We start from the raw sequence: 540,768 nt of genomic DNA on the forward strand, positions 1-540,768 counted from the left end.
TCTCCCGATCCACCTCTGTTTCAAACATTTCTACTATTTACATAACACAAGCACATGGACACTTTTTGTGAGGTCTCAGCAATATTCCTATATACTCTGAAAAGCCTTACTTTAGCTGACAATATTTCAAACTGAAATAATTTTTACCTTGTATTTATCTTCTGCTTTCCTTTTTATCTTGTTAAGTTTCAAAGTAGAGTTGCTGTTTCCTGAAGGGAAGGGAAGTTAGGCACTTATTATACATTCCTCAACTCTTGTGAATTAGAAAGTGAAACAACTAGACACCGACATTAAACGCCACAAATATAATTTTGCTGTGGAGGGAAACATAAAGAACAGCTAAAAAAGAAGTGGCTTCTGATAAATTAACAGCTGTTTAATATTCTCAGATATTTCCAGTGATTTACAATTTTCTTTTATTCATATATATTAATATTCAAACTATCAGATTCATACAGGTCTAAATAAGACAGTGTGCTATAACACAGCTTGTTACAGCAAAACAGGGCCCCACATGCACAGATATCCTGCAAGAGATTTGAAGCCTTAACCCCTTTTTATTTATTAAAGCTGTGCAAGCATCTCTCATACACTGTTTCTTGTCAGCCCTCCTCCTCCCTTTCTTTGATCTTTACCAATAGTTGCTTAGCTGAAAGAGGAGGAAAAGATATCAGAGTGTCAGTGTTACAGACTCAACACCAGCCTTCTACAGACACATCACCAAAAAAATTTACGTGGTCAGCATAACAAAGATAACTATGGAGCTACATAGTGTAAAAATTGGCGCCAACAATTCATTCTTCACAACTTTGGGAATTGTATCCATGAAAGGGACCTCAAATTTTTAGATTTTTTTTTTAAGCAAAATTTCCCCTCTGTAACTATAGCAACAATTCTTGGATGTCTTTATTCTATCTTGATTTCAGGCCTGATGCTGTTATCCAGTTTTCTTTATTGTATGTACTATTCCATTTTATATCAAGTACACCTGAATACTTGTATGCTGATGTCTGGACTCAAGACCTTTATTTTTTTAATGGGATGTTTCAATAAAATTAATACATTTTAAACACTAAAGATGAGTCTCTACTAGTAAGGAGTGCACGGAGGCCTCAATCTGAAGTTTTCAAAAACTTGGGGAGACAGAAGTTGCGTAAAGTTCCCAGAATCTGGCTCAAGTCTCTCCCCAGTCTAACAAACTGCTGAAAATACATTTAGAGTGACTGCCAGAAGATTCTTTGTCATGCATTGTTTTTAAATTTCCCCAACAATAGAAAATAATGTTACAAACAAGCTGCTTCAAAAGCAGAATACAAGTCTTTCAGGTAGCCACTGCAAAACCACAGTAATAGTAGAAAAGGAAGCTAATAAAACAGACACATCCTCTGAAGAGCACACATTCAGTAAGTATAGCTGCCCTCTCATTGAGGGGAGTTATTGGCAAAATTTAGATGGGGAAAAAACTGAGTTCCCATCAAGAAGCATGATAGAAAGCACCTTGTGCTGTGACAAGAACAACTTGTCAAAGTTTATTATGAAATTCCAACAGAGACACAGGTCTGTCTACCTTATTTCTTGAGTAACTAGCTGGGGAAAAAAGAAAAAAGAAAAAATAAAGGGAAAAAAATAAAGTAAAATAAAAGAATAAAGAAAAAAAGACTAAGTTAAAAATTAAAGAATAAAGAAAAGGTGAGCCCTTTGGGAGTCCTTTTCACTCTTTGTTGCATTAAAGGTAGGAAAAAAATGTTTTTACATTACATTCATCAATGGGATATAGAGATGGTACCTTGATTAATCTGAAATAATGCTGTCTGAATCCTCTTATTCCTAGTGCAAGGATCAAAGTGAGTTTTGAAGGTGACCTAAACCTTGGAGAGAGAAGGTGGTATAGTTTAGGGAACAATCAGTAGATTATCTGATCCTCCTAGAAAAGTTCTCATTGCTACTCTGAATTGAATCCAGGGATATTGTCTACCTACAGTTTTAACCACCTTTAAGCAAAAACTTCAAATGCGGTCCCAAAGGTGGTAAAACATGACTTTCTCTTGCCCATGATGAGAAAACAGAATGTTATACCTTGCTAATCAATCTTAGCTCTTTTAAGCCCAGAGCACACCACACAATTATGATTCTAAGACAGGTTTAACATTTGTATTGAGCATAATGAATAGCAGTCCACCTGAGAAAATTAACAGCTGAGAAAAACAAACTGCCACACTGATCCAAAGAAAGTGCTAACTTTGAATCTGCTGTTAATTTGAACTGCTCCACCGTTCCTTCCTTACTGAAGACACCACCTCCAATAGAATGAATATTTTGCTGCACCTCTCTGCTTACTCCACTATGGCAATTTCTTAATTGAGTAGGCAGAAGTGAGCTGTCCAGACACAGCTTAAATGTAATGACTGCAATTGCTTTCTTTCAGTATTTAAGCTTTCTTGTTTACAGAGTGAATTTTGGTCTTTGGAACAAATACTATCATAAGTAGGCTGCTTTTGTATCATGTGCAGGAGTTATACAGCTAACAACAAAACCAGTCTTTTTAACTACATGGAAGATTAGATTCAGTATGAAAATATCTCACCTGCTAATTTTTTTTTTGGTTCAATATTTGTGAAATGCTTTGAATTTCAAGGGGTTTAAAAATAATTTTAATAACACCTTCAATGGTTTCACCCCCTCTTTCATATAGATACAGAAAAACTATAGTATTGCATTTTTTTTCTTTCCTTGTGCTTTGTTCCATTATTTTCAAAACAATCTGTAACTTAAAATATTTTCCTCTTTGTAAAAATTTAAAGTAAGAAAAATAAAATCTGATGGGGTGGTTGCACTAGAAAGAGAAACATCCACATAAACAACAGTTTAGAATTGGTGAGGGGATAAGATGGCACTACCTCATTTTATTGCATCGATTGGCCAAAAAACAGAGGAAAATGGTAGTAAGGGGGTAATAAGACTGTTTTATCTATGTCTTAAATCCTGCTAAAGAGAAACAGCTTCAAAAGCTTCACAAAATTGTTCTTCCATTTCCCATCCAACTTTATCTTGGTAGAGGGAAGAAACAACAGAAAGTTGCAGATTGACCTGCCCAAAACATCAGTTTAGGTCAACTTTAAAAGTTGATGACTGCAAATTTCAGTGAACAAATGCAATACTGGTATAACATAAAATGATCCTGGGAACCCATCAGAGTTATTGCAGCCTATGTCACAATGAAGCCAGCCCTGATTTATTTACTCCCATCTCCCCAGCTGGAGCCTGCAGAAATAATGTGATATAAAGGTCCCCAAACCAAACAGGATCTCAGGTCAGAATTCAGAGTAACTTTGCTGATAGCTTTTAACAGAGATAACCACATTGGTAACGTCCTTTACATAAAACCAGCATTGTCACAGAGAAGTGTGCTATTTGTTGGGCTTTTTTGACTGCCTCTTGTTTTTTAAGCAAAGGTGGATCAGGACAGGGCATCTCCTTCAAATGCAGTAGCCCTATCTTCAACAGGAAGCTCCGCCACACAACTCTTCCTCCAGCTACTCTGCTCACACATCTAAGCCCTTGTGTCAAGTCTTCTACTTGCTCAGGCCTTTGCTAGAGTTGACAGGCCTTTGCTGACACTGGGACTCTGTGCTGTCTCAGCAGAAAGCACCTAAGAACTTGTCAAAGTTTATTATGAAATCCCAAGTGATATAAAAGGCTGATGGGATACTGCTTGATGCAAGGTCCAGACTTTTGCTCCCACTGATGCTTATTAGGCTATTTCTACGACTATCCTGTGGAATCCTTGCGCCATTCCAAGAAAGATACCTAGTGCAGGATTTACCAGGCATATATATAGACATAGGGACAGATTCTCATCTTTCACATGTGTTACTGATATGGGCCAGTTTCCAGAGAGCCTAAATAGGCTATAGAGGCTCCAACTTCCTAACCAGTATGCCCACCAACCACACACTCTTTCCCTCACAGTGCTACAAGTACATGCATAGATACATATTTAACCCATCTTCAGATCCCAGGCTGACAGGACAAAATGGATTCCTACCCAAGAGCTGAGAGTGTAATACAAGTCTAAACACATCATCACAGAAAACTCCATCACGCAAACTGTGCCACATGCAGAAAATCCAAGCTCCTTGTTTTGCTATTCCTTCCAGTACCTGTTTATGATGGGGCTTTCCTTGTTTGTTTTAAAGGTCAACAGCCAGTTAGGAGCATACCAACCTGTACATTCGAGAAAAGACAGCACAAGCATCTTCAGCACCAGAAAAAAAAAAAAAAAAAAAACAAACCAAACCCTGCGAAAGGAAACCTTACAGCACTTAGAATAATTTGGCACTTGTCATGCCCAGGGATGACCAAGCACTACAGTTTTTAAACTGGAAAAAACTTTGTAAAGCTGCATGTAAGATCAGTCACCTACTAAGATATGTTGAATTCTGCTCCCACTTGCAAAACCCAAAGAGTTTGCTGATCTCGCACGTAGCAGAATGTTTCCTCTCATCTGGTGTCTATAGCTAAAGCCCTTATGAAATACTATTTAAAAGCACTGGAACAAATCTGATAGAATAAAAACATCTACAAAGAATACGGCAGTTGCTGCTGCAACACTCCAGCTTGCAGGAAGTAGAATAGCTTACCAAATTATCTTAGGGAGGATTCTTCCTGCTTGGCCTTCTGCAAGCATCAGCATCTTGCTACAAAATTCAAGCAGTGGGAATCCAGTCTTCAGGAACCCTGTGCAACCAATGGCCACAAAATAATAACCCTTGTGATTGATTACCCAGGTTATGACACTTCAGAAATGGTATAGCAAGCAAAACTGACCTGCAATCTTTTCCACTCCCCTTTGGTGCTGCAACAGTTTCTTTTTCTTTCCAAGCCATTGGCCAGTTCTTATCCACATTCTTTTTATTAAAACCTTTTGTCTCCCCACACAGTAACAATTTCTCCCAGCAATCATAACCATCCACTCTCATCACTCTTCTAGACAGAGGCATTGGCCAAATCCACTTTGGGAGAAGGGGAAGAATAGCACAAACAGTCTGATTTGTACTTGCATTTGTTATGGGACAGAGGTCCTCATTGATTAAGATCACTCTCATAATCAGACAAGCAATGGTTTCCCTTACTCTATCTATATAATTGGAATAATTTACTAGCTAACACTTTTCCCAGCTAAATGCATGACAACCTCCTGAAATGAATTCAAACTTCTGGAGCACGGAGGTTACACTACAAGGGTCAGTACGCAAAGGCTTGTGCCAGAGATATGCAGCTGTTTCCCTCACTCACACTCCCTCCTTCTGATTACTGAACATGAGAATCTCAGTTGTATTCCAGATACAAATGCAAGCATGTTATATTCCAAAGCTGGGAGCTATTCCAAACTGGAGTGCTAGGGACATCCAAGTTTAACCTACTTGTTAGCATAGCATCCAGAATGCTAGAACTACAAGCATTAATTTCAAAGTTGCTGTAAGATTAACTTTCTTGCCCCCACCCCAATATATACTCTAATTCACCAGCAAAGTTCTGTTTCTAGTCAAATTCTTACAAAAATATCCTAAAACATCTGCTCAAAGGCGTATGGAAGCCCTATACCATTTTCAAAAATCGTGTCAAGAAAAACAGACCCTAGCTCAGCAAAACACCAAGACATTTGCGGACACATAATCACTGATGCCATTCACTTGCTAGAGGTGAGCAACACTATCTAATACCTTGTGGGAAAAGCCTGGGAAGAAAAGTCACACAGGACTGGAAATTACAGTAATTTCATGACTATAAGGTGCACCCTTTTGACTAAAATTTTTCCCCAAAACCGGAAGTGCGCCTTATAGTCCAGTGCACCTTATCTGATGTGCAAAGTTCAGAAATTTGCGAACCTGGAAGTGTGATCTGCGAGCTGAGCCGGGACCTGCGGGAGCTGCAGCCGTGCAGGGGGAGTCGGGAACCACGGGAGCCGTGGCCACCAGGCGGGGGAAACCAGGAACCGGTGTGGCTGCCGGGCGGGGAGAAGCAGGGGGAAGCGGCGCGGCCGCAGGGAAACACTGAGAAGCGGTGAGAAAGTGCCGCTGAGAAGCGGTGCCGTCGCCGGCCGGGGGGAAGCTGGGACGCAGCGTAGCCCCGCAGTGGGAGCCATGAGTCGTGCCAGCTGGCACCGGGTGGGAGTGCCGGGACCCCCTGCACGGGGAGGGCACCTGGGGCTGCGTTTAAAGGTTACACCAATCTTTGAAAAATGTTTGCAAATCAAGCACCTGCCAGTAATTCGTTACTTTGTTGCAGGTCGCGTGGCTCCTCGCTGCAAAAAAATAGTGCGCCTTATAGTCCGGTGCACCTTATATGATCAACAAAGTTGCAAAAGTTGCCGACTCCCAGGGGGTGCGTCTTATAGTCCGGTGCGCCTTATGGTCGTGAAATTACTGTAAGTTAGGAAGCAATGGCTGCTGAGACTTGGATATTACAAAGAAATTATTCAGATTCAGAGGACTGTATGACTAATGCCAAAGTCACTAAGTCTAAGAGCCCATAACAATAGAACACCTTGGAAAAGCAGACTGGAGTATTTTAGAGTGCTGCAATATTCCTGTGTAAGCCTCACACAGTCAAAATTCCATATGGGTCCCTGTGTCTACTGCTTCCTATTAGGTAACTCTGGGAGTTATTGGATTCAGGGGCCTAGCCTTAGTCTCCTTAAGGCTGAACGCTTGGGCTACAGATGTTAAAAACAAACAGAAAAATCGCTGCAAGTCAGGTTCTGTTCCCATTTTTAACATGCAATTCTAACCTAAAGGCTTGGTTCTGCCAAAGTTGCCTTCAACAGGAAGAAGGGTTGTCCAACATAGTCACGATCAAATCCAGTTTATTCTGCCAGTAAGATTTATTCTGCATTTATAGTGGTGTAAACTAAAGAAAAACATCATCTACGCTTATATAGAGCATTTAAAACACATATGTCACTGTTCAGATCTTCTGTGCAAATTTTCATACGCTGTTCTCAAAGTCAACCCAGAGGAGAAAGTGCTATTATCCAACATCAGTGTCAAGAGTCATGACCTGAAAAGAATCAGCATTTCTTTAAACCTGTAACTGCAGAATTTGGCCTAGACACAGTATTTCATTATCAAAGAATGAGCTAAATAAAAACAAAAAGATAGTGTAAAGGAAACCTGCTAACAGCAATATGCATGCAATTCTGTCCTGCTACACAGCCATTGCTTAATTTATCTGTTAACTCCCCAAACACACAATACGATACTCGGGTGTGTCTGAATTAAGACTCGATGTACATGAAGAACGGTGAGTACCTCGGGGCTGGAGGCGTTTGAGGTCATGGAAAACCCTGCACGGCATATTCCTGCCCCTTCACCCTTCCTCCTCCTCCTCCCCGCCCCGCGCACCTGGCCCGGCGGGCCCGGCCCCGGGGCGCCCCCGCGTGGCACTGCCCGGGGCCGCCTTCAGAGAACTTCCAGCATTTGAACAATTTCAGCATTCCCAACAGGGAAAGGGAACAAGGTGCCTTAAATTTCGCAGTGACTCTACGCCTCCATGGCCTCGACGTTCTGACGTCTCGGTGAATTTCGTGCGAGGTATTTGGCTCTACAAGTTGTTTTTTTTTTTTGCAGAAAACACTCTCAAACTGCCCGAGTCATGAAAACCTAGCATCAGAAAGCTGCTGGGATGCAGAAACCAAACATTACCACAGATTGCACCTGGATTTCTGCAGTATGTGTTCCTCACCCGGAAGTCACACTTGCAGCAGGTAGCTGAGGGGAAGAGCAGCGCACTTCTGCTCTGGGTATTTTCTCTGCTAAAGTAAAAGGGCAGCAGCACAGTGGGAGAAAGGATACAGTTTCCATTTCCTGGGATGAATTATAATGTAATCCATACAAAGGAGAGGAATTAACGCTGTTAAGAAAGTCTTTGTTCTGGCATCTTCTAATTTGTTTTTTTTTTTTTTTTTGAGGGGAGGAAGAAGGGGGTCTAGACTTTGACACCATAATATTACTTCTATTTTTTCATATGTTGTATATATAGTATTATATCTACACATAGCTGTGGGAGTGTACCATTCTGCTTTTCCCCAGAACCCTAAATACATGTCCTAGCACTAGGACAAAGAGAATACACCTCAAGACTTATATTTGGACTATTCTTTTTACACACACACACAATCCCTCTCCAGCATTCGGGCATGCACATACAAGCATAGACTATCATTTAACCTTTGAAATCATGCTGGAAGCCTTGGGACAATCTCAAAACTACATCTGAGAACAACTTTTTGTAAAAATCTCTGCTATATACACAGCATTATTAGCTATTTTCACTTTACTGGTACAGAGATGCTCCTTGAAAGCAACTTTTTGAAGTGTTCTATCTCCTTTTTCTCTGTTCACTTGAAATCATAGTTCTGTTTGTAACACTTAAATTATTCATACAGCAGCCAACTCTGATTTTATAGAGATGATGATGATGCTTCAGGTGAAAAACACCACAAAAGGATCAGAGGAACACCTACACATAAGGTAGCATTCTCACACCAAAGTTTTCAGTCAGGGACAATCAGGTAAGAGAAGAATGAAAAACATACAAGACATCCCTAAAAAGTTGAGTATTTTATCACCATATAATGATCTTTAAAGAAAGATTAAAAACCTGTATTTGGGGTCACTCAATTTTTAGTGCATGTCCCAAATAACATGTCACCTTAGTTTGAACCTATAGAGCCAAAAAAAGCCTACAAGACATTTATTTAAATCTTAAATCACAAGGAAGCCAGTTACAGTATTTAAACTGACTTCACACAAATGCAAGTGTGTCATTCAGTTTAAAATACTCTAAAAAAGCCAAGATAAAATAACAACATCCAGTGGAAACCCTTTACAAAACCAAACTTATGATTTCAAGATCAGATATTTCTTAAAGAAATTTTAAGTTCATATATTATAGCACTGTTTTCAATCATCAAGGTAGTTTCAAGCTTATTATGGAAGGATTATTTCCTTAAATCAGAAAGAGACCACATCAACAGTTAACACTTTTTTTCCACCATACTACAAAAAACCCACCCAAACTTTCTCCAAGAATAAAGATAAACAAAACATTTACCCCAACCAATTGCCTGCAGGGGAAAAAAACTCCAGCCACCTGTCTCAAACCTCCACTTAGCCCAACTTCAGCTGAAGTGGACACAGCTTGAATGACAGCCCTATGGAAAGGATATTGTAGTGAAACAATTTGTCACTGGCCTTGGCATTATTTCACTTTGCTCTGGTGAGTTAAATAAATATTCTCTAGCATTTAGGAAGCTGGGCAGGATACACTACAACAGAACAAATCATTCTTTTCCACTCAACTCTCCCACCCTTCCCACCTCAGTCAGACATTGGCTGGCAACTGGGTAGGATGAGATCTACCTGCCATGCAGCCTGACAAGAACCCAGCGACAGTAACCAACCCAGGCCACTATCCCTGTGTCCAGGAAGAGATGTGCATGAAAAAGTCTCCTACAGGAAAGCAGGTGGTACAACAGGTTGCAATAAAATGCAGTAAAAAAAGTCAAATAAATGAAGACTTGCAATTTGTCCATTAACATCAGGAGTATTAAAGGACATCGTCAGGCTATTACATGCAAAAGTAAGACAGTGCCTGATTCACCCCTCAAATAAGCTGAGGTAGCCACAAGTCCAACCCAGAATACTTATAAATTGCCAAAAACTGTAACATGCATATTATTTTGATACTTTAAGTCAGTACTTTGGCTCAGCAAAATGAACTGGTGTGTTTTGTGTCTCTCATGAGATTTGGTGTTCTTAGATAAGAAATCTTTAAATGCTATTCCAGGATTTAGCTCCTAATCCACATTCCATAAAAATAATTCTAGAGAATTAAATAGGCTTTGCATCAGATCTATCAGGGTGTGCCTTCCTCCTCCACGGCCAGTCTTGCCTACTTGCTACCTACACCATGACGCACAGCAAAACTAGAGCTGTCTGCAGCTTGTTTGGCTGGCCAGAGGAGCAAGCTGGGCCAAGTTTCCCGAACAGACTCCATAAGTCAAGTGTCCCACTTTCTGTAACCTTCAGAGATAGTCAAAGCTGCACAAAACTCAGCACAGGAGAGGAGCAGCTGGGCATCAAACAGGATTTACTGTCTCAGACACTGTTCCATGCAGGTGTAAAAGTGCCACTTATACAGCAAAGGGTTTATGCTGAGATACCCTCCCACTAGTGCTGTCATTCTAAAATTGTCATGCAAACACAATATAAGCACCATGCACATCTCTGAACTCAGAAAATAGAAGTTTCAGAAGCCAGCACAGCTTGTTAATAATGTTTTAAGAAATACTTCAGAGGTGACTTTAAACTGGAACATTTATGAGTTTATTCTTCCTAATGGGTAGGATAAATCGAACATGTTAAGACTAGTACAGCTTAGATAAAAGAGTATCTGTATCCAATTGCTTACATCCTTAGATTATATCTACTGTAGCACCATTAATACAATGTATTCATGTAACACATTCAGGGAGCAATCAGAAGGCTGTGCATTTCTTCACACCGCACCTTGCATACTGCAGCTTACTACAGGCCAGCAGCACAGGAGACCACCAGATTCTGCAGCATTAGCTAAGCCTGAATAAATTATTTTTAACTGCAACTACCAAGCTCTTATCCTCTTTAGGGACAGCCACATTCTTTGTGTATGTGCTGCATACAAAAATTTTAATAACATCTTTTCCAGTCCCTGCAGTACTGCTTGCCACTACCAGCAACAGGCAGAAAGAAATCAGGGCCGCTTAGTAACCCCTTTCCAGTGAGATTTTTCTTTCATCAAACTATTTTGCAATAATTCAGAAGGTCTGTAACCATTTCCTTTCAGTCACATTCCATTTCTAGTGTATTCCAAGTTATTTCAGCACTAGAATTGGGAACCTGGAAATAATGGATTTTTCTCCAAGCTCCCCCCTAAACCAAGCTCCCCTCAATCCATCTACTGAAAGGGCATTGTAACGTGGAACAGGGTTTCAGTGACTACTTTCAATTAACCTGCAGAGAAGCTTTGGAACAGAATTTTATTCTTCCCACATAACTGAACTCAGAAGGAGTAATCTTCCCCATTTTTTTTTTGTTTTGGAGATTTTCAGAAGATGAGGGAAAGAAGCAGAGGGAAATGAAAAACTGACTCATAAAACATTAAATGGCAGATAAAATGGTGACAAATTGACATACTTTAAAAAGTCCTAACACTGCATGTGCACCTTCAGCCTCTGAATTACTTATTGCCAGTCAAGAACAACATCTTGGGATATAACCAGGAATTATTTGAGAGCAGCTCACTATTGAACTGCAAGTCAAAGACAACACACTCTGGGCATTGTGCCACAACACAGGAATCTATAATGTGCTTAATTTCTCAATACTTTGTACAGTTTGTTAGAGCTAGAAAAGGCTAGAAAGATAACCAGAATGCTCAAAAGACATAGAATAACTTCTGCACAGTCAGTTTGTACAACCAAAAGTAAGAACAACTGTCCAGCTGTTTGTCCAATAGAAGATTTTTTATCCTCCTGTTATGGTCTATTCCCATATCAAGTATATCCAATCCCAGAAAAGTATATCCAGCCATAACTACAAGAATAATTTCTTTGCTTTAGTGAGACTGCCCCATAGAATTCAATCCAACTAAATTACGCTACGTAGGTCAAAAAGAATTCCGAAACAAAATACAGATGACTATCCAACTATTTTTTATTACTTCTTTAATCTCCATTTTGGGTGTTTTTTTGTTGGTTTTTTTTGAGAGAGCGAGAGAAACATGTCAAAATAGTCCTTAAAATTTCTTCTGAAATGATCCTCCCTCATTTCACAGGGCTGATGACTGCATGAATGTATGCAACTGTCTGTAAGAAAGGTTACTAAATACCTTCATTACTTCCAAAATAAATTTTTAGTGGATACTCTCCCCAAGGTAGAAGTACTTCTCTATTGGAAAAAGTATATGTGCAGAACTAGCAACATCATATAAAGGCATTAATCCACTCTTCTAATTTTATCCAGAACACGTGAGCAATTTTATTTCACTGTACAAGGTCCACCCTTTATGTCATTTCTTAGAACTAAGACTTTGAGCTTACACACAACTCAGTGATAATCTGTATTTTCCTTTTTTCCCCACATTTCTGACACAATTTGTTTCAGAAGTGCTGTTTTCAGCTGTTCTGAAACATCATTCTAAACAAAGATAAAATATGTTTGAGTGTTCAAAGTGAGGATGCTCTACCAGCTGATGTAATCACACTTAGCCTTAGGAAAACAGCCATTTTCAGTGAAGAAAGCAAATAAACACTATTAGTCAACTTACACTGAGTTGTTACTCAGATAGAGAAACAGAAAAAAAACCTCACAACAAACCAAAAACTACACACCACACACAATTAAATCTTGCTGGGTAATTAACACTGATGAAACCCTGTGGCCTGGTAGTCTCCTAAAGGCCCTGGAAGCTCTTTACCATTTCATACAGAGTTCTGTCATCCTTTCTGATTTTCCACAAGGTTATAGTACAGAATTTACATGATCCTACAGCCAGTTATTTACCTATTCTCTCTTCTTGGGACATTCAGAAATTTCCTGCTCCCTGTCAGAAAGTGCTTTGCTCAGGGAAACGATAGCTCAAACAAGCCCATAAACCACCTTCTATATGCTACCTCCTCTTTCAATTTCCATCCAATTAAGCTGAAAGCTAAAGTTTTGTTAGTCGGTCTTGGTTTTGTTTTGGAACTGCAAACTGGTATATTACATCTTCTATGTGAAGCAATTATTGCTTCGGTTCTACAAAGCACATAGGCAGTTTCAGGTGTCTTCAGACTTTTGAAGATCATCTTACAAAACACTGCTAAGACTACCCTATCTGCAATGTTGCTTTAATTTAGTCATTTATCTAATATTTCTTCCCAGAAATAGTCTATTGTTTTCATTTAAGTGTTTTGTGTCTTGTTTAAAATGTTTTTATTTCATTATTTTCCACAGGTACACAGAAATGACAGACCATAAACTGTGCAGAAAGTTAATTTTATTAGTCTGTACTAATGGGAGTTCCTGCAGTGCTACTCCCATGGGCAGACTTCTACACTAGGCACATGCTCTGAAATGCACAGGCTGATACCTATACTAGCAATCACATGCAACCACAGCTCACTATTCCTGCCTTCTATTGAGTGCCCAGAAGAGCAGCAGTGTGAAAATCAGTCCTACAAGGGCTCCAAGAAGCGAGCATCTATGGAGCCAACAACGAAGCAGACATTCCAGTGGACTGGAAGGCAATGTCACCGTCCATCATAAATATCAGGGTATACACGCAATTAGAATGACCAAAGGCACAGCAAGCTAAGAATAAAATTTAAGACTGAGCCACAATGATACATCTGGAAGCATCCAGAATATACAAACAGTAATATAAATTACTGTATTGTATTACATTATGTATTACCATATAATATACATTACTGTATGTTATTATAGTAATACAGGCATATAAATAGTAACCAAGACATTAACAGACAATATACATTGTCATTAGGAGACCAGGTATCTGTAGATTAGCTTGAACTTGCCTTCCAACCCTTCCTCTGTCACCAAACAAATCGAAGAACTCACACATAGCCTCTACAGAACACACAGATATGTGGAGACTGCTTTCCCATGGTAACCTTCCCTCCTCCCACCCTTCTTCCTTCAGGATATGCTCCTGAAAGTCCTCAAAAGAAACTTGCTCACCCCACTTTACACATCAGTAACAGGAAGCCTCCCACACCAGTCTGCATACACTGAGTAGAGCTTCCTCCTCCTTCCGCCATGTTCTCCCTGAGAGAGGATTCAGAAGAGAATGAGGCAAACTCTTACCTCATAAAACTTTCATTCTCTTTCCTTAAAAAAACAAAAACAAACAAAAAACCAAACAAAAACACCACTTGAAACAAGAAATTCTAACACACATCTTCAAAGAAGAGCTGGGGGAAGAAGACTAAGCAAGTCACTCCTGCATCACTCAAACAGTATTTTCCCAAAGGGAATATCTACAGCACAATGCATACAAGACAGTTCAGGAAGCTCACAATCTAAAACCGTGTTCATTTACTCTCCATTTCTGAGATCCACCCTCATATGATTATAATGCCTCCTTGCACACAAGCAAAATTAGTTGCTTTCTTTTGGAGATGAGCAGAACATAGACTTCGAGAAACAAGGTGCTAGCAGCCTTGTAACACTGTGTCTTTGGTCGCTAGGAACTTCAAAAAAAGTTGTTTTCTCAAAGCAAAACACTGACTTCCAGATTGAAATTTCTGGAGAAGGGTTTTTTCCTGCAATATCACCGGTCTGTACATCTGTTCAAGGCATCATGGATTTAATACAGAAGTCTGCTAAGGAAGATGGTCTGTGCCACAAATTTTTCTTCCAGTGGGAAATCAGTTGTCAGAGCCCTGACATCTGCTATTGATGTGTAAAAGTAATACAGTTCACCTTTCTCTGTATAAAAGTACAACCTTAATACCCAAAGCAGGCAAGGGAGACTATGAAGTAGCACACAAGATCTTAACCCCAAAAGAGAATACTTCCTTGGAGATGCTGACTAGTTCTTTTCCTGGCAAGTTTTAATTACAAGACTAGAAATCAATCTTGTAACTGTAAGCACTTTGTGTTAAAGGCCCATAAGCTGAACAAATGAGTTTGGAGGAAAAATGAAAAAGCTGCCAGCTGCCACTACTCTTAAGACAGCATTATTTACACCAGGAACTTGACCTTCCAATGCAGATCTTGAGTTTTCCCCTAAAAAGGGGCAGGACAGCATTATTCAACACAGGTTTCCACAGGTTTCCTCACCATCAGGATATTCTATTCTACAATGGCTCAGCAAGGAATAGAAGTTCCATTTCAGCACTCTGGCAGTGTAAGCCTTGTTAGCATTCCTACCTGCTTGATGGATCACTTCACCACCCGCAGACATGATTTTAAAAAGCAAACCAAAAACAACAACAACAAAAAACCCCAATAAAATTAACAAAGGAGCCAGTTTTTGTTTTGAACTAACATGTCAGACCTACAGCATCATTTCTCTACCAAACTGGCAACAGCAGCCACCAGACTTGTCATTCTGCACTCACTAAGTTGCTGCTACATGGCTAAGAGTCTCTCTTCAACTGTTCCCTTAGTGTCCAATAAGATTCAGGTTTGGATTTCTTTGTTTTGTTGTGTTTTGGGGATTTTTGTTGTTTTGTTTCTTTGAGTCAGCTCCAAGTGGCCACAGCAGCAAGACTGTTCTGCACTGGGCTGCTGCAGACACAGGAAGCAACATGCAGTTGCAAACACAGCCCAGGCATCTGTGCCTCCCACGGGAGAGGGCAAACCATGGCAAACAGAAGGTCTCAGACAGGCTTTTACCAGAGACCAGCTCTTGGAATGTGCCAGCCTGTCTGAAGAGACCCATAACACCACAGCTCTATTTCTACCAATACACACAACCATGTACATTGCTGGCACCCACTCATGCCTGCATGTTCTGCAGCCCACCTTCATAAAGCCCCTCCACAAGTGCCAGCAAACGTATAATCTAAATGTTGTTATTTCTGTCTTTTCATGACACTTTCCTAAGCACCTAAACTTTTACATGCAACTTACTTCTGTTAAGTTTTACATACAAATTATTATTTTGGATCCACAGGAAAAAGATTAATTCATTACTTACCCGACTATCAGGTAAATTATGTCTAAGTACTTCTATTAAGAAAAGCATTTTAAAAAAGGCAAGGTTCGACCAGCATGTGTCACACTCCCAAAGATATTTGACTGAGACTTCAAATTTAGTATCAGAGCAAAATTTGAATTTATATCACTTATATATTTTATCTATATTATAAAAATAATGTATTTTTATATTAAAAAAGACATATATATATAATTACTAAGAGTTGATACATATATCACAGGCGGTTTTTATGACTTCTGACCTGCAGGGTACACAAAGCTGATACGAGGAGAAAGAAGCTTCACCTTCTTACTTGGAGGGAAAGTCCAGCTAAAATATGCAACATCAGTGTCCTTGGACTTTAGGGCTATAAATAAAAAGAAACACACTTTTACAAAGGGATACATTGGTGCATTCCTGCCTTTAAAATCGATTGCAATAGGAATTCAATACTTGGTACAGAAGACCCTACAGAGGCAAGACTTAGCGGTTTTGTGCAAGTGCACTGCTGCCCTCTCCTGGGTCAGCTCCAATTCGCTCCCGTCCTTAGAGCAGCCAGCAGACCCTCAAGGGGAGCTGCACCTCCAAGGCCATCAGGACTGCTTTGAGAGTTCGAGATTTACACTAGACAGAGTAAGAAAGTGAAAAACACACACATAGAATAAACGCAGGAAGTCACTAATCTTTATAGAAACTGAACTGCAGCAATTCATCACCTTAATTCCTTAAATTCTACAGCAGTTTGCTCCTTTGTTTAGATTGAAGAAGTTTTTCCTAATATCCACCAAAAGGGTCGTGAAGCATTAGGACAGGCTGCCCAGAAAAGCAGTGGAGTCATCATTCCTGGAGATATTTAAGATGTGTAGATACAGCACTCGGGGACATGGTTTAGTGGTAGACTTGGCAGTGTTTGGTTAATGGTTGGACTCCACCATCTTAAAGGGCTTTTCCAATCTAACTGATTTTATGACCTAATGCCAGAGAATCTAAAAGTTATTTTTCTGCATTAACAACAGAGCCTGTGGGACAGCAGGGCATTCTGAAAACTACGATAAAACAGCAACTTTCACAAGAGCCTTGACACTACTGCAGGACTGCTGCAGTTCATAATGCAGAGTAAGCACAAAGTTACACAGACTCTTAAATTGATTTGACTTCAGCAGTATTAGAACAAACACAAATTTTACTGTTAAACAAAATTCTACTTTTGATCACCCTGCATAAATCCTGGGTAATCCACGGGCCCAGGTAACCTTCCCTCTCACCAAAGCTTAATGAGTTGTCTTACATAAACTGAGCTTTAACAGGCAGAACACAGGTTTAGCCCCCAGAAAGCACAAGACAAAATACATAGCTTAAGCCTCCGAAAAAGAGCTTAGATAAACTAATTTTAACTTTGAGATGCAACTGCTAAGAACGAACACAGGCTCCGACTCTGCAGTTCATCTGAAAGGCAACTCATTAAACTGTAGTAATCCTAAACCTACATTCAAATCTTAAAGTCTAATGTTATTGATAAAACATTCTACAGAATGTTTTAACAGAATTTATAAATACATTTCAATCAACCAAATAAGCATCATCTGAACATATGTATTTAATCAACTCCAGGGGTATAAACCCAGCCCCTCAGGTCAAGGAAGTAGAAAAACAGCCAAGATGGACACAGTGGCAGAGTGGCCTGGGCCAGTTCATGAACCAGCCTGAGATGAGCAGCATTCAATCATTACCAACAGAAGCACAGCCAATTCCACAAACCCAGAGTGGAAACAACTGGTTACAAAGCAGTTCTCAAACTGCTCCCACTTCTGGCCAAAAGCTTCATGGAAGTCGGCACTGCCGCACAGCTCTAGGACATCCTACAACTCCAACCTGAGTATAGCCAGCAAAACAAGCTCCGCGCTAGGAAGACCTCAACTGAGCAGTGGTATGTCCAGTTTTTAGGAAGACATTTCAAAGAAAGATCTGTTGTCCACGAAAGAGGTCCAAAAAAAGGAAGCAAGAATCATCAAAGCTAAAAGTCATCATCTATAAAATCCTAGTGGAATGGTATTCTTGAGGCAGTCTTCAATCTACAGAAAATTATTCAAAAGGGACAACCTTTTCATATTTCAAATATGGAATACAGCTGCAGAGAGCAAGGTAGCAAATTGTTTTCTACATCCACAGAAGAAAGAAGAGATAGCAGTAATGTTTTTAAACTGTTTTTAAACAATAAGGTAACACATCAGGAAACCGTTCAGTGAGATATAATAATAAATACTAAAATAAAATACTCATAATAAACCAAACTAAAAGGCTTTAAGAAGAGGGTCGACAAACTATTGCTAAGGAACAATGTATGGGTGAATGTATTTTATTTATATATTTGTATATTTTATTTCAATGCATACATGGAAAACCAGTGATCTCTGAAATATCTTGCAGTCTATCTTGATTAACTTTCATAGTAAGTACCTGCAATACAAATGAGAAAACAAATGATTTAATACAAGTCTTCCCCAATGGTAACTATTTCAGTGACAGGAACCCCTCAGCTTATAAGTAACATATATTGGTCATAGAATTTTAAATATTGCTCACTAGGCAGCAGAAATTAAACGAATGAAAAAAAGCCAATGAACAAAGCAGAGTATAACAGTACTTGCAAAACATTAGACGCTCTGGACTATTGCCCACAAGACAGGAAATACCATTAAAAAAAACATTCCCTAGAACCCTGTGCATATAGGCGTACCAGCATCAAATTTACATGCAGATCAAATAGCAACTCCATACAAACCATTCACTTTGAATGCAGTCAACACCAGTGACAGTTTAAGCAGCAGTTCACATTCTATAGGCACTTTTCTCCGGGTACTGTATTAAAATTCAAAATTGTCTTGTGAAAGATAAAGATCACTATCACTAAAGCACTATGAGAAACAGACCTAGGCAACAAAACACGCCTTAGAACCAGACCATGCTGGTGCTCTGCCTTGTAAAGACAAAGAAACAGTGCTCACAGAAAGAAGCAGAAAATAGAAACAGTTGAAAGAAACTGTATATGCAAGCCACAGGTGATTTCTCCAGGTGTTTGTACCCTTAAGGGAATAATTTCCAAGGCTATTTTAATTTTATGCATTTTGAACTTAAAACATAGATCATGCAAGAGAGAAGCAAAAAATACAATCTCCTAAAAACTACTCTCCTGCCAAGTAAGACAACAAACTTGTGCAAAGTCTAATTATTGAAAGTAGCAAAACCCTATTGCCTATTTCCCCAGTACTGACATTTCTTATTTAAGTTGTTAAAGCAACCAAAAAACCTCTCATCATTTTGAAAACAAAAAGGCTAAACCCCTATTTTTCCACAGTTTTTTAAATATAGCTTTTGTTTATTTTAACCTTAATCAGTCATTAAACGAACAAATTTTTTACAATTCTGGTTATAACATTTTAAAGCCCTAGATGCTAAACAAGCAGGAACAGGAATGCCATCGGACAAAAACCACTGAAGGACACCTTTAAAACGATGAAGAAGAGAAGAGGTTTATTACTCTGACTGCAAGGAGACAGCAGCTCCCTGCACACCTTTCTGGCGCTGGGAGCAGCCCAGAAGCTGTTACTGATCGCTGCCGCCCGAGCTTTGCGCCCACCTTGTGCCTCAATACCCCCCACCAGCAGAGGGCTCAAAATTCGACAAAATTAAGCACCAAGGGGCCTCAGCCGGGAGAGTCACTTTCAACACATTATCTTTTTTAATGCTTGATAAATTCAGAGCGGTTGTAACAGCTTCTACCTGCCCACAGTCAAAGGACAGCTGTGAGGGAAGTAGCGACATAAGTCAAGGAAGAGCCTCAGCTGTCCCCTCAGCGCGCGCCACCTCCCAGCAAACCCCAGGCTGCCTCTGCCCTGCGTTGCTTCCCTACCGTGCTAAGCGACCCCTTCCGCCCCGCGTGGCTCCCCTACCGCGCAAGGAACCCCCTTTTAGCCCACACCCCCCATGCCCTCAGCGCCGCACCCGCGCCATCCGCCCGCCCTCATCCCGGCCCCGGGCGCGGCCCGCCCCCGCGCGGCGCACGCGCCGGCCCGGCCTCCTGCGGTTGGACGAGATAGCTGTCCGTCAAGCGGCGGCCGCAGCTGAGCGCCAGTGAGGGGCGCCCCTGGGGGCGTGGGCGGGGCGCTGGCTGTAGCGCGGACGCGGCGGGGCCGGCGCGGGCCCGGCGCGGTGAGGGACGGACGGGCCCGGGAAGGCGCCGGGGGGTGTTCGGTCGTCGCTGCCTTTCTGCCTCCGGGGTTCGGGCTTCAGCGCTGCGGGGTGAGCCGCGGAGCTGGTTCGGGACTAGCGGGGAAGTCGACAGGCGTAGGGGAGCGGCTGTGCTGCGGGCGGTCGGTGGGCCTGGTTGTTAGAGGTTGAAACTGTTTGAAAAGAGGCCGCATTAAGAGACTTGTCTTGTGTACTGGGCCGTGAGGGTGAGATATGCGTGTATGTTTGCTTTAAGAGTAGAAATGCGGAGAAACTACCGTCGAGGCAAGGAGAGGCGTGGATGGAGCAGCCACAAGCGCAGCCACCAGCCGCCCCGGCACAGGAGAGCCAGTCACAACAGCCGCGCCCAAAGGCAAGTACGGGCTCAGCGCGGGCTGAGCCGCCGCGTCCTGTGCCCCACTGAATGTGCAGAGCCGTGACTCTCTGGAACTGAGAGGGCTGCCACCTGGAGATCTAGCAGACAGTACTTCTGGTGTATCTGTCATCCCTACGGGGAGTGGAATTGCACTGAATTCTGGAAGTTTACTGTGTGTTCACAACTGTACACTGATGTTAGACTGAGATGCAGTTCCATGAGGCAATCCTTTCAGCTGTGCATTATCCATAAACCCTTCATCAACATGCAAAGACAGTTCAGGGAAGAAAAATACAATTACTTCATTCTACTTGCCTGTTTATTTTAAGCTTCTGAGTCTACTGGTGTAAAATCTGTGATTAAATGATCTTCCTGAATGTTTGAAAGCATGGTAGGTAATGTGGTAATAATACCACATTTAGCAGATGATGAAAATGAAACAAGGTCTCAGGAATAATCCCCTGCCTTGAAAACGGATCCTTTCAGAAAACACATTTTATATTTTAGAACTTACACTTGCCTATGTTTGCACTGGTTTTATGGTTATTTTTTTCATTCCTCTGTTCTTTCCTTAGTGTTCCTTTCCTTTAGTCTTGCAGGACTGAAAGAGGCTAATGTTTTGCTTTAATATGCTAACCTTTTTTTTTAAAAAAAAAAACTCCTTTTTGGAAAAGAGACACACATATTACAGTAAATTCACGAATACAAGCCGCACTGACTATAAGCCGCATCTCTGGGTGTTGGCAAATATTTCGGTTTTTGTCCATAGATAAGCCGCACACGAATATAAGCCGCTCTGTCGTTCGCAGCGAGGACCCGCGTGCAATTATTAACAGAACGGCGGGAGGGCGGGGTTTACTGGCTGAGCTAAGGCTGTGCAGGTTCGGCCCGCTAGGGGCCGCTGACGGGGCCAGGTGGTCCAGCACGGTGCTGCAGCTCGGGGCCGGCCGCCGCTGCCCCTGGGCTCGGTCACCCCGGGTCGGCGCTGCCCTGCGGTGGCAGGCAGGGACGGAGCTTCCCCTGCTCCTACGGCAGCGGCGGCGGGCGGGGAGGGAGGTTTCCCGCGCCCGTGGCGCCGGCGGCGGGCAGGGACGGAGTTTCCCCGCTCCTGCCGCGGCGGCGGCGGGCGGGGACAAAGCACCCCGTCGGCTCCCCGAGCCGCGGCAATGGCTGCGCGGGGCTCCCGTCGGCTCCCCGGGCCACAGCAATGGCGGCGCGCGCTTCCCCCCCCCTCCCCGGGCCGCAGCAATGGCGGCGCCGGCTTCCCCCCCCCCCTCCCTGGGCCGCAGCAATGGCGGCGCCGGCTTCCCCCCCCTCCCCGGGCCGCGGTAGGGGCGGCCCGGGTCCCCCCTCTCCTCCCCGGGCCGCGGTAGGGGCGGCCCGGGTCCCCCCTCTCCTCCCCGAGCTGCAGCAATGGCGGCGCCGGGCCCCCCCACCCCCCGTCTCTCCCCTGCGCTGTGGCAGAGGAGGAAAGAGAGCTCTCCCGCCTCTCTCCCCGCCCCCCGTTCTGCCTACACGGAGCCAGGCTCCACCCGCGGTGCAACAAAGTAGCGATTTGTAACAATCGCAAAATGCCGACTTTGCAGCTGCTCGGCTCAGCACTCTGGCAGGCACTTCTGAGGTTGTATTAGCCGCTCCTGATTATTAGCCGCATTTCCGGTTTAGGAGCAAAATCTTAGTCAAATTGGTGCGGCTTGTATTCGTGAAATTACTGTAATTACCACACTAGTTGTACTTGTGTAAGAAAACTTAGAAATGCAAATGGGCACTACTTCAGTGAGCAGAATCAAAAGGATTCTCTTACAGAGCTTTAAAATTAAGTGCTTGGGTTGAATCTGGGGTGTTTTTCCCGATGTGTACCTGTTATGTCATTTAACTATTTTCAAAGTTGTGTAATCAAACCACAGTAGAGCTGGTATTAGAAATAGAGTTTGTCATTTTCTTTTCAATAAATTATGACTCTTGCAAAACATCTCCACCTACTGCTTTTAAGATCGCATATAACAAGACGTATCTTAAAAAGTGAGAATTGTACAGGTGATTCAGAAAACATCCCAGTGGAATTTTGCTCATCAGTTCTAAATGTGCTCATGTATATTAGTTCTAAAAGAGGAAAGCTGCAGTTAACCCCTGTAATGTCTATTAGAAAATCAGAGGCTTTTCTTGGCATTTTCATTAAACTTTTGTATATTCTGCATGTTTCTAAACCTCATCAGTGGAATTCTTGTTATGGAGAGAATGGCAAAATATTTTTGACCTGACTTCAGTGTTTTACCTACAGCTTTGTGTTGTGAAGGCTTTGCTTTCAGAAGTGGGCTGTTTGTTTAATGTACAATTGCCCAGTTAATCTTTTGCTAAAAAAAGAGACACTTGCAGAATCAACAGCCACCTCTAATGTATTAGCAAGTAATTTTAGGCTTTTAGGATGCTGGTGTCATTTCTTGAGAAATGTTTAAGCTGAATATTTTTCACTATTTGATTTTCATAGCATAATTTATAGTGATATGCAGAATGTGCTATCAGAGCACTGCAGAATGGTGCTCCATTTATGTCAGTAACAATCTGCTTTCTAGATTCTTTGTGGGAAAGATGTGTGGGGCAGTTGTGAGTCTATCTTGAAGGCAATGCTATTTTTTTAGCCTTGAACAGGAAGAACCACAGACCCCAGTGAACGCAGGTCCCAGCAGCAATGAAGATCCTTCTTCGTCCAGTTCAACACAGAACTCTGTAGCACCAGGTAATATAGATGACAAGTCAGTTCCTATATGCTGGCTGTATGAAAACAGTAGTAGTAGCTGCATTAATAATCTGGTGTGACAGGAACAATACAAATTGTAAAGTTTGTGGAGAAAAGTAACATCAGGTGATACAAAAAGATGTAGTAAGTAAGGAACTAGAGAACAGAGCCAAATCACTTTCAGGCCCACAAATGCTTCTTATGTTTGAAAGCTTGTGTGCTTAGCCAAGCTGATATAAATTGAAAAAAAAATGCAATTCTGTTTCTCCCTCCACAAATGATGCCTTAGGAAGAAAATTAACTACGAAGGAAGCAAATAAAATAAGAGAGCATATAAAAAATTACAGCATGTGTTCTTTTACTCAGCCTTTTGAAAGGCACAACAATCCACCACTTTGTGGTGTGTCTCTTGTGAGATGTGTCTCTCTTTATGCCTTCAGTGTACTTTGTAGTGTGTAATAAATACACTCTGGCTAAATACTTGTTCATTTACAACAAACAATGAAGTAGCAGTGCTGTTGAGAAAGATGTCCTGTTTACCTTCTGGTTTCCTGACTCATTAAACAATGCTAGTCCTGAAACAACACAGAGTTTAAAGAGATGGTTTTTGTATATCACTGTTTTGTGTTGTGAGCATGTTAGGAGATGTCTCCTGCAAGACATTTATTCTTGTGTATTTAGATAGTGTATACTAAGTGTAGTGTGCTTCTATAAACTTTAGCGATTCATTGACTAGCATTTTATTTTCACTGATCTGAATAAGTCTTGCTCACTTATGGCTAACTGAAACCTAAAAGATGCAGACAAGGAGCTGAATGGTAAGCAGCTGCAAAAAGAGGATACTTAAAATGAAATTTCTGGTAGTACATAAAATTTTAAAAAAACACTCTTGAAATTAAATGTTTACAATTGCCTCTGAATAAATTTCTTTGTCTTGAGACAAATCTGTCAAAGCATTTTAAATCTATCGAAGTATTTTACTTGTCTCCCTTTGCATTCACACAGACAGTGAAGCACTAAAATTGAGTGTTTCTCATCCCAATTTATCTTTGGAAGGAGCCAGATGTACTCTTGATTTTACCTAAATTTCTCCTATGTGCTGAAGAAAAAGTGTCTTGTTCTGGGAGGTGAATCACTTTATTTGGATTTATTTGATACCTCATTGTCATATTTTTTGCTGTACGACCAAGTCTTCTAACTAAAAATGTCCCCTCGTGATTTATTTATGAAGAAATATCATTTTTGTTCTGCAACAAACCCTTTCTTTTGTGCTTTTCTGATTGGTGTGAATTTCCTCTTGGTCAGTGGTGGCATCCTTTTTGTGCCTGTGTAAGAGCAGTGCATTTGAACACTATCAATAACCTCTTTTCTTCTCCTGTAAGTGACTCCTCTGTTCCATGTGTGTGTCTTACGCTTGGGACCTGTTGGGAGCTGGAGCTTTAGGTCTTGCAACTCTGACATTCACATGAAGACATGGAATATCAAGGAGCAATAAACAAACTTAGTTATCCATCTGATTTTGCCACTTTTTCTCTCCCATGTCTCCCCACGCTGAAGAACTGCCAGGATTTTATTATGACCCAGAAAAGAACCGCTATTTTCGCCTACTGCCTGGACATAATAACCACAACCCACTCACCAAGGACAGCATTCAGCACAAGGCGATGGAGTGCAAAAGACTAAGACTCTTAGAAGAGGAAGAAAAACAGAATCGGGTATGTTTTGAAAAAGACTGCAATTATAAACTAAAGTCTTGAAGTTCTGACAATTCAATTTCTTATTCTGGTAAGAATAAAGTCCTTGAAGACTTTGGTTTGTCTGTTCCACACAGGAATGAAGTCAAGTCATTGCAAACAAAAAATCTATAAAGACACAGGAACTGTGCTTAGAATTGCAGTTGTCCAACAGTTAGCTTGTACTAACTTGAGTTAGGACATTGAATGCCAGGCTTCAAATTCCTGCCTTGAATTGGCAAAGTGGGGTCTTGATTTAAAGTTTTTGACATTTTTGATAATTTTTTTTATCATATAACTGGATCTTGAAGACGCAATCTAATCAAAGTTGGTGGAAACAGCTTTTTCTTTAATAACTTTTTTGGACAGCTGAAATCAAGGCAGGTCTTGTGTTTAGGTCTGGAAAGTCTGTGTGCTTTGTTCATAAAGTCTTACAGTGAAATTATTGCTGATGCCACATATTTGTAATGTGGGTAAAATATCTAACAAGGATCCTTTTTCATTTTCTGAAAAACATGTCTTATAACTTTACAAATAACAGCTCAGCTTATACGTTCTCATTTGGAAGAAGTGAACAGTGTTCTTTTTTTCTTACACAATGAAGTTCTCCAACCAGCTCTTCAGTCTTCAGTGAGCATTATCAAAAAGATTTCTTATTCTATAATTCTGCTAAATACTCTATCCCTTGGTCTCCTCAGAAGGTGTTTATTGTGAAATTGTGAAAAATTTGTGGATCATGGAATAGAATCATAGAATGACTTGGTTTGGAAAGGACCTTAAAGATTATCTAGTTCGAACCCCAGGGCTGTGGGGGGAATGGAAATGGAATGGAAAAGCAGTTTAGTACAACAGTACTAATTTTGTTGCATAAGAATTTGAGGTGTTGTAATGAAACCAGAAGGTGACTTTACACCTCCAGGTGGTATTGATGATTATGTAGAGTAAAAACAATGGCTGTTGGGGTTTCATATCTGTATTCACAGCACTCCACATCTCACCAGGAGTACATTCTTGTCTACTTAATGTAGTAGATCAGGGAGATGGTGCTGGAATGTGTTTTATACATTCTTAAAATTTTTATGTGTGTAGGCTAAAGGAAGAAATTAGCTAAACATCCCAAACATCAAAGACCCACAGCTGTGTTTGAATCTTAAACAAGTAAATAACTGAGTCCAGTTCCATGTTCCTCTCTTCCAGAAAACAACAAGGGCTGGACTGAACTCATCTATGCTGTTACAGAAAAGGCAGCTGGGTTTGCTCAGCTCTACAAGTTATTGCAGGTACAATGATTTGATTTATTTTCAGTTTGCAGTACCAAGTTCTGCTGTTCGTGTAACTGTTACTGTCAGGTTTTCTTGCATTTCTTACTGTTCCATGGGGATGAGGAGGAACATATTACTGATAGTCAGAAAAAAGGTTATATTCTGTAATAATCAGATTACTAAAATGATGAGAATTCAAATGAGGAAGTTGTTTACCAATTTTTCTTAAAAGAAAGTTCACTTTATGTGTGTATATGTATATGCTGTTTTGCCACATTGTACTTTATAAGTATAGCACAGCTTTTTTAGGATAAGTGCCTTTCAACGGACATGACCATTCCCTTACCACCCATTAGAACAGCAGAAGGCAAGTTAAGTTAGTGACTTGCTGTATTCCTTTTCTGACTACTAAAGATATGCTGGGGTTCAAAATAGTGGGAGGAGATTTCGTGAATGTGGAAGATGCACATGTTCATGGGTTATGCAAGGTAAATTTCAGCATGCTAGTTATTCAGGCATTTTCTCTTTGGTGATTGAGAAACAGTTCTATATGGCCAGAATTCTCTTCATATGTATTAAATTTAGGCTTACCTGAATTCTCCTCTCTTCAACGCCCTCACCCTCCTACCTGCTTTCACAGGCTAGTCCATGAACTAAAAGTGAACTGCATGCAGAGGAGGAAGATAGAAATTCACAGTCCAGATTCCTCGGTTGCTGGAACCAACAATTTTAAAATCATTGTGGTATGTTATGAGAAATGATAAGTCTTTAAGATAAAGAGAACCTGTCTTCAGTGAAAATTCAGGCTCTTGTAATCAAATCACACAGGTCAAATGTAGCTTTAAAAGATGTGTTATTCCTGCTCTATCAGTTCTTAAAATCTATGCTCAGTAACTTTAAATAGGTAGGGAGAGGCTGTTTCTTTCCTACAGAGGAAAATTATAAAACAGGTTGGATACGAAAGCATTTTTGGTGGGTTGTTTTTGTTTTGTTTTTGGTTTTTTTTATCTGATCAACATATTCTTTTGGAATTAAATAGGAATTGAGTGGATCATTATTGTGGGGCTGGGAGGAGGAGTGAAGAGAATCAAGAGAAAGAAGAAAAAAATGAGAGAGGAGAATTTTGGGAGTGGCAAAACCTGTGATTCAAAGGATCTAAGTAAACATCAGTAATCCCTTTACATTTCATGATCTTTCATAGACCATATAGGAAGCTCTCCAGGACCAGCTCCTGGCCTTGTAAACAGAGCACTGCATAGGTAGCTGAAGCCAGAAGGGACTCAGAAACAGTGTAAGTGTATAGAATTGTTAACATTGGAAAGATCATTTATTGTTAGCCAAGGACTGAATCCTTTATTTATCCCTGTTTTTTTCTGTGCATGCATTTAAAAGGAGTTGCCCACTGATTTTAGAGGTGAATGGAAAGCAGATGGTGTTAAAGAGATCAGAATTAATGTGTTGTTTTATTTTAGACCTAATGCAACTCCCCCAAGCTGTTTTTCCTGTAAGTTTCCAGTGTGACCGGTAAGCTTTTATTTTACAGGCAGATGTTGCTTGTGAACGAATATTCACTGTGAATGATGTAGAGCATGGAGGATGTAAATATGGTATCATCAACCTCAGCGGTTTGGGGAAGGAGTCTCTCACTGTGGAGATGTATGACAACCTCTACTTCACAAACCGCAAAGTACTACTTTCTGTTCCTCCTTCCTTTGGTGGTTGCATTCTCTGAACACTGTTCTTGGGAGGCTCAGGTGGAAGTGCCATGAGGGTTGGGGAAGGGGCTAGGAGGAGAATGAAAGAATCTAGAAATGTGAAGCTTGGGTAAACATAGAACCACAATAAACCTCTCCTGAAAGTGCTCAGAACCAGTGATAGTTGTCAGGAATGTTATACTACAATTGGATGGAAGACTATGTAGAAGTACCAGCTTCCAAGGCTAATGAGTACTTTAGACTTGGACTGCGGCTGGCAAAACTGATGTTTGGCTACCAAAAGTACCAAGATTTGCGTGCTTCTTTCTTAAAAATAATTTTGGGAAACTGTGTTTATCCTTAAATTTTACCCTTAAACAGTGTTTATCCTCCTTTAAATACAAGGCATATTTAGAACGGGTTTTCATGATCTCTTCATGCTCAGGTTCTTTCAGGGATGGTCTCTTGAGTAATAGGATGTGCTTGGTGCCTTAGTCTGTGTTTGCTTCAGACTTCTCAGTGCTGTTCTGTTGTTGCAAGTGTGAAGCTGAAATGCTTGTGCCCCATTGCTGGATTGTTTAGTGGGCTGAGGAGTTGTGCCCAGTGTCTAATTCTATGTCATTTTTGCATGGAAATAATCTTTCCTTAATTGAATAACAGATCACAAAAATAGTATGTCTTCTCTCTGAAGGTGAACTCTGTGTGCTGGGCATCACTGACGCATCCAGATTCTCATGTTTTATATCCTTTAACAAAAAGCAAAATTGTCATTCAGGTTTCACAAGTTGGCATCATGCTTCACAGAAAAACTAACTTCAAGGAATACCTCTCCTGTAGGTCCCCCAGAAGATAAGTTTTCTGGAAAACAGCCGAAGTAATGAAAATCTAAATATGTTGGAATTACTGAGGCAGATGTATGGTTCTGTTACAGATAAATGTAGAATTGTTCCCATGTTAATGGTAAATGAAAGACCATGTTTTCTGCCATGGAGAATTCCCACTTCATTAATTGTGTATGTAAATGCCATACCCAAAATGATTTGATGTTTGGAAATTGGCTGAGGCAAAAGAAGAGGAGCAGAGGATTAAGGCAACAACCTTTTTCTGAAGTGAACCTCTTTCAAAGTGGGATGGTTCGTTTGTATTTATAACCATCTCCATTTTGGCTGGGAGGAGAGGAGAATGGGAGCAATTCAGTAGCATCACCTGCAATTTTCAGAGCATGTTCTGCAGGTCTGACTCAAAGAAGAGGAAGGTTGATGATACAGTAGAGGAAGCAGTAATGAACAGTGCACAGCCCAGAAAAGTGGGGGGGAAAAATTGCATTTTGACATAGGAGATGGCAGACAACAGGTGTGCTATTAAAGTGCCAAAATAATTTACATAGGAAAGTATGGAATGGCCAGTGTAAAAAGCCAGGCAATTCCAGACAGACCCATCAGGAGCAGGAGCTCATCAGGCCTGCACACAGCTGGGGATGGGTTTGGGATCGCTTTGGTGGGTTTGTGCTTTCCCCTAGTTGAGTTACAGATTTACCCCACTGAACTTGAAATGCAGCTTTCAAATTCTATTTTTACCTGGTATAGTCTTCATAAAATATTTAAATGTAATCAAAATTGAGTTTTCCTTGCCTCCCATTTTTCCAATTTATCTCCATGAAAAACATATCTATATTAATGCAGTGTCATCAATATGAAAAAGTGAGAATTATCTATGTAGGCCATGCTTACTTTTTTTCTTTTTTCTATCACTAGTAAAATACAATAGTATTCTCTTCTCTTTCTGGTACTGAAAATACACAAGCAGGAATTTGAGTTCTTTCTAGCTCATTCCTGTAAAAGAAATCAAGTGTCACAGCTTAGCTGTAAACTAAAGCACATCAAAGGTCTCAAGAAAAAGTGTTGTAAGCTGTAGTTGTGTCAGGGCATCTTGCTTTTCCCATTTATAAATATTAGGCAGCCTGTTCCATTCTAGGGAGAAATCAGTTTTCCTTAACTCACTTCAGCAAGCTGTGTCTCATGGGAATTGCAGAAACACCAGGCTGTGCCAGTCTGCTTCCAGCATCATTGTTCAGCAGCACTAACCCAGGTAGGGTGTTTTTGTTGGTTTTTTGTCTCCAAATTTTGGTAGCAATTATGGTTATGAAAAGAGCACAAATGAGATTATTTCAGCATTCTTTTTCAGTAGTTGGTAAGACTGTTGTGTTCCTGTAAGACTAAAACAGCTTAAGAAGTGAAATTATGCTGAAAGAACTTGAGACTTAATTAACAAGCAGTATTCAAAGCTCTAGTTTATTTTTAGCTGCTGCAGTTCTTGACTTTGGCAGGGGAACACCTCACTTGTAAAATAAACACTTGAGATTTTTCATTAGTAGCTTGGGCTGTAATTAATACTCGGAAGCTGCACACAGCAAGTACTCACATTTCCTTATGGACTGTCCCAAGTCACTGCAGAATCCCTTCCCAGAGCAGCTGCTCAGGTACGCTCAGTGCATAAGTCAGAGGTGGAATATTGGTAAATATCTCAGCCCATAGCGCCTTGTACAAGCTCCAGCTCCAGTTGTATGGGAATCTGACTGACTGGGAGAGTACTATGTCTTGCCTGGCTATAGCTGATCTTTTTTTGTTGAATGTACTTGGGGGCAGGACTTTTATCAAGAAAGTCTAACTAATTTATGTTAGAACCATGCTTCTTCAAATCAAAGAGTGCAGTGCTCCAATCTGGCTTCCATTCAGACATGATCAGTTAAATTTATACAGAGGAAACTTGTGATAAATGAGAGTAATGGACTAATTTAAAATTGTTATTTTTTAATGTTAATTTTTAAAATTTTTACTATATATGCAACCATTTAAAAAAATTGCATAGAGTCAGCATGAACTTGAATGAAGAGTCACTGAGGGTGGATGACTACTAGGCCAGCATACTCAGTTGCTCTGTAGAAGATTTTAAGCTCTTCACCATAATTAGCTGCTGTGAGTTCCACCAAAGTCTTCTTGTTTAGTATGTTCTATTGACTGTTTAGATATTTCCAAATTTTATTTCCTTCACTGTCCTAAGCAGGTGATTTGTGGGAGCCTTGCTGAGTAGATGCCAGGAGAAAAGTAGAACTTAGCCTGTCTAAAACTGTGTTATCCATCCATTCTTGTCCATGTCACCTCTGCTACCTTACAGATAGCATGTATGATGCGTCATAAAGAAAGTGAAAACTGAAGATGTAGTCTGCTAGTCTGCTAATTGGCATAAATTCTGTGCAGGGGCAACGTAAATAAGGGTCAAATCTAGGGGGTTATTAATTTTTTGTTTTATTTTTTTTAATAAGGAGGCATAGAACTTACAGGTTAGGCTTTGGCTAATCTGTATTTTATAAAGTAAATATTTTTTTATTTCTAGGCCACTCATCTTTTAAAAATGGCTTAATTAGTTCTATAAGTAAATAAGTACTTTTGTCTTTCCTGCCATGGTCAGCCCTCTGACTACAGAATCAATTTCAGAGTTTTTCAATATCATCTATTTACATAAACTCTAAGTGTCCCACTTACAGTTATGAACTTTCATTTCTGTTTCCTGTCTCTTGAGTACCAAAAGGACACTAATTTGTTAACACTTTCTCTGCTTCAGATTGAAATGTTAAAAGAAATGTGGCAACCTAAGAACCTTTCTGAGTTATCATCCTGTCTAACATTTTATGAACATTTCATGTGTTGCTCCTGTCTTCTAGGAGATCGACCTGGAATGCTGTGCAGTTTCAAGATATCCACTGCCTGGTCCTGCGCTTGGTGCCTGAATCCCCAAGCGGACAACTGCTTTAGCACAGGTGATCTGTCTGCAAGGCTAGCACCCCCCTCGGTCTCAGTGGGAAAGACTTCTTCCATTCATCTCCCAGCTGCTGTGCAAATTACAGCTAAACCAACATCATCTGTCTTCCTTAGGCCTGACACGACGAGTTCTTGTGACCAATGTAGTGACAGGGCATCGTCAGACATTTGGAACCAGTAGTGATGTGCTGGCACAGCAGTTTGCCACGCAGGTAGGGAGAATCAGGCACCATTTTTTCAGAGCACTGCCTCATTGGTGGGCTCTGTTCTGTTTGGGGCAGGACTCCTCATGCTGTACATAAGGTTGTGATGACAGCTGCTGTTGAATGGCTGTTCCACAGCAGGGCTGATGTGATCTGATGCTTGCACACAATTGAATAGCAACAAAAAGATTATCTGATTTCAAACTTTGGCAACAGGCAATTTTTTTTAAGATTACAGAGGTTAAAAGACAAGGAAGTACAAAGAGAACAGTAATTACATGTAAAATTGTTTTGGTTTTGGCAAATAACCTCATTCTAATAACACTCAGTGTATCCACCAAGGAGGAGGAAGTCCCTATAAAATATTAATAGACTTGTTCACAAAGAATTAGGATGGTGAAATAGGAATATGATAATTCCATTTTCTCTTTTTCTGTTATGTTAGAATGAGTTCCTGCTTACCTAGGCAGACTTTTACAGCTAAAGTAAATACCTGAGATTTGAATGGAACTAATGAATTGGCTGAAAAATGTTGCAGTGTATAATGAAAATTCTGCTTCTTAATGCATCTGTTAAAATAATTTGACAACTAAAGCATGACACAGACTGTCTGTGTAACTTGTAAGATCCTTGCAGATGTTACATAGTACACTTCTTTCCCTGGGATTCTCCCAGACCCCAGTGCTGTACAATGGCTGCCGTTCAGGTGAGATTTTCAGCATCGACGTGCGCCAACGTAACCGCAGGGGGCAGAGCTGGAAAGCAATTCGTCTCTTCCATGGCTCAGCAGTTACATCTCTTCACCTTATGGAGGCTGAACATTACCTGATGGCAGCAGATATGGCTGGAAAGGTATGGTTTTGTTGTGTTTAGGATATTCGGTTCGTTTTAGTATCTGGGTGTATTTACAGCATTTATCCCACTCCCAAGGGCAGATGTCTGACGCCCTTAATACGTAGTATGGAACTGGGTGGTAGTTCCATTTATGGATCTTCTTCCAGAGCCTGTTTGTCTGTTTTTTATCACAGAATGATTTGGGTTGGATGGGAACTTGAAGATCATCTGGTTCCAGCCCCCTGTCATAGGCAGGGACACCTTCCACTTCATCTAGCCTGGCCTTGAACACTTCCAGGGATGGGGCATCCACAACTTCTCTGGGCAACCTGTTGTAGTCACTCACCACCTTCACATTAAAGAGCTTCCTAGTATTTAATGTGAACTTACCCTTCTCAGTTTAAAGCCATTCCCCCTTGTCCTACATACCCTTATAAATTGACCCTCTCCAGATCTCTGGTAGCTTCCTTTAGGAGGAGACTGCTTTTGCAGGCTGAATTCTCTCAGCCTGTCTCCACAGGAGAGCTCCTCTAGCCCTCTGATCATCTTCATGGCCCTCCTCTAGACATGCTCCAACACATCCAACCTTCAGGTGCTCTCTGCTTTAATATATCCTCTCTCAAACAATTCCTTCAACTTGCAGATAAAACTGTGGGACCTGAGAACAACAAAGTGTGTGAAACAGTACAGAGGTCACCACAATGAATATGCTCTTCTCCCTTTGCATGTAAATGAGGAGGAAGGACTTCTTATAGCAGGTGGGTTGATTTTTTCCCCCCTTCTCTTTGTATAGTGTATGGTAGTGATTTTCTTATGCCTGAGGGGTGTTTCATAGGTACAGCTGTTAGAAGGTCTAAAGCTATAATTCTTCAAAATTCAGAAAAAAATTAGCCTTAAACATACCATAATGTACTATGAAAATTATGTTACGGATGCACACCTGCTGTAATCAATCCTTTGAGGTGCTCAATAGCTTTATCAGCTGTGTCCTGCAAAAGTCTCATTATCCTTTCTGCAGTATGTCTCAAGAGTAGAGCAGAGAACACTTGGTTTTAAAATTCAGGGAAACAACATGTAAACAGGAGATTTGGTGATAACTTTATATAAAGACTGTGTATATCTTTAATTGGTGCTTAAGTGGAGAATGTAGTTAGTGATGGACTGAAGTGAAGCATTGGCTTGTGGGCCTGACTCCCTGTGAACTGTACCTCTCATGCATTTTGAATACTCCCAGTTACACACAGATTTTTGTATTATTATTATATTTGGGTTGGGGGGAGAAGAAGTATCAATAGATGAAACAAAATCCTTATAGTGTAGCCAAGCTTCATAAAGTCACTGTAAAGACAGTGACCTTCTTTCCTTGGATTTGTCAGTAAGTGGTGGAATAATAAGAATTTTTAATTTGGCTGAATTTTTCTCTCCTTTTTTTGGCTTAGGAGCTTGATAAAGAGAAAAGCACTCTAAATACTGATTTATTGGACCTTTAATTACCTAATAGGAAATGCGCATTTTTCCCACTCTTGTAGTGTCAGTGTAAAATTTTTGTTTTGTAAAGTATGAATAAGCACTTTGCCTCTTGTGGGTGTAAAAATATTCATTCCCCATAGACCTTCTGCTTCTGTGGTGATAATCTTGCAGAACCATGTAAAGTCCTTTTTGTGTAATGTTGAATTTTGCTTTCCTCCCAGTTGGTCAGGATTGCTACACCAGAATTTGGAGTCTCCAAGATGCTCATCTGCTTAGAACCATCCCTTCTCCCCACCCATCATCCAAAGATGCCATTCCTAGTGTGGTGTTTTCTTCAAGACTTGGGGGTAGCCGAGGAGTTCCTGGCTTACTCATGGCTGTCAAACAGGATCTCTACCACTTCTCCTATAACTGACTTTATATTCTCCTCAGACCTGGTCTACAAAGCTGCCAATCTGTATGTGACTTCAGTATCTTTACACCAGTCACCAGACTGTTGAATCATTATGTGCTGCTGTTGCATCTGCTTTGCTCATCTAATTGTGAACCTCCTTCAGCAGTTCAGCAAATCTTGCTGCATACATACATCTCAGACCTCTTGTAAATAAAAGCTGAATATGGATTAACTGTAGGCAAGATTCAGCCTCTGAAATCTAGCTGTAAGCCTGCCAGGCAGGTAACTTAAAGAACGTCTGTTGTAGCTGAATTTGCTGTCAAAAGGCTGTACTAACTTGATCCTAGTTTGGTCCCCTAATCTTTAGCTGTGGTCACATCTGCCTCAAGAATTAGGCTGGCCCAGCATAGTGAAGCAGCTGATGCTGAAAAGCTGAACACTCTAAGTGTTCTGGGGCTTTGTCTGGAATAGCTTTGGTTGGCGTTCCTGCAACTGCCACTACTCCACCATGGAAGCAGCTGGCTGGAAGCAACCATGCTTCATGGTTGGAAACAGTTCAAGGAACAGCTGTTTTCCTCACCCCCACTGTCAGTCCTTCTTGCTGGGTCATGCTGAACTTCATCCCCTTCAGATGATGGTATTGTGTGACTGCCCTGCCAGCATCCCCTGTAAAAAGCAGCAGACATGGAGCAAAGCCCCTTTTCTGGTCCAGTAGCGAAGCTGAATGTCCCTGTTAATTTATCATAGTGTTTCCTAACCAAGTCCTCACCGCTAACATGCAGTTTGGTCAGTGGTCTGGAAGGGTGGGCTTGCTCACACACCTGTAGCAGGACATAAGCCCAGCTGTAGACCACATCTTTGGGATTTGGAATCAAAGTCAGTATACAGACGTACAGTTGGGCCCTCAGCTGCAAAGTTGTAGTACCAGCTCACAGTAACTGGATGATACCCATATCTCTATTTGAGAACAATTACCATCCAGTGGAGCCTCTTCACTTCCTGCCTGGTAGCCAGTCTGGCTTGGCCAAGACCATCCTGCTCTCAGCATCTGTAGTAAGCACTGACCAGATCAGGAGCCTGTGAGAGGGTAAAGGCCTATTAACTAGGATGGGCTTTACAGGAAAGACACACTGCACTCAAGTTTTCCAGACTTCTTCTTAAAGGAGTGCCAGAACCATCTTTTCGTCCTGGATCTGCTTAGAGCATTCAGGTGTACAGTTGTGTCATCAGAGATGCTACTTCCCCTGGGGTCTTGCCAGCTCAGCAGGTGAATGTACAAAGGGGTTCTAATGACAGCCATGCTGCACAGCACATTAAGAGGGCTCAGTGAGATGGCCCTAGCAGAGAGCAAGGCTGGGACTCCGCATTCCAAGTGCCTTCTGCCAGCAGGCAGGCCTGCACAAGTACACAGAGATGAGTGCTGCTTTCTACAGGTGTGGCCTCTCACAGCAATTCCTAGTGCAGCACTCTCACCTGTGTCTTCACTGGAAAGGGCTGCAACAGTGCTGAGCATCCTAGGAAAAAAGGGGCTTTCAAGTCCCACACTTAGCAATCCTCTTTCTGCCTTCAAAATAAGTTCTCACCAGCACCCTCTTAGGCAAGTTAAAAAGTTTTCCAGCTATCTCATTTCTTAACAGATATTATTCTCTTTTGCACCTAAAGCTTTTGGCCAGAGCAAGCCATTTATGGAGGGATTGTACCCTGGCACCTTCATCCTGATGGGCCATCAGCCTTGTTTAACCTCACACTGGTGCATGTGCAAGAAAGTTCTTACTTTTTACTCCTCTTGAGCAGGAATATACATAGTTTAAAAAGTGGATTAGTAAAACTGTTCAACCAGCCACAAAATGTTTTTCCAGAGAAGAGAGTGAGCTGCAGCATGAGCATAGCGCTGTTAATGGGGATAAGGCACTCAGTTGTGGCATGAACGCTTCAAGAGTTCATTGAGGACTTGGTAGTGCAGCCAGTTCATCCCTTTGCATCCCTGCTAGTGGCCTGAGCTCACTGAACACACTTCATGAGCATCTGTCTGGCTTCTGAAAGGAAGCCTCTGAAGTGCCCTGCAATGCAAGGCACTGTGCAGGGAGATTCCTTCCACAGGCCCAACGAAAACGTGAGCAGAGCCTGTAGGCTGTTGTTTCTTTCCAATGTATTCCCTCTCCCATTTTTCAAGTAACTTTGGGTAAGAGGGAATTATTCAAAAACAGGTACCAGAAAGGGTAGGTCCTAGTAAAAACTCTCTCTGACCCGCAGGGCTCCACACTCATTTCTCCTGCTCTCTCAAAACCTTCAGGCCTAAGGAATGTGCTTGCTGTTCCAAGAGACCATGTTCTCAGGAGTCCTCCTTGCTCACCACCACTCCAGTGCTATGTGTGGTAACCTCCTAACGTTTCTTTGTATTTCATTTACCCATTAATATGTACAGAAGACAATAGTGCAGGAAAACTCTCCTGTTGGGAGCAGTGTCAAAACTTTAGTGTGAATATATTCAATCAGAAATAGCTGCTGCAAGGGTAATCTGGATGAATCCCAGCAAATACTCAAAATAGTTTCTTCCCTCTCTGAGTATATATTCAAAACCCCCAAATCTTTCTTCTATCCCATTAACAACTTCTGTTTCCCCATGGGCAGACTGTTAATTTTTTACAACCATGGTTCCCCTCATGCCTTTGGCTTTAGTGTTCCTCTGCAGATCCTTCTTCCTCACTCAAAATAGAGTGGATGCTGCTCACAGCATACTCTGTGCTGCCCCTGCTTTCCACAGACAGTCTTTAGGAGACATGGGGGTCTCCTAAATGGTAAGCCTTGCAGACTGTTTCCATTCCCTAGTCTACTACCTTTTGGAAACCAAGGGACCTAATTCCCAGTTGCTTTGCTATTCAGTTTGAGAAAATACTCCACAATTTCTCTTGATAGGTTGTGTTAATTTTTGACACTTTCTGTTGCATGCACAAATGATAAATACACACAGCACAACTTTCGAAAGCATTTGCATTGCATTAGTTAATGCATACTGCAACTAAGCATCTGTTCAGAAAACAGAAGTTAACCCCATCCCACTGCAAAGTCCTACTATTACATCTGATAATCAACTCAGTTGCAACATACTTTATATTGATCTTGCTCGTAAATATGTGTGGTTCAAACATTTTCAGGTAGTAACCTACAAAGACAATGAAATTCCTTAAAGCAGAATTAATTCCAAAATTTAAATTAGAATTTAGACTCTTTCAGTGCTCTTAACTGCAGTAATTCCTGTTCTGCAAGAACAAGACCATGCAACAATTATGTCCAGTTACCGTGGGAAACACAAACTAAGAATTGTGGTTGAAAGGCATCTTACATAACTGAAGATAGTTTCATCTCTTTGTTTCTTTTAGGGAAAATTCAGAAAACAAAAGACAATAATTTCCTTTCTGTTGTTTCCAGGAACCAAGTTCACACACGTCCCTGCAAACCCATTCACCCAATTAGTGCTTTTGCAGCCAAGACTTCTAATTAAGCCTGCAAAAGCACTAAAAAAGGAGAGGGCAAGCAGGGCAAGAAGAGAAGGCAATTTGGCTTCAGTGACAAACAGCCAGTAGTTTAAGGCAGCAGCTCAAGTATATTAAATCATCTCATTACGCAGCAACAGCGGGACCCTAAGGCAGTTAAAAATTAACTGCAACACTCTTCCTGTCTGCTACAGTATCAAAACACAGTATTTCTTTGCCTCAGCTTCTCAGGAAGGACTAGCGGGAAACTTCAGAAAGGCCAGCCCTGTGCTCCAAGCCAGGTTGCAGCATCCCTCATCCAGCAGACACCATTTTCCTCAGTCCCTCTGGCTCCCTGAAACATGGCACAGCACAGCCCAGCCAGCTCTCCTCACTGGCCAAACTGCCAGTGCCTCCCATCAACACCACTCTCAGAAGCTGCGGTCTCACCCGTGCTCTGCTCCATGTCCCCTGCTGCTATCAGTCATCTCTCAACCCTGATTAATAAAGCTCGTTACACATAAACCCCTTTAGGTCGCAAAAGGTTAGACATAACAGGTAGAAAAACTTCAATTTTAACTTGAAATTTCTAAAGCAGGGAGATTTACTTCTGGATTTTCTGTGGTGGTGTTGGTCACATCTTTCTGTTGGTCCCAGTTTACTGCAGTACATGCATACATAATCAGTTCTCCTCTATTACCCTGATGAATACTGAAACTAAGAGGTTAAAAAAAGTTGATGTACTAGTCACAAATTCACAATGGCATTTTTGCATTTTTAAGTTTAAGAGGGACCTATTCTAACGGGACTAGAAAATACTGTATTTGTTTTGAGAAAGGGAGAATTCAAACCCAACTATGTACATAGTCTCAAGGTATCCCCCTTACACAAGCTACTTTCAGAAAAGTTACAATCTAGCAGTGGAGAATTCAGCTTTGGTCTGCAAACCTTCAGGCTCTAGTGGCTTCTTGCACACGCTATATGTAATACTTATACTGTGAGCTGAATCCAGCAGTCAACACCAACCCAAAGTACTTTCTAGACAGGGATTTTGGGGCAAGGCCTAGGGACTGAGAGATGCTTGACCCAACTGTTCAAAGCCCTTTACAAATCAGTGTAATACTTCACATATGGAAGCCAAGACACAAAATTGATAAACCTTTTCAGGTAATGTCTGAAAACATAACCAAGATCACCTGCCTTTTCTTGTTGAAACAACTTCTCTCCTATCTGCTGGTATCATGGTAGCTGTGAAGCACTCTGATGCCTTCCTGACAAGTCATCATCTGCACATCACCATCATACATATGCACCTGCTGCTGAAAAATTGCCTTTTAAACAACAGAAACACAAAGATTTAACCAGCATTTCAAAACGCTAGAAATCAGTATGTTTCAGAGTCTCTGGCATTCTTGAAATTAGAATTTCTGTAATGCAAAAATTAAAACATCTCCTACATAAGGACTTTATCTATATGTCTATATATCACTGGTATAATTTTGTGCTTGAGTTATATCTAACAAAAAGAAAGTTAAAAAGCTGGATGCATTTTCATTTTGGCGTGAGATAACTAACTAGCTGCCATTCTACTTCAGCTTTGTCACGTTATACTGTTTATTTTGAAAGCCCCCATAGCAAATTTTTGTTTATTTTGGTATTGACATGATTTCATTGTTGATGTACCTGCACTCCAAAACAAATACATTTTATGACATAATATATGTACTGTGACTAACATAATATATATGTCAACATTGCTTTGCCATGAAAGAGTGCCCAGCTAAAGTAGGAGATGAGGATGAAACCTGGATGACAAAAAGGAGACAGTTCTATCACTAGTCCAAATCATTCTCTGTTCTCAAATTACTGGCAGGCAAAGACATATTTGTTAGTGCCAAATTATATTACAGCCATCAGTGATAACTAAATGCAAGGGCAATGCCACAATACGTGACTGACAATGTCAGCTGACAAATGAAACATGAAAATTATGAGAGGCTGCCAAAATTGAGTGATATTAATATTTAAACCTAATTGGGCTGGTTATGCTGAAAGCAAAAATATGGACAACAAAGTCTGTAGAACCAGGTGGGGAACCAGAGTCCTGCAATGTTAAAGCCCGTGCTCCCAAAGCAACAGGGGCATTTGTGAATGTCTCAGCACGGTCACAGCAGACACCTGGCACAAATGCAAGGCAGCTCTAACTTAAGAATGGTGTTTATTTCCACAAATGAACTCTTGCTGACATCAGAAGCTAGCAAGGGGTTGTCTTGTCTTCCAGAACACAACCAAAGGTCCAATTCCCAAGGGACAGACAGGAACACAGAGGATACCTTGGCCAACTTCAGCCTGTGCAACTTTACCTGCAAGACACTGGGCAGGAGAACGAATGAACAGGAAAACCAGTGCAGAGGGTCAAGTGGGGGAGGGAAAGGAATGAAGGACAAAGCAGTTTTTCTTGTGCAAGTAACTCTACCTTAGAGCCTGTTCCTGCCCTGACAACATCTAAATGTTGCAGCTATGCTATTCCACCGTCTGTCCCCTGGCTGCAAGTCTGAGGTGCAACATGCACCTGGTACACATTTAAACCAATGATGGCCTACAGGGTTTGGATAGGGAGCCTAAGTGAAAGTGTCCACATCTATATGAAGCTTACATATATCTATTTACAGAATGACAGGGAAACCCACCTCATCTATTTGAAGATGAATCTTCATGCTGAATTGGCATATGTACCCATAACAGAAATAAATCCATCAGAATAGAGCAATCAACAAGTCTAGGCTTGTTTCATGGTGCTTTGGGTAAGGAATTCAGTTTTTCACTGGGGCACACATCTTTGCACATTGGCCACTTCATATGACTGTTATTTTACTCAGTATTTTCCATAGCATTTCCTGACTGGAGGAGGTGCAGATGCTGCTGTATCTGCCAATACTCAATCTTACATAATTTTTCTGGCAAGAGACTTACATCAGTCAACTTCAACCTAACTCAGAACATGCTTTTATCATGTCACATCTCAGACCAATTGAATTCATTATCCGACCAAGTAAGCGTGGCAATTCTAACTGCTAAAATATTAACATTACAGTGAACTTCAGTTGACCCAAGGGACACATTATTATCTTGACCAACTGCAATTTCATGGTAATTTCTCTTCAGTGTAACATACATAGTGATGATCTTCTAGAAATTTCCTGAAAAACAGTCTCCTTCTGTCTTTGCCATTGTCACAGTACACAAGACTTTTTCACACAGGACTTGCATTACTGTCAGACTTGTCTTGTGGTGCCATTATGAAACTCAGTTTGTGCTTTTGCATAGCTCCAGCAATGTTGCTGTGAAGTTGAGACAGGTTTTCCAAAAACTCACTCTTGCTTTTTCCAAAAACTCACTCAGTTTTTCCAAAAACTTTGTGTTATGGTGCTACCCATGACACAAAGCATTTTTCCTAATAGTTCAGGAATAGAACTCTTACAGGTTTCTATTGGCAGCCCCACCCCAAACACAACATGCTCCCATGTTGCTTTAGGGATTTTTTTTCCCCAGGAGTTCCATTTCCTTCATGTATGTTTTCTGTAAAGCTTTCTGTCCACAGACATCTCTCAGGGCTCTTTTGTTTATTAAATCATAATGTGTTAACACTGAATAGCATTGGGCTCTGCTAACATCTATCTATCAGTTAAGTCATTTAATAACCATATTCTATACTGTGTACTCACAGCACCAAACAGTACCAGAAAAAATAAGCACTATTCTGTACAGGAAACAGCAGAGAACTTAAACCTTAGATCTTTTTTTTTTTTCATTTTGGAAGATGAAGATCCCAAATACACTTCTCAGCATTCTCCAGAAAGAGTAACACCAAGCCTGCTGCAGTTCAAGCACCATGTAAGACTTTGCTTTGTAGAAAATCATTATAGAAGATTCAGGTCCAAGATAATCTATCAAGAAGGCACTCATACTGACAGGTTGCTAAGTTACTAAGACACATATATATTAAAAATGTTTAGACAACATTTTCCTTTTGATTGAGTAGTAGTTCTTGCTTTGACAAGGAAAAAAAATCAGACAAGTTGTTGAAACAGATGCCAGAGATTTTATACAAGGAATGTCATGGCTGCTTTCTCTTTGTGCATTAACATGGTAGTAAAGCTACATGCATAAACAGCACACAGGGCACAGCCTACAAACCAAGAACACATTGCTCACTCATTAAAAAAATAAAGAATACTTTGAAGCACAGAATTATTCTAGATGTACAGAATGTCTTTTAAGAGAGGACTTCTACCTACTCATGCCCTTACTTGGACAACTGTCAGTTTATGGCAGACTTTTGCTTACAAAAACATAAGACAGTCCGCAGTAAACTTGGCCAGTACCGAAGGTGTCCGGAAACATCTTCTAAGTCTACTTCCTTGTGTAGGCTGGATGTAGTAGTGAAGGGACAAACACTTTGTGAGCATGTTCTTTCAGAGACAAAGTGAGAACTGCTTGTTGCAAGGAAAGTCAGTACGCTTGTTCAGAAGATAAAAGTTCTTTATAGCAGTTAATTTAATAATACAGTCTTAAAACAGGGTGTTGGGCACTCATCTACACAAGAGCACATTTGATAAGCTGGGGAAAAAATACCACAGTTCCAGGACACTGCATTAAACTCCAGCCACTCCAAGAGGAGGCAACTCTCACGTGGTGAAATAATTCTTGTCTGTGTAAGCCAAGAAGGGAGAATTTTAGGCAGTTTAATCCACAATGGTCTCTTCTTATTAGTGGAACCACAAATCCACAGTACATGACAGTATAAGTTAGGTTAAGTGGTGCTTTTCATACTAAAATCAGTGAATTCACTGCAGTCCTTTCATAATAGGATGAAGTCCAATGAGTGCCAGTTGCAAGAAGCAAAGAAGAAAGGTTCCCATTTTCCAGGTTGATTTGTAAGTTCATACTATTAGAAGAAAGTAAGTCAAATCTGTGCAGTTTCTATGCAACCGTATCTGAGAACACAGAGGTTTCAGAAACTACAGGATCACTTAAAAAGTGGGGGAAAAGGAAAGTCATCACAACCCAAACAACTCAAACTTCATATCTCAGAATTGCCTACAAAACTTGTTCTCTTCTGCTCTGGACAAAACTTTTGACTGCAATGATCTTGCAGAGAAACTTGAAGAAAACCTGAGTACATGAAAACATTATCAGGGAGAGAAAAACCCTGCTACCTTTTGATCTGGTATTGAAGTTGAAATGGCAAAATCAGAATGCTTTGCCTAGTGCCATTAGGATTTGCTTTACCTTTCAGAGCTCTACCAGTCTCTTCCAGGGAGTCTGTGTTAACTTGATACCTCTTGCGCTGCAAGACCATTACTCATATCACAGTTCAAACAAACTTGCTAATAAATCTGGGTTTAATCTTCCATGGCCAGAAGGGCAGCACCTCCAGATGCAGAGTTGGTTGAACTACCAACTTACCAGGTATAATTCATATATCAACACCGGAGATTCCTGGCAGCACAGAGTCCAAACCTTCCTCATAGGACATCACGATCAGCAAGACATTCCAAAAGAAGAATTAGAAGGCCATAATTCTGATCCAATACAGTAAGGAACACCACCATCCATCACTTGAACTAGGAATACTCAAAGCTTCATTATTCAACCATATTCTTAATATACTAAATTATACATAGTTGATATATATATATATAGTATTTTTTTTCTTGGAATAAAATACACTAGATTTTGGTTTGCTCATTTACAAGGGAGCTCCCTCCCTTTCTCATTTAATTTGAACTTAAAATCTAGAGGCTGAATGTAAGCTCATTCCCAGTGTTCGAAGATGGATACAACACGAGAGGAAGCCAGAAACTGGAGACATGCACTCTGGCTGCAACAGGTTAGAAGGTGAAAGGGAGACCATATATTTTCATTTTAACCCTGAGAACATAAGAAATTGCAAAGATCTGGAGAGCAGCCTGGGGTTAAAGGTCACCAGGCTTTTTATTGCAGTTAAAGCAAACTCGGACTGGGTGATCCCATCCACGAGAGGGAACCGCTCTGCGGTCGTGTGAGCACTCGTCACAGAATCCCTGGCCACAGGCCCGACAGTGGTGTTTGGAGAGTTTGATACTGAATTCTTTCCGGCAATTGTGGCAGTGCAGGATTTCATGATCTGGTACCCAGTACGCAGGTCGGGCAGCGTCTTTTACTAGACCTAAGGATGAAGTGAGGTGGGGGGATGAGAAAGAGGGAGAACAAAATAATGCATGAATATGAGCATGTCAAGAATGTACTTCTGTGGAGGCACTTACACACTGCCATTAAGGGGGAGGTGGCCTACTGACAGAATCCTTCAGTGCAATGAGTAGTCATTTAAGGCATTCTACCATTCTCCCACATTCTGCTTCTCTTGAAAGAGTAAACTGTGTCTCTTCTAATAGTGGCATCTTGCGTTACTTATAGAGGTTAAGACACTTGCTTTTCCCTACCCTCAGTTTCAACTGTGGCCAAAAAAAACACTGAGTCACCAAACCAAATATTCAGAAATGCATGTACTGTCTGAACTGAGAAAGGGATTTATTCTGCCCTTCATTGACTCAGAAAGCAAACACCTACAAAGGTGAAGGCCAGACATGCTGTAGACAAAGCAGCTGAACAATGATCTGCATAATGAGTAGAAGTCAGGTCCAGCAAGAGAAGGTTCAAATGTGAAATGTTTGCTGACATACCTAAACTGCCACCCACCCAGCACATGTAAGAGCAGCAGAGGTTCCCTGCACTAAGCTCACTATTAAAGATCAGAACTACTAATGACTTCCTCATCATTACCAACCTGGACAGCTTCAAATTCTCAGCCCTCCCCTCAGAAGTACCAAGAAGTACCAGCAATATCCATGAACACACTTAAAAGGCACTCAGCATCTCTGAAAGAAAACCAAACCTGATAAAATGCTTCCTATTTTGCCAATCTTTAGGGAACTCCAAATGGCAGGTCACTGCAGTGAATCCATCAGGGGAACATGAATTACTCACAACTTGGTGCACAGCTTTGCATAATAGGGTGAAAAGAGAAAGTGTGATCTGCAGAAACAATGTGCTGAAAACCAAGAGGAAACATCAAGCAGAAAAGATCCAGAGGGCTGTAGAACACTCAACCAGCAGCGGTATCATAGCAGAGGTGCCAGCCTGTCACACAAACTCTTGAAATTTAATAACAAGTTTTGCTCTTTGAAAAGAAAAATGCCTTTAGACCAAAAAAACCCCATCAGAACAGAACAGAACTCACCTAAGGGAATGTCCATGGCTGTCACCACTGCTCCAAGTGTGTTTTGCACAGCTTCCCCCACCTTCCTGGCAATAAGTGTCCCCCCTTCCTCATCTGAAGGCAGTTCAGCCACATCTGCATGACACAAGAATGAAGGGCTCAAAACCTAAGTCCACCATCCTTTCTGCCAAGTTTCAGTTAGTTTACATTAACAAATCCAGCAGCAAACCCAAAAGGCAGGTTGGAATCTCTCCTTAGCCTTTATGTTCCCCATCCACGATTTTGGATTGTAGAGTGTTCATTTTAGCAATAATAGACAAAATATATAGTCTGCAGTTACATAAGCACCCCTACTCTGATGTTAGCACTAGACCATCAGCAATTGCTAGGAAAACCAAGTAAAGGTACAATTAGAATATAATTTTGTTGGCAGTTCAGGTATCTGGTAGGATCATCTTTCTTCCAAAGAGCACTGAGCTCTTCAGTTTCCTTAATAAAAACTGTTTGGAAACCCAGTATGAACACTGTCTACACCCACTGGGAACGGTTGTAATCCAGAAATCAGGGACAAAGATTTCAGGCTAGTGCCCAGGGATAGTTCTGTCACAATCAACTCAAGATTACCTAACTGGATGCCCCTGTTGTCATAGCAGTTGTCACACACGCGCACTGGTGCTGGTCCCCAGCCTCGCTCAGGCACTGGACGGGTCTTGGAAGAACAGCCATCACAGAAGCCCTCCCCACAGGCCCGGCAGTGATGCTTTGTGTCATTATCTTTGAAAGGCGTGTTGCACTTCTTACAACTCTAATCAAAACAACACAGAAGGAACAATTGTTAATTTGATCTTCCTGAAGTGAAAAATAGAGAGCAGAAGCCCAGGATGGCTGAAATTGTCAAAAATAGTTACACACAAGACTTGGGTGCTATCAGCCCCATTACTTTACCCCAGAGAAGTGATTTAGAACATTAGGTGTACAGTAGTTAAGCCAATATATTGCCATGATCCCTTCGTTCACAATCACAAATAAACACAGCCGTATCATGCATGGCTGAATGACAGATATTTAACCTTTGTGGGGGAGAAAGAATTTAGAAGGCAATTTTCACTGAAGAAGAATCTGTTTCTGGCAAGACACAGGGAACCCTTTCCTAGTTGAACTGTTTGGACCAGCTTTTTGCATTTGGTATGAAACCAGAGTTTCATCTCTGCACCTATAAAAATAGTACTATCAACTGCAGTGGCCAGATTGAAGATGTCCATTCTCTGCTTTTTGAAAAACAAGTTCATACAAGCCAGGATTTTCTGTGATATTGCTGGGAGAGTAGTCACAAAGAGCAAGGAGAAACCATCTCTTTATCAGGGCTGAGCTCTGTTCATAATTTCTCTGGCTAAGTCCAGAATAGGAAGAGGAGAGAGCACTTCAGTTTTCCCAAAGTTGTAGGAGTAGGGATTGCTGCAGTAAAACAGGAAGCATTTAGAATCTGCAAAGTACTTTTATTATTTAAAGAGTAAGAAAAAAGGGCTTTAGCTAGGCAAAGCCTTTCTCTCCAGCAGCTGCTACTTACCAGAATCTGAGAGTTAGGTCTCCAGTAAGCTGGGGCAATCTGGTCTGTCAACCAGGAGGTCACAGCTTTTGTGGGTCCCAGGCTAAGTTCAGATACTGATTGAGCCATGAAATTCATGCCATCCAACAAACGCTGGGCTGCATTGTTGTTGTCTTTCAGAAATCCATCAGTCTGGAATGAAACAGATATTCATTTGAGAATAAAAACAGGGAAACCTTTTTAAGATGCAGATGGCTCTGCAAGCCATTACTCCAGTTAAACTGGAGGACAAGCAGGAGAAAAAGATTTACCAGCCCTTCTTTAAAAGACTAGTAGGTTAGCAACTTAGCCATTTCAAGATAGCCAAAAGATGTCTGAAAGCCCTTGCAAAGGTTCTTTCAAAACAGCAGGGACCAGCTTAACGAAAGGCAATCTATTTTCTCCATCGACATCCAGAAGAACCAAATTAGCATGTGCATGGCTGCACACTCACACAAAGACTATCCAGCAACCAGACTTACCCCTGGCCAGACATGCTCGATTTCTGTCCTCACTACAGTGTTCACAGGGTCCTGGTTGCCAAACCAGTACTGCCGGCTGCGATACACCACCCCGCAGTTGGGGCACTCGATCACATACCTGCACAAGAGGAGGACAGGTCACCCCTCTGGCAAGTCCTGTGCACCAGGCAGCACAAAGACCACAGAGAGCAGAGAGATCTCAGCTGCAGTACTCACCCTGACCAGGCATACTTGGCAAGGCCCAGCCAAGGGGAATCTGTGGAAGCAGAGGTTTTTGGCACCACGCTGACCTCCATTCCTCGTTCATAACAGGCCTACAACATAAAGGCTCAATTAAAACTACATTATTGGGAATCCAAATCTACATCTGGCTGCTGTTCAGCCATGTAAAGCAAATAATTAGCATACAGAGGTCCACAGCAAAGGAGCACTCATCAAAACTCATTTTAAAAAAAGCATAACCAAACCTATTGTCAATAATAACATCAGGGAAGTATTTCTACATCAATAAAGACCATAATTGTAGCCAAAAATCTTCCTGTCTTCTGCATAGGTCCTTTAGAGAAACTGGCCAGTACTAAGCTCTGGGTATAAGCAAATAAGAGCAACCATATCCAATATATAAGAAGTCAACATCACCCAGGTTAAGAGCAGCCATTTTCAAAATTTAGCTAGAAAATGACACATAGCACACAGAAGTGATGAACTCTCCAAGCAAACAGCCAAGTGAAATAAGGATCAATTTTTCTCACCACGGCTATGAGCACCTCTGACATTAAAAATTAAAAAAAAGGAAGAAAACAGGCACATGCCTGTGATATTCCTCATTTTCTTGGTCATCTTTTCCTTTTTCATTCTTTGGACCTTGTCCTTGTAGCTCACCTTGCAAGTGTAGACTCTGTTATCATACTGGTGAGAATATCTACATCGACTTTTGGATTCATGAGGGACTCCTTCCTTTGCATGGTTCATGCTCTTCTTACAGCCACACCTGAGTATGCAAGAACAACCCATAAGTTGCTGCTCTCAGACACAGAACAGAAGTCACCAAGATTTCCTTTTTACTGCTATATTGCATTTTTATAGATATTCCCTCAAACCATCTTCACAACTGTACATACAGCAACGACATAATTTAGTACTGAAAGGCAGGCTCTTCAGAAGGAGGTGTAGCAACTGTTTCACATACAAAGCAGCATCACATTCACTGCAGAAAATGCTCAGCATCAGAAAAGAATAACCAGCCACAGCATCGCGCTCCCAGACTCAGAGCATTGACTGCCATCTACTGCCCTTCCAGACCGAATCTTAGGGCTCTTTCCAGAGAGCTACAAGCCAAGATCTAATCAAATACGGAGCTAGTCACTGAATACAGCCCCACTCCATGATGCATTCTTTAGGATTGTTTATACTATTTAGGCAATAAAAATGTCATGAAAAAACCATAAGAAATTTCAGGGGATTTATGTAGACACTCCTTTCTTCCTGCCCTGCTTGCATCTGGGAAAAGATACGGGCAGCACAGGTTTGTAGTCATGCACAAAAATAGTGGGCAAAAACCATGCATCCAGCTGGGATATGGCAATAGTGGTTGCCCAGTTCACATAAGAGCTGAATTTCAAGCTAATTCTGCCTGGAAGTACAAGCTGAGGATAGATGCTGTCAGATGTCAAGATGTCACAGAAACTTTACATTCTGTTTGGCTGCAGGTGGGGGTAGCACCATCCTCTGAGAGGATGGAGAAGCATTTCTCATCTACTTACCCACAGCTGAGGCACACAGAGGAGCATGTGAAATATTCATCTGGAAAGAAAGAGCTGTGAGCCATCTGGTCATCAGGGATCTCCCCACTGAACCGGTCACTTAGAGCCTGTCAAACAAAAAGGAATGAACTGGAAAGGGATTAAGGGCAATGAAGACATTTTGCAAGAAAAAGCATGGATTTCTGTACTGGAAGGGGAGGCAGAAAGAGTACATAGCTCACAAATGTGTCTTACTAGCCTGGAAAACAAAACACAGAGTTTTTGGATCAAGGAAACCAACCAAAAAGACAATATTGCACTTGCATGGAAGATACTCTTCCTCTGCTCTCCTTTCCCCCTGTCCCTAGTTTGAATGTAGAACTTGTCCCTAGTTTGAAGTAGTAGAAATGGGTGTCAGAAAATTGCATCCACCTCTGTGCATCCAAGCCATGCCCAAAAGAGCACGGTTCTTGCTAAAAGGGCTTTGCATTCTAAAAACCTCTGAAAAGAAACTCACAGAATCATTTCTCACAGTTCATGAGAACATGTTTTTTGCCTTTTGACTCAGAAGGTGCTGCCCTGAGTTTTCCTCCAGCTACTTGAACAACTGCTCTTCTCTGGTGAAATGGCAAAACTGAAACATAGGGATTTGTACCCTTTCCTAGGAACATCCATTCTCAGATTAAATCAGTCCTTAGCCTTGGCACCCGACATTTTCAGTTCTTTCAGGTGCTATGTTAAGGGAAAAAAAAAAAAGCAGTGGAACAAAGCAAATGGTTACAGTTTTTCTTGATGGAGATCTCTGAAGGCATGAGATCTAGCTGAAACTCTTCCTACCGCTGAGGTTAATATAGTGGCTGCCTGCCTTTCTCTTCCTCCCCCTCGCCTCACAGGGTTGGGGTAGGTGGAGTGGGTGCATCTTTGCTGTCTAACAAGGGTTGACTGCACTTACATACAGACTTGTGTATACCTCTCACCACAGCTTCCCTAGATAAGTTCTCTATTTAAACATTTTATTTCACATAATTTCAAGGAAATTTGCTTTACATTCTCCTTTAAGCTTGACTCATACTGATACTTTTGAGTGAACTCAAAAGTTAGAGGAAGTGGGCAGAAACCTCTAGCAAGTCTTGTGTGCACAGCAGGTGAAGCAAAAGAAGTTAATTTGTAGTCAGAAGTGATTTGAATACAGCAAACACTCTACTGGTCATGAATCTAAGTATACCAGCAGCTATATCTGAAGCCAGGCTACTTGATTATTGCAGTAAAGTCCCAGAAATTAAACTAAAATTAATTTTCCAACTGTTTTTCCCCATGTTGCCTGTCTGCTCCCTAATGCAAAGTATTGAGTACATGTGTCACCCTGACACTTCCCTCTGTGCTTCAGCTACCACTAATGCAGAGCAGCCAGAATTATCTGTTCCAACAGCTGTGACTAACACCAGAAAATACTGCTAACACTACCTCCTTCTGCAGATATGCCCCAGCTCTGCCTGCCCCTCCCCAATGACAGCTGTGCTCTTCAGGCCAAAGAAAATATGATGTTAATCAGGCAGTGGTACATGGAAACTTGTAGGAATGACCGCAAATTTAAAAACCCAAAAATCCCTCTGACATCCTAGCAAAGTGAACCATCGAAGAAAATCACTTGCTCTGAAGTAATACATCATTTGGCTTGATCCTATCCTGTTCCCTAGCTACAAGCACAACTCCTTCCTCCTTTTTGCCTCCTAGCCCTTGGGTTATACTAAGGGCTAGGTTTTGCCAACTATTAACTCCCTCAAAGTCTCTTGCATTTTCTCCTCTTGTGCTGAGGCAAACTTAAAGAATTTTCTTAAAAAAAACTTCTAAGGTCTCTGTAAATCACTGTCATTAAGTGCTTGTCACTCATATCATCAGTTACTTTTTACTTCCCAGCTCAGCTTTATGATCTTGCTCAGTTTGGCTCTAACTTTTCTTGATCATGGTCTTTACTAAAGTGTTTGTTTTGAAGTTAAAAAAAACTACTCAGCCTCCTCAGCTTTTGGACAGAATTATCATTCTCATGGAAGACTTGCATGCAAGTCTGCATCACTGGTTCAGGTGCTCTGCCTTTAAGAGCTGCAGCTGAGTTAATAGCAACAGTGGAACAAATAAACACTGTGACAAACTCTTCTACACTTACTTTTAGTGCTTTGTAGATAACCCCGGGCTGTCTAGGTGACCGAGTAGTATTGTTCTCCAGCTGCTGCTCCACAGCTCGCCTAAGCCCAGAAAAATCTGTTGGAGGATTGTATGTCCTTGTTCCCTTGTAGTGAATTGAGCTGAAAGCCTCAGGAAAACAGCTTAGTTTCCGAAACCGATCCTGAATGAGCTTCTCAGGAACCTCAGAAGGATGATCTATATATAAGCAAATTCAAAAACAAATGATTATTTAAAACAATACTTTAATACTAATTTTTCTTAGTAAAGTTTTCTGATACATCTGGAATGCAGTTATCATTATATTTTAAAACAAGGAAAAGAAACAAACTTTCCAAAAGCAGTCTCTGTTTTGTGATACACAGCTTTAAATTCTAAGACCAAGTTTCTCAGGTAAAACCAGACACATCTAGATTTTGAAACACAGATATCCAGATTAAGAAGCAAGTTAGAACATAATACAAGGAAACACAATGTCAGCACATTTGTTAGCTCTTCTCACCAGACCATAACTTGGTATAGCTATTCCTAGCACCTGATAAGTGGAGGACGCGTGAACCTTACATGGGCCGCCTGTTCTCCATGCCAGCCCTGTAGCAAGGAAGACCAAGCCTTTATCAACAATTTGTACCTGGCAAAGCACTTCAGAACTGGCCACATCAGGTCAGACTCCACAGAGCCAACCACATTCTCCTGCCTGCTTCCAAGTGCCTGCTGTACATTTCAGAATAAGGCAGGCCCCATCTTCCCTGTCCTAAAACTACACAAACACACTCATCTCAAGTATCCATTGAGACAGATGGTTACAGATTTCTGCATGTCCATATTCTAAGAAGTTTCTTTTCTATTCCTATTGTGATCAGAAGTGACCATAAAATTAATTTTTTTAATGACCCTGACTTTGCATACAGGTGCAAAGTGTCCTCATGGGTCACAAAAGACTGAACTGATGAAACAGCAAATGTCAACAACTTCATGAAAGGCTGAATTGCTAATCAGCAAATTGGTATATAAGGAAAGGATCTGCCTTATAGATAAAAGTTATTAAGAAGTTACTCCAATAATAACCAGAAAGAATATCAAGTTCTTCTACTAGTTAAAAACCTCACTGTTTAGAAAAGTCAAAATGAGAACGTGGGTCAGCCAGGACTTCTGAGGTATTCATTACACGAGAGACAGCTCCTAGACGTTCACAAACAGCTGCTGTTGCCCATGGGATAGACTCATGTCAGAGAAGTTTATGGAGAACTGTCTCCTGTGGGAGGGACCCCACACTGAAGCAGGGGAAGACTCCTCTCCCTGAGCAGCAGCAGGAACAATGTGTGATGAACTGACCATAACCCCCATTCCCTGTCTCCCTGCATGGTTGGCAGGGGAGCAGGTAGAGTTGGGAAGTAGGGATGAGGGAAAGCTGCTTTTAAGATTTATTTTACTTCTCACTACCCTGCTCCGATTTTGTCAGTAATAAATTCAACTAATATCCCCAAGTCAAGTCAATTTTGCCCATGATGGTATTTGAAGAGTGATCTCTCCCAGACCTTATCTCACTTTCTAACTGATGAACTTTTCATTATATTTTCTCTCTCCTGTCCACTTGTAGCGGGGAGGGATAGAGCAGCTTCGGTGGGTGCCAGCATCCACCCAGGGTCAACTCACATCAGTTTTCACCTTCATCTGCTGTATCACCCATACTCATGAACTTGTATGATGACCCCTCCTGTGCCTGGCAGAACTCATGACTATTCATTGCTGATGTTCACCTGGCTAAGAGGATTATTCTAGTTGATTTGGAATAGTCAGATCACCATGAGGGAATGCTCTTCTAGTTCCACAGCCTGGTTCCCAGACTGAAACCAGTGAGAGCAAAACCCAAATCACATTTTTACATGGTAGTAAAGAATGCTGAATATTCAATGCAACCAGATAGTTTACAGACAGTGTTTATCACGTTGTAATAGGAATTGCCTACTCACCAGAGCCCAGTAGCTTGGTGTACACAGTCTCATGAAAGATGATGACACCTGGACCCAAAGTTGAGAGAGGAACATCTAGGCCACAGCGGGCTGTGGTGGCTTTTAGCTCCTTGGTGAAGTGTTTTAAATAAGCCTCCGAGGCATCACCAAGGAATTTGAAGAGGTCGTTGTGGAGCCTGTCAGCACGAGTACGGTAGATGACCAGGTCAGAGATGGCCAGGACCTTCAGCAGCAGCCGTGTTCTCTGGCTCAGGTTCACAGTGGCCCCCAGGAGGCCCTCTGTATCAATGACCACCACTTTGCGGACAGGGTCATAGGCCGCCCAAACTCCAACTGTGCAAGACTCCTGGGCAGGAGATGTCTTGAAGACTTCCCGGCCATAGAAGAAAGTGTGGTTAAGGGTGTGAGACTTGCCATCCCCTGTGTTCCCAAAGATGGACACTACCTTTAGGTGCTGGTCAGGACTGCAGTCCAGTTTCTTAATAAAGTCTTCTTCATTCCTTACCTTCCAAAACAAAAAGAGAAAATTATTGTACCTACGTAATTGGAGTAGACAACACTGAAAACACAGCTGGTTTCAGGATTCACAAGATTAAAAGTAGTGATTACCTCCTCTTCAGATTTCATCATGAGTTTCTGAAGCACCATGAAGTACAAAGCAAAATACTAGAATGCAGTTTTGTAAAATGTACATATTGATGAGATTTATGTTGTTCCATTATGTAGCTGTTTTGGAAGTGATGCCTCACTGTGATTATATATCTAGTGAACTCTCTAGTACCTCACCCCATTCTCTTAGACAGCCCTCTCAGAAAAGGGAGCACAACAGTACTTCCAAATCTGTCAGAACAGCTACCTGGAGAATGGCAGACCTTCTCAGTAGCATTGGTCTCCTGGCAAGCATGCAAATTCAGGCGTGAAAGAGGGGATTGCTTTTACTATTTTAACTTGTCTCATCCACAGAGGCTGAGCACCTGTTTAGGTAGAAAAATCTCTGCCATGCACTCGTGGTGCATCTATCCACAGCCAGGGGTTCTCAGACAAAGACTGTCCTGTTCCCACTGCTCTCCAGCTAATTAATCCTTCAGCTGGAAAGTGGGAACAGAGAAGAAGCAGCAAAGCTGTGCACTGGAGTCAGGTGCTTGAAGCAGGTCAAACTGGCTCTCACAGAAGTGCCACAACTACCTCAATGATTCATTTCATAATTTACTGCGTTGTACTTTCATCAAGAAAATGAAACATACAAAACAAAAAGAAGTACAGACAACTTCTCTTTGGCTTTACATAGTTTAAGTGGCAAGCATCATGCTGTCTAGGCTGAAGAACAGGGCATTTCCTGGTCAGATACTGGAGCAACTGGAGCATATAAACAAGCAGTGAAATGGGGCTCTGTACAAGAGCCTGCCCTGATCTTTGTGCAGAAGAGATCTTTGGCTTTCATAGGTTTCATGCTTCATTCATTTGTTTAGTCGTTACTTTTTTGTCTTCCAACCGGTTTTAGCCATATATTATATGACAGGGAAGAATATGACCAAAGCACTTTTTGAGAAAGATTAAATTCACTTTCTTCATCCCAATTCCCTCCTCAAGGAATCCCCATTAACTGAAAAGAGCAGGGATTCCATCCTCTATCACGTGCCTCTTAACTTCTGGAAGCACTTAGCTATTTTCATGCTGAGACTACACTTGGAAGATCTCAAAATCTATCAACCAGAAAGGCAATGAGGTAATAAATGGTTTCTTTGAACAAATTTATTCTTTGATCAGCAAATTAGTTTAAGGCTCAGCCAAGCCCATTTACTTTGGTCAAATCTATCAGCATCACCTAGACTCTGAAGGAAAACAAAAATCAGCCCATGTACCAAAAACTTTAAAAATAGTCAATGTGCCAGATTTTGGCTGGAAACAGTATTCCCAAAGAAAACCTGCGGGCTGTGGGCTTGCAGTAGTATCTCAGACTCAAACTCTTCAAGGCAGCCTCAAAGTGTAGAAGAAAACAGGAAACAAGAGACATCAAAATACTTTCAACAGAATCTTTCCTGAGAGAACATCAAGATGCTCTGAAATTACAGGTGCACAAGAAAGGGTCTGCTTTCTTGGTAGCTGTGATTATTAACTTATCATCAGGAAGGTAGCTTAGATGATAGATGCAGTTTTGCTTAGTGTCTCTTAAGATGTCTCTCTGGATGAAAGAAGTTCTTGGTTCATGGAATAGCTACTAAAAACATTCACACATCTGACGATATGAAAATGTTATGTATATGTAAGCAAAAGGGAATATGATAATGTCTTCTTCAAAATGTTGTGTTTTTAACTTTTACTTCCCAAACCTCTCACCAAAAAGGTGACAGGTCCTTTTTGCCAGAGTCAATAGTTATGTACTCCCTGAACAACACAAAAAAATACCAGTTTTCAAACATCAGCTTAAGTACTGGCAGGGCAACTAATGACTAAGATATTTTAGCTAGCACTAGTTATTATTTTGGTAGCAGTTTGGGAGAGTTTGTGGAACGGGCTGAGTCAGAGGCCATACCAGAAGACACAAAGGACAGAAGGGACCATAGGAATAAGGGTAACTCTGAGATATATTCCCACCATTAAGAGACAGGAGTCAACTCGAAGTTACACTGAATATCAAATCACATACCCAAAGTTATTCCCTTTTAAGTTATCCCCTTCTAGGCTTTTGCAGATCTCCTTTCAGGACAGAACTCAGGAGTGATTCGAACAAGCAAGTTACCCAGGAGCAAAAGAATGCACCAAAGTCTAGCTAGTCCAATGTTTATGTCTCACAGGACTTGGTAATGAATGAGGAAGAACTTAAGATACTAAATGAGTCAATGTTTCCTAGCACATTTTACCAGAGCTCTGAAGTCAGATGACTGAGAACTTCTTGAGCAGTGGTTGCACTTAAACGCTCACAGTTGGTAGAGAACCAGTAGACCTATCCTCCTTTTTGAAACTTATTCATAATTTTGGATGCTGCAACATCCTTACAATAAATTCCATGTGGGGCATGAAGCAACAAAACCAAAACAAAGCCAAAGTGACCAAAAGAAGCCCTTTCCTTTGAAGGTGAATATGCTTGTATGTCACTGGGTGTTCCTTGCTCTTGGGCACTAGCTGACTTTTACCAACACTGAGTATAGGAATGATACTCTCAAAGAACCATCACAACAATCCCCTTATCAGTAGTCAAATTTACTTCCCTTGAGCAAGTTTCCTTAAGACATTTGAAGTCAGAGTGGGTGTAGTAAGTGTCAAAGTGCTAATCCTCACTTCTACATTTTGCTTCTCATCTCTAAAACAAACTGGTATGGTACCACCTTCTGTTGCACGTGCAAAGGGTTCACGTTTCCATAACTGTGTCCACTTCCGTATTGCCCAAGAGCTCCAGATCTCTGATGTTCACAGCAGAGGGTAAATATGAAACCTTCCTTACGTTGCACAGCAATGTAAATTAAGGATGAAAACAGTACATCTAAACCAAGACAAAAGTCATCTCTTCAGCCCCTTCTTGATTTTGCCATTTCTAGTATCAGAAACTCATTCACACTTTTGTTATAGCTCTTAAGAGACTCTCTTCTAAAAAGAACAGTTTTTACTGCATCATGTTAGAATCCTGGTTAGCTTTCTTTTATAGTATTAACTATGTTGCTTTTAGCAGCTGTCATCCAGTTTCTCATGCAGTCCCTTCACCCAAGTTCAGCTGAACTGGAGGTGAAGGTCTTCAATGGGAAAAAACAGAGAACTTGACAGCTAAAGTCCTCTATAAGGATGGCACAAAAACTCATAGTATGCTGTGATGGAGGACATTTAGAACTGAAGTATTTTTATCACCTATGCTTGGAATCCTTTTGTACCTAACATAACAAGTTTTCTAAATCTGAGCCCTAAGAAAAGTAGAATTGTTTAGAAACAGAACTGCTAAAATGAAACAAGAACTGCTAAACAAGAGAACTCTTAAGAAACAAAAACTGCTAAAATTACATTCCTGCCTATTAATTTCTTGGTAACAATATTATTAAAAGAAAAAAGTGTTTAAAAGCCTAGGAACAAAAATCTATAAGATAGAACAGAGTTTCCAATAACCTGTACTCATACAACTTTAGATCTGCCTCCAGCAAAACAAACACATTAAGAGAATCAGACATTTTCACCACAGTCTTCTCCTTTTAAGACTCTTTATGAACCCTTTAGGGCTTGCTAATATTCATGGAAGTGATGCACAAAGCCAGAGCTGTGCCACAGCGCACAATAGCTCAAAACAAAAATCAAGAATGCTTGGCATAGTATTCATCAGAGCGCCTTCATTTGCTAGTCTTACACTGTCATGTTGACCTATGTTGGTACTTGTGTTGTGTTTTGAAGTCTTACATATTGCTTGACCTGGTTTTAAAAGAGTTATTTTTAATAACAAAACTATATTTTTTGCAATCAAGAAGAAATCATATAAATAACTAAATTTTTGAATGAAGGGTTGCCAGGCATGGGAACAGGCAGCCCAGGGAAGTGGTGGAGTTGCCATCCCCAACGTGTAGGTTACTATTTACATCTTTACCATTAAAAGACCTGTAGATGTGGTGCTGAGGGACAGTTTAGTGGTTGATTTGGCAGTGCTGAGTTAATGGTTGGACTTGATGATCTCAAAGTTCTTTTCCAACTTAAGTCTATCATTAGACAACCAGCACACAACAGTATCTTCTGACACATAACAACTAAGTCAATAAGAATAATATAAATTTAACACCTTTCTCAATGAATGGAAATGTGAACTATAAGATTTATAACAGCACATCCAAATGTATACCAGCATAAAATTACAAACATCTGAGACAAATCAGTACAAGCAATCAAAACAATCAAGTGGAAAAAAAGTACCTTAAAGCATTACTTAAACACTGGCAATACAAGTAATGCTGTTCACAGTTCAGAAAATATTTTAAAAACATAATGCTTAGAAGAACTCAAACACCTTAAATCAGAAAGAGAAATGGCAAAGCAAGCTAAAAGAAGATCTGCAAACCTTTTGAGCTGTCCTGAACTTCTGAAACAAAACTGAGACAGCATTAGGTAATTGATCTTAAAGACAGTATCATATGAATTACTAAACCTGGAAACAGAACAGACCTCTCAGGTCTGACCAGCTAAGTGCAGACCAGTTCTTAAACACACTGCTTCTAAATCTGTGTTTTAACTCTAAAAAACTGAGCTCCTATTTAGAAGTAGATTCACAAAAAGGTATTTCAGTGCATATCTAAAGCCCCAGGTCCTACCTTTAGATCATTAAATCACAATTTCAGTGCACATTGAAAATAAGAGAGAAATCTATAAAGCTAATTTCTTCCTTTAACTACAGCCAGTAAGACCAACCTGAGAAGAATAAGCTCTACCACAGTAAAGTACCACCACCAAAATTCACATCTCTGCAGGGCTCCTCACAATCACTCCTGAAAAGGCAGTGCATGAATGCAAGTAAGTGTAATTGCCTTAACCCAGCAACTCAATTGCAGCAGGCTATTAAAAATGCAACTGGAAATTCCTTACTTTTGCCCCAAAATAAATTTTCATTGAGATCCACAAATGTCTCTTCCTTCCACACCAGCACTCATGTCAACAGATGGACAAAAGAAACAAGAAAGAAGCAAAGTATTTGACTTTAATTAATGCACAGCACTATGAAGAAGGTGCAAGACTGGTTCCAGGGAAAAGCACTATTTGTAAGTGGTTATGTTAAAAATTTGCTAAGAGTCAGCCAGAGACTGTGTGTTTGTTAAATGGATGGCTCTCTCTCCTACCTTCTAAAAATACTCTTTAAAATAGTCTGGTATATGTCCAGTGGAAGAAGGAACACTCCTAAAGGCAATTGCTGAGTAGTTTCTCTACTACTTTATTCCAAGGACAGAAAAACAGTGCACTTAAATTTAGGTGAACTGATAACAGACTGAGATGGGAGGAATACTGAAAAATAACAAAGTAATAAGAGAAAAATTCCTAGAGTGTAGGACAGTAAACTCCCAAAAATACTTCAGCAAGAAAACTTCTCTAAAGCACAAAGAGGAGGAAAACTTCTCTATAGCACATCAACAGCATCAAGGGACAGAAATTACATATCCTGATCCAACAGATCACACCAGCCTAATAAATTCAGATCCTTCAACATTTTTAATTCCTTCTTTATATCCATGACAAATATACTAGCTGTGACTCCTTACTTTACAGGATATGGACTAAATTTCCCAGAAATTTACTGCAATATTTGCTAGACAAATGCAAGTCAGACTTAAGAGATCATGACCTTCTTTCATAAAAGAACACATAATTTAGCTCCCATTAGCTGACCAAGAATACTCGACAAGGAAAACCATTCCTATAGACTCCATTCTCTCATCTCTAGACTTTATCCAGATAATAAGGAAAAATCACAGTATTTCCATCAGGTTTACAGCAGGAGTGAGAAAAGCAAAGCAGCTAGCAACCCTGCATAGTCATCATTATGTGTGTGTAACTTTTTAACAGGAGGGGACAGAGGAGGACACATGGACTATTAATGCTGTTAGTGACTGGTTATTTAATAATTGTACAAAATGGTTTGAAATTAAATAATGGCTATGGGTCCTTTTGCATTATCTTAACTGCAAAGCATTACATAGATGATGCTCATATTTGCTGAGGTGAAGACCTTACTCCTTTAGGTGTTTAGACCGGCTAGAAGGAATAGAAAAAGCCTCAAGGCATGGGGCTATAGTTAGGAAGTTGAGGTATCTATTGGAACAAAAAAAAAAAAGACTGTGCAAACAGAAGAAAGGGAGCTCATATGGGTATCTCAGGGGAGACATAGCAATAAATGTATGCTCCTTTTTCCTTATAAAATTACACAGCTGGGGAAATTTTTTGTGATTAGCTAGAGGAAAATTTCTCTTCTAGTCTCCTCAGTAAGTCAGACTACAAAGTCAGTACCTTTTACTTTTCTTTGCAATCCACAGATTGGGTAATTTCTTTTGACAGAGCTAGTTTCTGGTCAAAGATGAGCAAACTCTAAGGCAGATTATTAATAACCAAGCATGTCCTCTATCTTCTGGGGTCAATGAAAGACTTTTTCTATTCTATTAAGCATATGTGCCAAGTCCTTAATTAGGGCTTTGGACAAAGTGTTATCATAGAAGCCATTAGTGCCACTACAACCAAGTTCTGATCTTGTGGCAAGAACTCCCAACTCCCATCTGTTCCCCAAGATAAAAATACCAAGCTGTTGTTATGCATTGTTAAGCATTCAGCCCTGCCTCAAAAGTAATAGTAAATAAAGTTCAGTGTACAATGGATGCATAACTCTGCTTTATGCTAAAGAGTTCTTTTTTGCAAGCGTGTTGCATAAAGGCAAAGCAAAAATGGAAACTGTTCCAGAAACTGCATCAATATAAGTACAAGAGACAAAGACAGATCCAGGTGAGTGGAAAAGTTCATGGGACAGTTAGCTTCAAGATTTGAAACAAGTATCGCAACCTGAGACATATTTTATTTCACTGTGTTTTCCTCAATGGATACACAAATACCAATTTTAAAAACCCAATTAATTGATTCCGTGATGTCTCATGGGAAGTGCCTCCTGTGTGCAAGGGGCAACACTAGTGATAACACAATGATGCTTGTTTGACAATCCAGGAAGTCAAGAGATAAGAAAGGAAAGCTGACATCTTGGCAGAGCAGATCAGGAGATTCAGTTGAAGGACTTACACATACAAAAAAAAAAGGCACACAGTTTGAGTCTAACAAGGCAAAGAGATGTGGAAGATGTTAAGAGAGCAGTGTGAGTGGAAGATGTGAAGAGTGACATGACCAAAGCAATTGACTGAGGAAGTAATCCCCACATCATTCTCAGATGACCAAGGAAGATAGACGGTGTCAGAGCCAGTTAACAAACAGATGCAGTTATGAAGAACAATTTGATTAAAGCCACAGCTTTAGCTACGTAATAGGTAAGGCCAAAAGTTTAATACTGTGTAAAGTGAAACTACATAACAGTTTGAGAAAGAAAGCCTAGAAATTGGGCCTAAACTACAGGTGAGGTGATGCCAGCTTGTAAAACAGTCAAGGTTTGTTCTCTGATAGAAGTCAGTGAAGTCTTATGAGGGACAACAAGTCCTGGAAGAAGGAAGAAAAAATTCATCATGTGGGTCAGGATGCCTGAGGACTAGCTCACAAGAGTTGCAAAGCATTGCACTGTGTGGTGTGAGACAGCTCCATTCTTCCACAGACTTACAGTGCGAACTTGGATTTAACCCTTAACAACTTTTTTTCAACATGAGATAGCCAACCTCTTTTTGAGGTGCTCAGATATAGTGCTGCTATGATGAACATCACAGAGAAGCTTTTATTTCACAGATACCAACTTCAGCTGCCATTGGTTTTCTACAAACAAACAGTGGGACCTTTTCTGTCTACATGGATTTGAACAAGCACAAGAAGTCCTCAGCTTTCTGAGCTTATGCTATGCCTGCAAAGCACAAAAAGCTTTGAGCAGGCCAGCACATCTGTGCAACACGGCACAAAGACAATTATGCAGATCTCAGAATTAACCTAGCTCTATCTCTGTAGTGCTGAGCCCAAACTGAGAGTTTCTACCTCTCCTCTGAACCAATTTGCTCAGGCACAGCTCCTTATGGATTAATCCACTTTGCTTCTGGATCTAGAACTAGATCAGTCATTTGCTTACACGCTATAAATATTCTTCAGTTTCAGAGCTACCACCTCCAAGAAGCCAACAGGAACAGTGAATGAAGCATAGCCACTTGAGCTTAACAACTCCAGGTTCCAAAGGAAACTAAAAACCAAATCTTTTGGCCCTATGTCCCCATCTCATTGATCCACTTTCAAGTTAGATGTTTGTAAACATCAGTGATTATCTTGATCCATCATCTGCTGCTTCAGCAGCATAACTAGTTCCATCTAATTGAGGGGGGAGATGGTGGTGGGGTGGTGTAGCTTTTACCACTTGTAATCTTGTAGCTTTTAACATTGCTATGGCAGAATCTAGCACTAATAGCAAATCAGCAGTTTCCTCTCCTATTTCCCAACCAACACAATTTTCAAGTTCCAAAGGTCACTAAACAGTTAAAAATAGCTGAACTACATAATTCTGTTAAATTCTTATCCTGTCTGCTCAAACTTAAAAAGCCACACACTCTTGAACTCTGAATCTCCATATTTCAAGTTACTAATATTTTGGCATTTTTGGACAAAAATTGGTTGAAATAAAGAACATTCTAATGATTTCTCCCCAAGTAATGACAAGCACAATATAAAAGACTGATGATCACTTTCCTATAGCTGAAGTGGTTCCTCAGTATTATTAAGAGCAAAAGATGACTATTTAGCTCTGAAGACATCTTCTGTGGCATCTGACAAGCCTTTCTAAATAAAGGTCCTCATGCTCACTAGCAGAATTATCACTATAATAGCAAGCACTCTTTAAACTCCAGCTGTCAGAAAATAATTTAATTGAAATCTCTCTCAAATTGCTTTGATACTGGTTGTGAGATGTCACATATGTATTCAGCTGTGAGGAAGAGAAGATCACTCCAGATGGAAGAGCTCTGATTCAACATCTTGATAGTGAAATAAGATCATTTTTGGAGAGCTTTTTTCAAACCAACCCTGCTCTGACCAAATTGCTAGATCTGATAAAGGACCACTGCTGTCCCAATAAGGAAGTTGGCCTTATTGCCCATGACATTTAAATAGCGAATGCACTTGCTTGCAGGAGGCAGCCAAAGGTCTACCTCAATAAGGCTTACAGATTCATGAGTATAAATATAACTTAAACCAGTACAACCACACACAGACACCGTTTGTGAGTAGCTTTGCAGGACAGCCTTGTTACAAGGCATTTCAGAGCTTGTTCTGGTGGCCACAGAAGAATTATTGAAAAGTCGGTATCTTTAAGTAAGAGTTGCATCTGTCACACATTACAAGGAAGTAAGTGTGTGTTTAGGGCTTGAAGACATACAAACTTAAGACTTCTACAAACCTGAAACTCAAGCACTCAGTTTACAGTCACTGCTATCCTGCCTAGGGTGTGTTCTATGTCAGCGCACTATAAGGACTGCCATCCTTTCCTCCCTTTCCTCTTCAAAAGCCATGACAGTTTAGCAATCAGCAACCTGAACTGACAAAAATATGACCCAAGTATCTTGAAACTATTCTATATTATTGTATAATTACTGCGTACATACATATCTATGTATGTACACACACTTCTATAGTATAGAATAGATATGAGATATTTAAGTCACATTTCCTTGTGATGCATGACCAGCACATAAACTGTTACTATGATGGATACAAAGAACTATCAAAAATAAGAATATAATCACAATTATTTTCAATTATGGTAGCATGAGTATGCTAAATTAGTGCAACATGATACTGAGTCTCCAGGTGACTACACATTTTCTTCCAGTGCCTCCTGAATGAGGTTTAATATAAGGAATGCAAACTGAAAGTCAGAAAACAAACTTCACTTTTTAGTTGTGTAATTAATATGCTCTGTGGCTTTCACATTTTGCCTTCTAAAATGCTTACTAAATGTAAGGCCAACAGGAGAGTTCTATAACTTCATATATTGAATGCTAGACTTTCTAAAATAGTGCCTCTAGGGAGGCTGTTCCTAGTCAACTAGTTCCTATCATTTTTATCAGCAATCCTATCCCAATGGCAATTTCCCCCTCTTTCAACAAAAGGCTAACATATAATAATATCTGTGACAAGCAATATAGTTTAACCATGGTGCCTGTACGACGTGGATAGAATACTTTGGACACTTACTTCTATTTTGTTCTACTCCTAAAAATCAGATGGATTTACTGGTGCTAAATGGTAGCAATGGGCTGTAGTCTTGCATTAGCACTACTAGGTACAGTGCCCTCTCCTAGTCATACAGCAGGAAATTGTCTGCCAGCACTCCCATTTGCAGGACACCAACTGCAATACAATGTATTCAATTTTGTTCAGGAATGACCAGCATCCTGCACAGATAGCTCTTACCTTAGCTGCATGTGTCTCAGTACAGTCAACTCTTTCACCAGCTTTGCTTACCAAGCCTCTTAGAGGAGGCTCTTGCCACACATAAGGTTTTAATGAACTTGACCTTTTGAGGAACTCGTGAGCAAGGCCACTCAAAGGCACTGTGTCTTTTTAGCCCAAGATGATCAGTGGCACTTGTACTTTACTGGCCATCATTTAGCTATCATTGCCGCCAATTAAACTTCAAGTATCAATCATGCATCACAGTAGCCTGTTAGATTAAGAAAGAAACAAAAGGACCTTGCCTGTTCACAACAAACCACAACAGTTCTTACCTGAATCTCCTCAGTTTCATCCACCAAGAGGAAACTCACAACTTTCTCTGTCATCTTCCTTCTCTTGGTCTCTTCGTCCATTCCCTCCTCCTCTTCCTGTTCTTGGGCTTTGCCAGCATGGTACACGGTGACAGGGTGCTTCCTTCTGTTCCCCCCAGCATGTGTTCTCTTCTGACACTCCACACAGAGGTTGATTTTGCACACCTGACACCTCACTGCTGCTATCTGCCTTGATCCCGTCATACTGGCATGCATTATGTTCCCATTGGCACCTTTGCAGGAGTCACAGTACGGGACATGACCGGGTCTTATACGGGTCCGCTCATGGTTCCGCAACCTTTCTGGCTGATGCAGCTCTTCTTCACAACGCTGGCACTGCAGGCTCCTGCACTCATCACACTCAAAGATTGCTTCATCTGTCCCACTGCAAACATAGCTTTCCTGGCACAGGAGTGTCGTGTTCTGTCCTTTCTCTGCAGTTTGCGTGTGGGCACTCATCTTCAGATTTCTTTAAAGCAATGTTTTTCCCTCCTGTTTCTGTTGCAAACAATGATATGTGTAAAAGTCAGTTCCAAATTTAGTATTTTCACAAAAGAAAGAAACATAAGAGGAATGTTGTCTGTACTTAATTTTACATAATTAATGAATGTTCTGTAAGATTAATATACTGACCTGCCTCACAAGAAATGTTAAGTGCTAATGAGGTTTTCTTTCTCCAAAATAAACTTAGACAACGTGGCTGGTCTCATGTATTATTGTACCCAAATGCTGGTGTGTACATTCTTTCTCTGCTTAGCTGTTTAACGTACTTTCAGTGATGAGAAAAATACCCCAGCCTGGTGTACTTCAGCAGATACAGCAAGTGTTTCCCTGAAGCTGAGAACAGAGACGGCTGGTGACACAAAGACAAAAAAGGCATCAGAAAGGCACAAGTGCATATACATGTACGCACATACACACAAAAGGACCGTGTCAAGACTAGAAAATTCTCTGCTTTCACTCCACAGCTAAGCTCCTCCTTCAGAGAGTTCACAGTATTTATTTGCTGGGAATTTCCTGATGTGCTTCGCCAGATAAACAAAAATCCGTTCTCTTTGTGCGCTCCTTCTAGTAACACTGGAAGACGATCGCTACCGCGATCAGGCTGACAGACGACGGATTTTTTTCCCTCTCCCTCTACACCCCAAGTTGCCAGAGCAAAGCCCTGAGACCAGCGCCTGCCGAGGGCAGCCTGCGCACCCCGCCGCCGCCTTTGTCTCGACCGCTGCCTCGGGGCCGCCTCCCCTGCTCGCAGCCAGTCCGGAGTCCCTCTCGCTCCGGGATGACGCTCCCTCTCCCCGCCAGTCCCGCGGCCCCGGGCGAGCGCTGCCCCGCGCGCGGCCGCACTTGTGGCTCGTCCGCCTGCAGGGGCTGCAGTCGGACCCCGCGACCCGCCCGCGGTTACGTAACGGCGGTGCCGGCCGGCGCCTCCCCCCGCGCCCGCACCTACCTGGGGCTGCGCCTGGCACGGCGCCGGCCGGCCAGGAAGGGGGAAGCCCCCGGGTTCCTCCCGCCGAGCGGCGGCAGCGGGCGGGAGCCGCGGGGGAACCGGGAACAAAGGCGGCGCGGCACGGAGGGCTGCGAGCCGGGCTATTGTTTACAAGCCGGCGGCCACCTTTCTTCCCCTTCCTCCCGCCGGCACCCGGTGACTAAGGACTCGGGTCCCGGCCGCGGCTTCCTCCTCCCCCCCGTCCCTTCGGCGCCCGGGGGGGATCTCCCGGTTCTCCTCCCCCAGGGGCCGACCATGCAGTCGGGGCGCCCGGGGGAACTGAGCAGGGCAGGGCCGGCCAGGACCCGCTCCCCCTCCGCCCGCTCCCCTCGTTGTCAGCCGGGATCAGCTGATCGCGGGGAACTTCGGGGTTATTTTCTCACCGCGGAGACGGGAAGGCGGCGGGCTGGAGGCGGGGCAGCGCTGGAACGCCGGGAGCTGTAGTCCGGGAGCTGCACCGCCCCGAGCTCGCCGCCCCGGCCGAGACGTGCATTCCCCGCGCTGGGTAGGCGCCGAGGTTTTCTGCTACCCTCGTTTTGTTCTCGCCCCACTGTCTCACACCTGTCTGGGTTCCCCGAGAAGCTGCTCTGCAGGAGTGTAAACAGCCTCCAGCAGGGTTTAAAGGGGTGATATTCGTAGTGAACGGAGAACTACCAAGCGGCTGCTCCCAGGCCTCCAGGTCTGGGAAACGAATGGATCATGGTGTCCATCTGAGGAGAGCACTTGGCATCCAAATCTCATCTGCCGTGGGTTTACACGAAGTCTCGACAAGGAAAGTCACTGTCATTGCAGCCTTCGGGGTTTTTTTCATGACTGAAGCTTCAACCTATGGGTGAACAGCCATCATTTATATAGCTGAAAGAGACTGCAGGTCCGAAATAGAGGCACACACCTGCCCAAAAACGGGAGATTCACTGTCACAAACTGGAGCTGTGGGAATGGGAGGTGAACACCAGGCAGAGATGGTCAAAGAAACCACACGGTGAGGAAGTAACCTTGCCCAGCAGTGGCTCCAATGAGCTCTTGGCTCATGGGGTGCTAAAAGAAAATAGTTATTTTTCATTGGTGGATTTGGATAATATGCAAAAGTATTTTTGTTGTAGCATAGCCAGTGCACAGGCAATTTCTCTTCTAAAGTAACAACAGTTTTTGGCTGGGTGTTTGGATCAAATGATAGCGCTTATTTCACCAGGGGAAGGCCATGCACTGTTTTCTTTCAGTGGACATTATGTGTTGGTAACAGACAGCTGTAGGATGCCCCTTTGGTTCCCTGCTAAAGTTTTAGACAAATAATTTCAAGAGAGAGCCAAATTACACAATTGGATATCCGTGTAGAAGGCACTGATTGAGAGTTTACCTATGAAGTATCATTTCACAAAGCTGAATCAGCGGATCCAATTACTGTGAAAATGAGGCATCAATGAATTTTCTAACACAAGGAGTGTGTTGCTGAAGTTCTTTTGTTATACTAGACTGTGCCATATATATTTGTATAGGCATATACATTATTTACTTACTTTTATGCAGTTTAGTGATGATGAATGACTGAAGACTGCCACAGTAACTCTCTTCCCTGTTCTCTTTCATGCTGTTAAAATACTGTATTTTCACTCGGTATTTTTCATGAAAGATTAATTTAAAAGATTGATAAAACAGACTGACATCTGTAAGAATAAAGTTTTGGTGAACCAAATGTCTTCAGACTGAAAAAGTCCTGAATGAAGAATATAACTAACACATATGAGGTAGAAACTTTTAAATCTCACAGTGCTATTCAGAGGAACCAAGGAACAAGATCAATGAGTCTGGAATCTAAGAGATCTTCCTCTAAGTGGTTCTATTTAGACTGGTAATGTGATAAAGGGAGCAATTAAAGAATATGAGAAGGGAAGAAAAAAATGCATATAAAGTGTTTAAAATGCATAGTCTAGACACAATGTGACCCCTGTACCCAGAGGTGCTGCCTAACATTTTTGGGATGATTTCTCATGCTTGAAATACAAGACAATTGGCAGAAAAAATAAAGCACCTCTTTTAATTTTAACCTTATTATTAAAAGCCACGTACTGCTATCTTCATGACTGGTTTGAGCATGAAACTCTGGAGTTTGCAGGGAGAAGTGAAGAAAGGGAACTGTGATCAGTATCTGGAAAAGGGATCTTAGTTGCATAACTGAAAGGCAGGAAGATAATACTGGCACTAGGGCGGGTTATTCTAAAATCCCATGGCAGAAAAAATAAAGACAGGAAAGTAGCTACATTTACTGGATGCTTCTGTTGCTATTCTTCCTTGATTAAGAAGGATACAGAAGACTACAGCTGACTTGTGTAAGAAAAATAAATGCAAAATAGCCTATTTCTTTGGCCAAAATAATAGATGCAAAGCCTTTGCAATGTTTCCTGTAAATAAAAACTTATTACAGCAGTAAAAGTCAGTTTGGGATGCACATTTCTTTTTTAAGCTGAGCTGTTGTTGTCTGGGACAACACAGAAGATTCTGAAAAGCTTTGTTATGCCCTTTCTCTTTTGCTTGTGTTTCCTATTTATGCTTATAAATTATTTTAAATATTAACGGTAATCAGTATTGTAGTTACTAAATTTTTATTAGTTAGAGGGAGATATGCTGGCTGCTTGGAATAAGCTGTAATTAATAGAAAATAAAAATGCTATTTCTGGTGTGGGGGAAGGAATTGCATTCAAACTTGAAGTATTTTTTTAAATCTGCTACTGCTAAAATATTTACCCTTACACATCATCTCGTAAAGCAAGGTGATGAACAGGACCTTACTTCCAATGCAGTTGTTGGCTGTTCAGTAGCACATATGACATTAGCCAGATACTTTTTATCTGCTTTGTACCGAAGAAGTCGGTCTACAGGTGCAGATGTTGTCATTTGGCCCCTTTTCTTTAAACAATGGAAAATACAATACCAGCTTTTTTTCCTTAGCGAATCCAACATATTTTAAACAGTTTTATGCACATATGTTCATTTTGTGGTCTACCTCATCGTAATATGTAAGATCAGGTTCCTTTCATTCATAGACTTCCTTCCACTTACAACTCCTTGCCACCAGTGGTGTAACTACAGCAATTACTGTCTTGCATGTCATTTTGAAAATTTTCTCTTAATGTAGTCTAAATGCTGGAAGTAGGTCAGAGAAACTACCAGTTGTAGACCACGGCTAGGCCCAACAGCACTGTGACATCTTTCTCCTGAGCATAAGGCTGCCTACACTAGTGTTCGCACCTTTTGCTGTGTAAATCCTTAGGTATTTTACAGCAGACAGAACGTTCCATGAAAGCGGCTTGTATCATGGCTGCATCCCAAACAATGCGGGCAGCAGGTCGAGGGACCGGGTTCTCTGCCTGCGGTAGAGCCCGTACCGACCATCGTCACGGGCGGGTCGCAGCTCCGCCTGCCCTGAGTGTCTGGCTGAGGGGGCCATGACGGCTGACAGACGGGCAAGGCTCCGTGTCACCCACAGCCAGAGGCTTTCCAAAGGCTTTCCACAACCTCCAGCCTCCCCAGCCCAGAGCGGGAACGCTTGACCTCGACATGGCGGAGTTCCAGGCCGGGTCACGGCCCCGCACCGCCCGCCTGCGCTAAAGATGGCGGCAGCGCGCATGTCCCTTCGCTGCCGCTGCCCTTCTGCCCGCCGCCGCTCTATGGTCGGCCGCGTTACTGCCTGGGCGCGAGCGGGGGCGCTCCGGCGCGGCTGCCTCTGTGGTGGCGCGGGCGCGGTGCACGCCGGGGCGCTGGCGGAAGAGGCGGGTCACATGACCCCGCGCGGCGCGGCGGCAGCGGCTCGGCGCGGTGTGTTCGCGGCCTAGCGGGGCCTCAGCCGGCCCAGCGCCTCCCCGCGCCATCCCCGCCCCGCTCCGCAGCCGAGGGGTGAGAAACGGGGGGCTGCGGGAGGAAGAGGGAGCCATGGGGGGAGGGCGCGCGGCGGTGGTCCCTCGGCCGCCCGCTGGGCGGAGGCACGGCCGGCGCCGGGCCGAGGCCACTGGGCCGCGGCGGGCGCTCGCTGGGGAGGCGGCTCGGGCCTGGACGGGGCGTGGAACGGGCGAGCGGCCTCGGGGCGGTGCTCGCGAGGTCCGTTCGCTTCCTCTCCTGCTGGGACGCGTGGGAGTCCATTCCGCCGACCTCGGCGGGAGGGAGGGGAGCGGCCCCGCGGGAGGCGAGGGGAGCCCGTCGCACGCTCCGGACGAGGACCTGCGCTGGCGCCCGACGCTGCTCCGCGGGCCCGGCCGCCTCGGACTGTGGGTGGGATTTTTACTTTCGCACGTCTGGGAAACCGATCACGCTAGGAAACGCGATGTACTGCGACAGGGAAGTTATTGTCTTTAGTGTGGATTGGACTGATCATCTTAAAACACGTGTTAGCAAGTCGTGCGTGGAATAATCATGAGTGATTCATCCGTGTCAGTAGCCGTTGTGATGTGCACATGGCGTGTTTTTCTTATGATGTCTTTTTCCGTTGAAGAAAAAGGCCTTTGTCTGCCTGATTGAGAGTTTTTTGTTTAATCCCAGGGAATATCCTGAGCACAACTAACGGTTTTGTTGAGTTATTGAGGGTTTTTTTTTTAGGTCTTAAACGGCCTTAGAGAAAGTGAGCTCTCAAAAGTTTTGTATTTCTTAGTCCATTCAGACTAAAATACAGCATATTGAATTTTAGTCCTTTTCTTGTGTGTTGCAGTAAAGCATTACTTCAGGTGTTGCATCAGCATTTATGAGGGGGTTCCAGAGCAAATTAGAAGGAAGAATAGGAGAGTTTCTTACTTTCCCTGTAAAGGAAGGGCATTGATCAGAGTGCTTCATGTTTGCCTGCTTCTCTGCCTCTGGGTGCCCATTCACAAAAGTGTTGTAATGCCACAACCATGTATCTGTTTTGGGGAACCAAGTTAATAGCCAAGTTAGAATGGAAAGTCACTTCTTCCACTAACCAGGGCTTTATATGGGTACAGAGGCACAGAATTAGGAATTAAATCAAATATCTTAAAGTCTGATGACACACTTAATGGACCCCTACTTAAAAGGCTTTTGGGCTGAGGCTTTGGTTTGGGTAAACACATTGCTTTTTGTGTTGCTTCATAGTAACAGTGCAGGATGCAACTATTCCACAGCAGTTACTAAACTTTTTCTAGATCACCTCTGAAAAAAAAGCTGGAGCAAATACTTGTATTTTTGTTCTTAACTTAGAAAATCTATGATATATTTTATCTCTCTCCACGTCTGTTGTGTTTAACATTTAAACCTTGCTTAGCTTGCAGGCCATTTTGGAGAAAACTCCAAGTTTCTGAGAAAGTGGTTCTTTTCACTGAGGAAACCAGTTGACTTGGAGTAGATTTTTCTTTTAGGGAGCTATTTTATGACAAACAATAATATAAACAGCACCCTTGTTGGGTGACAAACTAGGAGATTGTTTTTATCATGGAATTGCTTAAATATCCACTCATCGTATAGAGACCCATGCACAAACCTGTGTGATAGTACTGACTTTAACAGGTGAGTTTGTGGTGTATGTTTTCTTCATCCTGCACAACTGTTTTGTGCAACTTGTTCTAGACTAAGGGTACAGACTTTTTTAGGTGCGGAAGGAGTGTTTTGGGAAAATATTGAAATGAAATAAAATTAAACTAGATCAGTCACACTGTCACTGTTGCTATGACACCTCATGTATGTATTCTTAAAACACATGAAGTTTGTGCCTTAGGACTTGAAGGGTTTTGCTGTCAGTTTTAATTTTGTTTAGTGTAACAATAGTAAGTGTTATAACTAGTTGCTTCATGGGGAGCTTTACTGCTTTGAAATTGGTTAAGATGTTTTGCAAGTTTCCAAATAAAGTTTCTAATGTGTAAACAGAGATAGTAAGGATATTAATCCTGTGACACTGGTAGAATTATGACACTGCCCTGAGTAGATGATGGAATTGTCAATTTAAAATATGTTTGTTACTAGCAATTTTTATTGAATTTATATTCTGCTTATGACATATCCCTTCACCCTGTATTTAAAAACATTGAGTCAGTAAAACAGAAGGTTGAAAGAATACTATGATTTAAAAGAAATTACTGCATTAACAGTGCAGCCAAACCAGCACAAGTCCCCTCTTACTGGGACTTCTGGGAGTCAGAGATGATAAAGAACAGAGCAACCATATCTGGGTGATGGTGACCCTTGTTTCGTAGTAGTTGTGACTTACATGTGGACTCAGACACTTGATTCCAGCCCTAATGCTGGCTCTTTCTGTTTGCTTAGTTGTAAATCAGAGCCAGCGTGCTCCTAGTGGACAAAACTCCATCCCAGCAGGGATCTCACCATGACAGGATTAACCAGTCTCAATGGAATTTACCAAACCTTAGAACCTTATGGATATCCCTGTACTCCTAGTTTCAGAAGATTGGTGCAGATGGCTCTGCATGTTGCTTGGTTCCACCAGGACTTAAGTTAGAAGTGCACTGTAAAAAGCAACTGAGTTCCTTCTGGGCCAAAGTTGAGCCTGGAATATTATAGCTGTGTTTATGTAGCACTTGCCTTGGTTAGTGGCTCAGGCTGGTATTGAGCTGGATCTGAGTAGAGTAAGCTTAGTTTTGCTATCCATGGTATAATTAATCTGCAGTTTAGAGCAATGGCCCAAGGCTAATAAAGTGTGCACCTGTGTTACTGTGTTCACTTGGATCAAGGGTGTGCCGTTGAAGGAGGGCTCACAGTCATCATCACTTAGGAAGTTTATTTCACATTGGTTTGTGCTATTCCAGTGGATAAACTATTCCTTTCATATGAAAATATACTCAAAAATGCACTTATACCTACAAACTGGCATTTGTTTTAGTGGGGTGGGCCTCCCTAAAGCATGTAGTGTGGACATTAGGGTCTCAACTCCCATTAGTTTTGTTTAAAAGACTTGTTCCTATTGTATTGCTTGCTGGCACAGACACAGCCTAAACTGACTGCACTCTGAGTCTGAGACCTGACCTAAATCCACCGTTTTGGGAGGGAAATGTATCATTATTTCAGTATTTTGAGTGGTATCAGACCAGTTGTTCACTGCTTTTCTTTCTCCTGTATTCACACAAGTTAAACTCTTGCTTATAGTTAAAATGCTGCTTACATTCAGTTTCACTAGAGGTAATACTTCTGTAAGTCAGCTGAGGTTTTAAAAATATGTCGGGACTGTTCAGTTTCTTACTTAGACATTTGATTAAATTGGGGAAGTCAGAAAATCATGATACACATTCCTGAGACCTCAGTAAATGCATCAGAAGTTGATCATTGAGCTGTTCTGGCAGGGTAGGGGGACGTCTACAGAGAAGTTCAAGATGCTGTTCCTGAAAAGTCTGCAAGTGTATTCTACATAGATCCGGCTTAGCATCTCCGGACTTTTCATGCCTAACCTTTGATTTGTAGTTGCTTAGAAATTTGGTGCAGAGCCCCTTTGACTGTTGGAAGAGTATCTATGTTTGCAGTGTGTTTTCTAGCTGCTGACAGAAAGGAATGTGTTATGCAGTTCCCTTCATTGTAGCATCTTGGATGCGTCTTCTCCTATCCAGATCTGTCACTTCTCCAGTGAGTGGTTTCACTCCTGGTATCTTGATCCTCACCGGTTTCATAACAGAAACAGAATTAAACTGTTCTCTCTGCTGCTTTCACTTTAGTAGTTACACAGAGTAGTGAGAAAGAGACAAAGGTTTTCCTTAGTTCTAGTTTTGATCTTAAATTCCACAGGCAGCGAAGTAGCTAGGATTGGTCCATGTAAGAATTATGTCAGTAACAGGACAGCTTTCTAGCTGCTATGAAAGTGTACAAATATGGGGGAGTGGTGAGAGAAAGAACAAAGTGCTTTGAAATGGACTGTTGAAGTCCTTCACAGTGTGTTCTACATCATCTGTCTGAAAGATTTAAAGAGTAGGTTTGTTCTCTTCTTACTGCCTTTTTCCTTTTTTGCAGCAACAGTAACTTTGTTGACTGCTAAGTCTTTGTGTTTTTAATTAAAGTTATTGGAAAACCCCAACCAAGCAGTTCCTTCTCTCTGCATATGTGACATTCACTGGGTATGGTGTGGTATGTTTCAGCATCTTTTATTTCAAAGAACAGATTACCCCAGGCTTTTTTTTGTTGACATCTGCAAAATAATGACTTTGATAAAGTGCTTATCAGAGCAAGAGAAGGGTTTACACCTACAGGCAGCCCAGAAAATTACTTTGCCAATTGTTCTTGTATGTTTTACAGACCATGCCTTAACATCTTATGGACCTCTGATGGTGCAACTCTGTTGTAGCCTACTTAGAACCGTTTCAGACCCCATAGCTTATTGTTTGTACCATCTGGCCCAAAACAACTTTGAATTTTATCCAGTTGTTTATCAGTTTGAAATGTAGGTAAGAACTGAGAGCCTTAAAGATCTTAATTTTGTGGATTTTCTGTTGGCTTTTTTTTTTTTTTTTTTCATGATACCAAGACAGAGTTCTGTTCCCTTCCATACAAGTTCCAGATTCTAGGTGAATGTCAGCTGATTTACATCATGATACATGATGTATCATGATGTACAAGACATGATAAGCAACTTTTAAAAAAATAAAATGGCATGCATATTTGCTGCTTTTCTTTGTCTTTAGAGTTTTAAAAATTCAGGGATTGCAGAAAGGAAATGCTTTCTTGGGCATATGGATTGTAAAAGGGTGGGGAGGTTTTATGCTTATTAGATTGCATAAAAGCTTTATTGAACTGTTGGAAAAATGTGGGCATTTACTTTCTTATTTCTTCTGCCATCTTAGACCTTGTGTCACAGGGGTGTTCGTTGTTTGCTTGGTGAGATATTGATAAATGCCCTTAGGGGCCAATTAATGAATGTCTTCATCACGTACCACATGTAATTGATGTAGTTGTAAATGTTTCCTTAGAACAATTATGTGATAGGGTTATATATGTGTTCTTAGACCAGAATAAGTAAGTCCTGATGTTAGAAGGTATTACCAAATACATTTGGGTTTCTCTTTCATCCTTTCCAATCTCTGCTATATACATTTATCTCTCATAGTTATGTTTCCAGAATCCAAGGGAATAAAGTTTTTCTGTGTGATTCTGTTATTTGAATTTTTTTAGATCTTCCTGATGTACCTGCTGTTATGGTAGAGTACTAATACTGTCTTTTACTTCTAGTATTTAAGACTAATGGCTTGCTCTTGAACAAATCTGGAAGGTACATCTCTCTTTAGCAAAATTTGTTTTCCGTTCATTGTGTGTTCAGTGCCATTATGTTCCTGCCTTGAGGAAAGCATAATTACAATCTACAGTTCTGTTGTAGGTATCAGAATTTTGCTTACTGTAACTCTGTTTCTCCAGACAGCCTTGCTTCAGTTTTGACTCATAGTTGCCTGTTTGGAAAGCAGTTGCAGTGCAGATCTGACACTGTAGGTTGTAAGGTAATCTCTAGAGTCCAATGAGAAATGCAAACGTTTCTGCAGACACTCACTGGGTTCTTGTCGCTTGTGGTACTGTGTCTTCATGATTCATATCCACATGATCCACTGTGTGTGAATTTCTCCAATGCTTCCTCACTGCAGTGTGAATGTAGGTATATGCTCAGCAGTGGTATTGTGGCTAGTTTTGGGTTTTTTAGAACTGAGGGTAAACCTTCCGTGAAGATTTGGCTGCGTAAGGTAACTGAAACAATACTGGAAGCAAGAATGAATGTCTTAGTTGTATTAAGGGCAATCGTGAGTGTTTTATTACTGGGTGGTGTCTGTTTCAGGATCAGTAATATGCACGTAAAATAGTAATCTGAATAGAAAATGGTGTTTGAAATGATCTTTACTCTCTATGGTAGCATGTTGACACTCACTCATGGGCTAATGTCCAAGTTGTGCTATAGGAGATTTGTGGACTGGGAAGTTAAAAATAGATCGCAGAACCCTCTTTCAAGCTTTTAACTCTCTGTCTGCTGGAATTGAGAGTCCCCCCAATGTCATCTTAAATGCAACTCCCGTTAATGCTGAGCATTGTGCTGTCCCTGTTCTTTCTGGTGTCTTGTTCTACGGTTGTATTGTGTGTGATCATTTCTTGTACAAACGAACTACTTGCTTTATTGAAAATGTGTTGCAAGATCTGGTTTGCTTTCAAATACTGCAAAGATAGCTTTATTTTAAAGAAACTGTACAAACTGTTAAATGCTCTTTATTGATATGAGGAGTCAGATATAGCTTTGTTTTTCATTTCATGCTGAAACACTTCCTTAGGGGTGCTGTTTTTAATTGAGGAAGAAGACTTCTACTGCATCTGTAGTGTAATGAATAGCTGGGAGGAAAAAAGTTGAAAAAAATTGTTTCTTGTAGTTGAATGTCCATATAAAGATTTAAAATAGTTATGGACACTTACCACTTCACTGCTTTTCTAATTCACATTTGGAAACTGACTAGTGCAAGTTTTCTGTCTTTTTGACAGATTGTGACTGCAAGAATGTCTTTTCCACCTCATTTGAATCGCCCTCCTATGGGAATCCCAACGCTTCCCCCTGGGATCCCACCTCCACAGTTTCCCGGTTTTCCTCCACCTGTACCTCCTGGTAAGTTTTATTAATATATGGAAGAATTGTAGAAATTAATTTCTTTATATTATTCTGAATTCCTTTAAAAGCCAGTAACTTTTGTAAATAATAAGTCTCGGTAACTCTGATTTGTGTACGTTGCAGTTGAGTTTCTAGTTTTCCCACAGGTCATGTCAAGTGAGCTCCTTTTAGTCTACCAAAAACTGTTTACTTTTGACTAGAAATTAAATACTGGACTTTTCTTGAGCCTTGATTCAAGACTGAAGCCGAGTGGTGATTTCTGTTAATATTAAATGTTCCAAAGCCTCTGTTTTGACAGTAGTCCATTGTAATAGCTTTTGAAAACTCTTGGGTACACTGACTACATGTAATGTGAAAATAGAGGAGTAACTCTTAGAGAAGGTCCAACTTGTTGCATTGTTTTTCTCCATTTTTGATGTCCCACTTTGTTTTATTTTGCTTCTTATATTCTTTCCTCTGCATGTCTTGCAAATTTACAGCTATCCTTATAATTTCTTCTAATCTTCCCAAACTTACTTCTACCTTTTTTCCTTGTTCATCTGTAAGATCAGCCTCTTTTTTGAGTTGAGATTGTAACTTGTTGGTCTGGAACAACTTGCTTTCTGTACATTGTGAGTATACATAATGACGACTGGAGGCAGGAAACCATAGAAAAGTGAGAGAGGGGAATACATCAGAGAATTACCTCTTCAAAATTCATCACAAGGGCTGCAGAAAATAACTCCTGTCTTGTCTGTGTTGTCTTAAACTGTGTTGTGCAGGAGTGTTTTGTAGGCAGTGGAGGCATTCAAAAAACGTGATTGAACTACAAAAAGATTTCTGCACATCATTTGTCAGGCTAATCTCTGCATGCATTAATTTTCCTAAACATTTTTCTTGAGAAACATGAGATGTTACCTATTTTCTGATAAAGGCAGAGTTCTTGCTTAGGTAGCATCCTACCATCATGAATTTTATGAATTTTTAAATCATACCTCATATTTTTCCTAGCTCCAATTTATGTATACTAGCATATAAAATACCAGATACTTTTTCTGAAATATATTTTTGAATGCCTGATACAATTTTCTGCTCAGAAAGTTTTGCTTCTTAGCATGTGTGACAAAGATCTTTTTTGTTGTCTTGTGGTGTTTAAATAGTCTCTTTTAGTATTAGGAATCTGAATAGTATGTAGAGCGGAGAAGCCTCATATTAGGTGAGAATAAAATTTTTTTCTGTACAGAAGATTCATGATTTGCTTACCTGTGCAGACAACATATTTTGACTTGTAGAGGATATGGATCTCACTTCTTAGTATAAGCACATCAGTAGGGCTGAAAATACCACAGAGATTTTGCAAAAGTCTGCTCTGAATTTAGTCCATATGTAAGATCACAATTTTAGTGCCTTACAATATTATTTTTAGTTAGCTGTTTTGTCAAAAATTCATGTCTTAGTTACCTCAGCCTGTAATTTTTTCAAAAGTTTCAGCTAGAGTAGTTTGCTTGTGTAATGATGAAATTAGGAAAGGTGGTTTACTTTGCTTAAAAATATAGTTACTAAAAACAGGAAGTTCTAGCATTTCCCAATATTAGTGTGGCAGATTTGATAAAGGAGGTGGTTCTGCTAAATCTCTGAAGATTATTGGGTGTAAAAAAATCCCATTTTGCATGCCAGAAATGCTGTAGTGGGTCAGACCTGCAGTGCATATAGGCTGATGCATTGTGTGGGCAGTGGGACTCGAAGGCAGTATTTGGGATGGGCAGTGGGACTCGAAGGCAGTATTTGGGATGGGCAGTGGGACTCGAAGGCGGTATTTGGGATGGGCAGTGGGACTCGAAGGCAGTATTTGGGATGGGCAGTGGGACTCGAAGGCAGTATTTGGGGTGGGCATTGGTCTGTGTCTGCTTGCTGAGTCTGTTGCTTCATACACCTGTAGTGTATTAGAGTATGATCTTTTGGTTGTTCTTGTCTTTTCCCGGACCTGTCATTTATTAACATTTTGGAATTTTTAATCTCTATCATCTCTTGAGCCAAATTGAAGAAGTTAATTAATTGGTGTGAAGAGTGCTACTCTCTTACTCTTAAATCTGTCTTTAAACTCACTGCTTACTCAGTACCGCCCTCCTGCCCCAGTTCTGATGTGGGAGTCGGGCGAGTTGAGTTTAGTGGTTTTGTACACCTCAGCCACGTTCCATGCCTTGCAAACCTCCGCATTTGAGGAGTCTCAGAGTGTGCAACCTTTCCTAGAAAAGCAGCTGCTTCAACAGTGAAGTCATGTAGTTGCTGTTCTCTGAGGCTGGGCAGCCCTGGGTCTGTAGGCTGTAGTCAAAACTGTAGGTGCACCAAGCTTTTGTGTAGCAACTAAATGATGCTTGTGGTCGTTGTATTTCCTGATGATGCCCGGTATTTTTGTGGCTTCTGCTGAACATTACTCAGATAGTTTCATAGAATTATCAGTGGTAACACAAGTGTGTTTACTGAGTTGTAACTTTAAAAGCCATTGTGACAATTATAATAATTACAGGGCTGCACAACCAGTCTTGTCAGGGAGTAGTTGCTACAGTCTGAGAGGCCATGGTGTATTAAAACTGAGAACATGGGAGAACAATACAGTTTTTATTGTCTGAATAATTTGGAGGAATAAGAGGTAGTATGAACTTAATATAAATGGACTGAGGAAGAGGATTGAGAGCTGGAGAAAATAGAAAATAACATAAATAAAGCAGAACCAGAATGGATGATGAAAAAACTGGAAAGAATGTCTGAAAAGTGTTTTAAGACTAGAGAAAGTAGGGGAACAAGTCCAGGGGCAGTAGGTTGCAGAAGTTTGATTAGGATTTTCTGAATGCAGCAGTAAGGGAAGGATTGAGAGAGAAAAACAATAGAAGTTTTTTGTAGAATAAAAAAAAAGTTGGATCCCTGTGAAGAATATGAGATTGACTTCACTGTTCTCAAATCTCAGTGTGTCTGCTGATCAACAAATGGTTTTTGATGAAATCCATTCACTTAATATAGTTAACCTCTAGCAACTGGCATAGAAAGACCCTTTCTTATGATCAAATACTGGCTCATGAAAGTACTTAAAGGTGCCAGTGAATTTGAAAAGTGAAAAGAGGTATTGCATGGTTTCATCTGATTAAATATTAATTAAAATACTGTTTAGTATTAATTAATGACTATTATTAAAATTCAGTATTGTTCTAAATTAGGTGTTGGTTCTGCCAAGTGAAGTGTTCTGCAGCTTCTCAATAGAGGTTTTTTATGCTGTCTTTATTAAGCTATTCCATAAATAGTTGTATGAAGCCTGGTGCCATTCTCTACAGGACCTTGTCCCTAAAACTATATGTAGAAATGGTTGTGCTGTTGGAATTGTGTAAGCTGGGAACATGATCATCCATAAGGCATCAACTGCCTTTGCTCTCAGGAATTTCTAGGTTCATTCTAGAACTCACTGTCTTCTAGAACAATATTGTGGCTCGAATATGCTCTGAAAATAGATTTGTTTGTGACAAAGTTGAAATGGTAATACCAGAAAGTGGCTGGGTGCCTGTGGTATGTTAATGTGCCTCGTTGGAATGCTTAAGGAATTACTGGTAATCAGTACTGTGAAATTCTTATTTGACCAAAATTTCTGTATAGCTTGAAAATCATGTCTGCAATAATTTCATTTGTATTCATCAGTTCTCAACAGGGCAGACTAATATTAATGTATTGTCTTTCTCAGGGACCCCTATGATTCCTGTACCAATGGGCATTATGGCTCCTGCTCCAACTGTAAGTATTACAGTAGGGATGAGATTATAGCCAAATAAAATGGAGAGTAAAACTTAGTAGATGTCTACAATGTTTTTGTTTTGCTCTGTTCTGTCAGAATTCTACTGTGAAAGAAAATGCTTAGTTTTAAATGCAACTATAATGCAAATGTTATGCTAATTTCTGACCTAGACAAAGTTTGAAGTAATGTCTGGAGGTACCAGCTGCAGAGGTGAAGCAGTTACTGTTCTTGCAAGAGGACGTACTTCTCTCAAATACAGTGGTTTAGGCTTTGCCTTTGGATCGTGTGTATTCTTCTCTCTCCTGTGCAGTAGAGTTAGATCAGGAAGATTCCAGGTCTCTTGCTCTGGAGTTTGCAGCTCTGACATAGTACCCTGGGGCATTACCTCATCCAGGTTTATAAGGCTATCACCCAGCACTGCTGGGTTGGCCAAAAACATGTGATTTGACAAGCTTACAGATAAGCTTGCTGCCTCCATGTTGCAGGAAAAGGAGTAGTTGCATGTAATATCTGTCTGTGGAAAAGCAAATGAAAGGTTTCTTTGTCTAGCTTACTAATTTCAGCTTGGAAGGAAGGTTTATGGGTTTTGGGTGGAAAAAAGTGTGCTTTAAAATATAAATGTTACTTCTTGACTTCAAGGTGAATTATCATTTGTGCAATTTTGCAGAAGTGAAGTCTCCCCAAAATACAGAATTTTTTGATAGCTTACATTATCTCCTACAGGAGAATGTGGACATGGTAACCAGTGTGTTTAAGACAGATACTGAAGCAAACTTATTAAGTTTTGTGATTAAAATTACTTTTAGTGACACTTCTAGAAGCATGTTCTGAGAAGAGAGACTATGCATAAGGACTTAAATCTTAGGTGAAAGAACTGTAGCAAAATGGAGCAGATGATCATGCCTATCTCTGTACAGTTAATTTACAGGTATTTGCTCCTTAACCTAAAGAGGCTTTGGGTTGTGTGTTCATTAAATAAAGCAGTAGTGTTTATTCGCTGTATAGAGGCTTTGAGATCATGTGTCCATTGAAGCCTTTGATCCAGAGTTACTTTTCTATTCACAGCTTGGTTTTTACACTGTTAGGTAAGGTAATTCAACTTCCGGTGACTCAAATGTTGCAACAAATGTTGCAAACGTGTTATTTGTAGGAGAAATAATACCTAGTGTTACTGTATGCTCACCTTGAGACCTCCAGTGGCTGTGTTCAGTCACACCCTTTGTTACCTTCCTTTGCCAGAAAATGGCCATCTTTTTTGTGTTGTAGAAAGTATTATAAAGCCTGCACTGTTTACTGGTGTCTTATTCCATAAGCCTAAGTAAGGTTTGTATAAAAATTCGAATTTGAAATAAGTGCGCATCCCTAAGTCTCATGTCTTATGATTTTAAATAAAAAACCAATCCAGTGCTTTATTTTACAACTTCTCCTCCCCTTTATAGGTGTTAGTTCCTACCACAGTGTCTATGGTTGGAAAACATTTGGGAGTCAGAAAAGACCATCCTGGCTTAAAGAACAAAGAAAATGATGAGAACTGCGGTCCCACTACTACTGTTTTTGTAGGCAACATTTCGGAGAAGGCCTCAGACATGCTTATACGGCAGCTTCTAGCAGTAAGTACAGCATACTGCTTGTTAAATTTCATCCCTGACTGATGAATAAAGTAATCACCCACAAGCAATGTATTGAAACTAAAAGCAGAGCTGTTCCCACTCACTGGAATAGCAGCCCACTGTGCCTTAATTTAGTAGTGAAGTATGCAGCTGTTTTACACTATAGATATCTGGGAATACAGACATACCTTATTTTTACTAGAGTTTACCCTTTTTATTGGGAAAAGTGATTATGTTTTTGTAGTGTTTTGAATATAAAGTAATAATTAATGATACTTCTCTTAATTGCAGAAATGTGGTTTGGTTTTGAGTTGGAAGAGAGTACAAGGGGCATCTGGAAAACTTCAAGGTAACTGTTCATGATTCTCAAAATCTCTGGCAGCTGGCAGCTTTTTAATATCTTGATATATTGCTATTCTTAATCATTTTGCATTTTAAGATGCTGTAATACGATATTGCAAAATACCTTCTAGTTAAGGGCTAGTATTTTTTGGAATTGAGAATAAAATAATGTAATTGAGAAAGATTGAATGGAAAAATGTCTTGGGAGCCTAGTTTTGCTTACCTTTCTTTTCTGAAACTGAGTAATTTTATAAACTGTTCCTGAGAAAGTTTTGCCAGTTTGGACTTAGTCCCCAAAGGAATATACTATTCTAACACTTCTGCAAGTCACTTCCAATAATATATATTGTCCTTCTCTATGAAGGAGGTTTTCCTGATGTAAAATTTACCTTTCCTATTGTCAAGTTGAACTGATTTAATTTTTGTGACCGTTCTCCAGTGATTGTGGGAAACAGTTTTGCTTACTTTCCTATCTTGCTAGGTTTGTGGGTTTTTTTTTTCTTTTTAAGGATGTATTTCAGTTCCTTCAGCTTTTTTATATCTCACACTTTTTTGTTTTGCTGTCATTAAATGTTTTTTTCTCATTTAAAACTTTGTGTAACTGTTGTGAAGAACCTAGTTTGAAATACCCTTCCCTCTAGGTCAACAGTGAGCTGTTGATTGATGCCCTTGGTCATCAGACAACTGCAAATCCACCTGATACATCATATAGACTACATTTCTTAATTAAGACAGTTATGTCAAAAGCTTTACAAACACAATCATAGAATAGTTTGAGATGGAAGGGACCTTTTAAGGTTCATCTAGTCCAACCCCCTTTGAAGAGCAGAAACATATTCAACTAGGTCAGGTTACTCAGAGCCCCACCCAACCTGACCATGAAAGTTTCCAGGGGTGGGACATCCACAGTGTGTGTACTGGTTCCGTCTTATTTATTGGACTGTTAATTATGTCAAAGATGAGTTCAGTGAGTGAACTTGGAGTTTTTATGATGTGTACTCCTGGCTTTTAAAAAACAAGTGCCTGTGTTCATATTTATTGATTTAAAACACATTTTTAAACAAAGTAAATTACCTGAAGAGCTTTAATGCATTTACTTCTTGTTGCAATAATCCATTTCAGCCTTTGGATTTTGTGAGTACAAAGAGCCAGATTCCACCCTACGAGCACTGAGACTGCTCCATGACCTCCAGATTGGAGAGAAGAAGCTGCTGGTCAAAGTTGATGCAAAGACAAAGGCTCAGCTAGATGAATGGAAAGCAAAGAAAAAGGCATCTAATGGGGTATGTATATAATGTGTGGTTTGCATTCTTTTCGTAGAATGTCAGTGTAATGTTACTTGCTACATCAGTTTGTGAGCATGTCTCAGTTTCTACTCCTTTCTGTGTCTTTAATTCCTTTTAGGATTTTGCCAGAATCACATTAGTGAGTCTGAAGATATGTTGAAAGGCAGAGAAGTGTAAGCTGTTAATTCCATAGTGTTTGTATTTATCTGCAAACTACAACTACATTTCTAGAATCAATTCTGTAATTCATTATAAAGTAATTATAGTAATAGATTATATGTTTTGATTCTGTTGCTTCATTTTTGTTTAGAAACTCTCGGAAGTGCTTAAACCCTAGAAGTTGTTACTCTGTCAATCTGTAAATTGGCTATCTGAGGGGAATTGAGGTCTCTTTCCCCTTCACTGATGATCTTTTGGAACAAATCAATGAAAAGGAAAGAAGTAGCTCATTCAGTAGAAGAGACAGGTATCAGGCAGTGGGCCACTTTCAGACATTTAGTAGATGGGGAAATTGCTTTTGTACAATCCCTTTCTAAAGCTCAGGATCTCTTCTGGAATAATTGCAGATATTTGCTATATTTAATTCTTACTGAGATGCAAAGATACTTAATAGCCAACTTTGCACTGCAGTTAGTTCTGTCTGTTTCTTTGCTGAAATAGTGTATTTCAACCCCAATCAAGTTGGGCTGTGTCTCTAACTCCTAAAGTTTTGCCTTAAGATATCACTTAAAACAATTTTTTTCTCTAAAATCAAAGTGAGAAGAGGCTCTTGTTCAGAAAACTAAAAATGCTGATCATGCCGTAGCAAGTAAATTTTAAAAATTCAAGTTTGGAATGTTTCTTGAATTCCAATTAATAATAAATAAATTCTTAAATTTTCTTATTGTATGTAGACAATAGTGGAAACACAGATACTTGTTCATTTTACCCAACCAGAAGTAGAGGCATGATGATGACTTGAAGTACTTGACATGTTTTTGACTGGATACCCTGTGTTTGGGATGAAATACAATGGCTTAGTAAAGCAGAGTGCTAACTTTGTGAGGTTTGAATGGAGTACTGTACTAGCTCTTGGTGTAGGTAAGGGCTTGAGGACTGCCCTTTCATTCTGTACTTCCTTGTTTCATGTTAGCATCGCCTGTGATACTGTGCTTCACAGCTAATGTTACAAACAAGCTTGAAGTATTTCTGGAGTTCTTGTACATCTCCCATGAATTTTGTTTTCTGTGAGGCCCAGTGAGTCAGTCTGGGGGGATTGATTGTAATATAGCAGAGGGTACTGTTTGTGGCTTTGGTGAAGACAACTGTAGGAGCCCATTCTCTTGAACTGTAGAATGAGATTAGCTCCATGTTTTTTGTTGGGTTTTATTGGATTTGGTTGGTTTTTTGCTCTTTTTTTGTGGTGGGGCAAAGAAAGGCTATGAATTGCTGAGGAGTATTGATGAAGTGAATTGTAATCAAACTGCTAGCAATTCCTTTCATACCGTCATTGGTGTGCTGGTGCCACTTGGATCCAAAAGTTTCAAATTTTCTTGAATATTTTGAAGAAAGAAATTGAACATTTAAACTGCAACACGATTTCATATAGAGACACACCAAGCAAACCTTAATCTGATTAGCTCCTCTCCCTGATCACTTCTCCCTGGATCTCTTCAATTCCACCCCCTGTCACTACCTTCTAGCTCTTTCAGCCTGCTCCTCCTTGGCCTGGCAGCTTCTTCAGCTCCAACTGATTACTCCCTTCCCCCTCATTCTTAGCTGCTGCTCCATCAGACCCTTCCCTCCCCCTCACTCCACCCACCACCTATCGTTTGACGGGATACCCAGCTGGATTCTCAGGTGAGATTCCATTTTTCTAAAAGATTCAGGGGATCGAGAGGTGGGCTACTTTGCTCGGTGTGCAGATCATCATTCTACCCTTTTATGTAATGTTTAGTGAAAGGCACTTCTTGGGGTCCCTTTTCCTCCCTACAAGGTTGAAAGGGGCAAAAAGATGAGGAACTGCAAAATACTGTATCAAGAATTTAAAATAGTTTGTTGTGCAAAGAATGTTTTCCCTAATCATGTTTTTTTAATATAGTTCTCCTATTTGAAGTTGCAGCTTGGAAGTTTTAGGTAGGCATTTATATTGCATGACACTTAAGTAGAAGGCTTGAAGGAACTGCTGTTGAAGTGACTTGAAGTTCTGGAGCATAAAAGGCAAAACTTTTGACCAAGAACTGCACTATAGTGATTGCCTTTCTGGGAGTCTGTGGGTGCTCTCTCTTTTCCTGTCTACTGCCTTAATCACCACTTTTCTGTTCTGTTTTATTATGTTATTTTATTATGCAATCCTACACTAGCTCTCTGCAGCCATTCCATAATACTGTGCAATAAACTGGGGTATTGCCAGTGTGATCTGACTAATATAATGCAATTGATAATTACTTGTCTTTTTAGGTGGTTTGGTTTTCATGTGATGAGTTGTTTTGTTGAGTTTTTTTGTATGGGTTTGTTAATTTTTTTGTTGTTGTTTGGGGTTTTGGTTTTTTATAGTAAATACTGTAGGGGCATGAATGTGATGATGAAAGGTGAACTTCTGATTGAAATCACTATTGCACTCAATTTGTTAAGTCCTATTACTTTGCCATTTTTCCTTAGAACTCCAGACCGGAGACGACAACTGATGATGATGAAGCACTGGATGAGGAAACGAAGAGAAGAGATCAGATAATTAAAGGGGCCATTGAAGTCTTAATACGTGAATATTCCAGCGAGCTCAATGCCCCCTCCCAGGAATCTGACTCTCACCCCAGGAAGAAGAAAAAGGAAAAGAAGGAGGACGTATGTGTTTTGATTTTGGACAAAACAGATTTTTTTTTTCCTTCAACTCACCTTTATATAATGGCCAAACCTTGTGCAAATACTTTAAACCTAAACTTCTGATGAGAAAACAAATCAACAAGCATTGATGTCAGCAGCAGTTTCTTTTTTTTCTTTTTTCTTTTTTTTTTTTTTTTTACTTTTTTTGAGCTGAAAGCTAGTCAGTTATAGACACCTTCCCTTCAGGATGGTTTAGGCATTTAAGCATGTAAACTTCTTGGATCATCAGGTTTGAATCTGGGCAGGACTGAACCAACCTTTCATCCCTCTGAAGGTGGAAATACTGAATTTAGTGCAGTTTAATCTGTATGTGCATGTAGGGTTTTTCAGATAACTTAAACAACTGTAAAGAGTTCCTGCATACCATCCACATTTCCAGTGAAGGATGCCAGGGTGATATTGTCACGCCAAGAATTTGGTATTTTTTAACAAAATTCTTCTCTCTGCTTATACTATGCATTCTTGTAGTGTGCCTTGATCCAACTGGTTGCAGCTGTCTACCCATATGTGGAAGCACTTCGTTAATTGCATATGTCCTTGAAGGGATCCTTCAGGGATGAAAGGCATATTGTAATCTTCCTGCCTTACAAAATCACTTTTAAACACATATCAATTTGGCTGGATTTGGTCAGCCGACTTTTCCTATCTTGTGCAACGCGAAAAAAAACCATGTTAAGCAGGAATGCATGTTCTGGTTTAGACCTGCTTCTGTGAATGACCTTTTTATGGATTAAAACAAAATGGAGAAGGGGGAACAAGGATAAGCAAACTCAGACTTAGCTTTTCCAGCAAAGTTTCTACCCATGGGAAAGTGGGCTTCCCACCTACCATTCTGCATCTTATATGAAAGAGATTGGAAAATTGTTTGGCCAAGATTTTTACCCACTTAAGTCTTCTGCAAAGTACCTATTCCAAGGCAATGATGCAGTTTCAAAAACTTATGGAGTTTAAATGTGGTGCAAGAAACATCTCCCTCAAGGGAGCAAGTCTGTCTTCCCACAACATTGTTAGTCATGGCCTACCTGAGGTATAAAAGTGCTGAGCTGAGAATTTGTTTTTCTTTCCTCTCCCTCCCTTTGGGAGAAGATGTTTTCTTTGATGACAATTTGCAAATGAGTCACTGTCTAATGCTATCAGCTGTATTTTTTGTTACAAGCAGTGTTACAATGTGTATTGTCCTGTGGGTAAATATACGTATATATGGCCGTGAATAATACCAGGTAGTTAAACATTGTAAGAGACCTTTGAAGAGCTGGATGCTGAGTGTGGCCCTGTGACAGAGCAATATTCTCTTAGCTCTGTGTTGTGTAGAACTTCACTAATCTGAGCTAGTCAAATAGCCACATAAGCTGTTTTAAAATATGCAGCTCTTGTGGGTTGAAATTGCACCCCATCATCCTTCCCATACTGGGAAGGGGGACAAGAAACTTGGAAGTTGCCATCTTTGGGCTGTGTACATAGAAGTGGGAGTGAAGAGATGGTACTAGCTTGTTGTTCCCTTGTCCATAAAGGAGAGGGGAGAGAAAGACTGTTGAGGGTGGGGGGGGAAAGGGAAGGTGGATGCAGATACACTGTGGGGGTGGTGAGGGGGGTGTGGAAACTCACCAGCTTTGGGGCCGTTGTGCCCCGAAGAGCTTGGTGTGGAGGTGACTCCCGCTGGTGTTAGCAGCAGAGGCTGTTAGTTCTGGGTGAAGGCATGACTGCTGTGGGGGAGTTGAAAATGTGTGCGGGGAGCTGAGAGTGAGTGGAATCTGGTTTTCAATTTCAAGCACGGGGGAACCTCGCTAATTCGCACTAACTATAAGAGCAGGTGCAATCTACCAAATTCTGCGAATTAGCGAGTAAATAAAATCAAGACATACCCACTTCAAATATACTTACTTATTTTGGCAAGTGTAGCTTAGCCTTGTTTCTGATGCTACCATAGCGTACTAATATCCTGTAGCACACTTGTAATTCAGTGAAGTCTTACTAACATGAGACGTCACTATGTGTTAAGTAGTTCAGCAAAGGGAGAATTAGCGAGGTTCTTCTGTAACTTTGTTGAATCAAAGAAATGAGATCACAGCAATACAATATTGCTTTGTAGTACAAACATACAAAACATTGTTTTTCAGAGTAGTATGCAATCTATTTTTAAAAAAAAAAATCTCCGTGGATTTTTCCGCAGATTTTCCGCAGATTTCCAGTGGCCCCACTGATACCTTATCCACTCATCACCAAGGTTCGTTTACATTGTAGGCTTTGACAATGACTATGTTTACTGCTAGTTGCCAGATTTGTGACTCTTGTCCATCTGATTTTTTTTTTTTTTTTTTCCACTCATTAACATCAGACTGTCAGGTTTGGTACTGCAGAAGGACTTTATTTATCTCTTGCAAGACTGGTTGAAAACTTCTAACCTTCAGCTTTTCTCTTGTTCTCCTGTGTTTGTCCAGATGGCTGTTAATGCTTTTACTCCTGTCCCCCTTGTTTTTTAGGAGGATATAAATGCTATAGAAATGGAGGAAGACAAAAGAGACCTGATATCAAGAGAGATCAGTAAATTCAGAGACACACACAAGGTAGTATTCTTGTTTTTGCGCTTGATACAAATTAGGCTTTTTCAAAATCAAAAAAACCACTATTATAAAATTTATCAGTACATTGCAATATCACTTAAAATTATGTTTATATTAGGTTTAAAATACATGTAGTTCTTTACAAGTCAGAAAAAGAGTTGCCACGTTAAAGTGGCCCATGACATCTTTATGCTAAGACTTTGATTGCTGCAGAGTATTTTTCAGTCTTCTCACTTCAGCATGAATAAAGGCAGCTTAAGTTGCTACACATACATTAAGTCAAGATATTTATAAGTGAAGGCTAAATGGGGCTGCAGTATAAGACATACACTTGAGTGTGTTTTTCTAGGTAGCTTTGTAACATTATCCAAGATTTTTGGAGAGATGAAACGTGAATTAAATTAAAGTCTTTTATGTTAATAGTTCTAAGTTAAGAGTGGGGGAAGATTAAAACTAGGTCAGTGGTTACCAGACTTACCAAACTTTAGATGCATGGAAGAACTGTAAATTCCCATAAAGCTAATCTATTCATTGACCCCCACCATTATGATAGAGATCATATGGTGACTAATGCAAGATGAAACTCACAGCTTGGAAAGTAACATGGAATAGGATGTAAGTATGAGTTTCTGTTTTTTATTATACTTATGGATGCCCCCTCAGAAAAATATGCAAAGGGGTAACTGGCTTGGAAATGTTTGTGCACATCAAGTCCCACCCCAGGGTCCCCACTTACAGAAGTTTCCACTAATGCTAGTGCACACGTGAATGTTTCTGTTTTGGAGAGTGATACTTGCGGATCGGAAAGCACAGCTATGCATGTGATGTTATTATTTTAATGTTTAGATTAAAGTTGGTATTAATTTTTCCCCAACGAGATTGGAGTGGTCCTTGACCTAGGGAAGTATCAACAAGCTGCTTTTTTGAGCACACACTTTTCCTTCAAAATACCCCCAAATCAACATTAAAGAAAATGTTGAAGATACAGCAAAGTGAAGTGTGCCCGTGTTGTTCAGCTTTACCACATGCAGTCACTGGGGATGGTACCAGGTTTTCATGCAACCCTATCAATGTGAAAACAGGTGACTACATGTTATTGTATGTATGTTTTCAGTTTTTCTCTTGACTAAAGTTGTTCAAGATAGAAACCTGGGGGGAAAAAATCTAGAAAAAGTCATCTGGAGAAGCTCAGCAATTGAATGTGAAACTGGTTAGTGGTAAAACTTCAGTAGAATTATGTTCAATTCCGAACCCTGAGTTGTCACTGATACTAAAATGCAAACAAGTAGTACTTTTTAAAAATTGCAAATAAAACAAACAAAAACCAAGCTTCAGTGTTTCAGAAGCTGTTGGGCATTTCACTGCCCTTGATTTGTATTTGGGGGGGCTGTTTTGGGTTTATTAACATTACAAATCAACTGGAAGTAGTCATTGTGTATATTGGATATGTTTAAAAGGGGCTGTTGAATCCCTAACAGCAAGCTAGTGAGCACAGTGAACCTTTGCATGTTTTTGGTATGAGTTTATAAACAATAACGACAGACTGTCAGGGTGTCAGCATTGCAGGGGGCGTCCATTTACAGCACGGACGAGTCTGAAGAGAGCTCAAGGTAAGATTTTTAATTCTTCTACCTGTTCATTTCTGTTCATTACTTCAGTTTATCTGATACTGTTCCCATCCCATTACCCTGTCAGATTCTTTTATTTAGGTTTACAGAAGTTCACTGAGGTCAGATTTTGATTACAAAATAAACCAGTTTATTTTTTCAATTGGATTTTAAGAAAGTGGACTTAGGAAAAGGATTTTATTATTCCAAAACTTGTGAATGTGTATTTAGATTTCTGTGAATATATTTTTAATAAAAGAAAGAAACCCACTCTCTTGTGAAATCTCACCATAAACAAAGTTTTTGAGAGTGGTAAAAAAGTAGGAGTTCAACTACTAAAAGAAATTTCTATTGGAACATCTATGATAACCTGTAAGTATCAACCACTTCAGTATGTAAACTTTCTTTAAAAGTATATGAAATTTGAGGTAAGTTGTTTTTAAAAGTTGACAACCTAGTTTACCATTTGACCCTACTGAGGTTTAACACTGTAAAGTTCCTGGATAATACAGTCCTTAGAAATCAGTTTTTCAGTCCAGTGTATTATTATAGGATCTAAGTTTTATTTTTTTCACATCAGTTTTCTACCAATTCTTACCATTTTTAGTCCCTTTTTCCTTTCGTGATTTCAATGTATCCAACATGGGTTTGCCTGTATTGTGTTATCAATGCAGCATAGTTTCACTGGATACATTAATCACTAGTGAATTAGCTTTATTTCTGTAATCCTTTGTCGGTTCTCTGGTCCCTGTGCCTATGGCAGAAGAATACTAATCAGGTAAGATTGCTTTTTAAAGTTGTCTTAAATGCTTTGTTTAAAAGAAAAGAACAAAAAAAGCACAAAACAGAGAAAATGCTCTTTCATTGTTCCAGTTTTTAATTTCATTTCAGTGATGGTAAACGTGGAGCCAAAGGGGATAAACCTGTTTATTCTGCTCAATATTTGTTCAAAAAGTGGTATTCTTGCATCCATGAGGTTGAAATTTGGTATATTTGGTTGTTATTTGGTATATTTGTGAACCGTGTACTTGCTCTTCCTCCCAGAAGCATAGCTAATAGGCAAGGTTAATCCAGTGTTGGCGGTCCATGTCCTAGCACAGCATCTGTAAGTTAACACATAACAATTGCTTCCAAGGATGGATTTATCTATCATTCTGTTGATGTATTTTCTATTGTCTTATAGGAATTCTGGTCATAAGAACTGTTTCTATATGAAAAAAGTGGCAATTTTGTACAATTTTTAGTAAAACTGTAGCAGGTAACCTTTAGTTTCTGTGTTTCAAAAGAGCCATTTCCAACCTTTTTTAACTGTCTCCATCTTGCAGTGGTGGAAGTTAAGATTCCATTCTGCAGAGTCCAGTTCTTACCAATAAACACTTAGAACTTTTTTAGGGAGGGAAAAGGGGAATAGTGACAGTTCTCTTCACTGTTTAACCACATGCACCATGTGTAAGTGGATGTATTTCTTTACCCAAGTTTTCATCTAGGATGGTTTTGGTGTGCCAAGACTTTTTGGGAAACAACTCACTGTCCCAGTAAGCATTCCACTGAAATATATTTTCTTAATTGAACAGAGTTAATCTTATCAGCTGGAATTTCACTTTACTTGTACCCAGCTGGCTTATAGGGCCAGCGGAATTTTAGTCCCACCTGAGTCATGACTGGTAGTGCACTCTCAATGTGCAGTTTAGTCAGCTCATAATACAAGGCCAGCCCTACTCTGCTAAGGTTGGAGATTGCTGGTCTGTGTAGATCTGTGCTTTTGCACGAAACTTAGTCTTGTGATTGCTGCCTTTTGATTCCATACTTATGAGTTCCGAAAAATACCCACCAAACCCTATTTAATATTTTTTAATTAGTGGCGGTTTTGGTATTTCCATTACCAGCCTTGTGTGTTGCGTCGGGAGTATCTAGTTTGTGTAAATACAGAATTAACTAGGAAAGTTCTCTTGTTGGTTTTTAGAAACTGGAGGAGGAAAAAGGCAAAAAGGAGAAAGAAAGACAGGAAATTGAAAAAGAACGCAGAGAAAGAGAAAGGGAACGGGAGCGTGAACGAGAAAGGAGGGAGCGTGAAAGAGAGAGGGAACGTGAACGAGAGAAGGAGAAGGAACGGGAGCGTGAACGGGAGCGAGATAGGGATCGTGACCGAACTAAGGACCGAGACAGAGACCGCGAACGAGACAGAGACCGTGACAGAGATCGTGAAAGGAGTTCAGATCGCAAGGATCGAAGCAGATCAAGGTAAATGTACTTCGCTATTATGTACTTGCTATTTATTTCACTTTTTCTTAGTGCTGTTTACTAAATGCATATAGTTCAGTAGATCAGCTGCCATTCAAAAGAGATTGATCCTTGTGAAAGATCAGAGAAACAGCAGAAAGTCCAAATTGGGAGAATACTTGATTTCCCCCACAGCACAAGAATATAAGAACTGCAATATCCAGTAAGCAACACTTCAGTTGTGATTTAAGCATACTGGTTGTATCTCAAATATCTCCTATTTTTTATTATTAACTTTATTCCTGCTTAAGGTTATCTTATTTTTGTGGTACTTTTTAGCTTAAGCAGATTTTATAATTTCCTTTGTTACATGGTGTGCTTTTTGTGGTTGGATTTTGGGGGTTTCTTTTCAGTTGGTTTGGTTTGGGTTTTTTGTTTGGATTGTGAGTTTTTTTAGTAGAAGCAAGGAGATGTCTTTCAAGTTGTAATTAATCATGTCAGATTCCAAGTGCTGCTTTCACATTAAATCATCTTGTGAGAAATGTTAACATTGTCGATAAGTCACATAAACACAAAATATTTGTTAAGGATACCCTTTATTTTTGGTGGTTTTGCCTGTGGAGAACTGCTGACGCAGTCTGATAAGAAATTGCCGTATGCTCATGCTCAGTTTCTGTAGGTAGTGCTATTTAATGGTTAGTGTTCAAACAACTACTTCTAGTGGATTTTTGAATACCCATCGGTAAGTATTGATTTTACGCCCATTTCTGTTACAGTTAAATATCTTCTACAATTGCAGAAGAAAAATAACCTCTAAGATGTTATTGATCATTTGATTGAATGGAGAGGAGGGCTCTGTACTGAAAATTGGGGTTTTTTCTTCCTTCAGAGAAAAAAGCAGAGACAGGGAAAGAGAACGAGAACGTGAGAGGGAAAGAGAACGAGAACGCGAGCGGGAACGGGAGAGAGAGCGGGAACGGGAGAGAGAACGGGAAAGAGAGAGAGAAAAGGATAAGAAGAGAGATCGAGAAGAAGATGAAGAAGATGCCTACGAACGACGAAAACTGGAGAGGAAACTTCGTGAAAAGGAAGCTGCATATCAAGAGGTAGGTTGAAATTTTTAAGGTTTTTTAAATAAGATGATGTTTCTGAGTTCATAACAAGTCCTCTAGTATAAAATACATCATTCTCCTTTTCCTAAATATGTTTTTAATACTTTGATTATATGAACTGGGGCAGAATGTCAGTCTCTGTCAGAAAAGACTCTTCATTCTGATTTTTTAAATTAAAATTATGCAAATTATTTATAATACAGTTATTTTAAACAACAGTCCAAACTAACTTTGAAGTAGTACTGCTGTTCTTAATATTTTTGAGGATTGAAGTGTGTTTTCTTCTGTTGCAGCGTCTTAAAAATTGGGAAATCAGAGAACGAAAAAAAAGTCGAGAATATGAAAAGGAGGCTGAGAGGGAAGAAGAAAGAAGACGGGAAATGGTAAGGCTTATAGTTTGGCATGTAATTTTCCCTGCCTTGTTCTCTTGGTCCTATTTAGACTGGAATTGTCGACTGTTATGTTTATGGATAGTAATAGAGCACTCACTTTGTTTAAAGGCCATGTGTGTTTTTATATCAAAAAAATCCCCAGTTAACAGACATGAAACAGATGTCTAATAAATGGGAGTACTAGTTATTCTGAAAAACAAAGCCTTGTGGTTGGTTCTTGTGAAGTCAGAAGAGTGAGAAGTAGGCAGCTACAAAATACTGTGATCTGATCATTGCACATTGTTACATCTGTAACTTGTGTCAGATTTGTGATAAAACCTACTGTGGGTTCTGTGTCATGCAGATGGAACTAGACCTGTTTTTTTAACTTTCAACATGTTCATATGCCCAAACCTTTTATATAAATGAGATATATGTATCATATATGAGATACAATATTCTTTAATATATCTAAGCACTTTATAAATGCCTGTCCTCAGCTCATTAGGTGTGAAATTATCATAGTTACCAATGTAACGCTTGGAAGTTTGGTTGGAAAAAACACCTTTGGAAGATAGTTTTGTAGTCTCATAGTTTAGTGCAAAAGTATACAGAAGTTATTTTGAGTTTTAGGGGTGTTATTTAACTTCATCGTTTCCCAGAGGAGAGAAGATGTTGAGAGAGTAGATGATGGGTTAGAAATTGTTTCAAAGCCATATATGCAAAGAGGGGGGCAAGAGGTTTATAAAACATACTTTCATATGGAATCCAGATTCTCCCTATAAATGCATGAGGGGGGAAAAATGTTTGAAATTTACTCAGTGATATTTTCCATTCCAAATCCTCCTGCATGCTGGCTATGGATGGCAGTTGTAGAAAGCAGTGTTTCATTTTGTGCTGAAATTACAACCATAAACTTAAATTACAACTTAAATTACAACTAATTTATTTCTCAAAGTCATTTGCACAGAAGTCCTTTATTGTTGATTTAAGGCTATTGCTTAAATACTGATTAAAAGGTCCCAGTTTAATTTTTCTTAAAGAAATGGGTGTTTTGCCTCTTCATTTTATCAGAAGGGGAGAAAGTGTCTCCTCTCTTTCTCCCTTGCCCCCTGCACATTAATACCACTTAGGCCTGTACATTAGTGCCACATGGTTTGTATCAGTACCACAGCAAGAGAGTGCTTATCCTAGGAGTAGCCATGAGATTTGTTTCTGTGCATGACTGTCTTAAAAAAGCTCTTGAAACAAAGCAGTACTGATAAAATACACTTAGGCTGCCATGTTGAAATACTCAGTAGCAGACTTAAAGGATTTGGAGAAAAGAAACTTTTGATCCTCATTATTGGTAATGTAAAGCAAAAAATCCCAAATAAATGTATATATGTGGGTGGGGGGTATATGTGTGTGTGTATATATATGTGCAAATCAGTAATAGAATACCAGTGGACCCTCTGGATGCAATACCAAAACTTTTCTGTTCTCTGTTTGAAAACTCTGTGTTTTTAGTTTAAAGCAGAGTAGATCTACAGTTAACTTGCTAGTAACATCAATGAATTTTAAACTCTTGGAAAGGAAACCAGAAATCATGATGTAAGTTTCAATTCCTTGCAGGCAAAAGAAGCCAAACGGTTGAAAGAATTCTTAGAAGATTATGATGATGACAGAGATGATCCAAAATACTACAGGTATGTCTTTGTATTCCTAACAAAAATGTCCATTTTTTTTAACACAATTGTGTGATTTGTTGTCAAAGCCTTATGGAGTTTATATTTGAGTGGTAATGTAACAATGTAAGGGTTAGTGTCACTTCATAAGTGACAGAGGGAAAAGGGAAGCTCCTTACTTCTACTGGGAGTAGATGTTCATTCCTATCACTTTACTTTTGTGAGGCAGTGCAATGTCAAAATAAGGTGCTGGGAGAAGGGAACAAGCATGCCTCTAAATAATTCACTGCAAAGAAGCTGTAAATAATGTGAAGAACAAGCTTGTTAATGTAAACGATTGGGAGCATCCTTCAGCACGGGACTAACTAACATTGACGTAAAACTAATTTAGCAGAAGTGGTTCTTGCCAAAAGCGTATAAAACTTGATTCTTTCTCTAAAGAGATCAGCAACCACATAGTCTGCTTCTCTTTAACGTGGTGGGGTAGATTCTGGACAGTAAGATTGAGAACTAGTATCTTAAGATTCTGCTGTTACAAAAACAGAGGATGCCAGATGCTCTTACATTATTTTCATTTAGTGGAAGATAGACCTGTTTGAAGTTTTTCTTGTACTGTGTTACAAGCTCCTCATTGAAATGTTATCTCAATGAAAAATATGTATCTTTTGTAGGGGTAGTGCTCTTCAGAAGAGGCTACGAGACAGGGAGAAAGAGATGGAAGCAGATGAACGAGATAGGAAAAGGGAAAAGGAAGAATTAGAAGAAATTAGACAGCGTCTTCTGGCTGAAGGACATCCAGATCCAGATGCAGAACTCCAGAGGGTGAGTTGGTCTGTTGGTCTGACAAGAAAATTAGTCCTTTGTATTCTGGTTGTAATGAGCAAAATTGTGTGAGAGGTCTGATATTTACTATTTTCTCTATTCACTGTTTCTTGTAAAGAAGTCCAAATAGGCAGTAAGAACAATGGAAACAAAAAACCTTTCCAGATCAACATCCATATTTGATGCCCTCTGAAAACAAATTTGAATTAATCAGTATTCCTTACAAGAATGCCAGTAGTTACATGTTCTTTTTCTTGATTAATAGTCTTCTAAAGAGGAGAATCTTTAGATTCTTTTCGAACAGTACTGGTTTTGAGAGAGCTTCTGTTTTTGCTAATTGTTTGTCTCATTGTAGATGGAGCAGGAGGCTGAGAGGCGTAGGCAGCCACAAATAAAACAAGAGCCGGAATCTGAGGAGGAAGAGGAAGACAAAACAGAAAAAGAAGAAAAAAGAGAAGAGCCAGAGGAAGAGGAGGAGGAGCCTGAACAAAAGCCCTGTCTTAAACCAACTTTACGACCCATCAGTTCTGCTCCATCTGTTTCTTCTGCTAGTGGAAATGCAACTCCTAACACACCTGGTGATGAATCTCCCTGTGGCATTATTATCCCTCATGAAAATTCACCTGAACAACAGCAACTGGAGGAGCATCGGCCCAAAATAGGACTCAGCCTCAAATTGGGCAAGTTTACATTTTATTTCAGTCTTCCATATGGGACCAAAATAAAAATTGTCAAGCTGAGTAGCCACATGGCTTAACAAATTTGTCATATGGTTTGATGTACTTAGATCAGGTAGTTGTTATCCAGATGCTGTGCTTGAGTTGACCTATCCAGAAGATAGATTTTACAGAGCTCTCTTCATCCAAGATATTGAGGGCAAAAAAGGAGGGAATTTTAGGCATGTTCAAGGGCTAATGTTTGTAGGAATGTTCCGAGCTGGGATTGGTTATTTTCACATGCTTTTTCACCTTAATATATCTGTAAATATCTCTTTCAAAACTCATTGCTACTTTTTATTGGCATAACTGTATGTTAAATTTAATACCTGGGTAGTTCTTACATTAACTTAAGCCCCTTTTAAAGAAAAAGAAAATTAGAATTTTTTTCTTCTTTTTAGAATATCACAATGAGCTGGTCACAGTTGTGAGTGAAATTTGAGCCTAAAGTTGCTTAGTACTTTAGCAATTTCCTGCCATTTTAAAAGAATTAGTTCTGAACAGCAGAACTAAGATGATTTGTATTCCAGAAGGTTTGTGCAGTTGTTATTTACTGTTTTGATTAAGTTATGCCAGGCTGCACTTTGAGCTCACACTGTATTATATCTTGAATGATGAAAGACTATATGGTATTAAGTTGATGATCACTTTTCTTATGAGATGCAGCCTTTCACTTCTGTGTTCGGCCTTTGTTAAGGCTGGGGCTCAACTGCAGTCTTCTCTCAGAGTGCTAATTGGTTTCAGGGCAGAGAAGAAGACCCTATTTTTCAAATGAGTCAGAGTCTTGAACAAACTCCATTAAAGATCTTTACCTCATTTGCCACTTTTGTAACAGAGTTTGAAAGATTAAAAGCCAGTGCCAGGCATTCAGAGACGTTTATGTAGCATACAAACCAATACTCCTTAAGTAATGTGGGAAGAGCAGACTAGTTTCAGTTGCAGTTGATGAATATGTTACTCTGCCTTTTGGATTGTAGGTGCCTGCAACAGTCCTAACCAGCCCAATGCTGTAAAAAGGAAGAAACTTGCTGTGGATAGTGTTTTCAACAAATTTGATGATGAAGACAGCGACGATGTGCCCCGGAAAAGGAAACTTGTTCCCCTGGATTATGGAGAAGAAGATAAAAGCAATATCAAAGGCAGTGTCAATACAGAAGAAAAGCGCAAACACATTAAGAGTCTCATTGAGAAGATTCCCACAGCAAAACCAGAGCTCTTTGCTTATCCTCTTGATTGGTCAATTGTGGATTCAGTAAGTTGATGCATTTAACCATTTTAAAAAAGGCTTGATTTTTTCCAAGTAAACTTTATAATTGAATAGAAAAACAAGGTTACTGGGACCCCAGTGGATTGGAGTATCATCATCGAGTGGAGTCAAACTTGACTCCTCTATTGTTCAGACATAGTCCTTCTTCTGAAGTATGCTTGCTTATTTTTGTTTAGTCTTTCTCAAATTGCCACTATGAATTATCAAGCAGTTTTATGGAAGGAGTTAAAAAGACACTGTAAAAACATGTGTGAGTGGCTCTTAGAAATACTTGCAGATGCCAATTCTGAAAGGGTTATATCATTGAAAGCAAAATGTACCTTCTGCTAAATAGCTGTTTGAATCTTCTAGATGCCTATTGGGCACTTGTTGCAAGAGGGTGAAATTTAAGATAATTATTCATTTTGGTTTTGTGGGTTTTTTTCCAGACTCTAATGGAACGTCGAATTAGACCATGGATCAACAAGAAAATAATAGAATATATTGGTGAAGAAGAAGCCACACTAGTTGACTTTGTTTGCTCTAAGGTCTGTATCTTCTGTGTTCTCTGTGAAATTGGGGATTTGCTCCCTATTTAAACTGCAACAGTAACTCCTGTACTCATGTTTATAATGGCCTGTCAAGGCAAAGCAAGGTCCTGAGAGTTTTGTGACACAGTTGATAAGCAGAAGTTGAATATTTGCCATGCTTACATTATATACAGGGGGGTGTGTGTGTGTTTATATATATATATATACACACACATATAGATAAACAAATAGAACTCTGTGGTATTGAAAGACAACTTACTTGGTTCTGGAAAGAAAAATTAAATACTTAGCAGGTAAATGAGAAATCCAGTTATGAGGAGTCATACATAGAGAATTTTGCCTTCGTCTTTCCGTTAGCAGCTTATTGTTGAAGGAAGGGAAGCTTTTTCCTTAAATGAAGAAAACATAATTGAGATGTAAGAATAGCCAGCAAATACAGGACCTGTGAATCTCTGGAGCTTCCTGGGACTTGTTCCTCAGTAATTGGCCATAAACTAGTACTCACTATGATGGATTCTGTCGCAGTCTAATACAAATTTTTGCCATGGCATTGCTGGAACCTGGTGAACTGCAGATACTTCTTGCATGTGCAAAGCTTTCAGAATTCCTTGGATATAACTGGATTTTTTTCTTTTTTAATGTGTATAGGGTTTATTCTAAGTTTTCAGTCTAAAAACATTTGTTTCTTTCAGGTTATGGCTCACAGCTCACCTCAGAGCATACTGGATGATGTTGCCATGGTAAGCAGAAATTTATAACTGCTATACATTCTACATTTCATTGAAGCTAAAAGTCAATTATGTGAAATAGCAAGAGTCCCTAACAGAAAACATGCGTTAGATATGATTAAGCACATCATGCTAGCACAGGTGTTATTTTGCAGTTACAGCCCCTAGGTACAAATTATTGACCCCTCTTCAGAATTTCTCAATATTCAGAAATGTGGAACAGAAATTTTTGTCCCTAAGAGTAGATGTCAAAATCAACAATAACAGATCTGCATCAGAAATAAAAACTTTTATTCCTTCTCTTTCTTATGAATTTTTATTAGTAGTTTAGTGGGTTTTTTCCTAATTAATGATCAAAAGGTAATTTTCTGTAGAAGAGAAAAAGCTTTTTAGTGCCTGGTGTTGGAAGAAAGAAATTTTATTAAATAGTGCTACTGTTCCACCATGTTTTCATACACTGAAAGGTGAATAAAAGCTATTTGTCCACTCTCTTCCTGTGAGGAAACTTGGGAGGCAAAGGTGGTAGGAGCCACATGCATGGTGCAAGGTGGTAGATTGTTTTTGGTGTGAATAGTAGGTGACTTGGGGAACTCTGGAGAGATGCTGTGTACAGATTTAAGAAAAGCTAGATAATAAGTTCAGGGAAGAGAAATCCATTGAGGGTTTATTTAACAAATACCCAAGGAAGTTCCAAATGAAAATGAGCAGAGATTAGGGTTAATTTAACGGAAAATGCCAGGTGTGACTGTCCTGTTCTTACATTGTTTCCAAGCTTGCCATTTCTCTGCCTCTTTCCAAACCACTTTTGGATACTAGTTTACTGATGCTTCTACCTTTAAGTGCTCAACAGCTGCACTATACAAGTGTGTAGTTAGTGCCTGGTCAAGTGACTGATGCTGGACAGACAAACTCACCAGAGTTTGATTCGGTCCCTCTGTCAAAGACTTGTATTATGCTATATCTGTTTTGTAGTTCTGATATATCTACAATTTGTCTTTTTAACCGGAATGCATAACCTAAGAAATAATCTATAAAATGTGTCTTTCCTACAGGTACTAGATGAAGAAGCTGAAGTTTTCATAGTCAAAATGTGGAGGTTGTTGATATACGAGACAGAAGCAAAGAAGATTGGCCTAGTGAAATAAAGCACTCTCCTTGCTTCTAGGGTTCCATTTCAATTTTGGGCTTTTTTTCCCCCCATTGTTCAGAGACTGAATTCTCTCTGTTCTCAGAGACTTGAGACCTGTATTTTTTTATGTAGAAAATGTGAATTTTTTTGTCCTCTGCTCTGAGGCCCCTTTTACCCTTCTCAATTAGTTATCGAATCCTGCATTGGTTCTCTTTATAATACACGAGGTACAATTACCGGTATGTTTTATAAGCTGCAGCTACTGTACATGCTCTTTGGTAATTTTGTTATGTTACTCTGATTCTTGTAAATATTAAGAAAAAAAAATCCCCTGTTTTGCAAAACATTTGCACTTAATGTGGAACTATATCAGTTACAGATGAAGACAAAGGATTTTACTGCAAGTTTATCAGTGTTTTTTTGGGAGCATACTTCCCCTTTTTTATGTAAAGAATGATCAAAATACAATTTAAAAATGAGTGTGTGAGCTGTTTTCACAGAACAGCTTTGTGTGTTCATTTGATCTCTTCATCTGACTGGAAAAGGAGTTCCTTCAGACTTCTCTTTCTAAGATGAACCAGTAGTAATCTTGGTACTTTGTTGCCCAGTAAGAATTGCTAATGAAACTGGGAAGCTGATCTCTTGCAGATGCTCTGCTTCTTTCCCAGAAAGTGCAAATCACAGGAAGTTTTTTATTTGCTCAGTTAAAACAAGAGCAGGACCTAAATTCAGTAAGTGCTATCTAATGGTTTTTGGTTTTTTTTCTTCTGCTAAATTTCATTCTAACCCTTACCTACTAACCCTTCTGTCTCCAAAATAATCAGATGGCTTTTTTAAAAAGAAATTATTTTTTAAATTTTTTTTAAGTATTTAGAAACAAAACAAAAAGCGCTGTTTGGATGTAACCATCTCTTTAAAAAAAACCAAAAAACCAAACATGAAACCTAAACCATAAGTTTACAAACAAAGCTGAAATCTTATTTTTATCCATACTGTTAAACTAGCCCTGACTTTTGTTTTCTACTGTACGCAGTCTGTTGTCCACAAAAAGAGGGTAATATTTTCCTGCCTTGTTTGTATGTTTTTTTATAAATAGACTGATATGGTATAAATAATGACATGTACTGTAAACTGCATTTTTTTTATCTCATACCTGGGTAAGAAGTCAAATCTATAATGTGCTGTGAGCTGTTTTGATTGCAGGAGGACTGTGTTCCAGGGAGCAAACGGTCTCAAAATTATTTTTAATTTTTGAAACACAATTCTTAATAGCAAACAAATTAAGTAAAGGTGTTCCAGTATCTCTATATTGTATTTAACTGAAGGATACAGGTTGACCTGTTCAGAAAACATAACTGTGACCTTGAGTTACTAGTTCTTTGTATCTGGAGAGGACACTTGAAAACACTGTTCTTAACAAATGGGATCGTGTAAAGGTTCCACCATGTAAATATTTCAGATATTAAAAATGTATATATTTGATTTAAGGTTTTATATTCTTTTGGAGTCTTATGCAGAATGTGATTGTATTTAACACTGCTTACTGAATCAAGTGTTCCCAAATTAGGGGTGGGTTTTTTTTTAAAACTACCTCCTGCTTATATCAGGTGACTAGAAACCTGCAAATTTAGATGTGATCCCAGTATGTTCTTTCTCATCCCTGTGATACTACACCACACATCACCAAATGTTCTTTAACTTAAAAGTGTAATGCTCTGATGTTACTTTCATGTTGTGCTTGAGTTTGCCTGAGAATGTTTTGGTTTGCTTACATGTTGCAGTCTTCCTATTTTTTCTTGATGGTTGCAACCCTAAGAAATTACCTCCCTATACAGTTCTCCCTATCCAGTTCTGCATCACCATTTACCAAAAAGTTTCCAAATTGTAAATAAATTCAAAGTTTTCTTTGTTTGTAGCAAATTCAGAGAGGGAGTGAACTTCATGAATGCCTTTTGACCTGGTAAATGGCATTCTCTCTCATTAGTACTAGTTAAACAAGACAAATGTGACAAACACGTTGTAATGCCGATGTGTAACAGATTGCCCAATATGGTCATACAGATTCTTCAGAGAAAGCTCAAGTTGTGAAACTTCAGTTTATTTCTGCCCTAAACTAAAGCTCTGTGTGCAATAAGCTTGTACTCTTCCTTTCCTAAGGAGACTAAAGGTGCCTGGATGAGAAAGACACAAACTTTAAGCTGAAGTGTTAAATATCTAGGTAAATAAGTATATAGAATCATTGTGATATGAAAAAAAGAGTTTCATGGAAGTTCAGGTTTTCTTCAGTAGTGGAAGAAGAGAGGAATATTCACTAGATGAACTCTGATTTGGCTTATCAGCTTTTCCTCTTTCAGAATGCAAGTATAAAGTCACTTCTGCTTTTGCCTCTTACTTCAAGTTTTGTTATGTCTCAGTGATGCTGGGGAGTAGAACACAAGTTATGTACTGGTGAGGTTCTTAGTATAAAAAGTAACTTCTGTTTGGTAACTTCTAGACTAACAGTTATTTCAAATTTGCAAAATCTAGGTTAGAAAAAGTCTTAATTGCCAATATTACAACACTTCACTGTCTGGATGTATGATTTAATAAACACTGTGTTACATTAGTGAATGCACAGATCAAGAGTATGCTCAGAATGAGATACATGAGTAAAGTATGGATGTTGCCACCAGGTATTCAGTGCATCATGCCATAGTACAGCCCATACTGTGAGGGAAAATTACTCTAGAAGTTCCACACACTGTGTAATGAAAAAAAATACCAGGATTTACACAATAGAACTGGATGTACTTGTTTATCTGGACCTTACTGTGGAATAAGGCTTTGTTTGGTATTACTGCCATTCAGTGTTTGAAATATGAGAGTATAAAATCTAAAGTCCATTTCTCTTCATTAGTATGCACTATAAAGAAATGGGAAACAAGCAGCAAGTAAGATCTATTACCAAGAATTATATATTTTTTTATTGTCTTTTAACTTGGTGAGAGTCTTTTTTTTTTTGTCCTTAGAGGACTTAAGCTGCTCACCTGCTGATTTGGTCTTTCTGATCTTGGCTGTTTCCTTCATTCTCTTTAAGAGGGAACATGTACTTAAAATAATGATCGGGCTAGATGGTCATGGCTCTAAATGTGAGCAAGGAGAAAGGCCATAAACAGTGGGTTTAGATTTGTGCTGAATTCCTGTGTCTTGTTACTAATGCTTTTCTATTACTGAGAGGGAATTAGACCTTTCATGTTCTTATTAGCAGGGTTGCTAGATAGCTGCTTGCAAGAGTAGTATTTTGGAAAGTGGATGCACTGAAAACTGCAAGCTGTTTTACATTACAATTGAGTCACATTTTTTCATATTCTATACATAATCCAGTGTAGGAACATTGAGTACAGAATTAGTACACAGTCATGCAGTGTGAGCAGCATAAGGTATTGTTTAATAGACATTTCATCATAGATCAAACTGATACTAATAATAGAAAGTTGCTTGGTACACTGTATGCCTGTGTTTGGTTGAGTTTTTTGTTTGGTTTAAATTTTAAATTACAAGTAGTTTTATTTGATTAATGGTTAAACATCACTTTCAGTCTTAAAGTGGCTTCTTTTAAATGCATTTCACATGCCTATGAGCTACTGAAATTCAGTATTTCCATTGCAATGCTTACATCAAACCTTTTAGGTGCAATAGGTTCTGTCCCACTTAATTTTACCATAAATTTTCCTGTAGTGTAGTCAAATACTGAAATACAACAGTGGTTTAGACATGCAGCATTGCATGCTCCCTCAGATTTTACATTCTTTTACATTCAGAGTGGTTATAGGTATCCTAGCATTTGCTGTATGTTACTAACCAAATTGATTGTGCGCTTGAAAAGGAATTGTGAATGTTACTTCAAATATGGATAGCAAGGTAAGTTTCAAATTTGGAATTGACTTTTTTATTTTGTTTTTGCCACTCTAATCAATCACAGTTCTACTTAGAGGCTTCTTGAAAAGTTACCGTGTTGACTTTTAATACTGTTTTTATTTTGAAATAGAAAGATGCCTTTATGTTACTTTACTAATGCCTTTTTTTGTGGGACCATTTTAAAACAGAGTTGCTGGCATAGATGACATATTCGAAAGAGCCGAGAAGTGTATTTTCTCATAAAACCGCTATCTGGTACTAGGTTAAAAAGGGATTCCTCGCTGCTGGAGTTGCAGCGAGCGCTCATTTTCTGCTACCCAGCCACCCTCTCCCAACCGGTGCCTTTCCTCAGTTCCCAGCCGCGTGTTCCTGGCACTTGCTGACGGCAGAGCTCTCGCGTGTTCTTTCCGAGGCGCTCCCCGCGCGCCGGGGTTGCCGGGGCCGGCCGCAGGTCCCTCCCCGGGCCGGTGCTGCGGGGTGCGGCGCGGCGGCTGCCGCGGGCCGGGGCCGCTCCTCACGGCCTCGGAAGTGAGGTGGCGGCGGAGGGCGGGGCGCGGGCCGGAAGCGAGCGGGGCCGGGCTGCGGGCGGAGAGGAGCCGGGGAAGGGGTGCCGTGCAGGTCCGTCTGTCGGCGGGGGGCCGCTGCAGTCCCGGCGGGGCGGGCGAGGGCGCGGTGCCGGGTGGCGCTGGGGGACCGGGCGCGCTGCGCCACCGGCGGAGGGCCGGGCCCGGTGTTAGGGCGAGCCCTGCGGCACACGCCCACGGGCCGGGGAGGGTCTTGCCGCTCCCCGCAGCGGGGCTGGGGTCGGTGCGGCTGCGCCGGGCATGGGCAGCGGGTGACACCGAGCGGGGTCGGGCCGGGGCCTCGCCCGCACCCTCAGCGCGCGGAGGCCTCGCGGGGCCGGGACCGCCGTGCCTCGGCTGCGGCGGGGCTGCTCCGGCCCGAGGCTGGGCTGAGGGCGGGGGTGACCCCAAGGCGGTGGCAGCTGCTGCTTGTTGCTCAAGGGAGAAAGTACGGGTTAACCGCGCCGCGTTTGTCTCATCGATACTTGCTTTGCTTCCTGTTCTGCGAGGAGCTTATTTGCGTGTCGCCTCTGTTTATTTGGCTAAATGTAAGCGCATGACAGCGACAGTTGTAAATTCTGTTGTTCTGACCTAGGATAGCCAAAGGAAGCAAGGAAGAACTTTTTTAGATAGGCTATTTTAACGTTAAAAGCTTCATTAGGAAATAAAATATCCTGGTGAGTCTCTTTTCAGGTAAAACAAGCAAAGTTTTGGTTTGTGTCTGTTTATGCACAGTTCACTTATAGATCTCATTCATTCATAATTACGTTTCAAATCCAAGTTGCATTTATTTAGAAATATAGAGTAAAGTTGTTTGGGAAGATGTCCTGAATCCGTTTTCTGAGCTCTTGAGTTTTCAAAAGAAACTACTTTAACAAACCGTAAATGTTGAGGTCTGCCATTCAAACTTTGGTGCAATTCTTCCATTAGTTACTCCTTCCTGTCTCCTGATTCTCTGTGCTCATCAGTAGCTGAGGTTTTTTTGTTTGGTGGATATGTAGAGGCTTTCTTCACCAGTCTATAAGTAGGACTTTGTGGTTGGTGTTTTTTGTTTTTCTCTCCAGTAATTTAATTGGAATTTTAACATACTGCTATGTAAAAAATCTCATTCTGATCATCACATCTGGATGAAAATTTTCAACTTTTTCCATTGTGGTTTCCCTGTCACTGAGAATTACTCTCAATAGCAGCCTTAAAACAATATTGTTTTTATTTTGTAGCCCTATCAAAGAACTAGAGTAAAATTGTAAAAGGGCAATGTAATTAATATTTATTTTCATCTAATCTTACATTTAAATTATATTTTTTAATTAGATGTGCCTTAGTTTTAATGGCAAATGTGGAAGGGAGCTATTCTAGTGAATGCTACATTCACTTTCTTTTTCCAAACAGTTTGCATTCTCCTAGTAGACTTGTTAAGTTGATGTTGCTTCCTATTGGCTCTTCACTGTTAGCTGCCAAAGTTAGTAAACACTGTGCCCTGGTCTTGTTAGATACACATTTGTTTGTAAATAGAGAAACAGCCTCTGTTGTGTTTATGAAGATAGGCTTAGGTCTCTAAGTAAGGTGCTGTATTGCAGTGCGTGTGTCTTGGTGCTACCAAAAGTGAGAGGCTTTGCTTTATGGTGTCCTCTGTTGTAAGAGTTTTTCAGGATCTCTTGATACATTAGCTGAGTATGCTAAAGAAGAATATTCTTGTTTTCTTTTCCTGGATTTGTTTTCTTCCATTTTAGTGAGTAAAATTATTGTAAAGAGTTCTGATGAATGCTGGAATTCACACAAGGTAGGAGCAAGAGCCACTTGGGATGGACTGAGGATGGACTGGCACTCCACCCTTGAGGTGTATTCATTATTTATTTTTATGTGACTAAGCCTGTGATTTAGGTAGGCCTGCCCATTGTCTCTTAAAATTATGGGGTTCTTTCCTGAAATTTAGCTAGATCAGTCAAACTTCCTCTTTCCCCTACATTGCTTTTATCCCCTTTCGTTATGGCACGTATAGTTCATATAGGACAATTTTATCATCTTTACGGAAGAACATATAAAACCGTTACATACATGTGGCATGTTTGTGTCGATGTAGCTGGCACATATAGGGAGCTGAATGCATGTTAGTTCTTGAGGCTCAGCTGAAACACTTCTTGTGTAGCTCTAGGTCCTTCTTGCAGCATCACAGTGTTAAGGATTGTCTAGATTTTAAATAATCAAGTGTAACTCAGTCATCCTTGAAAATTACTGTTAAATTTATCAGCAGTCCAAAACAGAACTCGTAGCAATTGTGCTTTGCTGAGATAAAACATGGAAGTTGTGCTCTGAGCAAGTGTGCAATGCTTCTCATTTATTGCACAAGAAGGAATGAAGAGCTGTTTAAATTGTTGGTTTATTGCTGACTGATTTCTGTAGCTGATGAACTAATTTGATAACACTTAGAGTCTCTTATTTTTGTGCTGGAAAATCCCTGTTATGACCTCTTAGTAGATGTGATAGAGTTTGGTATCATGGTTAGATACAGGGTGGTTGTCTTTGGTATATGTGAACTCCAGAAATTTGAGTAGGGAGGGGAGGGAAAACCTGATCATGTTAAGAACAAAGGCTTTTTACACATCTCTTTCCTTTCAGCATCCCAAGAAGAAAGGTCCATTTTGTGTGGAAATAAGTGATTCCCAGAGGACTGTCCCAATGACAGAGCTGTCTGCACATTTACCCCAGTTTCAGCATGGGCAGCTGACAGAAAACTTCCCTGATACCCACCTCAGCAACACCGTATGTAACAAACAATTTTAGTACCTGGTAGTAGTTAAATGGTGATGAATAGTTTGTTGGGTTTCAATTTAACTTTCTGAACTGTTGTGGTGATAAGCAGTGCCATAAGTAATATGCTGCAAAATATCTGATGTTCTAAACTCATTTTTATGTATAGATAAGACCTCCCCCAGTTTAAAGTGGTGTTGGAGTGACCAAACCATCAAGGAGGGGAAAAAAGGGGTCAAGCACTCTGGTATCAAACACTGCCATTTACAGTATTTAGTGAGTTCTCTTGATCTACCTGGCTGTGGTCTGCTTGGTTCACAGGTTTCTCAGTCACAGATTAATTTTAGTCTAGGTAGAGCTTGAAGCCTGGGTTTTATTATTGCTATCGCTGGAGGATGTTCCTATGCAGGAAGAACAGCTCTGTCTTGTCTTACTTGTGAACAATGCTCAAGGTGCTCTCATGGTTCTTGAGGTTTTGGGGGAAGAGGAACTCAAAACCTGAAGTTTTATATGATTGCTTTGAAAGACCTAAGCCCGTACTTGTTGCTAAAACCATACCATTGTACCATATGTATTTTGGAAAAATCAGATTTAGGTGATCTACTTGGGTGTGGTGCTCAGTCTCTTAGACTTGTGACACCATTCTTTGTTCCTGCTATAGCTCTTGAATGACAGGTTTCCTTGTGTCACGGAAATGCTCCTGTGAGGCTGGGCCACTTGTGGATGTATCTATAGCAGTAACTCAAGAGAATGTTCTGATTCCTGTTTCAACTCTTCTATACAATCAGCAGTTTAAATAGAATTTTGAAAAATCCTCAGATAAGCATCATGCTACATCAGTAAAAATAGAAAACATGTGAGAAATTAAAACAGAAAAGTGTGTGAACTTTCCTGCTGCATCCTTTATCCTTCAAAGGGAATGAAAAAGATTTCTTTCTTTCTTGGGCAGTGAGAGATTAATTTTTATTAAATGCTTCTGCCAGATTAAAAAGTCAGAACTCAGTGATAAGCTGTGGGCTCACCATCCTTACAGATAACTTGGTGATGCTCCCTACCAGCAAAGGGTTCTATGTTCTTCTCACTGACAGGCTGTACTGATTAATAACTGCTACTTGTGCTTTTATTTTCCATATTTAAGTAACTAGTTTGGATACTAATAACAGTGTTTCTCCCCTTTACACATCTACGTTATTTTTGTATGCACCTTTAAAGGTTCTTTCCTGCTTAAGTGTAGTATCTTCTGTGGCTAACAAGTCAACCTGTGAAATCACTAAGTGCTATAATTTGCCATCTCTTCTTCTAGTCACACACAGAGTTCAACCCAGTCTTCAATATGTGCCACTGCATAGTGACCTATTAGCAGTGGTGTATGTGAGAATTGATGAAGTCCATACCCACTGTCAGACATGGTGACCTGCTGCTGGTGGATAAATCTGGATTTAATAGCTAAAAACTTCTTATCAAATATGCAATGTTTTTATCTCTTGGTTCAGGGGCATTGGTCTGGGTTTGCTATTAACTATTTTCCTGATAGGGAAAGAAACCACTATCATTTGCTTTTGATATTGTTTATTCGCCTGAAAGCGCGTAGTTCATAACTTACATTTGCTTACGGTGTTACAACAGGTGTTACTGACTTTTTAGCTTCAGAGTTTTCACTTTTAACTATGTCTGAGGAAAGTGAAGAGTCTGTTCCTTTGCTTCCACTTCAGCAAGAGTCCATGGCCTCTGCTCTGTTTAATACTGATCAGGTAGGATATAAGTGCACTTTGTTCTTTTAAGCAGTGGGGCACGCGCATGTCACGTTTAGCTACACTTGAGTAGTCTAAAAGGACAACTTATTTTCTAGCTTTAAGTGCAAATGAGAGAATAACTTGTGTAACTCTTGATGCTGATCTAGTTTTCATGCACTGTGTTTTAGTATGTAAAGGCCTTTTTTGATTCCATCTTTGTTCCTAACTAGTGAAGGGAGTAAAGTGGCACATATTGGTCTAATGTCTTCGGTTTTTCTCTTTGCGTTTTATCTGTAGCGGTGTGCTAGTTGATCAGGCTTTTCCTTTGGATGTTTTTGTGTTTGCTCTGTGAAGCTATAGATTTTTAATTTATTTTGATACATTTCCAGAGATGGGGTAAGTGCTCCCTCATGCAAGACTGTTATTACAGCAGAGAAAAAACAGCAAGTGTGTAGAAACCTAAGTACTTGGTTTGCTCTGCTTGTGCAGAGTTCCAAGGCTCTGTTAATCTCCAGTGTATTGTTACTTATGATTATCTCAGGCAGTTTATTTAGATGGTTATGTTTATTGTTGTCTTGTTGTAGACTGATAGAAATTGTGTATTTTACTGTCCAAGTGAAAAATGTTATGTTTCTACTATAATCTGTACAGAAATAGGTTTAGTTGTAACCAGCATTTCAGATTAATCAAATGTGGTCTCTTTATTTGCTTTCTCCCATATTCCCGTTTCTGACTTTCAATAATTGTGAGGACTTTATGCAAAATGCCAATGATTCATAATAAATTTTTCATTTAGTAAGAAATAATTTTGAACCCAGCATCTTTTTCAGGGCATTTTTCAAGTTAATGATGCTAAATTCAAACTAAGGTTAAAGCTGTGACTAAAAAACTGGTTGTGTCCTAGTTTTAATTGTCTAATTTAAACTATTTTAGTTTGGGGTTTTTTCTCCTCTTATATTCCATTTTCTTATTGAAAAATGAAACAAATTTCTGAGAGGATAGATATTGAAACTCTGCTGAGCTCGATCATGAGGATATCACAAAAAAAGGAAGGAATAGGCAGAGCATTTGGTGCATATTGGTACTGCATTGTAAAAGCAAATTTTTCATGAATTGGGGAAGTTGTAAAGCTTCAACCAGGGCTTTAGCAGTGTCAGTATTTACAGTTCAAAGTTCAGGGACTTGTGCTCCTTGATCACTTAAGTGCTTTTAAAAACTCCATTATGAGTTTCTGAGTGTGTACTTAACATCTTCTCTTTTCTGAGGGTGGGGCTGGGAAAATTCTGTAGAGAGAATCTCTTAAATGATTATTGATTTATTGAGAAACTGCAGTGAATTAATGAGATACAAGTCAGCAGTTATGTTTGGAAATGCCACTGAGATCAAGTAATTAGACTTCAACATTGCACATTTAAGGAAAAAACTACCTGAGTAGGAATACTTAAGGAAAAAATCATTAGGCTATTTTCAGTGCCCTGTCCTGTGTTCAGATCAATTTTATGAAAACTGAGTGGTATTTTAAAGGTATTTGAAAGGTATTGCAAAAGGTATCATCCTTCGGTTTATTGTACATTTTAATGTAATGCTAGTGACTCAAGTAAAACAGAACTGTTCTGCAGGAAGTGATTCAGAAGAAATGAGATTATTTTTGTAAGGAACCAAATATACTTTTACTTTATTGCCAATATTAAACCTCTTGAATTTGAACAGTACAGCACTGATTCTGGGCAAGATAATACACTGAAAAATGAGTGGTGTGTATCAGTTGTCACATTTTAGTGATTGTTTAGAGTGTCTAGTAATGGTTTGATTTCTTTGTAGACCGGAAAAGGTAAAGTATAGATCACTCTCCTGTTGTGTTCTCTGTATGTGCTCACAGCATATAAAAGGTGAATGTCCCCTGCTCATGGTGCTTCTTGAAGAGTGTGCAACAGATTTGTGACACCAGGAGCCTGGAGTGCAGGCCTCATGATTTACTAATAGTGATGTTCCCAGTATGTGCTTTTGCTTCCACTGGAGGTTTACCACTGTCTTGGCGTTTGAATTATACGCTTGGTGTTTCATGTATTATGCTCCTCATGTTTCAGTATTAGGAAGGACAGGAAACTCTTTCGTATTTGTGATAAGAGTGGTGGAATTTCTTCAATATTAGTGAAAGGATGTGGCAGTAATTTCCTTGGGAAAGAAGAAAATCTGCCTGCTTAACTTACCATGCTGAAGCTTTGGGATCAAATAGCAGTCTAAAGACTGAGAATTGCCCGAGTTTGATCACCATTTCTATGTCATTCTTACTAAAAATATGAGAACACCATACGTCATGAAAATCCATTTTGATGTATATTCTACTTAGTATACTCTAGTGGGAGTATTACAGTAAAGTAGACATTTTCTTATGATTTTCATGGAGAGGCAATTGTAAATGTCTGTTTGGCATTATTCTTAAGGATCAATACAGTTCATTCTTGTCAAGTTACAGGCATTCTACTTTCATGCCTCCATTTACCCACTGTAGTTTGAACCAAGGGGAAAAGATGCCTTTATTAATCTTTTGAAATTCTGGTTAAAGGAAAGGCTCTTAGATGCAGCCGGCCTACCTTTTGACTGTTGCTGTTTGTAATTGCTTCTAACATGGCCCTGTGCTCCCATTCTTTTAATAATGTGATACAGTTAATTACTACTGTTTAAATTCTTCTGTAGCACGTGTTCTTGGCAGTACGTATTACTTTACATGTTTCTTCCTCGGGGTCATCTTTAGCTTAGTGTACAAGCATATGTTTATGGAGAGTTGCTGAGGAAATTAGTTTTTGTGTATTGCAGAATGACAACAGTGAAAGACGTCGCCATGATAATAGTGAGCGCAGAAGAAATGACCATGCCGAGTCTGAGACTAATGGGCAGCCACAAAACAACATTCAACAGGTGGTGGAGCAAGATGAAGAAGAAGATGAAGAGCTAACACTGAAATATGGGGCAAAACATGTGATTATGCTGTTTGTGCCTGTCACGCTTTGCATGGTGGTTGTTGTTGCAACTATCAAGTCTGTCAGCTTTTATACACGCAAGGATGGACAGCTGTATGTATCAGTATTTTCCCCTGTCTTTTTAGTGCACTTAGATAATTTTCTTTGAGCTCCCAGTTCTTTCGGAGTCTGATTCAAGCAGTGAATTTCCTCTTGCCTCCATTTTCCCCTTCTCCAGTCCAAAGATAGTTTTGTTTTATTCCTTCCAGAAACCAGACTCTTCTCTTTATGGTACTACTGACATTTGTAGTTTGTCTGCTGCTCAGTGGGGATAATAGCTTGGCTGTTACTGCTTGATTCAAATCTAGTCCTCATTTTAGTACTTTATCATGCTGTCTGGTATTTATAAAATAAACTCCATCCTGAGCCAAAGCTATTTCACTTGTACTATACTAGAATACAAGAGTTTCAGAAAAGGAACAAAACTACTAGTGTAAATGAAATAACATATATGCCATGTTCTGGTTTGCCCATGCTGTTTGATACAGAAGTTCAAATCCAAGGGGAATATAACTTCAAGAGGTTCACTTCTGGTGAAGTAACAAAAGCTTTCCTGGCAGATGTTTCTGTAGAAGTTTTTGGGACTTTGGCAAAATATTAATGTTGCCAAAAAAAAGCCCCAGTTCCAGTGAAAGCTGATTTGAGAGAAAGGGGGCAAAGGAAGAATACTGAGCCTGTCAGAGACTGCAGCAAGTCATAGAATCACAGAATGTTAAGGAGTTGGAATAGACCTTAAAGATCAGTCTAAGTGTTCCGCTGTGAAAACATTTAGGCCAAATGGTTCAAAGCATGTTTGACTTTGAAATTTTTGTATAATAAAAGCATGTCATAAAATATTTCAATGAAACACGGAGTTCTTCTTTACTTTAGAAGTTGTTGATCAAATAATATTTTTTTGAGATTTTATTTATGGTTTTTTCTCCCTGTCTCACCTTCCCACCCCACAATGAAGTAGTTGCCCCAGGAGATTGTATTTCTTTAGGAAAGAGTGAGTTGAGCCCATACGTTGTTTTGTTGAAATCACAGGGTTGTCTTTCCTGGCGAATCCGTAGGTGAAATTCCAACTGCACTGGCCAGCCCATGAGTGGTAGCATGGAAGAGTGGCAGTGACACACAGCGTGGGAGTAGCCATATCAAACTGTGGACAGCTGTGGGCTTTATCTGCTTTACAAAGCAGAAAACAGTAATAATCTAAGAGTGTAGGAAAGGCAAGTCTTCTAAGGAATTCAGATTTGCCTAATATGATACTATGCCACCTTTCAAGTTTTGCATTAGTAGAAAAGAGATGTGCTTTTACAGCTCTGAATTGAAAGATTACTGCAGTTTTGTTTGATGTTGGCCTTACATACCAGAAACATCTGTGCATTCAGTGTCATTTCAGTTGACTTTTTGTTTTTCTAGCATCTACACTCCTTTCACAGAAGAGACAGAGACAGTAGGACAGAGAGCCCTGAATTCTATTCTTAACGCAGCCATCATGATCAGCGTTATCATTGTCATGACCATCCTCCTGGTCGTGCTTTACAAGTACAGGTGCTACAAGGTGAGTAGTTGTGCTAGTTTTATTTATTAGTACAGATTATTTAGAGAATGGAACATAATGAAAGCTTATCAAAGACGGGTGAGTGAAAACAGCAGAATTGGTGATTTAATTCACTGTTTCAATTTTGTGGCTTCTGTTCATTTGGCACAAAACAGGCCAAAGGCCCAGTGCTATCACTGCCGTCTGTTCTGTCAGTTAAGAAATAGGGTGACATTGCTTTCTATTCTTTTGAAATGTTCATACACTGAAGTCTTTCTGTGGTCAAGAAATACAAAGGATAGACTTGGTCCTGTTTTGAGAGCTCCCCTCTCCCACACTGTCCCCAGTACAGATGTCTCCCACCAGTGTGTGTGTGGCTATATACACCAGGCAGTATTCGTACAGCCAGCAAAGAGACTCTGAGGCTCTTTGTGAAAGGCTTCAATCATGTAATGATATCATCTAGGCAAGCCTAAACTTGGCCTAATTAATTGCAGTGCCACCTGAATGGAAGGAGTTGTCCATAGTTTGTTTTGGTCTTAATGATCCATTTGAGAAGGTTTAGCCGAATAAAACTTCTCAGTATGCAGTCAGGACCTTGAATCTGTTTCACAGTTGTAAAACACGTAGTGAGATTCAAAGGTTTGCTTCATTTCATTTTGTTTACAAGAGGAAGCAGTGGTTTTGGTCTTCATGTCTGTGGGTGAAACCCCTTTACAAATTATCTGCGAAGTGGCAGGGAAAATTATTTTTGTCTGAATCTGCATACATCATGGAATACTGATTTTTAACGTATGGACCTTCACTTTTATCATAATGTGGTGTTACATCTGAACTGCCAAAGTGTTGCTGTTAAACTGGCAACTCTCTTCATTCCAATGAAGTCAAATAAGTACTGTGCTTTAGCTAAGTTCCTTAGTAGCCACTTGGTTCTCCTCAGGTGCTAAAGGCAACAACTAGTTTTTACCAAGCTGTTCACATTTCTTGTTTCCTCCTTAACCTTTTAAAGCACGGCACATTTTCCTTACAAAAATAGTTATTCTACTAAAAAATAGAATTATTAGATACCAGAAATTTCCTCTGGTTATATTTTTATGCTAATTACATTAAACAATGAACTTATTTTTAAATTTCCTGTCAGAGTATTTCTATGTTGCTGTATCAGAGTGCTGTGCAATGTAGTTACCTGTCAATTGAGTTCTATTTTACATGTAGTTCTATATGTAGATTGTAGTCCAGATTATGGGGGATGGAATTTATAATGAAAGAACATTAAGCCTTTATCTGGTAGTGATAATTTGCTTATCCTCACAAGATTTTTATCTGAAAACTCTTTTGAAGAAAGGAAATACTACTTCAGCTTCACTGTTGTTAGTTTCCTGTGGTTATCTTGTACGTGATATGTTAAGCATGATCCTGATTCTAGCTCCTTAGTCTAACCAGGAACAGCATCTTTAAAGGGGTTTGTATTTTGTTAGCTTTTTCTTTTTAATTTATTATTATCTGCATTCTTCATTGTTTCAGTCTGCCTAATTGAAGTCTGACTGCTGTAGCTCATTTTAATTCTTTGTGTCTTCCAGCCCATCCTTAATTTTTATTCAAATTGTAGCAGGAAAAGCCAAATCTGTACCAGCAATCAATTAGCATCAAAGTTGTTAAACGAAGAATGAAAATTCTTTAATGAGAAGGCTAAAATCCTGTTGCAATACCCTGTTAGGAAAACAGCGAACAAAACTTACAAGAAGTACTTTGGTAAAGTCACTTGTGAGAAAAGAGGTGATCTGGAAAATGCTGTAGTAAATGAGATACATACTGAGAATAAAGCAAACATCTATGTGTAAAATACCAACTTAGGTCAACTTTTGAAACTACCTCCTCTAGTTCTGTGGACAGTAGTTATGCAAGGTGTGTGTAGAAGTTTGCTGGACTATGGCCTTGGTGTTTGACACTGTCAGCATTCATTATTTTTTTAGGATGAAACATTACTATTCGCTTTATTTTCTTAAGTGGTAGGAGTTTAAGAGCTTATATTGCACATACAAGAACTACTGGTAGAAGTCATGAGACAGCTTTCTTTGATGTTTTCTTCTAGTAGTTTCAACTAATTTTACAGAGGAATAAAGGTACTCTTGTTAGGTCCCTACTTAGTAGCTTTACAAGTTGTTTGAAAATTTGGTTCTGTTTCAGTCCATGCATACCAATATTCATCTTTGGAAAGGTTCTTTCTCCCACTTGCTGTGAGTGGTGACAGTTTGAAATACTGAGAACAGGTACTTTGGCAGTTTTCCTGCAGCATCTTTAGAGGCATCGTGCTTATTGCATGTGGGAATTTAAGTCTTTTTGAGAACATACTAGCAAAAGCCAGTCTGTTAGATTAGGAAGTTAAATGACAGCTTTTATTAGGCTGAAAGTTAAATTTGAACATCTTTTGAGAAGTAGTGTGAAGGAGGAGAATGAATATTTCAAAAATGGCTGAAAATTTAAAAAATGCATATGAGAAATTTAGCATTAGACTCAGTATACTAAATTACTGTAATGGCTGGATTTTTAATTTTTAATTTGTCAGAAAGTCCTTTGTCAATTGCATCACAGTGTGATTCCTTTAGTCTTTGTGCATATGCACTTTACTTTTATGTTAACTTTTGCTAAATATTTTAAGAACGTAAAATGCATTCTACTACACATCTTTAAGAAGAGGACAGAGAGCACAGTTTTTTAACAGCTTCTGAATACTTTAATCTTGTGAACATATACAGCAAATTTAGCCAGTTCATTTTCCACTGATTGTGTCTGTTCAAAGTAGGATTCCTTATGTGGCCTTGATTTCTAGATTACTGTTTCTGATGGATTGTCTGCTTGTAATACTAGGTCAGGTTTTATAAAAGAGATTCTATGCTGAGACTTGGACAAATATATCTCAGTTAAGACATGTTAAGAGATTACTGGAGTTAAAGGAGTCTTCAGTTGTGTTTTTTTCACTTTGCACAATAAATACCAGAAGAGTGCAGTTCTGTCAGTGCAAAGTCTGGGTGCCTCTTTTTCCAGATTTAAATCTTTTGAGTGTCCCTGCTGAGTACAACAATAAAGAATTGAACTGTTCTTTATTGAAGTGTTGAGCATGTAAGTCTGCACTCATATCAAAATTAGGGATTATGTTTATAGATGACTGGTAGAGAATATAGAAAGCCTTACATAGTCATTCATCAATGACATTTGAACAGATAAGTACTGAAGGTTTTTCTGGGTTCCAGCATTTAGTTCTGTAACTGCATTCTGAAAATTATTTGAAATCAGAGCAGCACAAAAGTGAATCATGTTTTCCATCTGTGTTCATGCTGGATGATTCTGCTATGTTATAATGGCACTGGTATCAAAATGGTCTAAAAATATACAAACAGTAGTTCTCAGTAGAGCTAAACAACATCTACTGAGAGTTCACAAAGCACTTAAAATTCGTAAGTGTAAAGTGAAATACACCAGTGTGCATAGACTAAACATGAATGTAGCACCAACCAAAGAGAGATATCTTAAATAATTTTCTTGTTTTAAACCAAAGGAAAAATAACCTTTAAAGTACTTTAATAGATGCTAAACTTAAAATAGAAGTCTAAAACCATCTGTATTGATATCTTCTTCAGGTGATCCATGGTTGGCTTATAATTTCTTCTCTTTTGCTGCTTTTCTTTTTCTCATTCATCTACCTGGGGTAAGTGAACTAAACCATTAATATGCTGTTTTTCATGTATCACTTTATGTATGTATTTATTTTAGAACTAGACCTTGAATCATAAGAGGGGGTGAGTAAGCTATTGCAATAAAATTTTTCGTTTTATATAGGCTGATAGAGTGCACATAAAATAGAGTGTGATTTATAGGTTTATAGTGCATCTGATTAGGTACAGAAGCTGTCCATCACATGCATCACCAGAATAAGCACATCTTGCTTATCAGAATAAGCATATCTTGGGAGGAGCTGTTCTGCTGGCATGTCTTCTGATAACTTAATTTTTCATTGACATATGACTCAAGGGCAGTTGTTTACATCCTGGTTTTGATTGTTAGCTGTATATGCAAAGGCTGTTTGCACGGAAGTGATGGAAAAGAGTCAGCTGGAAAGAATCTACTGTCTCACCAAAATATATTCAGTGCTTTTCTTCTCAAATTTGGAAGCATGCCCTTGTCCAAATGTCAAAAAAAATTGGCCAAAATACTCAGTATTGTGTAAAATGAACAGCCTCCTCAGGGTTTGTAATTAGAGTTATGTCATGAAATTATTATACACTATATGATATTTTTATGCCACTTGATGACAAACACTTCTCTTTGAAGAAGCTTATTTAATTTGGTCTCAGGAGAATGTGTTCTTCCCTATAGTCACTAATTTTTGCTAAAAGTGATCTGTGATGCATTTTGTGGTCAGTAGTTTCTCTAACCCTAACAATGGCTTTTGAAATATAAGGCAATTGCTTCATCTGCCCCTCCTTCCTTACTGCAATGCTGGCTTCCTTTTGCCAGAGATTCAGAGAGTGAGGGCATTTGTAGATCAATTATACATGATGATAGTAAGGGACATCCTATTAACACTGAACATCTCAAAGGTTAACTGACAGCTGAAGAAGACAAGTTTCCTGCAGGAAAGTATTATGCAAATTATAGGGCTCTTAGTAGCTTGATGAGTTGGTAGCAGCAGATTCTGCAAAAAGCCATCACGACCATTTCTCCCCTGAGTGAGCAGAAATCACCTGTGACTTGGTGATGATATTTGTTTATTTTGATTTTACTTACTGAGGTTCTTAATTAGTTTATAGTATTTTGTGTGACAAGGGACATGGTTAATCCAAAATTAAAGGTTTTTACATCAGTGTTTTTGGAGAATAATAGAATAAACATGTATCTTTGAAGTTATCAAAGCATTCCACAGGCAGCATGTAAGTAGAGATAGATCTTTGCATACCATTAAGATCCATTATAACCTTACAAATTCTGATTGTTCTGAATTTTAAAAGTTATGAGCATAATCAAAACGACTGATTTGAAGTAATGTCCTTTCCTGTCAGTTTCTACTTTGAGAAGGAAATAGAACATTAAGGAAATATTTTTTAAAAGCAGAAGAGTTGGTGTGAAGCAAACACTGGCAAAATTAATCCTATTGTGAAAAAGAATTAAATACTAATTGGAGAAAGAATTTTACATTTATGCCACTACATTGAATATGAAAATTTTTAAAAATATATTCTGAAGTTTGCATCGGTAATTTGTTTCCATTGTTTCAAGAAAATGCAGTCTATATAATTTTCCTTTTTTTTTAGCGAGGTTTTTAAGACATATAACGTTGCCATGGACTACATTACGGTGGCACTTATGATCTGGAACTTTGGTGTTGTGGGAATGATTTGTATCCATTGGAAGGGTCCTCTTCGGCTCCAGCAGGCATATCTCATTATGATAAGTGCTCTCATGGCCTTGGTGTTCATTAAGTACCTTCCTGAATGGACTGCGTGGCTTATCCTGGCTGTTATTTCAGTGTATGGTAAGTTGAGGAGCAAGGCACAGTAATAGGTCCTGTGGTGGGAATTTCTTTTATGTCCTGACTTTTCCACTTGTCTGACTAGACCTTAAAAAAAAAGTGGTGCGTGTGTGTGTGTATCATCCAAAGACACAGATAAGGTGATTACAGGTTTCATAAGTAAGATCATGATCCTAAACTGAGATCAGTTCCCTGTAGATGAGGACTTTGTATTACTGTATGATCCCATCTTCCTTCATGTTTCCTGGACTCTCTAGATTCTTGGGAGAGGAGAACTGAAGTAGTTCAAGAGAGGAAGAGATGAGAGAGACCCATTTTGATATTTTTTATGAAGGTGGAGAATTTTCAGCTTCTCATTTTCCCCAAGAATCTTTGGAAACCCTTGTACATTCAGAATTTAGGAGTTGGTTGTTTCTGTGCAGTCCCATACAAATACAGATCTACCCAACCTATGAATTGCTCGAATTTGTGGACATAGAAGCAACAACCTGGTCCATACCTGAATAATATAGTGCGAAAGAAGGAAGGAAGAATTAAGAGCAACTTGTGTTACTCGAAGTCATTTTGTGTTTAGAAGGATATGGTTGTGAGATCTACTCCTTAGCTTTTTTTATTTTTTTAGTTCATTGTAGTTGTCACATACTGCTCATTTTCAGAATGATAGCTGAGAGAAATCTAGATGTAGTTTTTCCATCAAGCTCTAGGGGGCACTGAGTGCTTGGTAAGAAAATCAGTGTATCCTAAATACTGATTTAATTTCCAGGCAAGACTAAAATTCAGTTACTTAGACATAATTAAAACATTACAGCTGAGTGAAGATATACTCTTAATTTGAATTTTTTTGGAAGCATATAAGTGTGCTGAATATGTGCTCTCAATGTTACTGATCATGATAAAGACTGAGAATCTGTCCAGCTATAAGTGCAGGCGTTGACAAGATTTGATTAACTCTGATACAGCAATGTACTCCTTAAGTGTCCTCTGTCTTCAAGGGGACGAAAATTGTCCCCTGTGTGTATCCTCATGGATCGCAAAATACACGAAGAAAGGCTTCCCATCCCCCAGCCTGATTTCCACCCTTCATGTAACTGGAACAAATCTGAGTGCTCCAAGCATTCAACCTTTATTAAGTGATAGCAAAATGAAATTACTCGAGATCAAGTTCCAAGATCGTGATGTAGTTGTTTTGAACTAAAGGGGATGTAAGCTTTCAAAACCTGTGACCCTACACGAAGAATTCTTTACTTGAATGGGACCAGCAGTGGTGCCAGGGCAGTTGGCTCAGGTGCAGAAAGCCTGCTCTGAGCAACACACAGCTCCTGACAGGTCAACTATTCCTTTCAGTGTCAGATTTAGTTTCAAAGTAATTTAAAGACATGCGGTGAGTGAACAAGTGCAAAAGGCAGTAACAGTGTTAGAGCTCTCTATTCCAATATGCCTGCTTCACAGGAATTAAGTAAGCCTCCCCTGTTGTCTTAAAATTTCATTTAGCATTAAACTTAGGTTACAAAAGGGTTTCCCAATAGAAAGCAAGCTTGGGTATTTCCAAGATGGTAGTTGAAGAGTAGCTTTCTTGAATTATTCACAGGTCAACATATAGGCACAGGTACATATGCAGTTGCATAATGTCTTAAGTGAGAAATATAATGTTTTAAAATTTGTATGCATATTACAGTAATATGTAAAATAGGTTGCATAACTGAGAATATTAAAAAGCATTGCTGTAGGATACTGAATTGTGGCCAGTGGTTGTCTTCAAAATCTGTATTCAGGGTGCTTTTTCTTACTTCAAGTCTCTCCAAGTGTTATAGAAAAAAACTTAACTCTCTCTGCAGGGATGTAAGATCTGTTTGCTCTTCCCTTCAGATTTGGTTGCTGTCCTGTGTCCTAAAGGTCCTCTTCGTATGTTAGTTGAAACAGCTCAAGAGAGAAATGAAACTCTCTTTCCAGCACTTATTTACTCCTGTAAGTACATTTTGTTAAATTCTTTAAGCTTGCAATCACCCGCTCATCAGAAGCAATCTTCTCATTTTTCTGGGTTTTAATAAGATGCTTTTCAGCTGAACTCTTCATCTGCTCACTTGGGCCTCAGTTTTCATTTCACTGTTGACTGAAAAATGTGGAATATCATCTGACTGAGACATTTCAAGATAAAAACCAGCCAATGTTTTGTTCCAAAATACAAACAGGAAGAATGGTAACAGACCTTGTTTTGGATAAAGTGCTATGTCCTTAGGCTGTGAATTAAGTCTGTTCAAAGGGCACAGTTGTTTCCAGAAAATATTTACCAGCTTTCAGTCCTTAAATAACCTGTGTTATTTAACCTGTATAAGAAATGTAAGAAATTACTAGAAAGAGGTTTGTTTCTGTGACTGTTTTCTCAATGGCTTGGAATGGTCCTTTTTGGTAAATTGTTTCTCCCTGGAGTTGTAAAAAATATCCTATTGAATTAACTAGCTGTTGTGACCTGTGTATCAATTACTACATCATTCCACTGTTTCCAAAGTTCCATGTTGCTAGTCGTAGTCACGTGGATGACAGTGAAAGAGGCTAATCATAAATCATTATGCTACTGGTGTTCCAGACAGGCCTGTATTTGAAAGCAGGAACTGTGCTGCAGACTGGCTACTTCAGGGACAAGCTTAGAGAAAGAGGAGGACTTTCTTTATCTGTCACATTTGCACAGCATCAGTAAAATGTGGTATAGCTGCCTGTTACTCTGTTTTGTGAGATGAGAGATTAACACTGCGAACTTGAATTAAAATACACCTTTTATATGTAACAACATTTGGTTACCTTCAGATTGGAGAATTTTTTGTGATGGTGAAGGCTGAGAACAATTAACTTTGATGTAGATACTGCCTCTGAATTGACATAATTCCGTAACAGGGTTTAGAGGCCTTTTTACTTGCAGATAAAATAACTTATTAATGAAAAAAAAGTAAAGAAATTGTTGATTTTCAGACTGAGCCTTGTCTGTAGAAGTAATTTGTCTGGCAACAGCTGTTGCCAGTTTTTTTGATAATCTAGTAGAAATAAAATTTTATTCACCAGTTTTTTTAAATGTGTTGTTGCTGGTACTGGCTGTATTCCAGATACTATTGTGCTTTAATGAAAGTAAAATTGCCTGTTGAAAAAGATAGTTGTATCAAAAAAACCCATGAAAAATGAGAAATAATGGATTGATGCTAACACTATCTCAGATTTTCGTACATTTGAAGATGCAATTAGCTATGCTCTTGTGGTTTGGATTTTTTTGATAGCAACAATGATATGGCTTGTGAATATGGCTGAGGAAGATCCAGAAGCCCAACGGAAATCCAAAAACTCCACTTACGATAAACAAGGTGAGTTTTGCTTTGACAAACCTTTGTCACTTCATTGGAATACATGTTTATGGATACTTGTCTTTTAGTTTTTTAAGAGTCCTGGGTGCTGTAGGAGAGTAAAATAATGGAGACCTAATTGTTTACTTATTTCGCAGTAAATGTTCTTGCATTCATTTTTCTGAGATCTGGGGTGCTGGTGTTGAAATAAGTCAATATAAAACTATTAACTCAGCTCAACTGCTTGTCAAAGTGGGATAATATAGTATAATACAAACTCATATTTGTGTTAGATAGAAACATGCCTAGTCCTTTTGGATATGCAGACAGTGTTTAAAACACGGGGTTTGTTTGTTTATGTGTTACTAAAGCAGAGTGCAGTTTCTGAATGTAGCATGCTTGAAGGTGTCCATGTATATGTAACTTCCAGTAGTTTTCTATTTTACTGGAAATTAGGCTGTCAATGTCAGCTAAAGAAGCTAATTAAATATTAGATGAGAGTTTATTCCTTAAATTGTGATCTTTGTTAGGTTACCACAGAACTTCCATTTTCATATGTGTACTCTCGAATACTGGGACTGGAATGCAACATGTAGGTGCTGTGACTGCACAGTGTACATTGATTGCTCATTGTTTAAGTATATATTAAAATCTTAAGTGAGGATGTCTTGTGATTGTGTGTGCCAGTGTTAGATGTTACTAAGCATTATGGAATACCTCTATCTTGTTCTTCTATGATCTTGTATATAAGTGGAGAGATTTTCATGTTTTAGAAGGCACATTTTTGGAGGAGTCTTAAATGCCTTTCTTCCTTTGAGCTCCAGCAAGCCAGACCCAGAATGAAGATGCTGAAGCAGATGATGGTGGCTTTAGTCAGGAATGGCAGCAACAAAGGGACAACAGAATAGGACCCATTGAATCAACACCTGAATCACGTGCTGCTGTTCAGGCTTTACCCAGTAACTCTCAAGCAAGTGAAGACCCTGAAGAACGTGAGTATGGGCTACTGAAAAGCTTACTAAATGTGTCTGAAAAACTTACTAAACCTGAAGTTAGTCAGGCATCCTGAGTGCACAGATGCAGGATTCTGTGAGCTATTAGCAACCTGAATACTGATAATGCTTCATAGGAATAATGGTGTTGCTTTTTGGTAGCATTTCATTTTGTTGCAGGAGTAGTATTTGCCATATTGCTCTTTAGCTTGATACACAGACTCAAAACTTATGTTGCACAAGCTGTTTTCAGATGTGGTCAGTTGCATTAGACTTTGTCTTTTCCATGCAGTGTTCTGCTGTGTATCACCTCTTTTGCACATCAGGCCCTGTAAATGGAGTCATTACCCGTTTTTTTAAGCCTCAAGATTAAACTGCTGTAATCCACTTGGTAGGAAACAATGTTTAAAACCTGATTGGAGACTGAAATGAATGCAGGATGCAGTGGGCTTACTTAGTTTTTTCCAGCATCTTGCTAAGGTAAAATATCTTTGAAGGGTGTATGTACCTGTTTTAACAGACTCATGATTTCCAGTTGGAGTTCAAGCTGCTATTAGATTTGCAAAGCTCTAAATAAATTAGGGTGTGCCTGTCTAATAAACTGCTCTCCACATGTCATGCTGTCATATTTTAGCAGATGCAGCTGCTTCCTCTGATTATCAGGTTTAAAAATACAGAGAGTTCTACTTTAAAAACAGTTTTAAAATTTGCTTTGTCTCAAAAAGTCCAAATTCAGCATGCTGCAAATCCTTTTTAATTTCCAGAGCTTAAAAAAATAGCACGCAAAACTTTTAGCAAAACGCTATTTCAGTTAATTATTTAACTAAAACTCCCGTCTAGTCAGGCTCATAATTTTCTCCTTCCTGTATTCCTGCAGTGAGTAGTAATGATCCTGCAGTGAGTAGTAATGACTTGTCAGCCAGCATTAGTTTACTACAAGTCTGGAGCATCCAAGGTCTGTTTCAGCAGCTAGAGGATGTTTTAGTGCTTAAGAGCTTTTAATGAATGCACTGATCTAGGCATTTTGTTGGAGGCCTATTGAAAGACAGTAGGGTTGCCTTTTTTCTTTTATGCACTGGCTCCCTTTTTTTCATTTTCCTTTCCCCTCTCCCCCCACCTTCATAATTAATCAGATATCCACCTGTGTTTTGTTGTTCTTAGTTCCTCTTGGTACTCCAAAGTGAGTGTTGGGCTGAACTGTAGTGAGGTGGGAAAGTAATCAATAAGCCAAATTAAAACAACTGGTTACCTGATGCTGGCCTTTCTTAATTAACATCTTGGACTAAAAGCTCAGAAAGTGAACTGACTATTCAGAAATGTTACTTGCAGAAATAATTGGATATTGTGCTCCCAGAGTTGTTGTTAAGGTGGCAATTACTGTATAAAAGAAGAGAGAATGAATTTTTCTAAATCTCCCATCTTGGTCTAAGTATGTTAAGTTTTTGCCTCTGTGATATGCTCTGTACTTACACAAGTGCTTTTAAGAACTACCTGCATAAGAATTCTGTAGGAAAATTGGGAAGACAGTGGAATATTTTGCAGTGCATAGGTTTGTAACTGGCAAATAATATATTTTCTGCAAGGGATTTACTTTTTCCTCTCCCTCAGCCAGTTGAAAGAAATTGCTCTTCAATATTCTGTTGAATATGACAAGAAACAACATAAGTCAACACCCCTCCACAAATAAAATTACAGCTGAGTTTGTATATACTGTGTTTATATGTTCAGGAAAATAGGCAAATTCTAATTAATTGTGTAGTGTAGTGTTTCTAAGCCACCTTGTTTCACAGGAGTTTATCACTTGATTCAGGAGTGGTACTAATTTTGAAAATAAAGCGTTGTTTTCAGCAAGTCTCATTAATAGTTAATGTAAATATGTATTATTCTTTGATAATTACTGATGTGTAATATTAGTAGACTGAGACTTAATGCTACTATATGTTTACTTTGCAGGAGGAGTAAAACTCGGTTTAGGAGACTTCATTTTCTACAGTGTCCTCGTTGGCAAAGCCTCTGCAACAGCAAGTGGGGACTGGAATACAACTTTAGCATGTTTTGTAGCCATATTAATTGTGAGTATTATGTAAAATTATAATAGGGATATAATATATATAGATATATATATAGGGATAATATATATTATAATAGTTTCTAATGTTCATCAAGGACAAGGTTGTAACTGCTGCATTTTGTCTTTGATCTTGTTTATTGGGTGGCCAAACTGAAAACTGGTGGTGAGGACTTGAGCTGTGATTTTTTCATTGGCTGTACATCTGTCACTAAAGCCTTTAGTTTAGGAAGACATAACCGTAGAATTAGTATTTATGCACATATATATTTATATAATCTTTTGCTTGTCAGAGTTCCCTAATCTCTCCCTATTTTTTTGTGTTTTGTTTTTTTTTCCTTCCCCTCAGGGTCTGTGCCTTACACTTCTGCTTCTTGCCATCTTTAAGAAGGCCTTACCAGCTCTTCCAATCTCCATAACCTTTGGGCTAGTTTTTTACTTTGCTACAGATAACTTGGTGCAACCCTTTATGGACCAGCTAGCATTCCATCAATTTTATATCTAGCAGACATGATGCGGAAATGGATATTTGTAGCAAATCTGGGAGGAGGAAAAATAGTTTTCCCTCAGTTCTCAAGTGAGACTGAAGTCAAATACTCAAGATTCCAAGGCAGAATCATTACAACTTCCTCCAGTGGTGGTTTTTGATTTGCTTTTTTTCCTGAGACAACTGCTGCACTGGGCACCATATGAGTTTTCCTGTGTGAAGGTGGCTTCTTCCTGATGGCCAGTCTAAGCCAGGTGCTGTTATATCAGAGGTCATCTGATATACATATCTCTGGTAAGGACCACCTGTGTGAAATTTGCTAATGCTTTCACCAGCAATGTGATGTCTTACCACAGGCCGATTGTTTTCACAGCGCTAAGGGTGCTCAGGACTTCCTTGATGTTAACAGAGGAAGCTGACAAATCACATGGAACTTGTACCTGTAACCACTCGAAGAGAGAGAGCCCAACCTGGACTTCTTCAGCAGTGATATTTTGACTGGAGTCTTGACTGTGTAATGGGAAAGGACTTTGTAGCAATTCAACAAAGGGAGAAAGTACTGTCACTCTAAGAGTGCTCCATGACTTCATAGCCTCTGTGCCTGAGTGTGTTCAGTTTAGTAAATTTAAAAGCTTTTCTTTTTCCCACACTGGAACTAGAACCTCTTCTCAGTTTTAATACTTTCTAGTCTCAAGCATGGAGTGCACCTTCTGTACACCTGCTCCAGTTTTTGTAGCTGCTTAAACTTGGACTGAATTATTTGGCAGTAGAGGATCATAAGGTCCTAATTTGGATCTTCCATTCTAAAAAGTTAATAAACTACCTTAAAAAGCAGTTTTGGGACTTACTTTTTGTGCTCTTGCAAATCATTTTGCTAGAACACCATTTCAAACCCCACGTTTGAAAATAGTCACTAACAGCATGGACTGCATCACTGGTGGATGTTCCTTCTGTTGACATTCTTATGAAATAAGTAGACCTTTGCAGCAATCCCAGATGGAGTTTAGCTTGCCAGATCTAGAGATCAGAGTGCTATTAGGAGCTCTTCTATTGCAGCACTGAAATTATTGGTCATCAGAAATGTGGTTTAGAGTTCTGTTCACTTGAGTATTGGTGACTCAGCTGTCTTAACACCTCAGACTGGCAAGGATTTTTTTTTTTTGTGCAGTGTCTTTATTGGTGAGGATACATAAGTTAGATGAGAGATTGCTTAATGTCACTAAGGAGCAAAATTTGTGACCCTCTTCACTTTATTTACCTGTCTCGTGAGGAACTGGCAAATTGGCAAAATGAAGAACAGCTCAGTATCACTGAGAAGAAGATAGCAGATTTTGAACTTCTTATAAGAAGAGTCTATTCAAACCTTAAAACTGCTTAACTCTGATTTCTTCTTCATTTGAAAGAACTCATCTATGAATAATTGCTCAGAAATGAGACTAATGAGATTAAGTTAGTTTTGCCATAAATTCTTACTGTGTACAAGTAATGGGGTTTTTTTGGGAACCATAGAGAGTGGATGGGCATTCTATTTTTCCTGCATCTTGATACTGGAGTCCTTGCCAAATAGAGCAACTGTCAAAATCCTGACACTAGCTACCTTTTTTTCCCTGGGGTTTTGTTTCAGTGCCTAGGGATTCATAGGGCTGAAACATCAGAAATGCTCACCAACCATTGCCCAAGTAAAGAAAGAAAGGCTGTGATGTATAAATCTGCTTTAAAACCAAGAAAGACTTCCTTTGATTGTCCTTGGTAATGTATGTGTTTTCCAGTATGACTTGTTAACTGTAATGTTAGCATTTACGTTTTCATAAAACACATTGTCTTGTCTCATCTAAAGTACTTTTATTCATCTCATTTGTGTGCTGATTAATTGTGAATAGCATTAATAAACCAACTATATCAAAACTGCTTACAGTGACTTTTCAAGTCAAACTTGTTTGTGTTTTCTAGCTTAAATTACTGTTTGATATTTTGTTGCAATGAAGTCTGACTTAAAACAGGTTGGTTGGTGAGGGTTTTAGGGATTTCTGTTGTCACTTTTTGGTTGGTTTTTGTGTTTGGGATTTTTTTTTTTAACAACACTTTGAATTGTTTTTATACCATTGTAACTTGTCCCTTTCCTGAGCATTATATCTATGAAAATTCCTTTGTGTGTTTTATTGGGCATCCCAGCTATAGTTCCATTGTATAGAACAGGTTTGCTAAGAGTTGGCATCACTGGCATTTGTGTATCTGAGCTGGCTCTCAGTTAAGGTTGTTACTTAAATCCAGAAGTCGTCTATTTTATTTCTTTTTTTTGGCTCCAGTATGCAGCAGGGGAGCATTAGCTCCATTAAGAGTTGCTTTAGAATCTGTAGAAATGTACAAAAGCCTTTTCACGTGCTTGAGTGGGTATTAGATGTGCAACCCAAGGAAGAGCTCAGAACCTTCCAACACTAAATTGCCAGTCTTCCACTTCCCAGAGCTGCTTCCGTTATTCCAAAGTGTTAATTTCTGAGCTAGTGTAGACTTACAGTGGTAGAGACTATAACATTTGTATTCACAGAAGCTGTTCAAGTTTATGTTTGAATCTCAAAATAAATTTAGAAGGGAAATTGCTTTTATAGGCAGCTATGTGTTAAAGTACACTGCTTATTACCAGGTCTTAGGTACACTTTCAAAAACCAGATTAAATTTTCTACATTTGTCTTCTCAGACCAAATCATGGTAGCTTATGTTTCAGATGAGATCTTGCAGCTAAGGATTATCTCAGAACATAGGTCCAAATAAGGTTCAGTTGCCAATAGGGTTTGTTTGCATTTGGGTTGTTACTACACAAGTGTGAAGGTTGTGTCACTTTCCTCTCCTTTGTCTTGAAACACTGATCTAATTTGAGGTCATGATTCAACTTGGTTAGATTGTTGTAACTGAAAGATTTCTCATAAGTAGTCTGCATTTTTGAGAGAGTTTCCATTATTATTAAATTGGTATGTTAATGACAGCACATTAGACTGTACTCTGAAATAAGTATGCTGTAACCTGAGTAGATTCATCCCTTCTGTGCTCAGGCAGATTGACTGGTAACTGTTGTGTGGCTGTTCCAGTGTTGGTACATTGAAACTGTCTATCACAGTAGCTTTCTCTCCCCATTCAACTTACATCAATAGGTCTCCTTCTTTGGCTAAGATTCAATTCAATATATAAATGAGAAGACATAATAGTTTTCCTAAAATCCAGGCACTTCCATTTGTCTCTTTTTGGTTTTTTTGGGGTTTTTTTTTCCCCTTCTGTTGGAGGATTTCATCCAGGGCAAAGAAAGTTGGTTTTACAGCAAAGGCTTAGGATGCTGTTGTACCTGTGTATGGCTATTACAGTCACACTCAATTTCAGTGTCATCTGTGTGAGGTGCATACTGAAGGTGTAAGAATGTGACTCTGCAACAATTCAGGATAGTTCTGGATGGGTAGATGACGACTTCTTTGAGCCAAAAAAGTCAAGGGCTGTTCTCCACTAAAAATGGCTGATCTCCTCAAAGTACAAAGCAGACACAGGCTATTTCAGGCATGGGAGGCGGGTGCTTCTCGGATATATAGATATATATCTGTACCTATAGAGATACAGATTCATCTACTCTGGACTGGTAGATGACAACTCTTCTGCCATTTGTGTGGTCAAGGATTAAATATGCAGAAGTAAATTTTGGGTGGATGGTACTGTTCAACAAAGCTTATCACAATGCTTTCTTCAAAAAATTACTTCTGACAATGCTGTTGAAACAAGTTTAATGGACTGTGGAACATGTCTGCACTGTGATTGCATCTCAGTGGTAACTTGGTCATTGGAAATGTTGAGACATGAACTAGAATGGAATTCTTTTACACTCAAAGCATTTGCTGTTTTCTTTTTTACAGACACTGGTTTGTACATAACCTGAATTGAATGTGAATGTTTTTTAAACACCTTTCTGGTTCTTGATAAGATACGATTTTGATAGATGATTGCAAATTTTCCTGTATTTGTCTAATTATTAAAATAAAAGTTGCATGAATCCTGATTCATCTTGCCTTTACTACGTTATTTTAAAGCCATCACTTAAATCTCTTGGAGGCATAAGCACTGTAGTTATTTTTATTCAACATTTAATGAGTAAGATTCCTTTCTTAAGGCATTTAAGTAGCTGCCGTATTTCCTAGCAATAGAGCCTCAGCTGGTTTTTGTAGAATTACTTTCTTCTAAAAGCTACTTTTTGTGTTCCTTTAAAGAGTCAGTCAAAGCCTATTGCAAAAGCACCCATAAGGTATAATTAAGGCGCAAAAAATGAGATTATACTGAAACACCAGCTAGCACAATGGAGATTACCAGGAAAAATATATAGGATGTTCAGAAAGAAAGCACTTTGTGAACAGTGTTGTGTATTGTTATTTCGGAATTGATTTCTTATCAATATGATTGAAACGGAGCTTTGGGGTTTTTTCCATTGTTTTGGAAAAGTATTCTCTGCAAAGTTCAAATTTGTTTGCGTTGAAGAGATTTTTTTTGTTTGGGCGGGGGGGCTGGAGGGGTGAGGTGGGGAGGTTAACTTTTGTCTCTGCTTGCAAGATCTAATGAGAGGTCCATCCTGACAAGTAGAAAGTAAAGTACAGGTGGTAGGAGGCCTGTGTGGATGAACAAGGAGCTCCTAACTGAGCCCAAATAGGAGGTGGAGAAAAGGTGGAAGCAGGGGCAGATGACCCAAATGGAGCATAGAGTTTTCTGGTCTTGCAGGGATAATGTTAGGAAAGCAAAGACCCCTCCAGAATTGCATCTGGCTAGAAATGTAAAGGGCTAGAAGAAGGGAGGCATTCTACAATTATGGGAAGGCATTTTACAATTATATAATGGCAAAAGGAGGACTTGGGAAATAAAGGTGCCCCTCTCCCTTACTCCTGCTGAATGGAGTACCTTGTGAAAAGTGACATGGAGAAGGCTGTGGTACTTGTTGCCTTCTTTGCCTCAGTCTTTATTGGTGGGACTGGCTTTTAGGAATTCCATATCCATGAGACCAGAGGGAAAGTCTGGAACATGGTGGATGATCTTGGTGGAAGAGGTCAGCTTAGGGAGCTTGCAGACAAACTGAATATACTTAAGTGTGTGAAGCCTGACAGGCTGCATCTGTAAGTGCTAAGGGAGATGGCTGATGTCATTGCAAGGCCACTCTCAATTGTCTTTAAATGGTGCGTGAGCCTCCTGGAAATTGGAAGAGAGCAAATTTAAGTCTATCCTCAAGAGGAGTAGTAAAGAGGAATGGGGGAGCTACAGGTCATTAAGCCTTGTTCCAGTCCCTGAAAAGCTAACATGGAAAATCATGCTGGGAAGCACTTTCCAAGTACATGAAGGACAAGAGGATGATTGGGAGTAATTAGCAGGAATTTATAAAGTGAAATTCATGTTTGGTCAACCTTCCACAATGAGCTGGATGTCTTGCTCAATGAGGGGAGATCAGTTGCTGTTGTTTACCATTTCCCATAACCTCACCATAGACAAGCAGATGAAGGATAGGTTAGATAAGGGGATAGCGAGATGGACTGAAAACTGCCCCTGTGCCCAGGCCCAGAGGGTTATGATCAGCAGCACAGAGTCCATTCGGAGGTAAATCATTAGTGGCATATCACAGGGCTCAGTACAGAGGTTAGTGCTGTTCAATTTATTCATTTATGATTTGAATGATGAAAAGGAGTGTTCCCTCAGCAAGTTTGCAGATGACACAAAAATTTGAAACAGTGGCTGATAGACCAGATGACTATGAATGATTTAGAGGGGCCTACCAGGCTGGAGAACTGGATGGAAAGCAATCTCATTAAGTTTAACAAGGGAAATACAAAGCCCACAATGTGAAGAGTAACCTTGGGCATCAGTACCTGCTGGGGTCTGACCAGCTGCAAAGAAGTAGAATTATATCTTAGGCTATATACTCAACTTGGAGCTACAATCTAATGTGCCAATTTAATTACCCGTATATTTTCTTAGTTCCATTTTTTAATGTAATCTTTTGGGGATAGGTAAATAAGATTCCTTTATTGACAGTGTCAGCTCTCATGGAGAACGCAGCTTGGCCCGCAGCAGTTACTGCTAGGTATTTTTTAATTACCAAAAAATCTCAAAGTTATGTTTAAGGCCACATTCTGGCCTGATATTTCAGGAGTTTGTGAACTCTGTAGAGAAAAGCATTTGCCTTCACTGGCAGGAACTAACAGAACTGAGAATTGGGTCAGGAAACAATCAATTCCTGAGTTTTGCAGCCTGTATTTGTTTCTCTTCTCTTTAAATCATGATATGCTGCAAGAAAGATGATTTCAACTTGGCATCAAGCGACTTTGGTGGATAGTACCAATGTAATTGGATTCAATTTGATTTTTCTTTGGTTTGAAATATACTTTTAATCTAAACTGACTGGAATAATGAATAGACTTCTGTGTTCATATTAATTTTCTGATTTCAGTAGTGTTAGATAAGGGTTACCCACTTTGATCTGGGGTAATGCTGCTGTCAGAATTAAACATTGTACTTCTTGCTGGCTTTGTTGTACAAGTCAGCATGAATGTACTTGAAAAATGCCTCAGAGCACAGCTGGATGTTCATCGAGTGTAGCAGCTGCATATTTGATGGAATCAATGGTTTATTTAACCATTCTCAGTAACAAAATGCTAATCACTGATACAATAGCATAGTCAAATGAAGAGGGTCCTGCTACCATGTAGTTATTGGCACACTTACACCCCCGGGCCTCGCTGATACGGTTTGGAAATGAACTGTGTGACAAATTCTGCTTGCAGTTGTTCCTATGAGGGAGGAATTAATTCAGACTAACACATAACAGCATACCTGTGGGCATCAAGGGGAACATTTGTAAGGACAAAAAAGGCAGCATGGAGCAGCTAGAGACCCCACGGTGCAGAGGTGCTGCGAGGGGGTGATTGCTGTTTGGGGGCAGTGCCTGTCCTGGTGCCTGCAGCCAGCACCCTGCAATAATCACTTCTAAAGCTGTAATCACAGCCACATGGCAACACTGTGCCTTTTTTACTGCTTTCTATTCATAGTGCTCGTAACAAGGGATTAAAGAGCACGATAAAAATATATACTTGAAAAAAGCAGACTGTTATAAAATGATTTCTTTTTGGAGGACTGTATTTAGTATATGATGAATCCTGTAGGGGAGGCACGTATGCATTTCCAGTCACTGCTAAGGTTTCAAAACTATTTTAAGAACAGCAGAACCTGGCTGTTGTCATAGTAGCAATAAACCTTTTAATCCCACTTCCTCTGGAGATGAAGTTGTTGTGTACATAATCTGCTTAAAGATTGTCAAGGCTGTGTATGTGACAGGGAGCTAGGGATACAGTACTGAGAAGATGCTACTTGTTGCCCCTGGAAAATGTAGTACTTTTTGTCTACTTTGGTAGTGTTTGAGATTTGCTGAGAGACTGATCTTACGACAAGCTGGTAGAGAGCAGTCATCTGGGAAGCCAGCCTTCATTTATACCAGTGTTTTGGCATTGACAATTTGCCATGGTTAAATGAAACTGCTCCTAGGTAGTTCCTCAGCAAGGGCTTGCAGATTTCATGTTTCTCCATTCTTTGCAGTCTCTGAGGCTTCTGAGTCAACGTTGAATTGTATTTTTATATTGCTGAATAGTGAACACAATTAAAACTTCCTTGATGTTTTTGGATAATGCAGGTTGGCTTATTCTTAAATGTACAACAGGTCACCAAGGGTAATCCACAGACAACTGAGAAGTTCTTCAGCTGTGTTTTGGAGATTGGTTTAGCTGGGTAAGGAGAGTTTTAAATGTCATGTCAAAATAATCATTATAATAGCATTTGGCATCCTGAACCAAAAATGACGTGAGTGTTTGTTCACATGTATCTAGAACTAAAAGAGGCCTTTCTTCTCACCAGATCAAATTTCTCAGTAATTACTGACATCTGCACCACTGCCACTTTATTTGGTGTAGTCTGGTTACAGGACTGGATTGCATAACCCCATGTCCTGCAAATAATTAGTGGGCATCTTTTCTTTGAACCAGTATTACAGTTCATATATACTGAATAATAGCTACAGTTTGGGAATTTTTACTTGGTTTTTTTTCCTGTTTGGGTATTTTTATGTTGTTTGTTTTCCTGAAACCTGCATGTTCTGTCAGGTCTATCAGGATGGACACTCAGACTTTAGGAAAAAATCACACTGCAGATTAAATGAAAGAATGTTTCCAAGATTATTTATTTACAAATTAAAACATATATTTGCCCCTCTAAAAATTTTTGATTATGGATGATTGTTTTCTGCTCATTCCCCTCCTTTCCAGCAACCCTTAATTCAACATGACATGGAAAGATGTATTAGGCAAACCATTGACTGTTGTGTTGTCATCAGATCTAATTGCTCCTTGGGGTGCGTTGCTCACTGACTTACTGAAACCATCATTTGAATCCTGTGCATCTGATCTGCCCTTGCAGGCTGTGGAGATGCTGGCAGCCCCCAGTCTGCTCTAAGAGACAGGGAAGATGTTTCCTTCTTTCCCCTTCCTTCTCACAACGTTGACTTCAGGCTCTATGGAGAGGGACCAGCCCTTCAGGCCCAGGAGGCTGGTGTGGGGGTGAAAGCCCCTTGGACAATCCCCTGTGGTCCCCAGGAGATGTTCTGTGTGGTTTCCTCACTAGAACTGTGGTTAGGCGCTGTGGAGGATGCCTTCCCAGCAGAACTCATTGTGTTAGAGGGGCTTTGCAAATTTTCCAATTTGACACTCTGAACAAAACCATTTCTTAGTTTAGGAAGAGCTTTTGTTTTGAAACATTCTTAACATTTAAAAATAGTCACTAATATTTTTTGCTCTTTGCTTTTACCTGAAGGATTCATCACTGCCCTGCTTTGATAGCTTAAATATTTAAGAGTTTTATAACATGTGGGAACAGTTTCTTCCTCTTCTTAGGTGGTAAAAATCCTAATAAAGGGTTGGAGGGGGTTTGTAAGTTCATATAAGTCACCTGTCACTGCTTGGTATTTTTATTACCCAGTTGACTTCTTAAGGAGAAATCAATCCAGTTTGGGGATAATAACTCTGTTAAAGGTATCCATTTTTATTTTACTGAGATCTGTTATGCTGAATTCATTGTTTTGATCTGACTGATGAGTAGATAGAGGCAGACTGGAAAAAGGTACCTCTGTATCCAATAATACCTCTCTCAACACCTACAGCATTGAGACATATTATTCTCACTTGTGCCAATGATTTTGATCACAATTTTGGTAGGTATCCTTTTGGTGCAGTATTTTAGATCAACACCTGTAAATCATGTAGTTTTATGTGCAACTAAACTGAATTCTGCCAAATTGCATGAGCTATGGGTAATGCTTACAAGAGTGGCAAAAATTAAATCTTGTGTTTTAGTAGGAGAGCAGGTTTTATCAATAGTCTCTAAACTCTGAGATGAGATCATCATTACGTCAATGTCTTACACAGTGCTGAGTATTTTGACACACGGAACAATGGGTTTTGTCTTTTATTAGTAACAAATTGAATTGCTGAGGACAAGTCTTTCCCACTCTGGTGTGGGAATGGTCAGTGCCTCCAGATGCTGCTTGGTCTTTAGGGGGTTTTTATGTCGTTTTGGTTTGGTTTTGTTTTTTCAAGTGGTTTTACTATGAATATAGAGATGAGAACTCTTTATACATCGTCTGGTAATGATTTTTTATTAAATGTATTTACCCAAGTAGACTTCCTAGATGGTGAAGCACAGAGCTTGCAAATGCTGCACTGGCTGCTAGATACACTGTTGGGGATAAATCAAGGATAAGTGAAAAGGCTGCAAGAAAAAACAGATTGGAGGGTCCAAATGCTTTCACTACAGTTAGTGGCATACTATATGTCTTTTTAAAAAATCAATTATTAAAATAATGACTGTTGTTAGCTGGGGATGATAACCTTAAGCTATCTACTAAGAGTTTACAGTGCTGTCTCCCACAGCTGTTGTGTGAACATTGCATTGTACTTTTGTGTCTGGGACTGGAAAGAGTAGAGGTAGATACAGCAATCTAAGTATGTGTCTGAGAAGATAAGGTACGAGAAGCTTTATTTTTCAGGGTTTGTGCCAAGTGGCAAGCTTTCTTAGCCTGAGCAGTTATTTAAAAACCTTTCTTCCCATTTTAAATTCTAGGATAATGAATTGTTCCTCTTGTGATGCTGGGAAAACTTCAAAGAGAGAGTGAGGTAGCGTAATGATTTTTTTTTTCCTCAAATGTTCCCAGGGCCCCTGTTAAATGCACTAGAAACTGGAACACCCATGGTCTGCTTTCAGACAGATACTAAAAGAGTATGATTTTTGTGTCTCCTCCTCAGGCTCCCAAAGGTATGAACGTGATGGGAAAACTGTATTTCTGGCTTGTATGTGCCTCTGAGTGTGAGAGTAGTTGATTCTCTTTGGCTCAGAGACCTGTGAAGAAGCACAAGTATGTCTCACATGAACCATCCTCAGCTTGGCAGCCTCATACTGCCATTTGCTTCTAGTGCTAAAACCAGCAGAGTTGAGTAGTGCTCTAGTCTGATGTTGTAGCTCCCACCCATTATGGAAAAGCACAAGAAGTTTCAGTTCTACCAGTGCCACTTTCTACAATTTTCCTGCCATCCACAAGAGCAGGAATGGATGTTCCCAGTGGTTGCTCTCCTGTTTTGTTCTGAACTAGCTCTGTGCTTCCTTCTTTCATATATCTCAAACCCCTATGCAAACTGAAAGGTGGAATAGAGAAAGAACATGCACAAAAGGGCTGATAGATTTGTCAATGGTGTCTGTCAATGCAACATGTACTGTAGTGAGAAGTTTAACACTAATTTTTACTGATTTACTATAGCTATGAAATAACAAGAGAGGCACCATTTGGCTGAGACCACAGAAATCACTGGTGTTTTCAAAATTACAATTGCACAGCTAGGCCTTTAGTAATTACAGAAATATTCTTCCAGCTGAGCTGTCTTTCCTAGAACATGCAGAGGACCTGGACATGATTGCAAAACAGTCCTAGAAATACCTCACCATGTAGTTTTCCATCCTTCTTCTTAAACCTAGTTCATAGAGTTCATGTTTTTTTATATCAACATCTTCTCTGAACACTTGTCTGTGTTTCAAACTCTTTCATGGTCCCTTTATGACAAATGAACAGAACAAAACATTACATTTTCCCTCCAGCAGGGTGGAGGGAGAAGCTGGAGCTACCTCATTCCCTTACAGTGCACTGCCTTCATGTAATACAGTCCAGCAAGGCTTTATTGTTTTCCCCTGCTATGTTGTCCCTGATTTCTGTCTTAACATGCTATTTCCCAACACTGTGCTGTTTGCTCTGTGTCCATGTGCACTGAATTCTTGTGGTTTGAATTGTTTTTCTCAGGTATGCTGTTCTGCATTTTTCCCTAGCTGAATTCACTTTTGGTGTTTGTCTCTTCCTCCAGTTAGTCTGCAACAGTGGAGTGCAGTGGTGACTAAAGGTAAGAAACTACAATTCAAGTTAGTCTTGTTGCAGTAGGTCTAGTGATTTTTGCATCATTTTCCCACTGGAATTTTTCTGAGCATACTTTTAATTCCTACTTCTTACTTCATCAAATAATATTTTAAATCAAACCAAGAATAGTAGCAATTCTAATATATTTGTAGAAACTCCTCTCATGCTACTCCTTGTTTTCATTTTACATTGTTATTTCAGTAGTGTCTCTTACCCGTTTTCTGTTGCCAAGATTCTGTCTGTATCCAAGGCAACTTAAATAATTTTTATAGCAAGACAGTGAGAGGTTATGTATCAATTACTAATATCCAAGTAGATGGCCTCTGTGGCACTCCCTTTGTGCATCATTGTAATTCTGATTGATTTAAACTGTTTGGGTGCAGCGTGTACAGTTGTGGAGACAGGGAAGATTCCTCACTAATGAAGACCTGCTGTTTTGTAATGCTGCAGCATGTTCCAGCCTATTCCAGTGCCATGTGCATCACGTGGGATCTGGGCTGACAGCCAGTGCAAATGTTTCTTCAAGGACTTTAGGACATATTCTAATTATGTTTAGATTCTCCCACTCTCTTTTCATCTGAAGGATGTCACTCTGCTCATTTCAAAGTGTGGTGCAAAGTGCTCCATCTGCCAGGATGAGAGGGGTCTGCTGGTGCACTTGTGTGAGAGGCAGTAGGATGGCTGGCTTTGTGAGCAGCTCTTTAACCTCCAGCTGTGAGAAGTCCCAGGCCTTTGAACACTGTCAGTGCTTGGCCAGCATCCAGCAGTGTTTTCATCCAGTGCTGGAGGAGACGTAAAATTTCCTGGAAGAAGGAGCTTTATTTCTCTGAGCCTAGCAGGGAAGAAGGGGCAATGAGTTGTGGGATGAAGCATCTGAAACTCTCCGATTGCCGAAAAAAGCTATATTTTGTGGAGAAAAGTGAAGGAAAAATATATTTGGGGGAGCTCTGCGCATGAACACGTGTATTCTCTCTCAATCTGGTATTGAATATGTGTGATGACATTACAGGATCCTTTTAAGGGGAACTGGAATTGCAAAACAGTGTGCAAGAGTAAAGGCCGTTATGCAATAGTGTGCACTGGAGTGTGATTCTGTGAGGTGAACACAGTGAGCACAGATCCATGTCTGTGTGCTGTATGGCAAATGAGACTCTGCCTTTCTGTGGGTGTGTGGAACAATTTGAAGGCCTTTGAAAAGATGCAGACTCAACCTGAAGGACATGTTCCTGTGTGGGGAGGAAGGAGAGAGAGACGCCTTTATGTCCTTAGTTTGCAAGTTCCCCAAGAGTCTGCCATGGTCTGTGCCCCCGGCCAGACAATCAATGCTAAGTAGCATGGGTTCTTTCCTGGGGACCCGCATGTGATATCACCTCAGACAAATAAATTTCTCAAGGGTGATATTGTTACATCAGATCCTTGGCTAATTAATGATTCTAATTGTCTAGGCAAGTGCATTAATTAACTGGATACATAAGAAAGTCTGGGTTAAACTTCAGAAAGTCGGCCAGATTCACTTAATCCCTTGTGGTTGCTGAGTTCACCCTGCTGTGTGATGTGACCTGAGTAATCGGGATGTTGAGACTGGCATGTCTCAGTCCTGATTCTCACAAGTTCAGTAGTGCTCAGCAGCCATTTGCCTGTTGTGGGTGGCAAGTGTGTACAAGAGTAAGGTTTTTGTGTGAGTTCTGGGGCCAGTGTTACTGATGGAGCTGAAGGGAGGGAAGGGGTACCAGGGTTTAAAATTTCTAGCCTGCATGTCCCTAACAGAACACAAGCCACCTTCAAGTGGTACATGGCCCAGTAACTGTGGCTGCCACTGATTGAGATAACCATTGTGACTGCTTTCATCAGAAGATGAGGCTGTTGCATCATTTGTTGTTGGATAGATGTTCTCCTGAGGAAAAAAAACAGGAATTTTATATTTTGTTCCTTCCATCTTGCCCAAACTAAGATTAGGAGAGAGGAAGAGAAACTGAAGTTAGTTCTCTTTGCCTATACATGATTTGTATTGCTATAAGCTTGCTTACCTCAATATATGTAAGATGAAAGTCAGGCTGTGCTCTTGGGACTGGGTGCACAGGACTGCAGTAGGCGTCTGGCTTGAAGAGGTTTCTTTGTACTTTAATGGGTACTGCAAGGGGTTCCCAAGAGAATTCTTCAGATGAAAGCTATTTTTCTGTGGACGGGCTGCACAGAGTCTCATTACTGCTTTGGCTTTTGCTGCACAGCACATATGTTACTGCAGGGCTGTCAGCCCTTCAGTCGATTTCTACAACGCAATAAAAATAAGTAGATTAACCAAGCAAAGAAGATTAGAGACACTTTGGGGAAGGAAAGGGAAGGGAGGAGGATGAGCAGCAGGGAGTATAAAAAGAAACCACAAGACTGTGATTGCCAGACGTACTGGTGCATGTTGCACAGGGTGGCTTTCTTTGTCCCTTTTGGGTTTGGGTTGGGCATACTGAATAGAACTGATCCTGACACCATGTCCAAAGAGAAACTGGAGTCACTGGTCAAGAACATGGAGATCATGCTCTCTGAGGTAGAGCAGCTGAAGATCCACTGCACCAAGCAGACGGAGGAGGTGAACCAGGTGGTACAGGAGCTGCGCCGGGAGAACAGGGAGCTGATAGAGAAGTACGAGCTCATCTGTCAGGACCTGAAGGAGGCCAAGGAGGCCATTGCCCAGCTGCAGGACACCAAGTTTGCCTTTGAGGCAAAGGAGCGGCAAGCACAGAAGCTCAACCGGCAGCTGTGAAGTGGCAGTAAGGAGAAGCAAGAGATTTCTTACCCTGATCTAAGAGTAAACCGAAACCTTCAACTGCTGCAACTGAAAATCCCTGGATGGTAAAAGCAACCCTTTTCCTTTCTCCTCAGACTAAACCTGTGTGCTGGAAAAAATCATCTCTGTGGAGGCAAGATCTCAGGCACAGCTGGAATTCTACCCCAGAAGGCTCCTTTGTTAATGACTAAAGACCTCATTATGCTGGGACAAAAATCTCATTCCAGAATCCCTTGTCAGAGATCTGAGCCATAGGCATATGGGAACAGCTGCCAGGATCTGGGCACCTTCTCATGCCCTATAGGGGTTGCACAAGGACAGAGCCTGGGAAAAGAACTGTCACTGCCTTGAGCCACTGGAAAGAGCTGTGCCACAAGAGTCTGCTGAGATGGAGAGAAGGATCATTGTCTTGACAGCCCCTGTTGCTCTATTTTGTTGCTGACTTTTCTCTGCTGGGCAGCGAGGCCATAATGCTGTCCTTAGTAGGGTGTCAGCTTCCTTGCTGCCTGATGCTGGAAGACATCAGCAAGAGCTTATGTCGTGCCTCATGCTTCCAAGTACTTTCTATCAAGGGCATGTTGTTCCAGAGGATCTTTTAATGCAATTGCAGTCGGTGTTGTCCTCTTCCAATTCCAAAGTGAAGTATAAGAACTGGAAAGGTTTCTGTCTCGATTTCCATTTCAATAGCGTTAAATCTTAATGACTCTGTGTTTAGTATGCTAGAGTTAAAACCTCTGCTGAATATAACACTTTTTTAACGAAAGAGCTATGTTTTGGCACCGGATTTACTTTTCTTTAGCAGAAGTAATGTGTATAAATGGACCAGGAATTACGAGGGATAAATGTATGTGGGCGTGGGGGTGAGAATTGCTTGTCAGAGGTTTTGCTTTCAACTTTTCTCTCTGTCTCTGTATCTCCTAAGCAGCATTTGTGGTAGTCAGTGCCAAGCCCAGCTAAGTGCAGGTGACTTTAGACTCCACAGTGAATAGCATGAGATCTCTGGCGGGGAGTGTGGAAAGAGTGCTGAGAGAAAAAGCCTGAATGCTTAAATGGAGAATAGCTGGAATAGTTCCAGGAGGATCTTTCTTCATGTTGGCTGTGAATGCAACCAGCTTCTTTCTTCCCTCCAAAGCTTTGCTGTATTGTTATCTCTGCCTGGCAAGCTCCCTATTCCCAGCAAGGGCTTATGCTTGTGAGAAGCAGAGAAGCTGTTTCCATTACTGAGGGCCTCAGGGTGTGTGTGGCACTAGGAGCCCAGGTGCACTCTGTGGGGGGAAAGGGAGTCAGCTTGGGAGGAAGGGAAACCTGGCTGCTTTGGTTTCTCTAAAGGTTTGGGCAGGGCAGAATAGTTCAGCAAGACTTTCTCTTAGGACTCAGTCCAGCCATGGTGAAAATAACTGCAGTTTTGTCAATCATTAGAAAACACTGAGATCAGGCCTAGAATTAGCTGGTTCCTTCTCTGCCCTCCTCTCTGCCACATCAGTCTATCCCTAGTCCAAAGCCTTTGGAAATTCAGATCTTGACTGAGCTCTGGGCAAGACCTTCTGAGCTAAGGGCTGATGTTTTGAGTGGCATCCATGGAGAACACGTTTTTTGGTTTTATTTCATGTGATAACATGTTTTGTTAAATATGTGTGATCTAGACTTTCATTTTTTTGCTATTTTGGGTAGAGCAGATTGGATTATCCAGAAAACATTTGGGAGTTTGGAGACTGTCCTTTATGTTTTCAAATGTTATCTGAATACAAATGGCCAGCCTTGACCCTTTGCTCCTTGCTTACCAGTGACAGCTTGGGGAGCACAAGAAATTAACATTAATCACTGTATTTGTTTGTATACGAACTAAAAATGTTTTCCCTTGAAATCAGTTCTCTAGCTCAAATCTACTTACCACCTGTGATTTCTTCTACTTTTTATATATCATTAAAATGTAAAACCAAAATAAAAGGAAAACAAACAGCTGAGGGAGTGTCTGTTCTGGATAAGATAAGGTATTGCCTCATTTAATGCATGTGTATGTTACTTTTTGAGTGTGTGTGTTTCTGTTTGCTGAATATAATTATTGCTGTTTAAATCCTGTGCATCAAGGAGTGGACAAACTGAGACCCTCCAGATCTCTCTGTGTTCACAGGTTAATCTCTCTAAATAAGATTCTCTGTGTGGCTGCCAAGTTTGTCCTACGCAATATTTAAATCCATGATACAGAAAAAGAAAATGGGATTTCAGTGTCCTTATGATCAGTTTCTTAATTAGCAGGGCTCAAAGTCTCTACTTTTAAGGAAAGCTGTTAGAATGATTTCCTGTAAATAACCTAAGATTTGGGGTGGGACATCAGAAAAACTAGATGTGCTATCCAATACTAGAAAAAATTACCACCATTCCCTTCCAGTAAACTCAGTTGTGTCCTGGTTTTGCTTTACATGACTTAGACTCAGGAGTCTGGTTTAAAAACAGTATTTATTCCATTACATGTAGTTCCTCTGTTTTTTTACAGGCAAACCTCTGTATCCAAGTGTAGTGGTAGCAATGGAATAGTGCCTTCACTTGTATCCTGAGGTGCAGTGTACTGGAGTGCCTTTCACAACACAGTTTGCACAGAATTAGTCACAGCACTTTGAAGTTGTTTCTTGCTTTTTGAACACTGACATTATCATTACATACTGCTTTTCTTCTTTAAACAGCCTAAGGATGAAGAGCTGAAACTTGGTGTAGCGCTATCAGCTTGTTTAGAAAGCCAGCCTGAATAAAAGTCTCGCCTGATTTGGGTGAGAATCAAAATAAATATGAAGTGACAGGCTTGTCATTTCACTCATCTTGGAAATGGATGAAGAGAGGTATCTAATACTTTGAATACAAAGAGTAAATTTATTTGAAGGCTTGGCTCTCTTGGAGAGCACAGCACAGGAATTGGCTCAGTTGTCATGAAGGGACTAAGAGAAGAGAATCCTGCCAGACCAAGTGCCAGTGAGTTGCTCTGTTCCTGGAGTAGATTATAGCAAAATACTGATGACTGCATTGGTTTCCACAGTTATGAGCTGCATTATGTGAAAGTGTCCAAGAAGGGAGACTAGGTAGGAATGAAGCCAATACCTCCTTGTTCTCCTGCATTGCTGATTTCAGTGGCTGCATGCTGGCAAACCACAATAAAATCAGCTCTGCTTGTAGCTGTATCTATACAAAAGTTATACAGCTCCTCTGCAGCATCCTCAGCACCTGAAAGAGTTCATGTGTGGCCAGTGCAGCAGAGATAAACCAGTGCAGAGATACTGCAAGAGGATAATGGGCTTTGATGCAGTTAACTTGTACAGCAGAGCCCACCAGTGTGTAATACACTTTCCACTCTTCCTCTAAGGACTTTGTAATGTCTCCTGAACATGAAATTGAGCTGCTTTTCCTGAAGGGTTGACAGGATTCATTCTGTATGCTGAGAAGCTGTCATTCAGAGGACTAAATGACATGCCTATCCTGCAATAGTGAGTGAGAGTCTGAGAAGAATGGAGTTATTGGTGCACTATTCAAAAGAGCTCAGTTGAAAAAAAGTTTGAAAAAAGCTCAATTCACATTGAATCAAAACTTACTGTACTGTCATTTCTTTAAAATAAGATAAAAAAATCAGTATGTCAAAAGATTTATTTTTTCAGAGTAAGCTGAAGCCTCCAATTTTCAGATCCTTGTGCAGCTGCTGGAAAGAGAGACATGCCATAATGTCCCCAGTAGCAGTGGACTTGATTTGACATCCCAGAGACCCTTATTTCTTTTCCTTCTCATTCAGCCATCAACACACTTACCTAGGATGTAAGATTACTGTTCAGTATTATCCTGTGTTCAGAAATATTTGAGCATATCCCCTAGGTAAAATGCAAATAGTAGGCTAAATATAATGGCTGTCCATTTCTCTTGATTATGCCATTGCTGTTATCTAAGAAACTGGACATTTTTCTGAAAGCAAAGCAAGGTACACATCCTATTTTTAAGCATGTGACCCAGGCATAATCACAGCACCCCACATCCTTTCTCTTTGGCTAAATGGTAAAGTGAGCAATCAAGAACACCAGTTTGTAATGTGACTATGCCATGGTTTCCTGATCACAGTAGTGTCCTGGGAGGTTCAGATTTTGAAACTAAACTGAATACAGATTCTTCTCTTCTTTGCATGAATGCCCAAGCTTCTCTTCTGGAGGCTTTGTGAGTCCTGCATTAATCTTTTGGTTGCTGCTCAGGGGGAGAGGACAGGAGGTAGAAAAGTTAGGTGTTAAGTTCCTCCTGGGGAAGAAGTGAGGTGTTTTGGTTTTATTTCTCAATAATTAATTTCTCTGAAGTCAAGTCTGTTTTGCCCATGACAGTAATCAATGAGTAATCTTCCTGTATTTATCATGTTCATGTATGATGTTTTCCATCAGTTTTTCTCCCTCTGTCATGTTGAGGATGAGGAGTGATAGAGCATCTTGGTGGGCATCTGGTGACCAGCAAAGCGCTGCAGTGCTGTAAGTGTTAGCCAGCCATAACTAGCTAGACTGGAGCTCTCTCCAGTAAAGCGTACAGATCTTTAGATAGTCTTGAGAAATAGCCTCTGGCAGTAAGGAATCCTGGTAGTGTATTCCCATGAAAGGTATAACAAAAGAGAAACGAGAAGTCTTACTGCTGGCCTCTGGCCATGTAACTGCTGAAATCCCACTGCCACACCTCCTGTAAAGGTTGCTCATTACCAGAAGCACTTCAGTGATCAGGCTAGAAGGGATATCATCTTCAGCAGTACCTATTCACTATGTACTCATCTCAACTGTTTCTTCTTGACCTCATCTGGGACACCCAGATGCCAGGCCAGCCACTGAATAGACCTCGTAGCAAGAGGCAAATGCCTGTTGTCCTGCTGTGTTCATTCCGTAGTGACCCATCAGTGTCTCACCAAGTGATGAGAATGGTCTTGAATCAGTGGATTATCTTGTTTTCACTAAAAGGTAAGTGGTGAAAACAATTTCAACACAAGGATCATGTCCTTTCTCCCCGAGGAAAGGTACATATGCAAAACTTTCTGTGAAACCACAGGGCAAAGGTTTATTTGCATTGCCTTTTTCTGGGTAAGAACTAGCCTCAAGTTCAAATCCTACACTAATGGCTTCTGATTTAGTCACATCTCTGCTGGAACCAGAAAGTAGGAGCAGATTATTCTTTCCTTTCTTTTTAGTAAAAGAAATTTAACTGATGTTTCCTGTTGCTTAGTTGTGGTAAAAGTTTGGTCACTTCTTTTTTTATTTCAGTATTTCAGGAGCTCATCTATTAAGTCTTTATGGGGTTAAAATTAATCCAGATGTGTTTACACAGTATCTGCTTTAATGTAGTAGGCACAGCTGTTTTTTGGATGTATCCTGGCTAGATTCCAATGTGAGCAGTCACATTTTCCCTGTCTCTCTACTCCCTCGTAGTTTATCAACAAGAGCACAAGAACTACAAAAACATTATTAAGCTTGATATTTTAAAAAGCATTAATTGGGGGTCACACTGCCATGAGAGGCATTTTAATGATTGGGTATTAATAAATTGATCTGAAGTTGTGGGGGGTTTTACCTTCCAGTTTTTGAACTTTGGTGTTGGATTTCAAGCTTTTTCTTCCCAATGGCTAAAATCTTTAAACTGATCTGAGAGTTTGGTCTACTCACAAAAGACCAGGGCTTCAGGTGTTGGTTTAACCAAATATCATGAAGCTTAGGATATAAGGTGACACCTAGCAGGATGGCATTAGCCAGTGGCTAATTGAGAGTGCAGGTAGAAAAAGAAAAAGCATATGCTCATGTAACCACTTTCTGATGCAAAAGGAGGGATCACAGCTTGGCCCAAAACCCTAATTTATTTTTCTTAAAAGAAAATTTGAATTTAAATAGGCAGGAAAATAATTTCTATATTGTTAAATTAGGCATTAACAATGTCCAATTTTTGTTTCTCCTGACAAGGATAACATAGGTAGTCATGCAACTGCACCACCATTAGATGTTCTTCTGGGGTATATTGTGTCTTTCAGTATCCTGTGGTTCCCCTCCTGCTTGGTGGAGGTGTTGTCATTTTGTGTTGGGTTTCCTGTTAGGGCTTATCCTTGTTTATTGTGGCAGAGTTATCTTTGACAGGAAAGTACAGGATTGCTTTTGCTTGTGGAAAAGATGTGACTTTTATTTGAACTCTGTCCCCTGTGGGATGAGTAATGGTAGGATTTGAGAATTGTGTACCTTTCATGGCTAGCTGCTAGACAAGGATTGAACAGCAGGGATGAAGAGAGCCATATCCCTGGAATAAAATTCCTTCTGTGTCTGATGCATTTATGAGTCTGCTAGAAACTTCCATTTGGAGCACATCTAGGTTTGGCAAGGGTTGGCAAGCATATTGTCTTTTTTGATTATCTAAAGCAGCAGCATGGCCAAGAAGACAGTAGTGATACCAGTTCATTGCACATCTTGATGTCTTCTATGGAAGATACAACATGTGGAGTTAGCTGCAGGTGGAAACTTCATCTTGCCTTTGAAAAACAGGGTTGTCACTCTTATGGTTACAAATGAACTACTGATTAAAAAGCTCTCTAAAACTCTAAAGGCAAAACATAAAAAAACAACCCAAACTTAAAACTTTAAAGCTATTCTTATAGTCTAGGAAACCTCGGTCATAATATTAAATAGGGTTTGAAATGCTGGTAACTATTGTAATTGCTGGACCAGAATCTATTTTTCTAGATTTGTGGTCTCTGTATTTCAGTATTTATTTGTTTTATACTAAGCAGAGGACAAAATCAATGGGGGGCAGATTTATCTGTTTGCAAAATAAAACAACAGTAACACAAAAGTTGTTATGCAATGTTTTCTCTAGTATCCACATGATTGAAAACACAAGTTTTTCCTTGTAATGCATCCAACTAGATTCCTTTTCCTTTAAAAGTTTTTATGTTGTTAAATTGCTCTTTCAAGGGAGTTTTCAAGGAGTTTCTGAATTACACAGCATTTGTTAGAGGAAAAAACTAGAGAAACCTGTGCTGCCATTGTCTTTGGTTAAATTCAGGTCTGTACCTAAATTGCTGCCATTTTCAGATTTTAGGGGTCTGCTTAAATTTGCCTAGACCCAAATCTAGCTATGAATGGTATTTAAGTTCAAAGTTTCTTTTGTCAAAAACTTATTTGTGAACTGTAGTTTTAAAGTAAATGTAAAGTTAATTTTTTTTTTTCAGAGTTAAGAACTTACTGAAAATGAATACTGAAGGGATCTGTGGATAGCTGTCTGTCTTTTGATATGATGCCTACAGCTAAAATAAAGCCAGTTACAAAGGGCTCCACCCCTGTAAAACTTTAGAAGCAGTTTAGAGCTCATGTGTGTGCTCATACACAGACTTACAGAAGCTAGAAACAATTCCAAGGCAGGCGTGCCTGTGTGCATGCTTACGACGCTGGCTTTCCAAAGCAAAAGTGAAAACTCTTGTGAAGAAACTGAGAAGCTGAAGGGGTTAAATGAAATACAACTCTGCTTTTCCTGTGCCGTAAGGATTATTAACCAAACAGAAACAGGAGAGAAGAGCGCTGAAGTGCCACTGTTTCAACAAGAACGATTGGAAAGTGACTTCTGGAGCTTGACTGCAGAGTATCTCCAACTTTTGTGCTCACCTGTCACAGGCACATGCAGAAGGTAGGAGCTGACTTAGTGTTCTGGGCTGTTTCCTGATCCCTCTACCTGAATATCTATTCCCTAATAGTCTTTTCAGTGCTGTTGAACTGTTTTTCATTTCCCACCTTTTTTTCCTTTCCTTTCAATTAAAAGAGTACAGGGGAGAGGAGAGACCAGTGTGTCCTTATGACTACAAAATGTTGTTTTTCAGAAGAGAGAGAAGAAGATGCTCCGTGAGTTCGGTGAACCCGCGTACCTTTGACGCGCGTTCAGTGAATGCCAGCGGGACTCCATGTGCCCGCAGTGCTGTTCCTGCTGTGGCGGCTGGGGGGAGCAGGGAGGGAGGTGTCCGGGAAGGTGTCCGGGAAGGTGTCCGGGAAGGTGTCCGGGATGCGGGGTGAGCCCGCCGGGGTCACACACGCTCTGTCAGCACGTAGGGTGCGAGGCAGATGCAACGGGGCTATGGACTGCAAGAACGGAGTTCTGGCACACGGGAATAAAGGGCTGGCTGGGTGTTACGGCTCCTGTAGCCCCTGAGTGCCATCCCTGGAGAGCTCCGCTCCTGCTCGTGTGCCAGCAGGTGCTGAGGGCCGGGTGTGGCCGTGCATCTCTCCGGTGCTGCTGTCAGCTGCGTGAGGGAGCTGGGGGCAGGCCCGGCCAAGCCATGCCTCAGAGCCAGCAGACCTGGCTGTGAAGGAAGGGGAGCTTTTTGGGACCCCACACCTGAGGGAGCTGGGGGCAGGCCCAGCCAAGCCATGCCTCAGAGCCAGCAGACCTGACTGTGAAGGAAGGGGAGCTTTTTGGGACCCCACACCTGAGGGAGCTGGAGGCAGGCCAGGCCAAGCCATGCCTCAGAGCCAGCAGACCTGGCTGTGAAGGAAGGGGAGTTGTTCGGGATGGGGTCTCTCACACCTGAGGGGAGCCGAGGTGTGAGGCAGGCCAGGGCTGCAGCTCCAGGGATCCCAGAGCTGTCCTGGCACGGAGCAGGTAATGGTCTGGAAGCAATGTGGGAGGGCAGCAGATTTGTCTGGAGCACAGCATGCTCCTTGTGGCTGAGGGGTCAGGCGGTGGTTTGAAACTGAGTTTCAATGCTTTGATGAAGCTTTGAATGGTGTCCTAGGACTAGGAGTAACTAGTATTAGTACAGGAGCCTAGTGAGGTGGTGTGTTTGTTTAGGTCTGCCTGTAGAGACCTTAAAATGTAAACACCCTTGTTTGTTACTTTGGAAAGTGACTACACAAACACACGTTTACCCTTTCTGCACTGTGCTTATGAGGCCCTTCAACAGCTCCTTTGTAAACTGGCTTGCAGCTTATACGTTTTCATCTTGGCTTCTCAGAGATGTACCACACACTTTAATGCCAGAGCATTCCCAGTCTCTGCAGACAGAGCAGCCATGAAAAGCCATTCTTTCAGAGGTGCAGTGTGAGGATGAGCCAATGTGCTGCGCATATTGGACAGCCTCACTCTGGCCTTCCAGGACAAATGGTCTACTCTTACAGGGAGCAAAGGAAGGAGTTTGTGATGAGGAACATGAGTGGATAAAGTCACCAAGTGTCTTTAGTATGGCACTAACTTAAACTAATATTTGTTCCTGTCATTGAATGAATCAATAGACAAAAGGGAAAAAAATTAAGAGCAAATTTGCTATCTCTGGAAGTTTTGTGGGTTTTTTTTCTGTCCAGTGTGAGATAATTAAGACTTCTATTTTGGTCCTATTTTTGTGAAGTGTCCTTACACCTTAAAGGTGTTTGGTTTTGAAATATTTTTCTCTGTGAAATTTTAAGCGCTTGATGGCATCAGAGAAATGCTGGGGTTGGGATAGTTTTTTTCTAAGCATTTGCCTATTCCAAATCTGTTTGCTAGTAAACAATCCACTCTGAATGTAGCTGGTGATAGAATGTGTGTGATGAATGATTTGAGGTGATTTTCAAAGCAAGAGCTTTGTTTGCTGGTCTCTATATGTATTTATGTCATAAGAATATTAGGCAAAAAACCAAAATTGTCTCCATTTTAAGGGAAAGTAGCCACCACTGTGTAAAGAACCTAGGGAATGGATGATCTCCAATGTTGCTGTTCAGTAAGTGCAGTAGCTTCTGATGCAGATCACTTCCCTATTGCTTTGGGATGGACTCTTTCAGATCCAGCTGCTTACCAGCTTGGTAAAGGAGAACACAGGTAGATGTCACCTTATCTGGCTGCTTCAGGGATTAATTGCCTCTCAAATTAGGCACCAAGATTCTTTTGGAGTCTAAATGAATGGCCATGTCCAGACTTGCTAAAAGGGTTGAGGAAACAGGAAAGCGGCTAGGTTGTTGCAACTGATTTTCTTGGTAGCACTTTTTGAGTCAAGGGTGCAAAGTTTATTCTTTTTGTTCTGTTAAAATAGGAGACCTGAGAGAAAAAAAAAAATTAACAAACCCTCTGATCTTGATTTTGCACTCCTTCTTCTGAATATAATATAAATAAGGCAAAATGCTGTTCTCTGCCTCAGGACATGTAGAACTTAGGCTGCCAGAAGGCTTTCTCTTTGTTCAGTGGGGACCTTAAATGTTAATAAAATGTTAACCATTTTGTTTGTTCACATATGTACCTAGTGGCTTGTAATACACAGCAAACAAATAGCTGTTTTGTAAGAGGATGGGAGCTCTGTTTTGTATGAGAACAGCACCTAGAATACACAGGATGCAATTACAGTAGTACTCACAATTAGCATTACAGGCTCATCATCAGCTGGATGAAGAGGGAAATGGTTCCCTGTTGGCATTTTGATGCTCAGTGAACACCAGAAGAAATAGGTTGCTTTGCTCTTAGGTGTGTGGAAAGGATGATACAGAAGTGTTGTAAGCCCTGCAGTGTACCTGGCACAGCTACTGAGCCCAGGCAGTGATGGATGATTGCTTGGATTCAGGACAGTCAGTTGCAGTTATGCCCACTGTATCATGGACTTGTCAAAAGGACTTATTTCTCTCAAAATGATGCTCTGCTGGATACAACTTCACAGGCTCATTTTTTAGCACTCCTGGATCTGAATTGTGATTTGTTGTGGTCCAGTCTTGTCTTGGACAACGAATAATAAGGGTTGCTAGGTGTTTGGGAAGGGACTTTTATACAAAAGTACTTGAGTGGGTGTCTACTCATATGCATAGCCTATCACCAAATAAATTGTTTATGCTTTCTCACACAATAACAAGCTCACCTTCCTGACATGCAGACGTGATGTATAGGAAACAAGTGCCATCCACAGATTGTTTATTTCTCTGCCTAGCCCTTAAAGCAGTAATTGGAGGCTCTGCTTTGGGCATCTGTGGGAGAAACCAGCATCAGAGCAAAGAACCAATTTATTTTTAGATCACACCGTTGTCATTTTGCTGTGATCACACTGTTGAGCATGTGCTTCCTTTGAGAGCTCTGCAGGCACTGCAGTGTGATCACACCCTCCTAAGATCATTTTTTACGAAGTTAATTTTTAGTGACAGATGAAAGATGCTAGGGCCAGTATTCTCAGAGACATCAGCCCCGATTCACCTAGCACACATTCTCCCTCCTAAATTTGTTAATCTAAAGTTCTGGTTTAAGTTGTAATTTTGCTCCATTTTTGTTTCTTTTAGTTCACCTCATGTTACTCATCTTTCTCTTGCACAGTAATGTAAGCAAGCCCACAGATTTCTCTGTGGCAATTTCCACCTTATACCACTGAAGGTGTGTCTACATCACAGTCTGTAGGGGCGATTCCTTAGGGAAGAGATGTACCCGTACAAGTGAGGTGTGTTTGACATGTTTATATATATATATATATATATATATATGTATAACTGAGTTAACTTTAAATGAAAAAAATGATCTTTGCTTTCAGAAACAATGCAGAGGCGGCAGCAGTCAAAACCCACACGAGGTTCAGGATACATAGTCTCCTGTCTATTATTAGTCCCCAAGCAAATTTATTTAAAGGTTTTACAGGTGTTCCCTGTGCATATATACTACAAGCATACTGTTGAATGTAGTGCTAACATCCTCTCAGTGAACAGAGATGTGAATCTTGCAAAGAGAGACAGAGAAAAATTTACAAGGTTTTAAAATCTCCCCTTGAAATAACATTCTTTTTTTTTTAACACATTGCACAGCAGAGAAATTGCTCTGTTTATATTTAGGATGGAATGAAGTTAAATAAATTTTGAAGCAATCTTCTAGCATGAAAATTCTTTTTCCTAAAGAATTCTCAAAAATTTGAATTGTAAGAGATCAGTCTCAGCTGAATGTCTTGCTTAGGTGGGGGTTGGGGAGTGAAGTCCCTCCCACTGTAAGTGAAGAGCAGGTTTGAGACCACCTCTGGAAACTGAATAGGTACAAGTCTGTGGGGCCTGATGAGATGCATCCCAGATTCCTGAGAGAACTGACTGACGTGGTTGTCAAGCCACCCTCCATGATATTTGAAAAGTCATAGCAGCAGGCAAACTCCCCAGTGACTGGAAAAAGGTAAACATTTTTTCCTATTTCTAAAAAGAGGATAAAGGAAGGCCCAGGGAGCTAACACTTATGAGGTTAACAAACTCAATAACACTAACAGGTTTCCCAGAAAAACTGGGGCTGCCCCATCCCTGGAAGTGTTCAATGCCAGGTCAGATGTGGCTTTGACCAACTTGGTCTAGTGGAGGTGTCCCTGCCCATGGCAGGGGGGATTGAACTAAATAATCTTTAAAGTCCCTTCCAACCCAATCCATTCTATTATTCTATTTATAAACAGCAGCAATGCTCAGTGTCAGGTGGTATTTCAGGCCAGGCTAAATAACTCATAGAAATGAAGCTTAAGCTGTGACAGGACAGTAGTAAATGTAAAAGGTTGTTAACCATTCCTCTTTAATTGTGCTAGTTTTTGGGGTATTATATCCTTGTCATGTATTTTCCATAGGCAGTGTGTGGCTTCTTTTAGCAGTGTCTAAATCAGTCTGTGTGCTTGTCATTATCCCTACATGCTCCCAGATTTAATTAACAGCTAAGCACAGGGAGACTACCAAAATAGAAGGCAGAATCCTATCTTTACTCCTTATAATAAATCTCTTACTGCAAAACTAATAGTGGGAGGCTAGTTGCATAAAATTGAATCTGAGCTGATATTAATAGGAAGACAGAAAATTGCCCACATGAAATACTGTATTAGCTCCTGCAAAGGGCTGGCATAGCAATTGCATTTGCTTGGAAGATGCTGCTTCACTGAGACATATCACTGTGGATTTCGGAGAGGAGAACGAGGCAGGTCTGTGTCTTCCCCACCCATGATAGGGTAGGGTGTGAGGCCTTACTACAGTCTCTGTGTGTTGATCTTGCTCTTGAGCCTGATTATTTTTCAGTTGCTGTTTTGTGTGATTTCAGTGTTCAGAGGCTGTTGTGGCTTCCCCAGGTATTGCTGAACTTTCCTTTACTGTAGAAGTCCTCTGTAAAAAATATTGTCAGCCTGTGTCAGCCACACGAAACGATAGCCTTGTGCAGATTCATGTTATGAATCAGCCTGAAGGCTGAGTTGAAAACCATGGATAGAGCAGCCTCGAAGGTGCTTCTGTGTTACCACTACTCAGTTCTCCAGCCAGCTGGTACTCTGCTGCTGTGCTTGTTAGTAAGTTTTTCTAATTTTTTTCTCATTTAACAAGGTGAATTTTAAAGGTATTCTAATTGAAAGTTTGTCTTTCGTAATATGCATAACATGGCCGAAAATACACCTCAGTGGGATTACTTCCTTGATGAAGATTTTTCAAATTCTAACATGTATTTAGAAGAGGTTATTAAATCTGGATACCGATGGTAAAGACACTGCCATAAAACAACTGCTCAGACAACTTATGTTTTCTTTGTTTTCTCTCCTTTCCCATTAAGCCCTTTCAGCCAGTCCTGTGTTTGAACTCATTTATAAACATCTACCCCTTGCTTTGTATACAAACAGCTCTTCATGAATGTGGTTCATTGCATGGTCAAGACAAAGGAAATTCATCATCCTTCTGTTTTAATGGGCACACAGACATTAATTGGCTTATCTTCCCCAACCCAAAGGAAGTAAGACCCATGATTTTCTTTGAAAAATTGTCCAAGAAAGGATGATTTACTGTGTTTGGGGAAGAAAAGCATAGTGGGAACTATCTTGAATGTGATATCATCTGCCTAAAGTGATTTCTTTCCTGGTTCCTCCAGGCTGTGTGATGTGGTCCTCATGCTCTCCTCACTCACCTCACATCCTAAGCAAAGGGAGGTTTTTCCCTATCCTTGATCTCTGTTCCATGGAGCCTCTTTGTCTCCCCACCTTCATCTTAGCTTCTTTCTCTGTGTATATGTTTTTCCTTTTTAATTCTTCCGGCAAAAACTTAAAAGGTCCTTCTCAGTTGTCAAGGCAAACAAAAGCAAGCTGGAACAAAGATATGCTGGATGGTTTTTGAAGCAAAGCAAAAATTATAATGTCTTTAGAAAATGTAGTGAATCTAAAAGCTCAAAGACTTTGCTCTCAGTCAATGACTCAAAAAAATTATGTCAGTGAATAACAGGATGATGATATGTTGCCCATTCTGGCTTCCCATCTCCTTCAAACTTCTAAACTTCTAAAAATATAACATCAAAGTGAGATCTGATGTGTTAAAGGAGAGTGAGTGGAGGAAAGCAAAGGAAAAGGTGTGAGTAGTGGGATCCCTGTGGCAATGTCTGCTTTAGTGCTGGATGTGCTAAACTTAACAATAAGCCATTTCTGTTGATATTGCAGCAGGTAAATATTTATTGCCAGGGTGGGCTTCCTGTATCTCAGAAACTGTACATGCAAAGGCAGCTTCTGTTTCAAGGTTATTTCACAGGGAATGATAGATCCATACTGGGTAATTACAATTCCCAAAAGGGAGATGAAATTACTTGTAAGGACCTGCCAAAGTCAGTAATGCTGGGTGACTTGTCCACTTACCTGAATGTGCAGCAAGATCTCATCTAGATTACACAAGTGGGAACCCTGAAGGGGTCTTTTTGCCTTCTGCCTATGAACCACTCCTAGAACGATCCCTGACCCACACATGTGATATGTGCCTTTGGTCAAAGATGATTTAGAAATGTGGATCACTGGCCAACGAAGCCTGGTCTGTCTTATGTGCTGAACAGAGAATAACACTGGTTGTCCAATTATTTTCAAAAAGGATAGAGAAAACCTGTAAGTGTGTGAGAAATGGAACTCATGAAACTTGTTTTATTCTGACTTTGTGATCTGATTCTGTAGTGCCTAAACAGCTTAAGTTCTTGCTTACACAAGGTTAAGTTATGTATAACATTATTTTTAAGTTTCGATTTCCTTCCTGTTGAAAAGAAAAAGTCATCATATAAATAGATTAAAAGTTCAACACATTTCTTCATCCTGGTCCAGTATCTTTTCCCTCAAAAATGTAACTTTATTGCTTTTGAGACCCTGAAATTAGACAACCGATTCAAAGTAATTCTTTCATATATATACAGGCAATGTAGGTCTTGTTTCCCTCAGAAAAAGACAAGATGGATGATAAGAGGGTGTTCGGAAAAGTGGCCAAGTTTAAGTAAGCAATTTTCTTTGTGCATTGGAAGGCAGGATTTACACATGTGAAGTAAATATCGGAGTCATTAAAACTGTCCTTGATTCTAAAACATGTACATGGTCTTCCTGAAGATTTGACTGATCTTGCTAAGTCTGTCTGGCCCTGGCTAAGAGTTTCTAACTAAATAAAATATTTTTACTGCAGCTCACTGCTGGCTCCACTATAGAGAAGTCTCCACGTCTGCCCATCTATCTTTTCTAGAACTTCTGTTTGTAAAAGCAAAAGCTGCTTCCCTCAGTGTGTTCAGTGTCAAGCCCTGAAATAAGGGTGCTTATCCCAGTTTCCAGTGGTAATGGAGTTCTTGTGTTCTGTACAGTTAGGAAATTCCTGTTATCTCCTCTGTGGTCCTCTCACTGTCCTGTTTTGGAATAGAAAGTTCCTGAGCTGCTAAAGTTAGATCCCAGCTTGAATTTCTCCAATGTTTGTAGAAGTTTGGGTCAGTATCTCCTATAGAAAACAGTCCAGAGCTGAACTCTGAAGCTAATTCTTTTTGATCAAGCTCACAGATGGCTGGAACCACTCCCCACTTCAAGCCTTTTATTTATCTCACCCCAGCAGTTAACACCAGATGTGACTAGCTAGACAATTTGAATCTCTTCTGGTGTATGGGCAGTGATTTCAGCTGGGCACACCTCTAGTTCTGGTTGTTCCTTTCTTCTTGTGAACTCATAAACCCTGAGATAATTTCATATTTTAGCACTATGGCAGGAATTCCTTCTTGTGAGCTTTCCAGCAGCTGTTCCATAGCTTGAGCATAAAGTCACCATTTCCCCTCAGGCTCTGCTGCTGTTTCTGGGTGGAGGAGGGGTGGAGATGCTGTTCTAGCCCGCAATGGGAAAAGGGAGCTGGGGAGGGCTGAAGAAAACTGGAGAAGGGCAGGAGGCTCAGGGAGCAGCAGCTGCTATTGCTACAAGTGAAAGAACTGCAAAACACTGTCCTTTTCATTCCTTCCCCCGCATTCCCAGCCTGCAGTGAGAAGAATGGCAAACGAGCAGAATAAACATATGCTGCTGTACCCCAGGTCCTGCAAGGAGTTAAAGGGCCATTAAATCCAGAAACAGAACTTGACCCTTTTTTTAAGGTTTCAGACAGAGTCTTCAAAGTTATCTGTTGTGGTTGAAACTAAGGCGAAAGGTATCAATGCTGAATTCTACATCCGAGGAAGCTTTTAAAATAACAAGTTTGTTGACACTGAGTAATCAAATACAAGGTTTGTTTTCCAATAGGGAATTTCATAGGATACAGACAGTCCTGTTCTTCCTTCTGCTCATCCTTCCTGGAATCTCTTCACTAGTTTAATAGGGCTGATGGTCTAAATATTTTAGTGATAATTTTGGGACATCTGATAGCAATTTCCATGCAAGTGCAATGGCACAAAAGTACAAGCAAGCACCAGAGCTGTTAACCTCTTGCTGGTTTGGTGCCCAGGGTTGCCCCATACATTGGGTTCTGACTCTAGTTGTCTCAGAGAATCTTTTTCTCCTGTTTGGCTAAAAACATCCAAGACACTAACTACCTGGGGAATGGGAGCACTGCTAGCCCTGGTGACCTGCTCCTCTAGCCTCTTTTCCAGGAGCCTCATATGGTTTGGTCTCAGCTCAGATGGTAGCAGCAGAACAAGGATTTGATTTTCAAGGCCATATCTGTGGACCTGAGAGGTGGCTGGAAATGCAATATGTGAGAGAGGAGTGCTGGGGAAGAGATGTTTTTTTTCCCCCTCTTGGTAGTAGGAATAGAAGCTGGTCTCAAATATTTACCTCTGATACCAATACGATTCAAGGAAGATGCTGCTTTCTCAGTGCTTTTTCCTAGTGCTGTGGACACCTTATAAAGTCATTCAGGAGAACTTTGCTGTTTGTGTACACAGATCTTGTAGCAAAAGGGTCTCTTCTTGCCCATGCTTCTCCTGAGAAAGGATAGGATGCTTGGTAGGGTTGTGACACAGATCCAGCCTGATCTGGTCATTGGCCTCTACAGCACAGACAGCATTCTTTACCTCTTCTGGAGGGTATCCCCAGGTTGTTTCTTCCTTGATTTGAATAGGTAGAGTAGTAGTAGCACCTGTGGGTGATAGAGGATACACAGTCTTCCCTGAGTTTCCTAAAAATTACTAAACCAAAATTAATGAAAGTCTTTTCATACAAAAAGCTCCTATGTCTTCATTTTCTTATTAATCTTATGATTGGCACTCAGTATTTAGGGAGAGAAGTTTATCAGTGTTTATTTTCCCAATTCCATTTTCCCTGCACATTACCATTTTGTACACAGACTTTGGTGCAACTAAATTTTTTTAGTAGCTTTTACATTTAAAAGATAAAGTATTTAGGAACAAATATTTTATTCTCAGTGTGGTGAATATTTGGAGTGTTAAAATCCACGGTATGTATGGACTTGGAGAGTTGTAATGATATCTGTTAATTGAGGCCTAGGACTATAAGAAAAATGGCAGCCCATCATATAGTAACCTGAAATACTCAATTACCAGGTCAAGCAAGTTTCATTTTGGGTATATCTTGGTTCTGATGTCATATCCTCATGCAACAAGGATTTTATATCTATATTATCATTGTTAGTAGTGATACACATTCTGTATTTTATCCAGATTTAGTAGACCAGGCTAAAGGAGCTGTATTTGATGTTTTAATATTAAAACGGATATTGTTACAAGGACTGATGAAATAAACATTTCTTCCTTGATGCTTTTGTGTACTGTGAACAGAAAATTTCTTCTTTAACCTATCCTTTCTATCTTTTTCCAAGTTAGAAAGAAGCTCAAACTAGATAAAACTGTCCTAGGAATATATAGTCCTTTTTTTTTTTTTTTTTTTTCCTGAGCTTAACTGACTGGTCCCAGGGTCATGAGAAAATGTTGATGAGAAAGAGTCAGTCTGTAGTGGCTGAAGTGTCCCTGTCACAGCTGTGAGCTCTGGTGAGTGGTGGTTGGTGTGGGCTGCAACTTAAAAGAGGAAGGATTAAGTATTGTGGTCCCAAATGTGGATAATGCCCCAAATTTAGGAGCTGTTGTATGCTGCCATACCAGCCTATATGACCTGATCTCCTTTCTAGCTCTGCAGAGGGGATGTAACTACTCATGGTGGAGTCTAGCTATAGCTGTCCATGATGACTTGCTGGATTTTAAACAAGCACAACCACACAAGATGAATGTAGGGTACAAAAATGTCAACTGTGGAATTTTTACCTTGGGTTTGTTGCAGTCATTGCAATCTTCAAGTATTTTATCAGGTGTATACATAAAGAGGTGGAGGGCAGACATGCAACAGCATGCACCTTCTAATGTGCCTGGGGATGGTGTTCTCATCATACCAGAGGAAAGTTCAGGGAAATATTCACTCTCAGTAATTATATCCCAGCTTTCTGTGCGGGGTAATTTCAATCTTTGGAGATCTCTTCATCTATCCAGGGAGTTTAGTGGTAAAACTGCTTTTCTTCTTTTCTCTTGATTTTACTTCCACCTCCATTTTTACTTCATGGTATTGTAGCTTTTTCACCAAGCAAACAGCAAAGAAGGAAGCAACCCTGATGAGTAATTTTTCTGTTCCCACAGGCAGAGATGAAGAACTTGTTCCTTCTGCTCATGCTAACAACGTCACTTTCTGCATTTTCAGTAAGTAAATGCTTTTCAGAGCACTGTTACAAGAAATGAAAGATGCTTCTGTTAAGAACTGCCAACATCTGTAACTCAAGTGCTTTGTAGAAAATATTTCTGAATGACCTAATAAGTTCAAGTCATCAGGCCTATTGTGACACATCTTATGAAAAGTCTAACATGGCAATTAAATAATAGAATTCTGGTAGTGCCTCTGGTTCTAGGGATGTTATCTGCAAAGCAGTAATTGCTGTCTCCTGCTTCAAAGCTAGAGTGTTATCACTTGAAATAAAGAGAATGGATTTTTGGTTAGTTCATTTTTCTCTTTTCTTTGGTCTTAGAAATATTAGAGATGTGGTTTAGTTTTGCTGGGAGAGGTTACTTTATGTTAAGCCAATGTGATATTATCAGAAAAAGAATGCAGCAATTAAGAACAGGGATTCCTGTTCCTTTCTGAGTGAGAAGCAGGATCTTTCTGAAGTAAAAGCAGCTTGAGAACAGTTTTCCTGACTTGAAGTTAAACTTTATTAGTGAGTTGGACATCTAAGGTAAAAGAGTGGAAGTGTTAGCAAAGAAAGACATTACTTGTTTGTTAGGTGTAAAGGATCGGGGTGGGGGGATGGAAAGAGGCAATTATCGCTTGTAATAAGTGTTTTGCTTTCTAGGCCACCTTTGAAGATCAGAGATGAGGGACCAGAAATCAAGCAGAGTTTGTTAGTTGCCATATTTTCTCTTAGAGTTGGAAATATGCTTAAATGAGTGCTTGCAGTCTCACATCTAATAAAAAATTGTACCTATGCTAAAAGAACCAGAAAAAGAATATATTCTATTCAGTTCATCTGTTCACCTGCCTATCTCCAATTTGAAGATTTTGGTGATATTTTTGGAAGGAATATGACTGAAATACCCTGAGACTGTGAAGGCTGACATTTCTCTGCAGTTTTAGACTCTACCCCCTGCATGCAATCTATAGTTCCTCTTGAAGCCATGCTGAATGAAAGAAGTTTTGCTTGGCCATCACTTAAGTACAGTTTCCCTGATATGCTGGATCTGTCCAAGTCATGCATTTCCTCTGAACACTGTTTCTTTATATGAATCTACATTTCTAGGTTAAAATGCTGGGGTTTAATTAATTCTGAATAACTCCACATTGTTATTGTTTAAAGTGCTAATCTATTGAATAAATTTTTAGATGCCTTAGCCAGATTTAACAAAGGGCAGAAGGTGCACAAGGACATCAAAGTTACATACAGAAACAGTAAAAATTACTGTGAGGACAGAGAAAGAGGAGATCTTACTATTCTTCCTGTGGAGGGAAAGGTAGAAAACATGCACAATGATAATTTTACTGGGTAGGACCAGTTTGTTTTGCCCTATAACGTGTTTCCAGCTATGTCACAAACATGTGTCTAGAAAAAAAAATTAAAAGATAGGCAACTGCAAATTCCCCCAATATACTTCTAGTTCATGAACCCTTTGAGCTTGATATGTCTCGGTTTCTCTTCCTCCTTTGGTCAATGCCTCCTTGAAGCCATAATGCCAAGATCCTGCTCTTGAGAGCTAAATATCAACTATCATATAATGATTTATTAATATTCATTAATAATTAATAAATAATAGCAATTTGGGATAGGATTTGTGTTTCCCCTGTGTGTCACTTAAGTTGTCTACATTAAATATCCACTGACATTTTAGTGATAAATTGCTTTTCCTGTAATGTTTTCCCATAGTTCTTTGCAGTATGTCTCTGGTTTTCTGTTGTTCTTTATTACCCTATATTACCCTTATCATCTGCTTTCATTACTTCTGTGGTTTTGGCATAAGTAATAAATGTGTTGAGGCATTCCGGTTCCTTATTGAATTCTGCTGCTAATGTCAGTAGTGGATGGAGATTTTACTTCTTCTTTTGTCTTTGGGCCACCTGCACATCATCCATTGAAGAACTGTCCTGACTGCTTAACTTCCTTTGTAGCTTTAGTGAAGGATTTTTTTGGAAGTTTTTTGCAAATCTGAGTGTATCTGGCAGGTTACCTTTGTTGGTGTGTTTGTGAATTGAAGAACTGCAATATTCTTAGAAGGATTTACCTTTAAAAGTCTTATTGACTTTTCCCCAAACATCCTATATTTATGCAGGTGCCTGCTACCTCTTCTCTTTGTTATAAGTTCTATTAATTTATCACTTGCTCTGTGAATGCCCAGTTCCATGGGTTCCCCAGGATCATTTTGTAAACTGGTGTCAGATTTTCCACTTTCCAATAATCACATGTTGAAGTGGATATGGCTGAGAGGGTTGTCTGCTAGTATGTAACAGTTTATCCATTTCAACCTTGAGTTCCTGTTAGGCCTCTTGGATAAACAACTTCTGGTGACTTCATACTGTGTGTTTTGTCCACTTTTCCAAATAAGTTTGGGGTCATAAAGTTTACTCACAATCATCCTCTTTGTAGAGTTTTCTGAATGTGCTGCATTTCCTCCACAAGGATTCCAAGAATTAACTTAACTTCTCTGCAATGGCTGTATCTTTTTAGAGTTCTTTAAATCCCCTCCTCATCTCCAGGCCACCTAGAGTTTCTGGAAGCCTTTCCATTTCTGAAAAGTATCTGGTACCTGCTCTGCCCGCTGCCCAGCAACAGGGCACAGTCCTGTGGAGCAGCACATCCCTGGCTGTGCAGGCACCAGGCATGCACCATATCCTCCCCAGCTGACAGAAAATCTGTGGGTGTGAAAGGAGCCAGCTGTAGGGTGGACAGCCCAGAGAGAGGTAGCACAGGAGGAGTGTTGAGTTGAACAGGGAACATGGGAAAGAGCTGGGAACCATGAGGGAGTGGGTTTAGTGATGAAGGGAGAATCTGAAGCGTTTTGAGAAAATGGAGGTGTTGGGGAACTGCTGGATTTTACTGGATTTATTAGAGGGGATATGCTAATGAGCCATGGCTAGGGTGAGAGTGGGATGAAAGATGTACACAGTGAGTGTAAACCACAAGCCATTAAAGCTAAAAAAGCCTGGGTTTTTTTCCTCATCTTTGTAAAGCAACTTGTTTTAATAAGATACTACTTCTGCACCACTTTGTATTGTGCTTCCTGCTGTCACCATCTTGTTCACTTTCATTCTTGTTTTTCTAGTTTTACTCAAATACAATTCTTTGATTGCTTATTCATTATTCATAGAAATGGTACTTGGCATTATTCACCTTCAAAGCTCTTTGCAAGCCTGCTGTGTCTGAGCCAAGATCAATGGTTAAAACAGAATTATTAAAAAAATGCTTTGCTGATGTGGTTTGGATTCATTAGCTCATTTTTGGCAGCATTTTTGGCTAATATCCTAGCTGGTTGCTGATGGAGCCATCTTGAAAATTCATATTGGCATAGCAGCAGATATCTAAATTATAAATATGTAAGATATACTGAATGTTTTCAGCTTCCTTTCAATTAAGTTTGAGGGTTGGATATGACATGTCATGCAGAGCTTAGCTATGTGGAAATATATTATTGGTGATGATCATTGTAGTACAGGGTAATTCTTCTGGATATAGAAAGGAGAAGGAAATTATTCATATCCCAAAGAGCACATGGTCTAAGGACACACTCCACGTGGGTTGTTTTTGGTAGGATCCTGAGGGCACTACTAGGCTTTTCTGACCCTGACTGGACCCAGCCCACTGCTCAGGACCCCCTTGTAGCCTCCGGCGACTGCTGGCTCCTGCCCCAGCACAACTCTGCCTGGCCAGCCATGGACACTGATGAGCCAGGCCCAACTGCAGTCCCACCTCCCAGCCTGGTTTCAGGTGGAGGTGCCCAATTCCCAGGGCTGGGGCGGTTCCCTGGCTGACTGTGCTGTCCTGTGAGAGCCTCCCACTACTGGCTCCCAGCCCACAGGGAGCAGCCAACCTTTGGGGACACCCTGACACTTTTCTTTCTTTTTCCCTTTCTGTTATTAACTTTTCTCTCAGCAATTAACTTCTCCCTAAGCACTTATTATTCAATGTTAATGAAGTTGCACATTTTCATTGGACACTTCTTACTTGCCAAGACTTTGGCAATGAAACCATTACAGTAGTGGTGTTAGTTTTCATTTGTAAAATATTTGGCTTTCATCCTTCTCTCCCACATGTTTCCTAAATGATGCTACAGTTCAAGTTGTGTCAAAATAAACATTAACCATATTTCAGAAACTATAAACACCAGAAAGTAGATATTTATCAAGTAATGCAGTGTTATTTCAAAAATACTAAGAAAGGTTAAAGAGAGAGAGTCTGATTTTGACTGTAGTTTTCAGCCATGGAAACACTACATAACTGTAGCACCACATTGCTCATTTTATCATTGTTAGCAATATCTGATTTTAGCGGGAAACAGCTGGACAGGGCCTTGTCATCAGCCTCTGTTTCCCGCCATGCTCTCCCTGTTGGCATTGAGATTTGTATCTGATCCCAGTGGAACCTAGCAAGTATGTGAAACAGCCCCAGAAGGCACAGTAACAACGTTTCAGTGTCCAAAATGATGCTTCAGCTGCATCTCAATAGGCCAAAGCTGTGCAGCCTTCTAGGCTAAAAGCAGAAGTTCTGACCTGGTCCATAACCTCTCAGGCATAGCGTGGTTATCAGTAACCAAGTGCTTTGAGCAGCGACTGCTGGAGTGGTGCAACAGGATGTTTTGTTGCTGTTCATCAGTCTGGAAAGGCAGCATCAAAAAAAAATCACAAAATAATTCATTGTGACTGAGTCCTGAAAGATTCCCAAGGAGCAAGGGGTAAGAACTTACCTGGGGTGTAGATTGTTTGGACTTGTGGCTGCAGAACTTCACTACTCACTTGGGACTGTATACTAAATTGATGTTTGCTTTGATAACTTGCTAGTATTTGAGTTGCAACCAGGCACTAGGAAATTATTCCCACTGAATCACTTGTCCACAGTTGGTGATATGAACTATGTGGATCACTGCATGCCTGCAATGCCTTTGTCTGGGAAGAGCAGTCCTCTTCCCATGCATAGTTTCCTATCCATCTCATCATACTCACTGGAAAGTCTTTCAAGGACCCCTTTTAAAGTGTTTCTATATAGTAGCAGCATTTTCTGTCTTTGTGAGTCAAGTCCCATTCATAGCTTCTCTTCCAGTGCATGTTTCATACACAAAAATAAACATTACATTGTACATAATAAGCTATCTAGGACACTTCTCCCAGATTCTTTTGTTTGCATGTGATGCATACTGGAATTGTCTTTGCAGATGAGGTCTGGAGGTCCAATGACTCAGAGGCGTAGCTTTTTACTTGCTGATGATATCAGATACAGTTGGCCTGGTAACAGCAGATGCTGCAACTGCGTCAGCAATTTGTCCGACTAAGAACTGAAGAAAGCAATGTAGTGTTCATAAAAATGAAATCCCTGGCCTTCTAAATTTCTATACCACAGCAGCCTGTATGCAAATGAGCTCTGAAAGCCCACAGTGCCAGGGTCATGGGCAGTGTCAATATTGCCAGAAAGGATGCATTGCTGGTGTCTCAAGTGGTGATAAAACTTGGGCATTAACTGACTCCTCTTTGGGAAGTTTTTAGAAGTCAGGGAATATGGTTGTATGCATTTTCTCACTTCTCTTGAAGCATTAACATATACACTTTATGCAGCTAAAGAAACTGCATTCTTGTATGCATGTCAGGCTGAAGCAAGGGAAGAATGGAACCAAATTAATTTGTAACAGTGATGAAGATTGTAGATTTTTCATTCTGAAATCTATGAGGGAATGGAATCTAGTTGTCCTGGCTGACATGAGATAAAAGCATTCCAGAGTCTGAAGAGAGCAGAAAGAGGCTTTTGGAACAGAAACTGGCTGACAACATCTAAAAATATAGTGTTATCAGGTTATGTAATAATATGTTTATTATTTATTATAAACATGCAGCTTTATCTTTGCCTGTACACACGTGTGCAGTTACTGAAGTAATGAGGACCGTAGACAGATTTCCAAATATGGGAATTGGGCCCCTATTAAAATGTTTCTCTGTTTCTCTCTGACACTGTACAGCTTTGGGAGGATTCTTTTGTCTGATGCTCCTTTTGGGGTATACATAAATGGAGTGATACTGAGAAAAATGATTGTTCCGGCACTCTGTGGGTGAATAAGCCTTACAATAAAGAGTCCCTGCAGATTTTACTCTCTATAGAAGGAATAAATAATTCTAGTTCTGTAGGAGGGATATTGGAATATTTATCAGGGTGGTGTGTGTGTGTGTCAAGGAAGGGCTTTCTATCCTAATTGCCTTCCAGTAATCTGACTTTCAAATGCTCTTCCTTTGGATTTTTATCTACATGTTTCCTTCTCCCTTATGCTGACTGAAAGGTCCCTTGTTTCCAGGGTGAGCTAATACTGCACCTAAATCAGTCAGTTGATACAGAGGAATAAGACTGCCGAGAAACAGAGCAGTAGCATATTTTATTCTTTTGTAAGTAAGGGAGGAGGGATTACAGGGGGAGGAATTAGGTGTCTGAAAGAAAAACCTGGAAAAATAAGATTTCTGAAAAAACCTTGCTGAAAGCTAAAACACTATTGTTGGGATTATGACCAGAAAGGCAAATGAGAATGCAGAAGACAAACAGTGAGCTGAATATCTGAAGTGAAAGAGTGGGAGAAGGGTTTGGCACAGGGTCAGGGAGATGTTGACTTGGCCAAGAGGAGGTACATAGAAGAGGCTGTAACCTGGGCAGTGCCACTGAACGAACAGGGCAAAGGCAAACAGAGTTAGTCAGAACCAGAAGTATTAGAAAAATTGCACAGGACTGTGTGAAGAAAAGTAAGTAGCTGGGCTAGGAAGAAAGTGTTTCACATTAGAGAAATATAGGTGATAATTTGGGGTGACTCTGCAGCTAGATCGTTGTAGGTAATTTGGTAGTAAATGCATAGGTATTATTGGGTAATAATTTCTGCCTGTTGCTCTTCCAGCAACAGGGAAATATTCCTTAAAAGAGGGTGAAATAAAGAAACAGCACTGTAACTTGGACCTACAGTAAGGCAGAGTGTGTGTGTGTGTAAAACTGTAAAACCTGTCTAAATTACAAGAGAGGATTAACCCATGCATCCTGCCCGAGTTGGACTCAGGATGATTGGATGTTTGTGGAAGCTGAATTGGAAGTTGGATGATTTATTAGACTAGCTCCTATTTCTAGCAGAGGCTTAGATGTTTGTGTGTGGAGGCGAGTTAGATCACATCACAATAATTTTTTACCTTTTTCTCTTGGCCTGCCCCCTCTTCACTACAGCAGATGTCTCAGTACCCAAACAGCCTGCAGTACCTTCTCAGTGGTACAATTGTATACATAAACTGCCCTAGAGGTGCAGCTGCACAGCAAACCCTGTTTTTACAGTGTCACTCACCACGTAACCCTGCCCTTACCTTCTTTTTTCAAGTAGAATTAATCCTACTGCATCTTGCAAATATTAATTTTTTTTCCTTAAGATATTGCCATTCTTCCCACTGACCACACATGTCCTGCTGTATGTGGATCCCATCAGCTGCAGGAGGCCTTTTTTTCTGAAAATATTATAGTTCATATATTTCCAAGACAATGTATTTTGGTTGGTTCCATCACACTTGTAATTTTTTCTCTATATTAATATGGTTATTTCTCTTAATGTCAGTATCCAACTTTATAATAAAAAATTAATAAGGGTTTTGCAAATGATGGCCCAAATCTGACATCATCATTGGACACAGTTGGGTAAGGGGAATAAAGGTCCACATGTGGAATTCTGTTGCAGTAAAAAGTGTGTTCTGGGGATTTTCTTTCTGCTTCCTTTGCTTCTCTTAAGTATTGGACTTAGAGCCAAGGATTTGGGTTTAAGTGACTCTATTGATCTGGTGTGGAGTGGAGGTGCTCAAAGCCCCTGAAGTAATGATTTGCCTTTGCTGCCTTGCTGAGATGATGTTATCCTCTTTTAGATCATTATTCAAAAGTGCTGAAATCCTATGAATAGACAAACAGTAGCAGTTAAGAGAGATTATGAAGCTTGGATGTGCTGTGTGCTGTATGGCTTCAGGAAGCTAATATTCCTGGATACTAGAGACCTGATCTTTCTGATGTATTACTGTGTGCCACTTTTCATGTTAGAAATACAGCACAGCACGACAGCCTTTTTTGCAAGAGAACACAAAGGATCTCTGTTTCTTTTTTTTTTTTTTTTCCCCTGTGTTGCCATGTCTTTTTGCTATGTCTGTGGGGATCTTTATTTCCAGGGCCGCCGGATGAAACGGCAGGTTGATGTCTGGGGGAGCTGGAGTGAATGGAGTAAGTGCAGTCGCAGCTGTGGCGGTGGAGTCAGCTTTCGGCAACGGCACTGCTATTCCCAAAGGTGAGGTCTAACCACCTCTTTTTTTTTTTTTTTTTTTGCTTTTCTTTAAATGTGTTGTGCTGTTACTGAGCTCCTGCAATTATGTTCCCAATACATATCCAGAAAAAAAACATTTTGTGTTTGATCCCAGGGGACTGAGCTCACTTTGAGATGAACCTCAGTTTCAGTCTTGTCACTGCTGTTTTAAGTAGTGCCCTCTTCAACACACGCTTGCTTTGGCTCCTTTGATAGAGCACAGCAATTTCTCTGTGAGATTTGAGGCTGTGCAATCAGGGGATTGGCACAGTAGCAGCTGCTCAATCAGGTCTAGTGTGGCAAGCCCTGAGGGAGATGGAGAACAGGCCAGAGCAGTTGGTTTCTCTCCTGAGAGCTGGTGACAGTGGTGAGGTTTCCTCAGGTTTATGATTCCCAGGATGGTAAATTGCCCCAGAAGAAATGGAAGAGTGAATTGGGCTCAAGCAGTGTTAGCACTGTGCCACCTCATGTGCAGCTGGGTTAGCTGCATCCTAATGAGGATGATGACTGGTACTTTACCTGTTGGGAATGATGGACCTTAGACATCCTGTTGTGGATGAAAACAAAGCAAAGGAGGGGGAAAAAAGCCAGACTCCTAGTAATATCCTGAAATAAACAACCTCTCTCTGTTTAGAGAAATGAGAGGAGGTTTTGTAATAGAAGAAGCTAGAGTTATGAAACTGCTGCTTCCCACACAGAATAAAGAAAGGTCTCTTTTGCCCATTATGGTTTATACCTGACAGAATCCCTGGAGGCCTGTCTCTTTATTTTAGGAATACTGAGGTGTTAGACATTGATTGGCTTTTTAGATCAGCTTCCTCCATAATTATTACTCTCAATAGTTCTCAGCTGGGGTCATTTGACTGGACTAAGGATGTTGCATACTTCCCATAGGCTTGTTTAGCTCTTCCTAATAAGGGATCTGTTGTGCCCAAAAAATCAAGATAAATTATGTACGAAGATATTCTGAATTGGCCACTATCCTCATGATGCTCCTAACATGTCTTTCTTGTATGGACACCTCAACCCTTTGCTGGTGGATGATAGACTAAAATCTCAGCTTCCATTATTTAGTTGAAACATGACTCTGAAGAGCTGTACTGCAGTTGTTCATAGTGTGTGTCTCGTTCATGCCAGAACACAAACCATAGCATAAAATACCAGTAGTAGACACCAGGTTGCTTTGGTTGTGAAGAAGTGCATTTTAGTTATTTTGGGAACTCTGTGAGGGTGATATGCTCGGTGTGAAGGTAATTTGTAACATCTGCCATGAGATGACTTTTTGCACATGTATTCTTCAGAGAGGTCCATGTATTTTTTCTGTCTTCCAGGACAGAAGGTCCTTCCAGTTGTGTTGGACCAACACGAAGCTATCAGTCATGTAATGTTCAGGTATAGTGCTCTGGTTTTAGTTTTTCTTGCCTATTGCTCCTTTTCCCCAGACAAACACCATTCTTATTCAGAAATAACATGTGATTAATAGTTCCTGTTTCTCTGATGTCACTGGTGCATGCAGTTCATTAACAGTATCCATTCAAAAGTATATTGAAATTATGCCCCAATTTAAAGGGGAGGAATAAGAATAAACCCCAATTTTTTATTGTATACTTTATTTTCCTCCTTTTTTATAATACTCCAATACAAACCTTTTCTCTTCCAAACAGAACTGCCCAGAAGGCTCCCGGGATTTCCGGGCAGAGCAATGCGCAGAGTTTGATGGGACAGAATTCCAAGGCAAGAAATACAAGTGGCTTCCATATTATGGAGGTAATGATAAACATGTGGGGTTATACTTCATTGCTACCTATCAACAACAGGTTTTGAAATCACTGCAATGTTTTTTACTGTAGTATCCCTGTAGGGTACTTCCTTAGTTGGAGTAGGGGGCAGGAGTTGGCTTTTGCCAGCAGCAAAGCCTTGCTGTCTTGAAGACGCAGGATGGGCTGAGAAACAGCATTGCAGCAATACGTACTTGTCTCTTGTAACAGCCATTCCTTCAGAAACATTGCTCCAGGAAATCTGGAACTGGTTGCAGCTAGGTTCCAAAGTATTAGAGGAGCAGAAGTTCTGCTATATTTTCCAATATTGTCATAAGAATATTAGCAGGGCACAAGAGAAGCAAATGTATGTAATTAATGAGTGCTTCAGAAAATATGAGATCTATTTCATCAGCCCATGCTTTCTTGAGCAACCAGCTCAGAAGGCAGGTGTGGGAACCAGGGGTCCTTGCTCTGAGCTTTGATACAGTCTCATTCACAGTTGGCTAACAAATTATGAGGGATTTTAAGATGGATTTAAAGGGTTTTTGAGTTGTTAAAATAACAGTTCTGTATTAGCACTTGTTCTCATTCTAGAAAGCCCTGTACTCCAAGGGAGTATAACAGCAATACTATAAGGAATAATCAAATATCCACTTAGACCAATGTCCCCTGAGGAAATATTTGCGTATGGTGAGATTTTGCTAGGGTATTTTTCCAGCCTCCAGGACTTTCTGACCTAGAAATTAATTCAATATCTGCCACTTATTATCAGTAGACCCTTCTGTTTCTTCTCCTGTGATCTAGAACTAGGCTACTGATCAGTATCAAGCTATTATATAATGTTTCCTTTTTTCTCTCCTACCAGCACCTAATAAATGTGAGTTAAACTGTATTCCCAAGGGAGAAAACTTCTACTACAGGCACAAGGAAGCAGTGGTAGATGGGACTACCTGTGAACCTGGCAAGCGAGATATTTGTGTAGAGGGAGTTTGTCAGGTTAGTCATCTTGATACTTCCTTCATTCATCATTGGGTCTGTCAGTCTTTCAGTTGTCTCTCTTTGCTCTACTTGACCTTTCATAATAGCATCAGAAAAGGTGACTCACTCAGTTTCAGGGTGGTGAGGAGCATGTGGACAGCATTTATCTGTCTCTGAATGTGAAACAGTCGATAACAAATTTGTAGTTTTCTTTGCCCTACCCTGACTTTCCAGGCGCCCTAGATTCAGGCTTTTTCAATAGATCTGTCCAGCATTTGGCTGTCTTTTTCCCCCCTCTGTCATCACAGTTTACTCCTATGAATGCTCCTGTGCTCTGACAGGCTGTTGGCTGTGATAATATGCTGGAATCTGCCAAGAAGGAGGACAAGTGCCTGCAATGTGGAGGAGACGGTAGCACCTGCTATGGTGTGAAGGGCACTTTTGATGTGGCCAGCCTCCCCAAAGGTACAGATGATCGTAGGTAGTTTGGGCAGGTGAGAAAGGAGAGAGTTAAACCAAAAATCAACTGCTGCAATGGCTGGTGGGGACACCTGCTCCCGTGATTGTTATAGGCATGCTTAGATGTTAATTTGAAATATCTGTGCAGTGTGTAGCCTTAGCGTCAGAAAAGGTACTCTTGCCTTATCATGGAAATCACTTCCTTAATCTGTGTCCATGCTGGAATACTTGCCGTGATGCTGATGTCTTTCCCCACTCCCTCTCCAGCAAGTGCTATAAATGGACCATAATAGCATCACCATAATAGCACCACCATACACTGCCTTCGTGAGGCTGTCCAGTGTCTTGATAGCTCCACCAGGACACGTGCAGGGAATCCTAGAAATGGGAATGCATCTTCTGCATTTGGCCAATTTTGAAAAATTTCAAGATGTCAACTGCACTTGTGGTCACATCTCTCATGTTGAACTCCAATATGATTCTTGCTGAAATTTCAAAGATTTAAAAATGTAGAAAATGGACTTTTCTGAGGTGTCATTGGAGTTTTTTACATGTGGATTAATATGTGGATAATGTAGGGAGAGGTTATTCAGCATGCAGTTAAAGTGATTATGGAAATGCTTCACATTACCATCTAAAAGCTCATCTAGTTATTCAGGCACAAATGAAACCATGAGCATCTCTGGCACAGAGGAGTGGCTGTATGGCACCCACAGTCAGATATTGAATAATACACCCCCCACTTTTTTTTTTCAGGTTACAATCAAATCTTTATTATCCCTGTGGGAGCCACAAGCATCCAAATTAAGGAGGTTAAGCCCAGCAGGAACTTCCTAGGTATGATTGATGTCAGAATCTGTGTATCAGTCCATTTGGATTCCAGCCATTATGCTAAAATCTGATTTTAAGGTAGGGGTTTACTTTGATATGGCAGAGTGAAAAACTGAATATCAGGATCTGAATATTGAGTATCCTTGAAATGCAAGTGAAGCACAACTCTGGGCTTCGTGTTCACTTCATTGTCTCTCCTGTGGATATCTTGCTGTTGGGTGGGAAATAAAAATACCCAGACCACAGTGAGACTTCCTGCCTTATAAGGAATAACATATAAGGAATCTAGCTGATCTAGCCAAATTTGGCTATGAGTTTTGTTGAGTCGGTGCAAACCCTACCTACTCCTGCCATCTAGAAGTTTGGGATGGGCTTCTTTTCTGGATAAATTTATTTGGGGCATTTGTACAGCTTCAAGCTCTGGTCATTCTGCAGAGGGGGGAAAAGGAGGGAGAAAAGGCCTTGCCTGGCTTTCTGGGCCAGGCTGAGGAAATTCCAGTGGAGAAAGCAAATACTCTTCTGCTTTCTGAGTGTTCCTTCACTCAGTGCTTAGGACAAATCAGTCTGATGATGTTTTGCTTTGTAGAAAACTGTATTCAGCACACATCTTGCTTTCTGAATAGAGTATCTGATGAACCAGATAGTGGTGTAAAGGCAGTGGAGTGTGAATCCCACATCTTAATGGCAAGCAGGACAGAGGCTGACATCGGTTGTGTTTCAGCTACTAACAGTGGGGAACGCAGAGGCAGGGCAGGAATATGCTAGAGGCATTTGGCAGCAGCAAAGTGCTTGATCTGCAGCAAAGCTGGCAACAACCACTGTTTGAACATGGAGCAGTTTCTGCTAAAAAAGCTGTATGGAAAGGACAGCATTGATGGGGGATGATGGTCACACTCATTTGCTTGTGACATAGCACTGAATGGAAGAAGGAGCAACCTTGTGGAGTTCTTATGATCCTTTCTCTGGCATGTGTTTGTCCAGCTGTCAAGAACGTGCGAGGGGAGTATTACCTGAATGGGCATTGGACAATTGACTTCAGCCGGGTGCTGCAGGTGGCGAGCACAGTGCTGCACTATGACCGTGGCTCCGAGGGTGATGTGGCTCCAGAGCTCCTCCACGCTCGGGGTCCCACCACAGAACCCCTCGTCATTGAGGTGAGAGGCTGTGCCTTCCGCTGCTGACACTCTGCTCTCACTTTGCACGGTGGGAGTATGCTGGGAAAAACTGGAGATGTTGTGGGGCCCCCAGGAATCTTACAAGGTTGTGGGCCTTCAAGCTAGACTGCAGAAATAGCACTTATTGCTGCTCTGCTTCTATTGCTCAGAAATGAGCAGTGCAAGGCTCAGTATTGGTTTCCTGCTTATTCCTTTGGGCACTGACTTTAAGGGAGGCAAGAGTCAGCACCAAATGGTGCTGAGGCAGGGACAGGCTCCAGGACACTGCTTGTTATACTGTGCTGTAGGGCAGGAAATGTACTTGCTGTGACAGGAGCAGCTGGATTTTTTAAAGCCGAGAGGGATAAATCTGTCCTTCTCAGAAAAATAATGCTCTCCAGAATGTGATGGAAGACATGGAAGGCAAGGAGAAAATCCAGTGCAGAGAATTATTGCTTCTTGAATGGGAGGGGTGCAAGTCAGCTTGAACCCTGAGCCATGGTGGGAAAATGCTGTGAAGAGGAAAAGTGTAATTTCCCTAATTTCCTCCCATGCTTTTGCAGCTCATCAGCCAGGAGCCAAACACGGGGGTACAGTATGAATATTACCTGCCCCTTCAAGGACAGGCCTCAGGTTACAGCTGGAGCTACAGTTCCTGGAGTGAGTGCAGCTCTGAATGTGGAGGAGGTAAGGGGAGAGGACCTGGTGGCTGGTGTGGGGCTTATATCCACACCCTGCAGGCAGTGTGACAGTGTGCTGCCCTCTGCAGCAGCTTCCTAGCAGTCTCCTGCTGAAGGCAGCACTGGGATCCACAGGGTGTTGCTAAGGTTTTTTCAAGGGAAGGTCATGCATGTCACAACAGGATTGTGCCCCATGCCTTGTTCTCATTTTCTATTCCCTAGTCCACAGACTTATTACTAGGACTTGTTAAGAATCTTCATAGATAGCCTTTGTTTTGATTTGCTTCATATCTTCACAGTATTTTCAATCACTTGAGAGGTCCTTTCCAGAGAGACCTGGCCTACATTAGTGAATCACATCATTCTTCTCTGCCACAGTCAGTCTGGAAGATTCCTTCTCTTCAAGAGGACTGTCAGATCTCCTGGGGTGTCCCATTGATGCCTTAAGTTTTAGCTTTCATATTTTTCAGATCCTGTAGTGCATTGGTCTCTGAACTTCATATAAAATGTTGGCAAGTTCTCTTCACAGTTCAGTTAGAAAAAACAATCCTTTTCCAGCCAGAGAACCAAGGACACCATTGGAGCTTCAGGCCCAAAAAGTATAAACTACAGTGATGTTGTTTATGAACTGAGGAGAGAAATCTGGGAGGATGTGATTTCATAACCTGAAGCTGTAATTGGACAATTAAGCCCAATATGTAAATTGACCAAAACTTATAAAAGTGTGAAAACTTGTGATTAGTCATCCATCTTAGGTCCATCTTGGGTAGAGCTACAGCTGAGCTCTTGTACTGCCCAATGTGTATCCTTTGAAGGCCTTTTAATAAATACCTACTTTATTCTTTTAACTCTGTCTTAATCTCTGTTACAGGTCAGCCTCTTTAGGCATCACCATCATATTCAATTTGCAGATACCTCTATAAGCAACATTATAGATTTTAAGCTTAAAAGAAAAACCAAAAAACTTCAAACAAACAAAATACCCACTCCAGCTGATTAGCATATAGAGTTCCTATCAGCCTCTTCTGGGCTTCTGTGCTAATGGCCATTTTGGCAGCTTTAGCTATATTGTGACTTTAGGTGCTAAAATTGTCTTTGCCCGGGCACTTATACCCTGTAGGAAGCATGAAGAGTTGGTAGTTTTACTCCCATATCCAGTCCTCACAAGACTGGCCTTTTGTGTCTAACAGGAGACCCCCAGTTCTGCTGTACACTGCACACATATTGCAGGGCTTCTTCATGAGCAGCTTACTGTTGGGGTAGGGCGCTCCTCTGTGAGTCTCGATTCATAATGTAATAGGAAAATTCCCCTCAGCTACACAGAACTCTACTGTCTCCCTTGCTCTTCCAGTAGATTCCTATACTGGAGTGGGAAGGCATATAGTGAGAGACAAAGACCTGAACCTGTCTCTTTTCCAGAATGACTGGGACAAGTGTGGATTCTACACAGTTTTTAGAATCTTGTCTTGCCAACCCCAGTGCATTGCTAACCTAGTCCTGGGTAGCTTGCGTTGATCAAATACTCTCTTGCTTGTCCCCTAGGTTTCCAATCTCGCTTGGTGTTTTGCACCATAGACAATGAAATTTATCCGGACTATATGTGCAGGAATAAACCACAACCAGACAACAACCGGACGTGTGGCCATCAGCCTTGTCCCCAGACAAAAAGGTACCATTTCCTTCCTTCTTCTGGGGTCTGAATTCTTCCTGAGGCGCTTTTGGAACCGAGAAAAAAGTGACCCTCCCACTTCTGCCCTCCAGCATAGTTCTCTCCAAGGAGGTGCTTCACTTCTAAGAGAAAGACAAAGACAAAAGATTGGGATGATAACACAAGGATGAGTCATGAGCATTTCTGTGTGCACAAGGAAAGGGCTTAATATATCCTGTGTTCATTTTATAGGCAATTGAATTTGCCTTCCAAATAGGGTTGTGGAAGACAGTTGTCTAGCCCGTGTAGGAGATGTAAAACAGATTCTCTGGTTTTCCTTCTCTTGAGCTGGATCCTACAAAGACAGAGTAGGAGGTCTGAGCTTGTGTCATTTTATGTCATTTCTGCATTCCCAGTGTCTGTTCTCTTAAAAAGGGATGAATCCTGGAGTCTTTTCATTCTCCAGCATTTTCAAACCCCTTCACGCAGCCATTTCCACCTTGCCCCGTACAGCTGGCTTCACTTGGCTCTTACTGGGCATCCAGAGCCGTAACGTGAGCATTAGCTGCATATCTGTGTACAAGTGGAGGCCTCTGAGGGCGCTGGTGTGTGTGAGGAGGCACCTGGGAGCATTTCTGAATACATGTTAGCCTGTAGCTACTTGTTTTAAGTTCTTTAAAACCTTTGTTCTGTATATAAAGGACTTCTTACATCTACCTGCCACAAGCCTGGAGTCACAGCGGTGCACGGAGCTCTCAGATGAAGAGGTAACAAAGAGAAGGAAGTTACAGAAAACACAGGAAGGCAGCTGCTCTCTTCTGCTTCCACCTAGTTGTTCACTGAAGTCCTTGGGGGCTTTCCTCTTTGGCACTGGTGGTAGAAGTGGGTGTGCTTTGCTTTTGATGCTTGCCAGTGAAAATGGTGGTGGAGGGTGCTGGCTGGCAGCTTTGCTTAGGTGGCTGCACGTGCCTCTGGTAACTTGATTCTTAGGGGACTGAAAAGGGGATGATTTCTTCATAGCTTCTGGCTGCTTATTCTCATGTTTTCTCTGGAATCTGGATAAAGAAGTTCTGGAAGATTTTTTAAAATTTATTTACTTATCAAGATAAATAATAAATGAAAATAATAAATGAATAAAAATAAATAAAATATAAATAAATAAATAATAAATGAAAAGAGAACATGATAATTTGGGCAATTGTAACATTGGCCAGCACAGCATAGAAAAAGAGTTTCTTAAAAGCTCTTCTTTTTTGGCATGGGCCCTATAGCAGGCGGAAAAAAGCCTGTAAGGTGTGATGAGTGCAAGGATATGACAGATATAATAAGGTACACTGAGATATGAGAAGTTAAAAGTATGAAAAGCAAAACAGTTGTCCCACAGCAAGCTCCTAATAGCTTAGGACTGACAATTTTTGCTCTCTGATGAGGGTCCCAGCCTTATGGTTCACCTTGTCTTACAAATGAAATTAAACAAGTGTCAGGGAAGTCTTGACTGGCAATTGAAGGAAGCTATAGGTGATCCCACCTGGTTGATACAGCCTTTCCAAAACTGTACATTCGCTATACAGGACACAGAATACAGTAGCTGGAGGGGAGTTATTCTCATTGGAGCTTTTGAAAAAACTTGATGAATAATTTGTTATAAGCCCTGCAACCACACAGTTATAAATGCTTCTACTGAATGTATTTGTTCCCTTTCCAAAGGAAACATTTTATAGTGAAGGCCATTCAGTTTTGGGTTGATGTACATCTTTAGTAATAAAGAAGGGTGTGTTTAGAAGCTGACTATGGCAGAGTCTACTGTGGAATCCTGTTAGGATGTGAATGTGAATTGGCTGGCTGAAACTCTGTTAAGGGGTGGCAAGGATCAGGCTGGGGAAGTAGCTGGAATGGTGGGGGAGAAAACATGAAGCTTTCACTCCCTGGCTGGGTCTTACCTGGCTGCAAGGCGACATAGCAGCTGGCAAGCAGATCATCATGATGCTCCCCCTCCACAACTAGTGCCTTTGGACTGCACTGCATGCTGCATTTGGGGATGAAACTTCACATTGTCCCTGAAGCCAGGCCATGCAAGCTGTGCTTCCAGCTACCCAGCTAGCTCTGAGAAGCTGGACTGGGCATGGGCAAAGATTTTAGTATCTAGACAGATTGTTCTGTGGACATTCCCCTTGTTAGCAAGAGTGTACCATCTCTGCAGCAGCTTCAGCTACCAAAAACACAAAAAAATCTATTTACATTTTTGTGGGCTTTTTGTATGTGTGCTGCAGTTAAAGAATTTGACTGATGGGAGGAATAAACCAGCTTTCTACTGGCTGTCAGTAAAAAGTTAAGCACTTCTGAGAGTGTCTGGCATGGTTTGTGGGCAGAGTGAGGACTTGGCTTTGTTTTATTGTTTCTGATAAGGTCTGGAGTGTAATGTGTGGATTAGGCTGTTGTGGTAGCTTTTCTTTTAGCTGATCTGGATTGTTTTCTTTGAGCTTTTTCTTTCCTTTTTTTTTGGTGTTCTATTCCAGGTATGACATTTTTGCAGACATCAGGAGATCAAATGGCATGGAGAGATCTTCCCATTCTGGAAGAGCTCTACATTTCCAGAGAAACAAGTGTTTTGTAGCTGGGGATATGTCTCTGAAGTAGGACTAATGCTCTGCATTGCCAGTTAAGCTGGGCCTGCTCGGGCAAATGGGAACTTTCCTCTGATTCTGTTCTGCAGAGGGACATCATCCCTGCTTGATTTCTACAGGGATGCAGCACTGACTCCTCTGTGCCTCTGGGCAGGTTGGTTTGGCTTACTTTTTTTTTTTTTTGTGCTTGATTGTGTGACCTGCAGGTGGAAAACAGGAGAGTGGGGGTCCTGCTCAGCCAGCTGCGGCGGGGGCACCCAGACTCGCTCCGTGTACTGCGTGGCGTTTGATGGGCAGAGCTGGCAGGGAGTGGTGGATGACACCGAGTGCATGGCCTTTGCCCAGCAGCCGCGCCGCAGCCAGCCCTGCAATGTCCGGCAGTGTGCCACCTGGAGCACAGGGCCCTGGTCCCAGGTCAGTGCCCTGGGCAGGTAACACCCTCCTGGCACCTACTGGAGGAGGATCTGCCAAAGCTTAGGGAGAAAGAGCCAGGCTCCTATTCTGGGACTACAAAAAGCGTGTGTCCCTGGATAGGTGGTGTGCAGAGGTGTAGAACTTGTCCCTGCAGCCTTCCAATGCTCTCCTATGAACATATCCCTGTTCCTCAAATCTGTACATGTCCCTGCACCTCTGCTCTTCTCATCGCACATTTTCTCTTCTCTGGTCTGCCAATCCTTTCTCCACTGCTGTGTTTTTATCAGACCTCCCCACACCTGGCACCAGCTTGGTTTCTGAGCCAAGCCTGGTGAAGGTGGAGTGTAGGCAGGAGAGCTCCTGTCCATCAGCTGGGATGCATAGTAGCACACACTTCTCTGTGAAACAGGAGCTAATGGCTTCTGCCTGTGCTGGCTATTTCCGTGTATATTGCTGCCTTGCATCACTACCCCAAGACAGCAGTACACTGGAAACACTGGTGACCTGCTGTTTGCTGTGTGCTGCACAGGGCTTCTCCAAACACACCCACGTGGTGCATTTTTGATGCTTGTGTGCATTTACATCTGCAGGAGTGGAAATAGCTCAAACTGTGTGTGCTCAGTGCAGCCAGATAGGCTTTTTGAAGGCATCTTACATTCCAAGGGCTTAGAAAGTAAAGGGAATGTCTACTCAATCCCTAAAGTTCAAGTGAATTTTCGTCTATTAGAAGAAGTACATGCACACTTGAAACATTTGATTTGCGGTCTTGTGGTTGTACTTAGCCTGAGTTGCACAACAGCACAAAATGCAACTTTGAGGCATGATGACCTAGACTGGAAAGTCCTTCCACTCCCTCTTTTCCCCCACCTTGTGAGATGCGAGGTGTGACTTAGGGGTTGTAGAGTAAGAGCACCATTTGGGGAATGCACCAAGGGTCATGCTCTTACAAACCAATGCCTGAGTGATTCATTCTGGGGTTCTCAGAAGCAACTGTGTGTTGTGTACTCTGAGAGTTAAAAGGTTACTCTGGTAAATTAATGGCTGAAACTCAGCTGGGAAGCTCATCTGAAGTGATTCAGACTGTCCCCAAGTTAATGCTCTCTGTAAGACACCTTAGTAATTCACATAGAAGTAGGTTGGATTCCAGGAAACACCACTGTGAATTTAAGAGGGCATTGAAAATGTCACAAACTATTGCTAGTATAGAAGTTGTCACAGCTCCATGCTCTAAAAATAGAGCACAAAGTCTTCAACCAAAAGACCTGAGCAATTTATGAACCTAACATTTTACCTTCCCTAAAATTCTTTACCTTGCATTGGTTTAAATGAGATGTAAATAATACGACTTTTCAGATATTTTCTACCATGTTTTGTTCTCAATGTATTCTGCAGTGTTTTTATTTTTCTAAATTCATCCTCCACATCTCCTTTATATGAATAGGCCAAAATAATCCAGTGAGCTCCAGATGTCCCAGACCCTATCCCATGCTCCCATGCCTTATTGTCTCCCCTATAGAATAAACAGCTACTCTCTCACCCCAGACAATTATTTCAATGATAGCTGGTTGCTTCAGGCATCTCAAAATGGAGCTCTGCTCTAATGATGGGGCAGCCTGGAACTGGGTGGGCTTCTTTGTAATTGTTGGGCCCCTTTCTGCAGTGCTCAGCCAGCTGCGGGGAAGGAGTGCAGACCCGGACTGTCACCTGCAGGACTCAGCAGGGCGCTCAGGCTCAGGACTTTGCTTGTCTAATGGAACCAAAGCCATCAGCCACCCAACCCTGCCTTAAAGAGAACTGCATCCAGGAAATCGGTTGGCACGTTGGAGACTGGGGTCTGGTGAGCACCTCACTGTCATGGCTCGGAAATTACTGATCGTACTGCTGTGCTTCTCACAAACAAGCTTTCATCCGTGCAGTCTGCACATTGGCTGAGGCTGGGAGCAAGGACTGCTTCATTACCAGCCCCTTGGCTCACAGTTGTGTTGTAACTGGCACTAATAATGCTCCAGTTAATCTGATGACTGCCTTGTGTGCAGCTGCTACAAAAATAAATCCTTCTGAGGAGAGATTATCATTTCAGTGACAGTGGCAAAATGCAGCCAATAAGCTGAAACAATCCACTCTTGCTGCTTATTCCCTATTCTTTGCTCCACTGCTGTAATCAACAGAACAGCTCTCTGGCCAAGTGTGGCTTAGAGCTCTAGGCTTCAGGACTGGTCATTGCACTTGGTGATATGCTTTAAAGTACAGTTTTGTAATTATTCAGATAAATGATCTTCAAATGGATTAATCCTGTCTTTGTGGTGGAAGCCAGACTGTCTTCAACCTGGGAAAAGTGTCAGGGAGTAGAGATATGGGTAGATCCAATGTATCGGGTGACTTCCAAACACACTTTTTCACTTCTGTGCTAGCCAGACCAGCTTGTTCTGAGCTAAAACATCTTACATCTTCTTCGTGAGATATGGGCTAAGTTTTAGTTACAGCTAAAGAAGGTTCATATCTTAATCTGATCTTTCTCCTGACTTTCTGATATCAGAAGGTCTCCCATCTGCCTCTCTGAATTAGAGAGAAATACTCTCCTAATGTTTATAGAGCTTGCCATGAGCTGTGTGGGTTGCACAGACACCTCATGCTATTCCCTCTTCTGAGCTGCTGCTCCCTCTCATCCACAGCTTCCAGTGAGGCAAACTCCAGTTAGCTGCTTACAAGAAAGCCACTTGTTTGCTTTCCAGTTGTAATTTGTTGTTCTGGCATGCAAACTGACCCACTCACAGCTGGTGGATCCCCAGAGAACTGAGGTGCCTTTATTCCTTCAGGCTGAAATGGTTCTCTCCAGCTCCCTGACACACCGCTGTAGGTAACAGCAGCTCATCAGGATGTTACAGACTGAGTGTGGCACAGAGCCTAATGCTTCAGGGCTGGGTGGAACATCTGGTAAAATGGTTTAAAGTACGGTTTTCTAATTGTTCACATGATTCCAGCTGAAATATTATTTGTTTTGTCTTGGTGGAGGAAGCTGTGCTCAGCCTGCAGCTAATCATGCAGCTGTTCCCCACTTCTGATCTGTGGGGTTTCTGCATTCAGCCTTTGCTGCCTGCTCACTGCCTTGTCTCTGTGCCCAAGTGTTCCAAGAGTTGTGATTCAGGCATCCGGACACGCCAGGTCATCTGTGCTGACGGCGACTCCAAATTCTACAGTCCTGAGACATGCAAAGCCATCCAGCCACAGAAACCAGCCACCCTGGGTAGCTGCAACACACAGCCCTGCTACCTGCCACAGCGTGAGTGCTATTGCTGCATACCCAGCTTTTCCCAACATGCTTTTGCTTAGGAGTAGAAATTCCCATCTCTGCATCAGCTTATGTTCTCAGCTTTTTGCCTGTCTCCATCCTGTGAGTTTGCCAAGGTTATGTGCACAAAGCACCTTCAGAGTCCCATTACTTGTGCTGTTTGAAATGTATGCAACAGGCTTGGGAACAACATTGGTGTGTGTCCGTTTTGAATCCAGTATTCTATGATGGGTCATCCAGTGTGTGCTACAGACTGATCCCAGGACTCCCAGTCCAGAAGGATGGTAATTTGGGCAGGCTCAGTAGCTAAAAACTACAGCCAACTCTCATCCCTCTGTGGACTGGCTCTAAGAGAGTCACAACTGTTCAGAACATTTTGCTTCTTGTCTGTTTCTCCATGTCAGAGCTGCAATGCTGACTTTTGTCTGCCTGCCTATTGTAGTTGGCTTGTCCTGACGATCCAGTCAAATCCAATTGCTGCTCAGCAACTATTCCACAAGAGGAACAGGAACACTTTCATCAACTTTTTTCTCCTGCTGACTGCTGGATGTGTTTGCAATTATTGGAGCACAGGACTAGACTAACTGTACCCATTTTGTGCATGTGTCTCTTTGCAGAAGTCCCCAGTATGCAGGACACTATGGGATATGATGTCACTCGCCAGTCCTTGCTGACACGTTACAACCCAAAGAGCCCTGCCCCAGGTTTGAAAGAATTTTTTAAATTTGAGGTTTGATGATGGGGTACTTGGAGTAGGGTGTGGTAGGGAAGAGGGATCGTTCTTTTCTACGTTTCTCTCATTTTTTCATGGCTTCTAGAAACCCCAGGAGCCAGGGGCAAAATGTAGATCCTTTTACATCAACAATATTTTAATCTATCCATGCAGAAGACTCTGTACAGCATATGGATCCCAGGTTCTGTCAGCATGACTTAAGTGCTGGCTGGAAGAAATTATGTCCAAAGGAGATCATAGGAACAAGAAAGGATGATGTGAAGGGATCACAGCAATTTGACAGGTGGTTTCTCATGGGACAGTAGGAAGAAGGTCAAGGCAATGAGCAAGCTACCTCAGCCAGATCAGGAAGGGTGGGCCAGAAGACACCCCTGTGATGCAAAAGTCCTGCCAGGTAGCCTTGGGCAGGTGAAAGAGAGCAGAGAGAGGAGGAAAGCTGACCAGATGTTCATGCTCACCTGCATACTTTGAGTTCTCTCCCTAGATTCTGATGATAGAAGCATGCTCCCTGGGACCACCATGATCCATAGCACCTCAGGTAATCAGCACATTCCATCCACCAAGGACCACAGCATCAACTTGTTTCCTGTCGGCTGGGAGTCCCAGTCCCGCTCGCCAGGTTCCCATCAGCTCAGCTTCTCTCAGGACTCCCCTGCAGGGGCTGGCTCCCAGGACTGCCACCAGAGCCCACATGGCTGCTGTCCAGATGGGCACACTCCGGCGTCGGGCCCTCTGGGGAGAGGTTGCCTTTTCAGCACCTGCCACCAAAACAGGTAGCTGTAAGTAGATAGGTGTGGGCAGGGAGGCAGTGCCTTTCTTGGGGGCTTCCTGAATCTTGTAGCCTGTGCCTGTTGACTAGGCAGGTCAGGTGTTACTGCAGCCCTTCTGCCTGTAGGTATGGCTGCTGTCCTGATGGAGTGTCGGCTGCCCAGGGTCCAAACAACATTGGATGCCCACAATATTATCATGACATTCAAACGAGACAAAATCGTCCCACTGCAACCACTCCAGCAGTAAGTACAAGAGCTCTCTGCATTTCAGAAGTTGATCAGATATGAAGATTTAGATTGGACCCTGCTGACTCACACTGTGGATTCTCTTGGGCTTCATCTCTGCCAGTAATGCTGAGGAACCGATACTTCAGGCATGGCATCAAGCCCTTTGGCCCACCTTGTTCCTGTTCAGTCTGGAGCATCCACCTGCAATCCTCTACAAGCAGGGTACAGAGCAGGTGGTGGGGAGATGTCTGAGAAGTAGAAGGCCATCCTATGTAGAGCTGATTGCATAGTCCAAATTTCTGTTGGTCAGAAAATTGCTAGCCAGTTTCTAGGAAAAAAAATGGGAAAAACATGGCTTCTATTTTTGTTTGTGTTTGTCAACTCTGCAGATAAATTCAAGGTGGGGAGGTGATACCTCCCATAGGTTGGGGTGCTTGTTGGTGGCAGCAATAAGAACTGGGCTGCTGCTGGGCTGCTCAGGTGTGCCTTGCAGAGAAGTGCAACCCGGGCCCACAGCTGACAGCCAAGTTTCCCACCCCTTCCCAAGACAAAAGCCTCTAGCAGGCGAACAAGCAAATAGTGGTGCCTCTAACAGCTTGCACACGGTGCCTTACATGTGCTGCTGTCCTTCAGTGTGAGGATAACTCTTTGCTTTCCATTCCTGTCTCCAAGGCAAGCCAAGCCTTGTCCCAGCAGCAGCCCTCGAGCGAGTGCCGCGGCTCCGTGTATGGCTGCTGCTTTGACAACATCGCCTCAGCCATAGGTCCTCGAGGGGAAGGATGTCTCAATAGCCCCAACTACCGTAAGTGATGCTTTGGCTTCTTGGTTTAGAAACACAAAAAGAGTCCAGTAGCATAGAGAAGTTTCCTGTGCAGAGGCTCTGCTCTCTGTAAAATGTAGTAAATAATCTCTCTGAAGAGAATTTCTGCCTAGTGGTTGGGGCAGCAGAAGCTTGGAGGGAGTGTAGAAAAGCAGCCTGAGGATTCAGCTCTGCCAGCTGCTGCAGAACTTCCTGTTGTCCTCTGCTGATATTTGGATAGAAGTGTGTTTGTGTGATCTCTGTCAGTCTGTAGGACTGCTCAGGAATTGTTTGTTCCTGAGAAGACACTCTGATGCAGCCTGGAGTCTTCCAAATTAATTACCCAGGTTTAGGAGAAGTAGGGATTTCCTGAGGAATCAGGACAGTGCTCAGCCTTCAGACAGCCTGTGGACAGAAGAGGAACGAGAGCTACATGGGGAAGGAGGGTTTGCTCAGGGCTGCATGGATGCCCCCTGCCAGCAAAGTTCAATCCAGTGCTTGCTGTGCTATGAGGGCTGTTGGGCAAAAGTACCTTTAGTGCCCAGCTGTACCCTCTGCAGGCACTTCGCTGCTGCAGCGCCTTGCCCTCCTGCTGCAGCACAGATTGCTTGGTGGCCATCCATGTGGTGTAGCCTTGGGGAAGGAGAAAGCTCTCTGGATCCTCTCAGCTGAGCCACACCTTGGCAAAGCATCTGGCAGCCAGGGCCCTGCATCCAGTGTTTGTCAGTACATGGCTGTGATACCCATGATTCTGGGTTTGTAGACACCTTGGGCCATGCAGGGGTATGTGTAATGCACAAGTCTTCATAGCTGGGTCTAAGCCACTTGCTTTGTGGGCTAGAAATGTGCAAATGGCAGCCATGTGTCCCTTGCAGGAGAGAAAGCCCCAGAGCCTGCTTTGCAGTTGCATAATTCTCCAAGCAAGGCTTTAAAGCATCTGTCTAGTATTTAGATTCAGAAATATCTTCTTTCATCAGAGGCAAAACTGAGGCAAAAAGAAACATGTGAGCAGTTTCTCAGTTTCAAAGCACAGCTGGGTAGGATACCCAGGTGTCCTACTTTCCCACCTGCCCTCTGCCAACAGGACCGTCAGATAAATAATCTGGGTAGGTGGCTTGAAGCCTCTGGATCTTTGTGCTTTGGGACCCTCACATCACTCTCTGTTCCACTCTTTTTGATAGCATACCCTGTGATGTGTCTGCTGCCCAGTGCCCACGGCCCCTGCACCAACTGGACCACTCGCTGGTACTTTGTGGGAGTTGTTGGCAGGTGCAACCGGTTTTGGTATGGCGGCTGTCACGGCAATAAAAACAGCTTTGCATCGGAGGAGGAGTGCATGAGAGTGTGCCACAGCTCTGTGGGAGTCAGTCATCTGGAGCTCCAGCCCTCCCCTGGCACAGGAGTTCTGCAACACCAGCAGACTGTCTCCAATTCTCATGCAGGACATGCTCAGAGTCAGCAGCAATCACCCACAAGAAAGGCTGCAAGTCACAGCCAAGAAGGAAGAACCTTTGGGTCTTCACTCCCCACTCAAGACAGCCGCAGGCAGGACAGCTGGAGGAGGGACGTGCTGCCAGAGTCCTTGCCAAGGACTGGTGTGCTGGAGAGCCAGCGCTGGGACACCCAGCGAAGCAGACTGGACAGCCTGGGCCAGCTGCGCTCCTGGGAAGCAGCCGCGCCTGGGCCCTCAGACAGGCAGAGCAGCAGTGGCCAGCAGGTGCTGCCCTGGGAAGGCAAGCAGTGGCGTGAAGCTTTCGGAGCAGATGCTTCTGTGACAGAGGGATTTGGGCACCAGGAGTCTGCAGACTTGTTCCCAGCACAGGCTCTGCACAGGTGATTATTTCCACCCACCCTTCCCCCTGTTCTGCCAGCTCATTGTGAAGCATCAGTGCAGCTTTCTATGAAGTGAAAATGTTGCCCCAGCTGGGACCAGCTAACTGGGAATACCATGTGGTGGATTAGCTACACATGTGGCCCTTTGGTAAAACAAGTCACTATTATCCACGGCCTGACATTACCTGCTGTCTCTTTCCTCACACACTTTCTGGTCTCTGACAGCACTGAAGTATGATGTGTGAAAAGACTGCAGAATCCTGGGGTCTCTGTCTGGGAGGCCTTCTTACACTGTAAATGAGAATCCATATATGTTTTTTCTTGTTCTGACCAACAAATTGAGCTGACTCTCTGACTCTGGAGCCTTTATCTTAGCACTGCATGGAGCAGCAGTGGGTTGTTCTAGGGAAGACTTTCAAGATGCAGACTTGGGGTCAAGATCCAGTGTTACCCTGAAAATCAGGAGTGTGAAGAGCTAGATCTAAACATGTCTGCACTGGATCTGTGTCTGTCTGTTGATCTGAACCCTGTTCGTTCAGAAGGGAGGGGTTACAGGGCTTTCTTCCAGGAGATATTGTAGCATTCTGTCTGTCCAAAGCAGTCTTTGCTATATATGGCTATGGGGAGCCCTCTTGTTGCCCAGTGCATCTGCTCAAAGCTGAGTGGGCAGCTGGTCCTGCTTTGCCTTGTGGTTGTAACTCATCCAGAGTCAGATGAGAGGACACAGAGGTGAGGAGGGCAGCAGAAGTGCTAATGGAATCACTCTCTCTTTCAGAACAATCCTGGAGGAAGCCAAGCCCTCTCTTGTGACAGCAGTTGTGGGACAAAACATCCAGCTGGTCTGCAAAACAGGCATGTCCTCGCTCTCCAGAGTGGAGTGGATGAAGAACAGCCAACCAGTCTCCTCTGACAGGTGAGCTCAGCTCCCTTCATTGTAGAGCAGATGGCTCCTTGCTTTAGTTGGCGGAGTGCCAAATATACAATCCAAAAAGGACTGTCATGGTTTCACCCCAGCTGGCAACTCAGCCCCACAGAGCTGCTCACTCACCCCTGGTGGGATGGGAGAGAGAATCAGAAGTGTAAAACTTAGAAAATCCATGGATAAGATAAAGACAGTTTAAAAGACAAAACAAAAGCTGTTGGTGCAAGCAAAGCAAAACAAGAAATTCATTCATCACTTCCCACGGGCAGGCAGGTGTTCAGCTGTCTCCAGAAGAGCAGGGCCCCCTCCCACATAACAGTGGCTTGGGAAGACAAAGTCATCACTCCCCCCTGCTCCTCCTCCTTTCCCCAGCTTTACATTCTGAGCATGATGCCATATGGTATGGAATATCCCTGTGGTCTGTCAGGGTCAGCTATCCCAGCTGTGTCCCCTCCCAACTTCTTGTGCACCTGAAGCCCACTGGTGGGTGGGGCGAGAAGCAGAAAAGGCCTTGACTTGGTGTAAACACTTCTCAGCAGTAGTGAAAACATCAACACTGTTTTCAGCACAAATCCAAAACACAACCACATACCAGCTACTGTGAAGAAAATTAACGCTATACCAGCCGCAACCAGCACACTTTTTTTTTTTTTTTGTGAAATAAAGAAGCCCCCATACTCACCTAAGGGCATGAACATCCACCTGCTCTGCACCAGTAATGAGGTGTTGGCTAGAGTTATGGGGCAGAGCAAGTGCTGTCCCATAACAGTGGTAGAAGGCACTGGTGGAAGCTGACGGGTAATGATGCAGAAAAATATTGCTTCTCTTTGATTCATCTTGGGGCAGCACTAAGCCAGTAACTGGGAGTGAAACTTGCAGCCTAATAACCCAGTGTTCCTCTGGCTGGAAATCTCTGGCACAACTTTTTTTTAAACTAATTTAAACCTGTTTTCCCTGGGAAGTCTGTTTCCAGCAAAAGTCTGGAGCCAGTCAGTCCCTTTGTGTTATGAAAATCACAGTAAAGCCCAGTTATGCTTTTCTGTTTGCAGTTGACTGCTGGGATTCAAGCTCCCCCCTGGAAGGGCAGTTTGCCTCTGCATGGGAGAGTGTTATTGAAAGCAGTTCCCTGTTTTCCATCTCAGTTTTTCCTCTCTGTTCCTGACCTCCTTTCTGCTGCAGTTATTCCCGCTGCCTGCGACCCGTCTGTGGTCAGCAGGGCTTTGTTTTTTCCTGAGCCGGGGAGGGCACTCCCTGGGGAATGGTTTGGGTGGCATCAGCTGCTGTGCCCTGGCAGGTTGCCATGGGTGGGCAGGCAAGCAGAGCTCCCTGCACGTGTTGCAGGCACACCTACCAGTCCGACAGCTCCCTGGTGATCAGCCACGTCCAGCCCCAGGACGCCGGCACCTACACCTGCCGCACCTCCGACGACAGGACGGAGAGCCGACAGATCCAGCTGCAGATCACAGGTGACTTGTCACCGGAGAGGTAACTCAGGGCTTCTCATTAAGGCTCAATAAAGCCTGCTGCAGGAGCAAACATCCTCTGCTGCCAAGAGGGATGTAGAGGCAGCAGGGCCTCTTTTAGTGTTGCCTCATGATAAAGCCTCAGCCCTAAAATACTTTCTCCCCTGCAGTGCCAGCCCATAAGTGGAGTTGTGGCTTGCCTGTAACCCACCCCATTTCTAGCATAGCAAGCATGTCTTCTTCCCTGAGAGCCATCAGCTGCCTCTTGATCCAAAACATAACTGCTGGTGCAATTATGTTTTGTGTTTTGCCCAAACGGGTCCTGCTGGGTAACAAATAATTCCCTGTTCTGAAAAATGTGCCTTATTTCAGAAACAAAACATTAAAAAAATGAAAGACTAGTCTCAAAAGACAGGCCAGAAAGGCACCCTGTAGCCTTCAATCTCTGAAGTGTGCTTTGTTACAGCAATGGCACATGGGGCAGAAGGCACTGTGGCCTAAAGGATGTTGCAACGTGTTCACTGACAGAGGAGAAGGAGTCTAAAATTACTTGCCTGCAGGTCTGTGACTCTCATTAGTAGACAGTGCAGGTTTGCTGCACTAGTCAGCCAAAAAGCAGATGGCTGAAGGGCTCTTTGGCTCCAGTTCAGCAAGCTCTCCCAAGCTCACAGAAACCCTATGCAAGAGGTCACAGTAAGAAGTGTCCTTTTATTCACATATGGCGTTTTGTTTTGAATAGAGTACCCAAGCACTGTGCTGGCAGAGGGTGGGAGAGGTCGGGTCCTTCACCAGGCAAATCTGCAGCACCAAGGGTTATCCAGAGGCAGGCAGCTCGTGCAGGCAGGTGGCTCCTCTGTGCGTCAGCAGCTCACATACAGGTAGGTTCACCTGCAGCAACAGTTCATCCGCTGTGCCCAGCTGATGAACCATATGGCATCTCTTCATGTAGAAAAGCCAAAGATTGGAAAGGTCCTGGGTCAGCTGTTCCAGGGCACGGTTGGGAAGCAAGCAGCACTGAACTGCTGACAACAGGAAAAGATCCCAGTCGCAAGCTGTCTTCTCTCCTCCCCGAGGGTCTCTTGAAAGAAGCATACTCTGAGCAAAGATGCATAGGGAAGCTGCCAGCAAAGGAGCTGGGTTCAAACAAAAGAAGTCTCGAGGCAGCATCCTTAGCTGTTCATGTTAGCACAGGCAGAAAGAGAAACCTGTTCTGAAAAAAAGCAAAGCAAGTAGGAGCTGCTTAACTAGCACAAAATAGACATACGTATATTGAAAAAAACTTCAGTTCCTTCAGCCTCCACTAATTAATTTTAAATATTTTGAGAAGAAACCAGTTTGACCCAAAACTGTCTCCTCATGTACTGGCATATTTTGTAGTTTCTTGTGTGGTTTTTTATTGCTCCTAGGCCCCACAGAAATAAAGGGGGACAAATTATTTTTGCCCTAAATGCAGCATGTTGGAATTCCAGATTAAATAGGGCCATGGTCTGGTCTCTCTCTTTTTTTGAGTTTACAACCTAAAACCCAGCCAATTTGCTGAACTCTGCAGCAATCTCCTTAGCTGCTTCTGCCCTAAAAGCAGTAATAAGCGATTCATTGAATTAAGGCTCTTTGGTTTTATTTTTTGAGATCAAGAATTCAGGTCATAGAATGGGGGTAGGGTAGATGATGTTTTATTTAACTGTGGGAACATCATGGTTTAGTTCCCTTCTAAGACAGTGTATAACTGTAGTTAGAAGAGCAAAGAACATGAGATGAGTGTTGTGAGGACATGACCTCAAACTTTCTGCTGCATGAAGTGGACAATCAGCTCCTGGATCTTGTGTGCAGTCAGGTGATTGCAATAGGCTCTTCACACCGTAAAAAGGCTCATTTCTGTATGCCAGATAAGCACCTAAGGGACATCTTGCTCAGTGCCCTGTTTAGGACTTTGTACTGCTTGCCATGTGTTCACATTGTTAATGCTTCCTCAGCTGTTATCCAGAGGGTTGCTAAAAGAACCAGGGTCACTGTCTGTAAGTTAAACCAGCTGACAGGAGTGCAGCACCAATCTGTGCTGAACTGAAGCAGGATTTTATAAAGGCTGCTCTTTTCTGGGAGTGAATGTTTGCCATGGCAAGCATCAGAGCTCTCATGGGAGTACAGATCTCCCTTTGCCATTGGAGGCAAAAAATAAGGCTGGTGATTGATAAAGCCTTGTGCTGAAAGTCAAATGCTGAGCAAGGAAGTTTCTACATCTTTTGCTGTGCTTGTGGACTTTGCAGGTTGAAAATGGATAAGAGCGAACCCACAGTAGTGGAGGCCAATGTTGGGGAGAGAGTCAGACTGCCCTGCACAGTGGAAGCATCACCAGCTCTCACCATTGAGTGGCAGAAAGATGGGCAGCCCCTCTCCTCTCCCAGGTGAGCTCCCAGGCAGGTCCAGCCATTCATAAGAGCTTCCTCCTTGCTTTTCCTTTCCTGTCTCCTCTCTGAGAAAACAGAGCTGTAGGCCATGTGGTGAGGGCCTATCTGGCTCTAGGTTGTCCAGCTTCCTCCATCAGGGCCAGGCCTTACTACTGGCCTGCCCTGTCCTCCCACCCTCACAGATGGAAGTTTGAATGTTGAATCCTTGAGGGAAGAGCTGTGACACAGAGTCCACAAGTGAGCCAGGGCTCAAATTTATTCACCTACAAGGTTAGCAGAAAAAGAACACGTGGCTAGCAAATTTGCAAAAATCTAGCTGGTCAGTGAGCAAGGGCAGAGGTTCACAGCAGAGAGAGATCAGGGCATCTGCAGTGAACTTCCACAGCTACTGGTGTTGCTATCCCCTCTCTCTGCTGCCAGAAATCTGCTCTAGCAGCACGTTTTTCCAGAGTCTTACTGCATCAGTGCTGGGATTTGAGGACTAAGAGTTGCATTACAAGCCCTGAAGCATTTGAGCTGCTAAACCTTCGCTCAGTGCTACAAAACTGTGCACGAGGCTTCGCTTCATCTGTGCTGGCTGGAGTCCCATCCTGACCCAAGCACAGGCTGAGAGACATTGTGGCTTTGTTCCCCAGGCACAGGCAGCAGTCGGACGGGGCCCTGGTGATCAGCAAGGTCAGCTCTGAAGACATTGGCTTCTTCACCTGCATTGCCTCCAATGGACGTGACCGCGACCAGCGCCGCGTCCTGCTCCGACCTCTAGGTACTGCATGGGTGGAAGCACAAACAGCTTGGGTGCATGGCAGTGGGAAACAGGGAAGGCTGGGCAGGGCCAGCCAGGGTTCCTGTGCTGACCATGCCTCTTTGCTTCACACCTAGAGTTTAACAGGCACCTTGAGGACAAGGGAAGAACTACTTGTTCAACCCAGTACTGGTATGTGCCCAGTATATCACGGTGCTCCAGGCAGCTGGGAAAAGGGATTGATAGCACAGTAAGAATGACTATCAGGGCCATGTTTCTGGGATAGTGATGTGGAATGAGTATAAGAGCAAGAGAAACTAAGGAGATGATTCTTCTGTACATGTGACATAGATGTGTCCAGCTGAAGGTTAAAGCTCTTTGAGACCTCTGCTACTTGTCCTTTCTTGGGCCAAAGTCCTAGGAAATCCATATTCCCCATAGCAGCAACAGCACAGCCTCAATCATGCTGCTTCAAGGCCCAGGGGCTTGCAGCTCATCATGGGATGTGTTGGACTCTTCCCATGAGAGAGTGCTCCTACTCCCATGGGGAGCATGGCATTGTCTCCCTGCTAGTGATGATTTCCCTTCTGGTTTAGGAGAGCTGAGGATCACTGGTCTTCTGCCAAGCATCACTGTACCTGAGGGAGGGACTGCACAGCTTCATTGTACAGTGACTGGCAACAACGTGAATATAAGGTGGTCAAGGTGAGCACCCTTTCCTTCTCTTCCCAAACCTCGTCATTTACCCTCCAAATACTAATGCAGAGTGCCTGCCAGGTATGGCAGAGACCACAGTTATCAACCCCACCCTACCCTTTCTTAAAACAACTTGGTTGTTACTTAGAAAAATCCTGGGCAAGATCCCTGTGGGGTATGGGGTCATCAAGTTCATATTCCAGCCAAGTAAGGAGGAAATCAGACATTAACCTAAGATTTAATGGAGTTTAGAAGGACTCTGTGCTGGAAAACTAGTGGCACAAAAATAACAAGAACTTAAATGAGCAATCATTTAATTTTTTTAAAAAACCCTCTCTGCCTAATCATGGCAGACATTTTAGGCCCTTTTCTCCCAGTTGCCTCTTTGCAACAGTTCTCTCCGTTTGCTGTAAAGTGGGAGCAAGGGAGATTTAGAAGCATTTTGAAGTGAAAAGCTGTGTCCTCTTATCTTGATAGTTTACCAGGAAACTGAATTTCTGCAAGTGTGGGTTGTTTTTCCTGTTTGAAAATAATCAGTTGTGCTTTGGAGCCTTCTTACAAACTATCCAGAGAGATGGACTGGTAAGTGTTGAAATTCCAAAGGTTTGGACTAAAGTAGGCCATCTCACATGCAGAGTTTTTCTTCCACATGTAAGTTTGGTATTTGAGCTAACAAAATGTTTCAGTTGGAATTTTTCAGTGAAACAAATTTCATTTTGTTAACAACTAGGAGTTCATAATTCAGGCGGTTTTCCTGCTGGGCACAGATTATTACAGGAGGAACTGAACAGACACAATCTTGCTGGTTTTTTTAAACAAACTTCTAAAGGGAGAGTAAAGAGGGCTCATTGTTCACTACCCATATGCTCATCAAGCAATATGTGCTGCTATCAATGCCAGCCAAATGAGTACTGCCAGACCACAACCTGGAGATGGGATTTTCTCTTAGCTCCTCAAACCTCAAGAATGTGTGCTAGCAGAAAGGGCAGTGTCTTTGCACAGAGCACACAGACACAGCTACCTCCCACGCAGACACTGTGCAACGGATGCAGGCTCAGGCTCATGTTACCACCCAACTGTAGGGCCAAGATGTGCAAAAGATTTCCTCCTTCCTGTTGAACTTTGAAAAATTAACTCCTTTCACAGAATATCATTTTCCAAAGAGCACAGGACGCACCCATGGGTGGCAATAGTGAAATATTTTGTTTTTCACCACAGGAACGGAGTTCCCATGAGGGGGGATGGCCACCACATCCACCTGTCCCAGGATGGAAGCCTGACTATAAGCAATGTGCAAGGGGCTGACGAGGGATCCTACACGTGCAGTGCCTACAGCAGCAGCAGCTCTGTCAGTGCCAGCTCAGAGGTGAAGGTGCTGAGGAGCCAGCCCAGCAGTGAGTACAGCCCAGCCTTCCTGCTTCTCCTAGCACAGTGCCTGGCCCCTGGCCGCTATCACATCCATTGTGTGCCAGTCCAGAACCAGCCTTGGGCTCTGGGGAGCAGCAGGAGCCTGTGGGTCGTGCTGCCTCAGGAGCCCAGCTTTCCACGGACAGAAAGCAGGATGCTGGAAACATCCGTGACCAGGGCACTGGGAACCTAATTAACTTTCTGAGGCCAAAATGCCGTAGTTTGTTGATCAAATAGTTGGTTGCATGATTTGTAGTTGGACTTTGGACACCATCCAGCTCTTTACATAGAGGGTAGGTAGAGTAGTCTCTCCTCTCCCTGCAAACTGCATTTTCTTGTATCTCACCAGAGGTATCTGTTTTGTCTTGAAACTCATCATCCCTTCTTGATGTTGGACGACTAAATTTAGAAGTGATGGGGTGGAGGAAACAGGAACATGCTATGTCTTTTGGGAGGGAATAGCAATCTGAGGATAAATTTACAGCTGGTTCACCCTTTGCTTGGCTGCAGCTACTGTGAGTCACGCTGTGGACCTGAGCAGAGAGTGTGTGGACCAGCCCCACCTTGCCAACTGTGACCTGATCCTGCAGGCCCAACTCTGTGGTAATGAGTACTATTCCAGCTTCTGCTGCGCCAGCTGCGCTCATCACCGCCCCCAGGGCAGCCCTGCGCACCCCCGTGGGTGACAGCCACCACCAAGGTGACCAATGACAAGACTGTTCTTTTACTGCATGGGACAGTTCTAGGAACTCTGCCCTGCTGGAAAGCTCAAGAGGGTGAATTGAACAGCATGTAGTGAGTGTAAATGCTCAAAGGCGGGAGACCACTGCCCTCAGGTTTATTGTAAACTCCTTTTCCCCTGTAAGTCTTGCTGTACCTAATCCATCTCTTAGGAGTAGCTGCTGTCATTCACGGAAACCAGATGGATAGTAGGGTTGTAAGGATGATGTGACTAAAGAAGGCAGATGACCAGCATCAAAGAGGGAGAGACCAATTCTTCATATAAGCAAAAGTGCTCTTAAACACATAATCTCTGAAGTGTTTGAAGATGGGCCTGCACCATTCCAACCAAAGCACTAATGAGCCATGAACATTTGTTCCTCCAATGAGCATTGCTGAACAAGTGCTCCTGGGGAGCACTTTCCATCTAAATGCAAAGGACTCTGGCAGTGAGAAACAGCTTGATGCATATGAAATTAATGTTCAGGTCCTAGGAGATTACTGGCTCTCAGGATGAAGCTGTAATGTCATGTTACTGTAGCTGTTTTATTCCAGCAGACCTTAGACAAATTTCTAATAGGGTCAGTTTGGTTTCTGCTTGGCTGCAGTCAGCTTTGGAGTGAAATGCAGAAGCAATGCTTCACAGAAAGCTTAAGACAAAATAGAAAACTACTTTTAGCCCTTCCTGAATGCTCTAGGGGTAGTTTAGATGAATATACCAACACTGTTTTGAGATGCTGCAGTTTAAATAGCACTCATTCTAGGAAGGCTCAGCAGGTAATCTTTTTCCCCGAACCAGAACTGTGCTGTTCTGACGTTGTGCTGAGTTTGGGCAGGGGATAATAATAAACACATAGAAATACAAGTGTAAGGGCATTTCACTTGCAGAATAAACCTCCCAAGGATGTGCTCTAGTCTCAGTTAAATCTAGGAAAGCCTGACTCTGCATCTCAGGGCTGATGCCTGCTGCTATGGGCTAACAAGTTAGGACTTCTAGACGCAGAGCAGCTGTAGTTGAAAAGCATCCTTCGTTTCAAGACCAACACGGAGTGGCAGCAAGCATGCATCTGGGACTCTGAAAATCTCAGACATTAGGGGTGGGGAGGTGAGATTGTATTATGATTGTATCATGTTAAACCAGGAAAAGCCCTTAGGTATCTTAAGTATCTCAAAATGGAATTACTTTTTGAGCAAAAGGATTCTTCTATAGCCTCCACACTACTGTTCTACCCTAGCATCAGCCCTGACAGTCCCCTTCTTCCTCATTCTAGATTTGAATGGGTAGATCATATAGATCATAATTATTAGCAACATTAACCATGTATTATTTGCGTAGATGTAGCTATAAACTGGTGTGTAAGATGTTGATAATTTGTTGGGGGGATGGAGGATTGGGTTATTTTATTTTTGTCTTTTACATGTGTTCCTTTAAGGCTTTTAAGAATTGCAGCTAATTCAGGACTGTGCTCACACCACTCTCCTCTTCAGTCCTGACTCAGGACCCATCAGGCAACAGCAAAACATAGGTGCAAATTGCCAGGGTTGACAGCCTAGAGCTGGTTTGTACTCTAAACCCAGTAAATCAGTTCACATGGACCTAAAAATAAGAATCACTGACCTAGTGACTACACTCTCATCAGCACAGGTATGGTTCAGGACTGGACACACTGCTCTAGGATGTGAACAAATGGCAAAGTCTACAAGCAATCCAGGAGAGACAGGTGACAGTCACAGCTATTTGGGGCTGGTCCTTCTGATAGATTCTGTTTGCTAGGAAAGACAAAAATACTTACTTTGCATTTAAGACCCTTTAATTTAATTAGGGAAAATTTCCTCTGCTGGAATACACGGCAGGCATTACAGTATAAGGTTTGAAGTGGAATTCATTGGATATTTAAGAACAATGAGATGGTCCTGAAAATATCCACTTGTGTTTGTATATATTTTTCCATCTAACATCTCAGACCAGCACCTTTTTCTGTGTGTATGTGTTTAGGATATTCTACCATTTTAGTATATTATATGATTTATGCCTTGTGAGACCAGGGACTAATCAGACTCTGTAAATTTCAGTCATTTTGAAGCCCCCTCTGTTCCGTATGTAGTCAGGGTCTGCTCAGGAGTATGATTAGAAATGAACTGTGGAAGTATCAGACCCTTCTGTCCCAGAGTAAGTAGCCAGTTCTGTAAAATCCCTTTCTAAGATGTCAGAGGTTCTATTTTTAGAATATTTAAATATTCTGTGTAGTCAGCTGTCATTTAAACTCTATGGTTATATAAGATAGGGCCAGGAAATGTTTCTCCAGACTCCTGAGGGCTCTAACAGTGCCTGCTGATGGGCAGGACAACACTGGAAGTGCTCTGGCTAGTGGAGAGTTTATGCTGACCTCCTTTCAGCTGCACAAGCATAGCAGTAAGGGTGGGACTGACAGACATGCAGCTCCCTGCTGTAAATCCATGCCATCAAGTTAACTAAAGCATCTTTGCATTTTGTCTGACAAGATCAGCTTCTCCCTCTCTGTAGTACCACTTAATCACCTACTCAAGGTTTACTGTTTTATGTGAGAATCAAGATGTTCCTTTTCTTCCCTAAACAATGGGTTGTAGAAAGTGCTTACCTCCAGGGCAGGAGAAGGGTGTAACTATACTGGGGTATTTTCAGCTTCATCTTAGGGCCCTTATTGTGAAAGATATATAACTAACTGCTTTCTTTCCTACTAAAAATGTCTATGAATACTTGTTTGCTTTTTGAAAGCTGGAAAAAGCATCGACACCAACTCGATTCTCATGGAGAGTGTTTGCATTACTATTCATACCACACTGAACACAGGTAAGAATCTGTAATGTCAGAAGTTATCGTTTTCTAGACTGTGAGACTCGCCTGGAAACAGAACTGCTGGCAAGCACAAATCCAGGGCCAACAAAGGGAGCGTTTCTTCCTCTTCAGGTTATGGAGTCTGACTTTTTCCTTGTGTTTAAACTGACGTGGTGCTCATAAGAATGTAGTAAGAACCAGTCACACTAACAGGGTAGATATTAGCTCACTGGAAGAACAGAAAAGAGGTGAAAATACATCACCATCTCATCATATGGCTCTTTTAATAGTAGGGGAAAGAAAGAGTTTTCCTTTTTTCCGTTACTGAATGTTGCTGTCCTTGTCTTTGTTTCTTTGTAAATATTCAGTGATAAAAAATCCTGTCCTGCAAACCCAGAATCTGATGTAAAGCTTTTCAGTAAAGGCCTCTATTTTAGAGCTTTAAGTGTTTATGCGTCACAAGCATAATTTGAAATTCAGTTTTAAAGTTCAATGCACCATAACAGATTGTATAAAATGAGAGGTATTAAGATATTATTCTTAAACTGCTAGGTTGGCAAGCAGTGCTCCTCCACATTCACCTTACAAGGCAGAAGACACCCAGAAGGGCAAATGCTGAAAACTGAAGCAGGGTGCGAAATAAATCTCTTATAGACAGTGCTTCTACCACCAACATTTATTTCTGTTAAAGCAGATTATAAATCATCAGTACAAATATATATAACTTACATTTGCTTGTAAGGCCAAAGTTTAAAAGTAAAGTTAAAATGAGATGGTTTTCACAAGTCACCAGAGGCAGAACCTGGACCAGCTGCAGCCTTAACCACAAGGTTTCACAAATCAGTGGGAAAAAATAAAACCAAAGTTAAAAACCTCTAAGAACTATTGACAGACAAACATAAAATGGTTTCCCAGGCAGCCCCAGGATGTAGATATGATGACAGTAAGTTGTCACAGTAGTGTTAGAACCAATAGATTAAGACAAAGAAACTGCAGCAATATATGAAAGGAAAAAAATCCATACTATATAGAATATGTAGACTGATTCCAATAAAAAACAGTAAATTCTCCCCATGGTTTTCAAACCATGACAATACTGTTCTTTGATTTTCTTTATTTAAAACTACGATATAATGACTTATTGGTTGTGATTGTTGTTGCAATATGCTACTTACAATGAACAGATACAAGAACAAGCTAGAGCCCCTTTTTCCACCCCCCCAATATTACTTACTATAAGAATCAGCGATAAATCAATCTTATGTACAATTTCTTACATCCAACCCCCTTGTTTTTTAACCTTTGGCAAGATTACTTACAACTCATACAGCTTTTAATATCCAACTATTTAAAATATTCTAAATGCATAAAAATAAAGATTTTGGCTTTACTTTATTCTTTACATATAATATTCACTTTGTTACTCAAAATGGAAGCTCAACTTTTTCCACAAACCTAGCTTTTGCTAAGGTGACAACATCCCACCCATATCCACCCCCCCACCCTACCCAATTCTTCCCTGAGGGGGAACATCCAGGGCTTGCAGGGCATCAGGAGGACACAGGTACAAACATCTGCCTTCCTTTCTGTGAGATGATTGATGTTTCTGCAGAACAGGCTTTGGGACTGGGTGCCTTTCTTTGCTCCGTTTGACTTCCAGCTTTCCAAGAGGAGGGAATGCAGACTGGGGTGGCTCCAGGGTTCCTTTTAAGAACTGCACATTAAATTCTCTGTGTGTTTCCATCCTCCCCATAACTGCTTCCTCTTTCTAACCCATTTTAGTTTGAAGGGACCTTTGGGATTATCAAAGCAAACTGATCAGAAACAGTCCCCTCTGCTCCCTTTATCCCTCTATCCTAATGTACAATTAACTGCCCCCCCCAGGACCGCTTAAAGTTTGATCTCAAATGTCTTCTGTAGGTCACTGGAGAAGGGGTTGGTGGGGGAGGGGTTGGTGCGCTGCTTGGCCTTGCCCTCCAGAGCTGCCCACTGCGCCTCAAAGGGGTCGACCTGCGGGGCGGGCGCGGGCGGCTGCGAATGCTTGTCCTCGGCAGCCCACTTGCCCCCCTCCACGCCGTTGAAGGCGGCGGAGCCGTTGTGCTGCGCGGGCGGGTGGAAGAAGGGGCTGGCAGTGGCGCTGCTGCTGCTGCTGTCGTACTGAGGGACCGGCTGCTGCTTCACCAGGCTCGGGGACTGGTGTGGGTGGGCCGCTGGAGTGTGGCTGGCAGTACCAAAGACGTTGGCCACCATCTGGGAAGGTGTGATCCCAACCACGGGGACACTTGGGGCTGCATAGGTCATCCCATTTGCTACAGCATAGGGCTGAGCTGGAATAAACGCTGGCTGCATGGGCGGTACCACGCCCACCGGCACAGGCTGAGGCGCAATGAAGGTGCTGACTGGGAAGGCTGGTGCTGGCTGGGAGGCAGGAGCTGCTGGAGGAGGCTGGAGCAGTGGCTGTGGGGCTGGGGCTGAGGTTGGCTGCTGTTGGGCTCTGACAGTCTTTGAGACCTCTTCCAACCAGCGGTCTGCCTCTGAGGGAGTACGTCTGTGGTTTCCTTGGAAGAGACTTGGTGAGGCTGCACCTGAGGAGGTGCTGCTCCATTCGGTGCCTGGGAAGGAAAGCATGGGCAAGTCACTAATATTTCCATGCCTCATCCTTTTATTGGTTAGAAAGACTGGAGGGTATACAGAGGAACACACAGGCCTCCTCCTGCCATGACTGAAAGATGCTCCCACCACTGGAAGCATCTTTATGCATCCACTGTACTGTTCTGTTCTAGGAAGACATTCGTCAATATGAGGTAGGTAAGAGCTTCTTCACTAAAGTGCAGATTTATGGGGTTTTTTTCTTCATAGCAGACATCTAAGACATTAGGGTATGCAGGAAAGTTTGCTGCCTGCACTCATAACTTGGTGGCAATGATCTAGTCCATAATCACTAATCCTCCTAACTGGGGAGTGTCAGTTTCTGAATGCACAGCTCAGGACTGGTGGACTTGGAACACAAAGGTTGAAGAAACTGTTTTAAAGACGAAGTCTGGTACTCTTACAAGGCCAAGCAGAACCTACTATTTCACTAGCAAAGTTTCTCTCATGGAGTGGCACTTACACCATGAAATGAAGTAACTCAGATTGCAGCCTTCTAGCACAAGTGCCCACATGGGTGACAGTCATTTCACCTTACACAGTGCAGATAAGGCCTGGAGGGACAGACTAAACTTACTAAACAGAAGAAATGAGCCTTTAAGCAATCAACTTAATCCTTCCTTATGTACATTAGTGAAAAGAATACACAAAAATTGTTTTGGGTACACACAGATTCTTCCTCTTTTATACACACAAACTGACATACAACTTCATTACTTCCTTTTTAAGCACTGATTTTATAAAATGCTGCCAAAATAAGAATCAGTCGAGATTATAGACCTAGAACCAGCAAGTTCATCACTTCCCTCCATCCACTCGTGCAAAACACTACTACTTCCGGCTTTTGTTCCTGTTCCTTCCACTTGCCATTAAGTGGCACTGACAATTGTCTCAGGGGCTCAATTATGCTTCTGATCCAAGTTCTTATAGCAATGCACCGGATCTACTTCCAGTCTTACCAGTGACCATGGCTGCAGCTCCAGTATTAGCAGCAGGAGCATGAGCCCAAGGATTGGTTTCACGAACTGGCATAGCTGTGGACACTACTGCAGCTTGGGATGGTTTAGCAGCAAGCACACAGAAGGCAGAGGCAGTGCCATTAACTAAAATGGGAGCAGACAACATCAGTGCAATTAATTCATGCAAGGCATGCACGTGACTGGAGTATTAGTGGGCCGGGTCATACCTATCAACATACAACACTTTTAGACACTTCCACATGACAGGAGGTTGTGTAATTAGCCAAACTGAACTGACAGTCAACAAAGGTAGTAAATTTCATTTCACCAAGCCAACACTTGTTATGAGAATCATGGGATGGTGGATTTTGATGTCCTTTAGGAGGCCTTGAGTTCTGATAATTGACTGAAGTTAAATTTGTTGTTTCTATAAGGAAGAGATATTGCTCACCTGTAGTTATTGTACAGTTAATTTTAGATTCAAAAGAAGAACACTTTGTAGATACAAAGTAACAATAACTACATTTAACAAGGAAAGGTTATTTTTTTCACACAACTCCTTAATGGCAGCTATGGGTTCTATAGCTGGCATTTTTCCACACCTTATCTAAGAATTTGTGAAAAAAACAGTAATCATGGTGGCACAAAATCCCTTCCCTTAGGAAATTTGGTTCCTATGACACACTCCTAAGCAGTTCAGGAGGCAGATTGATAAAATAGCCATTACTTTAAAGCCAGTCCCTTTTATAGGTAACTATCGTGTGGTAGGTGTATGAACTTATTGTTAAAACAAAACCACAGAAAAATTAAAAAGACAAGATGAATAAAGCAGGATGCATTCACCCAAAATACTGGTAACAGGACTTGCACAAGAAATTAGACCATGTGTTACTGGAAAGCAACATTATGTGCATTCAAGCCTCATCCAGCACCCAAAGAAATCACAAACCTTGAAAGGCAGGAGACTGTGGTGCAACTACTGTCACTGGTTTTGTCATGGGGGCCGAAGAGAAAGGATCTTCTGATGGTGTGCTGAAAGCACTGGTGATCTGAGAGCACAGGGCACTAATGCTGTCTGTTTCCCCTTCTACCTCTGGGACTAAAATGTAAACAGAATTCATTAAATTGAAAGTTTAAAGGATACAGAAACAATTTATAACTACCAATGTGAAATGGAAATATAATTAGTTCCCTTATGTCCTACATGTTCTTGCTAGTGATTTTCATGACAGGGTTTTTTTTTTTTTTACATTACTGTTGAAGACCTGGCCTGAAATAGAACACCACATTAATGTATTTTGTGATTAAGTCAAGAAGGCAAGGAAATCGCTGTTCCAGATTTAAAGGATGCAAGTATCAGAAAATAAAAAGAGTTTTCTACAGTTTTCTAAGAAGAGATTCAAATCTTTCAGTATTAAAGTGCTAAATTTATCAAGAGTTTGGCTCTAAGATTTGGCATTCTGTGAAATGAAAATACTTATGATAGATTTAAGTGTTCCAACAACATACTTGTACAGTAACTAGATGAACTTTAAATGTACTGACAGCAATGCACAGTGGCAAGTTCAGTCTAGAGTTGGTGCTGATTGCTCCAGTTCAGTGGTAGCTGAAATCCCCAGTTCCTGTGCTAGAATCATAAAAGCAAAAGCTGAAGGCTCACATAAAATGGATGCTCAGTTTTAAATGAAGCATCAGTATCATGGATAATGTAACATCTGGAGTAAAGCTGCCAGCTTACCAGATGTTCTCATTATTACTAATGGCCGTGTTCTCCAAAAGTACCAATCATCAGTCCGTCATTGCACAGAACTGACATGAACAGGCATAATCAAGCACAAAATAGTGTAAGAAACATAAAATGTCTGCACACAACATGCACCAGATCTAAAACCCAGGGGGAGGCATGCCCAAAAATTGATTCTTTGAGGGATATTCCAATGCAGTGCATGCAGTGGGACAGGAAGCAGCACTGGCACTGGTATATATGGGAACATGCATCAGAAATGTTCTCAATCGTGAAAATTTGAGATTGTGGTGGGCTCAGTGACTATCACTACTGAGTGCACTATTACTGCAAAACTGATTGGCTCAGTGCTGGTCATAAAGCACAGGTCACTAAACAAGGATTATGAAAGAAGTTAGACTAAGTACTTTTGTTGGGTTTGCCGTTGCCACAGTAATTTTTACTTCAAAGCTTAGAACCCTAAAACAGCTCTGCTGCTGGTACAACAGAGTACAGCTGGCCTGAAGGATAACACCTAGCTAAGGGAACTCAAGGACATTATGCAAGGTAATGAGCACCCCAGGAGTTTATGCTAGCATGATTCTTAGAAAACCCCATCATGTGAAAACTGTACCACATAATACTGATACAGCCAGCTGTACCACCTAAACAGGTAGGTTCGCTTAATACAACATGAAAGCAATTCATTGCTCTCAGAAAGAATTCAGACAGGCAGAAGGACAGACTGCAGAAGAACATCACACAATCCCAAGATAAGTGGTTAAGGCCTTGAAGGGATTTGTGTCTCAGGATGCCCTGACAGTAAGTGGAAGAACTGGTTCAGTGACTCAGAGGGAAGAGCCAAAACCTACTAATTCACCAACACCCATTCCTGGAACACTTCAAGCTATGCTCCAGTACTTCAGATAGCAATTAGAACTGTTTTCTGCATGAGAACCCCACATTTGAAATTCTTGCCTATTCCCAAAGCAGAAATTTTCTGATATGGTGATGTTTGTTCATGATAAATGATCAACATGAGGCAGGAAGAAGGATTTAGAAAGTAAGGAGTTACTTGAAGCCACAGAGAAAGAAAGGAGGGACAATTTAAGGCAACGTTTCACTGGAATCATTTGGTTTTACCTGAGTTTTTCATGGGGAAATCAGTCTTCCTTTGCACTGTTGAAGGCAGCTCATTTATTCGCAAAGACAACTGGCGTTTAAAAGGAGACATCTTTTGGCTGAGGGCGGGGAAGCCCCTGAAAGACCCTTGCCTGGCAAGCTGTTCTATAGGGGCGTGCCGCCGAGGGATAGCATGGGGGTTGCTCATTTCTTTATCCAGAGAAGCAGCAACTTCAGCAGTAGGAGAGGTTGGAGAGCCAGAAGAGGGGGCAGTATTGTTTGGTGCAGCACCTGGTGCTACTGTTTTCACTTCTGTTTCAACTGCTGGAGGAAACAGGGTGAGGTTAGAAGAGTAAAGCAAAATTTGCATAACTAGTACTATTGCAAATGAGTTTCTAATAGCACAGCAGAAACACAATTTCTGTATACCTTCATTGTCTTCACCATATTACCTGACATACCCAAGCCCCACAGCTCCCTAAGGCAAGCTACTTCCTAAAAAGGATTGCCTTACATATGTATTCTTTCCAGCTGCTCCTGAGACCCCAGCTCTAGAAATACTTGAAACTATGTTTTAGACTGAAAAATATATTGTGTATTTAAGACCTTTACTTTGCCTCACACAGAACCATGGACAAATATTTACTACCAACTGTATTAAGTGACTTAGGGCAGCACAGCTTAGCAGCAGCAGAGAACACAACACAGCTCCAGGACCCTCTTTTAAAAGCCACCCTCTCAGCCCTGCAGAATCAGCAGCTGCAGCCAAACACACAAGCTTTAGCAGGCCAAAGGTAGCAGCAGCACTTAAAAGGCTGGGCTGCAGCTTCCAGCTGCTCCAGGAAATCCATTACAGGTAGAGGGAAATGTGCTGCAAGGCAGATCCAGCCTCTGAACTGACAGGCCTTGCTAACACCAGACACAGTTGCAAGGAGCTCCTGTCTCACTTCTGTACTGAATTTAGCTGCAATGTTACTACTCAATCATGAGTTAGTTGCAGTGGAAACTCCTCTGACTTAAAGTCAGCTGCTTCATTTTGCAGGACTTTGCATAGCACCACAATGCTCCTGTCAGACAGGCCTAGTGGCAGAAATGTAGGATTAAGATTTGTTTAAATCATGACACTTATGATTAGAATTGCAATGGGGAGATTTTTCCACCTCTTGGAAAACTCTTTCTCACTCACAAATGAACTGGCTTTGGGGAACAAATACAACTCATTAGCACAGGACAAAAAAGAAATCTCACTGTCCTGGCAAAACTCATTTTACCTATACTGTTTCCCAAATATTTTAGAAAAAGCAATGACTTTTTTTTTTTTTGACACATCAGCAGAATAACCAAAAGTCTGGTAAAGAGAGGAGTCAGACTAGAGATTTCTGAGGAGCTGAAATGGTAGGAGGAACTAATTACGTTGTCTTGCAAGCTTCAATACCCATGAGCTGCAGCTGCTCATTCAAGTGAAACTTTTCTAATCAGTCTTTCTTGAAAAGGATTTCACACACCTTCATTGAGTCAAGACTTTGACTCATGCCCTCAAGTAACAAAGGCCTTGTGTTTAAGCTTCATTTAGCACATTCTAAAACTAACGTATGGAAACAAGCAGATGGATGATGAAAACGAAGATTAAAGTTTTGCAATCAAGGGGTAGCATAAAACTTGCTGTGGAATCCTATGAAACAAAAGTCTGACTTCACTGTGAAGCAGGTTATAAACAGTATTTATAACACTTTTTTTTGTTAGTTGTAGAACGCCAGGCTTTGTAATAAAACTTCAGTAAGAAGTTCTACTTTCACTTAATTTCAGAACATGTTATCTCCTCTCAAATCAGTTAGTCACTAATTTTCAATGCAATTAATAGTCAGTCAAGCACCTGTGTGTTTTATGGGGAGGGAGTGGTTATTCTGGATTTTTTTTTTTAAAGTACTCTGTGATTGATCTGTTCTTCTCTCACAGAGTATAGCTCTATATATACACTCTGTAACCTGCCTTAAAAATCAAAATAAAAATACATTATTTTCTAAGAAAAATGCACATAATTTTTGGTTCATTTACCCCAAGCATTAGACTACATAAATATTACTTTGTGTCTGGCAAGCATGTTGTATTTTTTTAACAAATTTCTAATAAAGCCTTTTAGTATGGTACCTACAGTGTTCTCTGTCATAAAGCAACCTGACAAAACAAAGCAGAAGCAGATTTCACATATGAAGCCACATGCACCCTTCTAGAAGACGTGGGAAAATGCTGAGTGAATTCAGGAGCATTTTTCATCTTGTGAACTGACAAGGGTCTGGGAATATGATTTGAACACAGTAAGGTTCAAGAGAGGGAATGCTTGTAAGGACATTAAGCTTCAATCCTCACAGAGGCCTCGGTGCTGGTTCCGCTCGCTGCAGATGATTGTTTAAATTGCATCTCGTACCTTTAGCATCCGGCATCTGTCTCATAATTTCCTCTCTCTCTGCTTGTTCAGTAGCTGTAGTGACCCTGAATGACCCCTCTCTAGTGAATGTGGTTCTGCTGGCATCAAAGGTGGCAGTCACTCCACACTCCTTCTCTCGCTTCTGCTTTCGCTCCAGGCACGCTGCAAATGCACAGCCCACGGCGTGACTCAACCTTTCCCCCTGCACAAGACAACATTGCATCACACAGTGGCTGAACAGAAACATACACGTGCTTCAAGCATCACAAACTGATAACCTGCCTTTACAAGACAAATCTAATTAAGGCATTAAAGAAAACTGTTTTAATTGTATTTCAGCCTTAAACCTGGTACATCAAAGCTCCCGGCTACTAATGCACAAGCCATGTTCAAGAAGGCCACCCAGGAATGAATGAGATTGTTGGATGATCTGTTTAGTTCAACTGCTACTAAGATGCCAGTGCGATAACGTGCCTGCACCGATCCCTTGCCTCTAGATACATCTGTGCACAAAGAAACTCCCATGAAGCCTTCTTAAGGTGTAAGTCCCAAAGCACAGGTAAATGCTATTCTTGGAGAAAGTTTACAGAGGGCTCAGGGAGACACTGCCCTTGTGGGCACCTGTGAAAGTTAAAAGTACAGTGGTGACTACTCACACCTCTTAATGTGCCTGACCAAATACACAGGCTAGATTCAGGAGTGCCTAAAGAAAAGCACTTCCATTATTCACCAGATCAAAAGAATCCACTATCCAATAATTGTTAAAAGGAAATTCAAGTCGGAGGAAATCCAGCAACCCAGCTGATAGAGCTGCTACAGTTGAATCAGAGGCACTATTGCTACCTACCAGTAGCTCAACTCATCAATCATAATCAGTAAGTGAATTGACCTGTTATCCACAGATGAAAACAGAAATGTTCCAGCTCTAATGTAAGTTTTACTGGGAATTTCTGACTTCATTGTTTAAAGAAAAATGATAAATTATCAAGCATGATTGCTCTGAACATGCAGCTCTGGGGAATCACACAGTGATTCTGCACGAGGTTTCAAGCACTTTGTACAATATAGCCAGAATTCAACAAATAGCAGAGAGAAGAAAAGGTCAGATCAGGGAGTTAAATAACTTAACTAAATCTACACAGCAAGAAACTGATTTTAAACCTACTGAAAACATTTTTGTTACTCTGAAGCAAGTAGAATGCTAATTTAATTCAGTTTAGCTCCATCTCTTAACATTCAGATGAATTTTCATTCAAGATAACACTCACATACAAGACGCTGCATTCATAACCAGTCTGTATTTACTCACTATGATTTTATCCTGGAAAAACTGTCATTGCTGGTTCAATTTTTGGCAGTAAACATTTTCAGATGACAAATTTTTCTGTCTATTCTTAGAAGAGTAGCTCCCTTCTGCTGGAGATTATCTGAGGCTGACTGCACTCCTTTTACACACAGGCTGAGCAGCATTTCTCTCCATAAGACGGCACCACAGAGGGATGGCAAATATTTCAGATACAGGGAATTAGAATTGAAATAATTTTCAAGAACTAAGTAATATCTCAGCTGGAGTCAAAACGCACTGCACTATTCCAGGTACTCACATTTTCTGCCCTTTACCTCTAGCTGAGAGCTGGGAGAGCTGGTCACACACCATACTCACCGTGTCCTTGACAGCCATAAAGCAGTGGCAGATCCAGCGTCTCGTTGTGCCATCGCGGCAGATGTATGAGAACGCCCGGTCAAAGTTCCTGTCTGGTGCGCAGAAGGAAACCTTCTCTATTGTCTGATCAACTATAAGATCCTAGAGGGAAAAAATCCCCCCCACAATAAAAGAAATGTGAGAAAATACAGCCAAACACTTGAACAAGTCATTTTCAGGAGTAACCGCACAAAAATGAGTTATACTAAAAAGGGGACAATCTGATGTGGCTGTAATTATCTGTCATCAGTCGTCATTCAGAATCTGTTCCCAGCACGAAACAAAAAGAAGAGATGACATTCTCCACCACCCATCTTTGGGAGGGGTGTGCCAAGGCACCACTTAAGAATTTAGGGACTCTGTGAATTCCTATGGTCTCTCCTCTAGACTATGAAAGCATGCATTATTTTATTTTTACAGCAGTTCATAGTCTTGCAACCAGAAAAATTTCACTGTGGTTAAAACACAATACTGAAACTTAGGGGAGAGATCTGCAAGTGTGAAAAGGTCTTGCAGCTGCTACACAAAGAGCAAAACTCAACTCCCAGTCAGCTAAGCAGGGATGCAAGAGAAAAGCACCAGCAGCAATGGTAGCATCAAATGCTCCCTATTTAATCCCAGAGATGGGAGAAATGTTTCTAAAAAGGAGATAGTACAGTTTAAGATTATGCCATCCTCATTAAAAATTAATTTCTTAATATTTTTTTCCAAATTATTTCATTTTGTTGGTGGCTAGTACTTGGCACTTCTGCTGATGTATTCAACCACCAGGAGGCAATAGCTTATTTTCTTTTTAAATCCTATACTTTTAATTACCTTCAGAGTCTGCACAACTTATTAAAATTCAATTTGAAAATATTACATATATGCAGCAACATTTCTAAAAATAATACATGCATTATTACTTTTACATGAGGCAATCAGTAGACTGAATTCATTCATTTCAGTATGTTTGTACTAGAAAGTGAATTATTGAGAGATAGGAACTTTAGCCCTGATGAACCATACCAGTACAGCAGCCCCGGAGAAGTCTAACCACAAACAGATATTTGACAAGCAGTTGTACTCCAGAGGGATATGAATTACCTCTGCCTGTCAGTTTGGGCTTGGAGAAATCATCTTTTAGGCTATAAGTGTCAATTGATATGAACATAAAACAAACTATTTCGGAGTGACAAGAGTTAAAACTGCTCTCATAGCCATGCCATCTTTTAAAATTCTAGTGCACTTGTGGTGGTAAGCCTAAAGCTCTTATTGCTAAATGCCTACACCTACATAAAGCCAAGAATCATTTGCTCTTACTTGGACACATGTGCCTTGGTGGCACACCATATTCTAATTCATAACAAAAAATTGTAATTCCACAATAAAAAAACCTGTAAAACAATCTAGAATCAATGCCACAAATATATTAGCTTTCTACTGTAGACCAACATCTTTGATATTAAAGACTATTGAATTTGATATATGCAGTTAATATTTAGTTTGAGTCTGAAGCTACAATCTCCCTATTTAATTTACTCTTCATTGCATTTTTGGAAGCTCTTGTACATTCAGATCCATTCTAGGATTTGGATGCACTGAAAATTACATTGATTAATATATATGTGTGAGTTTACCTATGCATTACTATTGCAACCTTTTGCAGTGGTGCAGAACAAAGTCCAAAGACTCTTCAAGTTCGCTGCCAACAGAACTTATAAGGAAAACAAATGCTTGTTGCAGTAAATGCAACAAAAAAATATTCCAAGCTTGTGCTACATTTTACAGAATGTGTCTTGAGAGTAGTGGGGAATTAACTTGGAAAAAAATTAGCAGGTGTACATATGTTTACAAAACAAGAAATTATTAAACTAAACTACTCACTTCAGTCCTCCTTTCAAACAGCAACATTTGTGGTAACATAAAGATTGGTGTCCATTTAAAGGTGTAACACATACATTATAATACAGAGATTTAAAGCTTTTGCCCAGAGAAGTCTAACCTTTGTTTTCTCATCGACAACTCTGAGTCCATCCGCCGAAACCCACAGGACTGCTTTGACGGCTTTCTTCCCAGACTTTCAAGAAAAGAAAAAAAAGAGGAAGAAAAACAAAACAAAACAGTTTTACGCCAACAGCCAATTGCCTCCCGCTTCCCCTCTTCAAGAACTATAACATTAAGTGTAGATGAAGTCCATGGTCAGTAGGGTGCCCAAAGCTCAATCCAAGTTGCAAAACATTAAGAGAACCAAGCCAAAGCCAGTATTTCAGAAATAGCACGTCGTGGGGATGGGGAGAGGGCACAGGACAGGTGAGGCAGAAATAAGGTGTACATCCACTGACAGTAAAGAATTCAAGACTGACCAAGTGGGTGAAGAATTCCACTAGAGTCAGAAGACACTCATTCATAAGGAGTTACACCACAGGTAGCTTCTTCAGTACAAGTTTAAATATAGGAAAATTCTTACCTGATATTTCCACCAGCCCTACCCTCTGCCCCAATAGTCCTATGGCAGAATCATGGCATCACCTTAAACCAGTGTTAAAAGCACCCCAAAATCATCAGTTACTGTGTAGCTTATTAAGCTCATAAGCTTAATGCTAAGATTAATCACTCAAATATGTTTCACTAATTTATTAAGACCTAAATGTCTTATCTTGGGAGAGAGGTATAAAAATAGGATTTCTTAACCCTTTGGAGTATATCTGGAAAAAGCAGTGGTGTGTGGCAGGCGGACGCAGTGCAGAGCGGTCTGGCTTTCATCCAAAACCTGACTGTGGGAACTTTCAGCTACCCCAAGCTGAGGCTAAGTAAAAGTGGGGAACACAGGAAGGCCTCAGGAGTCATTTAAACTATAGATTCTTTCCAAGCTGTTTACTTTTCAAGGGAAAGTTACAGAAAACAGTATAAACACAATATCCTTCTGAAGTTGACTGACTGAAAAGAAAATAGGTCAACGTAATTTTGCTGGTTGTTACAGAGAACTACTACTACTAGAAAAGTAATACCTTTTCTTTTAGTATGTCACTTTAATTCACAATCCCCCTACTTCAGCCAGTTATTAAAATACTCTCTTAATGTGTTTTGAAGCACTGGGTTTACATAGTTTGTAGCTGCTAATGGCACCCACCAGAAGCTGCTGCAGGGTGTGAAGAAAGCAACAACAGGCAAAAGACGAAGGGGTTTCAGCTAGTAGCTTCAAACTAGAATTACAACTATTTTACAATTTTTTAAATAGTTTATTGCAGATGTATATATATACTTTATACTCTTACAGCAAGTAAAGGAACAAGAATACATTCTGGCATAAGCTACTGCATGTTCCAAGTCTGCAACACTGATTTTAACACTGTAAGAATGAAGTATCTCGGAGTGAAAAGTCTCCAATTACATCACATTGGTTTCATTCTCAGGGAAAGCAGCAAGCGTGAAGAAAAAGGTGCTGGCAGAACTTCTGTTTGTTTTTTGGGGAGGAACTATCTGTCCTGATTTCGGAAGCAGCAATGACACCCTGAGCATTTTCAAAAAGCTTGGTGAGAACAGAGAATGGCACTGACTTGCACAGAAGAGCATTTAAAGAAAAAAAAAAGAGAGAAAATAAGCACAGCATGAAAGCAAGCTATAGAGAAGTGCTTGCAGAAGCAAGTTTCTAAATGACCATCCAGCCTGTTGGATCCCCCGAGAATGTTTAATTTAGATTCTGGAATGCCTAATGGAAAGAGTGCAATTCACAACAGAATATTCACTTACATTTACCATCATGTGTGTTAGAAAATATTGCAGCATATAAAAGTCACTTCTAATACTTTGTTATAAAAGGTAGTATCAATATCCATGAAATATAGCCTGTATTTTCAATGCTCAGCTATCTTCCACAGCCTGAAAGTCTCTATTAATTCCAAAACAAATGGTCTGTCTCCTTGAACTGTTTTAAAAAGAGTATCGGTTGTTTATTAGCCATAACTTTTAAAAATCTTTATTTCAAGCAAATACTAACAATGAAGAGAAGATAATGCCTGCAGGTAACAGTTTGGTTTAGACTGCCATCATTAGATACATATCTTTCCCCAGCAAACAACTAAAACCTTGTCCCTACAGAAACTGTGAACAGTTCCTGAAGTTTGCATTACCAAGTTTAACTGAGCTGGGTACTTCATAAAGCAATGTTGATCTTCAGCAGAGCTGCTCCTCACTTGCTATTTTACCAAATGAGGATTTACAAATAGCTAACACAGGAACTTCATGTTTCTCAGAATAAAACAAAAAGGCTGAAGAGCTTCCTAAGCCTTCTTTTCCCACTGAAACATTAGGTTCCACGTGCAAGATAACCAAAGACGGGTTTGCTACACTAAGAGAAAAAGAAAACTCACTTAAATCATCCAATTTCTTCTTCTATATTTATAGTGGATGCAGTGCTTTGAAAGAGTTTATCCTTACAGTCTATACCCCAAACCCACTGCTATTACTGCTGGACAATGAATGATTTTTACATTTACTGAATTTTCAGCTTATCTGTGCCTGGCAGTGATGTATAAAGGAACATATTCCTCCAATTCAGTTTCTATTGGATATACAAATCAAAGTACTACTCCATTATGGGCAGGATATTGCCAAGTAAACTGTGATTACAGAGTAGACAGGAGCATTTGCACTATTGGCACATACTGGACAAAGATCAGACCAGCTGCAAGATACCACACAGGAAGTCAACTCCAATACAGGATTGCAGCTTGTGTAACAAATGCTGGGAGGTACAGGCAACTCCACACAGAAATACTTAAAGCAAGCAGCCAATATCCACTGGAACAGGATGCTCTGAAATGTTGCTACCAAGGAACGCATCTAGATATCCAGATCAGTAGCTTGTCTTCATATTCTAGAGCTTTTAGATGACATCACTGCCTGAGAACAGCCACATGTGGCATCGACTCCCAGGAGCCTGATTTGTCAGTACTGAGTCAGCAGCGATAGAAACATCACTGCTCAGCACTTCTGGGGAAGTCAGTTATCTGCTCCAGCATGAGATTCATTATCTGGACTCATTTCAGAGTCCTCAGATGCCTCCAGGAGGGCAGGTGGGCACTTATCCTCACACAACGAGGCCGGAGGACAAAGCAGGTCCATGCAGGTCAGGCATGACAGAAAACTCACTGTAAACTGGCAGTGCCCTAGCGATGGGCATCCACCAAACAAAAAGTAGCTGCTTTGATACCCTGCCATATTGTAAGGTGGACAACAAAGTATTAAAGATGCCAGAACAGAAGTTGCCCAGTAATGCCTTTTTAAAATACTTTTACTTTGTTTCTGTTTTTTCTGCCTGCTATATTTTATTCTGTCCTACGACTTGGACACAGCTTTAAGATGTGCCTGGAGCCTGAGGTATATATAAAGAAAATGTTTCATTTCAGACTCTGTATAAAACGTTGTGTGATGAGAAATACACTCACTCTGTGGAGGTAAAACATTACAAAGATCACCAAATTTGTACTACTACTCATCACAACAGAAAAGTTTCAGTTTTAAAAGGAGCTGCCTAAAAACACAGTTTATTTGATAACCACAAAAGCCTAACCTGGAGCTATCAACAGATATCTCATTTTTATTTAAAGCTGAAAAAAGCATTTTCAATACTAATCACTTGAACATTTCCAGACACAAATCCATCATATTTGCCTTTTACAAGGAGAAAAATAAGGACAGGGAAAGCAGCAAACATGTCTAGACTGACTTTCTGAAAGCTGCTGATGTGTTTTAAATAGCTCTACAGTTTGGAATATTATATTAATCCCAATGCAAGGCATCTGGGGAGAAATTATAGATAAGACAGCCAAAAGATACTAGAGTTATTAGTATTTCTCAATTATTAATAAGAGAACAGCTGTCCCTTTTCCTGCAGATTTCCCTAGATGTGGGCTCCTGTTGTAGGCCAAAGCTGTAATAAAGACACTGCCCCATTGGTACTGTGGGGATATCTAAACACTGTGGATTTAAGCGGTTTCAGTACTAATTAATGAAATTCACAAACTGAAGTAGAAGTAGGTCCTTCTTTGTCAAAATATTGTAATACAAGAGAAAGGAAATATAAAATGTTGTGGTGGAGTACCAGTACTTCATTAAATACCAACCAAGATGTAATAGGGAAGATGGCATATTTAATAATTCAAAAAGTCAAAGAAAGACTTTTACCTAAGTAATGCCTTTCCTTTTACATCTTTGTTTCTTATATACCCTACTCTAAGTTAGAAATGACAAGTAGAGAAAAAACTAACATATCTAATCAGGCTGAGGTGGGAGGCTGTCTTGTTTCCAATTTAGCACTTTGGGTCTGGTCTTTCTAGATTCCAACTCCAAGATTTGATTTTTACACAAAACTGTTCTCATTAATCTGACAGATCTGCCACCTTCTGTACTTTAGCCCCTCACCATCACTACACTTTGGATGTGTGCTTTCCCAGATCATAGCAAGAAACTAGAATTGGAAAAACAGATGTCCCCGTGTGACATGCATCACTGAGTGAATGGCGAAAAAGGATCAGCTGCAAAAACCTTACTTACTCCCCAAGAAAAGTCAAAACCAATCCATGACCAGAGAATAATCTCCTTCAAAAGACTTCAGCATGTATGAACGTTACAAACCTGTTAGTTTCTATTTAAGTAAAGTTTAATTTTGTAACAAGATACTTCAGAAGCTGTTATCTTATAATAACTCCATCTGGATTTAAATATTTTACAGGAATTCTAAACACAGAGGTAGGAAACAGATGAGAGGTAAAAGAGAGAGTGGTCTTTCTACCTTGCAGAAATGTAGGCAGCAGGAATAAAACCACCCAGCCACCAGTGCAGCACATTCTTAAAAAGGACAAAGAGTTGCTTCCCTTCTTATCTAAGACATTTTCCTTGCAAAAACAGGACCAATGATAGAAACTGGTGATTGAGTTGAAATTAGGAAAACATAGCAGGCAAATGCCTGATCTCATCTTAACATACCTTTGAATTGGGACTGCGCTCAAAAAAGGAAGGTTTAAGAGATGGCTCACTGCTTTCTCCCAGTGCTAGCATTTGGGGATCAACTCATGCTGCCAGGCAGCTGAGCATGAAGCGTTTACACAGCACAGACCTCAACTGTTCTGTAGGTATTTGCTCAGGTGATGTAGGTAGGCACAAGTTTAAGGGTTAAAAAAGAATTTTTTTTTTCCCCAGGAACACAAATCACTTCAGAACACTGGATTTCTGATACAGTCTACAAGTTTCTGTTTCAGGTCACTTTTGAAACCACATTCTTTGATCAAAATATTTCCAAGTCTGTTTTAAAAGCAAATATTCTGAAACGGATTAAGGAACTTTCAACACCCTGATTTTACAGCAGTGCTATACCAGGGATGTAACTCCTTATAGTGCAAGCACAAACAAGGCATTAAACTTACTTTTCCAAAGAAGCCTTTGAAGAACTTCCTTTCCTGGAGGAACAGGGGGGACAAGTCGAGCGCTATTACTGTAGGTAGCTAAAATGTCCCAGGGTTTTCAAACCAACAAGCACACACAAGAATAGGGTTTGGAGGGAAAGGAAGGGGGTTTTAGAGTTATCCATGAGAAGGTGCGACAGGCAAATGTGAAAATAATCCTATGAAAATGCAGATCAAAGGGCACACACACAATTCTAATAAGCTACTGCCCTGAAATTGGTGGAAAGAAGAAAACCTCAGCCCCAATTTCATGCAAAGTGGTTACTTTATTTTCACTCTCCCTTGTTTAGTCCCTTTTGGTTAGGTTATAAACCAAACTTGGCAGCAGACATGGTGGTTAAACAAGTAAAATACCGTACAGGCTCTTGTGAAATACAAAGTTCTGACTCCAGAATTGCAGTCTAGTTTGCTCTGTATTGATCACTCTTCCCCAAAGCTCATGTTCTGTATGTTGGAGAAGCATGTATGGTTGACATAAAGCGGGGGTAAGTACTGCAGCATTTTATTCCATTTGTTTGTTGCTCTGGCTTACGTGCTACTCTTATGCTTCACATCTTACATGGTGTTCTCTGAAGAGCAAGGGATTTCACGGTAACCTTGTGGTAATACTCAAATACAAATTAGACCTCTTCACTTTCTCTAAAGCCTTCCAAGGCTTTATGCAATATATACAAATACTAGTTATTCATTCTACAACTCCGAATTGATAGGTTGAACAGCCTTTAAAATCAGCTCAGGCAGGCAGAGACAGTTAGGCAAGTGCAAAGATACCAAAGGCTGAACTACAATTTCCTAAATTTCTTCAGGAAAGCAATTATACCGATTGCCCAATCCACATTAAGAAAAAGCCAGCACACAATTTTAAGCATATTTGCATGCAGTTTAGTTTACTAGCTTTATTTTGTTACCAGACTGTGGAAAGTAAACTAGATGAGAGGAGACTTCACCAGGCCTGATGCTCTGTGAGCACAGCCACATGCTGCTCCGCGTGTGCGGGAAGCCAAGCGAAGCACAGAGCTGTTCCTGCCGTCTTTCCAAATTACTTCTCTTGTAAGAAAGCTCTGGCATAGCAGTAATGAGGAGGGGGAGAATTGCAGAAGAGACAGGGAGTGTCTCTGTGACAGCCCCTGACCCCACACTTACACTGTGCAATTCCAACCTGTTCATCACTGATAGTACTATATTAAAAGTATTGCCACAAAGATCCTGAGGCAGTGTCTGAAGAACTGATTGATAAACAAGGTTATATTTTAATCAAAGCTATGGTTCTGATGCAAGGCAACAAAAGCCAGGAAACATCAAGTTAAGGAGGGAGTATCCACCTCAACTTTGTGTTTCCCAGCCCTGCTGGTGTGTCCCCCTGTGCTCAATGTCCTTCCACAGAGTGTTTTACCAAGTACCTGTAACATACTTACATCAACTCAGACACTGTATAAAGAACATCTCCAAGCTCAGTCAGTTGAAAAGCTTAAGCACTTTTGGAGGCAGGAACAGTTATGTATTTGGACAGGATATGCTGAACACTAGGAGGGGAACTAATGGATTAATCACAATGTAGTGTACATAATGAGAAGGGGTTGGATGCTGCTGCCAAGTTGAGCAATGACTATTGCATTACACTAAATAATAGCTTTTTAAAGACAGCAAAAGCTAAAGAGATTCACCAGAAGCTACCTCATTTTTAGGTGATGGTTAATTTTACTCTCAGAAAAATGCTTGTTAAACAAGATTATTTTTTAGAAAAACTAGGCAAGGTTAATGGAAAAGGCATCATGCAAAATGGGTTTTAAACAACACTATGTTAATGTAGTTTAGAAATAACTAATGCATTTTTAAAAAATATTAAGTTATGTCTCTTTACCTGCTAAAACAAGAACATATATTAAAACAAATGCATAATTTAAAACAAAAAGTGGCAAGTTAGAAACCAATACTACAAGCTAAAGCTGATTTAAAATCAAAACATGACATGAGAGAGTACACTTTTGTCTTTACATGATGTTCCCACACCTGAGTCAAATACACTTAACAAGGCCCTTAAAGTTACTTTCCAGTTGGCACTAAATATTTTAAATTCAGTGAAACAGTTCTGAAGAAATAATTTAGAGCTTCATGTCCTATAAGAATCATATCAGATGTTAAATGTTTAAAAAGTTAGCAATATATCTCCACTAAGGGAATCATGTAAGCTACATTGGTAATATTCCATTAAAGAAAAAGGTAAGTTTTGTTGATAATGTAAGCCCACATTAATAATAGACTAATAGCTGAATATGAGGGTTTTTGATCTGTTAATGAGACTGTGATGCTGCTTTTTCAGACAGAAAATTACAGTATTATTGGTGTGCAGTTTCAGAGCTATAAAACTGTAACAACAGAGTACAGTGGGGACAAGGGATTCTTGAGTTAAAAGTGGCTTCTTGTACTCAGTTGTCAGTTAAGCAATGTCTGAATAAAATGCTCACCTATCACTTGTTTGCAAGTTCTACAAGTTGCAGCCCTCAAAAACAATTACACCCATTAAAGGAGCAGGTAATAAAAAATCCCTGAAAGGTTATTTCCCACAATAAAGAGACTGAGATATTTGTTTGCATCTTTTCTTTCAAAAAGCAAAGCAGTAATTAAACTATTCCTAAAGTGAAGATTAACACTGTTCTATATTATCCTTCGCAAATCCCACAAAATCTTTTAAAATCCAGCAGTCAGTCCTATAAAAGAACATTCTTCAGTTCCCCAAATTAATTGCCAACTGTTGTACAGCAAGAATTAAGAAGTAAAAATATATCTATTGGAATAAGAAAAGACAGACAGAACTTAATTTTTGGAAGCTACAGGATACAAATATTTCAATAATTCTAATTTTTATTGACTGGATTTATAAAACCTACACTTTACCTTCAGAGAACAAAGTTTAAAATAGCCCACATACACTTCAATGTCATTTAAGCGCATTAAAAGTGAAGTCCAATTTCCCTTAAGCTAGTCTTTCAGTTTGAGCATGTCAAACTTGTAATTCTTTCAAAACCAAGAGAAAGCCCATCAAAATAACTAAGTAATGTGAAAGCAAGGGACTACCAGAAGAATGAACTATTTTCTTATCACATTCCTCACAGGTTGAAATACCATCCAGCGTTTGGTTTCTGCTAAATTAAGAGTGTCTTGTACAGAACAGAGATTTTGGTAATGGTGATGTCCTAAAGAAATGCCCCTGGTTTAAAACCCACAAGCTGGGGGTGAGGGGCAGGGCTTGAATTGCAGTGAGCAGCTCCAAATGGACCTTGGATCTGATAGAGTCTAGCAACTAAAGCACACAAAGTAATTTCAGTAATCTGAATCTTCCTCTTGGGGCACAAAGAGAATTTCACCTCTATTTCTCAACTTCCAACTCTGACAAAGGAGACAAACAGCAATTGTAAGAGATGCACATTTGTATCTGGTGTACACATAGACATCACACAGTAGAAAAAAATCAAAATTATCTGAAGAAAAATGTTAATTTAAGAGAATGGGTAAATTCATGCCATCCACAATTTGGAATAATGACATAACATGGATTAGGGAAATTTAACTATTTACTTTCAGGAAATGCTGACTAACTGTAAAAGTTAGACATCCAAGTCTGATGTTTGAATCAATAATTCATGTGATCAAGAATCACAATCCTAGAAATCCAGATTCCAAAAGAAACTGGGTGCTATGCTTTTACTATGTCTCATGAATTACAAGCTTAGCTACACTTAGCTGGCTCATGAACTTGTAAGATTTTCATAAACTGGAGAACAGCTACTTCACAGCATAGCACCCCAGGGAAGAGAATGAAAGAAGTTGCACAAAGTAGATACTGCAGTGCTATTTGGTGTGCTAACAGAAAAGTATTCCGAGAGAATAAAAATCAGAAAGAGACAAAAATGGATACAATTGATTATGCGGTCAGTACTTGCACTTTTAGGTACATAAACTAAATCCACAGAACAAAGAAACTCATTTATATTTTGTGTGGCCCTTTTTAATAAAAATCAATCACTAATCACTGTGGACTGAATGGGAACAGATGGGATGCAGCTTTAACAGGTTACTATACATTAGCTGAGAAAGAAAAGAATGAAAGGACTTGATTTTAATCAGAGCACTAAACCAATTCACAAACTTTACAGCACAACAGAAGGCAGAAAAGATAACCTATAATCCTTTGCTGTGTGCTAGGAAGAAGGGAAAAACTGATTTAGATGGAAACCATTTGAGCTCTCAGGTGAGGAAAGAAAAGGGATGTCCAGTGGTACACATTTTAAATCAGGGAAAGTGCAGTAGAAGGGTTTGATTGGACTCGATGGATTTTGTTGAGCTGCAAGGATACAAGGGTTTCTTCCACTGAATGTATACTGAAGAATATATACAGATAAAACATACAAGAGAAGTGATGACAAGGACTGCAGTTCCCTATCTCTATTAGAAACTCAAGTTTTTCATGTCTTTTCTCCTGCTCTTTTCAATGATGTTAAAGCCTCAGTTCCTTGACAGACTGATCGCTGCCTTTCTGGAGTTTGTTATTTCCGCAGGATTTTGTGGTATTATACTGCAGGAAAGAGATGACAAGACCTCTTCAAATGAGCCACAGAAATACAAAGAGCTTTGAACGAGTGCCATTTACAGGAGCAAACGTTCACAGAAGCCAAACTAAGAGCAGCCCACTTCATGACATATCAGAATTAGGCAGCCTTCAGGCCACTTTGAGCAGATGCAAGCCAGATTATTTCATGCATGACTACAATGCTGCAGCGCATTAGAAAAAAAAAGCATCCTAAAACAAGTAATATTTTGTATAATAATGGTGAATTAAGTCACTATTAAAGTGGCAGGCAACAGAGGGAAAGAGAGAGAGGGGGAGAAGAAAAGAGAGAGAGGGAGAAGCTGTTAAAAAACAATGGTTGAAGTCCCATGTGGGTACCAACTTAGCCTGAAAGGTCACAGAATTTTTACACATTTGTTTTGCAAATAGTTTCTGCAAGCAGAAAGAGCAATTGTAACTCTCCCTCTCATCATCAGATTAGCACATCCCCCCAAGAGCAGCAGTGCTCTCAAACTGGCCAACTGTTCTCCTAGCATGGGTCAAAAGTTCAGTCTTTAGCTGGAGCCCTGCTCCAAACAGACCTTTCCCAGTAATGCTCACAGCCCCAAAGCCAATGTTTTAATTCAACAAATATACATACAGATTTCAGCCTCTTCACAGCATCTTCACAGATATGCATTCCTCTGGACTCGTCCACTTCCACATGTCCCAAGTACTGCAAGAAAGAGTATGGGGAGAAAAGGTTAATAGCAGCTCCTTCAACTCCCTGGGTTTTGATGAATCCAAGCTCTGAACTCATCTCAGCACAGTTGATGTGACAGATATTACCAGCATTTTGCCAGCCCTCTTTTAAACCTGCATTTGGAGGTTTCACTGTGTATATCTATAGGGGCACCAGCATCAGCAGAAAAGTGTAATACAACTGGAAATTTGGAGGGAAAGACAGATTTTCCTTACCCAGGGGAAAATATGTAATTGAAAAGTAGTGAAAACTGCTCTCCTGCTTATTCATCATGAGCTTTAGTAATTCTTTTACTAGCATGGCATGAAAACCTTACATCAACATAGAGATGATGGTGAATAAATTATTTTTGAATAATGATAAATACATTTAGTATTGAAAACCAAATTATACTACACAGTAAGATGACCAAATATTTTTGAATGGCAATGTCCAAATATGAGAAATTTGCCCACCCCCTTTTTTAAAATTGCAAACCAAAACTGTTTATCTTCACTACAACAACAGACTGTTATGTGGACACTGAGACTTTCATCATTCTTACAAAGAGGGGTTTAAAAAAACCCAAAAAAACCACCTGTTTTCCATATATTCATCTTACCAAGCATTACTTTAAAAAAACCCCTAGCAACACAACAGTGAATAGAAACATCAAGCTTCAAAGCTTTTCGATTTACAGCCCAAAATAATATTATTCTATAGAGAAACCAGTTGCAAGAAATACAACAGGAGTGTAGTGTTCAGGTTACCATGGATAGTTTTACATTCAAACTTTTAGTTTCAATTTCTCCAATCTCCCTGCCTTTTCCAATCATAGGTTTTTTTGATAGTGAAAGGAAATGTTTCCTCAGAAAAATTAATATCTTTATTCAAAGTACTTAACTCTTGAAGAAACTCTCAAAACCTTTCTGAAGTTTTGACCTATAGGTAAAAGAAACTTTCCCCAACTTATTTGCCATTTTAAGAGTTTTATGCAATTCAGCATCTAGATTCTAGGCTGGCTAGAGAGTCAATAAGTGAAAAAGTGGCTTTAAAATATCAGAAATATCCAGAATCAATGCTTGTGTCAATGGAGTTTATTAAACACAAGTTTAATAACCTATCAAGAAGTTGCACTCTATTACACACTATTCTGTTGTGAGTTATGTGAAATCTCCTAGATTTTCTTTCATTGATTAGGATACTAGACTTGGACAAAAAACCATTTCATTCACTGCACCATAACTGAAGCACCCTCAGATTAAGAGATTCAACTATATGGAGAAAATTGAGATTGTTTCAAAGATTTAATATAAATTGAGAAGTTGAGGTTTTTTCATGCAAGGCAAGATGCTCCAGAAAAGAAGGCTCTATATATTACTGAACTGCTGAAAGATTCACAATATCCTAAGTGACAGAGAGCCTTAGCACTAAATCTCACTATGTGGCATTTTTTTAAATTGAGTTAAATGTGGATGGAACAATTCTGGAAGAATTTCATTTAAATCAGCCCTCACAGCTGGAGAACAGCTTGAAAAATAAACTGCACTGAAATTAGAAGGTAAATAAAAGAGATCTGACTCTTTAGAGCTTTTTCAAAATAAGCTCTGTGAGGCTGAAGTCTTATAATTGAATGCTAGAGCTGCCAAAACAGCAACTGCACTCCCCCAGTTCAGCTTGCTGAACACTTGCGCAAGATCTTGTTCATTTCTCCAGAACACGAAGTAGAACATTTTAATCCCAAAAATACACAAACAGTAACAACTAAAGATGCAATTACTATGTGTCTGGAAGTACATATGTACATCATCAACTACTCAGTTGTGCCATGACTTCTCTGGGAGAAGTTCCAGAGATGCACAAATTCTGATGTACGTTTGTCATGAGAAAGTCTTGGGTTTAGTAACTTCTCTTTAAGAGGACAGTGATATAGACAGGAACAAGCCTGAGGTTTATACTGGACAGGAAAAAAAATAAGTGTAAGGAATGAACCATCTAGTTTGCATGACCATTTGTATCATCTATACAGAGGGCAACTTTCAGATTTCCTGACCTATCTGCACGTCTCATTTACTTCAGTGTAGCCAGAATGTTTCCAACTGAAGATTCAAACCATTCAGCCCCGTACTTGGCAACCTGCCTTTTGCTTGGAAAAGGGAGAAACAGAGCAGGGTAAATATTGCCTCATGTCACAGTGCAAAACAGACAACCATTCTCCCCTGTGTTGCCAAACCTCCATTCAAGTCCCATGTTCCAACTTCCAGCAATCAGTCATGCCACTGCTGCTGGAGACAGCAAGTTTAGCTGCAGTTTTCAATACTGCTTCCACTCCTGTGAATGGAGACATTATTACACATATCAAGTGCATCTATCCACACCAAAGGGGTACAACCCACAGACCTCATTAATCATCAATCAATTCTGAATTATAAAATAAATTACACTGTCATACAATACTTCTTTATGATATAGAGGACAAAAGGTACTTTGTTTGCATTTACATGTTACACTTCGAGCCCTTTATAAAAAAAGAAAAAAAACCTTGTTCTTGCCATTGCAAAAGCCAGTTTTGCAGAAGCCAAAAGCTCATCATTAGCACTCATGTTGAACATTTTACACCAATTTCAAAAGTCTTCTTGTTTCGGTTTTTAATTTTTCTGGGATGGAGTGGTGGTGTGTTAATTGCTTATACATGCCAGTATACTTTTCCTTCTTGTAAAAATAAATTTAAATCTATAACCAAAATGTTGTGGTCCTCTTCTTCTCACCAAATGCCAAATGCCCCTTAAGCAGCAGGTCCCCTTCCAAGTCTTTGAGCTTCTTTCATCAGTCTGAGCGTAGAGATACACAGCTTCTGTATTTAATCAGTACTACAGTATTTATCGGGCTTTTAATGGATTGTAATCAAAGACAAAAACATTTTCTCAAGAAGACTGACAAAAAACTGTCAAAACTGAAACCTCTTCTTTATATTTTAGACCAAAGTGCTAAATTGTAAATCTATCTCAATTTAGCCTTAAATTTGAAGTGTTGGCTCAACTTACTAGTGCAGTAGCATTTTATGAGTGACATTTCAAAATTCAATAAAGGAATTGCAGCTACTAGTTAAGAGTCTGAAATGAAAGTTAAACACCAGAATTCAGGACTTCAGAAAAATAAACTATTGTTAAACAGTTGTTACACTGCCAGAAAGAGATTACATGGAAACCACTTTAAAGCAGATACACAAATCCCACACTTCTATACACAACTTTCCAGGATCTTTGATTCCCTGTCAAACTAAAGGAGAAGAAACATACTGTTGAAGTGGTTGGGGAGCAACTGCCCTATATAAGTAAAGTCTCATGCAAATCCATGACAGCACATTATCACTAACACAGTCAAGGCCTGGGACACATAAATACTGGGTACACAGAACCCAACATGAACTGCCTAAGCCATACAATGATGACTTTGGGAACAGTAAGGAAAGGAGCACTCCTGACATATTTGCAAAGAGCATTTCTTATCAGAGGGATTGTTGCAGCTAGCATTCCTGGAGAAAGTGAGTACTTTTCCATCAGGAAAATGCACATAGCAGGAATGCAGTATTAATATTGAATGCACTCCTACTTAATTTCCATAGCAACCAGTGAATGATAGTCATGACATCAGCAATTCTCCGACATAAGTTGTTCTGTAAGAGATTTAATCGTTATACCAGAAATTAACCACTAGTGCTTTTACAGAAAGCTAAAATCCATGTGGGCAGAGTCCACATACAGAGTAACATAACATAAAAGTGCTAATCTAAATAAACCACTTTCAGGGGCTGTTGGAGGAAAGTCCTTAACTCAAACACTACTAAATAGAAGCACTGCTTACATTAACATTTTTAGCAAAAAGAAGATGAGATTATGGTACAGTAAATAAAACAGAAACAAAAAAACCTTCCCTCTTCATGACTGATTTTTATGTTCTCTTTCACTGAATGTGATGTTTGGTATCAATCTCAAATCAAACATAAAGTAATCAACACAGGAACAAGCTAAACTGCCACATAGTAAAGCATCTTAGAATTTGAAAAGTGCTTGAGAAACTTGATTCTTTTTCAACATTTTAAACTTTTTCCAACTTCATCTAAAAACCAACCATTCAAGTAACCATATCAAGTGTTTCTGGTGAACTTTTCCTACTGTTGTCTCCCAAATACATGTAATTGAAATTGCTCCTACTAAGACATCAAGGGCTGAAGTATCAGGTCAGAAATAAAACACCATCTCTATTCTAGTACAAGCAATACTGCCCTGATCTTCTTTGTTTTCATTTCTCTCACAACCACTTGGTTGACTCAGTTTTCAAAATTTCAAAGTTCAACAATAACAGTTGGCAAAAAGAAGATCCTTCACCAGAGCTCCTTCAACCTGACAACTCGCCCAAGCCAGTTCTGTTTGTTCAAGTCTGGTAATATGCTTTTACAGTCTCACTTTGAAACAGACTCAGCTACACAAACAATTGAAGTTCCCTCTGTATCAGCAGATGTTCACAAGCACTGTTTTATTTGCAGTAACAGATTAGGTACTTTGGATTACATTTGAAACTGGATGGACACAGGAAATGAGCTTACTTGAAGTCTTGGCCAAGGTATCCTGTGCTAGGAAATGAGCTGCCATACAGAGAAGCACACCAGTATTTCTTGGTATTTTTCCTAGAGGCAACAACATTCCTCCTTCCTCTGTGTAAGTTCTGGGGTATTATTTGCAACAGTAAGACTGACTACTTGACATCTGCATGTGCAGATATGCTTCTAGAATTGGCATTGCTCAAGAATTAAAGCCTGAGCGCCAAAGTTTCAGAGTGAAATGCTGTCTTGCAAGTAGACATAGGCTTAAATCCAGAAATCCTGAATATGTCTTAAAGCTGAGCTACTTTTCCACTGACTTCAAAGATTTACATTCCTATGTTCAATATCTTATTTCTCTCCTTTCACACTCGCGCTCCTGCTTTCTAAATGTATTAGTTTGAAACAGATGTTTGCTCAGACAAAGCTGTAGAAGCACAGTCAATAGAAACTCTATGATTAAGCATCAACAAAGTTTAATTTTGCTAAGTCAAAGCTATAGGTTAGTTTTAGTTAGGATGCTACACGTGTCACCAGAAATCAAAATGTCTCACCAACTTGTTAACTTCCCCAAAACGAACCATAGCAGTCCATGACTGCTAAATGTCTCTGAATACTGAGGATCAAAAGAATCTAAAGCAGTATCAATGCTATACTAGTAGTTCTCCATATTTTTTTACATCACACCCACCTAAGAGCCACATTGCACATTTCACATCCTGGTTCTCACATGACCTTTATCATTGTCAACAGAAACAATATTGTGAGTCAGGAATACTGAAGATGTAATAAAGTTCAATACAGGATGCACAAATTCTATATTCTTCATTGTCTTACAAATCCCTAAAATGCGGCAGAGAGGGAATTCAGAAGGTTATGTAGGACAGGACTGGCTTTAGGGCAGGATCTACTTTCACATCTACATAAGAGAAGTCAGCCTTGAAGTATGATGACATTTCTGTAACTGGAGATCAACAGCCTAGATCTTCTAGCCTGTAGTTTACATGTCCCACTGTAGAAAGGGATGTTATTTTGCTGTTGTTATTGCTAACGCATATCCCAAATTTCCCTTGATGTAGCTAAACACACTGTTTCTCCGTTCACAGCTTCAAGTATGTACGTCAGACGTTGGTTTTCAACTGTATGCTCTCATGTGCAATACCTATTTTTCCAGGAATTCAGGCCTATTTAATAAATTTAATACTTTCTTTTTAAAAAGAAAAGAAAATATAAAGGAAAATCAAGTGTTGATAGCACAAAGCTTTATACACACTGAATTGCACAGGGGCACACTGTACCTTTTCTTCAACTCCTAAAAAAATTCAGTTTCCATGTACAACACCAGGGATCTGCTAATTTAAAAAAACAGAATTAAAAAGTATAACCCAATGAGAACTTTTTTACTTCCAACAGCTAAATTACATTTAAAATAAATATTTCTGCAAGGCAATCCAAACCATTTTAACAGTCATATCTTTAAAACAACCTGTAGTTTATAAAACTATTTAGGAATTTCACCTTTGCCAAAGGCAGAAGGTTTTTAAAACTCAGCAAGAAGCTTCATTTAAAACTTCCTGTTTGTAAGGCTATTCAAACAAAACTACGGGTTGGACACTAGGGTGAAAAGTTTAAAGATTAGGGATTGCCTTACATTCCTTTTAGCCATGACAAAAATGCATAGGAATATATTTGAGGTAAGCTTCACACCTTCCATTATAATCAGCATCTTTTATAATTAGCTGACTTCCAGCCTTTTTCCTGTGATATTAAATGCTGCAAGATTTTTAAAATGTGCCATTGCTTGCTGAGGGTTAGCTTTGAATAGGAATGATTACTGTTCATTGCTAACATCAGTTCATGCCTTCAAAGGTAGAGATTTCTAGTGTTTAATGTGTAAGGCTGTACAACATTTCAGAAATCAGCAGATTTGTCACATTAACTTCTTAAAAATACTTAACATAGTTTCCAAAGACTATTCAAGTATGTCAGGCTTTCACAGTGAAAAATATCACATGCTTAACTTAAAGGCACTTCAGCATCACGCTGGTAAATTCTTTCACAGCTATTATTTCAAACTAGAAGTGCATTCAAGACATAAAATAAAAGCCACAGTCACCTATGCTGCTCCCAGTCTTTCTGACCTGGAGAAACAGAATGCAAACTGTATTTATAAACTTATTAAATATAAGAAGTTATTTTTTATATGAGATTCATAAATTTGACATTAAGCAAAAAAGTTCAATGTGCAAATTCCAAAACCAACACGATAGTCGTGTGAGAGTACAAAGCAAAGTGACTGAACTGGCCTAGCTCCTACTGGCAGTGGTTTCAGCAGTGCCATGAACAGCTCAACAGCCTAAACACAGGGATCCCAGGGATGAGAACTGACATTCACAGGTCTCAGTAAGGATACTCTACAGGGCTTGTGCCAGTTGTTTCCTTTCCTTCTTGAAAACAAAGCAATACATTGTCTTCCAAACATCTCCCATCAAAGGAAGGGTTAGACAGGAAACAGTTCAAGAGCACTTGTTCTGAAAAGTCAACTCTTTTATATATGAAAGTACAACTGCATCCATGCAATTGTTATTTGTCAACACTAACACAGAAACCAAATTCAGAGGAAAGGCTAATTCCAATGATATCAGGTACTCAGCAGCAAACTCTGGATGCCAGAGATAGAAATGTGGTTTGTTATTCTTCCACACCAGTTTTTTCACCAACATCTTTAGTCTTTCAGGTGAAATTAAAAAATGCAAGTAAACTTGCAGGTGATATACAACAGTAGCCTTAGATGGCTTAAGGTCAGAAGGGACTGACCACCAAGAACATGGAAGTGACAGAACAAAACTAATTAAATTATCCAAGATATACACAACTGTTATGTCTTCTAGAACACCAAGTACTAACCAGCTGTTCATATTCTGTTCAACACATCCTTTTGATCAGAACCATCAAGAATTTGCAAATGGTTTGTTTGTTTAGTTCTCTTAGGTAGAAGGAAATGACCTAATTTTTCTGATATAAATTTCACAGGCCAGTTACTCCAAAGAGCATTTGTATGAATGAAAACCACATACCCAGAGGGACACTCGAAAAGGCTTTTCACACAAAAGAAGCCCTAATGTCAAATATTTTAGTCATTATACCACAGAACAGCTGCATGTTTTCAGTGAGGTAGTGTCTGGAGCAAGAAAGCAAGTTTGAAAATGTGTATGCCTATGAACTTCAATTGTTGCAATTCTAATGTATGAAATTGTGTACAAATAAATTATAGCATGGACAAGCACAGCTGTAATGTCTATTAGAATATTCAACTTCTAAATAGTTTCAAATACAATCTCTTAATCTAACAGCCCTATGTACTGCATGTATCTGGTACAGATTTTATCTCAGAGGAAGGATTCACTACTGAAACACTGTATTTACCTTTCAGTTTGTTAGGAGAGTGGAAAAGAATTTGTCCCTGAAAACAGACTTCTGCACAGACTGCAACGGATGTACCAGTGCCATATTTAATAATAGGACAGCTCGTGCTGAACACCTATAAAAGCTGCAAGGTATTATGCCTCCATACCACCAAAGCTAGGAGAGCAAGATCATTTAAGTTCCCAATGGAACAGCAAAATAGCAAGTCACTTTTCTAAACACAAGTTTAACATCCTTTTCATACCTTTGCTGACAGACCGGACTTGGCTCTCCTTGGGTCTTTTTTCAATCTAACTTTAGCGGATTCAAAGCAGTTTACACAGAAGAGCACTACAGGAAAGTCAGTAGCCAATGCACAGCCCTATCTTTGAGTGTCAGGTTACCACCTCAGGTGTGGTTAGATTCCCAACACAGAGAAGAACTATCTGTAATTACATCTACACAAACTAAGATGATTGAGAAAACATGATCAATACCTGGCTACATGCAACACAGCCGAAAAACACAAAAGGAGTGCTATTGACTAAATGGAACAGTATTCACTCATGATTATCACCGCCTCCAAATTTATGAGCACAGCACTGGAGAGAACCAACTGTAGATCAAATCTACTTCCCTGAATTTTAAAGCAACATAAAAGAACATAACAGGAATTTTGGCTGTACTTTCCACAAAGCATCTTCTCTCCCAAAGGGAAGAAGATCCATAGATGTATTTGCTCAAAATCCAACAGAACACTTAAGGACTTTAACAATAAGGATCACCTATGCACATAGCACAGGAAGAGCTTCAAGAAACATGCCAACATAGAAAACCTTTCAATAACATTAAATCTGTTTGCAGTACAGCATCCTTCAAGCACAATGAATGAGCAGCTATTGGAGTCCCTGTCCAACACTAACAGAGTGAAGCCTGAAGGCAAGATGAAATCCTATTTGCAACATGACTTTCAAAGCATTTCCACATGCTCTGTAATGTCTAAAAAAGGATAAATCTGTGGTAGCACTCCACAAATACCCAAGCTCTGGGCAAAATATAAATGGCCAAAGGCAAGAAGTTAAAAACCAAACCAATTTAAGAGATCTTTTTTTACAAGAGAAACCAAGAACAAACATTCCCTTATGTGTTTGCACTAGTCTTCTCTGTCTCAAAAAAAAAGAATATTAGAGTCTTACCTAAATAAAATGGCAAGCATTAGAAGAAAAAAAGCCCACAGCTTGCCTGCTACCACACTAATATCATGTATTACACTTTCAAACAGAAAATCCTACAGACAGCTGCAGCAACATTTATTAGGAATTCTCAGGTCTTCCTTGAGTACAGATGACGTCTTCACCAACCCTGCAAAAGCCAGATTCTGGTCTTGCTACTCAGTTATGCTTTGAGCTCCAAAGAATTATAGATGATGACTTTTAGAGAGCGGGTAAGGAAGATCATAATAAGCAATAACAGGTTAATCCTGTTCCTCCCCTGCCCCTCCCCAAAATATTCAAGTGTGGTTGAGCAGTTACACTATAGACAATGGACCACTTTGGAATTCCCACTGCAAAACTTAAAGAAAATTCAGGTATATTCACCATCTTTCAGATTTGAATGTACTCCTATTCATTAAACATTCTTCCCAAAATATCTCACTTTGTCCTGCTCCACTGAAGAGCATCAGGAAGAAAAGGCACCCCATTAGATATTTAAGGACATAGAAGACTGCATACTTTTCCTGGAATGTATGAATTCCCAAAAAATACCCAAGACAGGCGTAACAGGATACTCTCCTTCAATAGCACAAAGTTCTATTCTTTCTGTGAGCAAAATACAGTACCACCCACTAAAGCGATGACTCTACATCTGGTTTATCTTGTTCCCTCACAATGGCATACTTCCTGTCTCTATCTATTAAACACCAGTAAACACCCACTCTGCATCTCAAGCCTTATAAAAATTTCCACTTTGTCCGTATCAAGGCACACTATTTCGGACAATAAATTCTAGTCAAGGAAGATAAAACTCCTCTTAATATCAAATTGTTCTGCATTTAAGTTTTCACCTAATTGCAAGTTCTTTAGCTATTAATAGTCTGCCATTCTGACCAAATCAAGAAATGTCCCTTACATTTACCTTAAAAACATTTTTTTCCAAAAAACAAATTAAATTAATTCAGTGAATTACAATTAAAAGCAGACTAATGAGTGCACATAAGTCCCATTATGATGAAAAGATGCAAAGATTCGTCCATTTCTCTGCTTTTTCAGCACAGAATAGGCCAAAACCTTTTTTGACTTTGGGTACATGTGCCCAGAATAGATGAATGCTTCATTTAAATACAGGAAGCACTTGTCATTAGAAGTTCAAGTCCTGACTGAGAGTGTAAAAAAAGTCAGTCTTTTAACAGTGTGGAGTGGTTCACACACTTTGTGTTCAGTAAAGGATTAAAAAAAATGAATAAAACTAAATGCCTAGAAATTGAGCACTCTGCTTTTCAACGTGTGTAATGCCTAAATTATGAAAAAATCACTGTCCTCAAACTTGCAACTCTGTTCTCTCCTAGACAGTGTTAAACCTTAATCTAAGTTTGAGTTTTCAAAGAGCAATTACTTTCAAAGTTTTGGCAAAACACCATCTCTGTTTAGTACTGAATTACAGTTCCTTCCTCTTAGCAGAAAAATAACTCAAGACAAAAATAAGCAAGCAGCCATGAACTAGAAACATTGCATATACTTGATTATATGTAAAAGCACACAAACAACTCTAGTAGGGTAAAGCAGGGCATTAACCTCATGTGAAAGTTCTCATACTAACCACAACTTCACAAAACATGCAACAATCACTTTAAAGAATACCACCCAGCAACATCACATCTATCAGACAGAATTACTTTAAGCATAATACAGTGAAAAACTAATGAAAGGTCCTTAGGTGCCAGAACCAAGACTGTGTTCCTTGAACATGGATATTTAACCCATTAGCTTTCCTCAAGCATCACCTGCTTCCAACCTACTGTAGATCTACTACTAGTGTACCTTGAGGAACAAAGGGGAGCATATGCAACAAGCCACCCTAAATTTTGTATTTACTTTTACGTTGGTATTTATTAAGTATTAATATTAAATACTATCATCAACTATTAAATTATTGCTTCTTAAATAAAGAGGAAGGAGAATTGAACACAAAAAAGGAAATACCTATTTATAATACTCTGATAATCTGGAATGAGTTACCAGAATTTTAGAAGGTAATTTCAGTTTCATATGCATTAATAGTCTGTAATATACACAGGCAAGATCGTAGCACATAGACATTCTCAGAAGTTAGCAAGTGCTTCTAACCTCATGCACAGGTTGAAATCCCAGGTGTTACTTGAAAATATTTTCAGTTATGAAGAGGGAGAAAGAATTGCTTTCCAAGCACAGCCCAGCACTTACCTTACAAATCAAATTGTAACCACTACACTTCTAACAGAGAGAACTGAGGACCTTTCCATGCAATCCACGAGGTCTAGCTGTTTCTGATCTTCCAGAAAAATGAAGACAAATATTGTATTACATCTCTACCTAGCCACATGATTTATTCCAAGTAGATAATAATGCAGGATATCTCAGACTGATTTTCCAAGGCATTTGTTAAATAAGCCATCTGGTTTTAAGAAAAAAACCCGCATCTTCTGCAATGAGAGTTGACTGTAAAATAGGTCAGTGTGTAATGAAGCATGTATCTGTGACTTACACTTGCCAAGAAAACCCCCAAATAATAATTCATGGCAAGAGTACCTCATGGATATCCAAAAGAAAGGCAGAAACTCTTACCTTAACAGGAAAGCTACACTTGCCAGTACGAACGCCTTCTTCATCAGTCTGCCACTGGTGAGGCCTGCTGGCCTCTGGGACATAGACATCTTTCTTTCTCCTAAAGCTTTGCCGTAATTTGTTCATTTCTCAGATTTTCACGTCCTAGAAGAAGAAAAAAAGAATACTGCAAATAGGCACCAAACACACATTTAGACACTTTGGGTCAACCACTGTCATGAAAAATGATGCTGTGGAAAACCTGAGCTTTCGCAAAGATGAATGGAAGGGGCCTGTGACAGGAAAGTATTTCGCACACAGATTCAGAGAAAGATGAACACAGAAAACACAAATCCACATTACTTGTTTAACATCTTTCCACAGCAACTGAAGCATTAGACCCAGAAATAACTATTACTGGGAGCATACGGTTACCTAAAACAGCTGACAGAGAAGCTCTAAAGAGTGATGCACATGAAATCCTGCCTCCCCAAATTTAAACACCTACCTAAAGCAACCAAGCAGGACACCAACAGCAAAAGCTTCCAAGGCACTCATGCAAGGCAAGGATTCATAGCTCTAAAACTGCTCCTAAAATCAGGTGCTTATGCTGTTCATGAAGTACAAGAGATTGGTTCACGCTTTTACTGAGGTGAAGAGTCTAGCCCTTGCGTAGTTTACTGGTAGAATTCTCACAGTCAAATGAGAAATGCACTTCTTCAAAAGGGGAAGACAGTGTTGCAAATACACTTTTGAAGTCCAGAATTCAAAAGTTTGTATACACTATGCCTTTATGTATCAATTTCTGTATACAATCCAATCCACGCTTTAGACTTGTTCACCTTTGCAAGGTTCAAACTACGATTAGCCAAGAAGCTATCAGAGAAATTACTACTAATAAAAAGACCTGATATTCACCTAAATAAACAAAATCGTATGTGATACAAAGTGGGGGATATTGAAGACATACCGAAAGGCTTCTTGGTTGTCTTTCATGAAAAATAAGCCTTCTCACAATCATGACATCTCATTTTGATTGAAAAAAAAGATGCTGTAGAATGCAAGTCAACAAAATCTAATTTGTTTACATATGCTTACATCCCATTAGATTGAATAAACTACAGAATATAGATATTTACAGGTATCTATAGCTGGTCTCTGAATGAAAGCTTCTTTAAAAGAAGTTGGAATACCATTTTAAACCTTGAAAAAGACCTAGTATCTTCCAGTCAAAACTGTATGACATAGGTGAAAAAAATTAACACGTTCCTGTTTGTGGCATTTGATATTTAAGAAGTTTAAAGTCAAAATGCAACTCTTTCAAAGCTGAACAAAACTCAGAAATTGAAAGCATTATAGAAAATCACTGCCCACCACTAATTACAATACTAAATTGTTTTGTATCTCAAGGTGCACTTTAGCCATTCCCAAAAACAAAAAGGTGCGTGGTTTGTTTCTGACTCCCTAAAACTTCCTTCAGCAACCGCTACTTTCTCCCTCAAGCAGCAGATAATTAAACAAATCAGTTCCCACTATATCTCAGTGGCATGATACCGACTAATTTCTCTAGAATCTTCCATCTTTCCATTATCTATTAAAAGAAATATTGTAAGATAAGTAATAATTCAAAGATGTACCCATGGATAAAGAAAACACCATTATAGCACTATGCGCAATTTAAGTGTGCTGATGTTAATTGTTTAAGTGCAAATAAGCATGATAATCACGTGCACAAGTTCAGTGGCATTTGAATTCCATCATTCCTGGGTCTGGCAGCATTCTGGAGCATTCTTTCAGTATTCGGGATAATTCCTGAAGTACTTCTACATTAGAAAACAGCCACACTAAACACACTTTTATAGCAAACACTGTGCTCAAAGCTGCTTGTTGAGCATTTGAAAGCAACAAGGTGTGACACTCCAAGCAAAACCCAAATGCAAATTAAGTGATGGGTTGGGATGTACGCCAAAGGCTAAAGGAAACTGTCCCTAGCACGTACCTAGAACAGTGAGGAGGTCTAACAAGCAGTGTAAGTGCAGGCATGGGAACTTGCTGAAGGATTCTCAATCACAATTATCTAGCTATAAAGAAGAATTAACTTCATTCCTTCACAGCTACAAAATGCCTGTCATAACTAGGAACATAAAATATTTTCTTGAATTTACTTGAGTGATTCGAGATAAGAACATGTGCAAAATAAAAAACATGTGCATTTCTTACCACTCAATAAGCTGAAGCAGCTCTGTTCTGCTTTCAGCTGGGACAGTTAATTTTCTTCCCAGTAGCTGGTACAGTGCAATGTTTTGGATTTAGGCTGAGAAAAATGTTGATAACACACCGGTTTAGTTCTTGCTAAGGACTTAGTTTACACTAAGTCAAGGTCATTTCTGCTTCTCACCCCACCCTACCACTGAGTTGGCTGCAGGGCACAAAAAGTTGTGAGGGGACACAGCTGGGAGAGCTGAGCCCAAACGACCACAGGCATGGCTCAAAGCACAAGGCACCATGCAAAACTGTGGGAAGAGGAAGGGGAGGTTCAAAGTGACAGTGTTCATCCTCCCAAGTAGCCACTGTGTGTGACAGAGCCCTGCTCTCCTGGGGATGCCCAAACACCTTCCTGCCGGCCCATGGGAAGCATTACATTAATTTCTTGCTTTGCTTGCCTGCGTGGCTTTTGTTTTACCTATCTTTATCTCAACCCATGAGGTTTTCACTTCTGCTCTCCTGATTCTCTTGCCCATTCCACTGGGAAGAGTGAGCAAGCGGCAGGATGGGATTTAGTTGCCATCTGGGGTTAAATCATAACACTCTTCCATAAACTCTCTTTCTTTTACAAGCTATAAGCCATTTTAAAATCTCTGAATGTGCAAAGGTAATTCTCGAAGTCTTAAGAGGAGCTGCAAAGCTTCTATTCTCCATCAAGGCTTGAGAGGCATAACAGCAATATTAGTTATGTATTTTGTTTCACAAACTGCAGACTGAGGACTTCGTGCATCAGTCTAAAGGAATCAGAACTTCAAGGGAGGCCATTCAATCACCTTGGGCAGGTGAAACATACTGCAGCAAATCTCTGCATGGCACCTCAGCTCATAAGGGCAGACACCCACTCTTGTCCCTGCTGCAGACTGGCAGTGTCACAGCACGATGAGCAAAACCACTGCTCCAGCTGCTTCAGTGAGAAGTGCAGAAATCTGGTCAGCACATGGCTTACAGCCCAGCTGCCCGACCTTGCACCCCAGTGAGGGACAAACGCACATAGATATTCTGCTCTGCCAAAAGAGGCAACAGACTTAAGCAGATACAATTAGATGCAGTAAGGTTCATGTGTCAGTTTTGAAGATCTCAAGGTAACTCTGAATCTCAAAAACTTCAGTGAAGAGCAAAGCAAGGACTGAGGACAGCACACAACCACTGTACCACTTGTGAAAAACCGCAGTCTAATCGCCTTATCATAACATTTGTTTATGTGAGCATTCTGTTGGATTTCTCCTCCCAGGCATTACTGGTGCCCATGAGACTGACGCCTTATCAGACGTTTATTCTGACCAGGAATCTCAATTCCCAGGGGAGGATAAGAATAAGAGTTCCTCAACTACATTTTGTATGAGAAACTGAAGTGGCATTTTGCCCAAAGTATTTCCTTTTCACCAAAAACCAAACCCATTTTTCTACATGCTCTAATTTTGAGGTCATGTTGGCAGTTTAAAAATAGCTTATTCTGACAGAAATGCTGAAAAGCAGCAAAAATAATTTCTTGTCAGGCAATCAGCAAGCTCTCTTCAATAGCCACACTTGGGTTTTCTGAAATATCAGACTTATGAGTAGGTTGCAAAACAGTATGTCCTATAAATACCTAATTTGCTGGTAACATGCATGTCAGGACAACATAACTGGAGCAGTCACCTGATGGGAAAGTGTTAAATAGAACAATTCACACAAGCTGCATATTTGAGGATTCAGGAGAGAAGCACTCAATTGCTCCAATTAAGTGCTGAAATTTTTACTAATTTCGTCTGGAATGCAGAATCTCTAAAGAGAGATGAGTGAGCATTTTCTACTTGAATTCTCTGTAGAGCACTTCACATTTCCATGCAAGCCCTGTGTGCTTGCCAACAAATCAGACAGCAGCCTAGGCTGCAATAAGCTATCAAGGTATTTTCTACTAAACTGACAGCATCACTGTTACCATAAAAAGTTTGATACTAGTTTTGGGATTATGTAAGGTGAAAGTTACTGAACTCCGATTTTTTTTTTTCATTTAGCAACTTATTTTTGTCATGTAATTAGAAGTATTTTAAAATCACCCAACAGACAAATCAAAACACCAAAACCTCTATTTCCTTTTCACTTTTACAAATCCAGCTTGGACCCAGAGAAAGAGGACTTTGAAGATAAACCTAGTGAAAAGTCAAGATAGGGAACTCAAAATCTAATTAAATCACAAAACACAACATTGCATCAGAGACAAACTGCCAACAAAAGCTGAAAGCCCTGAGCCTTCTGGAGAAATAAGGAAACAGAGCTACATTGGGTCCCGGTACATTTCAAGGTTATCTTACTGCAGACAGCTAAGTATCTGAATGGTCATTCCCACTGGAGAAAAAACAAATAAGCAAAACAAACCCCAACAAAACAAAACCACCCACACAACATGAAATTCTCCACCACTTCTGTAATTCAAGCGATTACAACGTGAGACTAGATATTAGACCTTTCCCAAAGCACCTACCTACAAAAGGTATCAAAAAGACAAATGAGCTTTTAAATTTATGTTGCCATTTATTTTTATGCAAATTTATGTATTTCGGAAACAGAGCTCCAAAGGCAATTTAAGGAGAGCTGGAGTATTGTTGTTCTTCTGACCAACAAAAAAACGAGCATTTACACCTCTATCAGTGCACTGACAGCTCAGGGGCAGAGTTGTCAGAAACAACAGAGACAGAAACAATACTGTCATGGATAAAAGTGCATGTTGAAGCACTCTTGGCTTCACTGCCTTGTGCATCATCAGGTTATGGCTGCAGAACAAATTACTGCAAGATAAACCAGCATGTTAATTCATGTCTTGTTAGCTGTACAACTGTGTTCACTTTTACCCTTGAGTGAGCACAAGCCAGCAATTTACCCTTCAGTGAGAGATGGGTAAGCTTTCACATTAACTGAAGTTAGGTCAGGAGGAAGCTGCTGATTATGCAAATTTGAAGCTTAGCTTTGCAGGAGTTTACCCATGTAACCATATCTTCAGATAAGCAATTCATTTACACTGTGGATAGCTGTTTCTTGCAGAGCATTTGCTGCTACTGGGCAATCCAATCCAAACTACAGAACCTGCAGGGCAGAAGGACAATATGGGTACGTGAACTGCACACACAAATTCAACTGGTTGGATTTTAAACTCGGGTGTACAACGTATTTCACACTAAGCAACCACTTACAGTTCCAACACTCACGACAAAGAAACAGCACAAACATTTTTTTACCATTCTTATTAACTCTAGCCTTCACAAAGGTTATTTAATCTGCATTCAATTATCTGTTATCTTTTCTGTTCACAATGAAAAAGGATAAAAAAGGGTATTATGTCTTCAGTCAGTTTTTTAAAACCATTCAGCAGGTTTGGGATTGCTATCCATTTTCTTTGAGAATTTAATACTGTTTCCTATGTACCAATTTAGAAAAAAGGAAGTCATGGGTCAAACAAGGGCAAAGTACTCTCTGCAGCCTGCAACAAATGCAGAGCACCCCGGGGCAGGAGGGAACACACCTCCACCCCACACTCACCCACCCACCCCAGGTGCCATCCTCCTGACTTGTAGTACAAAGTCCTCCTACAAGCACCAACCACCAGGAGTACTATTGACACATGAACAAAATTCCTAGAAGTATGCACTTCAAACAGCGGGGAAATACAGTTTTAAGAACAATGTATTATGGGGATCATTCTAAAATTTACAAGCCTCCATATGAAACAAATTCAATTAACTTACTACTATCAAGTTAAGTAATTTAAAAGAAAAAAATAAGTCTCATTCATACCTGTACTGCCTGCTGGCCACAAACAGGTGAGGGCTAAGCAGCTGCACAACCATCTGCTCCCTTATGTATTCTTCCCCAGTGAAATACACCTAATACTGCTGAAGGGCCAAGTCAAAAAGAGCCTGAAATCCAGAGCAGAAGCCTCATCCATCTCTAATATGTTTTTCTCACATTTCTGGATATCAAAGCTTTCTGAATCAGGATGCATTTTTCCTCCCAAAGCCACCTGATAGACCTAAGAGGAAATGCAAATATTCTTAATCTCATTGAAAAAATGTGTTTACCTAACCTACTTACTAGGAAAACACTCCAGAGACATTCCTCTGCACGGCTGTGAAGATCTGTATCCTTAGAAAGCTCAGTGGCTCTGAGTTCTTGGGCAAGTACAACCTGGTCACACCTGTCCACCGACTAATGTGTAACAGCTATCTTTTGAGCATTATGAAAACCTGAATCATACTATGAAATCCACAGTGGTCTGCACCAGCAAATGTGAACAGCCCACACTTCCATATTCCAGAAGTGTATTTCACATTGCTTTTTCCAATAAAATACAGTTCACTGCTGCCACTCCAACATTATTGTAAATCTTGGCTATAACCAGGACACAAGGACATCAGTGAGGAAATATGCTTGTTTCAAGTCATTCTCTTGGGATGAGGTTTGGCTTTGGCAGGTTTACCTGCAGTACAAACACAAATAGGAGCGGTTTAAAACATTTCGATCTCTTTTGCTCTCTAATGCACAATTTGAGCCCCTAAATTTAAGATGACAACACAAGAACATTTCATTTATAAAAAAAAGAGGCAAGCTAGGAAAGCGAGTTGATTGCTGCCAAGGTAAATAGTCTGTCCCTGTCTATTATGAAGCTGCCAGGATGGAGTTTTACTTCTCTGAAAAATCCTTATTAAGCATTGCTGCTAAGCAAACGCTCTCCCCTCCTCTCCCACTTACACAGTACAAAAACATGTAATGTCCTATCTCTCCAAGCCTACTGTAAAGGTTAGCCAAAACTTGCTGCAATTGCCCTGCAACAGCTTCTCTGCAATTATTCACCAGCACAAGCACACAGAGTACCCTTATCTTCTAAGGAAGAAAAGGTCACCCCACGTGTCACATTCTGAATGCAGAACTTTGAGCCTTTTTGTAAGTTTAGATCCCATAAAATCTAATTAAACCCAGCACTGTCACACTGAAGCAAATGAAGGCATGTAACCGTGTGAGCATGCTCACTAAAACGTTAACAGCCCTCTTTCGCAATACAGGCTGACTAACCACATTATTCACCACATGGCTTTCCAACACATTCACCCTTTCATTACCCAATTAACATCTAATATTACAATACTACAAGTAAGCATTCTATCAAAATATGCATAAAGGCGAAGCATTTCTTCATTTGGTCAGTCAAACACATTTTGTTGCGTTATTACTACTACTTAGAGTTCCAATTAAGGGGACTTTCCTCGTTGAAAATAAATTATTGGATACATAACTAAAAGTCTACTGAAGCAAGCATACCAGCTGTAGAAAACTCACCTTTCAGCAGTGAAAGTAATATTTAGATCATAATTTGAAAATAGAAATTGCAGAAATGGCAACCTTAAACTCTTTATGTAAGACCAAAGAGATCAGAGCTGTGACAATAATGTCTCTGACAGCATTCTTTGAAATCGTGATGCATTGTTGTCATATGATGTGAAGTACAAGACATCCTCAAATCCATCAGATTTCTGGCTGCCTTATACCTGAACTAAAGTATCATGTGAGCACTCCATAACTCTTTCCAGAGCACTTAATATCTGCACCACAGATGAGGATGGAAGAAGGGGAAAAACCAATATTATGACAGCAACATTTTACTGGCAAAAGCCAGACTTAAACAAAAATTGCAAGCAGCTTATGAAATAGCAGGAAATGAAATAATGAACTGTACTCCAACACACTGTTAACAATTATGTGGCAAGAACATTCAGCTACCAGAGGCCCTGTCCTAAAGCATAGGATTTTGTAAAATACACTTTTAAACATAATACTCCCAGACTGCAGCAATTAAATACAGGAGTCCATATTCCACAATGTTATGTAACAGAAGTATAGCCAAAGTAAACATTCAGACTCTTAAACTGTCACAAAATACAAGTTTGATCATTGCAAGGCAGAAGTTATTCCTAAAGACACGCAATGCTCCTTCTAGCAGATGTAAGATAAATCATTTTCCTCTCACAAACCTGTGAAATTCAGCGAATCCAGCAAAAAAGAAAGCAAGCCTCATTTTCTCCATCAATAACTGCTCTAAAGCAAATGTCCCAATTCATCAGACACCATAGCAACTGCAAACTCTGACTATGGTCCTAAACAATATACTAAGAGGTTTAAGAGCAGAGATATGAGGCAGTAATCCCCTTGTTTTGTAGGCTCACTCTAAAAATACTCTGCAGACTGTCAATCACTGGTGGAAAGCAGGTCTCCTAAACACTTGATTTGATGCAAAGTAAGTTGAATTATATTATCTATAATAACTGAAAATAAGTAGAAGTTTAGTAAAAAACACTAGCTATGTGCCTTGTGGAAAGCAGTCCAAGTAATTCTGCTTTGCAGTTCATCTGTACACATGCGAGTAATTTTAACTTACCAAGCCACGTCATTTCCAAGTGAATCATTTACATTCAGGGCAGCTAAATATCAGACAACTCAACAGTTTTCAAACATGAACATCTTGGTTTAAAAGGTATCTTTACAAATACGTGCTGAATTTCAAAACGAAATTAGATATAAAAGAAAGTACAAAAAAGGCTGAAACAGCTAAAAAGTATGTTCCTTAATCACCCAATTCCACGAACTGCAGCTTGAAGTTATGTATGTCAAATCCCACAAAATAAATGCATTTCCAAAATTTAAAAAATAATGTTTTACAAGTAAAATAAGTGCTTTTACTGGTAGATCAGTCACAAATCTTAGATTTCCACACTGGACTTACTTCCGAAGGACCTATGAGTATTTTATAAGCAAATAATTAGTGTAGACTAAACAAGGCCAAACATCTGCTGCTTAGTATCACACAGGGTCGAATACAAATCAGTCAATCATACCTTTGTGCTGTTGACCTTATCACTCTCTAGCTACTGGGAGTCCAGAAGCATATCAACACTGTATTTTCGGTTCCAGCTCTTAGGTGAGAGCAGAGAGCAGACAAAATAAGCCACAGATCCAGAGCATGTGTTTCAAGAACCGACTGCTCTCTGAACCAGATCACTAGGAGGCTATATTTTAGCAAAATATATATTTCTAAAAATATACTTGTATTCATAGTGAAGCTTTACCCTTGGTTCAAATACAATTTGGACAACTGATACTACAACACTGCTCCACACCAGCCCACAGCATGGTCCAGCCCAACAGTCCATGTGGCCCACATTCTGGAAACATTAGGAACAATAAACCATAAATTTGTATCAGCTTTACGAAAAGCCTTTAGTGGGAATAAACAGTAGTACTGCTCAGTCTGTCAGCAAGTAGGATCCAGGTACAGAGAAACTAGGTAAATCCACATGAGTAGTAGCGTGCTCAGACACAAAACAGGGAGGTAAAGAGGGCTCTCCACAACCAGCAATGTTTCATTCATTCAGGTATGCTCTCTTTCAGCAACTGTTTACAGGTGATGCAAATTTTTCTGGAGTAGATTAAATTGATTTTAGAAATACAAGATTATTTCACAAGAAGAAATTATTCTGTAGTAACAGCAGGGAAAAGCACTGGGAAGAAGGGCAAAAAAGCCACAGTAATTATAAATTGCAATGAATATTGATTTAGTTATTCTTACTGTCTAGGAAAGATCCTAATTCATGTTTACTCCTCTAAAAATTGAATTGTCAAGTAAACAAACAGTAGTAATTACTATGAAAGGAGCAGAGTAAAGCCAGCAAGATGTGGCAGCGTAAAACAAGACTGCACTCAGCTTCAAAACCATATAGTTCTTGTAGTTAATACACCCTCCCTGAAAAGAAACTGGAAGGTGCAGGAAAGAAGCAAGGATAAGAAGGATAGCAAGGACTACGTAACACCTTCAGCTCAAGGACAGATTAGATACAACAAAGGTCCTCACCTCAGAAAACCAATTTTCTAGTGGGGAAAGCTACAAAAATTACAGTATCATAATGTTAGAAATAAAAAGGGAATTATGATTTTCCAATTCTTATGTTGCAGGAACTGTGAAAAAGCAATAGAGTTCTCCAGCAGTCCAGGTGTCAATAAAAAAACATTTCTCTTCATGATACAAAATCAAGAAGGACAATTTATATCTCTGGGAAAGTTTAAAAACTAAAAATAGAAAGGAATTTTTCAAAATAATCCCCAAACCACCCAGATTAATTATTTGATCAAAACTTCCAGAAGTTATTGTAACCTATAGTGGAGGCGGTGCAGCCATCCATTTAGGCAATCACCTTAGGGAATCAGCAGTCCAACCTGACCAGCTGGGAAGTCTTATTTCATGTCTTAATCTTTTCTTCCCAGGATCCAACACTGACTGCACCAGAGAGAATTACTGTGCTATGGAGCCTTTGTTGTGAAGCAGCACAGCTCCCAAGCTGGTGTCTCTTCAGGGCCAGTCCAGCTGGCCACACCTCCGTGTTGCAGCTGTCACAGCGCCACAGCAGAATTGTTCACACCCAACTGCCCCAGCAGCATCAAGAGCTGGCTCACTACAGTGAAGGACCTCCCTTTCCCAAACACACAGAAGCAGAAATTTCCACAGCTCAAGACATTTAAATGAAATTGATCTTTATATTCCAGATAGCTCACAAAATTTGAATTATTGTGGCAACAAACTATGGGTGGACCAGTCAATCTCAATTACAAAATGAAAATCAGCTTAAACTGCTACGAAGTGTGTCACAGGATGACAGATGACTCCTTGTTACACCATTATTGCACTGGGCCCAAGCACTCACTCAGTTACTGCCTGGCAGCTGTTGCATGGCAGCTCAAGATACTTCAATCGCGCCCATCCTCCACAGCTAAAAATAATTATGGACTTCTTATCTGTGGGTTTTCTTCAGCTTGTTCACGCTAAATCAACCACACTTTTGACTGCAGCCAATGCAAAGAAGGAGGAGGGCGAGTGACACAAAAGGCATCTTTAGTATTAATTTAGAACTCAAAGTGAAATTGTGAAGCTTTGTATCAAGCTTTTGTTAAAAAGTGGCAGGTTTTAATAATAAACATGAGCCCAGAGAAAAGATACAGTAATTTTTTCTGGCTGTCAGAATATCAGAAAATCGTTTGATCTTCCCTTGTTAAACTTAACAGAAGAAGTTCACTTTCACATAGAAGGCAGGCACAATGTTTTTAGGAACTCACTCTGGTGTCCATCCAGCATTGCAACTGTGGTTGACTTCTAAGAACATACCTTTTTCTTTACTACTTTTCTTTATTATAGTAGGAATTAATGTATACATTTGTACACCTGTCCAGTGCAAGTTTTGAGTTGTTCCATAACATTTCTCTCATAACTCTTTACAAAACACTACAAGGAACTAACAGAATTATTTCCCAAATCCATTTGCTTTACACAAATGTAGTCAAATCATCGAATCAAATCAGAAGCTAGCTTAACAAAGTCAAATGGAAGTTATAAATTTTTTTAAGCACACAGAACACAATGCTTTCTGAACTCTCTCACCAGTTAAATACCTTTAAAATATTTTGCATCCTCTCCAGAGTCTAATACAAGCCACATGTTTCATCACCCACAGAACTCACAAAACATTTAAGGAATCTGTCACCACACTCCCTGTGAGAGGTGTCTAAACAGAGAATTCCAACACAATTCAATCTTTCTGGTACCATTTTGTATATAGATAACTAGCATTCCTTATGATGACACAGCACATAAAACCTCACTTCATGCCTAGTGTTTCCCATGTCTGCTTACTGCAAACCCATAAGATCAAAGCATAACTTCAGTGATTTTGAAAATTATGGATAGCAACATAACTAAAGAAATATCTTTTATAAGCATTTACCTTCATAAAATCCTGATGTATGTAATTTTGGGGGAAAAAAACATTCCCCAAACCCAAGTGTAGCAGATTCAGTTACCAGAACCATGTTCATATTACAGCAGCAAGAATACATTCGCTTGGTGGCTTACTTCTTTTACCCCCACTCAGATTCTGCTATAGTACTTTTCTTAAAAATCCCTGTCTTGAAGTTATAACCATTACTTCATGGATATTCCAAAAAACAAAAACAAAAATAAAACCAACCAAACAAAAAACACAACAAACAAAAAAAATCTACGGGGTGAAATAAAGGAGAGATGATAAAATTATAAAGTCAAGTCAAATATTGGCTATAAAAGGTTTCATCTGGGAACTTACTTGTTTTATTTTCTCCCTGTACCTCACAAGACAATGTTTTTTTAGACAATTTCAAGTGTTTCTTTTAAAGAACAACCCCACAATCTGGAATTATTATGCCATTATACCAATTTGCCACAACTCCAGTCAAGGCTAGATTTTTTTTATATTCATGGCAACAGACCTGAAGCTTCTCAGACCTACCCAAAAACCTTTCATCTTACTGATTTCATTGTTTGCATGTTTTCATTTCGGATAAGAGGGGAGAGGAGGGAAGGGTTGATCTCTATGGATTTAAGTGATAAAGGATACATTGATCAGTCTGCATTTAAAGTTGGAAGAACTCTAAGTAAAGTTTTTCATATCTGCTCTTATAAACAGATGCATACTTCCCTCCCCCACTCCCTCCAATCACTTGGCATTTAAAGCCTTTTGCTTGTAAGGATAGTAATGTTGGTTTTTATGGAGGTTGTAGATAGGAATTCAACTGCTATTGCTACAAAATCTCTCAGACAGTGCTTTTTTAAACACTGATAATGATCTCTCAGACATTTCCTTCCACAGATGTTACCAGATTTCATAATGGTCATTAAAATTAGTAACACACTATTTTTGACCAGCAATAATATATTATGAATCCACAACTACATGCTCAGTGAGAATTATAACATAAAGCTTCAGACATCAATAAATCCCAGGGTTCCTCTCCAGATTGGTTTTTTCTTGACTCCCACTAAACTCAGTGAAAAGAAAGTTCAGTTAGACAAATTCATTTTAAGTATACCTAACAATGAAAATGTATTTCTCTAAATAAAAACCTCTGCATACATCCAAAGAGATGGTTTCTACCCTTTTCACCTAAAATCAAATTAATAATTACAAAACTCCTTCATGATAATGAAGACTTTTAAAATGAAAACTTTAATTAAGAAATGGAAGCAGTATGTTAATTTCTCTAACAATCTAGTCAAAATATTTGTCTTTCCAAAACCACAACAGATTTTAATTCCAGCCTGTAAACAATATTTAAACCAGTTCATCTAATATAACACTGGGGGGAAAGGTATATATGTGAATTTCATGTCACTACCTGAGACAGACTATTCCAAACTTGTAAAACTGCTTTACCTACTAATGAACTGCAAGAACTCACATCAGCATTTTACCTTCTAGTCAAAATTAAGACTATGGTAATTCAGAAGGTCAAGTCTTAGAATATAATAGACTAGAATATAATGGATTCAGACTTACTGTACCATGTTCCTGCTGATATAATATTGGGATCTTAATTCAACCTTTTTTGTTAGCTTTCTCTGCCCTGTATTAATTCTGTTAGCATACAGATTTTATCTCTTTCAAGATTGGTACAGAATTTCTGCTACAAAAACAAACATGCATTAAAAGCCTTTGCTTTCTTCACAAGTTATACTCACATCTCAAAATGCTTATTAAGAAAAGGCCAGAACATACATTGTAACACAAACAGTTTAAAATAACCTTCACATAATAATTTAAAATCGCCACTGTAATTGTTTATAGAATTTCGAAATTAAGATCAAAATTGTTCCCATACTCTTAGCATAGTAAGACACATAACAGTGAGAGGAAGTTAAACTTTAAAAGTTAACCAATCATACATTAAAAGACAAAGTTAAGATATGCATCTTAAAATGCCAGTGCTGTCTTTAAGGGTCCCAGTTTATCTGTACAAGGAGCTAAGGCTATTGCCCTCTTCCATGAATACAAAATCCCATAAATATTCACAAAACTGTCGCACCATTCCTCATTACAGCTCTCCCACCTGATTTTAAACTATTGTGTTTATTTTAGCCCCAATCTGTACATGAACTGTCAATTTAAGATTATGAGCATAAAAAGATCACGAAAAGGTGTTTCTATTTCAAAAGTTTCAAATTAAGATATAATTACAAGCAATATGTGCTGAATTAAGTCAGAAACATCTCAAGCCATCGGTAAAATATTATCAGCTAGGGCTGATAAGAACTACAGAAATATTGAATATTGTACTGCAACTGAGCACCCATTAACTCTCTTTAAAATAAGCTGCCAGCTGAGAGATATGGACGAAAAGACAAAGATGTTTATTATTCAAACAAACTGAGCTTTTGACTTGTTACACTGTTCAAACCCAGGAAAGAAGTTCAATATTAACATCACCCTGAACTAGAGAGGTATGTCGTTTTGTTACTGGTATAGAAATTACCTTCCTCACCCCCATCATGATCTTAAGCAAAGTAGGATGCTGTCTATTATATGTGGGATCACACTTCTGTCTCGTTCAGAAGGTGAAATGAATTCCACAGCTGTGTGGCAGGTGATGTTCCCCCAGAGGGAAATCAGGCTGTCCACAGGTCAGTGCAGGACTACGGGCAGGGCTGCCAGCAACTGGCAATTCAGCAGCTCCAGTGGTGCCAAACAGTCCTCCCAAACACACCAGTCTGACTGAATGGCCTCAGCTAGGCTAGAATGGTGAAAGCCACAGATGTCTCTCACCTTTCTAAATCAAGTGATGTTCAACACAGTAAAACAGCTACAACGATCCGCTGCAAGACACAGAGTTTAGTGGCAGAGAGAGAGTCCCAGAAAGTGCAGTGCCCATAAGTAACACACGCTGGAAAACCACATGGCTGCAATAGCCTCTTGAATCATACACTACCTGTCATCTTCCCAACTTTAAACTGCTTGGCAAAAGAACAAGAAAAGTCAAACAGGAAATAATGAGGAAAATCTGTCTTCATTCTCAAGTCCATCAGAGCAATCAATGAAGCTTCAAGCTCAGCAAAGACAGAAATACCACCTGACAACCCTGAAATCCTGCACCCAAAGGCAGCCTTTCCACATCTGCAGCACAGTGCACTTCTACAAGTCACTCTCCAAAAACCAGACACAGTACAGAGCAAGTGGCAGAAGGTAACCAAGTCATCACTCACACAAATTTCTCCTGAATAATTCAGATTCTACCATTAGCATATTCTGCATTGCCTATTGATGGATGCCCACAGTGGCAAGCAACAAATTTCACTCCAGTATGAATGAGTTTGACATAAAAGCAGTATGAACTCTACAGTTGGGGCAAGTAGGAAATCATGTTGCTGCTGCTGACCAGGCTGACAGATGAAATCATGTGCTCTGTGTTGCCATCTTGGTATGAAGAACATCGCCCTACTTCCACAAAAGACAGCTGCTTCCTGGGGTGGCAACTGAGCTGGGTAACAGAAAACAGGATGAAGAGGAAGGCAGTCTAAAAATGCCTGCAATGGAACAGCTGGCACATGGCAGCAAGGCAGGCACGATAGGGACTCAGTGAGAAGGACACTGGATATTGTGCTGCCAGATTCACACAACCATAAAAGTCACAACTGTGTTATCTTCACCAGCAACAAGTCACAGAGTCCACTGATTTGAATAGCACCTCCATTATTCTGGCAGGTGACTGAAGCACAATTACTCCATCCATATATTACCATTTTTTACAGTATGCCCTGCCTTCCCCTTCTAAGTCCAGAAAATTTTAAGGAAGTAAATCTTATGGAATGTGCAATTTTCTTTTATACAACAGGCAGCATATAGGACATTGACAATATAGATAGCACCATTTAGAATCCCATCAAAATTAGGTGGGAGACAACACATTCCTTCACAAGGAATCATTTATACATTCCTTAATTACAATTCCTCTACATATATTAAATTTCACCTTATTTACTGCATTCACAGGAATGGAAGTTACAAACAGGGAATGCAAATAGTGACTTGGTGACATAGGTACTGAACTGAGGTAGAAAGTGAGCTTATTCTACTCTAGGAAAATCAGATCTCCTAGTAAGTTGGCATAATGTGCCACTGAGATGAGTGTGGTTGGTTGGAGTGTGGTACTAATAAATGCCAAGGCTGTGGGCTCACTCCCCATACGGGCCATTCGGTTAAGAGCTGGTCTTGATGGATGATTGTGGGCTCCTTTCAACTCAGAATATCCTGTGATAATCCCTTCTTGCTGGCAAATTTTGGAAGAGTCGATGTTGACCACAAACCCCTGGAGGACCAAGCATCACCTTATGTCCCTTTCAGATTACCAAAGGCACACATTTCACTCGGCCAGAAAATATCAGTGCACATGGCAGAACTTAGAAAGTCTACTCAAAATGCACCATTCTTCCAGCAATTTGAGCAATCTTCACCCCTGGTTAATTGATGACAGTTGGTGTCCTGCAAAAACACATCAACAAAACTCTAGTAAATCAAAGGCTATCTACAGCAGAATGGCTAAGGTCTGCCTAGTCGCATTATCAAGCACTTGCTCGTATCTCACATTACTTCTCAAAGGTCAGATTTCATTCCAAAGGCTGATTGTCCATCAGGTACACTGCAATTATCTATATTACAGAGCCACCCTTCCACTCTGCTTATGGTTTGCACAGCATCTTCCCAGTTCAAACTCCACCTCCTGAGATCATATACACAAGAGCATCTCGCCTGCAGCTCTCTGGAGCTGCACACCAATCAAACAGCATGTCCAAAGGCAGTGACCACCTCCAGTGGTATTACTTTCTGGAAAAGGAAGGAGTTCTTGGACAAGACCTACAAAACTCATCTCTCTATAAGAGATTTTTTTCAACATCATAGAAGTCTAACCACTGTAGGTAAGAGATGCTGAAAGCTTCTATATAAAGCCTTCCTACAAGTGTAAATACAGTAATTTCACGAATACAAGCCGCACCAATTTGACCAAAATTTTGGTGGAAACCCGGAAGTGCGGCTAATATTCCGGGGCGGCTAATCTATTAACAAAATTCTAAAAGCTGCCAACACGGAAGTGAGAGCCCGCGGCAGCCCCAAGCCAAGCTGGAGCCCGGCCGGCCCCGGCAGAGGTGGGAAAGCCTGGCAGAGGCGGGGCCAGCAGTGTCGGGGGCGGGCGGCAGAGCCTGAGCCAGCATGGCGGGGGAGCCCGGGAGAACTGGGGCTAGCAGTGCAGGGGAGCATGGCAGAAGCAGGAAGGCCGGCGGGTGGGGCTGCCTGGCAGCGGGGGAAGCCCAGCAGAATCGGGGCCAGCAGCGTGGGGGAGCCCGGCGGTGCGGGGGCCTGCAGTGCCGGCCAGGGCGAGGAAACGCGGCGGCGGTGCAGACGGGAGGGGGCGGCCGGCGAGCGTGGTGGCGGCGGCGGCAGCCCTGCCGGCGGGGCGAGCGAAAGCGGCGCTCGCGAAAGCGCCGCCGCGAGCCGCGAGCCGCGAAAGCGCCGCCGCGAGCCGCGAACCGCGAGCCGCGAAAGCGCCGCCGCGAGCCGCGAACCGCGAGCCGCGAAAGCGCCGCCGCGAGCCGCGAGCCGCGAAAGCGCCGCCGCGAGCCGCGAACCGCGAGCCGCGAAAGCGCCGCCGCGAGCCGCGAACCGCGAGCCGCGAAAGCGCCGCCGCGAGCCGCGAGCCGCGAAAGCGCCGCCGCGAGCCGCGAGCCGCCGCCCGCGAGCCGCGAGCCGCGAACCGCGAGCCGCGAACCGCGAGCCGCGAGCCGCGAAAGCGCCGCCGCGAACCGCGAGCCGCGAACCGCGAGCCGCGAAAGCGCCGCCGCGAACCGCGAGCCGCGAGCGGCGAGCCGCGAGCCGCGAAAGCGCCGCCGCGAACCGCGAGCCGCGAACCGCGAGCCGCGAAAGCGCCGCCGCGAGCCGCGAACCGCGAGCCGCGAGCCGCGAGCCGCGAACCGCGAACCGCGAGCCGCGAAAGCGCCGCCGCGAACCGCGAGCCGCGAGCCGCGAAAGCGCCGCCGCGAACCGCGAGCCGCGAGCCGCGAAAGCACCGCCGCGAACCGCGAGCCGCGAACCGCGAGCCGCGAAAGCGCCGCCGCGAGCCGCGAACCGCGAGCCGCGAGCCGCGAACCGCGAGCCGCGAACCGCGAGCCGCGAACCGCGAGCCGCGAACCGCGAGCCGCGAAAGCGCCGCCGCGAGCCGCGAGCCGCGAACCGCGAGCCGCGAACCGCGAGCCGCGAACCGCGAGCCGCGAACCGCGAGCCGCGAACCGCGAACCGCGAGCCGCGAACCGCGAGCCGCGAAAGCGCCGCCGCGAGCCGCGAAAGCGCCGCGGGGCGGGCGCGGCGCTCGCGAGGCGCGGCGCGGGGCGAGCGAAAGCGGCAGCGGGGCGGACGGCGAGCCCGGCGGCGGCAGCCCTGCCAGCCGGGCGAGCGAACGCGGCAGCGGGGCGGTGCTGACGGGAGAGGGGGGCCAGTGAGCCCGGCGGCGGCGGCAGCAGCACCACCCGGCCAGCCCCGCCGAGCCGTGGCGCTGAGCTGGGCCACCCGGCCCCGTCGGCAACCATGAGCGGGCCGAGCCTGCCTGGCCCCGCCCCGAGCCAGTAAAGCCCGCTATGCCGCGATCCTCTTACTAATTGGCCGATTTGTGAAAGCTGCGCACGGATTCTCGCGACGAACGAAAGTGCGGCTAATATTCGGGGTGCGGCTTATCTATTGACAAAGACAGCAACATTGTCGAGGCACCGGGGGTGCGGCTTATAATCCGTGCGGCTTGTATTCGTGAAACTACTGTACACAGCTTTGCCAGCACTGAGACTTGAGAAGTTGGATTCCTACATCACAAAACTTCAGCAAAAAAAGTCAAGTAGCTATTACATATGTTTCTCTGACCAATTTAGTCCCATGACAGTAAAACTACGCAAGTGTCTACAGGCATTTGAATCACATGCCTCAAAAAGTGCAGTCGCAAGCCACAAACCACTTATTCTCAAATTTCACACTAACCAGATTTAAGAGTAAAACCAAAGTGATATTTTGCAGTGATCAGGCAAAGTTGATGAACTCACAAGTGTCACCCAAAAAGATATATTATCAATGTAATAACATGTTCTTCAGTTATTTACACTCATTATTTTACATATTCTTCAATGAAATCTATCAACTTGCAAATGTACTATTTTCAAGGGCAGCCTACTTAAGGTGCTCCTTTTTAATTAAGGATAAATGAAGTATTTAATGAGTTCAGAGTTCTTACATTTTTTCCTCAATGTCTATAAGAAAATACTCTACAGAGGAAGGGGCAAAAACCATGTTCTCCTTTTTCACCTCTCTATTGTGAAATACACCCACTGGAGTTGACCACTAGCACTGTTTACAGAGGGATTATATAGAAACGTATTTATAAAGTACACAGACCGACAGAACCTCCTCAGCTCTTCCAAGTCTTGCGTCTGAGCGATGACAACACCACCAAGTGACAACAGTTTCCAGGACACTCATATTCACATTGCCTATTGGAAGTTCCTTATCAACAGAAAAGGTTGCAGTTCATGCATCATTGTCTGACAGTTACAGTGAGTTTTTCCATGTTCAGTTTCTTTCCTGTACTTTTGGTCCTTCTGTTTTCAAGTTTAACTCAAAGCTGAGTCCCTTCTTGGTCCATCAACTTGAATTTTCGAAGTTTCTTAAGATTAAACATTACAGTCATTCTGATTGGAAGTAGACTTACTGGTGGTACAAGGTGAAATCTCCTGAATCCTGAAAATTCAGCAGAAAGTACAGGATGAAATTCTGTGTGCCCTGGATTTTACACCCCAAAGCTGACAAGCAATCACCACTACCTAAATTTTTATTCACAATATTTTGAAATATCAAGTTAGTCATCTACACATGCCTTTTTTATTCCTCATATAACTTCACTCTCCCTGACTTCGTACAAAAAAAGAATTAAAGATGAAGGTGACAGAATAACTTCAGAGTCTGGAATTAAATGCTTTTCATAGCCTCTAACATGAACTTCTGAAATGCAACAGGCTGCTGTAACAAAGCCAAGATAACTGAGGTTATCTTGGATTGTCCTACAACCACACCCAGGAATGCAGCGCATGCCAAAACTCCACAGTTGGTCACAGACATGGGCGCAGGAGGAATCGCAATGTGCACTGAGTCACTTTCTCACCACTGGAATAATGCATTTAGGCGGGCTTGCTATAAATATCCAGTGCTGGAGATATAGGAGGAGATTGGAGCCATATGTGGGAGACACAAACACTAATTACACATTGAGCAAAGTTCCAGCAACACAGAATTAAGGAACAAGAGGAAATTCAGGAAATGGCCTACTTTAAGGCGTACAGCCTGCAAGTTCTGCTCACAGAAACAGAGCAACCAAGAAATACGGATGGGAAAGAAATCGCAAGTTTGGGCTACAGAAAAATCCCTCTTGTATGTTATACACCAATCTATACAATCCTGTTAATGAATTTATGTTTTCTACATAAAACAAATAAAATTTGTGTGAAAAGACAGATTAACTAGTAAGGCAAAAATCCCTAAAGATGTGACTAACCACCTATGCTAACTTCACAGAACATACCTAAAGTTTGCCCAAGCTTAAGATCATATTCATAGCTGAACATACATGTGACCTGCTGCGGTTTTTGCAGTTAAATTGTATTATGAATTGTATATTTTTTTGTTGTTTGTTTGATGGGGAGGAGAGGGTGTTGTCCTACTGACAACATTTTTATTTTCAAAATAGTCTCTATAGTTAAGTGTCTTTTCCACTAAAAAGGATTTTTAAAATTTTGCTACTGCTACATTCCTCTTCTAGAAGCCACCCTGGACTTATAAAACAACGAGTATCTGAATAGAATTTTTTAAATTGTCTTACACTTCAAAAGAGTGAAGACACCTAAAGCAAACTTGTAAATTTTTTCCCAAAGGGGTAGAAGGGTGTGGGTGGTGCAGAACAGGACTATCTGATATATTTATTTCCCTGATACTTGAAAGAAGGTTAGAAAGCATTCCTAAAATATTTTATAGTCTTGAGATTCACAGTAGGAGACTGTATTTCCTGCTGGACAATACTATTATGTTACACACAAAAACGACTATGTCAGTAAAATTAAAACAGCTACAACATGTGAAGCTCTCAGCAGAGCCTCTGTTGTGTTTGAAGGGAGACTCCAGAAGGGACCAAGGGAATTGCAACACACCAGCAAGAGGGATGACTGAACACCTCTGTAAAACCTAAGTATCTCAGGTTGATGACCATCATGTGAAGTAAATCTGTGCTCACTCTGGTACAAAATCAGAACATAGAGCTCTGACTCTGATTCTCCTTTATACAATTATTTTGGGAATGGGAAAGAAAAAGAAAAGAAACAATGTGCTTTTGGTAGATACAGTTACCCAGAGATTATGGGAGCAGGTCATGTGTGTCAGTATTACTGAATAAGCATTATATCCCAGGTCTGAGAAGAAAAAATTAAGGAAATAACTAAAACACGAGTAAAAAGAAATTACCTCATTATTGGCACAGTTATTGCTAAATGACATCTTATCTAGCTTTTATAGTGACTAATTATTGACTAGCACCACAGAAAAAATAAATTTTGAGTAGAAGTCTGAATACTAATAGCATCAGTTTAATGAGTTTAATAATTTTTAAAATCAAATCGAAGGCAAGACTCAAGTCTTCAAACTAGAAAAACATTTAAATTTATCTACTAAATGCACTGTAAGAACATTCAGTGTTTATTTACATTTGTATTATATTGCATTTCAAAGGTTCAAACTTTCAACATATCAGTAACTAGTAATCTTTTCTGACTCTATTTTAAGTGGTTAAAGATTCTCCCTATGCAAACAATTAGAGGGACTTTTTAACAATCTCACTGAAGTCAAAGGTTTAGGTTGAGTTCCAAGAACATGAAAAGCACTTCTACACAATGTTCTCAGTTATACTAGGATACACATTTAAAAAAAAAATAAACTTTCTGAGGATGTCCCACAATTTATTTATAATCTTTCATAGAATCTCTCAAATTCTAAAGCTCACAAAATCTACAGGCAAAAAGATGTGGTATTCAGTTTTTAAGAAATTATGGGGAAATTCACAAGCTTAGTTCAGGGAATAAACAGATTATACAACCAATCAAAGAAAGGAGAACTGACAGAGTACATTGTTGTACCTAATTCCAACAAGTGCTAACAAATACCTCCTTCAACAATTTGAATCCAGTGCAACATTCACTTTTACCTATAGAATTAAGTAGTTGGTTTCCATAGCACTTTACTTACCATTTGAAAAAAAAAAAAAAAAGTCTCTGTTGTTTTAAGGACTCCACAGATTACTACCCATACAGACTTGTTCAGTTACATTAGAGAAATCCAGATGATACAGTTCCCCAAAATTCAGAATATGAAAATGTAAAGTTCTGCAAGAGACAGAAGGTAAGGTAACAATGTCGCTGTGACACAGGCTTCGCTGGACAGGCTGCCTTGAGACACTCCCTGCAAATTCTCTTCACCACCCACGCCCCCTCACATGAGGCATCCAGATACGACACGCAACAGGAAGGGCCTGGACAGCCTTCATCGTGGGTCAGGTACACTGAAATACTTTGGGAAACCTGAACCAACTGCACATGGCCTCAAAGGCTACAGCTGGGGCACCTAACTCAGCTCTGGGAAACAGTAGAGTACATGAATCAAAGCCACCTTCAGCTGCCTTGTTTTGCAAACGTTCTGGTAGTGCCTGCATCAGTTCTGAGAGTCCAAAGCAAACATCTTCTAATAAACTACTACAGTCCTAACACCTTAGGACAGCTCAATCAGAAGTAATAGCTATATCATCCTATAGAAGTTAGCACAGTTTACTGTGACTGTCACTCATTACATTCCACCAGAGCAGCAACTGACACATCCACATAAAATTAAAAATATAATCTACTGAACTCCTTTTTTTTCATCCCTGCAGTTAATGTGCTCCTAAGTCCATCCTTCTGTGACAGAGAATGAAAACCAGTGAGTTTTAGGAGGTAACAAGAGTCCTCCACTTGGGTACCACAACTTCAGTGAAACCTTGAGCAACACCCTGCCTTTTCTGCAAAGCCTGAGCAATTGCATCACTGGGCCACTGGAGATGCCTCATTTCCTCTGCATCTTCGAGGCTTACACAAGGTTTGGTCAGCCCCAGCTGTGCTCACTGATAACATAAGAAAGCTTGTAAAAAACAACTGAGAAGGAGCAGGGTAAGGTCCAGAGTGAAACATTCGGGTAAGTACAGTGTACAGTATGTTTAGTTCTGTAAAGTGAATTTAGTGTTATTTGTGAATCCTGCTTTCACTCATTGAAGTTTGTCTTTATGACTGACAGAGCCACTTTAATCTTCAGTGCACATCTATAAAAATAACTGTGCAGACAGGATCCAAGGTGTACTAATAAGACAGTTACAAGCCTAGACAGCAAGAAGTTTCAGCCTTTTCCAAAGAAGCTTAATACTTAATGGAAGCATAGAGACCTACAATTACATAGCTAAGTCCCAATATATGTTTTTTACAAGATTAGAGCTGGAGGAGTTCATCTGTCCTGAGAAGGAATGAAGCCAAAAGGCAGAAGAGAAATAGAGGCTGCCAGGAAGACATTTCTAGAATTTCTCCCATCAGTCTTGAATTACAGAAGTCACTGGTGGCTTTTAGCCCTCTTGAACTCCTACAATATATTCAACCAGCATACTTTATCTTGTTAGTAAATTGTTGAGAAAATTTCCAGAATAAATATATAAATATCTCTGGAAAGGGGGCCTACAAATACTCAGAAATAACTTTTTTTTTAAACCTAATGTCAGAAAATGTATCCCCCACTGCCCCCATTTGGTTATACACACCATGATTGTTTGGTAGTGGTGTATGTTAGCTTCTGCATTTTTGCCCATTTTTCTTAAACAAACTTACTTATTGCTATCATGCCAAGTACAAAGTAATGCATGTACAGTAACTAAGAGCAGTGAACCATCACTTTCAATTAGAAAGTAGAAGGGAACTTGATTAACCTGAAAAGATGCAGTTTGAATCCCAGTCTGAAATATATTGCAAAATTTACACAGATGGCAATTGTGGTGGCCAAGTGCAGAGAGGAAGAGAAATACTAAGTGTTCTTTTATGTGAGAACCTGAAATTCTCACAGTTACTACATTTTAGTCGACTTTTAAGCAACACCGCCTGACCACTTCCCAAAACTTGGGGCAGCAGAGGTGGTGACTTCAAGATGACATATTTGTAGCACACAGAACCCAGATACAGCCATTAATTCTATAATTAAACACTAAAACAAGATGCTGTTATGAACACAATGTCTCTGGAGATGGTACCACATTCAGATGGACACTGAAATACCTTTTAGATAATTGAACTCGATATAATCTGGAGTTGGTATTTCCTGGCCAATGATGACTAACTCTTCCAGACCATCATTAAGTATCAGGAAATACCCACCCCCAACATCAATAACTATCTAAACATACACCAAAGTATCATGTTTTGAACATCTTCACTCACAAATAAATATCCTATAGGCAAAAGTGAGGGAAGAAAAACCCTTTCCATCAGTCTTCAAGTAACCAAAATACAAAAATCAAGTCCTAATATTAATAACAAAATGTGAGCCAGGGCCAGACTTGCAGCTCACCTGTACGCTTGTACAGTTTCACAAGATAACACTGGGCTCTTCCACGGTTACCTCGCTCCCTTCACATTATAATGCTACCAGAATTAAACTGATCCAAACCACTACTATGGGACGGTGGATTAGAGAAAAGCTTGGACTAGTATGTGTGTACTTTGTACAGTGAGGACACTGGTCTTGCACAGCTCTGCTGTGCCCTTCCCTTTCAGTTTTCCAGGTGCACTGTCCTGCTGCCCGGACCGATTCCAGTCCTCAGCAACCCACGCATAGACAAGAAACAGACCAAAGAGCCTCTGTGCAAGCTCCAGCCTAAAGGAGAAGCCATGCCTTTTCATCTCCATTTTCTGTTCCATTAAAAACAGCAGAGGAAAGAAAGCACTTCTTAGCTAAAAACAAACAAAGAAAGAAAAAGAACCCATGGTAAGTGAAAGACATCATCACATTTATATTCAGGAAGGTTCAGGAGTGGACAATTGTCCTCTTCATTTCTGTAGAAACCAAAATTAAAGGCTCTCAGTAGGAAAGTCACAGCTCTAATCCCCTCTTCCCCATCTCCCTGAAGGTACTAAGAGAAAGTTTTCATCATAGCAGTCAACACATTACTATGCTGTGAATATTAAATCTAACCCAAAGAGACTGCCATGATTTTCTCGCCTATCCTTTTTCCATCTTTTTTTTCCTTTAAAGGCAAAAGATTTGCTTTACAACTGCCATGAGTGCACTAAGACTATTTCTAATTTACTTAGAATTACAAAATAATTTCATCCCTGTTGAAATTGCTAGTTGATATTAATTATGCTACTATTCTTCTATTAGAATTCTACGTACTTAGTTTAAGTTGGCATGTGGCTCTCTGCAAGTCAAACACTTCCCAGCTAAATCCTGAAATCCTATCAAATATCAGTACCTTCAACTGCTACCTTGAAACAAAACTACAGCTTGTGTATAAAGAATGATTTTGTTTCAACGATCATTCTGGTGAGTAGAGTCTACTGCCTGAATAAAGTAGCTTTTTTTTTTAAATTTGAACATGAAAAAAATCAAACCTCTTATGAAAATTGATATTCATTCCCAACCCTCCACTCAGAAGAGCTAACCACTTATCAAACCACTACAGCAGATCTTCTGGCATCTCTTTGAGCTGTAATCAGAGATCAGACTTACATTCAGATCTTTGGGGGGAAAAAAACCACCACTACCACAACACAGAGCACACACACACACACAGAGTCCCCTTTGTAATTTAATTTTAATTTATGAAGTGGGCTCTTTTGCACTCATCTGAAAACACATTATGTGTCAGCCGCAAAATGGAATTCAGCTTTTTTGGAGAACGCTTTAAGGGCAGATTTTTGGACCAACCATAAGCAGAGTGCTGCACCTAGGAAAACACATTAAACTGCTGGTTCAGAATTCAGTTTGCAGGCCAGTGAGCAAATAAGCCCCATCAGCGCCAACAGGCATGATACCTCTGGCATTCCTTGTGTCAAGTAGTTCTCAAAATGTTAGATTCATGCCACTGAAATTAAACTAGTGACATTTTTTTCAAACTGGAAAGCTTACATAATGAGGAGCAACATCACAAGTAATCCAGAAGCAGCACTCAACACCAACTCACTGCACTGTAAGGACAGAAATTATTTCCTACACAGAAAAAAGTTCACAAGAAAATTGGTTTAAATAAATAAATAAATAAATTTTTAAATCCTGACCAACCCAGCCCTCTAATTCTACTATACAAAGGTGTCTAAAGTCTATATAGATATGAAGGCTGTAAATTAAGAGTCGTGATTTGGGGGGAAAAATGAACAGAAAAACAAACCCAAACACTACCAAAAAACTACCTCAGCATTTATCTTACTATTTAAAGCAGCTGTGTCACATGGAGTAAAACTATATCTACAAATCAAGGGCAGAGTTTCAAACTAATCAGTACAAAGGTCTTCAAGAAATTGAGTTTTCATAAATTATATCTCTGCACACAGTTCAGTTTACAATGTGGACTTTGTAAAGATTTGAGACTTTCCTAATGACATGCTTCTGAGTACACAACAATATGAGGAAGTGCTGTAGCTAATACCCCTCTTCTCTGCAGACAGTCACATATCAAAGGTGCATCATTGTTTAAAATGGCTCCAGTTCCAAAGGGTGAAGATCTACTCCGTGTCCTGTCTTGACCTTAAGGGAGGGACACACTGTCCACCAAAACATCCTGTCAGGAAAGCAGTAAGAAGCGTGCAAATTTGGAGATTAGGATAATAAATGCACTTCTGCTGGTTACTTATTTTGGCTTTCAAAAAAAACTGTTGTTGAAGAACAGAGAGGTTTTTCTAACCAAGCCTCTTCCACGCCAGAAATCCTGGTGAACATGTTCGCTTGGCAGCTGCAGGGAACTAGGAACAATGTATTTGTGAAGCTCCCCGTGTGGTAGTCTTGTGTGAAGGTTTTCCTTGTTACATCCATTCTCTTTTAAAGTTACATGTTTCCTGAAACTGGTTTAGCAGAACAAAACTGCTAATAATTATTTGCTATTTCTTCCAGTATAGATATTTGGAATTTATGTGAACATAGTCCGAGTCTGTTCTCTAAGCAAAGCGCATGCACCTATTTAAGGAAAAAATGGAATGTTTACTGCTTTGAGGTATTTTTCTGTGTTTCTTTAAGACTGCATTCCCAAACTTGTGAGGAGGTACCCGGGACATAAGGAATAAAGTCAACAAGTATTTTTATCAGGTTCATTTTCAATATTTCTTAGGACTGGCACCAAGTCCTTACAGAACAAGCTGTTTAGGTCAATAATAAACTGCAGGACTCCCACATATACTTGCAATATTGTACATATTTCTCCCATAAGTAAAATTATTGCTTTTTACTGGTCAAAAAATCTTATTTTCTCAAGTACAAAATTAACAGAAAGACTGGCCCAAATTACTCAAATGACTACTTTAAATGTGGTTTTACTGTGTTTTCATTATCAGACTTTCATATTTAGCTACCAGTTCTCCCAAAATGAACAGTGATCTCGGCATTTGTCTTGAACTTTATGCAAGTGGAAAACATGCAAATAAGCAATATTATTTCAACCTTTTTATAGAAAAATTTCTACTGAAAACTACACAAAAGTTTAACTCAGGTTAGTGTTATAACAACGTTTACTGGAGCGAAATAGTTGGACAAGCCTGCTCTCATATTTAGTTCAATCAGTAAGTGTCAAGAATTAGTTTGCATCTCTAGACACTTGCACTTGAAACTGAGATGTGGAGGAAAATAAGCCTGGAAGATGAGATCTCAAACACTTAGTATTTTTTCCAGCTCGAGTTTTTCATACCTTAGATAAAATGCATTACCTCATTTATTAACATCAGGTTAAGGTTAACAGCTAAGAATTTTTGAGAGAGAGAATGTAATTTTATCAAACAGCAAAGACAACTGTGCAAGCAACACACAGCAAAACAGAAAGCCAAGTCACAAAATCAAATTTGAGCTTGCATCTATTAGAACCTAGTTCAAACAGTGAAGCTGACTTTCATACTGTACTTTTTAACACAATGACAAAGCAACACACACAATCCAGATGGAATAAAACAGATGTTACAATTCTACAGGCTCTAGACTTGTTCCTTTCAATTTATACACACCATTTCCTATAAAGTGAAGTAAGATTGAGATCTACATTTCTCAGGAACTAGAAGTATTGCTAAATCACAGATGCCATTTTAAATAATAAAGAAATATATTAGTACATGGAAAAAAATCATAAACATTTTTTTTAGATAGTGTCACTACATTATGAGCTGCTACTTGGGCTTTGTACAAACTTACAGGAAAAAATATCCCTCCTTCAAAGAGTTGTTACAGAATTGTTTGGTTTTCACTGTATTTTTCCTGTTCAGCTTCAATTGGACTGAGCAACCTTTAAGTGCAAAAGTTAGTTTTAGAGGTCCAACTTCAGACTGAGCAAATTCTATAAAAAGATTTCCATGAAGTCCTGGATTGTTTACCTGCCTGTAACGCTATGGTTCTTGTATTATCTGTATCAGAAATACCTCTATTTAAAATGAGAAACCAACTCTGCTTAAACACTTACTGTCTCTTCAAGATCTTCAACAAACTTCACTGCAGTCATGATACTGTACACATGAGGGACATGACTACCATCTCTTTAAAAAAGAAAATCAACTCCATTTAATTCCTGCTCAGATCTAGACATCTGGAACCAAGTATATACATGAGGAAGAACCACACAGCTGCAACTGTATAAATATTTTTCTTACCAATTCCCTGCCAAGAGCATCTCAAAATTATAAGATCAATTTCACAGACAAGAAATAAAACTAAGGTCACACAGGCAGAAAGGTTTTTATAATTTGGGTACTCATATTTGGCATGAGAGGTAATCCAGGGCCAATATACAGTCTCATCTTGCATCACATTTTCTAGATTTTGAACTTCTGGGGCGGAGCTGGTGTCTCCTTAAACTGGCATAATGATTATCATTGATTTTATCGTAAGAATTTCTGGCATCCACTTCAAATAACAATCCAGCAGACAGCACACATTCCGGCTTGCGTTATTAGGATTAAAACAGGAACTCCTTTCCACTAACATATTCCTTCCTACAAGGGTTATCTAAGCAATTGCCAAACTGATTGCAGTTGATTACAGCATGACGATGCATAGACACTTAGGTGTATTTGTTAGCTGAAAATAATGCAGCAAATATAAGTATTCAGCAGTTTGATTCGTAAAAAAGCTTGAGAATGCCCTTTTGATATACACAGTACCCTGCAACCCATAAAGCATCTGGAACAGTATTTCTAAATTCAGAACACTAGGAGAGATTGGGTTTTTTTGCTCATCTCCAGCCAAACAGACTGCATTCTGCCTTCTCATACAAACTCATGATACCTGTGTGACTTCATTATTGAAGTTAATACATATGGTCATCTATCACTGATGCACTAAAAATCCATTCTTTCCTCTGACACATCTGCTAAGCCAACATAAGTAAAAAGTTAACCACAGAAGCCTGCAAAGTTGTTGCGCATACAGATGAACATCTACATCAAGTATCAGCGGCACCAATTCTTTGGCACTTAAGACTTTGTATAATCACATTAATCAAAGTTTGAGGCTTGGTTTGGTATAGTACTGTGGCTAAACATTGACAAGTATCACCATTCCAGAGACTGGCCATATTTTAGAAATTTATGATGGCTTTCCAATCATACACCACCACTCATGAAGGAACAAAGCTATGGAAGGATGTCACAGTATCAGAGCACATTAAAGACACACGGCAGCAGACCAGCTCAAACCTTAGCTAACAGAAATTGATATGCTGGGCTGTTTAGCAGGGAAGAGCATATTTTGTAGCATACAATGATTCCAAGTTCTCCTCCTGAAGTTTCCGAACTATTATGTTTCTAAGATCACACGGAGCACTGATGCTACGCAAAGCTGTGGCTTTTTGCTCCTTTCAGACAACTGTAGTCACATTAGAGTTTCACTTTATTAGGCCTTCCAGAATTCACACACTCCTACTTATTGTGCCAGTTTAGCCATGACAATTGTTACGGGTCATCTTTGTCAAGTCCTTCCCGTGAATTTCTTGTATCAAATGCTTTATATGGCATCACACAAGATGATTAAGATACACACCAACACTTCTGCTAAAGCTATTCTGGTCACCTGCAAACACAGACAACTTAAGAGTCTGTTCCTAATCTCCATCCTCAAAGGTTTCACCTCTTCATAACCCATTTCTTTGCAACCATTAACTACAGCTAATGTATTTCAAAAGATGAGAAATGTGAACAATCTTGAAAGAGAGGTGCTTCAGTAAACAGTAATGTGAAGTGACAATATTAGTTTTGAAGACTAAAGGACAGCTGGACAAGATGTTGCACTTTCAGGAAGAAATATCTTACAAATCACATGCAATTTGTGGCAGCAGGGATGACTGTACAGACTGTGGGTTCAGAATACAGGGCTAGACAGGAACTCTGCAGATTTTCAAGGAGCAAACCATTATGTAAGCTGTGATCAAAACCACTTTCACATTCCTTGCCTCACAGAACTCTGACATCAAGTAACATTTAAATAACCATCCAGAGCTGTGAAAATTACCTCGTCAACACTTCAAGTATCCTTAAAATAAAAGTTTTAGTTTTGTTACCACGGTCTTCTCCAGGACTTTGATAGCTCTCTCCGAACAGTTTTTGCATATTTTAGTCTAATCACCACAGTAAATGGCAGTATGCTGCTCAAGACAGAGTACCAGCAGTCTGCCAGCAGCTGGCAACAGCATGAGCAATGAAGTACAGGGATGATGATGCTGGAATGCAGACACCCTTCCAGCAGATTTGCTTGCTGAACCTTTTTAAAGGTGAGATTCCTGTCAGCCCATGTCTTTAGCCTGTCAAGGTCCCTCTGAACAGCAGCACAGGCATCGGCTGTGTCATCCACTCCTTCCAGTTTTGCATCATCTGTGAACTTGCTGAGGGTTCACACTGTCCCATCACTCAGGTATTAATGAAAATAAACAGCCCAGGCACTACTATCAACCCCTAGGGCACACCACTGCTAACTGGCCTACAGCTGGACTCTGTGTCACCACTCACACCTCTTGGGGCCCAGCATTTCAGCCAATCTGCAATCCCTTTCCCTCTGTACGAGGGTGTTAAGGGAGACAATGACAAAAAGCACTGTTAAATTCAAACAGTACAAATTTCTCTTTTCTCCTCCACCAATCCAGTAATTTTGTCACAGAGGGCTGCGAGGCTGGTCAAGCACAATTTCCTCTTCTTAAAGCTACAATAACTATTGCTAATCATCTTCATGTCCTTCTCACGTCTGGAAATGGCTTCAGAGGAGAATTTGCTCCATTATCTTCCCAGGGGTCTAGGTGAGGCTGAGCAGTCTGCAAATACCAGATCCTCCTGCCCTTCTTGGAGGCAAAAGCAACACTTGCATTCTTCCAGCCCTCAAGAAGAGTATTCTGTTATCTCAATCTTTCAAAAACAATTCAGACTGGTTTTGTTATGATATCAGCTCTCATGACCACTCGTAGGTACATTCTATCAGTTCCATGGACTTTCTTACAGCAAACTTTTTAAAATGCTCCCTTACTCGGTCCATCGGTACTGAGGCTAAATCTTCATTGCTCCAGACTTTCCCTCCAGTCTCTAAGGTCTGGAACTCCAGATGACAAATCCTACCAATAAAGACCAAGATAAAAAAGACATCTAGTACCTCAGCTTTTTCCATGTTTTCCTTCATCTCCCTCTGGCTGGTGATGTACTTGCAGAAGTCTTTCCTGTTGCCCTTCAGATCCCTAAACACCGACCTGAAAACAGGTCCAAAGCCAATCCCAGTCACACCTCTTCTACATTCCATTCCTCATGCACACAGAAGCAGGAGGTGCAGTGAAGTTCAGATTCAAAACACAGAAAAGGTAAAAGGCACTTCTTGAAAAACTTCATACCGGGCCTACTGTAACTTAACCATTGTAATACAGTACACAAAAAACAAGGCAACCATACCCAACTCCAAACTGCCTCTCTACTCTGTTTAACCTTACGGCACAAAGTACCACGCTAATGATGGCTGAGCTTGCTCCTGCAGTCAAAAATAGAGCCTGGCTGACAGACGTGATATGCACTGGAACGAGCGTGATTAGGCAGCGACGCAGCTGTCTTCTCAACAGTAGCACAACCTCTGTGTTTATAACTGTGATGAAAGTGAATTGTTACTGTCAGGAAATCCAAATGATGCATCCCGGTGGTTATGTATTCTGTGTTTTACATTTACAGCTCTTTCATCTTATGTATTAACTCATACCTTACGGCCTGCCCTGCATTTCTAGAGCAAGGCAACTTCATACACGTGTCAAGAGGTGAAATGTTATAACCAGCAATTTAAACAACTCACTAGTTCTGGGCAGTATGCATTAAGGATCACTGATGGTACACGGTAAATGACCGAGCTACCAACAAGCACATACCAAAGCCAGCTTCATGCCACAGGATAGTGGATGCTACACTCACATGCAAAATAGAAGTAGTTCTGAGAATTGGAACCATACTTTAGGGCAAGAGGCTGGTTTAAACAAAGTGTCCAAAACAAGCAGCAGTAAAAGCTGAAGAGTAGACTAGCTGATATTAACAGCCTGATATCTGTCAAGACAAAAATTATACATTTGCTTAGAAAAAGCAATGTATTCCCAAATTTCAGTGTGTGTTAAAATAATAAATTATTTCAAACCTAACTAAAGCTAGGTTAGCAACTAACAGGGATAAACAAAACCAAATTTTGTAAAAGTCCAGATACGCTTTAGAATATCCAGCTATAGACACTCCAGCCACTCTACCACTGTGTGATGAGGCACCTGGAGTCTGAACATCTGTAGAAACACCAACAAACAAAGAAAAGCTGAGGAAACCAACAGTATGTCCTCAATCAGTTCCCTCTAAAATGGTGGCTCCCTAACTGATTTAACAGGTTTTTTTAAAAGCCTTTGAAGAAAATTTTAATTAAATTTATTCCAAAACAAGCACCCATTTTGTCTCACTGCTCCAGGTAAAACTCCAGTGCATTTACAAGTATAATCAGTTCAGCACAGCTCTCCCTCTTTCCCTTATAAATACAGCTATTTATGTTTGACCCCAACCCATACTAAAACTCAAACACCCAGCATGCAGCTCTTTCATCTACTTCTTTCTCACAACCCAATCAGCAGTAGAATGGCAGATGAAGAAAGGTTGGGTGTGATACCTTCAGAAAACTGCCAGAAAGGTTTTTTTTCTGTCCGAGTATGATAGTGAATACAAAGATCTGCCTGAGCAAGTGCCTCTACTACTGGAAATGCATCTTACCTGCACAAAAAAATACTGTTTTCACGGAATCATAGAATAGCTTGGGTTGGAAGAGAGCTTTTAAAGTTCATTTAGTCCAACGCCTCACTGCAATGAGCAGGGATATCTTCAACTAGATCAGGTTGTTGAATGCCCCACCCAACCTGACCTTGAACACTTCCAGGGATGGGGCATCTACCACCTCTCTGGGCAAGCTGTTACAGTGTTTCACCACCCTCACTGTAAAACATTTCTTACATATGTCTAATCTAAATAGACTCCTTCATCTAAAGTCATTACCCCTTGTCCTGTTGCAACAGACTTTGCTAAAATATTTGTCTTTCTAATAGCCCCTTTGAGTACTGAAGCCTGCAGTAAGGCCTACCCAGAGCCTTCTCCTGGCTGAACAATCCCAATTCTTTCAGCCTTTCCTTACAGGAGGGGTGCTCCAGCCCTCTAATAATCTTCACGGCCCTCCTCTGGACGCACTCCAGGAAGTCTGTGTCCTTCCTGTGCTGGGGACCCCAGAGATGGATGCAGTACTGTGGGTGGGGTCTCAGCAGAGCAGAGGGTGCCATCAGCAAATTAGCTGAGGGTGCACCTGATCCCTTTAACTATGTCATTAATGAAGACATTAAATAGCACAGACACCTGAGGGGCACCATTTGTCACCAACGTCCTTTGGGACACTGAGCTGTTGGTGGCTCCAGAGAGTAGTGGTCAATGGCTCAGTGTCCCAATGGACATCAGTGAGAGGTGGTTTAACCCATCAGATTTAAAACTCAATGGAACAGGAACCAAAACAAATGAGTAAAGAAGAAAACCAAGATACTATGAAAATTAGTGCTATTCATTTAAATTTTATTCATTTTCCAGTTACTACATCCATTCAAAAAGCAAGATTATATCTCTTCTCAATATATTAATTGAAAAGTCAGATATTAATATGAGACCTGTAGCATCTCAAGGGACCCTAAAGGCCAGGACTCAAGGTTATGTCTGCATCACACAATTCTGACCAAGCATTTGAAAGTCTGTCTTGAAACAGCACAATGGGTCACACCACTCAGCATTTCACACATCTAAAGAGGCATCTGAGCATGCTTGCATCTCTTCAAGTTATTTCTGCACACACCAAGGAAAAAGTGTGATCAACTACAAGCAGTAATTTTATTAAAAGACTTTGAAATAATTATTTTTGTCCAGAAACTGATGGCACTCACTAGCAGATACACAGGTCTGTTCAAGTCACAGTATTTAGGTTTTTAGCAAAACATGCAGAAAAAAGCAGGAAAAAAAGCTTCAGTAAGCAAAAATCTTACTGGTGATCCACAGGTCAGACACAGCTCACCAGAGAATTACAGTTTAGAGTGGACCAGACAATGGTCCTTTACTACTTGGACTTCTACAGAAACGGGATTTACTTTACAAAACTGAGAAACTTAGATTAACTATTATAAATTATCATTTCAATACTTTGGACCATTTCATAATATGACTTCCTTTCTATAAAGAGAATTTATGTGGTTTTTGTCAGATCTCGCCCTATTCAATGGCCACTGCTAACAATCTTCAAACAAAATTTGTTGTACAATATAGATCTGTTTATGCTATGTGAGTCTGGGAAAGAAGAAAAAAAAATAAGGAAAAAACCATCAAGTACGTTTAGTATGGGCATTTTTCCTGCTACTGGTTTTTAATTCCAGTTTGCTCAAAACTGAAAAAAAAAATGGCAACAGTTTTTTATTCTATTGTATAGATTTCCTTATATATATAAGGAGAGGAAACATATCCTTAATAAGGAGTTTCTCTCCAGGGCTCTATCTATCATAGGTCAGTCTTCAATATGAAAACCAGCAACAAGCTTATCAAACCCTTCGTGAGCACTAAGTGGTAAAACTAACAGTGAGCACTACTAGGCCAAATATCTCAAGGAATCTGCTTATGGACATTCAGTTTACAGAAATATTGATATGACTGGGACTATGCTACTAAATATTACAATTGAAGTCCCCATCAGGTCATCTGTCTGCATTAAACTGCACCTAAGCATACTGTGACATCTGTACACACTTGCTGAGAAAACATTCATAAAGGAAAAACAAAAATAAAAGGCTTTCAGATGCTGAATAACAGAATTTTCTGCTAGCTTTCCCAAAGCTGGACTTATAAAGGTTTCAGAATTCAAAAATTTCAAGATCAATATAAGCAGCACAGGAAAACTTAAAACAATCCTCCCAAAATACTAGCTTAGAAATGAAACGAAGAAACTGTGACCCAAATGCACATATTTTACATTATGCTGCTTTCCACTGAACGAGAAAAACTGGTTTGCCCACATGGACAAAAGTACGGTATTACTCACCCAACTAATGTTTCCCTAATTCAACTTTACTAAAATGAACATGCTCCTCAGTCTATTCTTGAGGAAAACTCAGTGAGTGTACAAAGTGGTCCTACAAGTTCATTACGAATATGCAGAGGGCAGAAAACGGCAAATGGTCAGGCAGCATACACTGAGATGATGTATGAGCTAAAAAAGCGATAATGGCAGCATATCACTAAGGATTAGTACCTAACATAGATGAAAGGTTTGTGTGATAGTTGAGTATTTGAAAATTTTTGACCCCACCAAACACTTTTGGGAACAAGAGCTGTCAGGATGCAACACTGCACCAGTCAAACGGAACCCCACATTCTTAAGCATCTCTGAACTTCCATGACAATCTCTGAGAAAAGATATTTATTTAGATACTTCCCCGTCACTTTTTGAAGTATTTGCTATCACTTGAAAAGTTCTGTCTGGAAACAACCAGCTGTCTTCCACTATCAAATTGCTAGCTATTCTGTTTTTTCCAGAAATTTCATATAATAGTTATAATTTTGTGATGGGCTGACCTTGGTTGGACACCAGGTGTCCAAAGACATTCCCACCACTCCCACTCCTAAACTGGACAGGGCAGAGAAAAGACAGTGAAAGGCTCTTGGGTCAAGGAAAGGACAGGGTCATCAGTCACCACTTATTGTCATGGACAAAACAATCTTGACTCACAAGTTGAGTTTGTTTATAATTTAATTTGTAACCAATCAAATCAGAGTAGGACAATGAGAAACAACTTTCTCCCTGCTTCAGCATGGGGTGTCTCCCATGGGAGACGATCCTCCATGAACTCCTCCAATGTGAGTCCTTCCCATGGGCTGCAATTCATGAACCCAATGCTCCAGCATCGGTCCCATCCACAGGGTACAGTCCTTTAGGAACAGACTGCTCCAGCAGGGGGGGTCCCCTGTGGGGTCACATGTCCTGGCAGAAGACATACTTCAGCCTGCGCTTCTCTCTCCATGGTCCACAGGTCCCGCCAGGAGCATCCTTCAGCACAGGCTTCCATAGGGTCCCAGTCTCCTTTGGGCACCCATCTTTGGCATGGGGGTTCTCCAGGGTTTCCAAGTGGGTGTCTTCACCTTGTACCTCCACAGACCACAGGGGCACAGCCTGGCTCACCACAGTCTTTGCCCATGGGGGGCCAGGGAATCTCTGCTCCAGCACCTGGGGCCTCTCCTGCTGCTGCTTCACTGCCCTTGGTGACTGCAGAGTTGCTTCACTCACATGCTCACTCCTGTCTGTCTGCAACTGTTCCCACACAAACACTTTTTCCCCTTCTTAAATCTGTTATCCCACGACTGCTCCACCTTGGAGCCATCTGGCAGCAGCTATGCCAGACATGAGGGAAGCTTCTCACAAGCCACACCTGCTACCAAAACCTTTCCATGCAAGCCTAATATATTATTGCATAAAACTTGAAGAAGACCTAAAAACGAAAATTAGTATTAGTATTTATGCTTCATTTTTAGATATCCTTGGCTATGAAGAGTCAGCTTCAACCCCCCTCTCCTCTGCCTCCTCTCCTCTCATCTCAGTAACATAATTCTTCAACCTTAGATTTCAACAGTGAAATGACTTCAGAGTTAAATATTACTAGTTTTATAAAAAAATACTTACTACATAAATATAAAACTACTAAACTACTTCATTATCCATGAGTGCTACTTTTTATAGACTTTTTATTTCAGTAAATTAAATAAATAAAAAGCCGCCTGTAGATGAATCAAGCTTTTTAATTCATCTATGTCTATAAACAAACAGAGGCAGAGGGGAAGAGTTACTATCTGTTTTAGAAAAAACCACACATGTAGCATTCCAAGGCTGTTCATAAAAGATCTTGTGTGTGTGCAGTGTATGGAGCCACCTCTGAACCTTGCTAATGGGATTTTGCATACAACAGGCTTAAAAGAACCCTCCAAGGTATCAACTCCTGACAAGTAACTATTTTCATGTACAGTTCGTGGGATATTCAATAGGTTTGATGATGAAAAGTTCTTACCATTTTAACAAAAAAATTGCACTGCTCTTCCCCAAATTCATCCAGAAGAGACTAAGATTTCTCAGTAAAACCACAGACCAAGTTCATACTTGCTAAAAATAGAACATGACAGTAGCTGGTATCATACTATCGTACACTTCTTGTGACAAGTGTTGGGTTTTTCTTATATTTAACTCACTGTCATCTTTCATAATAGCTTCCTCCCAAAGGAGAAAAGATGACACACAAACACACACAGAGAAGGCACGACTACCTTACACAATAGTCATTTCTCAGCTCTGCCATGTATTAGTTACCAAAGTCAGGCTGTTAATTCCCTACTGCCTGATACTACAGTTTAACTGTACTTGGCTTTATTTAAATAAGAAAACAAAGGCTTTTAGCTTTGTGTTGTTCTATAATCTGAATTTATGGTAACAGTTTAACTTTATATCAAATCCAAACCTGAGTTACAGTTTCAGAGGTCTTTATGCGCACCACATTTCTCTCTTCAAAAAGCAGATAGAAAAGACAAAAGTTCTTGAGTGGGAGGAAGCAACAGAGAAAGGGAGGAATGCATCAGCTTGCCAAAAATGTGCCACAGCCTCTACAATATAATGTTAATAATTCTGCCTAATGCAAATGCAATAAAGTTCAGCATTTCATATCCAGAGTCAATCCTTTTCCTATTACTGAACAAAAAACACACTATAGACTTCGTGGTTTTTTTATGTTTTAAGAATGACTCATTTTGCTACTCCTTTAAATTGAAGGCTGCAATCTGAGGTTTCCAACGACGTTTTTTCAGAAGCTGCTTTCACACGTATGGAACAAAATACTATTTTAAAGACACTGGATTGCTTTTTCTGGCTTTATTTCCAAAAGTTTTGACATAATTTTACACCAAAAAGAAAAAGCAGTGAAGTAGTGAAGCAGTGAAGTAGTTTTTTCAACTTCTTCAGAAAAATGAACATAATACAATACTAAACATCATCTGCCTGAGAGCTAATTTGAGAGAAGTTCATCTAAACAACTTAGAACAGACTGATTTGAAGCATATTCTATGCACTATTTGGAGTGCATATAAACTAGTTCCTACCTGGTAAAGAGGAAAGGACAGGTTTTGACTTGTGCAACTCAGCCATAACCACAGTGCAGAAATACTTGATTTCATATCCTGCTTTTTACCCTGTAAGAACTTTTACATTCAGAAAATAAAATACTTTTAGAAGGAACACTCCACACATTCTAATGCTTGTTTCACATCTTGGAAGCCATACTAACTATTCAGCAAACAATAGAAGGGCTGCTAAACTCATTTGTAACCTATGGTTTCTTACATTACTAATGTGAGAATTAATCAGATCACATAATAATAAAGCAATGAAATGTTTCTTTTCTCTCTACTAAGATGTGTCCAGATCTCCATAATACAATTATTTCACAAATGAAGTGCAATCTCACTACTTCTGTCATAAGTTCTGAGCTTCTGCCCCAAGAACCACCATAATCACAAACTAACCTCTAGTATCATGGTTTCAAGGGTGTTAAATAAAGGCCTATAAACCCCATCAAATTTAGCTGAATAATTTTAATTTTAATTGGGTTAAATGTTGACCTGCCTATGTGATCAATTAATTGGATTAACAGGTAAATAGAAGTCCACAAGAAGAAGGTGCTTCTATTTTCTGTTTGTGCCCAGTAGAGATTAGTGTTACACTTAATACTTCTTGTATTGTACTTACGTCTGCAAAGGAGAATTTTTGACAACACAATCTGCCAGTATCAGAAACTGACAAATTCAGAGTAGCAAAAAGACTAGTTATGGTGACAAATTCCTTTCAACAGTAAATTCCTTTGAGTATGGATTATGACAAGTCAAACATAAGATCATGTCTACACAAAGAGAATATAGGCTAAACTAGAGACTACCGTGGATTCTAGTCATGCCAGTAAAGTGAGCACAAGGTGAGTATTTGATGCTGCAAGAGACAGAATGCAGGGAAAGCCCATTGACAGGTCTTCATCTTCATGCCCAGCTGGTACCTACAGTTCAGGTGCCCACATTTTAAGAGAAGCTCATCCCATTCCCACACATACATGAAAATTGAGTTCTTACATTTTGCTTAACTGACTTCTTAAATAGAAAATAAAGCAACAACTAGGTCATAATCTAAATGACAAAGATTTCAAACCTCTTTTCATCTTTTGGTTTTTTCCTGCTAGATCAAGTACCTGGCATTTGACATTAGATGAACATTTGTAGTTTATTCTTAGACACCGGAATAATTTGCCAAGGTATATTAGGAGAATCCAACATTTGAAGTATAAAAAAAATGTACAGTGTGACTTACAGCATAAGCTATAGTTCAAACAAAACATGGACTTTCTACTTTAGGTGAAATTGTATTGCATCTAATTTCTAACTATAAAATAATCTGACCCAGTAGCAGATTTACCATTAGCCTACATTGTAGTTCAAAATTGTGCACCAAAGGAAAAAAAAGCCAGTCAAAACAAAAAAAGAGAGACTCAATGTAAGTCTTACCTAAACACCAGGAAGTTAAACATGGATAGAGTGGATATATATGTGCATGCCAGACAAGACTGGCTGAATTTTACAACTGACACCTTTCTCTCCTCATAAAAAAGGGAACTGTTGGGGTGATGAGCACATGAAGAGACTGAAAGCTGAGAGAAAGATACTGGTCCCTAATGCCTCTAAGCTCAATGAGCTCACCATGGTATAATTTTATATAAGCTAACACACATTATCTAAAGAGAAGAATACTTTTTAAACAAAGGCTTAAAGAAAATAAAAGAGACAAAAATTTCAGTACTACTGTGGGCCAAGTTCATTAATGACGTCTACCCAAACACACTTGGACTGCACACATAAGCCCGTGTACTCAACAGGGTATCAGAGTCCTTACATCACACAAAGAGGGAACTCACTTCACTACTCGAACAAGGAATTTCATAAAGGCCAACACTTGGGGTGTGCTTGGTACAAGCAAAGGCCAAACACGTAGCTAGCTTAATATCTGTACTTTAAGATGAACAACTAACTATAAAGAAGGGGCTCAGTTGGACAATATTTTAACAGACTAATATTCCAGATCCTACACTAATTTAAACAGAACTCTGCCTGTGACTCAAACCCTAGGCTAAGACACTCTTCACTAAAAGTCTAAGCATTTTTCTTTGCTGCTGTTTTGGATTTTTGCCTTTTTTTTCTCTTCCTTCAGTTACTCAGAGTATACTTGGAACAGATCAATTCAGACATGTGCTAAAACATATTCCACACCACTGAGCTTTATAGAGCTGTAGGAATGAGAGCTGTGTCCTGCTGATAAAGAAATATTACTCTTTTAACTCTATTAGGATGAAGAAGAGATATCATAAGGCAAAGTCTGAGTTGGTTTTCTTTTCCATCAGAGACAGGAAAAAAGTTACAGCAGCTACACTAAAAGTGTACAAGTCTAAACTTGGAACCCAATTTTGTACAGCCCCACTGTTTGCAGACTGAATCAATACAGAGAGACAAACTCTCATTATCCAAGATAAAGGCAAGTTAAGCTATAGTGTACATACTGTCCCCTGCAACAAAGCCTGGGACCCACCCAAGTAGAGTCATCCCAAGTCCACAACTCAAAGTCGAGTTATAGAGCTACCTCACACCCTGTCTCTTCCTCATAGCCAGCCTGGGCACAGTATCAGCCCCACACCAACTCCCCAGCACTGGAACCACTTTGGGAAATGCTTCAAAGTGTGGCAGTCACTAATGGTTCAGCCCAGCAGGACTAAGCTAACAATAACCTGTAGCTCATCTTTTCAGAAAGCACAACCTGCAAGTTCAGCCTTTTACCCCATCTGCACCAACATCCTTGATAGGGCATAAAGTTGTTTTTTACTAAAAAAAAGACTTTTTACAATTTTTCAGTGTTGACAAAATCTCTTCCACTTGGAACTTCACCATCAAGTATAATTAAGGTACTGTAACTCAACCCATTGAGAGAAGATAAACTGCAATCTTGCCAATGACAGCAATTGTTTCAGTACAGCTACATAAACTTTTGGGAGTCAAATGGTAAACGCTAAATTAAGTCTGTCTTTGCTTTCCCAGTTTGTGACTTTATTAACACCAATAGCCTTCCCTAACACCATAGTTTTTCTTCTAGGCAGACTTCAGGGACTAAATTTAAAACACATTGCACTGATTACTAAACTGCATTTCACAATTTCCTTTGGATTTTGGCAACATTCTCCCCCAGTTATTTAAAGCAAATGTTTCAAACACTCGATCCATTACACTGAGAGTTTCAAAGAAATTGATGTCTGCCTTCATTCAAACAACTAAAGAAGAAAGCTGACAAGATTGCTTTCATGCAGATGTAAGAGAACACTTGTATGTAACTGGAACTTGGCACTTTTAATTGTTAACAATTACTAGACCTTATCTTAGTCCCATTCATTTGAATATACATTTTTAAGAACACACACAGTTTAACAGATTGAAGGAAATGTGAGAAATTCAGCCTTTCTGTCCTCAACACTTAAACTGCCTTCAAGTTTGAAAGCACATTAGAAGTGATCATGAACAATACAACAGTTTCCCACCTTTCTTGTCCAGTATGTCTTGGCTACCTGTACAGATTACCTTCTGTGAAGGACAAACTGTCTTCACAACCAGTTACTCCAAAAGGAAAAAACTTTCCAAGTTTGCATGTTTTAGACTCAAATTCTACTGATAAATTTACTGGCTGCAGAATTTCTTTATTCCAAGAATGCCAGATGTAAGGATACCAAATACCACATTGCTTCAGTATCAGCACATTACACAGTCTCCAGACGTATATTTTCTTTTCGCTATATAGCTATTATTTCTAAGTTATATTTTGTGACTGAAAGCTGTACTAAGAATAATACAGAAGACTAACACAAAGCTCATCTAAAGAGAAATGAAAGATGTTTGTTTGGTAGCAGTTCTAAGACAATGACCTCTAAAATCATCTTACACAAAAAGCAAGCCCTTTTCTTAAAAGTTGATGTTGCCAGTTTCTAAAAGGTTAACACTTTCTTAGTGCTTCTAATACTCTTTCGGGTCGCATCAGCTTGCTTTCAGCCTCCTATAGTCAGGATTTTAAAAATCACCAAAACACCCTTAGGAATTGTCAGCAGGCACTTGTGGTCCATACTGCCATCATCCCAGGAGAGTTGAGGCTCAGGGGACAAACTTTCCTGGAAATGGCGATTTTTCCATCTCCACTGCTACCAATCAACCCAAGATTCTCTCTTAGCAACCAGGATGAAACTGCCTTTAGAGGAAGGATTCCTACAGAGAAGTCTTCATATTCTAAGTTCTGTTAGTTGAAAAACATTACCCATTTTCAGTCATAGTTATTTTCCATCTTAGCCAGCATTTTAAGAATTATGTTGTCTGCTTCAGTGGATGCATCTTCATTCTCAGCAAAGCCAATGAGAGAGGATTTCTGTGTTTACCTATTTTAACACAAATTCTAATTGTTCCATTAATCATGAACAGTACTGAATCTGTAAGCATGAAAAGCTCCAGTTGGCATGACTGAACTAATTGCAAAATGAAATTACAGACTTGTGACTTGTCATAACTGTAAGATCCTCCCCTCACTTTTGTATCCAGAACTGATTTCAAAAGAATCATAGTAGATATTGTGGCTCCAGCATTCATAAAAAAAACCCCAAACAAATGAACAAAAACACCGAAGCTTTTGCAAGTCACTCTTATTTAAATAGACAGTCCTCACCATGTACTTAAAACCTTTAATTACACGATTTATTATAATTCTTTTCTCTCCTTGAAGTATCTTTTGAACACACCCTTTTTGTCTTCTGGAACTAGTGTATTTTTAACCCCTGAAAATGGGAAAAAAAAAAAAAAAAAGATCAAACTTAAAATATGGCTGTGGGAGGAAGAAAATACTTGTTCTACCCCTGCCTCACCCAGGATCACTGCTTTCGTTAACGTGGGACCTGAGAGCCACAAGGCAGAACCTACCTTGAACAGCAGGAGTTCTAAAGCAACCCATAGCTTTGCTCATGGTCTGAGTAATTCTTAGGTGCAGACACCCACTATCTGTGTGCTAATAAATCAAGCCACCTCAATGGAAAATAACTGTGCACTCACTTCTCCAGTACTTCTGAAGGAAGATCTTCCCTTGCACAATTTAGTCAGCCTGCAGGTTAGCAATCACTCTGAAACCAGAACCTGATCTTTGACCTACAGCAGCAACAGCCAGTGAAGCCCTCCTGAAAACAGTCACAGGATTTAGCAGAATGGTGCTGATCTAAAGGCACAAGCACCAGAAAGCATATCCAGGTAAAATCTTCCTCTTAAGCTCTGCCTGCTATGAGCAAGCATGCCACATGCAGAAAGAAACATTCCATGTTTCATCTTCTCAGTATGAAGATGCCTTTCCAGGCCAAGATCTGTCCTTTCAAGTTTTTCTACAAGTTTTAAGCTTTCCCACTTGAAGAATAATGGAAAACCAGGTTGACAAGAAGAAATTAATTTTATTCATGATCAAGTTTATGAAATAAGTTAGAAAAAGCCCTTTAAATATCAATTATAAAAAAGGTGGACTTCATCCAGACTAGTTCAGAATCAAACAAAAGCTGCTCTCCAAAAGCCTCACACAGTGGTTCCACTAATACGCATTCTCGCTTTGAACTCTCAGCCTTTTTCCCACTTCAATTTCTGTTCAACTCTCCACGTCGAAGCAAACCTGTTCATATTTACAGTGAAGAGCTTCTTCTTAGGGAAGCTGCATCAGAACAGTTGCAAAGTCAGACCTGAAATAACAGCTAGTGAGAATTAAACACAAAACTATCTAGACAGAAGGCAACTCACCAAAGACAATTCATTTCTCACTACATAATTTAGGGAATCAAATGAGTTACATAAGTAATCATTTCAGGAGGGAAGATGTCAGCTAATAACTTGGATTATCAATCACCTTCATTACCCTAACATCTCCTTTGTATTAAATAGTGCTCAAAGGCATCCATTATTTATAGGTTTCCTCAGGCTCCAACTTCTCTGCAGCTCTCTTCTTAAGCTGTATCTGTAGGACTATCTCCACACCTAAGCACAAGTCTCACACTTCATTTCACCCAGGCCACTCTGATGCCTATCAGCAGCACACCTGTGCCCATGTATAAGCTATTTCACAGAGATGAAGGCATCAAAGAAGGAAAAAAAAAAAATATATATATATATTATAATCTGTTCCAAAAACAATACAAAAGATACTTGCCAAATTCAGAAGGAATTAATTTTGATCTTAGGCCCCAGCAGAACAAGGACAAAATACCTGATTCTGCTTGGTAAAGGTTTTCTCTAAGTACAGAACACTAATTTTTGAAGACATTGTAATGAAAATAACTTCTCACTTCTTTAGGCATAAGAATAAGAGTTGTCCAACAAACACATAGCTTATTGGATCAGCTTTACAACATTAATACACAAGAGACCTGACAACTCCATTTGGCAAAAAGAGTCAAATCACCTCTGTGCCCCAGCAAGTAAGTTGTCAATTTAGTGACACACACCAGAAGGAAGGGGGTCAAGAGAAAAATACACATTCATTTCTCACAACTGACCATTCCTACTACAATTTATGCACAACTAACATCCCATCAGTGAATTACAAACGCTATCAAATGTAGAGGCTTTTAAAACAAAGAGTAGGAATAGATTACAGAGTCTAAATGGCAAAAACATCCAGGCTTTATAATAGTATACACAGTTCTGCATCCACAATAAAACAGAACTAATAACAGTTATGTTGGGAATTTTGGGGCAAAACTAATTTTAATAAAATCAAACCATACACAATCCCATTAAGATTTTTCCAGACCAGACATCCACATCAGAACTAAAAATGGGAAGCAACGTGTTTCAAACCCTGTTATTTTACTGCCTTTTAAAAGTCAGATGTGCACACAGAAAAGTTCAATCACCATTCTTTAGAGAAACAAGAGAATTTAGACTAACAGAGTCAGAAAATTCCATAGAAATGGTAAGGATAAAGTACTAAAGTATAGCTGAATAAACACAGCAGGCCTCTTTACCATGAAAGTAGATCAAAGTGTACTTAACATTCAGTTTCTTCTCTCAGCTTATGTGGAATATGCAAGGTTACTTCAAAATAACTTTTAAAAACAGTGATTACTTGGCATTTTAACATCATGGAGTATTATCGAAAGGTGGGCTGGAGCAGACTGAAATTAAACACTTCCTCCTACCCAAATAAAGTTTACTGAGTCTATAATCATGCAGCATTTTGTTCATGGCTAAAATTCTTTAGCTCTTCCATAAATACAAGGTGTTTACCTCCCTAATAACTGGTCAATGCCGATGAATCTTCCAACTTAAACTCACTTATACTTCAGGTTTCCTTTAGGAAAGCTATTTAGCCTATTTAGAGTTAAGTTTTTAAGAAAAACTCTATTCTTGGCAAACTTTGCCGACTAACAGCCTGATAATCAGCTACAGCGCTCCCAATCCAGATGTGGGTACCTGGTAGTGTTACAGGTCTTTTGCTAAGAAAGTAAGTTAATGTTCAAAGGTACTGACTGGATGCTTCACTAACACAGAACACAGTAATGGAGTGACCATGCCACAGCTACCACCTGTAACATGTTAGATACAGTGAAATGATGGTTCTACATCTCTAACAAGTGAAAGATGGAATTCTACAGATTGTACTGAACAGTTGAGGCAAGTGGCTACACCAGCACTCCCTGGTACCTCAGGGTTTCAAGGGAAGAAACACAACTCAGCCTTTCTGAAAGCAAGAGCTGATTAAATAAAGACATTTTGGAAACCAATACATAAATGTTTATTTCCATTAGAGCATCAGTCTCAAAAAAAAAAAAAATCAATGCTCAGAGCTCTCTGAAAGACACGGCTCCTGAAATAGACAAGGTTTTGTAGGTAGACTACACAAAAGCTGCTTCTTCCTTCCCCTGAGAGGCAGAGAGAGCAGTCAGCAAGGGGCTGAGATGAAAATGCACATTAAGGTACCACAAGGAATAACCTCCTTCCTCTTACAGCCTCAACTTTGCCACTGCTCAAGATTCTGTGTAAGTGAAATACTCTAATGGACCTGTTCTCATGCAAGCCCAGCACTTGTTCCCTCTTACCATGGCTGTGCAGTTCACCCCTATCCACATAACACCAACCCACCGCCATTCGACCAAGAAAAAGTCCCCAAGTCAGTCATGACTACTTCCACCATTCTCACTTGCTTGAGAAGGGGCCCTCACAACTGGGATAGAAGGCTATGCTTGCCCTTGGCCCAACTCTCTAGTCCAGTGCATTCTTTCTTTCTCTTTTTTTTTGAATGAGAAACACCTTCAAAGCGATGCCATGAAACACTTTTCCCTCAAAAAAAGTTGAAACACTGTACTTTTCAAGGGTAGCTCCTTTTTTGTTTACTACTCAGTGCAACGCGCCCTCTCAAAACACACAAACAACTTCCTTTGCTCAAAAGTTATCAGCATGCTACTTGCAGATGGAGACTGAACTAGGTTAAACTCTCTGTAAATTATTTTCATTATTCTCTGTACTGTAGAACTTAAATTAGGACTCATTCACTTTTAAAAGCAGTTTGCAGGAGCTGGCTATACCAACCCAACCCACCAGTGCTCCACTAATTCTCATTCTTCCTTAGACAGCACTTGCCAGACCACTTGGAGACAATCCAGCTCACCACAGCAGCAGAAAATACCTTGTGCTGGTTTCATTGAATGATTATTGTTTATGAGAAAGTCAAATACAAAAGGCACAGTAGAAGCACACAATGGACAGTGAGAGCAGTTCTTTCAGTGGCAGCAGTCAGGCTAAGAATTCACGAGATATCCTGGGTCATCCTTAGAATCCTCACTCATTGCTGGAATCGAAATCACTTGGTAGCGAACAGGACTTGCTTGGGTAACACATTTTTGAGCTAACAGCTCATACCCTTGTCTGTTTCTCTGAATGTCCTAACCCTGTCTAGAGGCACATCTATCAGACATATGTTAGAAGGAATAACCCATTAACCACAGAAATGTTTTAAACTTCCAAAGAGGCATACAACTATAAATTCCAAGGGTTATAAGCTAGAAAGTAAGAGGACTTGAGTCTAGACTCTGCGTCTCATTTTCTACACTGAGCAGTAAATACCCTTTCATTTCAATGAGATTCTTTCATTTCGAGCTTTCCACCATACACCTCACACAGAACTAAAATATGATTCACTTGGAGTTTGGCATGGCAAGAACCTAAACGTTAATACTGAAAAATTTAAGTTCAGATTTAACCACAAATAACCCATCTGAATACATCTATAGAACAAAATAAAAATTAGGCAGATCTCACAAAGTCCTGCCTTCCACTACTAGAACTTGCATCTTTTGCCTTGAAATTTTTATGGAAAGAGATAAAGGAGAATTGAAAAAATAAATTTAAAAAAAAAAAAAGTAAAAAGGAAAATAAAACAGCAGAGGATCCATGAACCACCTTCCTTCTCAACAAATCTGCGCTGCACCATGAACCACTTTACTTTGCAAAATCAGCAATGAATTTGCAATTTTCTTCAACACCCTTTATTTCCTGTGTGCCACAAGAATTCTACTTTGACCAAGTCCTTCACACTGGATTTACTTCACTGATTTCACAGAATCACACAATCTGCTACTGCCCTGCCTCTTCCCCTTTCTGATAATCTGAATTTCTGATATTGAGATGTTCCATTAGTCTCAGTTAGAAGAGATGTTCTGCTCCATCCTTTAAGATCACTACATAGTGATCTAGACTTACTACAGAATAAAAGCGAATTTTAAGCATGTTAAATTACTCTGATGACCCTTCAGATGAACCCCAAGTGATATTTCTATACCCAAACAGATGAGTCATAAAAACCTTAAATAAATGTGAAGAACCTCCCCTAATTTTGCTCTGAACAAGACTGAGAGTAACGAATTATGTTACAATCTAAACTATAATTACCTAACACACTTCCTATGCATGTAAACTTAAATTATCTTAACTCCTATAAGAAGTTATAAAATATATAATGTCAGAAGTAATACGTATTAATGACAGTTCTCTTGATTAAGTTCTTCACAAACGTTATTGGGACTAAAGGCCTATGGGGAGAACATGGGGATACAATTTCCTATCTTCAGAGACATAAAAACAACTTCTAAATTGCATGAAAGAAATAGGATTAAAACCGAGGAACTTCTGTAACCCAGTTCCAAATTTAAAACAGCCGATAATGAAGTCCCCAAAGTAAACACAGAATTATGCCATACCTAATTTAATACAGTAATACAGCTTGCTTCAACACATACACATAAATAAGTCTCTATGCACTCATACGAGGATTACTAGGGGAACATTATCTGTTAAAACAGAATATTGAAGCTAAATACCTACTCGTTACTGACATCTGACACATCAAACAAACCATGTGGTTGTTTTCAAAAGATAAAAATACCAAATATGGTGTTTCTGGGAAAAAAAACTAAAATAAATCCCCAAGACCATCCTTGCTACATCCCTAAACCAATCACTGTCTTCAATAACAATGAGGGTGCCTAAAGAAGGAAGAACTAAGAATTACACAGAACCCACTGGTTAGATCTCAAGGGCTATGAAGTCCTGAGTAGGAAGGCTGTTCACAGTTCCATGTAAACAGCTGTGGAGAGAAGCAGTTTCCAGTGTATTTTACACCAGTACCATCTCCAACTTTATGAAATAAGATTATCCCAAAAATTAGGCCTACAGCTTAAAGCCAGTATTGTTTAGAGCCCTGTCAGCTATACATGCCTTATAAATACTGCACTACATGGAAAACCAAGCAAAGTGCAGTAAAACCATAATTTTTGGTCATTAAATGTGGGCATTATCTATGCCCCAAAGTGTATCTGAAATCACATCCTGGAATATGGAATTAAGTCTAACATAAGTCTCAAAATCTAACTGCCACAGACATTCTAGACCTACCAACGAACAGCAGTCTCCATGCTTTGAGGGTGATACAAGGCAAGACTGGCAGATGCCAGTCCCTTTCCACTGAAGAAACTGGGACAACTCACAGCAGATTGATCTGGTATCTCTGCACAGAATTAGACCGGATGCAGTGTCATCTCTCATAGATGAGTCAACACAACATTAGCTGTTTCATGACAGCAGCTATTTCAGCTGCAACTGATCAGTTTTTATACATGTGATCTGTTTCACAGCAAAGATGCTTATTAGAAAGCTGAAAGACTGTCTCTGAAAGAGGAAAAGAAGCTCCTGCAGCATTTACCTAGACTAAACACTGAAACAGTGAGCTGTACAATAAGCAATCATTTACAGTGTTAAAGCCACATAAGACAGAAGTAAGCATGCCAGTATATTTCCAAAATAACTGGAGCCAGAGACAATATGTGAAGAGGAACAAAAAACCAGCTCTCTAATAAAGCAAGTATTCCCCATTCTTTGTAGAAAATCTGAAGGAAGGAAGATTTTGGGACTACTCTTTTTTTTCCCCTTTTTTATCTTTTTAGCAAGATAAACTGTGTCTTCTCGATCACCACATTAATCATTTTAGCATTTGCCTACACTCTGCCTGCACCAGTCGGTTCCATTTCTCACTTGATCTAATGCCATTAAAAATAAAGACATCCATTTAGTCACTCCTCTGTACTTGTGCTCAGATGGCTGCACAGCCTTTACTTGCAGAAACTCCAACTTCTAGGGCAATTAAGGAAGAGATAGAACTAATTTGGGCTGCTAGAAGCAGACAACAGTGTTTATTCTAGAAAGAGAAAACAATGTGACAATAGCTGTAGATGTCCTGTCACGGATGGATCTGAGATGTGCTCCCGTCTCTGAAACCTGGGTCCTGTAACAAGATGATCAGCAGTACCCTGCTCACATAATCGGACCGACAAATGTTTCTCTACTGAAAAAGTACAGAGCCATCACTACTTGTGCCACAGAAATCACTTATGTCTGCAGAAGAAACTGCAGGGAAGAGCTCCTGAATGCATCATCTTCATCTCAGGTGGGATCTTTGGAGGGTTAGGGAGGCAGGCAGGCAGGACCATTTCCCAAATGCACTACATCATAGTTACATTAGCTGTATGCACCGGATCCATGTCACTTCCTTTTAGCAACAGCACAGCCCCTCTGTTTGTCCTCCCCCACCCAGAGCTCCAGGGCTATTGCTTGCAGAAGTGAAAACAGGGACTGATCCTGCTGAAAACAAACCTAGAAAAGGAAATCATTTAATTAAATTCCAGAAAGAAATATACAATCAAACAGTCCTGGGATGTTGAACTGTCATTCAGACATGCTGGAGATAAGTCACGATTCAGCATCTCAGAAAATTCCAGGACACGTCACATTCCAAAAGTTTCTTACCTCTGAATACATAATTAATTTTTAAAATTTTTTTGGCGTGAAATGCAGGAGGTGAAAGAGAGTAATACACTAACAAATCAACCAAATTCCTGCAAGTGCGAGAAAATATCCAACAGGAGAAGGCAAACCATTTTGTGGAAAACTTTTTTTCCCACAACCAAGTTTTGATACTCATCCATAGCAAAACACTGCAGTGCATTGTTAAGAAATTAAAGCAGAAAATTGAGCAACAAGGAAATCAAGACAGAATCAGAAAGAATTCATCCTGGATTTACTCAAAAATTATTATTATAATCTCCTTCTTTTTCTTCCCTAGGACTTCCAAAACAATAATAAAATTTCCACAGTCTACATGACCTCACTGTTTTTGGTGTGTCTGTATACCTACCTCAGCACTGCCTGCTCCTGAAGAAAGGAAGAATTATGTCTACAGTACAAGAATAACAATTTAACAGTAGTTAAATTAGTATATGGCAGATGATTTTATGGTCTCTGTTATGGTATGATTTCATTTTCTCTGCTTGAATAAGAAATAGTCTTTAAGTATGATTTTCAGAATTGGGTCCTCACTTTTAAGTCACCAATAGTGTAGGCAGACAAACCACATTGCCTTTTCTAGCCACAGTTATATTCCTGGTCTGTGCATACTGTGCACACTGGATATGACTGACTACTTTGACAACAAACTTTAACAGACAAAATAAATTATGCTCAAAGCAAGAGTTAACTGTGTAGAGAATAACTTATTACAACTGAAAATAAATTTATGTATGGAACCATATCTGAAATGTGAGATAATGGATGTATATCTATATTATGTCATATAGGTCAATAAAGGTCATTCCTGAGAAACAAATTCTGAACTTCCAAGAACAGGAAAACTTTCAGATAGTACTAAGCATATACCTCCTTAAAAGGGTGTACCCTACTCCACCTGACAGCAAAGAAATTTTCATTTATTTTGGCTGTTAAGAGTTTGGGCCAAGCAAAACTTACAGTGACAAACAATCCACACTGAATATTAGCATGATGCACCTATCCATAACACATGCAGAGACCCTGACAAAACATTCGGTAATTTCTATTTGCCAGCTGTACACACCAAATCCAAGCCATAGCTCAGCTTTTATGCATAAAGTCAGCTACAAAAAGGTTGTCAAAAACACAACTATTTTACAGACACTTTCAGAAAATATCCTAGCAAGATACAGGCCAACTGAATTGCAGTCCTCCATTCCCTTGCAGGAGGCTGGCCTTCTGCTATCAAGCTGAGAGAACACACAGCAGCTGAGAGGCACTTTAAAGTAGCAAATGGCCTCTGACAAATTCATGTCATTTTAAAAAAGAGGGGGCAATCCTCATGTGTAAATAAATATACATACAAATGTCATGGCATCCTTTCAAAGCTACCCTATGCAAATCCAGTTAAAGAAAGAGCATGCTAAAGATGCTTCTCACATAGACACTGAAACCTATACAGAAATACCAAACTTCATAGACACAAGCAAAATTGGACATCAGTATTAAACTCTGATAATGTTAAAGGTCTGTTAATATGAGAGCACACAAATAATCCCAATTATGAATTAACTTACTGATAATTCAGCTGGGGGGGAGAGGAAGGAAACCCCCAAAACCCACTCTATCAGTGGCTAAAATGTGCTAAAATACAAAAAGCAAAACCAACACCACAGCCACTGAATCCTCTAAAGTCTAGTTTACATAAGACTTTAAACTAGACCATCTAATTCTCATAATCAGATTTTCAGACTGGGTTAGGGAATTTGATGCACAGGTGATGTGCATTTCAACCTGAAATGCAATGACTCAACATAAATGCAGACTCTGCGCTGATCACAACTACAAGGAAGAACTCGCACAGGAACTCCAGCCCAGCCCAAAGCACTTAACCTTGACTAGTACCACACTAAATTCTTTCTCAGACTTTTAGACCAGATTAAACTTCACAGGCTTTTTGGAAACAGTGTCACATCTCATTCTTTAAATCAAAAACAGTAAGCAGAAATACCATGTTAGGCAGACTCTGACAATAAAATAGCCAGCCTTAAAAAAAAAGTATATGCTAAAAGTATAAGTAGTAAAAAAAGCACAGGAAAATGTTGAAAAATTCATCTGACCCACTGCTGAGACATGAGGTAGCCCACAACCCTCAAAGCACAATCTACATAGCTCTATAGTCCTGCAGTTACAGCCACCTGCACAAATCAAATTAATAACAACTGTCCTTTTTGGAACAGAGTAACCACTGCTTTTCTTTTCCCCACAGAATTTAGATTATTAATTTGAGTAAGAAACAAGCCTAAGAGAAAAAAAAAACAGCAATTAAGTTTCACAGGACTATGATATTCAGCTCCCTGCTTCATGTGAACTGGTCTAGTGCTATTGAGTTCCAGAAAAAAAACATCCAAGAAAAAATTTAGAAGTTTGCTGATAAACACATTTGGAAGGCAGGAACATGTTTTCCCCTTATACTGTGGGAAAATCCAACACTTTTATCATTAGTTACTAAACAAAAGCTAGACCCAGCCTATATTAATTGCGAACCAATTTTCTATTTGTGTCATTCCTCCATATGGGGAACAAATTCCCTCACGTCTCCACAGATTTTTACTACAGCAGTCGAATTAATGCCTTTGAAAGAAGACTATCCTTGCTCAAAATCTTAAGGCAACACACAAAGACATCAGCCAGCTAAAGATCCAAGCATTTACAAGCCACTCAGCACTACAGGGCACACTGAATAAGGAAGAAAGTTTGGTACTCATGTTCAGTAGTGCCCATCAGCAAACTGCACAGCCTTGGAAATGCCAAGGTATCTCTAGTCCCAGTGGATTACAGAAATAAGCTTCTTTAACAATCTAAAACCAGTTTGCTGCTGAGAGTGGAGCCTCAACAGAGACTTGAATTGCATTAATGAAGTTTAAACAACATTAAAAGTAGAAGGAAAGAGAGCCCATTGATGTTTGGAGTTTTTGCCCCAGAAAAATAAACTGATTAAGAGTGGTCACATCCAAATTTAGAACAGCTAGCAAGCAGTAAGAGTGGTTCTGGCCAAGTACATGTTTTCTCTTAGTCTCAGTAACACTTGTAGCTCTGAGAACAGTGAAGAAGCCCAGGCCCAGGACCAAGTACACACCTACAGAAAGCAGTTTTGAAGAGCAAACTCTCTAGGTATACCTACAGTACTGCTTATAATCCAGTTCACCAGGAAGTTCCAGTTTGTTGTTTCCCAGAAAAGGAAAGGTAATCAGAAAAAGATTCCAAACAGTTCGGTCCAAGATTTAATATGCAATATGCAACCAGCGTTTCACTTAGAAGGGCAACAACTTTGGTTCTGGCTTCAGTATCAAAACCCACCAGTAAAATCTCAAAAAACCTACAGATTCAGCACTCAAAGAAGCCAAGAGCTTGTTTCAGATCCCCAGACTCTGAAGTTAATGGCTTCACATTTTCCTCAAGAGCACCTTCACATTTTGGCATACATATTCCTTTCAAGCAATTTCTCATGCACAAATGAATTTATCCTGACACACTTTCAGTCACAACTCTGCAGAAACAGAAATTACCGTACAGAAACATCTTTAAGTCATCACATCTGGTAATTACTACTACAGAACACCAGGACTCCACAAAGAATTACTATGTAAGACAAATGCCAAACAAAGCAATTCACATTTTCAGAGCTATCTCCTAACCACACATTTCAAAGGAGTCTGGATGAATGTCTAACTGCAGCTACATATGACATGACGCCATTTATACATCCAAACTGGAGTCTGCCAGTTGCAAGTCATGGACAATAAAAATGAAGGAAAAAAAACCAACAAAAAACCACCCCAAAATAACAACAAAAACCATATCCTGCCCAGTGGAACAGCAGAGTCGTCCTCTTCTTGCTTCTAATTAAAATTTTTTTCTTTCTGATGCAAAATCTGCTTTAACTATACATCATAAAGAACATGAGTTCAAAATGAGCATTTGATGGAACCCACCCTCAGGATGAGAACAAATCCTATTCCAGACACAGCTGTCTGACTGACCTCAGCTGTGTCAGTCTGAGGTTACTGGGCTGAGCACATCCCTAGTTCCACATCCTCTGCTTGTTACTGTTACCACCCACATCAACATGCCAGCTGAGAGAAATGGAAGAACACTCTCCAATTTATTGTGATTTTTACCTGCCAAGGCACCTTGAAACAGTTTGCTATAGGTCCTTGTTTACCCAGGTCATGCTGATGGAAATGTACGGTTCCGGAAAAGCTCAAAGTAATTCCAGTCAGAGTTACTATAGCCCCATCTCCAAGTCCACTTCAACACAAGTCCCATTTCCACTCCCTGATCTGGATGATCAGACAGTTCAGATACATGATGCCAAGATTCAACAAAACAAAAAAAAGCAATTAACTACCGGCCTGATTAACTCCCTGACTATACTTAACTCGCAGCCACAGAGGCTTCCTTGCCAGCAGCCAAACATGCACAGTCAAGAAGGAGGCACGACCACCAGAGCTTCAGTTTAAGCTGCCAAGTCTATTGACAAGCTTAGGCAAAACTAAAATTGAGCTGCTTCAGCAAAGAGTGGCCACAGCCGCCTCCTCCTCCTCCTCCTATACAAGCAATAACATTTGTAGAGCCATGAAGTCAGTTCAGGCAGTTGATCCAACAGAAGCTTAACATTTTTCTGTATGACCATTTTCGGCTGGATCAGCAAAGAAAGACTAACAGGGGAAAACAGATCCTTTTGGTGAATGCATCGGCAGAAAAATTAAAGCTGCTCTGCTGGTAATGCAATGACATGACTGTAGAGGACATGTTAAGTCTTAGCTTGATTGAATTTATCCTTGTTATTCTGCAGAAAAAGAAAGGCAATATGCTCCAATCTCATTTATTAATATTGTGATACCAGTTTAGACCAAACAAGAAATCTGTCATTTTAATATATGTTCACTGATCAAAGCAAACTTCCAAAACAAGGCTAGGGACAAGATTTCACATTGGTTTAAACCAAGCTTGCTTGATAAACTGGTAAAACAAATAAAAATATAAGTAAACTTTGACCCCTCCCCTAAAGAAAAGAACAAAGTCAGCAGAGTGTCAGATGAGTAGATGAGTGCACTAAGTAGGATACAACGCCAAAGTCATCAATTAGACCAGTTTAGGCTGCCAATCTCTTACCTGATAGATTCTGTAAAACATCTTTTCTAGAGTACAAAAGATTTAATTTCTAGAGCACTAGAGCAATTAATTTTTTTCCAGTGTTATGTAGTTCCATCAATATTACTAGTGGAATAAAACCAGCTATAGGCAGAATTCAGGAATCCTGCAGAGTGCTGGAATAGGCTCTCACAAACACACAATAAAAAATCTACTACAATATGTTTTTCCCAATAGCTTCTATCCCTGGGGAGGGAAGCACTTTTGCAAAGACTTTCACTACCATTTAGAAAGTTTTTATCCCATCACATCCATTATGGTAGGAAAGAAAATTACTTACAGATCATTCTGACACCAAGCAGCTCTATCAAATGAAAAAATATAAGACTTAGAAGTCTGGAAAGTTTTAAGAGCCCAATGCTGGCTTGTTGGTTTGGGTTTTTTTTCTTCCCAAATGCATAATGCTGTCAAGCTACTAACACAAAATCAGAAGGTTTCACAACACTAGGCTGAGAAGATAAACAAACTTGTCTACTCTGTCTAGTTTACATGTGCCTTCAGTTTCCACACATTTAAGCTAAATAATAAATGCAGAAAAGTAATTCCCAGGATGAAAAATAAATTTTCTGCTAGTAAGGATTTAAATGGCTGATTTGAATTGCATTTCACATGTATACTTTAGGAAAAAAAAATCTTTGATGTGTTATGTTTAGAATTCTGTAAATCTGAATTTTCACTGAGGCTTAAAACCAACACTATATGCAATTACAGATTAAAAAGCTTTTACTGTAGGATAACTCAGGGTACCAAGACTCTTAGAATCACAGGCAAGGATGAACACATCTGAAATTTCATTGTTTTGGACTTCATTCACATTCTTATTTCTTCTGTAAGACTTTTGCAAAGGGAAAAAAACCAGCATTTCCACAGACAATTGCCAAGAGATGAAGAAATGGAAAACACTCACTGATGAACATAAAAACAATCTCTTTCTCTATGGTAACTATTAACTTCTGCATAATCATAAAGACCATTTTAGCAGTAACAGTAGATCAATAAGTCAAATAGAAGTGAGTCAGAAATCCATTTAAATATTTACATTTTTTGTTACAAGTCATACCTAGAGTATTACTGTAGCCAAAGAGAATGACTGTGCCTTCCATTTTACTCACTCTCCTCATTCAGGAGCCTATCTCGAGATGCAGAATGATGAAAAATACAAGAGAGCAAAACAAAATCCCTTAAATGGTGCAAATATACATTGTTGACAGCTATAAGCTTCTCCTACTCCAGACAGCTGAACTAGAAAATATCGACAACAACACAGAAAACACAGCAGCACACAGAAAAGCTCCCTCATCATTTCATAAACCATTAATGAGCAGGTTATATAAATCTACTGGACCGAAGGAGTTGTAGATCAGAGCTGCTACAAGACATTAACTCTACTGTGAGAGATACATCATTTCATTCTTGAAGACTGTTCATCTCCATGAGCGCAATAAAAGGAGTTGAGGGCATTCCGAACGGGAGCTGCATTTTAACCCTTCGTGACCGCCGAGCACGGAGCGCGGCGATGCTCCCCGGGCCCGCCGCAGCCCCCGCCCCGCACGCTGTTGCTCATCCATCCCTCCTGCGCCCGCAGGACGGGCCGAACCCGGCCGGCTGTTCCTTTGTGCAGCCTGGCGAGCTGCCGCACACGCACTGAGGCACCGGCCAAGCCACGAACCGGGTGAAACGAGACGAGCCCCGCTGCTTACGGGGGCCCTTTCCCCTACAACTCCCGCTGCCAGGCTGAGTCGTCACCACCATCGCCCAAAAGCCTCGTCCCGACGCCTCCCGAACTTCATAGCGCCCCAGCTGAGACGGGGCAGCGGCTTTCGGGAATGCCCCTACTTCCCGGAGCCCCCGCTCGCTCCCACGGCCACGCAGGGGCGGCAGGCGATACAAAGCGCCCGGGAGCGGCCGCGCCGGAGGGACCCTCTGACGGAAACCTGGCCGGGATTCAAGGCCTAGGAGAGACCGCAGGCACAGGAGACAGCCCCGGGAGAGCCCCAGGAAGCGGCGCCGCCCCGGGGGTCGCTCCCTCGGGCCAGCGGCTCGGTGCTCCCCGCAGGGCCCTTCGGTGCCGCGGCCGCCCCCCGCAGGCTCCACCTGCGCCGGGCCCCCGCTCCACCGCACCCCGGGGATCGCGCCCCACCCCACCGCCCCCCGCCGGGGCGGGGACCGGAGGGCGCCCCCCCCATCACCCCTGGCTCCGCACGCACTTTCCCGGGGTACCCCTGACCCACCTCATCCCCTCCGGCCCCTAAGGCTTCCCCCGCCTCCGGCGCCCCCCCCCCACGCCGCCGGACCCACCCGCGCCCCGCGGGGTTTGGCACAGCCCCGTCGCGCCCGCCGGCGGCTCCAGTCAGCGGCCGCCGTGGCGAAGGCCCTTCCGTACATCGCGGCCCGGCCGCGCTCACCTGCTGCCCGCAGCCGCCTCCCTCCGGCGCCTCCTCCGCCGCCCGTCGCCACCGAGCAGCGCCGCCGCTGCCGCCGCTCCGCCCCCGCCCCCCGGCCGCCGCTCCCGCCCCCGCCGCCAGCCACGCCTACCTCGGCGGCCCATTGGCCATACGCCCATAAGTCCAGCCTTCGGATTGGTGTGAGGAGCCGCTCGTCAAAGCCTCGGCTCCGCCCATCCCGCCCCGCAGGTCCCGGGTGTTTTATTCACGCCGGGGCTTTGGCGCCCCCAATCTCTTGCTGTCGGTTCTGATTGGCTGACGCGGTGGGAACAGCGTGCTCCGATTGGCTGCCCGAGGTGCCACTGCGGCGCTGCGCCCGCCCTCACCCCGGGGATCGGCTGCGCGGCGCGGCGGGAAGGCGGCGGCCGCTGCCGGGCCGGAGCTCGGGCTGGGGCTCCCCAGCTTCTCGGGGACCTCCCGGCTCTCGGGGACCCCTCGGCCTGCGTCCCGCTGATGCGCCAAGGGGCGGATGCGCCTTCCACCGCCCGTCTCCGGTTCGGCACAGCCGTGGTTCTTGTCTCCTCACGGCTGCGGCGGTGCTGGCACCGGCAGGAGGGTTCCCGCAGCCCCAGTGCCACCTCGATTTCCCACCCGATAAACCGCAAGTGGTGACTGACACCTTCCCTGGGGGCTGCAGTGAGACGTGCTGGTAATGCCAGCTCTCCAGAAACGCTGATGTCCTGCATCAGCCAGAGGCCAGGCTTGCAGGAAAAACGCGAGCAGGCTCCTTTAGCCTCCACGACTGACTTTGAGAACCATGGTGTTCTCGGGATATCATTCCTTCGGCCCAAGAAACACTAGCATCCCTCCATTTTCCAAGTGGAGACAGTATCAGGTGCTGAATTCAGCAGGGAGGCTGCGCTTCAAAGGGAAGTTTACCGAGGGGAATCCTCTGGGAGCAGCATCCTTGTGACTGCACATACGGGGCTTGGCTTGAACGCGTTAACCGGAATGCATATTTCCGACAGCTGCCTCCTCTCACCAGACTTTCAAGCAGCTACTTCATCCAAAATGCAAGCCAGAACAGTTCCCGGTGCATTCAGCTGAAAATAAAAAAATAAAAAAAATAATTTGAAGGTAATTGAAATGCAAAGATTACATTATGTTTCTCTGCATTATTATATTCTCCCTGCATACACCATCCCCCTTATTCCTCTTTGTTTCTGAATCAAGCAAAGAAACAGAGTAACAAAGAACACGGGCCATAATGTTGGCTGGCAAACATCCAGAAAACAAAGCAACTGAAGTCACTGGGAATTTCAGAGCATCATATGCAAAAATCATTTACCAAGTTTACATAGGAAGTGCTCAGAAGTATGACACTGACTTTGAGTTTCAGACTGATGCTCTAACCCCCAAGTCACCTCTTGTTCATAAATTAAACTGAGAAGATGCAGAAGTTCTCCTTATATCTTTTTGCATATCCCTTTGCTTTCCAAGGAAAGCAAAATCAAGGCAGAGCTGCCTTCCCTCTCAAATATTCAAAAATTACTACAGAATAAGACATTTCTACTAGTCCTAAGTTTTCTTTCGATTTTATGAAAACATTCCTGACTTAACATAGCTCTAAAATACTGCATTCCCAGTACCTTCAGTGTAACACTTCATCTGACAGAAATTTTTGTAAAGCATGGTGCCATTCATTACTTATGAAAACTTAATTCCATAAGAACAATTTCCATATTATCGAGAAGCTCTACTTCCAAATGAAAAGTACAAAGAAAAAGGCCAAGACATGCTATTGTAAATAAAATCTAATGTATGCTTCAGCTATTTATAACTTCTACAAATATTTATTAGAGAGCTAAATTCATTTGTTGCTATTACTGTTTCTCTGCTCAGCTGATAACTTGGCCTCCCCATATGGTTGTTGGTGACTGAAGGGAAAGGGGGCTGTGGTGGGAAAGGAAAAGAAGATGACCCTAGAGGTCACTTGGCTGGACAGATTGAGCATCCAGCATAGCAAGCTGCACATCCACAGTGCTGTGCTGTGGGTCCAAGGCACGTCCTGTGTACTCTGTCTTCCCACAGCGTTTCCATGGGAAGGGGGAAATTGCTTCTCCAAGGTCTGATACTGGAATCAATGCTTCAAATGCTTTGATCCTCATGGATAACAAAGAATTGGAAGATACTTCATAGCATTCACAAGAAACCAAACCAAATTTGCCCCTTATCACCTTTTCTTTAAGACTGGGAACAGGGTTCCCTGTGTAGTACATAGGATTAATGGACTTGGCTGTTCCTGTCATGCCCACTGACTCCTGTCAGCTGTGCCTTTCTAGCCAAGATCCTTCCCGGACTCAGTGGGACAGCAGGAGAGTATGCTACTCCCTAAGGACCTGAGAAAATATTACACACACATTCATGACAATGCAGACTCCTTTATCCCCACTGCAGATACCCGGAGGCTTAACATCGTTCTTCCCTATTGGTTATCTAAAATAATGTCAGTGATTAAATCTCCCTTCTCTAATCACACCATAATATTATCCCTTCAAGGAACAAGCCATACCAGAATAAATACTACCACATACACATTTTTTTGCTCACCAAGAGGAATTCCATCTTTTTGGCAATGTATATAAAACAAAAGGAGCTTGTGTGTGTGGATGAACAGTGGAAATGTTCGAAAATATTTCTATGAGGTGCCATATTGGCTAGTAGCAACACGTACCTACTATGGGAAGCAAATAAACAAGTATTACAGGGGCTTTCTCCTGTCATGCTCTGAGCAGATCTGAACCAATATGGTTGCTAAACCGAGGCATTCTGTTTGCATAGTATTTTCATCTTGGGAGTGCTGCGTCTGGGGTGAGCAAGCAATTTCAGAGTACTTCTGAAAAACTTCAGTATAGGAAACAAAAGGTTAAGTCTTTTTACAGGAGGAACAAATGTTGAATAGTACTATCCTATGTTAGTACAGCTATATATTAATCTTGAAATAGTGTATTTAATGAGCAAAGATATGCAGTTGCCATCATTAGTACAGAAAGGATATGAAGAGCAAGAATCCTTTAAAACCTGACTTCCGTGGAAAAGCATCAGGCAAACAGCTTGTCAAGAGCCATGGTCTGTGCACATCAAAAGGATATTCTCTAGGACAAGATATGTGATTTATGCAGGAAGAGTTTGACTGTACTTTCTACCTTGGTTCTTTAGATGTGACTAATCCCACAAGACAAATATTTCATTCACGTTCTCTTTGCCTTAATTTTAGGAAAGGGATTTTCTCCTCATGGCCATTTATTTCTCTCCTTCTGCTGCCTTGAAGCCTGGAGCTTTGTATTTGATCACTGCCTATGGAGTCACTGCAGATGGTATCTGCTCAATGCTACCAAATTAGATGGCATCTAATAAAAGCACAAAAACCTCCATTAAATTATTTCAAAATGTAAAAGTACACATGCCCTGTCAAGGGGGGAGTAAACTCAGTCAAGGGTTCTACTTAAATACATTATTTTAATTCAGCTTTAATTCCAATGTATCTGCTTTAGTGTCACATGGTACAAAAGAAAATGTCTGTGCTTCCAAATCCCTCCAAAAATATAATTTCATAGGGAGGACAGGACCTTCTAATTATGATTTTTACAAATGTGCTCTAATTTGGCTGTTCCATGGCAGGGAAGGCTTCTTTTCTCAGTGGGGCTCCTTGTACAAGATAACCAGGATTAAAGACCACAACCAGTCACTGAATAAGAAAATCCCTGAGAAGAGAGAAACAGCTGGAGGGAGGCCAAAGCTTCTGCCAAAAGATGCTTCAGTGAGTGAGTGCATTCACTCTGATGAGGGAGGCCAGAGGACAGCTCTTGAGAAACAGTTCCTGAATTAGCTTTCAGTCTTGTTATCTGGCAGTGAACTTTATAGCTTTCACAAGGAGGAGCAGGCTTCACAATCCAGCCCAGTGTCCTTCCAGTGATGACACACTGGATGTAACTAGGCTGTATGAGAAAGATTGTCAGCTAAGCAAACCTGTTAGTGAAGACTTGAAATGCTCTTTATCCTTACTAGGTATTAGATTTGGCATGAGAACAAAACTGATGACACAAAAGGAAGATCGCCAGCAAAGTAATAATGAGAAAAAGGATTAAGCTAGGCTTAACTTTCTAGAAGTGACTGTTTACATTAATGGTTTGCCGGGAACACAGAGAAAGTTTGCACGGTGGTGAACAACTGAGTATCCAATACACATGAAACTGCAAAGAATTTTGCCCTTTCCACTCATTAGTGAAGACTACTCATAGCTTTGCAGGATCAGGGTTTACCCAAACTGCTCTTTAAATTTGTGAATTTCATTATTTGAATGGCATAAGGTTAAAATATCAAATGAACTCTACATCTCTTTAAGGTACCATTTATTTACATCTTTTGAAGTCACTTGTGACTCTCTAATAGGTTGTACTCACCACACTGATATGTCCTCTTAAATAAAACACGTGGCTCTTGGCAATGCAGCTTATATGTTCATAGAATCCAAGTAACTTTGTGCTAAATTCTAATTAAGAAATTTAATTAAGCCTCCAGTCGCTACTCTGTCTGTGTGAGCAGCAACTAGGGATCACCTAATCATTCAGAGATCTGTATTACTTTCCTTTTGTTTATTTAAAGAGCTGTACACGACACTTATTTCTTTAGACAAATTCCCCGAAATATTGGACAATTAATGCAAACAGCATGTAAACCTTGTGGCTTCTCCTAAACAACCATCTGAGTACTCTGTGCATCTTTTTGCTCTAGGTCAAAACCCTTTCTCTTGTCACACCGAAAAATAGCAACATTCTTTATTCTTGAAAGCATTTATTATTAAAAATACTAAAATGTCAAAAGAAATGTTTTCTTGTTATTGATATTTAACCACTATTATTTTCCACTGTGTCCTTTGCTCAGAGACTTTGTTATACATCAAAAAAAATCCAATGTCAATCAACTATCTCTCAGCAAGGAGAAAGGGACACCCCTATGAAGATCAGGGCTCTCAAAAGAGACTTGGAATCCCCTGTACTGGTAAACATCCAGAACAGCTTTGCTGCTGTCAGGACAGATATGGTGGTGTAACTCAGGTCAGGCTCAGTGCACAGCACATGGCTGCTTCTCAGAAGGATCAGTTGCACTCCAGTAAATTAAGCAGTAACACAAATAACAATCCAGATGCCCAGGTTTTTCAAGTCTTCCCCCTCCCAAGCCTGTTTAGCCATGCTTATGTATAATTAAAGCTTACAATGGCCTAACTTTTACCATATTTCAAATGCTTGCATCTCGATTTTGTTAAGGGTCTAGTTCTGTTGAAATGGTTTCAGCTGATAAGATTATTCTGGTAAGCAGGGCTTAACCTTGGGGAAACAAAGAGTGGATTGAAATAGAGTTCGCCCTTCCCTTCTCTTCCAGGGTACCCATGCACGCACAGGCTGCTCGCGCTCCCCTGTCGCTGCAAACCCCACCCGCGGGTCACCTCGCCGGGCAGATGCGCTGTCCCCGGGCGCGATTCCCGGAGCAGGGGTGTCGAGCGCTAGTCGGCCTCTGCCACCTGCTGGCAAAGCCGGAAACGAGCCAGCCCTGAAATCCGAGGTTGGAGTGCTGCCTGTGCACGCCTAATATCCGTCTCCATTAACGAAAACCATCGTGGCACAAACAGGACAGTCTTCTACTGTCGTTGCTCTTCACGCCAGCTTTGGCTGCGAAGGCTGTGCCCGAAGAACTCCGTCAGGAAAATACCTCCAAAATTAAAATAGCTGTTCTTGCACATATACAAAAAAGGCCTCCATTGCTTAGACTACATTGGTGTTCTCTGAGACTGATTTGTGTTGTTTTAAAGGCAATTCAAACAACCTTAAACCTTTAAGATATATGCGTCTATTCTAGAATTGAGACTTAACAGTTGAACTTATCCTCATTAGGCCTAACTGATTTCTGCTCCTGAATTGTGGTAAAATTGAAGTGCAGGTCTGGTTTGAAACCTAGCAGAAGGTGAAAATTCTCTTTTCAGCTTTATATCCTGTGCCTGATACACTAAGTAGCCCACCCAGCAAATCTGCACATGTCTTGTGAATGTTAACTGTTTAACATATTGTGTGCAGCTGATATCCATATCTGTGAGAGGTTAATAACACCCTCTGAACCAGAGGTTTCCTGGGCACACTTGGGTAATTGCTGCAGTTAAATGCTTTAGACTCACAGCAGCCTCTGGAGATGAAATTCTCATGCAAAATTCATTCCCACGAATTACTGCAGTTCATCAAAGATTCTTCTCACAAAAGTACTGCATAGTGAATTTCTTCAACTGAAGCTCGTTCTTGATCAGAAACACAGTCAGGCAATACAAACCACTACAGTTCCCTCAAGCAGTCCTGTTCTACCCCTCCAGCAAAGCTTCCTATGCTGGAGCTGCAGCCTCTGGAAGCACAGAGCAGCCCTCAGGCTGCTGAGCACCACTAACGCCAGCCTTCTGGGAAGCCTCGGGCCTCGGAGAGAAATGGAAAGGAAACAAAGGTCTCCCCAGGTTATTAGACAGTGAGTGGATTTGGGAAAAAAAATTTAAAACCCCAAACCAAATGTGACATGGTAGTTTTGGGGGATTTTGGGATCCTTTTGAGATGACATAGCCTTTCAGCTGCCATCACCACCAGAAGCACAAGAAAAAGGGAAGGGGGGATGGCAAACAAGAATTGGCTCCATTCAATTTGGGTTTTTACTCCTTTTGCAACACGACCTTATGAAGAAAATGTTATCTAGCCTCATTAGGTTGCAAAGTAATTCCAGGCTGTCTAAAAGCGTATCCTTACGGTACGCCTTCAGAAAAAAAATAACTTTATGAACGTGCTTAGAGCATACTTCCAGAAATAAGCTTCCCGGGCAAGGAACAGACCTGCCTGCATCGTACCAAAGGGAATCGCCTCTCTTTTTCTTCTGCGGGGCGGGGAAAGCAAATACATTTTAAGCGGCGGTGATGACAAAACACAAGACACTCTGTTCCGCACAGGCACCCACGGAACGCGCCCTTCCGGCGGCGGGCGCGCGGCTCCGTCCCGCGCGCGGGGGCTGCCGGCGGAAGCGGCGGCGCGGGGCGGAGCGTGTCGGCCATGGCGGCGGAGCAGCGGCGGGAGTTGGGGCGGCTCTCGGCACTGGCCGTGTACCGCCGGGTAGCGGGGACCGGGCGGATGGAGCGGCGCCGCCGCGGGGCCCCGCTGCCCGCGGGTCGCAAGCGGGCCAAGGCCCGCCTGAGGCGCGGCCGGGCGGGAGGCGGCGGCTCGGAGCCGGATGCGCCGCCGCCCGCCGCGCCCCCGAGCCGCGTGGAGCTCCCCGTGGAGGCACCGCTGGATCCTCGGCCCGAGGCGGCGGCCGCCGGGCCTGACGCGAAACCGCGGGACGGCCCCAAGGCGCTGCCGAGCGACCCGCGGCCGGCGGGAGAGGACCGCGGCGGTGTGACCGAGCTGCTGCGGCGGCTGGCGCGGCTGGAGGACAGCCGGCAGCGGGCGGCCGAGCTCTTCCGCTGGCTGCTGGCCCCGGTGGCGCCGGCGGAGTTCCTGGGGCGGCACTGGGAGCGGGCGCCGCTGCTGGTGCGGCGGGGCGACCCCGGCTACTACGCCGGGCTCTTCTCCACGGCCGACTTCGATGCCGCCCTGCGAGGAGGAGAGGTTCACTTCGGCACCCACCTGGATGTGACCAGCTACGCCGAGGGAGTGCGGGAGACGCACAACCCCTCCGGCAGAGCCCTGCCCAATGTCGTGTGGGACTTCTACCAGAACGGCTGCTCTCTGCGCCTTCTCTGCCCGCAGGCCTTCTCCCCCAGCGTCTGGCACTTCCTCTCCATCCTGCAGGAGCAGTTTGGCAGCATGGCAGGGGCGAACACCTACCTCACGCCCCCGGGTACGCAGGGCTTTGCCCCCCACTATGATGACATCGAGGCCTTCGTGCTGCAGCTGGAGGGGAAGAAGCACTGGCGTGTCTACAGGCCCCGAACAGATGCTGAGATGCTGCCCCAGTTCTCCAGCGCAAACCTCACGCAGGCTGAACTCGGTGAGCCTGTGCTGGAGACGGTGCTGGAGCCTGGGGACCTGCTGTACTTCCCCCGTGGCTTTATCCACCAGGGTGATTGTCTCCCTGATGCGCATTCTCTCCACATCACTGTGTCTTCCTACCAGAGGAATTCCTGGGGGGACTTTCTGGAGAAGCTCCTCCCAGCTGCCCTGCAGATGGCCCTGGAGGAAGACCTGGAATACCGACGAGGGCTTCCCATGGACTACCTGCAGTATATGGGGGTTGCTAACTCAGACACAGTCAGTGCTCGGCGAACAGCCTTTGTGGAGAAGGTGCAGAGCCTGATAAAGAAACTCATTGACTATGCACCCATCGATGCTGCTGTAGATCAGAGAGCCAAGTCGTTTCTTCATGACTGTCTCCCTCCAGTGCTCACGCAAAGTGAAAAGGCACAGAGTGTCTATGGCTTCCCAGCCCGGTGGCAAGATGGAGGCCCCTGCAATGTTGATATCCTGATAACAAAAGACACTGAAGTACGCCTGCTCCGTCATGGCATCGTTAGACTGTGTAATGAAGAAGCAGGTGTGATGCTGTACTACACTACAGAAAACTCAAGAGTGTATCATAAGGAAGAACCCAAGTTCCTTGAGCTAGATCCCGAGTATACAGACAGTATTGAATTTCTCCTGTCTTCCTATCCAAATTACATCAGTGTGGATAATCTTCCATGTGAAACCTTGGAGGAGAAGATTTCTCTAGCTACACTTCTGTTTGAGAAGGGTATTCTGACTACAAAGAAGCCTCTGGCACAAGTCTAACTCATTTTTTCACAAAATAAACATACACTTGTTTAGAAAATACTCTGTCTTGGTCTTGCCTTACACCTGCTGGATATTCAGGTTTCTGTATCTCATCTGGGGGTAGAAAGTCTATGTCATGGGTAGAGAAATCAAATGTTCTCATTAAAATAAGTATTTGCTGTAGAAGCAATTCTGCATGGAGAATTGCTAGAGAAGAGTGCCTAGAGAAGAGAATTGGTTACCTTCTTTTTACCAGCCGTGTTACTACACCCTAGGTAGCTTCAGGAAGGTTTCTCACAGTCTTGTAAATCATCGTCATGTCTTCACAGTATTTTAGAGCAGCTTGGTGAGCTGCAGGAAATACGGTTCATACGCATATTTGGTGATGGTCACCATTCTGTGTGCCTTTGCTGTGCTACTCTGCATATATGGTGTGGCCTTCAGGCCCATGCTGTGTTGTAAAGATCCCTTGGTCACACATTTACTCTTCCTAAAAGTGGGGCCTGCAAGCAGCTCCCACTCAGTTTGAGCAATTGCACTCACCTATGTGGCCCTGCCCTTACTGAATGATGCAGTAAGATTTTCTCAGGTAAACGTGATCTGCTGCATTTTAAATGCTTCATACTCACCTGCTTCCTTTTCAGTCCAATAATAGAGATAAAATATCCTCCCCCACTGGTTTTCCCGCAGCAGTCCCTAGCAATGAAATTATTCATCCTTTCAAGGCAAGGGGCACCCTTCAACATGTTTGGGGCTTTCTTGTGCTGCATGAAAGAAGTTTCATTTTAGGACCTATCAAGTTACATGAATACATGCCTGGCTGTGTTGTTCCCATAAATTCTGGCAAGCATCTGAAACACTTTTCCACAATGCTATGTTATCATAGCAGTCAGCAGGTGAGGGATATTCTGTCTTTGAAGCCTCATGAAGGTATACCCACAGTGAGCACGGTGCATTGCCCTGTGCTCTTCTGAGCTGTTGGGTTATCAGGGTTTTGCAAGATGACACCCATGCACTCCTGTTTGGGATTTCAGTGTACACTATGTCCTCCAAGATCCCATACTTGGAGCAGTGCCAGCCTTTCCTCCCTCTTTTGCCTGTATGCTTTTGCTGAATCTTGAAAGTTGGGCTGTGTAAAATTGCACTGTGCCAGAACATGCTGAGGTGCTCCTGGGGACTTACGGCTCTGTGAAACACCAGTGGCTGGACAGAAATGTGTTGCCACACTCATCCTCTGACCCCTCTGTCTGTCCATCCTCACCAGAGGGTCAGCCATCCTTGTCCCACCATTTATGTTCTCTATAAATATCGCATGTCTCAGTGGTGCCCTTCCTGGGCTGCTCTGTGTGCTCTACGTGCAACCACAGGCACCAGCACTGCTGCTTTGCTGTAGTGCAGAGCTGCACCAGGAGCTCATGCAGCCCCTTCTGCAATAGCTGCAAGCACCCCCATGTCTGTTTTGAGCACTTTAATACCAATCAAAGACAGCATAAAATCTTCTTAGCTTTTTCTTTCCCTGGACTCTGTTCTGCTGGGATGGGGTATTTGGGCAATGCCTCCTCAGCTTTTAATTCTGAGGAAACTGCCTGGGCTAGACACCTTACACGTACTCCTCACAGATTTACGCAGGGCTAGCCAGGCAAAAGAGTTTCTCTTTTCTTCATTGTTCTTTCTGCAGAAAGATATTTCTTGCTGAGGCAGAGCATATCAACTTTTTTAACTAGGAGGTGGTGGTTCATTATGATCCCAGTAAGAAGAGCACTCATGTTTTGTACGGTATCTAAAAATGTGAGTTATTAGAGCTAACACTAATCTTACATCCCTTTAGATGCTGAGAACCACAAGCAAAGAAGCATTTCCGCACATCATGCAGATGTGGTTCATAGCAGAGATTTTCTTTCAGTTTTTAAGGTATTTTAAGATTCTTGTATAAGGAAACAGCTCTATGTAACATATATACAGTCAAACAGAAACAGTGTTTGCAAGGGAATGTCTTTGTGCACTGTTCAATAAGGGCAGGGCCACATAATTTGTGTTACCTCAGGTCGTGGGTGGGAGCTGCTCCTCTGTAAGGAAGAGTTGGCTGAGTTTCCTGTAGGGTTTGAGATCTGTGCAGGACAGCACAGCCTGAAGGCCACATTGTGCAAGCAACACAGCACAGCACAGGCACCAAAGGCATGAGGCGGTGTCATGTCCTGCAAAAGCCACACCGTGGCTATTGGAGGGGAATGTTCTACATTCTGTAAGGCAAGGACCACGCTAAGGGTTCCTTCATGGGCTTCTAAGCAGTGCAGAAACACAAATGAAGGTACAGGGAGCACATCCACCAATTTTTCCAAGCAGAGCTGAGCACCATAGGACAGTTTTGAGAGAGTAAGCCTTTATTTGCTCTTGTAATCAGACCCTTGGGGCATAGGAACAGCATCTTTTTGAATGACACAAGGATCATTGAGTTTCACAAAATGTGGGGAGAGGAGTCAGCAGTCCCACACGTGCCTGTCACTTTGCCACTTCCAAGAAAGCTGTAGAAATACTCATCTGGTTTAGCTAGCACCTGCCAGAAAGCTCACCTAGGAAAAGGGAAGGATCAAACAGATAAGCACTGCAAGGGCAGAGCATGGGTACTATTGAGATACCACCATCTCAGAGTGACTGAGACATAACAAACAACATGGAGAGGTTGTGGAGAGGAGAGGAGACACCTGCATTTTTTGAAGCAGCTTTCATGAATTGTCACCATATGACCACATGTGAACCCTTAGTCTAAAATATATAAAGAAAAAAGCCTTTACTGGTAGCCACTGTGTCCTAGTTTGTAGGACAGGTGTCTGCTAAGAAAGGCAGAAGCCTCTCTTTGAAATGGTGAATGTAAACCCCCTCCCTCCAAATTATTATAATTTTGAAATCAAACGGCTCTCAGGCAAAGATATGGGAATTAGGAATAACAGTTCTTTACTAGGGAAATTAAAATAGAAATACAGTACTATAAAGAAACAGACCCCAAGCCCTGACAAAGCCAGAGTATGACCTGACACCCCATCAGGCAGGGTGTTGGTAGCAGTCCCATTCCATGGTGGCTGCATCCTCCTGCAGTGACAGATGTGATTCAGTTGAAGCAGTGCTCCTGTAGAAGGTGCAGTTTCCTTCCGGAGGTCCAGTGGTGATGTGGAGAAATCCAGTTTGCCTCTGGAGTCCAGTGGAGAAGGGGGCTACCTTGGTGTCCCCCACACCTCTGTTTTATCTTGGTAAGAAATGTTGGGCTCTTCCCCCTGGCTGGAGCAACTTCCAATGGGATGAAGCAATTTTATCAGTCACACAGTGGGACTCAATGGGCCATTAGCAGAAAATGACTCGCTGGAGGAAGGATGGGTTGTGAAAAGATGAAGAACAATGCCCCACCTGGATTCAATGGATGCCCATTAGCAGAATATCTGCCATTGAGATAAGGATCACTGCTCCCACCCTCAACAGATGGTGATAGAATAGATCTTTTATCACACCCTGTGCTGTAACTCAAGACACACTGGTGGGAGGGTGACCTTGGCTGGCTGTTGGATATCTGCCAAGCCATCCTTTCAATCCTCTTTAGCAACAGGAGAGGTGAAGAAATGAAGAGAAACCTTACAAGTCAAGAAAAGTACAGGGAGTAATTCATCAATATTTTGCCCAACATCATGGACAAAACAGACTTGACTTAGAGAAGATTAATTTAATTTATTGCCAGTAAATAACAGAGTAGACAGAGAGATATATAAAAAAATTTCAACGCCACCCCCTCATCTTTAGGCAGCATCAGGTACACCTCTGAGCTGGCTGAAACTGTCTCTGTCCAAAACGGGGGAACCCTGATCTCTTCTTACAGCCTCCCACTACCAAAATGTTTCCACATTAGCTCTAAATAATACTACTTTTTTCTTGCAACCAGAGCTCAAATAGTGTCATTGTGCTTATTCTCTCATGGCTTTCAGAAGGGAACATTTTGCATGGGAATAGAAAAAAATTTTTGTGTAGGAGTTGCTTGTCATCACTTTATTCATGTGGTTTTGCAAGCTCTCAGCATTAGACAATCTTCCCCTCCATGAATCTTTTCAGCTCAGCACTTCCTCCTCTCTCGCAGGTGAAAGGTCCAGGGGTTGGCCTGCTTGGTTTCTCCAAAGGGGATGAAGTGCCCCTTGCCAAGGTTGCCTTCCTGAAGAACATCGTGGCTGGTTTTTCCCCAGTGGGAAGCATTTCCATTGTGGGAAGCAATAGGAATATTCCCTCTGTGACTGTTGATTGACATTGATTCCTCTCTGTTACAAGGATAAGAAAACCCCACATTTTGACCTTACATGAACACAAAGCCAAGGCCACCAATTCCAAATTTCTTGATTATTTTGATGTCATGGATGATCCCTTTCAAGCCCCTGGCAACCAAAGCCTGATCCCACTAGAGAAAGCTGAGGCACAGCTCCTATTCCTTGTGGGACAAGACGACCGTGTTGTCAAAAGTGATTATGCTACTGAAGTCTGCAAGATCCTGCAGGCTCAAGGGAAGGGAAATTTTCAGATTCTCTCCTACCCTGGAACAGGGCACTGTACAGACCTCCCTTTTTCCCTTTGTACCGCATAGGAAGCCACCCCGTTTTTCACAAGCGGGCAATCCTGGGTGGGGAGTTCTGGGCTTATTCTAAAGCTCAGGTTCACGCTTGGTCACAGATCCAGGCTTTTTTCAAAAAGCATTTAATTGGTAACTAATGTGCAACAAATAATGTGCAGGCAACACACAATTTTGAACAATCAGACCTGATAAATTCTGCTACATTTATCAAGTCAAATCTTGTCACAGCTGCACTAGTACATCTGCAGTATCTTCCATGACTTTGCACCTCCATAAAACAGAAAAATTGTTCTTTAAGTTTAAAGTCTCCTTCAGGCATCCTTCAGGTACTGAAAGATGGCAATAAGGTGGCCATGGAGCTTTCTCTTCTTTGACTGGAGATGCCCAAAGTGCCAGGGGATCAGCTGTAATGATCCCGCCCTCCCGTGGGCACTGGCATGGATGCAGCAAGCTCCAGGCAGACTTGGAATCTTCCCATACGCGTGTGCCCACAACATTCCTGCCTCAATTCCCCTCCCCTCGCCTTTGTGTGGGAAGCTGCATTTATAGAAGGAGCCTTAGCTTCAATGCAGACACAGTGTAGTCGACCACTCCGGAGCCATGTGGCAGGTCAGTGCCCGCTCCCTGTGCCGGGCCAGCTCCCGCACCTGGCAGAGCCGGCTGTCCTGGCCCGGCCCCGCGCCCGCAGCCTCATGGAGCCCCGCGACAGCCCCTGCCCGCGGACTCTCCTCCATGGCCCCGTCCATCCGCCTGTCGCCCGCCGCCCGCAGCCTCTTCGATGAGCCGCTGGCCATCGCCGTGCAGGGCCTCGGCCCGCGGCAGCAGGTCACGCTGCGAACGTCCTTGCGGGACGAGACCGGAGAGCTCTTCCAGGCCAGTGCCCGCTACCAGGCGGGCGACGACGGGGAGCTGGACCTCGCCCGCAGTCCTGCGCTGCCGGGAGGCAGCTTCTCCGGCCTGGAGCCCATGGGGCTGCTCTGGGCTCTGCAGCCCCAGAAGCCTTTCTGGCGGCTGGTAAAGCGGGACGTGCAGAGCCCCTTCCTCCTGCAGCTGGAGGTGTTCGAGGGCCACGGGGAGCGCCCCGGGCAGCTCCTGGCCCAGGCGCAGCACGAGCGGGCGTTCCTGCGGGACGGGGTGCGGAGAGTCCCGGTGCGAGAAGGGAGGATCCGGGCCACGCTTTTCCTGCCCCCCGGTGAGTACCGACCGCAGCCATCCTGCTTTCTCTACACCGCTGTTTTCTTAGCTGTTCCGTCACCTCTCTGAAGGAGTCCATTAAAGCCCCATGTCTTTTCCCCCTTCCATCCTTCCTTGCCCCCTCCCATGCCATTGACCAGCCTGGCCATCCTTTCCAGTTCACCTGCCCATGCATGTGCCAGGACACAGCTGCAGAAGAAGGCAGAGGAATAACCATCCTTACCCGGGGCTTGAGGTTAAAAACAAAAACCAACAACAACCATGAAGAAAGTCACACCAAGGGAATGTGAGTGTGCCAGGAGGGCTGCTGGAGACAAGAAGCTGCAGAAGAGAGTGGTGGGGAAGGGCTGTGTGTCAGTCATTGGCATTCCTACTCACTGGGAGGGGTTGGGGAATCCTTCTGCCTCCTTCCCCAACAGCAACTAACTATAGTAACTATTGGGTGCCCATGGCCCACCGTGTTAGGGTGAACATCAGCAGTGTGTGAAAGAGGGAAGAGGAGGGGCTCAAGAACATTTACCAGGAATAAATCTTTCCAGCGGGAAAAGACAATTATTTAATTGCTCCGGAAAAGGCGCAGAGCGCCTTTCTGAGATGTAAGGATTGCCCAAGACACCACCTGTCTCCAGCATCTTCTGGGCAGCTACACCAAGATTCCCTGCCAGAGTGCAGGGTGTGGGAAAGCTGATTTCACAGACAGCATCCCGCCCACAACAAGGCCAGGACTGCCGCCCCTGCCTCACCTCTACCCTCACCTGCTGACCAGGAGAGGAAGAAGCCACCTGCACACACTTTATATCCAAAATGTCCCCCTTCCCCTGAGCTGAGGCACTTATGGTAAGTCAAATGCTGGTGCGTTTCCTCCAAGTCCCCTGACCTCCACCTTTTGCCTGTGTATTAAAATGATAAGTCCTTGCCACACATTCCCTGGCACTGTTTCCTTGGCACAGGATAAAAAACATTTATCCCCATCTTACACCCACCACAAGCAAGCTTCAGCTTAGCAAGGCTACAAGCTCTGTCTGTAGTCAGTATTTCTCAGTTTTATTTGGAGATATCTCTTGCTACCATGATTTCACCACACTCAAACTGCCCTGCACTGAGATACCTCATCATGATTTTCAGTCCCTGTCCCTGCTCTCTACACCACACATCTCCACATTCAGATTCAGGAGTTGGATACTCCTCAGCAAATGACCTAAAGCCATGTAGAGGCAGAGAGCTCAAAGGGCTTTTGCTACAGTACTGTCACACCTCCCTTGAGCGCTCCCACAGGCTTATTCAGCTGCACCACCTTTTCTGGGCTTGTTCAGTGCAAGTCCACAGAGCCCCATCACACTCAGCAGAGCCATGGGCCACAGACAACTGCACTCCTGGCCCCTGGCCACACAGCCAGTGCTCTGAGTGCTCACAGCCTGTGAAGAGCCAGTAGATGGGCTGTTGCCTGCATGCAAACAGCCACAGAAGAAAGAGCACAGCAGCACTTTTGATGGCAGGGCTCTCCTTGGTCCAAGGCAGAGAGTGAATACATGCTGTGCTCTCTCTCTCTGCTCACCTCTGACATGTGCAGCACATTTCCACATTTCACCTGCAGCCTTATCTGTGGATGCATGGGCCACTGCAGTGCAGTGAGACTGTGGCAGAAGGGCATCCTCAAGGGGTGGGAGGCATGAGCCCACTCAGGCCTGTGGCTCTCCTGAGGCCAGAATTTTGTGTCATCTAGGTCTTCTCCACTCCCCAACAGCTCCAGGGTCATCTTCTCCTGCAGGCTGCAGTCCCAAAAGCAATCAGGCTGAAGGAATGCAACATGCAAAGCATTCTCTTCCCCTGCACTGGCTGGACTGGTTCAGGATTCTCCGAGGATGATGAAAAGAGCATCCTGGACCAAGAAATATCCAGACATCTGCTGATCACCCACTGAGATACCTGTGGCATCCTGTGCAGAATTTGATACTGACTGCTGCCAGACGTGACTGGCAAAGAAACAAAGTACTGGTTTGGGTGATTTACAGCTTTTCAAGGGATCCCAATTGTTAAAAAGCCATAATACAAACAAAAAAAGCTTACAGTTTCTAGTTTGCATTGCATCTATCAAAACACGATTCCTTAAGGATTTTTATAGCAGCAGCTGAAGAGCTTGCTGCTACAGGAAAAGAACTTGTGACAAGATTATTTTACCGAAGACTCTCTGCCTGTTGGCCCTAAGCACAATGCACAGTACTGCTACGACCTAAAACAAATAAGGGTTTGCACCTTACCTAAGAGGTGCTGCTCCTGCACTTTTTTCCTCTACAACACACTCTAGAATGTTTTCAGATGCTGCCAATACACAACTAAGTGATCGTGTCCTTTCCCCAAAAGATGTTTTTCTGCACTTCCTGTTTGGCACCTTGTTTGATGCATTCCAAACCAGAGAAACATTGAAAGGAGTCATTTCAGGCAATTCTGATCTTTGTCTTGTTTGCTCCAGGAGAAGACACCTTTCCAGGGATCATTGATATACATGGACTTGGAGGAGGTCTTTTTGAGCCCAGAGCAAGCCTGCTGGCCAATCACGGCTTTGCCACACTGGCCCTGGCTTATTATCAGTTTGAGGATCTGCCCCAGGAACCAAAGGAACTCCACCTGGAATATTTTGAAGAGGCAGTGAACTATATGCTGCAGCACCCACAGGTAGGAACACCCCTGTTTCCTGCGGGGTCCTGTAAAGTCCTCTCACTTTGTCCAAGTCATCTTTGGATGAGGCTGCAGAAACACTCACCTGGCAGAGCTGGCCTTTACCAGGCTTTTGGGTGTCTGAGTTCTAGGAAAGAGAAGGGACAAGTAGAGGTGCACTGGAATGGGGATGGAGAGAGATCACAAAGCACTATCACAAGAGACATATCAGATGTAACCAGGTGGGAAGGGTCTGCAGGAAAAAGCCTTCATGAGTTACCACCAAATATCCTCCTACAGTCTCAAGAGTGAAAAGAGCATCTGCCAGGGTCTAAGACTAATAGTTCATAGCTGTGACCTACAAGCTCTCCCCAGATGGATGAAATCATGTCCCCCCACTCCTGGCTGATTTCAGAATAGCAGGGAACATTCTGCATGTGAGTGGTTGAAGTACAGTATGAGGAGGAAGTATAGGGGGTGCAGGAAGGTGTCCTTGTCATTTGTCCAGAAGGAACAGTAATCATTGCCATCACTTTCTTCATGTGGTTTTGCAAACTCTCAGCATTAGACAATCTTCCTCTCCACGAACCAGCTGTTGTGCTTTTCAGCTCAGCACTGATGAGCATTTCCTCCTCTCTCCCAGGTGAAAGGTCCAGGGGTTGGCCTGCTTGGTTTCTCCAAAGGGGGTGAAGTGTCCCTTGCCATGGCTGCCTTCCTGAAGAACATCGTGGCTGTTGTTTCCCTCAATGCCCCTGTTTTTGCTACATGTATTCCTTTCTCTTACAAGGATAAAATCATCCCCACTGTGACCTTACAAGAACACAAAGCCAAGGCCACCAATTCCAAATTTCTTGATTATTTTGATGTCATGGATGATCCCTTTCAAGCCCCTGGCAACCAAAGCCTGATCCCACTAGAGAAAGCTGAGGCACAGCTCCTATTCCTTGTGGGACAAGACGACCGTGTTGTCAAATGTGATTATGCTACTGAAGTCTGCAAGATCCTGCAGGCTCAAGGGAAGGGAAATTTTCAGATTCTCTCCTACCCTGGAACAGGGCACTGCATAGACCCTCCCTTTTTCCCTTTGTACCGCATAGGAACCCACCCTGTTTTTCACAAGCGGGCAATCCTGGGTGGGGAGTTCTGGGCTTATTCTAAAGCTCAGGTTCACGCTTGGTCACAGATCCAGGCTTTTTTCAAAAAGCATTTAATTGGTAACTAATGTGCAACAAATAATGTGCAGGCAACACACAATTTTGAACAATCAGATCTGATAAATTCTGCTACATTTATCAGGTCAAAGCTTGTCACAGCTGCACCAATACATCTGCAGTATCTTCCATGACTTTCACATCCATAACACATAAAATAAATGGCTTTGCCTTTTCTGTTCCCGCCTCAACCTTTTTGCCCAAGTGTCCAGGAAAGGAATGGTGGTTTTTGTATCAGTCTTTGACAAAACAGGTAATGTTCAAAATGCACAGTTACATTTCTTGGGTGGTTTCTATCCCTCTAATACTTGACAGCACTTTCCATGTCATTCTGGTCTCTACACGCATCCTCAGGCCATACTAATTATCTCTAATTACAATTGTCTATAATGACAATTTTGGAGCAGGGATTTCACTGCTACTATGGTGAATGTGTCATTGCAAATAGAAATTTCTCTGACCTCTGTGCTACTGTGAGTGTGTAAGCATGACTGCTATAGCCAGGATTCTGGGTGCTCTCTGGTTAAGCTTTGGGAAAGGTTGCTTTCCATCGTTGTGACTGGGGTGAGAATTATAATAAAGAAACTGAAATTTGAAATCCATGTAGTCATTTGTTGTGCTTTGTTTAGAAGCAGGTTTTGTATCTTGACCACTCTCCCATCCCAGCATGGATCAAGGGCCCTGTTGGTGGAAAGGCCCTGGGGGCCTCCTGCTCCTCCTCGGCAGAGAAGTCACACTCATTCCATTGGTGTACAATGAACTGGCACCAGCACCCCCAATTTCCTTGTGAGGACAAAACCAGGGGCCAGAAAGCACCATTTCTGTCAGACCTGGAGGGCTGCCACCTCCTTTGTGAACACCATTGCCCCGTGCCAGCTGAACCAGCTTTCCTGGGATTCTCCATTTTGCAGGTGTCCTGCAGGCCAGCCTGGCACACATAGGGCAAACCTCAGAGTTGTCTCTCAGCCCTGTCATGTTTTCAGCACCTGGGTGTCCCCATTGTAGCCCTTCCCTGCCCAGCATGTTTCATAACAGATGTTATCAGGACACTTCTGGGCCTGCCCTAGCATGGCTAAGGCTCTAAGTTTGAGCGTGGGCTAGAAGAGAATGTGACAGAACAGGACGCGGGGAAGAACATAAGTCTCAGAGCAGCTCATGGCCATGCTACGTGCTGTCAGCACAAAAAGGTGCAACACTACATGTCCCAGAAGATGCTGAGAAAGCAGTGCTGGGCGAGTGGGGCTGTCTCTGCCTGAGATGTTCCCAGGCCTGCAGCTTGGCTGAGTTTGAGGAAAAAATGACAGCTTGCATGAGAAACCCAGGAAGGAGGGTTGCAGTTGTGCCTGTGTCCAGTCCAGCAGGCCTGCTGCAGAGAGCTTCCACCACAGCAGATAAGCACACTATGCATCAAGTGTCTGGAGAGAGCAGCTGGCTTTTGGAGATAATAGTATCACAGAATAGTTTGAGATGGACCTTAACTGTCATGTAGTCCAACCCCTGCAATAAGCAGAGACATCTTCAACTAGATCAGATTGCTCAGAGTCCTATCCAATCTGGTCTTGGATGTTTGGAGGCATGGGACATCCATTGCCAGTCTGGGCAACCTGGGACAGTGTTTTACCATCCTCACTGCAAAAAACTTCTAGTTTATGTCTAATCTGTATCAACTGTCTATTAGTTAAAAGCCATTGCCTTACTAATAAATCTGCCCCCATCTCACAGGCCTCCTTCAGGTACTGAAAGGTGGCAATAAGGTGGGCCTGGAGCTTTCTCTTCTATGAGCTGAGACACTCCATCAGTCCCAGGTGATCAGCTGTGATGATCCCACCATGCCGTGGGTGCTGGCAGGGATAAAGCAGTGGCTACAGGCAAATCTGGCGTCTCCAAGCACATATGGGCCCAAACCTTTCCTGGTTCAATTCCCCTCCCCTCGCCCATATGTGGGAAACTGCATTTATAGAAGGAGCCTCAGCTTCGATGCAGACGCAGTGCAGTCCTGCGCTGCCGGGAGGCAGCTTCTCCGGCCTGGAGCCCATGGGGCTGCTCTGGGCTCTGCAGCCCCAGAAGCCTTTCTGGCGGCTGGTAAAGCGGGACGTGCAGAGCCCCTTCCTCCTGCAGCTGGAGGTGTTCGAGGGCCACGGGGAGCGCCCCGGGCAGCTCCTGGCCCAGGCGCAGCACGAGCGGGCGTTCCTGCGGGACGGGGTGCGGAGAGTCCCGGTGCGAGAAGGGAGGATCCGGGCCACGCTTTTCCTGCCCCCCGGTGAGTACCGACCGCAGCCATCCTGCTTTCTCTACACCGCTGTTTTCTTAGCTGTTCCGTCACCTCTCTGAAGGAGTCCATTAAAGCCCCATGTCTTTTCCCCCTTCCATCCTTCCTTGCCCCCTCCCATGCCATTGACCAGCCTGGCCATCCTTTCCAGTTCACCTGCCCATGCATGTGCCAGGACACAGCTGCAGAAGAAGGCAGAGGAATAACCATCCTTACCCGGGGCTTGAGGTTAAAAACAAAAACCAACAACAACCATGAAGAAAGTCACACCAAGGGAATGTGAGTGTGCCAGGAGGGCTGCTGGAGACAAGAAGCTGCAGAAGAGAGTGGTGGGGAAGGGCTGTGTGTCAGTCATTGGCATTCCTACTCACTGGGAGGGGTTGGGGAATCCTTCTCCTTCCTCCCCCAACAGCAAGCAACTATAGTAACTATTCGGTGCCCATGGCCCACCGTGTTGGGGTGAACATCAGCAGTGTGTGAAAGAGGGAGGAGGAGGGGTTCAAGAACATTTACCAGGAATAAATCTTTCCAGCCGGAAAAGACAATTATTTAATTGCTCTGGAAAAGGCGCAGAGCGCCTTTCTGAGATGTAAGGATTGCCCAAGACACCACCTGTCTCCAGCATCTTCTGGGCAGCTACACCAAGATTCCCTGCCAGAGTGCAGGGTGTGGGAAAGCTGATTTCACAGACAGCATCCCGCCCACAAGGCCAGGCCTGCCGCCCCTGCCTCACCTCTACCCTCACCTGCTGACCAGGAGAGGAAGAAGCCACCTGCACACACTTTATATCCAAAATGTCCCCCTTCCCCTGAGCTGAGGCACTTATGGTAAGTCAAATGCTGGTGCGTTTCCTCTAAGTCCCCTGACCTCCACCTTTTGCCTGTGTATTAAAATGATAAGATGTCATGCAAAAGAACGTTCTGTTGAATTTACTGTCATTTTGATCTTCTTCTACATGATGTGGAACATTTTAATCTTTGTTACTGGGATGAGAATTGAAATAAAGAGGCTGAAATTTGAAAGCCATAGAGACTTTTGCTGTGCTTTGTTTAGAAGCAGGGTTTGCACCTTGACTACTTCCTCATCCCCCAGTGAAGGCTTAAGAAAGGTTGCAGCAACTTGGGATCAAACGTTGGCCAGGTGAGAACAAGAGACTATAGAAGACAGTCAGGGCTGGACACCAGACAACATACCCAAATACTGTATGACAGAACCTCACCTATTTAGAGACAAAGGGTAATTTCCATGGTGAATGAAAGACTGCTGAGACTCTGCCCAATATCTCTGACCACTTCTCCCTCTGCAGTTCCTTTTGGATCAGAATATCATCTCTGCGTAAGATGCACTGAATTACTTTATTTTTTAAAATCTTTGCACAATCCATTACTAGAAGAGCCAGATTTTTCTGACCTACCTAAATAGTGTGTGAAAGTGCTCCTCCCTTATTGCTCCTGCACCCCTGACCAGCCTGCTCATCCTTCCTAATACACCTGGCTGTGCAGCTGTCTAGGCCAGGGCAGAGCCTGGTGGAGACATAACTCACCTTGTTCATGCCTTGGGCTAACAAACAGAGAACCAAGCCAGCAAGGAGACAAGAAGCCAAGAAGTGCTGGTGTGGCTTCTCCCCGCCTCGGCTGGGACTGCTACCATGCATCGCTGCGGTCCCTTGCCTGAGTGGCACAGCACAGCTCGGCCGTGCCGTGCAGAGCTGTCCCATCTCTGTGCGGTCTGTCCCACACCGGCCCTTCCCTGTCCAGTGAATTCCGACTGCGATTCTGCTCGGCGGCTCGTCAACCTTATCTGCTCGTCCTCTGCCCACGTCTCCTGCCCGCAGCCACCTCCCGGCCGGGAGAGCTCGGGGGGACACCGAGGAGCTCGCCGAGGCACAGACGGGTTTCAAGGAACCCTCCCACAGCCTGTGAAGGCAGCGGGGGGGAAGACAGAAGAGAAGGCGAGGAGGCAGACAGGCAGGGGAAGCAGAGAGGCACAGAAATTGGCACGCAGGCAGGCAGGAGGGAAGCAGGAGGGCGGGACAAGGGAGCTGTCACCCGGCTCTTCCCCACCGGGGCGTGCCAGCGTCCTCAGGGCCCGAGCCCGGTCCTGGTTCCGCGAGGATCTGCCCCCAGAATCCGCCCTCAGAGGCGGGACCGACCACTCCGGAGCCATGTGGCAGGCCAGTGCCCGCTCCCTGTGCCGGGCCAGCTCCCGCACCTGGCAGAGCCGGCTGTCCTGGCCCGGCCCCGCGCCCGCAGCCTCACGGAGCCCCGCGACAGCCCCTGCCCGCGGACTCTCCTCCATGGCCCCGTCCATCCGCCTGTCGCCCGCCGCCCGCAGCCTCTTCGATGAGCCGCTGGCCATCGCCGTGCAGGGCCTCGGCCCGCGGCAGCAGGTCACGCTGCGAACGTCCTTGCGGGACGAGACCGGAGAGCTCTTCCAGGCCAGTGCCCGCTACCAGGCGGGCGACGACGGGGAGCTGGACCTCGCCCGCAGTCCTGCGCTGCCGGGAGGCAGCTTCTCCGGCCTGGAGCCCATGGGGCTGCTCTGGGCTCTGCAGCCCCAGAAGCCTTTCTGGCGGCTGGTAAAGCGGGACGTGCAGAGCCCCTTCCTCCTGCAGCTGGAGGTGTTCGAGGGCCACGGGGAGCGCCCCGGGCAGCTCCTGGCCCAGGCGCAGCACGAGCGGGCGTTCCTGCGGGACGGGGTGCGGAGAGTCCCGGTGCGAGAAGGGAGGATCCGGGCCACGCTTTTCCTGCCCCCCGGTGAGTACCGGGCTCCTGCCCCCACTGTGCTGCCTCTACTTTCGGCCCCGCACTCCCAGACCCGCAGCCAGAGCGCCTCCAGGCTCCTCTGGAGCCCCGTAGCAGGCAGAGGACGGGGGAGCTGCATCTCGCCAGTCGGCACTGGACACTTCTGAAGTGGCCTGATCAGCCCAACCAGCTTTGATCTGCTGGCCGTACTCCTCACACAGAGCAGCCGCATGTGGTGAAGAACATGTGTGTTTGTTTAACTGATTTCTATTGGACATTAAGATACTGATCACAGTACATTTTTTCTTCCCTAATGCCATGGGAACTGTAGTCAGCCAGTTTTCAAGTTACCTTTCCTCTACCTGGCTGTTTTCCAGGAAATTCAGGTGGTAATTCTTTTTAGTAAGTGGAACACTGCTCTTCTAAACTGTAGAGTTTAAGCCTGTGGCTTCCCTTTCCAGCCTCTCCACACTTACTCCTTAACTTAGTAATGCCCTAATTGCTGTAGCCCAAGTTGCCTTTCACCCTTTGTACCCAGTTCTTCCCTGTTTATGATTAGAAGGTCAAGGAAAACATTGGACAGACTTGGCCTGGCAGTATTTTTGTCAGAAAATAATGAAAAGGGCCTGTGAGGTTTTCAAATTGCCTGACAAATGCTGCGTTGTCCTTCCATCAGCTGTCCAGATTTCTGCTAGTTTTCTGTAGGAAACCTTATCTCTTGCATTCCCTTGGTTCTGTAGTAGCCACATCCCCATCACATCCCACCTTTCTTTCCAGTTGTGATACAGAGGTTTTTGCCAAGTGTGTCTCTGGAACTCCCATGTACTCAAGGAGCTCTTCTATGTATCACGTGCCTTCTCCTTTCCCCTTCCTTTCCTGTCTGTCCCGGATAACTCTTTCATGACAGTGCTAAAATGACACATACTAAACCAGCCAGTGCCCTGGGCTCTGACTTCATCTGTCTCCTTGATGCTGGAGGTGAATTTCTAGTTCTTTCTTGTTACCCACATTTGATGTTAGTCTGTAGACATCTGAGGAAAGCTTCACCTTCCCTCCTGAGCAGGAATGGAAGTCTCCCTCTTGGCCTCCCCCTTTCATTACTTGGTTAGTACTTGGCAGCAATCAATCCTTCTCAGCTCTGGACTTCAGTTCCTGTCCCATGATGAACCTAACGTAATGCTTCCCTTACCAGGTAAGCAAGACTGGTTTCAAATACTTTATTCTCTTAATCCCAGAATAAATGATTGAGGTACATTTACACTAAAATTGAGAAGCTGGACCCATGAGAAGATGAGAATTTTTTTGGATCAGCCTTGAGAGAAGTGCACTAAGGAGAAGCCTTCTAGATATTTTTGAAGCAGAGCTTATCACATTTGCAGTGACTTTACATGATACAGTGAAATAGTTGTGACTGTCAAAAGATCCCTTCTCTTCCAGCTGCCTGTTTCCTGATGTTATCTAAAACATTAGCAGGCCTGCTAATTTGTGCTAGTTTGTTTAATCTTGAAGCAATGTAGGCATTTCATTAAAACTGTCACAGTAATTTAGGACCCTCAGTACCATTCTGCTGCTGTATTTTTTTTTAAAGACACGTTCCCAGGCCTATGAATTTGGAATATAAATTAAAAATTGTGGGTTAATGTGTCCTGTTATGTGGTCTCTCTCAGGAAGCGGCCCCTTTCCGGGAATTATTGACTTGTATGGAACTGGAGGAGGACTCCCTGAATACAGGGCATGCCTGCTGGCCAACCACGGCTTTGCTGTGCTGGCTCTAGCTTTCTACAGCTATGAAGATCTCCCCAAAGGGATGAAGGAATTCCACCTGGAATATTTTGAAGAAGCTGTAAACTATATGTTACAACACACCCAGGTTGGTTTGTTCATTGACCGTCACTACAGTGAACTCTCATTAGTTAGGTCCTGTCAGACTGCACATGGGGCAGAGCTGCTGTACTTAAAATAGCATTGCTGTTGAGTTGGCTGTTATTAATTTGTTTTATATCTTTAACCCCAATTACAATGGCTGTCTGGCAGATTATTCCAGCTCTTCCTTTTCAACTGGCTGGGTGAAACAGTAACATACTGGTCACATACTGGTAATTTCTACTCCATTCAAGCCAGTGTCATAACTAGGGTGCTTGTTTCCTGGAGGCTTACTGGACTTGCAGTAGGGATTTTAGATTTATGCTCTGTAGAATGTCCTTCAGAATTAAATTACCTTTTCAGGTGTGGAGCACATGATAACCCTCTGTGATCCAGGTCTCAGGAAACCAAGGAAACTCAAGGCAGTCCACCAATATACATTTGATGCTGTGTGTTTTATAATAAGCTGTTAAAATCACTCCAAATGTTGGTATTTGATAAGTGTGGGTTTTAGTAGCTAGTTGTGCACTTAGACATCCTTCTAATTCAGCACCTCTTGGAAGAGAACTCTGCTCAATTCTGCATCTCCTTATAAGTAGCTGTGAGTGACAGCAGCTAGAATTGTACAAACCAACACTTGATTTCTCTGGAGAATGAAAATACCTTCCTCAACCTCAGAAAGATGAGTAATTGTTAAAGGTCTTGACTGCTATTTTGTCAAGACCTTAACTGCTTAACTTTAACCTTAACCTTAACTGTTCATGCCACCTCCCTTACCAAAAAACTCTGCAAATTGCTTCCCCTGCATTTTTTCCCCTTGAGAGCAGTACAGTATCACTGCCTCCCATTAATATCTCCACTGCTGTTCTCACTGTGTTTTTAATATGTTGCAAAGTTTCAGCTATATTTTCCAATTTCCCCTTTCCAATATTTTAAATTCAGTGGGTTTGAAGCCTATTACATTGGTGATAAGATGCAGAAGGTATTAAATTTTGATGCTGTCTCAGAGCTTATTTGTCCCTGAGTCTTTGGATATTGAAGAGATGTGATATTAGCTAAACTTCTTTCAATATCCTTACAGGATTTCAGCACCCAGTAAGCTCATTTAACTTTCCTATTCTAGTTAATTTGCCTTGTGTGAAAGAAAATGAAGATTTTCTTCATTTGACTAGATTGACTACAGGGGACTGTACAATTATCTTAGAAATATGGTTTTAATAGATTATATTTTTAAGATAAATTTTAATGAGTAAGCTATCTCAGACTACTTCCTGTGAGTTAGATACCAAGCATTCTAGAGATGTGGGAGAACAGCTCATGTGGAGCCTGCTACCCCACGTCAGCATAGTAGGGGAATCTTGAATATAATAAATACATTAGCATAAGTGATGACAAACTCATAGTCATTGCTAACTTTGAGCATTTTGCACTGAAAGAAAGCAATTGCAGAGGAGGCCACCCCTGTTCTTTCCCCTTCTTCTCTCAACTGCATTATAAATAAAGTGAATCTGAGACTACACATTTGCAATACAGCTGTACTCTCTGCCTCAGCACTGAACCTTGTAGCTTTGTTAGGATGATGCTGCAGTTTCAGTAGGGTTTAGCATCATAAATCAAGCACAGAACAGTGCCCAAGATCCCTCAGACATGGGCCCTCCACAGAGAACCTCAGATGCCTGTAGGTGGGCTCCAAATTTGGGACAGAGCTGCACAGACACAGCTGCAAACATGGCAACATATTAAAGAAGTGGCATGCCATGGTTCATTTCTTCATCCTTTTCTCTTCTCTCACCTCCAGATTAAAGGTCCAGGAATTGGTTTGCTTGGACACTCGAAAGGGGGTGACCTGTGCGTCTCCATGGCCTCCTTCCTAAAGGGCATCACAGCCACTGCCCTCATCAACGCCTCGGTGGCAAATGTGGGAGCAGTGCTCCACTACAAGGATATCACCATTCCACCCATTGGTACCGATCTAAAACGCACCAAGGTCAGCAAATCTGGGATTGCTGATATTATTGACGTACTGAACAACCCACTAGAAGGGCCTGACCAGCAAAGCTTTATCCCTTTGGAGAAGGCTGAGTGTTGCTTCTTGTTCATTGTTGGCCAGGATGATCACAACTGGAAAAGTGAATTCTTTGCAGTTGAGGGGAGCAAACGTTTGCAGGCTCATGGGAAAGAAAAGCCTGAGATAGTCTGTTATCCTGGAGCAGGACACTATATCGAACCTCCCTTTTTCCCGATGTGTGCAGCCTCAATGCACCTGCTAATTGGCAAGCCTGTGATGTGGGGAGGGGAGCCCAAGGCACACTGTGAGGCACAAGTAGATGCTTGGCAGCAGATCCAAGCTTTCTTTCATAAACACCTCACAGGGAAGCCATCTGAAACACCCAGCAAGCTCTGATACGAATTAGGTTACTGTACAGATGAAGATGCTGGTTTTGTTAAATTGTTTTGTTAAATAGTTCAGAATGAGAACAAGGAACATCTGAGAATAAGCTGTTAGGTTTCTTGGAGGATGATGGTGGGCAAAAGCAAGAAAGCAGCTTCCTTTTTTCACCTTCCTCCAATCTTGGTTAGAGGTCTTGGCCTCCTGTTTTATGTAGTACAGGGTTATTAACTGTGGAAAACAAATGGGAAATGATGGTAAGGCTGTGTGTGCTTTGAGTGTGAACTGAAGTGGTAGGTAACTCATCCAAGCTGAGAACTGGGTTGAAAATATGCCTTGGCCTTCTCAGAGGGAATGTATGCCATCTCCCAGCTTTGCGTTCTAGTTCCAGTATTCTAGTTTTTCTGGAAGCAATAATCTGCCTCCAGTAATATTTCTGGTCTCCCTTCTCCCAAACCACTAAAATGCATCTGCCTTAAAAATATCTAATATTTCACTTACCAAAAGCAGCAGTAGTGTGCCAGCACCCTCAGGTAACACCTCACACTTACAGGCAACAAATAGCCCGTAGCTTGGTGTGATGTTCTGAGCGCATACAGTAGAAATGAGACATTTAAACAGTCTGTGGAGGTTCATAAGCGTGAAGAAACAACAGAAGGGGTCCTGTTAGTTGCCATCCTGGAGCCGCACACGGGTGTCTCCTCAGCATGGCTGGGTATAGCTGTGGAGATCCGGAGCACTGTCAGAGTTCCCTGCCTCTACACTCCCCAAATGCCTTTTCAGCTGCCAGCTCCTGAGGGCGGCTGAGAGCAGCCCGGCTGCGGGGCTGGCGCGGCGGCTCCGTGAGGCAGTGCGGGTGTGGGGCGGCCTGGAAGGGGCCGTGGGGCGGCCGGCCTGCTGTGGCGGAGCGGGGCTCCGACTGCTCGCCCCTGCTGTGTGCGCAGTGGGGTGAGCGCTCAGCCCCGCCGGGCAGCGTCAGTAACTTTTGGCACCCAAGCGTGGGGTTGAAGGAGAAGGCGCCGAGTGTCGCCGGCGCATTTGCACCCTGTGTCCGAAGACGTTGTGGCCGCAGCCGGTACCCGGCCTCTGCTGTTGCCCGTTTGTACGTTTTGCACCCACCCTAATGTAATGGATTAAAGTGAAACTTTAACCGTTGCCCACGGCTCGCTGCTTCAGTCGGTTGGATGGTTCGGGGAGGCGGGAGCGGCCCGGCGCTGGTGGCCTTCCGGGGCTGGGGGGCGGGGAGGGGCTCTGCTCTCTATTGGGGCCGCCTGGAGGGGGCGGCGGCCGCGGTACCGATATTGCGGGCGGCACGGCCGCACCGCGCACCCGCCACTGCCGCCGCCATGTGGAGAGTGCTGGCCGCCGCCCCGGCCCGGGCCCTGCTGCGCACCCCGCCGGCCCGGCGGGCTGCCAGCCTGGCCGTGTCCCCCGCCGCGGGCCCGGCCGACGAGCGGGTAGAGACGCGGGTGGCGGGGCTGAGCCCGGGGCAGCCGGTGACCCTGCGGGCGGTGGCGGCCGATGACCGCGGCTGCCTCTTCCAGTCGTGCGCGCATTACCGGGCGGACAGCCGCGGGGAGCTGCACCTGGGCACGGACGCCTCCCACGGTGGGGACTACACCGGCGTGGAGCCCATGGGGCTCTTTTGGAGCCTCGCCCCCGCCGGCATGGAGAAGCCGTACCAGCGGCTCGTTCCCCGCAACACCGGCGCCCCGATGAAGGTGGAGGTGTTGGTCCACCAGGGCCACAGCCCGCCCGGCTCCATGCCCGGCCCCGTGGTGGCCAAGGCCGAGGTGCAGAGATTATTCACGACCCCTGGCGTGCGGAGGATCCGGCTGAAGGAAGGAGTCGTAAGGGGCTCCCTTTTCCTGCCGCCGGGTGAGTGCCCAGGCCCGAGACCTTCTTCCCGAGGCCGGCGGGACACCCCGCCGTCTCTGAGCAGAGCGAGGAAAGTCCTGTAAAACAAACCCCTGCAGAGACTATCACCCGGGCAATCCGTGTTCCGTAAGAGCCGGACGCTGCCCTGCAGACAGGTGGCCCTAAACTCTTAGGGAGATATCCCAGGTGCTTGTCGCGACAGCGCCCGGTTTGTGCGCGGCCACCCCGCCTGGTCCTTGCCGGCGGCACCGAGCAGGGCGGGCACGGAGGCGGCTCTTGCGGGACGGGCCGCAGCTAAAGGAGAACAGCGGTCCTAGAGTTTACTTCATTGCTGTGCTCGGCCTCTGGTTTTTCAGTAGGTTTGATGTTTGCTCTGGAGTACCAGAATCTGACATCCAGAAAAGCTGATGTGCTGAATGACCCAAGGATTTTAGCCTAAGTAGGACTGAATTAAAGAGGTATTTTTCTTCCCTGTGAAACAAAAAACAGGAAGCAGAGCAGCAGATGAGAAAATATGTGTATCTCACCTCTGTTACTACAGAGTTACTGCAGTTAGTAGTTGTGGTATAAAACCAAAATGTATTTATGAACAAGTTCTCCTGATGTGCTCATCAGATGTTTGTGCTATAAGAGGTGGGATATTCTGGTGGTTTGTCAGTGGTGTTAGAAAACGAAACCTTGCACCAGCGATTGTGTTTGTACACTTGAACTGTGAGTTAAACTTTTTTTTGTTCCCTGAGTGTTGTGGGTACTGGAACTGCCTTCCACATTATCTCTAATTTAAAACTACTTGGTTCAGCAACTCCTGTAAGTATGACTACACTTATAAAGTATTTAAGTATTTTCATTCCAAACCAAAGATTTTTTTTATCCATTTAAATATGGATCCAAAGTCCATTGACAAAAAAAAACAACAGAGATTGAACTTTGAATTTCAGATGTTTAGTCAGCATGCTGGATTTTCCATCTCTGAGACATTGTTTTTGATCTATCCTGCCTTAGAGGATGAGTTTGATTTCTGCTGAGCTCAGTGGGAATCCAGAGATCTGCAAGATTAAACTGCATTTTCCCCTTTAGAAAATCGGCAATTGTAATAGTGTGGAAAAATTTGGAATCATTGCTTAAATGATATTGCCATCCATCATGATGGAGGATCCAGTTACAGCATTATGACCATACCTTTCTTTGCTCCACGGACAAAAAATTGTTAATATTTGTAAGATAGGAATCTTAAATGTGAGCTATTCTTAGTAAAAGTGAGAGGACATGAGTGGACTTTTGATGTAATTTTAATATGAAAGCGATTTCTCAATTCAGGCATAAGAGTTACAGACGTGGAGGTTTGTTTGTTTTTAAATGTTGGTAAAGTTGTCTAGCCCATTTTATCCTGCTTTTTAGTGAGATCTGCAGGAACCATATACTTGGGCACGTGTAGGCACTCAGGCAGTCCAGGATCCTTGTGCAAGTTAAGGATGTCAGCATGGCCTTGACGAGCATGGCCGTTTAAAATTGTGGTTCTGATTATTTCTGTGGGACATATTATACACATGTGTGTGCACATTTATCTGTACGTCAGTCATGCACGCACAGCTGCACCCATGCAGCTCTCAGTTCTGCCTTCTGTCTTGTCACATCTGCAGGAGCAGTTCTCCTGCCAAGTCTTACAGTTCTGATGTTGAGATAGAGGTAGTATGTCCAGTTGATTTTAACAATGAGTATTCTTTGTTGGGCTTTGCTCAATGCAGTTTATTCCAGCGTTTGCACAAGTTTTGTAGAATTTCCTTCAAGGGCTCAGTGCTCTTGCCTCACTACTCAAGAGCTTGCCCTTTGCTAATTAAGATGTGACTTTGTAGGAAAATAGCTGACTTGGTGTATGATTGATCTGGGGGCAGGAGTTAAGACCATGGAAAAATACATTTAGAACAGTTGTTGGGGTTTTTTTTTGTTGTTGTTGTTTTGTTTTTAAAAAGCAAAACCAGTAACTTCATATATTTTTACAGGAATGTAAGGACATGGACCTCTTCTTAGTTTGAAATACCTGAAGTGGGATACAGCACTGGTTCTCTTAAATCTCTGCTGTGCAAATGCAAAAATAATGACTATTAATAGCAAATGTCTTAAGCATTCTGTATTTTGTTGTTCACTCTTCACCATATTTTTTTGTGTCCTGTTAACTTTTCCTCTGTATCTCCTCCCTTTAATATAGGGGATGGTCCCTTTCCAGGAGTGATTGATATGTATGGTGATGAAGGAGGCTTGATTGAACTTAGATCCAGTCTCCTGGCTATCCGTGGTTTTGCTGCTCTTTCTCTGCCATATTTTGATTTTGAAGATCTTCCTAGGGTCATGAAAGAATTAAAACTTGAGTACTTTGAGGAGGCAGCAAGGTTCCTACAGCGTCACCCAAAGGTGAGTGCAATGAGAGATCTCTTGGAACTAGGGAGGATTTAGCAGTTATGCCTAAGTGGTGGTGATTTTTTTTTTTTTAATATTTGAGTATCAGTTTCTGCTGGGCAAACTCAGGCCCAAAAGTGGCTTACGCATAAGACTGGAGAGAGTTTCTTCCAGTACCAAGTGTCTGTTAAATTCTTGCTGGAGCTAGGAGATTGCTGATCAGTAGGATAGTGAATGCTGGAGTACCCTCCAAACAGGACCAGTGGTGATAAAAATGCTGGGTTTGTTTAGGGTTTTTTCTTACATGAAAGCAATTAGTTTTAAGAGAGGATGAGACGACTCAATAGTAGTTGAACGAATGTATTTGATGATGTGGGATTTTGCTTTCAGTTTTACTTACCAGGCTAAAAAAAGACAAGACAAATGCTACTTATCTAATCCTTCAGATGTAATTTGTGAGGTTACTTTTTTTTCCCTGAGACATAGGAAACAATAGACTGTGCTTGAATTTCCTGTTACCTGTTTTAGGAAAATGAGAAAAAATTTGCATTAACATATTCTGTAGGGACCAGGTAAGGATTGAGTGATGGTATGCCTTGTGCCTGTCTGCATTTTTTGTGGGGTTTAGTTATCTCTTGGTGTCTCTGAAAAATAAGACCGTAGACAGAAGGAGGAGCCTCGGTCCAGACTGTCACTTTCCAACAGGTTACATCAATAATTAACCTTCTTTTTAATAAAACAACTCCAAAGTCAATTAATGGCTAATCCCATTATAATATATGCTTCCTTTATCCCTTTCTTCCTCTCTTCTCCACCCCCTATCTAAATCTGAAGGTGAAAGGACCAGGAGTCGGAGTGATTGGGACTGGGAAAGGGGCAGAATTAGCACTCTCCATGATCACCTTCCTGCCAGAAGTAGTGGCTGCTGTCTCAATCTCCGGCTGTAGTTCAAACACCGTTGCAGACCTCCATTATGGTGACATGACTCTGCCCGGGCTGCGTTTTGATATGAAGAAAGTCAGTGTCTCTGACTCTGGTGTATTTGATGTTTTTGATGCTCTGGATGACCCAGCAAATCCTGCTAATTCTGCTAGCGTGATCCCCATTGAAAAAGCAGAAGGTCACTTTCTCTTAGTGGTAGGGGAAGATGATCGGATGTGGAAGAGCTCCTTATATGCTGAGCTGGCAATCAAGCGTCTACGCCAGCACGGGAAAGAGAACTTTGAACTCCTCAGTTATCCAGGAGCAGGTCACCGAATTGATCCTCCTTCTACTCCCTTTTGTCAGGTAGCTATGGATCGTGTTTTGGGGGTGCCTGTTCTGGGGGGTGGAGAGAGCAAAGCACATGCCCATGCACAGGAACACTCCTGGGGGAAGATTCAGGAGTTTCTGCACTTGCATTTGGGATGAGCACTTAAGCACATGCAAGCTGTTGCAGATCTGCAAGGACTGAACTTGAGCCACCAAAACAACTGGTGATGACTGGTGAATTGAAGGGATTGACTGAGACAAGCCTTGAAATATGAAAATAAATTACTATTTTGTTACAAGTATAAATCTAAAAGGCATGGGATTTATTTGGAGCAGCCTAAGTTAATTTAACTAGACAAACAAGAGACATGAAACAACAAGCAGGCTGCACTATGGTACAAATTTGACAGCTCAAAGTGATCATGTTATGAAGAAACAAGTACCTGAAGAGAGTAGTAGGTACTTCCTTGCTTGCAGTATTTACACCTCAGAATGTTAACAGGCAGCCTGCACCCTCAGCAGTGACAGACAGGATCACACCCTGGCAACGACGGATGATAAACGTAGAAATCCAAATCATGAGTGACTCTGGCTTTAATCTCCCTTACACCAGAATTCTCATATTTACAGCCATATACACTTTGGAAATGTTTTCCATTTACATGAAGCTGGAGATACCTACTTGAAATGAGGCTCATATACTTACCATTGTGGTCTTCTGGTGACACAGTCTGTTTCTTTCCAAGAAGAACTATGTGCTGACTGGGAAAAAGAAGAGTACTTGTCCTTGTCATCCAAGGAGAATGGCAGTACTAAGCACTGTCTTGTATTGAGGATGTACCTGTCTGTTCCTGTAATGGCTTGGATTGGCATTTGACACTCAGGATATTAAGATTCTGTTGGATAGGTTAGAGCATGTCTAAATACAGCCATTAAATTAGGGATTAATTACTTGTGGAACTGTTTAGTAATGATGTCAACAGATGCTGACAGCTGTTCTTAGGAAGGAAGCAGAGTTGGGAGACAGAAAACCTAGCCTGTAGATTTAAATTGACTGTAAAAAGCTGTTACCTTATGGTTGTGATTAACTCAGAATTGTACTAAACTAACAATGCCCACCAAAAAAAAGTGCCCAAACCCAAATCTAGGATAGCTTTTCCATGAATGCCTGAGATTTTTTTTTTTTTTTTTTTAAATCTAAGTTCTTTTTTGGCTAGTGCCCTTTTCCCCCCACCATTTAGGTAGAAAGAAACAACTTCTTCCCAAATGAATTGATCTCTCAAGGTGGTCTTGTTGAAATGGTGCTGAAGGCCTGTTTAAGGAGGGCCTATATCAACAAAATTTCTCTTTCCAAAGTAATTTTGTCAGACCAGTTTGAGAGCTGCCCAGGAAGATACAAAACTTTCATTAGTGGTACTCAGTTTTGCTTTGCTCTCAGGGATCTCTCTCCAGTTAACTGTCATTATGCTGCTGCTCAGTCTCAATAGCTTTCTGCAACTCTTATTATTCCTTATCATTTGATTGAAGTCACATGTTCTTCACACACAATCAATGCAAACTGAACAATTTATCCACCCATTCTTTACAAGAGAAACTCCATCCTGCTAGCTCCACACAAGATTTCTTTATGCCTGGTCTTTAAACTCACCAGCTGAATAGGCTTTTGCCAAGTCATACCTGGTGCCTGAACCTCTGCTAACACAAGAAGCCCCAGAAGTTCAGGACCAGAGCCTGCTGTGATGTGCTCCCTGGTGTCACCCATACCTGTCACCTGCCTTTTTTTCCCCAAACTCCTTTCAAGCAGCAACTGTAGGAGAAAGGGTTGTGTGTTGTGTGAAGGTTCCTGCCTCACCCTGTATCTCTTCAGTAGCTAGAGCTGTTATTAATTGTGCAAGAGCAGTACCTCCCCTAGCCCTGTTCTGTCACTCTCCCAGTGCCAATACCTGTGTCTCCACACTGCAGTCCTACCTCAGCATATGCATTGCGGTGCAAGATTGCAATCTGGAGGCTCAGTAAATGTTAAGTTGTAAACAAAAAAAATTTTAAAAAACCCAAACCAGGTAGATTAAGAGTTCTCAGACTTAATTTCCTAAGCACAAGCTTTTAAAATAATTCATTGTTGGATTTTGTGATATATGCAATTTGAAAGAGAAGTAAAACACTTTATTAAAAAGCAACCATGTGTAAGAATTTGATGTTAGGTATTTGTTTGGAAAAGTGAGTGATACTTTGTTTTAAAGAGAGAAAAAAATAAAAACAATGTAATTTTACTGTGACGAGCCTTTTCATGAATGAGTCAGGGTTTCCTGTACAAAATAATTAATAGAAGAACCTGTTGAAAACCAGACAACTTTTGCACTAGCATTTTGTATATTTACAATGCTACCTGGGGACACGATACATTGCAGGCACTCCGCAAAATGTGTAGCTATTTCATTAAGTGTAATTAAACTGAGTGCCTGATTATGGCCTTAGTTACAGCCACTTTATTTATATTTGTTTACATTCACAGAATTGTTAGGGTTGGAAGAGACCTTTGGAGATAACCTATTCCAAGTCTCCTGCTAAGGCAGGGTCAGCTAGAGCAAGTTACACAGGAATGTGTCCAGGTGGATTTGGACTGTCTCCAGAGGGAGACTCCACAGCCTCCCTGGGCAGCCTATTCCAGTGCTCTGCCACCCTCAATGTAAAGAAGTTCTTCATGTTGAAGTGGAACTTCTGTGTTTCAGCTGAAGGCTCTTTCTCCGTGTCCTGTCACTGGGCACCCCTGAAAGGAGTCTGGCACCATCTCTTGGCACCCACCTTTAAGATATTTGTATCTATGGGTGAGCTCTCCTCTTCTACAGACGGAACAGGCCAAGGTCCCGCAGTCTCTCCTCACGAGAGAGAGGCTCCAGACCCCTCAACATCTTCGTGGCTCTCCACTGCCCCCACCTCGAGTAGCTCCTCTTGCAGTGAGGAGCCCGGAACCCACAATAATTCTGTGCCAAACGCCCATCACGTTCCGTTCAGACGAGTGCTCGGGGGGCGGATGAGCTGCACCGGCCCCAGCTGGGAGCCCCGGCAGCCGCCCCTGGGGCTGCCCCCGCCCCGGCCGGGCCGTGAGCGCCGTGCGGGGCTCGGCCCAGGCCCCGCCCGTCCCACAAGGCGCCGCGGGCCGCTCGTGCGCGAGTTCCGGGCGGGGCGTTCCCCGCGCCCGTAGCAACCGGAGCGTTGGCGTATCCACGGCACCATGGTGAGTCCTGCGGCCGGGCGGCGCGGAGCCCCCGCGGGCCGGGCCCCCGAGCAGCCCGGGCTCGGCCAGAGCCGCCTGGGAGGCAGCGCGGGGCTCGGGGCGGCGGCTGCGCCGGGCACGGTGGCCTCGGGAAGGGGGGATTGCGGGGATAAGCCAGGAAGGAGGGGAGTCACAAACTCACTAACCTCGCTTAGTACGTGGTTTTAAGGCGGCAGTATCGGCGGTCACTACAGCGATTAGCTCGGTATCTGTTGCTGTGCAATTCCGATTTCATCTATTTAAAATACAAATAAATGTCTGCAAATAAAGGCGAAGTGTCGCTGTTTTGCTTTTTCCTGGGGGGGGTCTGGTCTAAATTTTGTAAATACGATGTGTCCAACTGCCATGTTTTGGGGAAGAAATACATCTTTTGTTACAACTGTTACTAGTACAGGTGTGGCTATTTTTCCCCTTCAGAGATTCTGTTTCTTGTTCCTGCCATGCTGATGGTGACTTCGGGGTCACCACTGGTCACTTGGCATTTTGAACATTTTAAGTATTATGACTTTATTTAGTCTAAATACCTGTAGAAAATTGTTCAATAAGCAGGTAGAAGAGCCCTGCAGATAAGTTTCTTGGAGGAAGTTTCCCTTAAGTAACCTCCCATGGCAGAAGATGCTATGATTTACCTACAGAAATTTCAAGTGCACCTCAAAGAAAATGAAATCCCTGATATGTGCTCTCCAGATAACCTGCTGTGCTTATGTCCATGTTTTCATCAAATCGGCAGAGAAAAGTCAACAGAGGGAAGAAGTTGCTCGTTGTGCTCACATAGATGAGTAGCTTTAAAGTCCAAACTGGTTTTAGGCATGACTTCAAAACAGCAGCAGCCAGTGGTCTTATAAATGCATTTCTGCCTTCAACATGAGGGACTGATATCATGTACCCAAGTGCTGTGGTGATGATTAGCTGCTGTAATTATGAAAAAGGCAATGAAGTTTCTGCCCCAAACTACCCAATTAACTGGAAGCCAGCTGTTTTTGCCTGCACACTGGTGGCAGCTATTAACTGGCTTGAATGAGGCTGTTGTAGTGGGAAATTAGGGGTGTGATCTTCTGAAGGAGAGGTCATGCAGATGTTCATCTCTGGCAGACACTGGGGAGCTACTGCTGTGGCTCAAGTTTTGCATTTCCAATAGGACTTAGAGCTAGCTATCACTTGGTATAGACCAGATTGAAATGAATGCCTGTCAGTGGGCAGAAACAGCTGGAACATCTGAGGATGTCTAAATGCAGGTGCATGTTGATGTTTAAGATGCATGCTCAAGCTTGCTGGCTTTTAGGCTGCTGCTGGGTGTTTGGTGGCTGTGGCCTTTTCTTATATACAGCTGCGCCAGCTTTTACTGCTGATACCAGAGTTTCCTGTGGTCCAGAGTAAAGTACCCAACACTAAAGCTGCCTGTAAGATATTTGGGGGGAGTTAGTTTGTTGTTTTTAACTTTTACAGTGTGGAGGTGTTATATATCTGATTATCTGAAAGGCTGCTTTTATCCATGTCCTGCTAGAGCAATAGAGATGTCAAAACTAGAGTCCTCCTGTATTTGTAGAAAGGAGGCTGTTGATCACTGTTTGTGAAAGATTGATCTCTGAAACCTCTTTAATCCAAAAGACACCTTGGAATATGTTTAATGTTTAGAGAAGCATTAAGCACATTGTTTATATACTACTGTTTTGGATATCTTTATGTGGTTTCACTAAGACTCTAATGTGAGGTGGAAAAGTAAAGAGTTAGTGATAACAGAAAGCTGGTCAGTGGGTCAGTCCTTAAAAAGCCTTAAAGAGCAGCTCTCAGGTTTTTCCAAACTGTTTTCACATCGCATGATGTAACTCAATGCAAAACAATTGGAAAGAAATCCCAAATATATATAATCCAGATTGCTCTTGTGTTTTGGCAAGATGTACCTCATTTTCTTCAGTGAATTTTAGGAGGCTGTATCATTCTCTGTCACAGACTTGCTTTCAGACATGAAGTTGATAATGCACAATAGAAAGAGTGAGGGTTTAAGAGCATTAGACCACAGTTTTCAAAGCAGTAACTTCTTATGCCTTTGAATTGAATTTCACCATAAAACCTAATAAGCAGTGTGCCATGGGGCAGAGGGTAAGATCAGGAAGATAATATCCTGACATTAAGCCCATTGTTTACTTCTGAAAATGCGGCAAAGTACCCCAGAAAACAAAATTACAGGACACTGGGGAGTTCCAACTTCTTTGACTTGGCTGACCCAAGATAATACAAGAAAGTGGTGGAAGAGGGGCAGAAAAGCAGGATAGGGAGGGAGAAGGGAGAGGTAATAGGTTTGCAGTGAGCAAGCCACTTTAAAAATTGAATGACTATTCACTTAAGTTTGTTTCATTTTTAGGCAAAAGCAACGACCATCAAAGAAGCTCTAGCCAGATGGGTAAGCAGAACAGTGCTTAGCAGCATGGGGTTTGACTGTATTCAACTGATTTTGTTTTTCAAACATTGTAAGAAATGTGTTTGTGTGAAACATCTGCTTTAAGAAGCTTCACAAAGTAAAATGGTGATTACTGCTCTTGTACACTACATTCTGTTGGACTTTTTGTACGTTCCTGTTAAATTAATGCAATTGGTAAAGATTATTTTGCCCTCCTGCATTGTTCTGCTGAATATGCATTGGTCTGAAGCCACAAAGAGATTCAAAGCTGGGGATGTATTATGTTTTAATTATGCTCTCTTCACCTTACCTAAGTGCAGTCCTTCCCACAGAATAAACAAGTACGAAATTCTCACCGTACTGAGTTCAGTACTTCAGACTTCTACATGTCTTTTGATATATGGTCCCTCATATTGTGCAAAGCTTAACTCAGAATGAGTCTCTTGGGTTTTTTTCTTTTTAAAGTACTCCATTAATACAGAAGCTCATTTGTTGGTGGCTGACCTGGTCTTCCAGAAAGCTGTATGCTGACAAGGATGCGCGTGTAATTTTAAATGATGATGTAGGATGCTCTAAGGTCGGGTTCACTGTCCAGTAAAACCGGTGAGAATCTTTCCCCAGTCTCTGAATTTTAGATGAAGGCACAGATGTGCTGTTGGGTGTACATATGCTTCCCTGCTGATTTTGGCCAGCTGCTAGAGCAAGGATTTATAAATGTTTTGGTCTCTGGAAGATATGGATGTGATATTGTGGGCAGATACACTTGAAAGCCAGAAGCTCAAGGTACTAGCCTTTAACTGAAGATTACAGTAATTTTACGACTATAATGCGCACCAGATTATAAGGCACACTTCCGGGTGTCGGCAAATTTCCGAACTTTTGCCCATATATAAGGCGCACCAGACTATAAGGCGCACTTTTTTTTTTGCAGCGAGGATCCGCCGCCGGCTCCCCCTGCACAGTTGCTGGCTGCAGCCCCGCCTCCACCTGGCTGCCATGGCACCATGGCCCCGTGGCCCCACTTCCACCCGGCTGCCGCAGCCCTGCCAGCCTCCCCCGTGGCTCGCACTTCCGGGTTGGCAAATTTCCAAACTTTCTACATCATATAAGGCGCACCGGACTATAAGGCGCACTTCTGGGTTCAGTCCAAAATTTTAGTCAAAAGGGTGCGCCTTATAGTAGTGAAATTACTGTACTTCCATTTTGAATTTTATCATTGTTTAGTACCTTCAGTATTTCAGGGGTTTTTCCAGTTATGTTGGTTTATCCCACAAACCTCACTCCTGCTCTCTTAGTAAGAACTAGAATGCAAACATTAGCATTAGTAGAAGTATGAACGGTGTATTAAAAAAGTTTGCTTTTCCTCCCTCACTCTTTCTGCCTTCCAGAACTTCAGCTCCATGTTTCCTATTACAGATTTATTTTTCATTTGCTCCTCTGTCACATCTCTTAGACAGAATCAGCCTGTGTCAGTGAGTTTCCATTAACATTAGGCATAAAGTGCTGAATTTGCTTTTCTGTTCAAGTTATTTGGGATGAGTCTAAATAATCCTTTTACTCTTCCTAATCTGGGCCCATGTGACTTGTACAATTGCATTTGGTGTTGTGTTTCATTCCAAACGTTTTTCTTCCCTTTGGCATAAGAGTTTACCTATGCCCTACAGTCCGGGTGACAGTTAAATCAAAATAACTTGAAATCAAAGCAGCTTCAACTTGGCAAACATATAACCTGTCCTTAAAAACACATCTGTTCTACCTATACTTTCTCTATGGCATATTGTGGTTGCACAGCTACTTACAAAAGTACTTGGCAATCAGGATGAATTTTCTTCCTGCAGGTGCTCACTGCTGGCCTAGTCTGTGTTGGAAGCTCTCTCTTTCATCTTTTTAAAGAAAAATGTATTTTTATTTGTTGGTATTAATGGATAGATTACAAACTGAATGTAAATACAAATAGATACAGTACTGTTCTCAGAACAGAAAATGGAAGTTTCACTTTGATGTTTGAACATGCCATCACCATATTCCAGCAAAACATCTGACATGCTTATTTGCTGAATCAGAAATTTTGAGTAAAAATACTGTCACACTGAATTTGGAAAGAAATTGGAATATAAATAAGTGTACAAGACAACATTATTTTTTTAAATTGAATTAAGTTTTCTAAAGTGTTTTGGGTGCATAAGAGGAAAAATAACGTTATCAAAACTTGGTGTTCTTCTGTGGGATACTAAAAGATTTATGGGACATGATTAATTTAATTACAAAGTTGCCATGTAAACTGGGGCACACTCAGCTATCACTCTTTTCAGTAGATGCATGAAATGGAGGAGAAAACAAGAGTCCTTGTTCTGAAAGTGCCAAGATTTCTCCTTTGTTCATGGACCTCTAGTCCTTGCACTGAACACTGAGTGAACTGACAAAATGCTCCCTTTGTGCTGTCAGGGAGGCAGCTGTCAAAACTGCTGCTACTTTCTAAATAGATACTTGTTCCAAGTGTTTAGTCAATAATTGCCATCACTTCAGAATTTTAAAAGCTTTAATAGACCATATTTTTTAATAAACCTAAATGCCAAAGTTATGCCCATTTTTCCAAGGCTCTGAATTGTCAACTTAGGTTGTAAATAGAAAATCTGTCTTTTGCTGTATTCTCCAAAGTGTGAAGTGTGACATCATCCCCCATTCTTTCTTAATGGCTAATTAGAATTTTTTTTTTTAATTTTTTTTTTTTTTTAGATTCTTAATGCTATGAATCTGTTGAGGTTCTCCCCCAAAACACATTCCCCTGTGCTCAGTTTGTGTTGTGAGCCAGGCATGAGTTCTGAGATTTCTGGGTGAAGTGGAAAAAAGACTTTTCTGTCAGATCTTTTGAATTTGTTTCTGCTATAGATTGGCCCTAGCTGAGGTTTCTGTATGTCAGTCTCCATGGAAATACCTTAATTCAGAATTTTAGCCTTCCATCTATTCTCCATTCTATGTGGCAGATGACGACTTTATTAAATTGTTGAAGTGTTACACAACTTGTAAAAACTAGCATATGTAATATATAAGTTATTTTGATATCTTGAAAATAAGCTAGCCTTACCCTTTTTGTGCTACACCAGCAGGAATCTTGATAACAGTACTCAAAATGCTTTCTCTTTCCAGCAGTATATTGGAATTACTTCTCCAGTATCACTATTGCAGTAATTCTTTCAGTATAGTAGTTCTTGGTAATTTGCATGTAGCAGTGAGTCTCTTCCTCACCTTCCCTTTTCTTTAGGAAGAGAAAAGTGGCCAGAAGGCTTCAGAGGCAAAGGAAGTGAAACTGTATGGGCAGGTTCCTCCTGTGGAAAAGATGGATGGCGCTCTCTCTGCTCTTGTTAACTGCGAGTAAGTTCAGTTAAACACATGTTGGAAACAAAATGTGCTCCTCTCTTCATTTGTTTTTTTTTGCTGTCCACTGCAAATACGCATTTACTGTGTTTAAGTGTGGCCTTCAAAGCAGCAGCTTTCTCTTCTTTTTTTTCTTAACTGAGTTTCTCTTTTTGCACACACTTGCCCTTTTTAATTCAAAGACCCTTGTAACTTAACTCAGAGTGTGTTAAGGTCGATTCCGTATTGATATTTGTCCCCAGAAAAATTATATACTCTTTGTCAGTATATAATTACAGATCTGTGTTTGGAGTCCATCACCTAAATGTCACATTTATGATCCCCTCCAAAATTAATGAAAAATAGAAGTGATTTGAGCAGGACTTTCAGAAAGAATTAGAGTAATTTCAGAAATAAACATCCATGCATTTGATAAGGCTAGGCATTAAAAGATAATCCAGTATGTCATGTAAGTAACTCATGGTACTTCCCCAGAAGCTAAATAAAATTGAAGAAATCTTAATGGTTTGAGGATATTTTAAGTCTGTTTACACATCCAGTTAGTTTACCATCTAACGAGACAAGAACATATAATTATTTCTAATGCAGTGGTGTTGGGACATGGAACTCTTCCAATGTAGTGATCCCTTATATACTGTGAATTGATTATTCTTGCTTTTAAAGGAAACTATCGCTGTCTACAAACTGCATTGATAGAATCGCCAACTTGAACAACCTAAGTAAGTGACAAGCCAGCTGTCCATTGTGTTTGTTTTCTGGTTGCCTGGTTAGGATATATCCCATCATTTGTTACATGTGTCCAGTTTTATTTGTACCTGTTAGTATCCTTTTTTTATTCCCTCCTTGTAGAACATTACAATTGACCTTTAAAATGACCAGTCTTACTGGAGAATGCATGCTGAGCAACAGTGGTGTATTGCAGCAGGTATCCCTGCACTAGCCTTGGCAGCTCTCTCACAGTGCAGCAATCAAAAAATTCCATTCAGTGAACACTTCAGTACCCTTCCATGGGCCTTGCTGTGCTATTCAATACCTAATCAGTTCAAAAGTGATGTCATTACTGTTTTCCATGCTCGTGATGGAGACAGTCTGCAGTTCAACAACTCTGCAAATGCATTATTGATTGCAGGGAGGTTGGAGTGTTGTAGACCTGGGATGGAAAAATGTCATTCCACTTTGGAGAAGATTGGTTTCATTTTGTTCATACTTTATAAATGGATGTGCCACCTGTCTAGAAGTAGAGCTTCTCTTTCTTGGACAGCTGTCTTTGAAACTCTTGGGTTACTGACTTTGGAACAGAAGTCTTAGTGGTCTGTCCTCAAGACTTTGCCTGTTGACATGAGGCTGGCAAAGAGCTGCAGGTTTTGAATAAAACTTCCAGGGTTTTCTGTTCCTATTAAAATGCCAGCTGGATAGATAAGGAATCTGGAATCTCATCCTTTCCAACAGCACACCAAGAGATCTGTCAAAGAGCTTGATGAATTTATTTCTTTTCATAATAAGCTCAGACTTCAAAAGATTGGAAATACTAGTCAGGAAAAAATATTCCAGTAGTCTTTCCAAATAACTGTTCAGTAGCTTCTGTACTTCAATTGAGTAATTATTATGAGAAAAAATAATTAGGCAGTTATACATAGAAGTGAAACTAATTAAAATTTTTAGTGGGATAAAACATTAAAAACCTTTAAAGCATCTTAAATATTTATATTAATGTAGATTCAAAACATCCACTCTATACCAAGTATTTGATGCTAAAGCCAAACAAACTAGAACTAAATTGAATGTCTCTCATCAGGCATATGTAAGGCAGCTTTATATAAAAACTAAATCTGCTGCCTTAAAATAAGATCAGAACCACTTTTGACTGGAGAAGAAGGGATATGTATTATGTAAGATCAAAAGAAGCAAGTCAGTAGTTAGAGTTCAGGTGCAAGGTGAAATAATAATTTTTGTTCAGTATTTATGAAAACTGAATTTCAGCTAGGTAACCTACACATGAGCAACTTTGTATTCATGAGTGTATTTCTGAGCTTTCCCCTATATCAATTCCTGATCTATTTAGGTCAGGAGGGTTTGTTTTTGTTAGGTTATTCTTAATTCAGCCTGTTCAGAGTGCAGTTTGTAAGCAGAATATGGCATTTTACCTGACATACAGCATCTTCTTATTAAAAAAAACCAACCCTGCTTATTAACAAGATTTTTTAAAACAATTTTTACAGAAAATTTGAGGATTCTGTCTTTGGGAAGAAATAACATAAAGAACTTGAATGGATTGGTATGTGCTGTTTAGTATCAACTCTTCACTAACAAAATAGAATGTGAGGTAATTCCCCTGTGTTCTTGCAAGTCTTTGCTGAGTTCAATAAAATTAATTGAATAAAAGGTTAGGCACTAACCTTTTACATTCTCCTTTTGCTATCATCTGTTCTCCCTCTTTTATGTTACCTGGCACCTGGAGCAGTATGGCTTTAGAGTGGATGTTGGCAGGGCTGAGTCTACCTAGTTGGAGAAAATTTGTTGAGAAAAAATTGGATCAATTTTGTTACATTTGAATTCAGGCCAGAAGAATACTTATTTTCAATCAGTATTTTTTTAAATGAATACATAAATTATTTTCTTTCTCAAGAGATAATGTTTCTCCTCAAAGCTATCCTCACCTTCAGAGATGCCATATCTCTTAAGTGTGAAATGCAGAGTTAGTGTGCAATGACTGGTTTAAAGAAACGTCTCTTTTGAGAGAATTATGAATGTGATTTCTGGCCAGCAGACACAAACATACCAGAATATACCAGGATAAATAATTCTCTCACATGGTATATAACATCCCTTCCAAAGCAGTTGTTGAATTGCATTCTCTTCACATATACTTGCAGTGCACAAGTAGGCAGAATTTTATCCTCTGCCCCTATGCCTCAAGCCAGCTACATCTTGTTTTATTCTAATATAGCAATTTCTGTCCTCCTTACATATATTTGCGTATATACCTTTGCCTTTTAATCCCCATGAGCATTTGCCATGCCTGATAATTAGGGACTTGCTTCAAAGAAAATGAGGACTAATATACCTTAGTATTTTCTAACGTGTAGAAGGTGAAGAAAGAGTATGAATAATAAGGAGGATGTACTTCTGCCTATCTGAGTAGTCCTGTCATTTTCCAGGAGGCAGTTGCTGAAACTTTAGAGGAGCTGTGGATCTCATACAACTTAATTGAGAAACTGAGGGGTATCCATGTAATGAAGAAACTGAAGGTTCTTTATATGTCAAATAATTTGGTGAAAGACTGGGGTAAGCCATGCATCTCTACTCTGTAGAGACTTCTGTAGTATGGTGAATGCATGAGTTAAGTCACCAAGTGAAAAATAGTGCTGTATCTCATGGAGCTTTGATTCTAACTGACAAGCCTGCAGACATGTGCAAAATCCCTAAACATCTACTTATGCAACAGAGTAAAAATAGTTAGAATATTGAATTTAATTTTTAAGTCCAATTAAATTAATGCTTTTGAATCATCTTTGTTCAACCTCTTTTACGACACATCCCTATTCTTTAACCTGACACCAGTTAGAGCCCAAGCAGTCGCTCTCCTGTTGTATCTCATGCTCTTTATGTTTGCACTGAGGGTGAAAGGAATGTGTGGTGCAGATGTACTTTCCATGTTCTACAATCTGGTTGGTGTTTTCACCTTTGTGGTTGCAGCAGAGTTTGTGAGACTGGCAGAGCTGCCAGTACTAGAGGAGCTGGTGTTTGTAGGCAATCCACTACAAGAGAAATTTGCTGCTGATCAGAACAGTTGGATTGGAGAAGCAACCAAACGGGTACCCAAGCTGAAAAAGCTGGATGGTGAGTTTGGGGTATGAGGCAATTGGGGTGAGTAAAAACCTCAGAGATGCATTTGTGTGCCCATGAAATTCATTTTCCTCCCTCCTCTTCAGAGTTACTCAGAAGTAGTTACTGAGATCCTGTCCACAGCGTTTGATGGATTTTGGAGTGTTAAATCCAAGTGGTCTTGCAGCCTACAGTTGGGCATTATTCTATAGTTACCCAAGTAGTTTTGTCAAATACCTAATAGGGAATGGAAAGATTTAGCATTAAATAAGTTAACAAGGCTTTCATCTGCCAAGTTGAATTACAGTTTTCTCAACAAAAGAGGTGAAATGAGAGAATAGAGATAGACAGGAATATGCTCTGGTTCATTTTTGATGCCAGAATAAATTTTCAAAACTGCATGCAAATTTCCTAATGCCTGAATATCACCCTCCATTACTACAGTAAGCCTCAATTTGTAAGCTGTCCTCTCCTATTTAATACTGATATGAAAAGATATTCAACCATCTATTGACTAAAAATTAGATAATTTTGAAATCTATTTTAAAATATATTAATTCCTGTCAATGGAGATGTTAGCTGTTCACTATTATCCCTGCTTACTAAATCAATGAAGGGAAGATGAGGAGTGGTAACACTAATATAGAGTCAGGATAACAGCAGGCATGTCAACAACATGAGACAGCTTCACTACAGGGAGCAGTGGATGGGAAATCTGTTACCAGATTCTATTCAAACCAGCTCAACTGCAGTAAAAAAATTATTAGAAAGTGAAAGCCTGATGAGAGAATTGCACTGCTAGGAAGGATGGCCTGGAGTGGCCCATTTGCTGTTGCAGTAGGAGAAGTTTTGAATGTAAAACAAAAAAAGGAATGGGGCACATATTTGTGGGCAAAAAGTGCCCTTGGTAGTGTAAGGGGTAGACTTACTAACCACACTAAAATGGGCATATATGTCCTGGAAAAGGCAGCACAAAGTAGGAGCCCCACAAGAGAAGGGTAATGTGCTGATTGGTTGTTAGCAGTTGAGCTGACTTGGTACATCTCCCAAAGACCAAGCAACGCTGATCTTTGCCGACCATGCCTTAGTAACTTTTTATTCCCTGCTACCGAAGATGTTGGAAAAACATCCAACCGAGGAGCTCATCAGTTGAAGGCTTTTCTAGTTAAGACCAGTTGAGGTATGCAGAAGTTCATGTTAGTTAGCAACAGGCAGGAAATACAACTCTTGAGTCTTTCCAACAGGATAGATAAGCTTTCAGATAGATCATAATTAATTATGTCTTCCTCTTCTTCTTTTCCTCTTTTTTTTTTTTTTCCTTCTAAGGTACCTTAGTTGTTAAAGAAGAAGAGGAAGAAGGAGCAGAAGGAGTAGAAGGAGCAGAAGGAGGAAACTGATGACACTTTCTTGTTGTGTATTAAATTATTAAAATAATTCCAGATAGCTTGGCACATAAACTTTTATAAAACATTTGTTTTGAAGAAAATCTTTGGGCAATTTTTAAAAGACCAGCTTATCTCCACAGTCTCTCACCCAAAGAGTTAGTTACCAAAAATTGCTCACACTGGTTTGTCAAGCTTAAGACACCTTCTGTAGAGACTAGTGGAGCTGAGTTTACTTGCTGTTTGGCTAGCAAGAGATCTTTATTTAAATTAATGCATAGCTATTTTTAATTCCTGATTAGTGGTGCTTGTTGTTCACTCTTGGGTTATAAAAGAACTGTTTTAGCTTATTTGGTGCTGCTGGCCGACACTGAATTGGAAACTCTGAGGCCAGAAGAACAATGTTGTGGTTTAGAGACACCTGACAAGCTTTTTTGTGTTTAACTTTGCCATGGGACTTTGTCAATATTTTTAATATGTGAGTTTGCCTTTTCATTCCTTGAAGTGTTATGCCAAACAGGCCCAGTAGTTGCAGACGTACACACAGGAAGGTATTGGTCTGACGAGTGCTTGTTCCTGACCTTAAGTCTTGAAATGGGCTTCTCACATTGAACTCAACTGCATTGCTTACAGCCATGTATAACTTATATATTTATTTATTTTTAGGAGGCAGTGGGAATTCTTTGCATGGTTTCCTTAAGACTAAAATACCTGCTAACTTTGGGTTTTGTCTCTTAGTAGAAAATTACTTTAGATTGGAATATGTGGCTATTAGCCTACAGCTGGTTTCTGGCTTTGGATTGGGTCACTGGTGGACATAATCCTTCTCAGCTCTGGAATCTTCCTATAACTAAGTAGGCTGATAGTAACAGAGAAACTAACAGCAAACAGAAGACCTGGGCTTGAGGACAGAATATTTTGATCTTGGGGATATTAATTTTTTGTGGAAGCACAGGTGAGAGAAAGTATATGTAGTTAGTGGGAACAGTGAGATGATGGTGAGATGAGATAGATGAGATGAGATGAGATGAGATGAGATGAGATGAGATGAGATGAGATGAGATTGAGATGAGATGAGATGAGATGAGAGCATTGGTAAAAAAACTGTTGAAGAGGTAATAAATGGGCTATATTGCAGGGTAACCAGTTTTAGTAAAGCCCCATTATGTGGCTATTTCTAGTGAAAAGCATTCAACAACGATGAAGACATACCTGATTGCACTCTGGGATGCCAGTAGTGTAGTTTTTCTTCTCTTTGAAGAAAAGATGGAGTCACCTGAGTAGATTTTTCTGCAGTTCCTTTTTGGTTTTTTAACAAGCTTTTCTTCTGATTTGTGGTACCATCTTTTTTTAAATTGATGTGGCAACAAGTGCATCTGCTGGTTCCAGCCCAGGTATAGATGAGATGGGGGCAGAATGCCACTTTTAAGTTATTTTGTTCATGAAGGTGTGGCAGGAGTCGAAGTCTTGGAAGTCAAGTTCAGAGATGAAATGGTAGGATTGGCCCAGGCAACAGTGGTATACTGATCTCAAGCTCCAGGTATAATTGCAGTAGGTGATTCGCTCTAATCAGTTTCTAAGTGAACACTGTGAAGTAAATGATTACAAGACAATCACAGTTTAGTTTCTATATACTGCTTCTTAATCTGTGATTATTAGGGGAGTTCTAAAGCATTCTGATTTAAGACAGCATTCGCTGAAGAGGTTTTGGTTTGATTTGGCTCTGTTACTAATAGAAAGGTCAAGAGTGCAATGGCAAAAACTCTGGACATTCTTCACCCAGCACAAACTATTTCCAGGCAGCTGTTCTCAGAAACTGCTTTCTTAGTTAGCTAGTTTACTGGATTTAGACAACTTCATTTTCGTTTGTTATTTCTTTAGAAGTGTTCTCCTAGCTTTATCATGAGTTAAAGGCAGCATTGACCAAGAAGCACCATGGAGGAGTGTTTACAGTCAGCAGCCATTTCACACATCTTTTGAAGCCGAGCTACTCTGTTCACTTGCAGCCAACCATTCTTGGCAAGGTGGGTGTGCTTGGGCAGTCCAGAGCCCAGGGCACACTTAGGCTGGCCCCATCTGCTGGGGGGGAGCCCACTGGCTCTGCCCTTGATGACTGCAGTTAAAGTGTGGCTCATGTGAGCCAGAGCTTGACTGGCTCAAAACTTGCCTTCTGAGTGTTCCCAACAAGCGGAAATGTCAAATTTGTCTCTGTGTTTGGAGGTATTTTCTGAACAGACCACATGGTGCTCTTCTAGTGCTGGCCACAAAGAAAAGTGGTTGAAGCTGTAGACCTGGTCTCTCCCAGCACAGCTGCAAGTGATGTGTATGGCTGGGTCAGCTCCACACGACTGTGACAGGAGGTAAAGGGAGTGACGAGCACAATCCAATGCCAAGTAATCCTACTGGTTGATTCTTTAAATATGGCCTAAGACTGTACATTTCTGAGGGTTATGTCAGATACAGCAAATACTCTACACTTTGGCTATATTGGGGCATTCTGAGAGAGGAACAGAAACTTAGTGCTCTGACTATGTTGTAATGATTGAAGTGAAACACAGATCCACTGACAAGTTGTGAGGGCTAAGAGCAGTTCCTGGCTCTTGTAAGTCATCAGTAGAGGCTGCAGCTACAGGAATCAGTCCAAAACTATTTTAGGTGGTGGTAGAGCTGGGTGGATTTTGTGGTGCACTGGCATTGGTGCTTTCCACAGATGAAATAGCACAAATTCTCTAGCTCTTTTCTTTGGGGTCTGCACTGTAAATACCAACAAAAAAGGGGGAAAAATAATTATTGAAGGAAGGGAGCATTCAGTCTTAGCATATAATTTAAAACCTTTCTGATAAAAACTATGTGTCAGTCTCATTGAAACAATACAGTAAGAAAAGAATTGGTTGTGGCTTTTGTTTGCCCGGATATGCTTCATCTCAAAGCTGGTAGCTTCACTCTACCTTGCTTTGCTTAATGAGTCATGATTACTCTGAAGAACAAAACAACCCTCCCCGCCCCCAAACTTTTTCTCCTCCAAAGTAAAGCTTCCCTAAATTTTTAAATTTGCACTTTAAAATTAGGCACTGGATGTGGTGGAAGACGTGGAGAGGTGGTGGAATTAAAACAGCTGCTTTGCATATTGGTGGTGCTACATGATATTATGTGTGAGGTGACAGTGACACCTTGGCCTGTGCGCCCACAGGGACATGGGAGTGAGATGCTGGAAAGCTGGCTCTCACTTGTACACTCTGCTGTTCCCTATCACACCACATCCACTGAAATAGTAAGCACATTATTATTCATGGATGAAAAGAGCACCCATGTTAAATGTGCAAGCCATGTGGAATTCTGCTTTTCCCAGTGAAGTTACAGAGGACTAGCATCCATTTTATTCCTTACAGAAACATCCTAAAATTAAATTAGTGGTAGGAACTAACTAGGTTTTTTGCTTGCTTGTTGGCACACTTACCTGTCTTCAAAGAGCTGATTGATATATGTAGTGATTATTGAGAAGTGATGGAAAAATGACAGAAGAGACCTGAGAACCAGCAGATGACTCAGGTTACACTAGAAGTAGGCTCATCTAGAAAAACTCCAAGCAAGAGAGCACTTTTAACATCCCCTTTGGCAATCTTTTCTATACAGTAATTTTGTAGAATGAAAAGTTGTTAAATTTGCTGTGTTTAAATTAGTTAGGCTATGTTTATAAATGTTCTTCTGTGAAACTTGTTCAGAAATAATATAAGCTTATTTTATACAAATGTCTTTGGCTGATGCGTAATGAAATAGTTCAGCTTGTGAAGAGTATTTGGAAACTAAATTTTGTTCTCATTAAACTTTCCTAGCTGCTCAGGAAGCAATGTATTTATAGTATGATAACATGTAAATGCTGTTCCTTATTGCCTCTATATTTTAGAATAGAAAATAACTTAAGGATTTAAAAATGCTGATATATTGTGATTGTTGTCATCTGATACATAAATATTTTTCCGTCTTTTAAGATGTTGGTTGTCAGAATTTGTTCTAAGGTCCGAAAAGAAAAGTCTACTACTTTTATATGTGGAAAAAAAAAACATATAAGTTAGAGAAATGGCTGGTCTTTCTTCAGTACAAAATTACTAATTCACTTTCAACTTAAATTCTGTTAACAGTAATTAGTTCCATAAAACCCAAACAGGTGAAGGCTGACTGATTCTTAAGTTTCTCTCATAGAAACTTCAGTCTTCAGTAGACCATGTCACTGAAATGTAATTTCAAAACTCTGATATAAAAGAAACTCTTCCTAGCCCACAGCAGTTGGTCTCAATAATGACAAGAGCAGCATCCTATAGTGATGGCTGTAATGCTATTTAGAAAACATATAAGGAGTTACTGCAGAACAACTCTTCACAGTACCACTAATTCAAAGCTTACTAATCACTAAAATGCTTTATAAGATTTCTTTTAGTAGCTGAAATAACTTCCAGAAGCTTGGGCTTAGATCCAGCAGTTAAAAAAAGATGGAAAAAAGAGCAAACACAAATTGCTCAAAATGTGTGGGGTTTTTGATTGTCCAAGCCTTTTGTTTGCACAGCCTCAGGTTTCCCTTGACAGGGAAGCAAATTCATGACTTAAAGCCTGAAAGTGCTGGTCTGCTATCTCAAGTGAAGGCTTCAGTGTTCCCTGTCTCTTCACACACCAAGAAAAATACTTTCTTCTCCAAATGCTATTGCTGATCAACTGCCAGGAAGAGGATTAAACTAAAGCAAGGACTTCTACACTGAGCTGGAAAGAATAGTCATGTCTTGGACTGTGTCTTTCTCCTGCCAGCTTTGCCAAAAATATTGAAATGAAAAGGCCAGCATAAAGTAACAGGTGTGCTGCCTTACATCTTAACGGCAATCTCACAGACCAGTCAGGCACTGATACACATTTCTGCCCTCTGCTTTATGTAGCATTTGTAGCTTTTAAAGACATCATGCCCATAGGTGTGAGAACACTGTGCAGCCCAGTTAACTAAAAAGTTAAGTACCAAAACGGAAGAAAGATGTTTTGAGGACAGACAGAAGCTTATTTAAAATCCACACCAAGAGATCCAACTGCTGCCAGAAAAAACAAAATACGTGCTGTGTAACAACAGCCCCCCTTAGATTCAGGTAACAGCTAAGTGCCTTTAAGACAGTATTTACTAGAAGTTTTTTCAAACTTTGTCACTGAAAAGTGTGATAGAGTATGATCAACAACTGAAGCCATCCCAGAATTCACACCTGATGCAGGTACTCGGTTACTCCACGATGTCTTTGCCTTGCCCATGGTCTTTGCAGTTGTTTCAGGTAGTGTCAGAATCTCACCAATCTTATTTACAGCACAGTAGACCCAGAACTATTCCTCAGGAATTCCTAGCACACTGCCAAGGTTGTTTCTGGGAGGCTGCTCGCCTTGGAATGGGACACATGTGCCATCAACACTTCTGTAACGCAGTGGAGCTGCAGATTTCTCTGGTGTCCTACAGCTGCATGTGCCAGTTACATTCATGGATGTAAGACATAAAACACATTGCAGGCTTGGGTCTTGGGGGAGAGGTGAGGAACTCCTCGAGGGCTGCTGGGGAAACACAGGTGAGTAGGAATAGAGAGCAGACCAGCCAGAAGGACTCTCAACCGCCTCCTGTGCATCACAGCCTGCAAAAGCCCCTAGCCACTCCCTCATACCATCAAAAAAACTCAGCTAAGAAACTATTTTTTAAACCTCATTTAATAAAAGGTTTCTTAGATATATAGAGGATATTAAGTAAATAAGTTACATAGTACATTACAATCACATCCGCAAGATTTCCTTTAGTGTATTAATATTTTATAAAAAAGCACACAAAAAATAATTTCAGTCCAGTCTATCACAACTGTACAGCAACAGGTAAATATATTTATATATGTACATTTTAAACATGTAACAGTCTTTTAAAAGGTGCCCTAGGCAGCAGACACACAAAAGGAAGTGTCTGCTCACTTGTTAAAATAAAAGTAATATACTTTATTATAAAGCATTTATACAGTAATTACAAAGGCTGACTGCTCCTGCACAGTACACCAAAGCTTTGACTACAAATTTAAAAACAGAACATAAAAAGAATGAACACAAAAAAGTTTATATCAAATCTGAACTACAAGGGGAAAAATACATGTGGAGAAGCTGCAGGAAACTTTTTTAAAATACACAATTACATTTCTATAAAAATATATGTTGTCTTCTAATCTGGAGAAGTTAAGGGTTTTTTAGGCTCAGCTGCCAGTGGATCTTAGTCATGGACAGAAAGATCCTTAGACAGCTTGGGATTCAAAGTTTGTGTCTTCCTAACATATGACACAGGAGAGAAGGAGGGAAAGTAAAGCAGCTGAACCCAAGTGACGAATTTACATAGAAACTCACCCTCCCAGAAATCAAACGTGATTTGTAGACTTGCTTCTCTATCTCTTTAAAGCTTTATAAACTCCCAGACATACATCAGAAGATAAAGCAGGGAGAAAGTTTGTGTGGGAAAACGTGTATTAGAATAAGGTTTCTGGTAAGCACTGGACTAAATGTGCCTTTGTATGAAAGCAGACAAGACTCCTATGGCTATAGTCCTTCCTACTTCCATTTCTTTAAAATACAGTAGGTATCTGTAGCAACCTTCTAGTCTGCTGCCTGAAAGAGAATTAAGAAGTGTGTAACTGCTGAGAGTAAGAAAGCTCACGTTTGTGATTTAAGAAACACTTTTTTTGAAAAGTGTTGATTTTAATCTAAACTTGTTGCAATGATAAAAATGACCAAAAGCCTCAGTTTGATAAATCAAAGAGTATTTTAGTTAATTTGGACTTTGTCTACAGTGGGTTTAACAGATGAGTTACCTTTAAGCTTTTGAATTTCTATCTTTGCCCTGCCTTTAAGCAGCTACATCCCTACCTGTTTCTAGCCAGCAAAATGCCATGGTCCTGCACAGCTGAATGAAATTCTGTAGACCTTCAACTTACAGAGCCAAGTTCTCTCTGATACCATCACCTGTATCAGTAAAAGAACAAACATCAAATAAATTAAAATGCAGAGTGGTTCTTGCAGCTAGACTGCAAAACACCTGCAGCTATATCAGATATGCATCACAAGTGCATGCATCTATCTAGTAATTACATACAGAGTCTTAAAAAACTCAGATCCCATGCAGATCACAAACCTGAAAGACTGAATCTATCTGTAAAGGGCAGGCAGAAGCACAGGCAGAAGTACATGATCAGGGCAAATATGACCTGTCACTGCATCTCCATGATGCCCAGTGCTGGCATCAAGACTCAAGTAGGTAATGATTTGAATTACAGCCATGTGACTATGGGGAGCATGACCACCTGAAGCCTGATCTTGCACTGTAAAAGGCAAATCTACTAGTACACAGTTACAGAATGGCATTCTATAAATATTATATTTGTTCCCATATAAAAGAACTAAAGCGACCTTGAGACATCTTGTTCAAATTAATGACTTTCTACTGCCTGCTTTCTAAATTAGCAGCTAACCTTTACATTAAATGGGGATCAATCAATAGGCCTTTAAATTATGGAAAATAATGAGAATGGAGTTTTATAACAGACATATCAACAGAACATTGACAAGAATTTTGTTTGTTTGGGGTGGGTTTTTAAAAATCTTAACTGGAATAACACAAACTTAAATTAACACTGTGCTGCAGTGAAGAGCCACTCAAATTATTTTCCCCCACAAAGGGCAGGAACGTAACTCATTCCAGATTAGACAAATTCCATTTAAATGCTTTGAACACATAAATTGGGGGGGTTGATTGTTTAGGTTTTGGTTTTGTTATTTTTTTTTAAAAAAAACAATTCTCTGCCAACTTTTGACAGTAAGCAAGTTCTAATTCAAATGCAGGATTAATTCCAAACTCCTACTGTAAGCCAGTGGGTACAAGGCTTGGTTTGCTTGTTTGTGTTTTAAGATGACACTTGGAGGAGCTGTTTTCCTTACTACCATACCAGAAAAGAAGTCTTCTGGTGGCTGGTAGCAATTTGAAGTATGCTCAGAAACATTCCAACTTTATGCCACTTACTTGGCACATTTACCTGATTGTGGTCAGCCCTGCTAACCCACAGCTGTAACAGAGATTATCCTCAGAAAAGCCCTTTTCTGATTTTCTTCCAGTGACAGACTGTGTCCAGTTTTCCTGTTCTGTTCTACTTATACTGCAGCAGGGTGGGAGAGAAACAACCAGTACTGGAATCAGTACAAAATACACACATTTTTATGCAAGTATAGAAAACCTCTGATTTGTTCTAATCAGCACCTCAATGGCTTGTCCTTGACAAGAGGAAAAATTATATCAGTTTCCTAAAATACAGAGAATCAGTGAAAGATCTGGCCTTTGGAAGACTGTAATAATGCTTGCAGTTGCTTCACCTACTGTTCCTCCTGACACAGTGTGCTAAAGCTTCTGTTCTCTCCAAGGGCCCTAAGATAATGGCAGACAAGCATTTTTTCCAATTTATAAATAAAGATAAAAATCAACACTGAAATCCTTAAGAGGAAGACTGATTTGCTTAAGCTTTTTTTTAAAAGAGCAACTTTTAGTTCTTTGCAGTTTTTTAATGATTTTAACAGTTCATGATGTGCCATGTGCTTCTTGGTTAGTCAACAAGATCCATTCAACATAGGCACATGGAGCAATCATCCAAATGCTGAAAGGAAACCCAGTTTTGACAGGAATGAAAAGTATAATCTTGACAGAAAATTGAACACTTACAGGTGAAAGTGTCAACTTTGCAAAGAGTGCAGTCCTTAATGATGTTCCTCCTAATTTTGTAGGAGAACTAACTGTTTCTGCTATTCAGAAAAACAATTCTATGCTAAGGCATAGATATGTCAAAGCAAACATTGTACAGTACACAGCCTCCCAAACAAAAAAGTGAAGCCATCGTGGTTGCATAAAACTACAGGGCAAGGTGACCAACAAATGACATGCTGGAGTTATAGCCTCTTTCTGTAGTTAATCAGGAATTTATCTAGCAGCTGGAAGGGTAAAGATTTAAAAAAAAAAAAAAATCTGCCAGTCAGGCACACCCTGTAGTTCACACACAACATCTCTTGGATCCCTGCTGGGGAAGGCAGGAGCAATCAGCTCCTTCAGTATGGTCTGGTCTGACACAGTGCCAGCACTCAAGAAGCTGGGGATCACTGCTGCCTCTAAGGACTGGATGGAGGGAGGGAGCTGGGCAGCCAGGCTACAGGATGGCACCAGATGGCAATGAAGCACAAGTGATTCTCTGCATCCTTACAAAATAGTGATAAATGTGGGCCTATAAACATGTACAGAACAATCCTGTGCAAATCTAACATCTGTCACCTGGGCCATTTTGGTGGCTAGACTTTCTGGGCTAGCTTGTGTCAGTTCTGAAGGAAGAGTCAGCCTTTCAGCAAAGAGCACAACTCACAGTAGGACAATCCAGCAGGCAGCACTGACCAGCCACTGGTGTGCAAAGAGGTGACAAGCTTCTCCTGTACATACTGCCTGACAATAACTGTCCAGGAAAGCAGGGCCCCGCCACAAAAGCTTGATGACGGCAATTTCAACGAGTAAATGAGGGTTGCAATAAGACAGAACAGGATATTGAGAGGTAAAAACATTCACAGAGGGATCACTTGCTGGAGATGAGAGTCCATTCCTCCCGTTTCTGAGGCACACAAAAAGATCTGGGCTCATTTTCACTAAACAAACTTGCTCCCATTTATGTAAATTCAAACCCAGCAGTTTTCATTTCCAATTGCACTTGTGAAACCCAGACTCCTTTAAGTTAGTCAAAGGCTGACTATTTTGTTTTCCAAGATGACACAGCCTGCAAGGCCTGTGGCTACTCTAATCGCACAGGACATTTTTATATCCATTGCTACATTCTTAATGCCACAAGATAACTGACCTCAGGCTTCTTTTTGAAAAACAAAACTTCCTCTCAAAGGGAAGAAGAGTGTCTTGCTCATCCCACTTTTCATTTTTGTGAAACAGAGGTCAAAAGTGCACACCATCTTTCCACAAAACTTGTCTGCCTCAATAACTGCTCAGAAAGAAAGGCAGGAAAGCATAAAAGGAAGAAGAACTTGCTGAGAAAGGAAACAACTAGAAATCACCAGTGTCACAGTAACTGGATACACTTAGCTCAGAGTAGAGCTTCATTCTCTTGCTCCAGTCTGGAAACCCTTATATCCAAGAGTCCCACTACCATGATTCCTGACAAGAACAAAAAGAAAGGTCTGACTGACCTGAGAGAACTTACTTCCACTGCAGGTGACATTGTTCTATTATGTACCTCAGATATCATTATAAATAGAATAGAAATCTTATTAGTCTTAAAAAAAAATCCAAGTTGAAACAAATCTTGTTATCCACCATTCTGGCTTGGTCAGTACTGGCAAGGTGAAGTGGAACATGTGGCATGAAAAAATGGCAGCACTGAAACCAAAACCTGATGGTTCAGGTAAGAAAGTGCAAGCAAAAAATAGTGAGACCACAAAGAGGGAGGTTGGGTCCAGCCTTGCTACTCCCTCCACTTCAGGTCTGCTGCTATATTTCTCCATCTTCATCCGAGCTGGCGCTGCTGCTCCCGCTGCTGCTGCTCCCACTGTCACTGCTCTCTTCCTGCTGGGCCTGGCTGTGGGCTGCTGCTGCTGCTGCCGCCTCCTTCTCCTGCTGCTTCAGCGCCGCCGCCTTCTTCTCCTGCTCCGCGTGGCTCTTCATGTGGGCACTGCGGCTCTTCACCTTGTAGAACACCCTGAGGAAGGCACACATGTACATTAGCATTGGCCTCTTCTATGCTTCCTTCAACACCTCTCCAGAAGAGCTTTTGCTGCTCTGGCCTCAAGTTCGTGGGCTTCCGCTCTGGAACTCCCTCTGGCACCGTGATAGAGCACCTACAGCAAACACCAGTCAGATGTGTCAGCTAGCCGGGGCTAGCAGGGGATCCTGAGCACCCTCAAACCACTTGCTGCATTTCTTACTGTGGCCATTTCTCTGTCAGCTCTGAATTCGGACAGGCAGTGCTGATATCTGAATTATGTATGTGCTGCTTAACACAACAGGGCTCTAGTTTTCAGGTGTACCCCTGTGCTGAATAATACAATAAGCATGGAGGCAAATGATGGCCCAGTGCCGTTCCTGAGCCTTGTCCACACAGCTCAAAATATCTGAACTTTTTCCTTCTGACTCTACATTTCTGTTATCTGTTCCTCCACCATTAACTATGTGGATTTTGCATCAAGTGCCACAAGTGACGTTCAGACCATTAAGAATCCTTGTCTGCTTGTCCTGTTGTTTTAAGAGTAAGCAACTTATGTAGGGAACTAAATTTTCTTGATAGTTATGATCCTGTTGGCAACAAATCTACAAAAATTATTAAAACTGTGTGAGGAAATAAAATATATTTCACATCCACCAAAGACAGCTGCAAATTTAAGCAGATGAACTATGTACCCACTGGCCTAACAGCTGCTGCTATAATGATAGTAGTGTCTCGCATTTCTACAACACTCTTCTTAAGTCCATACCATGTCCTTTATATGTGATTTAGCAAATACACAGAAACTTCTAGTTACAAAAATGTAAGCATTACAGAGGGCAAATACAGCAGCTGCTTGGAAGTGCAGCTTAACACCAAATACTGCATATAGTTGAAATGCAGGTTGTATCTCATGCAATTTGAGGAAAAACAAGCCTTAGTTTGCAAGCATTAGTGAGGTCATAACTCATTAAAATTATTGCAAATGCCTATGGCCTATATAGAAAGACAGAAAGCTCTGTCTTTGAGAAAATGCATCGACAGGAGATACCCTACCGTGATTCTGTGACTACTCCTGGAAGCAGAGTTAGTCTTACCTGCCACATTTTTTACATGGAAAAGTGCTTTCTGTGTTTTGTGTTTTACTGGTAGCATCTGTTTTTATCTTCTGTTTCCTCTTCTTTCTCTGCACTGGAGCAGTAATATGCTTTCGAGGCTTCACTGTTGTCTCCCTTGGCTTCCTCCCAATTCTGCCCATGACAGTTGCCTCGTGATTCCTCACATTGGTGTTGCTGGCCTTTGCAAAGAGAAGAAGAGTTAAGGCAATGTGACACTTAAACCCACCAGCAAAAGGAAGACAGTGGCTGAGCTCCTGTGCTTCACTCATTCCAGACAAAGGTTTTATGTAATGAGAAAATCTTCAGGCTATTTTAAGGATATTTCTCATCATGGCCCTCTGTGTGCACCAGCCACAAAGAATACATTGCATTTTTCCATCTTACACATCCCAGTCACTCTGAGCTATCTCAGCCCAATCTATTACTCCAGAAGAAGTTGGAAAAAGATGGAAACTTTTTACATCTGGAACTGCCCACCTGTTTTCTAAACTATTTGCAGAGTGAAGGTGGCATAGAAAGCACAACATGCATAATGCAGTACTTACTATTACACCATCCTGTAGTGTCTGTTCATCTTCCAGAGCATCAGCACTCCTCTTCCTGTTATCCAACCCTTCGTCTGCCTCCTCTTCTTCCTCCCCTTCCTCCTCCTCCTCCTCATGCCCCTGTTCCTCACTGAAGATGTCCCTTCTGAGAGGAAGAACACGTGCAAACCTATGGGAACTCTTCACCAAAAGATAAAGAAACTGTTAATTTTGATGTCTGTTAAGTAAATGACATTATGTGACACAGGACACAAATTGTGAGTCTGGACCCCTGTAGAGAAGCCAGATTGTTTGTGCTTTTGATTTGACCAGTAAAAGAGACAACACACAAGACTTCAAACTACAGCCCAAAAGAGGTGAGAGAAATTTAGGAAATTACTTACCTTGATGTCAACTTCAGCTTCATCTTTCATAGATCTCTCATTAGCACCATCAATGTCCCCAAAGATTAAGGTCCCATTCCGACCAATTTTCACCTGTTTCTTGTATGTGTAGTAGAATTCCACACACTGAGCCACAGTTTTGGTTTTTATCTGTTGTTTAAAAAACATGAAAATCCAGTGGATGACATGATTTTAAAAAGACTTACAAATAATTACTAGGCATGCAATAAATACACTTTGTATTTTCTTTCCTTAGTAGTCTCTATTCCACCACAGCTGCTGTTCTAGCTTCCTTTTCTGTGTCATATTTGACTGTCTGCCTCATCCCACAGCCTATCCCCTACAGTTCACTGAGAACTAAAGGACAAACTTTACAAAGAAAAGCTGGTTAATGTAAAGGTGACAGAACCTGGAACTTTGTAAGACTTTGTAAGCTTAATGCACCTCTTAGCCTCTGAAATATTCCAGTTGAGCTATCAGGCTTGACAGCAGCCTCTCAGTTTTATGGGGGAGCATTATTTTGCAGCAGCACTTCAGAGGAGACTAGACCAGAATACCAATCCAAAAATGGAAGTGGAAGGTTTGCAGCCCTTTCCTGTTTCAGCCACGTGCATTTTGCGGGCATATGGTGGTAGACAATTATCAGCACAGATTTGTGACCATCTACGTACTCTGCATCAGTGATTTTTGTGAAACGTTTGGAATACATTCTTAGCTTCTGAGCTTTTGCAATTTAAATGCCTTTGGGGTATTTATTCAGTAAATATGCTTTCAGCTCCTGGTTTTGCACTCTCTTTCAGTGATTTTCCCCTTGCTGATATGTCATACCTCATCAAAATATGGGAGCAATCATTTTTACTATCATTGTCATAACACTGGAGAGAGAGAGAGATCTAAAGGAAGCATCATTCTCATATCCTTCTTTGGTCCTCTCCATCAGTGGCAAAAATGTGTTTCTTTTTAGTTTTATCAGCAAGCCATTTAAGCTAAACATTGACAGTGCTCTATAAATGTACTCTGCAGAGGAGATATCTGCAGCATGGACTAGTGGAAGTAACGCAGTTTAAGTACCAGGGTTAAGTAAACAACAGCAAAACAGACATAATTGCTCTAGCTTTCTGGTGAGATTTTATGTTGTGCTGGATACTGAAATTTCTCTGAAATCTTTTGAATGCAGGATCTAATGCTTAAAACTGAGGTTTCAGAAAAATCAAGACTGAACTTCCTGTATTAAATATTCAACAAATATGTAAAAATGTATCACGAAAAACACACAAACAAAAAACAAGAGTAACTTACAAGCTTTTGGACCAAGAAAAAGTCTTTCTTGTAGATTGCAATGCCTTTGTTGAATAGCTTTTTTTCGGCAACTTTCCACTTGTCTGATCCTGTAGGCAAAAGTAAGTTGTAATGGAAGCCCATACGATTTCAAATGTTTACTCTTCTACGTACTTTTTCTTCATGTTTGCCTTAAATAAGACCAGTACATGCAGGTGCAGTCTCTCCTCTAACCTACTACAGCAAAACTGCAGACTGCTGTTAACTTCTCCCTTACTGCTCCACATCAGCTCTCCTCTCAGCACTTCCTTTGTGTTAGATCTAGTGCTCATCACCACAGGTTAACTCAGCTCAGCTTGCAAAAACCATGCAGTTAGATGAAATAAGATGCTGCCCAAGCAACGTGACATGACACACTTTGTGGTGGCCCAGTCATAACATTTTATAGTAGGGAAATGGTGGGGCAGGAGAACAGGATCTTCTCTTTCAGCAGCAATGTGTACTTGAAGATTTACTACATCTCCAGTATTCCTCAAATATTCCTTGCCTCTAAAACAAACATATTTTTGAATTCCCTCCTTCCTTATAGATATTATTCACATAGCATTTACCAACACTGCAGTAGGAATGTGTAATAATGAAGAAATGTAATTCCTATGCTTTGTGGCACCAACTATTAGATGTCTCTCTACCACTTCAGGTCTTTCAGGTGACTTGGGTCACTCCAGATTACTGAAGTCAGTGTCACACAGCTGACTATTTTCTAATAAGGTGCAAGACGACAAAGGCAGTTTATGGCATTTAAATTTTGCAGAAACACTGACGCGTATCTGTAGTTTGCTGAGGCTTCTTCAGCAAGCTTGAAAACTATTCCCCATAAAACCCCTGCTTAACTCCACCCTGTTAGAGAGGCTATGAGTCTAAGGTTACCACAGCCTTTCTCGTACTGGCTACCCTTCTACATTCTCTATGGCTTAGTGCAAGGGATTACCTCCCCTTTCCCCATAAAGAAAATCAGAACTCATACTTATCCCAATACACATGCACATGTTCAGAAGGATGCAGTGTTTCTTACATATGAAGTGTCATAAGTAGCACAAGTAAAATTTCTGGCAAGTCATCATTTGAATTACAAGAGAGGACTGCTTTTTTAATCTTCTTGTAATACAACAGAGTACCCCAAAATATCAGAAAAGGATAGAAAAATTCCTGTATGATAAGCAGGCAGCACTGAGTTCTTCTGGTTAACAAACCTGTGTAGTGATAATCTGCCAAAGGGTGGGTAGGTGGTCGCACTGGCTTCTTCAACAGCAGTTTGGTCAGAGCTCCCTTGGATAAACACAAGTAAAATAATTAATTTGATGTTTGGGCTATTAAAAACAAAGATCAGGCAATTGTAAATCCCTTCTTTTCTGTGGCAAGTTAACAGAAAAGAACCAGAACACAGTTTACCAACTGGGACACCTTTAAAAATCACATTCTTGACTACCTACCTAATCTGGGGTACCACAGGCAAGTGGTACATTCTTGGCACCTCTTCACATCTATGAATTGACCAGGGTACTGGGAGAGAGCTAATTCCATAGATAGAGACCTTGCAACAGTTTCCTCTCATTAACCAACGGCCTATTACACACACATTCAAAAATGCTGCCATAAATGCTGCCTGTCTTACACATCCAAGTAATTGTAATCTGACCTCACTTGACTAAGCAATATTTCAAAATAAAACAGCAGTCATGTGACTGAAAGATTACACACACAAAAACCCCACCTCTCAAGCTGCTTTTTAGTCTTCATTTAAACCAGAAAAGCTTTCACATTTTGTTGGAAGGAGACAATGGAATCGTGTTTCCACTGGCAGTTTAAACCACCTGAGCAATGAGCTCCTGCTGCCAGAGGCAGTCCTGCTCCTCCCTAATGACAACAACAGGATTCACAACGATGAGCTGGCAGAAACCTAACACATACACACAAAAACTACTTTCTGTTTCATCTCTTCTCCGATGCAAGTCCATGCAGTCTCACAAGTGTCAGTGCCAGGGGATGGGAAACAAGCTGCCAGGCAAAAGTGTGGGATACTCCTGACCACAGGGCTGATTTATGCCAGGTTAAATCAGTCATACAACTATAAAATGATGACAAAGCTTTGCTGTTTGCTCTGCTCTGCTTTTTGATATTACCTCTCAGGGATGTCAAGGGGAAATAATGAAAGTATAATGTCTCACAATACTGATGTAAAATTTGCACAGCTGTTTTACAGACCAGACAAAGAAATCAAATGGATCTACCAAAACAAAGACATGGCCCTCTGACTCAGCTTTCAGCCCCAGCCTCTTATTTTTCCTTTCTACATAGTAACCTTTCCAGGAAGACAACATCTAAGATTCATTTAGCAGTCTCGGCTCACTTTCCCTGATAGACTGGGAGTGTGTGTTAAAAAGCCAAACATGTCCAAGTTGGAAAAATAAAACATAGTAAGTGCAGATGGCACTGAACATCAGTCAGAACCCACTTTAGGGACATACAAGGGACATCAAACAGTGGGAACCAGATGCTTTGAAAGGAATTTACAAGGCTCTCCTCTCAGGAATGAGAGGTTACCTGACCTTCCTTAACACCTTTGACCACATTGAGGTGAACAGCTGGGCAGACTCACCAGAATGCTTCCTTTTTCTTCATGTAAGAAATGCAACGCCAGCTCCTGGTTGGTTCCAGCCCCAGGAAAAATGCTTGAACAGGCAGCAGCTAGCAGGTTTTCCACTATTTCCACAGAAGTATCAAAACAATTGAGAAAAGAAGATTAAAATGAAGCTTCCTATAGGGTTTGTATGATTTATTACCTCTTTTGAAGGAGGAACAGACTTAACAGAAAGTAAAACTCAGAGAAGCTCAATGTCCTTCCAAATTTATCTGGATCAAATTTGGACCCCAGAACTCATTAGACTACAAGGTCATGCAGCACTATTTACACAAGCAATTTCTTGCAAATCTCCTCCCTCTAATGTCTTCCCACCTCCCTTTGCTGCTGACATTTCTTGAATCCACCCTTATTTCCATTTCACAAAACCCTTTTTAATCTCTCATTCAAAATATTTCTTTCAAGCTTGCCCACTTCCTCTTTCCTTCAGGATTTACACAGGCCACAACCCACATGCAACAAAAGCAGACAGCTCCCCAAGTCTGCCACTAGCTACCACAACTCCTGCTTCCTCATCCTGACTTCTGTCTACAAATTGATTTTTTAAAAATACCACTATGTCTAGAATGTCCCTCAAAAATACAGGAGTTGAGTGTGTGTGGTTTTCAAATGTTAACAAAACCAAGGAAGCTTCACTGAGCAAAAAGCTGCTCTTGGCCTGACAGAAGCAATGGTCCCAGTTTTTTCACAATTAAATAATAGAATAATCCTACTAATCCTACCCTTTCCCCATACATGCAATCTGATAAACAAGTTTTGCTCCTAAAACTGTTTTCAAGATCACTCAAACAATTCACTTGAATGGCAGCTCTAAAAGATTTTTAATTATGCCTACACCAGATATGTGGTTAGCCTTATAACCACTATGACAACTCTGCCCTCCTTAACAGCCTGCCGCCTTCTTACCATTCTCTTGAGTGACTTTGTTGGTTTCCAAATCACCCCATGGCTGCCACACCAGCTCTGCTTTATGTTCATCAGCTTCTGCCAGAGATCTGTCTTGGAGTGATGGGATTTCTGCTTGAAAGCGACTTCCCACATTTATTCGCCTGCAGAGAAGGTAAAACGTTACCGTCAGGCCATCTTTACAATACTCAGGAAGTCTCCATCTCTGCTAGAAAAACTAATGAAGAATGAAACAAAGAAACAAATGCATATACAAATGCAGGCTCTTGCATATAACAACAACAGTGTTGTAGGTTACATAAATAACTTAGTATTTGAGAGGCTTTACACCTATTACCAGTTTCCATTTTTTTTATCAGTATAGGTTGAAACTATATTTAAATTAGCATCCCCTAATAACTGCTCAAAGAATGGTTATTAGCTACAATAATCACTTTTTGAGAGGTTCTCATACAGGGTCCTCTAATGACACAAGCTTGCTCTTCAGGAATAAGTCAGCCTGTTTTAGTATTAACATTTTGTCAGCCAAATACTAAACCAGTCTCCTTTTTAACCTAAACATTGCCATCTGGTCCAACTTCCCATTCAAAGCAGGATCAAAATTTGGTGCTTTTTGACCTTGATGAAAGGTGATGTCTTCCAGGTACTCTTCCTAACAACTGAAACCAAAAATATAAAACAACGAAACCTGTATTGCTCATTTGGTACCAAACACAAATCCTATCCTTTTAGCAGCAATCTCATACTTGTTACATATGAATTAGCAGACAGATTTGTCACTACATGCAACCCACAGAGAACTACATTTGCTTTAAGTCAAGTGACCAACCACGGAGATTCTACTCTGTACTAGCAAATGTGATTTTGTGCACAGCAGAGGGTAAGAACACCCACTGAAAGACTGTTCTACTATATACTTAATGCAAAAGTGTTCCTCATTCAGATGTCAGTCAACTAGTACCACACTGGTAGCTCTTGACATAGAAAGGACAGAGAAAGAAGCTCTTTTTAGGAGAGAGCAGATCAGGTAGTGCCCAGAAGATTGTAAAATTCTGGAGTTGCTTCACTAGAAAAAAGTAAAGCCCTCCCTGCCCAGGGCCAGGCTTGCTATAATTCTGAAGTCATGGCTTGGTGTCCCACACCTAGCACAATTACCAGAGAAAGAGCGTGATGTAGTGCAATAAGGAATAATAACAAAAACTTCTGAGAAATGCCAACCTCTAGACTTTTCTCTTCCTCTGAAATGACACGTCTGTTATAAAAAGCAGTGTGGAAAAGGTGTGAGGAAGCCTTGAAACAATACATAACCTGTACAAAAATCCAGAGAGACACTAGCAAGCTTTTCAATACAGTGATTTGAAGTCCTAAGAAACTGACTTCTAACACACATAAAAAGGGATTTTGCAAACTATTTCTTTTGCATCTGTAGCTGATCCAGATCTCCTTAAGGGGAACAGTTCACGTGTAAACAAAGTGATGCAGAAGTTAACTACCCTATACACTTCATCACCCATTCAGCAGCAGCTCCACACAAGTGGGGTGGGACTCCTTCTTGGACTCCTTCCTTCCTTCAGAATCTGCTAGATGCACAGACTGATGCTTTCCCTCAGTAGGTGATGGAAAGATGACACCAAGCATAACAGACATAAGTAGGGAAGTTTTAGGCAGGCTGCCATATACTATTTGTCTTTTTCCCCAAAAACATTACTTCCAATACCTGTTGAAGGTGAAGCAAGAGGGACATTATGTATTTCAAAACACAGCCATGGGCAGGGATGAACTAAATGAGTTGAAAATGTTGCATCTCTGATGCCCCTTATTATAACTGTTCCAGGATGTGTTCTCAAAAGTAATTTCATTTCAAATGCACACTAAAGTGGAACATGCATGAAGAAAAAAGAGCCCCAAGAAAACATTAAAGTTTGATTTTGAGTATTTTACAGGTACAAAAGTCTGTTTATAATACTACATAATTTTCCATTTTTCTTTCACTTGTCCTACTCATCTTGGACAGAAAAAGCACAATTCAGACTAAAAATGAAGAGTAAGAGATTTCATGCAGGACTGAGAAGACCTTGCTAAAAAAGCAAAGCCAAACAACCTCCCTGGTAAACCAGCCCTCCTTTCAGAGCACAGTGAGATAGACTGCAGAGTCATTTTCATGTGGAGTCTTCTACTCCTGATTAGTCTTGCTTACTGTTATGGCATGAAGTTACACAGAGGAGGAAGGGTTATGGATTATAATCTGCCTAGAAGGGATGACTGGTCAAAATGGACACTTTGCTGTCACCTGGAAACAGATAAAAAGGTGTTTTTGCAGCAGAAGCTGCACTGGAAAATTTGGGAGATTTTGTGTCTCAGGACACAGACTCCTCTGACTTCACTTCCAAGAAGGAAAGAGACAATTGAAAAATCTAGGGAGAAAGAATGTGGGCCTTCTTGAAAATTGCTTTTCATTTTGAAACTGAACTTGGAATATTGCATCTCTGGGCTAGAAAAAACTGAATTACACCTCGTGCCTGCAATGCCAAAATAAAACTGGAATTCTACTGCAAGAGTTGACCTGGGTAGCCTAAATTTGGCCTGCTCTGGAGCTTGGACCAGATGATCTCGAGATCCATTCAAGTTGTGTTATTCTTCTGTTCCTTTACTGATGAAGTCTAAATTTCAATACATCAAGAGCTCTTGCCTGTAAGCACCAATGGAGCTCCTGGAATACCATGGGAACTGAGTGTGACAACATCCAGAATTGAGGCTGTGAATTGGGAAGGCAGTTCACAGCTGATGCACCACAGGTATATTTAAGGGTACCTACTTCAGCAGTGACGCCCAGACTCTGATGCAACTGAACTACAAAACCAGTAGGACACAAGGATCTGTGACAACAGCTGCCTACTGTACCATTTCACAAAGAATTAAGCTTCATTATCACATTTCCTATTTCAAATCACTGCAATTAATAACCTTTTGAGAAGCATTAACAAAAGGTTTGGCAAAGCACAAGCAATTAAGAACACTGTATTGGCTAATCACAAGTTAGAGTCAACTTCTGACAAGACTACAAAGCCAATTAAACATTTTTTTCTTCTAAAAAAAGTGCTTCCTGCCATATTTTCTTTAAGGAAGATATGTCTACATAACTGACCACAACAGTGCTGCCAAACAGAATGATACTAGATTATTAATCTACGGTCAGTAAAAATTAAAACTATCTACCTGCATAAGCATCTATTCAGTAAGACTCAAGATGCCAGGAAGACAACTCTGCAAAAGGAAATTAACTTGCACTACTAAGTTACCATGGTTTGAAATTTCCAGCAACAAATTTTTACGTGGGGAAAGGTTGAGTTAAATATCTCCAACGTTACAGGATATGCTGCAGAGTTAGAGCAGAGATTCCTGACTGCACAGTCAGATGCAGAGCCATGTGAGTGTTTTTTATGCTACATGGGTGCTTCCATGCCATGCATCCCCATGATTAGATTTTGCAGGCATTCATTAATTAGGTATACTAATGATCTGGAACTACCTTGCTGTGGTTCTGCAGTACTGAGCTTGAACTGATAACACTCCCAGAACACGGGCAACGGCTGTGCAGAGACATTTGCAACTCTGCTCAGGTTTAGCAGGACTGGCACCAAGCCTAAGCTCACAATTCCAGCTTCAGTATCTCCAGACTGTGCTCCCTAATGCTGCTGTGTCCACATATGTCTGAGGTTTCCCAGCACACAGCCAGCTAAAGATTAACAAGGCTGAGTAGCTCAGGGCACATACTCCACGTGCCTCTGGCCATAGCATTTTCAGGCTGAGGGAACAAAGCATTCACAGCTGAGCTGCAGCTACAACACACCCACGACTGGGCCAGGCCATGTGAGACCTAACTCAGTTTTCCATGCTACATTCTCTCCTTCCCCTAAAGGAGAGTCATCTTCCACCCTAAAACAAGCACACAGCATACAAAGTGCACGTATACAACAACACAGGTCAGATTCACCTTTAGGTAACTAACAGTGATTCAGCCCAGAGAAAGATGAGCAGTAATAGAAAGCAGTTAATGTCACCAGAATTACATTTGCTCAGACAAAAACTATTTATTATATGGTGTAATTTTTAATCAAGACAACTTATACTTTGAACCCCCAATAAGAATAGTTTTAATGCTTCTAGGAGATACATCAGTCACACAGGGAGCAGCTTGAAGGTTTAGGAGGAAGCAAGGAAGCACTTTTACTAAGAGACTCTGAATCTACTGGCTACTTACGGTTCAATGCTGACCGGGGTGGCTTCCCCCACTACCGAAAGAATTGGAGGGGTAACTTCTGAACTATCTGCAACAAGAAGAAAGAACTGCTCAGCTTCACATCTGAGATTAACTTTTCACACAGCTTGCAAATCTTATCAGAGCTGTCCATCTCTCAAAAAAGGTACCCCCAGGATAAATAAAGGAGTTTCAGATGACCAGGAATTTGCCCTCCTCCCCTCAGTTCCAGATACTGACAATCGGCGAGAGGAACTGACTTTTCATTCCCAAGAACGTCAGCAGAGGGTGTTGCAGGTCGCTTGTGAACGCATCTTAACATCCATGCCCATCCAGATGAAGCAACACAGCATTTTCCCTATTCCAGCTCCTCAAATAATGAGAAAGAAACTCCCGTTTCACACAATCACACCTCCTAAGGGCATGATGCTCCTCCTAATGCTCCACAGCTCCTAATCAGAAATTAGGCGAGAAAGGAAGGTTAAAATGAAACTTACTTGATCTAAGCAGAGTTCTGTGACCACTTTTGGGAGTCATTGGAGGTGGAACCGAATGACTGTTTGTAGAAAGGATAGCATTAAAATACAGCCCAGATCCTTCTCTCACTGGACTAAGGATTGGAGGAGGAGTGTAAGGAGGTAGCTCAAAGTTCCTATCTGAAGGGTGGTCTGCCAGACGGACGGGTGACCGTAAGTGGCTCTGATATGGAGTAATGTTGGAATAAACAGGCGGTGCAATAAAGGTGCCAGCTTTTGGTGGTATGAAGAGTGGCTCGGGTCTTGGCCGCTGCTTTGGTTTTCGGGCAAAGCCCTCAGTTTCATCCTTTGGAACAGCATCTTCATTCTATTAGAAAAAAAAATTACATTGTTAATTTAATTTAAAACCTCCGGCTGTTTGAAAAACTCCAGTGAGATGACAACATTTTATTCTGGCAGCTCAAAATCTGGATAGGACAGTTGGAGGATGTCTCAACAATTAGCAGAAGGGGAAAGTGAGAGGAAGATCACAGAATGGAATGGACTGGACACAGGAACTATTAGGTAGCAGCTCTAACTCATGTGATTATGAAGTTGTATTTAAGAAGAACCCACATGTACGTCTGATCTAACCTTCATGGTAGCTTTAAAACAGAACAAAAAAGCACAGCAGAACCCTGGCACAGATACAACAAAACCCTGATACAGATACACAGTGACACCAAATAGTGGTAAGAGAACACAAGACAATATAACAGTATTTTATTATATGGTCAAGCATTTTAATGCAAAAAACCTCCACAGATGCCTGCCATTTCTCTGGTATCTGAAAATTCTGTTGTATTTCTGGATAGAAGAGAGGGAAAATAAAAAAATCAACGCACCCACGCATCACTACCATGGTGCAGGGGAACAATCAAGTACTGACCTTCAGAACTCAGTAAAAGGTTTCAATTGCATGAGAATAAACCTTCACTTTGGATTTTATTCACATTGAGAGATAAGTGCACTGCTTAGAATTTATTGGTATTTATGTATTTATCAAGAAAGCACTCTTGACACACACAGACTTATTCTAGTCTTACTGCCCATCTGGCTTTATTCACTGTTCAGTGAATTTTACTGCCTGGCTTTACTAGCATTAGCTGTAGGTCATGAAAAGCCAGCAGTGCCCAAATATATGGCAATATTATGATTTTAAAAATCCCCAGACTACATGCATTCCAAGCCTTGAGATCAAACTACTTAAAAAACTACTTAGAAAAGTTCATGGCTAAAAACTGTGTGATTAAATCTAAGAGATGTGGGTCATCTTTGGTTTCTTAGTCCATCCATACCTGACTCGAGGTCTCCATGTTATTATTACGATTAGATCGCCTTCGAGTGACTATCACAGAAGGCTTCCGTTCACAAGGAGCTCGATCGTTTGTTTGGCCTCTCTGGAGCTTTCCATCCTCAGACTTTTCCTTTTCAAGGCTCTGCAAGTCAATTTTTCTCACTGGCACAGACACAGGAATGATAAGAGGCACAAGGCTGTTATCCTCCCGGGCTTTTTTGGGAGCTGGTGAAGAACTGGCGAATTCTACAACACTTTTTGAAGCTGCAGTAGGTCCTGGAGCTGTTACTAGCACACTCTTCTTCTCCTCTGAATTATCCAGCTCCTGAGAAGAAAAACAGATTCCTAAAAAGTTCTGTATTACTTACGTAATAAATGAAATATCATCTCATTTTCAGTGTATATCAAGTTTCCTTGATGCAATTTGCAAGCTGAAATGGATTTTGGAGTGTTACTGGAGGAAAAAGAATACTTTAAACCATTTCTAAAATGTCATAGAATTACTTGAGGATTGCCTATATTCTCAACTGCTAGAACACTTATATAGGTCATTCTTAAGAATTGTTTCACTAGCTATATTTTAGCATTTTATTTTCTATATGACTTTGTATCCTGCTTTATAACTTTCAACAAAGGCTCTTTAGTTTTAGTAATGATCAAAAGCTGCAGGTTATTAATTTCAAATATTAGATTTCTGCTCCAGGGAAGGCTGAATCATGACAATATCTTAATTAAATCTCTCACACACACAAAAAAACCATACCCAGAGATAGATTTTGCTTCATCATGGTTTTTTTTCTTACTCTGGAAAATATTAAGCCTTCAAAATAAGTCAGGTAACAAAGCCGAGCACATAAAATCTACCATATCAAGAAGATCCAGGCCTGTCTTCTTTCAAGACCTTTTATTAGAACTGGGCTAAGTGTTCATAGAAAGGTTTATCCCATAACTGACCCTGAAGTTTACAGGTCCGACTGTTTCTTCACAGAAACTGCAGATGTACACCTCTACCACACAGTGATGGAACACACAATTGTAAAGTCACAAGTGGCATCCATTGTCCCAGAATAGACCTCAGGAGAAATTAATGAGGTCTGAGGACCTGCCTTCACTTCAAGCTGGTGACAGGCTCCTGTACTTTCCTACAAAACCACCAATTTTGGGTTTGGAGGGCATTCATTATGTTCATCATGCTGACAGACATCACTAGAGTGCACTGACTTTAGATAGTAAGGGGCTCTTGTAAAGTTTTGTAGCCTCCCTCCACCACTTTCTGGGTACAGCAACATGTAATGACAATGTGAATAGGTGAGCAAGCACCAATTCTGATCAATCTAAAAACTTTAGGTACTTCCTGGGTGCTACACAGACCTCTGTAGATCAAGAGACCTGAACTAATTTGCTGACTACAAGGAGGAAATTATGGGAGCTCAAAAGTGCCGCAGTCACCCAAAAGTGTCACTTTCCTCCAGCTTTATGATCAGCTAACCATGCTCCTTTTATTTTCAAAACTGGGGGGCAATCAGCAAAGGACTCCCCCTCAGCGATGGGAGAGATGACCCCTTCAAGACAAAAGAAGAAGAGACCTGAACAGCAGCATAGATAGAGAAAAGGCACCAGTGGGAACTTAATACAAATAGTTGAGACATCCTTAAAGATGTTTTGGTCCATTCCAAAGCTTTTCTGATCACTAAAGTTCACACATACCTAATGATTACTAAGAGGGGACATGACTAATTTTGGAATTAAGCCTTTTGCTTCAGATCCCTAAATAGTTTCTCAGCTGTTTGATTATTCTCAGAGGTAAGCAGAAAGGAGTCTCTTAATAATGGATGGGACCTCCATTTGTAGATCTGCTAGGTGATTTTTGGCTACCTCAGCATCCCTTGCAGAATTTGGGGCAGGAGCGCTGCTGGATAACTTCAGCAAGTGCAACATGTGGCACTTCCATTTAGACTCTTGCATAAATACTGAGATATGAACTAGTCATCTAGAATCCTCCAAGAAATCCACAGAAACCAAACAGACATTCCGGCATCAATCCTGTGTATCCCTCAATCTTTCCTAAAAAACTTAGAATTCACAGCAAAACCCAACTGCAACAGCTGGAAGAACTGTTCCAAGGCCACATGTGTGATCTGATAAGAAACTACACCAGCCTTTTAGAACACCTGCCCACAAAGTGCTTTCTGCCATCATTCTGTATCATCTGCATCAAGGAGAGGCAGCTAACTGCAATCAAACCAGAGCTTGTCCATGAGGAGGTGAGTACAGAACTACAATTCTGGAAACAAAAATCTTTTTCCCTTTTGTTTGTACCAGCTGGTGCCCTGCCCTGTGTCAGGGGAAAGCGGCTAGATAACCAAAACATGACTTCCTTCCATAAAAGAATATTTACATTCAGACAGCCTTTAAAGACAACCACTCAGATTTGAGAAAAGTTTTCTGTACTTCTAGAAGAGAACAAGTCACACTGAAACCATTAAACTAAGAGTTGAGAATTTACTGCAGCCTGTAGGCAGCAATAAGGCTGCATCACCTGAAAAAAAGGCAGCCACAGGTAGCTCTGATGCAAAGCATCAGTTACGACAATGCATGTAGACAGATACTGCTTTCCAAAATATTATTTTTGCAAAAGGTCACATACCTAGACTGGGATGTTCAAACAATTGATTCAAATTATGAATGTTGTAATCTTTAATCAATAATTTAACTCTATGGCCATCAACACACTCTTCAGATAACCACAAAGAGACAGCTTCTAGGTTGTTTTTAACAGAAAGACACTCAGAAGCAGACCACTTTCATTCAGCAAACATATTTTCTTTTTCTTCCTCACACAATATCCAACACCTTAAAGATGTAAAATCCATCAGACCTCTGGTAAGAATTTTATCATCTTTCAAAATCTCATCCTGAAAGCCTGAAGAGATCTAAACATAAAGATTCTGCTAGTGCCATTATGTTTGCATAACTGCAAAGAACAAAAGAGCATCTGTCAAAACACTTCTCTGGTCTTTACACTATGAATCAGTCTGCAAACGGCCAATTTCTTGCTTCATCTCTCAGGGCCTTTTCCTAAATGCTCTATTTGCTTCTTCTTAACACTCTATTAGTGATCCAAGTGCAATGTGAATTGCAGGCCTTCTGTAATACAGCCACACAATGCCTGGCAAAGTAAGAGCAAATACACTAGCAGTAAGAGCAAATACACACTACAATGTACTACCAGTTCTTTATCAAATCAGCAGGTTCAACTTGGAGTTAGAGCAAAAAGGATTGAAGAGAGCATCAACCAAGTCACTGTTTGCTTTCTGCTGTCCAAGAGATGGAGTAGGCTATGGATATTCAGCTCCTTGTTTATTAGTTTAGTTCTTTCACTCAAAAAGCACATTCCTCTAAGGAAGAGATTGGAAAAAACAGTGACAGAAAGACTAGGATAAAAAAGATGAGGAGAACAAGAGAGGGAATAAAATGCTCCCCCCCCTCCCTGTTTGTTGTCTGACTGGATAGCAGATCAGGTGTCAAAAGTGTAGGTAAAAGTAGCTCATGTAACATGTATTTCATCAGCCTTTGGCAACAAAACTTCCAAGGAAAAGTGTGCCTCCTAAGAAGCACTCAATCAAAGATTAGTCAAACCACAACTCTTAAGAAAATGTTCAAAAACAATCAGTCCAAAAAACCCACCCAACTCCAAAACTCCCATCACTTGCCTCCCAATAAGCTAGTTAATTTTAAATTCGGTCATCTTGCCATATGGAATATATACTGTGAAGTTTAGACTGATGGGCTATCAAAAGGTTAGGAGTAATGAACTACCAAATCAGACATTAAGTCCTACAAGAGGTCTACAGGCAGACAGGTCATGCTAGAACCCTCAGGTCATTCTTAGAAACAGGATGCTGCATGAGACAGGCCTTTGTCGTGCCTGGTATAGGTTCTTCATGTAAATGAAGCTTTCTTAAACTTTTAATATTTGTGAAATACTGAATATGTAAATTGCATTATGCAGTTTTTATATAGCACATTTTAGAAACACTTCAACTGCTGAAAAACTGGCAGGTAAGCCTAAGCCTTTTCACAGGAAAAAAAGTGAATATTAAACTGATAAAATGACAACAAGCAAACTGCTTATACTTGCCTTTCAAAATTCCTGATCGCCTTGAGTCCTAAGCTGAAAACATCCATATTTTCATATCATGGGCTAAAATAACATTTGGTGTTAGTGCAATAAAACTGTTTCTTAGTGGTCTCACTACACTATGTCTCTGTTCTCCCACATATATGAATTGCAGTAGCTGAACTTACATGCCTCCCCACCAGAGCTGCCCTTGTTGCACACTTCATGATACCATCCTGTCCTGTATATGTACATAAATTCCTTTCCTTTCAGCCCGACTTTGTAGTCCAAAACATGCTATATTGGTTACAGTCTACACCTTACCTTTACATTCTGAAGAGAAGCCAGCTCAACAGCTTTTTGGGCCAAAGTCAGCAAATTGGCTTCTTGAGAAACACGTCGCCTCCGCCGGGTACTCTGGATTACACCACCTCTGACACTCTGAAAATCATTAGTTCTCTGAGTGTTTTCTTCAGGTGCTGCTGCCTGTTTGTCTTCATCTCTACCATTCTGGGCTGCAGCTTGCCTATCTGTTTCCATCTGGCACTGCTCACTATTGACCAGGACATCCTTCTGCCCCAGATCCAATCTTTTGGGATGCAAATAGCTACTTTTATTGTGGGCCAGTGACTCAGGTGTATGCTGTAATGGGATCTCTTGCTGATGTGTTTGCCAGTGATGAAGAAATAAATTGCTAGGTTGCTCTTCTGCCTGCTTAGAAGTCAACACTTCTCCTGCAGATGTCAGCAGGCCACCTTCTTTGGAGAGTCTCCGTGACCTTCTTGGAAAGGGAATCTGAGTCTGAGGTAGCACAGTCTGTTGGTTCTGCTCTGTTAATGCTTTGAATAGCTCCTGGTTCCTCTCTGCTTGCTGAAACTGGTGTGGCATCATGTGATGCTGAGGTGCTGCAGCTGCCACATGAGGCTGTGCTATAGAAGTTGTTTGCTGCAGACCAAAGGCTTGTGTGGCAGCCTGTTGCTGCTGCTGAGGATAGAAGTTTTCAAAGAGTTGTAGCTGGGGAAGAGCTTGCTGTTTTTGTTGTGCAGTAAATGCTGGACTGGATGAAGTTGGGGCTTCTTGAAAGACATGTAACAACTCAGGAAGACCTTGCTTTTGGCCTTGGTGACCAAATGCAAGTTGGAAAGGCTGCAATGGCAGACTTTGATTCTGCTGCTGCTGCTGTTTCTGCATTTGATGAAAAGAATTCATTTGAGCTTGCTGTCTAACCAGGGCTTGCTGTTCCAGCTGAGCCTTCTGGGACATCATCTGCTGGACAGCATCTCCATATAAATCCAGCTGTGACACAAACACTCCTTTCTCTTGATTTCTTTTAAGGGCTTCTGGGTGGCCATAGAAGCCTGGGGCACCAGCATTGGAGTGGGGTCCTTTTGGGTTGCCCCCAAAAACCATACTGTGGTTCCACATTGAAGGTGGAGACTGCCAGTGGCTGTCACCCCTCTCTGGCAACCGGTTTCCCATTAGTGAATTCTGCCATTTGACAGCTGTTACTGACTGGGGCATCATCACTGATTCTCCCCTATCTTGACTGTAAACAGAGTTCATCAGAGCAACGTTGTTGGGTGCACTTGTTAATCCTCCTGCATGAGAAATCTCCATAGTTTGGGAGACTGGTATATTCCCTCCATGGCCGTAATACTGTCCTTCCTTAAGCTGCTGTTGTGGTTCTTTTGATGGCACAGCTATGTCCTGTTCATTAAAATAGGCAACTCGTTTCCCAGTCCGTTTGCTTGAAGACTTTTGCTGAGCCTGAAGATTCATGGTTCAGTCTATTTGCCCAGACACACACACAGTATTTATAATCCACCCATCCCTGAGGTTGGGGGAGGAAAGGCACAGCAGTCTTTCTTTTCCATTGAGCTTTAGTAATAAAGGGCAGGAAAGAAGTCCAAATGAAAGTGCTTCCTTTTTCTTTGTGTGCTTCTCCCACTTCTTTTCACTCTTATACTTTGTGGTTCAGAGGTCAGTAGGGTCCACTCAGTTACAGGTCCTGAAACAGAGAAGCAATTGCAATGAATCATCAACAGCCATAACTGGCCTATGAATGCTCATGTGATAGGCAACAATGTGAATGTCTGTCCCATTTCCCATGGAAAATGAAGACCAGGATAACAGATGGAAGAAACAAAAGATCTGACCTGCTAGAAGAATGCAAAACAAAACAACTAGTTTTACAAAATAAATATTACACTGTACTCGCATGATGCAACTCCCTATTGCACACAAAATTCTGACTAATCACTTAAGTTCATCCTGAAAGTTTGACTCTTGCACTACCTCTGATCTGGCCAATTACTTCCACGTCTTCCTGTAGCCAGAATAATCTGGTTTTAATCTCAACTCAAAACCACAAAACAAAAAACCCTCATGACTTGCCAAAAGGCCACATTTCCCAAAGACCTTTAAAAGTCACATGCGTACATGAAGGCTGCAGTCAAACACACAGCAAGATGCTCAATTCAGTATTCTGAAGGAAAAGGGTCAGGCAACAGCCCATCAGTCACACATACCACCAATTATTATAGATGCCTTCCAGTCAATAACTGCCCACCCAGCATCCATGCCCTGGGACCAGGGCCTGCTCAACCTGTTGTTGCTCTCTCAGATGTTTTCTTCAACAGCTGAAAGAAACTGCTCCTGCTCAGGTCGCACTCACTGAAAGGTAGTTCAGGCAGCTGCTGTTGTAACAGCTGCTCACAGACATCAGCAAGTATCTGTTAGTGTAAAGCTACAAACCTAATAGGAGAAAGCCTTGCCAGAACAGGCACTCTATGACAATTCTACCCTCCTACCCTCTTCTTCCATGAAGAAAAGCTATCCACAAACTCTAAGAGGTTATCTTTCAGGATTAAAGTCTAATGTGTGAACACATACACTAGTATTTCTATCTGGACACCTAAAACCTTTTCAGATGTTTAGTTTTAAATTCAATTATATTCTCAGATTACCACTACTAACATTCTAGTCCAAGTCTCTATTCCTATGCTTTTCAGTGTGCATTCTGTTCTGCTTTAAATTCCACTGCCAATATATTCCAAGAAAATTACAACAAATTGTTAAAAGCCTATTCTTATGACATCCCTTCTGTTGTATAATCAAATTTCTCTTGAGAGGAGCAGGTAAGAGTAGCACACACATCCCCTCCAATGAAACCTGTAATCTATTTATCCCTCTTTCTAAAATGAAAAATAATAAACCAAAATTATATAGCACACTGAAGTCCTGCAACCTGAGCTTCCTCAGACAGATATGGGTACAGTGCAGGTTTTAATACTGAGGTGGGGTTGGGAACATGATGAGGAGGAAAGGACAAAGAGTTTTAATTAACTTACGCAACTTCCACCTCAGAGGCCAAGCTTGGCTTCAGTGCTCCTGGAACCATGGGACTATGTTTCAGAGTGAAGTGACTCACTTCCTCAGGCTGTTATATAGCTGTTCCCCCACACTGCCTCCCCTTCGCCTTGGCTACAAACCACGGACCTCTGCCACTCGGCATCACAGAGCCAGGGCACTCCTCCCTCCTCTGAGCACAACGTCTCCGCTCATTTTCCAAGACTATCACAACAGGACAAAAATAACTCTAGGAGAAATTATGGACACGTGAGATGGAAAATTCTCTCTAAACTGCAACGAGTACACAAATGAAGATTTCATAAAGTAAGTTTTTCCTACTTCCAAACTTCACTAGGAGAGTAGAAAACATCTTACAGCAGGAAACTGAATCCCTGGTAGCAAAAATGTAGAGGTGGATAAACTGCTATATGCCTCTCAGAAGCTTTAATGCTATCTATCCTCTCTCCTTGCTTTCTGCAGCATTGCAAAAGTATCAGAAATAACAGCTAATAACACCTGAGGCAATACTACTAAGAGTGGTTTCTGACAGTCTTACTTTGTGAAATCATCACAAGCTATTTTTCTCTCCACACTAGGCAACATTTTCCTTCTACTGATGCTTTTGTATTGATCAGTCACATCATTCTGATAAAAAGAATGCAAGATTTTCTGTATATTAGAAGACATTACCACTAGATCAACTTTTAACCTGCCAGCTTTCTGAAATTCTGCTGTAGACTTTTTACACTTTGAAGAAAAATACAACAATAATTGTCAAAAAGACAACTTCAAGGGTCCTCGTTTTCAACCAAAGAAAAAAAGAAAAAGCCCAGTTGATGCTGTTCTTAATAGGTGTGGCTGGGATTTGCAGCTACCACACAGAAAAGTACCCAGAGGTACCCTTCAGCAAGAGGACTCACATTAGTAAGAAAGCATTGCATTAGCACAACTTTCCAAACCAGCGTCACCAGGTCTAACTCAGACTAGTTTAGAACTGCAGCAATCTGGGAAAGAGATCTAACAAAACTAAGACGCAAAGTATAAAAATAGTAAGTTCAGAGATAACCTAAATGAGGGAAAAGAATATGTACAATTGAAGTTGTTATTCAGCACAAAACCCAGTGCAAAGGACATTACCAGGGAGAAAAGAGATTTAAGGTACTTTGAACAAAACATGCTCACTGAACATCCCAGATCTCCCAGTTACATGCAAAAATAACTATATCCTAAGTGATCACCAAGATAAAGGATTTGGTGCATCTGGTATTTGATGGTAAAAGCAAATATCGCAAAATTAGCTTTTTAGAAGTTCTTTCTGTATAGAAAAACTACAGAAAAGTATCTTCCATGTCATCCTAATAATAACAGTTCATAGTTTAAGCTGCAGTGATAAATGTTCAAGTTGCAGCATGACTATGCTTCAGGAAAGCTCATGCTTGGCAGCTTCACTGCATGAGCACTGTTGGCTCTGACTAAACAGGCTTCCCTCCCTGAGGCTGGGGGAATGAGCTCACACAATCATCATCCTAGCCAGTTACCAGCTTTGGGGATTTTTTGTTTGTTTTACTTGAATTTCAGTACAAGAGTCAGCCTGCAGTAGCACAAGAAAATGGAAACATGCTTCTAGGCTTAAGTGCTTCAGAGAGGTACACCCTGGACCATTCCTTACCTTTGAATAAAGCACAGAGCCAGTTCAATACTGTAATTCCCAGAAGATACTGTCTTGCCTCCAGATATACTGAAGTGTTATGATACTTAGCATTGCTTTTACATTGCACAGAGAAAAAGCAGAACCTAGCATCAGTATACTTTGTTTTAATAACTCTGTGATTTGGTATGCAACATAATCAGTTATTTTCACTTCCAGGAGCTTCTGATATTCAAGAATGTCTCCTAAACTTTCTTCAGATGAACACAATTTGTACATCATCTCCTTTAATACTGTAAATATTTTCAGATTTCTAAGGAATTTTTGATATTGCAAGGCTTTCTCTTCTAAAAAGAATGACAAATTAGATATACATGTACCCAATGGATACATATGCAGTATTTTCCAGAATGAAAAATACATAAGGAAAGTAACTCAGGGCACCTTAATGAGAAAAGTTAGAGTTAGCATTTTTAGCAAAAAACTTCTCTAGCATATCTGCACTAATGCATTAAAGAAAATCACAAACACATCTAAAACAGTGTATGAGTTACATTTATGCAAAGAATGCTGAATGACTTCCTGTAGTACACAACAGGACTATGGAGGAGTCTCTCCCTGTACCCAGGATTCTGTTCTGAAATTATGAAGTCCTTTCAAAGGAGATATCAGAAGGATGCAGGGCACAGACACTTGGAGCCACTCACAAGCTGTTACCAGCCCAGACCACCCATCAGCAGATTTTACCCAATCCAAAGTAGAATCACTGAGACATCCCTACCCAGCACAGCTGTCTTGTCACAGTTTATTATTAGCCTGGAGAGCCTGCTATAAAACCTTAACTAAAGAATATTTGATTTAGGGAACAAATTAAAAGCATTCAATGATAACCATTTAATGTAAAATATCTCTATCTCTCTTTAAAACTTGTTGCCTGTATAAATGGCAACTGCTGCCTGTATAACTGGTAACTATCCACCATTTTTCCATTTCTATAAATATTCTCTTAACTAAGCATATGTATATTTGCACTGTTTCACATATCAAGTTCATGACCTCACACACTGTAGTAATCTTGAACTTTACTCTTCGGGTCACTTTTTGAGGGCTGTGCTGTCCTGTGTTTTGTCTAGTCCATTTGCTACTTCAGCTATACTTGGCATGATAAGCAAGTTTAAATTGTGCACATTTCTCATTCTCCTTTGAGATCATTTGCAAACATTTCTCTCTGACAGAATGCTGCAGAAATGACTCAGGAACGACTCTGATTTCTCCTCAGACTTCAGCAAAATTAAGGATGCTGAGAATAATAACAAGTTGTAGTTGCAGACCATCTTTTATTCCACCATCTTAGCTTTTAAATTCCTCTCTTTTAGGGTTTTATTCATGTAAAATAAAGTGTTCCTCTGTTCTAGCTTAAGTACATTCTCAGCTTTAACTGCAACAATACTGTCAGTGTTCCTTACAGGAAATCTGTCAGATTAGGGTGATGACAATCATTTCTCACTAAGTCCTCCTGCTGCCAGCAACTGAAATGATTGTTCTCCCCTGTAAGCAGCTCAATCAATTTCAACCATGATGATGGACAGATTCCAAGAACAATCTTACATTTAAGAGAAATGCAGCAAGTTACCCTGTGTTCTTCTGATACAGAGCAATCAAACCTTTCTTCTCCAATTTGCTCATTATTATGGTCAAATCTTACATTTATGAAATATGTACATTATTATTATATACTATAATGTACATTACCATTATATATTATAGATTAATATATAATATTATATATTATATATACATTATCATGAATATTATATATTAATTAATATTATAAGAATTATAATACGTTTTACTTATGAGGAAGAGAAACAGAGAAACTCACTTCTATATCACACAACAACCAAAATCAAAAATTAAGCAATATATAATATACTAGCTACCAGTTCCCCTTCAAATCTGAAGGAAAACACAAATACATTTACCTGTGAAAGATAGAAAGGGTGTGCTATTCACACATGTGCAGAAAGGGCAAAAAAGTTTTAATTCCTTCAGTGCATTAGGAGGTCAGAGGAGGCTCAGTAAGGTAGGTTTTGTTTCTGTTTTTTGTGGTTTGCATTTTTGAAAATGACTGGAGACTTACAGGGCATCACAAACTTGCTCCAGCTAGCAGAAACCTGCCTCTGTGAAACCACCAGCAGCATTTTTAACAGTCTTGAATAAGAACAGAGAAAAGGATGAAAATATGGGTCAGTTTTTGTGTTTGTAAAAGATTTGCAAAGCTTATTGACAATAGCCTATGCTTACTCTGATGTATATGGAAACAGCTTCAATCCCTCCTTCCAAAGCCTCTCCCGCACACTCACTTTGTCACCTTTTCTTCCAGACAGTAGCTACATCAAAATTCCTGCAGATTGTTTGCAACCTCCCACTCGCCACCTTCAAACACCTTGAACAGGAAGGATAGCAGCGCAGCACAGCACAGCAAATAAACCATGTTTGTAAATTCTACACAGCAAAGCATAGCAATCTACATCCTGAAGAAAGCAGGGAAAACTCAAAGCAACTACAAAAGACAATATTGTGCAAGAAAGCCAAAAACATAAATACAAAGATGATGGTTTCAGGTTTGTGTCACTTTATCACAAATGGTACGGCATTTTCTAGACATCCAGAATGTCTGTCTCTGTAGCAAAAGGTGTATTTTCCAGGAGAGTGGCACTAGAGAAGATCAACAGATAAAGCGCAAAGCGAACAAGCAAAACTAACCAACTGAGCGGTCCCCAGTTCAAAAGAAGCCCACTACAAAAGAATGTAATTAGGTATCAATAATTTCCCCTAAAACCTCCAAGTATGAAACTAATCTAGGGAACTTATCAGATCAAAGTCCTAGAATCAATAAAGCCTATGAAATGGGGAAGGCTTACTCGTTGTGTAATACTGCACAGAAAAAAAAAAAGGAGTCCTACAGCAGCCTGTAATACAAAGAGATGAAAGGAAAGCTGCTTCACAGACAGACAATAAAAGGGAAAACACAGCATCCAGGAAGTTTGGCAACTTCCACTGTTTCCTGAAGGTGCCTGCCTGGGGCTAGCAAACACATACCTAAATAAGTAGCATGCATGGTAGACCATTTATGACCTCAAATTTTCATGTGATTGGCCCATTTCTATTGCAGAGAAAGACTGAAGCTATGACTGACTACAGGGGCGCCTCTCCCCTGAGGATACTCATAAAATTACTATGGTGCCACTCTCACTTTCCCATTTTCGGAGGTTAGGAATTAATAAAACTTTATTAAACCACTGTACTAACCAAAAGACTCAAGACTCAAAAGCGAAACTCATCAGTTCTGTGAGGTGAAACATGTGAGAAAATGGTCATGCTGTGAAGGACTATGTGCCAGTAAGATCATGGTGCATGGCACCAGCAGATACCACAAACTACTGCTCCAATCCAAACCATTCCTGACATTCAGCACCACGAGAATTAATTACCCACGGCAAGCAAAATAACACAAAATGCAGAACTACCATATTGTCTGGGAAAAATATACACAGCCAAATGAAAATATATGAACTACATGAAGTAATCAATCTAAGGAGGAATACAAATCCTACTTCAAGAAGTTTTTTGCTTACAGTAAAGGAGTTAATAAAGGTGAGAGTGAAAATGCAACCCTTTAAACATTATTTAATTAGGTACATTTCTGTTCCAATGGTCTTCAAATTCACCAAAGCATGCATTCTGATTCTATTTAGATCTACTATTTACATCCATGGATGTGGTTTTATTTCTCCCCATCACCAGAATTTTTTCACACTCAATCTATACACACAGATCCATTTCTAGTATGGAGAATGTTACAGAGAAGGATTTTGGCATTTTGAATTACAGGGTCTGAAGCACCACAGATGCACCTCACAGGGAAGTTTTCAGGTAACAGTTCTGTGAGAAGAAGGTCTTATACTGTGGATGAACACTTAAAAAATTACCTATTTTTTTGGTGTTGTCTTCCTCAATTCAAGTTGCAAACTTGGTTACAAGTATTGGAGGCTTCCTTTTCAAAACACACCTAGAGTTTTCCACAAATTTTGTTCTAATGGATGAGGAAGAGACAAAGTTGCTATGAAGAAAATGCCCATCAAGTGCTGATTATTCTTATCCAACAAACAAGCCAGACTAAACCTGGCTAACACAAGCAGCTCTACCAGAAGAAAATCAGCATTGATGAGGAAGAAAAACTACTGGAGACAGCCTAAATTTAAAACTTAGCAGATAACTAAACAAACAACAAAAGGTAAGAAAAAAAGCCACAACCTGATTTTTTTTAAAGGAACCGACAATGTTGTTTCTACCACCTATTGAAAGGGTATTTAAGATCTTCATTTATTTTCAAGCAAAACTTTGAGTGCTGTTTCCAAAATAATCGAAATTTCATGCAAACCTCATCACATAAAAACAAATTATTCATGATCTGCACCAGACTAGTCTTTTGTCTTACAGTGTGAGAGAGGCAGCTTCACAATCCAGACCCTTGTAAACACATACACAGGAAAGCCCATCTTTACAAATGGCTTTGCAACACAGACCAGGCTTATCCTTTAATAAAATAGGTACATGCTAAATTTCTTACATTGGTTAATGTTTATAAAGTGAACTGAAGTTAGGAATATTTGTTACTATAATCTGTCATCATGATAAACGCTGATCTGAAGAGGCTTGGGCAGTCTTAGAGAGCAGAATGAGCATAGTAATTAGGCAGTATGAACTGCTGCTTTCAGGCTTTGTAAAGTTACATGAACATAATTCCTTCCCACTGGAGATCAGTTAACAGTTCTAATTGTAAGCCCTTAGACAGTTATTTTAAGCTTTTTTGTTTGGAGCTGTCTGGGAAGGCAGTTGCTAGCAACAGAGAGACCAACATGCAGGAATCACAGCAGGCTCCGAAGTCAGAATGACAAAGAGCTTCTCCCTGCCCTCACATTCACATACCTGACAGGACCACAACACATCTTTCACTCCAAATGCCTCTCCTGCTACAAACACACCATGCTACAGCATGGACACTCAGAGACAGACCAAAACTCTGCACTTTAGCCCTGAAAAGAAAACACATCTGAATGCACTGAGCTGCAACAGGAAAAACTGCTACAGGTTCAGGTGTTCCATCTCAACCACTTCAGCACTCCAGCACAAAATCAGGCTTGCTTAGACATCCAGTGTACAGAACAACAAAGCCTAAGTGTTTTACAGATTCCTTTGAGGCTCTGCAAGAGGTAATGGGCTACAAATAAGGGAAGAGAATGGCGCAAGTTCATAGAGACAGTGATACTTTCCATTCCCGGAGGTTTCTTCATGAGAAATATAAATGTACACAATAACTCAGCCTAAGCCCTTGGTAGAGACATTCTTAAGACTGTCAAGCAGGCATCATCACTCACCCAAGTCTGGCTGGACAACAGCTGAGACTACACACCGGCATAACCCCTGGGATCTGAGATCAGCTTCCAGCTCTGCTACAGACACACAGCTTAAGCAGGCCACTTCAAATTGTTTCATAGAATGAGAATAATACTTGAAACCAAATACATTGATATTAATGGAGTATTGGAGGTCATAAAAGTTGTATTACCTTTAACAATAGCCACTAACAGCCTAGATGGGGAGTCTTCTACAAAGAGCTTAGAAGTCTAATTTCAGACATGACGCAATCAGAGTAGTGATAACCAAAGAATAGGGTGTAAGACAAAAAGTGAAGGAAAAAGATCACACAATAACATAGTTGTTCTTTTGTCACATGCCTGCCTCTATCTCACTTGACCCAGAAATATCTTTGTTTATCAGCACTTATCTAAGCTGAAGCAGTGCTGACCTTGGTTTGCCCACATCCACACACTTGTAGCAAACAGATGACACTATTGACCGAGCGCAGTCAGTCTTTAACAGCACTGGCAGGGCTTTCGTTCAAATTTCTAAATTTATATCTTTTATGAATTCCTGCAATCACTGTTGACTATAAAAGGGTCTCTTTACTGTGCTGGTCTGTTACAAGGTACAGTAAGCTCTTGGTCATGACTGGGGCTGTCAGGCATTACAACAATGCAGCTAAGCAAACGCACACTAGTACTGGGAGTAGGAACACTGAAAGACGTGGGCAAGCAGGATCATCACACAGTGGAAAACAGTAAGGTTTTAAGACTCCAGGTGCTAAAAGAGCACTCTGATTTCTTAACCTTTAATTTAAAAAATCAAAGCACTCTCCAGGTCTCCGGATTCAGAGCTCCCTGCCAGTTACCTGACAGACACCTGCCCAATCTCTTCTTAGCCACAGGGATTTCAGTGGAGGAAGGAAAGAGCAGATGGCTGGCACCAACACTGGATCAAATACAAAGTGCTTCCATTTCTGTAGTGGCTTAGCTGCATTTTTACTAGCATTATAAAGCATTTCCACTATGGGGCATAAGTGACATCAACCTCATATTGACTCAGAGTAAAGTCAGAAATTTCCTAAAGATTCAGCTCAACAAGCCTACCTGAAACCAAACAAACTCATTCTGTACTTTATAAAGAAAAGAAGTGTTCAATAACAGCATGAAGAAAAGTGTTCTCTATTAAGAACCCTTAAAAAGATATTTTAAACTGAGCAAAAGATTCAATTATTAGTAAAACAAAGTTAAGGTCACAATGATTAAGTTCAATAGTATGGGAAAAAATAAGGTTAATGCATTAATCCACTTGTACATGGAATTCTATGAGTGTCAGGCAGATCAGAAGTATCCTGCACTTGCACAGTTTACTCTGTGAGTCCTGGAATATAAATACATTTTAACTGAAGTAATAAAATTTTGGTTCAACAATCCCACATTACACTTTGAAGTTGTATTTGCTAATGATACAGGCTATGTAATTGCTATTAAAAGGAATAGTAAGTCCTTGCAAATTGTGAAAAAAACCTCAGGACATAACTGGAAACTTACTAGAAAAGCTGGTAAGATCATCTGCACTAAACACCTGACCATCAAAACTAACTAACAAACAAACAAAAACATTATGCATGAAGGAAAAAAATAAATTCCCTTACATTATATAGTTTTCACTTTGGAATGAAGGGCTAATGAACTAATCATGTCTTCAGGTATATGGACTCCATTAACCTGAGTGTCTCACACCAAAGAAATTCTGAGACTGATGCTCCTTTACAGCCTATAATGCATCTAGTCATCTAGTTCTAGGCCAGAACTCTGAGCAACCTGGTTTAGAAGAAGGTGTCCCAGCCCTCACCAGGGCGGTGGAATGAGATGATCTTTAAGGTCCCTTCCAAAGCAAACCATTCTGATTTTGTGATAACGGATTCTAAAGGATTTTTTCACACCAGGTAGATAGCACTCTCTTATTTCAAGTAGGTTACTTCAAGTAATCCAGTTTATGTCCCACAGTATCTGACAACATTACTATTTTCAACAAATCTCCAAGCAATAAGAATGAACATCCAATCTCTCAACAGCAGGCTGACATTTGTTACACAGTTCTTCCCCATTTGGGAAAGATCTATGAATCCACCAAGGCAGAAAAACATTCTACCAGTTATTATACCACAGACAAATTTCTCCTGGAGAAAGTAGTTGAAGGAACTTGTCCATGAACAAACTTCTTGTTATTTGAATACTCACCATTTACATAATACTTGGCAACAGTTAAAGCAATAAATTAACACCAACTCATTCAACTTCACAACATTTGTTATGTGCAATATTCTGTATTTCTAACAGGTACACGAAGAGAGAGAAAGCAGCCTGCTTTGTACTAAAAAGCAAAAAAAGGTAGCCAAAATGAGATTATTCTTCTGCATTTCCTTTATCTCAGTTTTGTCCACAAACTGCATTTAGATGTCACGTGAAGCATTTTCATTTTAAACAGTTATACCGAATTCAGAAACTACTACAGAACACTACTTCTCAAGTACGCTGTAGAACTCCCCCCACCCTGAGGTAAATTTTAAGGCAATTTATTAAAAAGTCACATAAATTTTAAAGTAATTTATAAAAAAGTCACAAAGTCTTCTAAAGCAAATTTCACCTGTAGACTTTAAAGGCTCTAACATTAAAATACAGGTCAGTGTCATAGCAGACATCTCTGATACTTCACAGATGCAGTGTTCTACAATGCCTTGGCACTCTCCACAAGCTCTGCCTGGAACTGCAGCCTAAGGGGAAAGGCTCTTCCACTTGCATGATCTGTGTTGGCTGGGGTTTTAGACTTCCTTTTTTCTAAGGAAAATGACAACACTAGCCAGGTGTTCTGCTCTTATTGTCCATGGCTTCATTTCCTGCACTATAATACAGAAACTGAATTACAGCACTTTCTATTTTACATGGTTGCATGGCCTCATAATCACAGTATTACAGCACAAAAGAATGCATAAAGAGTATACGCTTTATGCACTTACTCTGGCAATGTCTCTTCACGGGACTGAACTACTATTATTCCCTTTTTATTGAAGACAGTTTAGTCTGGGAGAGGTCAGTAACAGAGGAGATAAACTAACTCAGTCTCAGGTTAGTGCCTATCCTTTCTATCATATTTAGTCTCTTACTCAGTTTGAAATCCCATCCTAAGGTTGGCTAAAGTGCACATGAAACCTCTCCAAACCATTTCTTCTATTTCAGCCCGCCCACGAGACTGTATGCCATACACAATAATAAACTCAAGATAAGCATACAGCAGTCAATGCATGTTTATTGTGGATCTAAAAATATCATGCTAGCTTTTACTAGAGTTGTCATCTGCAAGACTTATGTGCACATATACTAGCCTTGGCTGTGGTGGTGTCCAGGGGACACAGAGCAATTCAGGATACTAGGCAGACCTATTTAGGTGCAATCATGACATTGTTACTAATTTTGCCTAGGAATTAGATAACAATGCTGAAGAATCTCACCCAATTCCTTCCCTGCATGCAATTACAAAATTCTATGAAGAAAGAAGGGAAGGTATTTATTTATACCTACTAGTCGATTAACATCTATACAAGCTTTTATCTGTTTATGTCACTTATGAGCACCGTAAGCATAAAAGCACATTTTAAATTTAAATTTATTTTAAATTTTAATTTAAATTTTAATTTAATTTTAAATTTTAATTTAAAAGGGGGCTCTAAAATCCTGTAAGAGTGCTTTTAGCAACTACCTTGACAAGCATATCCCTTCCATCTTTGCAACCACCTTCCCAATCACCACTCCAAGGGAAAAGAATTTTTGTTCTCTTCCCACAGCTGCAACATCTGAGATGTCACAAATAAGAAACAGCTTTCAGGCCCACAAGGAATGGATGCATTGGAACTGCATGCAATGCCTTGAGAGGCTACCTAGAACTGAGGCTAGACAGTGTTAACGGAATAAAGAAAGTATTTATTAAAAAGGCATCATATGTGTTGAAAGCTCACTCATGCAGGGACAAGCACCCACATCTTCCACTCCTTGAACCCTCTGACTGAATGTTCTGTTTTACCTGGACAAGTTAAGAGCAACCTGTACTGATTTTTAGCACACATCACAGCAGCTGGACTGCAGGAACAAGGGTTCTTTCAGCAGACTGTGGAAAAGGCTCTGCCACTGCTCCCACTGCCCCTTCGGAGGGCCCCATAAGTCAGGGAGCACCATGGGCCTTGGCTACTGTTTTGACCTGCAGCAGCAAATGTCAGATTTCTGTCATTGAAGGGGTGAGAGGGGGAAGGGAAGGTCAGAACCATCACACATTTGATTGTGAAATATAGCCCGGTTTCACAGAAAAAAAAAAAATAGGGCCCAGAGATTTTAAAATGTAAACAGTATGGATGAAATTGGCAGTAGTTTTTCCTTTTATATAAAAATATATGTACTTATCACAGCTAAAACAAAAAAAAAAAGAGGAGAAAAACAAAGGGAAGAAAAACAAACAAACAAAAATCAGCAACAGAACCAAGCCTTGAGAGCTATGCATGAGGAATGCTGTCACAAGTACTAATTTGCACATTATTGATGATACTACAGTAGGTAAAACAATTAAGTCAGTGCTCTTCCCAAAGTCTTGCACCACTTTTATTTGTGGTTTTGTTATCTCTCTGTCTTACTGAAAATCTTGAACATTGCACAAAACTTTCCCTTGCAGACAAAACCTGACAAATCAGTCACAAAAGCACTGTCAGAGCCACAAAAATGAATAAAAAAGCAGAAGTAAATTCACACTCTGCTATCTGCACATCAGACCATCAGGAAAAAAGTTTAGATAGAAGAATGGCTTTTACACATTTATAGTTCCTGCAGGTAGCAGGCTAAGTTTGTGTTACTGCAGACATTTCTAAACTCAGTGGCTCTGCTTCAGCAAGGTTTCCACACTCTTCAGCTCACCTTCTGCAAGACTTGTGACCCTGGTGTTGGCATAAAGCTTCACAGTAGCAGCAGTGCAGAGACAGGGATTCCCCTGAGCAGCACCTTCAGAGAGCTGAAGAACTCATGCTTTCAATTTCAGACTGAGGTCAAGTACCATGGTTCCACTTGTGCTACAACACGCAAGAAGCTAACAAGTGAGAAAAGGGTGAGATGACAAAAGAACTAGCAGAAAGAAGAAAATCTCCTCAAACCACAAGTGTATCAATGCCTCCAGATGCCTTTCCTCTTGCTCCTACATTTCCAGTAAGTTTTGTCCATTTTCTAGAATATGATGCCGTCCAGTTAAATATATTTAGTTTCACAAAGACATCATGGCAGTTCAAACTGTTCCAAAAGACATGAACCACCCACCCAATTAAGCCACAATAATAACTTCTTAGTGTGTCACCCCTTTTTTTTTTCTTTTAAGGTAGCTTTTTATAACTGGCAATTTCTTTAATGTAATTTTTTTGCATATACCTTACCTGGTAACAATAAGATAGATTTGGACATATAAAAAACTGCATCCAATAAAAAGAAGTTATTATTTTTGTTATAGTTCTCAGCTCCCTTCCTTGAAGAAAGAAAAGGTCTTCTAAAACATTTTGCTTGTATTTATATATATATACATATATTTAATTTTATATACAGATATTTGCATGGTAAAGAGGAATTAGAACTTTTTTTTAATATATGGAGAGAATGTTGTGTGCCAACTTTCTCAATATCATTGGGAAACCTTCTTACAGTTTCAAATATTGCAAATTATTAAAAATAATTTGAAAAATTTCATACATGAAGCTCCCCTTAGCATTCAGTAGACACTGGATTTAAAGTTCAACTTTTTAAAAGCAGCAGCTGGAAAAATCCCACCTGTCAGTTCCTTAGCTCCCAGTATCATTTTACTAGCTCTCTAGTCAACTTCTAAAATAAGTATATCTGCAGTTCCAATGGAAAAAAGGGAAATTGCCTTCCACATTCCAATTTTTTTAGCTTTTTATGCCATAAGTAGATAAAATGACACTTCTGGCAGTCTGAAAAAATGGTTTAAAATAAAGACCATAGCAATACATATATTTTGCTTGCCTAGCTACATTAGTAAAAATTTCCTCAGCTGAACATAGACACATTTTTTTCTGTTCTTTGTGGAGAACTAATTCTTTGGTAACAAAATCAAAGCCCTGTGTGTTTCTTGCTAATAATGTGTATTTACAACAGCTTCTACTACTGAGAGTAATTTAGCTGTTAAATTAAACTAGCCTAGGAATATTTTCCACATCATTCTGGGAAAGAATATACATACTTGCAAATAAATGTAATATTGTAAATATGTATACTTGTAAATGGTTAACACTCTCTTCCCTTTCCCTCCAAGTAAACAGCACACACAGATGCACAAAAGGAAAGGAAAACAATTAACTTTCCAACTCCTGAATTCTGGCTTCAACTCCCTAAAGTAGCTTCATGCACGAAATTGACATGTGGAAAGAATAATCCACGGTGACCAACTTTGCTGAGGCTTGTGGAAAACTGGCCGGTGCAGCACTGCAAGCTCTTGCCAGGGATCTGCTGCCGCACAGACCTCAGCGAACGTGCTCCACAAAAGCAGCACCATGTCCTTCCCAGGCATTCTGGAAAACCTCAGTGCCTAAAAGCAATCACTGACCACCTCTTCCCTCCCACACTAAAGTTTAATAACACCCTTTTTTTTTTTTCCCAAGAAAAAAATGCATGCACAGTAACCTAAAGTCATGTTTTACTCTTTAAGGCATGCAACTTCATCTCATGGCCTCAAGGTCTCCTCTGGATTACTGGCACCATGTCTGTCAGGAGATGCCATCAATTTATTTTAAGACACACAGGTTGATGTTTAAATCTACCAATTTGCTTTCAGTTTGAAGTTGATGATTTAAAGCAAAATCCCACCAGTAACAACTCCCTCTTCATTAAATATCTCAAAATTTTAAAATTAAGTGATGGACAAGACTGCATAGAAGTATTTACTAAAGAACTTCCTCATTCATGAATAAAAAAACCCCAAAAAACCTGGGATGAACTTTTACCAGATCCAGTATTTTACAACTGCAATTCCTTCCTGAAGCAGCAGCTCTCGTAAGTGCTGTCTGCATATAATTTCAGCTCAGTGCTTTGCTCTATTATTATAAAATATTTTAGGACATGCCTCTGTAACTAAGTATGAAATTTGAAATTTGCTTTAGTATCTTATTTTTCTGCATTTTGGAGGTAGTAAAACACTGAGTTTCCCCTTGACAGGAGTGCTATGATCCTCAACTCTCTCCAAGCATACTGAGTATCTCTGGCACACAGACCTCTGTTACCCACTCACATTGCTGTAGAAGAACTGCTCACACTTCTGTAGGCATCTGGGCACCAATAAATTTTAATGTACATTGCTGTTTTAGCTCATGCTGGTGTCTCCCTAGCTCATCTAATTTTTCCAACTCCCTGAGATGCTTATCTCATTCCCACTGGGCAGGAGTAGCATTCTCCAGTCGCTGCTAGAAGTTGGTATAAGCACAAATTTCCATTTATAGATCTCTATTAAAAGGTTTCCTCTCTTGCTCAGGCTAACACGGGGCTCAGTATGGTTATAATCCATCTGTGCATATATCTGTTAGAAAAGTTATTTCCTCTTAGAGAGGGTTATATTTATTTAGCTGCTCCAGTACAGCTGTTCCAAAGCCACTTGGAGTCTAAAAGCATGCTTTTCTGATGTTGCATTTCCCAATGAAATGCCTCAGCTGCTGAGCAAGAGCCCGAGTGGTAGCCTGAAGAAACATTATCTCTCAAAGGGTTTGTGTCCACCCTGCAGCTGAGCTTAGGTCCCTGCGAGTCCCGAGAGGCACCTGGCAGCTCCCCCTGCCCTCGCAGGCAGCCTGGCATGCCCCGACCTGCGGCTGCTGGGACACCCAGGCCCCACCTCCATCAAGTGAGACCCCCAGGGCCAGCCAGGCACCCAGCACCCCTGCAAAGGCAGACGGGGCTCTAGGTGCTTGCGGCACAACCACAGAGTCCTGCACGGAAAGGCATTCTGGAATATCGTCATTTTATCTAGGTCTTGAATAAGGGTATTTCAATTTTTCTTTTTTAAATATACTGCCTCTTCTCTTGTTTATACTATTTATTTGGCATTTCTACAAGCTATGAATATACACAGCTTCATTTTCAGCTTCTGCATTGGAAGGAAAGCAAAGTCCCACAATTATTAGTTATATAACTTTATAACAAAGTCAAAATTTTATTAAAATAAATTGAAAAGTAGCACTGATAGGACTGGGGTGGGCGGGTGGGGAGGAAGAACTGTTTGACACTAATGTCCAATACACGTTTCAGAAAAAAAAGACCCCTCAAAAATAAATTAACGTTCCTTCCTCGAGGCAAATTTTTCCAGCAATTGTATTTAATAATAGTAAGGGACTGGGACTGTTGCAGAACAGATAAGCTGACATCATTCCAAACACATGAGTTTTCCAGATCTTCCTTTTCATATTAAAAAATAAACAAACAAACAAAACCCCACAAAACAAAAAAAACCCCAAACCACAACAAAACAAACAAACAAAAAAACCAACCACAAAAAAGCCCACCAACACTTCTACTTACTTAAAAAATGATGGTGAAGTGGACACCTTTCAAGCAAAATGGTCTCAGTGAGTCCAGTCAGCTTGCCAAGTGTTAACATATGCTTTATTTTATTTCTTCATCTGTTGGGTTTCTTTTAAATTTTGCTTGTGTAACACACAAAAGTCAAATCAGTGGTCCTTTCCCTTCAAAGTGATTGGTAACTCCTTCACAATTCAGAATTTGGAAGAAATCTTGCAATGCTAGTGTGAGACAACAAGTTAATCGTGTGAATGAATAAAGGGATATGGAATAATTTAGTTACAAATACAACTTTAACTTTTCGGTAAGATGACAGCACGGAGCATCAAGTAAAATGTTTTGAAGTTACTTATTCCTAGCAATGGAGTTGTTTTCAGCTCAATTGACAATGCAGCTGAGAATTTCTGATGGTGTCAGTATACTGAATATTGAAAGCCAAAAGAAAACCAACCTTCATCCATTACAAACTCCCTATTTACTCCATGCAACCTTGCATCAGCTCTCCAAATCAGGCCCATAAGTAGCAGCTACAAGGAGAACATTACAAGAAAGCCTTCCTGTTTTTACTTTCCTCTGCACAGTGGGTAACAGTTTTGTGTGAATCAGTCACAAGCAGAAACCCTATAATAGGAAGGACAAAGTGTTCACTTTGCAGTTGTTACTGTCAGTTTTTGATTCTGTCTGCTGGGTCTCTCTAGCACACAGAGCAAAAGCAGTATCAGTTTCACAGAAAATACAGCTGTGTTTTTGAACATAAACACAACTTCTCTCAGCTCCTTAACTTCCTTACAATCCAATAATACCCGTGCGCAAGACTGCCCTCTCTTTCCTACGCCATAGCCTTTTCTGAATCCAACCTAGCTGTTCCATGTTTTAATATTAAGGTTTAATATTATAAAGGGTTACAAACAAGCAATCTATAACCAAATATTTCTCCCCCTTTTTCAAGCAAGAAAACCTTATACTCTTCAAATCTGTTGTAGGATGCATAAGCTGTTTTGTCTTGACAGAACAGTATTAGATTTTCATTAAAATATATACAAAATGCAAAAATTTTCTGGGGGAAAAGCAAAGGGTTTAAACCTCCATGATAGTTGCTGCAAAGAAATAGTTGCAAGTAACTTGACAAAATATTCATTAAGTCTCCTGCATTCAAAGTCATTATGCTTTTTCCCTCCAGACAGGGTCAGTATGTCCTGCCAATTTATGAGCTCCCAAAAATAAACCAGTTGAGTAACTAAAGATGTCAATAGATTTTCACATTGCCTCCACACATCCAAACTGTATGGCTTAGATGGTTACTTGTAAACAGCCAGGCATCCTACACTTAACCTAGAGCACTTCCCCTAGCAAATTCTGTCACTTAAAATTACTCTGTTAGAGCTGTCACTGAACAGAGAATATTTTTCCACCTCCAAACGGTATTTCTCTCATAAATCAAGTCACTCAGAAAGAACTGTATTTTTAAAATGCTTTATAGCACATAGCAAAATTGAGTAGTTCTATTCATCTTCACAATAAAAAAACCCCACAACAGACCAGCTGAGATATGTAAAAAATGCCCTGAACCCAGCTACAAAGGAGAATGTTGATCCACCAGTTTCTTTTCTTCCATCTTTGACCTTTTCAGTGACACTACCAAATTTACCCAACTGAGAAACAGAAAAGTATGAAATAATTCTGCATGAGAGGCAGACTGAAATCATCTCAGTGCACAGAACCAGGAGATAATAATTTTGTTCACTGACATGATTGAAAGCTAAGTAACCTGGTTAGGGAAACTACTCAATCTGCTCCACGCACAAATTGAAGCATTCATTTCTATGCATGCATTTCTAGAGTGCAATCCAGAAGCCTCCATTCTACATCTTAGATTTCTAAAATAAACATGACAGGATTAAGCAGAGAACAAAAATTCAGACCTTTAATCACAATGCTCAGGGAAAAGCCTGTCAAGAGGGTCCATAGCAGGTGCATATAGACAAACATGTATCTGCAATTCAATGAAAAATTGCTATTTCACCCAAGGCTTAAGTGCCTCTATCTGCTGGAGGTCCACTGAGGGTGCCAAAAACCATTTCTGAACAGCAATGTCAGCTCCTTTTCAAGGAGGTGTGAGAGGGTCTGGGCTCCTCTACAAAGCCTGCTGATAAAAGACTCACCCAGACATAGAGATGCAAATTCAGACTCATACACCACACCTTCCCCTATCAAGAGCTCCCATCAATCAACTCCTCTGTGTGGGGCAGAATCTCCATTTCTACTTACATTATGCCACTGTTAGGTCAGAATATGGTTTGGCAGCCTCTTGGTTGAAGACTATTATCTCACCTTTAACCGAGGATGATAACACGAGGATGAGAGGATGATAACACTGGCACAAGCGATGTAAAGTACTTGACGGCAGTGAGCTTGCAAGAAAGGGAGAAGTCTGGTAACATTTTGTTGTATGTTCTATGGCACCAGAAAACAAATGCTTCCTGATTTGCATTTTGTTGTCTTCTCTTTCTCTTTAGTCCTACTTATCCTACCACTGTCTAACAGCTTGTAGATGCAAGTGAAGACTCACGTATTAGATACAGGAAGTTCCATGACTGGAAGACCTAATACTCTTCTGCATGAGGGCAAAGAGCATGACCTGTTCTAAGCTCAGGGTACCTGTTCCTTATTGCTGCCCATTTTAGTTTCCATATAAGCAGCTTGTTGTGTCTAAGTATGAATAAAAGGCTCAATGAAATCATAAATCATCACTTCCCTTTAAGGGTGGGACACCACAGAAAGAACAATAAAAGCACTTCAGGCTACTAAAAGAGATTGAGAGCAAGATTTTGCTTACGATTTTAAAAGGCTACGCAAAGCCGTTGCCTTCTTGGGAAGAGTATGAATGTGACTTCTTAAATATTTTAACCTAATTAATGTTAGAAAGCTCCCTCTAGCTTCAATTTCCAGGCTATATTACTGAAACAGATCTCTGTAAGAACTGTTTGTACAGGCCCTATCACAGCATTGCAATCTCCACTAGCAATTGAGATCCTCAAATTTGCTTTTTTGACAAAAGGGACACCTACAGATTGCTTAGCTTTCCAAGGTCTAAGTGCATCCTGTTCCTTTGTAGCACATTATTCAAACTAAAATGGTAAAAACCCGCAGTAAAACCATATTGCCTCGAAAAATGAAAGTAAAACTGTAGACTTATCTATGCAGCTTGAGACCAGGTGCACTCTTTTTTATTAATGCTTATGATGTGAAGATGTCCTGGTTCCAGCCAGGACAAGGTTATTTTTTGTAGTAGCCATGAGGGGCATAGCTAGGTCATGGAGGTTACTCTATACCATCTTATGTAATTGCTGGGATGGAGGCAAGGGACTTACTTCTAGGGAAAAATTGTTTCTTCCACTGCAAAAATGTGGCAGAGGGAGCCATCTGCTATTCTGTTGCTGTTACGGCTCCTTTTCTTATCTCATTGCTTTTTCCAGTAAATTGTTCTTAGCTCAACCCATGATCTTTGCCTTTTGTACCTCTAATTCTCCTCTTCAGGTCATCAAAGTGGGCAAGGAGGGGAAAAAAGAGAAAACCAATGTGTGGTTTGGAAAGTGCGGGCACTGGACTGGGGAGTACCATTCCTAAACCTTGACAGAAGAGCAGAAGAAAAACATCTTATGCAGGCTTGAATCATACTCAAAAACCCTCTTCAGCAGATCTCACACTCAAGAGATTATAGAAAACTGGATTTTTTTTTGTTGCATAAGGAATTATCCTTCTGTATTTGAAACCAAAGGGTTGCTGCAAACATTAGTGCCATCTCTTGTGAAGGAAGCATTAAGAATATCTAAATCTAAGTATCTTCCTATATTGGCACTTTTTAATTTTGTGTGAGCATGAAAATGTTGGTTTGTGGGTTGTCTTTTAAAAACAAGAAGTTTTGCTCTTTCATCTAAATGTCATTCTTCCTGAAGTATCAACATTAACTTGATAGTACTATAACAACAGAACACTGCTGATCAGGATTGGAACAGACTATTGATTTATCATCACTGGGGAAAAAGAAATGCTTCTGTTAAGAAAAAAGTAAAAGCCATTTCAACATCACTTTAGTCAGCACAGAAGCAGTAGCATCTTGCCAACATGGATGTTTTAACATCAACTCCAAGTATCAAATACACTGTCCCTTTAACTAAATGTCGATGTATATGTGGTCAAGCAATTGCTGGTGTTGACAAGTATTTGGGCCACTGCCCTTGGTCTCACACTTGCTAATGATAACTCTGACAGAGGTGCCTAGCAGAGAAATCTATAAAGTCACTAAAAAGCAGCAGTGCAAGCTGGAGGCCAGTGAAGGGTCTCTAGCCTTGCTCTATCGCCTCTGTGTTAGAAATGCACTTGTGATCCAGCCCAGCTTCATCTGTCTCCTGTGCCTAAGAATTCAGCAAATATACATTCATGCCACTCTCACACAAAAAAAGACCTGCATCATGGCATACATGTGTGCACAGGCAGGCTCGTTCATTTTAAAATGCCAGGAGAGATTACCTGAATAAGGCAACTGAACTTTCCTGTGTGCAATTTATATCAGTAGTTATTTTTGTTGCTGTTTCTATTATTATGGCCATTGTTATTATTATTATTAAAGAGCTCTTCCAGTTGCAGAGAAAAACTTTACAAATCAAGGCTTCAAATCTGCATTTCTTTTGCTAACATAGCTCTCTGTATTTTAATTTCCTCTCTAAAGGTAAGGTAACTAGGTTTATTTATATTGCAAATTAAAAAAGCCCAGATAGCTTTGTTCATCTTTTAAATAGAAAAATATCATCATTGATTTCCATAAAGCTTTTTGCAGGGCAGCCCCTTACTCACTCTTAACAAGTGCAAACCTGTAGTATCAGTTATATAACACTTCTCAGGTTTTTGATTCCTCAATTTTTCAAATGTTTATTCTTTACATCTCAAACTCAAAATTAAAATAAATTGCCTATAAGGAGTCTCAAATTCTATTTGTATCTTCTTAGGCAATAAAAGGTCGTTTTATTACAGATCAAATTTTTCTACAGAAACATTTACAGTACATTTTTTGTAGAAAGAAAGCTGCAATAGCAAAATAAGTCAGCTAGTACCATACCTGAAATATTTCACTTTTGCCAAAGAAAAAGGATTAAAACTAGGAGGAGTCCCATACTTCAAAAGGAAAGCAGTTCCCATACTTCAAAAGGAAAGAAATGTCTTAAATATCCTTTTGACTCTTAAATGTATTCAGAAAATCACGATAACAAAAGACCACTTCAATGCTGAAATTAGATCAGAAGAAAGTGAGACTAATAATCAAATGCAACATTTTGCACATTTCTTTACTTACAATCACATCCTTTATGTGCAAAGGCTTTCTATTTATTCATGGAGGACAGCTTAAGCCCCTAATAACCAGAATGCTTCACTAGTATGATGAAAGTCTAGCTTTTGTTTTTAATACATTCCTTTTCTTCTCCAGAGGCATCTCAGCATCCCTTAAAACATGTTCATTTAAACAAATATTGTTTGGAAAGACTACACTATTTATTCATATATACTTATATTTTCTAAAAATTTGAAAATACAATAGCTTTCCAATAAAACATCCAAATAAATTTGTATTATCAATTAAATATTATAGATACCATAGTTGTCCCCAGTATATAGCAGGTCTTATGTAGGATAACATCTAGAGCTTGTCACAAAAGATTCAATGAGAATAATTCAACCCAGAATTTTCAAAGTCATTAAATCAAACTAAATCATAGGGGCAGTCAGATTTCCCTTTGCCAGTTTCACATACATGTGTATTTGGGATCCTAAGTTGCCATCACTGGAATCTCCTAAAGCAGTCAGAATGTCTTACAGCTGTGGCTCTCTCTCCTCTCACCAGGAATTTGGCAGTGCCGGGATTCTGTTCTCAAATGGTATAAAATCAAATCTAAATAGGAAAATACTTTGCTAAATTCTTCTCCACCCAAGTGTAGCAATTTCCCACAAACACAGCAAACTCTCCTTTCAGGAAGTGCATGAAAGAATACACTATGTAGGGAGAAATAAAAGCCTGGAAAAAAAAGCTTAAACTCCCAAGAGTTTTGTTAAGGATATTATAAAATTGTAAACAATAATGCAATTCGTGACAAAATACCAGATGACATATGCAGGAGTTGAAAAGGAAATGTTCAAGGAATCCCAGGTGTACACAGGCATAGCAGATAAGGCCACACCTAAGCATACGTGATTAAGTCAAGTTTGAAATCATGCAACATCCTCATGCACCTTGGGATCCAAACAAAAATGCACTTTTACCTATGAACTACACCATAACAAGGCCACTTGGAGATTATTCGGACTTCTGGGACTAGTTTAAACTTTGGACCTGCACAGCGCAAACAAGGTGACAAGCATTTCAGCAGGCTGACTGCCCCACAACATGCAGCTCCAGAGAACAGCTTCTGCTTTATCAATGTTTAAGGGAAGCAGCCACTCTGACAGCTGGAAATCCACCATCTGTACCACAGACAAGCTGCAAAACCAAACCAGTGTTTCAAAGTTACAAGTCCTCCAAATAAGAAAAGAAAAATAGACAAGACAAGAACAAAACTTGCAGTTATAATTCATGCATGTTTTGGTCACCATTACTCTAGAAATAATAAAAGCAACATTATCAAAGACAACAAACTAAGATAAACCCCAAAATACAGCTTTATAATAGTAGAAATAGTCAAACAAAAAACTTCAACATGGTTTTAAAAAAAATCTTAAAAAACAAACAAAACTTCTCAAACTACTCTTGCATGATGAGGAAAAGAAATATTTGCTCTCAGGGGAACTGGGTTATAAAATGAGATACATAAGGGTATATAACAAATAGTGTGTGTACATATAAACATACACAAACATTTAATTTGTCTTCCTAAAATAAATGACAAGAGGATATACCAATATATATCATTGTACTGTAATCTCTCCTATGATGGGGAAAGCCAAGTAACTGAGAACCAATATGAGAATAGGCAGCAAAGGAAAAACAAAGCATGAACACTGACTGGATTCCTCTTCCTGTCTCTTTACATCCCAACTCTGAACATATAATGTATCGGTAACATATTTAGTAAAAAATATATCAGAACTGTTTCTCAGTTTACTATTTTAAGTACTAATAGCACTCAACTTGTTTCAATCCTTACTAATGCTGAAGTCAAACTATATAGAACCTAAACATTAATTTTCACTAATTGAGGGTAAAAGGGAAAGCATTATTCCATGCTTTGCTGTAAGCTTTTCAAAATGTCTTTAAGAACAAAAATAAAATTAACACACACTGAACACTTTGCCACTCCCTCCCAATCTAGCTCTTCCCAGTTTTCAACTTAACACCAGTCATCAATTCAACAAGGGGCATTAATGTAATTTGCTTGTACATAAAATGAACATTAATTTTGGGGTATGTACATTTCAAAGAATATCTGTACATCATATTATAGACAGATTAATGTATTATATTAATTTAAGCCTTGTTATCTGGTGGTTTTCAGTTGCACAAAATACAATAAAAAGCTTAAAGAGAGCCTGAAATGCAAAGACTTAATTACCAAGATTATCTCTGCATCCACATTCGAATGGCTGCTCCCAAATACCTGGACACTGACTGGATTCAGAATGCATGTATTCACCCTTTGTCCCGGTGTGCAGAGTGGAGCTTTCCCTCACAACTTTTTCAGTCACTGGGGTCGATCAGCAGGGCACTAAGGGCTACAGTTGGAGAGGTTCAGAAACAGAAGTTGTGCAAAGTGTTGTGAAGTGCTCCTTGAGCAGCCTCCCACTGCAGACACATGCCATTTGTGCACTGTGAGCTGCTGGAGCTGCCAAGGAGCTTCCACACGGAATGCAAGTGGATGCTATGTAGCTCAAAAGCTTAAATTATTACTTGACCAGCCACCTCTTCCAGAGACCTCTGTAACACATAACGAGGATTTCTTAGTTTGAAGGCTCAAATCACACCAGGGGGAACGTGTGATTCAAAGTACAAGCAACTCCTGCCTGACATAAAGCTCTCTGTCACACTTGCAATTATTAGGGAAGGTCCTCAGGATATTTCCTTGAATTAGCAGTTCATCCCTCCTATTTACAAATTGCTCAGTGACAAGTCTTCCCTTTGGATGTGACTCACGAGCCTTGGTTTGCCCGTGCCAGAACCTGCAGCATTTTGGGCATGTATTGCAAAACCTCACCACCAGAGCTCCTGCCTCCCTCACCTCCTCATTTCGCACTATGAACACACAAAGAAAAGTGGTTTATTTCCCCCTTCATGTGTCTTAGAATGTAACTAATTGCACTGGAGACAACATTCATATTTACAACGTTTCATTTTAGCATAAACTATAATTTACTGCAACCAGCACTAAAATTTTATGCAATGCTCCAGACAGAAAAGAAAAAAAAAAAATCCAGGGTTTTGGTATTTTTGGCATTTTCTTTTTCATTATGGGGGGAGTGTTTAGAAAAAGTGAAACAGCAAAAAAAACCAAACAGCTCTTACAAACATTCTCATTTCACAATTTGATCAGTAGGTTAAAAAAAGTGTTTGCTAAATGTTTACCTAAACTCAATAGAAAACTATGTAAGTTTTTGAGAAACCCTTCAAGAACTGCTAAGCATACAGAAAATATATACACCTTTGCAAACAGGGCCATGGGCTAGCCAGATTTCCACTCTGATTCATGGCAGTCCCTGTCTCCTTACGTGCCTGGGCACACCTCCACACACACACTACCAAGGTGGCCATTTCCAAAGAAAGGCTGCATGTCCTCAAGTCAGGGGCAACTTAAGGGCTTGATTAGCAGCTTGACAGAAAAGTATCATGAAAGGGATGACAGGCTTGAAAATATCTCCTGTGGTTCTGCAGCCACCACTGACAGGTGACCACAAGAGTGAAGGTGCAAAAAAATGTAAACTAACATTTGGAGCATTTATGCAGACTTTTGAAAAGCTTGCATTGTGCTACAGTGCTCATCATTTCCTGTCACCACTACTGGCATGTGCCTGGATGGGTTAAGGACTAGCACAGCTATACCTTTGTTTTGCTAACATGCACACAAATGTGTATGTATCTAAGACTAATTCCACTGAGAACCACAGGACAGCTCAAGAACATGCAAGTTACCTACTGCTTTGTATACAAGTCCAAAAAATCCTGGCCAAAAACTCTGTCCCACCACATAGGTCATGAAAACCAAAAGACTTAGCATAAGGAATAACTGTATTGCATCACTACCACAAATGATCCAAGAAATCTTTAAGAACTACTCCAGAGGTAATTTTGATATTAAAATATGCAGTATAACATAGATTGATGAGTCAGACAAGACATTAAGTACAATTTCAAGAAAAATCTACAAGTAGAACAGTAATGCACAGACTAACATACATTTGTTTCATATGTTTTACTAAAACAAAATGCTCCAATAAACTTACAGAAGGACCACTAAGATAGTTTGTCAAATGACAAAAAAAACCTAGAAAACAGACAAAACACAAAAGCACTGTCAGCAGATCTCTTCACTCTTCATTAATAGTCACATACATTTTATATGAAGCATTTTCTTGACAACCTGAGGAAACTACCAATAATAAGATGATGTGTGTCTTCAGCTAAAATATGTTTTAGTTGAACACCAAAAAATTTTAAAGCAGCTTTTCATTTTTATAGTATCTTTCATTGCAGTGCTCAAAATACTTTACAAGCCATTGTGGCATTTGTTAAGACATCAGCTATAATAGCTGAAGACAACACTTTAAGAAAATTGTCTTTAATGTTAGAAAGGCCAGTTTTTGAGCATGAGATCTGAAATCTTTCAGATCTGATATCTCATGAATTCCAAGTACTCCCAAAACTAAGCTGATAAAAATAAGAGGTGACCAGCATTCCTGAAAAACAAATCTTAGGGACCTCAAGTTGTACCCACAAGAACTTTGGCTTAATTATGATGTTCTTTAAAGTCTTAGTTAAAAGCCTTGCTAATATAGTGTCAGTGGCACACTTTCTCAATGCCTCATACTATGCCTCAGCCAACACTGCCTGCAAGATCACTGAACCAGATGCAACTTTTGAGTTAAAGTTGAAAAAGCATGCTCTGAGCATATCGCTGGTCTGGTAGTTCTTTCAAACTCTTAAGTTTTTGTGGCCTGAGACACAGCTCTCCCCAGTGCTCTTCTCTCCATTTCCAAGCAAGCTAGCTGAACTGCAGTTGCTTATTTTAACAAATATATTTTCCCACACACAAGCACACAAAAAGCAGACCAGAGCAAGAATTATGCTAAACGTGCAAGACTGTAGCAAACCTGCTTCGATTTCACCCTCTATATAATCACTTTAGAAACATGAACCCGCAGATTCAATGAGCTTTCAATTTCTGTCTGCTGTGATTTCAGAACTACTAGTGGCGTTTCTGCTGATCTGTGATTTCTACGATCAGCCTCACTCCACTTCTACTATCTTCCTCTTCTAATTCTACGAAGAAGTCAAAGAGGAACGTGGCAATTCAATGCAGAACATACTCTCTTTTTAGCATTTGCAATGCAAAACTAGGTTTTGTTCGGTACAGAAATCTTGCACAATAGCCTGCGTATACGTATTCGTTCCAACAATGCTGTCCTATGCAATCACTCTGTAATTACACACAGTCATAAAGCTGCTGCTGTTGCTGCTTGGAACTGCAGTCTCGCCCTCTAAACAACCTAATAGTCTCTGCATTAGGACATTTCTTTTTCTCTCTTCCCCTCCCTTAACTGCTTACTCCAGTACAGATGGCCTTTACACTCAACTCAAAGCACGTAGTCGGAATTAAATCAAGTTATTACTTTAAAAATAGATTTTTTAAAAGAATGTAAGTAAATCTCTGTTAGCAAATAGAATATTTCACCAATTCTGCAAGCTGCAATCACACAAGACTTTAAAACCAAAAATAAATCCTGCTTACGCCTGTTAAAAAAAACCCGTAAGTATTATATAAGACTCTCACATACGCGCGTAGGTGTATTGTCAGCTTTTACTGCTAAACTGCAACGAATCGGTCTTTTGCAGTTGCTACCAGAAAAGAGTTGTACACTTGAGAGCACGGGATTTTTCAAAAATTATCTAACAAATTCTTCCCCACCCCCCTCCACTGCGTAAACCCCAGCAGAGCCATCCGACCCTGGCCACGAAGCGCGCCCAGCGGCGGCCGGGACTCGGGGGCCCCGCGCACGCCGGGCTGTCCCGGCTCCGCCACGAGCCAAGAGAACCTCCCGCCGCCCAAAGCAGCCCCCCAAAACTCCATCCGCAGGCAGCTCACCCGGACACACACACATCCTGAGAGCGCTGCCGCAGCCAGGCAGTCACGAAGAAACCCCTCCGGAGCGCTCTCAAGAACTCAGGGTAGGGCAGGAGGCGATGGCTCAGCAGCCGAGCCTGGACCCCCGCAGCGGGCGGGCCGGGAGTGCCGCTGCCCCGGCCCCGTGGGGCTGCGCGGCCCGGGAGCGGAGCCAGCCGCCCCCGTCACCTCCACAGGTACTTGTGCTCCTCATCCTGCAGCCAGCACCCACCAACAAAGCACGCACCACCACCCCCAAAAGAAAAGCTCCAGGAAAGACACCCCCTCTCCAAAATGGCAGGAAAACGGAAGCAAATCGTGCAAATTAAAAAAAAAAAATAAATAAACGCGCGGAAAACAGGAGAAGGAAGAAAGAGAACGTGCTGGCTCACCTGCGCAGCCAGGCACGGCGGGCGCCGCGGGGGAACGTGGAGCGGCTGTTTGCAGAGGGGGGCGGGAGGGAAGAAGGAGCGGGGGAAAAAAAAAACAAACTTTGTTTCTTTCTCTCCGGGACTCAGCGAAAGCGTCACTTCCTAGTGCAGTAAGCGGGGAGGCTCCCGGGCCCGGGCTCCTCAACTCCTCCTCCTCCCGCCTTCCTCCTCCTCCCTCCACGGCGCAGCTCCCCGCCGGCCCTCAGCGCCTCATCCCGGCACGGGCCTGGGCCCCCTGCCCTTGTCCACAGATCTCGGCTTGACCTTCTGCGCTTGGCTGTCGCTGCTGTTGGCAACGAAGGAGAGGAAATCCCCAACGAGTGAGGGGCGGGCAGAGAGTTCGCAGCATTGATTTGAAAGCCAAGCCCTGCAAAATACTGCCGTGTCCAACACCCGGCGGAAAGCGCCGCTCTGATGCCCGGAGTTCAGAGCCGCCTCTTCAGCGAGATCAGGCTTCGTGTTCGTTCTCTCTAAAGAAAAACAAAGAGCTTTTGGTTTTTAAGGAGACCCTCGTACCAAAGGAAAACATGCTTTTCTGTTTACCCTTTACGGTCCCTTTTCTCGCTTCTTCAGAAGAAAAAGTTTTTTTTAAAAAGAGAAGGGAGAAAGGATTTTAGTCTAATGCAAAGCTTTCGGTCATGTCGGGTGTTTCACCAACGCCTGAAATTTACTTTCACAAGAACTCACACTTCTGAGGATTCTAAAAATGTTCAGCTCCTCCTCTGGAATATGGCTTCCTCTGCTGCCTTGGTCCGAGAATAAAAAACACAGTGTGCTGACAAATGCAGGCACGCTACTCTACCCTACTAAGGCAGGAAATAAAGAAGCTGCTTTGTCACTGCTCCCTCTGTAGACTGCTCTGCTACTTGAGTTTGTTAACAATCAATGAAACTTTTAGATTATAAAATAATCTTTAGACAGCATTCACAGATTAATTTCACATTCATTGAAACGTGGAGCAACACAAAAATGCCAAACGTTTTTCTCCAGTGCGCACATTGCCACGTGTTTACCTTCATCCAGGCTCAGATCATTCAGTGCACACAGCAGCATTGCTAGGTTTTGGGTTTTTTTTCCCAGACCAGCAGGGCAGTTTCCCTTCCAGCATGTATTGCCTTATAGAGTGAAATGTAGAAGTAATTTTTGCACTGCTCACTGTAGTTTGTGTTTCTTTCACAATAGTTCCTTGCAGAACTTTTTGCAGGGAAGCTCAAGATGTGTAGAAAGAGGAGCCTGGAGAAATGACTTGCCCATGACGACAGATGCACAACCAGGTTACTTTGATGAGTCCCAGGTCAGCAGTCTAATTACCACACCCAATCTTTTCCTGTCCTGGTGCAGAGGGTAACAGTGAGATGCATGGTGGTGAAGAGCAAAATAGTAGCCACAGGTACTACTGGTAAGGGTTTTTTATTTTCATAACCAGAGGTATAATTTGATGCAACACTGTCTCAATAGGACCTTCAAGGAAAACTCTGCTGTAGCACCATTAATACATTTTTTCTTCCAAACTCCTGATAGACCAGAACAATAGGTAAATAGCTATTTAAATCAATACAGAAAGAATATTCCCAGATGTTCACAAATTACCTAATATGGAAAGCAAACACAAATTATTGAACATATAATACTAGCTGTAGTCAAAGGCATATAACTCATTAGTTTAATTTGCCCTAATAAAGATTGAAAAGAGAGATTCAATAAACTGGAGTTATTTCCTCTCTGTTATGTTAGGCAATCAGTGCCTCCCATGAAGCACATCAGATATTGATGAGATTGAAATTATTCATGTCAGCCTTCACTGGGGGAAAACAAACCCAATAAAAAATAATCCCATGCCCTACCAGTCTTCTATGATTTTAAATTATGTTCTAACAGCAAAGTGTATCTCCTTGTTCCAGACAAATGAATGTAGTACTTCACCTGTATGGAGGCTGGGAGCAAAATGATGAGCAGCATCTTGCATTTCACAATACTTAATCACGTAAAAGCAGTAGACAATGGCAGAAAAGTCATCATCCGGCTACAGAAGCTAGCATTGCGCAGAGCAGGGAGTGTGCTTTCTACCCTGCTATAGGAGATATTTTAACTTGCTGGGTTTGATAGCTCCCTCCTAAATAATGTATTGGGTAGGCAGGAATCCTGCTGGTCCAAAGATAACATAGTAACCACGAGGACAAAGCTGAAACACATTGTAAAATGCAAAATCTATAGGAAAGGATGATTGTATTTCCTAAACATACCAAATGGGATGAGAACAAAAGCAAGCAAGTAGGTACACCAACTAGTTTATAGATCTAAAATAAAAGAAACACACTTCAAAGATGCCATGGTGTTTATAGAGCTGTATGTTAGTGTTTATCTTCCTGAGCAATAAAAGTTTTATGAATTGTTTTGTAAGGATTTTACAGTTATATACACTCTTCAATTGTTTCTCCGTTCCTTACATTACATGGTCCTTACATCTCTCCAGAAACAGCCATCATAATTTTCTTCTTTCCAGTAACAGCTTTTGCTATGCGTCTTAAAAAGTTGGTTTTTTTTCCTTTCCTCAACATATTCTGAGACTACATGATGGCTGCACTTCTATCAGCTTTATCGCAACAAAACTTAATACACACGCATTCCTTGTTACGTCATTATTTTGTTACTACACTGAAGGAGATTGGAAGATCTCCTGGCTATCAGCATATAAAATCTCAGTTTTCTTTGGCTTGTACAGACACATCTTGTAGTGTAACAACATCGACTCATATCATTAATACACTGGATTGCACTGAGTCAGAATTTGGATTAAAGACTATGCTTTGCATACTTAAGTTTGCAAAACCGAGCCACAGGCTCAGTAGGTGGCACTCTTTTCACCGGGTCAGAGTAGAGCCAATGTCCTCTTTGTAGTTCTGAGTAGAACTTGTGCTCCAGGATGATGGGAGACATTATAAAGCTATTAGTTCTCCCTAAAATTGAGTATAAAATTAAGGTCTTAACCACTACAGCTAATAAGAAAGCATTTACACCCTTTGTAATAAGAGTTTCAGATTCTATTAAGCCTAAAGCTTAATCGCACTGAAATTTCCTCAAAAATTTCAATAGGATATGATTTTTATTTAAAAATTTAATGCCAGCATAAACCAGTAATGAATAGCTGGTGTTTACCCCATAAATGTATTCAGTGCTCAGAGGCAGGGCTGCCTCTAGACAAGCTGGAGAATGGACTGACAGGAGCCATGTGAAGTTCAACACAGACTAATGCAAAGCCCTGCACTTTGTGCAGACTGACCTGCCATTGCACAGGCTGGGACTAGCAGGACACTCAGTGCCCCTTAATAAGGTCTGGGGGTCCTGGTGGACAGTGGGAGAGACACCAGGCAGCCACGAAGGCTCACACCACCCTGGCCTGTATAAAGAAAATCTGAGCTAGGTCAAGAGAAATTACTATTCCTCTTTACTCATAATTTGCTAGCCCTGTGTCTTGGAATACTGTGTGCAGTTTTGGGCATCCCAGTATAAAAGAGATGTTAATAAGCTGGAGACAGTGGAAAGTCAAGATGGCCAGGGGCTGGAACAGATGTCCTCAGCAAGGAGAGGCTAATGGAAACAGTGGTAATTTCAACCAGCTAGTGAGGATAGTGAAGCAATGAGCAACACCATTTGATTTGAGTGTTGACCCTGCTTTGAGCAGGAGATGGAACTGGTGACCTCCCAAAATCTCCTCCAACCTGACTGATACTATGATTCAAGAAGTGAATCCCTTTACCTCACATAAGAGGAGACTTAATTAAATGACAGTTAAATAGCTTGAAAATTTCTTGCAGAAATATGAGTGATTGTATCTGTTTCAGGTTTATTGGGCTTTAGTTTTGCGGTTGTGAATTTAGAAGGCCATCAGCCTAATTACCAAGAAAGCTGTTCCCTCACAGTCACTATTTGCCTGCACTGTTACAAGAGAAAATGTTTATAAAAATGTTTTTATACAAGACCAATTACTCACCACTACATAGAAATTTTAATTTCTCCAATACCAATGTCTGTCTCCAATCTCTGTCAGAATTAACCACTGAAGTTACTACATTTGAAGTATTTTGCTAGGGCACAGCTTCTCTTGGGGAAACTTGATACAGACAGATAGAATGTTTGTAAAGAAGGCGTTTGGCTTATTTAAAAGAGTTTTCAAAAATAAAAAATCCCTTGTACCTATATTTTTCTCTTCATATCTGAGTTTAAAATTAAAATACTTCACTCAAGCAAGATTTGAGCAAGATTCAGCTTCTTTGATCAACCTGGGGAGAAAATCCATGCATTTATAGAACATGCATGTGTAAATACATATGTATACACACACAGTGGGTCATGACCTGGCTCCCTAGAACCAGGAGGAAACCCTGTTACATGAGGGAAAGGGAGGGACACTGTGGTTTAGAGAAAAAACCACATGTAAAACGAAGTTATTCACATTGCTTAAACACTACTAAAAGAAGCTCAGATGCCATGGTGGGAAAGACAGTGTGGGAATCTATGAAGTACCAAATTATATGTCATGCTGAAAACCAGGAATGTTGAACCTTTCTTTCTAATTTTGCTAGCTTGTGTAGCTTTAAAAAGACTTTGCAGTCTTTCTGCTTTTACTATCACTTTTCCCAGAATGCCACATTATTTGCTTGTTTGTTTTACAAACAACAGTCTGTGGTAACACTGTTCACTAAAATTGAGAAAAACACAGTATTTGAAGAAGCTAAGTGGTGAGCTGAAGGCCACATGCAGGTTCAATAGCTGAGCTTTGGTTAGCTCCAACCACTCAAGTCCACGTGTAAACTCTTCTGTCTATACTTTTCCTGTATTTTAGGAGCTCAATATGCAGATTGTACTAAACTCCAACATGCCCCATCACCAAAGTGTCACCAATCTACACACACAGTAATTGAACATCAAATGTTTCTTGCTGTTCAATTGACAGAATAGTGACACAAGTCCTTCTGATAATTAGGTTCAGGTTACCTTAAAAAGGATGATATTAAAAAAAACCTACCAAAAAATTATTTTTTTAAAGAACTGCCTGTAAACTGCCTCTGATTTTGTCTTAGATACTTATTGATTATATTTTCTCACATATTGTGTGAGAGGAACAATTAGAAAATGAACTGATGAATATATGTACATTAGAATTCTGAAAATGTAAAGCACCATAAATTCTTTAGCTCTATTTAGCTATTTATCATCATAATTTAGATAACATAAATAATAATGCTACTACCTTGGGAAAAGTCCATGGACTAGTAGCTCTCAACAAGATCAAGAATACTTCAGATCAGTGGAAATGCTCCTGAAAAACATGGTAGGCAATAAATATCTAAAACTAGGCATATGAAAAATTTTAATCCTAATACATATTTTTAGTGCTATAATCACTAAATGGTTCAATGGCTACAATTGCAATAGATTTCTTTCGAGATTTTACCTCTCATTATGCATTAATGAGAAGAGTGTAGAATCCTTTAAAGGAACATACTGTGCTACTACCAATGTGTAGACATGTCATTTCCAAAAGTTTGGAGTTTTCGAAGTTTGTAGACCTGCTTTCAGAGACCTGCATCAATCCCTGCACCACACTGGTTTCACAGTGAATGTTTTGTAAAATATGAGAGTAGTCCCGCAGTTTCTGTGAAATATGTATGCAAGACTGTCAAGAAATTAAAAGATAAATATTCTTTTTGGTAGCAGATACTCTGATTAAAACCTAAGTGGATGATTCTCGGGAAGCCCCAAGGGGCTGCTCCCCAAGGGCTAGGAGCCAAGGGGATTTCTAAGGTTGGCAGGGCAGGGCCTTTTCCAGCTGGGGCTGGTCCCACTACACTCAGTGAGGAAGGAGGGCAGGCCAGGGGGGCTGTCCAAAACCCAGGACACCAGGCACCCCCATGTGATGAGGTCGGGCTGAAGTTAAGGGGGTAGAAAAGTTCAGAGTTTGGGGCCAAGATCAAGTGCCAGGCATAGGCATGATTGCAGTGCAGCTGCAATGTAGCTCAGGCATGGCCATGTGCAAGAGCCTCAGCTCAAAGTAGCTCCCAAGAAAATGTGGCAGAAGCCCCCCATGAGGCTTGTTTTGGCAGGTAACTCCCACTAAAGCTTCTTCTGTCTCTCCTTCCCCAAGCTGTACTTTCTTTAAGCTGTCTTCAAGCCCTGGCAGAGACACCCTCTAAAAGCATTCAGGGTCCTAACAACAACAAAAGAACAAGAAAAGATATACTGACAGCATGTACTGCAAAGTAATAGTCACAGTTTGGTTGAGTTTAGTGTAATAACAGAAATAAAGACTGGAATTTGAAGGAATAAGCTGTGATATTTTTTCTGTCTTTGTAAAACATTAATGTTATTTACTAGGAATTAGTATAGACCAAAATCTAGGCTATTCCTTCAATACTCTGAGTAGACCAATTTCTTATTGAAGCATGCAGAAGTTAATTCCATCTATAGGGTATTTTATAATATAAAACTAAGATTTGCCCCATTGACATCAAGAAACTGGTAATAACCCATGATGCATTATGTATAAATACTTGCAGGATTCTGTAATATTTGTGTTATATATTATTTATATGTGCAAGATATATATATATCCATGTATGTATGTACATATATAGAAGAACATCTTTAAAGTCATCTCTTACAGAGAACATCAACTAGGAGCTCCTTCTGAGTTTCAGTAGCTCGTATATTATGAGCAGCAATCTCAAAGCCCATTTCAAATTACTTGACACTTAGAGTCATTCAAGGAACTTTTAGCCCAAACAGGTTTTAGTGACAATGACTCAGAACCACTGCAATTAAAATGAAATACATGCTGCATAAATCTAGGTGCAGCAGGGGAATCATAAAGCAAGCATTTGCTAACACCAGGTTCCATTGGCAGCCCATGGAACTCTCTCAAGAGGATTCATCCCTTTTCCATCACACAAATAAATTATTGAACAGCAAGGGTACATAAACTATGGTGGGAGACACCAACATGTATAAATACGACATATGTGACAGGCAGGTACCAAATACAGAGGATAATCTGCAAGCACATAATTACGCACCTTGATAACCTTATCTGACCCTCTACTCCTTAATCCTTCTTTTCTGTTACTCTGTGCTTGCTTGTGCTGGCAGTTTGCATTCATACAATCCAGGCTGCAGCTTCTTCTGGCATCACCATTACACTGTAGCATTTTTGGTGGATTGCTGTGCGGTTTTTATTCTCAGATTCACAAGTAAGTTGCATCATACTGATCTCCATGCTTGCACTCCAGCAGTATTTTGGCAGCCCTCCACAGCCCTCCATGATTCCTTCCAATACCAACTCGGGACCTATCCCAACCAGTTGATCTATTTAGCTCTGTGATCTCTGAATATTCCTTATATTTTGCATAAAGTACATAGCATATTCCATTATAAGGAAAATTAATTCACTTCCTCTCTTTATGATTATTAGTACAAATCTCATTATGAAGTTTGTTCTTTTTTCCTCCCCTTATCCTTTTTTTAATACAAAATTTAAAGGTTTTTTTTTTTCTTGTCAATGGAAACCTTTAAAGACTTGTACTCATAGTGCAATCTACAACAATTTTTTCCCATTCCTACATAGGGCATAAAATACAATTTCATAGCAGCAGCCCTACCTAGAATGTGCTATTCCAAGGTAGGAATGCTTCCCAAATATAGATATGGTTATATGATATATATGGTGCACTGAGCATTTGAGCATTATTTAAGTTTTCTGTTAGTCAACAGAAACACATATCTTCATGGCTGCCAGAGGACTGCCAGCCTGAAGAAAATGCAGCAATTCTGACAGGAAGCAATGAAGTTTTTATCAATGCATCGTGGATATTTTGCAACTACTCTCAAAACCCTCCCCTCCTACACACTAAGGAGGATTTTTCCTCCCTTGCAAATGAATGCTCCTCCCTCATCTTCCCCCACCCCTGCTCGTGCAGAGATTTCTCCAGCTCCTTGAAGCCACAGTGGAAAGCAAAGCAAAGGATATTATCTGGAGGAGGCTAATGTAACCAAGATCTACAGTAGAAGAGCCAGGAACACAAATGATCCATGAAGGCAACCATGGAGAAAGTATTCAAAAACTAGCTCGAGTATTCTATCTCTGCTGGATTTACCATAGTGTTTGTTTATATGTACTTGTAAGTTAGTTTCTTTACTCCTTCCTAGTAAGTATGAGAGAAGCATCCTGCAATATCACTACTGCCTCAAGCAATAAAAAAAAAGCAATCACTGTCTTGTTCTCAGCAGATTCTCTTCCCCACAAGAAGTTTTCTTAATATGTTGTCTTTGTTGTGCTACTACAACAAGAGACAGCAGAAATCCACTGTGCTCAAGGGAGGGAGTAGCAAATCCATAGTCCACTAACAATCACCATAGAGTCATGATATTGGGCTTCACATATCAATGTGCATAACAGAAAAGATGGAGAAAACTTCTAGAGTTTCTCAAGAATGGGAAGTAGTTCAGGAAATTCACATCCAAAAACTGCAGAGAGGAAAAACAACTGCTCAACTAAGAAAAATACCTGAACAACTCTTCCCAAAAAAACCACAGAAAACACCAACCACACAGACACCCCCCAAACCTCCTCTTATCTTGAAACTATGAATGGTAAGAAAAGTTACCAAATTATAGGATCATCATTCTTAACATCTGTACCACTAAGAAAACAAATGTTACTGCTGTTCAGTTCAGGCGACTACAACAGTTGGATGTGTGCGTTGTTTTACCTTTTGGTGAAAGATTAGTGGAAGCTCTTGAAAAAAAGTTTAAAGCAAGACAGTAGACAACAAAGAGAACTTCATAACAACAAAACACTGTCACAATTCATCATGAAAGATGATTTTCTAATTGCAGAGTGGAGCTTTGCTGTGCAGGAAGCACACACAGAAATTGACATGGACATAAAAAATTAGATAATGGAGTTAAACAGGAACATATTTTTGGAGATTATAGTTATAACTCTCTCCTACTGCATGTGCTTCATTCTTAGATTCATCAGCTGTCTTTCAAATATTGCCAGCAGACCCTCAATTCTTCCAGTTTGTTCTAGAGAACAGCATCCAGACTTCATTTCTCTGACATCCAAACAAAATTCTGTCAGATCATTTCAGCCTCCAAACTGTAGCGCTTGAAACAGTGAGAAGAGACTACTTGTAGAATTAATTTCACAAGTTCACTTGGACAAGTTCACCTATCACAAGCTCCATGATTTGTAGACCTGGTATCTCCAACTAGTCATGTATTGCTATAATTAAAATACTCTACATTTTTGCCAGAACTAAGACATAGCCTATTTATTCCTGTCAATTACCATTCACGATTATATTTAAAATTAATGTGACTTGAAGTGTTTGCAATGCCAGTACCCATTACGTGATCTAGAGGTGTGTACTGTTAATACTATCTTGCATGGCACACCACAGAAAGCTGCACAAAAGCCAGAAAGAAAGGCATCCAGACAAGCTCTCATTTCCTCAGTAGATGTAGAAATTATATCCCCAAAATGCCTTGAGAGACTGTTATTCAGAAATGGCAGAAAGCCAGCAGAAAGCTGCCCACCAGCTATTCTGGGTAAGACACAGAGTGCAGTTACAATCTGAAGCCAGTTTTGCTGAGCTGCCTCAGTCGTTCCAGTTACCAGTTGTTGACCACTCTCTAAAAGACATCCCTCACAGTTATTCTGCAGCTGTTTAGCAGAGTGAGAACAGTTGTTGTACAAGTTTCACATGTTCAATAAAATACTTTATCACCCATGATAATAAGGGCAAATACAGTGTCCTAGAATACAGTAACTTGCACCATTAATTCTGTCCAGGCCAGTTGTGATCCCTCTTCTTTTCCTGAGAGGAAACAGCTGAATGTCTCTGCAAATGCTCATTCCTAGGCCAGCAGAATACAACAGCTGATTTACTGATATCATAGTCATTAATAATTGACTGATTTCAACCAAGTGCTGTAAATTTCCACAATGTTCACATACTGAATGGATGAGAAACTTTCTACTAATATCCAGCAGCTCTGAAACAAGCCCTACACAAAGCTCCAAAAATATGCCTTTGGTTATCTTGAGACTTTGCAAATCTTCATAGTCCTCTTTGACAAACTAGTACTTGCTTTCAGAAATAGCACTGCAGAAACATGATGCTAGTGCAGGAAAAGTTCCTTCAGAAGCAGCTTCCTCCTCATTAATTTTCCTCCTTTTTTACACCTACCTTTATTTTCCTTTCATCAGCTTTCATCTTTATTTACATCCCAAATGTGGTTTTCCACAGTTAGTTTGAAACCCACAACATGGATTTTTCAATTCTATTTGATCAAGAATTAGCATACTGAGGAGTCTTACAAGAAAGCTACACTAGCTATACTATGCACGACTTCCCACAGCCCCACACACATCCCTCATATGAACAATATTTTTCTGATTCTAGAAGACCCATTTCTTTTTGTGCTTCTATAAGCCATTAGCACTAGTTCTTCTAATTAATGCATTAATTAATGCATTAAGGTGCAGAAGAATAGAAATACTATGAAGTATTCTGTTAATATTAGGATTTCACTATGCAGCACAGTCTGTCGCCCACTGCTGACTCTTGCTCTGATGCATCAATCAGTAGCATTTTCAACAAATGGTGCTCATATGTTTTTCTGTCCTTTACTCAGACAGAAACACTTGTCTTGACCATTTGCCACCAGCAATTTTAAACTAAAGAAACATATCTTAGCACAGTTCAAGTTTGATTGTACAAGGATAATTTTGTGTTCTGAATAAGTAATTTGAGTTTTTGTGATCACATTTCTTCCTTCACCTACATTTTTCAAGATGGTCTAGTATCTTGGAATCTCACATAATGCAGCTTAGTTTATAACAAACTCAGTTCTTTCTAAATGACAAATTTAATTTTATTTTCACTAAATGTTGAAAATTTCCATGCACATAGGTTGTGAAAAAAATAAAAATAAGGCATAACTTGCATTTAATTTTTTTTTTTTTCAAATCTGGCAGTACATCTTAGACAAACTCAAAAAGCCAACAGTAAGAAGAAATGCTTTCAAGGTTATCAGTATTCTTCATTTTAAAATCTTTAGATCTTTTCTGTTTTGAATTACAATTTTGCAGTACAAAGCATACACAACATTTTAATTTTAACTTTTCAGTGGTGATGCTGCATGTTACATTGGGAAAATTCAAGGTCTTTTTGTTGTGAAACAGACATATCTGAATCCTGAGTATGACAAAAAACCATACCTATATTAATACTTCACTGGTTGCAGATTTCAGAAAGAGTACTAGTAGAATCTTCTTTTTTTATGTGTAACTGAGAGGTATCATTAAATGGAAATGGCACACAAGGCAATAAAGAAAGAAACCTCCTACACAGATGTAGGTTGCTTATCTAGCAGCGTGGTTCTAAAATAGAAGTTCTTAATTTCCCCAAGTGTGCTGCAGTAAAAAATGAAAGATGTGATCCTGACATGATACTGCACAGCAGCAAGATTGTTTTCATCTACATAATGCTGGGGTCATTTATAAAAGTTAAATAAGCAGTTACACCAAAATGGCTTTAAGAAACTGTCACTAACAAAATAAAGGCAACAGGAAGATCATTCTCTGCAGCAAGCACTTCAGTATTTTGTTTCTTCCCTTAAGGATGAAGAAAAGGCAAAGACAGATAAGGAGCCAAAAGCATGAATAAAAGTTTATGATGATCAAACAGTAATAATCAGTATCAGATTAAACTGATAACATATTCTGTTCACTTTTTATGGTATTAGAAGGTTTTGTAAAATACCAAATGGTTGAAGATCAGGCCCAACATTTATGAGAAATACTTTTGAGCCTGTGTTTTCCTTACAGAAATCACACATCAAGGTGTGCTATTGTAATATTATATTTTTCTTTATTTACAAAAGAAGTTTTTTTACCTTAAAATGAATGTGATTTTTCAAGATGTGTCCTACAGATAGTCATCTGTATAAACCTATATCAAAATCAGTAGTCCTGACGAGCAAAGTATGTTTATAGAGCAAAGCCTCCTTACCATCACAAAAATTGTTAATGACAGAGCAAATCCAAATCCTACCTATGCCCTTTGGCCTGCCAGAACCCAGATGAAGGTCTTGAAATGATGACAAAGAAAGATGGGTGAGAAATTTCCAAGCATGAAACATCAGAAAACTAAGTTACCATTAAAAGTAGCAATTGTTTTTTATCTGTACACTTACCTGTACAGATGAAGCCCACTTTGTGATTAGGCAGCAATTAGCATCAGAAGGCATTAGTCTCAGACACATTGTGGAGTAAGTTTCTTTTTACAAAAGAGGACCTGCATGAATAAAAATTACAAAAGCAGAAGCAACTCAGAAGTGGATGGCATAACTTGAGTTGGATGATAATTTGCTGTCCCCAGCTATCAACCCTTCCTAAAATCTTCAGCTCTGTTCATCTTTAACAGGGAGTTAAAATCACCTTTAAACTGGCCCTACAGCACAGCATGTCATTCTGACATGAAACCAGATGAATAACTCAGTTCAACCTCAGCAGCTGTCTCAAGCTAATTTTTTTCTATTCATATATTGCATCATTAATGCTGATTCAGAGTCACTGCCAATGGCTACAATGACCTAAGGTGTTTCTGTCCTCTCCTGAAGTTACTGCATCCACAGCTTTGCTGCCAGAACAAATCATGTGCAAACACCTAAGCTATTTCATGCAAACATACATGGATTAGCTCAAATTACTCTCAATAGCACTTCATGCTGTTGGCTCACTTTGCATTGAGTGAACAGGGGAGGTTTCTCATTCCTGGCTCAGATACAAGGGCAAGAAACTTAACTGAAGTCTAGTAAACTAATAGTTTAGAAAACCAGAAACACCAAATCTACCAGAGATGACTTTGCAATAATTTTTCTTACTGCAACCTGAAACTGTGCTTTACAATTTGTAGGATAAGCAAACTGGTTTTGTTATCCAAGAACACAGGGTTCACCAAGTTCTTCCACAAGGCCTCTCTATCAGTGGAGAAATACACCTTTTCTCAAGATACCTCCCTTCTCTGAAGAATAGATTAAAAATATTTCTCTGACTTTCTGCACCCTTAGAAAAATGCTTCCCCACAGCAGAAGATGGCATCTTACTCTCCTATCATATAAGAGGCATACTACATCAAAAATAAAGACTTAAATTGTGCTGGATTTGAGTGATCTAACTGAGCATTTATCTTCACAGATTTCATGAAGGCTGTTTCTTGAGAGACCTCATAGACCACTTTGCTCCCTACACACACAGGCTAAAGAATTTGCTGTCACTTTGAGCTCATGCATACCCAGGGAATTTTTATGGCCAAAACACACCTGCACTTCAGTTACATAAGCAACATTGGCATTATTCATCTAGACAGATTTAAAGACTACTTACTATAGTGACATTAATTAAGAGTAATAAAGAAAAGGCACATATCTGCCAAGAATGAGCTACCCATGAATGTGGCAATGTGTAAAAGGAGAATTATTATGGCATTCTCTAATAAATATTACCCATGAGCCCAGCAAATCCTGGAGATTAGATAACTTTGCACTTTTATAACATCTAAGCCTCACAGTGTAGGCAGAATATATAAGTTTGTTGCTTCTATATTGAGAGCAGGTAAACATGAACAAAAATGTGGTTTGGACTCAGCTAGACAATCAGTTAATCTTAGGAGGGGGAAAAAAAGAAAGCCTCCAGATCTTGATTTTTGTGTTCTTTTTTAACTATTAATTTTGGCTTCACTGAAATTGATGACAATATGATTTTACCCACTCTTAACAAGACAGCTGTTTCACTTTTACACTTTGTCCAAGCTTACACACAATTTTGGGAGCTAATGACTTTTTATCCACGACCTTCTTTTTCCCCCTCTTTGTTCTAAAAGGATCAAATGAGATTTTTTTTTATCTCACCATGAGGTTAAGAAATGTTTTTGCTTTCTCAAATTTGTTTGAAGCTAGTCAGAGGACATCTTAAGGATCTGTTCAGTGAAGATAGGTTCCCCTGAATGACATTCCCTATTTGGGTAGTCAGCAGTGATTTGCTGTCCATGACCACAACCATCTTCCAGCTCAAACACATACTTCCATTTCATCCCTGCCCCATCTCTGACTGACTTTAAAGTTATCACATCAATGTTAATTTAGATTTGTTTATAAGTGGTAGCAGCCCTTAGTATCTGTTCTGTAACAACTATTCCACAACGGGCTGCTTGCATAGACCGTTTTATTTCACATGGGGCGACTTTGTGTGGTTTAGTAAGATCTGACACGAATCAAGTTAAACCCCAAAACCAGCATTTTTAGAATAGAAAAAACATCCACAAGCCAAGTCAGTGCAGAATAGCCGCTACACTTTAAATTCACACCTAAGCTTATTTTGCAATAGCTTCACTTAACAAGTACTTAACAAAAGAGACAAGGGGGGTGTGTGTGTGTGTGTGTGTGTGTGTGTGTGTGTGTGTGTGTGTGTGTGTGTGTGTGTGTGTGTGTGGTGTGTGTGTGTGTGTGTGTATATGTGTATGACCAAAAACGTTAAACAGCAAACTACAGATGATTGCTGCAACTATCTCCAGGATAATCTTGTTTATAGAGGAAACACAGCCACCCTGTGCCAGGCAAGAGAAAATGGGGTTGTACAAAGATTTTGAAATACTATTTTGTGTGTTTAGCTTAAGGGTCTTGGAGTTTTTTACATACTTTTATCAAATCCCAGAAGTTGTATTGCCATTATATTACATAATACAGGTGTAAAAATATATGTATGTGTGCCAATATACAACATACCTTTTGTCTTTCCCCACTTTCCTTTCAATTATTACTAGTCAATGAGATATACAACTTCTAAATGAACAGGAAGCTCTCCAGTAATACATTTCATAATATTTTCCTATTTGCTCATGTAATGACCTGTGACATTGTTTTCTGAAAGAATTATTTTTGTAATTGTGCTGCTCTTTTCTTGCACAAGCAGGAGGCAAGTCAGTGCTCATTCTTTTGAACACAGGCCTCCTACTCACAAGATGTGCCCATCTGAAACTCTGAGGATGATTTCAACCCTGAAGACTTGCTTTCAGTGCATTACACCTGCAATCACCTGTCAGGAGATCAGATGATACAAGTTGGGGAAAAAAATGTATGGAAGTAAAAATTCCTTTATTAACATACTTAAGTTTTCCCCCTCTAGACCATTCCAGTTCCAACGATTTTATTTCAACTAATGTAAAATGCAAAGTTTTGTATATTATGATGGAACAAATAGAAATCATTCCCTTAAACCTATACTACAGTGCTACACCACAGTATACTAAGCTACAACAGAAAGGCTTTGCCTGCCTTTATATGAGAGGCAGAGTGCAAAGTCATCAGAATCATTAGTCTGGAAGACTTTGTCCAGGCTGAAGCAGTCACTTCAGGATCCACAATAATTGCCACCAGTGGCCACTTCACAGACCTGTTTGTCCTTACAGCACAGTGAATCACTACAACATAGGGCAAGTACACAGAGTAATCATGCCAGGCAGTACCAGGACCTGAGCCTCATCCCAGGAGAGCTCTGTGTCTTGCTACAACCTTTTTCTTAAGGTAAGTAACATCTTTGTCTGTATTCAAGCACAGAAATAGCACATATATAGTAAATACATTATACTACACACAACGGCAACTTTAGTGGAATTTTAGGAATAGCTATCAAACAACCCTATATTGCAGCAATGAACAAAATCTCATCCACTGGAACGTGGGAGGAGCAAACATCTCCCAGTGTGACACAAAGAAACCTTGCCCTCATAAACTCTAAATGCCTTCTCGCAGTACCTCAGCTTAATAAAGCCAAGTGCTAAATCCTGCACTTGGATTGCAGCAACTCTGTGCAGCACTGCAGGCATGGGGAAAAGTGACTGGAAAGCTGCTGGAGAAAAAGGACCTGGGGATGCTGGTTGACAGCAGAAGGAACATGAGCCAGCTGTGCCCAGGGAGGCCAAAGGCATCCTGGCCTGTATCCGCAATAGTGTGGCCAGCAGGAGCAGGGCAGGGATTGTCCCCCTGCACTCAGCACTGGTCAGGCCACACCTTGAGTCCAGCTTTGGGCCGTCATGACAAAAAAGACACTGAGGTACTGGAGCAGATCCAGAGGAGGGCAAGGACGTGGGGAAGGGTCTGGAGCACAGGTTGATAAGTAGCTGATGGAGATGGAGGAGTTTATCCTGAGGAAAAGACCTGGAAGGAGGTTGTAGCCAGGTGAGGGTTGGTCTCTTCTGCCAGGCAGCCAGTGACAGGCCAAATGAGAAGATGGCCACAAGCTATGCCAGAGGAGGTTCAGGCTGGACATTATGAAGAATTTCTTCACTAAATTGTTTATTAAGCATTAACTGGAATCTAGCTGAAAGGGTGGACTTGCCATTCCCCGGAGGTGTTCAAGGAACATGTGGCACTTAGTGCCGTGCCTAACTGACAACGTGCTGTTCAGTGAAAGGTTTGTCTGGGTGCTCTTGAAGGCTTTTTCCACCCCTACCGATCCTGTGTGACTCTGTGATTGTGTGATTCAGGAGCTGTCCCGCCTCAGCCCCTCACGCCGCAGCAGCGCTCTCGGCCATCGCCGCTTTCGGGCTGGGCCTGCGCAGCGTTTCCTTGTTGAAGCTCCGCGCGCGTGCGCGGCGGCCCGGGCGGTCTCGGGGGCGCTCGGTCGGCTCAAGGTGAGCGGGAGCTGCGGGCTCTGAGGGGCGCGGCGGTGCTGGGGGCGAGCCGGGTTCGGCACTGCGGGGGTGCTTGTACTCTCCTTCCCAGGAGCCGTATCTTTAGGGATTAGCACCTCCTCGCTGCAGCGCAGGCAGGGACACGGGGGAAAAAAGAGCTGGAATCCAGCTTTACTAAGCCGCCTGATCAAAGCCTCCTGGTCCCGGGGCGGTGACGGAGCGGAGCCCACGGGAGCCCCGGACCAGCCTGTGGGACTGAGCCCCCTGCGCTGCCTCTGCCTCTCTCGGGGTCTCTCTCCTGGGCTGCTCTCTCTGCGCCTTCAGAAACTGCTAATGGCCCGTCTGCAAGGCTCTCTCCACACCCTCTTCCACCCTTGGCAGCGCTGCTTTCTAAATTCCTAGGTCTTTGGGCATACCTGGGAACCTGGGTAGTCTCTCTGAGGTGTCTCTCACTTAGGAGCCTGCAAACTGCATTATAGGCCTCTCAAAAAAAATAAATAAATAAAAAAAAATCAGGTGATGCTCCTGCCCTCCTGGGAGCAATCTGCATTCCTTATGTGAAATTCTGCCAAGAAGAAATAGGCTTTATGTATATATACATATATGATATTGTAAACCATTTTCAGCAACTCCAATACAGTGCAACTACTTACTAAAACAGAAAAAAAAGTTTAAGATGTGGTACCTAAAAGCTATTAGATATGTTTTTGGCACCTAAATCTGAAAAAGTCCTGTTTATGTATAGATAGAATATGAATGTATACACTTACTGGAACTTTTGCTCTGTAGGTCAGTGAAATCTGATAAAAAGCTGAAAGATATTAGTCTTCTTGGGAATACAAAAAAGGAGATGGCTGGATCAAGGTCCTACTACTATTGTCTTTCTTTTTCATCTACTTCTTCCTTGGAGGAAAGATTGGAGCTTACCCTCAACTCTTGTAGTGTGTCAGAAAATCCACATGAAGAAAACACTGTGGGAGAGACTTCTCATCAGAGAGTTCAGTGATGAGACATGGAACATTAGGAAATCTAAATTTATTGGTATTGTTATAAGTGCATGACATATGGTTGGCTTTTTGCAACTATTAAAATAAATTCTATATGTATGATGTTAAAATAACTTTTCTGTATAAATAAAAGTTTTTTTCTAATAGCGAAAGTTAGTTCTCAAAAAAAGTTAAACTATGCATAAAAAACTATTAATATGCAACAAGTTAATGTATTGTAAAATGTATTTAAAAGAGCGTTCCCAAAACAACAATGTGCTCTTAACAGCTTACCAAGCACCCAACCGTTTTAACCCTTTGCTTTATGTGTGTCTCCTATTATCTTTTTATTAAACCTTTTAAATTTTACCGAAACGGTAAAATGTGTTTTTCACAGTTCAGTTCATGAAAGTACTTAGCTTATGGCATGCATTCTTCTCTGTTCATGACAGTCAGTATCGATTCTGGCTTGCCATTAATTAACATTCATCAAATGTAGAGCTCCTTAGTGGAGCTGGTAGAAGCTTTGGAACTTAATCATTACATTTGCTTTTCCATTTCAGTTTACCTCACCTTGCCAGTTACAGTTGTCTCTTCTTTTTTTTCACCAGTCATTCCAATCTCAGTTTGCTTGGTCTCATTCATCATTCCCAGTTTCTTCAGTTCTCTCCCCCATTCTGTTTTGCTCTTTTGTTTTTTACTGGCCATTAAGTTGCTATTCTTGCCATGTTTCTCGGTTCTTACTGACTCCTAGTCCCAGTTCTTCCCATCTTTCCTTCCTGCATGTTCCTCATTCACAGTCATTCTTGAAATGTCTTTCCTCGGGTTTCCTTTGAGGATTGTTGCTCCAGCCATTTTGACATCACATTTTCAGAAGACTTCCAAATCTTGTTCTCTGTTTAGATTGCCTGCCGTATTCCTCCTTGCTGCCTGTGCCTGATACAGGGATACCTGTTCTTACTTTTGCTTTTGAACTGGACTGCATCTGGCATGGGCTTTAATGACTTGGAAGCAGGTGACTCGTTTTGGCAAGAGTATAGGCAACTGAAAACTCTGCCTTATGGGCAGTTTCAGAAACAAGAAGTTCTGGGAACCAAGCCCAGGACAAACAAACTGGAGCATTTTAGCACTGAGGATTTTATTTAACTTTTAAAAAGGAGTTGTCTCTGAAACAGTGGGGAAACAAAGGCAAGGGAAGACAGAGATAAAACTGGGCTAAAACATACTTGAGACAGCCCTGAAGATGCTGCTGTTGTGCTGCTTAATGCTCCTGATGTACTCATAGAGTGGATCAGGTGATTGACACTGCACAATGATTTTAAAACTTGGAATTTTTACTCTATGTGATGTGAAGAGTAAAACCAACTCACATTGGTTTTGTTTGGAAAAGCTAAAAAATATTAATTGTGTTTTAATTTTAAAAAATAGTCAAAAGCATTCTGCACACTGGCACTATGCATGTATTGAAAAAAGTTGTGTATATGATACAAATCCCCTTTATTTCACTTTAAAGAAAATGTCTTTTCTTTTTCCAAAAGCTTTCCTCACTATACAGTGAGCACTATACTATACAGTGCTAAAAGATAGTGCCTCTACTTATTTTCTTTAGTTGCTTCTGTATTGTTTTTAATGTGAGGAAAGTTTGATTCTTGCTGTGTTGGGGTGTTACTGAGATCATTTGCTTGTGTAATGGTGTTGCTGACTTCCACTGTAGGTGCAGTCCTATTTAGAAGTAAATGTCCATCTGCAGTGTTGCATTTGCTGTGGCAGCTGTCATGGAATCAGTGACAATTCAGTTGCCAGTTTCACTTTTTTTCCACCTACTCACAATATCTGGAAGATCTTAAAACTGAATCAGTACACAGTCTCCTCAAACAAAAGCTGTGAAAACAAACTAGGAAATAAACAGTGGCTTTGTTCCTTCAAAAATGTCAGGCATTCAAAGAAGTAGTCTAAACTTACATTGGATAATTTTTCTACTCACATCTTTCTATGCTGCTCTGTATTGCTTTGTCCTCCTTTTAGAACATTAATATCTTTGATTTTTTTTTCTTTTATATAACTGGGCTTTTTTTCCTCTGTATAGTCATAGAAAGCAGATATTTCAGGAGTGTGTTAGTCACAATAAAAATTATCTTCGTCCTCTCTTTTTCAGATTGGGGTTTTGTGTTTGCATAATACACATATTTAGTTTCAGGCTAACAAAAATGGAGTCAGCAGTTTTGACAGTGGACTGCTCTGTAAGGCATGAGCTGTACAACAATTCTGCCTGCTCTGTGTGGTTCATAAACAGGCTCAAACCCTCAGCCATGGGTATGGATAGTATATATCGAGGAGTGATGTGCCCAGACTTCATGTGAGCTGTCAGGTGCTGTTGGTTCATGTTCACTACATTCTTAACTCATTATTGCTCCGCAGAGCAGTATGATTAGTGGCTATAAACTTAAACTGGGTTGTGAATGTGTGCAAATGATTTACTAGAGTAGGCCTGTCCTTTTAAACTAACTGGACACATCTGACGGTTTATAAAATTCTCATTGTATTAGAAGAAATTCTCAGATGCTAAATCAGTTCCTCTGAGGATAACAGTTGTACTGCTTGAATGCAATTTTGTTGGGCAGATGTTGTCAGGAATATTTTGGAGTTTTGTTCTGAAAAATATTCTGTCAAACAAATCCAGAGTGATGTGTCCATGATCACACAGGAAGTCTATAACTGCGTACAGTGTTCAAGTAGTATCTGCCAAAGTTTATTCTTCACCGTCCTTCCTGTTGGGGTTCTATGTTATTTATTTTCTAGAGATTGTATCAGCTGTGTGGGTAAAAAGATGGATTTTTATTTTACTTTTTAATTGTTAAGTCCTTAATTTTCAATGCTCGTTTTTGTTTATAAACAGTATGAAACTAATAGTTTCATTGAAGTGTGGGGTTTTTTCCTTTTGTTGTAGACTATTCTACATTGTTTTGTCTGAAGAACTCTGCAAGTCGCTTATTTTTCAGTAGTGTGATGCTGTAAAGACACATGAGATTCATTTCTGTAGCTTATCTTGTAGCATCCTTAAGTGTTGAAATACTGGAAAGAAATTAACTTTTTAATAACTCTTGTCAAATAAGAAGCTTTTCAAGTGCAAATACTATAAAATGGTAAACCTTGATCTTTAAGAAGATGCTTGTGTTTTGAGTCAGCTGTGTGTTTTAGAGGGGAGGGATGGCCAGGGATGTGCACCTTTTCTCCTAATAACTTTTTAATTGTTTTTCAGCATTCCAGGCTATAGTTTTTTGGTGGTTTGTGAGTGCTGTTATGTAAGCACTGTAGCAGTACATACAAAAAGTTCTGTATTTTGCAATGTTCAAAGAATAAAGATGTTGGATAAGTGGTGATGTACTCTTTCTAGGCTCTTGTTTTAGATTTGCTCCAATTTGCAGTTCTTGTCAGCAAAATAAACATTATGACAAAGATGTCAGCTATCATGTTTCATTCCTTAATGTCCTTTGTACATGTGGAGGTTGGTTATTTATGGCTGTTGGCTGAGAATAGTAGTCATGTTTTTATTTTGTGTTAGATCTGAAAGCGTGTGAGATCGTGTTTTTTCTCCTGTTAAATCAGGGTAATTTCCTCCTAATAACTGTGTCTCACAGGTGCAAAATCACAGATCTGCAATCCTCTTTTAAACTCTTGAAATTCAAGGAGAAATTTTTCTGTAGAACAGGTTGAATGATGATCTTATTTTTTCAATCTCTGGGCACTGCTAATAGAAAGAATTGCTTTTTCTTACAAAACATCATTCACAACAATATCTTATCATGTACTTGCAAACTGCCATTCTGGTGTGAGTGGCACCTGACTTTGTGTGCAAAGCTGCCTCTGTGTCTGTTATGTGGGAACAGGGTGTTCTCAGTCAGCACAGGAGAGCAAATCAGACACCTCTGCCTCGTAGGGGCTGGTGACGGTCTTATGAGGAGCATGGGACATTATGGTTTTCCATCTTTCCAGTAAATGCTACTGTGACATTGTATAAAATCAGGGCTTTAATAACATAAATGGGGAAACTCCTTGTTGACATGTTTGTTTATTTTATACTTGAGGTTGGTTTATATGATATCTTCCTTTATATCTTCCTTGGGCCTGGGTGCTGAAGTTGGGGAGGTCCGTATTTCATCCTGTTTCTGAATACTGAGTACTGAGCACTTTGCCTCATATTATTTTTTCAAGAAAATTTATGTTTCAGACCTTCAAACAACATTTTCTTTTATAGAAATCGTGTGTGAAATTCCTGCAAAAGCAGAGATGATTATACAAAGAGTAGTGCTGAATTCCCGGCCTGGTATGTATTTCTCTCTATTGAAGAAGCAATTTGTTCTGATTGCCTAATGCTCCAAAATGGTGAGGGTAGAAGCACTTACTAATTTGAGATAATGACATTTATATATCCTAATATTGCATGCAGCAATAAAGCTTAAATAAAGTGTGTTTGTTTCTATATAAAGTTATTAATTTCCATTAATGTAAATAAATATATTTGTAATACATTTGTCTGCATTTATTAATAAAAGTAAATTGTATTAATATAGATACATTTCTATTAAATATATAACGTGTATTCAGACTGCATTTATTTAATCTGTATATGCAGATTTCTGAACTGTTGGGTGAGGAAAAAGGGTAAACATAATATATGAGAAAACTCTAAGTGTAGGGGCTGAAAGTGAAGAAACATTAGGGAATATAACTTTTTAGTTCTCACATTTATTCTTTTTGCATTGTAAGAGATGTCTAAAATATTTTGTTACTATTAATTTTTGTTTCCTTGTAGTAAATATTGAATCTTTTGTCCCTCTCATGTTTCACAGGGTTTCTTTTTAAAGTTTGGACTGTTGAGGTTTTGCTTACTTTCTTGCTTACGCATTTGCCTTGTTGTGGATCAGCACAGTATTTTGAATAGTGAGTTCATAAATCTGGTATAGAAGACATTAAGCTTTGGAGGGGGTATTGTATGCTGCTTAGCGCTAACGTAGTTTTAAGAGTTAAGAACTTTGTGTGACCTGCAATTAAGTGTTTCAAATGGTACAGCAGAGCATGCTCTAGCTGTGCATTCACTCTGACTTAAAATAGGCAAAGCTGTCTGTCTGTCTCAGAGCTCGTGGTTCCAGTTGTCTGATTGATCTGCTGCATATGGTACCAACCTGAGGATGAAGCCTCCAGTTCTGTGGTTCTTGCCGTAGTTTTATGGATGTTTCTGGGAAGGTTTAATCTGAGGAAGTCTTTAAGTGAAGGGATGCCCTTGCAGCATGTGCATGTGCAGTGGCTGTAGTCTGTATTCCCTCAGTCTCACTTGAGTCAGAAGAGGCAGAAAGCTGAGAGCAGTTGGTTGTATTTTTACACCAGAGTAAATATATAACCTAATGGATTCTAAAAAGGACTACCTTAAAAAAGGCTTTCCCATATTGATTATAGAAAGTTCTGTATTGATTCATTTATTTATATAACTCCAGGTAAGAATGGAGTACCAGTAGCTGAGAACTTCCGACTGGAGCAAAGTACAATAGCAGATACAGTCCAAGCAGGACAAGTGCGTGTTAAAACTCTCTATCTCTCAGTGGACCCCTACATGGTAGGTGATGGACTTAGAGCTAAGCCAGAATTTCTTTTTTAAAATACCTTCAGCTCTGTACCTGTCATGCTGTTTAACACCAAAGTTACCAATTACAGAACAAAATACATCTAGTGTAACAATAATTGTATTCATTCTGATATAGTTATATTGGGAAGGAATTTGGCATTTATATTATTGGGATATATATATAGGAATATGACTTTATTGGACCAGGAAGAGACTGTGAGCCCTGGTATGCCATTGCAGATTTATTTGTATCAGCTTTTTCTGAACTTGGCATTTTTATCTTCTTTTTTTTTTCAGTCATGCAAAATTACAGAAGTCATGTGGTTGGGAGAATTGTGAGTTGAAATGGAAGTGAAGGTAGAAGAAGAACGATACAGACAGAGTCTGTAAAAGTTTGCTATAAAGAGAATTTCAATCATTTATTCCCTCTGTAGATGGTAATAGTAGAAAAAAAAACAGTCTAGATTTCAAGAAAGTGTATTTAGCTTGGGAATTAAGGAATAGTTTAAGAATCCTGAAATACTGGCTGTAGCTACAGGGGAAACTGCAAAGAAAATACATAGTGTTTCAAGATGTTTCATTAAACAGATCCGTCAGGGATGGTTTACATACATTGGACTGCTCTTCAGTGCACAGGCATAGACTAAATGACTCGTGGGCATTTTTTTTCAATCCTGCATTTCTAGGATTCATTCAGTTGAGCAAGGGCATTTGTAGGATTCTCATCAGACCCGAGCCTGTGGTCGTCAGTTGTGCTGGTGCCTTTGAGCCAACATCTCTAGAATGTGTTGGCTTTGGTAACACTGCTGGAGGAGATCAGGATGGTCCATCCTCCTTTTGTACTAAGCAAACAAGAGGAAAGAGTGATCTAAGAAAAAATTGTGGATACTTGGGGCTTGTTGAGAGATTTTTTGAGTAGCCCTTTGTGTTTGAGGTTCTAAACACATCTTCATCCCCCACTCAGCTTGAACTCATAACCAAGTTGTGTTCCGCCAGAGCCTTTCATTAAAGCCTTGTCTTTCAGCGCTGCCGAATGAATGAGGACACGGGCTCGGATTACCTGCAGCCCTGGCAGCTGTCTGAAGTTGCTGATGGTGGGGGCATCGGGGTTGTGGAGGAGAGCAAGCACCAGAGCCTCTCTAAAGGAGACTTTGTAACTTCCTTCACTTGGCCCTGGCAGACCGAGGCAATTCTTGATGGAGACTCGCTACAAAAGGTAATACAAATGCAAAGCCTAGGTTGTGACTGGTTTTTTCCTAAACCCTTTTTTTCTCCCTAAATAGTTGCTAATGACACTTTTTTTTTTTTTTTTGTGAAAAACAAGCGTACCTTGTTGAAGCAATCAATTCTCAAAAGGCAGATCAACTCAGAGGTGCCAAAACTTGTATCAATATCTTTTTTTTTCCATAACGATTTTGCTGGTTAACAGGCCAGTATTATTTTAATTGTTGTTAAAAAAACCCTAAAAATCCCTGAAGCTGCTTCAGTTAAATAATTCTCTTAATTACTTTAATTCTGATGGAACTTCTTGTTCATGAGATTGTAATTGTAAGATGTGAAAGGCTTTCTGTATGTTTAATTTCTTTTTCTAACTTATGTTAGTAGAAGCTTTTACTTGAGTTTTACATTCACATAGAAAGTGTATTCAATATTAGGTTGAAAGTGGAGAGATTTCAGTGCATTAAGGATATTGTGTTCATTGTTCTCTCATAACAGAAAATTACTGTAGTTTGAGAATTTATATTTTCCAATAATCTCCTTCCTTTAGGGCTCTCTCACTGATCTGCAAACACCATATTTAATAAGTGGTGCATTTGTATCCTTTATGCTAGCATAGGGGTAGTTCACCATTTCTGGAAACTTCTTATCTCCCAACTGCTTTTTAACACTTCCATAATTTAAGTTTCTGTGAGTTACTTTGTTTAAAAACTTTTTCTAAAACCACAGAGGCATAACATTTTTGTACAAACTTATTGTTAGAATAGAGCAAGAGATAGTTCTGTAGTCCCTAGCAGTTGTCCCTTGCCCGAGTTAGTTTTCTACCCTCAGTCAATCAAAGAGCAAAACCTCACCTTAGAAACAGATGACCTCCTACCTACGTTTGTGTTCCATAGCTGGTTCCACAGCTTGTGAATGGATGCCTTTCCTACTTTCTGGGTGCAGCTGGCATCACAGGACTGACAGCCCTGTTGGGAATCAGGGAGAAAGGACACGTGTCCGCAGGTGCAAATCAGACCATGGTGGTGAGCGGAGCAGCCGGCGCCTGCGGCTCTTTGGCCGGTCAGGTAGGTGTGGGCTTAGGGCATACAAACATACTCTGTTAGCAAGTTTTGTCTTCTGAAACATGCTGGTTATTAAACATACAGATAAAATCTTTGTAAACATGAGCAGGTATAATCCCATGGGAATGGCCAGTTTCATGTATTTGGCACACTCTCTCACTGTGAAAGACTTTACATGTGAAACTCAAGTTTCATGAAATAGGGAGAGGAGAAAACAGATGGTGGTGATTACTTGTTGCTAGCACAAGTAAAATAGATGGTATAATATACATGTATTTATTATATATTTATATGGTAGCCTGCCATCCCCACACTGTATTGACTGGAGACTTTGTTTTTTTTTTCTCTATTAGAAAATAGTAATGTGGTAAACCCTTTGTGCTGTGTGCCATGACATCCTTTGTGTTTTGAGATTTACAGTCCTTTTATCCTCCTCTGCTTTGCAGAACCTGTTTGCAGTGTGTAGGTGCATATCTACAAATATCTTGCTAGATATATATATACACAAACAGAATCAATATTAAGCAAACTTTAGACCTACTAATAAAGAGAAGCATAAAGAAATAATGCATGAGCAAATCTATGAAGATTGTATTTAAATCAATTTATTTTTTCCTTTTATTAATTATTTCTAACAACAAACATAGTCTTCTGCTGTCAGTGAGTTTGAAAATATGGCAAATTTCGATTGTACCTGCCCCATGTGTAATTGTGAGGAGGCAGTGACAAGAGGCAGTTGTGTCACATGAAATGGGAGTCTTTGCTGCCTAGGGTTTAGTGGGATGGGAATAACTGTAACACCCCTTAGGACCCCCTTCCTTCCACTGGTACTTTTATGCTGATGAATTATCTACTTTGTCTTTGTTTGGGGTTTTTGGTTTTCTTTTTTTAACTTTGTGCCTGCAGATTGGCCGTCTGGAAGGCTGCTCTAGAGTGGTGGGGATTGCTGGCACAGATGAAAAGTGCTCCATTTTGGTCCAAGAAATGGGGTTTGATGCTGCTATCAATTACAAGAAGGGAGATGTGGCAAAACAGCTACGTGAACTCTGCCCAGGTGGTGTAGATGTTTACTTTGACAATGTTGGTGGAGACATCAGTGATACAGTTATAAGTCAGGTGATTATTCCAGCTGTCAAGTTTATTCTAGTCATGCTCCAATATCTGCATGCCCAGCTTTCAATTAATTCATACTGGAGTCCAGCCTGTAATACAGCACGGCAGGCTTTCCACTTCAGTGATCAACTTCAGGTGCTGATCCTGGGGGCCCACAGTAAGATAACAATTTCCTATATTCCTTCTATTTAGTGTCTTTTTAAATTACATTAGGCTGTATAGTAGTTATTTTTCCACTATTGCCTTGCATTTTTATCTATTTGAATGTTGTTATAGATTGAATGGGACTGCATGCAATTCTTCCACTCTTTTATTGGAGATGAGGCTAGTGAAATTTTTGCAATAAATCTATTGCGTCTGAAAAATTTAGCTTCTGAGACTGAGGAATGTAATTTTTCTCACTTTATGCTGTCCCAAACAGATGAATCAGAACAGCCATATCATCCTGTGTGGACAGATTTCTCAGTATAACAAAGATGTGCCTTATCCCCCTCCACTGCCTGCTGACATAGAAAAAATACGGAAAGAAAGGAATATCACAAGGTACATTTGTGACCAGGTTCCAGGTGGATTGTTCATGTGATGTCTGGGGCGTAGTCTGTAATCTGCATTAGCTACTTGTAATTGGAAAAATGTTGCCATGCCTAAAAAGGAAATAAAATCATGGTATCTGTAGATCCTTTCCCTTACATTTGTCTTTATCAGCATAAAAATTGGGAAAGGATGTTGTTATATAGAATCATAGATGTCAGTTGTTACATTTTGTTTGAGGTTGCTTTATTTAGTCCTGTAATTCCTGACAATTCTTTAGTACAAGGGAAGGTGTTGCTATAGTTCTGTTCTTAGATGTTTTGCAAAGTGCTTTCTCTCAAAATATCGTAGTTCAGGCATAAGGATGCAGTTGATGCAGTGATTATATTGAAATTACTTTTTTAGTATTTGGGGGTTTATTAGATAATGGAACTGTACATGTGACAGATATATATGGGCAAAACATTTTTAATATGTTGTGACTCTGGGAATTGCTGAATTTCCTCTTAGGATTCAGAGATTAGGAGGAGAGCCTTAGACTTTCCAGTCATTGCATTATGGTACATTGGGGAGACTTGATTTCTGTGCAGATCAATTGATTTCTCTAATTAAAATATTTCCTTGTCCCTTTTACCTTAAAAATGGATAAAATTAGTAAACTGCACCATGCGTAGTAGAATGCAGTGGAGAATTTAGTCAGTATGTTCCTACAAGTAAATATAATTTTTGATGATAATTTCTATTTCTCAGTTGCTAGAAAGCTGTGACAGCAGGATATGCAGAATTGTGGGGAGCCTGAAAGTTGTTATTCTCACCATCTAGTTGCAGGTTCACAAATTATTCTCCTTATCACTGAAAAAAAAAAAGATAAAAAATAATAGGAATTTGCTCACATTTTATGAATATTTACTTATTCTGGTGATACTACTTTATTACTTGATTTTTATTACTCTTCTCTCTCTGATATCTGAAGAAAATTACCTAAACTGATGTTACTGTCAAGCTCCCACTGCAGAAAGTTGTCACAACAAACTGTCAAGGCCCTGAGCAACATTTCTTTAATTTGTGCTCATAACCCCTCAGTTTCAACAAAACTGTTTTCTGAAAAGATTTTAAAAGAATTTCAAGTACACTGACCAAACTTCCATAAACCAAAGCTCGTTCTTTTCTTTCACAGGGAAAGATTCTTGGTGTTGAATTACATGGACAAACAAGAAGCTAGTGTGTTACAACTCTGTCAGTGGATCCAAGAGGGTAAATTGAAGGTGAGAACTTCTAAATTTAATCTGTGGCCTTTGATACTGTTTCCTACTACAAGAGGACTAATTTCTTTCTCTGGCTCTCTTACTGTGCCTCAGGATTGAACAGATGTTTTAAAAATGTGTAAGTATAATTGAAAGCTTATTAGATCACACTGTTTTAAAAGGTACCTATTATGACAGACTTCTCTGATTACATGTTGCTCATGTTTGTATTCTTTATTTCAGCATAGGGTGCTGAAAAGTGCCTTTTTACTTAAAGATTCAGACTTTCAAGTACCTTATGTGCTAAGTGTCCTGAATGTTTTTGAGGATCTTGTTGGAAATTTTACTTCAAGCTTTATAATCACCATTTATTACTTTCTAATGAGAATATGCTTAACCATGACTTCCCTGTGAGATCTGTCTGAATTGGTTTTTGTTTCTTGAAGTGACCAGTAATCTTCTTGGAAAAATGCCAGGACATTACATTTTGGTAGGGGCAGGGATCTGACTGAAGAATTAAATCACCTGCAAATTTATCAGAAAATATTCACGCCTCTCTTGATGAAGAAATCTACCCCAAAAAGTACTCTGTCCATTGTAGTGAGAGAAGTCTTTAGATTTCGGTGGTTTCTATGGCAGTTTCTTGGCATGTTTTTAAGAAATGTGAAATGCTGCTCCTGTTTGAGGAAAGCTGAAAAGACTTGTTTGCATTGACAGATCAGAGAGACCGTGGTAGAAGGCTTAGCAAACATCGGTGGTAAGACATTTACATCATTTTTGAAGAATAGTAACCTGATTATATACAATGACATTAGAGGTTGGCTACCTCCTTTGTTTCATTTGCCAATTTAGATTTTTATATTTTATCAAAACCACTATTTTTAATGTTATAATATTTTTTTCACTAATTATTAAAATGTTCTGTAAGATAGTTATTGTATATTTAAAAATTAATTGAAGATAAATTCAGATTTTTTTTGTTGTTGTTTTAGTACTGAGGAGAATTTATTCTTAACTGCTACCTTAGGAGGTGGTCATAGTCATCCTGATCTTAGAGGTTTAAAGTGCTGCCCCTTTCTTTCAATTTGTGAGTAAGGAAATGCTTTAATTAAATCCTTGAACTTATATCTAACAGAGGTTGTTATTGGATTTGCTAATTAAAAAAATAAAATGAAAAGTACACACAAGAGAGGGCAAAGTATATTACCAAAGAAAGTAAAAATTAATTTCTTTTAATAGAACAAAATGTTCTGTAGCCTGTTTGAAGTATTTGTAACAAAGGAAATATAAAAATGAAGGGGGTCTGGTGACATGAGCCATGAGATGTGTTGTAAAAATGCTTCCCTTTCAAGGAATAGGGAAGAGTATGATTTAGTCCATTTAGTTGCTAGTCCCACCAGACTGAAAACCAGTAGAATTAAGTGATAATTAAATCTTACAGATTTCAACTTATTCTAGTAATTGCCAATTCCTCCTTACTGGTGTACATATCAGTCATATATCATACTCTCCTGCTTTGTTTACTCAAAGGTATATTCTTTGCACCAGTTTCTCCTACTATTGTGCAATATTTAAAACCTTTCCTTTCACAAATGTTTGTGTGACCCACAGCATTTGTGGGCTGTCCAATCATGCCTTGTCTCTCTTTGCTGTTTGCATGACATATCACAAAAACAGCAAATGCAGTAATTAATTTGTATAAGGTTGAACAGTTACTTACAAATAATTTTTTAAAAATTATTACACAAAGCTGTCCTCAGCAGTTTATTGCAGGCTTGCTGCCTTTTTTTTTTTTTTTAATCCCTCTTCTTAATTTAGCAATAACCTAATCAGTTATGATTAGGTCCAAATTGGTATCTCTCCTTTTTGGGGAGCTGGTTAATACATTCGCTTCCTCCATTGTTGGTTTTGTTTTTAGAAGCTACTTGGCTTGTTTTGCTTGGCACTAACTTATATCTTTGTTTCTCTTGAAGCTGCTTTCCAGTCCATGATGAATGGAGGCAATATTGGAAAACAGATCGTCTCCATTTCAAAGTAAAATGAAGTTCAAGTGGTTCAAGAAAAATAATTGCATTATGTCTCTAACAGTGGGCAAGTTTTTACTTATACTGATTTCCATTTCTTAAATAAACCATTAAGTTGTTCTGTATGTACTGAAAGCAGAGATTTTAGGATGCTAATAAATTAAATTGAACTGGAAACAGCAAGGCAATAATTTATACTTGAAATGAGTAATACGTTCTTGACATGATTTTGACAGTTGCCACCTACACTTGCAAATATTTAATGGGTGTGGTTTGAAAGAACATCCTGTGTTGTTCCAAGCACAGGCCCATCACCTGGTTGGTGTGTGACAGCACTTCACACACCAAGATGAGGAATTCCTATTTCTTTATTGTATTCTGTGCAAACTAGGAAATTAGGTGGCAACCCACAGAAGTCTGGCTCATCATCACCAAAACGTTACACTATTTACACATTTTAGCAAACAAAGCAATCAGCATTTATTGGTTACAATTGATAGAGCTTTTTTGTTAATTAATACTCAGACCCTTATTTGCCAGTTAAATCTCTTGCTTCTCATGCTAATTATTCCACGTGTGCACTTCTCCTGTTGCATTTGGGCATCTGTTTTAACTTGGTGTCAGAGGCTTAGTGGTTGTGATCTCCCCTGCCAGGATAACTTTTCCCCCAGTTACTTCTCAGTCCTGCTGATTTCAGTCTAGGGGCTCTCATCCAGACAGCCCATTTATTTTAAGATTCTGTTCCCTTTTCCTTAAAACAAAGGGTAAGCCATGACTACGAGTTTCACTGTGCAATTGCTTAATCATATCTGCCTAGCTATAGATACTGATTAACAACAAAAAGCTGCAAAGTTTGATTCAAATCTTGAGGGAGTAAATATCACAGTATTTGCTGAAGAGCTACTCCAGAGTGAGCTCATCACTGGCACTGAGTTGACACACCTTCCAGGAGTAATTGTCCTCTAGACAGTTATTTTTCACAACTTGAACAAAATATGATAAAATTATAAAATTCCCAGCACTATTATTTTTATAGGAATTGCTTAGTAATCCACACAAGTAAGGAGTCTATTAAGAGCAGTGATGTGAGGGGTGATTCAGAGTGAGATCATGCTGAGATACTGATTCCTTACCATAATAAAGGCAGCTTGATTGCAATAGCATTCCAGTAGTTAGGTAAGCTATGGAGGGCAATACAGGTTCTAGCAGCATTAGTCAAATGGCTTTAAGAGAAAGATAGGGACAGTCAAATTAAACCTCACCCTGATATCCACATACTATTCTCACAGAAGTATTCCTTTACTTGTGAGTCCTGGTTCATGTCACCTCTTAAGAATAAAAAGCCAAAGGGAGATTCTTTTTTCATCTTCTTGTTATTTCTTAATATTTGTAATAGTGTAGCTCTTCAGCTATCATATATTTTGTACTGTGAGAGGTGTCATTTAACAAAGGGTGACAAATATCCAGTATGCTTTGGAGGTTGCTTCTCATGGTAATTAGTCCACATGCTTGGTCTTTCTCTTCTTTTGGGTTGGTGGGTTTCCTGAGTTGGTGGTTGTGATATCTCCCCTTGTCAGAATTACATTTGTCCAGTCAGACCCAATTTCAGCACAGTTGCTGAGTTGTCTTTATTAGTTTCTTCTTTATCTTGGGAGTTCTGTCAGATGTCCTTGTGCCCTGTAAACTCTGCATTCTTTGTGTCCTCCCCAAACTTTGCTAACCTCTCAATATGATTGAGATCAAGCATGTCAAGCCCTCAACTTTAAGGAGGCCAACAAGTATTTTGTCTAACACCTGGACATCACTTAGAGCTGAACTGCTACCTGTTTTATGGATTATACCTTCTTTCTTGTTCATTAGGCTTGAAAATGTGTAAGTATCAAATATCAAGGAACATAGTTACTGAAGAAATTTTTACCTATTTCACATTTTACAGCAACAAGGCAGACCCTGTTTCATAACCCCCTCCTGATTCCCTGTAACTTTCTGGGCAAATGGTTAATTATTTATGTCTCTTGAGATGTCAGCTTCATAATCAGTCTCTTCCCTTTTATCTCATTGTTTTGGTTTCCCTTTATTGCATTCCATGTTTTTTAGGTCAAGCTGTTCTCCTTTTCCCAAAAACAGACCCATACATCTGTTTATCTCCATCAACAGAGCTGGTGGTGTTCCTCAAACAGGGCTCAGTACCTGATTTAAGATGGGCCCCTTAGAACCTATTGGCTGGGGTCCTTGTTTCTTTGTTCCTCTACTGATCTCTTTAGGTCATCTTGACTTTCTGGCATAATCCAGCAATTTTTCTATGTACACTGAACAGCAACTCTTGTAACTCATACATCACTGGCACAACTTCTAGAAAACAAGTACAGTCTTTTATACAAGAAGGTGTCAAGGGAAGGGTCATACAAACACACGCTTCATTACTGATGCCTGTGACAAAATTCCTAATGCACATGTCCAGTCCATTATATTGTTTTTTTACACAGACAAATTTTTCTGGGGGGTGTCTCTTGAGTATTACAGTAATCTAATGTAATTCTACGTTTTCCTTCTACCAGCTATCAAGTTACTGTTTAACTTTATATTCTATTACAGTGTCTGCTTGAGCCTCTTTGAAAAATTGATTGTTAACTAAATAAAGATTTATAGTATTCTGTTCCTGGGGCCTCTTCACATAGCATTCCATTCCTGAGGACTCTTCATTTACTCCAGCCCCCATTGTTATGGTTTCAAAATTGACCTACAGCTGCTAGGGGCTTTTTGTGAACTTGTATGCATTTCTAGCTTCATGTGACATCATGACCACGGTAAGGAAGTTCAGCTACAATCTTTATAAATAAGCATTTGCAAATGGTAATAAAATGTCAACAATATAGGCCAGAGACACTTTTTTTCCTTATTTTTGGTTAAGCCACTCTTCTGCTTTGTATTTTTTAGTCTTGTACATTTCCATTTCCATCCCATCTCCCTTTGTAGTTCGAAGTATTGCTGTTGTCTGCACTATATTTCACTTTTTTCCCTTCATTTTTCATCAATTTCCTGTTTTTTTGGCTTGTTTGTTTGGATTGTTGGTTTGGTTTGTTTTTATTTTTCCAGTTTGTCTTGTTTCTTGTCCTCCTTCTTTTTGGCTTCTTCATTGACAATGAGAAAAGCATGGGGTTTTCATAACACCAATATTAATGTTTAGTGCTAAGATGTGCAGTTAAATGTCAAGTTTTCATGCAAAATGTCACCAACACCATGGAAAGACCTTTCCAGCCCAGACATAAATGTTTCTTACTGCAGTTTATAGTAGCTGTTGTTACAAAAGTGAGGAGACCCGAGAGGCAGATGCCTTTCACATAGGTTAATCTCTTCATTCAATATTTTATTACATTGATTGTGGAAGAAAAAAGTGCAGGATTACTTAGTCCTGTTTCTAACATTGCTTTTCTCTTTTGCTATACTACCTTTTTCTTTAGTGGCTTCTCTTCACAGTGGGAAATATTTATATAATCCATAAATAGACTAGCAGGGGAGAAAAGAAGATCACAGACAGATGGCATTATCCCACAATTATAAATGGTAGCAGCAGCTGGAATAAGCTTCAAACTTAGAAAATACTTTGTGAGACAACTCAGAAGTCTTTAGGAAAAGCACAGAAAGAAGCAGAAATGATGTTTTAGCCACACTAACAGAATTTTGCAACCAGAAGTACAGATTCAAAGTAGTAAAATAAAAAGTAGTGAAATTTAGTTTTGCTAAATGGTCTGGGTAGAGTGATGGTAAGAGTGCCGTATGTGCAACAGACCCTATTCTCTGCAAGATAGCCAGCAGGAACCAAGAAACAAGGCTCCAGTGAGGGGAAGTGAGTAGAGAACTCCATAAATCCACAAAATGAGTGCAAAGCAGAGGAGGTTAATCCAGTAAACAAGGAGATAACATAGGAAAAACTGCCTGATAAGGCCAAAGAAGAAGTTTGCTTGACTTTTGGGCTAACCTTTAGTCATTAGCACAGTAGAACGTAATCCCATCAGCCACTTTCCCCTACAGCATGGGTGGCAAAATAAATGAGTAGTGTGCCTTTAAATGTGAAGGAAAGGAAATGTATAGCCAATGACTGCAGGGGGAATCTGCTGCTCCAGGGGTTGGGATATATAAAAGTGGGTACTGGCACTGCAGGTGTGCTGGCTCTATGGATCCACTGCTCAGCACCCACTCTGCACACAAGAAATGCACCTCTCCACTCTGTGTCCACCGGCTTCTTGCACACGTGGTGAGAGAACCCACAGCTGAAACAACAGGAGTTTTGGTGACAGAGCCACAGAGCCGGATCTTCTTGCTGTCCCGGCAGCAGCGAATCAGATGAGACAGGTCTGCAATGTGCACCGACCCCTTGATGGGGGCCTCACCAAATCCTCTCCAGCACCGGGTGCTGCAATGCCCCAGAGAGGTATTTGAGGAAGCCAAAGGGGGTTGTGTCAACTTTCCTGGACCCCTATAATTTTCTGGATTGGTAAGTGCACTTTTGTTCCTCTTTCTTCTTAAAATAAATAAATCAGCCTCCACATAAGCCACACATGAATGCGCAGTGTGAGGGCTTAATCAATCAGTGGGTTCAAGTGGTATGCAGTGCAGAGGCTATTGGAGAGGCCAGCTAAGGATAAAAGTATTGGGTAACATTATATTTAACAATAGGAACAAGGCAAAAGATATGAAGTATTTTATTGTCACTTATTCTCTCTAATCACATAGAAGTAATTTAATCGTGAAATGTCATTATCAATTTTTCAGTATTGTATCTCATGAATTTTGCAGTCTTTTGTCGTCTCTGATTTTTTAACAGCTTTGCAAAACAAACTTTTGCAGCAACAAATGTCATTCTTTATTCTCTTAACAGTGTATTTAACTCATGTAAATTGGTGCTCTTTCTCTCTTTTTCCTATTACATTGAAGACATCATTATTATTAGTATTACATTACTATTTTTCTATCTCATTCAAGAACAGAAATTAAAGAATAGGAAAACTTTCACCTGTTAGAAATAACAAAAGTCCTTGTCATAGTCAATATTTTCTTCCAATTTATTTTCCTTTGTGCTCTACTACACTCACTGCTGTTTTTTTCCCAAAGGGACCATAAACAAATTAGCCCGCTTTTTTTTTGAGGAGCCATAAATAAGTTACTGCAAAATTACCTGAAGTATTTGAAATGTTTCACTCACAGCAGGTCTTTTGTGAAGCAAGGCAGTGTTCTTTACACATCAAGGCACCTCAGCTTTCTTGGCTCTGGATCATTGCATTCTTCAGTAATGTAACTAACTGTTCCATCATTTTTGAAAACAATGAAATGAGGTTTTTTAGGTCACTCTTTGGTGCATTTGGCTGAGACCCAGAGACACAGCTGAGACCCAGAAAAACAGAAATTACAGACTTTATAGGCATCAGACCATATTATTTCTTCAGCCTCTCCCATCCTGAGGACATCGTCTCCTTTCTTTGCTCTGAAGCTGAAAACCTCAGCACCACTGATAATTCATTGTCCTTTCACCAGTCATGGGTGGGAGGACTGGCAGCCTCAGTAGTGCAACATAAAACTCCTTCCTTCCAGAGAGTGAGCTTGTTAGTTAACCAGCACTCCCAGGGCAAGAGATATAGGCCACAGCTCAGGTAAACATGAACACATATACATACACACACCTTACAGCCTATAATCTGCTTGTATACAGCATTATGTACTGAAAACATGTATGGGCATAGGACTCTGACTGTGAAGGCCACTACAGCGCCTTTGCAACCACTATTACTTCGTAAAGACATCTGGTCTAGTCCTCTAAAAACACACGTCAACCCTAAAATAAAAATCAAATTAAGCATAAATCCAGAAGCTTATCAAGTTGTATGCTCATTTTTTTCAGCATTATAAAAATCAAGAATTTAATTAAAGTATTTTTCCATTCACAGTAGTAATAGGTAAACATTTCAATTTGTGAGTCATATGGACATATCTATCTCTGTATCACAAAAACCCCTCATTGATGAGATCATTACACAGCCCACTGTATTGATGTATAATGTGTAACTGTACTATACTACCTGTATTATACAGTATGTTGCATAATACAAGAAAAGTGTGTACAACATATTGTACATTTACTATTTAATACAGTTCCGTAGCAGTGCAGGTGCAGCTTTGGGTCTTACCACCTAATGGCTGGGGTTTATGGAATTCCAGCATCACAAAATGATAAGGTTGTACCTTGACAGTTTTTAAGACAGAACTTGTAGTACTTATATTGTAGTTCAGGAGCTTTGAGAGTTTTTTATCTCTATTATGTAAGTTCTGAGCTCTGATGATTTCAGTGTCCAGGTTTTATAAATGAGAGCTGCCGTCAATGCCACCAGCCATGTTCTCATTGGGGAGAGGAAGAATGCCAAGGTGCCGTATGTTCGCTGCAGGAAATAGCAGGAATAGACCTGCCAGGCCAGGAGCAGGGCCATTGCCAGGTGAACAAGCAGGGCCACGCAGCGTCGGACGTGACAGATGTGGGAACGGAAGCTGTGGCCCTGGCACCGCAGCAACAGGCACCAGCACAGATAGACCATCAATGGCAGGTTGAAAAACAACATCTGAAAGGTAGAGCAAAGAAAAATAAGACAATGAGCAACTTATGAAGGCTTAAAAACATATGCACAGATAAAGCTGTCCCATTCTAAGGATTTAGTACAATTCCCAGAGATGGAATCTCAGGATGCACCTCCATGACTCTGCAGCTGATAAAGCTGCGACTGCCTGTGTCTAAGTCCCAGGGCAAGCATTCCCTGCCCATTCCCCTGCAGTAAGAGGCACTAACACCTATCTGACATTTCCTGGAACTGATTCAGTGAGCCGGACTTAGCAAAAAATTAGCATGACAAAAAAAGACGATCTGCATGTCAGCTTAACTCTGACCCAGCCCACTGCGGTGTCACACTGGTACAAGGGAGGCATCATGAAGAAGAAGGCAATGCTGGTTTGCTCCTCTATCTTAAATGCCAAGGAATGACACCTTGTCTTTCAGATTAATGGGGAAAGCACTCCTGGGAAAACTGGACTCATGTGTGCCTAGAGAGTGACACCTACTGATCTAAAGAGTTATTAAGGCTGTAAGGGCTGCCCTGGCCACTCAGTTTTTTTGCTTTATCACTGTGCGTGAGCCAAGGGGAAAATTTATAGAAAATTTAGAGTTGTAAATCAGTAGAGACAGCCTTAATCCAGATATCCAGAGAGTCCAAGGCAACATCAATTTATTAGAGAAAAAGAGAACTTTGTGAAAATAATGCACAACCTCCTTCCTTTCTGCCTTTTAAATCTGCAGAAAGGTAAGAAACACCTCTTGTAGTCAGGCATGGTCACTAAACTCTCTACTTCCAAGACTCCCTTCTTTATAAAATTATTAAAAAATAAATTAAAAAGTCCCTGAGTAAAAAAGCTGGTTTTTAGCCTTGTTTTATAAATACTCACCTGTAAAATCCCAACCACAAATGTCATACTGCCCTGAAAGAAGGAACCACCAACAAACACCCCAAAAGAAAAACAGGCCCCCATTTGGCCATCTATCAGTTCACCTACAAACCATGGTCCTGCAAGAGAGGAAACAAACATCACCATCAGGAAACACAACAGCGACAAGCCCTTTCCCACATGGCCCTTTGTATCCTGAGACTTCCCTATTGCTTGTCCATAGTAATAAGCCTCATGTTTTCATATTCTGCAAACAGCAGTCTGGTGTGAAAATACCACAGTACGGCAGGGAGTCGTGGCATGCAATGAAAATACTTTTGAATTAGCTTAATCTCTGTGAAAATTTTCAACACCTCATATAATATCTTCCTTATGAGAGAGGCGAAAAGGTGGATCCTTTCAAAGGGTAGCTTTTTCTCAGAATTACAGTAAGATGTATGAAAAATGTGGTTACAAACAATTCCAGCCCGGCTCAGCACAGAAATTAAAACAGGAAGGCTGCTCTGTGTTATGCATACTACATGGACTAAGAAGAAAATAGCTATTTCAGTAACATGTTATCAGAAAAGAATAAGCTCAGATTGTTAGCTCTGTTGCTAACAAACAAAAAACAAGTGAAAACCAAATTAAATTTAAAAATACTCACTTCACTTTCAGAGTAATCTAACAATCTAAGTGTTTAATTAATTCAGGGCTTCTAAGTTAGGCTTTTACAAATAAATCTTTAGTCTCTTTGGACATTAACTTTTGAAGTTCCACATAGATTTTGTAACTTAAGTAGATTTTCCCCATTCTCCAAGATGCTAGAATTCTTAATTTTCATCGGGATCTAGTGTGTAATTTCAGAATACTAATTTATGTCTTCCTGTACTCTAGGCTACTTACCCAGAATGGTGTATAAATTCAGAACCAGAACTGAGTAATAGAAGGTGTTTGTTTTACTGAAGACATGAAGAGAATATGAAGTCAGAGTAAGTAATCCTGGCTTTTCTAAACAGAGACAATATTTAAGAAAAATACACTTAATTCAGTTTGTAACATCTCCCCAGATATATATGTATGTATAATACTGGTCTTTCTGAAACAAATCTGCACATTATTTACTTATTCTTTTAAACAAGGAATATAAAAATAAAATTTAGTATGTCTGCAGAAAAATGCAGAGGAATGCATTATTATTACTGTGATAACTGCAAGTGAAGTACCAATAAATATAACAATCTATATTAAAAACAGCAGAGGAACCTGCCATTCTAAAGGAATACACTTACTGTATGTAAATAATACTGAACGACCATTCTATACCCAGAAAATGAAGTTAGTTAGAATGAAAAACATGGAGAAAGTATGTATTAAATGAAAAGTAAGAGAATCAAAACAGTAACTCTGCAAACCCAGAAAGGCAAGTCAGCATGGACTAGATTAATTGGATTTCCTTTGACTAAATCTACTTTAGTGAGATCTGATACAAACTCAAAATTAAGGCTAGGCATTAAAATTACATTATTCTGACAACTGTGTGGTGTTAGCAGAAAAAAGCAGTATTAGCTCTCTAACTGAAGCAGACAATTCTGAAGCAGACCAAGAGAGCCATCCTAAAAAGTTAGCTTGTAGGCTTACACCTATTATGTGGCCTTCTCACAAAGAAATAACCCCCAGAGGGCAAGCTTCCCCTTTGGAAATCAACAGCTCTAACAAATTTGTTCACTAATACATCAGACATTTGTCATGGTCCACATGAACCTAGCTGACAACAGAGTGAGTTTTTTAATATTTAGCTACTGAGTTCCATAAAGGTGACTGAAAGTCTAATGTTTTTCTATGTAAGCAGTTGCTGTAGTTACCTCAGGATGCTACATGATTAGGAATATAAATCACGTAGGAGTATAAAGGAAGGGATAAACACTGACATGAATAGGAAGGGAGGTGGCTTCCAGAAAAAATTAATTAGTGAGGTGTGGTTCAAATGATTGTTTGAAAGAATAAACACCATGAGCTTAATAGTAATAATTTTCATTTACCAGATCTATCACAAACAAAGTATCAACTTATGACAGAAATGGCCTTAAAACTATCTTGCAAAAGTTAACAAATATTGTCTTTGCAAAAGGAAATCTGTTTCTTCACTCAGGCGAGAGAGAATTCTGTGACAACTGTAGTGAAACAAGAACACATACAGAACTAATACAAATCAAAACATTCTTTTCCCTATGTATTGGATTCTTCAGCAAGAAAATTAAAATGAAATCTTGGACTTCAATCAATCTGATTTTGGTTTAAATAAAGATACCTGCTCAAGTTTCTAGTTTACTTCATTTGATATATTGGAGGTTTTCCAGGTTTCCTGTTGAAGAAGGAAGACTCGGATACCATATGGTTCATCTATGAGTCTCATTTATTTTCTTTATTTACTGCCTAATATAGCACTTCTAATGAGCTTATACATATTGCAAACCCTGAGCTCCTCACAGGCTAAACAGACACATACACACTCTCGCTTTGCAACTTATCTGTTCCTCATTCCTGCAGTTAGCACGTCCTTGCTCAGGCATCCATCCCAAGGGCCCCTTGCCCTTGAGCCTAACTACTACAAACAATAGCTCTGTTCTTACTTAGGACATTTCCAACAAATCCGTGGTGCTGTGACCTTTCTCAGCCAGCCAGGCCTGTATCACACTATCCACAGTTTCCTTACAGGCAAAACAGCAACTTCTGAGAAACAAATCAAACCCCACATTAGCAGATGTAAAATGCATAAAGTGATTAGCAGCACAATTACTTACATATTGTTAGCATACAGGTCAACAGTAAAAAGTTTCAGGGAAAACAGATCTACTAACATCACAAGTAAATATTAGTTCATACCTTTGAGTGCTGGCTTTTGGAGGTGTCGGAAAACAACAAGCAAGGTAATCTGAATCAGCACAATCAGTCCAAAGAGCACTCGAGCCTGGAAAGACAGTTTTGACTGTAAGGCAGCCCTGGGATAATAGCAGCCTTGGAGCATGCCTTAAGGACACTGATAGAATGGTACAAAGATTCTACTTGAAACACACATTCAAAGCTTGTTGGTGTCATTGAACTGAAGACTAAAAAGGAAACTTAAGAGTTTCTAAGTTGTTGAATCTGTATGTACTGACTTGAATTCTGCTAAATGGCTGAAAGCAATAGACCTGAATCTTTAAAATACAGGGTTTCTAAACACACCCACTGAAAAATGAAACAAATCTACTGAAAACACTTCCAAGGCAAAACATTGTCTGAGCACTGTTCTGAGGAGAAATGCAGTTCAAGACATGGTGTAGAATGTGTGACTGATTAACAAAACTAAGATAAAAATTTTGAGTCAATTATGATAAGAACTACAGTCATACAGACTTTCTTATTTAGCCCTAGAAGCGCACCTAAACTATTAAGACACGACATCCTTCTTTGCATGTACTGAACTGTGACACATCTGGATGTGACCTGGAACTTATCAAAGCTGATGGGGATTTTGCCCTCCACTTGTTATAAGGAGCTAGTTATAATGTCAGCAGCTGCCAGTGAGAATATCTGCAGCATTCTTTCCAGAAAACATATTGCAACAGCTCACAGTGAATTTCTCTTTGGTTTAATGTTTGCTTTTTCTACTATCTCCAGTAGCTCCTTTTCAATTTCTTGCTTGCACAAAATGTGTGTATACTTATGCCCAAAAATGGATAATCTGGACAAATCCAGGACTTCAATTGTTTGTATAAATCATTGCTGTACATTTGTGGTTGAAGTGTGCAACTTGAGAAGCTTTAAATGTTTTGGAATTCCAAGAGAGTCCTATCTGGAAAAAGTAAACTGCATTAAACTCTACAAATTCCTTCAGGAATTATGAAAATGCCTACTGCAGCTTGAGAAATCAACATGGAGTAACAGCTGTTTTGCTCAAAGTACTTACTAGAACATAGTGGTCAGTGAGAAGAATAACAGATGACCAAAAGTCAAATCTAAGAGAAAGGTTTTCTTCCATACCAAATAAATGGCCCCGTGTGCCAATTCTTCCTGAAGCATCCTAGATTGATATAAAATGAGAGCAATTACTTAGCAGTGGTACAAAAAAACTGTCTAGTTAAAGTTCCTAATTATCATTGCAGTTTTTCCAGAAAGATAGAACTGATGCATGCTTCTCTGGCATACTGCTGTATTAAATTCTATGTACTTACAGTCAACTTGGCAGTTTCAAGTAAATTGGTGATTATAAAATCATAATCTAAAAGTGCTACATATGAAGAAGAGCCTGTCAGAGATTCAGCAACTTATAGAAGACTATGACTGTTTACTGGCCCTCCCCCCCTCCCCCTGGGTTGTTTTCTGAAAGTTCAATTCTAGGTATTAGCCCATATTAAAATATTTTGAAATTCTGTTGTGCTTCATTTCTGGTGTATTTGCCATAAACTCATCTAGATAAACAAACACTTGTTTATTGTCATTTACTCAGTGTTCCAGGTGTGGCCAGACAAGCACTCAGTAGAGCAGGTAGTGACTTAGCTTGGCTGGTGATGGCCTTGTGGATGCACCCTGGCATCCAGTAGATTTTCTCTGCTGCACCAGTACATTGTTCATTCACACTGAGCTTGTGATCCACCAGGACACTAAGGTCCCTTTTCACAGAGATGCTCTCCAGCCAGGCAGATCACAGTGGCCTGTGCTGCATTCCTGGATTATGTTTTCCCGGGTGCAAGTCCTTACACTTTTCCTTGATAAACTTCATAATGTTCTTCTTGGCCCACCATTTGCCTGTGGTTAATCTGTGTTGGCTCTTCCCAGTCATGTGCTTCATCTGACTTGAGATAGCCCCCCATAAGGATTTGTTTCCTAATTTTTCCAGGGACTGAAGTAAGACTGATAGGCCTATAATTTCCTGGATCCTCCTTTAAGCTTTTCTTGTAGGCAGGAGAGTCATTAGCCTTCTGCCAGTCTTCTGGGATGCCCCCTGATCTCCACAACTTCTCCAAGACTATGGAGAGTGGCCTCTCAAAGATGTCAATTAGGTCTCTTAACACTTTAGAGTAGAAATTGTCAGGGCCCATTGATCTGTAGGATCAAGCTCCTGTGACAAGTCTCACTTCAACTCTTCCTTCACTGACAGTGGGTATCTGTTTGCATCAACCTTGTTCCTTGTTCCCAAGGCCTGAGGCCCAACACAGCTGGTAAAGACAGAGGTGAAGAAAGTGTTGAGAACCTCTGCCTTTTCAGAGTTGTTGGTGACTAATTTACCTCTGCTGTTTAACACCTGGCCAGTATTTTCCTTCTGTTTCTGCTTATTGTTTATACACCTTTAGAACCCTTTCTTGTAATTTTTGACATCTCTGGCCAATTTCAATTCAAGTTTGCACTCCTGCCATGTCTTATTTTACTTCTTATGAAAAATAATATTTCTTACTTTAGCCCAGCAGCTTTATGAATATTTTGGTGCTTAGCAGTCAATATTTATTTCTTTATTAAATCCTTTGGTTTTTGTAATCAGACAAATATGAAAGTAAGTCTGTTATCATGTATTTTATTCCTAGTTATGTGAGGCAGGAGACTGACAGAGAAGCCATGACAAGAAAAAAATAAATCAATACAAAGAATGCCAGCAGGTACCTTACCTGGACAGTCACATCTATGTGATGGAATCCTTCACTATAGTTTTGTGGGCTCCACTTCAGCACATAGAGAGGGCCAGACACGTGATGTGCATTCCCCAGGTGAACTCCATCTATGTAGACTTTGACAGAGATAATGACAGAAGGAGAGAATGCCAGAATTCTAAAGAGTAAATAAAGAGCAAAAGAAACAGATGTGTTACTGGACTTGCAGGTATGTCATTAGTTCTTTAAGAGAAAGTCCCTAAAGGTTAAGCTGCCTTGTAAAGAGTTCAAAAGATTTAGAAATTGAAACAGTGAAATATCTGTAGCCTAATGGTAACATGGTAGCTCTTTCCTACAGTTTAAAAAGAAGTAGTTCTGTATGGCAATACACAAAAGAACAGGATAGAAAACTGGCTGTGGAACAGACAAAAAGGTGGCAGAAATAGTAAGGCCCTGGCAGAAATAATTCTAGAGCTCTTACTTCAAAACATTTGCTAATGCAAGTGGGATGCATCCTCCAGCACACATAGACACATAACACTTGTAGATGGCTTCATAAAAAATTGCCAGATTCTCTCTCTCTAAAGTCCTTTGCTGTTGGGAGTGGGGCTTTTTCCTTCTTTTTTTCCCCCTTTTTGTTGCTATTGTTGTTTTTTGGTTTTTGGTTTTGCTAGTCAGAATATAACCTCTCAGAGTTTGTAACTGCATTTAGGAGAAATGGAGTGGAATGCAACACTGATAATTACAGACCTCAGATACCAACAAATCTATTGTCACTTGGCAATGCTTATATTCATAGAAACAGTGATACTAATACAGACTCAAAATATTGAGTCAAAACACAATTCCTTTCATTTCTGGTAATAAAAAAGGCATTCCAGAGCATGTTTTAGTCAAATGAAAGAGTTTCATACAGTTATGGTGAACAATTCTACCAGTTCATATATTTAATACAATCATAAGAATGTTCAGATAAGGTTCTGAATAGGAAACTGGAAAGTAATTAGGACACCTAGTAGGATAGTGGTCCCTAACTGAAGAGGCAAACTTCTTTTTATTGTAACCCTGTGTATGCAGTACTTCAAGCAGATTAGTCTTACAGCAAATATAAAATGCTGAAAAAGGCCTAAAAATTTGACATGTAAATGTAAAAATTAAATAGATAGGGTAAAAATGGAAAGATGGAGAGATTTAAAATGAATATGCAAATTGGCAGAGGCTTCTTCTGTTTTAATATATAAAGGATGTAGAACTGAAAAGATAAAAAGCTAAGAAGACTGAAGTGAATACAGAAAACATTTAGGAAAATGCACAGACAAAATCCTGAAATCAGCAGAGTCGATGTGAACATGTTATATAAACAACACAGGTTACATATCAATCTATGCATATTGATTACATATGAATCTATTTTAATTATATAGTAATTGATCAGCTTTGGTTACATAAAGTTCAATTGACTTTAGGGGAAATAACTGCATAAATAAAACCAACATAAATTACTACTACACAATCTTTCTATCACAGATATAATACAAAGAGAGGTCTCTTACAGAAAAGTGAATTCTGAGAACAACAGACACACATCTAAAAAAAGTTTTTGTGTATATACATGTAATATGTAGTTAAATGTTGTGAAATCAAGACATTACAGGATACCTGATATGAGTGGAATACAGAATTTTGACTAGTGGTTCATGAGTAGAGCTGCTGTAAAGAAAGGATTTGGGATTGGTGATGAGAACTACAGGCCACTCTTCAAAGTTAATATCCACAAAGCTGAGGAGATCATGATCAAATGCGAGGATTCGGTACCTACAATGAAAGGAAAAAATTTTGTTAACACGAACTGCTGTGTGAACAACTGATTCCCAAGCTTCTCAAGTTCCTAAACAGAACCTGGCTTTATTTTCCATTTATTCTCTTCTGTAGTTGATCTTACATTTTTCAACTCTGTTGTATTAACTGTACAGCTGCTTACCTCTGATGAGGGAAATTTTATTATAAATCATGGAAACAATACTCAAAGTTCCAAGTGCGAAGATCTGTGGAATTTTGCACATGAATCAGAGGATGAACCTTACACTAAAGAACTCAAATATACATTTTCACAGTGTCTGTGTAGGTACTCTAGTTAAGGACAACAACCCCAGTGTGCTCTTCCCCCATATTCATACGTATCTTCGTACGTATCATATCTTTCTCTGGATTACTGCAGAATAAAAGCTAATATATTACTATACACTCCATGTAGCATCAGACACTTTTTGATATGCTAGTAAGGTAACATTTCTCAGGTGGATTATTTCCGTGTCAAGAATTCTAACAGCTAGTGCAGAGCATGTGGATTTTGAAGTAGTGATGCTGAATTTTATTACAATTTATTTGTTCTACATTTGAATACTAAACACATACTAAAGGGCATTTAGATGTCCCTTTTTAATTTTTAAGTATCAAGAATTAGTTAAAAAATATTTAATTTATTAGCACACTGTTGGTATGGGGAAAAAATCCCAAACGTACACACAAGGCCTTTTTTAAAAAAGCATTTATAGTAATAACCAGTCAGTCTGATCTCATGTTTCTTTCAAATTCACCACAGAGCATAACAGGGAATCATAGTACAGCAAGGTAGGTTTCGTACAATAATTTGCTCATATGGGCCTTACTTACCTCCTATTATCCATCCAGTCTCCCAATTCCAGTTCCAAAGTGCCACCACGGTGTTGACTGTGCAAGACTGGCATCAGCCCACCCATTGTATGCAGATGTCCACATAAATAGGCTGTGGCAGAACTGAAAAAAAACATAAAAATTGTGATTATTTGGGTGGGAAGGAAATATCACTGCAGAAAACCTGAAAGTGAGAGATGAGCATGTGAAGACAGGTGAGAAATGTACTTGATGCTGAAAACATGCAGAAGATCTTACCTCATAAGTGTTCGTATTCCAGGGGATGGGGAAATGATTGTTGAGGTGGGGTAATGGCCAAACCAGATAGTATGGTTGCTGTGTAGACTTTCTGTTGCCATTAAAGACAGCTCTGCCATTTGATTCTGAAACAAGCAGGTGACAAATCCATTTTGTTAAATAAATGTCTCACATGCATTATAACTTAAAAATGTAAACACTCTTATAGACAAACACAAATCTTTCAAACAGTTTTTCTGTATTAAAAAAAACCCAAACCTCCAAGCAAACCACTACAGAAATGAAACAGCCAACAAAATGAAATACAAAGATTTATACAATACCATGTTTAAAATCCCAAAAAAATTATAGGGTCTCTTAGGCCCTGGGCTGAGTGTGGCATCCACGCAGATGAATGAATAGTTCCCAAAAGAGGCAGTGTGGATGTAATGGAAAGAGCCATCTTTACGCCAGGCAGAGTATTTCCTAACAAAATAAGATGGAAATACTGCTGTTAGGAAAGCTTGTAGCCACAACAAACATACATTGCTTTCTCTCCTTCCATTGACAACAGGTAATTCACTATTTCTGACTTAAAAAATTGAAGTGCTTTTGATAATTTTTGCTAGATGGGAATTGTACATACCTTCCAGTGGCAAAGACATAATATTTCAGCTAACAGTAGCACCTAAATTGCTCTAATAAATATTAAATTCTGGAGCTAAAATGATTGTGAGTTAATCTGAGAATCACTAAAATTCATTAAGTTTAGGTAGTTGTTTTTAAAAAAAAATCTTTTGTGGCTTTGGGTGGGTGTTTTGTGTGCATTTGGGTTTTTTTGAGTTGTTTTGGTTTTGTTTTATTCCTGACATGATTTGTGGAAGCTAAAACATTCCTGAGTTCAGATTATAATTTAAACACAGCCATCCAGAAACCAGTTCCTGTCCCTGTTCCTCCACCAATGAAAAGAATAAAATTGCCAGAAATATTGGCCTGAATAGAATACAAGCCAATATATTAAAAACAAGTTTTCAATACTTCTAATGCCATATAAACTCCTTCACAATATTATTTTAAAGTTAACATTATCTTTAGGAACATTATGAACTTCAATTGAATTTCTTCCTTTACTCCCACTTTGAGTATGTATAACATACAGTGTAACATATGTATAACAGTTGATTCATCCTCTGCTAAAGCTGTGAACATATAATAGGAACCCATGTTTTTGTGTGAAAATATTGTATTTCAATACAAACCACTGCCCTCTTTAATTGTAATGCATAATGAACACCAGAATGTGGTGCTGAGTAACTGTTTTCCCTAGGTTCTGTTTTTATTTCTGCAAACAATTTTTATAATTTTAATATTATTTATAATTTTATGTATTAAAAAAACCTCTATTTCACTCTTCTATCTTCTTTCTCCTAGAGCATGACTAAAAATTTTGTAGACATTGACAGATTTAACATACTCAATTAAAAAACACAGAAGGATAAGAGATAAGGAATATGCACAAAGAATTCTCAATCAATTGTGCTCTACTAACTGGCAATGCAAAAGACAGAGGGAATCCTGGGCTATAGGAAAATCAGTGAAAAAGTATATATGTGATAACTGAAAACAGAATATTGTTTAGTGAATTTGACCTTGAATATAGCTGCATCTGTATGGTAAATAAAAGTACCTGTAATAATTCTGAACACTATCCAGGCGTGGAATGTTGAATGAATCTGTAAGGGAGAAAAAAAGGAAATAAGGAAACTTTCAGCTCAAATTGATCATTTGCCCCTGTATCTAACTAGGTAATGTTTAGCTAAAGCAGTCTCAGCAAGTGCTGAAGAGCTACTTTTTGAAAAATGAGTGATTGACAAGCAGTCTAACGATGCAGAGAAGACATTATATACTCAATGCAGTTAAATGGCAATAGTTTTCTCATTTAAGTTTCAATTCAAAGATAAAAGAATTGTGGGAAGAGAAATTGTTATTTAGCAGCCAGAAGCTAAACCTGTCTCCATTCTGACCACAGAGCTTTTCAGAAGCCTTTTTGGACTGGGTGCATGCTCTGTAAGACTCAACTAATTCATTGAAAATGAAGTAGCCACAGCATCAGAGAACAGCATATGCAGAACACACATCAGCCTGGGGAGGTCTGTACTGCAACAGTTCCACCTCCATGGATACATATGGCGTGTATATGACAAAGCATGCACTCTTTTACCTGCAGTGCAGCTTCCTGCAACAGCCTGTTTATACAGCCTACCTGACTGTCAGCTTGTGTTTGAATGCTTAGAGAAAGAAACCAAATGTCCTTTAGCTGCTGAACATGTGATACCCTTTAAACTTGAACCTGTGAGGGGGAAGTCTATGAAAAGTCAATTGAAACCATTTCTTCAGCATGGTAAGGTTACAGTTTGCCCCTCCATTAAATAATGTGGTATATAAAATAATAACATGGAAACTAACATCTGAAGGCATGTTCCAGGAAAAAGACTTTTACTTCACTGGTACTAAAACTCCAGTGAGAGCTTGTAAACAAAATGTGTGTCCCCAGCATACAGGTGGATGGCAAGCCCTTTTCCTGATTCATGAGTACTAACACTTTACCTCTATATTCTGTGACCTGCACTCTCAGGAAAGACAGAAATGTTTCATTTTCTTCTTACCATGATTCCCTTTTATGTCTATCCACTTGGTTTTTTCCATGACCCTTGATCTCTTCAGGATTGACTGGTAGGTTTTCCACTCATCTTCTACCTGCTCAGATCCCAGTTTATCTCTTGTCTTAGCATCTGTCAGATCACCTGAAAGTGTACAAAGGTGAGATACAACTAGAGGCGTACACAGCTTATACAAATACTGTAACTAGACAAATATGCCATCCCTGCCTCCAGGTCTAAGTGGCTGCAGGCCTGGGTGCAATCTGCATATTCCTGTATCCACAAGGTGAAGGTAAATACCTTCTAATGCAGATGCAGCAGCCTCATCAGACATCTACTGACCACACCACTGCAGTACTTTCAGTAATTAGGTAAGTAACTCTCTATAGAAACAAAATTCCATGTCTAGCATTAAAATTCTAAAGCCTTGCATACAGTAACAGCTCAAAGTCTTTTCGATTTTCTTGTCAAAACTTGTCAAATCTATTCCAACAGCAAGCTGACAAATGAAGTAGCAAGGTTATTTCACCTCTGTTGGTACGATACGCTAAAATGGAAACCAGCAATAAAATCTTACAGTAGTTCACAGGTGAATTTCACACAAATGGGCAGGGATTGTTCTGAGAGAAGAACTATCTCCTAATGACTAACCACAGACATTGCTCACTTCTGTAATTGCAAACACAAAGAATGAAGAATCATGACCAGGACAAGAGGGAAGGTAGCTGCTAGCAAGGACCAAGATGCAGCAACACCTATTGGGAAAACATTAGCTATCTTGTGTGATTGTGTCTGTTACATATAAAACACACTAAACTCATTGAAGAAACTGAATGCTGAAGAAAATAATAATTCTCTTGTTGAGAAGTTAATGTTTAAATTGCTCTCTTGAGATCCTAGAATTTTGCCTATTTGCTGTTCCTTTGACGTTACACTTGACAGGAAATCTACACTTTTCAATTGCTTACCTGTTGCTAGAACAAGTGCTGGCTGAATTACATCAATTGTTTCAGAACAGAATTTTTCAAAGTCAGGAGCTCGTTTGGGATCCCGAAATTTGCTAATATGAATATCTGAGACCTGCAAAAGACAAGAATGAAACACTGCCCCAAGTAGAGGATTATGGCTATTCAGGTTGTTCTGTAAAGCCAAGTATACAGAAGAATGCAAGGTAAGAGAAGCCACAGTGATTCATATCAGTGTAAGGGATACAGGCAGAAAGAGAAGTGGGTGACTAGGGGAGAACAAAAGCAGAACAAGCAAATGATATTGCAACTCTAACCCCTAAAATCACATTTACATCAGAAAAAATTCCTTAAAACTAAGGGCATACAATAATATGAAGAAATACTTAGGTATCCACAGTAAATTTTGATGATTTCAAGTGGCCTGTTGCCTTTTTGAGTTTCTGTGCAACACAGTGGTTTTACTGCAAGTAAGAGTACAAAGTAGTTCTGCAAAGCAATAGGTTAAAGCTACCTAGAACTCGAAATATACTGAAAATTTATTTAGTACCTGATGTGACATTTCCAGTAGCTGAGTGGAAGGATTTTTAACATTCTATCCACGCATTTTAACGGATCTAATGAGCATGTTCAGATCCCATTCCATGTGCCTTCAAGAAGGCAAAGATTACCCAAGAAATGATGATATGACTTGTATGTAATGATAAAAGATGCTGTTCATTTCTGAATCAGTCAGAGTCCTCACATCAGAAGAGCCATTTGGGGAGAATAACAGAAGTAAGATTTTTCTATTTTTTTACATTGTGGCTATTCAGTACTGTGGAATAAAAACTCTTGTGTGAATGGTTTCAATTCCTCTTTCCATTCTATTTCAGTCAATCGATTAATTAATTGTCCTCCTTGGTTTAAACAAATGGTATTTCATGCTCAAAAAGCAGTAAGCTTACAGTAAGCAGTAAGCTCATGGCCATGTGACAATATCACTTGAAAGAAAAACATTAACTTTTACATTTGGTTTAATAAACCTGTTCTTGCAAAGCTTGTAGTATTTGAAAAATACAGATAAAATATCTTGGGGATAAATTATTTACTTCTACCTATTCAGGCATCTGTATATGAAGAAAATATTACCTGAATACAATTTTTAAATTCTCCTTAGGAAAATTCCCCATTTGGAATGACACGGAATTTTTGCCTAGATCAGAACTTCATGCTAAAAAAAGGCAAACACTTTCAGATATAACTTTATCTTCACTTTCATTGATGCATTTGAACTAGTGTCAAGCAAAGAGCACAGCAAAACTACCTTGCTACACCAAACCTCATTTAATCATTGACAATCACTGACAAACTTGTTTTACTTCTTTTCAGGCTGTGGATTTGCAATTACAGTAATTTCACGAATACAAGCCGCACCAATTTGACTAAGATTTTGCTCCTAAACCGGAAATGCGGCTAATAATCAGGAGCGGCTAATACAACCTCAGAAGTGCCTGCCAGAGTGCTGAGCCGAGCAGCTGCAAAGTCGGCATTTTGCGATTGTTACAAATCGCTACTCTGTTGCACTGCGGGTGGAGCCTGGCTCCCTGTAGGCAGCACGGGGGGGGCGGGGAGAGAGGCGGGAGAGCTCTCTTTCCTCCTCTGCCACAGCCCAGGGGAGAAACGGGGGGGGCCGGCGCCGCCATTGCTGCGGCCCGGGGAGGAGAGGGGGGACCCGGGCCGCCCCTACCGCGGCCCGGGGAGGAGAGGGGGGACCCGGGCCGCCCCTACCGCGGCCCGGGGAGGAGAGGGGGGACCCGGGCCGCCCCTACCGCGGCCCGGGGAGGGGGGGGGAAGCCCGCGCCGCCATTGCTGCGGCCCGGGGAGGGGGGGGGAAGCCCGCGCCGCCATTGCTGCGGCCCGGGGAGGAGGGGGGAGACCCGGGCCGCCATTGCCGCGGCTCGGGGAGCCGACGGGGTGCTTTGTCCCCGCCCGCCGCCGGCGCCACGGGCGCGGGAAAGCTCCGTCCCCGCCCGCCGCCGCTGCCGTAGGAGCGGGGGAAGCTCCGTCCCTGCCTGCCACCGCGGGGCAGCGCCGACCCGGGGTGACCGAGCCCAGTGGCAGCGGCGGCCGGCCCCGAGCTGCAGCACCGTGCTGGCCCACCTGGCCCCGTCAGCGGCCCCTAGCGGGCCGAGCCTGCACAGCCTTAGCTCAGCCAGTAAACCCCGCCCTGCCATGGCTCTGTTACTAATTGCACGCAGGTCCTCGCTGCGAACGACAAAGCGGCTTATATTCGGGTGCGGCTTATCTATGGACAAAAACTGAAATGTTTGCCAACACCCAGAGATGCGGCTTATAATCAGTGCGGCTTGTATTCGTGAATTTACTGTAATTTATCTCAGCGACCAAACAGAGAAAATGAAAACTTCTAGTTTTCATTCCTGAGAAAAAACAGTAACTACAGTAAATTTAAATTTCCAACCTTACAGTAGAGAGTGGTTTGGAAGCCTGATTTCCTACAATGACCTTCCCACTTCTCTTCCCCATGGGTTTAAGATGTAAAAAAAAAGGTTCAGCTTGTAATTTCTAAGAGTGCCCTGGGTCTTCTGAGATCTGGGACTAAGTTTCTGCCATCACTAACAGCCATGACACATGAAGATCTCAAAAGGAGAGTTTCTTATTTTTATTTTTAATTTTTAATTCATTTCAGATGATATCCCAATAAAAAGAAAGAGGTGAGCAAGATAAAAAGCTTGCAATGCTCTTATTTACTTTCCAAAATGTAGGTGAAAGCCCATTTGCTGCTCTTTCTCCTCCCTCTGACTGATGTGGATACTTGGCCTCTGATTGCATCACAGGCAGTGATTTTCATTAAAATGGGTTGGAAGGGATTTAGGGGTGAGGATAAATCACCATCAACATTCCCCTTCTAGCAAAGATGCGGTTCAGGAGAGGCAGGTGTTAACAAGGGAGAATGACAAGGTCTAGAGCATTCAGCTGACAGAAAGAGAGAAATAATTATAAGCTTGTCAAATACTGAACTAGAGAGTCTATTTGGCATTGGGTAAGAAAAGAAATTCTGCTACAATAAAGGTGGATGAGCCGTTAAGAGAAGGTTAGAGCAGAAAGACTGTGATTTAGTTCCGTTTAAGAAGAGATAGTCCTGTGTGGGGGAAGAAAAACAAGGCAGGAACTGCTGGGGGCAGAACTGACCATGTTGAGCTCTATTCAGTGACCTAGGCTAGACCTATGGAGTCACCAGGGAGCCTGGAGCCTGTTTCCCACAACATCATCAGGCACAAGGCTGGATTTGGTGCTTGATTAGTTTCCAAGTTAGGTCAATGATAAAACAGCTGTTAAAGGGCATGTCTGAAAGAGAACATAACCACTTGAAAGTAAAGCCAAGTCTCAAATTAGCTGTGCTATGACCTATCCTTGGGAGGACTCTACTTGAAGTGACACAACTAGAGAGAACACGGCGAGAGAAACATAGGCCTGTGCATGCTGCTTGTCAGTATAGCTCTGCAGCTGCTATATGCTGCTGTATCTGACTGCACAAGACAGCAGCTCAGGATAGGGGCTTTCCTTACATTAATTCAAGCATGTATCTTGAAGTGTAAAAATAAGCCTTAACTCCGCAGTAAAAATAAGCCTTAAGTCACTTAAAGAAAACTTACTGAAAAAAATTACACCACAATTGGAGAGAGCCAAAGGACTAATATATATCCCAGCTTGTTCACTAAGGGCACTGCCTGCAGCTAATAAAGTCAGGCAAAGTGTTCCTGACATTGAGAATGAAAACAAAACAGCAAAAGCAGCTATTTATTAAAAGGAAATGCACAGCAATCCCTGTGACATCTTAGCCAGAGATTAACTACAAATATGTAAACACTTTTGTGGGCAGTTCTACGCTAAGTGCTTTGGGAATGTTCTGGGGAGAAGAGTCAGAAGAGGCCACAGAAGCACTAGGATGTGACAATTTGCTTCCAGGACTATGCCAGGTCAACTTGGATTTTATATTTAACCTGGAAATAAAGCTGTGTACATTTAACCTTCTGAATACTGGCAGAGTACCTTCTACTGCTATAAATCAGTAAAGCTGTTTTCTCAGCCACACATCTTTTCTGAGGTTTTGGATGGGGAAAGTGAGAAGCAGAGCCTGCATTTCTCCTCAGGATATTAGATAACACTGCATCAGGTACTGATGCAATATATAGGGTAGTGTAACAATTAGGTGATTTTTAATTACCCACTTCCACTACACACATCTTGTCTGATAAGGAAGCTTCTCTGTGCAACCATCCAGGAGCCCCTCTGTACAAGTCACCCCTGTACCACCTGAGCTGGGACCGCGGCCCCTTCACAGCTACACCCCACACACTCAGTCACAGCAGGTTTAAGGAAACTTTACCAGCTCAGCCCCAGGTTTCCCATAGCAAGGTCTCAGACTTCGGGATCATTAACACAATTTAATCTTAGTGTAGTAATTAACAAAATAACAGTTTGACTTGGGTACGTCTGAGAAGAGGCCTCAAAGAAAGGAATCCCCGGGCTTTCGTACCCTCACAGTCTGAGAGCAAGCAGCTCTGGGGGTCATGGGCTCCTGCCGTCTCAGTGTCTCCATGCCCTGTGCCCTTCGCCCCCTAAAGCGTTTGATAGGTCCCGGCCTTTCGCCTCGGGCTCCCGCCGCCCAGAGCTCAGCCTGCAGCTTTCCCTGCAGCTGCACATCGAGCTGCCGGCACTGAACATACTCCTCAACGCGACCCTTCATGCAGCATGGCAAAACACCTGTAACCTGCGCTTGACCGCGCTCCTCGGCTGTGCCCGCGGCTCGGCCGCCCCTCGCCCGCCCGGCCCCGCTCACCTGCACGACCCAGAGCAGGCTGGCGACGGCCGCGCCGGGCGCGGGCTGCGGGGCCCAGCGGCGGCGCTGCCCCGGGGCCGGCGGCGCCCCCGGCGGCCCGTACCAGTCCAGCAGCAGCGCCACGGCGGCCGCCGCCAGCAGCCCCGCCGCCAGCCCCAGCATCCTGCGCCGCGCCGCCACCGCGCCCGCCCCGGGCGAGCCGTGCGCCGCCAGCCCCGGCACTTCCGCGTCCAGCTCCGGGCGTCCACCTCCCGCGCTCGGCCCGGAGGAGCGATGCCAGCGGGGCCGGGGGTGGGCGCTCCCCCTGTGCTGGAGGTTTCACACGGCGAGGCCGGGGGATCGCGGCTCTCCCCCCGCTGCCTGGGCCTTGAGCGTCCCCGCTCTCCCCTCCAGCCGCAGGGGTGCCTGGAAATGCCTAGGTTAAAACAGAACGAAACCCGGGCGTACGAAGAGAGCAATGCTTCATCCTGCTTCCTTACAAATACAGCATATGAACTTTCGCTTTTTCTCCTGACGGTATTATAATTCTATCTGCTCGGAAATCTAAGCAGTTGACCTATTTTGCTCCTGGTATTTTGAACCTTTTTTTTTTTTTTTTTTTTTAAATATATACATACACACACCATTTTAAACCTTGCTATAGCAACTGCACAGTTTCATAATTGCTAAGTTATTTTTTGCTATCAACTCAGTTTACTAATTGCTGCTCATTTAGTGTTGAGATTTTTTCTTCCCATCTTAAGTATGAATTTAGGTGAAAAAGCTTCTGTCACTTCATATCACTTTTGGAAATCTAACAAAATGTTCTCAAACAACTTCAGATATTACAAGTTTCTAATTCAATGTTGTTTAATTGTAATTATATTTTCTCATATAATTTGTCATAGGGGAAATAATTAATTTTTAGCATTGATAATGATTAGTGTTGATTGATAAAGGAAAAACATTTTTCAGATCAGTTAAACTGCATTAAGATAAGACACATCTTTTTAGGTGTTCTTTATACATAATTTAGCTGCTCTTTTGCAAGACTTATGTATGTTTGCTTTGTTTTTTTTCCCAGCTGCCTCTCATCTTGCTTGTCTACTCTTCCCCCCCCAAAATCCATCCTTTACATTTAGAAATGTTTCTAAATAAACATCAATCAGCAATCCTGGTAATCTTCAGGAGTAATCTTGAAAACTGAAGCTTGCTCACTTCCTTCTTGAAGTTCTACCATTTTATTTTAGCTCCAGCAAGCATTTTGTCTGTATTAAAATTGATCTGAATTCCTGTTTTGTTCTTCTTGCCACTATTACTGTAGTATCCATGGAGATCTTGGTGTTTTGTGCCATTTGTGCCTGGGCAGTGGTGCCAACTTGTTTTTTAAGAGGTTTGCTGACACTTTGCTGTCAGCACATATGGGTTCCATTTTTTTTTAATACTAATTTTTAAGAGTAAGTCTAGCAGTAAGTCTTGTTCAATTAAAGCAGTTGATTTACATTAGCATAACTTCTGGAAGTCCCACAGTACAGCAAACCCACACTGATAGCTAAAAGATGTGGCTAGGCAAGCCGCTAACCCTGCAGCATGGGGGGCTGCAGGCAGCCCGCCTGCCACTTGACTGGGTTTGTTGCTGTCCTGGAATTCTGCCTCGCTTCTCTTGCTCGACTACATTGGAAGCTGGATTATACAATTGCTAGTGTTGATGCCAAAACAGGTGGAGAACTCCAGTAATTACAGTCCAAACTTGGTTGTTGTGCGAACAATACTTCTGGTTAGTGGTCAGCATGCTGTTGGAAAGGATTGGGTACAGATCAGCAATACAGACAGACAGAACGAGATGAAATTGTTAAATGTCTCATGGCAAAATTCACTCTGTATTTTTTACACCTCATACCTAAACCGGTATCAGTGATGGTGATTTTAAGTGACAGATTTCAATAATATACACAAGTCTGCAGGACTTCTTAATATGAAGATGACTGGTAGCTACAGCAGATGAGATTGAGATCTTCAGATGTTCTGAAGATGTAAGAGAAGAATTTTGAGAGTACCTGTGGCTGAGTGCAGTACAAAACATCATTGAATATACCTGAAAAGATCAGGTAAAATATACCTGAAAATTTTATCCCATCCATACTCATAACTGAAGACTGTGGAAAAGCTGCTTGGAGGCTCGAAACAGGAAGACTACAGTGGGAGGAGGCAGTCTTCCCAATATCCAGGATACCATTTGATATGGACTCCAAGATCCAATGCTATGGCTATCGGCCTATTTCCTATTTCAGCCGTAGGAACACAGGGAATTGTGCAACAGGACTGCAACAATCTGGAAAACTTCCGGCAATGCATAGGCCGTGTCTGTCGCGCATCAATCAATCACTGTCCTGGAGATGGTTAAGGAAAGACTGAACGTGACACCCGTGCCACGGGCTGGATGGTAAGGTGGTGTTCGGTCGTAGCTTGGACTCGATGATCTCAGAGGTCTTTTCCAACCTAACTGATTCTGTCATTCCGTGACTCCGTGACTATAGTGCGGGGCGCGAAGTGAACACGCCCACGGTACAGTTTAAGTGCCTGCAGAGGAGCTCCATCCCCGTACCTCAGCGCACAGCACCAACACCACCCCAGCGCCGCCCGGCCCCAGAGCGGCGGCGCGGCCTTTGCTGCGGCCCCCGGGCGCGCAGGCGGCGCTGCCGAGCCCCGCGCGGGGCGGCTGCGCGCGGGCCGGGGGCGGGCCCTGCGCTGCGGGCGCAGCGCCCGGTGACGGCGGCGGCTCCTTCCGGGCCGTGACGGCGCCGCCGGCCGCGTCCCTCGCTCTCAAAATGGCGGACGGAGCCGACAGAGGTCCCGCGGCGGGAGCGCCGGGCGGCCGGGCCCCCGCGCAGGCCCCGGAGCGTGCTATGGTGAGGCTGCAGACCGGCGCCGCGCCGCGGTTCTCCTTGCCCGTCCTCGGGGACTGCCCGTGCCCTGCCCGCGCTGCCGCCCCGCCGCTCGGCCGAGCACGGCTGGCGCTCCGCGGTTGCCGAGCCGAGGGCCGGGACGCGCCGCTGTGCACTCGCCATAGCCGGCGGGAGGCGGCGGCACCTGCCGGGACACGGCCGTGGCGTTGGGGCCAGGGCGGGCGGCCCGGTGCCCCCGTGCCGGCGGGACTGCCACCCGCTCCCGGCGGCCTGCGCTGGCTGCGGCTCCGGGGCTCGCCGGCTCTGCCCGGCAGCGGAGAGCCAGCCCTGCCTTGGCCCCGGCGAGCCGCTGTAATGGCCCACGGGGTAGCGGTTTGTCTCAGTTCCCCGCAGCCTGCCTCAGCCCCTGTCTCCTGTCTTCAGTTGGCACTTAATGACGGAATTAAATGAGATCAAACTTTGGAAAGCTTTAGAGACTGTCCTTTAAGCGTTATAGTGTATATGTGCATCTTAACCATAATCCTTTACCTTCTTTAATTTAAGGAGACTCTACTGTGGAACCAAAAAGGCTGAATAACAAATTATTGTTCTGCAGAGTGTGTGGAGCAGCAAATGGTGTTATTTAGTAAGAATGTAGATGAAAACAGTTTGTTGAATAGAAATATTACTTCTTTTTTTCCTTCTGCAAAATAATCGTCTATGGATGTAATATTTTGTTATTAAACACAATTTGGTGTTGACCCCGTCTAGTGGTAGCATGTAAGTGCCTTCTGTGGTTTTCTCCACAGCCTTGTGTAGTGTTTACTATGTTTGAAACACTTTTATCTAGAGGAGTTTAAAACCCAAAGGCTGACAACTTAGAAAAGGAAGGCAGACAGATGTGTATCGGGACCTTTACATTTTGTGTTCTGTTTTCTGTAACAGTCTGCACACAGCATAGTTTTGAAACTGTTGACTGCTGGTGTTTAAAAGCCAGGTGCTGGCAAGCCTGTGGAATAGCTACTTTTTACGTGATCCTACACACCACTTATAAAAGTAGGAAGATGTTTACTCATGGAACTTGCATGGGGCAGCACCAAGTAAACAACTATTATTCCTTGTACCCTTCTTCTCAGAATTTTAAGTATCTGCAAATCATTAGAAATGATCCTTTAGTCACAGACTTCATTTTTAAGTGCTGTATATTTCTATGATTGAAACAGGCCTATGTGTGGATTTTTTTTTTGAGTAGAAACAGCTTGGTTTTAAACTAGGAAATATGATTTGATTGCATGGTGTCAAAAAATGCAACCCAAGACAGGCAATTTCTTTAAGCTTGTGAACTGTGCATGGTCAGTGGTACTGAGGGTACTAGTGGCAATCAGCAGCAAAGCAATGCAATCAGCCTTTCATTAACTGGGGACCTAAGAGGCTGAGTTATCCCAAGCAATCCATAAAACTGGTAAGAGTGGTATTGTGAAAAACTAAGAGAGGGTTCTTGAAGAGATCCTCAGCTGCTCAAAGGTGATGCTAGTCCACTAAGTTGTCTTAATTTTTATGTGATTTCAGCCAATTGAAAGTGTCTGGACCAGAATTATTATTCCAAGGATGGCAGTTAGCCATCCAGACTGTTACTGCCATACATCCAAGCAAACTGCAGGGATTTTGACAGGGAGTAGGGGATGACAGTGTGTTATAAAAAGGGAGAAGAGGAACCTGGGACGTGTACTTAGGTTGTGCCTGACAGCATTTGTGATGTTAGATAGCAAACCTGGCTATAGTGATGCTAGAGACAGCTGTAATCTGGAAGCAGTACACCCAGTTTACTGCTGAACTAAAGATGGTACTAGGCAGATGGAACTAGTGTATCCTGCCTGACTTGAACTTTCGCTGTGGTGCTGGAATTGGAAAGTTGTGTGTGGCAGAAAGAACTGTTAAAATAGGGTGAGCTTTGGCCTCACTGAGTTGGTCAAATCTGTCTCAATGTCAGAGTAGTTATTCAGACTCTTGCTCCTCTGTTCATCTCTGGCTTTGGGTGCCATTGGTTGCAGTGCAGCACCACATGTGGCTGCAAACCTTCCCAGAGTGCTGGGTGCATGATGCAGGATTACCTGAATGATTCTTCAGGAGCCAGCCTGATTCTGGAATGGATGATGATGACTCAGGTAATAAACTCTTCTGCACCCAGCCCAAGTGAGTGATGTCTTCTTTGCATTTATCTCCAGCTGTACGGGTTGGACGACTGTGGTTGAAGATGCTGAACTTGGTGTTTCACTGCAGTAGTTGAAGTCATGTCCTGTCTGTGTTTCTGCTTTTCCATAGTGGCTGTATTGCTCCCTGAGCTGTCCTGGAAGAGAGTGGGCTGAATTTAATGCTGATTAAGTAGTAAACCCTGTCTACCAAACTCGAGTTTACTTCCTTTGCTTTCCCAACAGCATCTACAGTTTACTTGGCTGACTGATGGGCTGGATTTGGCTTGTCTAGTAGTTGGCTAGCAGGCACTGCTGGTGGCCTGACAAAAGCCTGCTTTGCAGGCTGGATCCAGCCCTTGGTTGGTTGTCCATTTGTATTCTGAACAAATTCCAGTTTGACTCCTGCCTGCTTTTGTGTCTGCTACCTGGAGCAGGGCTTTGATATTAAGCTGTTTCAAGGATTTTAAATTTACATTGAGTCTTCAAATTTTCATGTATGTGTACCTTCTCAGTAATATTTGTGAAGAAAAGGGATTTTTCTTTAAGGTTCTTTCTTTTGTCATCAGTCAGAATGCCTAAAAAAAGCTGAAATGTAAGTGATATAGTGGAGTACAAGAAGAGAAAAGCTTATATTATTAGGATGTTTCCTTTAAAGACAGGAAAATTCCAGATTTCAGTTTCATAGTGTAAAACATGATACAGGCACTTACGCATTTTAAGGGATTTCAGACCTTTTGTTTTCATTCAGTGCTGTTACATAGTTGAGAAAATGTTTGAGGAGTCCTGCTACCATAGATGTGTTGTAATCAAGTAGTATTATGGAGGGGATATTCATATTCATGTGCAGGTTATGTTTGAAGTTAGTGAAATCCGAGTCAGGCATCTTACTTGGAGGTGCAGCATCTTCTAAACTAAGTTGGCCTGCTTAGACCAGATGACATGTCCATATAACTTTACTTTGTTAAGCTAAATTTGTTTAAAACTTCATTTTAAGTAAACCATCATATCCTTTAGTGTAATTAAGCCCTGAAATGCACATGGTCAAAACCATTGTATTTAGAACAGTGCAGCATGTTGGCAGGACAGTGCTTACTGTACACTTGTGTCAGTGTCCAAGAAATGGAGCTGTGAAAGTTGCAACAGGTAACTGGAGCATGGCCCAGATCCTGTTTGTATTCCTGTATTTACTGAAGTGCTTTCACATTGTTTTGGCATCAAGCAATGCTGTGGTTTTTTCTTCCCTGTCAGCTTTCATTTTTATTCATACTTACTGGTAATTTTTGTGGCTTTTGTTTGTGCAGGGCTGAACAGATTGTAAAGGTTTCTGCTGTCTTTGTTCGAGTCCACATAAAGTGCACAATGTGTGGTTGCTGTTGTCCTGTTACAGTATTGCAGTTGTGAGACATATGTGGCTCCAGGAGAAAGCAGTGGATATTCCTGATAGCATGTAAGTGTTTCAGAGTCTCCTAGATGTATGTCACAGCAGTAGAGAAGTTAGGGATAAACAGGTTGGATTTGGTGTATAAAGGAAGTGTTTTGAGGGATGCAGAGTGAGTGCTAAGTATGGATAGAGTCACCTGAATTTTTCTGCACATTCCTTCACCGCAGAATTAGACTGTATACAGTGGACCTTAAAAATGATGATAATTGGAAAATTAGGTAAGTGGGATTACACAGGAAGTTTTTAAAAATAGCACTGGTGTTGTTTTCCACCTTCCATTAATGAATTACTTCTTTGTAAATATTCACTGTGTGTTTTAAAGTGCAGCCTGGTGCTTGCTAAGGCTTTTCATGGATGTCCCGTTCCTTCAAATGTAGGAGACCACAGCGTGGATGTTAAGGACCAAAGAAAGAATCAAAGTATTTCCTTTGTTTCTCTGGAAACAAAATAAAAATGATCTGTTGAATGAATAGTCAGAACTTAAAATTCAATTTCAAAGTCTCACAGAATATTATAAGTAACTCTGCAAAGATCATTTTGCTGTTTTTGTAGGGAGAATAACTTTCCCCCCAAAATAAGTATTTTGCACATTGTTTTGGTTTACTATGTGATACTAAATTCCTGCTACTCTGGTGTTAGTTGTATGTTGCTCTGTACCAAAAGCAGGTTTCACCAAAAATTTTGGAACATGAAAATCTGATTAGATTTCATGCTTCAAAGACTTGAAAATTTGTTCTAGAATTCCTGACTATTTTGCCTGTTGAACCTACTTAGTAGTAGTAGTATCCTCCTAATTTTGCAGCATATTTAGGCTGGAGTGTCCATTTAGAAGGGAGATACAATAGAGATACCTCCAGCATGGCAGAGAGAACTACAGGTCATTATTTGACTCCAGTTGTCTTTTTGGCCCCCAGGTTGCTTTCAGGTGCTTAGTCCCATGAGCTGCAGATGTGCTCTTGTGGTTTTGGAGGTGCCTGTGATTTAAAAGTGACCTGTAGTTTCCAAGAGGTCGAGCATCTTGAGTCTTTGCTCGTTTACCCTGAAGAAGACATGAGTTTTAGCTGTCCAGCAGCTGAAGCAGTACCATATGGTGCTGGTGGTCACTTCTTCTCTGGTGGTCACCTATTTGCTCTGGTTCAGCTCAGCTGGCAGTCCTTGGTGACTGCTGGAATCGAGGTAGATTATACTGCAGACAAAGCTTTAGTAGCTTGTGCTGGTTTTGAGTCTCATTCCCAGTGGGCAAACACCTGCATCATTAAAGCATCTTTTGACATAAATTGGCACCATTGGCTTTGGCTCAGGGGCCAAAGTTAAATGAGTGTAGAGATCAAAAAGTTCTTTTATGTCTTGAGGTCGAAGTTGATGTTTTGTTAGGACAATGTTAGACAGTCTTGAATGTTACCCATGATGTGCCAAGGGAAAATAACTTTTGAAACCTAACTTGCTTCTTCTAGTGTAGTTACTGACAACCAGAGCAGACTGAATGCTGAAGTTTGGTAGTATGATTTGGTTTTTTTAGCCATGTTGTATAAAGGAGTTGACTGATGCATCAGAAAACAGATAATTTGTATTTGAGTTCTAAACAGTCATTTTTTTACAGCTGAGATTCTCTACTAAAATATTTGCTGGGCTTATGAATGTGACAAAACAGAGTAAGTTTCTATTTTACCTCCCTGAACTCTGCCCTTCCAGAGATGGAATTAATTTCTAGAGTTTATTTTTAAAACCTCTTCTTTGTGGAATATATATCTTTGAGGCTGAAATAAATTGCCTTGTCTTAATGTTGTTTTTACTAAAAATAATGCCTAGGTGTTCTGTACTGTAGTTGGATCTTGTTTTCAGTGCATTAGAAAACTGATAATTTTAAACCATAATAATAAGTAGGAAAAATGGAATGAAAATTTTGAAAGCAGAACCCTTATATGAAAATGTTAGTTCAAGAATCCTTTTAACTTTCCTTCCAAAGAAATTTCAAGTATTTTGCATACTTTTCAAAGAACTGGTGCATATATCCTTTTAAAATGTTTTATGTTTTCTCAGTTAGTTAGACAATATTAGAATAAAAGTCTTCTGAGATGTTATCCTGCTAATCTCTGTTTAACTTGTAGCAGATGTTCTGTGCTTTAAAGCTGCCTTTTGCATTTGATACTTATGTTGAATGGCACCTGCTTGAAATCAGCATGTCCCCAGCATTTTAAATATTTACTTTAAAAATCCTGCTTTTTCTAGTTGCTTTGACAGGCAACTGATATTGTTGTCTTGTGCCTGACAGATATTTGCTATGCTTAACAAAGTATTTTACTCTTCCTTTTATCCGGAGTGCTGGACCAGGTACAGGTTTTAGTTCATATTGCTGGTAGTGTCTCTTCCTTCATATTTGTTGTGTGGTGTTCATAAATATTAACATTCCTTTTCACTGATTAGATTAATGTATAGATCTAAAAATAGTCTTGACATTTAGGCAATCACTTTTGCATCAAATGATCAGCTTGTCAATCAGTGCAGTTTAAGAACAACTGCTTTTTATAATATTACCTCATGCAAGATGTTAGTTTGAAAAGACTTCAGAATTCCAAGAGAACCGTGCTTAGAAGGTAGATCAAAAATTGTCATGGAACGCACAGCTACTGAATTAATGTACTTAATAAATCTCTGCAATGATAAAGAAATTCTGTCATAGTGGCAAGAAATCTCATTTGAGAGTCTGCAGGGGAAAAGTGAATCGAAAGTGTTGTTAACTTTTTCTCCCTGGTTTTTCTTATACGCTTCCTTCTTTATCCTTCCTGATATTATTTGTAGTATTCATAAGTGGAATGTGTTTGTGAAAGACAAAATTGGATATGGATATATTTGCTATATCAAATACAAGTATTTTGCGTATTTTATAGCAGTATTTGTAGGCAAATATAATTTCTCAACCTCTGACCTTTTGGCATGATGCTTATTTAAAGGGTTTGGAAAAGCTACAAACTGTCCTTTTACACGTAGGATAAATCTGCATATTTGGTTGAAATTGACATTTGAGAAAACCTCTCTATGGTTACACATGGGAAGAAATTCTAGTCAGATCCCGCAGAGGAGAAGATGTTTCCCATGCAAGAGAAGAAATGGTTTGCTAATGGTTTGCCCTCAAAGAAGTATTGTGAAGCAATGCTTCTGTCACAGTGTTCTTCTGAAGAGTCAATAAAGATGACAAATTACTACTTTTGTTATACAGCACAAATCAAATGTGGTGGGCAAAATGGTTTCTGTGTCTGCTCTTCTAACAAAACTGCTAACACTTGAGAAACACAGCTTTGCAACTCCTACCTTTCTTTTTCTTCCTCTTTCATACAGTTTGAGAATTATCTTGATCTTTAAAGAGGTGAATGTGACAGGAATGTGTGATTGAGGTAGGAAAGGAGATGAGTCTGGAACAGGTTAGAGATATAAAGTATAAAAGCAGAGATAGGAGGCTGTGTATCTTTGGCATACACTCTTCACTAGTGTCAGGTTGAGTGCCACCTTTGTCCGCAGTTTCCAATCCCTGTGAATGCCCACCAACATGGTGTGGATGTTACTCTCCCTCTGCAGGAAAGGTGGTGGTGTGCTGCTGCAGTGAGAACTCCTTTAGCTCATTCTGGTCACTCTTTGTGAGAGTTTCATTTCCATAGCCATGTGGTGATATGACTGTTTCTTTGGCAAACTTTTAATTAAAAGTGAGAAAATGACCAAGAAGTCTATTGGAAGAACTCTACTGAGGACACTAATGCAAATATTTAAAAGCTGAGCAATTTCAGAATTCAGATTTTAAATGAAGTTCTAATTTGCTCCAGATGTGAAGGTGGTTCTTTTTCCTAAAATCAGTAATTTTAATTTTGCAGTCCAAAAATATTTTGCAGTGGGATAGAGTAGAGTGTATTCAGCCAACTTCCTCTGGGCTTTCCTCTGTTACCTTACAGCATTGTGGCCCCCTCGGAGTAGGGTGTGAGTGCCTCGGGGGCTGAGGAGAGCTGACTGATAGTATTATTTTGGTTACATGGTAATGTTTCTTCTTTAATTGTGTTATTTCATGGCTTCTGCCTCTTTCAGTACTGTACTTCAAATTTACTCTTGACTGGAATCAAATCTGGAAAATAACTTTTCTCTAGAGCTTACTAGTAGCAGAAATTAGAAGATTAGTAGAGATTGACAAAGAAATAAGATTTTTCCTTATGAACTGTTTGAATCACACAAAGATTGAGGCACCTCTGCAGGTCATTCTGTTCAAGCTCCTTGCTCCAGCAGGGTCACCTAGAGCAGGTTTCCCAGGACCATGCTGAGCTGTCTTTTGAATATGTCAAAGGATGGCATTTCCTCAGGACTGCCTGTGCCAGGGTTGGGCAGAAAGCTGCAGTGTGAGCCTCATCTCGGCTTGCAAATGTCTTGGACATCAGTTTGGCTTTTCTAGGCTTCCTGCTCATCCTGTCAGTAAGTACAAAAATCCCTATCAATTGATGAATAATTTTTAAAAATATATATATTGTAGCAATTGTGTACTTGACAGGTATGAGCTCAGGTAAGGGAATGAGTGAGCAGAGGGAAAGTGTGACTTCTCAAACTGTTGAGTTTCAATATATGGGCACAAGGGGACAAATTGAAGAGTCAAGTTTAATCTAGGGGTTGTTTTATTTGGCAGATTTTGGATTGTTGATAGTTTTGTATGTAATTTTATACTTTCGAACATAATATAGTAAAAAGATTTTGATGAAAGGTACAAATTACTTCCCATAAGTAAGGAGGCCCAAAGGGTATGGGATAAGACTGACGTTTAGCCTGGTGCAGCTTTTAGAAATAAGAAAAATAATGTCTTTGTTTCTCTTGTGAGTATAATGAGTATTTCCTGGGTGATGTACAGGCTGAGCATGTATTTTAGTGGGCTTACCAGAAGGCAGACAGACTGCCTGAGAAAGTTCTCTTGCTTCCCTTGTTCCCTCTCCTTTCCTACTTCCTGTCCTCTCTTCTTGGAACAACGTTTAAATAGACTTAAGAGCTTTGCACAAGAATGTTTGAAATGCTTGTGAGTTTGACTGTGTGAGAACCCATTTTACACTTCTGGCAGATTTTCAGGGAAGCTTAACTCCGTGTTTCTTGAAACTGTGACATATTCTGGACCAACAATGCAGGAGCTAAACTTGCACCAACTGTTGGGAATGTGGGTTATTAAGATAGAGTGGTACAGACTGGGGTTCTCTTGTCCTCCACGAACAGAGCGTGCCAAAGGACCACATCCCACCCTCCAGCATTAAAAAAACACAGGCACAAATTGGGAGGGGAATGATGATACCATGATGCAGTATAGGCAAGATAAAATAAAAACAAGTTACAGGAGGAAACATGTTTAATCAGAAACACTAAATTACGAAGTTTTGTTATAAGAATAATTCACTTCTACTCATTTAAAATCTGATGCATAAAAAAATAAACACGTGATCAAGTGATTCAGTTTTCAGCTGCCTCTTAAAATTGAGTATCTTTCTCAATCCCATTAGCTGTGTGTGATATTTTTCTTTTTTCAGTGTTAATATGCAAGTATCTGATACATTTGGATTTAAATTTTAGGGTTTTTTTACAATTTTGTATCTTTATGCCCAGGGTAAGCATCACTTTTATTTAATAAAAATGTTGTTAGGTAGTTGAATATTTTGAATAAATTAATTAAAAGGCAACCATTTAATTTTTTTTTTTTGTGTTGTTGTTGTTCCTTAGGTCTGAATATGTGAAAATAAATACATACCTATATATTTGTGTGCATGTGTATTATGTATGTACAGGTTGCGTGTGTATTACATATGTTTATGCTACTGCTTTTATGACCAATACAGTAAATTCAGTGGTGCTTGTTGCTCAGGTGAAATTCTGGAACAAAATTTATTGGTTAGTATTGGAATTAGAATTAAAATAACTGGTTCCTTTCACCTTGTGAATGGGTCATTGTTTTCAGATAATAATGGGTAGGTTTGAATGCTTTGTGATTCAAGAAATCTGATTGGACTGATCAAGCTATTGCACTTACAAAATCAGAATATTTTAATATGACTGTGAATGAATCTGCTGTTCTGCTGGACGACATTACCCATGGCTTGTCTTTTCCAGCAGCTTCTGCCATGCATTTTCACTATGATAAATGAAGTAATGGACTACCTAAGCGTAATACTGAGGAAGATTGATGGCCAGAAAAGTAAAGGATTGAGGATTTTTTGCTTTTCACATAAAAAGTTAAATAGTCTACTTCTTTGAGCCTTCTTTCAGTCTGAGCCCTTTGGTGGTTGCTTTGCTCATTCCCTGCTTGCCGGCCTGGAGAAAATTCCTTTTAGAACTGTTTCTGAAGTTACATATGTATTTTTTTTTCTTGCACTCATCTTGAATCTTTTGTGCAGTTTTGGGCACCACAGTATAAGAAGGATACAAAGCTATTAGAGAGCATTCAGAGGAGGGCAGCAAGGATGGCAAAGGGCCTAGTATGAGGAGTGGTCGAGAACACTTGGTCTGTTCAGCCTGGAGGAGACTGAGGGGAAACCTCACTGCAGTCTGCAACTTCCTTGTGAGAGGACAAGGAGGGGCAGGCACCGATCTCTCCTCTGTGGTAACCAGTGACAAGACCTGAGGGAACAGCATGGAGTTGTATCAGGAGGGATTTGGGTTGGATGTTAGGAAATGATTTTTCACCCAAGTGGTGGTTGAGCACTGCAGTAGGCTCCCTGGAGAAGTGGTTGTGGCTCTAATCTTGCCAGAGTTCCAGGAAGCATTTGGACAATGCTCTTAGGCACATGGTGTGATTCTGTGGGACTGTCATATTTTGGGCTTAATGATCCTTTTGAGTCCCTTCCAGCTTGGGATATTCTATGACATTTGGATGGTAACCAAGGTTGTATTTGAAAGGATGTTGTCTTTAAGAGCCTTGTCTGATTTGCGGTGGCATAATACGAGAGAGAATATTCAGACTTGAAAGACAGAAATAGGACCATTGGAGAGAACTGCTTGGAGAAGTAAAGAAGTTGCAAGTAAAGTTGTGGACTAAGAATGTCAAGTCAAAACACAAGTACTTTCATTAATTGTCTTACAAAAATGAAATTGCGGTTTAGTCTGGTTTCCCAATGACAATAAGTTTATATGATCATTTGGGCTTCTTTCTTCCTCAGTAGAAATTGACTTCTGATGACCAGTTCAACAAGGCTTTCAGAAGACCATTAAGTTGATACGTGTTTTGTGATTATCAGCAGGAAAATGAATAAATCCCAAACTTTGCTCAGCTGTGGCATTTCCTTCCATTTGTCAGCAGCTGAACAAATATCAAGCTTCATATATTGGTTGGGCTGTTGGGAAGAGTGTAGTTGAAAATTAATTAGTACATGGATTTCTCTACAGTAGTACAGTACTTGCCAACTGCTGCTTAGAGTGTTTTAGTAGAAGACTTCAAAGGAACAGAGGTTGTTGTGGTAAAGTAGCAGAGAGATCATTGGAAATCCATGGTTTCTTGGATTTTATTGCTTAAAGAACTGACTTCTGATGTAGGAAAGACTTCTGAATTCACAGTAGAAGTGTGTAATCATATTTTCTTTATGTGTACATATTTGTTTGTTTATCTGTGGGTGTACTTTTTCTTGCAGTGGTGTGATGAAAGATTCGACTTCCAAGCTACATTTTTACAGTGCTTGGCAAAACATGTGCCCAATATTTACTCAGCTGAAATGGACCCCTTGGTGGAGAAACAAGAAGAAATGGTCCAGGCAGCAATATTATATCCCCTGGAATGTTATTTGTTTGGGGAGGACCCAGATGTATTCCTGGAGAAGCTACAACAGAGTAGAACCTCCCAGCTCTGTGGAAAGGTGTTCAAAGGAGGGGAGACAACATACTCTTGCAGGTAAGAATGAAGGTGTGTTGTCACCAATGTTCCTGTCTGAGATAATACAGCAAAGTGCTTTAGTAAAATCAGTTGTGCTGCTAACTACTCATTGCTTGTGATACTTCTTTGCTTAACTGATGCTGACATTTGTTTCCCGTTTCAAACCATTTTAGAGTGAGGAAAATTGCATATGAAAAGAAGGCTCTGGCAAAGAAATGGGGAAGGAAATGGAAAGGTTACTAAAAATACTGAAAACTATTGGTTAAAAGTGTTGGATGATAGGGTATGAATATGGAGACTGTATCTGAATTGAGGGATACAGTACTCACCCTTTTAAAGTCTGAAACAGAATCCAACATTTCTGAGCGCCATCATTGGCAATAGCTGTGTGACCAATGGTAATTTTTTCACCTGTTTTTCTCAACCTGAAGTATATTAAAGATCGCAGCTCGTTGATTTGATGAAATTAATTTTATTAATTTCTATTAATACAAGTTCATTAATGAGCATCATGAGTAAAAATATAGTAATGTTAAAAAGCCAGAAGTTTTAGTGGTGAATGTAAAGGTTGCAACAGTTCTGGCAGTTGATGAGCATTAATATGATGCTGTTGCCATAGTTTATTCTAATTCTCAGATTATTTTGAAAACCTAGAAAATTTAATTAGAAGTATTGAAAGAATATTATTAAGGATGAAATGCACTATCAATAAAAAATCCATCCCTTAGAATTTAGGAAGTGTCAAAATGAAAGCTCTCTATAAACTTTGTTTATGAATTGCACTGTAAAGTTTTAATCATTGACATACTCTTCCAACCTTTTCTAGGAATCAGCTAGTGTTGTGTATGAATGAAGAATGGTCTTTGAAGAAATCTTGCTGTGTGTACTAGAAAGTCTGTAGTGAGTGGCATAGTTGTACAAAAGAAAAGGCTGGACAAGGCAATTTAGTGCTGCTAGAACAGGAATAATTTTCTTCCTACCTCTCCAGAGTTCATGTATAGTAGCAGGCAAAAAGACGAAGCTAAATATCTCAGAGTTGGTCTCCTTTTTATTTTTTTGAGTTTCAGTCTTGCAAAAATGTGGTTGTATTTATACAAGATACCGTACGTACTACTGCAACCGAAGCTGGATATCTGTTTGCTTTAGGCTTCTAAAATGCTAAAAATAAAGGATAGGCTGCAGTTCTACAATCTGTATGTCTTGAATTGGGTAATCAAATCTAACAGACACTTCTACCTTTTTTTTTTTTGATTCATCTTTTAGTAGATTTACGGTAATAAATGAATTTTACTGAAGTATTAAATTAATGTAATGATTATTATAATCTGAAGGTTTGGAAGGAAGTTATTTCTGTCATCAGAATTACTGTGATATTTTAGTTGTAGAAGAAACTTGCACTAGATGTTGAACAATGGTATAGAGTAAAAAATTTGATATGTTGTCATTTAGCAGCTGTGGTCCACATTTTGCAAAGAATAAAACAGCATTTAAAGAAAAAAGTGACCATGTTTTAAGGAAAAAGGCAATATATAAAAATATGTATGTGAAACATAGGATAAAATGGAAATAGATTGCCCGTGAGTAATTGCATATTTTCAGGCATTTAAGTGCATGAGTGAAGCTGTACAAGTTACATTGCAAAGTACATATTCCTAGCTCATTTAGAAAGTAATTATTTTCAGATTTTAGCTTCTGTTTTAAGTTAGAAACATAACCTAGTATAAGTGTAGCCAAAGTTTAGTCAGCAGGCTGACTGTTGACTGACGTTGGAAAAAATAATAAAGGTTAATTCAGAGTCATCACTGGTTTTCCTAGCTGATTGTTCTTAACAAAACCTGAAAAAGTTTTGCTAAGCAAGTTTTGAAAGTGGAAATTGAGCATGTTTTTGACAGATTATGATATAACAGATTTGAGTACATGGCTCAAACTTAACACTGGTTACTCCATGTCACAGAAGGAGGATGAAAGTCAGTGTTTTTATAATTTGGATCTGTTGTTAATCTCAATTTTTCTTCTTTTCAGTCTTTTGTGCATTAAAATTTCAGGTGTTTATTTTAGAAAGTTTTCCACTTACCATTTTTCTTGCAGAGACTGTGCAGTTGATCCAACTTGTGTGCTCTGTATTGACTGCTTCCAGAATAGCATTCACAAAAATCACCGGTACAAGGTAGGAAAATCTTATTTTAAGAAATGGTCCTTGTAGCTTCAGAGAAGTTCTTTTGAGGTTATAATAAACTGCATAGAAACAATTAGTAATTTTATTATTTAAAAAATAAATTCTGGAATTTGTGAGTTACTTAATCTCTCTTGTGTTTCTAGCTATGTAAAGTTCTTCTAAGAACAGCTGCTTGCTAATTGAAGAAACAAAAGAGAAAGGAGTGTTTATTAATGCATCTAGCATTATTCTCTTTGATAATTTAATGGAAGTGTAGTTCAGATCAAAGAACTGTGACTGAAAATGACAGTTGTGTCCTAAGTTCCAGTCAGTTCTGTTGGGATATAAGTAACGTGAAAACCCAGGGAAAACAGACAGTAATGATTACAGAGTGCTTTGGAACCACAGCTGAGAAGCTGTTATCATTTCCTTATTTTTCAGTAAATTCTTCAGGCAGAACATCAGTTATGGAAATAGGTAGTCAGGTGAGAGCAAATTTGTAGCATTTTCGTCTGAAGAATACAGGATGTGCTCTTTATAGATTCATAGTCCCTTCCAACATAAATTATTCTAAGGAGGTCACCTAGTCCAGCCTCCTGCTTGAAGCATATCTAATTAGATCAGGTTATTTTAAAGTGTTTCAGGTAAATAACAGATTTTTGAACATCTTTTTATTGGGTCAGAGGTTTTTTTAGAATTATTTCAAGATCAGGGATTTGGAGGAAGCTAAGGATAATTGTTTTTGCCTGAGTTTCGTCTGAGCTTTCTGTCAGAATGGAGGGTCAGAATTTGTACTCTTCTGAAAGTACAATGCAAAGTTAAAATTATAAAAATGTATTTAGATGCTGATCATGTAATCTTTTTTTGCTTAGAGGTAGAGGCACTACCTGTTAAATATGCACATTGTTTTTTTATACTATTTTCTTAGCTTGATGAAGTAATTTTTAAAAAGGCATTAAACAGCTTTGCTGTAATTTTGTGAATAAACCCAGAAATATTTTGCCATTTATGAAACACTCATCACTCATAGGCTTTTTCACTTACTTTCAAGTTAAATTTTTCTAGGACTTGCATACCTTTCTATGGCAGCAGCTCTATTTTTTTCTTTACTTTCTGCTCAAAAAGTTTATCTTTTACCCCTGTTCTACTCTAGTTAGGTTCCTTTTATCTAAAAAAAGGTGTGCTAAGTCCACTGGTTATGCAGTGGTTCTTCTGTTTTTAAGTAGGTGTTTATACTCGTGTTTGATTTAAATAATGCACGTTGCTCTTTTCCTCTTGCTTTTTATGGGCGTGTTTCATGACTGAAATACATGTTTTTTCCAGATGCATAGCTCCACTGGAGGTGGGTTCTGTGACTGTGGGGATACAGAGGCATGGAAGGCTGGACCGCTGTGTACTAAACATGAGGCTGGAGCATCAGGTTCTCCAAAAGAAGTAAGAATATTGTGTAAAGTGAAGTTAATAAATGTTGTAAATGTTACCTGTGTATTCCTGTTGTATAACTCATGTAACAGGTTCAGTCAAGTTCATTCAGGATTTCCTTTGTCAAGGTGTCTGAGAACAAACATATGTGCTAGACATCACTTGGGGTTTTTTTGCTTTTTTGTCAGAGGCAGTTTCATCTACCTGTCTTGAGCACTTGAGTCTTTCATTTGGAATTAAATTTGAAGTCTCTTGTTCTTTTGTTAGTGTATTACTCAGTTCTTATTTACAAATATTTGGTTTCCCAGTGGTTAGCAAATGTTTAGAAGTTTGATTTTAGTATTTTCTCTTTTCTGCATTACTGCATTATTGAACAATTGCATTTTCAGTTACTTTTGGTGTATGATCTGTCACTATGACTAAAAAAAATTTCTGTACCTGGAAACTAACCTCTTATGCTAGGATGTCTCATGGTTATTGTACCTCATAAAGGAGCATGTTAACAAGAAATATACCATTTTACAAGGAATTCTTAAAGGGAATGTAGGCAAATTAGTTGCTTGGTAAAATTTGGATTTTTTTCGGAGTCCTTAATTCTGAGATGATCATTATGAAAAACCTCAACATTTGTCATTGCAAACAGAACCCTAGTCCCTGATGGTTTTACAGCAAACGTACTGTTATTTATGTTCTGGTCAAAAAGTTGAATGGAAAGGGAATAAAAAGCACTGGTGTTACAGAAAAATAAGATAAAATTTTCCTTCACTTTTTCATCTTTCTGTTTGAAGAAAGTTAATGGATTTCAGAAATAAAAATGATTGAAGCTTCCATAAGGAGTAATTTGTTTGCCACTTGGAGCTTGTTGCTTGGTTTACACTGCAAACTTTTAATATCTATAGGAATGCAGAAAGCTGTTAAACAGCTTTTTGAATGCGCTTTTTTAAAAAAAAGTGTAACTAACGTATTTGATGAGGCCTTTCATAGAATAGTCCTAGATAAAACATGGATGCATAAAGAAAGGTATATGAAACTGTTGGAATACTACTGAGACCCCTTGGGATGAAATAACTTTGAAAAGAAGAAATTAGGTGAGATAAATTTCCTTGAAAATCATTAAAAGGATGATTTCCTGATTATAGTACAAGTATAGTATAGTACAAGTATGTATGTATGATTTACAGTATATCTATACATATTATAGTATAATTTCCTATTCCCAACCCTCCTTTAATTTTTTTTCAGGTTCTTTTCCATGCTAATATTATCTCATGTTTTACAGAATTCTGGATGTCAGTTGAATGAAGAAATTATGGAGCATTCTAGGAGAGTGTTTCCCTCTGTGATAAAATACATTGTAGATATGCTTATCTGGGAGGAAGAGAAGGAACTGCCTGTGGAGCTCACCATTAGGTAGGGAGTGTTTCCAGCTTTCTTTTCACTGCGTTAGCAACTTGGATGGGAAGGGCTCCTGAGCCAGCCTGATCCATGGCAAAGTGGCAGGTCTTGGTGCACAAGGGAGGAAATGCCGGGGGTGGAGAGACCTACCAGGTGCCATTTGCTGTCTTGGGAGAAACTGATGGGGTGCTATGGGGCAGGGGAGCAGAACTGAGCTGGCAGATTTTTCCACAGTGCTCAAGAGAAAGATGTGGGCAAGCCGTTCAGTGAGGTCTGTTGCAATAGGACAAGGGCTAATGGTTTGAAACTCAAGGAGGCTAGATTTAGAATAAATAAAAGAAGGACTTTTTTACAATGAAGGTGGTAAAACACTGGAACTGGTTGCCCAGAGGGTTGGTGAATGCACCATCCTTGGAAATATTCAAAGTCAGGTTGGATGGGGCTCTGGGCAACCTGTCCTAATTGAAGATATCCCTGCTCATTGCAGGGAGACTGGACTAGATGAACTTTAAAGGTCCGCTCCAACTCAAGCTATTCCATGCTTCTGTGAAAATGGAAGAAGGCTGTGTATCACATTACAAAACAAATGGGTTCATAAAACAGCAGAGAAAGGAAATTATAAGGGAATATCAAATAACTTCAAAACTTCTCTTTTGAACTTTATATATAATTTCTGTGGCTTTTTCTGGCATAGATGAGGGGGGTGTCATTAGCATAATGACAAGAATATGCTTCATTTACTTTTTTTAATTGTATTTGACATTGTTCTCAAGCTATCGATTAAGCTGTATTCGATAGGACTATTTACGATTTTGCTTTTATTTCTATGATGTATTACCTTTTTCCCAGCAGAGAAAAGGCAGACAACTACTACTGTGTCCTTTTCAATGATGAACACCATTCTTATGATCATGTAATCTACAGCCTGCAAAGGGCACTTGGCTGTGAACTTGGCGAAGCCCAGTTGCATACGACTGCCATAGATAAAGAGGTTAGTGCATTTGGGATATCAGAGAGGAAGCCACCTTCTAATCCTTAAGAGTTACTACTACAGTCATTTGGTTATAGAATCTTTGTTTCTGGTTGCTGGAGGTTGAGGAGAGAAAGGCACATGGCTGAGCAGCTCTTAGTCAATACTTGTTTCTCAGGTGTGGAGAACTTGTTTAGGAAGCACATCTCTTCTTATACTCTGCTATTTCATGTACTTTGTGCCAGGAGGAAAGTTCATCTTTTCTGTAGAGTATTGTACAGAAATCTCTCTCATCTGTTTTAATGTGTACATGAATTTTCCTTAATTGATAACAAGATTCTCAGATTTTGTTTAGTTGTTGTGTTGTTAATTTAGATAGCTTTTTTCCTACTGACAATAGTTCATTTTTATTTGCTTCTAGATGTTTAATAGCACTGTGAGTGATATTGGGCCCTGTTTTTCTATTATGTGTAAAAAACATAGCAAGGACCAGACTTGTGATGTTTTAGGTTTGCTTTGTATTGGTTTCATGCTCAATATTTTCTTAAACAGGGTCGTAGAGCTGTTAAGGCAGGACATTATGCTGCTTGTCAAGAAGCAAAAGAAGAAATTAAGGTAACTTCTTCAAGTATTTTTCACAAAAAAACAGCCCATACCAATCTAATTAGTATTAATACTGAGCATTTATTTCTCTGCTGTACAATCTCTAGCTCAGTACTTCCATGGTTTTATAACTTGCCTGTGAAATTTTTGGAATTGAATTTACATCTCCACATTTGAGATAGTTCAATGATTTATTTCTGAAGGTATCATCTATCTGTTTTCTTTGATTTGCTTGGGAGAGATGGTGGGTAGTGAAAATAAATATTGAAATCAGTGTCATTTTATTTTATATGTGCTAACATTTACCTGACTCCTAGAGGCATTCTGAAAATGTTTCTCAACGACCACTTCATGTGGAGGTGCTGCATGCTGATGTTATGGCACACCAGAAGTTTGCCTTGCGCCTTGGTTCTTGGCTGAACAAGCTCATGAGCTATTCAAGTAAGCATTACTGGGTTTTGTTACAATAATGCCTTGGCAGTATTTGAATGAATTTAGCAATGTTATGTATGATGTGCTTCCTAATTAGTAAATTAATAATGCAGTAGCATGGGTACTGATATCAGTTAGTGAGGTTATGAATAGCAGTACTTTTCTGTTCTTTCTTGTTGAAGTAAATGTGTTTGTTTCCCTGATGGAGCACTGTCTCAAAGTTTTATTATTCTCACTTTCACCATCGTACACACTCAGTGTGTGACTCCTTTACTTAAAAGCTGCCCTCCTCAGTGCTGGGTGGAAAACCACAGAACATCTCTATCAGTGAAAACATGGATCCTCTGCTTACATGAATTCCTGCTTCAGATTTGATAGCTGTGATTCATTAGGAAGTGTCAATAAAACTAGCAAATTAAAACCTTAATTAATTTTTTTTCCAGTAGCGGAAAGTCTATTTCAAGCTTTCAAATATTGTTCTGGTGTTTGAGGCTTATAGTTCTAAAGATTTCTGAGTCAATGTGCTTTTGATTTATTACTGGTTTTTTCATACCTGTGTCTTACCACACTAAAGCCATTATAAAATTTCCCCACACAGTACAAATATGCGTAGATAAAACTCTACTCACTCCTTATCCTCCTTCTTGATAGGTAAATCTGGTGGTCTACTTTAGCCCCTTAGTAAACTTTGTTAATAAAATGAATTTCATATTTTTTCTGAACGCTTCCTGATCTTTTGCTTGAGATACATAGATTAGAACTGTACCTTTTTGTAATTCTTTACAGTGTTTTACAAGTTCTCGCATTGTTCTTTTCAAGTTTGTATTTATTTTACCATCTGTATTTTCTGTTTGCTGTTTTCTGTTTGCAATTCTGAATTCCTCAAGACAGTTCTTTTAATCAATTCAAATTTTTGAGTGTGGATTATTTCAAAGTTTCTAGGGAAATTTTGATTTTTATCCAGGCAAATTAACAGATATTTTTATGTTTTAGTAGAATCTTTTGAAGTCAAACATTCCTGTCCTTCTGGATTAAATACGTACAGGCTTTGAGTCTGATGTTCTGTACTCAGCTGGAACTTTATAGTCTAGTGGTTCCTGTTCTTTTCATGGTTTTGTTTCAAATGGTAGAACATGAATCAAGAAACATTTAATAATGTTAATTTCCAGGTTTTCAGGAATTTGAGTCATGACTCTTCACTTTACCTTTTCTAATTAGTAACATAAGGCCTCATTTTGGAATGTTAAAAGCCCACCGTTGACTGCATTAAGTTGATCCCCAGTACTACTTGAAGTACTGTGTTTACAGATAGGTGCAAGAAAATATAAAAGAATTTCTGAAATTCTGCAAAAGACTGACTTTCAAGTCCTGAGGCAGTGATCAGCAGAGACTTGCCTAGCCCTGTGTGTTTCTGTGCTGACACAGTAAAGACTTCTTATGGATCTGCTTTGCAAAGCTGTCAAATTTTTTTTCATTTAAAAATACTCTTGCATCACAGGGTTTATTAAATTAGCTAGGCAAGAATAATAGGAAGACATTAGTAAGGTAAAGGGTATGTGGGAGTACGTTCATTGAGAAAAAATCTTAAAAGTAATTCTAACTTTAGTCCCTTCTTTTTTTCTTCTTCTGAGTAACAGAATTCTGTAATTTGAATTTTCTCCTATCATATGATTTCATTATTGAAACATTCTTGTACAAATTAGTAGTTTCATCCCCACAGGTGACTTTCGCCAGATCTTTTGTCAAATATGTCTCAAAGAAGAAACTGGATCTGAAAAGCCCTGCTTTATAAGCAAGTTGATGCTGTGGGATGCAAGACTTCATAAAGGTTTGTGTATCCATGCTGCTATAAACTAAAGAGTTGTCAAATCAATTTTTCATGTGTGTAACATATAGATAAATATAGGTGCTATGCATATAGGATTACATTTCTTCCTGGTTTTTGTATTATGATTTATATGCAGCCTTAATTTTTAAAGCAGAGCTAATTTATATTTGAAATATTATATTTGCCATCTCAATTTGTCCTGCTTTTGCATCTTGAAAAATCTTTTTACAAAATGTAGCTTGACACTGAGTGACTTGATACTTACCCTGTGTTTTAAATACGTACCAATAAATGTCATAACACGCCCAAAAATTAATAACTGTGTTCATATACTTCATAAGCATTTCAAAGCTTTTAATTTTTAATTATAGTTTAGTAATTGTTTCCTTTTTTTCCCACACAAAAAGCTGCATCCTAGTACAGCAAAGTGACATGCGTTGTATTGGCTCTTTGCAGGGGCGAGGAAGGTTCTTCATGAACTTATCTTCAGTAGTTTTTTCATGGAAATGGAATACAAAAAACTTTTTGCTGTGGAATTTGTGAAGGTAAATAGTTTACTTTTTATGCTAAGAATTTGTACTAGCATTATGAAATTTCCCCCCAAACTGAAAATTGTTTCAATATAATTAATTAATTTTAAACAAGCTGAGCTTCAATAGCTAGCTCACCCTTTATGGAGTGCAGGTAATACCCATGTCATTGGTTTGTTCCTTAGACTCATGTAGCGATGTGCTTGTTTGAATGCCATGTTGTTTGTATGCTATGTATCTTTAAAAATGTCAGATGAACTGCAACTGAAATGGGCCTTTCTTTTCAGAAATTAGATACAATAATTAAGAAATAGGCAAAACATAAGGCAAAGATTTTGTTTTAGGGTGAGACTTTTAAATTCTGATAAAGATGATTGATGCTTCTTGATTTTTCTCTGGACCAAAACAAAGCAAACAAAGACTTTTGTCTTTTACAGGTAGTTGTTAACAACTACCTATGCAGTTCACTACAGGGGGAATACTTGTTTTATTAGTTAATGTCTTTTTTTTTCTTTTCTTCAGATAGTTAATATTTTTTCATGGGAATATTGATTGTAGGAGAAAAAAATAGTGGTTCCAATCTGGAAAATCAGTTAAATTTGTGTTTATCTTCAGTGTTAAGGCAGTGGGAACCATACTGAATTGCTTGGTGAGTTGAGGACATTGTACTGTTTTTGTTGGAACTGCTTCTGTTAGTTGGGAGGAACACATTGAGATTTAATTCTTGTGAATGAAAGAGTAAATATTTTTATTAACATTTGTTTAATGTCTCTGATACTCTTTTTCTAGTATTACAAGGCTTTGCAGAAGGAATACATCAACGATGATCATGAGAGAGTTCTCTCTGTGACAGCACTTTCAGTTCAGATGTTCACTGTACCTACTCTGGTATGTACAACCTGGCTCTGCTAGAGGTCCAAAATAAGTTTGAGAACTACTAGCAGTGCCACCTTTGCAGATTGTTGCATTTGGCAGGGAGTCTTTATTCATTGCTGAGTTGAATACAAATTATTTTAGGATTCGTTGAGGCTGATATGAAAGCAGGAGCTTGAGTTGATGTGAAAATTCACTAAAGAATATAGAGGGAATGCAAAGAAGTTTCTGGCACATTGTACTCCGCATTAACTTTGTGTTTTTATTTACTACTCACATTTACCCATGTGACTTTAAAAAACAGGGCAAGGAGGTAAAAATGTTAAAATGTCTTTTTGTGGGGGTGAAATATGGGGAGGAAGTATATCTGTAAATTTTGAAGGTTATATGTTTCTTGGCTGAAGTACTAATGTAAAAACTATTCTACATTCTTTCTAGAAAACAAACAGCATATCCATTATATAGTTGCTGTTAGAATTAAATGTACAAAGTTGATAGCAGTTGTGTTCCTACACAATAAATATTGTGGGAGTATTTTTATCTTGGGCTCTTTGTAAATGCTCAAAACAATTTTTAATCAGAAAGATTGGATTCAAAGGAAAAATATTTTGATGAAAACATTTAACAAAAGCAGGAAGCAAAATTTTCACTTTGTTCTTGCAGGCTCGACATCTTATTGAAGAGCAAAATGTAATCACCACCATTACAGAGACACTCCTAGAAGTGCTTCCGGAGTACCTAGACAAAAATGACAAGTTCAACTTCCAGGGCTACAGTCAGGACAAGCTGAACCGGGTATATTCAGTAATATATGATCTCAGGTAAGGCTGAGAAGCTAGAGCAGCTCTAAAATACTGGTAGTACAAAGAGGGGTTTCAATTCAGAGTCTGATGATAGAACTACTTTAAAATCAAACCCCTCAAAAAACACGCATGAAATCTTAATGCTTTCTTTTTCAGTGGAAACTTAAAATTTTAGAATACCAAAATTACATTCTATAAAAACACTTCTTGATTTTCAATTATCTAATTGCATATAATTTACATTTATATTTACTTACATTAATAAATATAATGTATCTACTGTAAGACAGTATGGGAAATGTCTCCTATTTGCTGTAACTCTGGGAAAGCTGTATAATCCTTATCTGTGTAGAGTTTTCTACTTTTACTGATACCAAATTGCTCTAATGAGCTGAGTAATATAAGACCACCCCAAATACCTTGGAATTAAAAAAAATCTGTTAATTTCCAATGATGGAGTCATACCAAGGTACTAGTAGTTCTAGTATTTGGGGAAATTTTCTGAGAATGGGAAGATGATGTAATTTGATTATGTAATTGATGGTATTGAAAACAATTGTATTTCAAGAACACTTGAAATACAAGCATGAGTGAAGTCTGAGCAAAGGATGATATCTTTTATTTGAAACAGGTATGTCTTAGTCAGCAAGCCTGCAGTATGGACAGACCGTCTGAGGGAGCGTTTTTTAGAAGGATTTGTTTCTTTCCTAAGGATTCTAACTTGCATGCAGGTATAATATATTTAAATAATTTCTGTCTAATATTCTGTTGCAAAAAGATTACAGCTCCTCTTTCTTCCCATGATATTATAATGGATGTAAACATGCAATTACAATGTTAAATTTTTCAGTCCCTGTTTTGGATGGGTGAAGAAGTCATGTTTATAGAAGCAATATTCATCAAATTTAGTTACATGTATTTTACCTTTTGATTGTGGAATTTTCTGTTGTGTTCAGCCTGTTCACTGATTTAGACAGAGTATTTTGTGGGATTTCCATTTCAGGGAATGGAGGAGATAAAAAGACAGATTGGTCAGCACATTGAGGTGGACCCTGACTGGGAAGCAGCTATTGCCATACAGATGCAGCTCAAGAACATTCTTTTGATGTTCCAGGAATGGTGTGCCTGTGATGTAAGTATACCAATTTTCTGGGATTCTTGCATGCATGCCTTTTGTGAATCTTCCTGAGAACTTTTGAAATAGCAGCTTTTACAAAAGCTCACTATTGTTCCATATAGTTCTCCACAAAAAATTGGTCTGAAAGAATTAATCTGGGTGTGACAAAGAGAGAAAGGAAGAACTGCATGATTTTTAAGTGTAACCTATGCATGTATTTTAAATTCTAGGAAGAACTCCTGCTCAGGTCTTATAGAGAATGTCATAAAGCTGTGATGAGGTGCAGCTCAAACGGCCGCTCTCGGGAGAAGACAGTATTTCATTTATGTGGCCATACCCTGGAGAGCAGACCTTACAGAGTGTCTGCAGATCCTGTCAGCATACATTTGCCACTGTCTAGGACTCTTGCTGGTAAGTGATGTGCTTTGATTGCTGTTTAAACCATGTTTACCATCCATCTCTATTTCTTTACTCCAGAAAATGTTCGGATTAAGTGCTTCACAGATCAGTTGCTCTCTGACTTTCTGACATTCTCATGAACAGGAAGACATGTTCCCCATATGGCCCACTAAGGGCCAACATTTTCAAAAACAACATTTCCATGGAGATTGGAGGATGTCTTTTTAAATGGAGAAGAGATAAATCAGTCAAGAAGGAAAAAATTTCCTTTTTAATGAGATCCTTAGTTTTCTTAAGTGTTTCTGGTTCTGTTTCCTATCTACTTTATCTAAATGAATTTCCATTATTACTGTACTTGAATTTATTTTCCAGCTATATATATCTTAAGACCGTTAAAATGCTTCTCCTAAAAGACATATGTTTGAACAATGCCAGGACAGGCTTCCAGTCAGAATACAATTGCTGCTTTCTGTAGAATACCAATGAAATCGTATGCTATTAAGCTGTAGATTCTTTATCACAGCATTTGGTACCAAGATACCATCTGTTAAGCCTTGTAGTCTTGAAATTAGTTTACTACTGATGTAAGATTTAAATGTGAAATTAAAAATTAGCTAATATTATATAGCGTCTCAATTTAGATGGCTTTAAATTGATTCATCCATTCAGTGTAAATTTATTAATAAAATAATGGATTGTAATACTAGTAAAAACTTGTGATAATGTAATAGACCTTCTACCTTAAAAAAAGGAAAGTATGAAGTCTTTCCTAAACAGACTTGGTGGACTTTTTCTATAATTTTCTGAATTGTCGATAATTTAACTAACATTTAGAAGGGGTTGGAGAACCTTCATTGATTTTGTTTTGTTTTCTGATTTTTCTTCCTTGGTTTTGTAGGTCTTCATGTACGATTAAGCAAGACTGGAGCCATCTCAAGATTGCATGAGTTTGTTTCTCCTGTAAGAGACTTTTTTTTTCCTCCAATGCTTTTGTGATTTTTACTCTGGAAAGAAAAAAACCTCAAGCTATCTCCTCTAACCTTCATGGCACACATACAAGCTATTTTTCAGCTGTCAATGTATCTTTACTCATTAGGACTTAGGCTTTTAAAAGCACTGGCAGATTTATTCTGAGGTAATTTTTTGTGTTTTTTTTCTCTTTTGTGTTCTAGGAAGAATTTCAAGTGGAGCTGCTGGTAGAATATCCCTTGCGATGCCTTGTCCTGGTTGCTCAGGTTGCTGCAGAGATGTGGAGGAGGAATGGGCTCTCCCTGATAAGCCAGGTACTCCCTACAGTGTTCAGTGATGAGCTGATCCTAGTAGTGTTTGCAAGGCTTGCTCAGTAGTGCTGCCAGGGGTTCATCCAGTGCAGAGAGGTCACAGGGTCACTCCTACAGTAAGTAGAAAAGTTTCTAGGTAGAAATGTAGGTTACCTGGTTTCATTTCTGTCTTCAGCAATGGCTTATCTTCCTGTCTTAGATGGTTATTTTCATCTGTTAGGACTCTTTCTTCTTACTCTGAAATGGCATTAAGGTTGCTGATGTCTACTTTCAGATCTCATAGTCATTGTATAAGTACTTGTTAGTACTCTTGCTTATAAAAATTTTGAAGTTCCTCATGGTATATGGAAATTTTTATATACAAAAGTTAAATTATTTTAGTCTCACTAAACTTTTGAGAACCCTATAGCTAGGCATACAAGCATTTTTCTAATACTTGTGACTTCTATTGTAAGAGTAGAGTCTACCCTTGTATTTGCGTCCTTTGGCTTCACTTTGGGGTGGGGTTTTTTTGCTTTTTTTTCTTCCTTTGGTGGTAGAAATTCTCTGCTAACCTTGCACAGGACCCTTTGAAATTGAATTAAATCTTGGTAAGCCCCTGCAGAATTGTCTTTCTGAGAACTGGGGTAGAGGAGGAGGATGTTTTGACTTAATTCAGTAGCAGCCTTTGGAGTTACATCCACTTGGAAGGGGATGTGAAGTATGGCATAGACTTTCTGGATAGGTGAAAAAACATTTTTCACTTCCATTAAAGTACATAATTATCTTGAAAGAAATACGGACTTTCTTTTACTCAATAAATGTGTGGTACATTTTGTAAAGCCTCAGAGATTAACTGATGCATGTTTGGTGGTATGCTATTTTATATCTCTATTTTGTTTTCCTGTGTCTTAGGTATTCTATTATCAAGATGTTAAATGCAGAGAAGAGATGTATGATAAAGACATCATCATGCTCCAGGTATAATGTTCTGAATCACTGCCGAATTTGTAATTTTTGAAAAATTCAGTTGAATTCACGTGATTTTGAAATAGCAAGTGATGTTCATATTAACTTGGATTTTTTGATAGATAGGTGCATCTCTTATGGATCCAAACCAGTTTCTCCTGCTGATACTGCAGAGATATGAGCTTGCTGATGCTTTCAAAAAGATCAAACCTACCAAAGATCAGGTAAGTTGCAAATTTTTCTGTGGTTTAATTTGTCAGCTGTGAGTATATAAAACATCAATAAGAAAAACTAGCTACTGCTGATAATTGCATTTTTAAGGCCACACTAGAAGTCAGTAAACACAGGAGCTGGTGGTTAGGTAAGTGTTTTCTATTTGGATTTTGTAGAAGCTTCCTCAAAATTAACAAGAAAGTTTTTCTCCTTTTGGACATTTATTTCATAGGGCATCTACTAGAATCCGCGTAAATAACTTCACTGTAGCATTCTTACGTCTCTTAGTCCATGTTATGTGCTTTTATTTTGGTTAGAAGTTTCTTGGGTCATTACGCTACTTCTTGTGGCTTGGACTTTGATATAACCCTTCATTTGGGATACTTCTTTTAGCTGATTTTTGTTTTCTTGCATCCGAATCTTGCACTTTAGTTGCTGTATAATATCTCATCTACCAAAGCAGTCACTTTTTCCAGCTTTAGAATGGAAATCTTTTCATAGAGTACAATGCTGCAGTAAAGTAGTAGATATAAAGGCTGAACTCAGTGTCATTTGATGGATGGATTTTTCTGCACCTTTGTTTTTAGTTTTTTAACCTGATTTCTCTTGTTTTTCCAGGATTTGATTAAGCAATATAATGTTTTAATAGAAGAGATGTTACAGATTCTTATCTATGTTGTGGGTAAGTTTAATTTCTCTCTGTTGTTACAGTAATAGATTATTGCTTTGACAGAGCAGGCTTGATGATTTGCTTTGACAGAGCAGGCTTGATGATTTGCTTTAACATAGTATAGAGAAGATACTGGAGAGGGCCTTTTTTAAACAGATGATACAGTAACACAAGTATTTGTCAGCTGGAAGCAATAGGAATTGGATAATGAAAAAAACTATTGGATAAAATTGATATTAAAGTAGAATATGAAGAGAGTACATCTCAAGCCATTTTTTAGGAATCTAGGCTAAGAAACATTTTTACTCTCAGACACTTGGGACAGGCTTCTGACAAATGCAAACTTACACAATGAAACATTCAGCAATATCATTACCATGGTGCAAAATTCAAGTTTGCTTTATACCCATCATATCTGCCATTCTTCTCCTTTTGGTTCACTGTGACAGGGGAAAGATATGTGCCTGGAATCAGTAATGTGACAAAAGAAGATGTAATAATGAGAGAAATCATCCATCTGTTATGTATTGAACCAATGGCTCACAGTGCAATTACCAAGTCCTTGCCTGAGAACGTGAGTCCTGATTTATTTACTTTTTTTCCTTTATTTTCTTTCTTGTTTTACGTCTTCTTTAGCTTTCATATCTTTATACGGAAGCATTTCTAATATAAAGCTTAAATGTTGGTTTGAGAATTGCAAAGTGACATGACAAAGGGGCTTACACACCTTACTGATGTAAAGGTAAATGTCATAGATTCAAGTATGCACTGATCTGAAAAGACTTGTATGGAATTATGCTTTTTGATTAAGAGGTGAATTTTTTTAGAATATTCCGCTGTAGTTCTCCTAGATTCAAAAAGAAAAGTTGTGAAATTTTCTTGTTTGACCCTGTAGGATGATGAAGCTGGATTCCATTCTGCCTTGTGTGCAACTGATAAATTTAGGCCTGTAATTGTGATCACTTAAACCTGTGCAGATCCATTTGAATTGTTTACATGTTGGAAAACAAAAATTTCCTTGCCATTCCGTTACAGCTGAAGATTCAAGCAAAGGCAAGGGATGTGGATTAGATTTTATAGTCTGTGCAAGTGTTCAGGGCCAGCAATCAATGCAAAAGCCCTTAAATTTTTGTTGTAAATGAAATAGCCTGAAATATTTTAATATCCACATTCACCGTTTTAAAATATCTAAACCTCTTTTTTTCCCTTTGTTAAGTTTGGGTAAGCATTGACCTGCTTCTAGATATCAACTCTGTTATTCATGAAGTTCTACATTATTAAGTGAAACTATTAGGTATGAATATCTGCTTTCTGATTAACAGTGGGCAAAAGATGACAGTTCATGAATTAGGGAATTATCTGAAATTTGTTTGTCTATTTTTGTAACACATAGCGTAATACTGAAGATATTTGAATCATTGTATGTTTATGACAAACTAAATTTTTTACCAGGAGAACAATGAAACTGGCTTGGAGAATGTAATTGATAAAGTGGCTACATTCAAGTAAGTTCTTAATGTTTTGTAAGTAGCTTGAATGTGAAATAAAATTTCTTAGATTGTTTGGATTAAACAAGCTGAATGACGGCCTCTATTCAGCTAATGTTTTGCTGTCCTGAAATAAATACATTTGCAAATATGAATAGGAAACAACAGTGTGCAGAATATCCTCTTTGTCTCCCTTTGCCTCCTTCTTTCCTCACTTTTGGAAAGTCTCAGGAGTTTAGTAGTCTCAAGTTGTAGTAGGAGAATCTTCAAAAATTCTCTTTGAAAAAAAAAAAGATGGTTAGGAAAGTTAAGAAGTCATCTTACCTTTGACAATAACTGTTGTATTGCTTAGTTGCTAATTTAATTTTTTGGAACTTTCCCTCTTTTTCCGGGAGTTAATTTTATTTATAAATATATTTGTGTGTATTTGTGTGTATGCAAATATAGAACAATAGATTGTAGTTGAAAAAAACAGTTCAAATGTCTGCTATTTTTGTGAGAAAAATGTCTCATTTTAGTTATTTTAGTATACCTCATTTTAAATGTCATGTGGCTTGCTTATTCATGTTTAATTAAGAGTGACTTTAGGTGTACCTAGGAGTCTTACTTTGGGAGTTATATGAACAATTAAAAAAAATCTCACTGGCTAGAAAACAGCAAATATTACTTGTTTTATACTTTGGCTAAAGAAAGGATTGAATTTTTTGCAATAACATCCAGTGTCTGAAATTCTAAGCCATACAGTTAGAATTTTCAGAGGTTATACAGTGTGTTCTAGATGGTATAGACTAAAAAGGTTTTGCTGCTGAATTGTTTGCTCCTGTAAATCCTGTCTTAAAAATTTAAGACTCATAACTGTACTCACTCTCTGCTTTTAATAAGTTAGTGAGTAACCATTACAATTCCTGCTTCTTTAAAAAACAAGTTGTGTTTGTTTGCATTCAGAGATGTGCTGAATGTACATTATTAATCTGTATATTGTGAAATACTTCTCTAAGGAAACCAGGTGTGTCTGGCCATGGAGTTTATGAACTGAAAGATGAATGTTTGAAGGAATTCAATATGTTCTTTTATCACTACACTAAGACCCAGCACAGTAAGGTAAGCAGTGTAAAATTCACTCTCAAAGGTTAAAAAAAATAGCACATGTTTACCAATGTTTGAAGAATTTTGCTGAATTAATGCAGTCTAAAGAAATTGGTTCAGTAAAGAGTATCTGTAACTACTTTCCAGACTAAATATTCTATGAAGTTAAAATGTTCAATACAAATTTACATGGTATGGTTTGCATTATTGTTTCTGTTTTGGCAACTTGTGTATTAACTCTGTTAACTCTTGCGGTTGCGAACAAAATGTGATAAAATTTATCTTTGCACTGGGAAACTGCAAACTTTTCTTTTGTAACTCTTAAACAAATATGTCCAGTTATTTATCTTTACTACAAATTTAAATGCAAAATGTAATATTGTTAAACATGTTTCAGACAAAATTCTAGTACACAACCAGAAATTTTGCTATGTATCTTGTCATATTTTTAGTGTAGGCTTTCTCATAATTTCATTAATTTCATTATTGTGTACATCTGTAGAGGTGCTGATACAACAACATTCCTTTTTCTGTAGGCTGAACATACACAGAAGAAAAGAAGAAAACAAGAAAACAGGGATGAAGGTAAAATTCTTAAATTGGTGATTGGACAAATGTGCTAATTTGGTAGTGTATGTAGTTGTGTGTATAAACTGAGCTTTGGGAGCTGTCTTGTGACTTCATAGTGGATAGGTGAGTTTATATTAAAATTATTTTGATTTGTAGTAAGAGTCATTAACACCTGGCATTTCATTTGTCTTTTTTCTTTATCACAGACAGCAATTCTGGGATTTTTAGTGTAATTTACATGTAGGGAAATAAGCACGACACAGTACCTGTTGACAAAACCATGAACTCAGATTTTATGGTGGAGTAGCTAAGAGGCAAACGTTTTAGTATTTTTTGTGAACGGTTTCTTTAGCACAATGTTGAGACATAGTTGTGGCATGTAGAGAAGATGACCACAGGAACCAATGCTCATATCCATTCTTTAATACAAGAATGAGACTTAAATTTTAGAAATAATTTTTTATAATCTATGAAAGAGAAAACAGCGAACCCCCAGTTTTTATTGTAACACAAATGTTATTTCCCTTTTGAGTTTACTTTTACCTGTTCAGGTCAGAAGCATTTAATTGAGTTGATTTGAGGAAGACTTTGAGCTGAAAAGATGCAAAATAAGTACAATGAACAATTTAACAAACCAGCTTTGTCCCTTCCCCTTCCACTCTGGCAGCTTAAAATGTTATCAGGGGAATTAATTTTGTAGAAATTTTAAAAAATGTGATTATTTAGATGTAATTGTCAGAGACTCATTTAATTGGACAGTACAGTTCCAAAATACCAAGTTATCTGTTGACACTGATGCATGTTCCCCTGAGGCTACGTTTATTGTTGCAGAGACTTCCTGCATATTCTTTTATGTGACTGTGTTGTTCTTTGTCAGTAAGTTCATTCATCCTAAATTGTCAAAAGAATTATTGTTTCAGAAACACTGCGTTTACAGAGGTCCTCTGAAAAATAATCCATCTGAAAATAGACATCCAGGTAGCTAAGGAAGACTGAAGTCAGTGGTTCCTGGTAGGGAAAGGCTGGGGTGTTAAATGAGGTGCTGTTAAGTAGATGCCAAGGTTCCACATCAGAGTTCCAGTATTAGCTCAGTAAATATACATAACTAGAAATGAATGGAATGCCAGTAAATGAAAAAATTTAGAACTCCAGGCATGTGACACTGTAGTGTGGGACACTACAGTCTGGGAGGTCTGCTCCTCACTTCTGTTTAACTACTTGTAAACCTTTTATCTGATGCAAAGCACAAACTGTATGTTTAATAGTGAGACATAAATGAGGCAGTTCAGAGTGTTAACAATTTGCATTTAGAGATGCAACTAATACTTGTGATTGATTAACTTAGCTTGCATGTGTTTTATGTAAGAACTTACTAAAAGTACTTAGTTTTGCCAAAGATGCAAGTTGACTTTCATGTGTTTGAGCATGGTTTAATTTAAATGTCCAGTTTTTCTTTCACTGAAATGAATATGTTTGTGCTGTCTATTCCTGGGTGGGATGTCATTTCATTGATATGTTTGCACATCTGTTTCCTAGCATTGCCACCACCTCCTCCTCCAGACTTCAGTCCTGCATTCAGCAACGTGGTGAGGATTTTGAACTGTGATGTTATGATGCACATCCTGCGGACCCTTCTGCAGCGGGCAGTGGAACTGGAAACCCACTTGTGGACTGAGGCGATGATCCAAATGGTATGGTTGGCCTTGATCATCTTCTGGTCATTCCTGTGCTGACTGCTTATAAGACCAAAATATGTAAAGATTAACTTAGGATGATTTTGTGCCTGAACCTGTTTTTATAAATCTTACTGACGAAGAAAATATTGTTATTATTATCTATCTCTGCTGTAAAATAGAAACATGATACATAATAGTATTAAAGTTTTCTATTTTACTTTCCTCCCTGTGTTGCCTCATTACTGAAGCTGTTTCAATATGTAATTCTCCTTACCTCATCTTTTTCTTGAAACTTCACAATTAAGTAACCCTTTAATAATTGGAATTCCTTCATTTTTTGAGCTGCAGTGTCTCCAAATACATAAATGTCTTTGGGGCCTCAGTCATGAAATAGTAGAATTTTTGTAAGTATTTAAACATTTAATTTTACTGCAGTGACTTTAGTGTTTTAAAATATTGTTGAAATGTTCTTTGGAGGCATTGTTTGTTTGTTTGTTTTAGCGGGGTTGTTATTTTAAAAATTATAGAATTAGGACCTGAAATTACAGAGAGTTTGTATTAATCAGTTTTGTTAGAGTGTTTAGATTAATTGGCTTGCAGTCCTGCTAATCTTTGGATTATGTTATTAGCCAAGTGTAGATTTTGTATTAGCAAAATGACGAGATTCCACATATTACTAATATAAAGCATGTGCAAGTTGATGAATTTTAGTGCAACTAATATGCAGTAAATTTATATTGTGCTTTTATTTCACCTTCCGTGTGTGATCTCTGCATTTTTATGTCTTTTATCATTAATATAATCAATATATAATGCAGAACTGTATTTAAACATCCTTATTTTATATTCCAGTTTTCCATATCTTAAACATTGAATGAGACTTACTATTTTTCTCTCTTTTTTTCAGGTGCTTCATCTCCTTTCTTTAGGGTTACTAGAAGAGAAGCAGCAGTTACAGAAGTCTCCTGAAGAAGAAGTAACCTTTGATTTTTATCACAAAGCAACACGTATGTTTCATTTTCTTTAAACCATAGAGTAAACTAGTCTAACTTGATTTTGTAAGAACTGAAACTAGAAGAAATTATTCAGGGATTTAGTCAGGTTTTATTTTATGCTATGTAATTAAAACATAATTTTAGTTTTTTTTAAGAATTAAGAAAGAAACCAGGTTTGGACTGGCTTCCTCTGTTCCCAGTTGCCTGGTAGGTTGAAGAGGATATATACTTCTCTTCCTGGGAAAGAAATGAAAGTGGTACTAGTGTTGCATAACTGAAAATGTTTTTTCCTTCAGAAGAACAGCATTGAAATGGAAACTAAGAACTCTTTGAAAAATGGCGGTGGATTTAAGTGAACTGTGTCCATCTTTGGTTCTCTTGAGCTGTGCAATTACTTGCAAGTTAGTCTTTTACTATGGTAGTGAAAATAGAAACAGAATTTAGTGGCTGTGGTGTGTACCCTTTTCTTTTTCAAATCTCTATTGAACATTTCTTAATATTACATTGAGGATTACTGTGTGGCAGTTGGAGTCTGCATTTTCTAAATAATCTTCCATCTTCTCTAGAAGATGCTGTGTAAAAATGAAGTTTAAAATTCCATTATCAAGCTGAACATAACTGTCATTTGTGAGATGCAACAAAGATAAGAATTGTGAGGTAAAATCATAGAATTATAGAAGTGTTTGTGTTGGAGAAGATCTCTAAGATCATTAGATCCAAATACTAAGTCAGCACTGCCAAGTGCACCACTAATCCATGTTCCTAAGCATCAAATCTATGTATCTTTCAAAAACGTTCTGCAATTATTATAACTGAGATGCTAGAGAATGCTTTGCTTGCTTTAGTTTTGCATAAAAACCAAAGCCCCATTTACATGAAGGTGATGCAAAAATAATCTGTATTTTTGTAAGAAAGCTCTTTTTGAGAAACAATTTATTAAAAAAAGAAAGTTCTTTTTGCAATGTATTTGTCTCCCTACTAAAAATGTAAAATCAATTCTGTATGGAAAGTGCTACGAAAGAAATATCATTGAAGAGAATGGTCTCCATTTTAAAGTGTTCTTGTGATAGAGAAGAGCCTAGAATGCTATGGACTCTCACCAAGTTGTGCGGAAGGAAATAATTACTGTAATTACAATAGCTTTTGTGTTTAGAAATAAATATGTACACACTAAGCTATTACCAAACATAAATAGCCTCTAAAGAGTTTTTCTGCTTCCCTCTGAAGTGGAAGTTGATTCTTTTTTAAGCAGACATTAAGCAAAATTTTTCTAAAACAGAAGTAATTGATCTACAAGGGGATAAATTATACGGTATATAACTGGAATAACCAGATGAAACTGTACCAGAAGTGTAACTACATGTTTGTGTTCATGTGTGTTATATACTTAGCAATATTTTAAGGTATATCCACCGTTAGTGTTTTTTTTTCCTGAAGGCCCTTTTCTATTTTTCACTTTGTAAAGGAATGGGAAGCTCAGCCTTGAATGCTGTGAATGTGTTAATGCTTCTGGAGAAATTGAAGAGAGTTCCCCAGTTAGAGGCACAGAAGGACACAGTCAATTGGATACTGCAGGTACACACAGGAGAGATAAGTATGATCTGATTTCAGTAGTGTAGAAAGCTAATATGAAAGATGTTATGATTCGTATATAATGCCTTCGTATAATCCATTTACAGGTGCAGTGATTTCTTGAGAAATTTAATCTGTTGCAGCATTGTACTTGCTACTTGTATTTTCAAGTATTGGATCAATTTTTGCTTGGGTAAATCATTCCAGTAATGACATTTTTATGCATATGCCTCATATATCTGTTGCAAAATAACAGCAAATAATGAGTAAAGCAGTGTTCTGGGAGTGCACATAGAGTCTTGGGTGTTTCTGTTATTTAGGAGTATTCAGTGGTTTAATCCATTTGAAAATCTGAAAATAATGTGAAACAAAATACCAAGAGTTTTAATCCTGTCTATCATAGAATGGATTGAGTTGGAAGGGACCTTAAAAATGATCCAGCTCCAAGCCCCTGCCATGGGCAGGGCCACCTTCCAATAGACCAGATTGCCTACAGCCTTATCTAGCCTGGACTTGAACACTTCCCAGCATCCACAAATTCTCTGGGCAGCCTGTTCCAGTACTTACATATTGTAACATTAGAAATGTATTAATCTATATTGTTATAAGACCCAAGTTGTGTTTTATTTTTAACATCTAAATCTCTGTTTTTAGATGTTTGACATGGTGAAGAGATTGAGAGAAAAATCTAGTTTGGCAACAGTAGGAGCTGCATCGGGCTCAGAAGCTACAAAAGGGGATGAGGTAATGATAAAAATAAAGCTTTAGTGGGAAGACTTATATTTAATGTTTTGAATAGCTATTTTCAATAGCATGTCTAAATTTATTATTGCCTAAAATGATGATTTTTCAAGGCTTATTTCTGACATGTTGTCAACAACTAGGATTTTGTTTCCAAGAATAATATTTTTAGTAAGTGAAATTTGTGCTAAACATGTTTGATGGAATTATTAGCAGCTAATGTGTGTTTTGTTTGTACTTCCATGTTAAGTGAAGCAGTTGAAGGGGCTGAAGGAAATAATTTGTGCTCATCTTTCCGCTTCTTGTCTTTGTAATTTGACTACCTTTTCTATCATACTGTCATTGTACAATAACCGGAAATACAAATCCTCTTTAAGTGGTGTCTTGTAATTTATGTTATCTATCAAGAGATTAATGTCCTTTGCCCTGATTGTATAAAGACCTGAGCCTTAAGTAATTATTCTGACTGTCAGTCTCTTTGCCCTTCCCACATAATAACTTCTGAATCTAGTGGTGAAATGACACAATGAAATGGAGATTTCAAAGATGACTTCAGTCCCATGGAGTGGTTTTGTTTTCAGTAGGCATTTAAAAAGAAAAGAAGAATCTAATTACCCTTAGCCAGAGAGTGAAGACAGACCAGTTTGCTCTTACACGTTTTGTTTGGCCACAGCTTGCTGCCGAGCAATCTCTTGGCTGGTCATTGCATGCCTAGTTCTAAACTTACCACACAGCATATGCTGTGTTTCTTTTTTGAGATAGGTGTCATATGAGATTTGGTAAGGTATCAAACAAAACACAGAAGTCAGTAGGAAATTAATCTCTTACAGTTCTCCTTGTGAAGCAATTTATTGTTTGATTTCCTGAAAAAGTAATGGTACAGTGAATGGAAACCTTGTATATGATGTTGTAGTTGTCCCTTATGTAATTGGATGGGAAGAGTTAGGTTCTATATGTTTTAATAAAGTCTACTTGTGTTTTTTCAATTCTGTATTTCTAAAGCATAGAAATATGCTTTGTTTATGATTTTTGAAAATATGATACAAGAGTAAATATTGGAAGAACAAGTTTTCCAGTGTACCATAAAAAATTATGAAAATAAAATACACAGGTGCATAATATGCTGATACATTTGTTGTGTCATGGATAGGCAGTTCAAGGTAAAATTTTCAGTTTCTGTAAGGGAGATACTGAATACTCAGTAGGGTTTCACTCACAGGGAGAATAACTGAACTCTGGAAAAAACTTTGATGTTCACCTCACTAAAATTTCTTGAGAGGTGACAAGTACCTAATTGAAATTACTCTGGTATTACTGATTTTTATCTTTGAGCTAGGAATTGTACTAGTGACTTTTTGTAGACCACAGAAGTCCAGTCTTAGTTCATTAACTTAATCGATGTGTAAAGATTTGAGTTCTATTTGTTAGTATTTTGGATAACGGTTAACTTTTTTCCTCATTAAAGGGCTGTCAGTTAAGGAATTTGATGTCTGTGGTTAGAATGCCTATTATGGGGAAAGAGTCTTCTCTTTTTTTGATGTTCTTAGTTGCCTGTGATTTCTTTGTTCTCTTACTGCAAGACACAGAGCACTCAGGATAAAGAGAAGGCTGAGCGGAAGAGAAAGGCGGAAGCAGCGAGGTTGCACCGTCAGAAGATAATGGCCCAGATGTCTGCCTTGCAGAGGAATTTCATTGAAACGCACAAGCTCCTCTATGAAAACACACTGGAGTCCCAGGGGAAAGATGATGCTATTATGGAAGAAGAAATGTAAGAAAAACCAGACATACTTATAGTGTATGACCTTGTTAGATGTCTGGAATAATGCAGTTTGTTTAGAAAATCCTGCTGGTTATTTTATATCTGTGTCTTCTGCTTTTACAGCATCTCTTCAGCAATTGATTACTCCAGAATTGCTTTGGGCCCCAAACGAGGTCCATCTGTCATTGAGAAAGAAGTTTTGACCTGCATTCTTTGTCAGGAGGAACAGGAAGTAAAGTTGGAAAGTGCTGCCATGGTATTATCTGCCTGTGTGCAGAAGTCAACTGCCTTAACTCAGAACAGGAGCAGAATTCTTGAACTCTCAGGAGGTATGTGATTTTTCTTCTCAGACTAAAAGCAGTTCTGTACCTGGAACTCAAACTCTTTGAACCAACGAAATGTTTGTTTGGTCAGATTGCTAAATGGCTTACCATCCTTAAGAAAAAAGGATGCAAACTTTTAAATTGCTTTAAAATCCATGCTTTAAAACTTCAATGAGAAGTCTATGAAGATTTAGGTTTGTTGTTGAGGGAAATCAGAAAATACTTTGATCTCACAGGATTTAATAAAACATGTAGATTTGGTGGGAGTAGTTACTTTGGAGAAAAACCAAGACTGTTCCTGTTAATTCAAGTACAGCTGCAAATTTTCCCAATATGAAGGAAATAAATGAACATTATTAGAGGCCAGTATGCCAACCTGAAAAGGATTAGAGTGTTTGTTTGGAGTTTTCTTCCCCTTGTATGTCCAGGAAGTAATAAAAACAACACTAAAAAAAGAAAGAAAAAAATCTAAGCAAGGATCATATGATATCATCTGATAAGTGAACAAAAAATTTAATACAAGAAAGTTACACAATCAAAAAAGTTTTATTTGTGTCATTGCATATTGGTAGCAGGGAAAACAAAGCCCAACAGAATTTCTTTTGTAACTAGCAGTTGACTAAACATGATGGAAATTTTGGTGTATTACGTGAGGGAAAGAAGTCAATAAATACAAGAATCAGCGAGAACTTGTTCTTTTAAATAATGAAAGAATATTATTGTCAAGAATAATATTGAGTACTAACTCGCTGACAATTTGTTCTCTTTTTGAAAAAGGAAGTTAGTAATATTTCAAGACAACTGTTACAATTTGCAGTTTAAATTCCTTACTTACAGATGTGGGGGTGGTTTTTTTTGTTTTGTGGTCAACTCATAGAGCAAAATGAATGCTGTCCTATTTTTTTATTGTTACTACTGTGTAGTAAATAGCTTTAAATTTTGTTTGTGCAGTTCATTATTCCTGCTTTAATTTAGAAGTAAACTCTAGATTGTTATTAGAGGAAAGTTCATATTTTTTTTATATTTCTCTAGGGTATTGCCCTATTTTTTATCATGCTTACAAATCCTTACTAAGTTGTTTCACTAATAAGATGCTTCATGCTTTCTCCTTTTGATCATTAACAAGTACTGAATAGTCCTAGGCCTAGGACAAACTCCTACAGAATCCAGCTTGATTCATTTTTCTTTTTATCAGCAAACTACTGGTAATGGCATTTTTGAGCTAGTTGTAGAGAATTTATATCTAGGTCATATACTACTTGCATTTTTTTCTCCTTTTTTCTGTGGTGCCCTGAAGTACAGATGAAGTTCTATGCTCTTGTAGTTGCGCTTGTAAATTTTCTGTAGTGACATGTTGGGCTATTGAAATAATTGTATAAAGAAGGGAGTGGAGTTTCTTTTTCTAGAACTGTTTCTGTACAAAATTTATAGTACTTATATCCTACTGCATGGTCTTCTGCTGCTCATCAGTTAAAAAGAGGCCTGCAAGAACTTTTTTCTTTCAAGATCTAAATAAATTGAAACATGCTTGTTCCCACAGAAGTGCATAGTGGCAATTCAGTGTTATACCAAGGTTTACTTTCTTATTTTCAGTCTCCATTTGACTTAAGGCAGCTTCAGCTGCTGTCAAACAGAATTATTTTCAGTGCAATTTAGGTCCTTTTTTTTCTTCCATTTTGTCAGATTCAAGTGTATTTGTTCAAAGTCAAAAACAGTCCCCCAGATGAGACATGGAAGACTGCTATTGTTCAGTATTATTTAGAATTAAAGTGAAAGTGGGATCCCACTTCAGGTGCACATCCAACACAAAAACATTAGTATATTCTTATAATGTTTCTGTTGTTTAGAATTGTGCAAGATTAGTAAAAGACAGACCTGATTTTTGTTATTCAGCAGTTCGTTTTTTGTCAGTGGTTTGAAAATACATGGAATTAATTGGAGAAGTTATTAATCCTACTTGTCCTTAGTAGTTTCATTTTCATTTAAAAATAAAATAAGAAAGACATTAAAAACTTCAGTGACAGTGAATCCAACCACACATCTATTCCAGTACAGAAGCACCTTTTTTTCTTTTCATCCAGTTTGAACCTTGGCATTTTTTTCTTTGTATGGAAAACCTTTAGTAGTTTAAATGAGTACTCCTTGTCATTGCTCTGCTGCATGATTGATCTGGAAAAGTTAGCCAAGTAGAGCTTTAATGTGACTGTGCAAACTCTTGGATAAGATCTGAAGGTTCATGTTCTGTGTATATGACTGTTCATTTCTGTTCATACTGATGGGAAGTTGCGTTGCTGTTCATTCAATGGTTTTTCTGCTATGTATTTCTAGATACACTAGATCCTCTCTTCATGCACCCTGACTTACCTTGTGGGACCCACACAGGGAGCTGTGGTCATGTAATGCATGCAGCCTGCTGGCAGAAGTAAGGATGTGTCTTTGCTGCCTTTTAATGGTTTTTAATTACTCTGTTTTCCAAATCATCTTAAGAGTACACTGAAAACAAAGTACAGTAAGTGGGTATTTAATTAAGGGATCAAAACTATATGTACTCATCTAAAAATGAAATATGGAACAAGAGATGTTTTGACTTGATGAAGATGATGAACAGCAAAAGTTTTAAGGCCTTCTAAGACCCAGAGAAGAGTCTGTAAGGACTTTATAATTTATGCGGATATAAAAAATGGAGTAAAACTGGTCAAGAATAAGAAACCGTATTGAGTAGGTTTACTTTTGGCAACAATACTCTCAAGTCTGTCACCAGGTCAGTACTTCAAGGGTGAAACTGATCTGTTCCAGTGAGTGTTTAGAAGAGATTCTAGCGTCTAGAATAGAGTATGAGTAATATGAATGGTTAAATCTACCAATATTTGTTCGTGACCCCTCCCATATCAGTGAAGAAACTCTTAATGAAAAGTAAGGGTGAAGAATTGATGCAGTTGCTATAGACTCAGCTGGATTTCTGTTTGGGGTACCCACAATTTAGACTAAGTGTTTTGGATTTGAATGCAACCTGAACATGAAAAGACCAAAATTCTTAGGCTGTAGGATACAATCATCCTACATTTCACTCCAGATAGGTCTGGCAAGTCTAAACTATATAAGCAGTGTGAAATAATAATAGAAATAATCCCACTGAAGTGTTATCAACAAATAGAGTTGGTTCATGCAATTACAAGCTTCTCTCTGTATGACATATGTTGTAAACAGTCTCTTGAGGTTGTTGGTACTTGTGCCATTTTACTTTAAAAAAATCTTACTAAACTTTTTTACTGCTTGTCATTCACTTTTCTACATGTATAATGCTGGTTTTTTGCAATAAAAATATCAGTGCAGAGTAAATATATGCACACACTTAAAACAGAAGTATGCTCCTTGAGTAAAATTCATCTGCTCTCGGTAGATCCATCTACATCTTTGTAGATCTAAGTAGTGAAACATTGGACCTCAGTTTCTTTGCTCTTTTTAAGAAGATAACTTGCTGTATGGGTTAATGGAATTTAAATGGACTACATGCTCTTCACAGAGCACAGAATGTACGAGTATAGTCTTTTATTTATTACATGAGAGACGTTGTAACTTACTAATATTCCTCCAAACTATGCTTGCCATACCTTTCTATGTGCAGCCTAAAAGTGCTGCAAATCCTCTAAAATAGAACAAGTTGAAATGAGTAGAATACCCTTGTAGTTACCATGTATGAAGGAGTTGCTTGCAAAACCATAGTTGTGTATGTGGGGAAAATAAATGTGTGGGTTTTTGTTTATAAGGAAAAGACTTCCCTAAATATTCTGTATTCATGAGAACTTCTGCAGATGCCCATGTATGTACATTTCCTCTTCTCGCATAAATGGGGTTTGATTTTATTGAACATGTATGGTTTAAAGCAAAAAAAAAAAAACAAACAAACCTAGTTATTGCCTTGGTGTGGAAGTTGGATAACTTCATTTCTCTCTCTCTAAGATCCTACATACTTACTCTGGACATTAGGACTGGATTTGTACGCATAAATACCAACAAGACAATAATGAAATTTGAAGGCTTACTGCATCCACTGAGGGGGTGAAAATTTTGATGAAACTTGTAAAAGGATCACAGTTGTTTCTTATTTCCTTTTCAGTTTAAAATACTTTAAGTGTGATATTCTAATATATTATTCTGTCTTCCTGTTAAAAGAAGGCTACTGTTCCACTGTCTAGTCATGAGGCTTGGTAATTGTAATGAATAGCTGATTAATCAATCATGACATGTTACCAGTAGTGTTTCCTAAAATTAAATAACCATATGTTCAATACCTGTTTCAAATTGACTATGGTGAGTTGCATATGAGAGTTATTAGATGCAGTGTTTCATTATGTTGAGATAAGAAGGAAGAGTAGAAAAATGTAAGGATTGCTTGCCTGCAAAATCTTAATGGAATTTATAAGGATATTATAAGCAAGGAAAACTTACCATCATTTTCCCATCAGTGATATACCATGCATTTTTGCATGAATTATTATTTTCACATCCAAGCATGTAGAAGAGTTACAAATCAAAGGAAGAGAGTTGTTTATTGGCTTGGATAAGTGTTTCCTGTATAATTATGCTTTGAACCTTTGTTGCATTTGAGCCATTCCACTTTCTAGTAATTTCCTTTTCAATGTTGTAGGTACTTTGAAGCAATGCAACTGAATTTCCGCCAACGTCTGCATGTTGAACAGATATTTGACTTGGAGAATGGAGAGTATCTTTGTCCACTTTGCAAATCTCTGTGCAATACTGTGATTCCTATTGTTCCATTGCAGGCTCAAAAGATAAACAGGTGAAATACCAGATTGGGTAACCTCTAATTAAAAAAAAAAAAAAAAAAAAAGAGAGAGATATAGCTTTGGGACTGGTCAACTTTTCAAGTTTTTGGAAAACTTTTTTGGAAAACTTGGTTGAGCTTTCTTGTCTGTATAAAATACTGCATGTCTCCTTATTGATTGTTTAGCAAAATACACTTCTTTTGGCAGTAAATACAGTAACTTCACGACTATAAGGTGCACCCTTTTGACTAAAATTTTCCCCGAACTCGGAAGTGCGCCTTATAGTCCGGTGTGCCTTATATAATGCACAAAGTTGCAGAATTTGCCAACCCGGAAGTGGGAGCCCGCAACAGTCCCGAGCCGAGCAGAGTCCACCCGGTGGCGGCATCGGGCCAGTGCCAGGCCGGGAGAAAAGCTGGCGGTGGCGGAGCAGCCCGGGCATGGCGGGGAAAGCCCGGCGGCGCAGCCCGGGCAGGGGGGAAAAGCCGCCGGCATCGGGGCAGCGGCGGCCCAGGGCGAGCCCGCTGGCATTGGGGCACCCGGAGCACCACGGGGCTACCGGAGTGCCGGGGAGGCGCGGGGCTTCCGGAGTACCACGAGGCTGCCAGAATGCCGGCGCGGCCCAGGGAGGGAGGGAGCGGGCTGCTGTAGAAGCCGTGAGCTGCGGCGGCAGCCCTGAAGCACCACGAGCTGCCACCACCACCCCGAGCCCTGCCTCGCCAGCCAGGGGCAGGCAGGAGTGCAGGACCCTGCGCACGGTGGGGGCGCTTGGGACTACATTTAAAGGCTACACCAATCTGTGAAAAATGTTTGCAAATTGAGCATCTGCCAGTAACCTCCACAGGATTCCGTTACTAATTACAGTAATTTCACGATTATAAGCCGCACCATTTTGACTAAAATTTTGGTCCGAACCCGAAGTGTGACTTATAATCAGGTGTGGCTTATATATGGACGAAGAACAAAAAGTTGCTGTTTTAGTTTGGAGGACAGGTGTCTGCTGAGAAAGGCAGGAGCTTCTCTGAAATGGAGAATGTAAACCCCCTTCCTTCAAGTTATTGTAATTTTGAAATCAAGGGGCTTTCAGGTAAAGATATGGGAATTAGGAATAACAGTTCTCTACTAGGAAAATCAGAATAGAAATACAGTACTACAAAGAAACACACTCCAAACCCTGACAAAGTCAGAGTACAACTTGACACCCTGTCAGGCAGGGTGTTAGTAGCAACTCGATTAAATGGTGGCTGCATCCTCCTGCAGTGACAGATGTGATTCAGTTGGAGCAGTGCTCCTGTACAAGGTGCAGTTTCCCTCTGGAGGTCCAGTGGTGATGTGGAGAAATCCGGTTTTCCTCTGGAGTCCGGTGGAGAAAAGGGCTCCCTTAGTATCCCAAAACCTCTGTTTTATCTTGGTAAGAAATGTTGGGCTCTTCCCCCTGGCTGGAGCAACTTCCAATGGGATGAAGTAATTTTATCAGTCACACAGTGGAACTCAGTGGGCCATTAGCAGAAAATGACTCGCTGGAGGAAGGATTGGTTGTGAAAAGATAAAGAACAATGCCCTGCCTGGCTTCAATGGATGGTTCATTAGCAGAATATCTGCTGTGGAGATAAGGATCACTGCCCCCACCCTCAATAGATGGTGATAGAATAGATAACTTTTATCACACTCTGTATTGTAATGTGCGGCTTATAATCAGGTGCGGCTTATATATGGACAAAGAACGAAAAGTTTCCAACACCCGGAAGTGTGGCTTATAATCAGTGTGGCTTATAATTGTGAAATTACTGTAGTTACTTTGTTGCGTGCGGCATGGATCTTCACGACAAAAAAAAGTGCGCCTTATAGTCCGGTGCACCTTATGTAATGTACAAAGATGCGAAATTTGCCGACTCCCAGAGGTGTACCTTATAGTCCGGTGCGCCTTATGGTCATGAAATTATTGTATTTTATTTTTTATAAAACATTTTTGGCTTGTCTGCTCTTTGGAGGTGAAATAAATGAGAAAGTACCTAGAACTAGTATTCAGCCTTACAGTCCATTTTGTATTGTTTGCTCAAAATTTCTGAAGCCAGTAAAACTGACCAAATACTGAGTTAATTTGGATTAATTTTGTTCTCTGTGTTTTAAGTTAAGGTGGTTCTCTGAGTGTTTAGTAAAACCTTCTTTCTATTTTTGTTTTCAGTGAAGATGCAGAGGCAGTCGCTCAAATCCTGTCCCTAGCTAGGTGGCTGGAAATTGTCACAGCCAGGATATCAGGCTACAGCATGAAAAATGCTAAAGGTTTGTTATAATTTTTAAGCTATTCTGTGGGATATATGTCAGTCCATGTTTTAACTAGTACAAGCAGAAAACTTCAAATAAAGAATATATTTTGCTGTCAATCCAGGCAGTATCAAATGAAGCTGGAGATAAAAGCTATTGCCCTTTCTGAGTTGATGTCTTGATTTCAGTGCCCTCACCAATTTTCTGGCTTTTGTTAAATTATTTCCATCTTCCTGTAGAAAAATAATTGTGTGCACTTGGAGAGGATGCCAACAGCTAATGCTTATGGTTAATTAAATTTTTGTATGACTGTGAGGTAGTAAAAAAGAGAACAACTTAATTATAAAGGACAAAATGAAAGTAGGTATGAGTATTTAGGAAACAGGAGGCACAGAGAATCTACTGTTTTGGGGAATAGAAAACGAGGAATCATGAAATACTGTCTGGCTGGTGAGGTGTGTTTGCGATTATTTTCAAATCAGTTTCAAATAAAAAATTGCTCCCTTTTTTTAAACTGTTGTAAAAACTGTTACAACTTCTTTGCTTTTTAATGTGGATGTATTTTTTTTTCCTTGAAGGAGAGAAACCAAATCTTCCACCTTTCACCAACAAGGGAACAGGGAACTCGGCTTTGGAATTCCATTCCATCCTTAGTTTTGGAGTTCAGTCCTCGTAAGTGTTACTGAAAGTGTTCTCTGCATTATATTAATTTTGCCTTCAATATCCCAGGTATACTTCAGAATTTGTATTGAAGGAAAGACATTTGATTTGCTTGGTCTGATTAGGATCTTACTTATTCTTTTCCATAAACATTCGCTGAATATTGACTCTGTGAAGAGGTAGGTGGACCCTTTGGTCAAATCCAGTCTGGTACTTATGTTCTTGGTACAAAGCTAGAAGTCTGGAATCTTCTAAAAACAATTCCAGTGATTTAGGTTACTTGCTGTGCCTCTAGGCAAGGTATTTATTGTCTGTTTGCCTTAATTTTCCTGCTACTCATCTGTTTTGGGTGTAGATTTCAGGTGGTTTTGGACACAGTGATGGAATGTGGATCGCTTAGGGAAATAGGGTTGTTGTCTCTTTCTATTTATGTTCTATTCTAAATTAAACTCAATGCCAACGTTGCATTTGAAACAGCAGTTAGTGATCATGTTCCACATTACTAATTGTAACGTTAAGCTTGTTCAATTCCAGTGGGCAAAAACATTTGCCCACTAAAACAGAATGAATGGGTAAATACTTTTCAAGTGAGCTCAGCTGTGCCTTACGTTTTTTAGGTCATGCTGTAAGTACTCTGCTACCTCACACTGACATCATAGTTAAGCGGAGTACCCACATGTATCTTTTATTTGTAAAAAAAAAATTAAAATGTTCTGTTGTCAAGAAGTTGAATCAAATGTTTTCTTGATGACTGATCTTCATGGGAAAGATTCTGTAGTTTAAACTTAAACAGTGTTGTTTAAGTGTGACCTGGCTAAACCCCAGATTTTGCGGTACAATTGTTTTGTCCATGAAGATATGGAGAATTAATACAAATGCCATATAATTGTTTGAAAGTTGTGTGTATGACTTGGAAAAAACCCACAAGTCATTAAAACTGCTAAACACTTGTTTACATAAAACTACATTTACATAAACTGATCTTATGTAATTTGAAAAGTGCTTAAATGCTAAAAAGTATGTTTAAAAACACACTTGAAATGTCTTCCATTTTTAGCACCTTATTATTGTCACTTTAGGACTTAAAATTGCAGTTTCTTCCAATGTTTGTTTTCATGGCATTTTACTTTGTAATGTTTGCATTTTTCTAATGTGAATTGTAATGTAATACACAGAAATAGTATCTTCCAGCCTGTTAGCTCTTTCTCTCTCAATTCATAAAGCCTTTTTTGTCAAAGTACTTGCTTACTATTGAAAACTGGGGATTTTCTTCATCTCTGTCCAGACGAAGGGTTTTTGTTTTCAATATTTCTTTCAAAAATAACTGTTCTGGTTTGGACTTGGACTCTGTTAGTGATGGATTAACCAGTAATTAACACTACTAGTAACTGAGACTGAAATTTTCTCATCTTGTTTTGCAGAGCCAAGTACTCAAGCAGTATCAAGGAGATGCTTATTCTCTTTGCCACCACCATTTACAGAGTTGGACTCAAAGTTGCTCCGAATGAAGCTGATTCCCGGATTCCTATGATGACCTGGAGCACATGTGCTTTTACCATCCAGTGTATAGGTAAAGGATAATTTCTGTTTATGCCTTCTCATGAATTGAAAATATTACAGTTGCTTGATTATTTGTTTTTATACAATGTGATTGTACAAATAGGCACATTGTATAAAAGTTTTACATAAGTATGAGCCATATGTAATAGTATAGTAAAGTAAATTATATGTAATTGCCTATATACAGTAATTTCACGACTATAAGGCGCACGGGATTATAAGGCACGCTTCCGGGTGTCGGCAAATTTCTGAACTTTTGCCGATATACAAGGTGCACCGGACTATAAGGCGCACTCTTTTTTTGCAGAAAGGATCTGCCCCCAGTTCCCCCCACGCGGTTGCTGGCTGAGGCCCTGCCTCCACCCGGCAGCCGCAGCACCGCGGGACCCCCTGCACCCGGCAGCCACGGCACCACGGGCCCACCTCCACCCAGCTGCTGCAACCCTGCAGGCTGCCCTCACGGCTCACACTTCCGGGTTGGCAAATTTCTGAACTTTTGCCCATATATAAGGCGCACCGGACTATAAGGCGCACTTCTGGGTTCGGGTCAAAATTTTAGTCAAAAGGGTGCGCCTTATAGTCGTGAAATTACTGTAATAACAATTATTCTCTATAAAGCAATATAAATAATAGGATGTTTTTCTTAGATAATAGCTCATGAAATATGGTATGGAATGCCAACATTGAGTTTAATTTGAGACAGCAGTTAGTGGTCATGTTTCACATCACTGATTGTAGCATTATGCATGCATGTTCAATTAATATCTTCAGGCTGCCCAAGAACATTGACCAGCAGGCATCTCCTATACTAAATATCCAATAGCTGTGAAATAGTACTCCCTGTCTCATTATTTGTTTTTGTCTGTATTCTTAAAGAATTTTCGTGGGATTTGTAGAAGAGCCTCTTATATTCTGAAATTGCTAAGTAGGTACCTGGCAAAAAAAGAAACAAACAGAAAACCCACCGAAAAAGCTACCAAACATTCTCTACCATGAACCTCTGAAGGCAAAAATGTTACCAGAAAAATGATTTCATTGGGATAATATACCTGTTTATCTCATTTCATTTACGTCCTACATACACAATTAGGCTTGTGTAATAAACCCGAAGCTTTGGATAAATCTGTAGAGGCTTCCAGGTGGGGAAAAGGGCAAGATGGTCTAAAATGCGTGATAAAGGAATTGAGAACATAATTGTACACATCCATGCATGTGACTTGCCAACTATACCAAGTATTTCTTCATGAAGCTGTTGAAGTACAAGATTAGTCTACCTTTAATCTCTAGTGGAGTATCAGGAGTTCAGGAAGTTTTTAGGTGGATTGGGAATATTCTGATAAGGCAGAAACAGTCACAGAACTGATTGTATCTTTAGTGATGGATTCTATATTTTCAAATAGGTTGAGAAAATACTGGAAGCCACCCTCTTCATTAGCATTAGTGTACTTAATGCTGTGCAGATTGGTTTTGTTTGATATATGAAAAAGTATATTGGTGGTGTCAAGGAGGAGTTTGCCAGCAAGTGCATATTACCACAGCTGTGATATTGAAGGCCTGTCTTAGTAGAAGAACATTCAGGTACTCTAGAGGAGAAGAGTACAAGCCAGAAGGACCACTGTGACAGTTTGAGTTATCCTAGGCCACATCACTTCCTTGGATTCATTTTTGTTTGCAAATAGAGCAGACTTCTGTGAAATTATAAAGTAAAACTGCCTGCATAGTTTCAGTGTGCTGGTCTGGAGTCCAGTTATAGTGCATTATTAAAGTCATTTAATGGGCATGTAGACAAGCTGCCTCGACAAGGAACTTTAGAGGAACCTCTCGAGGAGGTTCAAAGCATTGACCCAAGGAATGTGAATTGGGATCACTGCCAAAAGCCAGACTCCTGAAAAAAGAAACAAACTCAAAAAAACCCCACCAAAACCTCACAATAAAAAGCCTCCCAACCAAAATCTCCCAATTAAATGAAATTTAAGAATTCCAAGCGTACTGTTATATCTCTGTTAAGTGACTAAAGTACAAAAACATTGAATTGATGTCTTTTTACTGAATTGAGTTAATTTGATTTAGTTTTTTTTTATTGGCTTATTTTTTCCTTATTACTCCTTCAGAACCAGTGCACTCAGGGAGGAAAGATGAACTGTATTCCAACTTGACAGTTTTATTTTCAAAGTATTTTCTATTAAACTACAGTCAAATGCAGTAGTGCCAATTTTGCCAGGTTGCCAGAGCAAGTTGTGGCTGCCCCAACTGTGGCAGTGTTCAAAGCCAGGTTGGATGAAGCCTTAAGCAACCTGGTCTAGTGGGAATGTCCCTGCCCATGCCAGGGGAGTTGGAGTTAGATGATCCTTAGGGTCCATTTCAGCCCCTTAATGTTCTCTGGTTCTATGATAAATGTGAGGGTAAGATGGCTGCATAGCATCTCTGTAAATGTAACTTGATGGTTTTGAGCATTGCATAAAGGTAACTGAAACTAAATCTGAATCCATAGAATGGATGTTACATCATCATTCACATGAAGCAGCATTTCTTTAAATCCTTAGTTTGCAAGATCTGAAAACTGAAAATTATTAAAAAGCTTACTACAGTAATTTATCTTGGAAATGATCAGTTTCATTTAAGACTATTTTTTTCAAGAGAATTATCTTATAACAGTGAAATTGAGCTTTAAAATGGAGTGTGTATGCTAAGAATAATAAAACTAATAAATTAATATTAGATTGTGTAGAAAAAACCAGCTTATTTTTTCCTGTGTTTAATTTTAAGAAAACCTCTTGGAAACAGAGGGGAAGCCTTTATTTGGATCTCTACAAAATAGACAGGTATGGATGAGTAAGATATGCAACATATTTGAAATAAAATGGTTTATTTATAATATACATGCATCTATAAACGGGTGAAAACTGCTAACATCAAGATAATTCTCTGTTGAGGCATCTCTTAATGTTTGGATTCATAGCATAAAGAGCAGTTTGAAAGAATAATATGTCTTTTTATATATGGATGTTCATATTAAATTCATTTATAAGTGTCTTTTATGTTTATGTAGAAATAGACATGTTTTTACAGTTCTATATCACTATTATATTTAGCCTTTTTTCCCATTCAACCATTTTCTCTTGCGCTCTAGCACAGCGGCCTTAAAGCATTAGTGCAGTTTGCAGCTGCTCAGAGAACAACAGCCCCACAGGTCCTGATTCAGAAACATCTGATTCGTCTCCTAGGAGGTACTGTGTTCCTTTCATTTACTACCTCTTATGTTGTGCGAGTTCCTATTCCAAAGTAGCACAGCGGTTAACACAGCATAGAAGCAAGGGTCACAGTATTTGACAATAGTGCTCATTTCAGTTGCCTGAAATCATGGGCTGTACACTGAACTCATCCCAGGTTACCCAGGCCTACAGATAATGAAGTCTGGAACAGATGGGTCCCAGCTGTTTCTAGCAATGTTCAGAATGACCCAAATTCTCTTCTAAACAGGTGAATAAAGCCAAAAAATAATCTCTTAATTGTGAGACCTATCTTCTCAGAATGGCGAAGAAAAGGTGAGGCTTCATTGCAGCCTTCCAGTGTCTTATGCGGGCTTATAAAAAGGAGAGAGAGGGACTTTTTATAGAAGGATAGGGACAGGACAAAGGGGAATGGTTTTAAATTGAAAAAGACTAGGTTTGGATTAACTATTAGACAGAAATTCTGTACCATGAGAGTGGTGAGGCACTGGAATGGGCTGCTCAAGGAAGTTGAGTTTGCCCCATCCTTGCAAGTGTTAAAGGGCAGATTGGATGGAGGTCTGAGCCTGACAGAACCTGATGCAGCAAGTCACATTGCTGCCTTTGCAGGGGATTGGAACTGGATGGTCTTGAAACTGCCTTTCAATGCAAACCATTCTATAATTCTGTGACTTTCAGTACTTCCAAAAGGCTGCTTGAAGCCTAGCTTAAGATATTTCAGCCTCAGGGAGAACTAGTTTGAAACATGTAACTTCCCCCATATTTCTTATTGATGGGTTAGTATGGTGGCCTTTGTGAATCCCACTGTAATTTACTTTCTATTAGATAAGACTCTTGAGTGTGTTTCTTAGGCTTTTGTATTGGATGAGGTTGTGAGGTGTCTAGTGTTGAGGTGCCTAAGGACCTTCACCCTTAACACTGTGTGTGATTTGTTAGAACTCGAAAAGTAAAAATTTATGTCTCAGAATTTTGAAGATAAATTCATTAAAATTGTCAACTGTTCGGGTGTGTGGAAATAGCTAAACATGCATAATCAAGTCCAGTGGTAAGCAGTTAATAAATAGATCCTTACTTTAGAGATCTGGACCTTTGTTTGATGTAAACACAGAAATGACAGAGGCTCTAAAATCAGATTCTCATAAAACAGTTCAATCCGAAAGAGGGAAGTATGTGCTAAATGTATAACTGCTTTATTTGTATAAAATGTTGTATAAATGTATAACTCCTTTACTTTGTAGTTCTCCTACCAAACTTTAAAGGGGAGGACACTCCATCTCTCTTAGAAGTAGATATGTTCCACATTTTGGTAAGCATGTTCATTTTATTCTTCATATTAATACTTTCTTTGAGCATAAATTTTTGTGTACTCTACTCTGTAAATAGTATCTGTTCACTTGCATGAGTCAAATTACTATACATGAGCATTAATCAAATTATTTCATATGACTGCTATATGAGTTTATTTTTAGTTCTGCTAACTTTCAAGTCTTTGCTGTCTTGTTCTCATTAAATTTCGTTTCTGCAATCTCAGTCTTTTTTACTACTTCTGTTGTTACTAAGCATAAAAAATAAACTTAAGAAGTCCACTCAGTTTCTTTCCTTCACTTTCCCTTCGTCTCAATCAGTATCTCACACCTTCTGATTCCTTTGCATTGACTATCACTCCCTTCTGTATTTTTCTTAACCTCTTCTTTCTGTTCTTAACACAAATCTGTATTACAGAATTTTTTTCTGTGAAAAAACCCCAAGCAAGCAGAAAACAACCAACAAAACCAAACTCACCAAATAAAATCTGTTTTGCCCCAGCTGCCCTTCTGTCAAATGCTTGGTCTCGCTTCCCACTTTTTTCAGTGTGCTTTATTTTGTGTCAAAGACCAGAAATTAGGCTTTTTATGAACTGGGCATGACCCTAAACTGGCAATTACCATGCAACTCTGACTTTCCTGTATGCTTTAGTGCACAAATGATTAATACTTTCCAGTGAGTTTTTGCAACACTTTGAATTAAAACTAGCAAGATAGATTAACATACTCAGATTCATACTCAGAAATAAAATACAAATGTATAGTGAGAGTATAATTGCTACCCTTGTATATATTTTACCAAATTTTTTACACTTTAATATTTGCCTATTCCTTTTCACTGTAGGTGGGAGCTGTGTTATCCTTTCCATCTTTATACTGGGAAGATGCTGTAGACTTGCAACCTTCATCAGTTAGTTCAGCCTATAACCACCTCTACCTCTTCCATCTGACAACACTGGCACACATAATGCAAATTGTCATCTCTTCAGCAACAGGTAGATGTGTATTTGTGTGTGCATTTTTCTGATATTTTTGGACAGTTTCTTAAAAATAATGGATTGATACCATTAGTGTCTTCCAGGTATAAATATCCTCATAAGTGACACTTAGGCCTAGGTAGTTTTCTGGTAAAAATTAAATAGCACTACATCAAGTTCAGAGCATTTTATTATATCACTTCTATGTGCTTAGACTAAGAAAACAAAGTAGTTATTGATATACCAGTACTTATTCTGTTCAGTCATTTCGGAGGGGTAACTTTCTCTTCTTTACTCCTTGTGGGAGAATTAAAGTTCTGCCAGCATCACTGGGATGCACAATGTTAATCAATATGGATTTGGAAAATAAATCTTCATCCTTCAACTTAGTAAACACAGAGATCCAAAATACAGAATCCTGTAAACTGATAGGAGAGGATTTGTTTTTTTTCTCTCTATTTCATAACATTGTTAAAATTTACCAGTAGCCTATAGACTTTCTAGCTAGTATTTTGTTTTTTCTTCAGTATGATAAGAATTTAATAAAATCTAGATGTTTAAAAACTTGCTGTAGCTTAAGCTATGTAGGACAACTTCAAAAGTTCAAGGAAAGGAAGTTCTTTACATGAGGATAAGTAGCAAAGGAATAATCCTGATTCTTCCTTACAGATTCAGTCTTAGAACATTTTTAAAACAAAAAACAGCAAATAGAAAAAAAACCAAGCAAATTAAAGAGGAATTAATTCTGTAATGCAATTGAATAATTTTAAGAAATGGTTTTAGTATTTGCAAAAGAAGTGTGTCAGGATGGAGTGCATTTACAAGTGGATTCATCTTTTTGTGTGCAGAATCCCCTGCTGCTCACTCATCTGATAACAGTGAGGAGGCACAGTCTGCACAGTCTTTCTGTAGAGAGGTTTGCCAGTACACTAGTGGGTAAGTAGCAGTTCAATTGTAGCTTTACATTTTCCTGGAAAGACAGCAATCCACAGGATTGACCAGGACAACACAGACGGCAGGAAAAAAATTACTCTTTTTGAATGGGCTGTTAGCATAGTGCCTTGTGCTTTCTTCCCATGCTCTTAACTAAGTGCTTTTAGTTAAAGTGACTACTTTTTGTGGACAGCAGAGTAAATCATTAGCCTGAGGATGAAAAAATACCTGTATCCATTGTGGAAAGAAATAAGTCTGACTGCAGTATTTATTTTTTTTCTTTGCTTTGATTATTTTGGTTTAGATGTCTTATGTTACAAATAGAATCCAGAAAGAAGGAAATGACCCTACTATAAAAGGGAGAGAAGTGGAAAGCTGAACATTGTTGCTTATTTGAGCATTAGTGCCCATTTTTCAGACTTTTCTGATAGGTACAGTTGTCTAATTTGAACCTTTAATACAAGTGTGGTTCATAAACTCAGTGCCCATTCCTTGGGCAAAGGGGAAGTTGGAAGTTAAGTGCTGGTGGCTGTGTTTCACAGAATTTGGGGTATATGAGTGTTGTTTCTCACCATGTAGCATCCTCCCTCATCAGCTCCTGGCCAGCTGCTGGCTGTGCAGGGGAAATGCTCACACCACCTTCACACAAGGCAGTACCTGTGGTGGCAATGCAGTCAAAGCCCACGAAGGCATAGAAACAGGTGGCAGCACTGGTCAACATCCCTTCCAGTCCAAAGAGGAAAAACCCACCAGAACCAAGAGCTTTTTTCCTGGAAAAAATGCAGTAGAGCAGCTGCTGTGAGGTGCAGGGACAGCAGGGCCCATGCCTGCCCTATGCCATATCCTGGCATGGCACACTTGCTCTACTTACATGTCACCCGGTGAGTCTGACTGTGAGAAGGTGACCTAGTTCTTCTCTGAAAGCTGCCAGTTCTTCATGTCTCCCTTGATGAAGCCAGCCATGATGACAAAGCTCAGCACCAACAGGTTCACTGCTGTGAAGATTTTGTTCACGAGGGCAGATTCGCTGACACCAAAAGCCAGCAGTACTGTGGGGACAGAAGAGGTGGGTGGAGACCCATCAGGCCTCCCATGCCATCACCCATGTTACCATGGAGCTGCTCTCCTGCACACCCACCAGTAAGCAGCAAAATCAGGATTACAGCAAAGTCTGGATGCTCGGCCAGCACTCCTGGCAGTTGCATTGAGATCCTGTTGGCAGAGAAGGTGGAGAGGTGGTTACCAATGATGTCAAATGCTGCACTCCAGGCTTGTGCCACATTGGCTGTACCTGGTTGATGGCAAATCTGTGCATTAGTCTGAGCCCAGACTGGTACCTGTGGACTGGCACCAGCCACCTGCACCTGAGCACCCACCTCCCTGCTGATCCCACCCCACATCCTGCCCCCAAGCACCACACACTGCCCCCCGACGCCCCCCATGCTGCCAGCACGGTGCTGGAAGGAGCCCAGGCATGCTGCCTGGCCTTGTACCTGTCACATAGGAGAGAATGAGGTTCCACCTGGCTATAAAAGCCCAGATCTTGCCAGTGCTAATGTAGCTGTAGAGATACGCAGAGCCAGCCTTGGGGACACGGGCCCCAACTCTGCATAGCAGAGTCCAGCCAGTACAGATGAGAAAGCAGCCACCAGGAAGGACAGGACAATGGAAGGACCAGCCATCTCCTTGGCTACCTCCCCAACCAGCACATACCCACCAGCCCCTAGTGTGCTGCCCACACCCAGGGATACAAGGTGCAGTGTGGAGAGGCAGCAAGCAAAATGTGTGTCATCAGAGTTCAGGTCCACTGTGTGCTGGCAGATCAGCTTCTTCCCAGAACTGGTCATTTTACCCCTCAGAATCTTGTCTTCTACTCAGGGAAGCTCAGCTGGTCAAAAGTCCTGCAAGAGAAAGGAAATGCAAAGCTCAGTGTCCTTCAGGCAGCAGGACTGGCACTTCAGAGGGCAGGGCAGGCAGTGCTGCACAGTCCTTGCACCAGAACATTGAGCCAGGGATGAACCAAGTCAGTCCACGGTGGGAGATGCCCATTGCTCAAGCCCTGTGTGGTCTCAACCATAGAGCTCATGTGCATGTCCCAGAGGCTGCCCACTGTGTCCCAGGCTTGGCAGACTGGAGATCTTTCAGCCCAAACTTGACATTCCTCCAGCCTGGCACATGGGTATACACAGCAGCAGTGATGTGGAGACAAAGAATTCCTCCAGCACAGGATTTGATAGGCTGGGCGGACTTGCTCGATGCAGCCATTCCTTTTTTGCTTTCAGCGTCTGCACCACATTCTCTGCAGGAATGCATAACCAGAGAGACACATGGCACAGAGCCCCAGTGCAAACTCCTTGCCTGCTGAGCAAGCACCCCGAGTGTGTGACATCCCCACTCCTCTTGCTCACAGCAGCCACCTGTCTCCAAAAAGCTCTGAAGACGAGCAGCCTATGAAGCAGGCATCCAGCACAGAGGAGCTGCAAGGAAAGTTCCCAATGCCCATGGCCACGGCTGGCACCTCTGCCCAGTGCTCAACCACCCACCCACCCACCAGTGTCTTCTCCCTGCTGGCTCCTCCCTTCATTGTGAAAGCGAGCATACTCCATCCAGGTGCCCAAGACTGCATGCCACACTACATGTATCAGCCTAAATATGCAAGGATAACTTTGTGACCCTTTTCCGTAGAGGATTATCAGGACAGCAGCGGCAGCCACCGACTCGGCTGTTTCCCCATAACGAGCAAACTATCCTGCTTCTTGATAAACCTCGTCCTGAGCTGGCACTTGTCACATTCAGGCTTGACCCCACGTGCAACAAGTGCCCTCCTCAACCACTACCTGAACAACTCTAGCTGCCGTCCCCAGCACTGCTCAGTTGTCCGGAGTATTTATTCGAGATCCGCATCTTGTAGATAGAAGAGAAGCAGCGTGTCGGGCGGCAGCAGGAGCCTCCTGGTTCGGGACCGCCGCCTCAGCCCCCGCGGGGGCATTTCGGGCCCCGAGGAGTGCCAGTCAGGCTCTGTTGCCCCGCGGAGCCCAGCGATGCCCCGGAGATGGCAGAATCCGAGCTGGCAGGATGCAGCAGCGGCGCGGGTCCTGCCAAGCCCCTCCCGGTCCGGCGGCAGCGCTCGCCCTCACTCACCAGTGGCTCGGTTCGGCTCTGCTCGCCCCGGTGAGGTCCCCTTTAGGCGAACTCAGTTCGGCCCAGAGCACAGAGAGGGACGAGTTTTGCCCGCGATGGACTAGTACAAATAAGTGGGCGGAAGGAACAAGCGTTCAGGAAGTCTGCCAACAAAATACGAGGCAAAAAGAGCAGGTTGGGAACCCCGCCTCCCAGCCCCACCCACCCGGATTCCTCCGCACGTTGTAGGAAATACGAATCCCAGTGACAAGGGGCACCGGGGTGAGGCATAGCTCGGCCAGCGGGAGCCGAGCTCCGAGAGCAGAGTGAGGCACCTTGCTCCCTCGGGACAGGCTACGGAGAGAGCGGGCGAGGGTCCCCCCCATTCTACCAATGCCAGCCAAAATGTGGTAGTGCTATAATGATTTGCGCTATGAACTACTGCAACTATTTCTCGTTTGTGTTTTACAGTTGCTTTAGTCAGGATATTCCAGGCTGGCTTGTGTGGGATTGTGTTAAAAAAGGCATCATGCCTTACCTTCGTTGTGCTGCTCTATTTTTTCATTATTTGATGGGAGTTTCTCCACCTGAGGAACTACTGCAAGGTAAATATGAGAAAACAAATGTATGTTCTTCTTTGTTGTGAAAGAATTTATAAATGTTCACAACTAAACAATAGTCAGTACATGAAAGTAAGACTTGGAAAGTAAAGGAATTACTAATTTGCAAAGGAAGGGACAGGCACTTGAAGCTGAGTTATCTTGGCCACTTTTGCATAGAAGAGCATTGCTTCTGAGTAAATGCAAATATGTGAATTATCAGTGATGTATTGATAGAAAGTACTTGTTGATTAAGATTCAGCGGTTTAAGGATAATTTCAGGAATTTAGATCACATCACCTGAGAAATTGCCTGAAATATATATTAAAAACCCGGTGGTTTTGTGTAACGCTAATGTTGGTAAATGCTAAAGATACAGGGATTGAGCAAAACAAAGCCCAATAGATAAAAAGCACATTATAAAACTTAAGCCTCCTACTTGAAGGATCCTAATGCATTACTGATACTAACCCCAAAAATGAATATTTAATCATGTGTCAAAATTCAATGAGACACAGAATCATCAACTATTGGGAAACAAAGACGATATTTTTTATTAATAACTGAGACAAAATATAACATATATAATGTATAACAACAAAAATACAAGATTGATTTATATAAACTGTGAACAAAGTTTGAATTTTATTAGAATATACAAGTCAAAATCTCTGCACATTGGGCAATACTGTTATCCTTAGCAGGAATCTGGATCTTTGACTCTGTAGGGAGGAGTCTTTCTGGTGAAGCAGCAACATAATTTTCTGTAGCAGAGACCCCTCAACTAATGATAAGATTAGTCTGATTTTATGTAATGTTAGCTATAACTTGATTACAGCAAAATGTGGTATCATTGAGGACTATCATAAGGATAGTGAAAAACTGAAATGCAAGTACAGAAATCTACTGCACTTGTGTTGTGTGTTATGCAGTAATTTAAGCAAGGAATTCTGTTACTGCAGCAACTTATGCATTTAAAAATGCTTAATAATATATATCAATTTTTTTAAAACAGATCCTCAACTAATCCAAATCATTATAGCTTTGATTAAGTTGACAGAATAATATCCAATTGTACTATGTAGGATCTATGCTGAAACTGTAGAATACAGACTATTCAATGAAAAAGGGATCGGGAGGTTTCTGATTTGAGTGAATTAAGTGTTTCAGCACTGCTGGATAAGCAGTTGTTCGTGTTTTCTTTTGCAGTTTCTGAAGAAGGGCAATTCAAGGCACTTTGTAGTTACCTCTCTCTACCTACAAATTTGTTCTTGCTCTTCCATGAATATCAGGACACAGTAAATCCACTGCTTCAAAGGTATTAACTGGGACTGGACAGGCCATGTTTTGCTGTTGTGGTAGCCCTGTGGGAATTCTAGATCAAAACTGATAATGACTGAGCTCAAACTCATGCTGAAGTTCTAAACATTTTGCACAGGTACACTGAATCTCTTAAAGCACCTCAAAAACATAAAGTACTCTCTATTTTCTGATAATTCCAATATTAATTATAGTTTAAGGGAATAGTGCTTGCAGACTTATGTGAAATCATACAGACAGTAGTTATTTTAAACCTTTGCTTGTTTGATATGCCACTCAGTGTTCATTTGCCTATTTTCAGTCTGTCTACAGCAAGCTATAAAACGAGAATGTAGAAAATCACATAGCTGCCGGGGTGAGACTTTGTCTAATTTCTTCTCAGCATATGCAAAATAGACTGGTAGATGTTGAAATTGGCTTAATGGTTAAAAGGTAAAGTTTGAGCATTACCTACATTCCCATATGCAGTCATGGAGTCAGAGAATGTTAGAGGGTTGGGAGGGATCTTTAAAGATCAGCTGGGTCCAACCTCCCTGCCATGGCCAGGAACACCTTCCACTAAATCAGGCTACTCCAAGCCTTTTGAAAGTTTGTGAAAGTCGTAGTAAAGAAAACTTTCTTTAGCAGTAAAGAAAGAATTGGTTAAATTCTGCTTTCAAAAGCTCAGAGTAAATCAACATCACACCATCCCCCATTTACAATTAAGAATCATCCAGCTATATTATGTTGGAGAATTTCACATGACTGTTTGAGCACCTGGTGGCAGTAATGATTATTCCTGGTTCTTGGCAGAATTCTCTGACTCACATTAGCTTTTACTGCATTGTTGTTTGGTTGGGTTTTTTAACCTCTAGTTTTTTTAACCTTTGTTGTCTAGATTTCTTCAATTTAGGGATGTTTTGAACTGTTGATTTCCAGCCGTCCCTATAGCTGACCTAAACAGTTCCCTACATACAGTTTTCTAATGCTCAATTCCATGTGAAGTATTATGTATCAGCATAATGTATTATTGCTTTTGAAGCAATAGATTAATTTTTATGAGTAAACTATTAAATAAGTTTGTCTTACTCATTCTTACATATTTGCCTTAAGATATAGCAGTGCTTCTAAGACAACAGAGAAGATAGTGCTTGTGAACATTGGGAAAGATCACTAGAAGCAGGATTGACAAGTAGTTACAATGCTACAGAAAAAGAGGTTTCAAGTAGGAGGCTGCATATTTAACGTAATAATAACAGTTGCCAAATCATCATGCCGGTTACCATATGTTTTTTCACAGAATCTTATTTCAGAAGACTGAATTTGATGATTGTTGAGAAATGTGTTAAATGAAGCGTACTAGATTGACCATCTGCTGCAGTTCTTTCTCCCTTGTGGTTTTTTTTTTTTTTAGAAATGACTTAAAAGACATCTTAAACATACCAGTTACTCTATTCAGTAACTGGCCAATACTTGCCATTGTTTTAATAGACATGGTTGGCCATTCTAAGCAAGCACACATCATGCAATAAATGACTGTAAAATAATCATTAGGTGATGATTATTTAATAAAAACAGCAAATGCTTTTCTATTAGAATGTACAGTATTTATTTATGCTGTGCCTTTTAGTGCATGTATTTCAAAATGTGCTGTGTATTGTAGCCCAGTTTCAGAAACTGAGTATGTCTGGACTGCTTACATTTTTAAACTCTGTGTAAATCTTGTGGTTCATGTACATGATGATAATTTGAAGTGTTTTTTTCACAGGAGTTTTTCCTTCTGTATGCAAATTTAAAACAGTCTCCTAAAGAAAACTATATAAAAACACCCCCGTTTTACCTTGCAAAGTTTTAGGTAGAACTATCAATGCTTTTATCAGTGTTTTGTGTTTGCTTATCACTTTACTAGTTTCATTTAATGAACCTAAGTGCATATTTGTATCAAATGCTGTCATCTACAAATGTCTGTTTGAAATAGGTGGTGTACTGATCCAGTGGTATTAAGTTGTTTGAAAGGGAAAAGCATTGCAATAAGGTAAGCTTATTGTTGTTGTTTTTGTCTGTTTCTGACTTAAAACACTTGAAAGAATGAAGTGCTTGTGGGCAGGTTAGAGACCTTGTGTTTTATTCCTTCTACTCTACTACTAGAAGTACATACTTCTTTAAAGGTCTTGTTTATTATTCCTCATACAATGAGTCTTTATTGAGATTGTACCATATTGTTAGACAAGTAATCTGTCCTGCTCTAGGAAAGAACAAAAGCTAACTGAATTATGAAATGTCTTCATACATGTAGGTTGTATGTGAAATTTAAGTTCAACACATTTGCTGGAATATGGAAATATTGAAGCTCTCATGTGGAGCATCTCACTTGGGATTCCAGGACTGAAGAATGGCTCTAGAATTGTGGACTTTTGCAGAAATTACCAAAAGCTTAGCAGAGATTTGTGGTTATTTATACAATTGTTTACTTTGGTCTTTATTATTATCATAATAGTTCTATTCCACTTACCCAGGTATCCTAGGAAAAGAAATCATTTAATAGAGCTTCCTGAAGACTACAGTTGCCTTCTGAACCAAGCCTCTCAGTTTAGGTAAGATGTGGCATATTTAGTTGTCTTCTTAGGTGTTTTGTCACTTTTAGTGAATTTTATATTCTTGCAATTACTGTAACTGTTGTTGAAAGAATACAGAAATTATTTTGAAGTGCAGGCATTGTTAAGGTTATGCTGGCCAATACTAGCACCTGTTCATTTTAAGTGTGAAACACAACAGCTTGCTAAATGAAATCACTTGATTGATAAGACAGCATATAACATTTTTATAGCTTAGTCTGCTGGTCATTTTATCTCCTATGCAATGTGCATTTGGTTTGGCCATAAACCTGAAAATTATTTTTGCACTAGACACAACAAGCCCAGATGATGGCACTGTTTTATGCCAAGAAGAGTGAATCATAGGATAATTGAGGTCAGAAGGGACTTCTGTTGATCATCTAGTTCAGCCTCCTACTCAAAGCAGATATATTGCAGATAAATAATTTCAAGCAGTGTGAAAAGACAACGTAAGGAGGCAGATAGGTGAAATGATTGTGACATAATATGTTTTAGATTTTTTGTTTGATTGTGATTAGGGGTTTTTAATTGGTTGGATAGGTCTTTTTAGGGTTTTCTTAAGGAACGTTAACCTTAGTGAACATTTCTTTTTAAAGTTTTAATTTCTACTGTGACACGCTGGTTACACTTCTTCTAGATGCCCACGGTCTTCTGATGATGAACAAAAACACCCAGTATTGTGTTTATTCTGTGGGGCAATGTTGTGTTCCCAGAATACTTGCTGTCAGGAACTGGTGAATGGGGAGGAGCTGGGAGCCTGTACTTCTCATGCTCTCCAATGTGGAGCTGGAGTCTGCATGTTTCTCAAGTAAGTAGCCACAATTCAATGTGTTAAAGAATAAAGGGGAGTATTAGAAGGACAGAATTCAGAACATTGCCAAAGCATTTGATTCTTTTTGTTTGAGATAAACATTACTTTGACATAAATTATAGCTCACCAACTAGGGAAGAACCTGCTTGGAGTTTTATTTTAAGTGTAGCTATTCTTTTCTTCAAGAATCAGGGAATGCAAAGTTGTCCTCATTGAAGGTAAAACCAGGGGCTGCTTTTATCCTGCACCCTACTTGGATGAATATGGAGAAACAGATCCAGGTCTAAAGTAAGTAAATGCTTGACTTCCTACCTTTCCATTTTTATATCTCTTTCTTTCTTATACTCATTGGACAACACATTCTTCTGGCTAGTGTGTACAGCACTTTAATGTAATGTGTGTCTTAGCCTGGGGAACTGATGGCCGTTTCCAGACAGAAGTGGGTAGTTTATAATGAGAAAATACACTTTCTTGGTACTGTTAAACTTTCTTACTTTTCTTGAGAATGCTTTTTATGCATTTAATCAGAAACATGTGAGAACTACCATTGCTGAAATGTCATCATAGAAATGGCAGTGATTGCTTGTCACAAGTAGAGATATTTTACATTTCCAATTGACTTGCTGGAATTTAATTAGTATTTAATTAGTCTAGTGTTAATATTAGCCTATTAATTGGACAGTTTATTAATTGCTATTCTGATATGCTAACTGGTTTTTCTCCTTTCCTCTCTGAAGAAGAGGCAATCCCCTGCACTTGTGTCAGGAGCGGTACCGGAAGCTCCATCTGCTGTGGCAACAGCACTGCATCATAGAGGAGATTGCCAGACGCCAAGAAACCAATCAGATCTTCTTTGGATTCAACTGGCAACTGCTCTGAGTCTCTTGATTTTAGTGAAAACTCTTACTGTGGCAGTGCTTTGGAAAAGGAAAGGAGGGTGGCAGTAAAAAATCTACTCAAGTGGTTTCTGTAGTTCAGACAATTAATTGATGGATTCTCTAGGTTGGATGTATCACTGATGCATTGAAACAGAAACTCATATCATATATTTTCCTCTTTTTTTTCTTTATAAAGAAAAGGAAAACCACATTCTGTAATTGTTATTGAACTAGAAATATTTCCATTATTTTCAGAAGTTTGAATTGTTTTCATGAGGGCAATTCCCAAATGCTGTGTTTCAGAGCACACACCACATTTGTCTCTTCCATGCCTTGAGAATATCTAAATGGTATTGCCAAGGAAAAACCTCCTTTACTTTGTTCCTGGGTTCTTTTCCCAAGCTTAGTGAAGCTTTAAATAGATTGAGATAATATTGGAGTGGAAGTGGTGCAAGGTCTTTAGTCACCTGCAGCAACAGATACAATAAAGAATAAGTTTTACAGGAAAAGCTTGCATTCAGATACACCTTGAGATTTAATTAAGATTTTTCATTGATGAATTCTTTAAATGAGAAGTGTGGGATAGAAAGTGCATGGGGGATTACCATCTTGCTTGTTGCATCAAAAAGTTAAGTCTGTGCTTTTTGTGTTGCCAGAACTGCACTTTATCTAATGAATTTATCCTCCGTTAATGTATATCTTAAGACTTCCAGGGCCTCACCATTTGCCTAGGCTGTGGTTAGTTTTACTTCCTTTACAGTTTGTCTTCTTAGACCTTTCCAAAGAATCAAAAGTGAAAATACTGAAGGTAGGTAATTGTAGTGTAGCTCTGTAAACTATCCAAATCCAGAGACCTAAGTAAAACAGCCTTCTTAGCTATCACTGGACTAGAATTAACACCCAAAAGCAGCAAGTTTTAGAATCAGAAATAAATTTGCCCATGTCTGAGGGATTTTCCACTCGTCATCCTCTGCCGCTACTGTTTGGAGCATGTTTTGGAGTCTGCACAAATGAAATTGTGTTCTGGGAGGCATGTTCAGTGATTCAGTGCCAGGTAGAGCAGAAAAGGGAAGAGAAGGTGTCTTTGCCCTTCAGTAGTTAATAGCACATTGTGATTGAACTCTCTCTCAATGGTATGTGATTGTGCTTCAGTTCTAAATGTTTTCTGAGTTTCAGCCATAATATACGTGAGAGAATTTGTAATGTGATGGGTAAAAACTTTTTCCCAGGAGATACCATTTCCGTGTGAAAGTTTGAAGTTGTTACTACCCTTGATTTCCCTGCCCCTTTGCTATTTGGATTCTTTTGTGACACTTTAATAAGGCTTTCAAGGGGAAACTTTCAAAGTAATGTCTAAATGTGATGTGAGTCTGAGTGTGAATTATTTTTTTGTTTTCTTTTCCCACAATTACATGAGAGATAGTAGAATCACAATTAATGATTTTGATTTAAATACCATTTTTCTGGGTTTTTTTTTTTAAACGTTTTTGAGTATGTATGTATGAGTGCACTGAACAGCATCAGAACTAATCTAAAAATGAAATACCATGGATCTCAAACATCGTTCTGATTTCAAATGCTTTTTAAAAACTTTTGCTGTAATCCTTCCCCCGTGAGACAAAAATTGGCTTTGGTATATTTTCCAGGTATTCTGTTTCTTGAAAGGAAGACCATTCTCCTTATTTTGATTCTGTCAGATTTTAAACCTGAATATTAAACTCTTTGAAGACAAACTTTAATTCTGTTAGTCTTCTCTAAAACATGTTTGAAATGCATACTGGGTTTAGAACAGTTGTCACGAAAACTTTCATGCACTGGTGATTTTTATGTCATCAAAACACTGCTTGCCAAGAAAAATACTGAATTAAGACTGTCAAATGCCTCATTGATACCAAACCTGTATTCTCTAATTGTCTCCCTCTGATATTTACGTATTCAGTTATCAAAAATTACATATTTCAGTTATCTTGCACTTCACTGATACAAAATTTCCATTATACAAAGTGCAGCGAGATCACTTTATTGTTTTGTTTTCTGTCTGAACTGTAGTAACAGGGACAGGAGCTGGTAAGAGCAAGTGAGCTCCTTTAAAACTCTGGAAATTTCTTTGTAGCTAAAGAAGTGGGAGAGAAAAGTTACATCTTTCTGTATGTTTGCACATACTAATTTAGCAAATGGGCTCCCATATCATTCACTGCCTGGCGTGGTCATCTTTCATTTCATAAATTACTATGCAGTTTTGTTCACTGTGAGTATAATCTGTATTTAGTGACTGCAAGATGCTTATACCACTTATTTCTGTTCCATCCAAGCTGACAGAAGTTATTTGATAATGCACATACTGGTATCTTAAATTGCAAAAATGTAAATTTGAAACTTGTATAATGTTCTTGTGCTTTTGAAATAAAATATCTTGTATATGTATATTTAAAAAAAAAAGAAATAAAGTAACTTCTCATAGATTATTCAGTTTTTATTTGAAGGCACTTTGGCACCTCACAGATCATTTTACAAGGATATTATAGTGGTGTCTGTATGGGAAAGCTTTTTCTTCTGTAAAGTTACACTCCACTAGAAACATCCTGGTGTTTTACAGATGCAATTTCCTGCAGTGTCTACTTAAATTTCCAAAAGAAATCTTAAGTACAGAATTTAATATTTACATACCCTGAAACTGATCTAGTAGAGTGTTTCTGGTTTTGTATCTTCTCAAAGAAGTCTCTGGACTTATTGGCAGATAGTGGTGTTGGTCTGATGTGCTGTGATGCATATTTTAAAAAAATGGTTTATTATAGACCTAGCAAACAGTTAAGACACCTTTTACATAGATATGGCCAGTACTTCTCGCTCTTCAGGCTGCTGGTTGTCATCATGTCCTCACTGCTTTGTTGAAGCTTTGGCCACCATTTGGGTGTTAATGATGTTGCTCTTTATACGTATTCTTAGTAAATGTTTTTTAAGAACTGATTCCTGAAAAGGTGAAAGGTAGATGTAGATAGATTGAAGTCTACTGGCAAAAATGTTCTGAAGAAAATTAGAACAAGAATCCTATTAATTAAGGAATAAAAGAAAAGAAACCATGGCACTATTTCTTGTGTGATAAAAATTTCAATGTACAATGTAGAGGAGTATTTTTGCTTTCATATGCTTTGCATTATGGTTTATTTTCAAGACAATGACCTTGAGTAAACTCCTATGTAAACTAGTTAGGTTTGTAATACAACATCTAAGTTGTTACTTAGATTCTTCTAACCTATTACTTGACAAGGTGTTCAAAGATATTTTATCAAGAACAGAAGTTGTTTCATTTCTGTGGTGCAATCTCTTTGTTTTTAATCAGTATTTTTCAGGTAGACTAAATTGGAAGGTTCATACAGTAAAAAATGGCTAATAATGAAAATCCACTTCTTACACATGTCTCCAATCTAGTTATTTCTAATCCTAGCCACTTTTCTCTGAAGTGGCATTCAGTACAGTCGAAATTATACATGAAAGTGAAGTTATCTTAAGGAAATTTGCATCAAAGGAGAGAAAGCTGAAAATCCAAGAGGTGATATATACATGATTTTGTGTAATGGTGAGTAAGAGACCAGATAGAGAGTTAAATATGAGATATTAAAATGGGACCAGACTTTTCTTACTGCTGTCTGACTATTGTTCATGTGATCAGTGTTGAATAAAGGAGTATAGTTTGTGCTGTCTAAGTACAGGTTGTCAAACAAGTTACAGTCCAGCAGACTTAATTTTAGGAGGTTTCCAGGCTTCATGCTTGAGTGAATGAGCTGCAGCAAAATGTTGTGAAGCACTAAGTGGGGGCTGTGGATTTCATGATCGTTTGAAATCCTTGCTATATTTGTGAAGGTGTGTGGTTAGTCTTTTTCAGCAGACTGCAGAACCTTACATCTCCTCCTTAATTGTACCTTAAATGTAATATTGACCTCTTTGGGTACAAGTATTGAGATGCTTATTGTGAGGTCCCAGAGTTCCTGATTGAGCTATGTTCGTTTTAACAAAATCCTAAATGTGCAGCATGTTTATATTTCTTGCTGTTTTTTCTCGGTGATCAACATAGAGCAAGTGTTTTCAGTGTCAATCAGAAAACTTTAAAGGAAGAGCATTGTAGATGCAATTTCGAAGGAAGCTCTCATAGTGCCTTCACCAGAAACTCAACATTACAGTGTTTATTTTATTTTTTAAACTAAGAACTTGAAGATAATTTTATGAATTGGTGAGTTCCTTACTCTGGAATTTGCCATATTGTTGTAAATTCTGGCTGGATTAGGCATTAATAACAAATAGGATAAGAAGTGTTCCCCAAATTTATTTCTGTATCTGAGCAGATGCCCTGGCTTAAAGGCTTGGCTCGCTAATGCCATCTGTCTTTATAAATTACAGAGAATTAAAGGTGAGAGTCTGTGCTGCCACCTAAGTTTGTTTCCTTGATCCACAGTCTCTGGTATTAATTACTGCAGAAAATCCAAACTGTGACAGGGGCTGTGAAGGAAGCTGGGTATGTAGGGTGTAAGACTGCCATGTTCTGAGGAAATCAATAAATACCAAGCAAAGAAGAAAGTATTTATTAACAAAAACAAATTTTATCCTGATATTGTGAAATGAGCTATTTTCTTTTTGTAATGCATCTGTATTAGTAGAGACTCTGAATGCCTAGACAGGATAGAAATTACCAGTTTAATGACTAAGTAATTATAGTATTAGGTCAGACAAGGACTGTTGCATGAGATTTATGCTGAAACAAAGTTAGTTTCAAAACCAGTCACATTCCACTGCTGCAGTTTGGGGCAGTTGGCTGAGAGACAAAGGTTAATGTGCTAAATGCTAATTAGTCTTTTACGGTAAAATGTGTTTTCATCATATGCAAGTAAATGAGCTTCTCTAGCCTCTGTGAGGGCCAGAGAAAATTGTGTGTCTGGATACAGCTGGATACTTACACCTCTGTCTTTGTGGCAAAGTGTTAACAGCAACTACTGGATGACATTTTTTTGTCTTGACAGAGATGCTGAGGGTGGATGATCACTCTTCCTTCCAAGTCTTTTTCAGAGCAGATTCTTAACAAATCCATTAACTAGAAAGCTATCAAAAGAGTAAGCTCACAGTTCTTGTAATTCTGCAAGCTTTATTTACTGAGGACTAGGACTGTTTTACCAAAAGTAGAATAAAAAGGTGTTGAGGAAGTGAGTACTACTGACACAGGTGACACTTGGCATACTCATCTGAAAGAAAATACACTTCATATAAAGAAAAACAAAATCTGATTAGTTTGCAATAAGTGACTGTCTTTCTCCTTGATCTCTCAAGGAACTACAATTTTCTGTATTCTCTTCCAGCCTGTATCAGCTAATTATAGAGCTGCTGGTAAGTTCTTTTGGTCCTCCGAAATGGCTGAAGGAATTACACATCAGTTAAGTTTTAGTCCCCTACTGCGCAAAGGGATTGCAGTGAAGACAGAAGTAGGCATACAGGTAAGTGCAGTGCAAAGGGAAGAATTAAGAGTTGTTCATATAAATCTAGTTCTTTGAAGGGATTTTAGTGTACTTAAGGGTAGGCCTAACATGTAGGCAGTCAGGTTGAAATTATGGTCATGCACATAGCCTGCATGAATTACACCACAGATTATTACATTGCAAAATTTATTCACAATATATCCTTATAGTATAATTTTTGCTTTTTCTGTTGTTGTGGAATGCAACAGTAGATGAAGAAATTTTTACTGTTACTCTGCACAATTTCAAAAGCAGGAATGGTTCTATTTCAAATATTTTAGTGATAAAGCTTCTTTTACTTGATTATCTGCAAAGAATGCACTCACAGCAGTCACACGTAAAATACTTTATTTGGTCTTTCCACCTCTGTTTAGTATTGGTACTTTTTTTCCTGCTGACTATTAATGATCAGTTACACTCATAGGGCGTCCTGTAACTACAGGTGTTTTGGGCATTGAAGGCTTTCACTCCATGCATCGACAAAGCTCCTGAGCATTGTACCGGGTGTGATGTGAGAGCTGTCAGTCTGTCTGCCTTCATTGATTTCAGATAATCCCTTACCTTCCCACCCCTGCATCAGAGTGGTAAGTACTTTTGAAACAAGGAGCTTTGAATCATCTAGGATCGTCAGTGTTTGTTTCATAGGAAGTATCTACTTGTTTTTAAACTTGTACTATCACATACTACTTGGAAGTTTAAATATCCCTGCACAAGCTGGCAGTTGCTTTTCTTGAGCAGAGAACTCCTTTCAGCTGTACCCTTTGACTTTCAGGGAAGTAGGGCAACTGGCTTTCTCCTAACTATTGGAGGGGGAAAATGAGAAGATACTTCAGACATTTTGGGAAAAACAATTGTAATATTTTTTGTGATAACCTTTATTGCCTTCACCTGAATTTCACATACCTGGTGGATTCTTGTAGGCTTTATTATACATATAATTTTATTAAAATATCCCCTTTACTAACTTGCACCAACAGAATCTTCATTTTAGTTTTTGCCTTTTTTGTAAAGAATCTTTAAATCCAATGTAATAATTTCTTTTGGCATTTCCCTGGTCCTGGAATTTTTATAGGTGTAATGACAAACTTCTTTGGTACCTGTTCAACTAATCTATATGACCCATCCTGTCTGAAATATTTGCTTGTGCATAATGATTATTCTCATGCATTCAGGCCATGATAGAAGTCTGTAAGTAAAGGACAGAAAGTGGGGGAAATTCCGGAAGTTTCATGTAGTGTTGAGAATCAGGGATTTCACAAGTGAAAACACATCCATCCAAAGAAGTATCAGCATTTTTGGAGGTGCCACCAGTCTGTGGTTTGTTCAATTGTTTTACTAGTTTTTCTACCTTTTTTCCCCCCACCAGATAAAATCCGGTGACTATAGGACTGTAATAGAGCAGAGCTACACTCGTGATGTCATTTCTTGGAAGATTTATCTACCTAGCTGCAGGGATGGATTTTGTTGTAATATTAGTTTTGTCACAGTCTGTGTTTTGTACATTAACATTGGGGTCGTTCATGCCTGACACAGTGGAGATCTGGTTGGCTTTGCCAAGGTTCTTAATGATGCTGATGTTGTATTTGGCAGTTTCCACAAAACTGTTTTCTAGTAACCAACCATCTGATTCACCCTCCAGATCTCCTAGCAGAAGGACATTCTTCATGGCTGTTTGTAGGTACCGGACACCAATCAGTACAGAGAGCTGTAAGAAACAGATACTGGTTAAACAGTTGAAATTGCAGACTCAGTCCTATCACTCAGTTTTTTGACTGTTTTACTCATAACTGAGTAAAACAGACAGACTCTTTCTCCTAGCAATATATCCAACCACTTTTTCAATTAATTATGTTTTTAAAGAAAGGTAGCAGGGAGAGATGGATTGATGCTCTCTTCATTCTTCAGGTAACAGTCCCCCTTGCATGTTATTAGTACATAAATACCTAGAATTACTAGTGAACCTTCTAGCTTCAGAGGTTGCAACTAATTTATGTAGAATGGATGATCAATTAATGGAACCATCAGTCAGTGGGAAAGAAAAAATTGTAGTATATTAGTTTCAGTGGATTTTTTTCCCACTAACATTGATTTAATCAGTATTTCTTGCAAGGATGTTTAATCATTGCTGTGTAAGCTGTATTGTGTCCTCTACATGCCAAGGCATGAAAATTAAGAAGGATGGCCTATAGCAGAGGCTCAAGACTAAGTTTAGGAAAAAACCTCACTTTCATAGTTCTGTTGGAATCAAGATCAGCTTGTCAATATTTAAAGGAGCACAAAGAGCTGGCTCACAACTTTTCACATGCTTCAGAGACCTGTTATTTCTGGCACCAATGACCCCATCTAGCACTGCTGGAGGACTGTTGTGAAGTACTTTAATTACAATGCTAGTATTTATGCAATAGAGCAATAGTCAGAAAACTAAAGCATAGTAAAAAGGAAAAAAAACTGTATTGGAGCCTGTGCCATTGGGAGGTCCCTTACTTGCAGATGACAGCATCCAGAGAACTCTTCTTCACAGACGTCAACAGGAGCACTGCAGCTTTGCAGGCGTGTAGCTTGCCTGTGATGCGCTTATTTTGATTGCATAACCAGCAGCACAGTCTACTTTTAGAAGGATGATACGCCATGATTGCAAGTACTATCTATATGGTGAAACTATGTAATATAAAAAGGAGGCTTTGAGATTTTAATAAAATGCTCAGTTTTAATTATAAACAAAATTAATGCGTTGAGCCAAAGACCTACTCATGTTTTATATATTTGTTAAACTGACTTAAAAAAACACTCAGACCTTCTCACCAGATTTCCTTGCAGTTGTGTCACTGCATGCATCGTCCTGTGTCTGATCCCATAAATGCATCAGGGAAGGGAATATGCTATATTCTTTTGAAAGAGCTCTATAAATATACAGAATTATACGTGGTTTCTGATAGTTCTCATCCTCAACAAGACTTCCTTCTGCTCTGTGGACTTTGGGAAAGTTGTCTTTACTACAGGAAATCCTTTTACTAAAGGAAGACCTTTCTGAAGAGCTTTATACTGGATGGATTTATAACAGTGGACTTTATACTGGATGCTGAGGCACTTCTCATGTGTTACACTGTCATCATTTCCCATCCTAAAGAGATGGAAGATTGATGTGATGGAGACCATTTTTGTGACACGTACCTCGAACAACCAAATAAGCAATGCTGCAACACCAATGGATCTCATGATACCAGTGTAGTAATCCAGCAGGGCCTCTCTGCACCCCTTCATCCAGATATTGAGCTCCTCTGTCAGGAAGTCATAGTTGTAGTGAGCACTGTTGTTTGTCAGCTGGTACTGGATGCAGGGCCGTGGGGAGCTGGGGTTGCAGCAGCTGAAGGGGACTCCATCCACCAAGAACTTCCCATCAACGTTACTCTTCAGACGGCTGCAACAGGACATAGTTTGGGCATTACAAACCTGGTGTCAGAAGGGTTTTAGTAATTTTAGAAAAGGAAGTAACAGAACTCTGCTGCAATATAGGCCTCTCCAATATAACAAAAGGAAAATGAGGATATACTTTCAAAAGTTGTTTACTGCAGGAAAATTGAATACTAGACTTGCTGTATTTAGGTGTGGTATAGCACAGTACCTCGTGTCGTTCTTCATTCTGTGCCACAAGACATGAGTTCAATGTTCAGGGAGATATTGCCTTTTTTAGGTTTCTTTGTACTGAATACAAAAGACAATTTTTGAACTTGTTTATCTTGGTGGAATTTTAATGAAAATTATATCCCTGGGAATCCTGTGTTTTACTACTTCTGGATTGATTTTTCAACACAATCATTCCATGAGAGAGATCCTAATATAAGAACAACTTGGTATGCCACAGGAGCCACTGGAAATCATCTGCTGGCCTTTTGTCACTTTGCCCATTGCAAGGGCTGGTCCAGCACATGTTTTGAGACTAATTCCCAAGGGAGTTTCTGCGTCTTGTAACTTCACTTTCTGCAACTTTAAGAAATTTATTTATTGCTAAAAATCAGGAGGAAAACAAGTGGTGAAAGAGGAAAGATAAAGAAGAATAGGAAAAAAAATCATAGGATGGGAAGAGAACACAGTCTCAAATTAACCAAGATTTTATTGAAGTTAAATGACTCTTTAACATCTGTTTTCTTCAGCTAAAGAGATTTTCCAGAAACTGGACAGTATCTAAGATGCTGAGAGAGACACTTACACCTTGGGGAAGCAACCTCTAAGCATGTATCTATTTTCATGCTCAGTGGGAAAGGCTGATTTCCTGAGCAATCAGGCCTGGTTTATCAAGTCCAGGCCCTTTGCCCTTTGTAAGGGGGACCAGAATACATGAAAAACAACTTTCACTTAGATATCCAGCTTTCACTGGATTTACCAATAGTAAATTTTCTAATACTTTCCAAGACTTACTCCTTTATTAATGTTTGGAAATAGTATTTTTCTGTTCCACTACAGCTGATCTAAATGAGAGGGAAGGAAATAATTACAAGAGGCTCATCAGGTAAACAGAAGGAGCAGAAACACTGTGGTCCAGTCTTGATCTGGAATTTGGGACTAAATGTTACCTTCAAATGAAACACAAACTGCTAGGAAGCTTAGTATTTGTGGCAGTGCTGTGGTGGCGGAATTACTTTTATTCTATTGCTGGGAGCCTGCTAAATACAATCTCCTTTTCTCCCTTTCTTCCTCTTTTTTATTTGGGTTGTAGTGTGGGTTTTTGACTTAAAATTCCTTCAAAAACATTTTCCTCAAACATCTTTCCAGGTAAATCAGGAAGTTCATCTGCTACTTCCCTCCTATGAGTGGGATAGGCATGAATTTTTCTCTGTTTTCAAGTCTGGCTTTTCTTTTTGTGGCAATCATATCCCTGGTGATTGCGACAGAATGGAATCAATACAAAAGAGCCCAGATAATCCACTGAAAGTAGACTGAAGTGTGCTTACCGTGTCATGAGTGAAGGCAAAACTAGGCACTGGAAAGGAGCCAGAGAGGCACAAACTAGAGGGCTCCAATGTGGGAGGAGAAAAGAAAGTTCGAAGAGGAGAGGAGGGCTGGCACATTGTGGAAGGGAAGATCTTATCTGGGCTGACAAAATGCCCTCTTTGTTTCAGGGTATTATATATATTTAATGACCCCAGTATAGTACAGCATTTTAGATAGTTGAAATACAATCTCTTAAACTGGGTCTTAAACTTTTCTTTTGATCCCAAGCATCAATTTAAATATTTTTTTTGTTGTTGTTGTTCTGGATGTTATAAAAGAGGAATCCTCTTTCTACTGCCAACAGTAGCAGTTTCCAGACTTACATTATATCTTTCTGCCACTGTGTTTCATCTACTAGTGGCAAATTTGTATCTTGGTACTTAATAGTATCTTGGTCCTGTTAGAAGGGAAGACCTCAGTAAAAGGGCTAGTGGAGCAAAACATTCTCTGCTGTTTGCTGTTGCAATTCAAAGTTGTTATGGTATTGCAAAGCAAAAACTTGCTTTTGAGCAAAGATGGTTTTTATCTGACCAAAGCGATGATAGGATTGTACTGCTTTAACCTGCCTCATGTTCCTGCTGTTCCCACTGAGTCTTTCCATGTCAAATTGTGTTGCTGGCAATAGAGCTATAGAAGAGGGGGGAGGGAAGAGGGCTTTGCAAGAAGGTAAAAAGTTCAGTTTTGCAAGGGTTACATGTGAGTTCACAGTATGTCAGATCTCACCTGCTTTGCCTCTTGGTCTACAAACTACTGACTGATAAGTACAAGTTGAAACCAAGAAAGATTTAATTCTTTCTCCATCCTTTCACAACATTACCAGCTGGGCTTTGCTTCCAATGACTTCATATCAAATATTTCACTACCAGATTTTTTGAAGGCATGACATAATTTTGTGATACAGCACCAACTTGGATTCTGCCAATCAAGATGAAATTAAGCAATCTGTCTGCAGCAAAAGAAATTCAGAAACTACTTTCCTCATGCACATTTCACTGTCACCTTCTGCCTAAATGGGGCAAAAGCTAACTGACAGTGTATTCTCAAAACAGTGACAGAGCACAGGTGAGCCTGCAGAAAAAAAAATAGTTTAATTAAGACCCTGGATAAAGCATGACTATTTCTACCTCTCTCATAGAAATAAAAGGCGATATATTTTACTTTTGACCTCACAGTAAGCTAACTACTCTTGCATTCCTAGGGACCGTCATTGTTGTCACATCACCTTTCAGCATAGACCCGAGACTTAAAACAGTTCTGGGTCAGTCTTTCTAACTTCTGTCTTGAGAATGCTTGTATTGCTTTATTTCCACAGACAAGTGTCTTCTGTATGTTGATGCCCTCTTGTTTGTATTCTCCTAGGTCCTGCCCTCTGGTATATTTGCAGCTCCCTATATATGCTTTGCTGTGATGGTAGTTTCAAATTGTGAATTCTGTAAAATTAAGACCTTTGGCCTCCCTTCCTCTGGCTTTATTGTCACTGATTTTTGAGTTCAACAAAATGCAGCATTTGACAAATGCCAGTCAAGCTCTTTGTATTTGTCTTTCTTGGGAATACAACTCTTGTCAGTATAGACCTTTTTCAGCTTTAGAAAAATTACTACAGACTGGACTATCAACTTTTGAAAGTTTTTAATTTTTACCTTGTCTGTAAGTATTACCACTCTTCTTTCTGAGCATTTAATTTCACAGTTGCTATATCATGTGAAGCACTAGCACCAAAAAAAAAGCGGGGGGATTTCTGCCTTTTTATGCAGCGTACATAAGTGTTTGGCAGTTTCTCATATGTGAACATACAGATTTGAACTTGGGATTGCAAAATCTAATATCTTGAAGAAGGGTCTTTCCGTGCTTAGAATTGACTGTACAGTGTACTGATAGTACAGTTGTTTTTTCTGTTATCAGCTTACTGTAAATGAAATTAAAATTTTGAAGTAGCTAATTCACCACACTGAAAAAGGAGATACATCTTTGCTTTGCTTAGTATCCCTAAAGGCTTAGCAACTATTGATTGTGCATGTATTTAGCATATTTTGTGAGCAACCTGGTCATTCTACATTTTTAAAATTAAGATACAAAGGTCCAGCAAAGAGGGCTTTCCAGTCTCAAAAGCATTCTTCTCCTATAATTTTTTTGTTTGACTGATAAATACTTACTCAAGAACCTCCTTGGAAGCCATGTTCAGGTAACGAGGAGATACCCACTGAATTTCAAACCAGTCTCTAAAGCCATTGTTTCCACAGCAACGGAATCCAATTTGTAACAGATCCACAGTTTTCTTTAGGAAACATCGCCCAGGTATGTCTGTGTCCTTATAGAACTTAATGGCATCCCTCAGTCCCAGATAGAGAGACTCTTCCAACTCATTCCTCATGGTATAGCACATGAGAGCACCCACCAGGATGGAGAAGGTAAAACAGAAGGTACATACGATGTATGGCAGCATTACTAGCTTCCATCGAGAGAACTTGTTTGCATCTGAGCAGTCATAGCAGATTTTGCCACCCAGGAAGTTGATGATACACGCTATGACCCCTACGGAGATCAGCATGTTGGGGACAGAGTTAATGTCCCCTTTTGCCATCACTTCACTGCGTTTCTTGATTTCTATTTTCAGAAAGAGGCCAAGACTGAAGAGAATGATCCCACTCACTACAGAAACCCAGTTGAGGATCCATAAGATCTGAGCCAATTTGTCCCTCTTGGTTTTGGTGAATTTGATTTTGAGTACAGCCATAGTCAGATACGCATTAGGAAAAGAAGCGTAGGTCAAGGGAAGCTCGTAAGCTGATTAGGAGCATCGATCCAAGGCATGCAGTAGAAATCTGAAGAAGAGGGAGAGAGATTACTGTCTGTTTGACCAGGTATTTATAGAGCCTACAAAAGAACTTCCTGTGCAGCCTCACGCACTCAGAGTCCAGCCAAGGGAGTGCCCCAATGAAATTTATTGCTCAAATTTCATAAGTGTGAATCACTTAAAAAAATTCTTAAGGACCAACTAGAGCAATTAAAAATAAGCGAATAGTATGAATAGAGACTCTGTATTCCTATGAATTTTTGTCAAGACCAATTTTCTGTGCACAACTGATACCTAAAAGTGAACTGGTCTGCTGTCTTTCCCTTCAGAAGACTCCCAGTGTCCTTCCCTTCTGCTTGTTGTCTGTATTTTTTTAAACAATTGTAGGTATTTATCATTCGTAGATTCCTGTGTTATGGTCAGGTTTATGTTCAAAAATTGAATGAGCAAGACAAACAAGCGTATATACAGCCTTCTCTTTTCATTTTCTCTCTAGAAAACTTGGTTGTCTTGTTCTTAATTTGGCAACTCATTAGAGTGATTTTATACTGTAAAACTTTGCGTTATATAATTATACAGTAATTTAATTCCACTAATACTATGGCATTTATAAACAGTAAAGTGTAATTCTGTAAATCTGGGGAAATAGAGATGTATAAGCAGCATAGTATTTTCTAAATTAGTGGATGCCATTATTGATAAAATTTGTATCAGCTAAAACAGCATGAAAAACACCTGCAGACAGACAAGCTTTACTGACCCGGTAAAGGATCCCAAGCTGCAGTGAAGCTTAGCATTGGTAAGCAGATTGTTGCAGAGTGGAGTTTAAAAAGGTAATGGAATCCCAGAGTCTTCATGTGTTTACGTCGGAGAGAATCAGTTCTATTTGTACACGCAAGGAATAGGTTGTATGATTCATATTGGGATAAGGTTAAATATCTTCATACATTAAGATTTTAAGGTCTGTGAGATCTAATTAATTCAATTTGCATTTATTTTCTCCTGCACTTACAGAGAAAACTAATTCCCCTCAAAACTATTCAACTCTGTAGTTTTTTTGTACAATACACAGAGAATAGTGTGCAAAATACACAGTATTTTTTCTTACCAGTCTATTTCCAAAAGTGTTTAGGCCAGCAACTTTCTGAGTTTAAAAAAAACCAGAGTCCTAATTTTAATGATTGTTAAGGCTGATTATCATTTATGACTGAATATTGATTGTGACCATATTGTGATACTCATATAAATGTTAAACACCTTACAGAGATGTCCAGAGAACAGTCATTTATAAAATCGCAACACTTGATTCACACCATTCTTCTCCAGTATTGTTCAGACTTCATTTGAAGGGATCATGCTCTGCTGGTGCAGAGTTAAGCCTCCCTACGAATTCAGCTGACAGCATGAATAAGCCTGCTAAGCCTGGAGACAGTATCTTTGATTGCTTCACCAGTTAAAGCAGTTTGTGACTTGACCTTAAATACTTGTAAATGATGGCTGTTAGTGGATTTATTTGCCCCTGATACTCGGGCCTCAGAGCTCACAACAGAGAGAATCTGTTGTGAAATTTACTGATTGCTGATACGCAGTTCACCGTTCAATGGCCAGCAATATGAATGCATCATTCACTGTTTGTTTCTGGGAAACACATATACATAATTGAATACTGCCTCAAAATTGTTCAGCACATTTAGTTACAGTGTCACTGAAAACACCCTACCTGCTAAACATATTTTGTTTGAACATTTGGAAAATAGTTCTACTCAATATTCATCGACTCCAGAGGCATTGTTGATTGTAGATTTGAGACTTTGTCATATTCTAGCCATAAAGAAATTTGAAGTTGAGTTCCATAAGCAGGGATACATTCAATCTCAGGTAGCTATTCTGATATAGCTCCATCCCCAATTTTCAGATGCCTGAAGTTAAAAAATGTAAGAAATTTCTGTGCAAGAAAAATTCTCCTAGCAATTCCTTATCGCCAGAAATTCTCATGAGGTATTCTTAGCTTCCTTTGGGAGTTTTTAATATTGTTGTAGGATCAGATTTCACGGAATATTGACATTAATCTAACGGTGCTACCCATACCAGCAGCATAAGATCTGTAATTTCATGGAATCCTAGTGCCAGAGGAAAGGACTGGAATGACTGGTTGTTGTAGTTCAAAGACCACTTGTTGATTGACCCTGTTTGATACTGATAAGCTTGGGAGACACTGTTCTTATGAAACCTTGAGCGCATTGAGTCTGGGACAGAAGAGCAAGTTACCTATTCTGTTCCTTGTTCCTAGCCTTCTACATGCATACTTATGTTAAGATTTTCACCTATGCTAACAGTTTACTGAATTTATTTCAGATAATAAGACTCTCTTCACATCATAAAGAATTTTGTAAATGCATCATGACATTATTAAACAGGGAAAGAATAAAGTATTGAATACATTTATTACCATAAGATCTATTGCAACACACACCCAACTGCATAGTATAATTTTTTGAGCACCATGAGGGAAGTCTTACCAGCTGAAAGAACTGAACTGCAGTTAGTCTTGCTCTGTAATATGTGTCTGTTCTTCTCCAAGTCATGTTTGACAGCAGGTTGCTGTAAAGCCACACATGCTCCCAGCATTTCAGTGGAACTAATGCCTCTGTCATAGTTCTTAGAAACCTGTGCACGAGTCACTCCAGAGCTATGAATCACATACACACAGACATATTTTCCCCAGCTAGGGGAGCACAAACTGAATTTTATTCTATAAAGGAAAAAATACTTCTTTCAACAAAAGAAGACAAATAAATGTAGAAATCTCTCCCATACTATCAATACTGTTGATTTCGTTGTCTAATTAAAGAGTGATAAATTTTAAACACAGCTTCCATCACCATACAATTTGCTTCCAAGATGTCACCTAGCTGTTCCTTTGCTATCAAAATCCTCTAGATATATTGAACGAGACATAGCACGGCTATTTATTTTTAATATTTACTTATTAGATACAAATTCTTCAGAGAAATTTTGCAATTTTGTCGTAAACTACATCTTCTCTTACTGATTTTGCTAAAATCTGCTATTTTAGCTAAACATACAGTGCTATTTGTGACATTATAAAAAGAACCTACTAACCTGGTTCAGAGGACTGAACAGGATCTTGAAACTGGTAACTTGCTGAATATAAGGGAGAAAATACCTGAATTGGACATTCTGAGGATGTCTGAAATACTGATTTCCTGATGTGTCTCTGTAGTTGCTCTGTCTTCACACTGACTCACTAATGGAGATGGAGAAAACCTCTTCAACTCTCCTGCCTGTGCTAATCTCTCCTTCATCTCTAATCGTAGCTAAGAGATTTATTTCAAGGTTCTTATGCCACCAAATTAAATCCTGCAAAACAGGCCAATTGACTGAGTGTGAACTGAGATCTCACCAACAAAATTGTTTCTAGGACTTCTGCCTTTTTACCCTGCTGGAGCTTTGGCCTAATAAACAACACAACTGTTTTTCAGTACCTGCTAATGTCTTCAATACCTCTTAATTTGTTCTTAATAATAAATATACCTCCAAATGCGAGAAGAATGAGAATAATGAAACTTTGTGATTCTATGGGAAGGGAAAAATCTCTCTTAGGCAACTATCATTTATGTCCACTATTATGTTCCTTACCCATCATTCCATATTTTGTTGTTTTGGATGCAATTTTCTGTTCTCTTTGTATTGAATGTGATTGTCCAAGAAAAGAATCCAAGTAACCAAGAGCAATTGGATCATCCTGTATGATTCACAGTAGGTTCTGGTTTGGGAAGCTTTCCAGGTTCAAGAACAATCTAGTAGAAACCTCTGTCCTAGTCTCTTATCTAACTCTATTCTAAGCCAGGAGCAAAAGCTAAAGTGTCGTGTCCTCTGGCATTTCTGAGGCCAGCATGTAGCAATCTGTGGGACAGATGTGGCTGGTTTGAGCTGGCAACAGTGGTGGCAATAAACTGAGTCTGCGGCAGTGTTGGTCAAGTTAGAGGTGATGTCAGTACCAGAACAGAATCCCTAAAGAGGACCAGGTTTGAGCTATAGGGTCGTATCTATAACGCCTCAGCACAGCAGGAAGAGTTCGGTGGGCACATGACTGACTGCAAGAGGCTCTGCACCAGGCCTTGTAAATGTGTAGAAATATTCTCGGAAGTATAAACTGTCCTCTCCCAGCTTATGATGAGTAAAACCAGTACCCTGATGTGACTGTGATTCTAATTCTGTTCTGGCAGTACACCAGCTCTGTGTTGCCTGTGTCCTAATGATTCAGAGCATATGTGACACATCTGGGATCTGTTGGACCTACTGCATATGGACCACACAAATGCTTGCATATGATCAAATACACCCCAGCTGCATTGAACTAATCCTGTGTACAAGTCATACATGCTTTGGACTTGCAGCGCACAGGGAATATTTTAGATCTGTTCAAATGTGTTGGTTTGTGTACAGATCAACTCTATGGAAGCATATTCAACAGGTGTAATGTATTCCTTGGGTACAGCACAAGCCACAAATGTACAGATTTTGAGCTATTGTTCGGCTGGGAGGTGATACATAAGAAATCCTGGACAAATGGTTGAAGTATTTTTCTGTGCTTAAAAAAAGTTCACTTGTGAAAGCTCTCCCCATCTGCATAATTCCGAATGTGTCATCCCTGAGCATTAGAAAATATACTGCCTCAGTTACCTAGTAGCAGAAAATTGCACCTTCCCTGTGACTGCTTTGCAACACAAACCTCATACATGCATGAAAGCAAGTGAGCAGGAGGTGGCAGTGCTGCTGTATGAAGTATGAAGGCTATTTCTACAATACGGAGCAAGAAGCTTGCTTTTTAAAACTTATTAGAGAGATTAGAGGTCATTCACACAGCTAATGGAAGCTCAAGAATACCCTATTGTAAGAAATTACTTAAATCCAATTGTAATGCAGTTAGAGGCCAGTGGTACCTGTATTTTTTGTTCCATCTCATATTTGGAAATTACTTCAGCTGCAAATGTAGTATCAAAGTTGAATTATTCAGAAAGTATAGAAAGAGATGAAACACTTTCCTGCTAACAGTGAAGATTGCTGTGATATGTCTTAGGATCCAAAACAGGTAAATTTAACAAATGTTTGCCCAATTACTTACCTATTTAGTGCTATTCATATATAATTCCACAGGCAAGGACAGATGTGTTATGAATCAGTGTAATGAAATAACTAGTTGGGAAGATGCAACATTTAATTTTATATCTAGTTTCCAAAACCTAGTATTTTATTTTTGTATTTGCATGGCTTTTAATTTCATCTTGCATTTAATTAAATGACAACTAATGATGTGAGATTTTGGACTATTGAATGAAAAGTGGAGGCACTTGGTGAGACTGATAGAAGCAAGAACTTTACAATCTTTCCTTCTGAGCTGAGGCAAGACCATATTCAGGAAGAGATTCTCACTGATATGTGATAATGGGGAGAGGACATGAACAGCCATCTGTTTTTTTTGGCTTTTGTAAAGTTTTGAACCACATGGTAGACAGAGAATCAAGTTATTAAGCAAATAGAAGTAACTGAGTCTTTGAGGAGCCTTCATTTCTCAATTACATTTTTGAACTTTTAGGAAGGAAGTGTAGTGGTATGTAGATGATTATGGTTGTTGTAGTAGATAAAGGTACCTACATTAAGTCACAACATCTGAAATTTTTATGAAATTGCAGAGTTGGCAGAGGGAATGTCAAAATTTAAAGGCAAGAAGTAATGGCAATATGTCAATAATTTAAAAGGACGCTGTTTGTACATTAAAATGACACAAGGCTTATTGAAAACAAAGTCAGTTATATTTTTTTACAACTACAGCTCTATGCTGTGCTACAGTTGTACCAGAAGATCCACTGTACTATGTTCCATGAAAAGTGTGAATACTATAACTGTAGCTCATCTAATTGCCTGAAGAATACCACAGATGAAACAAATCAGAAAAAGAAGTACTACGTTTTTCAGATGTGTAAAGGTTATTATAACAATATGGATGCTGAAATCAGTCTCAGGCAGAAAAGGAATTTACAGCAGGCCTGCATGAACTGCACTGCATGTACACGGCTTGCCTTTAGGGGTCCTGTGCATTGCAGGAAAATCCATATCAGTACCTGTCAGGCTGGCTCTGATTTCAATCCATAGGAGCTGTATTGTCCACAGTCTCTGAGTCATCCACTCATGACTCACAGTGAGTCATTACAAATGGAAAACTGAGGCACAGAAATAGTGTATTCACTTTAAAATCAGACCAGCAGTCTACAGTCCAGCTGGAAGTGAACATGTATTTTAAATTGCCTGGTAACCCTAAAACTTCCATCTTGGCTGTAACTTCTTTCTGAAGACTAGAATCCATTTTTACAACCTTAATCATAATTAGACCATGCAGCAATCTTGCTTTTCACTTTCCTACCTTATTCACTATGGATCTTATCCTCACAAGACAGGTATCAGGAAGCTTTTTGCAGAATGGAATTATACACATATTATGAGGCCTGGCAGCAGAATTCTCTTTACATAATGAGGTTAAATTTTCCTTTTTGAATTCCATATCTCATAGCATCAATATTTTGATGCACTATACTACCAACTGACCCTTCTCCTAGCAGAGTAGTCAGACATAGACTGTCACTTTTCTCCTCCAAAGACCTCCTAAATTAATCAGTACCTATTCTCAGCTTACTATAAACCTGATGTTGATGCTATTTTTCACACTCCAGACATAATTTGAACTGGATGATATTACTCAGGACATATTGTATGGAATTTGAGATTCTTTTGGAAAGAAAAGATAGTTATCAAGGGAAACAAAACAAAACAAAACAAAACCCCCCCCCAAAAAAAAAGAGAGAGGCTCATGGGAGTTTCTGAAGCTGTCAAATAGACAGAAGCCAGAATGCAGACACAGTGCTCTTAGAGCTTTTCCAAGATCCCTCTGTCCCCTGAGTGGTGACTTCATGGTTATTGACACTCTGTCGAGAAATCACAATTTGTGGAAAAAAACTGAAGGAACTCAGGTGCCTTAGTGTAGAGAAGACTGATGGTAAGAGATGAAAATAATGTTGGAATATTTTATAGGTAGTTGAGCAGAGGAAAGTAATACATTCCTTTGCTGATAAGATATGAGGAGAATAATGGATGGAATAATTTTTAGTGAGAATAATGAAACAGCCCACAAGAAACTCCTTGATTTCCCCAAAAAAGTACTTTTAGAACAGGTTGACAAACACTGGCCAGGAGTATTGCAGGGACAATTGTAAAAAGGGCTGAACTAAATGTCTCAAGGTCTGTGATTTGTCATTTGTTATTAAGTAGGTATCTGTTTAAACATTTACAAAACTTGGTAAGAACTTTCTCATCTTTGGCCGATTCTTCCTTCGCTCCTTGACTTTTGCCAGAAATGTGACTTCATCAAATGTTTTTACCTTTCTGTTCTTCAGTGAAAGCATTGTTTCTGCCTCCATTTATTTATTAATTTTAGTTAAAATTTTAAATGATTTTTCAGTTCTAGGAGTTGGTGTATGTTAACTTATTGATTAACCAAACCTGTGAATTTTCCTGTGAATCTCTTAAGTCTGGTCATCCTGCTATCTATCTCATCCTTTTATTTTTTTCTTTCCTTCTCTCTCTTCTTTTTCCTGACATCTGACTCTCCAAAAACTTTTCTGGAGCTTTGTCTTCTGTAGTTGACTTAGCAGAAACATTATTCAGAACGTCTGACTCATACAGAAATAAGTAAATAAGTATCTCCAAGACCCCACAGTCCAGGCAAGGAAGTTCCAGTTGAAGTGTTTGAAACCAATGAATCTGGGCTTTGCGGGATGACTCATCTACTGCCATATATGTTGATTTGAAGAAAAAAGCAGCAGAGTTCAAAAGTTCTTGCACATTGCTAATCATGACACCCTTCCCCATCACACACATATGAAAATGTTTGTGTATAGGTGCAGGTTTAAATATTTAAAGATTTCTTGAAGAAAAATTAGATCATTCCTTTTAGACAAAAACTATTGATGAAAATTCTCACATTTCCCTTACTGCACAAAAAAGATTTCCAGGAATTCAAACTTATTTTTCCCCCAGGGAACCAGAAGTTGGAAGCATTCGAAAGTTGTGTTCCGTTATAGACATTCCTGGAAAATCTTCAAACAAAAAAGATACTAGAAGCAGGTACCCCATTAGATACGTGGGTATTTTCTCATTCTCTGTTATTTTTTAAATTAAAAAAATAAAAACAGCTAAAGCTGCATCTAATTGTGCCCAGAAATAGTTTGTTGTCACTTTGGTCTTTACTGGCTTGTTTCTACCTTTTTTAAATATTCAGACCAATTCTATTTATTGCCTCATTACATTATTTAACATTTATTACATTTACTATTAAATATTTATGCATAACATTTATAATTATTAAATATAAAAATGTCCATATTAAGATGTAAGAATATCTTTACATGATGGGATTATTTTTCATACAGTCAAAATTACTGGGAAATCATATTCATTGCCATGCACATACCAGCACAATTAAATTTTTTTTTCACATCTTTTCATAGCAACTATGTGGTTATAATAAAATTTGGCCTTTGGGATTTGGAGTAATTTCTGTAATTAATCCTCCTGCTCTCTAACTTCAAGTTTTGGTGTGCAGTACTTTTCTTCTTGCAATCTGCAGTCAAGTGAGACATTTAGGATTGAATTAAGACAACACACTGTGTTGTGGTTTAACCCCAGGTA

The 540,768-nt window shown here is 40.4% G+C and overlaps 15 protein-coding genes across 40 annotated transcripts; 10 read left to right on the plus strand and 5 right to left on the minus strand.

The window, feature by feature from the left end:
* Positions 1-19,932: 19,932 nt before the first annotated feature.
* On the plus strand, positions 19,933-34,735 carry DCAF4 (DDB1 and CUL4 associated factor 4). Of its 3 annotated transcripts, none has more exons than XM_033063689.2 (14): positions 19,933-20,049; positions 20,234-20,350; positions 22,993-23,090; positions 24,648-24,805; positions 26,021-26,103; positions 26,726-26,828; positions 27,629-27,772; positions 28,471-28,520; positions 29,788-29,867; positions 31,501-31,596; positions 31,712-31,809; positions 32,476-32,652; positions 33,278-33,392; positions 34,326-34,735. In XM_033063689.2, exons 2-14 carry the CDS (start codon positions 20,241-20,243, stop codon positions 34,517-34,519), a joined length of 1,506 nt encoding a protein of 501 aa, XP_032919580.1. In that variant the 5' UTR covers positions 19,933-20,049; positions 20,234-20,240; the 3' UTR covers positions 34,520-34,735. The 3 variants fall into 3 exon arrangements, with proteins under 3 accessions (XP_032919580.1, XP_032919581.1, XP_032919579.1); XM_033063690.2 differs by having other exon boundaries at positions 20,239-20,350; XM_033063688.2 differs by lacking the exon at positions 19,933-20,049 and having other exon boundaries at positions 20,205-20,350.
* Positions 34,736-42,050: 7,315 nt separating this feature from the next.
* Positions 42,051-66,452, minus strand: ZFYVE1 (zinc finger FYVE-type containing 1). 2 transcript variants are annotated; one of them, XM_033063687.2, is made up of 13 exons: positions 66,042-66,452; positions 65,225-65,428; positions 64,553-65,089; positions 53,196-53,700; positions 51,206-51,420; positions 49,063-49,169; positions 48,182-48,290; positions 47,516-47,613; positions 47,300-47,417; positions 46,800-46,970; positions 45,857-46,037; positions 45,254-45,367; positions 42,051-44,182 (listed from the first exon to the last, which is right to left on the minus strand). In XM_033063687.2, the coding sequence occupies exons 3-13, from the start codon at positions 65,048-65,050 to the stop codon at positions 43,950-43,952; spliced, it is 2,349 nt and encodes a 782-aa protein (XP_032919578.1). In that variant the 5' UTR covers positions 65,051-65,089; positions 65,225-65,428; positions 66,042-66,452; the 3' UTR covers positions 42,051-43,949. The 2 variants fall into 2 exon arrangements, with proteins under 2 accessions (XP_032919578.1, XP_032919577.1); XM_033063686.2 differs by having other exon boundaries at positions 65,225-65,444.
* A 3,431-nt stretch (positions 66,453-69,883) lies between these two features.
* Positions 69,884-102,713, plus strand: RBM25 (RNA binding motif protein 25). 2 transcript variants are annotated; one of them, XM_033062421.2, is made up of 19 exons: positions 69,884-69,971; positions 76,521-76,641; positions 80,351-80,400; positions 81,841-82,011; positions 82,303-82,360; positions 83,476-83,636; positions 86,280-86,462; positions 88,672-88,725; positions 88,982-89,065; positions 92,633-92,910; positions 93,779-93,995; positions 94,295-94,384; positions 95,987-96,060; positions 96,711-96,861; positions 97,217-97,541; positions 98,555-98,829; positions 99,273-99,371; positions 100,067-100,114; positions 101,155-102,713. In XM_033062421.2, the coding sequence occupies exons 2-19, from the start codon at positions 76,536-76,538 to the stop codon at positions 101,245-101,247; spliced, it is 2,517 nt and encodes an 838-aa protein (XP_032918312.1). In that variant the 5' UTR covers positions 69,884-69,971; positions 76,521-76,535; the 3' UTR covers positions 101,248-102,713. The 2 variants fall into 2 exon arrangements, with proteins under 2 accessions (XP_032918312.1, XP_032918313.1); XM_033062422.2 differs by lacking the exon at positions 88,672-88,725.
* Positions 102,714-105,718: 3,005 nt separating this feature from the next.
* Positions 105,719-131,150, plus strand: PSEN1 (presenilin 1). 4 transcript variants are annotated; one of them, XM_033062530.1, is made up of 11 exons: positions 105,719-105,746; positions 108,311-108,454; positions 112,993-113,249; positions 114,597-114,738; positions 118,356-118,423; positions 120,027-120,247; positions 122,111-122,209; positions 123,508-123,591; positions 124,389-124,562; positions 126,516-126,634; positions 126,980-131,150. In XM_033062530.1, the coding sequence occupies exons 2-11, from the start codon at positions 108,371-108,373 to the stop codon at positions 127,133-127,135; spliced, it is 1,404 nt and encodes a 467-aa protein (XP_032918421.1). In that variant the 5' UTR covers positions 105,719-105,746; positions 108,311-108,370; the 3' UTR covers positions 127,136-131,150. The 4 variants fall into 4 exon arrangements, with proteins under 4 accessions (XP_032918421.1, XP_032918425.1, XP_032918422.1 ...); XM_033062534.1 differs by having other exon boundaries at positions 124,395-124,562; XM_033062531.2 differs by lacking the exon at positions 105,719-105,746 and adding an exon at positions 110,069-110,193 and having other exon boundaries at positions 108,368-108,454.
* Positions 131,151-148,796: 17,646 nt separating this feature from the next.
* PAPLN (papilin, proteoglycan like sulfated glycoprotein) lies at positions 148,797-198,840 on the plus strand. Its single transcript, XM_033063771.2, has 27 exons — positions 148,797-149,061; positions 160,192-160,251; positions 168,461-168,576; positions 169,923-169,983; positions 170,256-170,358; positions 171,217-171,347; positions 171,671-171,794; positions 172,545-172,625; positions 173,601-173,773; positions 174,337-174,460; positions 175,996-176,122; positions 178,932-179,139; positions 180,800-180,976; positions 182,263-182,419; positions 183,046-183,132; positions 183,646-183,934; positions 184,057-184,174; positions 184,832-184,961; positions 186,140-186,791; positions 187,567-187,704; positions 189,055-189,179; positions 189,916-190,054; positions 191,441-191,578; positions 192,217-192,344; positions 192,920-193,028; positions 194,238-194,413; positions 194,937-198,840. Exons 1-27 carry the CDS (start codon positions 149,053-149,055, stop codon positions 195,110-195,112), a joined length of 4,056 nt encoding a protein of 1,351 aa, XP_032919662.1. The 5' UTR covers positions 148,797-149,052; the 3' UTR covers positions 195,113-198,840.
* Positions 198,623-292,292, minus strand: NUMB (NUMB endocytic adaptor protein). Of its 8 annotated transcripts, XM_033063780.1 has the most exons (11): positions 292,225-292,292; positions 233,101-233,244; positions 221,194-221,268; positions 215,948-215,980; positions 210,526-210,600; positions 208,503-208,643; positions 206,840-207,041; positions 204,436-204,738; positions 202,519-202,668; positions 201,570-201,713; positions 198,623-200,573 (listed from the first exon to the last, which is right to left on the minus strand). In XM_033063780.1, exons 2-11 carry the CDS (start codon positions 233,224-233,226, stop codon positions 199,852-199,854), a joined length of 1,971 nt encoding a protein of 656 aa, XP_032919671.1. In that variant the 5' UTR covers positions 233,227-233,244; positions 292,225-292,292; the 3' UTR covers positions 198,623-199,851. The 8 variants fall into 8 exon arrangements, with proteins under 8 accessions (XP_032919671.1, XP_032919667.1, XP_032919666.1 ...); XM_033063776.1 differs by lacking the exon at positions 201,570-201,713; XM_033063775.1 differs by lacking the exon at positions 201,570-201,713 and having other exon boundaries at positions 204,436-204,735; positions 215,948-216,025.
* A 7,044-nt stretch (positions 292,293-299,336) lies between these two features.
* RIOX1 (ribosomal oxygenase 1) lies at positions 299,337-301,092 on the plus strand. Its single transcript, XM_033063134.2, has one exon. It carries the CDS (start codon positions 299,337-299,339, stop codon positions 301,050-301,052), a length of 1,716 nt encoding a protein of 571 aa, XP_032919025.1. The 3' UTR covers positions 301,053-301,092.
* A 4,815-nt stretch (positions 301,093-305,907) lies between these two features.
* LOC116997903 (acyl-coenzyme A thioesterase 1-like) lies at positions 305,908-321,114 on the plus strand. Of its 3 annotated transcripts, XM_033063133.1 has the most exons (4): positions 306,337-306,577; positions 312,706-312,954; positions 317,375-317,577; positions 319,369-321,114. In XM_033063133.1, the coding sequence occupies exons 1-4, from the start codon at positions 306,367-306,369 to the stop codon at positions 319,972-319,974; spliced, it is 1,269 nt and encodes a 422-aa protein (XP_032919024.1). In that variant the 5' UTR covers positions 306,337-306,366; the 3' UTR covers positions 319,975-321,114. The 3 variants fall into 3 exon arrangements, with proteins under 3 accessions (XP_032919023.1, XP_032919024.1, XP_032919022.1); XM_033063132.1 differs by lacking the exons at positions 312,706-312,954; positions 317,375-317,577; positions 319,369-321,114 and adding exons at positions 309,299-309,501; positions 310,127-311,754 and having other exon boundaries at positions 305,908-306,826; XM_033063131.2 differs by lacking the exons at positions 306,337-306,577; positions 312,706-312,954 and adding an exon at positions 314,969-315,719.
* A 191-nt stretch (positions 321,115-321,305) lies between these two features.
* Positions 321,306-327,757, plus strand: LOC116998300 (acyl-coenzyme A thioesterase 1-like). Its single transcript, XM_033063841.1, has 3 exons — positions 321,306-321,837; positions 324,044-324,246; positions 325,066-327,757. Exons 1-3 carry the CDS (start codon positions 321,306-321,308, stop codon positions 325,639-325,641), a joined length of 1,311 nt encoding a protein of 436 aa, XP_032919732.1. The 3' UTR covers positions 325,642-327,757.
* An 863-nt stretch (positions 327,758-328,620) lies between these two features.
* DNAL1 (dynein axonemal light chain 1) lies at positions 328,621-343,724 on the plus strand. Its single transcript, XM_033063014.1, has 8 exons — positions 328,621-328,717; positions 331,119-331,157; positions 334,417-334,526; positions 335,193-335,248; positions 336,749-336,804; positions 337,688-337,814; positions 338,226-338,369; positions 339,681-343,724. The coding sequence occupies exons 1-8, from the start codon at positions 328,715-328,717 to the stop codon at positions 339,749-339,751; spliced, it is 606 nt and encodes a 201-aa protein (XP_032918905.1). The 5' UTR covers positions 328,621-328,714; the 3' UTR covers positions 339,752-343,724.
* Positions 343,725-345,439: 1,715 nt separating this feature from the next.
* Positions 345,440-399,203, minus strand: MIDEAS (mitotic deacetylase associated SANT domain protein). 5 transcript variants are annotated; one of them, XM_033062412.2, is made up of 16 exons: positions 399,134-399,203; positions 398,408-398,916; positions 386,659-386,879; positions 383,014-383,182; positions 367,954-369,637; positions 363,511-363,834; positions 362,195-362,540; positions 361,701-361,767; positions 357,440-357,582; positions 356,492-356,595; positions 355,086-355,161; positions 353,854-353,942; positions 352,555-352,704; positions 352,172-352,351; positions 351,606-351,805; positions 345,440-350,505 (listed from the first exon to the last, which is right to left on the minus strand). In XM_033062412.2, the coding sequence occupies exons 5-16, from the start codon at positions 369,406-369,408 to the stop codon at positions 350,298-350,300; spliced, it is 3,342 nt and encodes a 1,113-aa protein (XP_032918303.1). In that variant the 5' UTR covers positions 369,409-369,637; positions 383,014-383,182; positions 386,659-386,879; positions 398,408-398,916; positions 399,134-399,203; the 3' UTR covers positions 345,440-350,297. The 5 variants fall into 5 exon arrangements, with proteins under 5 accessions (XP_032918303.1, XP_032918301.1, XP_032918302.1 ...); XM_033062410.2 differs by lacking the exons at positions 383,014-383,182; positions 386,659-386,879; XM_033062411.2 differs by lacking the exons at positions 383,014-383,182; positions 386,659-386,879; positions 399,134-399,203 and having other exon boundaries at positions 398,408-398,927.
* A 15,905-nt stretch (positions 399,204-415,108) lies between these two features.
* PTGR2 (prostaglandin reductase 2) lies at positions 415,109-429,180 on the plus strand. Of its 3 annotated transcripts, XR_006162992.1 has the most exons (11): positions 415,109-415,203; positions 420,445-420,513; positions 421,682-421,800; positions 422,834-423,025; positions 423,924-424,094; positions 424,998-425,207; positions 425,626-425,747; positions 426,913-427,000; positions 427,094-427,118; positions 427,697-427,736; positions 428,953-428,990. XR_006162992.1 is itself a non-coding variant. In XM_033061483.2 (10 exons), the coding sequence occupies exons 2-10, from the start codon at positions 420,477-420,479 to the stop codon at positions 429,015-429,017; spliced, it is 1,044 nt and encodes a 347-aa protein (XP_032917374.1). In that variant the 5' UTR covers positions 415,109-415,203; positions 420,445-420,476; the 3' UTR covers positions 429,018-429,180. The 3 variants fall into 3 exon arrangements, 2 of the variants coding, with proteins under 2 accessions (XP_032917374.1, XP_032917377.1); XM_033061483.2 differs by lacking the exon at positions 427,094-427,118 and having other exon boundaries at positions 428,953-429,180; XM_033061486.2 differs by lacking the exons at positions 415,109-415,203; positions 421,682-421,800; positions 427,094-427,118 and having other exon boundaries at positions 428,953-429,180.
* Positions 429,181-433,690: 4,510 nt separating this feature from the next.
* On the minus strand, positions 433,691-453,532 carry TMEM62 (transmembrane protein 62). Its single transcript, XM_033061482.1, has 14 exons — positions 453,470-453,532; positions 448,630-448,741; positions 447,668-447,805; positions 446,689-446,734; positions 445,346-445,487; positions 445,023-445,147; positions 444,765-444,887; positions 443,751-443,906; positions 442,110-442,269; positions 440,417-440,530; positions 439,351-439,435; positions 437,371-437,475; positions 436,486-436,604; positions 433,691-435,611 (listed from the first exon to the last, which is right to left on the minus strand). The coding sequence occupies exons 3-14, from the start codon at positions 447,705-447,707 to the stop codon at positions 435,285-435,287; spliced, it is 1,542 nt and encodes a 513-aa protein (XP_032917373.1). The 5' UTR covers positions 447,708-447,805; positions 448,630-448,741; positions 453,470-453,532; the 3' UTR covers positions 433,691-435,284.
* A 2,718-nt stretch (positions 453,533-456,250) lies between these two features.
* Positions 456,251-521,183, plus strand: UBR1 (ubiquitin protein ligase E3 component n-recognin 1). Of its 4 annotated transcripts, none has more exons than XM_033062014.1 (47): positions 456,251-456,357; positions 467,595-467,851; positions 469,922-470,000; positions 471,312-471,422; positions 472,690-472,820; positions 473,655-473,796; positions 474,328-474,390; positions 474,696-474,819; positions 476,531-476,638; positions 477,095-477,183; positions 477,958-478,056; positions 478,705-478,862; positions 479,476-479,575; positions 479,848-479,976; positions 480,192-480,372; positions 481,259-481,320; positions 481,533-481,643; positions 482,535-482,600; positions 482,711-482,812; positions 483,420-483,483; positions 483,921-484,045; positions 484,924-484,976; positions 485,957-486,059; positions 486,581-486,629; positions 488,151-488,305; positions 489,198-489,297; positions 490,751-490,860; positions 491,512-491,601; positions 493,179-493,366; positions 493,481-493,686; positions 496,009-496,102; positions 498,329-498,481; positions 500,653-500,750; positions 501,311-501,404; positions 502,814-502,962; positions 505,719-505,774; positions 506,083-506,179; positions 507,421-507,488; positions 508,331-508,481; positions 509,312-509,399; positions 512,988-513,121; positions 514,325-514,433; positions 516,393-516,449; positions 516,931-517,008; positions 517,667-517,837; positions 518,027-518,128; positions 518,578-521,183. In XM_033062014.1, exons 1-47 carry the CDS (start codon positions 456,277-456,279, stop codon positions 518,717-518,719), a joined length of 5,277 nt encoding a protein of 1,758 aa, XP_032917905.1. In that variant the 5' UTR covers positions 456,251-456,276; the 3' UTR covers positions 518,720-521,183. The 4 variants fall into 4 exon arrangements, with proteins under 4 accessions (XP_032917905.1, XP_032917908.1, XP_032917906.1 ...); XM_033062017.1 differs by having other exon boundaries at positions 493,185-493,366; XM_033062015.1 differs by having other exon boundaries at positions 473,658-473,796.
* A 4,018-nt stretch (positions 521,184-525,201) lies between these two features.
* LOC116997217 (photoreceptor outer segment membrane glycoprotein 2) lies at positions 525,202-532,107 on the minus strand. Its single transcript, XM_033061569.2, has 3 exons — positions 531,362-532,107; positions 527,391-527,637; positions 525,202-525,924 (listed from the first exon to the last, which is right to left on the minus strand). The coding sequence occupies exons 1-3, from the start codon at positions 531,940-531,942 to the stop codon at positions 525,658-525,660; spliced, it is 1,095 nt and encodes a 364-aa protein (XP_032917460.1). The 5' UTR covers positions 531,943-532,107; the 3' UTR covers positions 525,202-525,657.
* Positions 532,108-540,768: the final 8,661 nt, after the last annotated feature.

The sequence above is a fragment of the Catharus ustulatus genome, chromosome 6, assembly GCF_009819885.2.
Source record: "Catharus ustulatus isolate bCatUst1 chromosome 6, bCatUst1.pri.v2, whole genome shotgun sequence".
NCBI classification, from domain to species: domain Eukaryota; kingdom Metazoa; phylum Chordata; class Aves; order Passeriformes; family Turdidae; genus Catharus; species Catharus ustulatus.

Coding starts and splice junctions, on each gene's coding strand:
- NUMB (XM_033063780.1), bottom strand. CDS start 233,226: ATGAACAAATTACGGCAAAGCTTTAGGAGAAAGAAAGATGTCTATGTC. Junction 208,644..210,525: donor TTGTCGATGAGAAAACAAAG/GTTAGACTTCTC, acceptor TTTTCCCTCTAG/GATCTTATAGTTGATCAGAC. Junction 202,669..204,435: donor TTTCCCCATGAAAAACTCAG/GTAAAACCAAAT, acceptor TTTACATTTTAG/TCCCAGAGGTAGAAGGGGAA.
- LOC116998300 (XM_033063841.1), top strand. CDS start 321,306: ATGTGGAGAGTGCTGGCCGCCGCCCCGGCCCGGGCCCTGCTGCGCACC. Junction 321,838..324,043: donor CTCCCTTTTCCTGCCGCCGG/GTGAGTGCCCAG, acceptor CCTTTAATATAG/GGGATGGTCCCTTTCCAGGA. Junction 324,247..325,065: donor TCCTACAGCGTCACCCAAAG/GTGAGTGCAATG, acceptor CTAAATCTGAAG/GTGAAAGGACCAGGAGTCGG.
- RBM25 (XM_033062421.2), top strand. CDS start 76,536: ATGTCTTTTCCACCTCATTTGAATCGCCCTCCTATGGGAATCCCAACG. Junction 82,361..83,475: donor GGCATCTGGAAAACTTCAAG/GTAACTGTTCAT, acceptor AATCCATTTCAG/CCTTTGGATTTTGTGAGTAC. Junction 96,862..97,216: donor CAGATGCAGAACTCCAGAGG/GTGAGTTGGTCT, acceptor GTCTCATTGTAG/ATGGAGCAGGAGGCTGAGAG.
- MIDEAS (XM_033062410.2), bottom strand. CDS start 369,408: ATGAATCTTCAGGCTCAGCAAAAGTCTTCAAGCAAACGGACTGGGAAA. Junction 361,768..362,194: donor CAGAACTCTGCTTAGATCAA/GTAAGTTTCATT, acceptor TTCTTGTTGCAG/ATAGTTCAGAAGTTACCCCT. Junction 352,352..352,554: donor AAGCTGAAGTTGACATCAAG/GTAAGTAATTTC, acceptor CTTTTGGTGAAG/AGTTCCCATAGGTTTGCACG.
- PTGR2 (XM_033061483.2), top strand. CDS start 420,477: ATGATTATACAAAGAGTAGTGCTGAATTCCCGGCCTG. Junction 427,001..427,696: donor TCCAAGAGGGTAAATTGAAG/GTGAGAACTTCT, acceptor TTGCATTGACAG/ATCAGAGAGACCGTGGTAGA. Junction 427,737..428,952: donor AGGCTTAGCAAACATCGGTG/GTAAGACATTTA, acceptor TTTCTCTTGAAG/CTGCTTTCCAGTCCATGATG.
- LOC116997903 (XM_033063131.2), top strand. CDS start 315,128: ATGTGGCAGGCCAGTGCCCGCTCCCTGTGCCGGGCCAGCTCCCGCACC. Junction 315,720..317,374: donor CACGCTTTTCCTGCCCCCCG/GTGAGTACCGGG, acceptor GGTCTCTCTCAG/GAAGCGGCCCCTTTCCGGGA. Junction 317,578..319,368: donor ATATGTTACAACACACCCAG/GTTGGTTTGTTC, acceptor TCTCACCTCCAG/ATTAAAGGTCCAGGAATTGG.
- LOC116997217 (XM_033061569.2), bottom strand. CDS start 531,942: ATGGCTGTACTCAAAATCAAATTCACCAAAACCAAGAGGGACAAATTG. Junction 527,638..531,361: donor GCTTCCAAGGAGGTTCTTGA/GTAAGTATTTAT, acceptor GTCCTGTTGCAG/CCGTCTGAAGAGTAACGTTG. Junction 525,925..527,390: donor TGCTTATTTGGTTGTTCGAG/GTACGTGTCACA, acceptor TGTTTCTTACAG/CTCTCTGTACTGATTGGTGT.
- DNAL1 (XM_033063014.1), top strand. Junction 335,249..336,748: donor CGCCAACTTGAACAACCTAA/GTAAGTGACAAG, acceptor CAATTTTTACAG/AAAATTTGAGGATTCTGTCT. Junction 338,370..339,680: donor CAAGCTGAAAAAGCTGGATG/GTGAGTTTGGGG, acceptor TTTCCTTCTAAG/GTACCTTAGTTGTTAAAGAA.
- PAPLN (XM_033063771.2), top strand. Junction 171,795..172,544: donor TGTGGCCAGCCTCCCCAAAG/GTACAGATGATC, acceptor TTTTTTTTTCAG/GTTACAATCAAATCTTTATT. Junction 190,055..191,440: donor CGTCAGCAGCTCACATACAG/GTAGGTTCACCT, acceptor TGGACTTTGCAG/GTTGAAAATGGATAAGAGCG.
- TMEM62 (XM_033061482.1), bottom strand. CDS start 447,707: ATGGAAAAAACCAAGTGGATAGACATAAAAGGGAATCATG. Junction 444,888..445,022: donor GGAATACGAACACTTATGAG/GTAAGATCTTCT, acceptor GTTTTTTTTCAG/TTCTGCCACAGCCTATTTAT. Junction 439,436..440,416: donor TCACTGACCACTATGTTCTA/GTAAGTACTTTG, acceptor CTGTCTTTCCAG/GCTCGAGTGCTCTTTGGACT.
- UBR1 (XM_033062014.1), top strand. CDS start 456,277: ATGGCGGACGGAGCCGACAGAGGTCCCGCGGCGGGAGCGCCGGGCGGC. Junction 474,820..476,530: donor CAAGCTCATGAGCTATTCAA/GTAAGCATTACT, acceptor TCATCCCCACAG/GTGACTTTCGCCAGATCTTT. Junction 486,060..486,580: donor CTAAGACCCAGCACAGTAAG/GTAAGCAGTGTA, acceptor CTTTTTCTGTAG/GCTGAACATACACAGAAGAA.
- PSEN1 (XM_033062530.1), top strand. CDS start 108,371: ATGACAGAGCTGTCTGCACATTTACCCCAGTTTCAGCATGGGCAGCTG. Junction 113,250..114,596: donor ACACGCAAGGATGGACAGCT/GTATGTATCAGT, acceptor TTGTTTTTCTAG/CATCTACACTCCTTTCACAG. Junction 122,210..123,507: donor TCCAGCACTTATTTACTCCT/GTAAGTACATTT, acceptor TTTTTTTGATAG/CAACAATGATATGGCTTGTG.
- DCAF4 (XM_033063688.2), top strand. CDS start 20,220: ATGTTTGCTTTAAGAGTAGAAATGCGGAGAAACTACCGTCGAGGCAAG. Junction 20,351..22,992: donor CACAACAGCCGCGCCCAAAG/GCAAGTACGGGC, acceptor CTATTTTTTTAG/CCTTGAACAGGAAGAACCAC. Junction 23,091..24,647: donor ACAGAACTCTGTAGCACCAG/GTAATATAGATG, acceptor CCCACGCTGAAG/AACTGCCAGGATTTTATTAT.
- RIOX1 (XM_033063134.2), top strand. CDS start 299,337: ATGGCGGCGGAGCAGCGGCGGGAGTTGGGGCGGCTCTCGGCACTGGCC.
- ZFYVE1 (XM_033063687.2), bottom strand. CDS start 65,050: ATGAGTGCCCACACGCAAACTGCAGAGAAAGGACAGAACACGACACTC. Junction 53,701..64,552: donor ATGAAACTGAGGAGATTCAG/GTAAGAACTGTT, acceptor TTGTTTTGGAAG/GTAAGGAATGAAGAAGACTT. Junction 47,418..47,515: donor GCCAAGTATGCCTGGTCAGG/GTGAGTACTGCA, acceptor CCTCTTGTGCAG/GTATGTGATCGAGTGCCCCA.